The 571360-nt window shown below is 42.7% G+C and overlaps 18 protein-coding genes across 25 annotated transcripts; 12 read left to right on the top strand and 6 right to left on the bottom strand.

Annotated features, from left to right (window-relative positions):
• The first annotated feature begins 65151 nt into the window (after positions 1-65151).
• On the top strand, positions 65152-89916 carry ube2e2 (ubiquitin-conjugating enzyme E2E 2). The gene is made up of 6 exons (XM_070835447.1): positions 65152-65283; positions 66777-66960; positions 68063-68113; positions 84106-84238; positions 87605-87752; positions 89071-89916. The coding sequence occupies exons 2-6, from the start codon at positions 66785-66787 to the stop codon at positions 89166-89168; spliced, it is 606 nt and encodes a 201-aa protein (XP_070691548.1). The 5' UTR covers positions 65152-65283; positions 66777-66784; the 3' UTR covers positions 89169-89916.
• Positions 89917-92495: 2579 nt separating this feature from the next.
• Positions 92496-105781, top strand: LOC139205240 (ubiquitin-conjugating enzyme E2 E1). Of its 2 annotated transcripts, none has more exons than XM_070835396.1 (6): positions 92496-92682; positions 93821-94005; positions 94730-94780; positions 101894-102026; positions 104606-104753; positions 105496-105781. In XM_070835396.1, the coding sequence occupies exons 2-6, from the start codon at positions 93851-93853 to the stop codon at positions 105591-105593; spliced, it is 585 nt and encodes a 194-aa protein (XP_070691497.1). In that variant the 5' UTR covers positions 92496-92682; positions 93821-93850; the 3' UTR covers positions 105594-105781. The 2 variants fall into 2 exon arrangements, with proteins under 2 accessions (XP_070691497.1, XP_070691499.1); XM_070835398.1 differs by lacking the exon at positions 92496-92682 and adding an exon at positions 93606-93670.
• Positions 105782-110244: 4463 nt separating this feature from the next.
• Positions 110245-116278, top strand: nr1d2a (nuclear receptor subfamily 1, group D, member 2a). The gene is made up of 8 exons (XM_070835063.1): positions 110245-110425; positions 112465-112701; positions 112811-112899; positions 113008-113152; positions 113244-113956; positions 114073-114258; positions 114598-114808; positions 114988-116278. Exons 1-8 carry the CDS (start codon positions 110395-110397, stop codon positions 115185-115187), a joined length of 1812 nt encoding a protein of 603 aa, XP_070691164.1. The 5' UTR covers positions 110245-110394; the 3' UTR covers positions 115188-116278.
• A 42873-nt stretch (positions 116279-159151) lies between these two features.
• On the top strand, positions 159152-174220 carry LOC139204841 (retinoic acid receptor beta-like). 2 transcript variants are annotated; one of them, XM_070834854.1, is made up of 8 exons: positions 159152-159384; positions 164085-164239; positions 165802-165943; positions 168919-169085; positions 171375-171551; positions 173392-173596; positions 173744-173902; positions 174012-174220. In XM_070834854.1, exons 1-8 carry the CDS (start codon positions 159222-159224, stop codon positions 174176-174178), a joined length of 1335 nt encoding a protein of 444 aa, XP_070690955.1. In that variant the 5' UTR covers positions 159152-159221; the 3' UTR covers positions 174179-174220. The 2 variants fall into 2 exon arrangements, with proteins under 2 accessions (XP_070690955.1, XP_070690956.1); XM_070834855.1 differs by having other exon boundaries at positions 168922-169085.
• Positions 174221-179202: 4982 nt separating this feature from the next.
• Positions 179203-191545, bottom strand: nek10 (NIMA-related kinase 10). The gene is made up of 35 exons (XM_070834902.1): positions 191475-191545; positions 191297-191357; positions 191046-191182; positions 190503-190598; positions 190338-190422; positions 190201-190242; positions 190022-190100; positions 189871-189938; positions 188942-189021; positions 188780-188866; positions 188381-188605; positions 187905-188044; positions 187476-187537; positions 187258-187329; positions 187087-187151; positions 186840-186942; positions 186571-186699; positions 186325-186462; positions 186176-186221; positions 185969-186090; positions 185096-185198; positions 184918-184993; positions 183852-183981; positions 183663-183730; positions 183098-183305; positions 182879-182966; positions 182714-182788; positions 181911-181956; positions 181675-181712; positions 181446-181546; positions 181066-181176; positions 180488-180590; positions 180249-180292; positions 179561-179613; positions 179203-179306 (listed from the first exon to the last, which is right to left on the bottom strand). Exons 1-35 carry the CDS (start codon positions 191543-191545, stop codon positions 179270-179272), a joined length of 3189 nt encoding a protein of 1062 aa, XP_070691003.1. The 3' UTR covers positions 179203-179269.
• A 2310-nt stretch (positions 191546-193855) lies between these two features.
• septin7b (septin 7b) lies at positions 193856-209442 on the top strand. Of its 2 annotated transcripts, XM_070835868.1 has the most exons (14): positions 193856-194070; positions 194521-194623; positions 196335-196441; positions 197539-197639; positions 197793-197927; positions 200582-200699; positions 201361-201453; positions 201556-201652; positions 201961-202012; positions 202205-202333; positions 203572-203592; positions 205406-205541; positions 206979-207121; positions 208119-209442. In XM_070835868.1, the coding sequence occupies exons 2-14, from the start codon at positions 194614-194616 to the stop codon at positions 208156-208158; spliced, it is 1182 nt and encodes a 393-aa protein (XP_070691969.1). In that variant the 5' UTR covers positions 193856-194070; positions 194521-194613; the 3' UTR covers positions 208159-209442. The 2 variants fall into 2 exon arrangements, with proteins under 2 accessions (XP_070691969.1, XP_070691970.1); XM_070835869.1 differs by lacking the exon at positions 203572-203592.
• Positions 209443-214439: 4997 nt separating this feature from the next.
• On the top strand, positions 214440-228525 carry LOC139205012 (uncharacterized). The gene is made up of 12 exons (XM_070835071.1): positions 214440-215031; positions 216322-216464; positions 218098-218273; positions 219441-219601; positions 219721-219861; positions 220494-220615; positions 220921-221089; positions 223364-223509; positions 225184-225320; positions 225403-225529; positions 225859-225992; positions 228299-228525. Exons 1-12 carry the CDS (start codon positions 214586-214588, stop codon positions 228422-228424), a joined length of 2028 nt encoding a protein of 675 aa, XP_070691172.1. The 5' UTR covers positions 214440-214585; the 3' UTR covers positions 228425-228525.
• Positions 228526-228980: 455 nt separating this feature from the next.
• On the bottom strand, positions 228981-255264 carry col28a1b (collagen, type XXVIII, alpha 1b). Its single transcript, XM_070835070.1, has 35 exons — positions 255205-255264; positions 254543-254685; positions 252626-253191; positions 249513-249533; positions 249367-249426; positions 249135-249188; positions 249010-249054; positions 248897-248923; positions 248760-248804; positions 248633-248677; positions 246862-246915; positions 244115-244183; positions 243872-243940; positions 242200-242268; positions 241488-241556; positions 240885-240953; positions 240600-240668; positions 240029-240097; positions 239139-239210; positions 238981-239049; positions 238750-238821; positions 238293-238361; positions 238147-238215; positions 238000-238068; positions 237837-237905; positions 237447-237515; positions 237230-237298; positions 236088-236156; positions 235719-235799; positions 235599-235634; positions 234022-234058; positions 233382-233936; positions 231848-232032; positions 230187-230475; positions 228981-229604 (listed from the first exon to the last, which is right to left on the bottom strand). The coding sequence occupies exons 2-35, from the start codon at positions 254682-254684 to the stop codon at positions 229432-229434; spliced, it is 3594 nt and encodes a 1197-aa protein (XP_070691171.1). The 5' UTR covers position 254685; positions 255205-255264; the 3' UTR covers positions 228981-229431.
• Positions 255265-256159: 895 nt separating this feature from the next.
• Positions 256160-267087, top strand: mios (missing oocyte, meiosis regulator, homolog (Drosophila)). Its single transcript, XM_070834704.1, has 12 exons — positions 256160-256259; positions 256516-257382; positions 257529-258018; positions 258442-258540; positions 258680-258934; positions 261255-261424; positions 262003-262068; positions 262241-262399; positions 263616-263768; positions 264417-264621; positions 264891-265020; positions 265528-267087. Exons 2-12 carry the CDS (start codon positions 256564-256566, stop codon positions 265616-265618), a joined length of 2637 nt encoding a protein of 878 aa, XP_070690805.1. The 5' UTR covers positions 256160-256259; positions 256516-256563; the 3' UTR covers positions 265619-267087.
• A 1080-nt stretch (positions 267088-268167) lies between these two features.
• Positions 268168-288340, top strand: LOC139204735 (glucocorticoid-induced transcript 1 protein). Of its 4 annotated transcripts, none has more exons than XM_070834706.1 (9): positions 268168-268294; positions 268446-268817; positions 273260-273408; positions 279514-279603; positions 282215-282340; positions 283173-283310; positions 284897-285086; positions 285523-285643; positions 285969-288340. In XM_070834706.1, the coding sequence occupies exons 2-9, from the start codon at positions 268511-268513 to the stop codon at positions 286318-286320; spliced, it is 1473 nt and encodes a 490-aa protein (XP_070690807.1). In that variant the 5' UTR covers positions 268168-268294; positions 268446-268510; the 3' UTR covers positions 286321-288340. The 4 variants fall into 4 exon arrangements, with proteins under 4 accessions (XP_070690807.1, XP_070690806.1, XP_070690808.1 ...); XM_070834705.1 differs by having other exon boundaries at positions 268489-268817; XM_070834707.1 differs by having other exon boundaries at positions 268489-268817; positions 282218-282340.
• Positions 288341-289960: 1620 nt separating this feature from the next.
• On the bottom strand, positions 289961-297735 carry ica1 (islet cell autoantigen 1). Its single transcript, XM_070835847.1, has 12 exons — positions 297719-297735; positions 297455-297626; positions 296818-296890; positions 295542-295665; positions 294988-295186; positions 293741-293866; positions 293393-293491; positions 293207-293307; positions 292959-293005; positions 292555-292788; positions 290506-290595; positions 289961-290257 (listed from the first exon to the last, which is right to left on the bottom strand). Exons 1-12 carry the CDS (start codon positions 297733-297735, stop codon positions 290136-290138), a joined length of 1404 nt encoding a protein of 467 aa, XP_070691948.1. The 3' UTR covers positions 289961-290135.
• A 14834-nt stretch (positions 297736-312569) lies between these two features.
• On the bottom strand, positions 312570-322428 carry LOC139205578 (neurexophilin-1). Its single transcript, XM_070835837.1, has 2 exons — positions 322348-322428; positions 312570-313364 (listed from the first exon to the last, which is right to left on the bottom strand). Exons 1-2 carry the CDS (start codon positions 322426-322428, stop codon positions 312570-312572), a joined length of 876 nt encoding a protein of 291 aa, XP_070691938.1.
• An 8951-nt stretch (positions 322429-331379) lies between these two features.
• thsd7ab (thrombospondin, type I, domain containing 7Ab) lies at positions 331380-456447 on the bottom strand. Its single transcript, XM_070834903.1, has 31 exons — positions 456297-456447; positions 410894-411728; positions 405832-406080; positions 404492-404676; positions 396553-396618; positions 393493-393648; positions 391811-392014; positions 388116-388310; positions 387694-387732; positions 387352-387387; positions 384949-385195; positions 373980-374095; positions 372764-372899; positions 371612-371715; positions 368946-369140; positions 367487-367753; positions 360154-360332; positions 359485-359490; positions 358915-359048; positions 357572-357725; positions 355805-355946; positions 350568-350683; positions 349882-349999; positions 346530-346675; positions 344426-344600; positions 338947-339126; positions 336705-336806; positions 335314-335396; positions 334118-334331; positions 331738-331825; positions 331380-331527 (listed from the first exon to the last, which is right to left on the bottom strand). Exons 1-31 carry the CDS (start codon positions 456445-456447, stop codon positions 331380-331382), a joined length of 5166 nt encoding a protein of 1721 aa, XP_070691004.1.
• A 32707-nt stretch (positions 456448-489154) lies between these two features.
• tmem106ba (transmembrane protein 106Ba) lies at positions 489155-496488 on the top strand. Its single transcript, XM_070835097.1, has 8 exons — positions 489155-489220; positions 491565-491775; positions 492266-492329; positions 492471-492630; positions 493323-493463; positions 493952-494001; positions 494084-494137; positions 494924-496488. Exons 2-8 carry the CDS (start codon positions 491577-491579, stop codon positions 495042-495044), a joined length of 789 nt encoding a protein of 262 aa, XP_070691198.1. The 5' UTR covers positions 489155-489220; positions 491565-491576; the 3' UTR covers positions 495045-496488.
• A 4579-nt stretch (positions 496489-501067) lies between these two features.
• Positions 501068-504630, top strand: seraf (Schwann cell-specific EGF-like repeat autocrine factor). Its single transcript, XM_070835903.1, has 5 exons — positions 501068-501392; positions 502354-502449; positions 503236-503340; positions 503828-503923; positions 504331-504630. Exons 1-5 carry the CDS (start codon positions 501170-501172, stop codon positions 504441-504443), a joined length of 633 nt encoding a protein of 210 aa, XP_070692004.1. The 5' UTR covers positions 501068-501169; the 3' UTR covers positions 504444-504630.
• Positions 504631-504878: 248 nt separating this feature from the next.
• Positions 504879-535012, bottom strand: vwde (von Willebrand factor D and EGF domains). The gene is made up of 31 exons (XM_070835636.1): positions 534937-535012; positions 531516-531706; positions 528564-528795; positions 526338-526567; positions 525621-525710; positions 524736-524883; positions 524048-524262; positions 522957-523030; positions 522480-522753; positions 521878-522074; positions 521368-521644; positions 520767-521220; positions 519997-520133; positions 518948-519112; positions 518239-518343; positions 516202-516316; positions 514176-514432; positions 513334-513553; positions 512445-512576; positions 511631-511834; positions 510490-510930; positions 509505-509600; positions 509199-509294; positions 508991-509086; positions 508388-508483; positions 508049-508144; positions 507185-507280; positions 506994-507089; positions 506167-506262; positions 505915-506012; positions 504879-505474 (listed from the first exon to the last, which is right to left on the bottom strand). The coding sequence occupies exons 1-31, from the start codon at positions 535010-535012 to the stop codon at positions 505460-505462; spliced, it is 5115 nt and encodes a 1704-aa protein (XP_070691737.1). The 3' UTR covers positions 504879-505459.
• A 10678-nt stretch (positions 535013-545690) lies between these two features.
• Positions 545691-547484, top strand: c8h7orf78 (chromosome 8 C7orf78 homolog). The gene is made up of 4 exons (XM_070834904.1): positions 545691-546125; positions 546353-546437; positions 546632-546774; positions 547356-547484. Exons 1-4 carry the CDS (start codon positions 545691-545693, stop codon positions 547482-547484), a joined length of 792 nt encoding a protein of 263 aa, XP_070691005.1.
• A 2425-nt stretch (positions 547485-549909) lies between these two features.
• Positions 549910-553067, top strand: arl4aa (ADP-ribosylation factor-like 4aa). Of its 2 annotated transcripts, none has more exons than XM_070835832.1 (2): positions 549910-549947; positions 551724-553067. In XM_070835832.1, exon 2 carries the CDS (start codon positions 551825-551827, stop codon positions 552425-552427), a length of 603 nt encoding a protein of 200 aa, XP_070691933.1. In that variant the 5' UTR covers positions 549910-549947; positions 551724-551824; the 3' UTR covers positions 552428-553067. The 2 variants fall into 2 exon arrangements, with proteins under 2 accessions (XP_070691933.1, XP_070691932.1); XM_070835831.1 differs by lacking the exon at positions 549910-549947 and adding an exon at positions 550355-550744.
• Positions 553068-571360: the final 18293 nt, after the last annotated feature.

The following is a 571360-nucleotide window of genomic DNA, read 5'->3' on the forward strand; positions in this document are numbered from 1 at the left end:
GGAATAAATCAGAGAGCTCACTGAGTAACACACAGACCCGTGGCCCTAAAGCCGATCTGGTGCGGCCGTATCGATTGCAGCCTGCACGGCTCAACCCAGCTTTCAGGATGTCGGGTCAATGCGGATCTGATTTGCATCAACATCTCCGAAAACCGAGTTGGAAGTTTCCCTCCTGAAATCTCCAGATGCACGCGTGGTGTGGCTGCTGAGTGTGTATTGAGGTCATAATGGAGGCTGGAGGAAATGACAGCTGAGACAAACCAAGACTTATCTTCGCTGCACTTACTGTTTGATTGTGTTTCCATCCGGATCGAAATGGAACGCGAAAGCAGCAGCCAGATATCTCGACGTTTAGCTTGTTGTTTGGTTGGTTGGTTGGTTGTTTTGTCAGTAGGCGTCTCGCCAAAAAGACAGTTTATCCTTTTTTATGTTTTCTTGGGAAAAGTTGCTCATAATGACCAAACCAATGAACTCAACATAATCCTTTCTACTCCCATAAATGTTATTATGTGAGTATTTCATTCTGGGGTTTTCAATGTAGTCTTTCTTATGTTTTACATTAATCTATTTCAATGTTCTCTTCCAGTTGTTTAAACATGAAAACAATCACTTTAATCTTAAGCTGCTTATTATTATTTGCAGTAATACTAGAAACTAATTAGAAAAGGCATTAGAAGCACAATGAGAACATCCTCCAACCCCCTAACCCTATTAATAATAAGTGATTAAAGGTCTTAGGTTGCCTATAAATTAATGTTAAACACAGTCTTATTTTCTCAGAGTAAGTGACCCATTTTTCAAATTGTGGAAATCTCACTGCGGAACAAAATCCAGTGGATGTTTTCCTCTCAAGAAACGCAGATCCAGGGCTCTGAGAGATCAATTTTCCTATCAAATCTGTCTTCATTACTTTTTCTAGAACCAAGAATTTCCTTGACATGAGGAATGCACAGGACTGAGTAAGCACTTCACTGCCTATACAAGCATGTCATACATCCACTTGCCGTGCTTAAAATGCATTTGTGATCTGATCCAAAATTTTCTTGGCTGGTCAACAAAGGCTGCCTTTGTAAAGCATCTGAGAAAATGTTTGCTGTATTTTCCAGCATCACTGGATTAGCGAGCCGAGAGGAGAAAGGAGGATCTGCAGAAAATTAATGCAGCAGATCGGCACTAGAGCCTGCTTAGCTGACGCATCGGTGAGACCTCTGCTTAATGAGTCATTTATTTCACGACAACAGGACACTTGAAACAGATCTCAGTGCTTTGTACAGACTGACATTAGATCCTCTTTGTCAAGTGTGTTATTTTATTTACAATCAGCAGGAATCTGTATTACCTCCTGTTCATTGTGTGAATGCAAAGAAATTTCTATTTTTCTTTGGCGTCCAGGACATTTCATGAGTCACTGTTGGATTATTTGTGCACACAAATGAGTAACTAATGTGCAGAAATAATTAATCACTCAAAACATAAACACATGATACAAATTACAATTATTTAGTGCAACTCCACAGTTAACAGTGTCAAGTTAGTGTAGTAGAGGCGGTTTTTGTGGCTACTCTAGTCAGTTAAAGGCACAATATGGCACAATATATCCACATGAAAATGTCTTGACCTATGTTTTGTTGAGCTGTGCGCTTACAGTATCCCAAATGTTTAACTTACTGTCGTGCAAGACAACAGCACAACAATCACATCAATCATGTTGCATATTATTGTTTGCTAATTGCTCATCATCCATCATTGTGAATACAAATGTTCTGCACGCCTTTGGTAATATAGGTCTCTGATCTGTCATGCAAGTAAAGCTGTTTTTAATCTAATTTTAGTGCATAATAGCCGTGTTTTAGGCTCTGTCCCAAGTCACCATTGCAAGGAGTTTCCCATGTTGTTGGTAGTGGGTCACGGTACCCGTCGCAGTGGACTGATGCACCACAAAAAGTTAATAATTGATCATCGCTAAGAGCAGAACTCAGCAATCTCAGCGTTCACATCCTGAGTCCTGTGTGTGGTTAGATTTAGGCAACAAAAGCACTTTGGGTGAAGACCACAATCTTTCCCTGACCTGAAGCCCCCCCCCAACACACACACACATACACACACACACTCAAAAGTATGCCGTTCTTACTGTCTCTTTGATGTCTGACCTTCACTGTACAGGATGATGTGTGTGCAGACCTTGACACCAGAGGGCTGTTTTCACATTAATCTACAAAAGAAGAAAAGTTTCTTTGTGCTCTATCCTTAAGTCGGAGTCTAACATCTGTACTTATGTGCAGGATTTAGTGTCATCACAATTGGTTTGGATGCCATTTGTGATGTGGAAGCCTGAAGCCTGAAGCCCGAAGCCCGAAGCCTGAATCCTCCACTGCACGTACACCACAAATGGACATGTTCAGGCATTGATTATTAAATAAAGCAGAGCAGTTTTATATCTGACAAACATTTCTGGAGAGGATTAGCTACGTGCAGCGACAGCCTAATCCTACCTCTAGAAGTGACTGAATCCATGTTCTCATTCATTCTACTTCAACAAACTCTCTCATATTTTTGGTCTCCTTGTTGACATTTTGCTCCGATGTGACAACATCATTAATTTCACAATAATCACTGACAGTTGTTAAGTCAAGAGCAATCTAAACAAGATGAGTGGATATATTCTTGGTTTTAGGAATATTTCTCATCTTTTTATGGGTTGTCTGTTCTGTTAATCTGTTCTAATTCATGCGCAACATAATTTTCATGTGTAAGAATTATGAGAGGATTGTTCCCCTGATACCTTTTTTTGTAGCTGCTAGTGCCTAACACTTTCCTTGGCACCATGGTTGACACATTGTCACCCTCAAAGCAGGCTGAATGTATTTCCTCCACCTCTGTTCTGAATTCTACTTGTATATTCTGTTATATTTTCTTCTATAGGGCTTCAGTCATAAATTTAGCAGAACATATAACTCAATAAAAGACATAACCTCGAGGTTATTTACAGGGAGCTCCCAACTACTATCATCTGGGCTCATAATGCACGGAAAGAATGTGCACCTTGTCACAGGATGACACCCAAAGTCCAATAAATCCTGGTGCCGCCACTGCACTACAAGATAAATGGAACCCTCCTGCACTTGAACTACCTGCAACCCCTCCACCCCCCTGTCCACCAGCAGTCACTGCCAAGGTTACCGGGAGCAATGCACTTTGTGAGGGATCAGCACTCTTTACTTTCCATCATTGCAGACCTGAGCCTCTAACAGCTGGAGCTGAAGGCGACGTCTGAGGGAGTGGGGCCGAAACGCATCATGCATATGGCTGCCCTTTGGGAATTACGGATGAATAAAAAGCTTTTATTTATTCAGCTTCCAGTTTAATTAATATCATGCCAGAGGTTAAAAACAGGCAGCGTTAGAAAAACAACGGAATTATATTTCACGTCTCCCACCTCCCTCCCTCCCTTACAGTGTGTGCAGCATGAAGGGACTATAGTTTTGATCACATTGTGCGACCCTGTGCTGTAAAATGACAAATAAACCAACCTTGAACCTTGATGATATGACAAAACATCCCCGGTCATTTAATCTCTGCTCTTTCCATCGATTCATGTTATTGTAAACCAAATATTTAAAATCAGCCTCCTTCTTTTCATTCAATTGTTTTTCATTCCCTCGTCACGCACAATATCTCAGACACAGATTGGAGTTTTCGTTGTACAAACACAGCTGCACTGGGAGCACAAATAATCATATTGGTTGGTTAAACCTCAACAGACACAGTCAACAAATCCTTTTTTTCACAGCCCAAGAAATCCAAATCATCAACTGATGGAAAAGGAACATTGATTACAATTCAAATAAAAATATATAAATAGTAAAGTAAGACTCTCTGTGGCTGGGAGTTGGCTTTGAACTTTTTCTAAGCCGGCTGCAGTCGAGGGGCCTGTGGTTGCCACAATAACATAGAAACACGGGACTCTCGTGCTCTCCATTCCACTGCAAACACATCCATTCATTCAATTGCAGGATGTCACCTTTACATGGCGCTTCCTTCATAAAAACAACTTTCAGCCAAACACCTGGCTGGGATCCACTAAGGATCTGCCATGCCAGTCCGGGACAGGCATGATGGACAGGTCTAAATATAACAATACCCATGAGCCATGCACTTTATAAAACAGTTGGTAGTCGTTTGCACTGATGATTCAAGCAGCAGAGTCTCATGTCCATTCAAGTCGATGATGCATGTTACACTGTCTATGGGGAAAATGAATGGGACTTTAGCTTGAGGAACCAGCAGTGCCTGAAAAAGCTCGTCCCACTTCACAACTCTACGAGCAGGTCTATTATAAGGGAATATTGGATTTTCACTAGTTGTGCATCAATGTCAAAAAAAAAACCTTCTTCCTTTCAAATTCACAAGAGTGGTCAGAGTTATGTAAAATAAATAAAACCGTTGCCTCACAGGAAGCAGGTTCCAGGTTCAATCTTGCTGGCTGGCAAAAATACAGTTTGCTGTGTAGAGCTTGCGTGGATTCTCCCTGGGTCCTCCCGCTTCCTCCCACACTGACAGACGAGCAGATTGGGTTGATTGGGGACTTTAAATTGCCCGTAGGTGTGGTCTGGAATTATCTGCCTTTGTGATTCGCCCTGTGATTGACTGAGGGGCCAGTCCAGTGCCCCTCCTGTGACCCTTAAAGATAAGCGGTATAGACAATGGATGGAAGGATGGATGGATGACATACAGTATACTGATATCATACAATAAACATCAAAGACACCATAGCAGGACTTAAGGAGTACTAGTTAAGATTCTATGTCATGCAGAAGAATTCATTATCCCAGAAGCTATAACATACGTAGTGGTGCATAACCTCTACATAACCAGCTGAAATACATTCCTGAGGGACTTTTCATACCCCTGAGGAAACGTTTGTAGGCAGAAAATTAGCTGTTAATAAACCACAGATTACAGAGTGTTTTCATTCTTATAAGATACTGTATAAAAGAAGTGAACGAGGAAGCGCTTTAAACTTACATTTTTTCCTCCTGGCCAGCAGGGTCAGCTCCACTGGCTCCAAGCAGAAGTCTGATTTTATGTATGGAAGTCTATGAGAAAATTAGCCTCCTTCTAACTTGATTTATTACTTCAGTAAACATTTTCCTAATGAGTTTATGATCTCAGTCACTAGTTTTATGTCTTCTTCAACAGAACATGATGTTCATTTAGTAAATTGTGGTCCCATTTAGAGTAAAACAGACGATAAAGCAGGGAATGCTTTAGAACAAGCCTACCCTCTGACTAACCAATCAGAAACATAAATGTATAAAGAGAACTGGATACAGCATTGGAGACAGGGCTCCATTCATTCCTATGAAAGTTGCTCAGTGCCGCATGAAGCCAAAAAAATGATTTCCTGGGGGTAAAAGCACCCAGATTTTCCGCCATATTGGGCCCATAGAGCAGGCACACTAGCATCTCGGGCTTGCTAACCCAATTAGCCCTCTGCTAATTTGAATGAGGATGAAATGATTTAATTGTGCGGCTCAGACTAAATGGATCCTGATGGTGAAACAAGTCATTTCGTGAAAGTTGTGACTGTCAAAAAAGTTTATCTGCTGATTTACAGATTACACATCTGTGGAAAAAGGCCAGTTTTTCCATAAATCATATGGAAAAAAGGTTTTCTGGACCCAATGGCATCACGTGACGGACACGATCATTGTAATTACACTTTGTAAAATTGGTTTCAAAACCTGGTGCATTTCCTGTGAGCTTAATCACTGGTGGTCTTCTTGAAATGAAGTCACTTCTGGTCCCAAAAAACCAAGACGGCAACTGGCATGAAACCGAGATGGCAACCCTGTAAACCCAAACTCAAGGCTTCAAGAGGCGGTTCACAAACCAATGGGTGACATCACGGTGGCTACGTCCACCTCAGTTTATGGTTCTCATTTCTTGCTTTCTCACTTTGCTTCTGTATGTTTCGTTGCTTTGTAACTGGTGCTGACTTGCTGCTAACTGTGCCCGTGTAACTGTGCATGGAGAAAACAATCATTACCTGAAGGAGTGTAATTTTCTGTGCATTGTCTTGCTGTTTGATGAGCCTCAAACTCGCAGGTATGTTTTTTTCATCTTCTTGTAGCCTGTAGCACGACACCCACACGCAAATGCAACGGCTGTGTTGCTTTGCAGCAATGCTTTCATCCCCCTGACATGTCAAAACATTTATGTATTTGTTGCTAAATGTTGGTGTTTCATGGTAGAATACATTTACAGCTGACTTACAATTATATTTTATTTCAAGAGATTTAATGAAAGCAAAGCAAATAAATTGAAATGCAGGAAAGCCAAGAAAGCCAAAGGGCAGTGCTGCCATGTGAGTATAAACAAGAGTTTCATCACTTGTTCCGTATGCTGTATAATGTAGGGCTTTACATAACAGAAAAAAGCAGAACAAGAGGGCTTAAGTAAGATATTACCAGAAACTGGTGCCATATGGATCTTGTTAAGCGAACAAAATCAACCTTGTGTATTCGGCAGAGATCTGAAGCTTGGAATAGTATGAGGGGTGAAGAATGGGAGGCTGAGGAGAGGCTGCAAGGTTTGGATGAAGACATAATAATCTCTTTCCTCAACAGAAAACAACTTGCTGTTAACTAAGAGGAGCGCTGCAAAGCTCTTACCACAATCAGTGTCTGTGAAGGAAAGTAGTTCCCCGCTGGCTCCATCAATGCCACAACCTGCCAAGGCCAGCTCAGCACGATTCAGAAACCACACCGGACTCAGCAGGCAAATTACCAACGGCCCAACAACATAATGAAGGCAGAAAACAAATTAGCAGCAACTTCATTAAAATTTTCAGTTCTTCAATAGACCCTAAAGTTTGTGGTTAGCACTGATTTGGCCAACACACCAGCTATATAAAATCAGCGTCATGCTGAGCTGTGGTAGTAGTAACAGTATTCAACACGTAGCAATAGCAACAATATACAAATATCATACACCAAATAAAACACAGGCTACGTCATCATTACACATACATTAAAGAGAACAGGCCAGCAGCACAGGCATTTGCATGGTGAACGCTTCATGCATGCAGGGAAGCAAACTAAGCAGCTTCAAACGATCATGACTGCGATCCCAATGCCATTATATTGTATATCGGCCATTCTCTGGCAATTACCATCCTGTTTTCCTTGCAAACGTGTGGACCTGTAAATATATTGTGATTCCATTGTCTAACGTGAGCTACATAAGCATTAGCTGCAGCCACTGGCTATAATTAGTAGATGGCTAAACTATTAGCTATATTCAGCATAGCCACACATCACCTGCTTTCATCTTAAATCTGCACAAATAAACTGACAAACAACTGCAACACATTTAGATATTAAAGGAAAATGGAGTTAGCAGCTTCAATCATCCCAATTGTGATTGTGATTCCAACGCAGTTGTAAAATGTTAGATAAGCGTAGATTTGAATAAGACGCACACTTGGCTAACGTCATGGCTGGCTGGAGGCTATACTGTTGGCAACGTTCAACATAGTCACTCATTGCTTGCTTTCATGGTAAATCTATGTTTACAACATATGGACAACATATGTTTTATGGGTTTTACAGTACATCCATGAAACAACCTAATGAACCACTGCAACACAGTTAAATATTCGAGGATACAGATCTTTGCAGCTTTTCTCTCCTCTGAAATGCTTCGCTGATACTGACTGTGTTTTATTGCGTTTATTATCAGCCTTTCTTTTAGTTTCTGTTTGGTAAATCAGTCTTCGTTTGTTTGGTTTGTTTTGCAGTGTAGACGGTAGACAACTTTTCCCGCAGGACTTTCTTCCATTGTATCAGACTTCCACAGGCATCTGAAGGGGCGTGCATGCCTCAGACGGTATATAAGAAGTGGACGAAGCCACTGTGACATCACCACTGGCTAGTGGACTGGCGCTCTGAAGCCTTCTTATGGTAACCAGCAGAGTCGCTCATGCTGGCCATTATAAAGAATGCAGGATCAATTCCGCATTGGCTTCACTTTTCAGATCCGGAAGCTACATCTACTTCTTTTATACAGTCCATGGTGCACACACATCTGCATTTGTAGAACAGCCAATAGGAATGCTCTTTCTCTCTGAGAGGATCTGTGATTGACCAAAGTCACCCCTCACAGGCTAAAATCCATAGCCTGAAACCAGAGCCAAGAGGAGATGCAAGACAATTTTTTTCTTTGACCACTTGAATTACAATATACTGAACGGCAATTTTTGATTTTTTGCTCAATAAACTGTCTGTAAGCTGGTCCTCTCTCATAAAGGAGATGGTTAAGAAAGAAAGGGGGGAGGGTATAACCTATGTTAATGTAACCTTGCAACAAATAAAAAAGTTGAACAAATAATATAATGTAAGCTAATTAAATGATAATAATATAGTTATTACATTAACACCAGACCCACCAACATTCAAAAACCCAGGAGAGTCCTTTTAACCCCATAAGGCAAAAGCTATGGCAATTTGATATTGTTAATACTGAATAATAATTAAGACTTGACACGAGAACTTTCATAAAAGCACAGCCAGCCTAGCTTGGCTATCCCAGCTATGTCCAAAGGCGACACAATACAAAAATGTTACTTGTTTCCCACTATGTTGAATTTTTCCCATAACTTGTATTTTTAGCAAAGAGAAAGGTAGTGAAGTCGAAGTATAAAGTAGCATGTAGTAAAATGGAAAAAGTACAAGTACCTCAGAACTGTACCTAAGCACACTAGTAAATTAGTTACTTTCCATTCACTGAGGTAGTCGGTGGAAATGTTAGACATAAACAACTTTCCACATTTTGTGCCATAAGAATAAACAAAAAAAGTTAAGAAACCAAGTTATTCAATCAAAACACTTCACAGCTTTGTCATTTTTCATTTCAGTTTGAACCTTTTTCGGTACGAGCAGATAGCAAGAAGGATGCAAAAAAGCGTTTTTGGATTTTAGTAATCTTTTCACAGAATGACTTTTCTACAGGAAGAAGAAAAATACACTTTCACATAACTGAATACAAAGTACATCCAGCAGCTGTTTCATGCAGTTCTCAGAGTATTTTAGACAGGACTCCAACAATGAATTATCTGTCTATCATGCATGCATTAATGTGTTCCCCTTTGAAGGTGATTTGTAGGTGAAAAGACATTGTGCGTTTTTGCTCAAAAAAAAAAAAAAAATCTAAAAAGTGTTCACATTTTGGCCAAATGTTTTTCCGGGTGATCAGTCTTCAGGCTAAGATTTCTTTGCACCTGCAAAACATCAAGACAGTTTTCACTCGGTTGCAGCTGCAGGAAGAGTCCAGCAGAGCGAAGAAACAAGATAGATTGAGAAGAGGAGTGCCAATACAATCGCATTAAAGAGAACAGAATGTGATGCAGACTCTGTACGGCTCAGGAGCACTACAGGAAGACTTGCTGTGTCTGACTTATCAACGAGGCCTCGAGCCTGTGGAGTATCATTAGTACAAAACGCTGAGCTGTAAAGAGGAGCTGTGGCAGGCTCTCACATCTGCAGAACAACAGGAAGGAGAGAGAGAACAACAGAGGAAACTGAGAGACAAAAACGTCAAAGAGGGACGAAATACCATGGTGGATTTATTGAGTCGTAAAGCCTGAACGTGGCTGTCGCCATCGTCAAGGTGAGACAAAAGGAAGTGGCCAGACTGGCACAGCACTGTTTTTTACTTTTATTTTATTTTTTTAAGATCCTTTTCCCAGTCGGCCCCTTTTTGCTTTGATGAGTCTTGCACCTGCCGGCAGGCCGACAGCGAGACACCATCTTATTTCACCCTCCTGTTAAAGTGATGAACACAGCATTTCCCTGAAGCCTTATCTGCAGCAACACGGTTACACGCAGAGCGCCGCTCCACTTCCATATCTGCCAACACGTGACCAGAGAAATGCGACAGCGTTTGTAGACCCGACCGTGTCTCAGCCGTTATCACACAAACAGGAGGTAATGTGTTTAAACACTTCCACTGCTTTTGTGTCGAGTCCTTCCCGCTTGATCAGATGAGTTAGTCATCAGAAACCTGATAAATGAGCTAAAGTCTCATATGAATCACGTAATGTGCTTCGTTTTTACGTACAGGAGGCCTGGTAACCCTTCACCAGACAAATAGGTGCTGACAGCACAGAGGCTTGTTCATTTATCAACTGAGGGAAAATGAAAAAAGAAAAACTGATATCCTTTTGCATAAAGATTTATGGAAAAGTCACTCACCAAAGAGGCACATCTGTGATCGTCTAAATCAAATCTGAGGTAGTCAACAAGTTTTAAGCTTGCGTTACTTTTACATGACTTCCAGCAGTTGTAAAAAATTAACTCTCAACTCTTAACAGATTTTTAAACTCTTCATATATTTAAAAGACAATCTGACGGACTTGCAGCTAGACATGGACTGAGAGGAGGAAAAGGAGACCTGGTCTGTTTCACATCAGCACTGTTTTCGGTAAAATGTCGCACCATGGGCACGTTCCATTCCAGCTGTATCACATTTTCCCGATAGGTGTAACGAAACGTCAGAAAACGTCTTTCTGAGTTTGTTTCCAGCTCTTATTTCTCTGGGGGAATGCCAGCTGAGCACAGCGACCCCCCCTCCCCATGTTCCCCCACGCTCACTTACCCACTTCCACTGTTTCCCAGCAAAGCCACACTCGGCTTTTTGCTCCTCGCTGAGCAGCTCTGATCGAGCTCTTATGAAGACGCTGCTCGTTGAGGGAGCGGGAAGCATTATTAATTTATTTTCCCTTAAACACATTTTCCCAGTCAGTCCGGGAACTGGTGACTCTCCGATCACAAACCTGATCTCTAACCTCTGCAGACGGCTGTTCACCCCATACGTGCACTGAATAGCGTTTAGCATAAAATAGCTCATAAATATTTTAGCTCATTGTGTGTTTGTTTCTCAAAACTACTGTCCCTGAGCAGAATCTTCTCCCTTGTACCTATTCAGACTTTTTTTGTAATTGTATGGTATTTTCATAGTTGCGGTAAAATTTGCAAAAGCTGAGAAGCACTCGCCTCCATTTGCTGATACAATATATTTAGCAGTTAGAAATTAAAATTAAATTGATTAATAATATGTGATGATGATGGTTTGATTCTAAATTAGAACTGCAGTGTTAATGGAGGGTGTTGTTGAATATCTCAGGCACTGCAGAGATAAAGATTTGATGTTGCACAGCTTCAGAGCACTGGAGCAGACAGCGCTGGCTGTCTGGCCCAGATTTTAGGGAGGACACGAAGAGGCAACAACAGGCTCATTTCATCGCACTGCTTCAGCACTGGCACGTGGAGCAGACACGCTGTATTGCCCAGTGAGGTGGATATTGAAAAGACAATACAAAAAAGTAGACAGCCCAATCCATTACAAGGCCTCTAGAATTACATTTTCCTGTGATACAGTGGAGCCCTGTGAGACCTAATACACTGTGTTCCTGGAGATGGAAACAATTTGGCCCAGGTGGGCTAATTCTCTCAGTCTATGTATTCACTCACAGCAAAGATGGTGTAACACACACACACACAAAAAAAAAGACGATCGCACGAGGGATTTTTGCAACTGAAATGTACTGGACATAATTCAAGAGCGATGCGCTCTCCCACAACAGAGCAGACTTGAAACATCTGGCCGCATAACCTCTAGCACGACTGATGATGAGTGTGCTTCAACCTCAAGCTTCAACCTCTCTTTTCTCACGCTGACATTTTGCAATTTTTGTGTCAGCAAAAGCTGCACGCCTTTTGTTCAGTGTTTCGGTTACTCAGAGAAAACTGAGGAGAGGGAAAAAATGAATTTGGGAACAGATGGCTCCCCTTGAGAATGGCTGAAGGGTGTGAATCAAATTAAAACAAAATGAATTATATGGGGTGTTTTTTCTTTGATTGAATTGTGCCCTCATGACTATTACCAAGGGACAGAAGTAAAAGGAAAATAAGTGCTGTGAAATGAAGAACTGTTTTGTCTGTACCCATGTGGACATGGGTTTTTTTTTAATTTATTTTGATGCTGTGGGCTTTGGGGGACGGTGTCCTCCTCAGAGTGTGAGAGGTGAAGACAACATTACAAAGAGCATCACAGCAGCTCTTGTGTTTTGATGACATCAGCGTGATGAAGTCTTGTGGTCCGGAGCAATGACGCAAAGCATCCATGAATCACAGCAGGCTCAGATTAACCACCAAGCTGTTCCTCTGCTGGCAAGATCATCCAAATTGCGCAAGAACGCTGATATTTTAAAGTCGTGGTCTTGAGCGAGACATTAAACTGTGTTGTGTGTGTATGAAATCCTTCAAATCGTTCCGTTCCTATTGCAACATTTGATTATATGAATGTGCTTCAAAGTCCCACAGGAACCTTATTAAAAAAATCTATTAACCATTTTTTTAAACGGAAAAACAAAAGACCTTATTGTGTTTGTCAGACAAAAGAATATGTCAGCTGATGCAAGACTAAGCACGACACAAAAAGTAGAGCTCAGCGTGAAGGGAATGTCATTAGTTTGCCGGTATTTGGTTGTAAATCAAAGTAATGGACAAATTTGCTTTGATGACGATCCCTTAGCTCTACCCCCTTTATCCTTTTGGAGTGTCAGGACAGGTCACCAATCGCAGGGCTGACCCATAGAGTTGGACCACCATTCGTGTTCACGCTCACACTCCAGCTAACTCATCCTGTATGTCTTTAGGCATACGAACATAGTCACAGGAATTTGTCCTCGGACAAAAGTGGTGGATGGACTTCGCCATCCTTGGAGCCTTTATGTGATGAGCATCTCCATTTCCACCATTTCTTTTCAAAATGTCTTGAATTACATGCTAACGTCTCAATTTTTACTGAATTAAATACATTTCAATGGTTTACTGAGCTTGTTAACAGAACTTAAGCTCATTTATGACCATGCAGTCTCTAAATCCACTCCTTAATTCGTTTGGCAAACCTCTGTGATCCTTTGTCCCAGCCACTGTTTGTTGGTGTTGTTTTATGGCTTTTAATCGGTCGCTGCTGTTTCTGGTTTCTTAAATGGTTTTGGTAACTTAACCGCAGGTGTCCCCACTTGTCATGGAGACAAGAAGCAGCAGGAAGCATTTACAAATCTGGAGCATAACTAATGATCATGATGCCTAAAATCATATACTCCCGCACAACAAAAAGGCTTTCCCACCAGGGGAGTATTATGTGGCAGAGACAAGGGGTAGACTGGAGGTTTCTCATTCCTACAAAAAATGTGCTCTGCTGGCAGTTGTCAGTGTTTGGCTGGTTCCAGATTTGGTTCCATATTGATTTCTGACCACTAGAGGACAGAAAGTGGCCTCAAAACAAATGTATTGAGTTTCTGTGGCTAAACAATTTTATATTTGGACAACAAGCACACACAGAGATGCACTAGCACCCTGCTGGAGTCCTGTCCCACCTGTTGAATGTTAGTCCAGTGTTCACTGGTGTTGATGTAGCTGTGGTTCGGTTCACCAGCTTCAGAGAGAAATCGCCGGGCTGGGGTCTCGACCAGTCTCACATCACGCTGGGAAAGCATCTGTGGTTTGACAGAAGAATCAGTGGCTCTAAAGCAGAGGGGCTCAGTCACAGGGAGCTACTGTATGAGCTGGACGCAGGAAGATGCAAAAAGCTGCAGACTGGAGGGTTGACTCGAGCATCCTTTTCACTTTACAGGGCGTCATTTCATTCAGAAGCCCTGTGTCCTAGAAATTATGTTTATATGCAACAGAAAATACATCTGAGGGAATGGTGATGCCAGCTCAATTCTTTTTTAACTAACAGAAATGATAAAATGTTGTTTTTAAGGTACCTGGCAGTTTGCAAAAGTCTTAATGCTGAACACATCAGTAAAATGTTCACTGACTGCGTTTTGCCATCAAAATATCTAATCTCATAATACACTATCCACTGCTAGTGACTTTTTTATGGTTGTTTAGACACTGGCAGCGTCTGAACATCATGGTCTGTTAATACAGAAAAAAGCCAGTTGTGGCCTGAGACATAATATTTAAGAACAACAACCCAAAATGACGATCTTTCCCTGAACTTAACCAAGATTCTTTTGTTGCAGAAACTGTACCTCACAGTCTGGACACGAACTCTGGATTCTGGTAACACAGTCCTGCACTTTGAGTCCCCCATGGCGCATAAATGTGTGTGTTTCATTCACTCAAACAAACATTATCTCTGAACGTGCTCCAGACAGTGACTAGATTTGTCCCCACAACCTAATTATGAAAACGATTTAGCAATATATAAATGTAATTTGTGGGAGGCACAGTTGGGTTCAGTGTTATTATTAAAACTTTAATAAAATGGAGCTTTCTCCCCCCCCCTAACCAAATTGGTTTAGTAGCTTGTATGTTTTCATTGGCTAAAATTAGCTGTTAGCTAATAAACACATAATAAACAGGAGAAAACTGTAGGTCAGGTTCATGTAATTATTACGTCCGGTCTAGAACACAGAGGAATGCCCTGTTTGTATTATTCCATCAGTGTCGAGACTTCATATTCATTCTCCATTCATTTTATTAGGACGTGTTGCAGATTTCTATACAACAGAAACATCATTTTAAACAAGCCCGCTGCTATTCATACTAATATTAGAGTGTTTTTAGTCACTTCTGCATCTCCCCCTGCAAACCTCATGACATCTGAGAGGGAAAAATGTGACAGATGAATGCAATTTCCTGTCAACCTCATGAAAAGAGCGTGACTCCAGTTTAGCATTCCCCTATAACTGGAGATGCCAACCACTTAACCCAGTCAGACACACGAAGCCACTCAGCAAAACACTGTTTTATCCCAATAATTTAATCATCTTATAATCTCTTCCAAAGCATGTGCAAGTGGCGTGAAAAGCAGGTAAAGATGGAGCTGGAATTAAATCTTTTAATTAAATTACAACACTGTGACTAGTCAGTGAGAGAGGATGAGAGATTCCCATTGCTTGTCACAGCGCTGACAGTTTCTTTTGATTTCGCTTGGATCTGCGCATGAAGAGCTTTGTTCCAGATTCGTGATATCTGAGATATCAATGTAACAAACGTGAAGCGAAAAGAAGCACGTCTCTTCAAAGGATAGGAATTTAATGTTTTCTCATGATGGTGGCTGTGTGTTTTTTCTTTAATATAAAAAAAAAACCTCTTAAAAGACCAATGATGGAGCACATATCGCCAGCCGTGCTCGTGGTAAATGGCGTAAATGGTGGTCGGGCATCACGCTGTGTCTGGAGCTGGGAAGCTTCCCAAAGCCAGTGGAGATCACATGTTTAGAAATGAAGCCAGTGGTGGCGGTGGCAGGGGGGAGGGAGCGCTATTTCCTGTTTCTAACCAACACTCCATTCACCAAGGCCCCGAGCTTGTCAGAGTGACAGCTCCATTGACAGCACACTAGTGACACATTGGACCGGGGCGAATAATAACAGAGACTGAAAAATAGGCTGCCCCAGTTGTCCCTTGTCAGCGATGCCATTAAAATTCAGTAGAAAATAGCTGGGTGAGAGACTTGTGAGCAATTACTTGTTTGGCTGCTGTAACTGTGAGAGAAATGCAAACCTGGTCTGCAGCTCAACAGTTCCACTCATTTATTGTCATTTTCTTTCATTTAAAAGTTAATTTTTCTTGATGTCAGGGTGCTTTATACCTGCTAAAAACAAGACCCAGATTGAACAAAATGCGTCTGAAATCCCTCTCTACGGAGCTGCCCGTCCACTCAGCTATCCAGTGCACGTTAGATGTATTTTCCTCCCCCTCTCACCAGGTTCCTATCATCTCGCTATTTGAATTCCAGCAGACTCGGGCCGCAGGTTATTTGTCATCCCTCATTTCTTCTTTGATCCCGCTGCTTTCCGAGGCTCAGTCGATTCAAACCATCCCATCAGCCTTTTGTAATTAATAACAGGCTTCTTTCTGGGGAATTCTACTCATTTGTTTTCTTTTTCCCCCGTAACCATCCAGCTGTGTCTGCGCTAGTCCCACAATAATCGTTTTTTGGCCATTGTTGGAGCAGCGGGGATAGTAGGTAGGGGAGGATTGTTCTCTTGCTTTACTGGCCCACCTTGGACCTCAGATGATGTCATTTCCTATTAAAATAATTGGTCTTGATAGCAAACACAAGGGCTTTGATATTCTCCTCATCCAAGAATATGAAACTAATTATTATTTGGGATCAAGTAGTTGCTTGTTGGAAAATGCAGAAGGATATTGCTTTCTTCGGGCATAAATTCTCTTTTCACTTATCTCCTCCGCTTATTAGGCAGAAATAAGGTTTTAATCAGGAAGGAGGTATTAATCAGAAAAGAAATAGAGCTCAAAGAACACTGGGAGCAAGAAAACATCAGCAGCAAATGGTGTGTTTTGCCTGGGAAACTTGCCAGCGCGTGTAAACTAGGACTTTAGTTCCCTTCACAGCATGTGGTATTTAGTCGTATCCAAGCCTCGTACCAGCTCCTGCTTCACATGAGAATGAAAGGAGGGCAGGAAAATTACAGCTACATTGTAGCGCACTTGAGTTAATCACTTCAAGCATCAGCTGATGAAGACAAGGTCACAGTAAATCATTTATGGACCAGCTTTTCTAGCCGACCTGGACTGTGTCAAGATGATCTTAACGTGTGAATGGGTTAAACACCGGAGACCTCTAATCATATGGGATTTGATCTGAATCTGGAGGTTCCTGTATGTCCCAGTAACCGCGAACGCCACTCGGATCTTTACACAGAAATTACAAACTGGAATAATCTTGATAAGCTCACACATTTAATGAATAGTAATAAGCAAAGATTTTGATCAGGTTATGAATTACTACCTGTTGCCACCTGAGTCTGATTTGCGATTTACCCAGGAGCTGCATTTCAGGATAGCCAATGAGCGAGCAAGGGCTGAGCAGTTTCGGCCAATAGAGGAGCACGAGGTGGGTGTCTAAAGAGAGATTTATAGCTGTGCATCAAAGGGGTTACAGCGTGGCTTTGGAGCCGAGACACGTAGCCACTACACCATAGGCCACATCCACACCTCCCTGCAAGTTTCCCCATGTGTGTGGAGATTTGCGATTGCAAAGATGACATTGAGAAAGTTAAAGAAAAGCTCAGCAGGTTCCTCCCGCAAACTTCATTCTGTCCTATTGAATAATAAGATGAGATGAAATAGTCACCTGAATGCAACTCCAGTTCTGCAGCACACGCGTCGGTTGCCTTTGCTTTGTATCGCAAAGCAAATGAAAGAATGTGAGCACAATTTATGTGGAGAACATAATTAAAGCAGCACACCGTCTGATTATGTAGAATACATCCATGCAGGGTTGTGGATGGTGCGTTCAAAAATTTGAAATCTCACGCTTAACAGCAGAACTACTGTGAATCTTGCATCAAGTATAAACCCAGCTTAAAGTCCCATTAGGCTTACATCCTGTGAAATTTCATTCCACCTCCCATTCTTAATCTCCTGGCTTGCTGTGGCAGGTCAGATTTCGGTTAAACGTTTCAATAAAGTTGCAGGACATGATCCCCCTCCCTAGTGCTGACGCTGGACAAATGTCTATAAGCGGTTCATTTAAAGCGCACTGCCACGTCAAGTTTGGGGAAATTTTATCAAAAACATGGCTGATGTGACGTCTGTACCCTCACTAGGGCAAACTAACACATGCCTGCCCTTTAGCTACAATCGACACAGAAGGAGTCTATTAAGTCATATTTAAGTGAAAACACAATTGTTTGGAGCGCTCTGAGCCTACAGGTGGACAGAGTGATGTGTGTTACGGTGAAGGAGCGGTTTGATAAGCTTTAATTGATGTCTTGATACATTTTTAACCATAAGAGCTGGTCGCTGTCTGAATCCAAAATAACTGCAGTTGTTCAGAACCACTGTTCTCCATAACAAATAAAACTACAGCTTTTTTTACAGCCACATTTGAAGCCTACAGGGATTCATGGTTTATATTCAAAAGATTGATTTTGGGTAGAGTATGAGTTAAAGTGTTGGCTGCTGAACAGCATTGCGTTTACAAGCTTTGGTGTAAAACCAAGCCCAGAAGTCAAACAATAGCTAAACAACATGAAAAGGTCTACATGGATTCATGCCTCTCTTCCTAAAAAAAAAAGACAGCTGATCATCAGCGTCAGGAGGTTAGAGGTTCCCACTGCCCTGAATGCACCACAGCACAAAAACAAATGTCAGCTGCTGCACAATCCCACAGCAGCCTGCAGCAAACTTTTCCAATCAAGTAACTTGCAAAAGCATGGGGGAAAAAACGCTTTCTGAAGCATAAACGAAGACGGAGAAACAGTGAATGGGTCATTCTTTAGCCGAGATGGTTAGCAGTACTGGGGGAGGCGAGTTAGATTCAAAAATGAGACAACTGTAATGTGGCAAATATTCACTCTGGCTTGCAGACTGTAATACTGGCTTGCAAGATTTGGACTGAGATACTTGTATCTGCATGAATCTCAGCATCTCAACAAGGAGTCTGACAACATTTTTGCAAACATGCTGAGTGGGAGGGGAAGGGGGCTGCATCTCATGTGAGTCAGTCCAAAAATATGAAGCTTAACATGGATCAAAAAACAGAAGAAAAGACGGATCAAGTGCCAGTGCAGTCAGGAGGGCACCTTCTTTGTTTCTAATGGCCGTGACCGTGATCTTTCCCCCTAACCCCGAAAGTGTTTGATTGCCTAACGCTGACCATACCCTCACCCATGACCCTTACGTAACTTAATCAGTTACACATGAAGCAATGCTTGTGACACAGGATCCTTTTACACCTTCTTCATGACTTATTTCAGCTCCTCACATCCGCTGCTATCGTTGTTATCCCCAGGACGGGACAAATATGATTAATTGTTCATATTAATATGTTACAGGCTTACAATGAAACACTTGGTGCAGACAGTTATTTTGTAAGTACATTATGATAGAATGCATTTACATGTGTAGGCTACTTTAAAACCTAAAAAGGTTTGTTTTTACAAAAGCACAAGAAACACATTTAAAATATACAACAACTGACATATTTTCACATCTCCATGAATACATTTACACAATTATCTTAGTTGTTGAACAGGTTGAAAACCACACATCACACCTCTAACTGCATTTACTGGCTGGCTTAGTGATTTAACTAGCCCTGTTACCTGTTTATTTCTGTTGGCTTGGCAATCCAATAAACCTCACTCTAATTCTCTAAAGGCTGACAAAAGGAGCTCTGCAAGCAATCTGCCTGTCTATTGGCAACATTCCTAATTATTCTAAATACACATTACAAACGATAGAATAACGACACATGAAGATTGATTGATTGATTGACACATCCTATACTTGGATGTAAAGCTCAAATTCACATTACGTTGGACTCTTATATTATGATGGGCATTTTCACTATTTTGTGGGTAAGTAGAAAAATGACAGAGATGAATATATAATGAAAATAATCACTAGTTGCAGCTTTAGTCATACACAGAAAAAATGATTTTAAATGGCATTGTGGTTGGATCAAGCCACAGGTATGCGTTCAAACGTAGTGAAATGAGCCATAAATATTTTTTCCACAACAGTCCTTCCAATATTATCTCTTAAAACTACATTTGTAATGTGCAGTAAATGTTGCTATTTGTAAACCACAGCAAGAAATGATTATAAACCCATTTGGTATAAAGTGAACTAACAGCATTTGTGATTCCTAACGTGTGTTGAATGCCCATATTTGCCCCAAAACGCCAAGTGTTTTGTGCAACTTCACTTATTGACTTATTATGTTATATTCACTGACTGAAATGAATCCTATATATTAATCCAAATGATGAAAATTAAAGGATGCACCTCCCAAACACACAGGCCGACTCAGAGAAGACTGGAAACAGCAGTTTGACGTTGAAGCAGCGTGGTGGAAAATCAGCGTGTGGAGGTTTTGGTGTGGGGGGGAGGGTTTGCATAGATGGGTGTGTACATTTACCGTCAACTCTGATGACTCCAGTTCAGCTCATCTTCCTCCTGGTGCAAGTGAAGTCGCTTTCATTCAACTACCGCAACCTTTAGATTAGGTTTCGGAGACTATGCGCTGCCAGCTTTGAACAGTGTCACCTTGTCTTAAGCAGGAAGTGTAGTGCTCGTTGAGAGGTCATGGTGAGGTATATGGCAGAGAATCACAAACCTCCACCATGATGTGCTATTATCACTCTCCATGGTGTCGCCCTATTTCATTTCCACCTTACCACTGACCTTCATTGTACAATAGATCCTGCTGACTTAAAGGTTCCTCTGTCCTTTCTGCATGGTTGATGGACGCCCCACCTGTCCTCTTTCCCCCAGCATGAGCGCAGCAATGAGGTAGATGTCTGTGTCTAGGGTGGAGACCCACGCCACTGCCACCGATAAGGATAGTCACCGCTACAGTCGTCCTCTTCTTTTCCGGAAATTCACTGCAGGCTCTTCAATTATTCACACTGTTGAATAATGTTGTTCTCCATCTTTATCTGCCCTTATCCTGACCGCCGATCCTTATCTGAAGGTTGAGTAATGGCAAAGTCAATGGGAAATGGCAGGATTTCAATAGAGAGTCTTCATCGTTGTCCTTTGGATGTTTAAGCTGAATAACTCTGCAATTTAGGACAAGAATGAAGATGAGAAGTTGATAACATTTTTTCACCTAATGGCCGATTTTCAGTCCTCTAAAAGCATTTATGTTCTGGACTGGACAGTCCATAGCTTCACTAATCCAATTACTCTGTTTAATGTGAAAGCTCTTGGTCGCAGAGAATTATCACCCAACTCTGTCTCTTTTTATCTCATTGTTTTGGGGTTTGCTGTGTGGTTCATTGTTTGTATTAACCCTTTTTCAGCAGCAGGCAGCTGTTTGCAGCTAAAAAGCTCCAACTAACCTAGTGTACGCTACCCATCAAGCACCGAATGACAGATCAAGCTAGCTAGCTGAGTTTGTTCAGTCCAAAACAGAGCAGAAATCAGAGTGAATAGTGCTCTCACATTCTGCAGGTCGATAGAAACACGACTCTCCATGCACAAATGATAATATATCTTGGACGTGTATCTGCCATCTCGTCATCAAGTTCCTCTGCCGCAAGTACTTCCAAATGAAAAAAACATTTTTAGCATGTGGTATCCATCCATCCATTTTCCTGATCTGGGTCTGGATTGCAATATAAGGCTCATCTCTCCTGCTGTGTCAGCAGATATATCCTTCATATCCTTCCACTGTGCTCTGGGTGTTCCCCAGAGTCATGCCCAGAAAACCTCCAGGAAGAGGCATCATAATCAGATGCCTAAAGTACCTCAGTTGACTCCTTTAATTCCTTAAATTCTACCCTAAACTCGTTTTGGCAACCTGTCATCTCATTCTTTTGACCAGTCCCCAAAGCCCTTGACCACAGGTTGAGTTTCGTCTGCTCCTTCTTCACTTGACCCCAACGAGACCCGAAGAGAGTTACATGCCTGTAGCCCTTAGACCCTTTTATATGCTTGCAAGTGTAAAGAGTACTTCTGAAACTGTTCATTAAGACAAACTGCTTACTAGGCTAATAGTATTTAACCCTCAGCGTTGGAGGAACATCTTTATCTTTGAGTGGTGCTGCTACTTGATACTGTAGATGCCCAGTCATTTAAGATTAATTGTGAGATTAAGTGTACTCGTAAATTGTGACTTTAACTTGAATTGTGTTTATATATCTTTTTTCTTCTTTTGTATTGTGCATATTGTTTTTGTATATTTTTATACTTATTGCCTTATTTTATTTAAGACTTATTGTTCTGCACTAAAACACCAGGACAAATTTCTTGTATGTGTAAACCTACTTGGCAAGAAGCCTGATTCTGATTTAATGTCTTTTGCCCCACAAGCACCGGCTCCTGCAGATAATTTTACTGCTTTTAACAAGAGCATCATAAAGATTATTTGCTATATCATGAAGTAAAGATGATTAATCACTAAGATCATCAGAAAAAGCCATTGGCATTACTGTATTAGGTGTTAGAAAAGAACTCTAACGGCTAAGATTGTTTCTAATGTACAAGGAAGGGCTGGAAATCATTTTTATGAGTGTATCAGCCCAGATGGACTGCGTGGAACTCAGTTTCACATAAAACAGACCGACTTGACTCCTCTGGAAGGTGAAAACTCAAGTGATTTATAAAGATTTTGGAAGCTTATTATCAACCAAAAATGAAAGCCATTCTTCATTATGACAAGACAAGAAAGTACCTGTTCTCCTTTTCGCCCTGATCAGAAAGTATGTTGACAAGAAAGAGCAATGCCTGTGCCTCATATCAGACAGCGCATTCCCGAGCTGTCAGCACACTGCAGGCACTGACACACACATAAACAAATCATTATGTTGCAGGGACGGACGCATGAGTACACACAATCGAGGACAAAATTGAATATATTATCACCATAAAACTTTCTTTGTAAGTGTACATTTTTTCCAACAAGTCTGTAATGGAAATTTGTTTCTTTCATTTTTCAGTCTGAGGAGATTAAATCACAGATAAAATTAAAATGTAAACCCATTTAATTAAACTACAGCAATAATAAATAAATCTCAAAGGAGGGATAGCAATCAGGCAACAGTAACTCGCCCAAATGGGTGTCATGACTCATAGCACAATAATTTCATTTTGAGCGGGTATTTATGAGGACAAAAGCAATCAAAGGCTCGGAGACTTCCCAGAAGCTGAAGCAAGTATCCATTAGAGTCAGTAGATCGTGCTCTTTGATACAGGCAATGCCCCGAGACAGAGAGACAGAGGCAGACACCCGTCGATTCCACCTCAAGCCTCATGACTAATCTCTGACAATGATCTGTTCTTTTTAAGGATTACATAATGTGCCATCATTAGTCATGTTCCATGAGCCATATTTTCAGCTAATTGACAAGGATGGCAACAATCAGGATGAAGTGGAAAAGTTGTGGAAAGTAGTGCACCGACCAGTCCAGATGGCTTTGTTTTGCCTCTGTTCTTAGTATCTTTTTCCTCCTTAAAAAACATAAAAATCCCCCTGACTTTCTCTCTACGTTCTGCACCTCAGAGAGACAATTACTGCACCTCTGGGCACAGCAGATCCACCCAGGCTTTGTGCCTGGCTCAGGACCTTTGTAGCACACTGCTCGCTCTCCTCTCACTCACCAGCGTGTGCAACAAGCAGAGATGTTTTAAATATTTTTGACCACAGATGCCGTACACAGTTAGACGTCTAAGGATTATCCTGTGCGATGCAGCTACGAGAAAATGAGAGACTTTCTGACAAAGTCTGACAAACATCAACCCTGATTTCATATAGAAAGAGTCATGACCCAGAATGTGTTGGTAGTTACGCTGTTGGTGTCTTTTGTAATATGATATAATAACATTAGTTGTGTGGGTGTTCAAAACGCGTGTTAATGTCATAGTTCTTCATCCAAAACAGCCCCAGTGGCGACTCATTTGGTTAGTTACACTGTTACAACCCGTCCAGTTTTCCATGGCTTGGGCTCCATGAGCTGCATGAGGTCAATAGAGTTGTGAAGGGGGAGACTCTCTCTGGTCTGGGGGCTCGCTGATTGGTTCCCCTCACAACTTACAGGTATGAAAACTTGTCACCTTTAGGTGAAATTTGCCATTTTGAATCCAAAATAGTTAGTTTTTATGATGCATCGTGTAGAGTTGTTGAAGTTTGGGAGAAGGGGGGGTCTGTAAGGACAGAGTCGGGGGGAATTAGGGGAGAACCATGTCTTCTGACCTGGTTTACAGATGCTGGCGTGTCAAACATGCAGTGCCTAACAGTGGGAACAGGGGGAGATAGAGTTGCTTCCTCTGCGAATGACCCAGGCGTTTGTGTGTGGCAGAGTGTGAGGGGGGGCAAACTGCATTAACCCCTCATTGGCTCCATTTTAAGAACAATGTTGCCAAATCATCACAATGCAAATATTTCAACATTTGAACAGTTGACATTAACAATAATATGAACATTAACACCACATCAAGACTGATATATATTATATATACTTACTCTCTCTCTCTGTCTCTCTCCCCTTCTCTACTAAAATATAACATAAATTGTGATTTGTCTGTTTTGCATACTGAGGTTTTATATAGTTTGATGATTGAGTTTGGATGCCTGAGCTCAGAATTTATTTTATTCCTCATACTGCAGTTTTCATTACATTTATCATACACCTTTTTCCAATTTAGATTCACCCAAAATTCTGCCAAAAGCTGAAAGCAAAGCTGCAAAACAAACGTAAACTTAGTGATTGGATGTTTCTTGCCAAAATGCACACTGGGAGTCGTAGTTAACTTCTCCCCCAACATGTTTTATGTGCACATAAAACTTAGTAGAAGAACCAGAGATTTTCTTCTTCTGGAGTGTTCTGTGGGAGGATTTCAAGCCCACACAGACCATAGAAGGACACATAACATTGTCAAAGGGAAAATAAATGGGACTCTTACTTCCAGAACCAGGGGGTCCAAAATAGTCAGAATAATCAAAATAGTTGTTCTTTTAGTTAAATACACAACTCTCGTTTGAAATCTGTACAATTTAACATCTATCAAGTTGTTTATTTACCAACAGCTCCTAGAAATAATTAAGAAAAAAATGAACTGTGATCTCCGAAGTTTTCCTGGGAAACTCTGCAGGGGGAGTTTGTGATCGGCATTAAACATCAAAACAAGATGTTTTTTCCCTTGTAGGAAAATACACATCAACATTGTTCTGGAGCATCTTTCAGATCTGAACATGAAACATGAAAGTGAAACAGACATTTGAATGATGAAGGTAAAACCTAATCGGGGCAGATGTACCGTCCCTGAAGGAAAATGCCTCCCCTCTCCATGCCCTCCATCCCTCACCATCAACAGATGAATGTTTCCACGGCTGCTGGTTGGAAAGCACTCGGTATCCTATCTGTTTTGATCATCACATTTCTGACAGCACCACTGATTGTAGATCACATAGCATGTTTGCAGCTTGAGTACCTTCTCCTCTACCACTCTTGATTTGCCTTGCTTGCACATTTTTCTCCATATGCAGCACTTTATTGGATGGCGTGCATCTGCTGATGAATGGGGGTACCTTTGGCCCCTGTAGCACTGCCTGAAAACAAGTGGAAGCCATGAAAGTCAAGTCGAGCTGCAGGCCAGAACTCGCATGCAATAATTCACCACTGACATCCCATACACTCCAAAAAACTGCCTTAAATGAAAATAATGAATGTGATAATTATCAGCATCTATACAACATCAGCAATTTAGCATTTCAGAAAAACTCACTCCCTTAAAATGAAAAAGCAAAACACCATGGAACAAAAAATGCCTGCAGTCATTTAGCCCATTTTTCCAGGTTTTTGCCCCGAGGCTATAAAAATCAATGTTGGACCATTTTCTCTTTGTATTGTTCCAAGCTAGAAACACTATGCCAGATTTATTCAACCTGAACAATTAGAGCTGACCCGTAGTCAGAGCATTACTGGTGGTTTGGCCCCATGTTACAGTCTGGCTTTGTCGCAGCGGGTCAGCGAGGGAGCGTTTTGAAGTGTTGGTACAGTGAGGCTTTCCATCACCTCAGCCAGTCACACCCCGAGAGAATGACCCATATGGAATCCATATGCATGGCCAGTGTTTCCCTCAATGGGTTAATGTTGGTCACGGCCAGGTTGTCATGCTTCAGGGCACACGGGCTTTGATGGACCACCTCTTGTTTTAGTGCCGGAGCCACTGGGAATCAGGTGAGAGCTTCCCTGGTACATCTGTAGTATGTCAAGTGACTTGAAGCTGTATTCTCAGAGCTAAGCGTTTGTTTTGAGCCGCTGTGTTTTTGTTGTGTTCTTGCCTTTGAGGGAAAATTTACATGCACCCCCAACAAGAGACAAAGATAACCGCCATGTTAAAGAGGTAGGGTTAGGGTTAGGGTTAGTATTAGTTAGTTTGGTATGTTATAGACCTGGTGCACAGAAATTCAGACTTGTTCTGATGTCATGCTCCTCTGTGACCATTAGTTTGGCACAGAGGACACTGTTTGCTTTCCACCTCGTAGCCTTGTGGCGCTATAACTCTTCAAAAGAGCTCATGCGCAGTAGAATGGGCTAATTGGGTGGAAACGTGTTGACATTTTACCAGCACATCTCTCTAGAAGTGGCATGAGATGTACACAATCAATTATTCAGATGAATAAGACGAGTGCGCACCGGGCCACCATTGGACCTACTTTGGCCACCTGCCTCAAAAACTAATGGTTCATTTGGAAAACGGCTGCTTCATCTGCCTGGTGTGTTGCATGAAAAGCCCCGTGTTTACTCGTGCATCTCTCACCTGGAAAACAGACTTTGGTTTCGGCTACCAGCAGCTTCATGTCCACACATCTGTGCAGCTGTGTGTGCCTCACTGTGGAGAGATAGAATCATTTTCATCCTGCTGCACAGAGATCCTTTCTTAAAACCATTTCAATAAAGCTTCTATTTCTGTACAAAAATTCATTACAGCCAAGGGTAATTTGAAGCCTCCAGAGTCAGAGTAAGACAAATCAAGCAGGTATATTCCAGAGTTAGAGCCCCTTAAGTATAGAGTTCCTGCATTACTATCCCTCCTCCACAGCTGAGAAAACACTGTCTGTGGGAAGAGAAATTGACATTTTTCTACTATACAGTAACTTTGGAAGATCTCCACCTGCTACGATTAAGCCAGACTGAAGCTTCATTTTCGCTTTCCAACAGATTTTTATTATAAGGTTTATTTGCAGCCAGCATGAACTGGAAGAACAATGCCAAAGAGCAATGAGGCCTTGAATGCGCATATAGGTGTGTCAGTATTGTTTTAAGACAGGCTGTGAGTCAGACAGCGTCCATAGAGCGGCCATAGAGAGAAAAAAAAACAAATAACAAGGGCACATTTTACTACATTGATAATATTCATGGGAAAATTAGAATTATATCATTTGTGTCCATGAGATAAGTGCATGCACAGAGAGCCAGAATAACAAAATGCAGCCTGTTCAGCTGTCGCTCAGACTGTAAACTAGGCCCGTAGCGTCTTGTGTGTATTGCGCTCTCTGGAGGCTTCTGCTCAGCCCTTTCGGGCCAAACTCTCCATGGGTTTCCCTGGAGAGCGCTTCAACGCGCCAGTGGCGTAGCGTACTGACCATCTGGCAAAAGGGGGCTAATCCCAGAGGGCCGCTGCATTAGATCCATACAGTTTTTTCCTCCATGTCTCTTTACTGGCCCTCTCTGACGGTCATTCAGGGTCTAATGAGAGTGAGCTGCATGCATGTCCCCGTCCTGCCGGTCCAGACTGTGTTCTGGGAAGAACTGGTCTGTTGTGCTGGCTCTCTGTACATACACTTAGCTCGTGTGCATAAATTCATCAGAAAGTGGAATTAATCAAAATGTGGCAAAAAAAAATTTATTTTGTGCAAACGAAACAGCATTTAGTGTGTTCAGCGTAGCAAACCGTGGCCTAGATACATATACGTCTCTGTCTATATGGCCACACTAGGGCTCCATAAAAAAAGGTCAACTGGTAAATTGAATTCATAGTGCAGCAGCAACTTCCACTGAAGGCCAGTCTCTGGTTACTTAAAGGTTCATTCCAATCGATGATGGGGATGAGGAGGATTTCAAACTTATAAAAGATGTACACAGACAAAACAAAAGGCCAGTAAGCTGAAACCTTAAAAGGATTTCGGAAAGTGGGACATGGCAACGACTTGAGGGAAGCGGACAGGCAGCTGAATCCATGTGAAGTGCGATGCAGGGAGCTGGAGAACTTTGCTAGTGGGCTGCTTGTAGTTCAACGCCATTCATCTGCAGGCATCATCCGACCAGTAGCTCCTGTGTAGGCACGTTGTGTTAAACAGCAGCTGGAGGCTGGAAACATTTCCACAAGAGCATCAGCTGATCCTGTGTTTGCTTCTGTCACCGAGAAAAAGATTTCGTAATGCATGGGACACGTTCAGCTTTATGTCTCTGTGCTCACTTTACAATTCAATAAAACAACAACACAAACACCAGCATCATTCCAGTGTAACGATATAGTATTATTGTATTAACACATTTTCCTATGTTCATGTATAGTTTGAGCACACAGAATGACGCAAACTCAAAGAAGTGAAATGAAGAAGACGCGTATCATTTCACTAAATCGTTTTAATAATACGCAGAGACAAGCGAGGAATCAGAGAGGGAGGGACGAGCGGTGAATGCAGAGGGTGAGAGAAAAAGGAGTAGAGAGAGAAATGAACAGGAAGGATGTAATGTTGACAACAGAGAGAGAAGAGGACGTGAGAAAGAGGAAGCAGGTATTGGGAAAGAGAGACACAGAAAAAGGCGACTGGAGTGTGGATCATTTGTTGCAACATTAAAGCTGATTCTCATGTTTTTTCTGCTCGACAGATCCTTCATGCTAACGTGGTTTTAAATTATATCCAGTTTTTGGGCCTCGATATCATAGTCTTACACCCCTGCACACAGCCATGCACGAGGCTGGTGGTGTTTACCGGTATGATATGACATGAGTGCATGCTTTTTTTTTTCTCATGACGTCCACTGATTTCACTGCACAAATCTGCAAGCCGACCTCGTCTCACATAAAAGCCAGCAGCTCATGTGACTCCTCTCCTCTCCTGCACCATTTTCGGCACCTAAAAGCATCTCAGATTTCATAGCTGATACGAGTCCCACATTTCTGCACACGTTTCTCCTCCAGCAGCCACCACATCTCCGTCCCGCAACTGTTCTACAGCACACTGTCCTTGGATAGTCTGATGGCTCCTTAAAATCCAATTTATCATTTTTATAATTATCATCCATGTGTGTGAGCAGCCCAGAGCCACTGATCAAATGGCCGCGGGTCCAAACCCAGCGAGCCGGCGGAGAAACTGGAACTGATCTGATCTGGATGTGATTGTCTCTAAACATGAGCATCATTAGGAGCAAATACTGTACACAGCTACCATCTGTGTGTGTGTGTGTGTGTTTGTGTGTGTGTTTGTGTGTGTTGCTGATGGGAGTGGTTATGTACAGGATGCAGTGTGGCAGGCTGGGGGATTGAGGAGAGGAGATGGGGGGGGGGGCCTGACGGTGGCGTTCATTACACGCACCGGTGCACACACATAACCCCGGTTCAGACACACAGCCATCACTCACACACACGCCACACACCCCGACACACACACACACACACAAACACACACACACACACACACAGGCAGAGAGGACAAAGCGCCTGTGATTCACCTTCCTGCCACACCTCCCACAGATGAACAGTTCCCTGTTTTTCTATCTTCGTTTCTCTCATAGACCTGCACATCTGTTACATACATTCCTCTCTTTTATCTGTTCATCTCATCTCATTCCTTCACCAGTCTTCAGCTCAAAGGTCAGCACAAACAAAATAATTATTATTATAATATATTATAATGTTAATATTATTTTTGTTATTATTATATAACAATATAATTATTCATGTGCCCCAAAAACTTTTGGGGTGAAATTATGGATCGAAATGCGTGAGCAGGTCTCAGCAGGAAAACACAAAACAACACAAGAAACACACACATTTATATTTTTACTTGTTAAATGTTCAACCACAACAAAATAACACAACATTTCAAGGAACACCACATTCTGTTGTGAAATACTCTCAGCGGTGTCCTTGCACAGATTTTAATCTGGGTTTGAAAGCATGGAGGAGGGGATCGAACTCATGAGGGAATATTTTCACTAAAGACGTTCACGTGTTGTATTTTTCATTACCCTTGCAAAATATCATGACATTAAAATGTTCCATGGTTAAAAGCTGAAATCCAAATTTTTTTAAAAAGAAACCATTTGCAGTTGTTATTTTTCTTTTTTTTTGTTATTATTAAATCATTATTTTGGGCTGTTATTATCGAAAATGCATAGATCCAGGACTCCAGAGTTCATTTTTGTTATTCATAAAAAGATTTAATTCAAACATCTTGGTGTTTTTTTTTTGAGCAAATTGGTTTAAAAAGAAAAAAAAACGGACTCTGATGATCATTACGGATAATCCATCCCGTAAAGGCCCTGCAGCTCGCCACCATCTTGAAACTATTGACCGTGGAAGGTACAGGGAATTTTGTTGGTTTCCATCATTGCTCGTCTCCATCCCATTACATCAGATTCAGGTCAGAGAACTTGAGAAATGATTGGCTGTGTCTCAGTGACCCACCGGCCCAATCACCACAGGACGTGTGGATGAAATTGCAGCACAGATAATGTTGCTGGCAGACGCATCATTAATTACTGCCCTTCTATCAATATCTAATTATACCGGCTGTCTGGCTGAGCGAGAAGGAAGATGAAGCTCGTACTGGAAGTCTTTATATTGGCAATATAGCCACCAAGCAGTGATGCCGTCCCTCTTGGAGCAGCCGTTTTCCAGCCGGGTCATCACTGCCCAGAGCACTGCCGGATTTCATTTTAGCTGTTTAATCAGAGTCTATTTTACTCTCGGGATGCAAAGTGAAGGCAATTAATTTCCATTAACCACCTGGCAGGAAAGATAAAACAGCAGCAGTGTGAGAACCAATGCCTTAAAAATAAAGCCTCTCATTCACACCTGCTATATGCTTTGTCTATATGACGTCAATTAATGCTGGATTTATTTTTACAACTTGACAACTTTGAGAAATTGCCGGTGCTGTTCATCATTCACAGTCTTACAGATCCGAACTGAAAAAGGGGCACGTCGCTTTGAAATGATTTACAGTACAACAAGGTCCTTTTGTGATCAGCGGAGCTCAAAGACTCTCAGAGAGAAAAGGTCAACCAAATTGAGGTAACACCAACCAACCAAACTCTGTTCAATTTTCTGAGCATTTAAGAAAATGACAACATTCCACATTTCTATTTGTTTACTGAATTATTTCCCCACATGGTTTGTTACTATGTATATAATTCTGGTGGAAAATACTATCACTACTTTATTTATTTAGGTTTCTGTTTAGAAAAAGGAAAATATGTGTAAGCAAAAAGATCAGATTATTAACACACACACACCCAAAAAACAAAAAAAACAATTACAGTAATCTTACTACAGGTCAGTGTGTTCAGAGGGTGCTGTGGCCAAATGTATTATTAAAAATTATTATTATTAAAACATTTTTATAAGGTTTAATCCAGTTCATTAACAAACTGAAGTTCCTGACTCATATCTACTTAGATAATACTTACAATCCGACATAATTCTGACAAACATTATGTTGTTTTTGTGTTGCAGATTATGTCCGACTGCCAGTGTTTGTGTTTCTAAATCTCCATCATTTGTGAAAGAAATATGAAACCATCATTTAAAAAGCTTGTGGTATTTTAATCAAAAGGGATATTTATAGAGTATTTTGTGTCCCAGAAATGCCTGTTTGTTATATCAGTGCGACAGCTAAAAAGGAAAGCACCACCAGGTAAAAGTTTGGACCTGTAACAGAAGCACCATTAAGGCTTTAATCAGCGTGCAGTAGGCAGAGATGCAGTGCATTAGCTGAGGTACATAGCAGGGAGCGGGCTGGTTATTTTGGCTGTTAGATCATTGTTGCATTAATGTTTTTCCCTCAAGAGGACAATGCAGCTGTCCTTGAGTAAAGCACTTAAATGCTATTGCCTCAGTAAACACTTGCCGTGCGGTCGAACAAGGGAGAGGACTGCTGATGGATTGGCCTGCTGTTGTGTGGTGGAGGTGAAACTCGGGCTAAAGAATGGAGCAGTGCTCTAACAGCACAAACCTGAATCCAGATCATATGAATGAGCAAACAAGAGTAAAAACCTCACATTGTCTCAGCAACGTTGAAAAGGGGACAGTGAGCTTTAATAAATCACATAATAAATAGTCAAAGTAAAACTTGTATGAAAAGATCATTTGGTCTGAGCTTCATAAAATGATGCTGGGAGCAGCTGTGGAGGATTTCAGAGCTACAGAAGGTTTTCCACATGTACTCAACATAGAAATGTTTGCAAGTGCCAATTTTAGCTACAATAAATTCCACAGTTATTAGTCATGTCTTAATGTACACAGGTTACCAATGTATGCATGATGTATGAGCACATTTGTGGCAGTTTTATTAAGGAACCAGTGCTGAGATCAGACTAGGTGATATTGTTGATCACTGTGAGGGCCAAAGACATGCAGGTTAGGTTAACTGGTGACTCTAAATTGCCTGTAGGTGTTTATGTGGGTGGTTGTCTGTATGTCTTGGCCCTGTTATTGAGTGGTGACCAGTCCAGGATGTACGCCACCTCTCACCCAACGTCAGCTCGGTTTGGCTCCAGCTCCCCCCACAAGCCTTAAGGATAAGCTGTATAGACAGAGAAACTTGTTTTTATCTGTGACAATAAAATGATTGAATTGAACTGAACTGAACTGAATTTTTTTCTTGCCATAAACAAACGCGGAGCTCGGCAGACAGACAATCAAACACAACTTAGCTAACCTTTAAGCTTAAATTGGCTTAACCTTTAAGTAACATTAGCACATTCGCTTCACTGGACAATCACTGGTGCACTTTAAACAATCACTGCTGCAGTTCCCTCATAAGACTATCGTATTGCAATGCGCTGGTATTACTAATGCTTGCAATCAGTAAAATGTTGAGAGACCAGCTTCCCCACATGGAGCAGGTCCACTTCCTCAGCTTCTTCTGCAGACAGCTGCACAAGAGCAGAAGGCACAGGATGATACACAAGGAGGTCTGATAATGCTGGACTATAGTCAGAAAATATATAGGATACTGACAGGGAGGAAATTGTTTTTTCCGGACTGGCCTGGGAGGGAGGGTCCTCTTTGCTGAGGGTGTAATGGGTGTAAAAGTCCTAGACAGTAAGGCAAATCCAAATTGCTGCATTCTAAATCTGCAAACAGGTGAGAGAAAAGTGAGTGAGAGCGACTGGCCTAGAGCGACAGTAAAAAGGTAATGTTTTGCTGTGTTTACACGTGTTTTTATTTCTTTTGAGCTTGAAAACAAGTCACGCAGCAGTCTTAATCCTAAGGTACGAATGAAAGTGTCAGAGATAAAGTGGCACAAAATGTACAGACTGTTTCCAGAGGGACCTTGCCCACCAGCATTGCTACTGCAAATGGAAAAATCTTCAGAATTCTATTTTAAAAGCATCTGGGATAGACTGCAGCCTGCAGAAGAAACCAACACACTCAGCGCTAGACAAAAGCAGGGTGTTATTAGAGAGGCCGCTGGATGTAACACCTCATTTGGCCCGCAGAAACATGGCTTTTAGAGGTGACTCGAACAGAGTAGGTGACCTAAACAGCAATCATTTCCTTGGCACACTGGAGCTACTGGGGAAATATGACATCATATTAAATGAGCATCTTCAGCAAGTGAGAAAGCACCAACAAGCAGGCTCATAATCTCTCCGCTGACTGTCATAATTAATCCATTAATATACGTGGGGCCCCACGTGTTAGAAGCCATTCTTAAGGAGAGGAGGGAGGACACATATTATTCCATAATACGCTGCACATGACATGTCTCATAAGGAGCAGACAAACAACATTAGGAGTAGTTTCCCAAAATTCAAAGACTTTCAGAGGAAGACAGGAAAAGAAATAGCTGAGAGAACACACTGAATTGGTATCGCAGACTTGACACGGTCAGGGGTACGATAATGGCTCTAATATGTGTGCCTATTACAACTAAATACACTGGCAGAGCCAGAGAAAAACATCAAGATATCTTGTCGGAAATAGGTGAGAAAATATTCAAAAGATGAGGCAGATGTGCAGGAGAGTTCACTGCAGCGCATTAAATAATCCACACTGCAACTTTTCACAAGACTTGACTTCAAGGTCATAATCAGAGACTCTGCTGCAAGAAAAGTCAGACATGTATTTGGACCTATTCAGCAGCACATCAGCTGCAAAGATGGTTCCAGTACAATAAGCTGGAGCCTACATGTGGGCAAGTCTCTCTCTAGATTATTACTGTCATCATTTCACTCACAGTATTTCACTTCTGCACACAATTTGACCAACACTTCGCTGAATGTAAGCCCTCGAAACTGAACTTAATCGAATGATGAGGTAATTTATTTGTTCGCGGTTCCGTGGTTTGATGTCATGATTTAATGCTTTGCAGTAATTTCGTCAATTAATGTTTAATTTTGCTTTCCTCTAATCACTCTTTCATTGGAGGGTGTTTCTCCCCTTGTTCTGTTTTAAGGCAAAAAGAGGAATATAACCGTCACAGTCTAATTTGAAAGATTTTTTTCCCCCTGTGTTTTGAAATTTGACCTTTTGTGCTTTCTAATCATATTGAGGATATGCATGCAAAGCAGAGCGTGGCCTGGACGGGTCTATAATACTGGAATTGGAAATGGTCGTTGCTTCAAGGCTAACAGACTTGTTAAGAGAGATATCGTAATAAAAAAAAAAAAAAAGCAGCGACAGTGAGGAAAAGTGGACTTTCTTTGTCTCTATAGCAACAGTCGATGAGCCGCTTCTGCTATTAAAAACTAACCAAGTAAATCCTGATTTCTCAGAACTGAAGGAGAAGTAATTCATCTGGATGGTCATTAGTTGTGTTGTTGAGTTATCAGGGACACTTCCGTTGTTTGTGGACAGTGACTGGCAGCAGGCCCTCAGCGGACTGATGAGTTAAAATAAAGAAATAAGAATAAGAATAAAAGCTTTTGATTGGACGTTGAGTAATGTAGTGCTTATAATTAAAAAAAAAAAAAAAAGACAAATGATGAAAAACTATGCAGCTTTCTGTGTTCCCGTGTCTGACAGAAAAAAAATAAAACGCAGGCATGAAAGAGATTCCAAATAAATACATGAGTATGAAAGTCCTGCAGAGTGTCATGGAAAAAAATGTGTCCATGACCACGAACCTGGAGATCAGATTTCATGACTATTTCACGAACTGCTGTTCTACTGAATTGTAGCGTTAAAGCTCAGGGCGGGTGGTGCTGCGTAAATAATACAGATGTGATTGGTAGAGAGCTCAAATCTCCTATGGGCCAACATGGAACATTTATGGTGGACTTCAGCCCCCAGATGCTACATCAGCTGTTTGCTACACAACACTAGGATAATCTCTATTGCGCTTTTAATTTTGTATTTTTAATTTTGTATCTTTAATGTTGTACATTTGCTGTTGCAACACCTGAATTTCCCCCATGGGGATCAATAAAGGATTATCATTATTATTATAATACAAATTGTCACACTACTTTTATGGTATTTTCAGCAGCTAAGAGTGAAATAGCAGAGCAGTTGTCAGCAGTCTGAAATATCAACATAAGTATCAGGTTTTTGGTGTCAGTTGCTTACAGTGAAAGACCAATGGCCTCCTCTTTCATTCTTACAATTTTGTACCAACATTCAACGATCATACGGGCAGAAATCCATCACAGGGAGGCAGAGACTGTAATTTCCCCTCTGACAGCAGCCCCACTAAACCAGCATGCGATGAGGCCAAAAGTTTTGTTTCGAGCAAAAACCGCAGCAGCAATTTTCTGTGTTCCTCCAGGCTACGTCCCCTGTCGCCGTTTTTCGTTTTCTGAACTCACACGTGACCCCGGAAATACGGCGCAAAAAGTTTCCTCCCGGGAAATCCACCAGATGATGCAGGTGCAGGCAGATTGGACGAGAAAGCGAAAAAGAGAAAAACATGTTTCCCTAACCTGTCTGCCTCTGAGCCCTGATTATATCTGAGCAGAGGCAGCCTCTCGTCCAGCAGCACCTGTGAATCCTCCCTCCCCCATCCGTCTCACCTTCCTGCTTCACTTAAAAGTGAGTAAAAACTTCGGACACCTGCAGGTCAATTATCGTCAGCAAGCCCCTGAGTGCAGATTACTTCACAGGCCACTTCTGGGAATGATAATCAATGCCCCCCCCCCGGCTGTCAGCAGGAGCTAAACAGACCAGAATAAGTCCTGGGGGTTTGTTAGGAAAAAGGAAATGTTTTGTCATTTCTTGCATTGTTCAAATGCTTCTTGTTATGCCGCCACATCAAATTATTCTTCCTCCTGCGTACACCCGTCTTCAAATCTTCCAGGGGGGGGGACTTGTTGGAAGGAACACGCTGTCAATATTCTTGTGAGCAGGAGATGTCTGCCATTACTCTCTTACACAGACAAGTTCATGTCGTTCCCTCCTAAGGACACATTTGCACAGACCTGCACAAACAATGTTAAGGTATGATACACTATAATAAGAGTCATTTAATTGAGTCCCGTGGGGGGAAACTGGGTCATGGTGGCAGCAAGGAACAAAGAGCTAAAGAAAAAGAATGAAAAGGCAATTGAGAGTATAAATATTTATAGACTTTGGTGATGCATATAAAAGGTTTCCCGTTTAAAAGAAACCTCACAATGATGGAATCTGACAGACTGCAGGTTAAACATTTACATAAAATGAAAGGGAGGAATAGTAAGGATGAGGAGGAAATTCATACAGACTGTTTTCATGAAGAAAAACCTCCATTAAAACGTGAGCAGCACTTTTTAAATGAACAGGTCCGCTTGCACACAGCAGATCTCTTCAGTTACAGAATAGAGAGGATGATAGCATTAAAAAACAGACACTGACCTCTGCTCGTGTTATTAAAGTTTATGGTGATTTGAGATATTCCTCTGTATTCGTTACTCAAAAGCTGGAAAGAAGGCAAAGCGGTGAAGTGAAAAAGACAGTGCTAACATTTTTAAATACATTTCTTTCTAATATCTGAACATAGAAAAGTCAGAATTGTTCAGATGGGGGTTCTTTTTTTTGGTGGTGCAACAAACGCACAAGCAGCGCTCCGATGGTTTGGTACTTTCCTGACCTTAAAACTTGCATGGCCTGGCTGGTGTGTGTGTACAGAAGTGTGCACAGGTCGTGGGTTCATTCATGAAGCAGCTGTTGGTGTTCTGGAGGGAAATGTGTGCTAGGATTAGATATAGCTGCCTCTTTGGTGATTTTGTGCTTTAATAGCAAAACAATTCTTGAAATATAGATACACGATGTGAATGAAACACACTCCAACAAGTAGATTCATTTGCATCTGCAGTAAAAAAAACAATCTTTGAGTAGAAAGTTCTGTAAAAGCAGTCTGCAGATTCCCCAGAGGCCAAGGTTCAAACAGCTTTGTCACATCTCCAGCCAACTCCTTCATTCTCTTGTCTGCTCTGTTTCTCTGTGCCACATGCTCCGATCAGCCTCCCCCCTCCCACCCTGCAGTAACCCATCACATGACCCTGCCTGCCCACCAGCTCAGCTGTTCCCACTCTCCCCCATCAGCCCTGCAGTATACAGTACACACCCATCTTTACCCATTCTAGTCTATTGTCCGTTCCAGCCTTTTAACGTGTCAATGGGAACCTTTACCCAACCTGCCTGTCTTCTGGTCACTTACTGAGCCTTTGGCCAGCCTGTGTCGACTGGCCAACAGTCCAGCACCCAAAGCAAGTCGGAATGAACGAATCTACAGCAGAGAGTTGTCATGCTTATGGGCCAAAAGTCCAAAGCTGTCTCCTGGAGATGACATATGCACTAGTGAAAATCTGTTTTTTATGTAACACTCTGAGGAAACATTCTCAATGAACCAAGCTGCAAAACTCTGGAAACCATTAACTGTCACCATTATTCATTCATTCATATCTGCTGGCAGAAACTACAGGATTATCAAAGTCTTTTATGATTATTTCAGCACTCACAGCACTGCACTACGGTTGGGGGAAGACGGCATTTGTCTTTGGTAAATACTGAAAAACTCAGCCACGTTTAGCCAAACTAAATAATATTAGAATTGACAATAAAACAATAGAATCAATCAGCAATAGAAACCTGGTCTCCAGCAGTTAATCAATCCTGAAAATGAGTGAAACAAATGAAAGTGTCAACACTGCACAATAAAAAAGAAGTCTGTCTTCTGTACTCAGCAGTGCTGTTGCTCCTAAAGTAAAATCCAGATGAACTGAATGCCTGAGGGCGATAAGCTCACCTCACAGCTAAGAACATCGGATAAACAACATAAACTCTTTCAAGGATGTAAATGTGCTGATGGCTGATGCTAGACGGCGAGTTTTAATTCGACTTAAATCCTCACATCCGCACTCTCCAGTAATCAATGCTGCCATTTTTTTTTCCCCTTCAATTATCGAAATTGTGAAGGAGGGAAAGTGAAAGCTGTGGCTGCCGGCGACTGAGCAGAGGATTAAGCTTCATTGTGTTTCTCGAGCTGTACGTGAAAACTGAGAGGAATGAGAAGCCGAAGAGCAGCGTTTCCTCGTCTGCAGGATTATCTCGGCCGGCCCTGGTGTGGAAGGAGCTCTGATGGGGTGTTCCTCGACTTCCTGCACACACTTGACCTTAGGGGGGGGAGAGACTCATTTGACACCGTCAATCTGAAAGGAGTTAAACTTGTTCCACGTATGCAGCACGTCTCTCACTGCACTCTCAGACCTAAATACAATAAGGACTTTCAATTTCTCAGCAGAGCGCTGAATATACCGCTCAAATGGACGTACAATATTACTTAAAGATAAGCTGTACCAAAGGAAATACGACACTACGTCACTGTTAGGTGTTACTGGGGTCACTTTTCTGATCAGGTTTTAATCTCTCTGATATGTTTATAATATGATTCAGTCACAATTTGAGAAACAGGTTCTTTTTCATCATTCACTGGAGTGAGTATTTTCTCACCCAGATGGTTAGAAGAGTCGTTTGGGAATCTGGAAATATCTTCAGAACAACCTTAAGTGTTTTTAAATGACCTTCTGGGTTTTTCTGAACATCAGCAGTTAATTATCTGTTCGAGAAGCTGTGAGAACTGTGGCTCAAAGGTGTGACAATACATGAGTTTAGGCTACAAAAGGAAAGGAAGCAAAGGAAAGATTTTTTATTTAACCCTAACCTTTGAACCCATTTGAAAGTGAGACACAGACAATTGTTTTCATGCACTAAGCAACTCTAACCTTTATTATGGGTGCGCTCACTTATGCTTTCCCTCCGAAGGATTGCTTTAGATGGCCTGTTAAACACTGTGACCCTTCAGACTTATCCTGGTGCCCCTTGGAGGGTTTCCAGCCCTTAAGTTAGGACCCACTGCTTTATGAGATGGATGAGCTCTACTTTGTTTTCACTCCTCATTGCCTGAATGTTTGACTCATTTCTTGTCCAGTTAAACTGTGTTGTAGTCATGTAGCCATGAGCCCAGATCTCAGAGACTGACCCACTTTGGTCATTTTAGGGCAAATCATTCAAGTCATTCTAGTGTAGAGATCAAAATCTATTTATTTGAAGGGGTCACAGACTACTCACTGAACTCCAACCAACATTAGCTTGTGGTCTTGTGGAGACAGACAACAATCATGATAGATATTGTCAAACTAGGCCAGGAAAGGCAAAAACATATTCACATACTACTCTTACGGTCATGGCTTCATGAGGCGTCCTACATACAAAATCAATTGTCGCTCACAATGACACGACAAACTGTTGCTCAGTTTTGTTCCAGGCAGATCAGGCTGTTTTGGGGCCAAGAGGACAAACCCAGCTTAAAGAAATGTTCCCCCTCTTTCATGATATAACCCATAATATGAAACTTGTCCACTTGCTATAGGTCTCGTTTTTTTTTTTTTTCAACATTAGTTTCTGTGAAAATTAAACAGGAAAACGTGCTTTGAATTATACTCTAACCAGTTTAATACGTACAGTGTATGTACTGTTTCTTATCACGGTGATATGATTACTTATTTACTGGCACATTCACACACTCATTACTTTCCTTTCTGCATCACTTCACCAGTTATTTTCAGCCGCCACAGTCACACACAGCCAGACCCGTCTCCACTCTTTGTTTCTGGATGAAGGTATCATCATTCTGGTAGAAAACCCACTCGGGCTTCTTTGTATTTCTCTAAACCAATCACAATCATCTTGGGGTGGCGCTACGCTCAGGATATGGTCAGAGATGGTGCCCCAGCAAAGCGGTCCCCACATGCAATCCATGATTGCATGTGGGGAAGTGACCGTGGTATCAGCGTTGCCAAATGGGAAATGGGATCTTGTTGTTTTTCTTTTTCGAGGCAGCTGTGATGCTGGGACTGAGGTGTGTGTCCATGAGTCCATCAGTGTGACAGCCTACTGTCACATGACTAAATAACAGGACAGCTTGTTCATATTTGTCATAAAAGCAGTTAAGCGATAGGTTAAGCTAGTTAAATAAATAACTGGGCTTACTGGTGAAGTCAAACCAGTTTGACCTGAACACAGCATAGGTAAGTGTGAAAGGTCAGGCTCCACCTCAGACTGGCTCACTGGCAGAGGGTGTAGCAATCACCTGCCTGATTGCTACACCCTCTGCCAGTGAGCCAGATGCTGATGGAGGGGTCCTTTTATGGAAGAGGCTTGATGTTTCAAGGAGCGCTGCACAGTAAATGTGGTTCATCCACCTGCTTTCAGGTCAGCAGGTCTGATTTGTGCCCTGAGCGTGTCTGTGATGAGCTGGTTTCATGGTTTTGAGAAATCATGGGACTTTTGCATTATTGACTCGTACAGTGGGCAAAATTATTGAACCTATCATACAGCTGGCTACGCTGCATGGCTGTAAAATGGCTAAATCTCCACAAAAGAAATCACCAGACAAAATAGTTAAAGATGTGCAGCATATCGACCATGTGATGTGACCTTAATTGATTAAAAAAATCCTGATCCTTGGTTCCCTGGAGGTGAAGTCTGCCTATACTTCAGCTGTGGGGGAGCTCACTGGGTTCGTTAAAACCGCAGATGATTAAATATCTGTATGTGGCTCTTATAGAATGTTGCTAAACCGACATCACAGCAGCTCGTGTGAAGTGGAACGGATCGGTGCATCAGTCAAGTCAATGTCAGTGGAGCATGCCACTGCCAGGGTTAACAGATGTGCCAAATCAACTCCGACTGACAACGGCTGTGTCAGAGAACAGGTCAACATCGGCCAAGAATCTTGCGAGACAGACTCAGGGCTTTGCTAAGGTGTGTTCACAAGTTGTTGTGACAAAACAAACACCCGCCAAAGCCATTTTCAGCATGTAGGCTGCCACCTCAGAGCTTGTCATTTTTTTTTACGTACCAGCGGGGACAGAAGGGGAGGAGAATTCCTACTGAGACGGTCGGCCAGTGGCAGGCTGATGCCCACAGCCTACTTCCTGTGGCTCAGACTACGTTCGCTGCAGCGGCTTTTAATACGAGTATTCATTTCTGTTACTGAAGAGATGTTTGGTCCAGTCAGTCGACATCTTCTGAATGTAAAGCTGCTCTGGAGGCCCGATGTATGACGGCGTTTGTCGCCACGCAAGCAACCTGGACTCTCGGTGCCCCGAGTCAACACATCCCAAGGACAAACCAGCAAGACACATAAAGCCTGAAGCATTAATTATTCAGAGTGGAGACAGTTGTCTGGGGCAGATAAATGTGTTTTACAATTCTACTCTTGCTTTTCACTGCAATTAAAGCTGGAGGGAGGAAAAAAAGCAGTGCAGTTGTCCATTAATATGCACTTTATCTGCTCAAATGAGCAAACCCCCCAAAACAAATGCGAGTCAGTAAACTGAATGGCAATGAATGCAAAGAGGAATGAGAGGGGGGCTTTGAAAAGCCTTGTCAGACATTTCATTGTCAGAACAAAACCTTGTAACTTGTGATTTTCTTAATTGCACTGAAATTGAAGGATTACAAAATCACCAGCTGAAAGATTTCAAAGATCCTCAATCCAAAATTGTTTTGGTGAACTAAAAGGCACCTGGTGAAATCATTTTGAAATTACAATTACAAAATCCAGACTGTATGATCTTACTGCGACATCCTAAAGTCTCTTCAGGCTCATCTGTTCATTTAATTGTTTGTCTAAATGATGTCATTTTTAGCTTTCTATAATCATTTTATAGAACGACACTGATCAGGGAATAAGCTTGCACTAACTCCTCAGATCACATAATCAGTCATTTAATCAAACACACTCTGCTTTCATTTTGTGCAGTTTGTGCAATAATTTGAGGTCAGAAATAATTTCAGCATGTTTCGTTTCCAGTGTTTTCATTTGTTTCCATGACAGTAATGTGATTTTTTCCAGTAATCATTCAAGTAAGGGATTACAGTTAGAAATTCAGTAATCACGTTACTGACTGCTGTGACCTGTTACTTAAGCGGCTTGTTGGCTGTATCATCAGGAGTCAGATGAGGGTTGATATCAGTTTGGTCTTCAGTGGACCAACAGCTTCAGAACATGTCAAGCTTGCAGTGTGAGGCTGCTGGCCTCGACTAAAAGAGGCGAAATGTGACTCCCATACGCCAAAGCTCATCCCCTGGCCCCTGATGAAGAAACTAAAACCAAGACAGCATGTTGAAGATGCAAGGTTTCCTCTCTGACAGCAGTGATGTGTAAATTATGCAAGTGTGCATCTGAATATGTATGCAAGCATGTGTATGCCCCTGAGTGCCTACTGTGTGTGTGTGTGTGTGTGTGTGTGTGTGTGTTCGCCATCAGTGCTGCATCTGCGAGCTGCTTCAGTTCTTGCGTGGGCAGGAGGATCTCAGCATCGCTGTACGCTCTGTGACAAAATGCTCCACCTAAACGCCTTTACTACTTATCTTGCACTGGGGATTACAAAGCAGTGCAAATAAATGCCGAGCGGCGTAGCTGACAACGGCCACATTATTGTAGCACGACTGGCGATAAGGCGCCGTGTGCACCGCAGGGTACTCTGTGTGGCCTTTCTGCAGCTATCTGAAAGTGGAACACACACAGAGAAATGAGAGTTTTATAGGAGAATCTTTGCTGTATGAAATCTCTGTGATCTGACTATTACAGCTCCTCTCAGAACAAACTCACCGAGAGCCTCTTTGCTAGAATATGACTGGACCTCCTCGTCTTTCTGCCGGAGAAACAAAACAAGCAGGCTTCTCTGCCAGCTGCTTCTTTCTTCACATAATACAATTCACTCACGTCTCCCCCTCTTAGCTTCGCCATCATCTCATCACTAACTCCCAAAACACACAGGCCCTCCCTCAGCCCCTCGCTGCTCAGGAAACAACTCCTCCTCCAGCCAGGAGGACAGAGGATGTCCTTAATAAAGGTTATTACGGCACGTTTTCTCTGTTATTCAGCAGAAGGTAAACTTCCGCTCTGATCCTCAGCAGCAGGGAGTGTATTCTCACAGGATTTAACATGAGGTTAAATCTAATACATGGGCGTGCGCTTAGGTGATGATTAGCATTTTTGCACAGCCGAGCGCACTTCATTATCTCTGTGGGAGGCTTTCTTTTAAGGGCAGCTCAGGTTTTGCCAAATCTCAGACCTCCTCTCTTTGTCCAGAGTACTTTCAAGTCATATAAATTTACTTTATGAGATGGTTTTTACTTCCCAGACCAGTCCAGTAAAAGCAAACTGAAACGGGTGATGCATGTGGCCTTTGGCTTTTCAAAGGATCTTCAGCCGCTCTTAGCTGAAAATTGAGCTGCTGTAAGTAATCCCTTTGTCTGCTGAGATACCTTATGTGGCCGTTTCTGTTGCTGTGGAGAAAGGCAAATAACAGCCAGCTGCTCCAGAGGTGGAGCTGGGCAGCTTCCAGCTGAAAATGTGCGCAATTGTATGAATGTGAAGCAGGCCGTCGCTGGAAAACAACATGCATGCTCAGCAAAAGCCTTGGCTGGGTGAATTAAGGTTAATAAAACCTCACAGCTTCCCAGAGCAAAGTCATGACGGAAACCTTGTTGTTCTGTGCTGAAGGTTTTTACCAATTAAATCAGATTATCTGCCCTTGAACGCTGCGGTCTTCAAAAACCACTGTCCCAAATGTCGGAAAACTGCCTGGGAGCAGTTACCGTGGCATCCTATTAACTCAATGCAAATGTTAGATGTGATTTTCTTTTTTTGAGCCAATGAACCTGTCACAGCAAGGGCCAAGCGCATACACAGAGTTCAGAGAAAAATCATTTTATTTGTCACCATTTTTAACCCAAGGGGGAAGTCAGCAATTCCGCTGCTTTCCTTTAGTGGGCGAAGTGGGAAAAACACAGCTGGAGTCTGGTGAGAACAGAAGCAGTCAGGGCTTGAGTTGCTCCCCTCAGCACTTCAACTCTCAAAAGACATTATTGGAACTGTGCACGACTGCGAAAGAAATGCCCCCTTCTCTGATCGAAGTGGATTTATTTGTCTGCTAGATTATTTCCACACAAGTACAGATGTGCTGATGGTTTGTTTTCCTGCTCGTTCTGGCAAAAGGGCACAGAGCAAAGCCCAGAGAGACATGAGCTGACTGATGTAGTGATGAAGTTGTGCTTTCTGGGGGCAATTGTGAAAGAATTAATCGGAAAAACAGCTGATCAAAGATCTGTTTGTGTAAGGATGGAATAACTGTGGAATATATCTAATTAACAAGATGTTAAAATGAGGAGGATCTGACTCTCCTTCCTGTGTACTTCTGTGGGCTCTTGCTCTATATGTGTGTGTGCATGTACTGTATATGTTTGCATTTTAAATATGCTACTGCTGTCACCTGCAGGGCAAACACAGCACTACACGCCGTCCTCACTGCGTCCTGATTTGTTTTTCTTCGACTGGAAAAGTCAACATCATTAAAAATAGATGGGGCTGAAATAGAACAAACATCTTCTCCTCTGTCATGCATTATGTTTGCATGGATCTCTTCCCGCAAATAACATCCAGTGGGTTGTTAATGACAACTCAGCAAAATCCTAGCAGGCCCGACTGGCCTTCCAGCAAACAAATTGATAGCAGGGAACAGGAAGTACGCCTTCAGTTAAGATACAAAATGAAAAAAAAAAAAGGAAGTTTTCAAGCAGTTAGAAAGAAACATGCAGGAAGATTCTGACTGTGACTCAATTAATATGATGGAAAAAGAAGAAAATGCAGTCCAGGTGGAATATGGAAAGAGTTATAGTTTGACTTCCAGCTGCTCTCCTTGTGTTACAGAACAGGAGCGTGTTTTTATTGAGCAGCTCCAAAATTTGAATATGTGTAACTGACTCGATTGGAAGCAGACAGCTGCCGCTGAGCGATGATGACTGTGATGATGATGAAACACATCTGAATCCACCGTCCTGACAGAACCACATTTTCTTGACAGTGAATTCGAAAACATTGTTTAATATGCAGATAATATTTCTATAACTCGATAAGAATGAAGTCTGTCAGGCAGTAAAGCTGAGAAGCTTTGATTGCACCTGATTGTATCACATAAGTTTTATTCCAAACTTTTATATCCACTGTTCAAAACAAGCTACAGCTGTTCCTCTGCTTGAATTTAAAGCAGATTATGAATTACAACTTATCATCTCCTTCAGACCTTTGCCTCCAATTAAATGATGTTTGATGATGAAATAATTATTTCCTTTTGATAAGTTGACTGAAGCAAGAATGAAACCTTTCACTTTTTCAAACACATTTATTCAGTGATCTGCTGTTTCATAACACAGATAAGCCGAATAATTAACATGTAAAGCCACACCAAGGCCTGTTTTTCAGTCATTTTTTCATTCATCGCCTCCTTTCAACGACTGATAGCAATTATGTTTGAGTTCAAAAGGGGATTATGATCATGCTGTTGGACTTCAAAGGCTGACGTCAGTCTGTCCTCAAGGGATTAATGTGCAAACCCACCAGCTTTCAGAGATGAATAAACAAACATTTTCCACATTTTCTCCTGCCAAACATCTTGCTTGGCTACAAAAATAACATCCTTTCAAAGATGCTGAAGCAGCTTCGGCTCACCTACCAGGGCCAGGACAAGCTACTGTGGGCCCCGATTCCAACAAAAGTCCAAGAATTTAGGGAAAAGTTTTGTTATAGCATGAAAAAAATGTTTCACTGCCGCTTAACCAGCCAGTGTGCGGCATGCCATCCTTCAAATTTGTTATACTTTATGATCTACAAATGAGATAGAAGCCCAAAATTATTGCTTTGGCATTCCTCAAAGCATCCAGAAAATGTGTTAAAGTATTTTATACTGTGCCCTTAAATCTAATGGTTTGGTGTTGCACTATGAAATTTGTTATAGCTTCATCCAAATCTGGATATTTAGTTAAGTGTCAGACAGTAAGTGTTTCCAGCAACAACACTAAACCCAGAGTTTAGCATAGCCCAGAAATATTTTATGACACTTCAAAATCTTATAATTAGGTGCAGTATTCCTGGGTGACTTCAGACAGAGCGGTGGCCTCTGCTGCTGCCTTTTTCGCTTTCAGTGTAAACATGATGGCAGCAGCTGCCACTCTGGTGAATGTGCACAACTCTGTGCTCTATTTAGCTGTGCAGTGGGATCACACGAGGTGGACAGTCTGTGGTGCACAGGCTGGTAGGAGCTGCGTCCTGCTGTCGCTGAAACTTCAGCGCCCCAAAACATCGAGGCTTTATTGTCACTCTTGAAATCTCAACAAGAAAAGCGCCAACCAAATTTTATCGTAATGTTACATCATGTAATGCCAAACTTTTAGATTTGGAAGCAAAATTGAGCATTTAATTCTGACAAAAAGTAAACAGAGGAATTCAGAAAGAATTCATGCACACCCCCCTGATGGAAAAGAGACAGAGCAGAGGTGCAATATTGTTTAAAGGCAGGGTCTGCAACTTATAACAGACTGACAGCAATGAATAAATCAAATGGTTTGACAGAAAAAGAAGAAAATCCGATGTCTGTGGATGTTATAGGCATGCAATAAGCCTGCTGACCTGCATGTCTACCTCTGTACCTGCCTACCTACATGCACTCTGCCCATGAGCCCATTGAGGGTAGACAGAGGGCCATGTTTCTCATATGTGTGCGCTGCGACAGACAGCCGGTTAGCGAGCTAAGCATACATCCATTGAGCTAACCTGTTAGCACAAAGCACAGCCTCTGAGCCGAGTGAGCAGTAAGTGTGAGCTGGAGGTAACATTATGTTTATATGATTGTGGCATTTCTTTATTTCATTGACTGAAAGCAGAGAGAAGCTGTCAGTCAGCAGCTGTGTTGTGTCCAGAACGAGTGAGAGACCCAGTTATATCGGTCTTCTGATCTCCATGTGAGCCAGGCAGCACACATTCATGTGTTGTGGGTTTGGGAGACAGGCCTGAAGGGAGGGGGGGTATTTTCAGTTGGATACTTAGAAATTTAACTACTCTTGCTCGTTTCTCCAGTGTTGCAGACCCCACCTTTAAACATGGCATTAATGACACATATTCTCAGACAGTCTTTCCTGGAAGTCATGGGTGTGAATGTCAGATCGCCTGTGTCAGAGAGCTCGTGCAACCGCTGTCCACCAAAGGATGGATGCACACAAACCCCTGAAATCCAACATCACAAAAGGTGGGGAGGGGGTTTCTGAAGCTATTCAACCAACCTGACAAGCAGCTTTGACGGAGAGTGCTGACCCCTCGAGCAGCCACTTAATTTGCCTGTGCCTCGGTAAGTCTCTGTAACCAACAGATAACAGCATGACGGTTAGTTTAGCTGTGACAAGTCTCCACTACTGTCCAGAGGTGCGACACTAAACACAGAGAAAGAAAATAAACTGTAACATGAACATAAACGATATCTCAGTGACCCGGCATCTCATCTGTTAACAGTCGATTCCTCTTACACTGCTTCCTATCCACACAGCAATCCCCCAGGACGAGATGGAGGGGGGGGGGCGCATTTGTCTTCCATTATATGTTCTGTATGTGTTCAGCAGTGTGTTGCTTGGGACAGCACAACGATGAACAGCATGCAGGGAATGCAAACAAACCATTAATCTCCTCCTGCCGAGCAGAAAAACAACCCACACTGCAAGCATTTCCTAAATACTTTCTCCTGCTCATTTCGACTGTGCAGTTAAGGCTCTGAGGATGATGCAAACGATAAGGCCGCAGTGTATGTGCTTTAAAAAGAGCAAGTAAACAAAACAGTTTGTTAATATTTTACCGTGGGGAACAGAGAGAGACAGAGGGGACGTCTGGAGTCAGCGTCTGGATGTTAAGTGGTTTAGAAACCTGTGTGAATGAATAAATAACCAGAAAAAGCAGCAGCACTCTGCCTCACTCACTTTCAATTATGGTCACAGTTGTAGCTTTTATTATTGGCCGGTAAGATCACCTTTGTTGCCAGAGTGTAAAGAGGGAAAAGTAATAAATGAGTGAAAGAGAAACATTTGGTAGCAACTGTAAAACAATAAGATGATGCTAAAAGAGCATAAACAAGCGTCTTACAATATGACACAGTGTATTAGGGCCGCATCCAATGATTATGTTTGTCACAGATTCTTTTCTTGATTAATCATTTGCTCTATAAAACATTAGAAAACTGTGAAAAATGTCCATCACGATATCCTGGAGCCAAAGGTATCCTCGTGAAGTGTCATAAACCCAAAAATATTCAATTTATAAGAACGCAAAACCAAGAAAAGCAGCAAATTCTCACGTTTGACCACCTGGAGCAATTCCATTTTTTGAATTTTTGCTTGAAAGAGGACTTAAATGATCAGTTGATTATCAAACTAGCCAATTAGTTTTCTGTCAATCATCCAATCAATTAATCAGCTGATTGTCGCAGCCTTACAGTGTGTGTGATCTCATCAGATCCCTCTGTGAGTCAAGGAGTGGAAATCAGGCTCCCACACAGCCAGCGAGCACAGGAACCTTCTGGAAACTGACCAATGCAAACACGATGAGCAATCAGATGTGATTGTGTCGGTAATTAGAGAGGCGTTTTTCTGTGGTTCCGTGGCACAACATGGTTGATTGTGTTTGAATAGCCGCAGATTGATTGTAGCCTTGCTGCAGCCAAGCCGTGCATAAAAAAAAAACAAAAAAAAAAACACAAGAACGTGTTCCCAGAAAGACACTTAAGCCGTAAGTTTAGCCCGACCACAGCGCTGAGGGGACTCAGCTCAAGAGTCACCATCTAAAATACATTTCAAAGCTGGACTTTTTAATGAGAAGTGAGAAAGCACCATGCTGTACCAGACGTGACACCGTGGTGCTCACAGCCTCCACCTTTACCATCGTTTCAGTCATACGCTTTGCTTTCAACTTGTTTCAGATGCTTTCATGAAATGTGTAATTTTCTTTCAACTGTTTATTCAAACAAATCATGACCAGAAGCTTCCTGAAACATTAGGAAAAAATAATCTCACCCTAACGGCAGTTCAATGTCAACAGACAATCTGAGACGCAAAGCGAGAGTGGAAACAGCTGAAGAGGACTACGGGTAAACAGTGAACCAATGAAAATGCGGTATTTGAACAAGACCAGACCATATGGCTGAACCATGTAGTTAGTGTTCAGTGTGGGCTTTTCATTTCAAGATCACATCACTCAGAGGACAGACTTCAGTGTTTATGGTGCTGGAAGCGTTTTGCTGCCGTCCGGCCAGAAAGCATCAGTAGAGGACTTTCAGCTCGCTCTCATTCCGTTCCATCTCAAAGCCCTTTTGCGTCCGACACCTACACACAAGGTGCCCCTTAAGTGTCGGTGTGAGATGCACCAGCCCTGAGTGTGTGGTCTACCAGATCCACCACAACGCTCCACATTCCCCACAAGCCCGGGAACGGCAGCCTCCCGGGTCAAAGTCCTGTGTCCAATTCATACGGATACCACAGGGTGCCTTGTCCATCAATAACACGACAAAGCGGTGCTATTTGACAATCTGGAAATGCGATCTGGGACTTTCCCCTCCATCATGCCTGGTGGAGAAAGAGTAGACCTCTCTCTGAAGATAACCGCTTGAATGTGACCTGGAGTGGGATTCCTGACGAGCTGATTGGACTGGACTTTGAGCTGAGTCACATTTTGAAACCGGCTCTGAAGAAAACAGGCCAGGCCAGAGAAAGTAGAGTGTGTCAAGGAAACAGTGAAATGACAGCTGAAAGCAGTAAAGAGCAGTTTTAAAGTCTGACAGCAGCAGTATAATGGTTAAATCAGATGGGTTAGAGCAGTGGGAACACCAAAGCTGATCCTCAGATGACAGCACAGGAAATATGCATAAATATGTTAAGAGCATGCATATGAAAAGTATTCTTCCTGGATGAACTTTCATTAAAAGTTTTGCTTGTCTGAAGAAAAGCCCATTTTGAAGGCTGAAAATACGACTAAATGGCTGTGACGTGACACAACAGATGTTTTTGCTGGACTGGGACGCAGAGGACAGGGTTACTGGTTTGAATCCAACACCCAGCTGCCCCAGTGAAGATACTCGCTGGCCACCAGTGCTGGGGAACTCCCAGTTGTGGTTGCGTGTTAAGTACATGAGTAAGAATCAGGCTGCTGATGAAAAAAACTGCATGCTCGCTCCATAAACCTGCACCTTGGATGCATTAAAGTAAAGAAACACAGAAGAAGCATCATTTATTCTGCTGATGGCTTCGGGGGAAAGAGGGGAAAGTTAAAAAACCATGTGTCTCAGTTGTGATAATGGCAACACAAACCCCTTAATTCCAATAAAGGAAGTATTTTCTCATTTTTGTACTGCTACAAAGTCTTAAGCTCTGACTCAAAGCAAATTGGAATGCGTCCAGCTCAACTTTAACAGTGAGTTTCACATGATTACTCCTGAAATAGAACAAGACAGCCATAAAGAGCTCAGCTGCACCGTTGGATGAGGTTTGTTTGGCTGGAAAAACCTCGTCTCTCCACTTTCAGTTATTTAAATGTTTTATTCTAAAGGGACAAATCAACCTTTGTGTGTATTCTGGGGCCAGAAATGTCAGAATTAGAGATAAGACAAAGTGAAACATGCAGAGTTGTCAGCATGGAAGATTTTTTTGAAACCTCCAACAAACTGGATTTTCTTTTTCTGTCGATACAAGGATTTTCATCTGACTGCGGAGACGTGCTCCGCGGCCCGTCCATTACCTGAGAAGTGTAACCTCTCTTCTCCACTTTCATACCAAGTTAAAGCTAAATTTAAGGACTTAATACTCAACTCAAAGAAAAGCTATAAAAGCCCCATAAGACCAAATGCCTTTCTGTGACATTTCAGGAGGGCGATCACACCTGGTGAAACAATTTAAAGCCTTGAAGGATCATTGAGTATCAAACGATTCTGGGCCGTGAGTTCGTTTTTCCATGCTTAAGAGACTATAAGGGAAGCTTTTACAGAGCCCGTCCTCCCAAGGCTTCGCCACAGAGCCCGTCCTACTTTGAATAGAAAGATGATGGGTTTGAGTGACCTTGGCGGGCTGTGGTTTGTCTCGTCACACACCGGCAGTCCAGATCAATGTCTCCCAGACTCAGTGCTGCCATCCCTGAGTCTGAGAGGGAAAACTAGACCCCCAGGAATCCACACAGGCACAGACAGATGCACACACACACACACACACACACACACACACACACACACATACACATACACCATCTCCCACCCCGGTCACGCCTTCTTCACTCCACCGCTGTGACATCAGGATGACAGCAGCACCAGCAGACCCACAGCAGTGAAAAAAGTACACAGAGATATCAGATAACAAAAGAGAGGAAGGTTTGGTGATTAGCACAGGTCTCACAGCTCCACCTTGTGTTCAAAGGCAGGAAGTGACACACACACACACACACACAAACACACAAACACACACACTCACGCGCACGCACACACACACACACACACAAGGGTGCAGAGAGAGACAGTCAGAAAAACTGATTATTCAGATGTTGAATACACAGCAACACAGCCTTTTACAAAGTGGTAGAATCACACACACTCATGCAAACACACACACACACACACTCACATGCACACTCATAAAACTGGAACAGATGCTTGTTATTGAGTTGAAGCTATTTATTTTTATGCAATTTAGATTTCGGAGGGAGAATCATTCATCATTCAAGCCAGTGAAGCATACTGAACTGCAGTGAATTGAATTTAAAGTTAGAGTGTGCAAAGTAACTGTCATGCTTTACCGCCACTCTGAGTCACAGCTGCTCCAACTGTTTCACACTGAACTTATAGTTCTAGAGATGGCTGTGATGTCTGTGGTCCACCACTTTGATCCAGACTGAAACATCCCAATAAATGTTGGATGAAGTGCCATGAAGTCAAATACTTTTGGTTTATGACAAATACATTCCCATCATCCTCAGCTGTACTTGGTGTCATGGATACTGCTGGAGCTTCCTGCTCCTAAACCCCACACCCTTCTGTTCATCCTCCAGTCAGCACCTGCCAGCTTTTTCCCTCCAGTTCACCATCCACACCCACTGCCACGCCCCCTGCATCATCTGTCAGCCAATCAGCTGTCAGCCTGCTCATTCTGCCACTCACCTGTTGCTCATCAGCTAGTTATCCCTCTGTTGTCTAGTCCTTTGACAGATCCTTGTTTGTGTTTCACCTGCTTCATATCCTGGCTGACTGCCTGTCTGTTTGATTGATCATCTGGATTTCTGACCTGTGCCTGTTCTCTGACATGTCTCTCTGCCTGGTTGAATGGTTTTGACTTCTGGAGCAGACTGTACTGTTCTCAGCCTTCCCCTTCAGTAAATTCTCTGTCCGTTGAAAGTATTACCACCATGTTAAAACATTGTCAGACTCACGATGGACTTTTAAAACGTTTTTAAAAAGGATCAAAACCAATGCAGCAGAAGGGGTCTTTTTTTATTTGACATATTCTTTTTACTCATCTAAACTGGTGCCTACATTACCCACAATGCAACCCAGCCACCAACAGCCCAGATGCCGATTCGGGTGGGTTATGTTAATAGCGGCTATCCCAGCCTCAAACAGAGATGAGGAGCGAGCGACAGAGGTCTAACAAGCACACTTGTTTCTAACTCCTCAACCTCCATTTTTTTCATTTTCAAACAAGTAGTCTTCAGGTGACATCACTTGAGGTAATTTCTCAGACTTCATGTAGCTCCCGTTGGAGCAGCAAGAGGCCTTTTACAACTGTTATGCTTTTATACTGGTATATGTCCTCCCAAAGAGCAGTTAACAGACTTTGATGTGTAAAACTGATGGAGCTCCTTTAACACTGTCATTGTGAGCATGTTGGCATACTGACATTGGCATTTTGCTCAAAGCACAGTTGGGCTCACATGGCTGTAGCCTCTTAGTCTTGCTTTCTACTCCCTGCTTCTGAAGCAGGTCATGTTCTCAGTTTTTGAATGTGCCATTAAACGGTAAACAGTCTTCAGTTTTGCAGATAACAGTCTGGAAATGTGATTGCACGCCGCTGCGCAGAACAGAGGATGAGATCGTGGTGAATCAGCAGTACAGCAGAACAGATGAATCATGCTCTTGGCATGGAAAGCATTAAAGTCAGCCAACTGGCGTGGAACAGAGTTACTTTTATGTGAATAGTGAGAAGTATTGAGTGTGTACAGTTGTATGTTAGATGTCTACACTGTTTTTTCTCCTCCTGCAAGCATAAAACAAGCTGAGCTCAGAGGAGACTGTGGAGTGACCATATGTAGCTTTCCCCTCCCAGGAAACTTAGGGCTGGTTGGTCCCAAATTCTTTTAAGCTTTCTTTGTATGTACCACTGTGGGACAGTATGAGCCTGATTTTAGCCTGACTTGTACTTTTAAGTGAGTCATCTTGGCCCTGAGAAGATTCCATCTTCCAAATTTCATGTGTGTTTTTTCTAATTTTTGGCTTAATTTCAGCACTAAACTCAATTGCACATGAATCGATCACTCATGCGTATTATTTCAGATGGATTTCATTTGCTCTCTCTGATTCTCTCCTCCGCTCCCTCCAACATCTGTGTCAAATCTAAAGAATACAATGTCACCCCACTCAAGCGTACTTAACACTTATCCATCCAATCTGCAGGCAGCTCCAATAACAAGGGTCTGCCACGGGACTCGCAGCCTATTGCTTCTGGATTGGAGCCAGGGTGACCGGGGGACTAGCGAACATGGAGGACCAGGTTTTGGATTGTTCTCGGGGTTAAACTTTATCCACAGGATTTCCATCACAAAAGCCTCCTCAGCAGCAAGCAGACGTGACCTTGGGGCCTGCCAGGGACAAACTGAGGAAGTGAATTCAATGAAGCGTCCCCCATTCACGTGTAGGCCTTATAGGTCGCTGTCTATCACACCGAGTACCCGACCCTCACCCCAACTCCTCCTCCTCTTACACCGGCCACAGTCCCTTTATTATGCTGATCTAATGACTGTGGAGGGTAATCCAAAAGACCTTCATTAGAATGAGGGTGGCATGTTACGCATTCAGCCAGATCTGAACTGACACTGGACGCCATACCTGCCAACTTGGGTGAGCTTCAAAGACAGCAGAAATAGCACAACCTTTTTTGCTTTTTATACTTTATCAATTGATTTATTTTGTGGGAAATTCCTTTACGGTTGAAATACCTCCAGAGATACAAAGAGCAATCAATACACTGCCCACACAGACAGAAAGCAGCAGTGCCACACAGGAAACATGCGCCACACAGAGATGTTTGCTGGAAGGCCACTTTTCTGATAAGTCTATATAGATAAGTGAGCTAATAATGCAGAGAAGATAAATATCTCTGTGGGAACAGTTGTGAGAGCAGTGTTATGAATGTATAAACAGTAGATTATAAATGAGATGGCACTTAATGGCAAAAAAAGGAAACATTTCAATTGTTTTCTGTTTTGAGTCTTTCAAAAACATTGAAACTGCAGTCTTGGATTCTCTGCTGTCTGGCTAAGGGGCGCAGTGTGCTTTGAGTATGCTTTAAAGCCTGTCTCACTTTAAGGCCAGGGTGCTTGAAAACATACAAGTTTGTACATTTTGTCATCCAGCTACGCTGGAAAAAAAACACACAGAGAAGTTGAGGTTGAAATCCTGTCTACTTTCACACCTCCACACACATGGCCAGTCATTCGGTTAAAGTTACAAAAATTGTCTGATTGTGGGTAGAGGGGGTTTCCAGATGCTCTTCAGTTCAGCACACTGAACCCTTTACACAGGTGTGTGAAGATGTGAAGGTATATACTTCCTGTGTGTACAACTGAGTGCAGCACCATGAATGCCCTTGAGAAGACACTGTCCAAAAATGTGCATAATTTCCTGTTTGTGCAATGAATTGCATGAGGACTACAAAGACAATATGGAGGTGATGCAGCCAGGACGAGGCTATGATTGGTATTTTTTGGGGGGGGTTGCACCATTTGGAAAAGGCATAAACACGTTTGCCTTAGACCTGATCGGATTACATGTCTCGTAATGGTGCGACACGGCCTGAAATATGTCCCATCTGAAATATGTCCCATCGCATGGATGCCCACCATACCCAGGCACTGGGGTGTGTGGGGGGGCCCTGTGGACCCAGGACCAAACCAAGGCAACATGAAAACTCCAGGTGTGGGGTACTCTGCTTTGACAGACATCATAAGTAGGGGAATTTTTCCTGGGGGTTTGGGCCAAGTGGTTGGCCAGGGTGGAACGCTAGAGAAAGATCTAGTGGGACGTTTACCACTACTGGGGTTTCAGAATGATGGGCCGTCAGAACAATGATCAGTCCTCCATATGATTTTGTTTCAAGAAATTACATATCGGTCGATTAATCCACCACTTTGGTTCACACTGAAACATCATTACAAGTACAGGATGGATTGCCATGAGATATTGTGCAGACATTCATGGTCCCCTGAGGAGGAATCCTTATGTCTTTGGTGATCTCCTGACCTTTCCTCTAGTGCCACCATGGGGTAGCTATTTTGGCTTTTTATTGAAACACCTTAACAACTGTTAGATTGATTGCGGTGACATTTGGCACAGACATTTATGGTCCCCAGAGGAAAAACTGTAATAACTTTGACCCCCCCAATCTTTCAGCGAGTGCGTCATCAGGTCAATTTGTCCGACACTTTGGTTTATCATCAAATACCTGCAAAACTAACGGCATAGCTGTACTTGGTAGCATGGCTGACGACCTGTAGTCTTGTTTAACTGGTAGTAACAACGATGCTCTTTATGACTTAATGTCTGTCAGTGTTGCAGTTAAACCTCCTCAGCCAGCAGATCATTTGGTGGGGGCATTATTATTGTGCAACATAGTTATTCTTTCTAATCTAGAGCCCAAAGTTTTACAGAGTGCCTATAATGATGCTGTTGTAGTCTATAAGATTCCATGTGATGTAATCCTGCAGCCATAAGGGTAATAATAAAATAAGCAGTAAGTGTAATTATTAGACTCGTCGTTAAAGATGATACAGAAATATACATGTATTCTGTTTGATGTTTTCGAACAGTGAGAAAAGGGAAAGTTATAGGAGTGTTTGGAAACATAGATTTGGTCTGAAAATTGAGAAAACACATACAAACTCAACTTTTACAGCCTCAGAGTACACTGTAAAGCCTGATGGTGGCACACTGTCGGATTCTCAGGCTGTATGGTGAAAATAAGCATCTTCAGCATGCTCCAATAAATCTCTGAGTAAACAAATAAAGAATAGCGTGGCGCAATCACACACTGAGCCTTTACATGTTTTATTGATCCGTGAACAGTCATCCCACAGGGATATGAAGCACATTGGATAATCATGATTTATTATTTTTCTTTATTTGAGGAAATTCTGCCAAAATGTGCATAAGTGTAATTAACTTAATGACATTTCACACAGGAGAAGTATGTTTCGCATAGACTGCTGGTTTGGAGCCAGTTATTGAACAGTTTATTCCTCCTAGTTTACGGCTGAGCTTCCCCTCAGGCATTCCTACAGATCTCAGTGGATTGACTCTTGAGAAGGCAGAAGAAAAGAACAGCGCTTCCAGTGAGCCATTACCTTTGACTATGGGGTTGTTAATCCAGACAATAAAGGCTTTAGTTCTCAGCAACCCATGTTTTACATTAACAGTGAGGTCTTTTAGCTGACGCTCCAGAGAGAGTTACAACAATTGTGCAGGAAAATGGGTTGGTTTTCTTACTCGAGGACTATTTAAGTAATAATCTGGGGCAACAGTGGTAACTATATATCTTATTAACCAGTGGTGGTGGAGGTATTCAGATCCTTAAATACTGCAATATAAACATACACCATTGGTAGTCCTGCACTGAAAATGTCCCTTAAGGCCCTAAGCACTAATATTCAGAACAATGGCTTCTGTGTGTTTTATACATACAGAATATCAATATTGCTTGATTATTATTTCTAGTGCATTAGTCTATATGGAGCATTTGTTGTTCAAGCTGGGAACAATTTCAACTATTTTTACTTGGTATCTTTTAAGCTTATCACGTGTTTTATATGTAAGATATGAAGTAACTGAAATTGTGAAATAAATGTAGTGTAGCAAAAAGTAATTTCTAAGCGTAAAGTAGCATGAAATAGAAATACTTAAGTACCTCAAATTGTGTACCCTGTCATTAATGCATAAACTATTCACAAAAATGCGGTGGTAATTAAAAAAGTGGTTTCATAAAGAATCTACTCATAATCTCAACAAAATTGTTATTGCTTTTTCAGTAAATGTTTTGTCATGAAAGGTTTTTCTTTCCAAAGTAAAAGTCATCTTTGAACCATTTAAATGCTTCTACATTCCCCTGTCTTAGCACTGAGTTGGCTCCTGCACTGAAGATGTGATGGGAACTGGCAGTCATGTGTTTTGTATTAAACATAATGAGGCCTTTCAACTGCAGATAAAGGCAAGACATCGCTTGTGGGACTCCTCACCTGTGACATGGGAACCATTACATGCAAATCAGGCTGGCATAAAAGCAAAAAGCTGAGACAAATGTTCTGGATCAGATCAGGTGAAACTTCGGCCCCTGCGGGTCATTTCAGCGGCAGAACTGGGCATCAAACCTGATATAGCAAGCGCAACTAGAGTACAAGTTCAGAGTACTGAAGTTGGTAGATACACAGAACTGGATTTGTATCATTTCACACCTTCTAGTTCAAGCGGAAGTCTATTTTTTGGTTTTCATTTTCACATTTCACATTCAAAAATGTATAAGAAGGAGGTAAGCATGTAGAACATTATAAACATAAACAAAACAGCCATGTGCAATATAAAACTCCTGTATATTCATGCCTGGATATGATGAAAGCACACATATATGCACACAGCACATATACATAACATATTACTATCAAGGAGCGCATCTGCAGCCCAGACATTGAACTGTATGCTGTCGGTCTTCGTCCACGTTATCTGCCACGGGAGTTTTCACATGTTGTCATGGTGACTTTTTACATTCCTCCTTCTGCCAACCCAACTTCGGCGTGTGACGTCATCCATTCCACCATAGCCCGGGTACAGACTCTACACCTGAGTGCATTCATTGCTATCTCGGGTGTCTTCAACCATGTCGCCATGGCAAAGGCACTGCCCAACTTCACCCAGTACGTGAACTGTTTCACCAGAGAGGAGAGGACCCTGGACTCTGGACTCACCTGATTTACTTTTGTGTTTGAAGTTTATTCTTATTCTTTTGGAGCTGTGTGTAACAAAAAGCAATTTCCCCCTGGGGATCATTAAAGGAATTCTGATTCTGATTCTGATTCTAACCACGTGCACATAAAATTGAGTACAACCTGGGTTACTGTAATTAAGTACTGAGGGCAGACTGGACGAGCTTGAAGGCTGGCGCAAACAGATACGTTTTGAGTTTAATTTTGAAAGAGTCATCTAAGCTAGCCTCTCGAATTTGGATAAGAGGATGATAAAAGAGAGTAGGGACCTGGTCAGAGTAAAAAGCCCTGCGACCTACCGATGCTTTAGTTATTTTTGGAACAGTCAGGGGGCTGGCATTTTGTGATCGAAAAAGCCTCAGCAGGTGTATAAGGACTGATTAGAGAGATTAGAGATAAGATGGTGCAAGTTCGTGTAATGTTTTAAACTATATTTAAAGATAAAAGTAGAATCTTAAAGTCAGCTCAAGCATGTACGTGAAGCAAATGTAATGAAATGGGAACAGGAGTAATGTGATCATATTTTCTGGTCCTGCTTAATATCCTAGCATCAGTGTTTTGTACAAGCAGTAATTTGCTAATAGTTGATTTTAATAAAGTAGTCAGGCCTAGATGGGACATGTGCATGAACAAGTGTTTCAGCATCAGTAAAAAATAACACAATTTCCCCTAATCTATCTCTAATCAAGTGCTCGGAGGGTTTTAATGCTTTACCTGCTACAGGTGGACATGGAATCGGAGGAGAGGATGTCCAGATGCATTCTGTATGAACATTTTGCAGCTTGACAGATTAACAATATTTCCTCCTCCAGCAGAATGTTTCTTTCAAAGTATGGTTGCAGTGGGAAATCAGTAGTGTTTAAACTATACGATGTGTTTAAAATGTATTTTCTCCAAGACAGAGTTGGAAAAATGTGAGCATGCACGTAAATCTGCACTATGACCTGTTCACATAGACTGAGGCAACATCATCATCGAGTACAGGTGCTGAATGTTCAGGGCCATATGCCTGAATTTATTGTAACTGTATTTCAAATTGCTCATGTTTGATCACTGTATTGGCAGCAATCTACAAAACTGCAGCTCCTGCAGAGAGAAACTGAAAAAAGCAAGTTTGTTGTTATTTATTGTTACTTATTGGAATATATCCTAAGATATGAGTGAAAACAATACAATTTAAAAAAGCAAAACTAAAAAATGATTTTGATTTTTTAATAATTTCAAAAACGATATATAAATTGAGGCCTTGAATTTTAATTTAGTTGAAAGCGCTTGAGAACAGTGAGGTTTTCAGTCTGGATTTCAGGACTGCAGTGGCCGGGGTCTTCCTGAGACCATCAGAGAGCTGGTTCCAGCGCTGCATTATGACCAAAAGCTGCTTCTCCTTTTCAAGATTTCACTCTTGACTGCTCTAGAAACTACCAATAATCGTCCAATCGCCAGTGATCTCAGAGGTCTCACTGGGATGGTATTACTCACACATATCAGTCAGAGTAGAGATTTATAATTTAGAGGTAAATCTTTAAAATCAATCCTGCACCCTTCTGGCTGCACCAGTGTAGAGAATTAAGAACTGGGGCGCTGGGGGTTGTTTTGGTTTTGGTCAAAGCTCTTGCAGCTGAATAAGCTGCAGCTTTCTGATGGTCTTTTTAAGAAGTTCCATCAGAAGACCATGAAAGCATGGATCATTTTGTCCAAATCTTGTTCAGTCATAACATCCCTGGCTTTGGCTAACGTGTTTTTAAGGTGATGAAATCCAGATTTTGTTATTGCGTTTACATGACTGAACACCAAGGTTCTCAATGTGCTCTTTTGTTTTTGGTGCCTTGTTCTTTATAGGTGCAGCAACCACAAGCCTCACATTTGATCACCTCCGCTCTCTCTTCGTTTAAGTGGAACACATTTTGAGACATACAGATATGTATTTGCAGAATGCATTTACATAATGACTCCAAAGAAGAAATGTGCGTGTCATCAGCATAGCTGTGATGAGCAAGCTTGTTGTTCCAAAGAAAGCTATTAGGCCTTATGTGGCTTTGACAGCCAATTAAACCGATAAAGGCAACACCCCGAAGCTGTCATTTAATTCCATAACAAGAAATATGTCAGGTAATTCACCTGTAAATTGACGCGTGGGGGTGTGTTTGGATCAACATTACAGGACAGACACAGATTTTGTGAAGAGTGTAATTACATCCACATCACTTATGAGCTGGTTCAACGCTATCAAAAGTCAGCTAATGGTGAGAGTAACGGCTGCAAACTGGATCCATCCCTGGTTTCTGTTTTCACCTGACCATTTGGCCTGAAACATGGTCTGCCTTGTGATTGCACCACAAAGGGCAGATGAGAGCTTGTGTTTGAGATTTTCACATTTTAGTGCTGGGGTGTTTCACAGAGGGTGAGATTAAACTTACTTTAAATATTCCATGAAAGCGCAGCCGTAGTTGAACAAAATATTTTATTCATGCTCTGATTTTTCCTCTACAGCTAGAAAATCACAGAGCTATTTCATGGTTTGTAGGCGTTCAGCTCAGCAGCCTGTAGTTGGTCAATAATGTTGTTCTGCCTGCTCCTCAGGCCCTGATCTCACTTGTTACGCTAAACCAGAAAATGGTATTTTGTGTCAGTGCTGCTGCTATTGTTTGGATTAACAGAGAGCAGTGAAGATATCACAAACCAGTCAGTCAAAAGAAATGCAGGTAAACCTGAGCCACCATCAGACTTCATAGTAATATCATCAACATTTGCACAAACTGGTTAAAATAGGAAAGTTACCTGTGAGTGATGCCTGCTGGGATCGTACTGCACCTTCACTTTGCTTTGGTTGATTTTTGTTGTTCTCATGACAGCTATGAAGCTGATCATTACAATTGTATATGTTATATATGTTTCACTCCCCACATCCCCTCAAAAGAATTTCAAGAATCACTTCAAACGGAGCTGGAGTTTTAGTTCCTCAGGGAGCGAGCAGCGGCATTTACAAATATGAGCTGATGCACAGATTGTAAATCGCTCATTTTCACCATGTGCACTGTGCTAACGAATCAGCTTTTCTCAAAGCATCGCTCTTAATTAACACAGAACACATTTTCATAACCATATTGACAGAAAAAGAATCCATTTCAGCTCACTCTGCTCGGTCCAGCTCTAATTAGGATCATTGGAGGCTGATGGAGGTTGGAAACTTATTTATAATAAATTATGATTGAATTTTTTTTCAAAGTGTTGGTTTGTGCTTATCTTGGGTTCTCCTGGGTATACATTCTTTTTCTGTATTATTCACAGTATTTATTTTTGTGATTCATTCCAGGTCCTTGAATATGAATGTAAGTAGATCTGTAGTGCATATTTGATTACCTTTCTGAATAGAAGTAGATGTAGTTTGAAGTGTCGACATAATATTTCAATCACTTGTTTTTCATATGTCAAGTCTCCTCCATAATGAATGGGGGGAAAAAAAGGATAAACCAATAAAAATTTGGAAAACATCTTAACTCAAGGCTCACTTACTAAGCTTTTCTGGAGCTTACATTTCCTGTAGCCACAGCTACATGTGTGTGTGTGACAGATCAGGCTCTGAGTGACTTCAAAACATGGAAGTTCATTCTTGACTTTTGTGAACAGCGTGTGTAATCAAATAATCTCAGCTCAAAGATCCGCTCAGTATATTTTCAGAGCTGCCTGCATCATGGTCTTCTTCACTAAATCCTGCGTCTGAAAGCTAGTAAGTGGACTGTGGAGCTTAGATGGTTTTGTTAGGCTTGACTTCAGTTGTTTTCCTCACGACCCTCTTGTGCTTTTCCTCCTGCTGCTCATGTGAAATCACAAAGTGGAGCCGTACTGCTCGGACTAAAGTGTTAATTCTCTGTACCATTTGAATCGTTTTCAACTCCTGCAGACACGTTTTCCCCTGAATTGGCACCATGTAGGACAAATCTGTTATTGTTGGTTTGCTCGCATCCTTATTTTCTTGTCATGCTCAGCCTGAAAACACACTCAGGGCTCTGTGCACATACTACAGCTCCAGTTCCAATGTCCCACCGTAAGGCTCAAGAAGTGAAACTTCACAGGCTTGAATTGATTCCACCTGTGCCGTCATTATTATTAATGACATATCAAGGTTACCATGAATATGGTCATTTCTCCCATCAGCCATCAGACTCTTCAACAGCAGCATCACTGGCCGATGTTAATACACTGAGAAACAGTCCACAGTCACTACATGGTTGCTAATTGGCACTGTTTTTCACTCAGCTCATTTCATATCCCTGGCCATACTGTACATTTATGTTCATAGTGTAAATATTTATTTATCATTACAATATATATTTATTTACTATTGCTTATTTTCTACTGTTTTTACTGTTTCTTTATTTCTTTTTTCTATTACTGCTTGTCTTGCCCTGCCCATGTTGCTGCTGTAACATGTAAATTTCCCTCTATGGGGGATCAATAAAGTAAAAGTCTAAGTCTAAGTCATTACCGGTAGCCCAGTTGATCCTTAATAATAGAGAAGTGCCGGAAAACTAAGAAACATGAATTCATCACATCCGCCAAAGTCCATTATTCATGGTGATTGAACCCAAATGTTATGGCTGTAGCGTTATATCGTCAGTGCACAGCGTCTGTAACCATCACACACTCAACTCTGTAGTTTTACAAGCACCTTTGGTCCATCATTGAGAATCTATCCCGTCTCCTTCCATCTATCTCATATGAGGTGAGCGTGGCTGTGCCTCAGCACAGGAGGGTGTGAGGGACACTGTGTGATGAATGGGACAGCGCTTTAAAGATCATGTTACCTGAACAGACAGGCATTTCTGTGGACGGGAGGCTGCAGCGTGAGGCTGATATTTCATACTGTATGTACCTTAATGAGCTGGAGTGTTTCTGGTTAGCTCCTGTTTATGAGCAAATAGACACATATCATATGGTAAGCGACGAGTATTTATGCTTACAAGGAAGATTTCCTCTTGCCAGCTTCTTTTTTATGGTGTGGGATTACTCCGTCTTTGCTGGTGTAACGTTAAAACACTATGCATTGTGGGTTATTGCCTTGAGCTAAGTGTGCAGACTTGCAGCCTTAATGGAAAGCGTGCATAAAGAGCTCAGAACGTTAACCAGAGCACTCAAACAGCCCTGGGCCCTCACAGATTTAGTGGGAGTGTGCGTCAAAGTCTGTGCAAAAAAGTGCGCAACAGGGGACATTAGAGCTGGACCAGTGTGCAGATTTCCCCCCACTCACCCACGCCGGCGAGGCAATACCTCAGTCTGATTAGAAGCTTTACATTTGAAGCAGCAGTTGATAGAACAAATTAAAACATGTTTGCACACAGTTAATGATGCTGGAGGCTACAAAGTTGTTCTGTATTTATATGCATAACAACACTTATCGAACTGTCTGATTCGCTGCACTGCAGCACAGATGCACAGATGCACACACTTGTGATGTGATGATTATAATGTAACGTTACGGAGGACTCCTGACCACAGACATACTTGACATTCGCCATTGTTGGACCATTTCGCTGAAGTCATGGGAGCCGAGCTGAACAAACCAATATTTGCATTCTGGTCATGGAAACTGTCTGCTGCCCCGTGTTGGTTTAGCAGTTCCATCCAATTCTGTCAGGCAAAGGGCTCCTCTGTGCTGCTCCAGGGTGGGGATTGCTCCAGTAATCCGCCAAAATGTCGGAGTAAGACAAGACGTGCATTAAGGAAGGAGCATGTGTCCAGGTCTGTGTGTGGATGTGATTGGATATTGGATATCTACCGCTGCTTTGCTGCATTGCAACAAGGGACGAGATCATCATCCAATCATTCAGCTCAGGCGTGGATTGGATTTTACAGGTGGTGGGGGGGGGCAAATCCTCAAAAGGGCTCTACTTTTTCAGATACCCCTACCCGAGGCAGAAATATATGTCCAGTTCATGAAAAGGATAGTCGTAGCAACATCTCCTACAGCTAAATGCAGTGAAAAAGTGCAGATGAAACCTCTCTGGAGATTCTGTTTCTGCGTAGTCCTAGTGCAGCCTCTCAAGTTCATTTGAATATAGTGCAGGTGGAGTGGAGGGGTCCGATTCAGCAGTCTGAAAAAGCACAGGGGACATGTCCCTCGTCTCCCCCCCCACTGTAAGATATGCTCTCTGACCTATGGACACCACGGGTCTAATTTTATTAATAGGGATATGACATGAAGCGACAGTAACCATTGGGCATCTGGAATGAACCACTTAGCTGTACTTCAGACTGAATCTTTGGTTAACCTGTTTATGTTAGCCTGATGATGTATGTTTGGAAGTGATATTGATGATTGATCACTCCAGATAACCTAGAATTCTTTAAATTGGTCTTTGCACCTCTCTGACACACTTTACATTTACCTTTCTTTTCGCTTATCTTGGCACTCTTTGTATTTGCACTATTTTCTACTTTGCACAGCAGCTGCTGCACAATAATTTCCCTGGGGACGAATAAAGTCTTATATCTTATATCATCCTGAGAGAATGCAGGGTGTGTGTGTGTGGGGGGGGGGCAGCTTGTCCTGCACATGGAGCCCATCATGTCTGGCTACGTCCCTGCACGAGGACGTTTAACAGAGGATTCCCATGAAAGAGCATCAACATCCGTGCCTTTCATTCCCACCGTCTTCATGAAAGTCTGCACACACACACACACACACACACACACACACACACACACACACACACACACACACACACACAGCGTGGCCTCGCGCAGGCTACCGATGCAGCCCACGTGCACGAGCAGTGCGCGCAGACTGGAGCGCGCGTGGAGGCGGTCCGGGGCTGCCTCAGTTTTCTGTAATCGCTTTTCTGCTGCTGCTACCTCCAGTTAAATAGCTAGGACACGGGAGCGAGCAGACGGCCGTGTGAGGATATACTTTTTTCGGTACCGTGGGATTACGACGCGGAATTTGCAGCATCGACGGCCAGCCGCCAGGTAACACCGACACACACATTCACATACGCGAAAAGTAAGTAAATGTCCCGTGAAAAGTGTCGTTTTCCAGTGAAGAAGGAGGGGGAGGAGGAGGAGGAGGAAAAGAGGGGGGAGGTGGATGTGTGGGACGAGCCTCCCTTTGTGCCGAGGCAGGGTCACTGCTCTTCAACGCACAATGTGGACACTCTAGAAACGGCGAGGATCCGCATGTTTCTCCCGCCGCTCCGCCGGCCCTCCGCCGCCCGTCCTCCATCAGCCCCGCCGTCGGGCTGCTCCAGACGAGTCCGGCAGAAACGCCTTCTTCTCTGCGTATTTCCATTGACTTTAAAACACCGAGGCCTCTTCTGCTTTTTCCCTTTTTTTCTTTTTAAATTACTCCTCGGCGGTAACGTAACGCACCCTACTTTCCGCCTCCTCCCCGGCCCTGTAACCTTAATGTTAGCTAGCTCCCAATAATGTTCACGCTCGCGTCTGTAGCTTCGGCTTCACTCGACCCCTATTGTGTTTTCCATCCCCACAAATGTTGACCTAGCCGGTCTGACCACGTAATTAAGTGATGGCTGATAGCACTCAAACATCTTAACTTGTGTCCGTTGTTATTTTTGGAGGGGGTGGGTGGGTGGGGGTGAGGGGGATGGGGGGGTGTAGTGTCTCAGCGTCGACCCCGGCTCTTGAAGCGGGTACATTTTAGCCGCTGATGTCCCCATCATCACCGTGAAACGCCCCCCACGGGAAAGGCGAGCAGTCCGCCACTTCACTCCATCGTTTTGATTAACTTCCCGCCGCTCCGGTAGCTCGTATCGGTCTGCTTTTATGTCCCATTTTCAAGTACAACATTTCTGTTCCGACCGTGTCTTTGTCGCCTGTAGAGGAGGCTTGATTTAATGTTAAGCCAACGCTCGTCCTCACGGGTGGTCTCAAGTGTCCCCTCTGATCTGTCACTGATGAGATGTGCTCCGCTCCTGAGACACAATCAGCACGTAAGGCAATCAAGAGCAATGTTATCCATCTGCGAGGTCACGTCATTGACCCCAGACCACAATATTACCCAGAATTTGCCTAAAGAAAAGAGGAAACATGACACATGGCAGCAGTTTTTTTTTCTTTTTATTATTAATCTAGGCCAGTAAAATCACTCATATAAAGTCTTCCACACAATTAGCCTGTAATATAAACCCCTAGTAGATCATTAGGCGACTGGCTTATTATAATCTTTCAACAAGGGCACTATACAGCTGTAATTCACAGCTCTGTAGGCTTTGACAAATGCATTTTCATTAGCTTTGCACACTCTTTGCAGTGCTCTGGTTTAGCTCTCATCATCGACAACCTCCCATCCTCCCTCAATTTTGTTTTTTGCTGAGATGGCACACGCGAGCAACTTGACATTATATCGTCTTTATTGCCCCCCGGAGTGGAAACTTCCTTCTCCCTGCTCACATTACTTGCCATCCATTATTATTATTATTTTATTTTTTTTTTTTTGTGGTCAGGGCCCACGATGTCCAGCGAAGTGCAGAGACCGGACGACAGCCCCAGCACCAGCGGGGGAAGCTCAGATATCGAACAGAGGGAAACGGTACCACCTGAACAGGAGCGAGAGCAAGCACAGCCCAAAAAGAAGGAGACCAAGATCTCCAGTAAAACCGCTGCTAAACTTTCAACTAGTGCCAAGAGGTAAGTTTTTAAAAAGAAAACAACAAAAAAAGAAAAACCCAGCCTAGATGTGACTCTGGAGATCAGCATTTACACAGGGGTTGTTTGTTAAACTAAAGGCCTCTCCCTTTGTGCCCCACGGGTGTGAAGTTATATAAAAAGACTATAGTCCCACAGGCATTGTCACTTCAAACATCCACGCTATTCAGTGCGACACTAAACCCACAGAAAGGAGGTAACTCATGCGGCTCGGCACTCGAGTGTCATCGCTGTCATTTGAAAGAGATATTCCCATTCCAGCCTGTTTGTTTGAATAGATTTGCCTCGTGCTCCGCAGCGCTCTTGTCTCTCCAACCCCGCCAACACCACCACCAACACTTTACCTCCACCAGTCTAAGCACTTATTCCCAAAAAAAGACAGGCGATGACAGAATTACGCAACCGCATGAGCAAAGGGTTGGCTGAGGCCGCGGAGTCTTTTTATAACAGCGACTGATGTTATGATCATCTCCCTTTTGTATTTCTGTGCCTCACTTAAAAGCAGTCTCCATGAGGGCCTTCAGCGCAACAATAGGGCTGCAGCATGGAGAGCCTTCACTGCTGTCTGAAGTACTGTGTTTATATTAACATGAGTTTAGCTGCAGCGTTTGCACTCAGTTGCCCTTCACAGTCTGAATCATCATTATGCACGATTATGAGCTCTCAAAACTCTCGTGTTGGTCCTCATCTGTAGCGATCTTTTTATTTTTGTTTGTGCATCACAGACAAATGGCTGTAATGAGAAAGATAACAAAACAAAAACCTTCAGTCGTGAACTGAGACCTCAGGCTTTATTTAATACACGGCCCCCTATATGGACAGCAGATGAAGTAATGACACTGTTTACTACCTGCATGGTGATCTTTGGAATATATGACATGTTCTCAGCAGCGATGTCAGTGTTGGACACGGTTGTGAGAAGCTGTAGGTCCACATGGCTGAACATTTACCTCATCACGAGCTCGCAGCGCTGACTTCATGTGCTACAGGATTGTCCGTTCCCTCAGCTTTTGTTCTCTGGAGATTCACCCTCCCAACATTGATTTTTTTTTTTTTTTTTTAAAACAAAATCTTTCTCTTCCAGGATTCAGAAAGAGCTCGCAGAAATAACACTAGACCCACCTCCAAACTGCAGGTAAGAAGATCTTTTTAAAGCATTTCTCTAATGATTCATGAGGCCGTACGTACAGATGCTCAGGCTGTAATGGATGTAGACGGCAGAGATGTGCCTCTTTCAAGGCTTCTTGTCTCTTGAAAAGGAAAGGCCGCGCTGTAGTGCACCCGCTTTTGTCTCTGTTCCTGTAGCGCTGTTGTTTGTGTTTTTTGTTTGAGATGGTAATCTCAGGTGAATGAGAGTGACTGCAACCCATTCTGGCATTGTCGATGCATCATAACACACACTGCAACCTCTGTTGAAAACGCAGCCTTTCAGATCATACTGTTACGGCTGCACTGAAATGGTGGCAAATGCGCAGCAGTGTGACTTTAAAACCCGTTTCCACTCTCGTGTGGTCCCCCCCCCCCCCTCCCTACCTCCCACCCCCCTATATCTGCTGGGGATTTACCACAGACAATGGTTATTGTGTGCTACTGCTGCGGCTCTCAGCCCTTTGAGGAAGAGATACGGTCGCGAGCGAGTGGCAGACCACATGTGCATCAGTGTCTCCTGACATGACAAAAGGCATGCCTTTGGGATGTAGCACAGGAGCCCCATTTTATTAACTTAAATAACACAAAGTGACATTGATTATGGCTCTGTTTATTACAGCTCAATAATTACTCCCTGAATCAGCACTCCACGACAAATTAAAAAAGAAAATGGAAGCTGGTCCTCGTGAGGTTGAGGGCACTTTGTGGGAGATGCTGATGTTTTCTGACCACGTTGGATTGGCCGTATTCATTCACAGGCACCTGCTTAAAATGATTAAGGAAAACTTTGTCAAGCTTTGTATGACTCATCTGGTGATTTGGAATTACTACACCCCAGACAGACTTGTTTATTGCTTTGAATTAATCACCCCTGCTGGGTCTCGTCAGAGCCTCACCATCATTAACGATAAACATTGAGCTAACCTTTTCATTCCAGCTCACAGCCCAGTTTTGTTATTGTACTCGAGGCTAAAAGAGACGTTGTTTTCCTTGAGGACTCTAATCTATTTCTCCCCCCAACCCCCCACCCCCCCCAAAAAAACTAGGTTGGCTCACATGAAGGATTTAGCTGGAGGACATGAGTAAGTCATTTGAAAGTAAAATAATCGCTAGCGGAAATTTCACAGACACCGTCTTAGTGGGGAACTAGTTGCCTGGGAAACAATTAAGCTTCTTCAAGATAATCCTTTTCTGTGTGTGTGTTCCCTTTCTGTACACTCAAAACGATACCAGAATCTAATAATGTGTTTTCTGTGTAGCACCCAAATAGATTAGCCCTCTGTTAACAATGACGGCGGTTCAGATGCATCAAACGCCAAATTTCTCATGCAAACGATCACAGCGCCATTTACATTCTTGCATGACTGAGTGCACACGGTGGAGCCAGTGTCGTCATTTGTATGCCACACGCTCCGCGCTCCCGGCCAGGTTAGCCTGAAAGGTTATTCATTTCATTCCCCACGACAAATGGAGTCACAGACTGTTGGCTCCCCTTCAGCGGGCGGACAGAGAGTTGTGTTAAAGAGATTCACTTCGGTACATTCAACAAACGCGGCGCTGGGGGCCAGTTGATGTATGTCATCTCATCTGTTTCTCTGCTGAGGAGCCCCTCAGACTCCCTCAGCACTTTGTCCTGGTCAGAGAGAATTTGCCGTCCTCATCATGTAGTTAAAATCTGCAGTCTCCTTCCTATCACCTACAGTCTCCTCAGCATCGCCTTCAGGGCGGTGGAGGGGATCACGCTGCATTTCTCTCTGCAAAATGGAGAGCTCGGCTTCCAGTGTTTCAGTGTAGATGTGTGCTAAGAGCCACAATTTAACATTTAATGCCTCGGAAGTATTGAGGATCTAATTTAGTCAAACATCTGTGGCGGGAGAGATTTGATTTGATTTGATTGAGGCCTGTTTGATAAGTCTAATAAAACACTGCGCCTTATCCTCTAGAAATCGTCTAAGGTTACTTGTGTCAGCCCTCAGCTGCATTTCAATATCCCAAACTGTTGTCACAATAACCAGTCTGCAGAATTAATGCTGAAGTTGTTTTTACAAAATCCGTCTCCATACATTGTGAACAAAACTGTAACACTTTTAGTGCTATGTCATTACCTGGAAATCACAAACAAGTATTTAAATCCAAGCTTTATCTCACACTCGGCATTGTGACAGCTCGCTCGTCACCTTGGCAGTTGTCATGCATCAAACGAACAAGAGCACGTTGAAGCCCAAGAGGATTTGACATGGCAATTATTCTCACTGTCATACACTTCAAGTGTATTTTACACGCAGCTTGTGTTTTTACACCTATTGTTGCAAATGAAGCAGCATCTGAAAGGAGTAGTGTTTTCCCCCCTGCAAGTTGCACCAACATTGCAATAATACAGAGAGAATAAAACTTTGATTACACTGAAAGAGAAACATGACAAGCTTGTTGCTGTTACTGAATTTCCTCTGCCAAAAAAGCTCACATTAGTGTTGTTGTCATATAAACACGTTGTGCTGCTTTGAGATGGAGAATAGGGTTGGTGACCCACAAAGGCTGTTTCAGTTTTAATACCAAACATTCTGGTAAATCTTCTGTGGAAAAGCTTTACCTTTAATTTCTGACATAAAGGCTGCAACTAATGTTCTCTTGATAAATCCATTGTTTGGTCTATAAAATGGCAGACAAAAAGCCTGTCACAGTTTGTCTGTCAGCTTGTTATGTCTGACCAACAGTCCAAAGATGTTAAATTGGCGATCATATGAAAATCAGAAAAAGCAGAGAACCCTCAATTTTACAAGCTTGAGCCAATTAATGTTTGGGATTTTGCAAGATAGAATAACATTAAACAAGTATAAGAATAGTTGTAGTTTATTTTTTTCAGCTGTACCTGACTTAAGACGAGCTGGAACTTAAGTCGAATTGGTTAAATTATTATCTGTCCATAGAAACATTGTGGTAGGTCTTACACTGAAAGAATCATTCAGCTTTATCTCACATTCCTGCCTGAATCACATTCCATCGCTCCCACATCCGGCATGTTCCTGTCATAAAAAATATCCCTTTCTGGTGTCAGATTATATTTCCATACCTATCACTTGGTATGCTGCTGTATCACAGGAATTGTAGCTATGTTTGTTATTGCGGTGCTGTGCCTGTTACTGTTCCTTCTGTGTTGATCCACCGCCGACATTTCAAGCAGAAATCCCAACAAAAGACACTTTGACATTGTTAAAATAACAGCTACTGCTGATGTACTTTGCGGTTCTGGACCACTGTGCTGTTTGATGCATTTATCTTCTTCTCACAGATGGCCAAATAGATGCTTTCATTGCAGCTACAATGGAGTGATAGCAGAATAATGTTCAGCTGCCTAAAACATAATAGTAAATGTCAGGTTTTGGTGTCAACCCATCCACATTCAAAGAATCCGCTTTTTAAAGCCGCTATTGTACAGTGATGTTCAGCAATCACTGCACAATAATCCATTGCAGAAGAAGCAGAGATACCAATTTCTCCTCCAGAGGCTGCTCAGATGGATTTAATGCAATGCAGCCGTAACCCGTGGTGCATTTTGAGTAACAGGTTCACCTCCCTCCTCTGTCAGGTTGTCACAAGTCATTATGGGAAATGTAAGAAACCACTAACTGAAGAGGAAGTAGATGAGGTTGAGGGAGAGTTGTAATTTACGAAACTTAATCACAGAAAGCTCTTGTATTGCTTTGAACATTAGAAACTGTGATCACTTTGATAGTGTCTAAATATACAGAATTGGATCTTTATTTAAGCCAACTTGAAATTCTGAGCAAATTTTGAAACAGTGGGGCCTTAGTTACAGACAGAATTAGACAAAAGCAGCTTCTCATTTGCAGCCTGGACAGTGGATGTTTGCCAGCTGACATGACTGTCACTGGCAGATATGACCAGCTGTAGCTAGTTAGCTAATTAAACCAACGTTAGCTCCATGAGCTGGTTGAAAAGGCTGCCAAGCTGACTCTTTTTAAAACCAGACTGGTAAAAAGGGGGCTTAAATGCACTAGTGAAAGACGGACGCTATGGCAAAAGGTGAGCATTCCCACCAGCTGATGATTCATGTAGGAGACATGGAAACAAAGAAACAACAGTGTCTTTGTATTACTTTGTAGATCCGGTTGGTCCATGTATTCTAAGTAAAAGAGGGAAAAATCAAAGATATCTTACATTCTAAGGTAGTAAGATAGTTAGTGGACATGCTAATGCAGGCAGCTTAGCTACTTTTGGTTTTGGAGGACTAAAAACACCACCCTCCAAACTCTTTATATCCAGAGTATCAATCTTACTATAGTCCCTGGTACACTGTTTGAGCATGTGGTGAAAGCCAAAGCTTGACAGATCTGTTTACGGTTGCTATGGCTGGACAGTCACTGTTTGGGGGAGGAGTTTAACATGCTGTCAAGTCTTATTTTGTATTGCTAACGTTGTTTGTTTCTTGATTGGCGCATCAGCTGACTGCCTCAAATGTCATTCCTCCATTAGTACAGCTGTGATATATGGTGGGTCTTTGGAGCAAATAGCCTTTTTTGCTCCCTGAATTTTCCCAGTGTGATGTAATGCCCCCATGATGCCCAAAACAGAGCTGTCACTCCCTGATGACATCATGCAAGCTGCAGGGAACGGCCTTTTCACAAAACACGCACAGCTGGTCACTGCATCACATGCTCACTGGCTTGAAGCCTTCACATGAATATGTATCTCCATCATCATCATCAACTCTCACCAAGAAATGAGGCTCTCCTCATTGTAGATGCTGACCTCTAATTCTTTCCTAGCTGATGGGATCATCTTCACGTCTCTGAAAGCTGCATATTAGTTTTGTGCCATGCCTCGGGGGGATTATGTGCGAGTGACACACCCAGCATCATTTTTCACAGCGTTACCATTAAGCACAGCAGGGAGGGTTATCAATATTCATGAGGGGGGTGGAGGGATACGAACTGGAGGCAAGAAGGGGTGATGAGCTGCAGGAATACCTCCTGGGTATTTGAGCTGATCACGGTATTGTGCATGGCAACCTAAGTGAATTATTGTGGGTAGGGTCATTGCAATGTGTTGTCAACTTGAAGCCTGTAAAACAAGTGAATGCTTTTCACTGACATCTACATTTGACCTTGGATGAATCAGCCCTAATCGATGTCTTGTTCCATAATCACCACCTTTATAAATATTGATGAATTATAGGCGCCCATCTGTGTCAAGCACTGGCATGTTCCTGACCTTTCACGGAAGGTCTTGTTCATTGACTGCAATTTATAAGAACCTTCTGGAAGCCAAGACTTCAGAATCAGAAATGCCCGTATGCTGCTTGTTCACCAGGCAGCATAAATAAAAAGGGGTCTCCTTGGAGATGCTTGTGTTAGACCATATCACACATTTGCATAGGAACAATGCAGGGCTGGGGACTAATAAGGAGGTTTGGGCAAAATCAACCTTCTAATGTGCTTGCAAAGGATAAGGATAATTGACCTCAGTCACATTTGTTCTGTTAAGGTGTCATGTATCTTAATAAATGGAGGCTATGAGAATTTTAAAAGCAACTGAATTTCTAATTAGCAAAGTAAATCACCACTGTGTACATAAATTAGATGTTTAAATACCAGACAATCAAGAGCATTAAAATATTTGACTCTAAAATACTTTCGGTTCTCGTCATGGATTAATCTGTCAGTTTGATTTGAGGCTGAAGCTATTGCTAATTTTCAACCCTTGTCACAAGTTGGGCTTTTACATGTACAGTGTAATTAAAATATACAACTTTCAGTATCATATCATAAATGAAATTGGGTACAGCTCTGGTTCGCTTTTAGCCAGCACTTAATGTTTGTTTTAAACGATTTTATATCTGGAATTAATTTGATTTCACTTGATAGTGGCTTGCAGAGTTGAAATTTAGATCTATTATATGGTATTTTACAGTGGACAGTGGGGGTATGAACCGGAAATTGAACATAAATAAAGTTTACAGTGCAGAATCAAATCTAAAATCTTGAGTTTGGAAGACATTTGGATTTTTTCAGAAGGACGGAAAATTGGACAAAAGTCTGGCCATTTGTGAAGTGTGTAGAACAGCGATTAAGTACAGCGGTAGCATGACAAATCTGACCACTCACCTGTTGAGATGGCACGGTGACGCCTATGCGGTCAGCGAGGAATATGTGAATGCTAGTGCTAGAATAAGCAAGAACACGCAACACAAAGACGCGGTTCTTAAAAACTGCCACAACTGAGCCACAAATCAGCAAGGTCCAAGGTAATCACGTCACGATTCTTATGTGACTATCACAGCTCACCACACCACTCCCGGTTACAAGGGACATGGCCAGTGAGGAGATCATGAGGTACAGAGAACAGATTCCTTTGCCCCTGAGTGACAACAATGGTGGAAAGCAAAGGTGGACTTACCACTGCTGTCGTCTATTGCAAAAAAGTATCTCCGTATACCAGCCGCCAGTGTGGCATCAGAAAGAGTGGTCAGCACTGCAGCAGCTATTGTCGCCACACAACACAGTGAACTGTGTAGTTCACTGTGTTGTGCGGAGACACTATCAGTATCACTAGGCGTCAAACTATTTTAAATGGCTGCATATTTTCTCATATTTTATACATTATTTATATTTATTTATATTATTTATTTATATATTATTTCTGTTTTTTGTGAATCGTGTCTGAGCCCGTGCATCTAGATCTGTATCAGATTGGCACATAAGGGAGAGATGCACACCCCTTGTGGCCAGCCATTATTTTTTAGATTGAAAAGAATCCTTTTGTCTACAAAATTTCAGAGTTCTGAATGAAGTCTTTTAAGTGTCTTGTTTTATCTGACCAACATTTCAAAACCCAAAGATATTTAGTATCAAATAATATAAAAAAAGCAAATCCTGGCAGTGGAAGAGCTTGATCTAGAGTGGTTGACACCTGGATCACAGTTTTTTGACATTTTCTGTAACTGTCTGATTAACCTCACAGAAAAACAAAACAAAATCAAGTTTTCTAACTTGCACCACCAGAAATGAACATTTCAAAGAGGGAAAATCAAACAGAAATTCTGGTTGATGGCCAAAGTAACAGCAAATATTCAGTGACTGAACTTAGCAAGTTACAGTCAAGTAGGTTTGAGATTCAATTCTTACAGCCTTTCTCTGCTTCTATAAAATTTAGCACTGAATGAGTGAAAGACAGGTCGAGAGTCGAGGGGAAACACTACCACTTCTTCTGAAGGGCCCTTAGTTTGCAGCAATTGAAAAGACATTAGATCTTAGTTCGTCAAAGTGTTATTTATGGTAACATTTACAGTAAATGTATTATATCTAAGTAACAAAAGTGTCCTCAAAAAATAATCATATGATGAGAATCATATAGGAGAAATATGCCACCTGGAAGAAAACAGCCTTACCTAAAGATAAACAAATGCGTCAGGGCTGGTACATGAGCAGAAGGATGTTAGCATACAGATGGACAGTGCCAGACTGGGTTCTGCTGATTTGTTATGGCACCCATTCTCCTTGTGCACCTATGAAACATCTGCGGAAAATCATTTTCTTTCCGAGCAACCCAATCAGCCCTCATCATTTACCTCCTCACACAACATGTTTGAGCAGAAAAGAAATAAACTCTGACACCAGCCTGAGTTTAATTTATCCTTAATGTTTTCCGCTGCGGCACTTGTTTGACAGTGAACACGGCCTGCCTTGATTCATGTGTGTCGTTGTATTCTCAATGTCCTCATTTGTGAGGTAGTTTTCTGGCAAACATTCGTCCAGAATGTTATTAATGGGTTTGTGGGGAAGCCGAGCATGAAGCACGGCATGTGGACCTTTTGCGGTGGAGTGTTGCCATTACACCGCCGCTCTCACAGAAGCAGTTCAGGCCGCCGAGAACGACTGTAATCTGAAGCTGACACCAAAGCAAACAGAGGAATCTTTTGGCAAGCGAACAAATACGGTAACTCACAAATAAACAGTTGCTCTAAGATCCCATTACCCCTGTGACTGGGATCTCAAAACCTAATAGATTTCCCCTGAAGTCACAAAGCATAGCTCCTGCCAAAAAGATTTTAAGCGTTTTAATGGCATATTTGCGGTCTGGGGGAAGAAATGTTAACGCTCTTAACATTCTGTTGTAAGTGGTGAAATGAATAATAACCCATGAATGACATCTCAAAGGAATGCCTTTTTCTCTGTACTGATTTGTTTAACCCGCCACTTTAGAATCCTGTTACATTTCTCTACCTGCAAACCTGCGGGCTAATATGGTGTCAAGGGAATAGATCAAGGGAGTATCAGACTCCACAGCAGATCTGGCAGCTCAGCTTGTCCTGATCACTGACCTTTTGGTAATAAGTCCGTTGCCTCGGCCACAGGGCTAAATGGCTGCCCAGAGTGCTTTTGTGGAGGGAGGAGGGAGGCCGAAGAGACGGTCCCTAATTATGACTGAATAGACTTTTGGTGCAGGGCTGTGAAATTAAGAATATTAACATCGCACTCTTGACTAATTTAGTTCATAAATTGCAAGAGGCTGCAATTTTGTCTTGGAGGCAAATCTGTGTTTTAGGCAGTTTCCGTTCCTGGAGCTGCGTTCCTGTGAATCCCTGGCCAGCTAACCGATCTGCATGTCAGCACAAATTCTAACTTGTTTTATTCAAGCAAAGCAAATGTTTATAATTACCCCTCGACAAGACACTTACACATATTTTACTTACTTTATTTTACTTGCGTTCTTGCAGACATTGTGCCCTTCAAATGGTTTTGTTTTCTGCCAAATTGTGTAACTTTGGTTTCAGGTCACGAGGTCCTCAGTTATGGAACTGTTTTTTTTTATTCTTTTCTTACTACTAGTTGTTTTGTCATCCTTCACCCTTGGTACACAGCAGTGCTTTATTGGCTAAGTGATATTTTTATGACTCATGATGTGGTGCAGTTTCCTAGATGCAAAGCCTGTGTATTATGGTAATGATATATTCTCTGCATTATTCATTTTTAGCCACAGGCAAACATTTGCACTGCATCAGACACTGGGTGCATGTAGCAGCTCAAATGCGGAGAAGAAAAATGCTTACCGCGCCGAAATCTCTGTTTTACCTCAGAAGTATCTCGCTGAATAAAAAAGGAAGGTTGAGGATAATAAAGAGATCGCCTGCTTTATTTACAGCTTTGTTAACGTGACCCTAGTGAGGACAAACACCCTGAGTGAGAGGCCAGTTCTTGAAACCTCTCTTTTGGAGTATTCTTCCTCAGTTCAATACTGACTGCTGCTTAGACTGATTCAGCCCAGCATGCCAGGTTGCCCTCCTGTGGGAATAAAATTGTGTTATTCCCTTCGACTTGGAAAACGTGCAACCACCTACTCAACCATTTCCCTTGTAGCTGGATAAACCGTCCGCTCAGTAATTGCAGTATTCATTGTGCAGATGAACAATAAAAGGCTTGATTAAAAAAACAAACCATGTCATTTGAAACAATAAAGACAAGAGAACAGAGGAAGGAGGTGTCACCTCAGCTGTTGAGCTGCACAGTAATTGGTCTTGGGCTTCTTTCACGGTCGGGGGAAAAGAAGATTGCTTCATTAAAGTTCCTCTTCTGATAACCACAGCAGCCACACTGATAGAAAAAGAAGATCTTAACTGAATGACAGTGCCATTAGGAAAAAAAGTGCCTCTGGGGAATGAACTGGAATGGCAGATAATGCAGATAATGGCTTTATTTGTGCATGGTGGTATTCACTAGCTCCAAAACACACTGATTCACATTCAATTACTGGTTTACTTTCCTGTTTTATTTATCAGCCCCTTGGTGCTGTTCTTGGCTCAGACAGCTATTTACCTGCTGCCATAAACAGCTCGCTGTGACAGGCTGCTTCAGGAACACACCGCTTTCATGCCGGGTGCTATCACTGTGTTTAGTGTTGTCACCGTGTACTGGAACATGTTTGATTACGACTGCGTGATTTGTTTTCTGACCTTTTTTATGATGTTAGGTTGAAGTGACATTAAAGCTATTTGATCCTTCAAATGTAACATATTCATAACATCACACGCTCACCCCCCTTTAGAATTGAAATGTGGCCGTAAAAACTGTGCAGTCTCTCCTTTCACTGAGCTGTGGTCAGCTGAGATCCATGCTGGTTACAATGGATTCCTCCAAGGAGCAGTTTTATGATGCCAAACAGAATCTCTAAATACTTTTTATACCAGTCCTGCAGCGCTTTGCCACCGTCTATTCATACACTCGGTGCGTTTCAAACATTTGAAAATCCGACTAAGTACTCTGCTTTCCACTAGGTGCATCTGTCACACGCTCTCTGTGGAAATTGAGTTTGTATGATTCTCCTGTTTGTGAAATCAATATCATTATCAGCTGCAAAAGGTGGAAAAAACATTTCTCTGAAAGGATGTGAATATTTCTTTGCAGTTTCTTGAGAGAAGCAGCTGAAAAGCATCATTTTACGGCATTTTTACTTTGTAGTTGCCAATAAGGCCAGGAATTTCACAGACTACCCAACACCACCACAACATGCCTTTGAGTTACATGATACATTTGAATGTAACTGGACAATGAGGGGGGAAAAAAGAACATCCCCTGCATAGTCTTCAATTGATGAAGCCTACTGTGAATTGACTGCTGCCAGTGCATGCAGTTTGGCATTAACACAGCAGGTTACCAGAGAGGCACAGCTAGTCTTTGAAGCCTCACCAGAGCTCTGTGACAGTGGACAGGCAGCTGTATATTGTTTGTCTAAATGACAGTTTGTGTTCGACTGTATTGCTACCACACACAGTCATTTTAGATGCTCAAGACTGCCCCTGCGGCTTCCCTGCATCTGTGGTTTCGACTCTTACAGTCTTTGATAGTGGTTGCTTGTAGTTTCGTCTTTGATGTAAGAACTTGAGTTGATTCTGGTTTGTCATTGCAGTGTGCTGTGGAGTGTTGGCCAAATGTCCAAAGTGAAATCAATTTGGTGCATTTTATCACAATCACTATTTTTTCTCTCCCTGTAAATATGATCACACCCTTATGAATTCACCTGTGATTGGCACAGGCCTATCTCATGACTACATCTCTTTCATCAACTTAACCTGAGCCCTGATGTCTGTGGGAATTGGCTCTGGGTGAGGAGATAGGCTAGCGATTAGCCCGGCTCTCATGCCGCAAGATAAAGGTTATCTTTTGGCATTGGCACTGATCTTCAGATTACCCTGGCTATGGAATAAGGAAATGTGGATGATTAAATGGGCAAAAGACACCCGAGTCTCACATACTGCACTGTATCATGGGAAGGAAAGGTCATTCAATATATATGGAAATTATTACTGCTGTCTGTGATTATGGGGTGCAGCTTGGATCGTTTTCAGGAACTGAGAATGAAAGGTAAAAAGTAGGCCTGTGGTTAAGCGTTCCTTTATATTCTACGAAGAAACAGTTTTCTTCTTCCTCCTACTGGGAGAACGGTGTACGTGCAGCCTCTGGGTTTCAGATTGTCCAATCATTCTCAGTCTTGTGTGCCGTGATGAGTCCTGGTTGAGGTGAACTGAACTGAACTGAACAAGGTCAACGCAAGGATGCAATGACACGCTCACTCACAGGTGCCACAAATGCCACTTTATGCCTGAATTATTCTCACAATACAAGCTGGTGTTGGCATTAAGTGAAGAATCTCAACAGTTGTTTCTATTAGCCATAATTGTAAAATTTCCCCCGTCGTGGGACTAATAAAGGAATATCGTATCGTATTAATCATAATGACAAAGAGGTGAACCGTAAGGGGGGAAAAAGGACAAACCTCACAGAAAGAGAGCAGTGTGAATCTGTGGTTGAACACTATTTTAGGAGCTGTTGAGGAGGAAGCAGCCCAGCTGTCAAAGTGGGTTCCCTACATGAGTGTAATCTCGGAGGACAGGGCAGTGGCAAGATTCTCACGGACACCCGCACCCTAATGTATCCCAGACCCTTGAAACAAATGACCCAAATACTCAATGAATCAAGGCATTAGGCTGACAGTGCGCCGCAGATGTAGTGTTACTTACACAGACGTTATTATTAGTGCAGCCCGCAACAAAGCCCATAAGCAGCCCTGCTACACCAGTTAACGTCTGTGTAATTTATTTGTGCTGAGCAGATCTGTCTGCTTGAAGAGACGATTGTTTTTCCGGAGAGAGAGAAAAAAAGACAGGAGTGACCCGTGATATTTCTCTGACTGTCACTCTCAGTTTCAGGGCTTGGTGTGACATTATTGTGGGCTTGTTCTTCTTAACGCCTTCAGTGACTTCACGTTGCTTCAAACATGCTGATTTGTCAAAGCATCGATGAGCGCTTTGCAGCCGCGAGTTACAACACAGAACCCTGACGTGTGAAGATCTGAGTCCATCGGTTTAAAGTTGCGCTCGCAGAATTGCAGAATATACAATGCCTTGTTTACCCAGTGATTACTGTGAATGTGTGATGTCAGTTGCAGAACACAATATTCTGCATAGCTATCATTAACCAGGGTGAACCAGGATCGACAGCCATTTAACCCCTAAGATTAAAGGGAAATTTCGCCATGTTTTATGTGGATGTCTAATCAGTGTTGATGGTAAATGTAGTAAATTGAATCAGTAAATACCTCTGTCTGTGCCATATTGACTGACAAAGTCAACAGTACCTACATGCACCATTGTGTTCAAGCTTCTGACACCCAATCCCCAAACCTTTCCAAAACCCACTCAGCTCGTGGATGTGGGCATTTCAAATGTGGTTCTGAATCCAAGAAAATTAGAAAGGCATCTCAAATGCTTCATCCTTTCAACAGAAAACCACAAAGCACAACAGCCCATAGTTCTTCCCTTCCCCAACTAAGCTGTGTTACAGCGATGTAGTTGGTCATGTAAATGATTACACTGGTGCCATAACAATTTTTGCAGCTGTGCCCCAGAAACACAGCAAACATCTGCAACAACTGCAGACGTTTTTTACACGCCATATTCCTAATTCAGATCAACAAGGATATGGGTGAAAATCGGTGAGATGGTCCTTTAAGCATGCATTAATTAAAGCATGGACAGTGAGAGCTAATGCAAACACTCAATGATGCTACGAATGTGCAGTGACGTGACTCATTGGCCAACTGAGAGACTGTCAGATCCTGAAAGAGCTGGCCCTCAACCAGCTGCAACAAAGCACCACAGGAACGCCCGAGCCGGTGGGGGGAGGAGGTCTCCAGGCAACAGCCAGCGGTGGCATGCTCATTCAGCTATTGACTTAGCCTTTATCCACAGCCCTTGTGTGGTTGTCAGATCCCCTACAGCAACCTCGTTGCTGAACGAGGACCTCTGCCATGCCCGCTCATCTCTATCTCTCCATCATGTCTAACTTATTATAACAGCTACAAACTCATCAGTCTCAAAGGAAGTGAGCATCTGCTTCTATTGGCGATGTTTTGAAATGGAATCCGCCGTCTCTTTCACCGTATGGTGTCACGGAAGCTTTCGAATAGTGTAGGGCTATTGGAAGTGCCACCCTGAGGTGTGTGTAGTGCAGAAATGTAAGGACACGTTTCACAGAGGACAGATTGCCTCTAGCAAGGAAAATAAGCTGTGTTTGTGTTCTCCAGGAAATATAGAAAGTAATATTTGGAGAGTTGGATAGTGGTCACAACAAGCTTTATCAACATTTCTATCAATGTATAAATCAGTCTGTCAGGTTCACACTGCCTAATTACAAGCTAAACAGACTTGGTATCACAAGTCACATAGACTCACAATCACACAGCCGCCTCTGGTTATGTGCCTCCACTGAACTAGTTTATACAACATGTCATCCAACCTCGTCTGAAGTGTTTACAGTCGTTCTGAGCGGCCACGCTCAAAGAGAGGGGCGTGACAAAGCTCTTATTCAAATATGTGGATAAGAGCGTAAACTTGTTACCAATCTTTCCCTGAAGGCGTTCATGGTGTTGCACTTGTTTGCAAATACAAAATATGCCAGAAGTAATTTTTTGTTTAATTTTGTCTCACCTCTGTACAATCATTACCTGCCCTGCAGTGGGCGGTCACGTCAGATTAAAGCACACATTAAGACCGTCTGCTTGTAGTGGCCACTCAAAGCGATTTCATGAAAAGTCGTTACATTTATAGCACTTTGATGGGCACCAGATCTCAAGAGATCTACGGAGGGACAATGAATACTGAAGAAACAACTGGACAGATTAATCGGATAGTCAAAGAACTCCTTTAAACAGGTCTTAAATCACAGCTTTTCGAGTAAGTCTTTTATTTAAGAGTTTTGGCAACCTGACATCTTAAAACTCATCCAATTCCAGCCAAAGCATGATGGAAATATTGAATTCCTCTGCTCTCATTTAACTTCTGTTATAACAACAGGCGAATGAGCACCAGTTCGTACTGCGGTTTGCCCTCACTTCATATTGTTATGACAGGCTTTCCAAGCACTAGTAACTGCTGGCTATCAGATGTCATCATCTGTCTGTGTGCGCCTATAAATCCCTGTATTTTGAAGTCATTTCCTGCAGTTGGATCAGATATTGCTCTCCGTCCGACCAAAATGCAACACTGCTCGTTTAGAGGAGAAACAAAAAACTGCAATTTCAGGTTATGTGGTACCATTTGGTATTAAAGGGGCGGCATTGCAAAACAAATCAAACCAATAATGTTAATACTAGAAAAGGGAGCCTCCCTGACATGTTTAATGTGAACATGTTCTTTAGCACCTTGTTTGGCAGCTGTGTGCTTTATACAGCAGGGGCAAGTTATCAATTACCGCAGTAGCCACTGTGTTCTCGCCTTATCTGACAACGATGTCCAGCATTGTACCTCTGCAGAATTTACTTTGATTATTTCATTTTCTTTTATTTCAAGATTTTCTTTGTTCCTGAATCAACACAAGTCCATATTGTCAGAGTCCTTATTGTCAGTGTATTTTGAAGTAATTCCCCAGAGAAGTAATCATAATTAGCTAATTAAAGAAGACTTAAATGAGGGGCAGAGTGAAAGAGTGGCGAAGTAGATTAGTGGAAATTTGCATGTGTTGACACTGAAGGAGGAAGGAAATGTCTAATGTCTAATTTCTATTTATGGAGAATGATCTATTTTCAAGGGCATGCTTAGAGCCAGATGCTGCTTTTAGCAGTTTGCTGTGTGAGGTTATTACACAGTCACGTTAAGGAAATCTCCAACTGAGAATAAAAGTGAGCAGTAATACAGCTCTTCAGCAGCCTTGAGTGAAGGCGAGCCCTGTGTGTCGGCCAGCGCGCATACACACATTTGTAAGCACATCTGCCAGCAGCGAAGGGTTGGCGCTAAACACCATCTCTGGTAATTACATGAAATCGGAGGGATTGTTCATTGTCCCGGTCTTTGTGATCTGGACATTGTCCCGGCCTCTTCCTGGCTTTGTGCCAGCTCAGGGTCTTACGACAGACCAGAGTGGGGGAGGGGTGTTTAATATGGAAATGGCATTAATTACTAGGCCTATACAACAGATGTGACCTTCAGCTTCCACTCAGCATAAATACTCATCTCATGAAAACTGGCTGGAAGATGAAATCTTTTTGCACTGGTTGGTATATAAATACCTTTTTATACCGTACTGTAAAGACTTTCTTTCAACCTTTGGTTTTCCTGAACACTCACCCACGTGCTCAAACTGGTTCACCTGTGTGCGCTCGCACGTGTGTGTGTGTTTGTGTGTGTGTGTGTGTGTGTGGTCGCTCAACTCCCAATAGCACGTAATCTAATCTTCTAATCAAAATTTTGCAAGATAATCTAAATCCTTCTAAAATAGCCTTGAACTAAACACGGCTCCACATTCTCCAAATCTCCATCATTAACTCATCAGAAGCTCGCGTTTACTGCCTGAGCTGCTGTTTCTCCGAAATCTCTGTCAGCCCGCCGGCAGTCTGAACACCAGGCTGTCGATTCCAATGCGCCGCACTGATTAACATATTAACACATCTTTTGTTTCAATTCTTCAGCGCCGGCCCCAAAGGAGACAACATCTACGAGTGGAGGTCGACCATCCTGGGACCCCCCGGCTCCGTGTACGAGGGGGGCGTCTTCTTCCTGGACATCGCCTTCACGCCGGACTACCCCTTCAAACCCCCCAAGGTCAGCAGCCAGTGAACGTAACTGTTAAAATATTTGGATGTTTGAATAGCTAAAGTATCAACTTCCTGCACAGGGTTTGGAAAGTCTGGAAAAGTGTAGAGGATATGCAGTAAGTCAAGTAATGATCTGGAAAAGTTCTAGAAAAGCCAAGTGTTGAATGCAGATAGGCCTGTAGTGGTGCATGCACTGTATGACCACACACCATCTTCCCATCTTCTGCCTTTTTTGCAGGTCTCCTTTTAGCTCCTGAGGGAAACATATGGCTCTTTTAGCTGCTAAATGCTCCACCGTCCAGGGACCTGAGTTGATTCCTTTCGTTAGTTTGTTTCCAGGTTCACATATTGTTGACAAATGTAAATTTAGTTCCAAACATCACTCCACTCATCCTCCCAGCACTCACAAAGCCTTGATGCCAAAGCTCTACTGCTGTTCTTCAAAAAGCACCTTTTTCTTAATGAATTTCTGCTCCTAATCTAGTGGTCACAGTAAAAACTGTAGAAAAAAACAGCACTGTTGTATCTGTTCCGTGTTTCATTGTGGTTACTAAGTAACAGTTACAGATATGTGTTTTAGCAACACTTGGGTGTCTGGCACAGATTTCATGTACTGAACGCTGAAAGGTGGTGATGATTGTGTGGTTACCCCGACAGTGATGACCTACTTTTTCTTTTTTTTTTTTTTTTACTTTATCCGTCAAAGTCAGTATGTGGTTGTTGTGGGGTTGACGGGGAGTGATGAGGAAATGGCAGTAAAGATGGTTCGAGGTTCCCACAAAATAGCTTCCATTAGCCAGTAAAGTTGTTTAATTATTATTCAGCTCTTATGCAGAATCATAGTGTTTCATGGCAGCCTGGTAGCTAATATTCCATGACCCTTATTAGTCCACGGCCCAGGCAGCAGGAAGCTCAGCTGCACAAGATAAGCAGCAGAAAATGGATGGATAGATAGATTCATACAGTGTGACTTTTATACATGTTGGAGAGGGAGTAATGTGAGAAAAATGAAGTGCCAGTTCAAAGAGACGATGATAATAAGCCAGTATGTCACACATGGAGGCTGCTCAGAATCAGTGCTGCAGCTTTTTGATGCTGTTTCTCTACAGCTTTGTTTGCACTTTTCTTCTTTTTTTAAAGAAGACTCATCATGTTTGGAGCTCTAAATCTGGGTCGTGCCAAATCCTGACCTGTTCAGTGCTCAGCGTCTGAAGAAGTGCTTCTCTTGTTTTATGTGCTGTTGTCTGCGGAGTACTTTAAGGATGTTGAGTGGATGTAATTATGGAACATGCACACCGTCAGGGCCAATCTCCTTTTAGTCTGCAGCGCACCCCATTACCCTTTCACTTGGCCTTCATTTTCTCTCCTCTCTCTGTTACGCACACCCGTCCCCATGCCCGCTCGCCCTCTTCTCTCCCTCCTTCTCCGTCTTTGTGCTGCGTAACCACCAGCTCTGTGTTTGACAGCAGACTCTAACAAATCCACAGGCTCCGGCCCAGCTTTCTGTTGCCAGAGGGACTTGAGTGTTTCCACCCCCTCCAATACCTCCTACCCCTCTGACACACTGTGATCTGCAGCCAAAGCCCCCTGCACACACACACACACACACCAAACCCTTCGGCCTTAGCTGCCATACACCTCCCTCACTATAGAAACGCTCCAGTGAAGCTCAGTTGCTGAATGCACCCAGACCTCAGGCTTTCAGATTTTGGATCTAGAACCCGACTCGTTCTTTAAATCTCTAGAAGAGAAACAAGAGCTGACAAGTTTGCCAGGTGGACGCGTTTCTGTCTGTGAGCTGAGGCCAGGAGAGGAGCACTGTGTCTGCAGAGGCAGAGGGTGAGGAGGGCTTGGTTATTTATAACGTCCTTCCCTGTGTGATTTTTGGGAATGCCAAGGCTCATTAGAGGTTTCCTCTGGAGGGTCAGGAGGGCCAGATGTTGGTGATTGGTCCCGACACTTGACACCGCTGTTTGGCCCTTCTCCTGAAAACAGATGTGAAGCTCAAATCCACGCCGAGACCCACTGAACAAACGGGAGTAGGCAGGTTGTTTTGTTGTTGACGCGTTTGAGATGAGCACAATTTCAGCAAAAGTCAGCGTAACATTAGTTCACGTGTTTCGTTCTGTTTTCTGTGAAAAGCAAATGAAATGATTTTTAACATTGGTGCTGGAGTCCAATATTCAAATGGACAACAAAACAGTTTGTGATGCTTGTGATTTTACACCATGCTGCCCTCTGTTGGTCAGTGTCAAGTAGGAAAACATCATGAGACTTGTTACATGAGGTGTTACACTGGCAAGATGGAGTAAAAGCTGTTTTCAAGAAACTAAAAACCCAAATTCTATGTTATGCAGGGTTTGCACGGGTGCTGTAAAACCTTGAAAGGTGCTTGAATTTTAATAAGTTGTTTTCAGGGTTTGAAAAGCACCTGAATTTTTGATCAAGTGCTTTTCAAAGTTTTAAATATAAATCACTATCTGATGGAATAGTTTGGTTTTAAAGTAAAAACTAAATTGCTGTAATGTTGGAAGAGGCACCTGGATGATTTCAGACAGACGGACTGGAAGGAGCTGCTTTATATTTAGCTGGAGCTCTGTGTGTCTTCGCTGGAGAATCTGTGTTAGAACACGGGAAACTGACTGTGGCAAATGTTTAATTTCATCACTTTAAGCCCGAGTGAATGTTACTGTGTGGTAATGCAATGTAACACGTGTATCACTGCAGTGCACTGAAACAATCAAACAGTGGTCTGTTATTGAAAGTCGGTAAAGCATTTATTGCTGGCTGATGACATCACAGGCCACATTCTTGAAACCAGCCAAAGTTCAAGCAACTTGAACTTTGACTGCAGCAATTTCATGGTCATTTTGAGTAAACCGTGACATCAAAGGTAGTGTTTCCTTTGATGGCGGGGATGTTCAGCAGCAGCTTTGACTAACACAAAGAGATTTTCCCCATTATTTCATATCCTACTTAAAGGAATAGTTCATCATTTAGGCAAAACACTTATTCCCTTTTTTTCCACTACCACCCCTGTGTTTGTCCTTAAAAATATTAAGCTACAGCCAGACAGTGGTTAACTTAGCTCAACATTAAGACTCCTACCAGCATCTCTAAAGCGCCCTAATTCAACACGTGGTATCTTGTTCCTTTAATCCCTCCAAACCATGAAGTGTAAAAAATGTTTTCATACTGATGACAGAGGTAACGATCCTCTGAGCCAACTTTGGGTAAGAAAAGGGAGTAAGCATCATTCCAATCTGGATTTTTCGTTTCACGCACTTCCTATTTTGTTGACGTCTCTTCACACCAACAGTGTCACCGTTTGCAAAGTCCTGTTTGCTAAACTGGAGTAATTGTGTGTCCGCAGGTAACGTTTCGTACGAGGATCTATCACTGCAACATCAACAGCCAGGGGGTGATCTGTCTGGACATCCTGAAGGACAACTGGAGCCCCGCCCTCACCATCTCCAAGGTGCTGCTGTCCATCTGCTCCCTGCTCACAGACTGTAACCCAGGTAAGATCCACATCTGAAAGCATGGCCATGTGACGTTTGCTCAGTGGTATTCATCCTGAGACTTGTGTGAGGTAAGTAGGTGCTGGAGTAGCATGAAGTGCCCTCTTTATCCACCTCAGGGTCTGAGAGTAGTTGTTCTCTCTCCACTTTCAATGCAATGTTTGTTTTTTACTCAAGGCTAAATTTCAAGTTGACACTTTCAAAATGATGTTTGCAGGCTATTAACAGTGTGTTAAGTAAGCCATGACCAATTCCAACCCTCATTGTTCACCGAGGCCATCTAACCGACACATCTTTGGCACAGTCGGTGGCCTGAAGTTGTAAATAATGAAACCTCATTTTCACAGCAGAAAGGAGCGAGTGAGCTGCTTAGAGAGGCTGTGTACAATGAGGGTTTAATGAAAAACTAGTATCCTCCTGTAAGATACCATAAAAACCACAAGAGCGATGATGTCTACAACTCTTACAGCACTGTCTTCCATCATAAAGCGGTTGAAAGTGTGAATAGGTGGCAGGGGAATGGGTCCAGGCTGGAAAAAGAGTGGAGAAAAGCAAGAAAACTCAGGATCCAGTGAAGGAATAATTGGGTCCGTGGTCCACCTTTTGAAGGTGTTAGATGGCCATTCTGCGCTGTCTTCCATCTAGCAATTTTGAGTTCATGCAATAAATGTGAGCACGACGGGGGCCGACCAGGTATAGGGACTTAACTCGTAGCGAAGTCTCCTGAAGGTACATGTGCATTTATATCAACTGTGGTTAATGTCATGTTCAGGGCAACATTCATGCTCTTTGCAAGGAAAGACTTGCTTGCTGCTTGTAGTTTTTGCTGAGCTTGCTTCAGCCAGCTGAGCCGTCCCCCCTCCAGACGTGGTCTGGCTGATCTGGTTCCATTGTGATCATTCACCCATATCACATTTATAATAAGTTTAAATAGGGCCTCCAAGGCACAGTCACTTTTACATACGCAGTACATGCAGTAAAAAAAAAAAGATAGACCAGGCCTCTTAATTTCAGTTTTCAAAGATCTGATTTGCACTACAATAATGTGATGGTGGAGGAGGGGCTGTCATCTCCAAATTATCCTCGCTAAAAGAATTGGATGTGTGTCCATAAGTGCTTGTTGGCATGTTCCAATAGGCCCCGTAGGAATTAGATCCTTGTTGTGATGTAAGTCATTGTTCCTCACACACACATGTACCGAACAGGCCTCACAGGAAAACTGTTGCTTCTCAGATGGTTTGTGACTCCTGCCCTGCCGAGGCGAGAGCGATTCCACTCACTGATCTCCATCTTCTCTCTCTGTCTTTGCACCTTTCAGCCGACCCTCTGGTGGGAAGCATCGCCACACAGTACCTGACCAACAGAACAGAGCATGACAGAATAGCCAAACAATGGACGAAGAGATACGCCACATAGACTCCCCGCCGCAGACCACCCCCTCTGTTACCTCCCTCCCCCGCCACTGTACCTCTCTCTACCTCTCGCTCTCACCCTTAGTCTGTCAAAGCACACTCACTAAGTGCAACGGTATACCTGCCCCCCTCCTATCACCCTCCTCCTCTTCCTCTTCCACAACATTTTATCTACCTTTTCTGTGTAAAAAAAACCAACAAAAAACAAAAAAACTAAAATCAAACAAGACAAAAAAAATGTCCTTTGTTCCTTGTTGACTTGAAAGCTTCTTTTTTATACAAAGAGTAGATTGGGATTTTTATTTTCCAATATCTGAATGTTGGAAGTATTGTATTGGAGAAAAAACAGAATACTATAATGATCATACGCATTGTCCTCCTGCTATACAGTATGTACTCTCATTTTCTTAGTGGCACCTGGAACAAACATGCAGATATATGCTTTTACTTTGTTTTCCTTGTTTTTTTGGTTATTTTTTGTATTTGTCATCAATATGTTATCTGCATGGAACGGGAAGGTTTGCGTCAATGGATCCTTCATGCTTTTTAACTTCCTCTGATTTTGTTTGTACTGTATGTATTTTTTCAAAGGCTTTTGAGGCAGACCACAAAAGTATAGGTCTGCCTGTGAAAGAGGCAGGACTTGTATATTTACTGGCTACCCGCCACCTCTGCAATTGCAGAGTGGTTTGTTGTGCACTTGTATTACTGAAGCACCCAATAAAACACACTGTGGTTGGCTTGTGAGAAAACGCTCGGCTCCGTCTGGGTTTTGTGTTTCCACTCTACATCTGCAAATGTCTGCATCAGCCCGGCTCTCATCTCGGGACACACACCTGATTATAAAACTATGATTATAAAAAAATAAAGTTCTTATCAGATATGTGCTTTAGTTGGGCGCAGCTCATTATGACTCCCGACATCTCGTAACTTTTATTACCTCTATCGAGCCGGTGTGATGATTTAATGTTAGCCCCTGCAGGAAATCTGAGAAACCCACGAGTGGATCTCAGTGAGATTCTGTTGATAGACCCCCGGGCAGAGGAAGAAGAGATTGTGTTCAGTACTAACTGAAGTAACTTGTACTCATTGAATGTAACAAAGTGATGTGTGTTCAAGCTCATTTAAAGGGCTAACTCTTCCTGTTTTTGTCATGTAAGCGGCGTGGGAATTACTGTGGGGATCCCCTTGATGGCCACCATCAGGTCAAAATTTCAATGTGTCCACTGCTTTGGTCTATGATAAGATACCTGTGTAACTAATGTGTTTACTTATAACTGGCAATTCTAAAGTGATGAACATGATATTATACCTGGTGTTGGCATACTGTTAGCATTTAACTCAAAATCTCTAGAAACACGTCTGCATAATGCTCTTTGGCGAGAGAGGGTCTGCGGACGAAAACCACATTTAACTGGTTTCCTGATGATGGGTTCTTTGTGTAGTTTACAGCACTGATAGCAGTTGTATATTACCCAGAGGGATGTCTCACTTGTCTGTGGCAGCTATGCTGTCTGACAACCACCTTCATCATACAGAGATCTTCGTCTGATTCATCACCAGGGAGGCCGTGTCGCGTTGCCTTCCTGAGGTCCATATTCAAATAAAAGGCATATGATCAACGATGTTTGTACCTAAACTGTAATATGTTGTAACACTGGGATGCCATTTCTCTCTATTTTCAGACTTTGTACAGGCCAAACAATCAATGGATTAATGGTGAGAGTAATCAGCAGATCAATCCATAGTGGAAATAATCACCAGCTGCAGTCTCTGTTGTAATAATAATAAATAGTTGAAAATGAGCTTCACCTATAAGAATGATGAGGCACAAGAATCTGATGAAAGAATATGGAATACTAAGACAGTCACAGGGGACACTTTTCTGTTTTGAGCACTTTTATGATTAATACCGTTTAAAAACCTGTTTAGTTTCTGGTTTAACTTTAAACTATGTTGCACCAAACTTGAAAACAAGCTTTAAATGAAGAAAGACTCGATTGAAAGCTGTCTTTAAACAGAAGACTGTGAACAGAGATCAAATTTGATTCTGTTGCAGCAAAACTCCCAATTTAAAATGCGATCCACTTAAAACTTCCACCTGAGGACTCTCCGACTTTAAAACGGGTTGGATGAAATGGATTTAGAGATGGAATGAGCAAAATAATCAAGTTCCTTGAGGAGCTAAAGGGACGGATCCAACGTGGCTGAGTCTTATGATGCTTTATGGTCAGATAGCGGCTCAGCAGGGAAACCGTCATGGAGCCGAACGGGACCGTTGGACTGTCAGACGTGGCAGTGAGAGAAAGCAGCTGTGCCACCGACGCTCCAGCTCCTCGTCTGTTGATGTTTCCAGAGGTGGATGGGAATCGGTCTGGTCGACACATTAGTCCAGATTCAGCCAGCAAGTTTTGTTCTTGGAGGAGGAGAAATTAGAGCTTCTCTGCTGAACCATCAAGACGAGCTTTTTAGCTGCTCAGCAAACAATTTTACAGTGAGGAATCAGTGCTTTTACTCCAGTAAAGGATCTGATTACTTCCTCCGCCGCTGTAGATCAGGTGTCCGAGGTCAGGTGTGGGCTGCATGTGATGGTGTGCCCTTGTTGTTTCACTTATTCAGACTGAAATGATCACACACAACAAGTCCTGACAGTGTGTCATTTGGCTTTATAAATTAGTCATACAACAAAAGCTTTCAGGCAAACGACCAAATCAGCACTCTCCTCCATCCTTTGCTCTGTTTGTTTTTTTTTTTCTTCTTCCAGTTAGGATCCCAGTGCAAACAGCAACACAGAAAAATTACTCTACATTCTGCTGGATGCTCTGAATTGGCTGATGTTATGCATAGATAATAAAGTGGTCATTATGGCCTGCAGGCAGCAGGGTGCTTTACCAAACTACCAATCCTCCACACCTGCATTAAACAACACCAGATATGTGAGATTTGAAAAGGATTATTGAGCAATGATGTGAACCCTGAGGGTTCCTAGTGAGAGGCCTTTGTGCCAGATGAGTTTAAGCCCACTGTGAACGGTGCATCTAGTCCCACTCAGTGTTTGCATCACACGGCTTCAGTGAGGTGATGAAACAGACAGATGAAGTGTGGAAACTTCTCTTTAAACTCCAAGAGCGCTCAGGCTTCTGCCAAAATATTGATACAGTAGCGTTCACAATCATTTATCAATTATTTATTCCTCTTTGGACTTCCATCGGATGCAGATGAAATATTGATGCCCTGTAACTCAAAGTTCACTAGTTCGACCTCCTGTTGCAGCCACACTGCTGCCAGATTGTCATCGGAGCAAAGGTGGTCCCTAAGGTGCCGTTCAGTCAGTCAAATGAGGCGCACACAGGTGAGTTAATGTGCAGGAAGGTGATGTGTTGTAGGACGTGTTGTTTCCAGAGGAGGACCGGGGCCGTTCAGCCCGCTGCAGCCGCGGAAGGCTACTTCCGTTCCGCAGAGGGCGACAGGCAGCAGGCAGCCAGCGCTGTGGCGGAGGTCCAGACACAATAGACTGGGTAAGTTTTAATAGCGAGCGAAATACGGGCTTTAAAGCCGAGATTCCAGCCAGCGGGCAAAGGGTACGAGCAGCCCTGCGGCCGGTGTGTGTTTCCCGGTGAAGTCGAAGGTCAGTTTGTCGGTACACACGCCGAAAAGACGAGCAAACAAACAAGACGGTCGTGGTTAGTTGGTCGCACGGAAAAGGGGCTCCGGCTATGTGCTGGAATTGAGTTGTTCCTGACTGCTGCTGCCTGACGCGTTCTGTGTTTCGCTGTCACATTTCTCCTTGAAGTGCGTCTGTGAACGTCCGTTTTCATATTTATGCAGCCACAACGTTGTGTGCTACAACCAAGACGACCGGCGCTTTAATTTACACCACGGTCACCGGGCTGTCGGTTCACTTGTAAAGGATGCTTAGCAAGCAGCTTTCCCCTACGCTGTTCCAAGAAGTAGCCCCACCCCTGAAGTCGTTGGGCCTGAGTGTTTGTTGCCAGTTGGAGTTGGGGAGGGAAGAAAAGGTGTGTGTGTGTGTGTGGGGGGGCAACCCTTTTACAGGTAGCACAAGCTTTGTATGGGGGGGTTGTGAGAGGGCGGGGGGCACCACGGTAAACTAACCAAACACCCCAATTTATTACCATTAAATGACTACATGTCAGTCTTAGCTGGAGTTTACGGCTGTGAAACGGTTAAGTTGCGGCGGTGAACTGTGCACTTAGCTAGCTAACGGCGGCTAACGGCGGATCGTTCACCGTCACGGAAACGTTAGCTAACGTTAAATATGAGGAAGACCGAGCGCACGAGCTAACAGCTTTGTCTGTGTACACACACACACACACACACACACACACACACACACACACACACCCCCAGGCCATGTACAAGTACTGACTTTAGATGTGCATCTACTGACCCAGAGTTATTCATCACCATAGACATTCCCCAGTGCTCTGTGACAGGAGCCACTCCTGTTTGTCAGGATTTCCACTGTACCTGCTGCTGTCACAGGTGAGCAGCAGAGTCACGTGAGCACATGCAAATGCCTGTTAATAAATAGTGAAAGTGGCTTGTGAATTATGGAACCACATCTGCTTCGGGCTAGAAATTTTTCTCCACCTCGTGCAACCGTGGGGTCACTTGTCTTCCCCCCTCCTCCAGGTCCCGGCTCTTCTCTCAAACCGAACCGGTATGTCGGATGAGGATTCCCGTGCCAGCACCAGCTCCTCTTCCTCGCCGCCTTCTTCCAGCCAAACGAGACAGAGGGACACGCTTTTCAAAAAGAAACGGGAGAGCAAAGCCAGCATGAGCAAGACCTCCAAGCTGCTTTCTACCAGCGCCAAAAGGTACAAATAAAACCCCAGGTTTAAAAAGACAAATCTGTAATGTTCTGACTCAGGATGGATCTCACAGTTATTTCCTCCCAATATTTCTCTAAAATCGGATGGTACTTTGGGATTTCGTGAGTTGATTAAAAGTAGGTAAACGTGATAATGCTTTGAGATACTTCCAGTGCAGCCGCAATGAGGTTGGATAGCAAGAAAAAAAAAAGAAGAAGAATCAACAGTAAATTTCAGAAGAACGAGCAGCGTTTTCTAGCGCTTCCACCTTCAGCAGGCCTTCCTATAGGAAGAAATCCATTACAGAAGAGGAACACGTGCTAATTTCTGCTCTCAGCAGCTTCAACAGACCATAATGTACACAGTCAGGAGATACGCAGTGTTTGGAGTCAAAGCTTCCTTTTTCTCCTCTGTAAAAACAAAACAAAGAACCGTCACCGACTCGTGGTCTCATTGTAGCTTTCTGTCACGGTCTCTGTTGCTTTCTGTTTCCGAAAGAAACCAGTCGCAGAAGTGATATTACTCACAAACCTGATGAGGAAAATGAGGTTGATGGAGAAAGTAATCCAAAATGTAAATCACATCTCATAAGAAGTGACAGAATTTGTGTCTTTGGAAGTGTCATTGATTATGTTCTGTCGTGGTTATAAGTGTATGTCATGTTATGATCGTGTTGTATTTATTCAGGGTTTTTGTTGAGTGACTGATTTTTGGTTCCTTGTGTGTGCAGGATTCAGAAAGAGCTGGCCGATATCACACTGGACCCCCCGCCCAACTGCAGGTGGGTTCCCGTCCGTCGTTGCTTAGCGTCTGTCATGTGGTGTCGTCGCAGTAATACCTAAACTCAGATACTCTAAATCCTACCACTCTGTTCTCACTGATTGGAGTTGTTCTTCAGTGTGTAAGTTAACATGATTCCTGATCTGTTAAGTGAGGATGTTCTCTCAGACTGTGCGTCGCTTGTACTCACTGGCAGTTGTACAAAGGAATGCTGTATTTCCTTCTAACTCAGAAATGGTGAACTGAAAGGGCAGCAGAGCCAGACTGACGCAGGCTTTAGGCTACAAACCAGCCCCTCCCCTGCCCTCCGTTCTCTCTCTCTCTCTTAAAAACACATCAACAATGGACCCGTCTGTGAATAGCCCCTCCCAGGGGTGTAATCACAATACGATGCACATATGGAATTATGTAGTAAACAAAAAAGTGTTAAACAAACCATAGCATGTTTTCTATTTCGGATTCTTCAAAGTAGCCTCCTCTTGCTTTAATGACAGCTTCACACACTCTTGGTTTTCTCTCAGTTCGCTTCATGATGTGGTTTGAACAGTCTTCAAGGAGCTCCCAGAGGTGCTGAGCACTTGTTGGCTGCTTTTCCTTCACTCTGAGGTCCAACTCCTCCCAAACCATATCAGTTGGGTTAGGTCAGCTGATTGTGGAGGTCAGGTCATCTGCTGCAGCACTCCATCACTCTGCTTCTTGGTCAGACAGCCCTCACACAGCCCGGAGGTGTGTTCGGGCTCATTGTCCTGTTAAGAACAAATGGTGGTCCCAATAAGCACAAACCAGACGGGATGGCATGTTGCTGCAGAAACTCCACATTTGTCTCACAAAGACGTGGAGGGTGGAACCAAAAATCCCAAATTTGGACTCACCAGACCAAAGTACAGATTTCCACTGGTCTGATGTCCATTACTTGTGGTTCTTGGTTCAGGCAGCTCTCTTCTTCTTCTTGTTCTTCCTCAGTAGTGGCTTCTTTGCAGCAGTTCCACCATGAAGGCCTGGTTCACACAGTCTCCTCTGAACAGTTGCTGCTGAGCTGTGTCTGCTACATGAAGCTTTTCTGTGGCTCTAATCAGAGGTGCTGCTCAAAGCTCTGGAAATGTTCCCCATTGACTGACATCCATGTCTTAAAGTAATGATACACTGTTGTTACTCTTTACTTAGTTGAGTGGCTCTTGTCATAATATGGATTAGAACAGTGGCTGAATAGCTGTAATCACTGTATAGAACTGTGTACCAACCCGACCTCAGCACAACACAACTGAGGGTCTCAAGCACATTCCACAAATGAACTCTTGATAAGGAACACGTGTAAAATGAAAACCGTTCCAGGTGACGACCTCATGAAGCCGACTGTGAGAATACCAAGAGTGTGAAAGCTGTAAAATATAAAACCTATTATGGTTTGTTCAGCACTTTTTCTTTTTCTTTTTTTATTTACTACATAATTCCATGTGTTCCTTCATAGTTTTGATGTCTTCAATATGAATCTACGATGTAGAAACTAATAAAAATAAAGAAAAGGCATTGAATGAGAAGGTGTGTCCAAACTGCAGCATGCACTAGTCTACCAAATAGTCTCATGTTGGCTCAGTAGCCTCTGTGTGCGTGCCTGATTTAAATAACCATGAAATGGTGGTTCTGGGACTTGTTGAATGAGTTGTGACTCACCCTCCCCCCAGTATCCCCCTCCAACACCCCAGTCAGCTCCCACCAGAAATAGAATCCAATTCTGTGGGAAACACTTAACAGTGAACCAGCGAACACAACAAGCTCTCTTGATGATAATGATCTGTTAAGCTATTGCATTAAAGATCCTTTTCAGGCAAATTTTTTTTTAAAGATATGAAAAAGCTCTGCTAATAGTAATTTGTGCCTGATAGTTTCTCCACAAGAATTACTGGTTTAAATTGGTTAAGATTACCTCTATTCCTCCTCTCTCATTTAGAAATGGAGAATCTCTGAATATGGAGATATTTCTTATTTCAAAAGTTTAATTGCTGGACTCAAAACGGGCTCTGATGTCTCTTAAAAGCCCGTTCCCAGTGGCCGTGCACTGCAGGCTTTGTGTGTCCACATCACGGCCGTGTGAGCATGAGGAAACTTTCCCTGTTCAGCAGCTGAATGTGAAAACGGCCTTCTGCGGTCACACTGTGCACATACCTCACTGTGCACCGCCACAGTCAAACGTCCAAGTGAAGTAACATTAAGCTGAACACATTGTTGACAGGAGGGGGGCTGCATAGATATACACTGAAGGGGCATTATCCAGTTGAAAAAATGTTTGTGTCTCTGATGTGTATCGGAAACAATGTTTCCATATTACCCCACTTATGTGTTTGGCATTTGTACACTGTGATTCCTTGTCTCTTTTAGGAATAGAAGGTTTTGAAATCCTAAATTCACTTTTTCAGTTGAAGAATCTACAGAAAACACTTCTCAGGAAACATTGCTGGCTCCAGCTTCTCAAATAAGGTCTCATATGATAATAAACTGAATGTTTTTGGGGTTTGGACCGTTGGTCAGCCACCAGCCAATATGTCACTTTGTGTCCTGTGAAACAGTGATGGCCGTCTTTAAACATAGTTTAAAAAACAATAGGTTGATTTATTGATGATGTTACAGCCCTAAATGTATATGATATTTAGCGTGAAGACTCAAGGATGACTGACATCACCACAGTACAGTAAACCCAGCTGCAGGGTCGAAGCCTGTCCTTAAAACTGGTTGATTGGGTTCACGCTCCCCTCGCAGCAGGTGTCCTCCCCGCTGCACTGTCCTGAGGCAAACCTCTGCGGCCGCCCCCCCCCGCCCCAGGCTGCTGTTCTGCAGCTCAGGCCGACCTCTGACCTCCCCTGTGAAAGTGGAGAAGAAAAACAGAGGAATCACGGCTCTGTAGATCAAACGCTCTACCTCAGGCCACAGACCATCTCAAAAATGAACACCGTCTGGATAGTTGGTGCTAACTGGCCATAAAAGCGTGCTGTCTCTACTTTGAGTTATTGTTGTTGCCGCTGTCTCTTTTCTTCAGACTTTTTCTTGCGTATCAATGAACAGCTCCTCAGGCTGATTGTTTATGATCTACCCTCCAACTCACAGGCAACCAGTCAGTCTGCTTTGTATTAGCCAGCAATTACTTAAATCTATGAATTTATATTTTAAATTTTCCATTACTTTGAAATAGCTTCAAGTTCCTAATTTCTACAACTTCTATATATTGATAGTTTGCACCCTCCACTTCTTGCAAGGCAGGAGATGGAAACGACAAACACGCAGTGCTTAGTTAGCCCGGTGAAAAGCTTAGCTAGTGTTCTTCAGTCCCGAGAGACCTCCAGAAGGTGATTTGGGTCTCTGACTGTATCATGACTACACTGTGATGATGCTCTAGGTTAAATGAACGCCTTAATTTGTGGATTAAGGATGGATGACTGCTGATGCTGAAAGTTCTGACAAAGGGACAAAAGCAGTAACAGGTTTCAGCAACAGGCTTGTGTCATTTAGTCAAATTCCTAATGGACTCCCTAATTACAACATTGAAGTGTGACAGCTTAAAATACAACCTGCCCCAGCACATGATGGATTAAAAGCCACGTTTAATTGAGGAGCTTGTATTTTATGATGATGTGTTTTGTAAAATGAAAATGTGCAAATGCACTCAAGCTTAAGTTGTTACTGAAGGGGAAGTTGATGCAACTGAAGTCATGAGTTGTGTGTTTCTTTCTGGTTTTGCATCAGGGACTTGTCTATATATTTATTGTACCAATTGATTTAAATCAGCCATTGTTGAGTCCCAGCAACACTGCTGGTAGCGCCGAGGTACGGTGGAGACTATTTATTTATTGCTTGGTATATTTGGTCTATGAAATTAGGGCTGTGATGAACAGTTATTTTTGTCATCAGTTACTCTGTTATTATAGATGTCTCTGCGCTGGTGGCAGCCAAGGCCAGAGGCATTATGTCTTCGGGTTACTTGTCCGTCCGTCCCATTCTTATGAACATGAGCTCTCTTTAACACCTTCAAGGAATTTCTTCAAATTTGGCACAACCATCCAACTGGAATCGAGGCTGAAATGATTAGATTTTGGAGGTCAACGGTCACCGTGGCCTCCAACAAAGGTTTTTGGCCATTACTCAAGAATTCATAGGCTGATTGTGACAAAAGTCCACACAAATGTCTAATGGCATATATTTTGTTTGAAATATTTACCTTTTATTCCTTTTATATCCAAAAGGTCAAATGTCATCCTCACAGTGACGTCATTATGTTCTACAAAAACACTTAACTGGCCCTTCTTCAGTGCCATAACTCAGGACATTATGACCGTATTTCCCATTTGGTGACTTACTGCATTGGTGACTCTAACCTTGGGTGTTGAAACAGTGTTGAGACCCTCTGTGCTGCCAGGACAAAGAGAGGTGTGTGTGTGTGTGTGTGTGTGTGTGTGTGTGTGTGTGTGTGTGTGTGTGTGTGTGTGTGTGTGTGTGTGTGTGTGTGTGTGTGTGTGTGTGTGTGTGTGTGTGTGTGTGTGTGTGTGTGTGTGTCTCTGTGTGTGTGTGTGTGTGTGTGTGTGTGTGTGTGTGTGTGTGTGTGTGTGTGTGTGTGTGTGTGTGATCCACATTTTAGAATTTGTAGCTTCTTTACAGCAACACTGATATTTGTACTGTAACTGTATTTATAAGTCTTGTCCACCGTCATGGCTGCAACTTGGTGTCCTTTCAGAATCGTGTGAACACGTTCCAGAGAACTCGCACACTAACAGGCAACGATAGCAAGGCTTAACAAAATCATGTCAGATCAGTTTTATATGAATCCCTGCACCACAAATCAAACGGTTGCCTCGGGGGGCTTCACTATCTGCACGGCAACGGCTTCCTCTGTCCTTAGACCCTCGGCTCAGATGAAGAAGAACCCCTTCAAAGTCTTCACCACATATATTAGGATCTGTGGGTCTGGACAGACTGCGTCTCGGCTGGTTGGCTGAGGCACACAACCATGAGGCGGTAATTCTAGTTTCTCATTAATTTTCTATCAGTCGACCAAACAACTAATCATTTCTGCTCCCTATGAAATGAACCCATCTCATTAAATACAAACACTTACATGGAGTTACTATCTCTGAGAGCTTTTTCTACTTTGAGGTTTTATCTGACAGTGTACTGTTTGAAGTCTCCATCTTGAGCACGCTTCACAGTGCAGGCATTGCTGCCGCCCAGTTGCGTTAAGAATACGCACCACATTACTTTGACTGGAGAAGGTTTGTTTGTGCCAGTTTTCATAACAACATATCTTATATGGCATCAAAATGAGCTGATCCTGTGTCAGATTCATCCCTTAATTTCTCACGAAGGCAGAAATGAGTGAATTGGTATTTTGAGGCTGAGTGGCAGTGTACTTTTTAAAGGAATGTGTTCAGATTATTAAAATCACCCGCTTGGAAGTCAAAGCCTTTCATTTAGAGGAAGTTTTCATCTGCCACGTTTCCAGTCATATCTTTGAGACATAGCCGGGACTGAAACTCTGCCAGACATCCATGTTCACGTTGATCAAAAAAAAAGCACCACAGAGCACAGTGTCTGCCTCCCCCACGCTCCCCATCCCCTCAGAAGAGTTTTGGATCAATACTATTATGTCTTGTACTCGTGACCCCGAGGGGTTCAAGACCACATGTTCTGCATGTCAGAAGGATAAAGGCGGGGCTGCTTTGTGGAAAAATCGATACAGATTACAGATCTTGACGCATAGACACATCACTGGGGATTTGCTTTGAACTGAGGCTTCTGCTGAATGAGGCACAAGGGAAAAGCAACTTTCATCGCTCCACGTTTAAAGTAAATACTGCATTTTTCATGGCCGTTAATCTGCAGAAAGCACTTAGCAGAAATGCATTAGCGTTGCATTTTCTATCCAAATTGTAATTATTAATTAGGGTACAGGAAATGTGACGCGCCACATTTTTCACGCATTTGCTTTCATCCATCAAAGGCGGTGCAGTTACAAGATTTCCCATGATGCTTTTCCCTTGTTCCTTTTTGAGCTTCAACAATACTGGAAATGCTTTATACAGCATCTACTCCTGCAGAATGAGTGTTAACTTTGGAAATTCCCTTTTAATGACGCTTGTCGTGCAGATCACAATGGAAAGCGGCAGTCAGTCTGTTGTAGTTCAACTCCGTACTGAAGAAAGAATCCACAGCACCCATTTTCCTGGTTATTCATTCATGTCCTGTGTGTAGAACCTGATGAATCACTGAACATGTGACTTTCACACTGTAGTACACTCTGCACTGCATCTGTTTGAAGCAACACACACACACACACACACACGTCTGCACTGATGTATTGACACTCTTCTCCAATGTGAGGGCATCTTTATTTATTTATCACCCTGTTTAATCTGTGTTTGAGGACAAGATTTACTTGGCTGAGTGTTTTTCCTTCCTCAGCATTACTGATGAGACGGTGCGCTCTGCACTGTTGACCAAGAAAGATAAGAACAAACATTGATTCTCTAAAATTTCAAACACGAAAACAGATTAAACCTAAAATTCATTAATCAGTTTTATGCAATCTGGTTTTTTTTTTTAAAGAGATAAACAACATCGTGCAACCAGTACAGCATCCCAGGAAGTGCAGGTAGTAACGCAAACACATCTGGACAAATGTCAGTTAACATGAGTAAAATAAGGGGAAAAAAGGAGAAGAAGCACATTTTCATGAATAAAGGCAGGAATCCTTCATTCTGTGATGTTTGATTTTTACACACATAACACCTTTGGTAATGATTACTTCTTGTGATTAAAGATTGAAAAGGTGGAATGTCTGCACTTCATTTTTACCCTTCAGTCCAAACTTTGGTTTGGATGTACCTGGTGTGAGCAGAGATCTGTCTCCTAATGAGCTCAACTGGGGAGATTCTGGAAGCCGTCTACAGCAGCAGCTCTTCAATACTTTTCCCTGCTGGTTTCCAGAAAGAGAGAAGCAAAAGACCAGTCCCACAATAAGTGAGGAGGAGCGCCTGCTTCCTTTTGGACACCTTTAGCTCTCCTCCGTGAGTCCCACTCTTTGAAGTTTACCTGGTGTATAATAATGAAAGTATTTTTTTTGTCTTCGCAGCGCTGGCCCAAAAGGAGACAACATCTATGAGTGGAGGTCGACCATCCTGGGACCCCCCGGCTCGGTGTACGAGGGAGGCGTCTTCTTCCTGGACATCGCCTTCACCCCAGACTACCCCTTCAAACCCCCCAAGGTGCTGATATTAGTTCTACCTGTCTGATCTGATCGTATACACCTTTAAGTTGTGTACACATACTAACCTTCACTCTAAATGCAGCCCGCCAACAATGACCCTTACTAAGGATACCGTTTCCTGTCATCTATAATGAATGATGATAACACACATTTCACAGCTGAACGTTGACACCAGAGATTTCTATTGAGCTAAATTACACACAGAAGCCCTTTAACCCGACGGCACTAAACTGCATAAAGCTGACACATTTCCTGACTCAGTATGCTGTATACGAAAGTTGACATCTTACTGGAAGGTTTTGCTCTGCTGTCACAGATGGGTTTTTTTTATATTTTTCAGTTATGTTCAGTCTTTGAAAAGGTTACTTAAAGGATGAGTCTGGTGTTTCTGGTAAGTTTATATCAAATCCCACAAAAAAGCCAAAACCAGAATAGTTTTTGTCTCTCTATCCTAAAGACTTTCTGACTTCCCTACCGTGTCTTTGGCATTCAGCCTGGAGCCCGTTGCTTCCTAATGAAGGTCTAAATCCTCCTTAAAAAAGTTTATCTAAAATATATTCACATTTTTTTGAGTGGCTAAGTAATTTCCAAAATCATCCGGGCACTGTAGTTTTAATTGAATGTTACTCAAACAGAAGTGAAGTGTATTTGTTGGGGACTATTTTAAGCCACAGATTTGGCTAAAATCCAGTGGGTGTTTCCAGCAGCTGGACGGTGAACGAAAGATGGATTCGAAATAAATTCCAGCACACTGAACAGTGTGGCTCAACAATTACAACAAACCACCGCTGGTTCTGCGCCTTAATTGGGGTTATTTTCTGTAAAAACCTATAGAGCATCATAGAAACTATAGAGCATCACCAGACTCAAAACAGAAAGGAATAACGGCCAAAGTTCTTCTGCCAGAGCACTTGCTCTGAGCTCTGAGCTTCACAGAGAGCTTTAGTCTGAAGTGTTGGAGCAGAAACAAAGTGCCTACTGTGTGTTCAGTGAGACACAGCTCCTCCTGCTCCGGCGCACCAGCAGTACACCAGCACATATACGTGCAGAGCTCAGAGTGGTCACATCAACAGTGCAGGAGTTTCTGGAAAAGCTACTTTTTGCAGTTCATACACAGATTTGAATTCTCGACTACAGTATGTGAATAATGAAAAGTGTGGAATGGTGTTGGTCCTGATGTTTTTGCAGCAGCTAGTTTCGTTTCACAAAAGTGTGGACGAACATTTTCTAGCATTTGTTCCAAGCATACAAAAGATAAGAAATTAAGTCGCTGATCAGACATCAGTATAGTTAATATTTGCTTATTGATGTCTGTGATTAACTCCGTCACAATAGAAGCTTTCTCATTTTTTCAGCTCACCGTTGCTTTATCTGTATTTTATGGACCCATGACATCCAGTTCACTGGATTTCCACAGTCTGTACACAGAAATAAGTGGATAGGGACTCATTTGTCTGTCCCCACGGGATTATCAGGACCAATTAAGCTCCTTTGTCTAACAAATATGGTCATTATGATGGCAATAACACTGTCTATCCAGGTGGTAAAAACATAGTTTTCTTTGTTTTTACTAAAGCTCATTTCCAGGCACAGTACTTGAACTTTTCAACAGTATTTGTCCTGTTGGTGGGAGAGTGGAAAGTTTGGCTTACTGTGTAAACATCAGCAGGAAGTATCCTCGTGAAGTTAAAAAGGCAAAGGTGAAGCTAATATTAAACCTTGAAAGCTGCTGTTGTCTGAGAATCAAAGCTACATGTCAAAAGTTATTCGTACTGAAGGCGCCAACCGATGCCAGATTTGCTGCGGACCTACGCTGACATGTAAAAACGTCAGAACACCAGCCCAGGTTTCCCACAGCTCACTTGTTCCAAAACAGTTGTGTTTTTGTTTCATCAGAGCATTTGTTGTAAATGATATTGATTATATCATCGCCTCTTGTCACAGGGGGTCAGTGTCCTGATACATTAATGAGAAGCTGCCCGTTCTTTGCAATGTTTTCATGAAAGCATAAGATTCCTTTCTAGCTGTTGTTTCCTGGCGTTCAGTAGTACCTCATTTCAACCACCAGAGGGCTTCCTCTCCCGCAGATCAAAAATAGAAGCAAAACAGTGGCTGCAGGTTTAGTGCTGCAGGTCTAAGGTTAATGGTTCTGTTCCATGAAACTACAGTCCAGCCTTAATGCAACACTTAGAACTGAGAAATCCCATGAAAAAGCCAAAATCAGAATAGTTTTTGTCTCTCTATCCTAAAGAGAAAACTTGAGAAAACACATTTTCATTCACACACTTTGCTTTAGAAGAACTGAACAATCAGCAGGCTTTGCTCTCGCCTTGGACATCCTTGTGTTACTGTGAGCTGGCATTGTTAAGGAGAAAGCATTGGCAGAAAGCGAGGTGGCTTCAGGAGGCCTTCAGTGAGTGGGGACAGTCGGCGTGCTGACGGGCTGGAGAGGTCACATGCTCAACACTTCCCCTCATGACATCATAAAAGAAGTGTTTTCACACACACTTACTGAAAGATGGAGCAGGACATGTTTTTGCACCCCAACCGTGAGCTGCGCTGTTTGTGTGTCTGCAGGTAACGTTTCGTACGAGGATCTATCACTGCAACATCAACAGCCAGGGGGTGATCTGTCTGGACATCCTGAAGGACAACTGGAGCCCCGCCCTCACCATCTCCAAGGTGCTGCTGTCCATCTGCTCCCTGCTCACAGACTGTAACCCAGGTAAGACTCAGAGCGCCCTGCTCAATCAAAGACGGTCTGAAACCGCAGGCCGATGGGTTGTTCACTGTCACTCTGTTATTCGCTTGCTTATTAAAATGCACCGCCTGTTTGCAGCAGGAAATAGTGACTTTCTAAAAGGAAGCTTTTTTTTTTTTTTCATTCTCTGTCTCACTGGCTCTCTTCAGATCTCGCCAATTTCCGCTCTACTTTTTGCACTGTTTGCGTCACGTCATGTCCAGCAGGAGAGACAGACGTAGGGGAAAAACTGAGGCAGTTTCATGATTTGAATCACCTTTCGAGCTCATAAACTGCAGCATAAACAGGTGTTCCAAGGTTTTACAAAACAACAGGCATCTGAAACTCGTGTGTAAATGCTGGTAAATTATGTCAGTGCTGGTACCTCGACAGGAAACGCAGTGGCACCTGGACATCCTATTCTTTTCTATGAATGAATCCGCCAAAAAGGCTCTCTTAAAAGACAAAAACATACTAAAACATTCTTAATCAGGACAAAATCTTCACTTGTTCTTGCTTTTGCACCTGAGTTTCTTTTTTGTTTATAAATGGGGACGAATGAAAAGAGCCAGATGTTAATTCCTCCAAACCACGATGACGCCTGCTAAAGGCATGAGACACATGCATGAGCCCTGCAGTGTCTTCTTAGCTCTCGGTCTGTGTTGATCATTCTGTTCTCTCGTGTGCAGATAAACTTAACTTAAGAACTGTATTTTTTTCCGTCCAGCCGATCCCCTGGTGGGAAGCATCGCCACGCAGTACACGACTAACAGAGCGGAACATGACCGAACAGCCAAACAGTGGACAAAGCGATACGCCACATAAACCCACAGAGGGCGCCAGTGGGGGGAGGAGGAGGAGGAGGAGGGGTTCGGGGGGGGGGCTCTGGGTGGTTTGTGTTGGGGGGTTATTTGTATCTCAGATTTTTAGTACTTTATTGTCTGGTATATTTTTTGCTTCCTGATTAAGTTATCTCCGCAAATATGGTAATAAAGGAACACAATGGAACGGAAGTCTTGTCCGCCTCCTTTTTGTTTTCACATTGTTGATTGGGGGGGGGGGTGGATTCCACATATAAACCTGCAGGAGAGATTACCACGAACCAACACGTGGACACCACACTGTAGGATGAATGTTAGACAGTATACGACCCCCCCCCTGCCCCAATTTAACATTCAGTTCCTGACTTGTTATATGTGACTTAATGTAGCTCTAAGCAGATGAAGTGTTTATTTATCTATCAGTTACTGTATAACTCCTCCTGTGGGCACCCATAAACAGAGGCTGCTGTAAAAACGGATCATAAATGATGAAGTAAAACACAGCTGTAATTCTATCAAACATGCCATCGTAGAAGTTCTAATTGTACGTTGAAGGCAAAAAGTAAACGTACTGCAAAAGGCAACAGAAATACAGAATATCACCAAAATAACCTTTTAAAGAATTCTTTTATTTAACAGCAGCATAAAACAGCACAGACTGAAACGAGAGAGTTTCTGTTAAAGCAGAGGGCGACCAGAACATAATGTAGGACTTATATTCCCTGCAGTGACTTTATTGAAGTTGAGTCATATCTGTCGAGCTTTTTTCCAACACAAATAAAACATTTCATATGTAGAACCTGGCATGTTGAGGCCTCTGTCGTACACAGAGTTACAGCGCAAATCCTCTAAAACTCTGTGTCCAGCTCTTAAAATACTTCTGGCTGAAAGCACTGGATGATCTTATGTCCTGCCAAGAGTGAACCATTCCACAGAGGCCTGAACTGTGGCCAGACAGCTGAGTCTGGTAAATAAATACAGCGCACTCTCCCACTGTACAAGTGTTGCTGGTACACTTGGCTTCGAAAGTAATAATGGCATTTTTGGCTCTTTATTTCTTTTAATAAATCTCATGAGATGGTCTTTTCCAGAAAGCCAAAGTTAATAGTCTACTAATTTCCAAAACACAGCCGGTTTTGTACATGTGCAGTAACAAAGCCTGTTTCCTTTGGTCAGCGAGTGTAAATGTTAATCATCCACATGTTAGTTACAGTGTACAGAGTTAAGCCTGTGGTATTTACAATATCCAAGAGAGTAGAGTCATTAATGATACAGAAAGCATTATAAACATCAATTTATCACAAGCAATTCAAATGACAGTCAGTGCCATGGATGTAGTGTTCTAACCACCTACCTCATTAGCTGCATATTCTACCAGCAATAGATGACTTTAGGGTACAATACCTGTGGTTAGCCTTGTTCTGATAATACATCGAATCATCCAGTAACAACAGTTTGGTCTCTGGCAAGTCAAAAGATGCCAAAAGTAAAATTAACAATGTTTTTTTAGACATCAAGGTTAATGTAATGGAGGTCTCAGTAATTGTGTTTAAACCAGAGTTTAAACCAGTAGTAAAGGATCACTGAAAGGGAACGAGAATGTCTGTGCCAAATTATTATCTGTGGCAATTATTATCATCTGTCGTCATGATTAGTCGAGGACAATGACAAGAGTTATTAGCTCATTTCAATCTGCAGTCTCTGGGCAGGTCCACACAGAGCCATGGTCAGACACTGACAGCGTTCATGTGTATGCAACAGCATTATGTGTTTCCACCTGTGAGTGCCCTAGTCTTTGACTTCTGGGGGACTTTGGGGACTTCCATGGGGGCTCCACAAAATGACTGTAGTGCAATTTCACTTTCATTTCTCGGTGATCGACCTAACGGCTGTACAGAGGAGACTGTTTTTGTCCAGATCAGTGTCTTTCGAAGGCCTAGAATTCTGCAGAGGCGTCATCTATAGACACCCGCGGATCCACGAGGGTCTCGTCATTAAAGCGCGGTCAGATGATGCGCTCTGATTGGCTCGACTGAGAAGTCAAACACACCAACACAACACAAAGTTCAATCTTTGATTATATGTGAGCTTACTATTTACTCATTCACTCACTCGTTGACTTTATCAGGAAAAGCTCGGACATACAGTATCTTTCCAGGTAGTCGTTAGATGTGGAAAAATAAACATGTGGTCAGCTAATGTCAGCAGCCTGAGAGGAATAATAAAGCTCCACAGTGGGGGGGGGGCAGAGATAAGTTAATGTATAATACTTACCCACTCCTAACAACCCATAATAGCATGCACATGTTTGTACAAATGCAGGTATCAAGCAGCTTAAGTGCTCTGTACTTGTCTATATACTTGATTTACCAGCTGGTTTTGTTTTCACTGTGTGTGCGTGTGTGTGTGTGTGTGTGTGTGTGTGTGTGTTAATTTGAATGTCTGTCACAGATGCTGTCAACACCATCATAGCGCCGCAGCCAAGTCATGAAACTTTACAGCTGTGTAGCTGAGATCACAGTGAAGGCCCACTTCGGAGATGGGCGTGGTCTGATCACGGGCGCAGGAAGTAGGGAAGGGGGGCATTAGCACTCCCACTTAATGCCCCTGGCCCCACTTCACTTTAAGTCTTAGATCACTGTATCTCAGTTTCAATCGGTCATTCTCGTCCACTGATCCAGTGCAATCTAGATAACATTCAACCTTTATGTAACGGCAGCAACTAACATGATACACCTCATGTAGTACACACACACACACACACACACACACACACACATGCTAGCATAGTGTTGAGCTAACATGATACACATTACATAGTGACATTTTAAACCATCCTCACCTTTAATTCTCTAAACATACGTACTTAAGACAACTCTTTTACTAGTATGCAGAATACCCCCCCCCCCCCCCCCATCTATCTGTAATGTCACTAGTAGCCATACATGTCAAATATATGCAGTGGAGTACAAAGTAAAACATTCCCGTCTGTAGTAGGGCAGAGCATAAAACGAAAGCATTCAAGTGCAGAAACCTCAAAGCAATACTTCAGTAAATATACTTTGCAGCGCTCCTATTTTAGAATCAGCTTTATTGGCCAAATGTGTGTGTGCACACGAAGCACAGGGCCAACGAAGGTGAACGAAACGTAAGCATAGAATTATCATTTGCATATACGAAGGTGAAACAATATGTTAAGGTTATGTTATTGTCTCCCACAGGAGAGATTTGTTTGTAATTAAAACCAGACGTCACAATAAAGCTCAGCAAATTGGTCACCGAGCCAGATTCAGAGGCAACAAACACATCTCACAAGGTGTCATCACAGGATAAAAGTGATCACTATCTGTTTCCTTCTCAAGCAGTGGGGCCTGCGCCGTCCTCTTGGCCGCACATGCTCTTGTCCCGTGGACGATCTACAGACCAGTGCCGACAGCTGTACTTTGAAATGTGCATTCATCTCTGAAATGTTTATGCTCTGCACAAACCGTGTAACTGTGGACAGACTGTTCTCACCGACAGTCTGATCACGTCCTGCACACCGACACTCTCAGCCACCTCAGGGAGACTTGCTCTTCTGTGTTTTCGTCCATACTCTGGTAACGCACAAGCATCACGATCATCAAATGTGTGCCGTCAACCACATTTTCCACCCTTTTTTCCTGCCGTCTTTGCCATAGCTTTAAATATAGATCAGGCCATTTTAGTCACCGCTCCTATGGAAACACTGGCCAGTGAGATGTCTCTGTGATTGAAGCTCCTGCCATCAATGAACCCTCTTTCAAAGTCGCTTGGATCTTTTCCTCTTGCCACATTGACATAATATCAGAATGTACTGTGCCTGCTCGGCATGTTATACATGTCACACAGCATGGCTGGATGTCAGTGGATCAGCTGTACCGTGTGGTCCACCTGTGTGGAAGCTCTCCCACAGACTGTATAAATATTACCAATACAATAAAAAAAAAATGATGCAGTCAGTGGTTCCTCTGCTCATTTATTCAGGATTTTTCTCTTTTGTTAGACTGCTGCAACAATGATCAACATACACACAAGTCCAGTGTCTGTAAACTGTGAATAAATACGAATGCTGCAGCAGAATATGTACATTGCATTGTTTATGATGTAATAAATAACTTCATACACAGGAAGTGGGTGTGCACAGTAAGTGCATGTATCCATTCAGATATGCACGTGTGACATTTAAACCCCAGTGTGTATTTAAAAGGTGAGTAAGTGCCTGCCGCAGCTTGTTATTATCTAACTTCTGGGGGAAAAACACACACACACCCTCGTGTAAATGTCCTCAAACTGGAAGAACTTGGTCCTGCCCCGGCGGGGCGCGAGCGCACGCGGCCGGACCGTAGCGCTCTGTTCGGGCTTCACCCTTCACGTTGTGCCGAGCAACGTGACCGCCGTGTTACCGCTCCGCTGTTACGTCGGCAGAGCGCGTTTGGCTCCGCCCCCCCCCCTGGTGTCCTGAAAGTGTGTCACTGGGTTAAAGTGGCTCGAGCGGAGGGGCGGGGCCGACAAATGGGTCACATGGGCGAGGAGAACATTTAGTTCTTTACTAACCCGCAGTCACTCACAACAAGGGGGGAGTTCCTCCGATTCACAACAGCGTCTCTTCTCTGACTGCCGGAGCCGCAGCTCGTCCCCTCAGACTGAACCCTGACTCGAGCCTCGGCACCGTCCTCCAGCTCACACGCGCTCGCTAACTTTTTTTTTTATCACCGTGCTCTTTCGTGACAGTTCAGTTCGCTGAATATCTGTTGGGAGATTTTTGTCCTTTTTGTCAAACGGAGATGCCTGAGGACATTGGGACAGCCAAGCCTGGTAAGACAGCAATATTTCACACACACGCACATATATACTTATATATAAATGATTTCAAAGAAAGTGAGGCTGTGGTGTGTTTGCGGGATGCTTCCTTGCACAGTTAGATTTGCTGCAGTGGTGGTGTTAACATGTAGTAAGTCAGAGATGTCATCCATACCGCTGTAATTAAGCCGTAATACTTCTCTGTCGCACACACAGCACATCAAGTTTCTCCTCCGTGTCTGTATTGGTAATGGAGAAGAAACCTACTATGAAGTCATGTGAGCCATAAACTGCTCTAAAAATACAGTCGTGGCTTGAAATGACCGAATGCTCCATAATGAGTGTGTTTAAAACGAGCCAGGAAGTAGGAGTCTTTCTTCACAAGGGCAGAGTAGAAATGAATGAGGTCCCTAAGTTGAAACCGATGTTTTTCTGTCGGAGTGCCTCGTAATGGTGGACTCTGTGCCAGAAAATGTTGCTGTATTTTTAGCAGTTATTTGAGCTCGTCGTCGTGCGCTTAAACTGCAGTAAAGACGCCTTTCTCGCCCCGAAACCGTGTTTTAAAACGGGGTTAGGAGAGTCAGTGCGGCGCTGCGTCGGCGCTACATTCACATTTGACACAACAACAGTGTTTATGTTCCCGTCCCGCTCACATGGACAGAGTAGCCTAGCCATGTGCCTGTGTGTGCACACGCGCTCGAGAACACGCCTCTGATTGGTCGAGGGGCGTTCCTCTCCGCGAGCACGCTTCAGCAGGACTCTCTTCCCATTGGCCGGAGGGAAGCCCGTGACGCAGGCATTGTATAATCCGCAGTGTACGCAGCGCTGCCGGCGCGAGGCTGGGCTGCAGGATACACGTGAGGCGGAGGGAGACAGCAGCTAGTGACCCAGATTTGTTTCTCCTCCTCGAGCTTCGCTTTCACAGAAATTCATGACAGGTCCACGTGTGGGTGGGCCGTGAAAGAGAACAGTCATGGCCGGGGTTAGGTAATCATGTGCTGTGGCCGTGAAGTGTACAGGCTTTTAGAGCTAATGAAGAAAAACACACTTCAGCTTTTACCCCGAGCGTTCCAGTAAAGACAGATGGAAACCTTTTATTTTGAAATGGAAATCGACTAAGCATGTTTGCTATTTTAAAACTGCACCGCCCCACTTAAAGTGACTCATTTCCACACATTGCACAGTCTAGTCACTGGGGCACTTGGGTATGAAGGTGTAAAGCCTTGGATAACAGAATTTAAAGCGCTGCTAATTTATTTGAAATGATTAAATCGCCATAGCGTCTTACTTTGAAAGCAAAAAACATTCATCACTTTGCATATCCCATCTCTTGGTGGCATTTTAGAAAACACTTCCTCATTTTTTTTTGTAGAAGGACTGCAGGCTGCCACCAGACTTTTAATTCCAAATTCATTCCACAAATCAGCCACCACATTAGTTCAAATATGTCTTTACATAATCCAGCGGGGGATGTTTACCTTCTGCATCCCTTTGTTCCCACAACTGTTTTGTTGCTCTAGTGTTTCATTGACCTCGCCTTGCCACCAGTCAGCGGAGCACACTCCCATACCATAGGGTCCCAGGCATGTTATGTAACGTGTTATCCAACCAGCAAGCACTGGGTGGAGGTGATAAAACAGGTCAATCACAGCAGCGAATAAAGCGACTGAGAAACACACACACACACACACACACACAGGCGTGTCAGAGGCTCTTGTTCTTACTGTACTGCCAAGAGTTTGTTTATTTGGCACACTGCCTTTTTTATTGCTGCAGATTACACTTTAACCGCTGGCTCCTATTAGCTTTGGCAAGCTCAGTGCATAGTAGAATTAAGAAAAATATTTGATAACATGATGTGGTTGCCTTTGTGTGTTTTGTTTCTCAGCAATGTTTCTGTATGAAAACAAGGCGTCACATGTCCCGAGATGGCACATTTGACATGTTTGCTTTAGGCAGTGGTTCATTTGTAAAGTAATTACATTTAAAGAAAAGGTCAAATCTTCTCCTGGAAGTAACTGTTCTAACATGGCACCGTGTCTCCTTCTCCACAGGAGGGGTCATTGCCTATATCTCCTCTGGCTCTGCCTCCAGCCCAGAGTCGTGCATGAGCACCAGCCCCAGCAGCGGGTACCTGTCGACATCCCCGACTCTGCCCCGCCCCTCGCTGCCCAGCAGGGCCGTGGGCATGGTGGTGGATATGTCTCCGCCGGCCAGGAACGGCCACCAGCGCAGCCACGGCGTGGAGAAGGCCGGGCGCTCCTCCACGTCCGCCAAGAGCAGCATCACCAGTGAGCACAACATCCAAGTCTCGACATTACTGAAATACAATGGTGTTGAGAAAAATGTTGCATATCACATCTGGTGCACATGAATCACCGCTTATCTTTGTTTTTGCAGAAATCAACGGCATGGTGCTGCTGTGCAAGGTGTGTGGGGATGTCGCCTCGGGCTTCCACTATGGCGTTCATGCCTGTGAGGGCTGCAAGGTGAGACAAGTTCCTGCAGTGACGTGTTGCCTCTCTGCAAGGTAGACTCAGATCCTGTGGCTGACTGCACCCGTCCACATGGCTAACGCTCCTCATGTGCTTCCTTAGGGCTTCTTCAGGAGAAGCATCCAGCAGAACATCCAGTACAAGAAATGTCTTAAGATGGAGAACTGCACCATCATGAGGATCAACAGGAACCGCTGCCAGCAGTGTCGGTTCAAGAAGTGTCTGGCCGTCGGCATGTCCAGAGATGGTGAGCAGCACATTAAGATTAGTGTCACTCAGCTGTCTGTCCACTTTATCGTCACCGTTTTTAAAACACACCGTCATTTCTTTACTCTCAGCTGTGCGATTCGGCCGCATCCCAAAACGGGAAAAGCAGAGGATGCTGCTGGAGATGCAGAACGCCATGAACAACATGATGAGCAACAACAGCCAGCTGCACAGCATGCTGCACGGCCACCAGAGCCCCTCGCTGCCCATGGAGGCCATGAGCAGCGACGCCAGCTCCTCGTCCTCCTCTTCCTCCTCTGCTTCCAACTCCCCATCGTGCTCCAACCCCTCCTCCCCGCAGTGCCCCCAGGACTCAGAGTCTGTGGTTTCCATGGACACCAACTCCAGCTCTGCCTCCTCCTGCGCGTCCGACAGCGGCGAGGACGAGGCTGTCGTCTCGGTGAACAGAAAGCACCAAGAGGCCTTCGCATTCAGCCAGCAGAGGTCGCCGAGGAGGGGCCAGGCCTCGCCCTCGTCGGCCAGCGCCCGCCCGGAGACGGGGAGCGACAGCCACATGGAGGAGCAACAGGAGAGCTGGAACTCCTGGAACAACAACGTGGTTGTGGGAGCTTACCAGCACGGTTCCTACAGTAACGGCCAACACATCAGCAACACTGCTTACAGGGAGGACAGTGGGGTTTACCAGCAGCAGCCTCAGCAGCTCAACAGCACCCCCAGCTGTGAAGCCTCAGAAGACAGCCAAAGACAGCTTGAGTTGAACACTCACACCGCCTCAAGTGGTTACAGCAGACCCGTCAGCTGTGTGAACAGCAGAGCACACCTGGTGAGTAAATGACTCGGTCCTCTCTCCAAAGTCACATCACTAGTATTGAAAAGTAGCTGAAACTGAATCGAGGCTCTTCACCCCCGGCTGACCGTCTGTCTGCGTGTTTTTTCCAGGTCTGTCCGATGAACACGTCACCCTACGTGGACCCCCACAAGCCGAGCCAGGAGATCTGGGAGGAGTTCTCCATGAGCTTCACCCCAGCTGTGCGGGAGGTGGTCGACTTTGCCAAGAGGATCCCGGGCTTCCGCGACCTCCCCGAGCACGACCAGGTCGGCCTGCTGAAAGCCGGGACTTTCGAGGTAAGAAGGCAAACAAGCGAAACATAAACACTTCATGTTATTTTGTGCTCGCTTTGAAGCGGGCTCCTCAGATTCTCTGAATATAGGATCCACTGTGGCTTTCCCAAACAGAGCCCGCCCTCGGCTGTGTGCGCTGACTAATATTTGCTCTGATAATAGTTGGAATGGAAATGAAAGAGACTTCACAAATTTGCAGCTTTTCTGCTTGAGCACACCCTTAGTTCCCGTGTGCTTTATCAGCGTGGTGTCAAAGTTGCCCATTCACGTTCTGCCCCGTTCCTAAGCTCCGACTTGAACTGACTAAAAATCCCTCCCCGCTCTCTCTCTCCGCCCCCCCAGGTGCTGATGGTCCGGTTCGCCTCTCTGTTCAACGTGGTCGAGCGGACGGTGACCTTCCTGAGCGGCAAGCGCTACAGCCTCGACACGCTGCGGTCGCTGGGCGCCGGCGAGCTGCTCAACTCCATGTGCGAGTTCAGCGAGAAGCTGGCGGCGCTGAGGCTCGACTCCGAGGAAATGAGCCTCTTCACGGCCGTGGTGCTCGTCTCAGCCGGTAAGAACCCTTCAGTCCAGATATGTGGATGTTTTTCAAGGCTCAAAGTGAATTTGGTGACTCCAGATGTCCCTTTAAACCAAACCTATATACAATTTAAAACAAGCAGCACCACGTACTTAAGAGCAAAATGTCCAAATGCCCTCCAGACTTAACCCTTTCTCTCTGCCTGCTCTCAGACCGCTCAGGGATCCAGGACTTGGACTCTGTTGAGGCCCTGCAGGACAAACTGATCCGGGCCCTGCGAAACCAGGTGATGCAGAACCACGGCGACGAGGCAGCCACCACCTTCACCAAGCTGCTGCTCAAGCTCCCCGAGCTGCGTTCGCTCAACAACATGCACTCGGAGGAGCTGCTCTCCTTCAAAGTGCACCCATGAAAGCTTCCTAAGGGGGGACAGCCAGTGCCCTCCACCTTATCCACACACCTACACCAGGACCTGCCTCTTACTCCCCCCCCGACCCCCCCACCCCCCCTGTGTTCGACCAACCCAGTTGCGTGTTTGTTTCTAGAATGTATTCAAAGTTATTTTCTAATCTATTTTTGTTAAGCAGACCACGTGGTGTCTGAAGAGAGGAGAGTTAAAAAAAGTACTGTATTTATAGAAGAGATGGCTTACGCTTGTTGCACACAAACACACGCACGTGTGTCAGAGTTCTTAGCTCTGCAGAGTTGGAGGCGCTTTTCTGTTTTGAGAGGTAGAAGAGTACTTCACTGGCTTTATGAAATTAGAGAGTAGAAACCAGTTAGTTAGTCCAAAGGCCATTTAATTCCAAAGTGTACTCTCAGACGGGCGGGTGAATGTGAGAGACGATGTATACCTTACGTACCGCATGTTTGTCTGGTCCAATATTTTTGACTGATGTCACGTCAGCGAGGAAGGCAAGCTACCAGAACATGCATCAGAGGAAGTGTGACGATGGCTGCTAATGCATGGCTGTACTTACTGCGAACAACTATTACTTGGATCTTCTCCCCGAGCCTCGGAAAGCATCAGTTCACAGTTTGGGTGTGTACAGTGTTGTATTTTTTCTTTCTTTCTTTCTTTCTTTTCTGTTACGTGTTGATGTTGATGTAAGCTGCCTGTACACTGCCTGGTGGTCTCTGGGGGAGTCGACAACGCCATTTTCAGCAACACTACATTCACATGCACACGTGCTGGAGCAGAAAAGCCAAGTGACTGAAAAATCCACAAACACGGCATCACGTAAAGGCTACATGTGTTTTTTGCTGTTCTCCCACTTTCCAGTTTTTATGACACAATTTCTTTTTCAATTTGATTTGTGTGCTTTTAACATAGCACTGAATTTGACTTGTTTTTGTTATCCATTTTGTTGAAATATCTGTTTCTTTGACTGGCAGCACTGCCATTTGTACATAACTATATAAATATATATATAAAATATATAAATATCGGATGAAAATAGAATATAAATATGATATAGTATGAATAAATACAAGTGAAGAATACTCTGGAGTTTGTGTTTTTATTGATATTACTACTGACCAGTGACAGTCATTCACCACTAGGTGGAGCTATTTGTACACGGCCTCTATTTTAAACCTGGAAATGTCACTTTGTCACTTTAAACCCTCGTTTTGCCAGTTTGTTGCAGAATATCAATAAGTTTAGAGCCCGTCGATCAAAGAGTAACCGGACGAACAACTTTCTAAAGTACTTGCATTTATTTCAAATCAATTAAACTCACACCATTTTAGTCCAGATGTTTGGATGTCTGTTGGTTCAGCCCTCAGAATATATGATCAGTGTATTAACAAGTAGCTGAATCAGATGTGTGTATAGATATATCCTGTATGTACGCTACATTTATACAGGCTTTGTCTACTATTACTTCACTTTGATGCTGGATCATCACTGTGGGGGCCGATGTGGGAAAATGTAGACACTAAATTCTAATTTTTTACCATTTCCATTTACCAGCCTCCCAAAGCCTCCTGCTACCCTCAAAGACATTTTCTTAGTAGGTACGCAGGGCCTTTGGGATCATCCCAGTGTCAGTGTGTCTGGTCCACCACCGTGGTCCAGTCAACAACCTTTACATGAACTGCCTTGAAATTTTGAAATGACATTTACTTTCTCTCTGAGGTTGAATCCTTATGACTTTGATGATCCCTTGACTTCTCACCCAGCACAGGCTGACTGAGAGAAGTGGACGAGGCAACAGAGTGCCTTAAGTCTTCTTTCTAATGTCCAGCAGGGGGCGACTCCACTGGCTCTAGAAACAAGTCTGATTGTGAGGAAGACTCGAAGAAAAGAATCCCACTTCTCACTAGATTTATTACCTCAGTGATCATTTTCCTAATGAGTTCATGGTCTCAGTACAGAATGATCATCATTTTGTCCCCTTTAGAGTACAACAGATGGGGAATGCTTGAAGGCGGGGCTACCTTGTGACTAACCAATCAGAATGTGTCTGGGGTAAAAAAAATAATCAAGCATCACTTGTGGCTTTGAAAAGTAAAGATGAAAATGGCCAAAATCCCAGATGTGAGGCTTCAAAATGGTAGTCGACATACCAATGGATGACTAATACTACTTATATATTCACTCTACTTCTTAAATGCAGTCTATGAGTGAATCCAAATAACAAATAACAGTAACATCATCTCTTGGTAGCCTGGATTATTTGTGACAAACAAATAAACTGATTAAACTGATTTCGTTTATATGCACATAGATGTTCCACTTTCATTCCGAATATAACAATATTCCATATTTGCTAGGGGGTCAGGTAAACAGCTCTGATTTTCCAAACTAGGCCTCGTTCCAAATGTAGCATTTTCTAAGTAGGACATGTGGAATCTGCTGATATTACTCAGGTCTTAAGGGGATTCTGTGGACATGTATACAGTGCATTCAGAATGTGCATCTCAGTCGGGGGGTTTTCTCACAGTTTGTGACGTGGCCTCCCGCCTGGTCATGGTCAGCTCTGTGCACGGTAAACAAGGCTGAGATGGAGAGACAAGCTCACATTTCTGGTTAGAAGGAGAAACACATCCACTTTTGCAAATAGCAAAATGTTTTAAAGAGGGTGGTAGAGGGAATGAAAGCGGAAGGCTGTGTGTTTTTCAGAATAAGAGCAAAATCCAGAACATATTTTGTGTGTTAACATAACATCACGGCCATTGTAACTGAACTCACATGGTTAATACCTACCCATGATGCTCCTGTGACTGCAAGTCTATACAACACAGTTTTCACCGCCACTTCAGTGTGCACTTAAAACCTGATCAGTGTGCAGCTGTCACCCTCTGACAGCTCCTCAGTAAGTGCTTGTTTTCTGTAAAGGTGCAATGGTTTTCCAACCATCTGGCTTTCTCCTGCAAATAGTAAATAGTAAATAGTAAACACAACTGAGTAGGATTCAAAATAGTAAAATAAAATATAAAGGAAGAATAGATTCAAGCAGAACAAAACACACAAAAAATGCATGATTACAGCACAGTTCAAGATATGAATAAATATTCCAGAATTTAATTGAACAAAAGGCCGTAACAAACTCAAAAGTTTTAAAGGAACTGACGGTTGCTTTGTGGAAGTTTGTTCCAGATATGTGGTGCTTAAAGTTGCGGATCAGTCAGTGAATCAATGAAGCTGCAGATTCAGCTGATAATTCTCTGTATGTTCGTCACTATAAGCATCATTTGATACATTGTTATGATAAAAAACATCGATAATATCATGTTGTCTTACTGTCAGACCTCCCCAGAGAGCTGGCTCAATGACACTGTGCTATCTGTCATCCAGCAAGACTCAATCTGTTGCTTTTATATTATATACACTGTTGCCCATAAAGTTGGAATAAAATGTTTTTTTACCTCTTCTCATGAAATGATTGTGACAATGTGATTTATTCTTGTTAAATAAAGTGTATATCTTCTCAACTTTATCGATCAAACTCTTCCAAACATATCACAGTGAACCACAATTAACCTTTGCAAACTGTGTATTCAGGCTTTAACTAAATTGGGGGTATTGAACAATTATTCCAACTTTATGGGCAACAGTGTAATATAATATAATATAATATAATGTAACATAACGTAATGTAATGTAATGTAATGTAATGTAATGTAATGTAATATAATATCATATTTACCTGGAATTGACAGATTAAATCAGCAGTTTGTGAACTCATTCAGTGAGGGCTTAAGGGCCTAAAGCAGGGGTGTCCAAACTACGGCCCGTGGGCCAACTGCGGACCGTGGTCTAATTTTCATTGGCTTGCAGGAAGTTCTAAAAATGTATTGGAACACGGCCCACACATGGAACCTGCGCTGGACTGTGTTGTACTTCTTAGTCTCACCGCTAGGTGGAGTAACTGTCTTGAACGAGGCAGCTTCTCTATAAAATGAGTAATAGAAGAAGAAATGTGCTACAGGTGACCCAAAATGGCAGAATTAAGGAAACATAAGAGAGCAAGTGAGTGTAGAAAGTTTGAGACGTGGTGTGCGATGAGAGCACAGCTGATAACTAATGAAGATCACTTTTACATTAAGGAGGAGCTGCTTGATGTTAGCAGGCTAAAGAGCACCACGATGGGTGAGGATGTTTTTGAAGCTGTGCCAGATGCAGTTAGCATGATGGGACTTAAATGGGACGAGCTGTGTGGAGGTACGACGGATGGAGCTCCAGCTGGGACAGGCGAGTGGAAAGGAATCTACGGTGTCCGCCGAGGAGCAAGAAAGTCTAGGTAAGGATGTTAATTCGAGCACCAGGGCTCTAGCACAGATTATTTCAAGCTTCCCTCTCTGATGCTGATGCTGATGCTGGTGTTGGGGGTGCGCTGCTCTACCATTCTCATGTGCGCTGGCTAAATCTTGGCTCTGTGCTGCAGCGGTTTTATTCCCTGAGATCAGAAATGGACCAGTTTAGAAGAGAGAAGGACCCCTTCATGAGCTCAGTGATCCTCTCTGGTTGGCATTTTTAGTGGATCTCACTGATCACCTGAACAAGAGCCTACAAGGCAAAGACCAGCTTGGACCACAACTAATAAATGAAAGCCCACTAATGGAAAGGCTGTTTTTTTTCTTTTTTCTTGAATCATATTCAGTTATCAAGCAGAATTTACCTCCATTTGATTGATTTTGCCAATTTAATCCACTAGAGGTGAGGAGATATACATCACCTCTAGTGGATTAAAGTTAGCTATCTAGCTCACTTCTAGTGAGTGTTCCAGCCCTTTGGATGTTTTTCTGTATGTGGCCCTCAGTGAAAAAAGTTTGGACACCCCTGGCCTAAAGTGTGATGATTATTTATATGTAGAAGTCCAGCTTTAGCTTCATTTTGGTGTAACAACTCAAAATCTCAAAGTCGGCACCATATTCATAGTTTTTCTAATTTTACGTTGTAGGCAGGCATATCTCAAATTATTATTTAACCAACAGTTTTATGAAGATGAGTTTCCCAACCAGAATATCTCCAGAAGCACGGGTGTTAATCTGCTGCTGTTACAGCCTCCACTCCTCTGTGAATACTTTCTGCAGCAAAGACACAAGACTTAAGGTTTTGCATCCATTCTGCCACAACAGCGTCTGATGTTCGCTCACAGGCGGCATTCCAGCTCATCCCAAAGGTGTAGGATAGGGATGAAGCCAGTCAAGCTCTTCCATGCCGAACTGGGGAGAGATTTCTGTATTACCTGTGCACAGGGACATTGTCACGGTGACACAGGAAACGGTCTCCCTCAAACATTTCACTCACAAAGCTGGAAGAACATTATTAACCTAAAACTGTCTGCTGTGTCATTAAGTACAAAAAAGTATGTGGAAAAAGAAGAAAAAGACAGGAAACGAGCAACCAAATCCTGAAGAGGTGATTTCTTATTCAAACCAGGACCTACGGCTGCATTTGACTTTTAGCACAAGTTAAGCTCCCTGCTGCTGTCAGGCTGTGTGATATCAGATAATCAAATGATGCACGTGTGTGTCAGTAGCTGTGACTCCTACTTTTGACCCTTTGTATTCACACTTTGCATCTGACTCACGGCTTCAGTGCTACAGAGCAAACAACCACAAGCACCAATTAGCAACATTACAGCGAAATAAACAGATTTGACCAACCTCTGACTGTAGCTGTGACATTTCTGCTTAAAATGCATCAAATTCAGTTTCCTGAAAAAAAAGGGCCTTAGAGGATATTAAAAAGTCTTCAGTAATGTTATTTGTGTAATATTTCTGGATCTGACTGCAGGCTGTCAGGAGACGTCACACACTTGCAAACTCATCAGGAGGCTCATCGTCTCACAATGGTGAGAAAAAGTGTCACTTTTAGCAAAAACTTAAGTGAATCTAAATGAACTGATGGTTTTTCATGGATCCATCCATTTTATGCTGCCGATCCGGGTCCAGGTGGCGTTCGCTTCCATGAACTCTATCATGAGGATTTATTGTTCTATACTGCTGGGAGGGACTGAAACAGTGTTCACTGTAAACTCCACTGATCTCTCATACGGAGCACAATAATGATCTGAGGATGCTGAAATGGTGAAATGGTGACCCTGCTGTCAGTGAGCTTCTCTTACAACGTTATAAAGTTTCAGTTGGTACCATTTTAAAATGCTGCCTCAGCAGTCAGGAAAAGGACAATCATTTCTTCACCACTGGAGAAACACTAGAACAAAGACTTTACGTGCTAATCCTTTTATTTTAGGTCTATTTTTAATAAACAAGCAAAAACACTACAAGTCAAACAAGTCATGGAGGATCTAGTAACTAAAGCGTTTCATTCATTGATATTTCAGCAGACAATGAAAACAGAGATTAATGAAAGACTTCATCCACACTTTTACCATTTATTGGCTGTTTTCTGTCATTTTTTATGAATCCCTTTACGACTACATCTTTATGAGGATATAGAGAAACAGCAGTGGAAGCTACTGAGAATAATAATGACAGCAACACTCAGTATTATTGGATGTTATCACAATTGATATCATGAAATATTTCTGAGTTTCTACTGGGAGTTCCTCTCACTGGGTCAGCCAGCATCTGAAAAGCAAAATCATTTTGGTATTCAGAGGAGATTCACTGTGTGTGTGTGTGTGTGTGTGTGTGTGTGTGTGTGTGTGTGTGTGTGTGTGTGTGTGTGTATTAGTGAGTGTACCTTTAATCGTCAGTGCTCTCTTGTGTCTCTCTGACTGGCAGCTTCTTCCAGGTCAGATTGAAGTCAGTCACACCCTGATTAGCAAGTGCTGCTCGCAGCTAATGAAGGAGAAACATGCACACACACACACACACACACACACACACACACACCCAATTTCATCTAATTTCAGATGTATTCATATTCTCAAAATCATTCACCAGAATCAGAATCAGAATTCCTTTGATAATCCCCAGGAGGAAATTGCTTTTTGTTACACACAGCTCCAAAAGAATAAGAATAAACTTCAAACACAAAGTAAAAATATAAATAGGTCAAAGTGAACCTTCCCAGCACCACTACAACTTTTTCAGTTTGGAGAGATTTGGTCAAGTCGTAGCTCCATTTTAACGGTGATTCTGTTATAAAACAGTTTCTTGCTTGCTGGCTGACTGCTGTGATAGTTTAAGGCTGTATTTCATCACTGGGCAGCTTAAAGATTTTGTCTGTGTGTGATGTCGGCTCATTAATGCACTGCTTTTTGTCTTCGTGTTATTTAATTGCAATAGATGTGAAATAGATCCTGTTTTTCTTTGATTTTCCTGTTTCAGCAGACAAACACCTAATATGTACAAAACAGTGATCAAATGTTTAAAAAAGAAAAACTCATATTAATGTTCAGGACAAAGAGTGAGTGAGGGGCCACTGTGAGGACGGAGGATCTTGTACACATCTGTGTTTAATACGACATCATCAGTGGTGAATGAGGTAAATGTGGAGGACCTTCGTCCTCTAAGCATCAGGCTGCTTCACTACGGTGACTTTTGGGAACATGACAGGTGACATCACAGTGATGAACATGAATGTCCTCACTTATCCTACACTAACCATACCCACTACTCCAAACCCTAACCTTCCCTAACCTTCCCCCCCCCAGCTTTACCCTAAGCTTAAGTAAAGTCTTTACCCTGAAAGGTCATGATTGATGCTGGGGACTACTACACACACACACACACACACACACACACACACACACAGTGTACCTGCCGCTGCAGGTCAGCGCTGCAGGCTGGATCCTCCATGTTTGCGCTGGACTGGATCTTGATCCTCACCACTGTTTTCCACAACATATGAACTGCTCACAGTCACAAACAACAAGCAAACATTTCAGAACAAAAGACACACACACAAGAGATGTGTGTTTTCTAGAAACGACAAGTAATGTTTGATCATAACATACGAGGGACATGTAAAGTAAAATCCCCTTAAGCCTTTCACAATTAAATGAAGCTGCTTATAGAGTCTGAATGTTTAGCAGGTAGAACAATCACTAGGCTGTTAATGATAAATCGATTACTTAATCGATTAGTGTGCAAATTCATCGATACTGATGAGAATTGTTAGTTGCAGCTCTACGTTTGGCCAGCGAACTAACTTTGCTAGGTAAACACTGGTTTATCAGAAAAAGAAAAAGACACAGAGACAAAGAGAAAATGAAAGATGTGTGACTGACAGGTGCACAAACAGTAACAAGCTTTAAGAAAAAGGAAATGTGTGTGTGATTCATACGTCCACTGCAGTAGAAAGGGAACGCTGTCTCGCATGTCTCATCGGTCCACGTTCCATCCTCCACCACTACGGCTGCACACGTTTCTTTCCCGCCCAGGTTGTCAGGCTGTCCAGGTTGCCAGTTCTTGAATGTATCACCTCTTCCGCTCTCTGACCACAACCAGATGTTAGGTCTGCTGAGGCCGATCCACACGTCTAATTTCTTCACCACATCCTCTATGTTTTTATATGTATTCTTATCGGGGATGGGGGCCAGGATCAAACCTTTGTCTTCACAGAAGGTTGTGGCGTCTTTCCAACTCATTTGGCTGTCAGACACGACGTAATTGGCCTCTTCTTTGCTTCTATCTCTATCTGTATCTGAACAGAAGTGGAGGAGATAGTTAACATGGGTTTATAATGTAGCATCAGCACATGCATGCAGACCACAGGTATGAGCAGCAGAGTAAAGTCTTAGTTGTGCTGTCCTGTAAGAGACAAACAGCTGTCGCTATGGAGGTAATTGTCCGAGTAACTTGATGACAGACCGAAGTGACACTTGTGTCTGTAGCTGTCAGAGATCATTGATGAGGGAAGATATTCCACTCAGTAAGGCCCCTGTACAATCATCAGTGGACTGAGTGTTTGTGTAGTAGCACCGACACACTGAGACTCAAGTAACACTTTGGTTCCAGTCAGTGTTTCATTCTCCTGAATAAACTTTCATTCATCTCAGTGATTTAAACTAAACAGTTTAGTAGCTGGAGGACATGTTGTGAAAAATTAGCTGTGCAAAAAACTAACTAACTTGCTACTGATGGTGATGTTTTGTGAGCACATTGCATGTTTTTAATCTGCAAAATACAACTGTCAGATAGATCTAGTGGAGTAAAAAGTACATTTCCCTCCCAAATGTAGAAACTGTGAGGAAGTGGAGTTGTCTTAGAGGAAAAATCTGGGTTCATACCCACCTTCAGCACAAACAGCACGTTTCTCTTCTGAGCAGTTGGCGTCGTTCCACGTTCCATCGTCACTCATGTTCACACAGAACTCAGAGGCATTCACGTTGTCTGGCTGACCCTGTTTCCACTTCAAAAATGTGGCTATTTGTCCATCCAGCCACATCCATCTTGAAGCGTTCTCGTACAGTCCTATCCAGGCCTTGTCTCTGTATCCTCCGGTTGGAATGTTCATCATTGTGTTGAAGTTTTCCTCGTCGTCTATCTGTGCCAGAGCGATGTGCTCAGACTCACAGTACTCAGCTGCGTCACGCCAAGTCATCTTCTCTTTCACAAAGTGGTAGACGCCTGGAGAGGAAGCGCAGAAACCTGAGGAGGGAAGTGGATTTTCATGAGTCCAGTTCAAATTAAAACATATTATTACTAAAAAAAAAACTATCTACTGTGTAGCCTTTCTGTTTGAATTGATGTGTGTAATTATTATTAGATAGTTATTATATGATTAGAAGTATTATAATTAGTAGTCTTTGAAATAACAGAGAGTAGAGTGATGCATTTCTCCTTAAAATAAGGAGTATTTTTGATATCTATCACAGGTTCATACCAATCAATGTGTTAAACTGCATTAATTGACACATTCCACTGTGTAACATATGAAAAGAGGCTGCAGCTGAATCTTATTGCACCAACAGGATTAGTCTGTCAGCCATGAAGGAAGAAAGGACCATCAACAGCCATGAAGCACATTAGTGGGTGTTTTACAGACATCAGTGATTAGCAGCATGTCTGCAGCACAGGCTAGTGTTCAGTCTGCTAGAGCTGTAACTGTCACATCCCAGCCAGGGATGTGTGTTGTTGTCGTGTTTTGGTTGTGTCCACAGAGGGTGATGAGGGGGAAGGGTGTGTGCTTGCCTGCAGCCCTGCCCATTAATTGGCAATCAGTAGCCAGCTGCGGAGGATTTTGGCTGGCTGCTGAGCAGGACAAAGGGAGGAGACACTCTGGCACTCGAGCAGAGAGAGCAGAGCAGAACAGAGGAGAGCAGAGCACAGGTGGAGTGACCAGAACCAGGACGGCAGCGGAGAGGGACTGGTGCCTCTGGGCCGTGTGTGTTCGTTGGCTGCCTACATACTGCTTTTCCTTCTTGGTCTCTCCCCCGTTCCCTCTCCTCCTTTCTCCCCCTGTCGGTGTTGTGTGTGTCTGTGTGTCACTGTCTAGAACCGGTTCTGACCCAGGAAGACGGGGAGATGCAGGAGAGTGGGAGTTCTGGGCCACGCACTGAGGGTCCGGCTGCCCCTTTCACCGCCCCTGGGCGAGAGGCGCAATTGGCTGAGTGAGGGGAACAGCCTGAGGGCCCACACTGCTGATATAGGAACTGCTTATTGTGAGCCAAGGACGTCTGCTGGAATGACGCACATGCAGGGAGGACATTAGGCCTCACCAGGAGCAGCCCTGGACGGACTTGGGGTGCCCAAGTAGGGGAAACTGGACTGGTTGGGGTTTGTGTTCTTTTTGTTTGCTCCGCTGGGGGAGTGGGCCTCGTGGGCGGCCAGGGGCGAGCCGCCAGTCCCCCCAGACGGAGCTAGTTATTTAATTTGTTTGTCTATCTGTCTGTCTGTCCATCTGTGTGTGGGTTTCCCCCCCCCCTTCTGGTTACGGGTGTACAGGTGGTTACAGCACACTGCCAGCAGCATAGTGTGGGTTGCGGTGACTTTACTGTGTGGTTATGAATTGTGTGTGCGGTGCCACTGTAATGCAAATGCTCTGAAACCTTTTTACTCACGTGTGTTTTCTATAGACTGTTAGAACTGCCTGGCTAGTGTGTCTGCTGTTTGTGATGGTCTGACGAGTGTACCAAGAGGGGGGGCCAAATAAACGGTTAAATTACATCCTGTTTGATTCATGTTGCTGGTGGCCGGGGATCCAATAAGGACCTAATAAGGGAGTGGGCCCGGGTCACGACACTGTAAATTTTTGGCGTTGTTCGGCAGGATCCCTTTTACCACAGCAACATGGAACAACAGCAGCAGCCTGCAGAAGCCACAGGTGGGCTGGTAACAGGGGCTTTCCCTTGGTTTTTAGGGGGACCCTGGATCCCTAAGTTTGGCATGGAAGGATCTGAACAGTTTTATGAGTGGCAGAAAAACCTTGAGGTGTGTTTGAGGGCTTTGTCGTTAGACCAAAACCAAAAAATTGATCTTGTGATGGGGGCTTTACAAGGGGAACCTAAAAGAGAAGTTGAACTGCTTGCAGAGAATCAGAAGGACACAGTAGACAAAATTTTTGACTTCCTAGCAAAGCTGTATGGGCGCAAGGCAGGGTTAGCAGAGTTACGGGGGGCTTTCTTTACTTGCAGGCAGCACTCAGGGGAGGGGGTGGGCTCGTTCATCCTGCGTCTCCGTGAGTGTCACTACAGGTGGAGGCAGAAGGAACCGACCGAAGGCGGTGATGATGAAGCTTTGAGGAGCCAGCTGGTGGCTGGTCTACAAGGAGGTACAGTCAAGCAGGAGCTTCAGCGCATGATCCGACGGACCCCAGCACTCTCGTTCTCGGAGGTCTGTGCAGAGGCTCGGGAAATGGAGCGAGAGGGTGTTCCTGGGGGGAGCTCCGGAGAAGCTGAGACCCGTCGGGCCTACCTTCCGCCCTCACCGAGCCAAGATGGTCATCCAGGTGATCTTCCAACTAGCTTGGAGGCCTTAAAGGTGAGCCTGAAGGAAGATCTACTTAAAGAGCTGCGGGAACAGGTGAGGGAGCTTCGGGAGACCCTGGTGAGTGAGCTGAGGTCGGACACTGGGGGTAACTCGGCCGGCCCGCCAGTTTCCAGATCACGCCGGTCACGCCGGGGTGCTGCTCCTGGTGCGGTCGCCCGATGGGATGAACAAGGACGGCCCATTTGTCTGCACTGCGAGCGACCTGGACACATGCGGAGGGAGTGTCCCGACCTGCGGGCCCCGACCCGAGAATATTCTGCAGCAACCCGGGAAGTCCAATTAAAGGTTGAGGCTGGGGACATTGAGCCGACCTTGCGAGAGGCCCTAGTGGGGGACAGTCCTGAGATTCAGGTCCTGGCTGCAGGGAGACCAGTGCCATGCTTGGTAGACACGGGCTCCCAAGTGACTCTTTTCAGCCGCACGGTATTTGAACGGTATGTGAAGGGGGTGGAGATGCTGGGTGCCGAGGAGGTTCCATGGCTTACCCTCCGTGCTGTGAATGGACTGAATCTGCCATATATAGGCTATGCTGTAATGGACTTTACAGTGGCGGGTGTGGTGGTTCCCCGGCGCGGGGTGGTGATTGTGGAAGACCAGCACCTGCCAGCTCCACATGGGATCCTAGGAATGAATGTCATCCGACATTGTTGGGAGTTGCTGGAACAAAAAGGGGGGACTCACCGTTCTGTGTTTGTATCCTCTCTCCCTAGGCCAGCCCGAACAGTGTGGAGCCAGGCTTTTGCAGTATGCCGGCGCCTGCAGACAATCATGGAGGTACCAAGAGAGGCACCTTCTGCCCGTCTTCGGACTTCAGGTTCTCGAATACTTCAGCCCCAGTCTGAGGCCGTGGTCTGGGCTGAGGTACCTTTGGGACAGCTGAGGGATGGTGACCAAGTGCTGATCGAAGATTTCCGTGGTGGCCAGCAAGAATGGTGTGTGGGCAGAGCTCTGGCAATAGTGCGAGACGGACGAGTGCCACTCCGCATCTGCAACCTCCACTCCTTCCCAGTAGAGTTGCCTACGCGCCGCCCCCTGGCACGCATTGAGAAAGTTGGGCTCGATGCCATACAACTGCCCAATGAGCTGGTGTTGCGGTCTCAAGGTGAGCAGGTGGTGGAGGTAGAAGTTCGACCAGTTAGCCATGCCTTACCGCAGCATCTGAGTCCCTTGGAGGAGCAGGGTGAGGGCCTGACACCGGAAGAGAGAGGTCAGCTGCGCCAGGTATTGGAGAAGTGGCAGCAGGTCTTCGCAAGGGATGAGGATGACCATGGCCGAACCGATGCGGTGTACCATCATATTCCAACGGGTGCGGCGGCCCCTATACGAGAGCGCTATAGGCCTGTCCCCCCTAGTTTGTATGCGGAGATGAGGGAGCTGCTTCGTGGGATGTTAGAGGGGGGAGTAATTAGGGAGAGTTCAAGCCCTTGGGCCGCCCCTGTCGTCCTGGTCAGGAAAAAGGATGGTGGGTGGCGATTCTGTGTGGACTATCGGAAGCTCAATGAGGTGACCCACAAGGATGCATACCCTCTGCCCCGTATTGAGGAGTCCCTCACTGGATTGAAGGAGGCCCTCTGGTACTCTACACTTGACCTGGCAAGTGGGTACTGGCAGGTGGAGGTGCACCCTGACGATCGAGAGAAAACCGCCTTTGCTACGCCCATGGGCCTTTATGAGTTTGAGCGCATGCCCTTTGGATTATGCAATGCCCCAGCCACCTTCCAAAGACTTATGCAGCGCTGTCTTGGGGACAAGGTGAATGACTTCCTGTTGATATACCTCGACGATATAATCTTGTTTTCCCCTGACTTTCCTTCCCATCTAGACCACTTGGAGCAGGTCTTTCAGAGGCTGGAGGCCCATGGACTGAAGTTACAGCCAGGGAAGTGCAGCCTGTTCCAGCGTTCAGTCAGGTATCTGGGCCATGTCGTTAGCCAGAATGGAGTTGCCACGGATCCTGAGAAAACGGCAGCGGTACAGGCATGGCCCATCCCGAACACAGTGAGAGAGGTGAGGTCTTTTCTCGGGTTCGTAGGATACTACAGGAGGTTCATCCCCAAGTTCTCGAAACGGGCGGCAGCGTTGCATGCGTTGTTGAGGGGGGTCGGTGGAGCATCACGGGCAAGTGTGCAGTGGACAGAAGAGTGTCAGGAAGCCTTCGAGGATTTGAAACAAGCCTTGGTGAGTGCCCCAGTGTTGGCCTATGCCGATTACGCCCTGCCGTTCCGCCTGTACACCGACGCTAGTCTCCTGGGATTGGGGGCAGTCCTCACGCAAGTGCAAGGAGGTAAGGAGAGGGTGGTTGCCTATGCCAGCAGGGGCCTGCATGACACTGAGAAGAATGATAACAACTACAGTGCTTTCAAGTTGGAATTGTTGGCCCTTAAATGGGCGGTGACGGAAAAATTCAAGGATTACTTGTGGGGCATGCCTTGTGTTGTGTTCACAGACCATCGACCTCTCTTGCACTGGAAGACTGCAAAATTGGGTGCCGTCGAGCAGCGGTGGGCTGGGCAGCTGGCATCCTATGATTTTGAAGTCCGCTACAAGCCGGGGCTGGAAAATCGAGATGCAGACGCGCTGTCTAGGCAGCCTGGCCAGGGCGCAGTCGGTCAGGTAGGGGCCGATGGTGAGGTTGACTGGGCGGTGAAGCAAGGAGGTGACCCTATATTGGCAGAGGTGCGGCAGTGGAGAATGGCTGGGTCTAATGCCCCTACTGCCGAGATGCGGCAGGAGTTGTCTAGTGCCAGCCGAGCCCTGCTAAACAACTGGGAGCAGCTGCAGGTGCGTAGTGGGGTACTCGTACACCAACTGCCTGGGGAAGAGGAATGGGCTGTAGTTGTCCCACAAAGCGAGCGCCAGACCGTATGGAGGGAGTTTCATGAGGCACTGGGGCATGCTAGGGGAAGGCGGATGACGAAGGCCCTTCGTGTTCGATTCTTCTGGCCAGGCTTGAGGAAAGATGTGGAGGCCTGGGAGAAAACATGCCCTCGTTGCCTGGTTGGGTCAGCCGGGCGTGGGGAGTGGCCTCCCATGCGAGGCATAGAGACATGTTATCCGTGGGAAGTCCTTGCCATTGATTTTCTTTCTCTGGGGCGACCCGCAGATGCACGACCATATGTGCTGGTGGCAATTGACCTGTTCTCCCGCTATGCCTTTGCAGTGCCTACCCGTGACCAGACAGCCGAAACGGCAGCACGGGTCCTCTGGAGGGAGGTGTTCCAGCCCTATGGGTGTCCAGAGAAGCTGTTGTCGGATCAGGGCCCGGCCTTTGAGTCGCAGCTTATTCGTGAGCTGTGCACAGTGTATCGGTGTAGGAAGATCCGGACCACACCATATAGGCCCCAGGGGAATGGAGCCTGTGAGAGATGGAACCAGACCCTACTTCACCTGATGAACACCTTGACACCAGCTGATCAACAGAGGTGGGTGGAACATCTACCAGACTTGGTCCAGGCTTATAATAGCACTCCACACAGTAGCACAGGGTTGGCCCCCTTCTTTGTGCTATTTGGCCGCCATCCCCGCTTACCTATAGACCAGAGCTGGGGGGTGGATGGTAGTTGGGATACGGGAGGAGCCGGAGGATGGCTCCACGCCCACCGCCAAAGGCTACAGGAAGCCATCAAGGTGGTCAAGCAGCAGGCGGGATTGAGACAGGAACAGGACCAGCGCCGATGCAACCGTCGAGTGAGGGGGCTGCCCCTGTTGCCAGGTGAGAGGGTCCTTGTACGGAATTTTAGACGAAGGGCCAAAGGGAAGTTGGGTCCATATTGGGACCCACATCCACAGGTGGTGGTATGCCAGCCGGACCCCCAAGGGCCAGTATACAAGGTGCGCCCTGAAGGTGGCGAAGGACCCATCCGCACCCTGCATCGTCGCCATCTGCGTTGCTGCCCCCCTGGATGCAATCCACGACCTCCGGAGATCGTAGGTGAGCGGGTTGGTAGGGCAGGTCAGGGGGTGGTCCCAAGGTCAGAGGGGCGGGTGTTGGGCTGGCCCGGTGAGTTGTCAAGGGTGGTTCCTGAAGGGGATGGGGAAATTCCATTGGGGGTTCCTGAACCAGTGCTGGGGCAGGAGGGGGCTGGGGTCCCAGAGCAAGCTGGGGTGAGGGAACAGCTAATAGAACCATCAGTTCCTAGGAGGTCACAGAGGGCTAACTTTGGGGTTAAGCCGGCCCGATATGGGCAGTAGATAGTCGGGACGACCATCGTTTTAGTGTGGGGGAGTGTCACATCCCAGCCAGGGATGTGTGTTGTTGTCGTGTTTTGGTTGTGTCCACAGAGGGTGATGAGGGGGAAGGGTGTGTGCTTGCCTGCAGCCCTGCCCATTAATTGGCAATCAGTAGCCAGCTGCGGAGGATTTTGGCTGGCTGCTGAGCAGGACAAAGGGAGGAGACACTCTGGCACTCGAGCAGAGAGAGCAGAGCAGAACAGAGGAGAGCAGAGCACAGGTGGAGTGACCAGAACCAGGACGGCAGCGGAGAGGGACTGGTGCCTCTGGGCCGTGTGTGTTCGTTGGCTGCCTACATACTGCTTTTCCTTCTTGGTCTCTCCCCCGTTCCCTCTCCTCCTTTCTCCCCCTGTCGGTGTTGTGTGTGTCTGTGTGTCACTGTCTAGAACCGGTTCTGACCCAGGAAGACGGGGAGATGCAGGAGAGTGGGAGTTCTGGGCCACGCACTGAGGGTCCGGCTGCCCCTTTCACCGCCCCTGGGCGAGAGGCGCAATTGGCTGAGTGAGGGGAACAGCCTGAGGGCCCACACTGCTGATATAGGAACTGCTTATTGTGAGCCAAGGACGTCTGCTGGAATGACGCACATGCAGGGAGGACATTAGGCCTCACCAGGAGCAGCCCTGGACGGACTTGGGGTGCCCAAGTAGGGGAAACTGGACTGGTTGGGGTTTGTGTTCTTTTTGTTTGCTCCGCTGGGGGAGTGGGCCTCGTGGGCGGCCAGGGGCGAGCCGCCAGTCCCCCCAGACGGAGCTAGTTATTTAATTTGTTTGTCTATCTGTCTGTCTGTCCATCTGTGTGTGGGTTTCCCCCCCCCCTTCTGGTTACGGGTGTACAGGTGGTTACAGCACACTGCCAGCAGCATAGTGTGGGTTGCGGTGACTTTACTGTGTGGTTATGAATTGTGTGTGCGGTGCCACTGTAATGCAAATGCTCTGAAACCTTTTTACTCACGTGTGTTTTCTATAGACTGTTAGAACTGCCTGGCTAGTGTGTCTGCTGTTTGTGATGGTCTGACGAGTGTACCAAGAGGGGGGGCCAAATAAACGGTTAAATTACATCCTGTTTGATTCATGTTGCTGGTGGCCGGGGATCCAATAAGGACCTAATAAGGGAGTGGGCCCGGGTCACGACATAACGTTTGGGCACAACAACTATTCAGTATCACTGGAAGTTTGACATTAGAGCCTGAGCTTTGTCCATCTGACGCTGGGAATGAAATGGGAACTCCAGTCATGTGGCTCCTTCTATCAGGAGGATCTGGAGAGTTTTCCACTTTCTTTTGAACGTATCTACACCACACAGCCGCCGAAATAAACGTGTGATTTGCTTATTTCGAGGTGACGATCAGTTGCTCTAAAAAGGTCGGATTGGGTGTTTTGATCTAAAACAGATTCTCTTCTGTGTCTGATGATTAAAGCAGCAGTCTGGTGATATTCGATGATTTTAAATAATGATGTCCAAAGACTGTTTGAACACATCACAGAGCCGCACTGCGCCGGGCAACATGTTCCTTCATTACCATGAACACACACCCTGTGGTTTAGTTCGACTTAATGTTGAAAGGCTCATGAACTAATCTTCCATCACATATTTCATCTGTAGTTAAGAAATGATTTGGTGTCTAAACTCCTTCAACTTTTCTACAGAAGAAACAGATGAACACAAACCGTTTCCACTGTAATATGTTTCCATCCTCCTCTATGGTTCGTTGTGTATTGATGCATGAAATACATCATCATTTCTCTGCTGGACTTCTAGTAGTTAAACACCCAGAAAGCTCCCAGCTGGAAAATCAGGACTGTGTGATGATTTGTTCCAATAATCAATCATCTATCAGTCATGACATGAATCCCTCCTCACCTGTAAGCAGGAGAATTACAACCACGGCCTCGTCCATGCTGACTCTGATTCACTGTGGACCACATACAGAATAAACATGGGAGCTGAATCAGCACTGAAACACATTTTCATTCCTTTAGTCTTTGGAGCTGCTATCATGGGAATGTATTTAGCTCTCCTGATGCTAATATTACTAACAAATTCGGACAATTACAAATATTTATTTCTTTTATTAATCAAAGACTTTGCTCCTCGTCTTTCGAAGCTGTTACTGTGAATCGGGTTCGACCTACACACTCGTATGACTAATTTAAATTTGACTTTAAATATTTATGCTGCTCTCCAGTCAGGTTGGTGTCCTGTGGTGATAAAAGAAAAACCTTGACAAGCTGCAAAAAATAGAATATTTGTTTGATGCTGTTTCTACCATTTTCAGAGTAATGTTCATCTGTATTACATCACTTCGCACTAATGAAGAGTTCAGTAACAATATTTACTAAAACCTTATTATCCAACAAATATATCAATCTGCATATTTACAGAGAAATCCACTCACCAGACACGAGCAGCTGTCTGTCCTCTGCTGTCTGAATGCTACTGTAGCTGTTTTTATAAGACCATGCAAATCACTACAGTATGATGTACAGCTGAGTGACTGACTTTGAATGAGACAGACTGGGGGAGGACACTGTGACACACCCTCGCTGGCAAAACAGACAACTTTCTCCTTTTTTTTTTACAGTCTGAACCAGTGATGAGATAATCTGTTGGATCTTTGTGCAGATATGTGATATCAAAGGAAATCAAACCTGGAGATGTTCAAAATGTGATGTTATCACAACTTCTCCAACCCAAAAAGTTCAGTCCAATTATCCTGTTCAAGTTCTGAGGACCAAACAATGTGGAGTATGAATTCTTAACAAAACACACATAACCAAGAAGAGAGGTATTCTGAGTTGTATTATTCTATCCTTGGTTTTGTTTTCTATATGTCTATATATGATTTATGACTGAACTTCTCCACGGATCAGTAAAGACTTATTGTTTATCATCTTACATAACATGGTAAAAATCTAACTTCTCTTGAAAACCTTATTTAAAATGGGGCTAAATGAACCTTAACAGGGACCCTTATCAGGGTTTTAAGGAAAAGTTGAATGTGTTTTGGGAGAAATCCTCTTTTTTGCTTAGTTGCTGAGTTAGATGAGAAGATTAATACCACTCTAATGTTTGTAGGCCAGACAGCCAGCGAGCTTAGCTTAGCATAGAGACTGTAAGCAGGGCTGAACAAACAAGAAGCAGTGTGTCTTCTCTTTCATCGCCACATTTCCATCACCATCAGATCTGAGTGGAAGTTGACATCATGTTAGATTAGAAAGAATCATCTGGAAAGCTGTGAATGCAGATTGTCTGAAGCTTGCAGCTCTTTCCTGTGATCAGGGTCCAGACAAACCGAGACAAAGCACAAACAATCTAAGGCTCCCTGTGAAGTTTTGTCGAAGTGAAGGATGCCCACAGTGTGTTGGTTCTGTTCACACTGGATATAAAGAGAAACTGTGGTTACACCGAAACTCCACAGGGCTCGAAGAACTCCTCAGAAAAATAGAAAATATACATGTTTCTTCAGGGAACAAGCAATGTGAAGAGAGGCCTGTTACAGAGAAGTCAGATCCTGGAGGAGACACATTCATTTATCCTGCTGCTTCTAGTCTTTTAAACACGTCAAAGTGGTCTGCTAAATGTTGATATTTGCCTGTTTTGCGTCCTTTTATGCCACATCAAAGTTTCTAAATTCACCCTCTCATGACAAAGTAAGAGCTGTTTTATTGTTCAGTTAAATCAAATGTCTTTTATTCCTGCACGCTCTAATTCTTTATGGAAAACCAAGCTTGATCAGACTGGAAGTTCATGTTTACCAGTATTTTTACAGCACTTTTCTCCGGGACTGCCACATTTCCATGATTGTCTCATGTAGGTGGACGTTGATATTGGGTGGTCACTTGGATTTGAATGATCCATTAAAAGAGATTTGAATACGAAGACAATCTAGTCATGTTAAAACTTCTGTGTAGAAGAAATGTGAGCTAACCTACAAACACCTCTCAGTGTACTGGGAACATTTCAGAAATATGGCTGAATGTTCGCGTGTAGCCACTCTATAAACAGGCTGTGTGTGTGTGTGTGTGTGTGTGTGTTTTGTATGATTCAATACTTCTATATTAAATGTGTATGAGTGCTCCTGTTCTATGTCAAGATGCAGTTAACCCACAGACATCAAGCTCTGTTGCCTTTGCACTTAAAAAGCACACACATGCTCTCATTCTGCTACATGCAGCATAAAGTCATGAAGTCATGGGCAGACCTTTTAAAATCAGGACATTTTTGAAGTCTCTACAGTCTGTATCATCCTGTAGTACAGTTTAGTATAGCACAGTTTCATCCTGTGTTACAGTTTAGTATAACAGTTTCATCCTGTGGTACAGTTTAGTATAACAGTTTCATCCTGTGGTACAGTTTAGTATAACAGTTTCATCCTGTGTTACAGTTTAGTATAACAGTTTCATCCTGTGGTACAGTTTAGTATAACAGTTTCATCCTGTGGTACAGTTTAGTATAACAGTTTCATCCTGTGGTACAGTTTAGTATAGCACAGTATCATCCTGTAGTACAGTTTAGTATAGCACAGTATCATCCTGTGGTACAGTTTAGTATAGCACAGTATTATCCCGTAGTACAGTTTAGTATAGCACAGTATCATCCTGTAGTACAGTTTAGTATAGCACAGTATCATCCTGTGGTACAGTTTAGTATAGCACAGTATCATCCTGTGGTATTCTGTTGAAACTTGAACCTGGTTTGAAATGAAGTGCAGGTCTGCTGAAATACAGGAATAAGTTTTGTGCTTCTAGTTTAATATTTGAGCAGTGCAATGCTCAAAGATCCGACATGATGCTTGTGTACATTTTAGGACTTTCATTTTAGCATTAAGTCTGTTCACCTGTTCTGTGTCGAGATGTCACCCTGTCGTCTTGCTATTACACCATATGCAGTTACAGACACACATCTAAGTCTGCTACCTTTTTATGAGCCATAATGGTGTGAGAATAAAGTGCTCAGGTCAGTGTCTTCCTTAAATACAGGACTTGATTAGATGTGTTCAGAGCCTTTTACTGGGAGAATGGAGGAGATGTCAATCAAGCCCAGTCTGTATGAAGTGAAACAACCTGTGGTGATGCACCATGGGTTTGTTTCTCCAGATCATCCCACTACTCCGACTGTAGAGACATCAAAAGTGCTCTGATTTTAAAAGGCTTATTAGTGACTGCATGTAGCAGAATGAGAGCATGTGTGTGCTTTGTAAGTGCAAAGGCAACAGAGCTTGATGTCTGTGGGTTAACTGCATCTTGACATAGAACAGGAGCACACATACACATTTAATATAGAAGTATTGAATCATACAAAACACACACACACACACACAGCCTGTTTATAGAGTGGCTACACGCGAACATTCAGCCATATTACTGAAATGTTCCCAGTACACTGAGAGGTGTTTGTAGGTTAGCTCACATTTCTTCTACACAGAAGTTTTAACATAACTAGATCGTCTTCGTATTCAAATCTCTTTTAATGGATCATTCAAATCCAAGTGACCACCCAATATCAACGTCCACCTACATGAGACAATCATGGAAATGTGGCAGTCCAGGAGAAAAGTGCTGTAAAAATACTGGTAAACATGAACTTCCAGTCTGATCAAGCTTGGTTTTCCATAAAGAATCAGAGCGTGCAGGAATAAAAGACATTTGATTTAACTGAACAATAAAACAGCTCTTACTTTGTCATGAGACGGTGAATTTAGAAACTTTGATGTGGCATAAAAGGACGCAAAACAGGCAAATATCAACATTTAGCAGACCACTTTGACGTGTTTAAAAGACTAGAAACAGCAGGATAAATGAATGTGTCTCCTCCAGGATCTGACTTCTCTGTAACAGGCCTCTCTTCACATTGCTTGTTCCCTGAAGAAACATGTATATTTTCTATTTTCTGAGGAGTTCTTCGTGCACTGTGGAGTTTCGGTGTAACCACAGTTTCTCTTTATATCCAGTGTGAACAGAACCAACACACTGTGGGCATCCTTCACTTCGACAAAACTTCACAGGGAGCCTTAGATTGTTTGTGCTTTGTCTCGGTTTGTCTGGACCCTGATCACAGGAAAGAGCTGCAAGCTTCAGACAATCTGCATTCACAGCTTTCCAGATGATTCTTTCTAATCTAACATGATGTCAACTTCCACTCAGATCTGATGGTGATGGAAATGTGGCGATGAAAGAGAAGACACACTGCTTCTTGTTTGTTCAGCCCTGCTTACAGTCTCTATGCTAAGCTAAGCTTGCTGGCTGTCTGGCCTACAAACATTAGAGTGGTATTAATCTTCTCATCTAACTCAGCAACAAAGCAAAAAAGAGAATTTCTCCCAAAACACATTCAACTTTTCCTTAAAACATGGAGACAAAGATAAGGTCAAAGTGGCAGGTCCCTGTTAAGGTTCATTTAGCCCCATTTTAAATAAGGTTTTCAAGAGATGAAGTTAGATTTTTACCATGTTATGTAAGATGATAAACAATAAGTCTTTACTGATCCGTGGAGAAGTTCAGTCATAAATCATATATAGACATATAGAAAACAAAACCAAGGATAGAATAATACAACTCAGAATACCTCTCTTCTTGGTTATGTGTGTTTTGTTAAGAATTCATACTCCACATTGTTTGGTCCTCAGAACTTGAACAGGATAATTGGACTGAACTTTTTGGGTTGGAGAAGTTGTGATAACATCACATTTTGAACATCTCCAGGTTTGATTTCCTTTGATATCACATATCTGCACAAAGATCCAACAGATTATCTCATCACTGGTTCAGACTGTAAAAAAAAAAAGGAGAAAGTTGTCTGTTTTGCCAACGAGGGTGTGTCACAGTGTCCTCCCCCAGTCTGTCTCATTCAAAGTCAGTCACTCAGCTGTACATCATACTGTAGTGATTTGCATGGTCTTATAAAAACAGCTACAGTAGCATTCAGACAGCAGAGGACAGACAGCTGCTCGTGTCTGGTGAGTGGATTTCTCTGTAAATATGCAGATTGATATATTTGTTGGATAATAAGGTTTTAGTAAATATTGTTACTGAACTCTTCATTAGTGCGAAGTGATGTAATACAGATGAACATTACTCTGAAAATGGTAGAAACAGCATCAAACAAATATTCTATTTTTTGCAGCTTGTCAAGGTTTTTCTTTTATCACCACAGGACACCAACCTGACTGGAGAGCAGCATAAATATTTAAAGTCAAATTTAAATTAGTCATACGAGTGTGTAGGTCGAACCCGATTCACAGTAACAGCTTCGAAAGACGAGGAGCAAAGTCTTTGATTAATAAAAGAAATAAATGTTTGTAATTGTCCGAATTTGCAGTTACGTGTTCACCTGTCAAAACCCAAACACATGAATAAAACCACGTCTCTTCAGCTGTTAGTAATATTAGCATCAGGAGAGCTAAATACATTCCCATGATAGCAGCTCCAAAGACTAAAGGAATGAAAATGTGTTTCAGTGCTGATTCAGCTCCCATGTTTATTCTGTATGTGGTCCACAGTGAATCAGAGTCAGCATGGACGAGGCCGTGGTTGTAATTCTCCTGCTTACAGGTGAGGAGGGATTCATGTCATGACTGATAGATGATTGATTATTGGAACAAATCATCACACAGTCCTGATTTTCCAGCTGGGAGCTTTCTGGGTGTTTAACTACTAGAAGTCCAGCAGAGAAATGATGATGTATTTCATGCATCAATACACAACGAACCATAGAGGAGGATGGAAACATATTACAGTGGAAACGGTTTGTGTTCATCTGTTTCTTCTGTAGAAGCGTTGAAGGAGTTTAGACACCAAATCATTTCTTAACTACAGATGAAATATGTGATGGAAGATTAGTTCATGAGCCTTTCAACATTAAGTCGAACTAAACCACAGGGTGTGTGTTCATGGTAATGAAGGAACATGTTGCCCGGCGCAGTGCGGCTCTGTGATGTGTTCTAACAGTCTTTGGACATGATTATTTAAAATCATCGAATATCACCAGACTGCTCCTTTAATCATCAGACACAGAAGAGAATCTGTTTTAGATCAAAACACCCAATCAGACCTTTTTAGAGCAACTGATCGTCACCTCGAAATAAGCAAATCACATGTTTATTTTGGCGGCTGTGTGGTGTACATACGTTCAAAAGAAAGTGGAAAACTCTCCAGATCCTCCTGATAGAAGGAGCCACATGACTGGAGTTCCCATTTCATTCTCAGCATCAGATGGACAAAGCTCAGGCTCTAATGTCAAACTTCCAGTGATACTGAATAGTTGTTGTGCCCAAACGTTACAGCTCTAGCAGACTGAACACTAGCCTGTGCTGCAGACATGCTGCTAATCACTGATGTCTGTAAAACACCCACTAATGTGCTTCATGGCTGTTGATGGTCCTTTCTTCCTCCATGGCTGACAGACTAATCCTGTTGGTGCAATAAGATTCAGCTGCAGCCTCTTTTCATATGTTACACAGTGGAATGTGTCAATTAATGCAGTTTAACACATTGATTGGTATGAACCTGTGATAGATATCAAAAATACTCCTTATTTTAAGGAGAAATGCATCACTCTACTCTCTGTTATTTCAAAGACTACTAATTATAATACTTCTAATCATATAATAACTATCTAATAATAATTACACACATCAATTCAAACAGAAAGGCTACACAGTAAATACTTTTTTTTTTAGTAATAATACGTTTTAATTTGAACTGGACTCATGAAAATCCACTTCCCTCCTCAGGTTTCTGCGCTTCCTCTCCAGGCGTCTACCACTTTGTGAAAGAGAAGATGAGTTGGCGTGACGCAGCTGAGTACTGTGAGTCTGAGCACATCGCTCTGGCACAGATAGACGACGAGGAAAACTTCAACACAATGATGAACATTCCAACCGGAGGATACAGAGACAAGGCCTGGATAGGACTGTACGAGAACGCTTCAAGATGGATGTGGCTGGATGGACAAATAGCCACATTTTTGAAGTGGAAACAGGGTCAGCCAGACAACGTGAATGCCTCTGAGTTCTGTGTGAACATGAGTGACGATGGAACGTGGAACGACGCCAACTGCTCAGAAGAGAAACGTGCTGTTTGTGCTGAAGGTGGGTATGAACCCAGATTTTTCCTCTAAGACAACTCCACTTCCTCACAGTTTCTACATTTGGGAGGGAAATGTACTTTTTACTCCACTAGATCTATCTGACAGTTGTATTTTGCAGATTAAAAACATGCAATGTGCTCACAAAACATCACCATCAGTAGCAAGTAAGTTAGTTTTTTGCACAGCTAATTTTTCACAACATGTCCTCCAGCTACTAAACTGTTTAGTTTAAATCACTGAGATGAATGAAAGTTTATTCAGGAGAATGAAACACTGACTGGAACCAAAGTGTTACTTGAGTCTCAGTGTGTCGGTGCTACTACACAAACACTCAGTCCACTGATGATTGTACAGGGGCCTTACTGAGTGGAATATCTTCCCTCATCAATGATCTCTGACAGCTACAGACACAAGTGTCACTTCGGTCTGTCACCAAGTTACTCGTACAATTACCTCCATAGCGACAGCTGTTTGTCTCTTACAGGACAGCACAACTAAGACTTTACTCTGCTGCTCATACCTGTGGTCTGCATGCATGTGCTGATGCTACATTATAAACCCATGTTAACTATCTCCTCCACTTCTGTTCAGATACAGATAGAGATAGAAGCAAAGAAGAGGCCAATTACATCGTGTCTGACAGCCAAATGAGTTGGGAAGACGCCACAACCTTCTGTGAAGACAAAGGTTTGATCCTGGCCCCCATCCCCGATAAGAATACATATAACAACATAGAGGATGTGGTGAAGAAATTAGACGTGTGGATCGGCCTCAGCAGACCTAACATCTGGTTGTGGTCAGAGAGCGGAAGAGGTGATACATTCAAGAACTGGCAACCTGGACAGCCTGACAACCTGGGCGGAAAAGAAACGTGTGCAGCCGTAGTGGTGGAGGATGGAACGTGGACCGATGAGACATGCGAGGCAGCGTTCCCTTTCTACTGCAGTGGACGTATGAATCACACACACATTTCCTTTTTCTTAAAGCTTGTTACTGTTTGTGCACCTGTCAGTCACACATCTTTCATTTTCTCTTTGTCTCTGTGTCTTTTTCTTTTTCTGATAAACCAGTGTTTACCTAGCAAAGTTAGTTCGCTGGCCAAACGTAGAGCTGCAACTAACAATTCTCATCAGTATCGATGAATTTGCACATTATTTTCCAAAGTAATCGATTAATCATTAACAGCCTAGTGATTGTTCTACCTGCTAAACATTCAGACTCTATAAGCAGCTTCATTTAATTGTGAAAGGCTTAAGGGGATTTTACTTTACATGTCCCTCGTATGTTATGATCAAACATTACTTGTCGTTTCTAGAAAACACACATCTCTTGTGCGTGTGTCTTTTGTTCTGAAATGTTTGCTTGTTGTTTGTGACTGTGAGCAGTTCATATGTTGTGGAAAACAGTGGTGAGGATGAAGATCCAGTCCAGCGCAAACATGGAGGATCCAGCCTCCAGCGCTGACCTGCAGCGGCAGGTACACTGTGTGTGTGTGTGTGTGTGTGTGTGTGTGTGTGTGTGTGTGTGTGTGTGTGTGTGTGTGTGTGTGTGTGTGTGTGTAGTTGTCCCCAGCATCAATCATGACCTTTCAGGGTAAAGACTTTACTTAAGCTTAGGGTAAAGCTGGGGGGGGGAGGTTAGGGAAGGTTAGGGTTTGGGGTAGTGGGTATGGTTAGTGTAGGATAAGTGAGGACATTCATGTTCATCACTGTGATGTCACCTGTCATGTTCCCAAAAGTCACCGTAGTGAAGCAGCCTGATGCTTAGAGGACGAAGGTCCTCCACATTTACCTCATTCACCACTGATGATGTCGTATTAAACACTGATGTGTACAAGATCCTCCGTCCTCACAGTGGCCCCTCTCTCACTCTTTGTCCTGAACATTAATATGAGTTTTTCTTTTTTAAACATTTGATCACTGTTTTGTACATATTAGGTGTTTGTCTGCTGAAACAGGAAAACCAAAGAGAAACAGGATCTATTTCACATCTATTGCAATTAAATAACAAGAAGACAAAAAGCAGTGCATTAATGAGCCGACATCACACACAGACAAAATCTTTAAGCTGCCCAGTGATGAAATACAGCCTTAAACTATCACAGCAGTCAGCCAGCAAGCAAGAAACTGTTTTACAACAGAATCACCGTTAAAATGGAGCTACGACTTGACCAAATCTCTCCAAACTGAAAAAGTCGTAGTGGTGCTGGGAAGGTTCACTTTGACGTAGTAACATTTTCTGGTGATTGATTTTGAGAATATGAATACATCTGAAATGAGATGAAATTGTGTGTGTTGTAATTGTATGTGTGTGTGTGTGTGTGTGTGTGTGTGTGTGCATGTTTCTCCTTCATTAGCTGCGAGCAGCACTTGCTAATCAGGGTGTGACTGACTTCAATCTGACCTGGAAGAAGCTGCCAGTCAGAGAGACACAAGAGAGCACTGACGATTAAAGGTACACTCACTAATACACACACACACACACACACACACACACACACACACACACACACACACACACACACACACACACACACAAAGTGAATCTCCTCTGAATACCAAAAATGATTTTGCTTTTCAGATGCTGACTGACCCAGTGAGAGGAACTCCCAGAATGCACCACAGCATTGTTGGTAAAAAGGTGTCCTGTATGGCGTTCAGTCAGTTCCTCTGGTAAAAACATAGAATACATTCATGTATGACCCTTTTTGCACTGTTAACATGCAGCTTTATGATCTCAACGTTGAGTGTTTCTCCATTCTGTATGATTGCATTAGATATCATGTAGGACTTAGAGGAAGTGTTGAGTGATACAGTGACTCACATCCAAAGTAGAAACTCATGATATCAATTTAATGTCTCCAATAATACTGAGTGTTGCTGTCATTATTATTCTCAGTAGCTTCCACTGCTGTTTCTCTATATCCTCATAAAGATGTAGTCGTAAAGGGATTCATAAAAAATGACAGAAAACAGCCAATAAATGGTAAAAGTGTGGATGAAGTCTTTCATTAATCTCTGTTTTCATTGTCTGCTGAAATATCAATGAATGAAACGCTTTAGTTACTAGATCCTCCATGACTTGTTTGACTTGTAGTGTTTTTGCTTGTTTAATAAAAATAGACCTAAAATAAAAGGATTAGCACGTAAAGTCTTTGTTCTAGTGTTTCTCCAGTGGTGAAGAAATGATTGTCCTTTTCCTGACTGCTGAGGCAGCATTTTAAAATGGTACCAACTGAAACTTTATAACGTTGTAAGAGAAGCTCACTGACAGCAGGGTCACCATTTCACCATTTCAGCATCCTCAGATCATTATTGTGCTCCTTCTGAGAGATCAGTGGAGTTTACAGTGAACACTGTTTCAGTCCCTCCCAGCAGTATAGAACAATAAATCCTCACGATAGAGTTCATGGAAGCGAACGCCACCTGGACCCGGATCGGCAGCATAAAATGGATGGATCCATGAAAAACCATCAGTTCATTTAGATTCACTTAAGTTTTTGCTAAAAGTGAGACTTTTTCTCACCATTGTGAGACGATGAGCCTCCTGATGAGTTTGCAAGTGTTTGACGTCTCCTGACAGCCTGCAGTCAGATCCAGAAATATTACACAAATAACATTACTGAAGACTTTTTAATATCCTCTAAGGCCCTTTTTTTTTCAGGAAACTGAATTTGATGCATTTTAAGCAGAAATGTTCGGCATGGAAGAGCTTGACTGGCTTCATCCCTATCCTACACCGTTGGGATGAGCTGGAATGCCGCCGTGAGCGGACATCAGACGCTGTTGTGGCAGAATGGATGCAAAACCTTAAGTCTTGTGTCTTTGCTGCAGGAAGTATTCACAGAGGAGTGGAGGCTGTAACAGCAGCAGATTAACGCCCGTGCTTCTGGAGATATTCTGGCGTTCTGACTTTTACAGCAGTGAAAGCAACAGATGGAGTCATGGTGGATCACAGGTAGCACAGTGTCATTTTGGTAGCCAGTTCCTCATGCTGCCTCACTGAGATGGTCTACTGGGGGAACACTCTGGGGAGGTCTGACAGTAAGACAACATGATATAATCGATGTTTTTATCATAACAACGTATCAAATGACGCTTGTAGTGACGAACCTACAGAGAATTATTTGACGAACCTTTACAGACCTTTGTAGCAAGTTTGGTTTGTTGATTCACTGACTGATCCACAACTTTAAGCACCACATATCTGGAACAAACTTCCACAAAGCAACCGTCACTTCCTTTAAAACTTTTGAGTTTGCTACGGCCTCTTGTTCAATTAAATTCTGGAATATTTATTCTAGAACTTTGCTGTAATCATGCATTTTTATTCTGCTTGAATCTATTCTTCTCTTACATTTTATTTTACTATTTTGACTCCTAGTCAACTGTGTTTTACTGTCTTTTTATAATGCCCTGTAGTTGCCTTCTCGAGGTCCTTACATGTAAAGTGCTTGTCTCGTTGTTGAAAGGTGCTTTTCAAATAAAAACTTACTTTGCTGCTGATCAAAAAACTCAGTTTTAACACAGACTGACAAATGTGTTGAAAAGGTTTTTCTTTTCACCCACTATTCTAGATGAATGATCGGTAAGGGGGAGGATATTTATGTTACAACCAAGCCCCAAACGATGACTTTTCCCAAAGTCAAGCTTTGCATATGAAAATAGGAGTCAGTATTTCTGGACGAGCCACTGCAGAGAGTTCAGATCTCAACGTTCAAACAACATTCAGCAGCTGGATTTCAAACTTGTGGCTTTATTTTTACATTTCCAGGGAAACAGTGAGATGGTTGGAAAACCATTGCACCTTTACAGTAAACAAGCACTGCAAGGGTGTATTTAAGAGCTGCCAGAGGGTGACAGCCACACACTGATCTGCTATGAGTTGAAAAGAAAATTGTTGGAATCTGAAGCTTTTTAAATCAGAAAATCTTAATTCCTGCTTTGATGATTTGCAGGTCAAAAGCTGTAAAGACATCTAAACAGATAACCTTGGGATGGAATAACCATGTTTTATTTAGACATTTCTAATAGATAAATATATCTTTGTACTGAATTTGATGTGTTTTAACTTACAAATGTTTGAACCCTTTTTCTAATTACACCTTTTCTCAGGAGTGAGACTTCTCACATTTTCTCTTCTTCGTTTTTTGTCTTCATACTTTACCACACCTGAAGTTTGGTGACCTTACATCCTCTGCAGCCCCTTCTAGTGTCGTCCAACACCAGGACACACCTGTGTGGTCATGCAGAGAGTTTAAAGTTCGGTGTTACTTACAGACCTGGAATTACATTTTAAGGGGCGACACCACTTAGAGCCTCTCTGTCCTGTGCTTTGGCGTCTGGACAGCTGTGTGTGTGCAAGTGAGTGCATGTTAGTCTGTAAATTGTTCAGTGAGCGATCCCGTCTGTGAATCCGAGCTGACAAACCAAGCTGTAAAACGAGTCAGTCACTTCCCAATACACTTTATTGTTAGGCCAACACTCGTGCCTAACAATGTTACTGCCAACAAGAAAGGACAGACGAGAAAATGACAAAAATCTGAGGGGCACACAGCCAAACCGAGGGGGGGCACAGGGGACTCCTGCCCTGGTTACACGTATTTTTGACTTATTTTCTTATTGTTGCAGTGAAATCAGAAATGGATTTCTACGCAATTTTGATTCTCCTCTTCTTTGGTAAGGTCAGATTATCATTTACATGATTTCATGGATGAAATGTGTGTTTTGGTTTTGAGTACACACACCGTGCCACAGTTTTGCAAGCTTGATGAGACGAGAGAATATTATACTTTCCCTTCATACCCACTAATGCACCCACTAATGTTGTTTAGGTCCTCCCAGGATTCATTTAAAAAAAAAAAAAAAAAAAAACTCACAGTTGGTGCCTTCACCCCTTGGCCACCAGAGCATCCTAAATGTTTTTCACTCAAACATTTCCTAGGTTTTTCCAAAGTTTTTATGTTTTCTTTGACAGAAATGAACTTCCGTGCTGAATTAATAACCCTCTTTTGTTAAAACCCTTGATTTGTCATTTTTTAACTGTGTTAAAATCTGCAAACCATTCACTACACACTAAATATGCCCTTTATCATGGACACTCAGGATTTCGGCTCAGCTGCTGCTCCCACTTCCCCCTGCTACAGTACCACTGTGTTACCTTGACAACGAGCTGGGCCGATGTGATGGAACACTTTGGAGCCCAGCATAGATCACTGTCTTGGTTTAATACAGAACAAGTCCGCAGTGACTTGGAGAACGAGTCAAACTGAGTTTATTAATGTTTAATCAAAACACGGCTGAAGTGCTTCTGCTGCCTGAACCTTTGGAAACACTTTGTACACCCTGTGGCATTGCTGCGCTCATGTGACTCCGACTGGGACACCTTAACGTGTGAAGGCTGAGTGACAACACAGGTCGAATCCCACAGTTCATGGATTCAGTTCCAAAGGCAGTACAGCAGTGTCTAATTCAGGATGTAAACAACACCATAAGGTGACCTTTGCCAGATTCCTCATTTTCATATGAAAATAGGTGCTTTACCGGCTGATTGTAACAACTAAACCTCTCCTATTTTCTCTGTTCTCTCTGTTTTTGAAATAAAATGAGCAAATGAATAAGTTTTAATTAATTTTCTGCAGTTCTCTTTTTGTTTTAATATATGTGTTGGTGAGCCTGGCTAAGTGGGTGGCTTATATTACTTTCTCTGTGTTATCTTCCTTTTTGAAGTTTCACTCTGCCATTGAAATATATGCAGCTTATTGATAACCCTAAAGTTAGCTTCCAAATTGCAGCTTCCGATTGACACTTAACACTCTTTCATGCTGTTCAAAGCCCACTGTCAGATTTGTGAAATCTTTATTTTATCTATGAAAGCAACAGTGGGGATTTCACAGCGCTTTATCCCGCTAAACAACGATAGACCAGGTCTAGTTATAAAACTCCTACATTTCCATTTATCAGACCAGGACTTGATTAGCATGATGATGCAACCAGCAGCACTACATGACTTTTGCCTGATCCCTAATTTGCTTATGGAAATGAGCTTATCATAAAAAAAGCAGCAACATTTGCCTTTTACCCGGAAATATGCAGGTACGTGCAAATATGCAAGTGTTAGGAAATGTTAAGAACACTCTTTAGTTTTAGTTGTCTATTATCATGTAGCAACCAAAGGGACTTCTGTCAAATTCCTCAGTTGCATATTTGACCAAAAACCAGCGCTGGCTGTGTCCCACTTAGGTTAGGAGACGTTTACCTGCAGAGCTGAACGATCCCAACTCCCCGATCCCCATACTCCCAATCATTATGGACATATATTATTGTTTTTAATGGTTTTGTTTATGTGTGCTTTACTTATACGTACTTTTACATCATTTCATTTTTAGCATGGCGAGCTGGTTGATAAATGCCTATGAATCCAGCTGACAAAGGAACTGAACACATTTACAGTGAGGGTGAAGCCCTGATGTTTGTGCTAATCACGGTCAGCAGTCATCCCGACAGATGAAGGTCATGTGCTTCTGTCTCTGGGGATTCTTGAATGTTTCATTTTGAATCGTTGGGTCTCATAATAAAAGAGTTTAGTCTCGACATGGTCTTTCTGGGAAGAGTCTTGAGATAACGCTGTTATGAATTGCCGCTGTATAAATAAAGATTGATTGATCGATTGATTGACTGACTGATTGATTGATGTAGTACCAAGAGATCAGTGGTGTGATGTCCCACGATCGGCCGGTGTGGCTGAGCGGTTTGGTCTTTACTGGTATAATAATAATAATAATAATAATAATAATAATGGAGATTAAGGACTTCATGGAGCTAAATTCTGTTAAAAATATACGTTTTGTAGATTATGCCCTTTTGATGGCATTTGAAGAATACATTTTCAACATAAAACCAGTTCAGGAGTTCTTGGCTTCTTGGCTTAAAAAGTGAAATCTTTGACATGAATTAAAGTGTTTCAGGCAGGTTTGAGTGAGCTGCCACCGCTGTAATGGCGACTTGTCTACTTCTTCCTACACCATTCATTTAACCGGATGAATATCCCCTCTATCATCAACCCTCAGGATTTTACCTCTCTGCCTGCCCCTCCTGACTGCCACTATGTGAACGCGTCAGTGAACTCGGTCTTTGTCTTGTCATAACTGACTGGGACACTTAAAGAGAACAGAGTCATCGTTATGTGTTTTTCCTCCCACGAGAAGTCCAAATGTCTGCGGTGAAAATGAATATGACTGAATAAGCAATGAATAAACTAAGGCTGGTAAACACACTAGCCCAAAGTCTGTCAGGTTGTAATGGAATAGAAAGCACAATCTTTCCCTAAATGAGTAGAAGTAGACAGTGGCGTGAAAACAAATACTCAACTGAAGTACCTGAAGTTTGTACTCATACTAACGTCAAGCAGAACTGTTCGGCACCGAGCCCTCAGCCTGCCCCAGCAAGGGGCAACGCTTGACCTCTTCATAAGGATACTAACCAAGGTGATATTTGTCAGATTGCTCATTTGGATATGTAAATACGTGCAGGCCAAGATGCAGCAAAGCGCTGGACCCTTCTTATACAGAGGAGCAGACATCTGATTGCAGATATCAACGATTCCAAGTTTCACTGATTTGCTGCCAAGAGTTAAACTGCTGGATTTTACACGTGTGAGTACATCTTCTATTAACCTTCTTCCATAATTATCATCATCATTACATAGATTATTAGACACATTGCTATCAGTAATGAAATTGACCATTTTACCTTTAGTAGAATAAATATACCATCAGTTCTATTATTAATCAACTTCGGATGAATATTTTGTTAATAATTTGTTATTCTTGTTATTATTCCCCATCGTGCAAGTCTACATCTACAAGTTGATTTTAAAATGTCTTTCAAAAGCCCCAGAAATAGATTTATATTTATTATTTATACCTATAACCCTAGTTTTTAACTATTGGATGAATCTTTTAGTCTAAAATCGTGTTCAAGCTCACTGAAAACGCAACATCTTGTTCATGTTACTGTTTTACGGTGGACTTTGCTTTGATCTCTGTTCTACTTGAAAACTATGTTTTTAGTATTAATTTTCTTCTGAACTTTTCAGTGAAATCAGAAATGGATTATACAGTGCTGTTGATTTTTGGTAAGAGTTCTGATATCTTTCCGTAATTTCATGCTGATGTTCCTTTGAGCCATCGGAAGTCATAGGACTTTGACCATCGCTGTTAATCTTTTTATGCAGACGGAAAATGTCAGAGTGCTACTACTCACAGCCACAAGACATACAGAACATATAGAATCTTCTACATTTACCCGACTTATAAAGATATGACTGGAAGAAATGTATCTCCAAGATATGCACTAATGATACTAAGGTGCTTAGACTAGACCGACACATTTTGACACACTGATTAATGATTTTCTTACTCATCTACTGTCCAATTTGTTTATTTGATGCTGAGGATTATATACATCCAAATCTGAACAAAACGACTATGGTGACTGTAATTTGAAATAGATCTAGAACAGTAGTAAACAGGCTAAAACATGTTCTGATGATGATGTATTATAAACATTATTGTCTGTCTTTCCCTCTCTAATACGTCTTAAGCTATATTCTCCCTCTAATTCTAATACTCTAGAGATTAGAAATGTTCTACTGTAAAACTTCATAAAAGGCCTTTTTGAGGGTAAAAAGATTTTTATCAACCCTCAGGATTTGGCCTCACGTCCTGCAAAAACGCACCCCTCCGTGAGTACCACTATGTCAACCTGAGAATGAGCTGGAGCGACGCTCAGCATTACTGCAGAGTGAAACACACTGACCTGGCCACCATTGAAAGCGAGGAAGACATAAGCAGGCTAAACAGACCTAGCTCGGTCTCCACATTCTCATGGATCGGGCTGAGTGACGACCCACAGTCCTGGAAGGGAAGGATTATGGGTAATGATACAAACTCCTGGAGATGGTCGGCGACTGGTGAAACCAGCAAAACTGGTTACCTCGACTGGCACACAGGTGGGCCAAATAATAAAAATGGAAATGAAGCCTGTGTTGTAGTGACCAATGATGGAAAATGGAGAGATCGAAAATGTCAAAGTGCATACCAGTTTGCTTGTTATGACGGTAAGAAAAGTTGCGCATTTATTGATTTAAAGAGTAATTTAAAACTAAACTGAAAAGCAGTGTGACCTCCATGGTTGGAAGTTTCTGCTGTGTTTAGGATTGGCAAGAAGTGTGCCGTGTATTGCACCTTTATTCACCCCCCTCCATTAACTATATCCTCTTCTCTCAACAACAATCTGCTCACACTGTCTTTACTTTTCTTCTATTGTAGCGCCTCAAGGTCAGAAAAGTTACACTTTAATTACCAACACAAAGACATGGCTGGACGCCCAGAGTTACTGCAGAGAGAAACACACAGACCTGGCTATGGTCGAGAATGCTCAGGAAAACAGAATGTTGTTAGGAAAGTTTACAGGCACAGTGTGGATCGGCTTGTACCGAGTACCATGGAGGTGGTCCGACAAGACCAAAAGCACCTTCGCAAAGTGGAACACCGGTATGCCAGATAACATGAACAGTGACGAGCACTGTGTGACTGAGCATGCAAACCACCATTGGGATGACATGAACTGTAACAGTAAGCTTCCATTCCTCTGCCATGGAGGTAAAGACATACACTACTCACAAAAAGTTAGGGATATTTGGCTTTCAGGTGAAATTTCAGGATGAACCACCACCAATACATTTCCTGCTTCAGTTAGAATTGGTATTTAAACAGTCCTCCTCATCCTGCTGTTCACATTCTGACATCATGAGACCAAGACGACACCTAACAGTTGATCAGCAGCACCTCAACACTGGAGGCTTCAAACAGGAAGTCCTCAGACGGAGGTGTTCACTGAGCTTAGAGGGTCACAGAGTGTCATCAGGAGGTTGGAACAGTGATACAGAGACTGGAAGAGTCACAGAAAGGAGAGGAGTGGACGTCCTTTGGCCACATCCCAATTTTACGTTTACCCTCGTTTACCCTCCACTGTTGTTAGATTTTCTTTCAATAAATTGTTTAAGATGAAGAAACTATCATTGCATACTGATACTTAAATGCCCTACTTTCATGATATAACATCACTGTAGCATTCACTTTTTACATTTTCCATAAATTTCACCTGAAAGTCGAATATCCCTAACTTTTTGTGAACCCTGTATATGAATCTCATACATTTCTGGGGTTTTTTTCCCTCACAATGGAATAATATTTCTCTCCTTTGGTTTGTGGTCAGGTCTAAAAGTGAAGTTGACCGTGGTGAGGATGAAGTTTCAGACTGCTGCTGACCTTTCAGATCCAGCTACTAACGCCCAGATCCTACAACAGGTGAAACTCCCTCCAGCGTTATCTCTATCTAACACTTCCGTCGGTTCTGCTTCAGACGAAGCTGCATGAACAAGCGTCATTTCTCACAATGGTCTTCTAATATTGCTTTTATTCCCTGGCAGCTGCGTGCTGCGCTAACAAGCAAGACTTCACTGACTGACGTTAACCTGCAATGGAGGATTCAACCCAGAAAACAAGAAGAGGATGATGAAGCCAATGGATGAGATGATGATGGTGTTTTTCTATAAGCTGCAATGGTAGAATGCATGTAACCATAATTAATGTAGATAGATGAATTTGTTAACCGCATGTAGGAGATAAAATACTCCTCATCTCACCAAAGCTTCACAATGTCCTGTCTCCTGTAGAGGTAAATTAGACATTTCCAAATCAAAGATTTTCACGTCTTTTGTGATAAAAACAAAAAAGTGATTTTAGTGGCCAAGAAAATGACTTGTTAGTTTAACATTTTGGAGGGGTGCTGGTCTGGGCGGGACACTGAAGGCCGAGGGCAGGATTTGCAATTAATTGCCCCACTGGGCACGGGATAAACAGTTACAGAAACATAGCATTAAATAACATCCATCAACTAATGATCTTGAACAATAATCAAGCCAAGGCTATTTTGTGTGTAGAAAACAGTGGAGATGTTTTCTGCCTTATGACACTAAGTGTGGATTTAATGTTTAGGTCAACAGTAAGCATACAGTGGATATCTAATATATATATATATACACACACACACACACACACACACACACACACACACACACACACACACACACACACACACACACACACACACACACACACACACACACACACACACACACACACACACACACACACACACACACACACACACACACGTCTACGCACCCCTGTTAAAATGCCAGGTTTTTGTGATGTACAAAAAAGAGGGGGAAGTAAAAAATAAAAAACTGGGCCATTCCAAAATTTTAATCTTCTTCTGGTGAAGCCATTCCTTTGTTTGTTTGGATGTATGCTTTGGGTCGTTGTCCTGCTGAAAGATGAAGTTCCTCTTCATATGGTGTGGTGTTCTTTTGGTGATGTGCAGTGTTGTTTTTGTGCCAATACCTTTTGGTTGTTTTTGCAAGATTTAGCCGGGCTTGGATGTTTTTCTTGGTAAGAAAAGGCTTCCGTCTTGCCACCCTACCCCACAGCCCAGACATATGAAGAATACGGGAGATCGTTGTCACATGTACTACGCAGCCAGTACTTGCCAGAAATTCCTGCAGCTCCTTTAATGTTGCTGTAGGCCTCTTGGCAGCCTCCCTGACCAGTTTTCTTCTCGTCTGTCAGTTTTGGAGGGACGTCCAGTTCTTGTTAATGCCACTGTTGTGCCATATTTTCTCCACTTGATGATGACTGAAGACCGACCAAGAAAATGTCAGAAAAAGCCAACTAGAACAGCTGAACTATATTTGGGGTTAATCAGAGGCACTTTAAATGATGGCAGGTGTGTACTGACTCCTATTTAACATGATTCTGAATGTGATTGGTTCATTCTGAACACAGCCACATCCCCAGTTATAAAAGGTTGTGCACACTTGTGCAACCACATTATTTTAGTTTTTTATCTTTACTTTCCCCCCCTAAAAGATTATAGTTTGTTTTTCCATTGAGTTGTGCAGGTTATAGGCCACATTAAAGGTGGAAAAAGTTCTGAAATGATTTATCTTGGTCTCATTTTTTTACATCACAAATACTTAATCAATCTAAGGTTGATCTCAGTTGGTCTCATTTGTTAATTTAGTTTGTTTAGCTTTTTTTTAGGTCCAATTAGGAGTAAAAGATTGATCAGTTTCACATGTGTAGTACGTCACTGTTGTAAAGTTAGGGCCGTCATTAATGTAAAACTCAAATTAACAGCCGACAGGTCAGGGTTACAGTTTGGTTGCAGGCCACAGAATCTCACTGCCATGTCCTAAACATCTTATTGGGCCCAGATGTTGGCCCCTGACACAATCCTTTTGAAAATCAAATACAACTTCAAAGAGGAGGTTGACTTGCAGAGAGCTCTTTTGAACCTGTTCAGTCCTTGTCATCTCCTTGCTGCTTGTGTGACAGTGAAAATAAAGAGATATATTGCACTAATAAATTACCCCTAAATGGTGCCTGGCTCTGAGTAAAGGTTTACAGCTGGTTGTAAAGAAGAAAAGGATCTGAGGAACTGCTGGTCACTCTGCTCATACTTACCATTTGGTGCACATTTTGGACAAAATGCTGGGCAAATGCACAAAATGAGGATTTTACAGCTTTAACAAACCTAAGATGTGGTTTGTGTTTAAGTGGTTTTGTATATTTTGGGTAATATTGAATGTATTTACATTGAAATATGTATGAAACCAGCTTGAATTACCATGAAATATAGTGAAAATACATGAAAACGTTTCTCACTGTCGTGCAATTGCAGGAAGGCTGGTGTCTGTCAGTCTGTTCGTACACACTTTTCACAACTTTTCTCCACAATAAGTGAAAGAATTGCTATGAACTTTGGTACAGACGTTCATGGTCGACTTTGGTGATCCTCTGATTGTTTATCTAGTGACACCAAACTCCTGCTAACATCAGCTGTACTTCAATACTAATGTGAGAACATGCTAAAAACATTCAGCTACGTCTAATTAAATGTCTGGGTGATGAGTGATGGACACAGTTCTGATAGTAGGTGAAATAAAATCATTTTTAAATGAATGAAATCATTTTTAAGTCTGTATTTTGTGTCAAATTGGTGATTTCTTTAGTATGAAGCTGTGTAATAAGCAGCATAATGTACATTCATTACTGCACACGAACCCTGACAGCGTAATGGAGGGCTTGAATTATGCCTTACATATTTTTCATCCCAGTATTTAGTATTTTATTTTGATACATTCTATGAGCAAGTATTTGTATTTTCGATTGCAGCATCGATTGTTTCAGCAAATGCCCAATGAATTATGCAGGGGAGAGGAAAGACATGAGTTGATGTTATATACAGTACTGTGAAAAAGTATTAGGTAGGTGTGAAGAAATGCTATTAAGGAAGAATAATTTATTTATGTCGATTTACAAAATGCAAAGTGAACGACCAGATGTGGTGTGACCTCCCTTTGCCTTCAGAACACCATCACTTCTTCTAGATACACTTGCACACAGTCAGGGGTTCTGCAGGATCACATTCAGGTGTATGATGAACCAATTATAGCAAACAGGTGCCAATTATCATCAATTTCAGATGTAGGTTGGTTTAGGGCAGCAGGTCTCTCAGCGAGGTCTCTGCCAGGCAAAGATTTCAGAGCAGGCTGGGGTTTCAGGATGTGCTGCTCAAGCTCTTTTGAAGAAACACAAAGAAACGAGCAACGTTGAGGACCGTAGACGCAGCGGTCGGCCAAGGAAACACTGCAAACAAGAAAGCAGATGAAAGACACATTATGCTCACTTCCCTTGGAAATGGGAAGAAGTCCAGCAGTGTCATCAGCTCAGAACCAGCAGAAACCAGAGGGACCAGGTACACCATCTACTCTCTGAAGAAGTCTGGCCAGAAGTCTTCATGGAAGAATTGCAGCTAAAAAACCAAACCTCTGATGTGGAAACATGGTGGAGGTTCCCTGCATGTTTGGGGCTGCATTTCTGTGAATGGAGTTGGGGATTTGGTCTGGATTAACGGTGTCCTCAATGCAGAAATACAGGCGGATACTTATCCAGCATGTAATACCATCAGGGAGGCGTCACATTTTCACCTGACTTTTCATCTAGGTCCATCACCTGCTAAAAATGTGTCCAATCTTTAGGTTTATGGCTAAATTTCTGCCAATGACATTCAAATGAGCCTCAGCCAGGGATCATAGGGAGAAAGAAATTCAGCCTTGGACCCATCCGCTGGGACACGGGCGGGGGGTATTTCAACAGCCCACTGGGATTTGTCCCGACGTACCAGATGGCCAGTACACCACTGGCCTCAGCTGTATTTTGTGTTAAGTGCTATCTAGCAAATTTGATCATGTTAGCATGCTAAACTTGGTATGCTAAACACGGTAAATAACACAACTGCTGCAAAACATGACCGATGACTGGCTGAATAGATGCCCCACCACCACAGAACGAAGACAAACGACCGAGTGAATGTTGGGAAGAGCGAAGAAAATGGAACGCCATGTGAGCGACTCTAAATGGGACAGAGGGAAGAGGAGGAAGACGAGGAGCCGGGGGAGGATGGGTGAAGGAGGAGAAAGGAGGACAGGGGGAAGACTGAGCAGGGAGGGAGGTCCAGCAGCAGCAGCAGCAGCAGCAGCAGCAGCAGGCTGCAGGAATGTTTCACATGCCTGTCCTCTGGATGACCTCGCCTCCCTGGAGTGTGGGAGATACTGGGAGTAATTAGCCTGCTTTAACATTGGGTCTGTGCTGCCTCTACGCCTCAATGGGGTTAGCAGTGGCATTGAAGGAGATCAAGTGTATTTATTTATTTTCAGCTGTAGCTTTAGCATTCTTCTTCAGCATCGCCCGCCCGTTTCACTCAGTTTTTAAGTTGTGATTTTGAGATGTTTCGTTAAAGTTGTTAAAATTGTCGATGTCATTTTTTTTTTTAGGTTTTTAAGGCAAGGAAGTTGTTTTCAGTCATTTCCAGTTGATGAATGCTGTAAATTAGACCCATTATCCATTGGAAGTGGAACAGATTTCCTTCCTCCCACCCACAAACCCATCTTGCAGCTGACCTACTTTATCTTTAGCAGATTCAATTATGGATCCTCCTAACTGCAAATATTTCTCACTTAAAGTCAAGGATTTTGTATTGAAGTGGACGTGAATGAAGAGAAACAGCACCTAAAGAGTATTGATTTTGGGAAAGGCCACATGGTTTCAATTATGAAATGCCAATACTGGAACATCAGTGTTATCTACTTTGCTTTGATGGCCTTTATTTAAAACAGACAAGTGTCCCTTTAAGGGAAGCCATAAATCCAGAGCTAAAAACCTAGATATTACCCAGCCTGCTGGTACTAATCTTGCTACGCTCATGTGATTTGGGTGGGAACAGGAGGAGTGCTTTACTTAAGCTTTGGTATAATTTGAATATCATCAACGTCCTTTGAAAAGAATAGTTGGATTTTCTTAACATTAGTAGATCAAAAGACTCACAGACCATGCTGACAAAATCCCACTTCTTATACTCAACTTGATTTTATTCAGTGCCACCGAAGCAAAGATTTTAGAGCTGTATTGTTCTCAGTAACAATGTGTTAGTGTCAGATGAGCTGAGACATGGCGTGTTCTCATTAAACTGGAGCATGTACAATGCATAAATATATCATTTCAAAAGCACAAGCTTTCAGATAGTACTTGTGTCTCCATCTATTTTGTATAAATGTAAAAAAAAATTATGTAAAAAAACATTCAAATAATAGTCAACTGAGCCTTTAGTTTAAAAAATCCTGCATCAGTCTGGTTTGTTACCGACAGCCCAGAGAGACCATGAAACACTAGGACTAAAAGGACGTACTAAGAGATGATTTGCTGAAATAAATACATAAACATGGATGGTGGATGACAGATGCTTTGTTGCTCTTGTGCCTTAAGTAGATAAAAGTTTATTTTAAATATTCTCCCGCTGTATCAGACATCATGCGTCACAGGCTTATGACTTTACATTCAACACAAACACATCCTAAATCCTGTAACCTAAACACAAACTCAGAACACAAACAAGAGATGGGATGATTTTACTACAGTAAAATAGATATTATATAAAGTATTTACAGTTTAGGATTTTATGAAACTCTAAAGTGCATGTAATAGTCACTGTCACAGCTCATGTCTCAGCTAAACAGGGAGCTGAAGCCACGAGGCAAGCAATGTAGCTTAGCATAAAGAACAAAAGGGGAAGCCCTTTTTACATTTCTGTTTTTGTACAGATTAAACCAACGAGATATGATGTAGAAACTTTAGACCTTTTTTCTTTTGTTTTTTACTTTGGACAAAGTCAGGCTAGTCGATCCCCGTGCTATGCTAAGCTAAGCTAACGGCCTCCTAGAGCCAGCTTCACACCTAAGAGAACTGATTTTACACCTTCATAGGTGGAAAAGTTGGTGTATTGATAAAACCAAAATGTAAACAAAATGCAATGAAAACACATTCATTTGTATTGTCCTAGTTTATTTCTTTCCTTTTGTTAGTACTTAGTAGTCTGATTCCTGTACATAGAGAGAGAAGTTTCACCGGAGTCAAATTCCTTGTTTGCTTGTGATTCTGATTCTGATTCATTGAATAAATCCTGGAGATTGTGACTTAAGCATCGAATGAGGCTTCAGATCGTCAGAAACATCAGATCCGTGTGTGGTGATGAGGACACTTCCTCAAATGAATACACGAATGCACATAGATGCAGCATGTCCATCGTGTTTCCCATTGTTAGCGATCTGACTGGTGCTCTTTCAGCTACGACAACACGCTGCTCTCTTCTTCTGCACCGGTAAGGTGGCATCTACTGTTATCTCAGTGAAGAAACTCTTAATATTTGCTACCAGCTGTGCATGGAACCAGGCACATTTACTTTTTACAGATTTTCTGAAAATGTGGTTAAACTTTGCCTTCCATTGGGAAAAGAAACCTGGCTGCCTGGGGGGGGCCTGCTGCTGTGTGGATGTGATACAGGAGACATCACAACTCAACAGAGGGCAACAAGTTTGAAAAACACAAATCACAGGGTGTGGATTTAAAAAAGAAAAAAAAAAAAAAAAAAGGAGCTCGAGTTGCATTGTGGGTAATGTAGGCGCCTCGGTTTTGACGGCGAAGAAGAGGAGAACGGAACAATAAATTTGCTACATGTCCGTCCGCCGCACGGGTTTTTACCATGTTGCACAGTCCCGCTCAGGAGAAGGACCCTCCGCGGCACCTGAGGGCCGCTTTCCCACCGCTGACGGCAGACTGCCGCTGGGTCATGTGAAGGTCAGCAGCGGCGGAGGAGGTTCACGGAGAGTTCAGCCGCATACATTAGGTAACACCATCGCTCCCTGTGACATAACTAGTATGAAGCCGGCCGAGTCGAGACGCTCGTCAATAAAGCAGAGATAAGAAGAAGGAGAAGAGGACGAAGAAGAAGAAGAAGAAGAAGAAGAGGGAGAAGACTAACTTTGTTATGCTAAACAGTCTCCGGATGTGGGCGCCGTGTCCGTGCTGGAGGACCACAGTCCGCTGGCCGCGCGTCAACATGCGGACTGTTTCCGAGCGTCCCTGAGCGCCCACACGGCTCTGACTTCAGCCCGGAGGAGAAGATCTGCTGCTGCTGAAGCCCCGCGTGGATCCAGCACAACCCCCCCACCCCCCTCCTCCCTCCCCCAGAGAGAGCCGCGCTCCATGCGGACAGCACCTCCGCACGGACTTGGCTGAGACCGAAACCAGATCATGTTCGACTATCTGGAATTTCAAGCTTTCGGTCCCGACGAAATCCTGGAGCTGTACCCCCCTCCCAGCCCTGCGTGCATGCTGCAGAGGCAGGACCAGGATCTGGAAGCCTTCTTCCCGGAGCTGATGGAGGCGGACTGGCAGCAGCTCCGGTGCTCTCAGTGTAGGTGGAAACTCACTGTTAAAGTAATCTGTGTCCTCCATCAGGGAAAATATCAGCTTATTATCAAAGCAGACTGCAGCTGTGTCCAAGTTCATTTTAATGGCGTGGTCCAAAACCAGAAACCACAGGTTGAGGGGCTTCACCATGTGTGGCATCCTTAAACAGCCTTCAGTACCACTGCTAAACAAAGTGATATCAGACATTAAACAACAGGACATTATCCTTAAACATTAGGGTGCACTGATGGATGCTGATCGCAGGTACAAACATGGGCTAAACCCTCATCTACCCTGCTGTCAGTAGCTGGTTCAGTGATGACTGACAGGCTGGTAATAAGACTGTGGAAACAGAAACAGAAAATAACTTGGGACATGGGAAATAAAAAAAAGATGAATTGATACATTTAAAACTTAAATTAAAAAACAGCAAAAGAGACAAGTGGAGAGGAAATAGAATAGAATAGAGTGAAATAGTTGAGACGGGATAAAAACTGACAACAGATGATGGCTAGAAAACACATCAACACTTTTATGTGACTAATAGTTCAGTCCAAGAGGTGATAGTGCTCCAGAAACATTTAAAAGAATATCAAAATTAATTCAAAACCGTGACAAAGTAAGGACCTTGTAAATGGTGTCATACGGTACATTTGTATACTACATCCCTGCCTGATCTCAGATCAGATCTTTGTTCAGTGATCAATATTCATGTGAATGAAGCTGGTTTAATTTTTACTCCAAATTTGAGTTTTCCTCTAATCATGTCTGCAGGACTTTTACTAACAGTAACACGTAAAGCCCCATCAGAAACATTTAAATAAATGGCTTATAATACTATGATGTACTTGTAAGCAGATGTACGTGGCATTTAAACAGATAACGAATGACAAATGATTATAATTATTATTGTAATGATCTAAAATATGTAAGTCATGATTGTTAAACATTTAGAAATATTCCTTAAAACTGCACACAAGTACATGAAAGTGTGTTAGAATCCATCTTTTATTTGTTTCATTAATACCCCGCTCATGCACACAAATATCAACTAGAGGCCGTCAAAGTGTTTCCCCCTCCTGCTTTCACGCTCTCTCCATCTCTGTTCTGTGATGTCTTTCACGGCCAGTTTCCTCTCGCAGGAGCTTTCTTTTGAACAGAGAAAGGGGGCAACGCAGCGCAGCAGAAAGCGGGGTACTGTATTAGAGCAGAGAGCAGCTCATGACAGTGTGGTGGTCTGTGTTTGGGACGGGACGGGAGCAGGCAGGGCCGGTCAGGGTGGGGTCACCGCGGGTTCACCGGACGGTCACCGGCTCAGGAGGTCAGAGGAGAGCCGCTCTGCAGCTCCTCACTCTCACATCGTTTAGCAGGACCAGTTTAACAAATGTAGAAACACTTCAGGACAAGTGAAAGGCCGGCATTCTTCACCCTAAGTCATCCAGAAAGTCCAGAAGTATTTTATGATTATATGCAACGCTGTCAGATTGTTTGATGACGTTGTTTTTATGTACAATGGGATCTGAAACATCACTTCAGCTGTCAGATAAATGCAGTGGAGCAAGAAAAAGAAAATCACAAGTACCTCGAAATTATACCGAAGTCCAGAACTTGAATAAATGAAACTAACTTTAAAAAAAAAAAAGAACTTTTGTTTCGTTCCACCACAGACTGATGCTGCTTTTACATCTCAGAGCCTAGATAAATAAGATAAATAAGATAAATAACCAGCTGCGACAAACCGTCGATGAAATAGATCCGTTGTTTGAAAGAAAATGATTCTGCAGCTATTTTGATAATTATCATCGTTAATTTTTCAAGCCAAAAATGCCAAAAATGTGCCTCTGAGATGTGTCTCTGATGCTTTTCTTCATCGTATTTGACAGGAAGTGTTTTGGTTTTGGACTAAACGTGTCATTTTTAGACGGGCCCTGGGAAGTCATGTTTCACTTTTTTTGACATTTAGTAGAATAAGCAGATTAATCAGTAATTAAAATACTCTGTAGCTGCAGCAGATAATGCTTCTGCTCAAGTGTGATTTATGGACGTCACAGATGCTTTTTCTTAATATCAGTAAAAACCAAAAATGAACATTTGGCAGCATGTAGCATCTATAAATGAATATACAACCTGAAGAAGCTGCGTGATGCGTTTGAGTAAAATAATAAATATGCCAGTAAAAGGACTGCAAGTTCAGATATTTATTCTTTTACTCAAACACATCACACTGAAGTCGCCTTTTATCGTCTTCATTTTTGAAATCTTTTACTCCCTTCAGAATGTTTTGTTGGTTTAGAAGCTCGCACAATGCTTTGTCGCATGCATCACATAACACTGCTTAAAATGGGTTGGGGGGGGGGGGGGCAGCCTCTTCACCATGTCCCCCGGCCAAATCACTCACCCCGCCCCACCACACACACTCTCTGTTCCTGCTCCTCTCCCTCTCATCAGTCAGCTGGGCTCGTGGCATGCTCCTGCATTGTTTTGCGTCGGGAGAGCGCTCGGGCCGATGGGGGTGTCCTCGTCTGACCCGCCGATTGCAGGTTCAACCGGGGGCCACGGGTTCAAGGGGATGCAGATGAGCAATTTTTCTCATTTCGTCTCCTTTTCAAATCGTCTTTTTTTTTTTTGCGTCGTCCTCTGGCAGCGTTGGAGCGGCGGAGGTGATCAGAGGGCCGGCGGGGAGGCTGAGCGAGCCCCCATAGGCCGGAGCAGCCCTCCTCTCTAAAGTGGTTCTAATGGGAGGGCTGACTGTTGTGACTGATGGAGTGAAATGATACGTTCAACTGGAAAAATGGAGGTCAAAGCTGCTACAATAGGCGCAGCTGTGTATGTTAAATAAACTGACTCAACTCGGTCAGTCTGCGATGTTTCAGAGAAGTCAAAAGAGCCGAGCGCCCACTCGGTGTGTGAGACAGTTCCACTCTATGGTTTTAGTTTTGTAGTGCTGACATGTAACTCCACATTTTATTTGGGCAAACTGAACACAATACATGCAGTAGTGGGGGAAGGGATCCTTTCTCTGTTGCAGCCTCTGATAAGATCTCTGCTCTTAGATCATTCCGATCATTCACATCTACACAGCTAGATTCCTCCTCTACTTGAAAATGCAATGCTTTACTCCAATTTCCCCGCTTGTTTATGTCCCTATATTCCCATCTTATAGATATTTTATTTAACAGAGGCCACCACGGGGGGGTGATCCCAACACGAGGCTTGCTTTTTAGAGGTCTAGTGGCTGTAATCAGGAGGCAGAGGTGATCTCTCAACTTTAAAAAGAGGGCTCTTCCTCATCCAGGTGTTCTTTTCAAATGCCAAAGGTTGAATATAATAAAGCTGCCTTTTTCCTGAAGCATAGAGAAAAAACCATGGGTCCATTAAAGTCCAGGGTTCATCCTTTGGGAGCATGAATGTACTCAGGACTGGGTGTAATTTTTCTTATTTCTACTGTTCAAGTGGAGCTTTTGACCTGATGCTGGTGCAAGAGGAAAGGTCTTAGGGTCACCAAAGCATTAGGATTCATCTCCTGGAGATAATGAATGTCTAGAGCCAATTCTATCTAAGGCCGCAGGAATGATTATTTCAGTTACTGAACACTTTCTCCTTTTTCACAAATGTCACTTAGTCTGTAACCTCTCAGTTCATTTTGGATTTTTGCTTTTTCAAAGGTTGCAGGCCAAACTGTCCGGACACGACTGGACAGACCTACAACCATTCAGAGCAACGTGTGGCATGTAAACTTTTACCAAAACCTGGCGGAAGTACGGCAAACACATCTTTCTGTCACCAAAAGCTTTGCAGCGTCCGGTCAGTTTAATACCGACACGATAGCAGCCATCTTGGTTGTTTGTAAAACGGCGCTGCACCAAATCTGCCCCATTTTAGATAAATGGTTGTTATCGGCCCGACCGGGGCTGGAAATCTATCTGAAGGGGAGGGGGACCAGACGCATCTGCCCCAGCAAATATAACAGGAGCTCATAGATTTGTCTGGTTCCCAGGTTCATTCGATCGAGGCACTTTTACATGTTGACATGCGGCAACAAATGAAATCTAATAATCGGAGTATTTCAGTATTGAGTGTGAGATACAGAGAGCTGACTGTTCTACAAGCATGTGAGGTCAGGTCCCAGAGTGTGTTACCCTTATAGTCTCTATATGTGGTGTCAAACAGCCCCGCCGTGTCTCTTAAGTACAGTAGGCGTTGCTCCACTGGTTTCTAAACCTCCGCTGCCTCACTGTGGCTGCAACGACCAGTGACTCCTCACATTTGGTGTCAATGACGAGTAAGGCAGCTGCTTTTTACAGCGTCAGTAAACTAAAAGCCAAAAGCTGAAATACTTCCACATATTGCTCCTCAGTGTCCTGATTATCCAGTCAGCATGACTCAGTCAGTCTGTTGAGCTTATAGATGGTGCATTTTCTTAAATCAAACAGATCATTACAGTTCAAATCATTGATTTTTTCCTTCCTTTAAAGGTTCAAATTCCAAATTAAAAGTGACGACCCTTTAATATATGAATCAATTGTCTGTAGCCCAAGAAGCTGTATTCACACTGCTTGTTTGTCTTATTTCCTATCGTGCTACCGTCATGAAACCACGTGCTCAGTCAGGTTTGATCAGTAAAAGACTTCAGACTTAGAAATGACAACATGTAACATTCTTATTATTGAGCTTTGTGTTCTGTTGTAATGTGTGTGTTTGCAGCGGTCGGAAGCCAGAGCTCCAGCTCCGGTTCAGACGACCTGTTCGCCAGCCCCACCTCCCCGCTGCCCCCCCCTCGCACTTACAAGCCCTGTTTTGTGTGTCAGGACAAGTCCTCGGGCTACCACTACGGCGTCAGCGCCTGCGAGGGCTGCAAGGTAACGTGTCGGGCCTGCGGTCCGTCTCCACAGAACGAAAGAAAGAAATCACTGCAAAAAGAGGTTAAAGCACGGCGTCCTCTCGGAGGGTTCGGCCTTCACACACACGCAGTCTTTTTCTAGATCATTTTCATGCTCTAGAAAAGGAAGATGTGTCCGTTTTGGGTGAAGCCTTTCAACTAATTTCGGTTAAAAATAGTTTACAGCATGTTTTACTGTGTTCTGCTCACATTAGTTAGTTATTGATGGCCGTCTTTGCTCAGAGAAAACACCAACATCACCACCTGGACCTTGTCCTCATAAACCGCATGTTTGCACAATTTGGTGTTCAGTCAATATTACAGTGACAGCCACATAACTTCTAGACAAACACACAAACACATTCAGCTTCCTCTTGGAAATAATCGGATTAGAGTCATTCCGCAGAGATTTGGACTTTTCTTGTTTGTAGGTTTCTGCCGGGCATCCAGCTATTTAAAGGCAAAATGTCTGATCCAAAAGTATTGTGCACATTTGTTTAACTGGTGTTTTAGGGCCATTGTGGGGGAGAAGAAAATACAGAGGCAGGGGAGCGGGCTAGTATTAAAAAAAAACAGGATATCCAGGATATTCATGACATTTAATACATTTGGGAGAAAAAACCTGGGATATTCTCTGAGATGATAAAGTCATGAATTGACTATTTAAAAAAAGAAGAAAAAAAGTGTTTTTTCATCAAGGAACCACATTGGTTCACTTTGCAGGACTGGATCAACCTCATGACACGGATGCTTATGAAAACGTGATGGTCCTGGGCTAAAATCCTGAGTATTTCCTTATTGCTGAACTCGATTGCACGAACTATATATGGATGAGGTCATCCACTGCACTGCAGCAGCGTCTGTGCTGCGATGGGATCGATGCAGCCATGCGAAGTGATGCAATGTGGCTCCTTTACAAAAAAACGAACACATTTCCCCAAAATGCACCACATTAAGAGAAGAATTTCCTTGTTTTTTCTTGTAAATTTATGACTTTAATCTCAGAAATGATGAGTTTTTACTTGGAACATCATCCCCCTCCCCTCCCACTGTGTTTCTTCACCTACTATGACCCAAATACACACATTTTCTGATAGTGTTGGAGGTTTATTTCCATCAACAACACTGAAACAACATAATGATCATTTTTTAACAACAGCATGAGTCGTTATCTTAACATCTTCGTGATCGAATGGCACAAACTTTGTAGTACCCATTCATGGTTCCCACATGATGCTTCCTGGTTACAAGGGGGATCCCCTTACCGTTCCTCTAGCGCCACCAGCAGGTCATTTTTTCACTTCTCCAGTTTAATATCTCAACTCCTAATGGATGGATTGATGTTATTCTAAAGAATATTACATTTATACAGAATGTCTTGCTGTGTTTTGTCAGCTTACACAGACACACTGTAAACTCTCCATGTGTACTGTAAGCTTAAATACACCTGTTAACATTGTCAAAACACTTCCACCGCAGGCAACATTATTTCAGTATCCTTAAATCATTGATGTCCTCTTTGTGCTCTTGTGTTGCTTGCAGGGCTTCTTTCGCCGCAGCGTGCAGAAAAACATGGTGTACACCTGCCACCGGGACAGAAACTGCATCATCAACAAGATCACCAGGAACCGCTGTCAGTACTGTCGGCTGCAGAGGTGCTTCGCCGTGGGGATGTCCAAAGAGTGTGAGTGTCTGAGCCGCTCCCGTTCAGCAGGAGGCCGAGTGAGAGCCGCTGCCTAAAACATCCCCACCGACTCCTTGTCATGATTAAAACATGTGGCAATCTGGAGCAAGCGTTTTGTTCCGATTCCTGAATTAGATGTTCACTACTCACAACAAGATTCATCTCCTCTTAGACGATGTGAATGCATTTAAAGGAGATTAGGACGCCTCCGAGGTCACAGCAGATAGTAGATAGACAGAGAGGATGATGTCAGAGGCAATGAAAGGTCCTAAATGTTAATTATCTACTGAGGCTTATCATTGTGTTTTTGCCGAACTAGTTACATGTCACACAAGTGATTCAATGTCAATGCAGCTGTCCGCTAACGCTGCGGAACAGCTCCCGTTTTACTCACGAGCTGTGACCCGAAGTGTGTTTGTGCACACGACTGTTGTGTGTGTACTGTGTGTTGGGGTCTGCGCTGCCAAAACGCAGGTGACCTCCACTCAGTATTGTGCTTGAATGCGTCCCGTGCAGACGCTGAAACTGCTGCTGCTGCTGCTGCTGCTGCTCTAATATCGGACTGATTTCACTGTGTGTGCACGTGGTGTGAAGAAGTAGGAGAGAACCACAGAAGAGACAATTCATCCTTCAGTCTGACTTAGAAAATCCACACGTTTGAGATACTGTGTTTTCAAATGTCTGAACATTTTTATTAACCTCTTCTAACTTTTTAAAGATTCATTTTTTTTACAGTTTTAAGGATGAGCTCACCCAAAGAGCGTGCCCCCCCCCCCCCCCCCCCCCCCCCCATGTGATTTTAGTAGACATAGAGCTTTAATAATACAGCAATTATCACAGAGCGATAGATCAGGATCAATTGTAGAAGCTACATAAACAACACTGTGCGAGCTTTTTGAAAAACGGAGACTGTCTTGTCCCAAAACGTCCTGCTTACGTGGCCCCACAGCAGAGGATAATTGATTTTGGGTCTGATTCCCCCCTCCTAACAACTGTGGGGGTGTTCCTGATTTGAGGCTGGTCTGAACAGATTGTCAGCCCAAATGATCCCGTGTTGCGGGGGGCTTACAGACATAATCTTAACAGGCTGACAGACAACTCCCTGATTCCGTCCTAAATATCATGTTTGGTGTTGGGAAAGGAACAGCGATGATTACGGGTTTCACCAACCTCCTGCTGGGTGACAGCCAGCTGTGGGTGCTCGAATGTGGGCACCAGCCGCCGTGTTTGATCTCCGAGTTTTCTGTGAGATCCCTGGAATCACCCCTCTGAAATCATCCAGTATAAACGCCAAGTGTTCTGTTCCTTCACTGAATCGCCTCGTGTGCGTTACGATTAAAACGTGAAAAATTAGCCGTTATGTCTGTATCTGAAAATCCTCAGGTGTTCAGAAGGCATGACTCAGGATATGCAGCTTATTGTGCTTCGTCAGTTCTGGATTTTATTCAGTGTAACTGAGTTTCAGGAGAAACATGCTCTGTTGAGTTGTTGTGTCATTTTTAAACCACTGGTCACCCCTACTGTATAATGTGGCATCAGAACTCTTACAGCCTCCCAAAGTCAGACTGGAATTATCTGCATGTTCACACAAAACTAGTGGCGAGAGGGAAAATGTTCTTCTTATGACTCAAGTGAAATATCCATTTTTCAAACGACTCATCCAGGAGTTCCGGCAGCGCTCTAGCGCCTCGACTGTACACCAGAAACAAAAGCAAACTGTGTGTTACCCAGAAGTGCAGTGACCTAGATAACGGGGAGTGTGTTATGTGCAGGGAGCTGAGGGCAGCGATAGGCCGGCAGCGGAGGACCCACCCATCCACATGTTCTCATTGTTGCTCCTCCGCGCTCAGACACACACATTACATAAATACATCACATGTAGCAGACAGATGGATGCTATGTAACCGCTTGCCGACCTCCTCAGTCAGTGTGTAACATGATCCCACTCGGAGTGTTTACACAATGATGACTGGATGTAGGGCATCCAGAGAGAGTAGAGGAGGACGGGGGGGTTGGGCGTGGGGGTGGGGCGTGGTGGGGAGGAAAAGGCAGAGAAGGAGGTGTTGCATAATCCTGGGCTCCTCTGACATGTGTGTAGCTGCCTGAGCCAAGTCAGTGGGACGCAGTGAAACGCGCTGACACGGTTACCGAGGCGATTATGAAAGGCTAACCTGGTTCGGCTGCGCTAACCTGCTTCATGTGCTCCCTGCGGTAACACATGATCCACACAGCTCAATGCCAGCGGTTACAATGGAAGCTGTTTTCCTGGAGAAGTTAGTGAGGTCTGATGACTGAAGATCTACAAGTGAAATTCCATTCACCTCCATTGTATTTTACTGGAAAAAAATGGAATTGTCCTTGTGACAGGTCTCTAAACCGCAATAATGAAACCAAAACTCCAATACATGGCCAGAAATATGTGGAAACCTCAGTCCACATGCTGCTGTCTCCTGGGGCTGTTAGTGAGGCCTGGTTTGGGCTCACATTTAACAGCATAAAGGACTTAAATAGACATTTGGATTCTCCTCACTCTTTATGTCAGGAAATATAAACTATAATGATACCACAGCTAATGTGCTTATATTTGTACTTAGATCAGAAGAGGAGTAAAACAGCGTCTGAGGTTCAGGCCTCTGAGTGGACGAGTCATTTGGCAGTGGTTGACTGACTGACTGACTGAGTACCGACGTTGTCCGTGGTGGACCGGAGAACGTTGGTACAAGATGTTCCCATGTTCTCAAAAAGCCCACATAGAGTTGGTTATGAACCGTTTAATTATAGTTCCAAACACTGAGTGTCATTGAGAGGCCTGTGATGCCCGTTGGCGATATTAAAAAACACATCCAATTCAAGACAGAATAACATCTAGCTGCCCAAAGTGTGCGAGGATCAAATCAGGTGCCGTCGTTTGAACTGTTTGAATCCATGAAGTTATTTCCCATATACCTGATGCTCTGCGTCGTTCTTTCCCTCAGCAGTGAGAAACGACAGAAACAAGAGGAAGGGGAAGAAGGAAGCGGTGAAGATGACCATCATGGAGACGTACGAGCTGACAGCCGAGCTCGGTTTGATAGTGGAGAAGATCTGCAGGGCTCACAGAGAGACCTTCCCCTCTCTGTGCCAGCTGGGAAAATACACCACAGTGAGTCCCCGCATGACACCCGTCCGATGGAATAATGTTCCTCCACAGAGAGAAAATAATCTGCAGAGAGGAGAAGATCAAAGCTGTCCTCTCAGCCCAGGCGTTCGTTTCGTTCAGATGTGCGTTTCATTGATGGTAGCTGAGCATGAATTCAAACAGACACTGCCGGCGTGGCTGAAAAAGAAGATAAATCATGTATACATGGAAGAGGGTAGACGGCCCAGACTTGACTGATGTCTTCTATTTTTACTGTATAAGGACGGTTATTAATCTCTAAAAGAAGGAAGAGCAAAATGCGCTTAAAGCCTAGTGGAACATCATCAGTCAGTACTGACATTTTTATCGATGTTGACATTGAACGTGTAAATGTACTCAGCAGATTAGTGTTCGAATATAAGCAAGTTCACACGCTGTAGTTTTTATCCGTGCCGGAGGAAACTGAGAGGTAAACGTCAATACAAGGAGTACTCGTCTACATCTATCTCTTCTTCAGCAAGTTATGGACTGTAGTTATAATATCATCTTTTCTCAGTGAAACACAGGTGTACACTGTATTTGAATGACTGACCATGTAAATATGTCCAGAGAACATTATTATATGATAACAGAAGACACTGAAGCAAAGGTGACCTTTTCAAGGTATCGTATTGTCAGTGAAAATAAACTAAATACAAATAGAGAAACATGTGAATTGCAAATGTGCGACAAAATACAAATGAGCTTTACAAACTATACAGAGAGTTTTTTTTAGGAATCAACCAAAATAGAAAGTGATGAACTTTTTTGACGTTTTTGAACAAAAAGAAAATTATAAATTATAATTGTGTGCAGTTGTCTCGTTTTAAGATTATTATTCAGTTTCAGAATCCTTTGAAAAGAGCTAACAGCAGACAGAGACATGAGAAACGTACTACAGTGTGCACGCGACCAAACAAACTCACAAACTGCGGTCAAAGTATTAACGTGTGGCCTTCACGCTCTGTCTCAGTCCTGCTTCAGCTTCTGTGGCCACCGTTCTGTCATCGATGGCTCGTTGCTCCCCGGGCTGCCACGCTGCTGTTTAATGGTGGTTCAAAGCAGCTGCAGACGGTGTAGAGGTTCATTCTCAGCGTCGTGTTCTGGGTAGCTTGTGTGTGTGGGTCAGAGGTGCCACAGAAATCAGAAAGGTCCACATCCACCAGGAGTGTGACGAGCTCCTGCTCCTCCTCTCGGCTCCTGGCTCCTCTGGGGCCTCTGTACATTTGCACATGATTTCCTCAAAGGAACAGTGTCATTTGATACTAATTGTAGGGAAAATAAAGACGAGAGACAGATTTAATTTCCAGAAAGGCCTCCTTGAAGGAGCTGCTCCATTTAAACCCACGGAAATATTTAATTTATTAGTTATTTATAATGTTATTCTTAACATTTGCATGTTCAGCTGCACTGACTATAAGACTGTGTAAGTTATGCAAGTCATTTCACAGACAGACAGACAGACAGACAGACAGACAGACAGACACGCTGAAATGCACAAACAGTAATAACTGCATGTCCTCACATGACAAACACCAAGAACTTCCCAGTGTGACACCATGCAGTCATTCAGCTGGTGTACAGTATCAGGGTGTGCCCCCTTTTCAAAACTACACGAATGTTCCTCACGTGTTTGTGCTTAAATACAGAAGGAACAACAGCTGGCACGTGTTGTGACACTAATCAGGATTCTCTCTGACTCGTAAAGAAAGCCTGAACTGAATGTCCCAAAAAGAAAAATAATTTGTGTGGAAGTTAAAAGTCCTCAGGGTAAATGAATCAACCTCACTGAAGAAGTCATAATAGAAATATTTGTACATTTGAATCCGCTTGAACTAAGAAATGAAGCTTTAGGAAAATATGAAGTGACATGTGCAGATTTGAAACGTTGTGTATTTTTAATGCTGCTGCATCCAGTATTTTCACACAATTAATGGATCAAATTGTTATGTTTCTGTGAAAGGTGACGAACCCACTGTGAATTCTCACTGCCGTTCTCCTCTGCTCTAAGGAGCACATTGCTGCCGGCTGTTCTTCAGAGAGCAGACAGCAGTGAGAATTCACCGTGCGAGCGACACCTCTCACACCGTGGCTCCTCTCACTGTCGTCAGATTTAGACGATCACTGTGTGGGGATTTAGTCCGGTGCAGACGGACCTGACCGAACCGACGTCAGATCCCGTCGTGCCTTGCTGACTTTCTGAACCCCAAACATCTCTTACACGACAACGGCAAACCTCTGACAGATGGTGTTCGGCTTCTCTCCTCCACCCAGAACTCCAGCTCGGACCACAGGATCCAGCTGGACCTCGGGCTGTGGGACAAGTTCAGCGAGCTCGCCACCAAGTGCATCATCAAGGTGGTGGAGTTTGCCAAGCGAGTGCCTGGTTTCACGGGCCTGACCATCGCTGACCAGATCACCCTGCTCAAAACCGCCTGCCTGGACATCCTGGTACGTCTGCGTGTTTCCTGGAAATACTTTCTGCCATGATGACTGAAATAATTTAGTGAGCTGTATGTAGTTTAGTTTCGCCTGCACTCACACAAGAGTTCCTTAAGCTGAACGACCTGAATAACATCTAAAGACACGTGTACACAGATAACACAGCTCCTACCGCCATTCACACCTTCTGTGGATCCTGACTCAGGCTGTCAAGAGACATTCAAGCCAAAGACAAGCTGACAGGCAGGCCGGCAGACCGAAAGCAGCCCTCAGGCTGAGTGTGTCACATGTTTTATTCTCCTTCATCTTCCTCCGTCATTCACTGCCAAGCCTGTCTGTCATCACCACCGTCAGGGCCTGATCGTTCACTCTGTCGCTCTCAGATCGCACCAGGGGGAGTGCCATGTACCACCAAAAGCTCTTTTGCATTTCTTTTTTTTTTTTTTTTAACACATTTTCCCCTCGATGAGGCGTTCTGGGACTCCCGCTTGCCAAATTCACTTCCTTTGGTGTCCATATTTGTCATTCCCTCTCTGGCACCGTGCACTGCTGTAAAGCCTGAATGTGTCATACAAGTCCAGTGGGCCGCGCACGCTTTAATGTTATTCATCACAGACGGTGCACGGTAATCAGCATTAATAGGAGTAAAAGACGCTCTACCTCAAACGTGAAAAGTCTCAGATATACAATCAGACATGTTTAAAAACTAAAGTCTGGCACCATCTCGCATGCGAAGACAAGTTTGATAAAAGAGTTCCGTTCTGTGCCGAACCATCCAGGAGACGTTGAGATGGTACAAGTGATGGAACGATCGACAGACCATAGTTTGGTTTCCGTCCACATGTAGTTCAAATTTGAATCAGATGTTCAGAAAAGCAGTAAAAAATTGTGACTGTTGTCATCATCACTACTGTGATGGTAATATTAGGAATTGGTTCATCTAATACCCCGGTCAGGTGCCATTATTCCACTGTAGAAGAAGAGGATGCACCAAGATGAAGTAGTTTGTTTCTTTTTTGATTTGAGGACGGTTGCAGTCCTCAACACTCCGCCTAGATTTGATGTTTTGTTCTGCCAACATTTTTCATGTCTCCAGGGGAACTAAGAAAAAAAACCTCAGCTTGTTTCTGTGGCAATTTGTCGCATTTTCTTTGAACTTTTCCCCCTCCCCCTAGTCTAAAAACTTTTTTGTGTTAATGGACTTTTCAGCGTTTCCCCTCAGGGTTTTTATGTGTAAAATGAATCAGGTGGCTGGAAACCCACTGACAGTGATCCATTGTAACAGGAGCGGAGAATGAGCACAGAGACGCACAGGACACTAGTCAGTGTCACGTTTATTTAGGTTAGTAGCGGGCAGGAGCCGGAAATACAGCGAAACACTCTTTGAGGTCTAATATCCCTCAGAGGCTGATGGCTGACTGGATCACGGGCAGCTGCAGAGGCCCAGCTCACATCCAGGAGAGCAGCAAGGACCTCTGCTGGATCTGTTAGAAAGCACAGGGGTTAATGCCAGCAAGCAGGACACTGTCTGCAGACCTGTAGGCCACTAGCTTGACGACACACACACAGCTTCATATCTGCAGACATGATGAACTCCACAAAATCAAGGTCAGGATCAAAATGTGGCAAATTATATGAAGTCCTGAAGAAAGTTCTACCTCCGTTTAAGTCATTAGTCATTACTGTTTGGTAAATTCTGTTTGAACTCCCTCCCATCTAACCATGTTAGTAATATCTAAAAAAAAAAAAGTATCTGATATCCGATGAGCCGCTCCACTGCTACGCTGAATTCACCACATCTGTCCTTCTTCTCTCCTCCTCTGTATCTCTCTCTTCTTCTTCCATCCAGATCCTGAGGATTTGCGCCCGCTACACTCCGGACCAGGACACCATGACCTTCTCTGACGGCTTGACGCTGACGCGCACTCAGATCCACAATGCCGGATTTGGACCGCTGACAGATCAGGTTTTCAGGTTTGCCGGCCAGCTGCTGCCGCTGCAGATGGATGACACAGAGAGCGGCCTCCTCAGCGCCATCTGCCTCGTCTCCGGAGGTACTGGAGAAAATGCAACCCGAGAGGCTGTGACACAAATAAGCAGTAAACTTCTGTTATTTTAGAGTGAAGTGTCTGTTCCTTCAACGCGCTCACTTCTGGACGGAGATTGTTAACGTCTGAAATGTTTTCTGTATGTCTGAGCAGACCGACAGGACCTGGAGGAGCCGTCTAAGGTGGAGGTGCTGCAGGAGCCGCTGCTGGAGGCGCTGAAGATTTACTCCCGCAAACGGCGGCCCAGCATGCCCCTCATGTTCCCCAGGGCCCTCATGAAGATCACTGACCTGCGCAGCATCAGCGCCAAAGGTCAGGAGGCAGCGCCCTGTCACGGTCACTCCAGTTATACCATAAATGCTCTGACTGTTTGCTTTGTGTGATCCCTTTGTGATTTGTGAGAACTTGTGCGTTTCCACAGGGGCTGAGAGGGTGGTGACCCTGAAGATGGAGATCCCGGGCTCCATGCCCCCTCTGATCGAGGAGATGCTGGAGGATCTGCAGAACCTGGAGAATCACCAGAAGAAATGCTCCGAGGAGAGCCAGCCAGCGTCGCACACATACACACACACACCTCACAGCACATGAACTCGTGCGACTCCTTCCTCTGAAGCCGATCAAAGAACACCAGCTCCGGTCTCTCTCTCTCTCTCTCTCCCCCTCCTCCCCTCCCCCCGAGAAAACAGTGTAACCTACAGATGCAGTCTAGAGGCTCACTAGTGTCTTACCTCAGTCTGTGGTTGGGTGAGCTGCCGGTGAGTGTTCACAGAGCGATGCGCTCACACACCTAAAGAAGAGATTCAGTTGTTAACGCTGATGGAAGCACTCAGAGGTTCAAAGGGGGAAACGATGCAGTACAGTTTGATCCATCAAAGTATCATTTCTAATCACACTTTCCCGTGTCGGGTTTCTACTGTATTTATAATTGCTTGAGATATCACATGGATTCATTTTACCTCATTAAATAACAATGTCTTTAGCTTTAGTGTAGCAAAGTTAGTGAACGTGGACTTTTTAAGCTTTTTACATTCTATGTGAATTTTTGTTCTCACTTCTCAAAGTCTGCTGTTTGGAGACGCAGTTCATTGATTTCCATACGTGCAGCAAAGAGAGTTCTGGTCTACAAAAGGGAAATGTAAATGCAAAAACTTTACTCTTAAAGGTGAATGTTCATAACTGGCATTAACAAAGATGTAAGTCACAGATGTAATTAGCTGAGTTTATACAGGGGAAGAGGAAAGTTCAGAAAACAGATAAGAACGTAAAACACAGTGACGCCATTAAAATCTGGGGGAAAATGCTTATTCTTTTTCTCAAAGCGCTCTCATGTGCTCCACGTCTCAGTAGCTTAGCTTAGCAGGAAGACTGTGAAGCTGTGAGAGACTCCCTTCATTCACTGCTGCCTGTATAACAGACACTCGGTAGTTTTCACCACAGTGCGTAAATCCATATGAATCATTGCTTTTGTCACTGAGGTTGTAGTCTGCGATCTGTGAATCAGCTCCTGAGCTCCTCTCAGTGGTCACTGAGAACGCTGGTCCGCTCAGAGTGATTCACAGAACGTTTATTCTTCTTACAAAAGACAGCGAAAGCCACAGAAGAGAAGGTGGTGGGCTCTTTCCTGGAGGTTTGGGGCTGTGAGCAGTGCTCGCTCAGTAGAAGAAATTCATTTCACACTCAGAATTCGGACAATAGAGTGAAATAGCAAAAGGCGAAGAGAGGACACTGGAAGGGATATATAGAGTGATCTGAGATGCTTGTTGCCTAGCAACCTCAAAGTGATTCCAGGAAGTAGAAATAGTCCCACACACTGTAAAGCCACAAATCGTTGCTTTTACACTTTTGTGCGGATTTAACAAAGAACAGCGTGTTAATCAGTGAGCCTGAGCGGCACTGGGAGGCCTTTGGACGTACCAGGCTAGCTGTATCCCCCCGTTTCCAGTCTTTGTGCTAAGCTACGCTAACTGAACAGACATGAGAGCGGCATCAATCCGTTCAGCCAACTTTCAGCAATAAGCACACATCCCAAAATATTTATCTGTCCTATCCTTTAAGAGCTTGTTGCTCGTGTGTGTCAGGATTCAAACAAAAGCAGTTGTGGTATATTTTGCTGGAAATCTGTTCATTGTTCTGAATTTTCAAATATTAAGAGTTTGTTCACTTTTAATTCAGCTAATACACAACTTTTATTCTCTCACACGTGTTCTAAATACACAGTTTTAACCCCAAATGGCATATTTGCAGTTATTGGTCGGCCTTGATATTGTTGTTTAGTTTCAGTATTGATACTGAAAGGATGCCTTTTGTGATGCGCTCTGTTTTCTACAAATGAAGCCAGTTTTTGAAATGCATCAGTGTTGATATTGTTTTATCACAGGTGTCAGCCTGAATATGATACTGTGTACTGTAGAAATAATACTAATCATAAACACATTAGATGAACGAACACAAACAAATGACATTTAAACTAGACGATGTGATTAAAAAACGTATCAGTACTTACAGGAGGAGGAAAAGAATTCATGGAAAAGTGGCCTAGTGTTTAACAAAACAGGAATCTCCTCATGCAGCAGCTTTTTCTCATTGGTGGCAAAAAAACCCGTCCAAATTGGCCTAAATATAAAAATCAGAAAGAAGAAATGTACATTCCATGTTGTTCAAGTGTATGAAATGAAATATCTACTGTAAGCAGCTCTACAAGCAGCCTGTGAACTCATGTGCCTACTCTAAATGTGCGAACATCTTCCATAACTGAGAATTTAACATATTTTGCAAATTTCATATGATTTTTCGTTTGTTCTATTAAAGTCTTGTGTACTTGGCTTCACGTGGCTGTTTCATGTTTCCACTGAGGTGGACTTAGCTTCTCCCAAAGCTGGGTCCATACTGCCCCCTGTGGCTCCTGTGGGGAACAGCACTGCAGCGCCCACTGAGCTCATCGGTGGGACATAAAGTCTAGGTTGGTATAATAAGAACCACACTTTTAACACAAACTGTCTGCAGCCTACCGATGACTTATGGCCATAGAAAATGAAAAGAAACTGAATTGGTATGGTACAGTGCAGGGGTGTCCAAAGTACGGCCCGCAGGCCAATTTTCATTGGCTGGCAGGAAATTCTAAAGATGTATTGGAACACGGCCCACACGTGGAACCTGCGCTGGACTGTGTTGTACTTCTTAGTCTCACCACTAGGTGGAGTAACTGTCTTGAACGAGGCAGCTTCTCTATAAAATGAGTAATAGAAGAAGAAATGTGCTACAGGTGACCCAAAATGGCGGAATTAAGGAAACTTAAGAGAGTAAGTGAGTGTAGAAAGTTTGAGACATGGTGTGCGATGAGAGCACAGCTGATAACTAATGAAGATCACTTTTACATTAAGGAGGAGCTGCTTGATGTTAGCAGTCTAAAGAGCACCACGACGGGTGAGGATGTTTTTGAAGCTGTGCCAGATGCAGTTGGCATGATGGGACTTAAATGGGACGAGCTGTGTGGAGGTACGACGGATGGGGCTCCAGCTGGGACAGGTGAGCGCAAAGGAATCGCCTCTACGGTGTCTGCCGAGGGGCAAGAAAGTGGAGGTAAGGCTGTTAATTCGAGCACCAGGGCTCTAGCACAGACTATTTCAAGCTTCCCTCTCTGATGCTGATGTAGGTATTGGGCGGTTTTATTCCCTGAGATCAGAAATGGACCAGTTTAGAAGAGAGAAGGAGCTCTTCATGAGCTCAGTGACCCTCTCTGGTTGGCATTTTTAGTGGATCTCACTGATCACCTGAACAAGAGCCTACAAGGCAAAGACCAGCTTGTACCACAACTAATAAATGAAAGCCCACTAATAGAAAGGCTGTTTTTTTTTTCTTGAATCATATTCAGTTATCAAGCAGAATTTACCTCCATTTGACTGATTTTGCCAACTTTAATCCACTAGAGGTGAGGAGATATACATCACCTCTAGTGGATTAAAGTTTGCAGCATAGCTCACTTCTAGTGAGTGGCCCAGCCCTTTGGATGTTTTTCTGTATGTGGCCCTCACTGACCCCCCTGGTATAGTGTTTCCATTTTGTGCTACTTCTACACCTTTACACTTCAGATAGAAACACTGTACTGGATTTATGTGACAGCTGAAGCTACTTTTCAGATGAAGAAATGCATATGCAGAGGGATAAAATACACTTCATTGCCACAGAATAAACCAGTGCGTCTCAACCATTTTGGCTTGTGAGCACTCACAAAAACAGTAGGATCTAGTTTTGGCCCCTTCAGATGTCAGCAGTTAGCAGAATAGAGCAGCTATGGCAGCGGTAAAAAGCCTCTTAGGCTCTGATGCAACAGTGTTCACCATCTACTAATGTCATCCATAATATATCAGTCACAGGGGACATTTTTCTGCAAAATTAGTCCTTTAAATTATATTTTATTTATAATCATAAATATGTTTTGCTGATAATACAGTAAGATTTTACTTATAATGAAAAGTTATGCATTGTTGTATAATTATTAATGTCAATCAATGGATGATCACAACTGGACACTGTCTGCACGGAATAGTGTTTATTTAGTACATGCTTTTAAAATTCTTCATACAGATTATACTGACAAATCCCTTTTGGATCAAAGTGCAGAAGAGCGTCCCTTCAGCTGCCCCTCACTCCTCACATTGACAGGAAAAGCGTGCAGTGAATTAAAAGTGTATTTCAAATGTTGGTTACATTTAAAATGATTGCAGATGTGTATAGTTAAAGCACGGATGCTTTGACCTGGTCTGCCAAAGCTGCAGTCAGTCACTGCGATATATGTTTGAAAAGTGCTGTTGAATTAAGGTAAACGTTGGGTTTCTTAACCGCTCCGTGAAAGTTAAGTGACAGAGGAAATTCGGCTTTGCAGCTTTGGCTCACAGCCGTTTGAAACGCACGCTGTGATGTGCGGTCCCGCAGTGACAAGTCAAACAGTCAAAGCGCTGCTTTGAGCCTGCTCCTGAGAATTTAAACTGCTAAACTCAGACAAACCTGAAAAAACAAAATTGGAGCTGAGCTCCACGGATAAAAAGCAGCGGATAGTGCTGGGGCTGTGTGAGCCTGAGTGCAGGTTACAGGCCAGTTCACTTTGATGTGAGAAGCCTCTGATGGACCAAAGTGACAGAAATAAATACCAATCAGCTTATCAGTGCAGTGGTGTGGAGCTGCATGAAAAAGCCATTCACCAGCTCCTGTTTGAAATTTGTGAGGATTTCCTGCTATGTGATCTTAAATTCAATATCTTTGGATTTTATGTCGAACTAAACGGTCAGTTTAGTCACTTCAAGTTCGGAAACTGACTGACAATTCACACAGCATTTTATAGAGCAAAGGATGAACTCATTAATTGAGAAAATAATCAATAATGACAATAATACATATTCTAGTCTTATTTAATCTTTAGTTGCAGTGATATTAACATGTCAGCTTTGGTACCATGTCACAGCACCGCTAATTATACTAAGTTGTCAATAGTTTAAGGACAAACCAATGCATGTGTTTAATTAGCATTTTCATGGTTTTATATGTTAATCAGTGTATTAATAATTTAGTCTTAAAGAGTAGGAGTAAGAGTAGCCTGCATGCAGTACTTCTTTGAAGTGAGGCTGGAGTGAGTTTGTGTTTTTCCAGCTGCTCCTGTGACGTGAGGATGAATGTGGACGACGGTCACTTGGTTTCTTTGTCATTTCTTTTCCCTGCAATCCTATGAAGGACACAAAACACAGAGAAATTAGAATGATCTAATTAACCCACAGCGGGTCATAAGTGGAAAAGCAATGAGGGAATTCAGGGTTTTTTTTTTTTTAGTGAGGAAATCTAGTTACCACAATCCCACTTCTGTTTCCACTTTGTTCGCAGCAGTCAGCCCTTTAACGCTCACACCACAGTTCAACCAATAACACACACAAAGAAAAGTTTAATCTTTAAATTGATGAACTGTACAAATGTCCAGGTCACCTGTTTGCTGCTTCGTAGTATCGGTTCTCTTCCAGCAGCTCCTCAATGATCCCCTGCAAAGGAACATTTGTACAGGAAATCACTTCACCAGTAGCAGACAGACCTTCAGTACGACCATGAGACACGTTTGCTCCAAAATAACACATCAGATCCACCAGAATCAAACAAAGTGGGCACCGACTCTTATAGAATGATACAGAGAACTGAAACAATGGATACATAGAGAACGCTTTCACATTACATTTACGATTTTCATCACACGAAGACATGCTTTGTCCGCAGTTCTTCATGATATGAAGAATGAACAGTTCGTGTTAAAGAAAACGCTTACTCACTTTCCTGCAAAGACTAAGATGAGACAACTGTTATTGCTGTGACATGAATATGATGGATAGCTTAGCTTAGCATAAAGACAGGAAGCAGAGGGAGACCATGATCACAGTTTAAAGGTCACTGATTAACACTTTATGTCTTGTTGCCCAAAGTAAGAACATGACAAGTTTATGGGGGTTATGTGCTTGAAGTATTTGTTGGCAGGATGCAGTGGCTAGCTGTTTCCTCCTGCCTCCAGTCTTTGTGCTAAGCTAAGCTAGCTGAGGTCTCCTGGCTGTGGCTTAATATTTAAGGGGCAGAGATGAGAGAGGTATCCATCTTACTTTAGTAATCTCTACTTCGCACAGAAACTGACCTGCATCTGCTGGTAGGTGACTCCATCTCTGAGATCCCCATCACCTGTCAGAAGCAGAAAGACAATCAGAAACACATTCTTGCACGTGCACATGAGATTTCGAATCTCCAGCTACATCAGTGATTACCGCTGGGTTTGTGCGTGAGTAGATGAGTCTGCAGTATTTAGTGTTTAGTCTGCAGTATGTGGTGTCTTTCACTGGGCATATTGGGTGCAGCTGTGGCAGGGGTAGCTCTTACCTATGCTGTCAGCGGGGGGGTCTCCGGTGAAGGGGTGGACCAGAGGCCACCACTCTGAAGTGGCTGAGCTTAACTCCATCAGCTCTGGAGAAGCCTGGAGGAGCTTCAGACAGACAGAAGGGAAACTTTATCATATACTTCCACTTTAATAATGACTACTTCAATGGTCTTTAAAAACCAAGACCTTCCCTGGTGCCGCTAGTATTTTATTTGGTTCCTCGCATCATTGTGCACAAAAAAATTCAACACACAAAATATAAAAATGTAAGATTACACACCCAAGTTTCAAACAATATAAATGGTTATATTCCATTCCATAAATTCCATCAGATAATGCTGGAGCCTGATATGTGTCACTGTCAGACATAAATAAGCCAGTTATGGCCTGAGTCGCAATAAATTTGCCAAGGGAAGGGGAACATAAAACTAGACCCTCACCAAAAAAAGTTAGATGAAATTTATGAAAGAAAAAGTAAAACCTCCAACATTCCAGTTTCAGCTTCTCACTTGTGAGCACCGGCTGCTTCTCTTTGACTTATGTGCCAAAGTATCAGTTGGACAGTAAAGAAAGTACAAACCTTGCTGAGCTCCACCTTCAGGTTGTATGGATCGCTCCCACACTGGAACAGAGACTTTTTAAATCTTTCAATAAGCCGCCGTTTGATGTTGTGGTGCGGCGCAGGTGGAAGCTGGAGGTATAAACAACAAGGACAATCACATTCATTACATATTAAATTATCACATGTTATATTTACACTCAGGTATAATCTTTGCTGTCAGTCACAAATCAGTCCTGAGGCAGTTTTGTGTGAGAATGAATTGGCCATGAACCCCTCTTCACATTTGATAAAATTCCGGCTTATCTAACCAGAATCACTAGATTTGGACTGATGAGATGCTTCTGCAGCTTTAAACTGAACTTTGATAAGATCTGACCAAAAATGACGTATAACTGTACTTGAGTGATGTAAATAATTTTGTGCAGCTGCACGAGGAGCCTCTGAATGGGATCATCAATCTGCCGAAGCTTCTTCTGGGAGACACAGATGCCTGCTGAGACTGGGGCGAGAACAAAACCAAACGCACACACTGACGGAGGCTAAATAAACAGGAGAGGCACATCTTTTTGTAACTTTCAACTTTTAGAAGGCCTGTTCTTTGGCCCAGAACATTCCATGAAAAGGTACCTGGTCTTGGTTTAATCTTTGCTGCAGCACGGTCCCCACTGAAAATTCAAACAAATTCAAACAAATTGAAAAGGCAGGTCGATAAATTGTGTCAGACATGAGTTAACACCCACCACCGGCCTCCATTTACAGATGACAGCTTTTACTTTACAAAGTGATGATACTGCACCCAAGAAATATATGGCACATTTCCTAGTGGTCACACAGGAACAGGTATTGTGAGACTTTTCACTCACCCACATAGAGTTTGGTCAGGTGTAACGCAGGCACTGGACTTCAGTCCTGTTATCAAAACAGAACAAACCAAAAGATCAAAAATCCACAACGCAGTAAATTAACCTGAAAAATCTGAAAAGCTTCAACCATGAGCACCAACTTCTAGCTTTTAAGGGCACTCAGGGTGAGACAAGTGTTTTTTTATTACAAGCTTTCTGAACTTTTCTGTTTATTATGCAAATGATGCATTATCTCATTACATATGCACTTATTTGCATATATTTCCAGAACAGATATCTGAACATTGCATAAAGTCAGTTTCAGTGGAAGAAATGTTGAATATCTTTTCTTATAACTTCATAAATCAGAATTTTGCTATGTTTTTAGGAATAAAAATCAGGCTATGGATGACTGCTCGGTAAAATCCTTCAGACTACTGATAGCAATGAAACTGGAGGATTTCTGGCTCAGAGTGAGGAAAAACTCATTTTGAGAAAAAAGCCTGTAAACATATGAACTTAAGAAGAAATCTATATATGCAAATCAACAAAGTGTAGCAAAATAAACACCTGAATGCGTATTTTGAACATTTTCTTTCCACTAGTCTGAAAGAAGCCATGTTATGGGGGCAAAATAGCTCAGAATATCAAAATTGACTAGTGAATGAAAAAAGGGTGCATTTGCCAGTTGTGTCTCACCCCAGCCCTGTTACTGCCCCCCCTTGTTCACAGTGAACAGGTTGACTTATTAATCATGGACAGCATGCTTGTTATGTGAAAACTGCTCCCATGATGAATATTGTGGCAGCGGACAGAGGACTGACCCTGGTGTTTTCCTGTAAAGGCAGCAGTCCCGATTTTGGTATCGCTTGGTTCAACATCACCGTCTGAACCGTCATCTAAAAATACACGCATACCCGTAATTATTTACAGATTATTATGTAACCATTTTGATTTCAAGTCCTTCCTGGTCTGTGTTAAAGTCTAACCTTGGCTGGCATTCTGTTCGCTGTGGTTTGAACTGCGGGCTGCAGATGAGCGAGGCCTTGGAGGTTCAGTATTCATTACGGGTTTTTCCTGCAAAATGTGAAGCACTTATTTTAACAGTTATTAATCACAAAATAGTTTTTAGTTACCCCTTTGTAAATCAATAAAAAATCGAAATAGTCCTAAGGGATGTACTTTTGGATTGTCAAAATCCATTTTACCTGAGACATGTTTGTGTGACAGCAGGTCGTCCTGCTCTCGTGCTTTTCCAGGAAGTACTTCTGTGCTCGTTTCCTGTCCCTCTCCGCTCTTCTTTCCAGTGAATTCTGGGAAGCGTAGAGGCCGTCCATCAGCTTCATCATGAGGTCAGAGATACTGGAGCTGACGGCCACAATGTCTGGCCGCTGGTCAGCATCTGGACTCAGACACCTGACAGGACGTCCAGTGACAGAACACAGTGTGAACACAGGAGGGGCACGAGTGACTTTCATATTCAGTTACTTTTAATCTTCGCAATAAAAACACAAGTTAGTGGATTTTAACAGTCTGAGTAGTTTATTATAAAGTTTAGCAAAATAATTGGATAAAGCAGAATCATCCTGTGAGTTTAAAGCCGATAAAATCTGTTTATCACTAACTGATAAGAATGTGGAAAGGTAGTGTGGCTACTGTCGTTGCCTTTAAGGTTTCAGTATAACTACTGGACTTGATTACCATTTTCATTTGAAGACACCCTATATAGATGCAACCCTACATCGACCAGTCACTTTAAAACAGGAGCCTTACCATCGGATCATGTCTGTGACTCTCTCTGAGAAAGGTCCTTCAACCGGCTCATAGACGGCCTCCACGATCTGCCAGCCAATAAGAAGCAAAGACGAATAAGAGGCAGAGAGGAAGGCAATCTAAATCCAGTGAGTGTCTGTGTGTGTGTGTGTGTCTGTGGGTGTGTGTGTGGGGGTGTGTTAATGTAACCTTGTTGGCCAGTGACAGCATGTTACTGCTGTAGAACGGTGGCTGTAAAGCAGCCATCTGGTAGAGGACGCAGCCCAAAGTCCAGACGTCGGCTTTCTCCCCATACGGCTCGTTCTTCACCACCTCTGGACTAACAAACACACCAGTGTTCATGCGTCTTAACTTATGAGGAACCCTGATGATAACACATTCCTGACTATCCAACCCTACCGAACTTAAACCTAATATTAGCCAACCCTAAACACAGGACCTGCACTTTCCAAACATGTCCTCCCTCTCAAGGCTTACACTCAAATTGGTCCTTACAAACATAACACACAAGTAAATATAATAGTACACACACGCTCACACACACACGTGCACACACACGCAGCTGTTGTCGGGACCATAAACATACTTGAGCTGCAGTATCTGTTTTTTCTCCAAGTAACAGACTGTTATAAAACAGAAACTCTACTATACTGCTTCACCCAAACCAGTGGTGGACGAAGTACTTCAGCATAAGTAGCAATACCACAGTGTAAAAATACTTTAAAGGTAGTACGTTTTACTGAAAAAAAGTAATCTGCAAAGTAACTACAGTGATCAAAATAAATGTAGTAGAGTAAAAAGTATACAAAATAAATACCTCAAATACCTCCTGGATATCTGCTCCCCCAGTGCAACGCATGACAAAGAAATAAACTGGCAGATGCTATTTGCACCCTGGTGTATGTTGGAAAGAGTATATTTTGTGTTTCATGCTCCCTACCTTTTATATTTTCATTTGACTTATTATTTTAACCAAAAGAATGATGTGTTGCTAAACCTAACCTAAAAATTAAAGAGTTTTTGTGCCTAAACTGAACCAAACTGCAACTGAAGCTTGATTATTATGAAATAATGCAGATTAGATTAAGTCCTGTACATTCTGAGAAATGTGTAATTCTTTATACAGTGTGAGCAGGATGAGTGTAAATAGCCAATTACACCTGGATGCAAATAAACTGGAAAAATCTAAACAATTTTAGCTACTTTTTTTTTTTTTTTTTTTGAAACAGTCATTGTTACTCTTGAATGTCCTCACCAGGAGTAAAGGATGGTGCCGACCACTGACGTTAGCTTGCTGTTCTCCTGTTTCTGCTTGGCTAGGCCGAAGTCCGCTTCAAGCAGAAGAAAAAAAACTTTTATTATGCGACCGGACAGGGAGAGGCCAATATGAATGGAGATGTATGGTGTGTGTAAAACTGTGAAGTGAAACTCACTGATGGTGACTTTGTCTTTTTCCCCCAACATGATGTTGTTTGGTGTGAGGTCACGGTGCACTATTCCCTTTTCTTTGTGCAGGTACCTCAGTGCAAGACACATCTGAGGGAAGATGGAGAAGATATATCAGTAAATAATTAGCTTATTAAAAGGAGAGACTAAGATGTTTCTAATGGTTTGCAATTCATATTTATAGTTTGGGCTTTTATCCAAATGTTTTGGCAATGAGCAGTGAAATAGGTCAGGGTGAAATTCCTCAGCTGATGGAGAACCCAACATTTTGTAGTCCAGTGAATAAAAGTACAGGAAATAGTCCTACACTTCAGTGGTTCCCAGCTGTACCCCACATCCTTATCTGATGAGCTCACATACCCCTAAAAGTCAGTACAGATTGGTCTACTTAGTTATTATCTACTTTTCCACCCTATTACTCACGACATGACTGCTCTTTATCTTGCGAGCTTTAGGTTTGGAAGCACTGAACTTAACTACCAAACTGTACATAAGGCAGTTAAAACCAGCTCCACCTCGGCCAGCTACAAAGTTATTAGTATCAACAATCAATCATAATAATTCAATATACATTTATAATAATATTTCAGCCACAGTGTTTATGTACTATATACGGTATTGTAGTATATATTGTAGTATTGATACTTTTACTTCAGTAAAGGATCTGAGTACTTCTTCACCACGGTGCACAGCAAAGGTAGGACAGTACCTCCCTATTGAGTTGTGCATTAACACTGGATTACACAAATGAAATCAACTGATCTTTCTAAGGACATTTCTTGGGAAATCAAAATCCATATAAAGCCAATACTTTACCAAGCAGAGATTTATTTGCCAAAGATAATTTCCAGAGTTGTTACCTGTATGAAAATATTCCAAATTCGGTCTTCTGTGAACTGCTGCTGTTTCTCCTTCAGAGAGCTGAGATGTTGAGCCAGCGGCACTCCCTCTATCAGCTCCATCACAATGTACAGCTTGTCACCTAAAACGAACAGCAGGATTTTTGCTGTGCTCCCTCCTTGCAATAGCTTGGGGCTAAAAGAGTCAGTAAAAATAATTATCCTCACCTTCCAAAAATGTCTTGTAATACTTAACAATGTTAGGGTGTATCATCTAGGAAAGAGGAACCGAGGAACATATAAACAACAGAAAATACGGCTATTCAGATAGCATGTTATTAAACTGACTTTCAGTGATTAAAGTTGAAACTTGGTGCCTGTTCTTTGATGATCGTATGCTCTGAGATGATCTTCTCCACATTACTGTCTCTGGACTTCTTGTCTTTGCCGAACACTGGGTTGTGGAGGTTCACCTCCTTCAGAGCCAGGAGGTTCTGGCCGCTCTGCTTTCGAACCTGTCATTGAGTATATTTATGACACTTGATTTGAACCACCTAAAGCACTCTTTAATGAAGTCACAAAGAAGCAAAGCTGACACAAACCAACACTGCTGCAGGATGTACCTTAAAGACACTTCCAAAGGCCCCAGTGCCCAGATGGTCCAGTATGGAGTAACCGTTGATGACTTTAAGGGGAGGCCGGTTCTGGTCCACAGCCTCGATACTGTCTCTCAGACTGTCCACTTCCTCCTCCTGCATTACAAAACACACAGCACTCCATCCATTTGGAAGATAGACAATCCTCTGACAGAAACACTGTAATATTTCTTTTCATTTTGCACCCTAAACCAGCTGAATAAACACATGAATCGGTTTAGAAGCTGTTCTCTTACAGTGTAGAGTGAAACTTTAGTTCGCAGTGCCTCGTAGGCTGCGAGGTCCCGTACGTAATGTCCAACATCAATAAATAACTCAAAGAGGTCTGTGGGAAAGAGTCTGAAATGGATAGAGTGGAGAATACTTGAAGTTTTTTTTTTTCCAAAACAGACATCCAGCAGTAGCCAAATTTAAACACTTTATTCATGACATGAACTCAAGGTTGTATGTTTTATTTCTTTAAAAAATATGTTGTATCATCACCTCTTAAACAGATGTCTGTTTCTTTCCATGCTAAAGAGAAACCGGAGGCTGCGAAATGCGTAGCCCTGCCAATATGCAAATAAAGTTACACATATGTTATGTATATGTATATTACGTATCTTCACTTTCATTATTATGCAATTTAATACACATATGAAGGAGATTGTATACCTGTAAAGATGCAACATTTGGTCCACATTTTTGTGGTAAAATCAACTTTGCGATTATATAAACCCCATTTTCCTAAAAGCAGAATGTCAGAATTAATTGATGCAATGTTTTTTTTTTTTGTTTTTTTTTACATACACAGTAGTTACTTCATATAAAGTTGGATTGCTCATTCTCATCCTCTCCGCTGTCCTGCTCTGTGAGTGAGGACGTTTCCTTACCTGCACAATATGGTGAGCAGATGTGTCATCCAGACTAAGCTCAGTCAGAACTGTACAGCAGGCTGATGAGGGGATTAAAGGGGATATGACTTCATTTAAGAACTCATACATGCAACTTTATAGTCTCAAACATTCCAATAAACAGCTACGAACGTTAACAACCCGCTCCCCGAACCACAGAGATGTAGTTTGTACAATACAAAGTTTCTCCCCAGATTCTTACTGGGACAGCCAAAAAAAACGTTTGTTTTTTTTCTACCCAAATTAGTTTTATCTAACAGACAGAAAATTTACAACCATTTCCTCCAAAGTCATAGATACTGTAAGTCAAGTCTCTGTGGTCTGGATTTTCACTTCAGGAAAAAAACTGTTTACATTCTCAGGAACTGATAAGACTGCCAAAGACTGATAAGTTGTGCAGCGCCTGACCTGACTGCAGAGCTATGGTGTTGTCCATCTCCTCCTGCGGGCTCAGCTCTTCTCTCATGTGCTCTCTCTGGATGCGGCCGGCTGCGTTGGCGCTGGAGAGCGCCTCGATGGACGAGCGGTCAGAGACGTACTGCCTGTCACTGTAAGAGTTATGTATGGGTGTCGCCATATTCAATAACGTGAAGAATAGCACTTTATCTTCTTTTTTTTTTTGGCCTGAAAACAAAGCTTGCATCCTCCATCATTATGTGTTAAATACTGGGAGGTCAAGCTGGGGGGGACAGCAGCTGGTAGTTAGCATCCTGCAGATATAAATATACAGATGTATATGTATGGGTGCACATTTTGTGGTATGTGGTACAATACCACAATTCCATAGACTTTCCCTGACTGTAAAATGCAGATGATTTTTGGAGCTTAACCTATACTAGAGAATAAAAATATCAAATATGCTTTAATTCCTCAGTCTTACAAACCTGTTGAGCAGCCGGAGAAGCTGCTGCACGCCGCCCCAGCTCCGGATCTCTGTCCTGGTGTCGGGATCCTCGCAGAGCTGGACCAGGACCCAGGCGACGCTCCACAGCAGCTTCAGGTGCTGGCCGGACAGAAGACTCAGCAGCACTGGCAGACCCTCCAGCTCCCTCAGCTGGTCCCTCACCCGCCACACCGGGGACAGGAGCCTCAGCAGCTCCGCACTCATTCTGGAGGAAACATCAGAATCAGTCCTGCCCTGCTTGTGTCCACGTTTTTATTGTGTTAGAGGTAAGATGAGATGTGCTTGTTAGGTTTCTTGTAATCAGCTCTAGTGAATGAAGAAAATGAAGAAAGAAAAGTTCCTAGAAGTGAAGACACAACATTTAATCTTAACAACTAACCTCTTCGACAGCAGGTCATATTCCTGCACTATTACAAGTAGCCTCTCAACTATCGGCAGCTCGCCAATCTCCTCCTTGCATTCTGGGCTGCAGAAAAAGAAAAACAAAGCCTTCCAACAGACCATTAATGTATTTAATGCATTAAATGACGCATTTGCTTACCTCTCAGCCAAAGTGGTAAGTGCCAGCAGGGCTCCCAGCAGCACACCGCTATCTGCTGTGGAGAGCAGCTTCACCAGGGTCTAGAAAGGGTTTACTTCATTAGAGACCCAAAATCTATTTCCACAAAGTACGATAAATGTAGAACAGACAATAAACTGTAAGCGGGGACACTCACTGACTGTCACCCTACAAGAAAAACAGAAATTGACACAGTTGTGCATTTCACAAACAGAAAGTAAATGATTAGCTTTCGCTCTACATTCTACAAAGGCTTCATTCGACATCTGAGAAGAAATATTTGCATGCTGAAATCTACAACGTTCACTATCACCCACCACATCAAGCACTGGATGGAGGAAGCAACAATAATGACAGTCACCGTATTGATTAAAATGCAATTTCGGCCTGTTGGTGGTCATGAATGAGACTAGGCATAATGGAAAACGTTCTTCCTCTGGGGAGCAGGAATCTCCTGAATAAACTGCATTGCAATCTTTGCTTTAAAATGTAATTTTTTGACATAATGTTATGCTTGATGGTGATGTGTTTTTAGATACGCCCTTAAAAGGTAAGAGGGTAACCAAACTACATTCAGAAATACAGAAATACATCAGGAAATACAGCCATTAAGGGAATGAGGAACGTTGTGGATGGACAGACTGACCAACACTGTTCTCACTGAACCCCAGTGATAATAACTACAATGGAGTATCATATATAAAGAGTGAAAAAATCCAACTAATAATAATAATACAGACAAATGAAATCACAAATATATATTACGACCCTGTTGTAGTGACCAGTAGTCCATTAGTCCAGTGCACCAGCAGGAATGACACCCTGTTATGGCACTAAGTTTTGCCCAGACATGGATATGATTTGAAAACAGACCATAATCACAGGTAACTTTATCACAACTAATCACTCACCCTGTGAGCGCCGCTCTCTGTGACCCAGACCCTTTGATTTGCAGCGGCAGACAGCTTCTGAAACATGTCTGCAGAGCAATCAGCAAAGTTGAAGAGGACGTACTCAAGAGTCGCATTATCAGTGTCTTGATATCCTCCTCTGATTACTCACAAGTCATTGTGACCAGCTTCTGCACGGCAAGCGCCTGCTCTCCACAAGATATGTACATGGCAGTGACAGACTCCATATACTGGTAGAGAAACAGCAGTGACGAGGATGACATGATGTACAGCACGTGTGGATAAATCCCAAAACACAGTATGTCAGATAAATCTAAAGAGAGCATTTACCCTGGCGAGTGAGTTGATGCCTTGGAGCTGATGGAGGATTTTCTACGAGAAATAGTTAAAAGAAGCATTTACTGTTTTTATACAGTGGAATTATTCATATAATACATAATACACATTAATAATAACACCAGTAGTACCTGATGGTGAGGATCTCTGATCAATAATCGTAGACATATCAGAACTCTAAGGACAGACTCGGGCGGCGCGTCGTCAATCCATTCACTGTAGAAGGTGTAAATATTGTTGGTAAGCTTTGTGTGAGACAAGAGGAGACACGTTCAAGTATTTCAGGGATATTTCACCTGCAGAGTCGGTTCCTGACCAAAGATGCAAGGATGTCCAAGAACAGCTGATGCAGTGGGTGGCTGCTGAAGCATCTTTGGTCTCTGTATGTGATGCTGACAAATGAACGTAGATATATATATATAGAATTATGTCCAAAATGGTACGAACTGTATCTGATTGTTAAAGGTAACTCTTTTCAGCCACCAAAACCACAATTCATCAGTTACATCCTCTGAAAATATTGAATTTAAAAAGAACAAAAGCATTGTTTTGCATCAGATATCATATCAGCACTATTATTGAAAAATGCTAAACACACCCAGCCTTAGTTAAATATATGCACTTGTATGACCTCCACAAAATCAGCTGATTATCAGTGTGGGAAATGTGGGAGGCAGTGGGGTAAATATTGAACTTTTAGATTAGTTACAGTGAACTTTACCAGTTTAACAATAGGCTAAAATGGAACTACAGCAGCATATTCCTTTATTCGTGTGTTGTATGGCCCTATAGGACATCGTTGACTTTCCAGATGATGAGGCTAAAAAAAAAAAAATAACCTGAATGTTTCCAGAGCAGAGGCTTCACTGGAGCGGTCGCCCTCGCTCCTGTGTGTGTTGGCGTCTTTTGGAGGATGCAGGCCTTGTGCTCTGCTGGCTCCACTGCTGCGCGCTTTACTGTGACTCAGTGCTGCAACCTGAAACACAGGGAATCTCACACCGCAATGTACACACAGACCTGAAGAAATAGGAGCCGGTTTGTATCAAAATGACTAGACAGTGACAGTGTGGCGTCATTTGTTGTTGTTCACCTCTTGTCTGGGGCTGCTTCTGGCAAGCAGGGACTGAAGCCTCCTGAGATCATGAGATGCCCTACATAGAAAAAACAGGCTTATCAGTTGATCTCTCTCTTTTTTTTTTTCAAATCAGGGAAATGAAATTGTGTAACAGACTGTTAGCTAATTGTGTGGAGGAGGTGGCCCAGCTTACTTGCTCTGGATGCCTCTGGATTTCAGGGGCAGTTTTTCTCCTTGTCTCGCTTTTTTAACTGGATTGGACATTTTCAGCGTCCCCCTTAGCTTCCATGAGTGAGCTGTGGTTCAGCTTCAGACATTTTTGGCACATAGTTACAGAAGGGACATAGCTAGCCTCTGTGACAAGAGGGCTAGCTAGACTATTTCTGTTTTTAGCCAGGTGGACTGGCAGTTTAGAAAAGACAAGTCAAGGACTCTTACCCTTCCTTAGGCATCTCAAACTAGCAGTAGACAGTTGATTTAAACAGCTGAAAACGAATTTTGCTTCTTTAAATATCCTCAGGCGGGGATACAGGCGACATAGTTTTTATTCTAGAAACAATAGACGTCTCGAAGAGAGCAAATAAGAACAAACAATGCTTAAGGTCGCTGCTTTTCTAACCAATTAAAGTCCGCCGTCTTACAGAGACTGGGTTTCCATGGATACAACGGACGCTATTCGCATTCCGTCACCGGAGTAATTGATAAACTCCACACACACACGCACACACACACACACACACACACAATGTAAATGAGCCGCTGCTGATAATGTAAAAATTATTCAGCATTACAAGTAGCATTATTCAACTGGTGCTACTTGAACAAATCAAGAATTTTATAACACAGAGCTGCACTACAAAATGAAAGTTTTCAAATTAATTATGATATATCATTAACTATCACTATCATATATCATTAATTAACGATCATGGTGTAATTAGTTTAATGTGTGTTCAAGAAGTTCCGCAATTTAAAAAAAAAAACTTGTTATCGCGAGAAAGCATGGCAAGTAAAAGGAATTACAAGTTATCGCGAGGCTGGCGCGTTCCTCCCTTTGTGATTCACGTAGAATCTACGTCAGTTTTACGGCGTAGAGTGGTAGAGTACGCGGGGCGTTACGTGCCTCATAGTGCGTAGCTCCAGCAAAAGTAACGAGAAGGGGGAATGTCGGCTTGTGAATGATCGGTTTTTGAGGCGGCAGGGAGCGATGAACGTTATGGGTGAGACTGCTGCAGTCAGATACTTTTATGACTCATTCAGAAACTGGTGTTGTAAACTCCAACTGTGATAATTTATGTTGGGTTTTAATATATTTGAACAATTCGGCGTTGCCGCTATTTAGCTTCTGCAGTTGTCTGAGCAACCAACGCCCAGTCGTCCGCCTCCAGTTGGATGGGTAGCTAGCTGGCTAGCTGTTAGCCTGGGCTTCGCGAGTGTCATTTCCTGCCTTTAGCTCTTTAGCAAAGTATTTCAGTAAATGTCTCTTGTGTATAATGAGCTAAGACAATAAGCCACGTTAACACCCATGTTGGGTAATATTAAATTGTTTTTAAAGCTTGCCTTCAAATAGTAGCAATTTGACTAACTGGCTAACTTAGTGTCGTATGTTGGATTGAACAGCTCTCGTCAATGCTAACTTGTTTGAATCAAGGGGTATCGAATATAGCGTTACTCTTGTTTACGCGAGATAACGTTAAATAATATCATATTGTGCAGAATATAGTCAATGCAGCCATTATTACATTTTCCCGTGGAGACCTTCGAAATGCTTCTGTAAACGGGGAGAACGACCACTCTTTGTCGTTCATGTGCCCGACATCGGGGCTGCATTAGTGTGCGATCAATAATTTGATTAAGCTGCCATGATTAGAGCATCTCGCTAGGTTAGGCAGTCAGAGCTAAGCCATGAGGATGTGTCACGGATAGGTATAAGGAGGTTACGACTGCCATCTAATCTGGATTACAGTGGATCTAGTACCTCAGAGTTCATGTTTTGACTTTTTTAAGTTCATTGGCTTCAGACTGTGACCTCTGAAGTCAGGATACTGAACCAGTTGTTTCCCCTAAACTGAAACGACAAACTGTGCTCTGCACAAGTGAAATGTAGTTTAGTCCTCCACCTGCCACCACTTCCTTTAACAGACCTGTCAGACGTTGCTGGAAGTGAACCAGACAGCTGTCATTATAAAATGACTGTTTTTTTGTCTCAGTTTTTTAGATTTTAAAAACTCTACTGTTTTAAAACATCACTAAAACATCTGTTCGCCACATAGCATATTTGCTAAATCCAACACATAATGATTCACATGCTTGAGCACTGGGATGCTGCTGAGATTGAACTGCACATCCTGTAGGCAAATCAGCACATGAAGTCATAGCGTCAGACAGGAGACGTGGGCTGTCGTTTGTAGGCAGGAGATGCTCCAATGTGCGAGGCAGAAATCCTCTGCTAGCCAAAGGCGTAAAGAAAAAGCTGCAACAGTGAATGGACCTTTGCTTTATGGTGCTACTGACATTAAAGGAGCAAGTGGAGTGGAATATGTACCACACTGGCCAACTGTCTGTGTTGTTACAATACACCAGATCATGAATCACGCTGCCGCAGGCTTCTCAGCTTGATTCTAGAGACAGAATGGTTTGTTTGTCAGATGGCCTGAGATTGATTCTCTGTTACTTTTTTCGTTTTTTGTTTTCTGCTCTCTCCCTTTGCTTTCTGACCCTGGAAACGCTGGCATTTCCTGCACACTGGAAACCATTACATTGATCTACTGATCTACACAAAAACAGCTGTAAGTACTGAAATTATCCTGATGCTTTAAATAACTGGACAGTATTTTTTTGACGTACAGCTCTGCAGTACATCATTTTGAAATTTATACACCTGTGTCCTGCTGAATTACAGTTTAAAAAGTACGACATGATGCACAGCACATATTTCCTTTTGATTAATGGTGGCATCTCGGAATTTAACATTTCATTCAATGTATGTGCGACGTATTGTAAGTGAAAATGTATGTGTAGTTGTCAAACTGTGTGTAACAATGTTTTGTCTAACTTTGAATCTGCTTAGGGACATCATAAGGGCTCAGATGGTTAGATGATTAGGAGCGTATTTCAGTTTTGGCAGCGTGGGAATAGAGCGATTAAAACTTGCCTTTTAAGCTTTCCGGTTCAAGCGGGGCTGTGAGATCATATTTCTTTGCGGTTTTGATGTGTGTATTTTCTTTAATGTTTTACAGCAGCAAAAGAATCTGGAAGGATATGTTGGCTTTGCAAGCCTCCCCAACCAAGTGTACAGGAAGTCTGTGAAGAGGGGCTTTGAGTTCACCCTGATGGTCGTTGGTAAGAACACACGCTGCTCAGCCCTCTCTTTGCCCTTGTTTCATATGAATCATTTCATTGTTTTTATTGCGGTTGGCATTTTAGAGTCCTTCACTGTGGTTTGTTTTTGAGAGCGTGAGAGAGATTGTGCGTGGACGCAGCCACATTTATACACAAGGGACTTGCCCCCAGCTTTGTAGTGTTAATTGTTGAGTCAGAGAGGAGGGGATCATTGCTTGATGTTATTATTTTGTTTATTATCTTCATGCCAGGTCTTTGACACGGTCTCCCAGAATAGAGACATTTTGGATGGATTTATCTAGAGCTGCACCCAGTAAAACAAAAATGCAGACATTCTTTTAAAATGCCTGGATGTGGCGGTTGACATCGGGCCAAGATCCTCCTCGGCTGATCAGTCCCTGTTTGGAGGGAAAATGTTTCCTCGGGTCAAAACCATTTCCTGTGGTGGGACCAGCAGAATTTCTACCCAGCGTGGCTCTAAGAATAGCGCATCTTCCGTTGTGTTCGCAACATTTTGTTTCTACAGGCTTTTTCCTTATAGTACTGCTGATACATTTCAGCCAGTGAGCAGTATTTTTATTGCTGTTATTAGGTAGTTCCACTAAAACACCCTCATGACAGGGCATTTGGATTTAGCTGGCTCCTTTTCTCTGCAGTGTCCTCTGTAAAAGCTGCTGGATGGTGACCAAGTGGTCCTCTGGGGCCTGTGAATGCTTTGATGCGTATGCCACAAATAGCTTCATTTTGGGAATAATTTCAGAAAAGATAGAAACGACTCTGCATCTAACAACAAGGACAGTAGGCAAGGTCCTCTGGGGTTGTTACTAGTTTAAATGCCTGCCATTGTTTTAATGGTATCACCCTCTTGTGTGGACACACACACATACAACATTCAGCTTTTCTTGGCTGTGATAAGCTGTGAGCCCACATGTCCCCGCCGTGCAATGCGTCACCGTTGTGGTGTGAAAGAGGGAAGGAGGATGAAAGTTGGAGGAAGGGAAGCAGAGACAGGGCTGGTATTACCAGCAGTCACTGGCACGTCTACCCGTGCCTCATGAAACACATGACCCAACAACCTGTTCACTTCACACATTGCAGAGCAGCTCTTTTCACTGGCCTGTCATCACTTCATATTGCTGTAAATTTAACAAGCGCATACCCATGGCACACAGTTAGATGCCAAGCGTAAGACGTTCGACAAACAAATGTTACAGTACAAGCTCCCCACATTGCCCTTTGACTGTAGCTCTGGTGTGAATGGAGGCTCGTTAAATATTGACTTGTGGCCATCAGCCAATGCAGGCCGTGTCAGTGGTCATTTCCACTAATGATCCATTCATTGGGAGCTTGGAAACTGGGCACACAATGGCCAACCAAGCTTGAGGAGCCACCCAGACCACACAGCCAGTCAGCTGTGCATAACAAGAGCCATTGTCTGTGTTGTTTCCTTGGCCTTTTAACTGTTAACCCAAATGGATCAACGTCTTGGGCAAATGTCAGTCTCATCCTCGGATAGAACCATAGCCGCTGGTTGTCCTTGGACTCTCAGCTGTGGTCATTGTGTGGATATAATGCAGGGGTTGGGGTGATTATTTTATACCGAGTAATGCAATGCTTTACAGTCCGGCCAACTTTCTAACTGTAACGTGAAGAGTACAAGTCTCAGTGTTCCTGAAATACTGATTTGTCTTCTCCTTTCTCCTTTTTCCAGGTGAGTCTGGTCTGGGCAAATCCACGTTGATCAACTCTCTGTTCCTCACAGACTTGTATTCAGCAGAGTATCCTGGACCTTCACATCGGATCAAAAAGACTGTACAGGTACATTTGGACAAAAATATTCTACATCACTAAGCAGACCATATATCAGAGTTGTCCAATAAACAACCCTGAAATGCTTTTACACTTTTTTTGGTAAGACTTTCTAACCCACCAGCAGATTTGGCAGCCATCCAAACCACCATTTTGACTTTATATTTGAAAATGTGCCCACAGAACCAACAAAAATAGACTGTAGTGTTTCATAACACAGCTGTCTTAATGGCATAAATACCTACATAATAGTCTGTTTTTTATTTGAACGTGTTCTCAACTATGTAGCTCTCAAACAGAATAACTGTCTTCGAGATGAATATAGGAACAATTAACTTTGCTTGCCGTTACAGCAGCAAGTGTTTAACAATCCTAATGTATCAATGTTGTCTTGAAAACATATGTGAAAGCCCTGTTGTTAATGAAAAGTTTAGGACTTACAGTATTACAGTGCCAGAGAACCTGTTCTGTTAAAAACAAAGAATCATCTATGTGTTTCTCACCATAAATCATGCAAACTGATTAACAAAGACCACAGAAACAGTTGCCTCTCAGCATTGATATGAAGAGAAAATCTGTTAGTTTTTCTCTCTTCAATTCAATACGCTCTGTGGACACCTGACTTGATGTGTAAGAAAAATATCGTTCATGCCACACTGTTTTGAGGTTTGGTTGACTCAAACGTGCAGCACAACCTTAGGTTCTCATGGTGGTTTTAACAAGTCAGACCCAGCTCTCACCATAAATGCCATCTTCCCTAATTACACTACGCTATCCTGAATCTTGGGTGCCTCAAGTGCTTCACTTTATCTGTCTGGCTCCTGTCTGACAGCATTGCTATCTCCAGATGCGCGTGTGCTTCTCTGGTTGCTCGACATAGTTAGTTAATAGCACAGTGTGAGATGGCGTGTTGCTACATGCTGCCAGCTTCAAGCATTTTCTGTGTAGGATACATTATCTGTGATGCCATTAGCTCACAGTGAAAATGATTTCGCACCTGTTCTTCCATGTTGTCTTTATTTTTTTTATTAAACAGCTTGGTCTCAAAAGCACAGGTGGTGGCAGAAGTAAACACAATGTGTCCTTCATTCTTTGTCTCGCGTCAGGTGGAGCAGTCCAAAGTTTTAATAAAGGAGGGCGGTGTCCAGCTGCTGCTCACAATAGTTGACACCCCAGGGTTCGGAGATGCTGTCGACAACAGCAACTGGTAAGGGTCACCACAACCTGAGCTCAGCATAGATGCTTTCCTTCATTTATCGTCCTTAAAATGTCAAAGCTGTTCTGCCATCTTTAATCTAGGGAGATCCTCGGGGTCTTTGTGGGGGTTTGTTTCATAACTGCCGCAATTTGTATTATACAGCTGGCAGCCAGTCATCGACCACATAGACAGCAAGTTTGAAGACTACCTGAACTCAGAATCCCGGGTGAACAGACGACAGATGCCTGACAGCCGAATCCACTGCTGCCTGTACTTCATCGCCCCTTCGGGACACGGGTAAGTCTGGGAAATAAAATCATGAGACAGTCATTGCGTCTTTTGTGCACCCATTGTGTTAGCATAGGCAGATTGGGGGATGGAGGTAAGGAATGCAAAGGACTGGAGAAAGGAAACGGTTTGAGGGGGAAAGTGAAACAGTGAGAAGAAATGAGTAAAAAAGAATAGTGTAAGGAGGGAAATGAGAGGTGCTCCTAAGGTCAAAGAAGCAGGTTTGTGACTGGAAGGAAAGGTTGTTGGTTCAAATCCCTGTGTTATTTTGAATTCTGCAGAAGGGCAGTCAATAAAGCTCTTAGCAAGGCGCTGAATTCCCTTCTGCTGCTGGAACAGCTTGGTGGCCATACCGGGCAGCTCCTGAGTGAGAATGTATGTGCTGTCTCACTTCCGTCTGTCTCCTCCTGCGACTCCCCCGGGCCATCGCTGTAAACGATCATGTAAAACTGAGTCAGCGCATCTTAGGGGTTAAAACTTGAAGCTCGTGAAAAAGGGGGGAAAAAAAACAAGCAATTCAGAGGAAGACGCTGGCAAAGTTCCCAGCAGATGATACTGATCGCCAAATGTGTCATAAAGACACGACTGTGTGGAATTTTAATTGTAATGTTGATATTCACAAGCCACCAGATCCTCTGTAGCATGTTGACTTCTCAGACGTGCTCATCTGGTCTTTTTTTCAAGGAATCTCAGTGTCTTGAGTAGAAAAGCGTGGCAGTAGTGAAAAAGGCAGATATTTGGGTTTACAGTTATGCTAATATGAAACTTTGTCCCTAGTCAAGGCTCTTAACCTTTAAAAGAATACAAAAGGAACCTATGCTGTTCGGCACTGTAGGCCAGGATAGTGAGTTTGTGTCTGCTGTGTGGAGCTGCCCAGTTTGTTTCGACGCAAATATCCACAGTGTGCTCACATGCCCTTAAAACTGATGACCAGAACCTACTGTAAACAGTGAAGAATGACTTGTCCTCCTTTCTCCTCATGTTTTTTTTCCTCCTTCCTCAGCCTGTCTGTCTGTGCTCTGTGAGACATTGTGTTTGTACAAGCCCGTCCTCTGTACCCACACAAGCAGTACTTTAGTCTGAGGATGGGCAGCGTATGTTCTCACACACACACACACACACACACACACACACACACACACACACACACACACACACACACACACACACACACACACACACACACACACACACACACACACACACACACACACACACACACACACACACACACACACACAGCATCCCCTCATAACACCAGCTGACTACTCTCACACAGAAGCACAATGACCTTCAATGCTGAGAGACAATCTGTACATTGAGCTCCTTGCTGATCTGTGGTGACTGGTTTTCTTAAAGATTTGTGGACAGCGACTTTATCAGGAAAAGATCACCCGCATCAGTTTTTCTTAAATCTTTTCAATGTAGCTATCTCCAAACTGCAGTTAAACCCAAATATGAGAGGTGAGGTGACATTGTGAACATCAGTGAGGAGAGCTGAAAGTTTACTGATAAATCGACAGATAAATTGATAATGAAAATAATGGTGCAGGCTTTACAGTAAGTTTACTTGGGTGTGAAATACATATTCATTTTGGCTAGACTTATTGTACTTGTATGTATTGTATTGTAAAATACCTTTTGAATGAGTGCTTGTCTGGGGGTGAGACTGCTCTCTGCTCAGGTTAGCGACTGGCCTCGGACATGTTTAGTGTAGCCTCCTGTGTGACACAGCAGCTTTTTCCTCTGGTCAGTTAGTGAAGGGTCAGTGAAAAGTCCTCATCTGTCCTTATATATAATTTAGTGCGTTCTATTAACTTCGACCCTGCCGCTGGTCAGCCCACTCATATTTCTGTTAGAAGTATGTGTACTAACACAAAGGGCAGGCTGATATGTGTGTCACTACCCCATGAAACAGCTGTCCTGTCATGTGCCAGTGTGATTGCTTTTACTGTAAAAGTTTATCAGTACATTGTTATTATCATTGTGTATGCAGCAGCATGAATTATGTCAGCTGTTGATAACAGTAGTAGGATCTGACAAACCTGCTAATAGTTTATATTGTTCCTGTTTTTCCATATAATACCAGTTGTTACCAGCTGTTCCAGTCAGGTCTTTTAATATACAGCACTGTGCTGTGTATTGCGCTGCATGGCAAAGTGATAAACATGCATCCCACTCTTAATACTAACAGTATCAGATTCCGCCTGAGGACAGACTTCCACTCAGATGGATGTTTCCGTGGTGCCCTCAAAGAATCAAATAAAGATTAAGTTCAATTGAAATTCAAAGCTTTAACTCAGTAATTCAGTACTGTCACACTGCCAAGGATAGCAATGCTTTCTCACGACTACAAGGTCATTTTCTTAGACATTGCAAACATCTTTCAGGCATCACACATACTTTTCTATATTTGGTTAAGCTCCACTTATCCCTGTATTTTCTAAGGAAGAGCTAATCAAGTGGTCAAATCAGTGATCAAGTCCAGGCAGCCCCCAAAGATCCCACTTACAGTTCGCTTGATTATTTAGTTAGAAATGTGTTGGACAGGCTGGAAAATGTGAGCCATCAATACAAGTACAAGGTACAGAGTGGTTTAAAATGACGCTGCTTCCACTATCCTGTTGAATTATATGTAAATCCACATCTTTATCTCTATGCAGACTGAAGCCCTTGGACATTGAGTTCATGAAACGGTTGCATGAGAAAGTCAATGTCATCCCGCTGATCGCCAAAGCAGACACCCTCACCCCAGAGGAATGCCAACAGTTCAAGAAACAGGTCAGTGGTTTCCACAGCTGCATACTACTGCAGAAAAAAAAGGATATGAGAGCATTTTTTTTTCCTCTACTGTGGTCATCAGTATGTTAGTGAAAATGTGCATCACGAAGCAAACCTAAATAAAGTAGACCCTCTTAAGTGTTACAGCTATTGGTACAGTGACATCTTGCACTGTGTGGAATTCTTATGGTAAATTTTACATGACCATGAATACATAAAGAAAGATCTACCAGTAGTTCCTGGAATAAATAGCATTGCTAACAGTTTGCTTTTGTGTGCTCTGTTGTGCTTCATTTTCACAATAACATCTTTGCTTTGGTTTGGAAGGACCACATCAGATAGCATTAGAACATGAAGCAATAACAAAAGGCATCTTCAGCATTCAGCTGGGTGAAAACTGACTGTACTGATGTGTCACTGTACTGTTTAAAATCACTATGTTAACGCTAGATCAGGTGAGGAGGATGAAAATTGCAGTTTATAACTTAATATCTCTTAAAACTACAACAAAGAGTATGTAGCATCTAATTCATATTAGTGTTAATTGAAACCATTCCACACTGCAGCCTTTAGTGGGGCTTTATAAGACACTAGGGAGGAACATTCGACTAATGGTGGGGTCTGTATTGTTGAGCCATTTCCTCTTCTCTTCTCCTGCTAGATCATGCGGGAAATCCAAGAGCACAAAATCAAGATTTACGAGTTCCCTGAGACAGACGACGAAGAAGAGAACAGGCTGGTGAAGAAGATAAAGGTGCTTTATGTATCCTGACATGCCATATTATATAGGTATACTAGTTTGTTACAAACCCAGAATCACACACTGATATTAATAATGCTGAACATTGTCTATTAGGACAAGCTGCCGCTGGCTGTAGTAGGAAGCAACACCATCATCGAAGTGAACGGCAAGAGGGCCAGAGGGAGACAATACCCCTGGGGGGTTGCAGAAGGTATGAATGCTGAGTTACCGCTGAGAAAAATGCTTAAATACTGAAATTCAATCGCGGGTCTTAAATGTATCACATCTAATATAAAGTAAGGATAAGGATGCTGTGTATTTACCCAACATGTTAGAAAAGTTCTTGTGTCATGACTTAACAGCATTCCAGAAAACAGGATCTGAGCATTACTTTGTAGCTCTGCATTTTTTAAACGCATCCGAGTGAAGATGTTACTTGGTTTCTGGGGAACAAAGAAGGTTGCATACTTTTTAAGTATGAGAAGAAATAACTGGCTGACTTCTTGTCTTCCCTTCTAGTTGAAAACAGTGACCACTGTGACTTCACCATCCTCAGGGATATGCTCATCAGGTACTGACAAAAACAAAGAGGATAAGGAACCTGTGTCATTTACAGCTAATAACCACCTCATTCAGATAGAGGCTCTGGAAAGACTGTGTTAGTGCTTTCAGAGGAGGTGTTGTGTTGTAGCTAAAAGAGCTTTTGAAACATTATTCAGAGAACATTTTACATGTTTTTGCATTCTTTGTCGTCCATCACCAGAACTCACATGCAGGACCTGAAGGACGTGACAAACAACGTCCACTATGAAAACTACCGCAGCAGGAAGCTGGCTGCTGTCACATACAATGGAGTGGACAACAACAGGGCTAAAGGTCAACTGTCCACCAAGTAAGTCTGGAACAAAGCACACTGGGGACAGCAGTGTAGGATAAGTTCACTTCAAAGTAATGGTATCCGCCTCATTTTTGGCAAGCGTTCTCCTCTATCAGGAGTTGTGACAGAACAATTGGATAGCCATTGGTTTTCTGGGTTTTATATTGGTCTAATTTTCACACTTGCACATGTTAAGCCAAGTGGGATGCATTTGTTAAACAGAGTATCTGCAGGTCTTTAAAAGTCTTAAAATGAATTTGTTTTCCTTAAAAGCCACAGAAAAATCTCATCAAACTTCATTTACAAAACACTTAAATACTTCTCTCGCCTGCCATATAAAATGTGTTTGTATCTGATCGTGGGCTGTTGGGAGATTTACACTCTATTGCAGTACTGTTGCATTACTATTTTACACCTTCTTTCAGGGCGTGTCGATCAGTGCCATCAGACCTATGGGAAACGCTGTCCCTGCTGTTAGCTACAGCAGCCAGGAATCTCAGTCTCATAACGGGCATGTGTCAATATAAGGAAAACATAATGTTATCATGAATATTTCTAGGCCTCCCAACTAGTTTTCCATCACGCTTTGACCCGATATGATCGTAAAACCAGTATTAAATAGCTTTCTACCAAAAAATCTGTTAATTTAACCTGCTGAAACCCACATTTGGCCTGTAGAACGTGACTGCAGTCGAATGAGTTGTTGTCACATTATTTACTCCTATCCTGATTCAGTTTTCATTTATGGTCCAGGCAACTGAAAAAGTCTAAGTTGGGGGAGTTCATTCGTTGTCCGCTCGTTCTCTGTTTGTCATGTTTGACAAACACTTTTGTTGTGGCCTCTCACTGTACTACTTTGCATAAAACCATGCCACTGATTTTCATATGTTTTCATCCTAAGCACCATGCTGCTTTCTCATTCATGTAGACACAAGCAAATGGCTAACTCACTGAGCTAAAACTCCAGCGCCACAGCGGAGTAGAGGCCTCACACTGCTGATGCTAACTCACAGCTAAACAGTTGACCAACTCTGCTGATGTATTTGACACCCAGCTTACAAAGCTGACATTGTTATATTTTCCAAGCTTTCGTTTTTTTTTCCATTAGTAGTGAAAAAGTAGCTGAAATCACAGAACACGTCTGAAAGACTGTAGTTTTATTTTAGTGCATGACCTCATTATTGCATGCTGTGTTTGTGTGTGTGTGTATCTGTGTGTGTGTGTTTGGTTGTATGTGTTTTTGTTCTTTTTAGACAAGACACAGTTGAAGGAATGTAAGTGGTCATTTTTTTTCTTATTTTTGAGACCCTTTTGTATGACGACCGGTCCTCTGTACCCTGCTCTTTGCTCCCCCGTTGGCTGCCTTTGGGTGTTTTCTTTCCTCCCTAGTGACTGAGGTCTGCTTTCCCCCTGACTTCCCCCTGTCAGTAGATATTTCCAGGAACCAGCGGGAGAAAAACTGTGAATTACCGCACATATGAATGTACTTTGACAGCCATGAATGCAATGCCTTCATTTTTTTTTCCCAACAACAAAGCCCTCTTTTGCTTTCCACTGTTGTATTCATCGCTGCTTCCACTGCCGCTGCCGTTAGCTCTGCCTAGAGGGGCATCAGAGACCTGTGCATGACACGTATGGAGTGGTTAAGACTGATTGTGAGATTTTAATTTGCTGAAATTGCTTAAAGCTGCAACATTTGTCACATCGTAAGTGGTGCACTGCACCTTTAGCTGTTCACGTTCTCACCTTGACCAGCCGTTCACTTTGAAAAGGCCTGAGTTGGATGTAACTGCCATCCGCAAGCCAACCAAGGAGAAGCAAACGCAGATGATCTGTATTAAACTAGCAAGCTGGTCATTTTTGCAAAATGAACCTTGACAGGCTGATGCAAAACTTGGGGAATTAATCATCCAAAATTTTGCAATAATGACGCTGCTCACTGTACATTATCCCACTTATCACACAGCTTCATACTCAAGTCAACAATGTGGCACAAAATACTGACTTAAAAATGATTTTATTGATTTAAAAAAACATTTTCTCGCTTCAGTTATCAGAACGGGAACATCCAGCCACATAGCATCAGTAAGTTAGCACAAGTTAGTATCAGTTGTGGAGAGTGGAGCTTCCTGTGTACATCACTAGCTACTAACCTTGCCTTAGTAACCATGAAGTGGTGGTGTTACCCCGAAACTCTGCAAGAATCACTGTAGAGCTTAACTGTAAGACTTCAACAGAAGAGGATGAAGAAATGTGTTCAACACACTCAGACAAACACAGACCCACAATTTAGTGTATTTTGATTTTAAAATGACATATTGCAGCTTTAAGATTGCATCTTATCTCCTTTGGTTTTTCACTCAATTATAACATAACATAAATGTCACTGCACCAAAATTACTCCTCAGTATACATTCCTCATAATCATAGGTAACCTCTCCACGTACTTCATGACAGGGCTCTGTACTGTCACACTGCAACAGAGCGTCCTGGTGAGCTTCACTAACATTTAACCCACCTCGTGCACTAACAGGCAGCACTCACAGGTTCCTTGCACTAGCTTGTAGGTCCTCCTCTCGGCTCTCAGAGACGCCTCACGGTCCGTTTGGTTTCCCGTTCCTGTCGCATCCTTGTTGGATCCCGTCTTTCCTGAAACTTTGCCTCTCGCTCAGTCTTCCCTCCTGAACCCCGACATGTTGTGTTTCTTTGACAAATGAAGGCTCTTTCTGAGTTTTGTACAGAGCTCCGGCAATCTGCTGCACATATTTCACTCGCTTTGTTGTCAGTGAGAGATGATGTTGCATATTTTACTTTCCTCTGCTCTGCAAAAACAGGTGAAAATAAAGCATGCTCCTCATACTCCTTTTTCCTCACCAAACACGTTAAAGAGGAGAGGAAATGCAAACAAAAGATTTGTTTGCAAAGCCAATTGAAACAAATTGTTGAATTGGTCAAATACACCAACTTAGTTATTAGTCATATTGTGGTATGACTGAAATGGGTGACATTACTGAGTGGGTCTGTGCTGGTCTAAATCTGCGTGTGTGTGTGTGTGTTTGTGTGCGCTCTCACTTGCTCCCCTTGCAGGAGCCCCCTGGCCCAGATGGAGGAGGAGCGGCGAGAGCATGTGACTAAGATGAAGAAGATGGAGATGGAGATGGAGCAGGTGTTTGAAATGAAAGTCAAGGAGAAAGTGCAGAAGCTCAAAGACTCTGAAGCAGAGGTAAAACACACACACACACACACACACACACCAGGTTTAATGAATGCTGCAGCTCATGCTTTTGTGAAGTTTCTTATCTCTCTTTGGGCTCCTTCCTTCCTCCTGTGCCGACGTGTTTGAGCAGTTAGAAGTGTGAGTGAGCTTTGGCCGTGTGTTATTGAACTGTGTAAGCTGGTGTTCAGTTTTACTTCCCTCTTTTGCACCTCTGCACTTTATTTATTTGCCCCTGAAATCAGGTATTTGGAGAAGGGCAATTTGCATGTGTGCAACATGCAGACTGTAGGACTGTCGCTGAGGGATCATGTCTCTACTAAACAATATCTGTTGATGAGACAGTCTTTCATCACAAAGTTAATTTAAATCAGACAAACAGGAAAACCAAATATGAGTAGAAACACTTGCGGTCAGTATATTAACCTGCGGTTGGAACATTGCTGCTATAAATGTGTTAACATCTGGCTCGCTGAAACTTTTGTCAAGTCATAACTTCCACTTTTAATATGAGAGGTTCCTTCTATAACAATGCCACATGAAGTGTGTAAAGCTGGTTTTACTTTTGCAGACCAATTATAGATGTGTGGACAACTCAGTTTGAGCACGCGAATCTGACAACGGAAGATAATAATCTGGACACGGAAAATGAAGAACTAAACCTTCAAACTAATAAATGGCACATTAAGTTTAGCTCATACACAGAAAAGAAGTATCACCAGTGTCAGTGTCACCAATGTGGAAGTGCCTTTAACTTAGATTCTGTCTAATGGCCAGCTGGGGGTGACTCATTGGCTCCAAAATGAGCCGACTTCTCCCTTGATTTATTAGCTCAGTAAACATTTTCCTGATGAGTTTATGGTCTCAGTCACTGGTTTCATGATTTCTTCAACACCACATGATGTGCATTTAGTAAATTTGAGTCCCATTTAGAATAAAACGGAGCATAAATCAGGGTCTGCTTTAGGGCAGGACTACCTTGTGACTAACCAGTCAGGGGCGAGGGAGAAAAGCTCATGCATCACTTCTGGCTCTTAAACCAAGATGGTGATTCTGAAAATGCTAAACTCAAGACTTCAGAATATCAGTTGACAAAGCAATGTGTGATGTGACGGTGGCTCCACCCACTTCTGTGGTTTACCTCGTCACAAGTGTCATGGTGACTTGATGAAGTGTTTGTTTATCTCTGCATTTTTCCCACTTTTGTCTTTGATAATCAGCTGTATATTCTCTCCTATTTTTAAAATATTACAGCATTACAGGGCTCTTTGCTTTCCTCTTTGATTCAGTTATACTATACGTGTTTAAAGGCTCGTCTCTGTATATTCACTATAAGTGAAGAGGGGACTGTGTTGTGTGAAAAACTCTGCAGTTCACATGCTTCACAGTCTGTGTCAAGTAAGTTCAAAGTACTGACGTCCTCCTCTGCCCCGTGCGTCTCTGTAGCTTCAGCGGCGTCATGAGCAGATGAAGAAGAACCTGGAGGCTCAGCACAAGGAGCTGGAGGAGAAGAGACGTGTGTTCGAGGAGGAGAGAGCAAACTGGGAGGCCCAGCAGCGCCTGGAGCAGCAGAAACTGGAGGCCTCCAGGTACAACTGACACTCAGTCACACTTTGTTCAGCTGCCTGTTTTTACACACAAGCATTTAAGCTCCTAAGTCGAACATAACCTTCAGCGGAGGGCGAATGGTGGAGAGTAATGATTAGTGCCACCCTTTGGCCAATTGAATTTTCCTGCAGAAGGATATTATTAGATTTAGTCAAACTGCATCAGAAATGGATTGTGAGACAGCTGGTGGTTCCCTCAGTGCTGCCACTCTGGCTGGACTCAGCACCATGCATAGTAACACATTCAGCCCTTTCTCGCCCGTTGTTGGGCCACTAAAGATGCACGCTTGTGTGTCGTTCCCGATCAAACCACCAGCTGTCTAGATTCTGGATCGAACGCCTGAAAATTGAATTTCCCGTTCGGACTATTTCTCAATATCCTGAAAGATTTCAGATAAATTATACAGCTATCAAAGTAAAAAAACACAGGTGAAAAAACACCACATGACCGTACAGGTGGGGTTTGATCACTCGTTAGACTTTGATTCAGATGTTCCTGAATCCTTGGTGATTAGAAGTTTGACACCTTTTTTCCAACTGAGCCCTCAGCAGGAACTAGTGAGTGCAAAACACACTTTCTCTTGAAGAAAAACAGTTTTCAAGCATGGACACATTCAGCCAGTGACAAGCAAACATTGCCTTGTTGAGCCATTGAAGGGTCACGAGCCAAACGCATTGGAAGCACCGCTGCAGATGTAGAGTATATACCAACTCCACAGAAGAGAAAAGCAGCAGTCAGGACTGTGTGTTTTCACCATTTCTTTTGTGCAGACAGAACCTGTGTGTGTATTTCTGCTCACAGCTTTGAAATGAAAGGAGCTGCAGTGTCATTAACCTGTGTGTGTGTGTGTGTGTGTGTGTGTGTGTGTGTGTGTGTGTGTGTGTGTGTGTGTGTGTGTGTGTGTGTGTGTGTGTGTGTGTGTGTGTGTGTGTGTGTGTGTGTGTGTGTGTGTGTGTGTGTGTGTGTCCTCTCCTGCAGGACTCTGGAGAAAAACAAAAAGAAAGGCAAGATCTTTTAAAAGACGGTCGGCAGGACCACCCCAGCTCGAGTTAATTTTGTTTGCCAACGTTGCCGGTCAGGACGCCAGTGTGTGGCACTGACATCACCCACCTCCTCCTCCCCATCTCTCTCCCTCCCCTCCCCTCTCCTCTCCCTCCTTGTCCCCCACCCCTGCTCTGTCTGCCAGCACAGCTGTGCTCCTGCTCCCAGCCACTAGAGGGGGCACTGGGGGTGTTATGGGTATACGAGGACGTGGAGGGGGTCTACATGTACGGTCAGAACTGCCACCACAGAGCCCCCTCGCTACCTCGGGACTCATCATCAACAAAGAATGTTTACCTAATTGACGGAAATAAAGAACCCCGGATTAGAAAGGCCAAACCCATATTATTGTTTTAATTATTATTATTATTGATGTTATTATTATTATTATTATTATTATGGTTGTTGTTATAACTGAATACTGCCCCCACCCCCCCACTTGCTGCTCTCTTTTTTTCATCCCAAGGTTGCTTTTAAATGACTGATGTGTACAGTTTTATGGAGAGCACAAACAAAAAAAAAAAAAAAACCCACCCATGAGTCACATCTGACTGTTGTACAATCAAGTTCTGGTGAATTTTATTTGTTTACAGGAAAAATGAAAGTAACAGTATGTGAACATTAACCTGATCTTCCATTGTATGATGTATTAAAGTAAGAGGAGGACAAGGCATTAACTAATCCCTTTTGTTTTCAGTGTATCAGTAAACCTTTAACCTTCCTCCTATCAGTGCGACAGTCTGAGATGAAACGGTGTCTGCAGTAAATCTGAGATCAAGAAAAACAATAAAATGCACCTTGGGCCTTTTTTATAGACTATAAAAACTGGCTAAAACGTCTTTTCTTTTTTTCTCCTGAGATGTAACTCTGTCTTTCTCCTCTGTGTTTAGCTCTTTCCACTAGCCTTGGACCACCATTTATTATGTCATAAGTGTTATATTTCACTTTAGTTTATTTTTCTATATACCGAGCCAGCTGAAGTAATAACTTCTTTTGTATGTTCAGAAAATCCTCAGAGACTTCAGAGCAGCGTCCACTGTTGAAAAGAAAACACACTTTGACATACAGCAGTGATCCTGGACGCCTTGTAAAAAAAAACCAAAACAAAAAAAAAAACTATTTCAATCACTCTGCAGAAACCATCAGTGGGAAATGAAGAGTCAACACCGCAGTTTGCTTTGGCTATGTACTCCATCTCTGTATTTTTAATTTTATTTTTCATTTGTATTGTACAAAGTCACTTAATAAACCTGTGATGATATGGAGGAGTGACATGGGGTCATTATGAAAGCGGGTGTGGACGCTTTGTATGAAATGATACATTTTTTGGTACCACTTTACAATAAGACTAGCCTTACAAAGGATCTATAAATGTTAACATGATTAGTTTATCAATCAGGCTCTGAGTACTTTAGAAATCATTAAGAAAAAATCACTGCAGACTGTTTGGTGACATCCAGTCAGTGCTCACCTTTCCAAATGGGTCACTAGTGTTTATTGCCCTGGCCTTAGTGTATGGATGTGGATGTTCGAGGTGCCAAATGAAACTTTTTCACCATCAGGCTGTCCCCTCTGGTTACATGGCAGTGACTTGGCTCGGCCGCTCCACGGGTAGAAATCCTGGCTCATGGAGAGGACAAAGTAACCACTGAGGTCTGAGGCTTCACCATTGATCTAATCTGTTGTAACAGCTTATTAATGTTAACACACTAATTCTGACATCCTTTATATGGGCAGTCTTATTAAAAAGTGGTAGCCATTTTTCTTCCATGGCAACACTGATGAATCACTAGAGGTTTGCTGAGGTGACGCATGCGGACTGTTCCCACCAACACTAGATGGCTCTGTTGGCCTGAAGGTTCCCAGCACTGACAGCAGGTGAGAAACTCGACTGTTCAATGTGACTTTTTTTTTTTTTATGGAGCACTGACAAACTGACTGGACAATATTCAACTTTTAATGTCAGAAGTGAAACAAAGTAAGAAAACAAGCGCAGCTCCTCTGCAGGTCTTCTGTGCTGCTCACGGGGCTCCTGCAGGGATGAAAGCAGCTGTCACAAGGCAAGACTTTCACCCAAACCGCTCCTCAGTATATTTAATGTCACTGTTGAAGCATCATACCCTGATCCTCAAAGCTCCTTTTACCCATGAGGCCCACAAAGGTCTGAAATGTATACCCTGGGAATAAAAAGATCTGTTTAAAAGCTCCAGTGATTTAGATCTGATGTTGAAAACGCGGATAGAGGAATAATACTCACGTTTACGGGCTGTCTGCGATTTTGCTGTTTAGAAGAAAGACAAACAGTCTTCAACATGAATAAAAACCCATAAATGCAGCACTCATTGGTGTGAAGTGGCATCAAACAGCCTCACCGGAGTTTTTCTTCTCCTTGAGTCCGAGAAAGTGACGTGGTCCTCCTGGTCTTCTGCTCATTCTCACTAACATGTCTTGGACTACTTCAGAGTTTGGCCATTTGTTCTTGGACAGAACAGAAATAACGCAAAGAAAGAGATTAAACAGTGCTAGATTATCTAATGATTCCTCTGAATGAAAATTAGAATTAATTTCCAGCTGCAGCTGCAGAGTCACAGAACCAATTTAACTGAGAGCTTCTGACAATAATTCAACATTGGTTTGTGTGTCGGTGAAGACTTTTTCATTCCAAATGTTTTCTTCTCAAAAAGGGTCCGTTCTAATGAATCCATAAATGTCAATAAGTTTGAGAGATCTTACCTCTTCGTTTCCTTCTCTCCAGTTGTCAATATTCATTCCTTGACAGAAAACATTTGTCAGAAGCAGCACGACCATCAGAACAACTTTAGTCAGCTCCATCAGGTCAAACCGTGCGGAATTTCTCTCAAATGGCTCTGCGTAAAATGTGAGGGCTGAGTCCTGGTAGCCTGGATACAGCTAATGATGCGCGCGCGCGCGTGTGTGTGTGTGTGTGTGTGTGTGTGTGTGTGTGTGAGTGAGTGAGTGACGACGCGCCGAGGGCTCCATAACGCGCCTTTTACGCACAACTCAAGTGGATGATGTCTGTTTGTCTCCGTCAGTTATTCAGCGAGTCAGTGGTCGTCCTTGTTCTATGTGTGACCATTACTACGGGTTTGATGCGCAGGGTCCGTGGAAAGATCACAGTGGACTGGACTGGAGGTTTCTGACACAGTTCGGTGGTTAGTGCACAGAGCTCACTGAGCGGACCAATTCTGCAACAGATTTCAAACTCAAATGCAAAAATGACGTCCTGACATCAACAGTATTGTCAGGTCGACCTCACATGAGCGAGGAAAGCGCACCAAAGTGCCCTCCTGTGCCTTCCTGGGTGCTCCTATAGTAGATAAAACCTGACAAAGGGTGAGTGTCTCCAGTGGAAAGTCACCCAACATCAGACATCATCACCGTTTCTCCATTGAAAGCCCCCCTCCCCAAGATCACCCATAATCGTTTTTTCTCACTGGAGATCACCCCACAGGGTTCTTTATCACATATTTTCCACTGGACAATGGTTTCTCTATGTTACTCTACTCTATATGTAACCATTTAGAGTCTAAATGGTTTAGAGTCTAAATGGTTACATTGAAAAAGTTAATAGTTCCCTGTGGGGTAGTGGTTCTACTTTAAAATCTGACTCACACCATAAAACAGGGTTTGGAACTGTTTCACCATGAATAAATACACACCTGGACAAAATTGTTGGTACCCCTCTGTTAATGAAAGAAAAACCCACAATGGTCACTGAAATCACTTGAAACTTACAAAAGTAACAATAAATAAAAATGTATTGAAATTTAAACAATCAAAATCAGCCATTACTTTTGAATTGTCGTTCAACAGAATTATTTAAAAAAACAAACTAATGAAACAGGCCTGGACAAAAATGATGGTACCCATAACTTAATATTTTGTTGCACAACCTTTTGAGGCAATCACTGCAATCAAACGATTTCTGTAACTGTCAATGAGACTTCTGCACCTGTCAACAGGTATTTTGGCCCACTCCTCGTGAGCAAACTGCTCCAGTTGTCTCAGGTTTGAAGGGTGTCTTCTCCAGATGGCATGTTTCAGCTCCTTCCACAGATGTTCAATGGGATTTAGATCTGGGCTCATAGAAGGCCACTTCAGAATAGTCCAATGCTTTTCTCTTAGCCATTCTTGGGTGTTTTTGGCTGTGTGTTTTGGGTCGTTATCCTGTTGGAAGACCCATGACCTGTGACTGAGACCAAGCTTCCTGACACTAGGCAGCACATTTCTCTCCAGAATGCCTTGATAGTCTTGAGATTTCATTGTACCTTGCACAGATTCAAGACACCCTGTGCCAGATACAGCAAAGCAGCCCCAGAACATAACCGAGCCTCCTCCATGTTTCACAGTAGGGACAGTGTTCTTTTCTTGGTATGCTTCATTTTTGCGTCTATGAACATAGAGTTGATGTGCCTTACCAAAAAGCTCCAGTTTTGTCTCATCTGTCCAAAGGACATTCTCCCAGAAGCTTTGTGGCTTGTCAATATGCATTTTCGCAAATTCCAGTCTCGCTTTTTTATGATTTGCTTTCAACAGTGGTGTCCTCCTTGGTCATCTCCCATGAAGTCCACTTTGGCTCAAACAACGACGAATGGTGCGATCTGACACTGATGTACCTTGGCCTTGGAGTTCACCTTTAATTTCTTTGGAGGTTGTTCTGGGCTCTCTGGATACCATTCGAACTATCCGTCTCTTCAATTTATCATCAATTTTCCTCTTGCGGCCATGTCCAGGGAGGTTGGCTACAGTCCCGTGGATCCTAAACTTCTGAATAATATGTGCCACCGTTGTCACAGGAACATCAAGCTGCTTGGAGATGGTCTTATAGCCTTTACCTTTAACATGCTTGTCTATAATTTTCTTCTAATCTCCTGAGACAACTCTCTCCTTCGCTTTCTGTGGTCCATGTTCAGTGTGGTACACACCATGTCACCAAACAGCACAGTGACTATTTGTCACCCTTTAAATAGGCAGACTGACTGATTATGAGTTTGAAGACACCTGTGATGCCAATTAAAGGACACACCTGAGTTAAACATGTCCCTCTGGTCAAATTATTTTCAATCTTTTATAGAGGTACCATCATTTTTGTCCAGGCCTGTTTCATTAGTTTGTTTTTTTAAATAATTCTGTTGAACCACAATTCAAAAGTAATGGCTGATTTTCAATGGTTAGTTTCCAGTAAATTTTTATTTATTGTTACTTTTGTAAGTTTCAAGTGATTTCAGTGACCATTGTGGGTTTTTCTTTCATTAACAGAGGGGTACCAACAATTTTGTCCACGTGTGTACATGACTGGAAGCCTGTGAATAAATGTAGTTAATAGGACAACACAGCGGATTAGATCTAAAAAGTAACATCAAATGAAAGTAACTTAGACACATTCCTCACCCCAAAGCACTGCTAGAATGTAAGTAAGTACATTTACTCAAGCACAGTAGGGACTACTTAAGTACAATTTTAAGAAGCTTTAAGAAGAAACAATTTCCTTTTTATGTAAATCGATATGTCCACTCCACTACATTTGTGTGACAGCTGTAGTAACTGGTTACTTTGCAGATTTATGTAATTGACACTAAACATAAACCAACTAACAAATCACAATGTGTCATTATAGGTGAATCTACCCAGTAGGATGTAAATTAGCTCAGCAACATTGAAATGATGCTTGATGTGATGACACATTAATGGATCACTAATTATAAACCATTAATATGAATAACACCACATGTATGATCCTGAAATTGATCATTCTGTAAAATGAGCACTTTAACTTTTGGCCCTTTCAGTAAAGCTTGATGTTCATACTTTACTTCAGTGCAGTTTTAAAAGCAGGACCCTCACTTGGAGTACTTTTACTCAGTTTTGCTACTTTGAATACAAATTAAATCAGGGTTAATAATTTAGGCCAAGCATCGTCAAATCTCGCGAGAAGTGGGAGTTTATTCCACTAATTGCATACCAGCATTTAGAGTTGTTAAACGGGTCAATTATCGCATCTTTTCTCCGACATAGACCGTGAAATAATCAATGACAGTGACTTCTTGCTCTCTCTTTGCATTTGCTCATGGCACGAGGGGCCTGTGTACTTTATCCCAACTTTGAATAATCCGGATCAATCAACCAACAAACGGAAATCCCGTCTGTAGCTGTGAACCGCTCAGCGTACGATTTGCGCTTTTGAACACTTTCTGTCCCCGTCGGGCCGCCGTACTCAGCAGCACGACCCGCCTCCGACTCAAAAGTCTTAGACGAAGATTAAAACCGTTAGGACTCGTTTCCAGACCGCAGTCCGAGTTTTAGATCCAGATAAACTCTGGAAAAGACATGCCCGGACTTGGCTGTGTGTAGTAGGTTCACGGCCACTCGCTGTTAACGGAAACATGGACGTGTGGCGTTCAAAATTCCCGATGTTGTGGTTCCTTGTTGTTGTTGTGACAGCTCATGTGAGAGAAGACACGAGGAAACCGAAAGTAACCGAGGAATATGCGGCCTGTGGGTCCCAAGACAACACGGTCAGCCTGAGACCCAGCAAAGCCTCCACAGCCACCGGCCCGGAGCCAGGGGACCCCGCGGAGGCGTTCAGTGTCCGGACTCTGGATGGGGAGTTCCGCTACCGGCCCGGTGCTCTGCAGGGACCTCTCATCGTCCACGCCTTCACCAACAAGTCCGCGTTCCTGGAGTGCCTGTGGAGCACGGAGTCGTCCCTGAACAGCCTGGTGCAGGACCTGCCCGACAGCACCCAGGTGCTCTTCCTGTCCCTGGACGACTCCGCGCTCAGTGATGCTCTGTGGATGAGGGAGCAGCTGCACCGGGCCGCCATGAACAGGTGACCGCAGACCAGCCACCGCTTTCAGGCCAGAGTGTGCTGGTCCAGGGGTAACAGTCAGGAAAAAGTAGGAAAACATCAATGTTAGAATACTTAATAACAAGTAAAAGTCCTGCATTCAAGATCAAGAGTAAAAGTACAGAAAGTAACTGTACCCAAAGTACAGAAAGTAAAAGTATAATGTTCCCTGTAACTGATGTTTCAGTACATTTATATTCAGTTAGTTTGAATTAATGGGGTTGGGGAAGTTTCTGTGATCTCTTATGATTTTTTGGTGAAATATTGGATAGATGGATGCATTAAATGACACAATCTGAAAAGTTTAGAGTGGAAATGATTCATTTGCTAACAAATCGTGAACATCTGGGGCCCCGCTGCTCTTTTATGAAGGGGTCATGAGCCAAAGAGGTTGGAAATGACTGTACCGTATTTTCTAAGTGTATCAGGTTTTAATCTATAGAACCTGCAGAGTAGCTCGAAGCAGTTGGCGGAGGAAGAAGCACAGCAAATCCCTCTGTGATAGAGTAAAGAATATAAACGAGCATGAAATAGAAATCCTCAAGTAAAGCACAAATACTCCACAGCTACACTTGAATAAAGGTATTTTTCACCACTGGGGAGTAAGAAGATTTAACAAACACACACTGGGATGTGAAAATCTCTGCAGTGAAGATGGATCATATTAAACTGAAGTCAATTAGCTGTAAAACAGACATTCAGTCTTTATCGTCTGGCGTGGAAACATTTGGCCAAAGAAATAATAGTTACTTAAAATCACCCGTCGCCAAAATTTGCATCAATCTAAAAATGCTGCAAAATACTCAGAGGTGTCAAACACAGACAAAACAGGAAGTGCAGACACAGCGGGGGTGCTGGGTATTCTGTATGTTCTGCATTTGTGTCAGGAGCAGACAGATGAGATGAAAATCCTGTTTGTAACTGATTTTTCTTTTCTTGAATAGAGTTCACATCATTTTTGGAACCGTCTATGTTTCAGTGTTTTTGGATTCAATCTCCAACAGTGTAATTTCCCTCATTTGGATGAAGACTATCAACCTCATTTCCATAATATAGTTTCTAACATTCAGCCATTTGGTATGTTTTGTAATTTTGGGGGGTGTTTACACTGACTTTTCTCAGGACTTTTGGCAGGTAATTTATTATGTAGAAACTACTTTTCTTGCTGACACATTATACAACATGTATAAAACCTGACTATCACAACGCTGAGACTGTCTAACTAAACATCACCGTGATGCTCATCTTCACTTCTGTGCTCTCATGTTGCAGCAGTAAGAAGGAGGTTCTGTCCAGGCTGCACTTCTCTCCGGTGCCGGTCTACGCTCTGGGTAACTGGATACCCAGTGTGTTTTATTACTGGGGCTGCGCAGCACGCAACTGTGTCCTCGGCCAGGCTGTATTCACCTCCGACGGTAAGAGCACCGCGTCCTCGTGTGGCCTTCATGGGTCAGATTCAGGGACTGATTGTTGTCTGACTCACCTGTTCAGCAGAGACACAGGAGGCTGGGCTGATGCGAGCTGTTTATTTTTGTTATTTGCAAAGTAATACTACGATCACTGCATAATTATAGAATCAGTCATATTCAAGTTGCATTAGACACATTTTTTATGAGTAAATCACTTTTATCATCATAACTGTGGAGCACATTTGTCTTTTTTCACCAAACCAGGAGGTATGGTCTTTTCTCCACCCACATTAAGGTCCCTTTTTACTGATGTGATTCTGAAAGCTTTTTTTTTTTTGCTGTGATATGGCACAATTCCTCTTTTTTTCCTGTACAATTTGGGGCTTTCCATTCAAGAGTATGATGTTTATGCTTCAGCCATTTTGGTGTGACCCAGCCAAGCTCTCTGATCCCACGCTGCAGCCCAAAGGCAGGGTCTGTGGCTCATTTTAGAAGCATGAAATGAAATAGTTGTATAGTAAAGTAATAGTTGTTGATGATAAATGAAATAGTTTGACAGAAGAAAAAAAAATCCGTCATCTGTGTCTCTCTCACAGGTTTGTAATGATTGGACGGCCCACCTGCCTGTCTCCTTTCATACATACATACCTACCTGCGTGCACTTACTGCACACAAGCCGAGTCTTCCTCAAAGCTAAAGCCAGCGGGCTAGTTAGTCTAGACGGAGTAAGTGCTGCCAAACTTTGAGCTGCGGCTCAGCGACAGACTGTTGTGAGGTACCAACATGAAGACAGAGCCGCTGCTGTCAGACGTGAACCCTGCGACAGGCTGTTGTTTGCAGGGGACGCACCGCCTACCTGAGCAGCGTGTGTGTGCCACAGAATCTGTTTTTTTTTGGTGCTCATGTTAACAGGTCAGAGCAGCCAGCCAGCTCATGTGAGCAGCACGACACACGGTTCACAGCGGAAACAGTGAAACTGATGTGTTCTGACATCAAACCACCAAGATTCCAACTATTTAATAGTTTCACGGTCCACATCTGTAGAGTAAGTCACATATATGGGAAAAATAAATGTATAGCTATATTTCTTAAAGACTTCCTGTTTCCCTTTCAAAGTAAAAGCCCTGTAGCATTTCTGTAGACAGAGTCCCTTCATTTATTGTTATCATTATTATCTGTATATGTGACATTTATTATTTGTGGCCATAATCGAAGGCAAACTGTTGCTGCGCCGGTCTTCTCATGGACTCGTCCTGCAGCAGCTGGCAGCGCACGGTCACGTGTTGTGGGGGTGTGGCTTTGGAGGACAGCGTGAAGGGAGGGGGTGGGATATTTTCAGGTGGATATGTTCAGAATCTAGCTACTCTTTCTAGTTTCTCCAGTTCTGCCTTTAGACCCTGCAGCTGTGCCTCTACCTTTAACCTGTCGAGCATTGATGTTACGGGGTGAAGGATTGATGGGTCGAAGCTGTTTACTCATTTGTCAGTTTACACGTTCTAGTTTACACCTTATTAACATTCAAACTGATTCCCAGAATCAGGTTGTAATGGTGCAACCAGTTTCATATACGTAACATTTTTTGTTACATGTGGTTGTTTTTGTATCTAACAGTGAACTGATCATCTCTCTGTCCTCACAGAGTGGAACATTCCTGTGATCATCAAGAGACTAGATGCCAGATATGATTGGCTCTCGACACGCTGGACTCAGAGGTCATACGAGCTGATGGACGCAGGCGATGGGTGTGATCCTTCCCCCTCGGTGGCGGGTGCTGTGGCCTGGGTGTCCGAGGGCAACTGCTCTTTCTTCACTAAGGTCTGTTGATGTCAGTGTGCTGCTGCTTTTGTCAGATTTCCACATTTCTAGGTGATTTTATAAATGTTAGACTCACGGCTCCTGTCTCCGCCTGCCCTTACATGTGACCCTCTGTCACTGACACACAGTCGTACATTCATAAGCCGGCTAAATAAAGTAGAGGAAGTAAAAGGGGAATCCTGGAATAATAAGATTTTACTGTTTGGTTTGGCAACAATTGATTCATTGTTAAACTCATTTATTAGGCAAAATTCCAGACATTCTTTTGTTGCAGCTCAAATGGCCCTCAAATGACCCTCCTGACCAGTCTGTTCAGTCTCTTTCTGCACGGACAGGGACAGAAAGAGACTGAACAGACTGGTCAGGAGGGCCGCTTCTGTCCTGGACTGCTCCCTTGACTCCATAGAGGAGGTGTGTGAGAGGAGGACACTAAACAAAACTCAAGTCCATCATGGACAACCCCTCTCACCCCCTGCACGGGACTGTGGGGGCCCTCAGCAGCTCCTTCAGCAACAGGCTGAGGCCCCCACCCTGCAGGAAGGAACGCTACCGCAGGTCATTCCTCCCATCAGCCATCAGACTCTTTAACAGCAGCATCACTGGCTGATGTTAACACACTGTTTTTTCATTCATATCATTCCACTCCTTTCATACTTCTGTCCATACTTGTACATTTTATGTCCATAGTGTAAATATTTATTTATCATCACAACATATATTTATTGCTTATTTTCTACTGTTGCTTTCTTCACTCTTTCTTTTCTATTGTTGCTGCTGTAACATGTGAATTCCCCCCTATGGGGGATCAATAAAGAAAGTCTAAGTCTAAATGTGAGGATTTGCTGTTTTTTTAGTGAATAGAATAACTTTGGGGTTTGGACTGTTGGTTGAAGTACTTTGTAGAGGTCTCCTCTGACTCGGGCCAGTCATGTGCTGCATTTGTCACTATTCTCTTACATTTTATAGACTGAAGTACTACTCCTTTAATAAAAAATAATTAACAGAAAATAATCAAATAAGTATTAGATGTAATCCCACTGCTTTTCTTCCTTTGTGATGCTCGATGATCCCCTCAAATCCTTTTATTTTGAAACGCACAGGCAGTGAGGACTTTCATCTGATATGAATTCATCAACACAGGATCCTTGTTGCTCTTCTTCCTTCCAGGTGCAGAACATGGCTAAATCCAACGCCTCCGGTGTCCTCGTCTACGCTCTCCCCGGTAACCCGATCCAGGACATGAACTGCGTCCAGGATGAATGCAACACGACGCTGAGCATCCCCGCCGCCATGGTGCACGTGGAGAGTTCGGTCGCTCAGGCGCTACAGTAAGAAAGTCTCACCTGAAGGATCACCTCCTCACCTCCTCGCTTTGATGCACAACGTCCATGTGCACAGATTTACTGAAAACTTTAAAGGCTAAAGTGAAGGTCTGCTTGCCTCCTAGGGTTGGACAGCTGGTGTATGTGTCCTTCCAGAGCACCCCGTCCCCATACTTCTTCTTCAACATTGACCAACAGGGGTTGCTGGCTGAGATGGGGTGGTTTCTTTACCCCTCGTTCAGTTTCATCAACTGGCAGGCACAGTGGTAAGAACACACACGAAGGTCCGAAGAGGTAGCATTAGATTGTACGGGTCAAGTCGGTGGTATTTACATAGACCAGGAATACAAATATTAAGTTTAAATCTGTTTATTACATGTCTTTGTGTAATACTGCGTCCTGATTGGTCGATCATGGCATTCTATGGTCTATGGTCATCTGTTTAGCAGACCGTTGCTATGGATGCCATTCTGATAGCAGAAAAACAGAATAATTTTTAAATCCATCAAACATTTTTAAGTCAGTGAGTGAGTGATTTCTTGAGGAAGAATCCGTGTAATAAGCAGGATAATGTGCAGTGAGCCGTGGTCATTATTGCAATGCCCGCTGCTCGGTTAGTTTTGTAATCATGATCGGCTCGCTGTACTTTATTACCCTACTTAGCACAGAACACCCTCAGACCCTCCATTCTAATAAGGACAAACTTCCCAAAAGCCCTTTAATGAGGGGAAAAGTAGAGCTTAATCACAGACTCAGGTGGGGGAAAACTGAAGGAGAACACTGACACAAGCTAGAGGACGGAGACATACTGTCCAGCTGTAATGATTTGAATGTGAGAGGTATACTCGCCGTAAGAACCCTGGTCTGTCTGTGACTGTGACTGTGACTGTGTCTCCAGGTTTGACTTCTATGCGGATCTGCAGACCAAACTTCAAAGTCCTGCAAAGGTCGTTTCTGTTTTTGACAAAGTCCAAATGCAGGGGGAGAAAGGAGCGGTAGCCACGGTCGACCTGCCGTCAGGTAACTTAAGCAACAATATGTGTGGATGAGCAGGTTTAAATGTCGCTATTTTTGTGCTCAGTAGCCATTTCACACCAAGAGTGAAGTATCCTGTGGTTTGTTAGTGTTTTGATGTCCAAATGGAAAAGGTCTGAAGTTGGATTTAGGTTGTTATGTGAGCACCAACACCAGCATGGAGCAGTACGGGGGGTTTGACATTACAGCATCAGTGTGAGCTCTCACTGCAGCATGGGGGGGAAGACCAGCTTTATTCTTTATTAAGCGTTTTAATGAAGCTAACATTGGTACCTCACGTCCCCCTGCAGGCTTGTTGGACTTTAACAGGCTGGAGCTCGACGCGTCCCTGTCGTGTCCCGGCAGGAGAGACTCGTCCTGCGCTCACTGGGATCACACAGTGCAGCTGTTTGTCTGCTGCGATCCCGCCGGTCCGTACTGCAACACAGAGCTGGGGCGATGGATCACTGCCTTCCGCAGGTAAGACGCTGATATAAAACACTCGGATGGCACAAGTGCAAAAGATGATGATAATAATCACTACAAACTTACATATTAACAAACTGCAGCATTTGTGTAATAAATACATCTGTGGGTCTTTAAAAAGCTCTGAAAATTCATAATCCCTCTAAATTTAAGGCTTTAAATCGAATGAAAATGAAACTCTGAACACATCTGGACACATTAATGTTGAAAGGACATTAAAAAATACCTTTTGTATAATATGGGACCTTTTTCTCTTGGCAAGATCTATCTATCTATCTATCTATCTGTCTATCTATCTATCTATCTATCTATCTATCTATCTGTCTATCTATCTGTCTGTCTATCTATCTGTCTATCTGTCTATCTATCTATCTATCTATCTATCTATCTATCTATCTATCTGTCTGTCTGTCTGTCTGTCTGTCTGTCTGTCTGTCTGTCTGTCTGTCTGTCTGTCTGTCTGTCTGTCTATCTATCTATCTAATTAATGTATAATGTTTGACCCAACAGAGTGCACGCACATCAAAATATTCTGATAATATGGTGATTTCAGTACTGTGCAAAAGTCTTAGGCATGTGTAAAGAAATAGTGTAAGAATACTTTCAAAAATATAAAGTCTAATTGTTTATTTTCACTTTACCAAATAAGATAAGATAAGATGCACCTTTATTTATCCCCCAAGGGGGAAATTCTCATTATACCACAGCTACATCAGAATCGAAGAAAAAGGAGATAAAAAATTGAGAAGAAATAAAAATACAAATATACAAAATGTACAAAAAAATGCAAAGTGATTGAGCAGAAGAAAAATCTGAATTAAATCAACATGTGGTGTGACCTCCCTTTGCCTTCAGAACACCATCAGTTCTTCTAGATACACTTGCACACAGTCAGGGGTTCTGCAGGATCACATTCAGGTGTATGATGAACCAATTATAGCAAACAGGTGCTAATTATCATCAATTTCAGATGTGGGTTGAAACACAGTCATTAACTGAAACAGAAGCAGCTGTAGGAGGTTTAGGGCAGCAACAAGACACCAGGTAGTTCTACTGCATCAGCGAGGTCTCTGCCAGGCAAAGATTTCAGAGCAGACTGGGGTTTCAGGATGTGCTGCTCAAGCTCTTTTGAAGAAACACAAAGAAATGAGCAACGTTGAGGACCGTAGACGCAGCGGTCGGCCAAGGATACTTGCAGCAGATGACGGACACATTATGCTCACTTCCCTTGGAAATGGGAAGAAGTCCAGCAGTGTCATCAGCTCAGAACCAGCAGAAACCAGAGGGACCAGGTACACCATCTACTCTCTGAAGAAGTCTGGCCAGAAGTCTTCATGGAAGAATTGCAGCCCAAAAGCCAAACCTCTGATGTGGAAACGAGTGACTCAACTATGCATGAAAACAGGAACTGAGGTACAGAGAAATGGCAGCAGGTGCTCTGAACTGATGAGTCAGATTTGAAATATTTGGCTGCAGCAGAAGGTTTGTTCACTGAAGGGCTGCAGAACAGTACGATGATGAGTGTCTGCAGGCAGCAGTGAAACTGGTGTCTCTTCTCTACAAGTTTGGAGCTGCATTTCTGCAAAAGGAGTTGAGGATTTGGTCAGAGTTAATGGTGTCCTCAATGCTGATAAACACAGGCAGATACTTGTCCATCATGCAACACCATCAGGGAGGCGTCTGATTGGCCCCAAGTGTATTCTGCAGCAGGACAACGACCCCAAACATACAGCCAATGTCATTAGGAGCTATCATCAGCATAAAGAAGAACAAGGAGTCCTGGAAGTGATGGTGTGCCCCCCCCCCCCACAGAGCCCTGATCTCAACATCATCCAGTCTGTCTGGGATCACATGAAGAGACAGAAGGATGTGAGGCAGAATACATCCACAGAAGATCTGTGCTTAGTTCTCCAACATGTTTGGAACAACCTTCCTGCTGAGTTCCTTCAAAAACTGTGTACAAGTGCACCTGGAAGAACTGATGGTGTTCTGAAGCCAAAGGGTGGTCACACCAGATATTGATTTGAGTTGGAATTTTCTTATATTCGCTCACTTTGCTTTTTGTAAATTGCTAAGAATAAACGATTAAATAGCATATTTTTGAAAGCATTCTTACTTTACAGCATTTCAACTTTTGCACAGTGCTGTGTATTCATTGCACCCAGCCCTAACTCCACCTAAAAGGACTTGGGTCAGACATCCTGCTTTGTTGTGAGCTGTGAGAATCCTGTCATCTTATCTGATGTGCGCGATGTGTTGATTTGGCAGAGGGATCGGGCACTGGCTGACCGACGTGTCCCCCCTGCTCCCCCTGATGGACAGCAACAGATGCACCTTAACCATGAAGACGGTGCCCTGGGCGATGCCGTGGATCGTCTCCCTCAACCTGAGGTTCAGCGTCAGCAACCACACCGGTAGAAACCGCCATTATGCTGGCGCTACATTCACAGCTGCATATTTCCAGACTCTGATGATATCAATATATTTATATGCAAGACTTTAAGCTCTCAGGCACAGAGCAGTTTTAAATGTCTATAAACCCTAATTCAATACATTGTGCACATTTCTTAGTCATACTTCACCCTTTTAATGGTGTCAACATGTACCTTACAGTACAAAATAACACAGTATTACATAGTAAACAGCCTTTGTGCCAGCTGAAAGGTGCTCAGATAAGCTGCATATGAGCAGCTAAAACGTAGCAGAGGTGTATCACAGTGTTGTTCGTAGCATCCTTGTTCTCAAAGACCAGCTGAGGGTTTTTTTTTTTTAACACCACTTGCAGAGAAAATTTCAAATCTGAACTCTCCCTCTGTGAGAACGAGAGAGCCTCGACTGAAACAACATCATCCCGGAAGATTTTCTGTCCATTTTCTCTCACTGGGGCATTTTTTTTGTTCAAAAGCAGAGAGCAGGAATCTCTCAGCAGGAAGGAACAGTCTGTCTGTAAAATAGTTCCTGGAAGATAAAAATGACTTCTACCGCAAAGACACAGCTTTGAGTTCCAGGAAATATTGTGACTCAGTTTCCTAATGAGAAAGTCTGTATGATTATGACTCGGAGAGCAAGAAGGGAATCAACAGGAGCCTGTCTGCGTTCTATATTATATTATCAGCGGCTGGATATTTTTCTTGGTACATGTGATCATTTTGTCATGAACTTTGTTCCTGTTCACATTTTTACCAAATAATGTAACAGTACGTTTGCAGTGTTCACGCACAGAAACACTAAGAATCTCCACAAAACGTGCATATTTACTCACAAACACCAGCAGATTTAGATTCAACAAAAACAAAAATGATTGAAATGCTTCTGGACACATTAGATTTTTCCCTCGTTTGATCAGAGGCTGTAAAGAAACCGTTCCTGCACTGATTGCCGTGCCATAGAAATGCTTGTAAACTGTCACATAGTGAACCACAATTTTTTTAATATGTGGCTGATCCCCTTCAGTGTCAGCATCATGTTTTTGGTACAAACAGATAATAATAAAGAATAGCAGAACTATCAAACTAGCTACATCCTTTAGTACGAGCATCATCCACATGAAACCAACAATAAATGAACATCTGCCAGACTAGATACATCATGACAGTGTCACTGAGACGTGAAACCTACGAACTACAACAGGTGTAGAAGAAACACAGGTGGGAACAAAAATAGTGAAGGTCAATACGGTCGGAAAAACAAACAAGAGGCAAATTTGAGACAAACAAGAAGCAATGAGGTTCATCTGTGTGTAATTTAGACCCACAAAAGAACAGGTGCTGAGTGACTGTGATGATCTAAATGGAGCTGAAAGCTGTTGACAACATGACAACATGACAACAACGAGGTAATGCAGTTTAAATCAAAAAGCAGCCAACGAACTAACAGATCTCACTTCAACACTTTGTGATCTCATTCAAAAAATGATATATTATATATATTATATTGACTCAATATAAGAATTTTATGATCATTAGTGTGATCAGATGATTATTTTCACTATTGATCAAAGTTGGGATCATTTCTGTGATACATGAATCTCTCTGATCCATAAAATGTCAGGGAGGGAGCACGTGAAGATGTGTTTTTCTGTGTCACAGGTAATGCTACAGGTGGTGGTGAAGAGAAGCTGCACCCCTTCAGAGTGATGCCCCTGTACAGCGGGGGCACCTTCGACAAGAACTACAACAAGAGATACCAGCCAATCAGTTTCCCCGTCCCGCCATCCAGCAAAAAGGTAAAGCGTCCGCTGAGCGACCGTTTAAAGAGCTCCCTGTCCGTCTGTGTCAGCGTCTCAGCGGCTGTGCGTCTGTCTCCAGGTGGAGCTGTACGCCGTCATCACGGCCCACGGCAGCGACGACAACAGCTGCGGAGAGTTTTGTGTCACCTCCCACCACTTCTTGTTCAACTCTGTCTTCAACAACACCCTCGTGTTCGATTCTGCAGGTGAGCAACGTTTAAGGCTTTTTCAGGAGCATTTACTGTCGGTCTCCCAGACCTTCTGATCGTGGCACATGAGCTTCTTCGGCAGGTGGAGATGGACGCCAATAAATGTCTAGAAATCTGCCTAGAAGTCACAGGAAAAAGAACCAGAACCGGCCTGAGAGTCGTCATGTTTTAAAGTAACACAGCGATAGTCAGGCAACCACTGATTTACTTCCTGTTTGTCATTTACAGACAGGACGGCACATTGAGCCACTGATTTTAGTGTAACATGTAGCATTTATTGTCGTACTTCCATATCTCTGTGGGGCCATGGCGGGGGGGCCCATCAGGATCACCCCTGGGCTGCACCACGCGGGTGAAAGAGGGCGCCGTACCAAACGAACACGGCACGTGGCTGTACGGGCGCGGAGGCTGGTGTGACGGGCTGCAGGTCAACCCCTGGAGGGTCGATATCACCGAGCAGGTACGGCCCCAGTCATTTATCTTCAGCCAACCTTTACATTCTGTCTACACTGGAGTAAATATCTAAGGTGAAAGGTTTTGTGCGTAACGATAAATCCAGAGAGAATTGGCACCCAGCCTGGTTTTATGGACAGTTACAGAGTTACTCTCACGGCTCTTATCAGTTTTTGGCTGCAACTAGTGAACATAGTGGAGCAACACAGCTTCTAATGAATGTGTTTGTTACCTTTTGGCTGACATCTTCCCCTTATAATAATAATGATGATAATATACCAGTGTTGTGTTTATCCTGAGATACCAGTTTAACATTTTAAAACTTGGAGATATACACTACTCACTAAAAGTTAGGGATGTTCAGCTTTCAGGTGAAATTTCAGGATGAACCTAAAATGCATTCTAACCTTTCCAGGTGAACTTAATGTGACCTTCTCTAAACCTTTGAATGCACATGTCCAACTGTTCAGTGTCTCAGTACTTTTTGCACAAGTTGCTGTTCTCTAACAACAAGCTTAACAGCAACATTCACAACAGGTTTGATCCATGAATCCACCAATACATTTCCTGCTTCAGTCAGAATTGGTATTTAAACAGTCCTCCTCATCCTGCTGTTCACATTCTGACATCATGAGACCAAGACGACACCTAACAGTTGATCAGCAGCACCTCAACACTGGAGGCTTCAAACAGGAAGTCCTCAGACGGAGGTGTTCACTGAGCTTAGAGGGTCACAGAGTGTCATCAGGAGGTTGGAACAGTGATACAGAGACTGGAAGAGTCACAGAAAGGAGAGGAGTGGACGTCCTTTGGCCACATCCCAATTTATTGAGACACCGAAAATGTTTTGTTGTGGTATACCTACCACTGTTGGTAGATTTTCTTCAAATAAATAGTTTAAGATGAAGAAATGACCATTGCATGCTTCTACTTAAATGCCCTACTTTCATGATATAATATCACTGTAGCATTCACTTTTTACATTTTCCATATATTTCAATATATCCCGAATATCCCTAACTTTTTGTGAGTAGTGTATTTAATTATCAGATAAGTTAAAAGAAAGACACAGAATGAAATCTGTGCAAACTCCCTTTCTTCACCACACACACACGTTCTGGATTACCGGGTTCAAGGCCCAGTAAGCCTCTCATCCTCCGGCAGATTTACAAGAGCCTTACGCTAAAATCAAGGTCACACTGAAGCAAAACACTGGGGTGGAGGAAGCCCGTTAGAATCAAGGAGCAGCTAATTATTCTGAAGTGAGCTATTGACCATAAAGGCTCTCGATATAATCACGTAGCCTGACTCACGTGGTCTCAGCAGTCATGTGCAGCACGGTGCTGACAGCAGGTGTCCTCGAGGATTTCAGTGGAAAACTGCACGACTTGTCACTGGAACTGGGTGTTCCTATATTTTATGCCACACTCCAGACAGTCTGAGTCTGATGCATTTCACAGTTTCCTCCTCTAATGTGTCTTCTAATCTACATACATTATCTGTATCGGTTTTTATAAGCAAAAGCAATCAGTTAATAATTTCAGCCCCAACAGCTAACGTCAAGAAAAGAATCTAATATTTTCAATGTGTGAGGATCTGTGTGTAGAATTGATTTGTAATCATGCCCAAAGAGTGTGACTGTACTCGGTGTTTGGGGGTGCATGCCTTGCTGTTGTCAGTCAGGGGGTTTCCAAACTCTACACATGGTGGCATTAAAGCAACATAATGAAACTTAAAGCGGCAGCTTCAGAATCATTTTGATGGCACACTACCTTGTAACAGGGAGAGTTACGCCTCTTTCATTCCCCCCTGAGCGCCTCCTCTGTCACTGTGTGCTTTAGCGGGTACGATCTCCCGTGAGCAGTGCACAACGCTGTACTGCTCTACGTCACTCAGCAACAGACTGCGGGTCTGTTGGTCTAACTGCTGTAGGTGCAGGTGATTTCACTGATCCCCCTTCAAATAGCGCAGTACTCTCTGTCTGTTATTAAATGTGCCAGTGTCCTGTAATCACCATTGGTGGCAGCAGAGGGCGCTGTTGACACTGCTCGTCAAAAGTTACACATTTGACTTATTTCTCTCTGTATTTAGATTTATTGCATTTATTCTGCCTGTACTTCCTGTTATGACACGTTTGAAACATTGCTGTGACTGCCGACTGATATGCAGTAGGTACGCTGTCGTCCCTCAGGTGTACTTTAGACTTTTTATGAACTCCTCGGTGTGTATCTTATGTCCTGTTTGCCCGATGAAGATATCTGTGAGATGGAAATGCTGCCTCTTTATTTCCTTTCTGTTTCCGTCCTCTGCCAGCTGGACATGAGCGGCTCTGACTCCAACGCCGTCATCTACTTCGGCCTGTTCGAGGGGCAGGACCCTAATCCATCCAGGGAGCCCGGATACATCATCATGTCGTCTTTCCTTGTCTTTTACAAATGATGCCACTCTGCATAACCCTGCTAATTTCATATGTTCTGAATGAATGAACATGCTACTGAATGCACTATCAAGCCAAAGATTAAATGTCTATTTTCCTACGGCTTTCCGTGACTCTTTCCATCACCACACGGGAGAAAATGCCACTCGTCACACTCGGCCATCTGCATTTTTCTCAAGATGTAACCTTGAGGTGAGCGAGAAGAAGCCTTACAGTGACACAGGCCCTCCATATGCTGAGGATGCATTGTTCTGAGAGCAGCCTCTCCTCACTAATTATATGTCATCATGTCCAACTTGATTCTCCGGGGTGAAGAAAGCATTTCGCAGTGACTCATCCCTCATGTTGGGAGGTGATTCTGCTTCTTAGTGACTTTTTTTTTTTTTTTTCCTGAACCACAGATGTGGGAAACTGTCAGACGGTATAAATTGTTGCAAACGTCCTGCAAAATCAGTAGCAGCTATTTCCTCTGTTGAAGCTCTTAGATTGTGGGTTTGGAGGAAGATCTTTGGCCCAGAGGGTTTTACAATAAGGGCGTTCAACCTCCAGTGCATGAAATTAAAAGTTTATTTAGTTTTTTCCTTTTAATGACATTTCACAGTATTACAAAACATGAACATGAAACACTGAAGACATGAAGTAGAAAAATACGTCATTGCATGGTACAAAAGGGGTTACTGTTTCTGGATAGGTTAGTGGTTAAAAAGTATTTAACAGAAGTGTGGAACAGCGTATAAGTAACATCAGACAGTTTCTCTGCATTAGCTTGGCTTGGTTCACATAATGAATACACAAACCCCTCTGGCCAACAGGAAAAAACATTTAATAGTACTAAGCCAACTAAACAATTTAAAACTCTTAACTCCTCTTAGGCTACCTTGGTTTAATGACACCTTTTATTATAACATTTGCTGTTTATTTTCACTATTCGTGTCGAAGTAGCTACAGGTAAAAATGCTAAGATGCTGAAGTTGCAGTGACCGTGTGCAGACATGTGTGTTTGTGCATGTTACGCCTTGACGCAGGTTTCTCTGCAGCTCCTCTCCGTCTCAAAGCGGTTGCTGTTTCCCAGGCAGCCTCCGAACCAGAACTGAGCGCAGGAATTAGCTGTGGCGTCGTAGTACCACTGCACCACGTAGTTCCGGCAAGGTCCAGGGTCCAGGAGGTGGCCACAGCGCTCGGCTGGACACGGAAGAGAAACAACATGTCAAACTTAACAAGACATAGCTGGACATGTTTTGATCTGATGATTAGAAGTCAGTGGATCACCAAAGTTCTTACAGTTCCTCCTGAAGCGAACATGAATGCGTGGACTATATTTCATGGCAATCCAACCAAGGGTTATTGAAATGTTTGACTGAAAAACCACATATGTGAATCGCATGGGGGGGGGGGCGCCAGAGAACAAGTCAGGGGATCACCAAAATGAGTAGGACTCATCCCCTGGGGACCATGAATGTTCATACAAACGTTTGTGCCAATAAATGGAGTAGATGTTGAGACACTTCAGTCCTGTTACAGAAATGAAGATTGTATTTATGATTTTCATCTGTTATGATTAAGATAATGAAGATTTTCCATTTTCATGTGAAGAGTTTGACATTTTGACCTCATTGTCTGAAGAACAGATGACCAGAAGACTTTGAATGTAAAAATCTAAAATGTTAGAAAACATTTGGTGCATTTTTCTTTCTCACTTGATTTGTAACATCAAACCGCTGATTTCTCCTCCTACAATCTCTTCTGCAAAGTCACAGCAGTTACCTGACACGAAGGCGTCAGAAGGCAGCCGTGCGGGAGTCTGAGGCGACGGTCGCGGCGTCTTCTCCGCATGGGGGGCCTTCAGAGTGGGACCCGCCGGCCCGATGGCCCCCGTCATCACCACATGGTGGGTGGGGTCCTTCATGTCCAGCTGTGGGAGGAACTCTGTTACGGGTCTGAAGGGCTCCCTGTCGAAAAGCGGAAATCTCTGAATTTCTGAGGAGGATCTGTCGTCCGTCTTGGGTCTCAGTGGAGTGACGGGATCTCTGTCGGGTGATGCTGGAGGGCCGGGCTGTAACAGAGCAGAGAATGACCTAAACTACTGCCCAGGAAAGATAATACCATGGTGGTCTTATAACACCCCATTTCCCATATGAAAACCCCGAGATGTGTCTGAAAACTACAAAAGCAAGTAAATTAAGCTCATTATTTTGTTACACACACTGTTCTCAATCAATGCTGAAATACAATTTCTGTTTCTGACTAGCACGTTTATTTTAGCAGGAAGCTCCCCAGCACGGCCAGTCTGCTACTGAAGCATGCCTCTAAAATACATTCAGTGATAACATGGACATGTTTTGGGGGCTTTGGGGGCGCTGGAGACTTCAGAGGACCCCTAAAGGTATTAGGATTGATCCCTCTTCGAAATACCAATGTCTTCACTAAATTTTATGGCGATTTTCCTTTGGATAAATTGAAATCTGACCTGCTTGTGGTGCCAGAGAAAAACCCAGGGGGTCACTGAAGTCATTTGGATATACACTACTTACAAAAAGTTAGGGATATTCAGCTTTCGGGTGAAATTTCAGGATGAACCTAAAATGCATTCTAACCTTTCCAGGTGAACTTAATGTGACCTTCTCTAAACCTTTGAATGCACATGTCCAACTGTTCAGTGTCTCAGTACTTTCTGCACCAGCTGCTGTTCTCTAACAAGAAGCTTAACAGCAACATTCACAACAGGTTTGATCCATGAATCCACCAATACATTTCCTGCTTCAGTTAGAATTGGTATTTAAACAGTCCTCCTCATCCTGCTGTTCACATTCTGACATCATGAGACCAAGACGACACCTAACAGTTGATCAGCAGCACCTCAACACTGGAGGCTTCAAACAGGAAGTCCTCAGACGGAGGTGTTCACTGAGCTTAGAGGGTCACAGAGTGTCATCAGGAGGTTGGAACAGTGATACAGAGACTGGAAGAGTCACAGAAAGGAGAGGAGTGGACGTCCTTTGGCCACGTCCCAATTTATTGAGACACTGAACATGTTTTGTTGTGGTTTACCTACCACTGTTGGTAGATTTTCTTTCAATAAATAGTTTAAGATGAAGAAATTACCATTGCATGCTTCTACTTAAATGCCCTACTTTCATGATATAATATCACTGTAGCATTCACTTTTTCCATTTTCCATATATTTCACCTGAAAGTCGAATATCCCTAACTTTTTGTGAGTAGTGTATATCCTCTGGGCGCAATGAATATTTGTACAATATATTCATGGTAATCCATCCAATAGTTGTTGAGATATTTCAGTCTAGACCAAAGTGTTGGGCTAACTGACAGCTGTGGGCTCTAGTGTGGGTTTTTGAATGATTTCTAGTAGCTGTGTCTGGACATTGTCTGTGATATCGTCAGAGGTACGGCTGATTCGTTCTCACCACCATCTGAACTCTCCTGAAGTCTCCCGTGAAGGTGGGTGTGTCCGTATCGGTCCTGTAGGGGGGTTCTCGAACGTTACCGGAGACCTCAGGGATTCCTGGAGGCAGTCTGGAGCTCGGGATGGAGCTGAACAAGTGCCTTTCTCCGTCCTCACAGATACGACTCAGCAGTTTTCTCTCCAAAGCTGCAAGACCAGAGGACCGTGACAGTAAGTAGTCAGTTCTATACCGCTCCGTAGAGTTTCACCTGTTTTGCTGAGAACTAGTGCATGTGATCAGCACCACGTCAGTAGCGTTCCAGTAGTAGTAGACGCTGTAGAAGATTGATTTTCCCACACTCACATCCAAGCTGTGTGTATTTTCCCCTCAGTTATGAGTGTGTGGAGGACGAAGCAGGACCACGGGTCTTTGTGTCAAGTGTCAAGTGTCAGCAGAAGAAATTGTTAGAAAAGATCTACTTGATGATGCAAATTAATTTCAGGACAGTAATCAGATCATTTATCTGTAAAAGTACTCCATTACAAGTAACAGTCCCACACTGACAATGTTACTAAAGTTGAAAAATGTGGTTAAAGATTTAAAAGCGATGCAGAAAAACATCCCACTGTTATACATCATTACATTATTACTACTCATGCATTAGTGTAAAAGCAGGATTTACTGGTTGAAGTTGGTTGTGGTGAAACTCATTTTGAACTATTCTGTAATTAGTAGACTGCAACTAATGATTATTGTCATTATCAATCAATCTGCCGATTATTTAAAAAAATAAAAAATAAATCTAAAGTCTCAGAGTACTTACAGTACAGTAAATGTACCTTAGGCCTTGTTATTATTACATAATATTATTTAAGTAAGTGCACGTATTTACATTTCACTGCTGTGGATAAATGGAACTTTCTCAGTGCTGTGAGCATCAAAACGTGGAGAGAAGGCAGCAATCTCACAGAAAGACCTCAGGAGGAAGTATGAAAATGAGTTGGTTTGGTAATGTGGGTGAACCAGCCCTTTAATGACGGGCCACTTAAAGGCAGGGTATGAGACGTGTGGCGTACTGATGGACGTCCTCAGGGCCAGGCACGGGCCCATAACTGTAGTGAGCAGGGTGGCCACTCTGGGCGGGACTTAAGTGGCCCACACCTGAAAATAAAATACTGGGGCCAGTAACATTAGGCCGTACGCACACACAACATTTCTGCTTTTGGCATAAAGCCACGGCCCAAACCTCTGTTACTGGAACTGCTCAGTGACGTGCAGAGGACGACCAGGATGAGTCCTGAAACCACAGGGCAAACCTGAAAATGGTTTGGTCGTTGTATGTTTCTCTTACCTCTGCATTTATGAAGATAAATGACGCTGACCTTAGCAAATTTGGCAGTCTGACAGTTTGCTAATGATCATATTACTTGGAGTTTTTGATAATAATCATGTTAGCGGTAATGTGCCCCATGTCTGTATGTGTGTCTTGAAGTGTGTCAGGTAAAGACTGGGCTACCAATGGGATTTCTTTTACACCGGGGACACGTGCGCTCACCTGGAAGTGTTTTGAACTCATCGATCAGGTACACGTGGTCGCTGTCGGGGTCAGAGGCCATGAGATTGAGCTCCTTCTTGAAGTCTTCGTACAGCGGATCGCTCTCATTCACCACCCCGATCACGAACATCTCGATGTTGCTTCCCTGAGCCTCTGACACCGCGCTCTCCAGGCTGACAGCATCTCTTTTGTCCGCCTGCCCGTCCGTGATGATGATAGCCACCTTCCTCACTCCCGCCCGCGCTGCCCTGAACACCTGGTTGGCCTGTTGGATGGCGCTGCCTGTGAACGTGCCCTCACCCAGGTAGGTCATGGAGCGCACCGCAGACTTGACCTCGTCACGTGTGGCTTCCTGCCTGAGGCTGACCACCACCATGTTGATGTGGCTGTAGAGCACCAGACCCACCCGCGTGGTGTCCCGGTTGACCGAGGCCCGGTCGATCAGTGCATTTACAAAGTCCTTGATCACGTTGAAGTTGTCTGGACCGACGCTCTCAGAGCTGTCGATCACAAAAACAAGTTCCAAGGGGGTCTGGCGACACGTCACGGCACAACCTAAGGAGGCAGAGCACGAGCCAGAGCCACGTTAGAGACATCAAGCATCAACAAACATCCTAAATGTGACTCTCTGATCACTTACTGCAAATGGATCGCACTATTTTGATGATTTCATCCCTCTGTGAAAGATAGAAGCGATATGTTTAGAACTTTTAGTTTTCAGAAACACAATGTGAACATCATCATCCGCAACAACAAGGAGGCCCTCTCTCCACTAACTATCAAAGGAGAGGAGGTGGAGAGAGTCTCCTCCTTTAAGTTCTTGGGGACCCACATTTCAGAGTCACCCACATGGACTGTCAACACCACGGCGCTGGTAAAAAAAAAAAAAAGGCTCAACAGCAGCTCTACTTCTTGAGGACACTTAAGAGGACCAACCTGTCTGCAGAGCTGCTTAGAGCCTTTTACCAGCGCTCCATCGAGTCAGTGCTCACATACAGAGCCAGCAACATCATCAGAATCAGAATCAGAATCAGAATCAGAATTCCTTCAATAATCCCCAGGGGGAAACTGCTTTTTGTTACACACAGCTCCTAAAGAATAAGAATAAACTTCAAACACAAAAGTAATAATAATGATGATAATAATAATAATACTAATGATACAAATAATACCACTACCACCAACAATAATATATAACAACATGTACATTCAGAGTGAGAAGCTGTATTACATAATAATAATAATAATAATAATACAAATAATACCACTACTACTAATAATAACATATAACAACATGTACACTCAGAGTGAGGAGCTGTATTATATAATAATAATAATAATAATATATAACAAAGGACAGAACTCACCCATCAGGCGCTACAGACTCATCAAAGCCCGCACCTCCACACTTAAGGACAGCTTCTTTCCAAAAGCCATCACAGTACTGAACTCAAACCCTACTCACACACATCAGGCCTGACCACCACCCACACACCTCATAGGTGCGAGCACTGTGGTCACCATGTGCAATAAATGAATCTGAACATTGGAACACTTGCACTACTCACTGCTGCTACTCTTTTATGCCTTTTTATCGTTATCTATTATTGACGCACGAGTGAATGAGTGAATGTTTGTTTGTGTGTGTATGTCACATAGTGTGTTTGTAGGTTTTTAGCGCAACAAATGTTGCTGCACAACTTGGTGCAATGACAGTAAAACGTTCTGAGTCTGATTCTGATCAGCAGCAGCATAATGGTCAGTCAGTGTTTTCCTGTTGTATCTGATGTTTCTGGATTAGTGTAGCTGGTGGGTTTATTTACAGCAGTGCATCATGGTCTATAAGATCATTGTATTGTCCAGCTGATCTATGAGTTTTATTCAGTTTAAGAAATGGGAGAATTTTTCTCAACCAATAAAGGAATCTTCATCCTTCAGTTTAGCGAAAATAATACGAATCATCAAATTGGAGATACATTTTTTTTTCACTAGACAGGAAGGGTATGAAGATGTGATCTGAAAAGTCACTAGAATAAGGTTCACAGATGCCTTTTTTTACTGTATATGTTGTCTTGTGTTGCATTATGTATCTATTGGAAAAGAATAAGTGATTATGGGGGTGAGGTTCTCGCTTTCAACCTTAATTAGAGGGAATTTAAATCCAAATCAGTCTCTATCTGTGTCTCTATCTGTAGTGTGAGACGACTGAATACTTACAGTAAGCCCAGGGTCTCCCTTTTCTCCCATTCTACCCTGTGATTAGAGGATGTCATTTATTAGCTGTTCATATATTTGGAGATTTCCTTAAGAGCTTTTGAATCACTGTAAAAATAGTACCAAAGGTCCGGGGGCTCCAGCCTCTCCAGATTCTCCTCTATCTCCCTTTTTGCCTTTTTCACCTCTGAACCCTCGATCCCCCTGCGAGAGGAAAGAAACAGTCAAATGATCAGGAGACAACACTGCTTACAGAGCCTGTGCAGATAAACACTTATCTAGTGAGCCGGACTGAGTCACATTTTACTTTTTAGATTTGCTGGTTGCTATCCTTTGGGCTCACATGTTCAGAGAACAGATTCGTTGGTTACTATAAGCTTGTCGTGTGCTGTTTCCTGATGTCATGTTTCTTACGTATTTAGTTTTAATTTCATTTTTTTTCATCTTGCTAAGTTTCCTGTCACTTTTTATGTCGTGTTCCTGTATTGTTACCTTGTCCCCTTGCAGACCTTGTCCAGGAGGACCTCTGGGGCCGGGGATCCCCTGAAATCCAGGCTCCCCCTGGAAACATAAAGGACAGTGCATGTCAGCAAGAACAAGACGGAGTTTGTGGAAAGCTTGTGTCTTTCAACACAAGTCCCCGGGACTCTGCACTGAATGGGTTTCTACTACTACTTCTTCTACTACTAACAACTAGCCTGAGCTCATGTTTTTTTTTTTTTGCCATGGCAGATGTGCCTGGTCCCCCTCTAGTTCAGACAGATTTCCAGCCCGGGTTGTGCTGGTCTATCTAATATGGGGCAGGTTTGATATTGGACATTTGTAAACAACCAAAATGGCTGCCACTGATGTAGAACACTCTGCTATTGCGTCATTAATAAACAAACTTGACGGCGTATTTTCTCTAAAGGAAGAACAAACGATTGCACTTAAAAGTCCAGTTTGCAGAGACCGCTGAGACTCTGAGAATCAACTGTGCCTGAACAAAAACAACCAATCAGAGCAGCAGCAGTCGATCACTACTCAGCACACGCTGCACAGCCCCTCCCGCCCCCCCACACACATGCTCAATATTTTGTATCTCCAGGAGGAGCTTAGCAAACACAATGGTGGAGAAACAGCCACCATCAGAGAAGAACATATTATCATTACACCACAGATCTATGTTATTATAGAAGAGCTATGTTACTACAGCTCTGTGGAGCATAGTTCATGTTTCCTTCCCGCTCCAGGGACACACAGTGATCTGTCGACGGACAGGTGAGCAGCAGCCCGGCTGTTAAAGGCAGAAGTGCATCTCTCTGCACTGGTCAACAAGCGATTCTGCTCCCCTGTTCTTAATCACATGTATCGTCTCCTCTCAGTGCTTCCAGCTGCAGCTGTAAAGCTTCTGTTGATAAGAAAGATGTATTTAACATGCTTCCCATGGGATTTGGTAAAAGTTTAATTTACGCTGGGCATTATGTCACAGGTTTTGTTGCGTTGATTAGTTATAGGTCTGTCCAACTGCGTCCAGAGGCACCTTGGTCTGCCCCTGTTGATTCCTTAGAAATCGAAAATGGACTGACTGGTTCCAGTCTAATTCACTTTTCCCTTTTTGGCCCGGTGATGCCAAGACAGTATAATAGATGTACCTTTTGTCCTTGGATGCCTTCTCCAGATAACCCCTGTGGGCCCGGTGGTCCCAGTCGGCCAGCTGAACCCTACAGGACAAGAAAACTGTTGGTCTCTTTGGATACCGTCATAAATTTAAGAGCCTTCACATGCCAAATATATTTTTTAGTTTTAAAATGATATAGTGAGTTTTTAAAAAGTCACATACTGGCCAGGGTTTGGATCAGGACAGGTTACCTTAGGACCAATTAGGCCAATTCCTGGGGGTCCAGCAGGTCCAGGAGGTCCAGCCAAACCTCTGTCCCCCTGAGCAGGAAACAGTTGGTAAAATATTTTTAGATATCTGTCAACAATCACAGTAATCTAATCACTGACAGACAGAAAAAAGGCACAATGACTAAAAAGAGAGGCTTATGAAACATCTCATCTGTAAGTAACGCAGCTAGAACAAATACATAATCAACACTGAAAGTAAAACCACCTGAAATACAGCAAATCAGGTAGTTAAACCGGAATTCTTTTCTGTTTCTAGATTTTTTACACAATCCATGATCATATCAGTTATAACATATAACAGTTTCATTCATGACTCCGTCCTTGTGTGTGTTCGTCCTGCATCAGCTTTACCTTTGGACCAGGCAAGCCAACGCCATCTGCTCCAGTCTCTCCTGCCAGACCCGGAGGCCCCGGGAGTCCCTAAGACAGTGAAAAGATGACACATAGAGCTGAGCGTGGTTCTTAGGAAGCACAATGTGATACAGGAGGCTGTAATGTAGGTCGATAAACTCACTGGAGGGCCGGAGTAACCTTCACCTTTCAGTCCAGATGGCCCGGGAGTCCCTGGTGACCCCCTGTCCCCCTACAAACCAAAGCACGCCACTTTGATCAGCGCTCATCATGAGAGGATCGGTGATGAGTAAACCTGAGCTGAACTCACCTTCGGTCCGGGTAAACCTATCCCTGGTTCTCCCACGGCTCCAAGTGCACCTCGTGGACCTGGTTCCCCCTGGCAAAAACCAGAAGGAGATCAATTGCTGCTGCTGACAGTGACAGCAGCTGTTTGTTTGCTCTGCGTGAGCTTACCTTGGCACCAGGTATACCCCTCACTGGCGGTCCAGTTGGACCTGGTGGCCCCGTATTTCCTGGTTCCCCCTAAAAAAAGAAAACAAGGTAAATGGTCTGTATCTGTATAGCACCTTTCTAGTTATTTCAGCTACTCAAAGCGCTTTACATCACATCCTCATTCACCCATTCACACATCGTTCATACAGGACGGATCTAATTTGGAGGAGACTATTCTTTCATACTCATTCACACACTGAAGCTGCTTCAGGAGCAGGTTGGGGTTCAGTGTCTTGCCCAAGGACACTTCGACATGTTGACCCATAGGAGCTGATTGAGGGACGACCCACTCTACCACTGATCCACAGGCAACGAGATGGAACTCAGACACCTGCGCTTTCATTGTGACAGCAATTTTAGATCCAAAACGAATAATGTATAGTATAGTGTAATACACTTTTCTTTTGTATATTGGTACCTTTGGCCCCATTGGCCCCACAGGACCAACTGCACCCGGCTGGCCTCTGGTCCCCCTGTCCCCTCTGTCTCCCTGCCAAAATAACAAAACTCTTGCTCATATTCTTCCAAACAAGCTTTATAACAAGCATTCAGATAACTTGTCTGATTATATGAAGATCCTTGGATCTGTTGTTATGTACATTCATATGTAATCTTTATGCGCACGTCAGCTGTGAAAAATGTTTGTTACCTTCTCTCCAGGTGCACCTTTACCAGGAGCACCGTCAGGTCCCCTGAGTCCTGGTAGCCCAATGTCACCCTGCCATCAGTTGGAAACAGCAGACTGGTAAGAAACATTACAAATGAAATGTAAAACAGAGAGAAACTGGTTTAATGTCCTGATGTTACCTTTAGTCCGGGGGCTCCATCCTCCCCTGGCTGACCTGGTATACCTGGTAACCCCTCAGACCCTGGGTCACCCTGACAGAAGATAATGTGCAAGAGCATCAGCGGGGTGCAGACTGATGGAGAGTGAAGTAAACCCCTAAGCATGAGCAATTGTGAAAGCATTTTTTGAAATTGCCCGTGTGTTTAAAAAGTCACTCTAGGATTACACTGGCCTTTAGCCTTCAGTCTGTATGTCTGTACTTTATCAATGGAGTTAGAGCCAGGAGGTTATTAGCTTAGCATAAAGACTGAAAGTGGGGGTAAAACCAGTCTGGATTTCTCCAAAAGTAGAAAATACATCCCACCTACCAGCACCTCTAACCTTCACTAAATACCATGTTAAATCTGGTTTGATCCGGGCTGTGGAGCGTCTGTGCTAAGCTCAGCTGACCCAGCTGTCTGCAGGCTCTAGCCTCATATTTAAAGTACAGACATGAGAGTGATAGCAATCTGCTTGTACAACTCTTGGCAAGATAATTCTGAGACGAGTTTAACCCCTTACTGCCTGAATTGATTTACAATTATATAAAAAAATTAATTATTTGTGTTTTTGCATTCAAGCAGATGCTACATGAAGTGGAGATTGTTAATTTGAATATAACATAGCATAGACTAGTGCAATATAATAATAGTATAATAAAATATATATGTACATACGGATAGAATATGTATATATTTATTTATTTATGTATGCATCTATGTATATATAATGTATACATAGAATATGCATCAATCGGTAGTAGTGGGATACAGAGGCCACCTCAGCTGAAGAGGTTTGAGGCGAATTCGCGACAACAGGCAACAAGGGGTTAAAGTGCTTCTCATCGTGCAGTAGTGTTTAGAGGACTTACTTTGGGTCCTGGTTCTCCCACACCTCTCTCACCTGGCAGGCCGGGCTCACCTGTGACTCCCTGATTCCCCTGAAAGCACCATTCACACACCAAGACATTAACAATAAGAAAAATATCGCAGCTTTAGTCTTTAAATGTGAAAAACAGAAATCCATGATTTTTACACCAGTACAAAGAATAATCATGTTCCAATTACATGTTTAAAATTTCAAGAAGATTTCGATAATTATGATATTTTTATTTTCTGTTTGTATGAAATATAGGACACAAAAGGGCTCTGAAATGAAACAGACGTGAATGTGAAATAAATGCATCTCTGGTTATAAACCACCGACCACCAGCAGCCTCTCTGCTGCCTCCGTGAGTCAGAGAGACTGAGCCGAACTCCCGGGCGTTTGATTGACAAGCCAGCTGTGTTTTGTGTGACAAAATATGCAAAACGATTTAGATGCAATCAGGCAGAGAACCAGCTGTCAATTACAATTAGCATCTGAGTTTCTGCTTCTGAGATAAACATCCTGTCAGCTAATGGATGCCCCCCCCCTCCCCCATCCCTGCCTCTGTGACTTACCTTTGGTCCTGTTATTCCAATACCTGGAGCTCCTCTGGGGCCTGTAGGTCCAATTGGGCCTCGATCACCCTGCGTGAAAACAGATTAAGTTGAAATCAAATCAATAAACCAGACAAAGTGAAGTGGGCAGGTGAGAAACGCTGGTAACTTTCTGTTCGGTAAGTTTGTTTAGCTTGCCGTTATTCTTTTCTAACCCGATCTGATGAAAAGAGAAAAGTAACAGAAATACGATTTTCTACAAAAGTCAGCTCCAAACAGTCTGATACACATTAATGAAGCTTTTACCTTTTCTCCTTGAAGTCCTAAACCTGGTGCACCGATTGGACCTGTGATCCCAGGCGGGCCCTGAACGCCCTGAGAAAAGCAGTAGCAGAAATACAGTCATTAAAGAGCCAGCTCTGTATCATAGAGTATGAGACGTGGGTGAGCGCTCAGGTTCCAATAGTGGAATATGAATAAGTATACTCACTTAATACTACATTTTATTTCAAATTCTATTGCTTCTATTTTATGCCACTGTGTCCTCCTGCTCCACAGCATCAAATTCTGTACATTCTACTCCTCTACATTCGTCTGACAGCTATGCTGCTCTTCAGATATATTTTTTCATGCCCCTCATATCCACTGAAAATCTCCAGAGTCACACAGAAACACACACATTGATACAGAAATGAATCCAGAAAGAACAGATACAATAATAAAACACCTACGTGGAGCATTTTACTGCAGAATGAGCACATTTCCCTTTGATAGGCCTCCTTTAAGTACATTTTACTGCAGATACTGAAATACTTTTACTTGAGGAAGGTTTTGAATAGAGGAAGTTTACTTGTAGTGGACTAGTTCCACACGGCGGCACACATATGTGTAAATTCCATCTCTGTTTACCTTGTCACCTTTGACCCCAACACCAGCAAGTCCGCGATTGCCCCGGGGACCGTCGTATCCTCGGTCGCCCTGAAACAAACGCAGGACAGTGGGACTCCTCTCAAAGCACTTCTCATAAACTCACTGCATAATCTTCACAGTGTGTCCAGCGTGTTTTAAATGTGACGTTTTGGCCAATAATGTAAAGTCCTGAGTAAACACACAATGTTGTGTAGCAATGTGCGGAACCTTTTCTGGTTGTGATGCTTATGAAGCAGTAAATATCATGAAACGCATCTGCACAGGGGATATACATCTCCACTGACAATATACAGACTGCCACGCATTTATTTCACGTTTATTTTAACAGAACATAACATGGACTGATGCCATATAGCACAGCTTTTAAGCCTTTTTACATAGACATTAACAGGACCACGCACACAGAACGAGACAAAACACGATGATACGATAAGAATACCAACAAAAAAAACACTCACACACACACACACATATGCTGCGTATGTATATTATGGAACACAACTATAACCTTTTCCAGCTGTTTAAGAATAACATTGAAACACTGAAGTCTACTGAAATCAGCCTACTTTGGTTTATATGGAAGTCTGCATACATTTGGGTTACTGTCAAGATACTATTTCTTGTACTTTTACTATAGCATATTATTGAGAACTACTGCTTTAGCCAACACATGGTCAAAAACATGACTCACCTTTGGGCCTGGAAGCCCCTCTCCAGATGGTCCAGGGTTTCCTTGTGCTCCAGGTGGTCCTGGGGGACCCTGTAACAAACACATAACTTTTGATAAAAATCTCCACAAGTGAAGCCTTCGCTAACACATAAAACAGTAAAGAGGCAGCTACAAATTGAGTGTCCATAAGACAATTCTGCATAAGACAGAATAAACTTTGCATATTGGTGCTCCAGGTGGCAGCAGGGGTTTAGAAATGGCTTCAGGTCCCAGGAGTCCCGGACTGGGATGGGAGTCAAGTGCACAGAACATGCTCATGTTCGACAGCTTGGCTGGTCTGCCGTGGGTGTAAAGCAACGAAACCCAGAATAAAGTCAAGACAAATCTATCTTGCATATGTGATTTAGCTTTTCTGTGGATGCTCACTCAGCACCCTTAAGAAAAAAAGTTTCTGTAAAGTTTAGATCATTCATTTTCAGTTCATAACCTCCTAAATGCATTTACCTAACGAGGGTCTCCATTCCAGCAAAGCAATAAAAAATAGTGTGTTTGTGTACAAAATCCTGCCGTGTTCAGCGGTAGAATGTAACTTTATACAAAAGTACAATTTTTGAGGAACTTGTATTTTACTTCATATGTTACTTTATACTCATCCTCCCTTATATGTCAGAGGAGAATAGTGTACTTTTTCTCCACTACTAGTTTCTGGTTATTTTGTAGATTATTTTGACACATTATTACAGAGCAAATTATCCAACAGTGTATGATGTAGTAAAAATGTACTCCACACCTGCTGTGTGCCATTGAAAATATCAGCAACACAAACTTTTGCTAAAGGAAGTATAATTTATTTATCTTTTCCTCCTAAATGTCCAATTGTTACTCCCTTGTTCCCCATGCATCAGTAATAACACCCCAATTATTACCCCCTCTATTTTTACTTTTGATGAAGGTGCAGTGTGTTGGATTTAGTGGCATCTAGCAGTGATGTTGCAGATTGCAAGTGAATAGGTTCAAGTGTGCAGGAGAAGCTGTGACAGCTGATGAGGATTCCCTTGGTTTTATTTAGAAGTATGATCTACCGCTCTAACACAAAATTGCATCCCAAATCTTTCTTTTTCTTCGTCCAATTCACCCAACTCCACCAATTCAAGTAACATGCTGGTGTGACATGGATGACTCCGTGGACGAGGTCCCACTCTTTATAAGGACATAAAGGGCTCATTCTAAGCAAACGATAACGTTTTTTTCAGTTTCAGGTGATTATACACAACCGAAAACATAATTACTGCCAACAGATTCTCCTAAATTTAACACATTTCACCTTGAACTCTGTGGCTCAGAGGTAGAGCGGATCATCCATCAATTGGAAATTCAATCCCATTCTCCTCTGCATGTCAAAGTGCCCTCGGGCAAGACACTGAACCTCTGCTTGCACCTGAAGCAAAGCGCTTGGTGTGTGAATGTAGTGTAAAAGTGCTCTGACTGGTCAAAAAGACTACAAAGGTGCTATATGAGCACAATCCAATTACCATTTAAGTACATTTTAAATTACTTTTATAAATTCTGAATACAAGACTTTATTTTATCCGTGTGTTGCACATTGAAACTAGTGTGCATATATGCTTTCAAGACACTGTTATGCATAGAAATGACTAATCAACACGAATACAAGACCATTTTTTGTACTCACTGGTAGTCCTGGTTCTCCTATCCCAACAGGACCTGTTTGACCCGACCTTCCCTGAATTCCTTTTTCACCCTGTAAGCATCATTTCAACACAATAATTTAAAGTTAAAGAGTGACCGTATTTACTAGGTCTCAGACACTCATTAGGGGTTCATTAGTTTGTCACTATCAGAGCAACTTCATTAAGGGAGTTATCTCATCACTCCAGCTGCGAAGGATGTCCTACTATAAATATAAAGGATTTACCTTGGCTCCTGGGAATCCAATGCCAATGTCCCCTGGTGGCCCAGAAGCACCAGCGGGCCCTCTGTCACCCTGTAGGTTAACAAAATGTGAAATTAATGCATAGTAACATGTACAGGGTACCATCTTATTCCCATTGGCATACGCTGAGTTAAGAACAATCAAAATACATTTTCATCTTAATGGCAACTCTACATGTTTGCTGATGACTCTGCCCTTATGTTGTCCTCTCCGAATGCACAGAACCACTGTACAGTACAACACACAAGACTAAGAATATACACAAAATAGCCACCATCCATGCCCAGACTATTCACACCAAGCCAAGCAACACTAATGTAGAAATGTTACAGCACTTCAGGGAAGTCATTGCATTCTTTTAAATTAACCAGGTTTCCCTCCAATTGAAATTTTTTACTGAATTTCAAGAAAATCTGCAAAAAAAAAACATGTAAATGAGTGCTTGTTTTTACCTGTTACCATTATGCAATTATAAGGAGTTGGTTCAATGAGATAAACAGTAGGTGGCATGAATTCTCCAGCTGGAATACCATCGCAGACAAGAAGGTCACAACCTGATGATGTACCTAAAAGAGTGCCAGTGAACCCTAAACTGGTGAAAAATAATGTAGGAAACTCAAAAGAAATCTGTAATTTCTGTTTGCTTCAAGTGTTAATGTGAGGAAGGTCACAACAGATCAGATCTGTGTGAAGCGATGAGGAGACTCATCTCCGTCAATGTCTTGTCTCTTAGACTTAGGTGACACCACATGCCGCACGGACTTAAGTCCAGTACACTTCATTGATTCGCTAAAATTGTTTTCAATGTATTTTGTGGCATTTCGCTTTCAGTGATACACCAACTTTTCAACTTCAGCCAAGCCTAAATGCCTTTTTGTAAGATTTCAAGATTTTGGGGAATTTTCAGTGTTTCCATTCACTTTTTTGTGTGCATAAATTGTGTATAAAACATGTGGATGGAAAAGCATCTAATTTCACTTGCATCCTGGGATGTTTTACACACAACATCCTCAGCAAGAAGAACCATAACCTCATGTTTTTTCTATTTTGTCTGTGGGAAATAAATGAATGGCATTTGTATAATTTACTGTAGTATCTGAGGTATATCTGGTGGAAAGTGCTATAAAAATACATATTGTGCTTCTATTTACATCAATAAAACCATGGGCCTATGGTCCTATTTCAATATTTAATGGCATTTAGGAAATAAACACCCGTCCTTTGTTCCTTTGGTAAAACTTGCTCCTGATTAATGGCTGGAGTTTTCCTGGATGTGCTATAAATCACATTACATTTCATCTGTATAAAGACATCTTTGTTAAAAAAAAGCTCTATGGCGATGGAGACATCAGCATCTTATTAGCCTTGGGCACACACTTTAAAGGTCACTTTCAGGCTGCTGCTTTTTCACCAAAACTGCTGTTTGAAAGTACAAATTTTGTGTGGGAAAGTGTCAGTGGAGAAATAAAGAACTATTCTTCTATTCTGGGGGAAAATAAATTCCTAAATTATCTTAAATAGCTGAACTAAAGTCCTTGGTTGGCCAAATAATCATGGTTTTACTGAGAGAATTATCTTTATCTGTGGGATGCTGATGGGTGAAATTACAGACCACAAAATACAAATATTGCATTTCTTTAAAAAAAAACTCTTAAAACCTCAAAAGGAAATTTTGAAAAATCCACTCACTAGAAGTTAGCTGCTCTGACTATTTCTTGTAATTCCCACATGTAACTGCGCCTAAAACCACAAATTGTCTCTTCTACAATTCTATTTGTGTACATATTAAACAAACAAGGTACAATACGTTAATTTGAGAGTATTAATACATTTAGAGATATAGCTATGTGTGTTTTTGAACTGTTGACAAAGCAGGCTAGCTGTTTCCCCCCATCTCCAGTCTTTATGCTAAGCTAAGCTAACTGCCTCCTGGCTCCAGCTCCATACTTAACGTAAAACAGTACTCATTCTTGGTAACAAAGCAGATAACTGTATTTCCCAAAATGTAGAACCATCCCCTCAATATCTATCATGGTATCTAACGTGAAGAACGGTTGCTGTACTTTGAGAAAAGAAGTCTGCATAATGGGAGAAAAATGTTGTAAGAATTTTGGGGATACTTCTGAAATCTAATTATCTACTCATAATACTCATGAATCAGTCTCTCTACTGTTTATTTCAACTGAGACTGAGGCCACATGAGGTTGCTAGCTAAGTATTTTGGGAAACATTATTGAGGACTGTGTTACTTTTGCTCTTCCAAACACCTTCAGAGGCAAATTAAAATTGTTGATGAAAAATTTCTATTTATTCTTGTGTACTTTTAGATACTACCACTGGAGGGCATTAAAGCTAGTGATTTTCAAACCCTAGAACATGACTTAGCACATTCAGTGCCCTAGGCAGGCTTCCTCTGGCGCCATCCCCCTGTTTGCATTGCCAGGACCAGAGGGGGTACCCCCCCTACAAACTTACAGTTAGCAGTATATCTTTGGACCATTTTTCACTTATGTTTCCTGATGACATGTGTTAATGTAAATTTTTTTCCCCAAATTTGTTAATCTCCCCCTTCTGTGTGTCCCTTCCCTGTGCATTTGCATATGTCGCCTATAGGAAGCAGAACGTAACATGATATAGGTGTGAATCAAACTGTTCCTGCTGGGAACTTTTAGAGCAGAAATGACAGTGGAAAATTTCCTAATGCATCTTGAGGTCTTGAGAAAACTTGCCTTAGTTCCTGCTGGGCCCTCAGCACCTATGTCTCCTGGTGGTCCTACTGAGCCCTGCAAAACAAATTTAAAATCTTACACAAACCCTCAGTGCAACACATACGTTTGCTTTAGTCACATTAATTACATTTGTTCCGGATCTTTTGTTTTTACCCAAACAACTGTGGTGCTTTTTTTTTTTTAATTTTGCGATAAAAACTTAAAATCCTGCAGCACAAAATGATCATAGATGAATTTAAAAAGAAGCCCAATGTTCTGTGACTGAACTGCAGGTCAAAACAAACCCAACCCCACTGAATGAAAAATACAACAGGAATAAAATCAACATTCACAGCTTTCAAGTCCTTCGGCCAAGCTCACAAAATAACAAGGTTACATATACTGACAGTGTGCCAGTAGCACAGAGGAGGAAGAGTGGTGCTGGGCGGCCAGGTCCCTGCACTAATCCCACCACACAAAGTCTGTTCCTGCAAAAGAATAATATCCTGCAAGCCTGGATTCACTGCTTTGGCTAGCCACATTAGTATCAGGATTACCCATAATCCAATATTCACATTCCATTAGTGCAGAGATGAACGAGAGACAAATTCCACTTCCATTTTTCATATTGGAGAGTGAACTGACTGTCTCATGTCGACGTATCATGATGTCTGTGGATCAATATGAACAGCAAGCCCTAAACATACATTGAGGGGCGTGAAGGATGAAAAAATTCATTATAACAAGGTACTTAAATACAGAGGTACTTCTCACTAAGTGCAAACATAAGCATGCTAATATGCTCACTATAACAATATTAGCATGATGATATTTAGCAAATAATGTTTGCCCTGTTCACTATTTTAGTTTATTTAACATGCTGACATTTGGTAATTAGCACCAAACACAATCTACAGCTGAGGCTGATGGATTTTATTACTTTTGGAGATAGGACATTATAAAGCAAAGTACTTGACAAATTAAAAGTTTGACCTGATGATGCCGCTACATGAAAAGCTGAGGGTTTATTAAAGTTATTAGGATGCATCCTGAGGGGGACATGAACGTGGGAACCAAATTTCACTACAATCCATCCAACAGTGGTCGAGGCATTTCACACAAAACCACAGATGTGAACCTCATGGTGGCGCTAGAGATAGTAAAGGATCACCAAAGTCAGTAGGATTCAACGCCAGCAGACCATGAATGTTTGTACAAGATATCGTGACAATAGTTTTTAGGATGTTTCAGTCTGGACCATAGATTGTATATAAGAAATGGATGTGGCCATTGTGATGTCACCCATTGGTTTGTAACTACACTGTTTGAAGCCTTGAGTATGGCACTTTGGTTGTTGCCCTCATGGTTTTTCAGAACCAGAAGTGATGTTTGACTTTCCATGCAGGCCCACCTCTGAAACAATGTCTATATATTAGTGATTTAGTTAGATTAATTTATTATCCTATTGGGAAAAAAATGTCCCTTTGTGTCTTTGGCTACTGTCACACAAAAAAACCTACAACAAAAACACAAAAAAATTAAAGGGAGACATTGAACACACCACAACAAAATCACCAGCAATAAAGAATTCCATACAACAAAATTCAAGTGGCACACATCTCATATCACTAGGATTTGAACAGCCTATACTGTACCTCTGCACTGATGCTAACAACTCCTAGTCATAAAAAGTAAAGTAGTAATGAAGTAGATGCTTTTGTCCATACATGACAAAACTTCCATTTGTACGGTTTAAATCATCAAACCAAGATTCATAATTTCCGTGCTCTACCTGTTCTCCTTTCGGTCCTCGCTGTCCTGGAGGCCCCTCAGGTCCCTGCAAGAATGACACTCAAATGTGATTATGAGGACAAAGTCTGTGGTATTCATTAAAATAATGTAGTTAGTGATGTTCATACAGGGTCACCCTTTTCCCCAGGAGTACCACAGTCCCCTCTCTCTCCCTAAAAACCAAACACAAGATTACACTCAGAACTCTCAGAACATGCCAATTTACTTGATGAGAGTAAAGCAGCCGAGGCTGATTGTCACCCACCTTGTTGCCCTTGTAACCTGGACGACCCTGTAAAAGGTGAAAACGTATTAAAATCTGCATTTCGTCTTTTAAGAAGAATATGACTTCGTAGTTACAGAGAATTTCTTTCCTACCTCTGGACCATCACTTCCAGGTCGACCATTCAAGCCAGGCTCTCCCTTATCAAAAGAGGCCAGAATACAATGAGCTTCATATAATTAGGCATTAAAATAGTTTGCTTCTGACTGCTGTGACTTACCCTTGCTCCTTTTAAACCAGGTTGCCCTCTGAAACCTGAGTCCCCTTTTCTACCCTAGAATTAGTAATAGTTCACCATTAAAGTCTCAGTCTCAGTTAAGATGCTAAAAGATAAGACGATGTTGAGTAAGTTTATGAGGAAGAAATACAGAGTGACCCAGAAAGAATCTGTTTTGTATAATTTTTCTTTTATTGAACTTTTATTGAGGCAATGTTGATTTCTAAAAACTCACCGGCGCTCCTGCAGGGCCTCGCTCTCCTCTTTCACACATACACATTTGGGCCTGTGGACACTTGTACAGAAAAACACAACGTCATTGATACTGTTTACAGTAATTACTCACAGACATAAAATATTGGATTGCATTGACAGACTTACCCCATCAAATGCGACTGCACCCTGGAGGCAAAACACAAGACAGAAGTGTCAACAGCATCAGTTTGGTCCCCACAGGTTCACTATCATGTCATTCACTCACAGACAAGATCAGTTTATTTTTGATGTAGCTGTGTTTCCACCGCAGGAACTCTTCTAAGGGACTAGGAAGCTTTGGAGGAACTCTGCAAGGACCAGGTTCTAAATTAAGTTGCAGGGATATAATTTTAGCCCCCCAAAAGTCCCTGTTCAAGCAGTGTTACTTTTAAACTTTGGGGCTTGCAGCATGAAACATTTCTGTTTGGTCAAGTATTTTTTTTTCAGCCACCATTCTTAAAAATCTGCAGCTGCAAACTGTCTGTGTTTTTTTTTTTCAATGTGCTTCAACATGTCAAAAAAATCCCACTAGACCTGAGTGGAGCAGTTGTATAGTTATAGTAGTTTTACGCTGGAAGCACCGTCACAAACTGTCAAAATTCCTATGGGTCATTCACGGTTGCTCAGTTCAATGCTGGCAAAGATGTTTGTGTGTGCAGTGACCACTTCATCAACTCATTATAACACAAGAATCATGTCCAACGTATGCTGTGATTTCCATCTCAAACCTTTCTCCGTAATATCATCTAAACTACCACATTACAGGCTTTCCTCCATCAGAAACTCAGACAACAGTGGGCTGAAGGAACCTTTTAGTTCCTTGAACAAATTCCTGGAACTAAAAGTTCCAGCTACTTTGAGAGGAAAAGTGTCTTTCTTGCAAATGATGAATGTGAATGAATCTGTGGAAAGCAGAACAAGCCATGCCAGTCTCTCAGACAGGTCCTGACCCCGACCTTTCCGTGTGTGTGGAAAAGCAGGCAGGGGAAGCCCCTCATGCAGACACAACTCTGCCTCTGAGACGTGAACCCGCTCTGAGGACAAAGTGCCAAAAAAAAAAAGGGGGAATATAAACACTGTGGAAGGAGAGCTGCATGCTGCTGTCACTGTGATAGGCTGCTGGAAGTGCAGGAGATCATTTCAGCTGTGTGAAGGACTATTAAACAAGCATGATTGCAAATGAAAAAACAAAAACAACATTTGTGACCCCTCATGTTGGGTCTCTATGGAGGGTCCACTGGTCTACTGGCTGTAAGTCAATTTTATGAAACAGTCTTGGTTCAATACTGATGCCTCTATACGACCTACATAAGCAAACAAGACCATCAGCGAGAAGATATTGAAGTTCAAAATCTGTACTGTACATTGTGTAATTCACTGAGAACAAAATGACGTAACAACAACGGTCAATGGAAAAATCACCAACCAACTGGATTCAAAATCACACTGAAAATCAAAGTAAAAGTGAAATCCAACTTGCCCACTGCACCAGCGTAAAGTCTGACACTGGCTCTGAGGATTTCAGGTACCGTTGGCCGGCACGTGGAGGTCTGTGCACCAACTCCAAGGATATGCCTCCCCAGACCATCACTGACCCACCGCCAAACCGGTCACACTGGATGATGTTGCAGGCAGCATGGCGTTCACCACAGCGTCTCCAGACTCTTTCACGTCTGTCACACGTGTGAACCTGCTCTCATCTGTGAAGAGATGGAGCGCCAATGGCGCACCTGCCAATTCTGGTGTTCTCTGGCGAATGTCAATTGAGCTGCACGGTGCCGGGCTGTGAGCACAGGTCCCACTAGATGACGTCAGGCCCTCATGCCACCCTCATGGAGTGTGTTTCTGACAGTTTGGTCAGAAACATGCACACCAGGAGCCTGCTGAAGGTCATTTTGTAGGGCTCTGGCAGTGCTCCTCCTGTTCCTCCTCCCACAAAGGAGTAGATACCGGTCCTGCTGCTGGGTTGACGCCCTTCTATGGCCCTGTCCAGCTCTCATTGTGTAACGATTAGTCTCCTGATATCTCCCCCAAACTCTTGAGACTGTGCCGGAAGACACAGCAAACCTTCTAGCAATGGCACATATGGATGTGCCATCCTGGAGGAGCTAGATTACCTGTGCAACCTGAATGGGCTGCAGGTACCACCTCATGCTACCAGCAGTGACATGGACACTAGCAAAACGCAAAACAAGAGACGAATCATTCAGGAAGGAGAAAGAGAGGGCAACTTGTCTGTGGCAACCACCTGCAAAACCACAATCACTTATGCTTCCTAACTGGACAGATTGATATCCCTTAAGTTTACTTCACTTGGTGTTATACTGTGATGATTAAGTGTTCTCTTCATTTCTTAAGCTGTGTACTTTTCTATAGTTTCTGAGGTTCTCAGATGTGGTTTTCATTCAGGGAAACACAACCACTTTTGTTCACAGGGACTAAAGTTCCACGTAACTGCTTCAAAGACTAATCCCAGCTGAGGTCGATGGTTTGATCAAGGACAGAGGACTGCCAGAGGGAACCCAGAAGAACGCACAAAATCCATACAGAGAGGACAAGAGTCGAGATTTGAACACAAGACGTCGTTGCTACTGTATGTGGTGACAACACAGCAGTCTGCAAAGTTAAGAAAGGTAGACCGACTTGACTTTGAACTTGTTTTAACTCTCTGGCACTGGCGAGTTTGTCAAAAGTGGCTAAAATCTGGTACAACATTCTACCTGGGAGCATTTTTTCTGTTAGCACCCACTGATAACAGGACCACTGAAGCAGAAAGCTAGTCGGCAGCTGGTATAACGTCACTTTTACACAACATTTGTCACTTCTGCGTACAATACCAACAATCTACTGCTCCACACCACACAAGCTCCACACAAGTCATTACTGGTGCCGCATTGTATTCGACCAATCAATGTACAGCTCTGTCTCGACCAATCTCCGTACACCTCCGACACTCATGGCTTCTCTTGTGCTCTTGTTGTCTCTTTTCTTGTCTCCTGTGGAGAGCACCCACTCTGAAGCAGGAGCTTAAAAAGTCCCTCAAAATCGAAGAATTACAGTTGTTCTCAGTTCTTGCAATGCTGACACAATGGAAAGTTCCTCTGGTCCCAAAATGGCTAGTCATTACATAACCAGATATCTGAATTTCTTGCTTTTAAATCTCACTTTTTGCCTAAAAAGCAGCCCCTGTTGTTTGTCATGTTAACGCAGGTACCATCTCAACTGAGATCACCACTCACCATCTCTTTGAACAGCCTCTCCTCCAGCTCAGGATTGAGAAGACTTTGGACAAACTGCTGAGCAGGCGTGCTGGCGATGGCCCGGAGCTTGGCGTTATTCTGACTCTGCTGGGCGATGTCTGATAAACCTACAGCAAAGAACTTTATGCCGTGACCTTTGGCCTCGGCTGCAGCAACAATCACATCGGGGTTGCGGGGATGGTCGACCCCGTCAGTCATCAGCACCGCAACCCTGACGCTGTCGGCCGGCGTCTCCTGCACCAGCAGCTGCGAGGCATTGGTGATGGCGTAGGTGGTGTAGGTTCCATGGCCGATGTAGTTCATGGTGCTGACTTCAGCGTGAAATGAGTCCAGGTCTTTCCAGGCTGAGAATCGGTGCTCGATGGACACTGAGCTGCTGTACTGAAGTGCAGCCATTCGCACCTTCAGCGTCCAGCCGGCTATCTGCAGGGTAGAGAGGCGGGTGCTGAAGCTCAACACGAAGGCCTTCTGCCTCTCAAACAAGTATATTTTTGCACTCTCTGAGCTGTCCAGGATGAAAGCCACCTCCAGCGAACATGTCAAACCTGTGGTGGAGGGAGATAAAACCTCAGGTGAATGTAGAGATTCAACATACTGTAGAGGAAGATTACGTACACAAGCCATACCAAACTATTAATAGAACTGAAAGTGAGAGTTTTTAGTAGGGTTGTCCCAGAAAGTTCTCATTTCACGTCAAACACTGATGAGAGTGTCTAATATTGCTGTGGAATGTTCTGAAACGGTCACAGTTTGGCTAGGTCGACGCGCCAAAACTGCTTGGTTGGATATTGGAAAAGTTCATGATTTGGGTTCAAATAAGTGCGTGCGTTATGTGTGTGACGTAAGTTAAGTTACGTAAGATAACCTGTGTACGTAAGTTGAAATAAGTCCGTGATGACTTTTGGTTTCACGTGGAACAAGAACAACAGTCCCCTACGTGGACTAAAGCAACAGTGTTTCGGTTTTAGACTGCTGGGCAGCCCAAACAAGCAATATCAACACCTTGGACTCTTGCAAGAACTAGTTTTTAAGATTTTGTATATTTCAAAAATAAAATATCAGTTGTTTAATATAACCTGAAAATAGCTTAAGCCATAGCATGCATTGCTTTGCATTGTCTTTTTTTTTTACTCTGCCACTAAAAGTCACAAAAGCCCCAAATCTCCTGAGCCTACACACCAGGCCTTTAAACATATCATCTTTAATATCAGAACGTTACAAATTAACTTTCATTATTTTGCAAGAGAGTTTTAATCGTGCTGTGACGCAAAAGCATCTGAATTACCATTTAAAAGAACACTCGGCCTCTAACAAACACAGACTGGTGCAGTTCTTTTGGACTCTCATATCCTGGCTGCACAGGAGGCATGATGGGATTAATACTACTATGCAAACTCAGTGGGCTGCATACCCCAGAACCTAACCCCCAAATTACCGAAAATTGGAATTACTGCTTATCACCATAGAGAACCAAATGGAGATCTTCAACATTGCAACTTTAAAATGATTTAATCCGAGCACTTTACAACTTGCTTCTCATTCATACACATACACGCACTCTCACATGGATGGCACCATACAAGGCGCTCGACCGTTTTACCCAAAGCACGTTGGGACTTCGATGACACACTGCTGGCCATCATCCCACATTTATCTATTTTGTGTCTGAGCTGTGAAACTCTATATGTCTCTCCACTTACGCCACCCAGACAAACTCCTCAATTAATATTACACACAGTATTATCATTGTATTTTTGTATTGTATTGTATTTTTCTTGAGCTGCGGATGTTGCACAGTGAATGTCTGATCCTCCTGCCTGGGGTCTGCTACATCCACAGGATCCAGTGGCTGACCTTTCCCACCAACATGTGGATACCTCATATAAAAAGAATTACCATTTCCTCCTTCGTCGTGCTGCCTGTGGTTGTTCCTGCGTCCTGTCTTTCTCCTCTGGCCTGTGGCCTCGTGTAGGAGAGCCAACAGCAGGAGGCAGAGCCCCACTCCTCTCCTCAGGTTTCCCCTCAGCAGCATTTCCATCCTAGCAGAGAGAGCATTTGCATAGGTTGTTTCAAACAAAGTAATGAAGTGCATGAACTTGCATGCAAAGCACAACATATTCTGCCATTATCGTAAGATCCACCTCGTGTTGCTACCCTACTAACCACACCCAAACAGTGAGCTGTGAAGCTGCCCTTTCTGATAATACCTTTATTTGTTAAAATTGAAATTGCGCTTTTCCTGATTCAGATAATGTGATTTTTAAAATGCCTACAATATTAGTGTGCCAAAATATGTAAATATGTGTAAAGCCAGAATAATCTGAGCCCCAAAAAAAAAATCAATCTAAAGTTTCAAATACTGTAAACTTAAAATAATCTGTAATGTAACTGAAAATATAACTATACTAAAGGACAGTAAAACTAAATGTAAAGGACGTTAACATAAAAAAAACTTGTCTAAGCTGCACCACACACACTAAATTAAGTAGTAAGTAAGTAAAGGAAGAGTGCAGACAGTATTACACACGCAAAATAAACGCTGAAGTGAAAGACTTTACCTAGAGTGTCATTTAGCTGCGGTCAGTGCAGTGGTCCAGACAGCTGTGGCTCTTTGGGGGGCATTTCGCCGCGGAATCTGGTCCTATAAACCGGGCTGAGATAAACTGAGGACCATCAGATGGGCTGATGAGCTGATGTGCTGTGTGTGTAGCCGGGGGCTCTGGGGCCGCTCCAACATTTCAGCGCTGGTCCAGATCAGAGCTTGATGACTGAATGACCGAGAGGACTTTATTTTCCTGACTCTCCTGCTCACCGACACAATAAGAGCCTGCAGGAATATTAGTGTGGATGTTTAATATTTAGAAGTTCCCACTGGGCACTTCTGATAACACATTATACCAGTTTGTCAAAATAAAGCACCCTGCAATAAAAAAAAAACAGCACAAACATGCAGCTCTGTAGGCATATTAAAGGAACATTACAGTGTTTTTTTTTTAAATAAGAGGCAGCCCATTGTGTCTTATTCTAATGACAGAATACCTGTTCCACCTTTTACGCATATGTTAGGAGGGTTATTACAGTTTACATTTTGCCTCACTGTTTTGTTTTGGGGCTGTTGCGCATGGAGACTGTTTGGATGCTGTGCGTAAAAAAAGCCCCAAATGAGACTGTTTAATTTTTCCACTGTCGCCCACTAATGTGAAAACCAGATGAGTTGTAGTATTATTCCCATGTACAGCACATATTAACTTTATCTGAAGAAGTAGAAGTAGAACATTTTATACGGTGCCACTGATTGTTTTGCAGGAAAAAAAAAAAGTATTTTCAAAGAATCTGAGAAATCTTATTAGATTAGCTGAATATATTCCGATGATCTGTGTCATTTTCTTCCCCAATCTGTGGATGTTCACACACTTTGGTAACAGCACCCTCTGGTGGTTACCACGTGGATGTGTTACGCACTCACCGGAACTCTTGATTAGCTGACAGTCTTAACAGGACGGACGTGTTTTGGTGTAACACACAACAACTCAGTGGAGCTCGAAGCGTCCTCTCCCCGACATGTGTATGCCAAAGCGTACTCCACCTGCTCGTTTAAGCACTCTGTGTGTTTGTAAGTAACACGGCATCGTTGATAATCCAAAATGTTAGCAAAGGTCTCAGACGGCTAAATCTGCGCTAGCTAAACGGTAGCTAAATGTTTTAGCTCGTCCTTCACCTGTTAGCTTTAGCTTAGCATGTCAACAAACTTGGAACTGTACTTAACGTTACTTTGACACGCTCATGAAGTCTCTCGTCGCTGCGTACGTTTCAGCAGGGTGAGCTGTGTAATATGACTACTGCTTATCCGTGGTCTCATTTCTGTCCAGGTTGTAGAAGTCACATTCCCCCGAGATCCTTCTAGCTGCACCTGAATCATGAGTGGCTCCAAGCCGGACATCCTGTGGTCCCCCCACCACCCGGACCGCTATGTCATCTGTGACTCTGAGCTGGGACTGTACCGCATTGGGCCTGTGGGCAGTGCAGAAACCAAGGCTGGCACTCTGCCGCTGTCCGAGGAAACTGCTGCTACTTTATTAGCCATTAACTCTGACACTCCCTATATGAAATGTGTAGCCTGGTACCCGAAACATGAGCCTGAGTGTTTGCTCGCTGTGGGCCAAGCTAACGGCAGAGTGGTGCTCACCAGCCTGGGGCAGAGCCACAACTCCACATGTAAAGAGCTGGTGGGGAAAGAGTTTGTGCCAAAGCACGCCCGTCAATGCAACACGTTAGCCTGGAACCCTGTGGACAGCAACCTGCTGGCTGCTGGGCTGGACAAGCACAGGGCAGACTTCTCTGTCCTCATATGGGACATTAGCACTAAGTTCTCCCCAGAGGCCAGCGTAGCTGCAGAGAAGATCCGTCTCTCGTCTGTTGATTTGGACTCGAGCACGGTCGTCACCAAACCATTGTACGAGTTGGGTCAGAACGACGCTTGTCTGTCCCTCTGCTGGCTGCTTCGTGACCCGAAGCTGCTGTTGGCCGGCATGCACCGGAACCTCGCAATCTTTGACCTGAGGAACACAAGCCAGAAAACGTTCGTCAACACCAAGGCCATCCAGGGGGTGACAGTTGACCCGCACTTCCATGACCGTGTGGCCTCTTTCTTTGAGGGCCAGGTGGCCATCTGGGATCTGAGGAAGTTTGAGAAGCCTGTGCTCACTCTCACTGAGCAGCCTAAGCCGCTCACTAAGGTATGATGCTGTTTGTTGAGAGGAGCAAAACGTCTAAACTTTATTCAGTCAAATTGGTTGAAGAAGGATTCTAAAGATGTAATGTAGCAGGCTTTATAGGCAGAAAGTTGTGATTGATAACATGATGCTTGTCTTTCTTATTTTAGGTGGCTTGGTGTCCAACACGTACTGGTCTGTTAGCCACACTGACACGAGACAGCAACGTGATCCGCCTGTACGACATGCAGCACACTCCTACACCCATCGGTGATGAGACGGAGCCCACCATCATCGAGCGAAGCGTGCAGCCCTGTGAAAGCCAGATTGGCAGCTTTGCCTGGCACCCATCCTCTCAGAACCGCATGGTGGTGGTGTCAGCAGCCAACCGGGTCATGACTGACTTCACCGTGTTCGAACGCATCTCGTTGGCCTGGAGCTCCACCACCTCGCTCATGTGGGCGTGCGGCAGACACTTGTACGACTGCGTTGAGGACGGGGCTGAAGGAGTGGAGAGCGTGATTGAGAAAGACATCGCCACTAAGATGAGACAGAGGGCTCAGTCCAGGTACGGGCACGATACCGTCCAGGTGTGGAGGAACCACCTGCTGGCGGGAGGGAACGATCCCCAGCTGAAGTCTTTGTGGTACGATCTGTTCTATATCCTTTTTCTGCCTTTTGTCCTGATTCCAAAAAATTTGGATGATGAACAATTTGCTTGTCTAAAAGTGCAACAGATGACAGTTAGTGGTGATGAAAACATTCTGGTTTTCTCTACCAAGGACTTTTGTTACCTAATGTGAAATGGAGATGTATTTTTATTTTGAAAGACAGAAAAACTGTATATCATTTAGGAACCTACAGAAAGTCTTCACTGATCCTAGTCAGTAATCATTGTTGTTTTGATCATAAAGAGTTAAAATGTCTGAATTTATTAACAGTTTACCTTTTATCCTACTTTGATTCAGTTTGAATTGGAGTTAAAGTGATAAAGTTCAATCTCAATCTGCCCTGTTTCATGCTGTGATTATGTTGAGCCTGCAGTCATCAGTTACACAGTTACAGTTCCTATATGAGTATCACATATGAAGCAGTGTGCAGAGGACATGGAGCTAAAACTGCAGGGGAGCAAACAGTCTGTGGTCTACTCTGGTATCAAGAACATTGTGAAGACCAGCTCAGGTGAGTCACTGACACACCGATCATCTCCTGAAAATGATAAAATGCTATGTGTTTGTATTCCCTACATTGATAGCAAATTGTAGAAATTGGGAAAACGGACTTATTGAATGTTCTGTGTGTGTGTTCGTGGCTCCGTCAGGCACAACGGAGAGCCGCAGGTGCTGGAGCGGGTCAGACCGGCAGACAGACGTACCGCGGTACCTCAGCGAGGAGCGCTGCCTCGCCCTGCGGCTCTGCGGCTGGATCAGCCGGGGTCCCGACATCGACGTGGACATATTCCTGCGGTCGCTGGAGCAGGAGCGCGAGTGGGAGCGCGCTGCCGCCGTGGCTCTGTTCAACCTGGACATCCGGCGGGCCATCCAGATCCTCAACAAGGGAGCCACTGCTGAGAAGGGTGAGTGCTGTAGGGACAGGAGGAAGAAAGGAAGCAGGTGCGTCTATGAAGTTAAGCGTCGACTGATGAGGAGGAAAGATTCAGACCGAACACACTGTCACACATGCATTTTAAATGTTTGTCTGTTAAAACATCAAGAAAAAAAAAAGTACACTCATCACAGCATCCTAGAGGCTGAGGCCACGTCATCAAATGTCTTGTCTTTTTCTGACCAAAAGCCCAAATTATTTAGTTTACTGCATTGTAAGACCAAGAAAAGCAACATTCTCACATTTGACCTCCTGGAACCATGAAATGTTTTTAATTTAATTAAAAAAAAAAACAAAGAAACAAATAGTTTCAGAGTAGTTTACTTTTTTATCAGTATATTGAGTAACTGACTAAATGTGCTTGGTCTTTATGTTTTTTGGATTAAATTATGAAGTGAAATGAAGCAGAAGCAGCAAAACCTCAAACCAATTCAATGATCCTTTTTTTTCTGACATGACTTACACCTGTCAGTGATCTATCTCTGCACGTGTGTTGAAACGTCTTGGTGCTTCAGCAGGAAATGGTGTAAGCAGTATTGATAAAGCTATGTCGAACAAGGACTCAGGTCTGCAGTTTGCATAAAACCATGAAAAGCCGTGTCATGGTTTTCAGGTCATTCAGGTCAAAAACTGCTCTGAAATGTCAGGGTATAACATTGTACTGTTATGATAAACATAAAATACCTTTTGCCCTTAAAACCCTGGTAACAAATGAAATTAAGTCTTTAGGAATTTCAGAAATGTAACAGCAGGAGAACCTTGTTTTTCACACAGCACTCATCGTGTATCAGCCGCAGTGCTTTTCACACTGAGCTTTAATGAAAACGGAGCGAGAAGGCTGATGTTTACACACGTCTTGACTACGAAAAATTCCACCAATGTAGGTCAAACATTTTTCTGTTGTGTGATCTAATGAATGCTGTCCTGACCATGACTGATGGGGTGATTCATTAGATAAGGTGTGTCACCAGAGCCATCTCCACAGTTAAAGTGTTTTTTCTCAAACAGAGGGACTGATTCTCACCTACACTCTTCTACAGACCTGATGTATGAACCTTTTTGTGACAGTGGTTCAGTTTAGTCAAACATGTTTTTAAAACTAGCCAGGGGGGTATAATCTGCTGGCTAACTGAAAACTGCCTCAGTTACTTATGCAGAGAAAGCCATTGGAAGTATTTTATTTGACTTTGCTGATATTTCTAATTTAACTTTACATTTACGTTAATATTAAAAGGAACAGTTCGGCATTTTGGGAAAAATGTTCTCCCTAGCTGGGAGTTGGATGAGACATCTATCTATGAAATGTGGAGCTACAGCCACAAGACGCTGTGCTTAGCTTGTCATAAGGCTCAGCCTGGCTCCGTTCAAAGGTAAAGAACACCTGCCAGCACCTCTGAAGCTCATTGACATCTTATTTCTTGTTTGAAAGTGTCAACCTGTGAAAACAAAGCTTTAGAGGTGTTACATCTGTACTGATCTGAAGGGACCTGTAAATTATTGATGTGGAGTCAGTGGTTTTTTGAGTTTGACATCTCAGATGTCTGTCTGTCCTTTGACTTTCTTCAGAACCGTCCATCACATTGACTTTACACTTGGTGGCTGTGTTGCTGAGGACCCAAGGGAGTGCAGTGTTGAATTTGGCCAGATGGTGCTACGACCAACTTTACCTTTTTGCCTGCATCTTTTGAACCGTCTCAGAAACTAAAGTCCTCCTGGAATCTTTGGGTCCAGATGAATCTTTCTGTATAAGCCATGTCCATTTGCGTCTAGATTGCTTTTCCTGCCCTATTGCTGAGGACCCAGTGGAGCACAGTGTGAAGTATTAAGTTAATTGGCTGAGCAGCACTCAAGAACGCTGCGAGCGGCACTTCCATGGGCCAAGCAATCAGCCTGCTCCAAACGGCCACGCACTCCGAGCGGCTGCACCCGGGCTGGGCACTGCACTAGTAAACAATATCGTTATCGTTTATCGTTGATAACCAAGCATCAGCACCAACAAGCCGTGTGTACCTCTGAAAAAGAAAGGGCTCTCTTCAAGGGTGCTTTAATCCTTTTGTGCAGTCATGTTTTGAAAGCCGCTCCCTGATGAAGGATGCAGCACGATGTGAGCTTAATGTGAGCTATCCATAAAGCAGAGCTGTTTGAAGTAATCAACAAGCTGGCTCACTTTGAACAACTGTCTTAGAACCTCCATCAAAAAAAAAAAGTTGCTTTTTATGTCCAGCAACAGTGGTGCACAGACTTTGCAGTTAGTAAATAAATCTTCTTGTCTGACTTATTCTTGTTCACAGGTGACCTGAACCTGAATGTGGTTGCCATGGCTCTGTCAGGCTACACCGACGAGAAGTCCTCCCTGTGGAGGGAGATGTGCAGCTCTCTGAGGCTGCAGCTCAAGAACCCCTACCTTTGCATCATGTTTGCGTTTCTCACCAGCGAGCCAGGAGCCTACGACGGCGTGCTGGTACTGGGTCTCTTACTGTCATGGAATTTCATGTTGCTCTATTGCAAACACAAGGAGAGTTAGTGGGGGGAAAAAAAAAGAATCAGACTTTTAAAGTGGGTTCTTTTCTCACGGAAAAAGGAGCCATTTTGTTCCCACTTCATGAGAGGTTTTACATATGCTCAGATACACAGGAAGAGATTTCCTTCATTAGCACCGTAAGTCACTTCACAGAAAATGAACCCGTGCCCAGGACAGAGCGCGTGCTTCTGCTTTTTCCGCCCTCAGTTGCATCAGATTTTGGCCACCAGCTGCTGTCATTCATCGCTGCAGACCTTTTCCTGACCAGCAGTGATGACTCCACTATAAAAACATGTAGTCAGTCACTTTAACTTGTATCTTGCTATCTTGGCTTGCAGACTTTATTAGGCGCTCCAACAGAACTGTGTCACACAGCAGAAAAAACGCAACGAGCAAAGACTTTTTACATGCAGACACATTGAGCAAGCACATTGAAGCCTTTTTTTCCTCAAGTTGTGATTCAAAAGTATTAATTCACGAAATGAAAGAGAGGATGAAATTCTTTGTCTGTGTTTCAGTATGAGAGCAGTGTTGCTGTGCGGGACCGAGTAGCCTTTGCGTGTATGTTTCTCAGCGACGCACAGGTAACAGAGTGAAGCCAGTCTCAGCAGACTATGTCCTGATGGTACCATTCTGTAGTTACGCATATGTCACACCCTGTTACGCCACGTCCTCTTGAATTTCTTCAGAAGAGCATGATTTTGTTGTATCCCACTGTTTTGATCAACTGATTGTCTCTGGGGTGTTTGACTGCAGCTGCCTCGATACATCGACAAACTAACCAATGAGATGAAGGAGGCGGGTAACCTGGAGGGCATCCTGCTGACGGGTTTAACTAAAGATGGCGTAGACCTCATGGAGAGCTACGTGGACCGCACTGGGGATGTCCAGACTGCCAGCTTCTGCATGCTGAAGGTGCGCAAACCCAGACACATTTCGCCAAGTTCGTCATTTTTTTTTTGTACCAAGCGCACATTCATACTAAGTGTGATCGGAACGGAGTAGGCGTATATCGGCTCGTGGGCCAAAAGCAGTCCTCCAACAAAAACATTTGGCCGTGTGACGAAATCTGAGGCAGTTTTTTTTTGCAGGAGAGGTTTGTGCCAGACAAACACACAGAGGGGATACTGTAGTCTGAGAGAAATAACATGCTCATAACATTAGTTTGTTCTACGCACCAATAACAACAACAAGATATATGGAAGATATATGCAGCAGCCCGTTTTTATCATTTGTGGATAACTTGTCACTTAGACCTGTCTTCTACTGCAACAGAGAACATGCATTTGTATATTTTGTCAAATTAGTTCCACAGTAGCATAAGCTGCTGTAACTGTTAGCTCTCACACAGTTAAAGTGCATGGCATCTGGCCTCAGATACAAAACTATTTTATTTATTTTTTTATTCTTAACTTAATTAAAAGAATACTCACACGATACTCCACCACACCTGTGAAACTGAGCAATTTTGCTAAAAAACTGCCCCATGGTTATAACTGATTGCAGATGCCTAGATCATTTAATTTGATTTATTGTGAGAGCTGAGAACAATTTGCACTCGTGTTGTGCCGTGCAGACGGCAGACTCTGCAGGCTCACATGGTTGAAAGTACAGGTAACAGCCCCAACAAGCTACAGTCTGATCGCACCCTTGGAGAAATGAAGGCGCATGCTAAAACTTGCCTGTTCATTTCTAAAAGACCACAGCTTTTATCCTAAACACAATTGCCACCTCCTGTAACAATATGTAACCTCTGTGGAGCTGTTTGCTCTAATGCTCTAGTTTCTATAAAGAAACAATGAAGCAAGTCTAGTTGTGGAACAGGTCTGAAGCTTTTTAACATGCTGTAGCACAGCTCATTCATCTCTTGGTTTGCTTGTTGTTGCTTGTTGCTTGAGTCCAGTACTGCAGTTTGTAAGGCATCCACCCCCTATACAGTAATCAAATATAAGTCACATACATACACATGTATGTATGTACACATTGCACCAGAGGAAGGGTGCGACCTTTAGACTTCTGTTTTCTCCAAGTAGACTGGAACTATTGGTTTTTGTGGCCTGCTTCCCCATGTTCTGTGTAAACCAAAGTGATCATGTGAAAAAAGGCTAAGATCAAAAAAAATCCTCCGCAGGGTTCCCCAGGCGATGTGCTGAAAGACCCTCGAGTCCAGTGCTGGATCGAAAACTACCGCAACCTGTTGGACGCGTGGAGATTCTGGCACAAAAGGGCAGAGTTTGACATCCATAGAGGCAAACTGGACCCCAGCTCCAAACCACTGGCCCAGGTAACGGACACATCACTTTTGATTAACGATTAATTTGATTTGTCAATGAACAATGTCAAACCTTCACTGACTGGTTTTGGATTTTGGACCATTGGCCGAACAACAAACGTTTCCCGCACTTTTTACAGAATAAACAATAATTGGAAAATGATGAATTAAGATTACATGAACTGCAGCCATAAATACTTGGATTTGATAATCTCAACCATTATAGGTTACAGGTTAGATGTGCTAAACCTTTCAGAAATACATGTTGCTGACATATATAGTACGTATGTAGTGACACACGCCGTCTGTCTGTCTGTTTACTGTTTTAGACACGACTTCCCTCATGACAAAATGGGAAACTTGCACCGTTTATTATTGCGTGCCAAGTAATCTGAGGGTGTCAAACACATCAAATGTTTTTAGGTGTGATTATGAGTACGCTGCTGCTGCTGCACACAAAACTTGGCTCTATCTAACTGCATCACTGACACTCCAATATTTACACTTAAGCTGGTTGGGATTATTGCTGTATTATCTAATACTTATCTCCCTCTCCCCTCAAGTGAAAATCAGACAGCTGGTGAGCGTGTGCTTGTTGGTTTTACCTTCATGTTCATGGGTCCTTATCAACCGACCTTTGCGTTTGTTCTTTTGTGACAGGTGTTTGTGAGCTGCAACTTCTGTGGGAAGTCTATCTCCTACAGCTGCTCAACGATACCTCACCAGGGCCGCGGCTTCAGCCAGTACGGTGTCAGCGGCTCCCCCACCAAGTCAAAGGTCACCAGCTGCCCCAGCTGCAGGAAACCACTGCCACGTTGTGCCCTCTGCCTGATGAACATGGGCACCCCTGTTTCAAACTGTCCAGGTAAACTGGCCTGTGTGGAGCACGTAGACAGATGCTTAGCCAGTATCGCCAGTAACAGGCAGATGTGTTGAAGCAGTTTAAGTGCCTATAATACTTAACTGAGCATTTGCAGGGGACAATGTGTGGACTTTGATCAGACATTTAGGTGCAGTTGCACCAGGGAGTTCAGTGGCCAATCCAGTTTTATTGTTGCTGTGATGTCACTCATACCAACGTTGATAAATAATCACATTTTATTGATTGACACATGGTTAACTCGGTCCTGGCAGGAACTGGGAAGTCAGATGAGAAGGTGGACTTAACAAGGGAGAACAAACTTGCTCAGTTCAACAACTGGTTCACCTGGTGTCACAACTGTCGACACGGCGGCCACGCTGGCCACATGCTCAGCTGGTTCAGGTGGGACTCTCACTGGATGTTCGTCACACTTCTGTGATCCATGTGCCTTCCGTTCATTGGAATTTTTTTCGATTCAGAGACAAGAAATATTGAAATATCAACTCACTCAAATGCTGAAATGCCGAATTAGACTATTTTGAAAGAAATCAAGGGTTGATTGCTAAAGATTCAGACATATGCTGAGAGTTGGGCATACAGGGGGAATTAAAAAAGTGTGAAAGTATGAAGAAAAAAAATGGACATTGCAATTCAGAATTCAGCTTTTGCATCAGAAAACGTTTCAATTTGTATTTTTTTCTGGGCAGGCAACAAAAGGAGTTTGCAGAAATTCCAAATTTGAATTTTTGTTTCAGAATCAAAAATGTGATGAACAGAAGGTACACACATTTAGGAAATACCTACTGCGTTCTTGTGCCCAGGCCGTGCAAACTTGTTTGTTATCTACTATCTACACACTTTTATTTATTGAATTTTTTTTTTTTATTAACCTTCATGTGTCCATTACAGAGACCACACAGAGTGCCCAGTGTCAGCTTGCACGTGTAAATGCATGCAGCTGGACACCACGGGGAACCTGGTGCCTTCAGATGGCAGCTAAACAGGAGACGCCTGTCGGAAACTGAAGCCAAACACCAGCCTGAAGCCAACCAGTGCAGGTTCACTGCTGCATCAGCCACACCGACAGCTGGGCAAGGGACAAAGGGTGCCAGCAGCGTCCTTCTCTGGAGTGGCTGCTCGCATAGAATGACATACTGTTAAGTAATAGTCTAGTGAATGTAACGTTGTAACAGAGCCCTATATGAAGAAGGGAGGCAGTGTGTGTGTGTGTGTGTTACTGATCTGACTAACTGATTCAATGACAGAAAGGGAGCAAATGCAAAACTCACTGCTCTGCTAATGGAAATCCCACTCAGGAGAAATACAAGAGGCTCTGCTGTAATCAGCCTCTTCCAATCTAACCTGAATCAGGCTTATGGTTTTATCGTGATCTATTCAGAAAAATCAAATGTCCACTTTAACACATCAGGTTGTAAAGATGTGATCACAGGTGCCAATATGTCTGAGCTGTATTTTGTGGCTTGTGTTTTAATACGCTATTTAACGTCTGTGTTTGTCTTACGAAAGGATCTTCACATACCTCATGAAAGCATTGTTCAGGGTGAAGGACGGTACCCCTGGTGACGGATCGGAGCATAGCGCACAATAACAACACTCTCATGCTCTCTTCATGTTCCTCCGTGCCACTCTTCATCTGGCATTGTGCGGGAGGGCTTCCAGTGTGAGGGGTGGTTTTGGGGGCGAGGATGGGGAATTGGAGAAGGTAGGGGTGGTGGGCGATTAGGAGGAGGGTGGGAGGGCGCGTCTGTATTCACCAGCCCACTCCAGGCCTGTGGTCCATGAAAGAAGTTCGCCAGAAAACAGCAGCTGCTCGGCACTCTGACAAGACCCTCCAGATTGTTCCCCTCATAAAGAACCTCAGCTGCCGGAACACTATTGACTCAAAGAGAGGGCGAGAGAACAGACAGCCTGAGCCCCGTACCCCCCCCCCCCCCTCCTACACCCTCCGACATACACACAGACTTGCCCTCTCTTTCTTTCTCCCTCTCTCTGGTGCCCAAATTGCACCCAAAAACTATGCATACCATCAATCCAATCAATCCAAGGATGGGCGCCGTCTGTGGGGGAACGGCCGTGTGTAAGCCGCATTGTAAATGGGTTTTCTCTCTTTCTCTGCCACCCTCCCCGCTCTGTCACTAACCTAGGGAGGCATTGTATCTGAGAGGCGGCCTGCACCAGAGCTGGCTAAATCACTTAGTCATGGAGTAGGGAGGAGGAGGTGGTGAGGAGAAGGGGGGGCCACAGGAGCTACTGTATGCTGCTTTCACCAGGATATCTTCCCGGTGTGGGAGGTTTTATAGGCCTGCGTGCCCTTTTGTGAACTATTTTGGAGTGGAGCTGACAAATTGGCGAGCTGTGTAGCGTCCCAAAAAACAGGGTGGCTAGAATTTCATCCTTTCACTGTTTCTTGTGTTTGCCTTTTAAATAAATTCCGACTGACAAATTGGAGCAGTGCTGAATAGAGTGTTTTTCATACTTTTACATGGTTTATTTGTAAATTATCATGTTTCACGGACACAGATGGCGTGGGTTTTCTGTCATGTGCATTCTTTATCCTTGCTTAAAAGCATTGAGTCACACATTATTCTCCCATGGGAACTCCCACAGATTCACAGGCCGTCAATCCAGGCAGAGATGGACACAGTGGGAAAAAAAAAACTATAGTTTTTTGGCCCCAAGTAGACGAGCAATACATCTCCTTATTAGCTCCGTATTGGACTGAAAGGTTCATTCTTGATTTTGGAAACAGCTGTCCGTACAACAGTCTCACCACGAGGTCCATCAGTAGCTGTTCTGGTGCTTTCAGCTGCATCACAATCTTTTTTAAGGATATCTATGTCGACCTCTTGCCCATTTTAGGTTAAAAGTTGAGACTGAAATCTACTCTGGACCTTTGCAAGCAGCAGTTAATCAGCAATCTCACCACATCAAGAATTAAATTCATTATCCAAGTATGTTTAAGCATCTGAATATAGCACAGAACAATTGTATAGAAAGACAATGTGTGTACAGACATACATCCTAAACAGGGACAAGGCCAAACACAAACATGTAACTATTATGTACACGTAAGAAAGTATGAAATAAGGTGTGTCAACAACACACGTACAGTGCAGTTTCTATATGCAGCTCAAATGTTACTCTAATCTGTACAATGCTAAAGTAAATATAAATATATGGATTATGTGAGTCACTTTACATGGAGCATAATTAGAGTGCAATGGGAGAAACAAGTGAAACATCCACACCCATATAATGAATACAGTTTACAGGCAGAATTCATGAGCAACACCTGGGTTAACTATAATTTTCACATCTTAATTTTAACAGAAAAAACTTTACCCATATTAACACATTTCCGATGTGATTGGCTGAAAGTACTATCCATAGATAAGCTTGAGCCAATCAGCGAGGTTACTGTACGACGGCAGCGTCCAATCACAGGCTGAGGAGTGAGGCTCGTAGCCCGCCCACACGCATCAGCCAGTAGTGTGGCCGAAACAACTGTCATTTAGAGTGAGTGGACATGATGGGGAAGACCGAGCAGAGCCTGGAAAACTATTAAATTAAACGCTTTAAGAAGTACTAAAAACTACTTTTAAAGTTACTTGTGTAATGGTAACATCTTACCTCGGCATGTGTTAATATCTTACAGGTAAGTTATCACCAAACAATGCGTGCTGGAGCCTTTTATTCTCCCTCGAGCGCTTGAGTTGAAATTTTAAAAAAGGAAGCTAACGTTTTTCTTTTGCTAACAAGCTAATGTTTATCTTACCGCCCCCCCACCCCCCTACCTCCTCCTCTAGAGAAGCAGCAGCTATAGCAGTACGTCTTTTTTTACTGCGATAGGAATTACAGCCAGTTTCGGAGGATGTCAGCCCCCAGCAACTCTTTTCAGCAGCCGAGGGTGAGACGCAGCAACGCGGGCTCCCCCGGTTCGTTCAACAACAGCAGCTGCCGTCTGCACCCCATCCGTGCCACCGTGCCCTACCAGCTCCTGCGTGCGGGTCAGAGCAGCCCGACGCGGGCACAGACCCTCTACGGAGGAGCCACGAACAGCCGAGGCTCCAGCCCCCCCTCCAGCCCGACGCTCAGTTCAGGAAGTGCAAATGCTAAGCAAAGACTGTCCCCCGAAAATAAGGACTCCTCCTGTCCCCCAGACTCTCCAGTTTCCAGAGGTAATAACACATATTTTCATCTGCTTCGCCTCATATAGGCCAAGGAATGCCATGTCACCACGTGCTGTTGTTCACTCATACCTTGTCATGGTAGATTTTTTTGTTTCTCTGATTGATATACAGATGTATAGATGTATACATACATGGTGTACATATTTATAGTTTAATTGCGCAAAAGAATTGGAAATATTATACCCTCCATGTCTGGAGAAAGGTTGGCACTTTTGCAGAGGGTTGATGCATTAACTATTTAGCCTATCGTCCACTTACACAATTAGGTGCTTATAAAGAGAACAGAGTGCACTATTGGCTCTCTTATTTCCTATGGACTTTTGTCAGAAGGGAGGGGAGGAGAGATTTGGCAGAAAGACATGCTTTCAGTTGTAAAAGGGGCCACGTCAGTCCCAGTAGAAGCAGTGCTGAGCGAATGGTCAGGTGTTGCCTACTCTGACCTCGCTCCACGCTTACAGCATAGAGAGCTCGGCATATTCAGAACATATGCTGAGCCTCACCATGTTGCCTTGCACATGGCAAGCAGAGGCAAGTGCTATGTCGTTTCATGTCACGCTCAGCTGCTTGGAAATGATATGGGGACAATCTGTAGGAGGACATGAGAATTCAGGAAGCCCTAAATCCGTTTTCCCCAGTGTTTCACTAAATCTTATTTATGTGACAGCCTCTCCTGCCAAATATCGACAGTGTGGCTGGTTTTTTAAGAATGGTAGCAGTATTCTTTCCTATGCCAGAACTGCATTTTTGCTGGGAGAACGCTGCTTTTTTATGTAAACCCTCTGTTGTATGTAACCACACACTATCTGGTGAATGTTTGAGGCACACTATGATATGATGGTGTCTGAATACAGCTTGTTTTTCCAGTATCTGTAGACAAAAACACTCCTACTGGTTCTCTTTACCTCAGTGGGTATTTCTGACTTTGCATCAGTTTCCATGAAAAGCACCAGGTATTCTCACCACAACAGTGTACTTATTGAATTTAAGTCCCATATCGACATGCGCTACACAAGTGGATCAATGCTACCTTCATTAGTTGTACTTAATAGCTTCTCCCTCTTTCCTTTAACCAAAATGGCAGCCCTCTTGTCTCAGTGCAGCATGGCAGTTGTTGTGGAGTTGTGTGTGGAATTTTATGTTTGTGACGTGCTTCACATTCCTCGGTTCTTTGAATGAGATGACCTCCAACCTTGACCAGTGTACCATGCAAGTCGGGAGAGGAAGTCTCTTCCGCAACAACTGAGTAGACAGTCTTGCCAGGGACGACGAAATTCACCCGTGTTTGGCCAGCGGTTGGTGTTGATTTCCCACCCGAATGGCATGCCACGCATACCTCAGTCCTCTGAAAGAGACGACCTCTAACCCAGGCCAGTGTCCCATGTCAGTGGTGCTGATGGAGACTTGACCCTCCTTCATTGCTATGACCTCACAATCCAAACACACATGAGAGGCTTCAGATGACAGTTATGATTATGTCAATGTAGGCTTGCTGGTTACTAGCAGTCAGAAAGTACAAATTGTCCTGAATATATCAGGAAGCAAACAAGTACAACAATGTGGGCACAATTCAGTCATCTTCATCTTTCATCACAGCAGGTCCGTCTGATGTGACTGGAACGGTCATGTAATTTCATGTTCATTGTAGTACTTTGGAGCCACTCATGGACATTTGGTTGGAAATTCTGTCCGATGGTGCCTTACAGCAACATCAGTGTTGGTGCCAGACAATGTCACACTGGCAGTGGACTGCACTGGTGTTCACACGGTTCAGATCATAGCCTGATGATGAAGGCCGGAGTGAAGAGTATTATATTCCACATTATGACCTTTTAGGTTCACTGGCATGACATCATTCTCTTACCACACTGTCCCAACAATGAAAGTCCCACTCTCTGTCAAAGTGCCAGCTGTGCTGAAACAGCCGTGCTTCATTGTCACCCATTCAAACTGCAGAGTAGGACCAAATGTGGAAATGAGCGTGTTGTCCAAATCAGTCGACTCTGGTGAACTGTGCTATGTTTTCTGTAGCTTTATCGGCTTACACAACTGCTTGTGTAGCATCGGGTCGAACCTTAACTCTGCTGTTAAGCTGCCTCACTCTTCACTTCTAAGTTGGAAACTTTGCAATCGTTCCTCATCCTTCGGGGCGCGCTCCAACTAGTCCAAGCTAGCTTGTTGTGGGTGGTGCCCACTGGACTCACTGAGTGATGCTAATGATGCTAACAAGCTGTTTCCTGACCAGCTGAGGGACAGTTGCTGAAACTGATAACTTTAAAGATCACGTCCGAGATTATTATCATCATTTATCTCTCATATTGTATGAAAGCCAATCACTGCTAAAACGGTTTTGATTATATGTAGCGTGCCTTATTTTTATGATATATAAATGCACTGTATCATAAATATTTACAGAATCATATCGGTTCTCAATACTGAAATGGTGGCAAATAAAATGTAGTATTGGCAAGTAATTTTAGGATGAGGTACTAAGCAGTATCAGTATGATCCGACACTGTATCCATTTCTTATACTTTCTTCTTGCTCCTGTTCTTAACAATGGCCAAGCTTGCACAGTCTTCAGGGTAGACAATTCTTTGTTTCATTATTCAATGTGAATGTAATTTGAGTAGTTACAATGGAGTTGATTTGAACCGAACAGAATTAAATATGTCCAAGACCATCTACAGCACGTGTCCATCAAAGTGACACAAAAGACCCACCAGGTTTCATTTACTAGTGTATTTCTGAGGTGCCAAAGTAACTTAGTGTCGTGATCTCAAGCTGAAGCTAATTTATCGTGATTTTTCTTTCAAACAGTGTCATGCAACCTTGTGAAAACCTACAAGGAACCATTCTGCTATGGTTTACTGATTTGGAGCACATGTCTGTTTTCACATTTGCCTCTGCTCTACAGTTAATAAATCCACCCATTTATCCCTGGAAATGCTGAGACTTTTTCACAGCTCGCCGAATGCCTGGTGCAGGAAAGTTCTTATTAAAATTCAACCTGAAAATATTCCTTTAATATCACACACACACACACCACTCAGTCGCCCCTGAAATCAGCAGATGGACTGCTTTGATGTCTTGGCTTCTTTCACACTGTTTCTTTTTTCTCATCAGGAGATTATTCTAGTCTGGCAAGTGGGGAGACGATGGAAAATAACCACAATCCCGGTTCTGAGAGCACTGGCTTGGCCTATATCAATATTGATGGAAATATAGCCTGCTTCCTTTGTCTACAATGCTTCAGGGAATTTTACTGTAGCCCAGTAAGCTTACTTAGGCAATACCTTTGGGTGGGTAGGCCTGTGTATTCTATGGACAAAGAACAACAATGAATGTCTGTGTAGTTCTGCTAGGAGAGGGGTGTCTCATGTAGATAGTTCAGTCTGTGTGTGTGTTAGTTTGTGTGTTCGTGTTGGAAAAGCCTCTGCCTTAGCCTACTCAGACAAAGAACAGAGTGAATGAGCATATTTCCTGATCACCATGCTGTTGCTTTATTCTGTCTTTTTAATCGGAAATGAAGAAGCTTTCATTTTCTTTTAGCAGTCACACAAAGTGTAATTGAGGCTAATAAATGTGATCCAGTTCTTACTGCACTCGTGCTATTCTCAAGCTAATGTCTTTGTGTTTGTGTGTTTTGTTTTTTTTTCTATTTCTTTTCAGCTGCGTGTCACTGCAGGAATGTTGAGTGGATGCAGGCAGTATTGATGTGCATTGTGTTGTGGTTGTTTATGAGTTCTTATGTGGGTGGTTTGTGCTTAACTTCTCTGGCTCACAGCAGACTGCTCTCATAATATCAGATACTCCTGCTCAGCCATTTACATTTGCTTCAGGCCTCCGCTCTCAAGCCTGCTGTTTGCCCTGCACTAGTACTTATGAGATTAGAAAAAAATGTCCTCACTCTGAAAACAAAAAGAGATTGCAAGGCAAGGTCTCGTCTCAATGAAACACTGTTAATGACACAAGTTAACAGAGGTGAGGGTGAAGTGTTGATTATAATGTACCTGAGTAATAATTTATTCTGTAGTTGACTGAAATGTATTTTTTTAACCTTGTGTGAAGATCTACCCATACTCCATTTTGTGCTCCCACTACACATTGTAAAAGAAGCCAGGCCAACAAATCTAACTAAGATTAGAAAACTATGATTACGCAATTACTTTTCATTTTAGATGAAAAATGTAAACCGTTAGAGTTGTGCCACTCAAAATATGGCCCCCAGTCCTTGGCTTCACATTTGTACTGAGAGATTAGTGACATTTTAGTACTGTATGCTGAACGTAGTCTTATTGACGCAATCAGGAAATTTGGCACATCACATTTTAAAGATGCCTCAGGGTGCTTGGGAATATTTTCTCAATTGGTGCTGACACCTGCATGGGTGTGTGCCTCATCTCATTTGTTTATTCTTTTCCAATTCACAGCAGAAAGGTCCAAGTTACAGGCTCGGAGTTCCAGTGCCATTCGACGAACATCTTCCCTGGACGCTATCACAGGGCCATACCTCACAGGCCAGTGGCCTCGGGACTGCCATGGACCCTACCCTTCCTGTATGAAAGACAAAGCCACACAGGTACATGCCTTTCAGAAAGAAAACACTATCTTGGCTATAGGCCTGAATAGGGGTGGGCCATATCATATTCATGATAATAGTGTAGCAAAATGGGACGACCTGCTGGCTCTGGAAAGGTTTTTCCCTCATTCATCAATGTTACTTAACATAGAAACATGGGACTCCTCTAGACAATGTAGTGATCGTATTGGTTTAGGTTATGACTGCCAGTTTCAATTATTTCAGCTTTGTTTCTGAACAGTCGTGTTTTACCTGTCATTTACTAAAATACTCACGAGTCTACACTGCTGAAGAAACCAGTCAGAGGCACAAGCGACCGCAAATTCACAGTGATTTGCAGCTTTTATAAACAAAAGAAGTCATTGAAAATTGACCAAGAATCCAAAAGTAAATTGGTTTAAACTGCAGGCTGTGATGTTTATCTTTTACCATATGTTAGCAGTGCTTATCACTGACTTTTAGTGACTGGATATTTCCTGCCAAAATGCACCTTGGGAGTCATTTTCATCTACTCAGTCTTGTACCTTTTGACTTTTCAATAATGAACCAAATGTAATCTTATACAGTTGTTCATCTTTTATACTGATGATTGCAACACATTATTGACATGTACTTAGGGGTTGCACACAGCTGCCAACATGGCTGAAAGTGAAAGTGCTTGTTGAAAATTGAAAGACTTGGGTTGTGTATAAGTGCCGTGATAACACATATCTACAGAGACATTGGGTTCCCTGGCAGCCAAAAGGTTAAGGTGTAGACAACATGACCAAAACATCCACTGTGGGGGAAAAAAAGAAACGTGTGCTCCGTCACACAACCAAGGCCGCATATGTTGTCCTGTACCCAAATTACAAATGAGATGTCATGATCTGTGTGACTCAACTCAGCAGGTGACAGTGTTGCAACATCAGGGCTAAAAGATAAAACCTTTTTACAAGAGTAGATTAAAAAGTAGAATCAAATGGCTTAATCAGTCATATTCAGGTGGAGGCTCACCGCAGAAGAACTTCCAGGCTTCATTCAATAATCAGGAGCTAGAAGTGTTTTTATCTAGTATTTTCTGCATTGAGTTGAATTAGTTGAAGTTAGTTTTAAGTTATTAAAACATTGTAATGTTATTTTAAGGCCATATGGTTCACACACAGGCCAGCGTTTCTGGTAAAACGCCAAATTCAATATCCACTTTCACCTTTCTCCCGCCAAAAATGGTAGTTGGGACTTCCAAATAGTTGTTGGTTTCTGTTGTACTGGCTGGTGAAAGAGACAAATTTACAAGCCAAAGATTTTGTTATAGTAACCTAGTGATCGATGCTGGAATCTGCTGGCAATACAGGCTTAATAGATTATGCTTTAAATATAATATATATAGATTTCACATTGAGCCTAGACATAGTATTCCTGGATAGCAGCCCACACATGATCACTACTAATCTTGCCATGTGACTGACTGGCTAGTTTTTTCTAAGAGCTTAGTTTTTGGGCGATGGGGGTTTGAGTGGGTTTGTGTTAAGAAAGACTATTGACTATGTATGATGATGATGATGAGGGTTGCTCCCTCTTTGCTAACAGAAGCCTTTCATGTGTCTGAATGAAGACCGCCAAGGCTCATTTACATGGGCTTCGTCCCTTTAAGCCCTCATTTGCCTCGCATTTCTTTGTGTGTAGGCTGAGGAAGTGGTAAGAGGGCCATGCAAGATCTCTTGAAGTTGTTTTATGCAGAGTAAACACCTCTAATTACAGGTTTCCTGTGCAGCCATGGAAAGTATGGAAAATCAATTTGATAATTATCAGGTCTTAAAAAATGTTATTGCACAAAAAACATCTGGGCATATATACACAGTGATCCTGTAGACCTTCTGTTTTTTTTGGACATTGTAATATTTGCCTGTGCTATAGTGACATGGTCTCAACCATAAAGCCACTATCAGCAATGGATGATAATGGCTTCGTTCAGCTTTCAGTCAAGTTACTGAAGGCTGGCCAAAATGAATGCAGTTAAGAGATGTATGGCTGCCAAAGCTGTAGAAATCTGAGATGGAAAACATTGAACTATGTTCTAAGGATGTGGGAGAGTGTGACACACTTGACAGTCCTTGAATGATTAAATGCACAAACTCCCCCAAGGATAGTCCGAGACCACTTCCTGTTAACAAGCTATGCCTGGGCCCAGCTCTTTTTTATAAGACAACAACAGCAGAAAGCAGCAGACAAAGGGTCCCTGGCCTCTTTTGTTGTACACTGCACTAGGTCAAGACAGCCTCTCCTTTGAGCTGTAATGTAGCCTTGCATGGAGGTGAACTTGTTTGCACCTGTCCCCCAGGCTATGGCTGAGGCGAGGAGAAATCCCACTGCTTACCACCTGGCCCTCGTGGCTGCACGGCCCGCCTGCCTTTTGTGTGGGTGTTGAGGAGCAGAGGGTCCATACATATGCTAATCACTGTTCCGGGATAGGTCTGCGTGCCCTGGGCCCTGTGGTTACAGAGCACAGAGAATGTCTGTATGAAGATTAGGGCCCTGACACACCAAGCAGACCTCAAAGAACTAGTACCAACAAAGGCAGACTGATCAAACAGTTTTCATCGCCTCATGTCTTCTGCTAAAAGTTGCACTTGAACACAACACAGAAACTGCAGCCAATGACCAACTGACCACTGATGTGTATGTATGCTAAACAAACTAGCTTGCTGTTTATCATACCACTGACTCCGCTTAAACTGTGACATTATGGACCTGAAATATAAATGGAGAATAGGTCTGATAAACATTTGGAACTGACACTGTAAAGTTTTGCTTTGCATTGTTGAGAGTTGCTGATAAAATCAATGGTGCCAAACACAAAAGTTGTTCGCAAATGCTTAATGAGACCTGATGCGCACAATTAATCCTACGTTTGTGCTGTATTACTTGCTTTCTGCTTTCACTGCCTCCCACAGTTGCTGTTTAATGTAAACATATGTGTACTAGATTTAGTTAATTTGAAAACAGACAGAAAAATACTGTCTTAAATATTGATCTATTTTCTGGAATGCTCAGTGAGATTCAGACATGCATGAGATAACACACGAAGTCAACTCACCGTATCAGAATGCATGTTCTCCTCATCTCTGAATCCCACTAAATGATAGCAGTGGCACTCTGCTTGCATGTCTCGGCATGCAATCTAAACAAACCAGCACAAATTCCACTGCAACTCTATTGAAGCCCAGTCATTATTTCCTGCTTTGGAACAGAGCTGGATTCTTGAGGATGTTGCCTGCATGTAACCCTTTGGGTGGGAATCATAATGGGAAGCAAGCTGCAGGCTACGGTAACAGTTTTATCCTCACAGCAGTATATTATCAGGCACAACACCTGGCATACAAGTCTTCAAAGCACACAACTCCAGCCGGAAGTTAAAGAGCTAGCATGATAAAAGGGCCTCTGAGGTAAATAAAAGTGGGTGTTCTTGTTTACTGACAGTTTGCTTGGGAGGAACAGAGTCAATCAAGATAGATAGGCTGCAGTATTTTTAACTGTCTTGTCTTACTATGGATGCCTGGGGGAAAGTTATCCATCATAAAGAAAAACATTGTGTCAACCTTGACACACTAGGCCTGTTGACATCTTTGAAGTAATTAGTGTTATTAAGCTTTAAATCAGAAACACAGATTAACGTAGAAAGTCTCATGTGTCAGAAACATTGAGTTTTTGGGAATGACATGTTTAATGTTGGTTGAAAAGCAAACAACTATGGTGCTAGCTGCAGGTTACATTCTCACCTCGATAACTGTTTTACAAATTGCTCATTTTTACTTCTTGTGTCCTGAAAGTTGCAATCATCACTTTTACAGTGAACACACATGCATTGCAGTTCTTATTTAAATCAAATTAAAAAGGAATCATTTGCTTTTAGGAACATTAAAATGCGAATGAATAAAAATAATACAGATAATCAAATGGTATTAGGTTGAAATACGTCCAATGACACCACTTTGTTGTGTCAGAGTCAAACCCTTAATTTTAATGCCTCATCATTCTTTTGATTCTCAAACAAAATAATTGTGCTTTTCATTTCATCCAGTATTTCCAGTATTTGTGCCCACAGACTCACTGCTTAATAAAAGTGCTTCACATTTCACTGTGTTACAAGTAGCGAGTAGCATTCCCTACTTGACGTCATGGAACATCTGTGTGAACTTAATTTTTCCTCAAGTCCACGACTCCATGAAGCCTTTCTGGCCTTTTACAGCAGTCTGCATTCTGTATGAACAGATTAGGCTGCAGCATCAAGCCCCTCAATGTTTAGCAGAGGCATCAAACAGCACAAGCCATTCCATAGGCCATGCACAAAATGTTAATGCTAAAGGCTAGCTACACATCTGCCGTCCACCGTGGCCAAGCACAGAGGTCCCTTTTTTATGAGAGCACAAGCACCCATTTAATTCGCTGTCCTTTTCTGGGGAAACCAGCGCCAGCAATCCAGTGCAAATGGGTGTTCACGGGTGTTCCTCATTATTCACAGTGTGATATTCCATATCATAGGGCAAGGCTTGTGCCTTAGTTGGAGAGCCATAGAGGTTTTTCTGTTTGAGTGGGGTCAGGCATAAGGCAGTGTGAAGGCACTGACATTTAAGATGTTTCACACTACTGTGCTGACCATAAAACGTCAGATGTTTTGAGGATTTGTTTGAGAACCGGAGGCACTGTTGATATGCATAATCAGGGGGAAGTATGTGGTTTCAGACAACCCTATGAAACATCCTCAGTCTGTTTCTGTTTTTGCATATATTTACATAACTTAACTGTTTCCTTGTGGACGCAGTAGAGGTCTAAAAGACATGCTGAGTGAGACAGAACTGCCTTTATGCTACCTGTTTGGGAATGTGTTGTATATCCCATGTGTTCTTACTGGAGAACTAACAACATTAAATTTCTCTGCAGACTCGTTGGCCTAATATAAGCCTAGCATCGTTCTGTAGAGTGTATAAGCAGAGTAGTTACACTGATTTGTCGACTAGCTGAAACTACAGAAGGTGAAAATGTGGAAACTCCGAGGTGGGAAACAAATGCCAGCTGCTAGTAAAGCCCTTGTAAATGTCACCTGTGACTGACAAGACTGGCTTCTTGGCAGCTAGTCCTGTGTTCTTCAGTAGTGCTGTAATTAATTTTGCAAAATATGTTTGGCTTTTAAATGGCTGCTGGATTTTGGAATGCACTAGTCTGTTTTAGCCCGCAGACAAACGAGTTTTATTCCGTACCACAGATGTATTTATCTTAACCCATCTTACTAATGGAAGCAATCAAACATGCTATGACTTTTGTTTTTCCTGTTGAGTGTATTTCTTTCCTCAGGGATGGTATCTCATGACTGTTTTCCTTATTTACATTGATTCCAGATTTTCAGCTTGACTCTTGAGCACACGGCACCCATTACTGCTCTCTCCCACATCTTTCTACATTTTTAGGTACATTTCAGTTGATGCTCACATCCTGAGTGACTTCACCATGAGGTGGCACATTGGCTTCAGTGTCCCTATCCGGGACCTTTTTTATGAGTTTTTTTTTAAGAGAGGTTTATCTAGAATGTTTTTGCCTCTTTCCACAAGCTTTTGCTTACTTTAAATTCATGTATATCTTTATTTCTATATGTAGATAAAATTATGTTTCTACACACTGTATGTGAATGTCTGTGTAGATTTCATTTATAATAAAAATAAATATAAGCTGTCACTGTTGATGGACACATACAACAAAACTCACCCAGGAGTAGATCTGTGACCGTTCGTTTATCTGATCTCTATAAACATTAGGCCAGTCTGCCATGTAAACACATCTCAGGAATTGCAGGTTGGTTAATCTTCGACTTTTAAGTGTGATGTAATCTATTCTATTTTGATATCTTTTCATCCACACACAATGGAAACGTGTTTTCCTGTCTTGTGCAGGAGAACACCATACTCGTCTCTGTATGCTTATGCAACGTAAGCTATGATATTTGGTGGCCACAGTGTTGCACAGTATATTTTGGAGTACATATTAGTAGCATAAGTTGTCTGTGTGTTAGAGAAAATGATATTAAGTTTTGTAACATGTGGTTATGTGTCAGCATGTATTTCTATGTTTCAGACTCCAGGTCTCTGGATTGATGAGGGAGCAGAACAAGGAAGTCCTCACCAGCGCTCAGCCTCCTGGGGCAGCGCAGACCACCTCAAAGAGGTAGGTTCATCTGTCACAGCTGCTTCTGACAACAAACACCACAGACAGTGGGTTAACACAGGGACTAGTGTCAGCAGTCTGCCTGACACAAAGCCAGACCAGTCCAGTTTAAAACATTCACAGCCTGAGCATGTTTTTGTCATTTTTGAGGTTCGTTCCATTTACTCAAAATGTGTTTTATTTGTCAGGGTCTGAGGTCAGCCTAAATATTACCCTCCTTAAGGTTGGTTTCCACTTCTGTCTATCTGCTGGGCCTGGTGGCCAACCAGCCGACCACATGGAGGTATTAGGTCTCCAACTCTCCAGACCACAATCTAAATTTAACCTCCTTATCCCCTCTGTTTCTCACTCAGCTGCACACTTGCATCTCATTATGGCCTGTTGTTTTTGAGAGACAGTGCAGAAGCCCCTCCACATTGTTCCTCCTTTAGCTTGCTCTGAGTGAACTGATTCAGGGTAACTCATGTTACTCAAAAGCCTCACAGAGGTCCCTGCACCACAAAAGACACTCATTTTTCTCTCTCCGCTACACAATCTGACATCTGTGTGCCATCAATATTTAGTTCCAAAATAATAATAGCACACAGATGTCTTGGGTTTTTGTCAGTACTGACCTGAAAAAAATATAACTCAGACCCTTTTTAGAAATTCACAAGTAAACTTTCACAAATGTACTACTAGACCATCACAGAACTGAATTCCATAAATGATTTCATTTTCTGATCAAAAAGCCAAAGATGGTGTTATTCAAATTCAAGTTTAACCTCACATTATGCAGGTGTGGTAGGCCAGTTCTGAGATGTGTTGGGGATGGAACAGACTTTATTTTGTTAACCATGTGTCTACAGGCTATACTTACACTTGATCGTGATGCATTTCAGTGACCAATCTGAATGAACAAGACTTAGATTTTACTCACATTACTATTAAATTGTTAAGATGTGAAATGAAAGTGTTACAGGCTTTTATTGTGAATAGAATTAGACATGGTGTGATTACAGACTTCTGGTAGTGAGTGAGATTACACTTGAGCAGTGCCAACAGTTGTAAAGGGAATACAGGAAGAGACACATTTTAATATATACAGCCACAAGACATTCACAGCAGTGGAATGTCATAAAATCTGATTGTTTGGATCAAATCTCATGAATCAAATTCAAGTGTAAATGTAACCCAACACTATGACCAGGCCTGCTAGAAGAATGTGGTACTGAACTTTCTACAGAGGATCCCAGGACATTGGCCTGTACAATCAGTAGCATAGCACATTCTCGACCTGTCTTTCTCATTCTCTGAGATGACACTGGGATTGCCTGGACTCGTCATTACTGACTGCTGTGGTCACTCAATGAATGCGGGGAACTGTACTCTAGCTCTCTAACCTCTGTGATTACATGTGTGGGAGGACATCTATGAAAAAGCAAGTCTCTTTGTTGACTGTGTTGCCAGGATTACAAGATCAGCAGTGAAGACCACACCTTTGTCTGCATAGTACAACTGCGTCTGTTTGGCTCACAAAGGGTATCCTGTTTTTAGGCTGATACTGGGCCAGATGTAGAAACACCCATTGACCTAACTTGTGTCATCACATCCATGGCTGATTATGTGCAGTATAGTCAAATCAGTCTTTATGAGTGCATGTAGTTGTGCATTGGGGAGAGGAGGATCTTGGCCAAACTGTCCTCCACCATGGACGACACCTCCCACCCTCAGCATGAGACTGTGGGGGCCTTAAGCAGCTCCTTCAGTGAAAGACTCATACACCCTAGGTGTAAGAACGAGCGCTTCCGCAGGTCTTTCATTCCGACTGCAGTCAGACTGTACAATGCTGCACTATAACCTGCAGCACCAACTACAATCACTACTAAATGCACTTTATTATTATTCAACCAATCCAAACTGTGCAATAATCCACATAAGGTTTCTTTGTAATTATTGTATTACTTGTGTATATAATGTTTCTTTTTTTGTATATAATGTTTTTTCTGTATATATTGTGTTTATTTAATTTTCTCTTTCGTTAACTGTGTGCTATGTCTGTCCTTTGAGCTGCAATAACAGCGAACTTTCCCCACTGCGGAATCAATAAAAAGTTTTAGATTATCTTTATGAAAGTATATAAAGTCATATTAATGTAGTCAGCCAAATAAGACAAGAAAGCCTCTCAGCCACCCTAGAAATGATTGAAAACTATAGAATAAATATTAATTTGGCAAATAGCACAGTAGTTTTGGTATATGTTGTAATTGTTTCCCGGCAGCTGCAAAAAAGGAGAGACAGTCAATAAATGTTTCCGGCTGATTTACCGAGGAATTGATGAACAGAAAATGAACTACTTTGATAATAGATTAATTGTCACTTTTTTAAGCAAAAATGCCAAACATTTGCTAGATCCAGAGTATCGGTTGTGATAATTTGCAACATTTTCTCATCTTAGCATTATGATAAATTGAATATCTTTGGTCGTGGACATCTCCTTGGGTTTTAGGAAACTGCATTTTTTACTGTTTATTTTTAGGGAAAAGTACAAATTTACATGTTGACAGAAATGAGGCCTCTAGGATTTGATTGTGAGCTGTCATTTGCTGAACTGATGTTACTTTTCCTCCAGCAGATTGCTAAACTGAGGCTGCAGCTGCAGCGCAGCAAACAGGGCAGCCGACAGAGCAAAGACAGGGAGCAGAGCTCACTGCAGCTGTCACAACAGGCACAGCATGGAATTGCATGCCAACCGCAGGTGAGTTATTCATGCCGATATTCATGCCTTGCCAAACCAAGTTACCAACATGCTCTTTTCAGGTGAAAACATTAACTAACTCCACCGCGACAGCTTTGATATGATAAGGTAACTTAGCAGCCAAGCAAAAAAACACAAATGAAACTGACTGTGACCAAACCATATCGCAGCTGTTAAAGATAAGAGAGCAGAATATGACTATACCCGGGTTACACAAGGTGGCTTTTTACATTACACAGTGAAAGTGATGATGTGTTTTTTATAGCATGTTTTGTATAATCTTTTAGGCTTGTGTGTAGGTCATATTTGATCATAATCCAAAATAACGATGTTGCATGTTGCACTGCATTTTAGGAGGTCTAGTTAATGAGTCCCCATTCTGACCAGTTGTGTCAAAAGAGGAGAGCAGAGAGGAAATGTGTCTGGACATGCCCTGTTCTCTCCTTGTTTGCAGTTCAGTCATTAACAGATGCCCAGCAACAGTACAAATGAACTACTGTGGGAAAATTAACAAACAGTGATATGTTGTGTGCTATGCCCTATACCAACATGCGGTAGATGACAATTGTGGCTTGTTTTTGCTCCCCATGACATTTAATCCCACTACGGTAACATGTATTAAAACCGAACGCCTCCACCCATTAAGTATCTTATGAAACTGGATCACTGACAGTTGTATCCTGAAGCAGATCTTCACACAGACCATAAGACACAGACACAGTATTATGTTTTTATTTGCATAGTTGTCCTGAGTGTCTCAGTGTGTAGTGAGAGGGGGTATCTGTTTTGGTGTATATTATTTTGATATGTACGTCATCTTTTGCCTTTCCAGTACAAGGGAACTTCATCAGCCTTGTCTGCAATCCCCGTGCCAAAGTCCCTCATATGCAGAGTGCCGAGCAGTGTGGAGGGCATCAACCACGAGCTAGAAAATGTGTTTATCAGAGAGGACTGGGAGCAAGGGATACAGGTAAGGATGTGTACACACACAAGCAACAGGCCAAGCTCTTTTTATAAATTAGTCCAAGTGCTTGTTGATCTGCAAATGCGTGAGATTAGTATGCTTTACATAGTACAAGTTTAGTTTATCTGTACTATGTCTGAACTCACCTGACTTACCTAATTTGCCCTTTGCAGTAAAGTCTTATAATGTTTTGTTCCAGTTGGGTTTAATGCCACATTGATGTTGTATCATACAGACTGGAAATCCAGGCAGCCAAGTGGGGAGAAAATGCTATACACAGAATATAGCCTACACAGTTTATTATCTCTTGTAAGGTGTCTGGCCCACAGTTACTACAAATATGTAAGACAATACAAAGTAGCTCATTTAGATTTCATTTCTATTCATCTGTTGTGAATACAGGGCAGGCACTGGCTAACCATCTTGTAATAATTGTGCAAAGGCTCCCAGGTCATAACAATGGGAGGTTTTCCTTTTGTTCCATTCTGCTGACATATGGCGAATGCAGCAAAAGCCACAATCTGTGACCCGAATGTAAACAAAAGCTCATCAGCAGCAAAACACAAATGCAGAATAGGGACTTGCAATCACTCTTAAATTGACTGATCATCTTTTAATACAAAGACGAAAGGGCAACGCACACCGACGTGCATTGTACACAGTAACACCCGCACCCATTATTATTATGTAAGCCTGTACACGGTCACACTACATGTGTGGCAGCTTGTTAGGATACATCCTTGTGGCAGTTCCCGGAGTTCATGTGTTATGACTCAACAGAATACCAGTACTGTTGATCAGATCAGCTCCCTGGATGAAGTCATCCTATCCAGCTGCTGTACCTTAACTACTGGCCCTTTAAGTGTGCCTGGTGTCCTACAGCTGTCAGTTGATGCAGTTAAAGTATGCAAGTTTAAAAAAAAAAAAAAAGGACTTCAAAAAACATTTTGCATGTTTCTTAACATCTATATACATGAATATGCCTCTATAATATATTATATGCTTAAACTTTATAACATGCATGCCAACACAGTGTTGTGAAGTCACCACACTGTAAGACTGCATGTATCCTCACCCACACTGAATTCAAACGCTTGGAGGCGAGGAGACCAGTTAACCTAGCAGGTAGCAGGTCTGTGAAGCTGCCCTCTTAGAAAGTCACAGATACAGTGTACACGCACAGTTTAAACAGACATGAACACACACTCTGCACATCACACTCTTCATCTACTGTCAAGTATTACCACCTGGTGTGGTGTTTGCTTCTCCAATTGCCCTTTAAACAGACAGTCAAACACAGCAGAGGCCTTTCAGTTCCCATGATTCTTAGATTTTGGACGTTTCAGCTGATGCCCTTAACCCAGAGCAACATCATCCAGTGAGTGAGCAGGTAGCTGTTCAGTGAGTTGCACAGGAACGCTTCAGCAGTTCACATGGGTTTCTCAAGGACACGCTGGCTGTTATGGGTGATTGAATGTGACCTTTGAGTTACGATTCTCTCTAAACGCTAAGCACCACCAGTCTGCCATTTTAGGATCCATGTACGTTAACGCATGACTTCTCACCACCTCCTCTGCACCCTGACCTCGCAGGCCATGGATGTGGTGGATGGCCGCCGTGCCCCCTTCCCTCCGCATCACTACAGCAGCAGTGGGGACACACGTGACACAGACACACAGGCCCCTTCAAGCAGTGACTCCAGCCCGCTGCCCCGCCCCTGCAGCTCTGACCACCTCCACTCCCCTGATGGAAGCCCCTGCTCTGCAGAGGACATCGACAAAGGTGTGCCTTCGTTTGACAAAGGCAGCTTCAGTGTTCATAATAATATAGGCCATAAGGCATTTTATTGATGAGCTGTGACTTGTCCTTTTTCTTTTTCGTTTTGAGTATTTTATTAGTCAGTTGCTACTTTCATGCATCTCAAAATGATCATTTAAGTTACTTAGATCGGTCTTTGGTCTTTGAACATCCACAGAGAGACATGGACAACACTATGCACACTAAAAGTTAGTCTAGTACTTTTCAACTAGGAACTGAAAGCTGAAATGAAATCATAACTGAATGATAATTTTGGCAGGTTTAGATTGGATAAATTGTGATTGATATGTAGGCACACTTCTTGTATGGCTTGTCTTCAACATTTAAGAAGTTTGGCTTTCGTTCGTGACTACAAAAGCGATATGGTTTATTAACGTTTCATTCTTCACTGTGTTTCCAGACAGTGTGTGCAGTTCTCCTCTCCCCAAGTTTGCCACCTCTCCCAAACCTAACAACAGCTACATGTTCAAAAGGGAGCCTCCAGAGGGTTGTGAGAAGGTCAAAGTGTTTGAGGAGATGGTGTAAGTATTTCCTCTTGTTTTTCATTTTACTATCTGCTTGTGTTTTCAAATGCACCCTCATGTCACACTTTGCCACTGCACAGCTGTGCCTCTTTACAAGCACTAAGCGTACTGACCATTAAAAGAAAAATAATAGATACAGGTGACTGCATTATTTCACGGACTCTGAGATTCTGTTATAGTACAACAAAGCATGTTTATTTGCATTGTGGGTTAAAGGGATGAGGGCAAGATAGTTGTGTAGGATAAACAACCTGCATTTAATCAGAACAGTCGTGGAAAGAAAATATCAACAAAAGTTAAGCTCAGTGTTTTTGCTTTTCAGGTCTGGCAAATCAAAAGGCTTCCCTCTCTTCTCGTGCCCTGACAAAAACAAGGTGAACTTCATTCCCAGGGGCTCAGCCTTCTGCCCTGTCAAACTCCTCTGCTCCTCCCTATTCTCCCCCGTCTCTCCCTCGTCCTACTCCTCCGCCAACCCCAGTCTCTATGGCAACGACAGCCCAGGGCCTCAGGTGACCCCAGCTCTGCCCACTGCACCACTAGCTACCTATCCAGCCTCCACTGACTGGAGCACCGACACAAGCACAGGCATAAACACAGACAACAGCACAGACAGCCAGAGCCCAGACGCAGATGTGGGGAAAGATGGCTCAGCACAAGTACTCCTCACCAGCTAGTCCTCAGGTATTCATGACCAAACCACCTACGGCTAAAACACTGCAGCTAGTCTGGTGGTATGGTTTTAAAACAAAATGGGGAAAAAAAAAAGCAAACACAAAAAAAATCCTTGCACTCCGTTAATCCTAACGTTAGCCAGCAGGGAGTGCCCAAGGTCTAGAAATGACAAACACATAGGCGGACAATTGCACCAGCATCCTGCTGCATAAGCATTCTGCTCGGTCCCAGTGTTCGTCTCACTGTCGGTGATGTTCTCTCAAGAAAACTTGGCCAAAGTTGTCCAGACTTCGCAGTGCGCTGACCTTGGGCACAGCATCCCTTCACCCACCACTAACCTCTGTACCGTGACGACACCCGTAACAAAAATTGCTTTGCTTTCTTTTGCAGAAAATAGAAATGACTGCTCAAATAATTCTTACATAGCGCCTGCAGTTTTATCAAGATGAAATGAAACGGGAAAAATCCTAAACTTTCACGAGAGACAGCTACGGGATCAAGTATCAGAGAGACACATTCTACTCATGTTATCTAACCAGCTTATTTGCTGTTCAGTGTTCAGCGAGCTAACATCGTACGCACATATACATTAGCTTTTTGACAGGATGGGGAAATGCTCGGTTCATATTTTAAACATATCAGAATGTCTTAGTGAGAGTACATTGCCCCACATTAACCACGATGTTTGCACTTGTTAAGACCTGGCTCAGAATGATACAGGCCATGGCCTATTTTTTTTATTTGTTTATCTTAAAGTATTTGTAGCACAGTGTCTATGTGAAACCAGCAGTTGCTCGAGTGCAGGCTACACCCAACAGGCTTACAAGCCAAGACCTATCTGCATTTCTAGTCTGATCACTATTAAAAACCTGGTTAGCTCAACACAAAATGCAAATATCGGCTGTTTTTCAGTGACCAAATAACCAATCATAAAGCACACAGCTCCCCCATTGCCTTGTTTTATTGCCCCACACAGAACAATATCTCAGGTCATGTGGAATGTACTTGCTTGGACTATGTTGCCTTTCCCCAGTGTTTATGACCTTCTTCTACACAAAGACATTCCAGTCTTTTGCAGAAATGTTTTATTTTTTTCCCCAGAGAGGGAGGTTATTAAGGACTGAATCAACTGATTGCTGTCACAACTTGTGACTAATGACTCTTTGTGTTAACCTGTTCAGGTTAGAGTTTCAGGTGCTATGACACATTCCAGAGATCACTGTTGCTTTGGTCAACCGTGAGCGCTCACGTAAACCCAACTAGCTACATAAGCTACACTCTCCCGAATTGAGAAGTTGACAATGTTGTATGTTTCGCCCCTGTGTTAAACATGTACCAAAGCAAATCACAAAACGATGAAAGGCCTGTCATGTATTAGGGACACAAGCAGAATGTCTATGTGCACCTTGTTTTGTTTCTAAACCGTTCAGCGACATACAAACACTGGCGATAATCATTAAACCACGCCGAAGCACTTACTTGGAAGTGAGTTGATAATCACTATTTTTTTATTTTAGACCAATTTGTAAGTTAAAACAATCAGAACTTGAGTGTGCAATTGATTTTTTTTTTTTTTTGTTTGAGGTAAAGCTACACTAACAATTTTTATGTAACACAGTTTGGCTCCATACACAGATCCAACCAGATGTGCGCTAACATTAACTGCACATGTTGTATCACCAGAACATGTATAGGAAGAAAAAAAAAAAAAAAACATGACTGATTTAGTGAGTAAACTAGTAAATGTTTCATTCCAAAACTTTGGTCTGTCAAGCCACTTGCACACAAAAACACAAATATGAACAATATGCAACATTCAGCACAAATGAAGTTGAAGTATTCTCTTCTGCTTGCAGCTCCAACAGTTTCAATCATACTAATTCTGATTTTATTCACAAGCAGACTGTGCAGTTAGGAAATGGTTGCCATGTTTGGCGATGATGATTCAGTTCTCCTGTGTATTACGCATTTTTATGTAGATCTTGTGTGTGTTTTTCAATAAAGAAAACAAAAAATCTCCTTTTTGGATTTTTATGTACTCTTTTCAAAGGCAGACACATCAACCAATAATATCAGTATTCAGAAGCATGACACCTCCTATACAAACAGGAGTCAAGGTAAGGCAACCAATGTATTTGGTTATGATTAAACATTAACAAACGTCACATGGCTTGAACATCAAAAAAAAGTTACAACAAAATAAATAGACAATCACCTGTAATATTCTGTCTAAGGAGTCCATTAATTATGAGGTTCTTTATTGTTGACCTGTGATTAGATTAAGGCATTTACTCAGATATATATTTAATTTATGCAGCATTTTAGTCAAACTCAGTATGATGTGATTATTTTCATAATTAGCAAACTTTCCAGTTAGTTTGGCTCTGAAAACTGAAATTACAGTGAAAACTGCATGTATTACCTATGTAAGACCATAAATGAGTCAAATAAATGCCAAGGGATAAAAATATATATATATATATATATATATATATATATATATATATATATTAATAAAATAAAAACACCTCACATTAATATAAATGTACTATTCGTTCAATCACACATACTGGATGACATAAAACAAGTCATGCAACATGCAGTAATAAAAAAAAAAAAAGTGATATGTGTGTTTTTAGATCTGGAATATATTCAGAAGGGGATCACAAACACAGCGCATTTAAAAGGAAACTTCTCTGCTGTTTTAAAGAGAGAAACAACCTCTGGATGTATCCAGTCCACCCTTTCAGATATAGTGTCAAATAGGGGCCAATAATTCAGGTCCTTTGCTTGGGACAGACTGAAAACTATACTTTAGCTCATTTAGGAATATTTCTGCTTTTAACTTTAGTTCACTCCTCATGTTGGTGTCTTGTAAACACACCGACTATTGCACTGCGATCTTTGTCGTTTTAAAGCTCCCAGCCTAGCTTTGACTGCCCGTCGTGTTCAGTAACAAGGATCCGAAATAAAACACGACCGCTACTGCTGACTTCTAAGGCAGCTCATGCCAAAGGCTTCTTGTTCCACACTCTTGACTGAGGTTTCCGCGTTAAACATGGAATGTTTAACCCGGTGAACCAGCCAACAGGCTTGATAAGGTTGCCCTGTTAATGTTTCTTTTCTTTCACACCGGAAAAGACGAGAGAGCTGTTAGTTGTTGGTGGGACATTTCCAGCAGCGAAGTACTGCCACCATGAGAACAACATCAGAGCTGTTTCTTGTAGTAACAGGAAGATTTCTCTTGTTTTAATCAGATATCTGAATAATGATAAACTTTTCTTGTTAGAACAGTGTTATAACTATACTGTAGAAAAAGGCTCCTTACCATAATGACTAATAGTGCTGGAATATAACAAGAAAAAGACCCAGTTAGGTGTGCAGGAAGTCCAGGCTCACTCAGGGAATTTGCTTGATTTTCTGACAAACATTTCAAAACAGATGTTAAGTTTACTGCTATGTATGACTAAAGAAAATCAGCAAAACCTCGCATTTAAAATCTGGAATCTGCAAATATATATTTTTGGCATTTTGGCTTGAAAAAGGACAAATAAAAAGTGAGTAAGTACATTTACAGGACGTTTTTACACTGTGGTTTAGCTACTTTACTTCAGTAAGAGAGCTGATCTGGTCTCCCACCACTGGAAATAACTGATCAAAATAGTTATTATTGTTCTAGTTCATTTGTTGCTAATTAGTTCTAGATGAAGTCTAAATAGAGGACACCTTTGTGTCGCTGCTCAGATGCCTCAGCTCTATCCCGCTGTGCCCGCCAACAAAAGTTGCCCGTTTCAGATCACCTGACTCCGAGGAAGAATTATGCATTGTGAAGTTCGTGCTCTGTGCCAGTTTTGCCGACCGCGTCGGGATTGGAGAGGGGGTCCAAGTCGGCGAACAGGTTGAACCACGCTGAGAGGTCTTTGGACGCCCCTGCTGTCTCTGTAAAAGGAGTTAACAGAGGGTACGTGTCACTCAGACACATTGCCGCACATTTGCTAAAGCCACGGAGCAAACACAAACCGCCTCCCTTTGTCCTATAAAGGAACGAGTTATTAGTTATGAATGGAAACAGCCCACAAATTCTCGGAGAATACCCATAAACACAGGTTTTAGCTGGACACGTCTCTCTGAATGAGATGTTCTTTCAAGTCTTTCCGTATGTTTTACTCATTTGGCCTGATCCTTACCTTTCACTGCTGGCTTAGGAAGGCTCTGATTGGCTCCAGATGAGCGCTCTGTTGCCTGGGCGACGGGCTGCGGAATGGTCCTGGCCCAATCTGAAACGGGAGACGGAGATTTAGATTGATCAACGTGGGACGCGTAACGTGCCAGAGCATGATTCAACAAATAAATCATCACACTCTCTCACACGCTGCTGTGCTGATGTGGACGGATATTGAGTAACAGACACACAAACGGCAGCGAGCCAAACCATTTATCACATCGGACATCAATCGCTGTTTATCAAATACAAGCCAGAAGTTGCGATCGCAGCTTTGAGGTCTTGTTTCACGCCAAATTTATTTGACTTTTATTAGTTTGTGTGTCTGTAGCGGCACTAAATACCACCAGGGGAGACACTGGAATGTGCTGTTTATTGTATTCAGTGACAAACTGTTTACACTCCACGTACACACAAATGAGTCCAACAGGCTCAAATGACCAAATAGCCTTTTGAATCCTTTGGATGTTTTTGCATAGTAGTTCGTTATTTCAGCTCCAGCGTCCTCTGCTAGCGTCGCCCTTACTAAAACACCCCTATCCACATTTGCCTGGTGTGGAGGCAAGAGATTCTGAATGAAGATGGATGTTGTTGTTTTTTGAGGTAAACGTCACATGACGACACAGTTAAGAAATCTTTTAGAAGTGTTTAAGAGCTCTGAATGCGACTTCAGCAGCGGGTCTTATTGGATGCATATGAATGTGCTTGACTGGCAAGGGGATTTGGGGATTTTGGTCCTTGAAGATTTGTAGTAGTTTTGTTTCACATTCTTGGTCTCGAGCCAAGGGCCACGCAAGTCCACATCACTCAGACTTTTTGAATCTCGAAACCAAGGCCCTCTCCAGGATTTCCCTGTTCTGTTTTGTGGCTCCAATCATTAGGTGAAGTGGAGGTCATGAGCTTTGACTTAACGTGTCTGAGAGGCGCTTGCACCTACGCTGGTGTCGCTTGCAGGATGTTTGATGGCAGCCAAAGTTCTCGGTGAATCGGCGGGAAGGAGCTTGTGCAGCTCCTGAAAGTCTGGTGGTTTATTGACAGTACAAATTCATTTGAGTGTAAATCAGTAAGTGAAAGACATATTTACACAGAAGTCGATTTGTTCGTGGTAAATTAGTTTTGAGCTCGCTCCTGTTGTTTTGCGAGCTTGGTTTTCCTTATTTTGCTCCCACAAGTCGGTGCCTGCCCGTGTGTAATCATTTTATACTATATTCGGACTCGGACTCGATTCTGTCGACAGTTTCCTGTGACTGCTTGTTGTTCTCGTTTCTGCTCTGTGGCCCCGTAATTTGGAATTCCAGCTGTAACACCAGTCGAATGTGGTAAAAGTCAAGCAGCTTGTTCAATATGTTTTGACAGCTTTTTCAAAAGAGCCGATTGATCGGGCCCCGAGTGTGCGTCGCTGACCAGCTGGACTCTCGGCCTGTTTGAATCTCATAGACCAAACATAATGCACATTTTCATTCCTTTACAGCTTCAGAGCGGCACAAGCTGGAAAACTACAAAAAAAAAAAAAAAGGACAAATCAACAAAACCAGATGAGTGCTAGCAGCAAGCTCATGGGCCCAGATGAAATGGAAAGTAGTTGGCAAACACCTACGGGTAGGCAAAACTAATTGCCATGCTATAATAGCTTCCTTCTATTACTTTGACAGACGCGGGTCTGATAAATCAGTTCTTTTCTCTCGGTGTGGAAATAGTTAGCTGCAGAGGGGAAACTTTTGGCTATTTTGCCTTTGTTACAGCGCTCATTCAGGGACAAACAATTGTATGTTACTCTGGCATATTTATTTCATGTTTGTACTTGATGAAATTAGGATAATGGTGGCTAATGTTGGTGTTTTAGAGATGTTCTCCCTAAAGTCAACCTCAAGCGGGCTCTTAATGATGGAAAAAAAACGAATTCTTCCGCTAACCACAGAGTTTAGTGGACCTACTGTATGAAGGCCTTCCCTGGTTCACTCTGCTCTGACTGACACAAGCACGACTGCGCACGCAGGCCAGTAAAGCTTCTGACCTGAGAGGGAAGACTGCAGATCATTCAAGCTCTGGTCCAGCAGCTGAGATGGCAGATAGAAGGAGCCGTCCTTTTGCTGAGTTTCCTCTGGTCTACCCGATGCTGCGCTCGCTCCCTCCTCCGCATCTCCAAACACTTCGGTCCACTCTCGAGAGAAGTCGCCCTCGTCCACGGACACGCCGCCCAGGATCTCGTTCAGTAAGGCCACGCTGTCCTTGTCCTCTCCCTCCGACTCTGGACAGGCAGAGAGAGCGACTGATTATTCAAATAATCAAGAAAACAATCACCAGAATGATAAAATATAATTTGTTGCGGCCATAAAATAAACCAAACTTATATCTATACTATGTGATTCTGTTCAAACGTGCAGTGCCCACAATATAGTCTTATAATAGTCTTTTTACCTTCTCTGCTCTTGTCGCCGGTGGGATCATGTGCTAGTGAGATGAGTCTACAAATATGACAAACAGACGATCAGTTTAGAACATTTTTCCCCATTCATGAGGCAGTTGTGTGGAAATAGTGGGTTCTGTTCGGACAGGTTCAGCGTTTAGAAGCGTGCTCTCTGTTTTCACCGTTGGCAGGCCCGTGTTTGGTCTACCTGCATAGTAAAGATCAAGATGAGATCGGTGCATTCTTTTCTTTTACTCACTGGTCCTCCGTGGCCTCGGCTTTCTTTCCATCTCCTCTCTCTGCTTTCGTCTTCTTCTTCCCCTTTTTCTTCCCCGGCTTGTCCGCGGGGTCTCGTAAAGTCTGGAAACATACACGCAAGTCTCTGATTATAGAACTTTGGCAGCGTCGGCAATTGAGATCCGTGCGGGTCAAGGCGCTCTCTCACCTTGAGTGTGGAGAACTCGTAATGCTGACAGCCCTTGAAGCTCTCGTGAATGGCTGCCATGGTGTGGGACGTCTTCTCCCAGAAGTGCAGAAGTGTTGTCTGTACCGGTGGAACAAAACCAAGGCCACACTATTAAAAGTTAAAAGTAATTCATTCATCTCTCCTGTCGACTGCAGTGTCTCCCTGCATGGTCTGACAGTTAAATCTCCATGCAGTGTCTTGTATTTCTTTGTTCCCTTCATCTTTGTCTTCCTTCCTGGCTTAACCGCATGTGGTACAGAGCCATTGAAAACACTCTTTATTCAGAATCAGTGGAGTATAATCAAACAGCTGGGGTTTGCGGTGTACCTGGTATGCGGTCAAAACGTGAGAGAGGAGGTTGCAGCGACTGGCTCCCAGCAGGTCCACTTTCTGGCACACATCATTCTTCAGTTTGTCAAAACTTGTTTTGGAAGTACGCACCTGGGCTTGAACCTGAGATGCAGCCGATAAGAAAATGTCCCACGCACTTAGTGTTACATATCACACAGGTTTTAACAGTGAAAACACAAACGTTGGAGTTCAAGTTAGTGCTTGTGTGTGCGAGCAACAGCAGTGACTGTGAAGCGTTCTGGACCAGTATTTGATGGTGTGCTTCCCCCTCTAGTGGCTTTTCTTTGTAATAGCTTTTTTTTTCTCATCTATGTTTACACGGTTTTCCGTGTTGCACCAAAATTAGGGCTGAAATGATTAATCAACTGACAGAAAATGAACTGCAGGCCCCTTTTAATAATCAATTTATTTGTTTAAGTTCTGCATCAAACATGGTCTGTTCCATCTCCTCCGATGAAACTTTTGGGTTTTAACCCTTTAACCTTCTGCTCAACCATCTGGTAGAGCACATTTTGACTCACTATATCTTATTGAAAACATGTTTTACTTACGACATCTCAACCGTTTGGTAGAGGCCAATATTTCCAAAAATGTGGGGTCTGTTCTTAAAAAAACATTGATTTTTGTAATTAGTGCCCCAAGGAAATAAAATATATAAAGAATAAATTTTTTCATTGCTTTTTTCTTGGTAGACGTTAAAGGGTTAAGACTGATTGGACAAAACAGGCCTTATGACAATATGACCTTGAGCTCTGGGATTTGTAATAGACATTTTACAATTTACACTGTTGCCCATAAAGTTGGAATTGAGTTGTGGTTTAAGTTTCACTGTGATATGTTTGGAAGAGTTTGATCAATAAAGTTGAGAAGATATACACTTTATTTATCAAGAATAAATCACATTGTCACAATCATTTCATGAGAAGAGGTAAAAAAAAATTTTATTCCAACTTTATGGGCAACAGTGTACTTACCTAGTGGAAAATAAATAATCTATGATAAACACAGTTGCACACAGTGATTAGCAAACTGAGCATCAGCCAACAAACTGACTTATTGTACATTTTACACACTAAATGCTGTGACTTGTAACTACTGGTGAATATAGAACCATTTTGTTTTGTAATAGCAGGAAAAGTTACCAGAGCCCAGAAACAGGCAGGATTTCGTGTGTTATTAGTTATTAGTTACACCTGTGCTTCCCGCTGTGACGTGTGACAAACCTTGCGGAACTTCTCCATCTGCTTATGTGTGTCTGGGTCCAGTTCCTGAGATACGTCCTTCATCCAGAGCAGAGCTCCGCGGTACTCCGTCCTGGACTGCTCCATCCGATTCACCGTCAGCCACGTGTCTGAGATGGCTCGATAGCGAAAGGTTTCGACCTCCTGGTACAAACGGCACAGAGGGTTCCTCAGGGCCAGTCTGTCGGATGGAGAGTTAAAGTGTCAGTGGGACAAGTTTGACTGCTAATCATCGTCACTACATTAGTTTTATACCTTACAAGGTTACAACCTAGTGTATAATACAGTCTGTTGAATAATTTGAAGTCATATTTTTAACCTCAGACTTTTGCTCTGTAATTGTAATTATTCAAATACTGTAGGTGAAAATTTCCTAGGACTGCCCACACCTAACTCTGTAGTTAAGTTTGGACAAAGAGGACGAGAAGACATCACATAAAACTATTTTCTAATGCAGCTGTAACTGTCGTGAATTGCCTGGATGTTTTATAGTGTTCCCACATACATATGTTGTAGACACACTGGGCGTTGCCTACCTCTGTTGGGAGGAGAAGCACAGTGCTTTCCCCGTGGCCTGCATGATCTTCCCTGCCCTGGTTTTATCCTGCGAGCCCTGGGAGCGCAGGAAGTGACCCAGCTCGTTCTCCTCCTGGGAAAGTACTGCATGGTAGAGAGAGCAAGTGTCAATCTCGTACAAAACGAGTTGGAATCAGCATTTCACGTATAACAACTTTTCTATGATGAGCGTTGATATTTAACTTTGTATCTAGATCACATGTAGCCCAGTGATTGTACACATGATGAATACATACTGTACATAGAAACACACGTATCCTGTATTCATGATTCCCTCTCTGAGAAGGACTTCCCTCGTGTGGTTGGGGAGTGGGACTTTGACCCTTGGAGCTGCGTTGTTGGAAGCAACAGCTCCACAGGTAAAAAGTCTCCCAAGGCAAAAGATTGTTCCCAGCAGGGGGGGGGGGGGGCAGACAAATGTGCATCTGGAGAATCCTTTCCCAGAATAACCCTTGATGGGAGGTGTGTCAGTGTCACAAATAGCAGTTCACAGTGCCTGGCCCTCCAGGAGCCTCTGGGTGGGCTCCTGGAGACGGCGTCACCGGGGTACTCTGTAGTTCTGCTGCTGCTGAGGAGGATTTGTGTGCCTGATCTGAACACACGAGGTGTTTAGTGATTAGACTTTTGTGCTCATGCACCTACTTCAACAACCAAGACATTTAAGCACAAGGTGGTTCATAAGAGCAGCTGGTTCAGAGTTCCTCCTGGATGCCTCCTTGTCTTACAGTAGCATCTGGGACTGAAGCAAGGACCTGGAGCTAATGGGACAGTCTGTAAACCACCCTGTTGGGTCCAGACAAACAAGGGCTTCATCTGTTCTTCATCTAGTCAAGTTGTAAGCAGGATCTCTCATCTCTGCACCTCTTTTTTTGTTATTGATGTGTTTCCTCGTCTCCTTGAACAGGTCAGTTTAATTTATTGTGTATTTTGAATGGAGGTAAGTGGGGCAGGGTCCCATCCAGCCTGAGTGTGCCTCAGGGTCCTCCTGGAGGAGCTGCAGGATATAGCTGGGGAGAACGAAGTATGGGCTACCTTGATAAGTCTGGATTTTCACGTGTTTAGTACGACGTTACTAAAGGCTCTTGTAAGTATGATTTAATATTTACATGTTAGTGCATTTAAAGGAGTACTGATATGTCTGAATATGCATGGACGCCCGCTCGGTCAGCAGGTGATTCTTTCATTGTTAATTTAGAGTTCAGATTTCCCCCAAACACTTAAGCTGCTTGAACCTACAGCAGATCCTCCTCTGGTACTGCTCGATGACCTTTAGCAGCTCCATGCATGTTCTCTGGATGGAGTGGAAAACCTGCAGATCAGAAGAAGAGATCACCTCAGACGCAAAGCCAAACAAAGATCCCTGATCACGTTATTCTCAGTGAGTCTTCAAGTTACTTTCAAGAAGACAAACCACGGATATCTGGTAAAGCCTTATGATACTGATAAAGAATATCTACACCATGGATGTGATAGAACACTAAAGCCTCCACGAGGTAAAAACAGAAGCGTTAAAATGTCACGTCAAAGCTTTAAAAACGAGCTCTGATGTGGTGCGTAGATATCCACTTAGCAGTGGCAGTGGCCTGAATTAAGGCCGGATGTCCAAGCTTTTATGAGCTATCGATTTCAGCCATTAAATTCACTTCACCCCTGAAATGGAGGCATAGATGATGAGGGGGTTGAGAGGCTGCCTCGTGTAAGTTGGGAGCCTCAAGCAGATACTGGCACAGTGTGAATCAAAAAGCCATTTCAGTCACTGCAGCGTCCACCTGAGGGAAAGTATCTCCAGCTTTTCTTAATGTTTCTGCGGCTTCTCGGTTCACAGAGTGACTGTGAACGTGCCGCGGCGCCGCAGTCTGACGTTCCTCCTCACCTCCAGCTTGCCGTCCAGATCCGCGTCTGACGCCACCACATGCTCGTCCTCTTTCTTCCCGGTGACCTTGATGAGCGTCTGTTTGGTCTTCCAGTACTTCTGCTGGAACCTGTTCACCACAGACGAGTCTTGGCTTTGGATGAAGCGGTCCAGATAGTCTCGGGAGTAGCCGCTGCAACGACACAGAGCGGTCAGCGCCGTGACTGCTGCTCTAACAACGATCAAATTCATTGGTATGAAGGTATGAACTGAATGTATACTCACAAATTTCCTCCCTCCATTTTTCACGATTACCTGTGGAGAACGCAGAGCGACTTCGGATTAGCGAATGGAAGGAGTAGTATGTAGTGGGGCTTGGGGACAACATCATTTATTTAAACCCCTTCAGTTGTGAAAGAAGCTTTCAGATCTTTTAAAATCTTTCTATTTTGTTTGGCCCCAAACACCTCAGAGACACCTTTTCTACCAACATAACTGCTCTGGACGACATTACTCTGGCCTCCAGCTCCACTGTGAGGAATCTGGGAGTCTTATTTGATCAGGATTTGTCCTTTAACTCCCACATTAAACAGATTTCTAGAACTGCCTTTTTCCATCTACGTAATATTGCTAAAATCAGGCCCATCATATCCACTGATGATGCAGAAAAATTGGTCCATGCATTTGTCACTTCTAGGTTGGACTATTGTAACTCATTATTATCAGGCTGCCCCAATAAGTCCTTAAAGACTCTCCAGCTGGTCCAGAACACTGCTGCTCGTGTTCTGACGAGAACTAAAAGAAGAGACCACATTTCTCCTGTACTGGCTTCTCTTCACTGGCTTCCAATAAAATCTAGAATAGAGTTTAAAATCCTTCTGCTCACCTACAAGGCTCTTAATGGTCAGGCTCCATCATATCTTACAGAGCTCATAGTACCGTACTACCCCACTAGAGCACTGCGCTCCCAGAATGCAGGTCTACTGGTGGTACTTTTGGTCTCCAAAAGTAGTTCAGGATAGCTTTCAGCTATCAGGCTCCTCTCCTGTGGGACCTCCTTCCAGTTTGGGTTCGGGGGGCAGACACCCTCTCTACATTTAAGAGTAGACTAAAAACCTTCCAGCTCAGGCCTTAGACCAGACCCTAGTTATGCTGCTATAGGCTCAGACTGCCGGGGGACTCCCATGATGCACTGAGCTCCTCTCTATTCTCTCTCCTCCTCTTCCTCTCCATCATTATGTCTCATGTCAGCCAAATGTCTGCCTCTAACTTGCTATCTTCCCCGGAGCCTTTCTGTGCTTCCTCATCTCTCTGGTTCCTGTGGATCCTGGTCCTGGTCCTGGTCCTGCTGATGTGGTTCTCTGGTTCATGAATCACTGCTGCGGATCGTCGGCCCTCATCATGTTTTTCAGTAATATCATAGTGCTAATCTGTTAGTCACACTCCTATTGTTAGTGCTATAGTCACTGCTGGTACGTTGGTTGCTGTTTGTGTTGTCTCTCTCTCTCTCTCTCTCTCTCTCTCTCTCTCTCTCTCTCTCTCCAACCTCCACCCAACACAGACCCCTACAGAAGCCGCCCACATTGAGCCTGGTTCTGTTCCAGGTTTCTTCCTGTTAAAGGGGAGTTCTTCCTCCACTGTTGCTCAACATAATATGTGATGCTGCTCATGTGGGGATTCTTGAATCCTTAATGTTGAACTCCTGAATCGTTGGGTCTCTCTCTAATTAAAGAGTTTGGTCTTGACCTGCTCTTTATGGAAAATGTCATGAGATAACGCTTTTGTGAACTGGTGCTATATAAATAAAGAATGATTGATTGATTGATTAAAAGTAAAAGTGACAATATTAGAGTGTAGAAATAGTTTGCTGCATTCAAACTCTTCTAAAGTAGCAGAATAATATGTTTTATGTCACTGGATTATAATTAGTGATGCGTGATGTTCATGCAGTGATGGACAGAAACCTTTTACTAAAGAACTAATTTGTGGTACTTGTACTTGATTATTTCCATTTCATGACACTTACTAGTTTCTTCACTAGATTTTTAGAGATAGTTTTTTTTACATACAAATCATATGAATAACTTAAACATGGTGCTTGTAAAAATGAAACTTTCTAACAATAATCTTAATGATTAGCAGAACACTCAGTCAGTTGATCAAGTAGGTCAGTTCTCAGAAAATGAATCAGTGACTGTTTAAGTCAGTTGTCGTGAAAAAGTGCCTGAAACACTTCCTGCTTTCAGCGTCTCAAATGTGATTGGTGATGACATTTACAGCTTCTCTTGTCTTAAACTGAATCCACCACCTGCTTCCCTCACACACTCACTCCATCAGCACCACACTCACTCCATCAGCACCATACTACACTCACTCCATCAGCACCATACTACACTCACTCCATCAGCACCATACTACACTCACTCCATCAGCACCACACTCACTCCATCAGCACCACACTGTCACTCCATCAGCACCATACTACACTCACTCCATCAGCACCATACTACACTCACTCCATCAGCACCACACTGTCACTCCATCAGCACCACTGTCACTCCATCAGCACCATACTACACTCACTCCATCAGCACCACACTACACTCACTCCATCAGCACCACACTGTCACTCCATCAGCACCATACTACACTCACTCCATCAGCACCACACTGTCACTCCATCAGCGCCATACTACACTCACTCCATCAGCACCACACTCACTCCACCAGCACCACACTCCCTCCATCAGCACCACACTCACTCCACCAGCACCACACTCACTCCATCAGCTCCATCAGCACATACTCACTCCATCAGCACACACTCACTCCATCAGCACCACACTGTCACTCCATCAGCACCACACTCACTCCATCAGCACCACACACACTCACTCCATCAGCACCACACTCAGCCCATCAGCACCGGGGATGGAGGGAAGAAATAATGACCACGTTTTACGCAGAGCGCACGTCACGACTCATTGTAATGCTGCAGTGATGCGGCGCTTTAACAACGCAGAAGAAACACATAGTGTTTCTTGGATGGAGCAGCGCCATACTGGGGATGGATATGAGCAGGATACATCCGCACCGCACCACGAAACACACACCGCCTGATTCACTGCGCCCCCCCCTCCCGCCCATCCCCCCCTTTAAAGATCACACACATCAACGCAGAATGAGCGGACCTGTAACTAACCCGTCAGTGTGTTGCGCACCTACCTCTCCGTGCTGGCAGCCTGCAGGAGGAGGCCCTGTCTCCGGCTCAGTCCCGTCCTGAGTGTCCACACAGCTGCTCCCTCCCTCTCTGCAGCTGCTGACGTCACTCAAACGTTTGTCTCGTGCAAACACATATTCCTGTATAGGAGCACTAATGGCTCCGTGTGTGTGTGTGTGTGTGTGTGTGCACCATTGTGCAAACTGGTTTGGTGGTTCTAGTCTAGAGAACACTACGGAGAATAGACATTAGAGACCCAGTGAGTGCTTTGGATCTGCTCTGTTTTTAATTATAACATTTCATAATAATAATCAGATCATAATTCAAAGTATTATTGTCTGGATTCACACACTTTCCCTTGTTGGGTTTGTTTCCCTCCCAAGCTCCCTTTAAACGTGCTCTGAACAAACAGGTTTGAGTTGATAAAGGATCAAATGACTCTTTATGTAAGATGAGGAACACGGCCGAGGTTTAGCAGTGTGTTTGCAGCTCCATGCTTTGGTTCATTCCCAGCAGGAGGTTTAGAAAAGTACTGTGGAATCTTTTTGGGCATTTAGCAGCTAAAGGTCGAGATATTTTCCTCGGGAGCTGGTGGAGAACAAAACAGAGCTAAAAGCAGAGTCCAGACGAATGCTGTCGTTGTTCTGTGTGTTCTGTAACACCCTCACAATATCAACTTTACAACGCCATTATATGCCAGTGTTGTGTGTCTGCAGCGTGTTGTGCTCCAAAGTGTGCAAAAAACCATACGGTTGAGCACATTTTGACTCACTGTATCTTATTGAAAACATGTTTTACTTACAACTGTTTGGTAGAGGCCAATATTTCCAAAAATGTGGGGTCTGTTCTTAAAAAACATTTTTGTTATTAGTGCCCCAAGGAAATAAAATATATAAAGAATAAATGTTTTCATTGCTTTTGTCTTGGTGAGGAGGTTAAAGGGTTACAGTACACATCACACACACAGATTCAGTATTTGTCCAGACACCCAGAGAGCACCCTGCACTCCTGTTGGAAACTACTTCAAGTTTTGTGGCTCATGCCAAAACTGTTAAATTGTTTGAGCAGATTAGCACTGAAAGCATAATCCACATTCCCAAAGAGACAAAATTCCTATATTCCTACAGTATATTCCCATAATATATATTCCTGCTGTAGGTACTTCACGTTTCAAATGGCTGAGAAGCAAAGTTCTGTTTTAGAGCAGCAGATCTTAATGTATCCAGTAGCTATAGCTGTAAAATGATGTAGAGGAGTGAACACCAGAACATTGTCCTCTGAAATGCTGTGCTGTAGAGATATAAAGGAGCAGCAAAGGGAAACAGTCCAGCAGTAAATGTGTATGAACTCCTCTCTATCAATGGTTTTCTAAGCACTGAAGAAAAACAAAAAACAAAAGCAAAATACTTGCACACAGAAGCCTTGGAAGATTACTGATACGGTGAAAAACTGTATGATGCAAATTCTGTTCTGGTCTCCGACTGTAAAAAGTACATTTTGAAGAAATGATTGACAGCTACGTAGTGAAGGTATCGACTAATCAAGTACTCGACTGTTTCAGCTCTAATGTACTCCATCTACAAACACAATCAGCAAGTATTTTGATATTGATTGGATAGCTTCAGTCATTTTCAAGAAAACTTCTCTCAAAAACAAAAAAACTTCTCAAACCTTATTCTCTCCCTGGTAACCGAAGACTGAATTTTGGTTGGACAAAACAAGACGTTTGTGATTTCCATTATTTCACCGTATTTTGAAAGGTTATGGAGTGAGCGACTAACTGATTAATCAAAAGAGTAACAGGGAGATTAATTGATAGTGACAAGAACTAATGTCTGTATTAGTGATATGATGACACTGTGTTCCTTCTCTCGCACATGAAACACCCACCAGTGTTTAGTTCTGTATCTGTCCAAATGATGGCAGTGTAACATAAAAGAAGGGACAGCGCACCCTTTAACAGTCTCCTCTCTCCTGTTGGGGCCCCCCGAGCTTTCATCTGTTGGCTTCAATTTATTTCATCACACTATACTGCAGCTGATCTAATAGCATGTACATTTTGTTGTCACCTAAAGGGAATTTCTTGTCATGCTCCAAATTGATGTACCTGTTTGCAGCCTTGGACAGTGTTTGTACTGCACAGTCACAGGGAGTGTGTGAGCCGCATACAGCGCACGCAATTTTACACATCAGCACACATTCAGCAGTACATTGAAACAGACGATTATGGATTTATATTTGGAAATTGTGTTTAATGTAGAGCTTTGCAGGCTTAATTTGATTATCACCAAAGGAACGTTGAACCCTTTGATCCATGTGCACCCTGAGGTCACTTTCTGCACAATGCACCTCGTTTTCACCCTCTGTGTAATATGGAAACAAGTATTTAGATACTTTGTTAGATTCTTTTGCATCTTTAGTGTCCGTACCGTCCGATTTCTCAAAGGAAGTCCTCCTGGCGTGCCTTGGCGCCCCTCCTAAACCCTGACCTCTGACATCATCTCAAGGCTTTTGATACGAGCAAGAGGAGAGGATATGATCTCCATAAAGACCGGTGTCCTTCACCCCATCTGATCCTCCTCCTGCACTCACCCACCTTATCTTCAGGTCCAAGATGGTATCAAAGCAATTTGAGTTCACTTAAAGAAGACAGGAAAACAATCAGGGCCTTAAATTAAATGATGTAGTTGGGGGGTTTAATTTAATCAGGATGGAGTCCGAGAAATTCCTCTCTGATATTGATCAGGGAGGTGCACGTTGATTCTCTCTGACATTTCCTTCCCTTACCTCGTGCTCTTGTGCTGTATTCCTGAGATTTTCCTTTATATTCCACTGTCATCCACTGCACATTGGCTAATGCCAGAATGGCCAACACATCGAGCCCCATTTTCTGGGACACAGTCTAAACCAGACTTGCCCTCATTATGAAGGTTTGCAACCCCCCGAGAGTGCCCGACCTGACCCCAAAAATTGCTCAATTGACTTTTTCCATCTGCCGTTATGTGTGGTGATGGGGAACCATGACATTTACATTCGCACCACTCTAATATGATTCGTTGCTTGGCGCGAGTTTTCGACACAGACTACAGCTCAAAACAGGTCACAGGATCAAAAGTGTCTCTTGCCTGGAGGAGCCACTGAGTCGATCCTTTCCATTTCTGCACCAAATGGTGTTTTCTCTCTCTCTCTCGCTCTCTCTCTCTCACCAGTAACTTGCTGGAACACATTTAGATCCTGAGTAGAACTCCTCAGTGCCCACTCATCACTCTGCGTGGTGTTTGAAGATTACTACGCTCAGAGACATCCTCACTGGGCATCCAGGCAGCTTAGAGGCCAAAATCCATAATCCCTTACCCTTCATGGGAATTCTCCATGCACTTCAACATGCTGAAATACAGCCCCGCTGCAGCAGCCACTCATGGTCGAGGAACTACTGCAGCCGGAGGCCGAGATAGATGGATGACATGTCTCAATGAATGTGGGAGAAGTGGAGGAAGTTAGATTTAAAAATAAGTTATATACCACAGATAGCTTCTGCCCAGACATCTAATCTCAAGGGTTGTTTCTCACTACGGTATTTTTGCTTCTAATGTATGCACGCTACCTCAGTCAGTCCACATGCACTGGTAACTGTTTTATGTGTACCATAACAGCCCAGAAGACATTATTTACTGAATATATGGGTACTTTGGTGGAACTCAGCAGCTGCACAGCCTTTCTGCCAGTCGTCTCAATAAAGAGTCTCCTCTGAGGCATTAGTGCCTTATTAAGAGGCGTAAAAAGGTGTAGTTCCTTGATTTAGTAATCTGCATGAGCAAGTAATATGTAAAGTTCAACCGCTGTAGCCGAAGGACCGCTGGGGTTTAATTTTTCCTCCTCTAGGCTGCACTCTAGTGCTTTGTTAGTCTGCTCTACTAAAGCCCATGTAATAGCTCGGGGAGTTTGTCTCACAGCAAACAAGAATAATAAAATTCATATTCACATTTGGTATTTTCTCATAATGAAAGCGTTTCTTTACCCTAAATCCATTCTATTTAAGCAAAAAAATGCAGGAGAGACAAAGAGAGAAGGTCAGTGGAGGTTTTAGTCAAACATCAGGAGTCACATATGTCGAACCAGTGGTTTCTAACTCTGCACCATCTGTGCACACAGTTTTTGATTACCACCAACTCCAAGTGATTACCCATTTATTTATTTTTTTTTGTCAACTTTTTAGCGAGGCGGTTTGCAAGGACACCTCCACCCCTCTCAGACAACATACGTTTTCCTATAGCGTGTTGAGCACTGACTTGGACAGCATGTCGGTGTGAATGCCCTTGGTCAGCGAGGAGCTGGACCGTTACCCAGCACTACCGGCCTAACCTGTATCAGAGCGTCGCAGCTCTCTCTCTCCCTGCTGTTTGGCATGCTCCGTGGCACCGAGCGCTGAGGGCAGAGCGTGTCACCGAGCTGGCACCGGCCTGAACTCTTTCAAGGTTACTCTTTGATTTAATGGTGATGCATTTTTTAAAACCGCATCATCCCTCTCTCTCTTGCCACCGCGCCTAGTCCATCTCTGTCACAAACATTGGCTGTGCGTCTCACCTTTAGCAGTGGAAGCACCAGGAGAGGTTGTTTCAGATATAAATCAATGGCAAACGAAGCCCCGGCTCCGGTGCAAGCTGGCCCTGATTGTTTTACCCTATTTTAAAGGCAGGGCGGTGAAGGAAAACTGTACTATATATTAAGACGATGACACGGAGATATGGTGTACTCATCATGTAGACAGCTTTTTGTATGAGCATGTACAATTAACACAGACTACAAAGCCCTTATGTTTTGAGACATAACCAGATTCCATGGTAAAATGTAATACCTTGGGGATTCTCTGTGTATTTCTCCTTTATAAATAGCTTCACCTAGCTCTACTTTTCAGTGATGCGTTTGACAAGGTGATATTCACTAATCATCACTTCTCCCCGCTGTTGTTTCACTGAATATACACTGACAGCATTGTATATCCTAAAAATAGATAGTCAACCAGTTGCTCTTTTTCTCTGAAGTGCAGCTGCTTGTGAATGAGCCTAATTGTTGGGGGGGGGGGGGGGGGGGGGGGTTTAGCTTCACCTCACAAACACACACACTTAGACACAGATATACTCAGGCGATCAGACAACATTTAACTTTTTTTTTTTTTTTCTTTTCTTAACTGAAATTAAATCTGAGCCACTCAGGCACGAGAACATCAGCCTTTGCGTTGTTTGGCAGCCTGTTTCGGATGGAGATAAGGATTTCTGATAGCACAGAAAAAAAAAAAAAATAAAGCGATAAATCAGAGGATAGAAACAGGCCATATTCATGAGCCATGTAATCCTCTTATATCTCATGTCATTTTGAAAAGCAAACACATCTTTCCCATCAGTTCTCGTGTGCATCTGCTTTGATAGAGCTACCTCTCACACGATCTGGCAAAGTTCATATTTTCCCTCCCGAGAGAAACCTGATGAGCAGAAATTAGTTAACAGATTAGTGCTGAGATACTGTAGTAAGCAGAGGAACGCTTGTGTTCTGCTGGGATGACTTTTGGCAGAAATCACGTGCAGCTCTGCATGGCTGCTCAGCTGTGTCAAGAACAGGCGTCCAGTATTTTGCTGAATTAATTTGTGAAATTCTAGAATTTTCTTAGAAACATGACATTTTTTAAGGGCGTTTCTCAAAACACCTAGTTTTTTTTTGTGTTTCTTTACAAAGTTGTTGAATTCATGCCTTGTAAAACTACTAAAATCCTGCATTAACTTATGAAATTATCATTTTTCAAGTATAAATCCAGTAAGAAGTTCAACCTGTAAGTTGCTCTCTGAGGGATGAGCCATCGACTGTATGCACAGATATAGGACAGTGTTCCTCAGCCCTTGTCCCGGGGGCCCACCGCCCTGCATGCTTTACATGTTTCCCTGCTCCAGCTCACCTGATTCAAATGAAAGGGGCATCAAGCTCTGCAGAATCCTGATAAGGACCCACTCAACTGAATCAGGTTTGTAGGAAGAAGGAAACATCTAAAACATGCAGGGTTGAGAAACGCTGGTATAAGAGGTGGCCACTTGTTCCTCCTTCATTATAATAATAATTATAAAGGGCTGGAACTAATTATTATTTAGCAATTAATCTCTGAATTATTTGATTCAATATATAATCTATAACAGAAAATATTAAAAACAGTGCTCTCACAGTGTCCCATAGCCCCTGGTGATATAATTAAATTGCTTGTTTTGTGCAAGCAGTGAGGAAGGAACCAGAGAACATTCGGCACTTTTGCTTGTGAAATGACTGACATACATGTCCGTCTGTCCTGGAAGAGGGCTCCCTCCTCTGACACTGTCTTGTTTTACCCTTTTTTCCTTATTTGAATTGAGGGTCTAAGAAAGACGCTGTATGCTGTAAATGTGAAAAACCTTTTGACGCAACATTGTGATTTGGGACTGCAGCGTATATAAATAAGATTTACTTTATGACTAGTGTTCTCGGTCTTATATCACCATACGTGGAATATGTTTGTATTCTGGACTGTTGGTCGGACAAAATGATCAATTCTAAGTCGCCACCTCGGGCTCTGAGGACTTGCATTGACTAAACCAGTTGTTAGCTGTAACCCTTGTCTTTCAATTGATTGACTTGGTTTCAGCACTAGATTGATATATTGTCAATAATTTGAGCGTATATTATACACATTAAAAACCACAGGTTATATTGAGTCACTGTTGGGTCATTTAGCCAAACTAAAATATGGTTATTTTCACCCCAGTTAGACAGAATAACCTCAAGTTTTACCTTAACACTGTCAAAAAAGTTAGAATATGACAGTTCACTAACTTGTTACGATATATTTTAGTTTTTTATAAATGACCCAGCAGCAATATAAATATAATGCAAACACCAAAATGACCCATTGTGTGGGGTTTAATTGGTGATCTAATGGTTTTGTACCCGTAGGCAAAGCTAACCCAGTACTGTGACCCAGTCACCAAGTGACAGATTTACAAGACCCTGTACGTCAACCCGCTGCTGTATTCTTTACTAATATTTGGATTGTTGGGATTCTGGATCAGCAATCTGAGAATTTAAGCTTGTTTTTCTGTTACATTCAGTATAATTTGATAAGAGTCTTCCTGATTCTCCACAAGCGCAAGTGTTAAAATCCTCACAGGCCGACTGCTGTAATAAAGGGGGTTTAGCAGCCTGATAAAAAGTGAAAACGGCTCTTGTCTTCACATAATGTGGTAAAGAGTGCACTTGGTGTTGAAAGCGGCCGAGACATCCAGCTGACAGATATTTGAAAGCGGCCTAATTTCTTTCAGATTCATGATGAGCTGAGTAGCATTACAGTAGATCATAGATGGAAAAAAAAAATGGAAATGGAAAAATGTAGACGTGCGCTACTGTCGCCCATTATCCATTGCAGTAAATGTTGACAATGGTGCGATGCTTACTGCGAACAGCCATTAAAGCAATTAGCTGCACCACACAGGTGCTCTGCATTTCAGTCTGTGAGACCTTGTATTAAAAGCCTGGAAATATTCTTAATTTCCACACCCTTCAAAAGGAAAATCTGTATACCAAATGTAATATAAGCAGCGGGAGCAAATTAAATAGAGCGTAAACTTAATTTCATGTTGCCACAATTCATTCGATTCATATGGGCTTAATAGTATTGTTCATTTTCCTGCATATTTAGGGGTGAAGTGTTCGTACCTGGTTATGTCTGGGGGGCATTAAGTCTGACTAATGAAATGACTCTATCCTCTGTGGCGTTTTAATCTATTCACTGGGAAAGTAATTGACAAGCCCACAGTATGTGCATTAGGATAGCTCCGGCACCAAAGGACAGCTGTCACTAAAGCAATTAAAATGACAAAGGTTAATTAATTCTCTCCAGTTTTTACCTGATATGAGACATTCACAATGAGTGAGTTTTCATTTCCGGAGGAGTAATAGTGTTTTGAGGAGAGTAATTTATTTGTGATTTAAAAAAAAAAAAAACACCAGCCATTGTCTGATAGAGCCTTTAATATGTCAATACCTCACACAAAACTGTGCCCCAGGACAGCTGCAGCCCCAGATTTGAAATGAATTCTGCGCCAGGACATGGTCTGAAATGACAAATGGTTGTTGTTCTTTAAAGTAAGATACCTATTATGTCTTCTGTAGCAGCACAAACACGATGTGATTTGCTTATAAATGAGGCTTGTGAGGGTGCTTCACACTTAAACATTGCATTTGTCTGTAAGTGGAGAAATGAAGCTCTACATTTTCACTGCAGCTGTGGGTCAAGGGGAGGAAAACCAAGACGCAGATAATTACTATGCCAACCACCTCTGACACCATGAGAGCAGAACCCAAGAACTTTCTAATCCACCTAAATGTCAAAGCAACGTTCACAGCCCTCCCTCCGTGTGAATCTCCACAGGCTGCCAAAAGGCCAGTGGTTAGTCATCTGTTTACTCCTGCAGCTGCTGGGTGTCATTGGGACTCTGAAGGAGAAATCCCATGATTCTCTCTGCCATTTCTGACAGCTCCCGCCCAGACCACATTAATCAGGGATTGTGGGCGAGCTAGGGGATAGACGGCAGGCACGGATGGCTCCGGCCCAGGACAACTGAACCGAGGGAGGAGATCTGGGCCCAAAGATAACTTAGACGTCCAAACACTGCCGGGTTGTAATGCTGTCGGTTTCATTCATCGACACTGAGCTGGTTAAACAGGCAGTTTCTCTGAGGAAGCAGCTAGTTTTCCTTGTTGCTGGGTAAGATGATTCGTTGCGATGAACATAATTTCAGAAATGCTGGCTTGAAAGAGGAGTTCAATGAATCCAACCTCTCCCACTTGTGCAAATTAGTCTCCCAGAAAGAGATTTGCTGCTGAATTTCAGTTATTAGATATTTGAGTATGGTTTGAATTTAATTTCTGAAAAGCTATATTTCCTAGGTTCTAATTACAAAACCCTACTGTCTACATCCCCTCTGTTTAATCATCTAATTTAGTTGCACTGAAGGTACAATCAGTGATCTGAACGTTAACAGAAGATTAGCTGAAACGTAAAATTGGAACTTGCTGTAACTCCCAAAATGATTGACAGATGTTTTAATAAAGGGACTAATACTAGAATACTGTTTTTCAATGGAGGGTAAAATGTTCACAGTTACTAGATGTGGAACACACAAGGCAGATTTTTCATAAGTTGTAACTCTTAAACCTGCATTAACTGATTTTTTTTAGTTTGGACAGCTCAGAAAAAAATCAGCATTTATTTGGAGCCATATTTTCCTGCCTCCTGGTCGTGGAAGTCGAATATTCACCCTCTTTTACTGTTCTACCAAATTCTGATGGAAACATCTGTCTCCTCAGCTGCTAAATGCTTCACCTCGTTCACCAGCCAGTCACTAACTGTGTCTGCTGGCCGACACGGTGCAGGGCAGGTTGTGCACAGCGGAACCCGCTCGGTAAGAAAAAGACGCCTGCTGCTGCCAAAGCGACACCAAAACGACGAGCTGAAAGACGTTAAAACGCTCCACGGAGCTGCGGGGGAGCAGCAGAGTGGGGGTTTGTCACACAAGCGATACCGTAGCTTTCACAGTAGGTATAATCATTTGATCCATTGCTAGTGCTAAAATAATGACTTGCAGCTTTAAGTTATATTTGTGAACACAAATGTATCAGTTGGGCCTAAAACAGAACACATCATAATGCGCATTGCATTTACCCTCAGACGACATCAGTCGGGGAGCGGATCCATCTCTCAGCAGCTCTCAAACCCAAACACTTTTTTGCCAGACTGTTTACACTTGTAAGATTATGTGCATAATGAGGCTGCATTGTCTCGGCAAAGTGCTGCTTTAATTCTTTGAAGCTGAACAAACTGTCCCTGGCACATTTGGGTAGGGGTGGAGAGATATCAAAGTCACTTTATTGAGATGAAAGAACTGGCCCAAACAGCAATCTGAGACATTAGTCATTCCTTCTTCTCGGTGACAGAAACATGCTCTCAATTTACGAGTCAGGTGCTTCCAGTGATTTCTGCCAGCCTTGTTCCTCCACATCATAAATTCCTCTTTATGCTCACTCATCCCACAGGCAGACCCCTTTTCTTTGGCCTGCCTTGTCAGAAAATGCACCCCATGTCGGCACATTGGATGCCGTCCAGACCGCCATTAGCAGTTACTGTGTTGCGTATACCATAGCGTACACTATGAAAGAGCACTGAATTTAAATAGACAGCGATGATTGCGCCCCTAGGTGCACATTTGTGCTTTTTTTTTTTTCACAGGTTTTCTAGTGGCACTTTAATTCATTCTTTCTGTGGTGTTGACTCTGCAGAGCTCCCACTTACACCGTGTTCATTTCCTCTAAATGCTTCACGTGGAGCCACTGGCTCCCAATTTATGTAATGAAGGTTTAATAGCCAATTGGAACTTCCAATATCATTAACAGCCAGTATTAGTCTCATCAAGAATTTTTTTTTTTTTTGTGATAACCAGAGGTGCAGACGTGTGATAGGTGGAATTTGTGATTAGCACCTGCTGTTTAATGTATGTCCTGTCTCCTCTGGAGCAAGAAAGCACATTTTACCACATCTCACATTCTCACAGTGTTTGTTCTGTTTCAGCCTTTGTTGAGTGAACGTTAGGAAATCGTCCTACGCATCACTTCCACGTCTTCCTCTTCTGCTTGTTCTAATGTCTATTTTTTTTCCTTAACACTTCTGACCTTGTTTTTTGTCATTATCAAGCACTTTTCCACATAAGTTATAATTGCAGTGTGCACAGTTATTTTTGGATACTGCCGGGGCACTGTGGCTCTGGCGCCTCTTATGACAGGCTGCTTGTCATGTTACTGACGCAGGAGTTGAAATAAATTTTTTTTTGTTGTAAATCATAATCGTAAAAGAGCAACTTCTAAATGTCTAAAATGGAAATGCAGGACTGAGAAACAGCAGAAATAAAGCACAGGTATGTTTGATTTTTTTTTAAAGAGCAGTGCAGAAAATGATCTCTCTGTATCTCTGCCGTCTTCGGTGGCTTCTGCACTTTTTATTTATTTATTGCGACATTTACTTGCCTACGTTTGATCTAATGGGAGCCTTCCATTGGTGTCTTTCACTGTGCTCCATCCGCGGCCTTAAAACTGCTAACACATACAGTATTGAAAAGTACTTTTCTTTTTTCTTTTGCTCCAGTGACTTGATGAAGATTATTTCTGACAGCTGCAATAACATGAAAATATAGATGGACGTTATTCAGTTGTTTACCACATTTGGTTCATGCATGCACAATGACGAGATTCCAACAACAATATCAGAGAGGTATATTCACTCTAACAATCACACCGCAGAAAACAACACCACTCAAAATATGTTTGCTTTTTCCATCATGCCCTCTAATGCATACTGGCAGATTCTTCTTATTTGCATTGACATTTACTTGTTTGCAATGATTACGAGAGACTGATTGGAAAAGACAGAATGCATGATTGAGACGGAAATACACTATCAACATAAACAACTAAATTAGCAGGAGAAAACATTAATAAAATTGTTTTCTGGTCTTTTTGTGGAATCCACAGTATTTACATAAATACAATCAGCATATTTTTACTGTTGGCTTGAGAATTTCCTTTCGATGTAAGCAGCTATGCATATAATATGAGTATTGCAAGCCTATAAATGCTTCCCTAAATGCTCTCATTATGACCTCGGGGTAGGTCTGTTCATTGGAGCAATATCAGTCTCACGGCAAGGATATGTTAGCTGTGTTAATGCCTGTCAGCATCTCAAGTTTGAAGTGTCTTGACTCCATTTCCATTCAAATGTCTGACACCACTCAAGACTCGACGGCCCGTCTTTTTTTTTTTTTTTTTTCCCTTGTTGTTTCCCTGGTCACGTGATCACCCGGTGGGGAGGTAGGGGGTGTCACTGTGGTAGTTGTAATCTGGACACACCTTCTGCACCAGCTTGTAGTCGGTGCTGTAGAAGGTGATGAAGATGCAGATGACTTTAAAGGGCTTGGAGCACAGCCAGGACACGTGACTCTGGGTCTGCTCCTGTGGGCAGCTCTGCGATGGGTCATGGGCACACAGTGAGTTCCTGGTGCCCTTCTCCACCTTCTCGTACTCCACCCTGCAGTTGAACAGCTTGGTGTCCTTGGTCTCCAGAGCTGTCTGCTGCTGCTGGTGGTGATGGTGCTGGTACTGCTGGTGCTGCTGGTGGACCTGGAACTCCACGGCTTTGGTCGGCGGAACGAGTCCCACGGACACGTTGCCCTGACCGGTCGAGTTGTGTCGGAAGTAGACGCTGAATGTCCCGTTGCCGTGGTCCACGATTTTACCGGTGATTAGGAGGTTGAGCTTCACTGTCTTGATGTTGGAATGGAAGTCCCCCCAACCGAACATCTTCTTGAACTTGCCGGTCTTGACGATGGGCCTCCTTTTTGTCCTGGATCGAGGATCGCGGGGGTTTGAAGTGTTGTAAAGCCAGTTCCACTGATCCTGTTTAGAGTACGAGTCCGCTTCATCATAGTTCAGATCCAGAGAGGTGAAGTTCTCCTTGCCATAGAGGGTCTGGGACAGCAAACGGCTGATGGAAAAGGCCTTGCTGCTGTCAGTCCAGTAGGTCTTCACTTTGGATTTTGAGCTCTCTCTCAAGTCCGAATTTCCTGAACTTGGTGAATCAGCACTGGTAACCTGGGAGAACAAACAAAGAAAAATTGCCATTACTGAAAAAGCACTCAGAGAGCTTACACCGTTTTGGTCACGCTCTGAAACTGCATCAACATACATGCTGTGACACACATGGGGCCATACAATTCAACTGAGTCACAGACATGAAGTCTTGTAGACTGTCCTCCAAAGAAAACTGCAGCATCAGCAAATGCCCAAAAATAACATAGGTTTGTGTTGAAGTGATAAGCAGTTGTAGGAAGTATGACTCCACTTCGTCTGGAGCAAAAGAGAAAATAATAGTTAACCAAGTGGTCATTATGTTCACTATGACAACAAAGGTCCCCTGACCTTCACGATGTAGTAATTTTAACTCAAACTGCAGTGTTTGAAATGTAATCAAGTTGTTTGCATCATCAGATTATAAAAGGCAGAGACAAATGATGAAAATCATCAGATAATACTTATGTGTCATTCTGGAGCACTTGTACAAACGAGTTAAAAAGGTTTTGGGGAATTGTTGATTTAAATCTATCGCACTGGTCCAGTGAGAGCTGAGGGTGAAATGCCATCACGTTTGGCAGGATTGCTACCGGATGACATGTGCGTGTGATGTCAAAATAGTGTTTTAATCGTACGTTTTAATCAGACATTTTTTCATGGTTATCCAATGATTTATGCATCTAATTTAGCGAAACTCTTCTGGAAAAGGAATAATGAAAAAATATTAAAGGACGTCTAAATGATGAAAAATCTTTTCAGACAGAACTGGGTGTGGTGTATATTAAAAGCAATGTTCCCTTCCAATCCAGCAATCAACGTGCAAGTTGTACGTGTCTTGCAACCAGTTAGTTTCCCTTTTTAGTCGGTGTTGTAATTGGTGTTTATTTGCCTGAACCAAGATCTTTCCCTACCCTCAACCTTACTGTAGTTGCCATGCAAGCATATTGTAAAATGTAAACATTCACAGTGAACGTAATGGAAGTATTTGCAGACTTGTCAGCGCTCTGTCAGGCATTAGCATTGGCTAGACATATGCACACTGAGTGCTTTGTAGCTGGAATCTGTCGACACGTTTGTGGGATATCCTGCTAACTGACAAACAGGAGCGAAAAAAACAATCCACAGTGAGGGAACACCAACAAACATTTATCCACCCACAAGTATGTCAGCGCCTATAACAAACGGTATTAACGCTGTAATCGACTCTTACAGTGTGTGAAACATCTTGTGCAGGTCGTCCTAATCAAGATTAAGGGTATTCCTGCCAAACATTGAGATGAATGAAGCGCTTCTTGGGCGCAGACGTGATGCAACAGCAGACTATTACCTGCTGAATGTGGCCTGAATGGATGATTGATGATTCATTCTGTGTCTCTCCTCTAACAATCACACAGATGAGAGAGCGAAGATTCCCCGTGCACCCCCGCCGAGGGTCCGTGACAGTGATGTCCAAACCCCGGCCGAGAAACGTGACAGCAGATCTATCTGGTCGAAGCGTTTACATTTTGTACTTTCACCCCGAAATCGATACTCTGAAAATAAGGTCTTCTCTCATTCAGAAAGTTCACTGAATGACATTGTAGTAGTGTCGGCCAGATAGTGTGTGGAGCTCTAACCAAGTGCACTGTTGAAGGAGTTGTGATCTCACTCTGAAGCACAGGTTCATTTTATGAACTTCAGAGTGGAGAGATGGCCTCCAGTTGTTTTGAAGAGGCCTCGATGATGAACGACCTGATGCGAACGAACCGTTAGTGGCATTGTGGAGACTTTGGCTTAGTCGCTTTTACATCTTTCTACCTCTCTGAACAGAGCACGGGACGGAACACAGCACGAGCGTTTTTCAAATGCAACATGATACGCGGAGTCACATCAAAGCCCCTCAAATGTTTGGAGATAAGTAAATCGGCCTTACACCCCTAAGAGCAGAGCGTTTGGAGTGAAGTGAAATATGAATTTCAGCAGATTCCTTGCGCAGTGGGGCAGTTAAATTGTATTAATGAACTCCTCCTTTTGTCTTTCATTGCTGGAAACAAAAGTCTGTCATGTTGCCTGACTGGTGATGTATTGTAAAAAGATAAAATGAGGATGAGGGAGGCTCCCTGTTCAGGATTTATCGGCACCATTATAGTCAAACATAAAGCTCCTTAGGATGTAAAAGTAGCGGTGAAACAGTAACTTATAGACTGTCAGCCGAGCAGCTATAAAGTCTATTATCACATTTATAGTTCAGTTTAATATTGTTTAAGGTATCAGCTTGTTTCAGTTGTTTATGGTCATTTTAAAGGTGAAAATGGTACAAATAACACATTTTTATTAGACAATACTGCAGCTATTCCAGAATATTAACATAACTGTTTTGCACACATTGTATGCTGCAAGGTCACAAATTGTACTAAAAGGAAAAACCTCTCAAACACATGCACAGGAGTTGGGTAAATGGATTTCTGACACTTGATCCCTCGTAAATTTAAACGTGAATACATTTTGTTCATGTTTGCAATAACCCTAAATGAGTAAAATGTCTAAAAATGACCCTTTGACCTGTAATCCACACTGTAAGTGCCATTTATTTTTCATGAATACTTCTGTTCTGAGCGATGAAAAGACTGCAGTCTCTAATCATCAAATGAAATATCATTTTCGTAGCGCAGTAATTACCGATGCTTCTCTGTAACTGGGTTTCAGTCTCAATGGAGTCCTGAAACCAGATCAGGGGATATAAGGGAACTGCTTTACGCTGGGTTAAGTGACTGCCAGGCTAATTAGTGACTCTGTGTGTGTGTGTGTGTGTGTGTGTGTGTGTGACTGTGTGTGTGTGGATACAACGTTTCAAGGTGGAAATGGAAAGAACATTTCCTAAACAATCCAGATCCAAGCAGGTTTAGGACACAGATGGTTCAAGTTTATCATTTTGTCAACCAAGAAATTAAATTGCCTTCTACAGTGTGTTTCCAAAAGCACCACAATTTTCTGCACCTTCATGTTCTGAATAATTTTGTAGGAGGGCGTGCCGCTGGAATCAATTTTTTGGAAGGGATTTCTTCACTATTTTCCTCTAAGATTATCAAAATTGCACGGCGCATCTGATGTGCGTGCCCAGCCATCATCAGGCCTCAAGTCCTTGTTGTGGGAACTCGCTCTGTTGTCACCGCCGTTATTTATGGTCCCCAAACTGTGACATGCAATTAGCTTTCATCTAAAGCACCTGACAGTCTCTGGATTAGAGCACTCAGAGGCACATTCACAGAGACCCCACTTCACGGATTAGAGCCCAACCTGTAATCCAGCCCGGGGAGATTAGGCAGATCAGAGGCAGTCCTGACTAAAGCAACGTTTATATCCAGAACACCCCGACTGACTGCACCAACACTCGGAGGGCCAAGATTTACCTCTCGCCGGCTTCAAAAACATGCAAGCAAGGCACAAAGAGAGAGAGAGAAAGAGAGACAGAGTGTGTGTGTGTGTGTGTGTGTTGGATGCATGAATGTCTCTGAAAAAGATATCGCAGAGAGAGAAGAGGGGCAGTGCTGTTGGATAAAGGACAGCAGAGAAACATGGCAGCGTAAAGGTCAACAGTCACACTTTGATAACTTTGGGTTTAACACATATCGGTTTGTCAATACTGGGTTTTATTAAATACCAAATAAAGGACAAACTATGTCATCCATGACTCAAAGTGACATTTATTTTGCAGTTAATTGGATTTCTTTAATTGTGATGTATGTTAGGAATTTATTTTTGATCTCAGCAGTATTTTAGAAAGCAGTGCTCCCCGTATTTTTTTGGTTTGTGATTCCTTGAAACGACACACGGCACCTTCTCGCGACCGTTTGGCACGAGCAGTGTGCGTCTATGAATTGTGAGCAGTTCAATCAGAGAGAAATTCACCAGTCAAATCTTCTGCGATTTCTGTTTTTAAGGGAAATATTTCAGTGGACAGAGAACCACAAAATGTTCCATCTATTTTGAACAAGTAAAAAAGCAAAAACTGGACAAAAATTCATGAAATCAAAAGATTAAATGAAAAACAAAAGCATTTTGTTTTGTCTTCCTGAACCCACAGGTTGGGAACCACCAGCTTCCAGGAATGTACCAGTGGTTTTCCAGGTTTTAGGTCATGACTTCTTTATAGGTTTTTCTGTGAAGTAAAATTTCACCTTTACTTCATCTATACAGTTTAAACAATTAGTCTATTAATAGATAGAAAACGAATCTGCAACTATTTTGATAATAATAAGAAAAATAGGTAAAATAAATTTCAAGCAAAAAAGGGTTTCCTTTGACCTAAGTGACAGTAAGTTAAATGTCTATGACTGGACTTTGGGTCAAAACAAGTCCTTTAAAGATGACTTTGAGCTTTTGGAAATGATAACGGGCATTTTTCACCATACTCTGATATTTTATAGACCAAAGAGTTACCTCAAGAAAATAGTCACACAGCCGTCACTCAGGTGGCTGTGATCTGCTCGATTTAGAGTCGATCTACTTGCAGAGTGGTCCAATCAGAGCAGAGCTGGAAATTGCCTGATTCTCCTCATAGTGACAATGTATGGCCCTATTTACATAAAAAGCACTTTGTAATCACTGATTTTGATATCATTGTGCTAAAGGAATGGACTTTATTATTATTAGGACAAAAACATTTGAGAAAACTAAATAAATCTACAGTATTTCATCGCAAAACAAATTGGTAAAAGAAAATCCATGAATCATTAATTATCCAAGAAGGAATCAATCATCATAAGTCATCAAAAAGGGTTTGAAGAGGGAAAAGAAGAACAAACGGCAGCGGGCCAGAATGAATATTAATGCCAACAAAAAAAAAAAGATACTGTACATCAAGTTCCGGGAGAGACATAAATTATCCAACAAGGAAAGAATTATCTCTGTGTGTGATGTTGCCATGCATCTGTGTTTTAGATATATTTCATTTTGGGCAACAATTGGTGTCACATTGTGTGCATTATGAAAATCTAATATCAGACTCTCACATTACAAGTCTGGTGAATCCCACTGAAAGAGCAAAACCAACAATGAATTGATGACACAACAAGTACTGCGTGATAGATCTTATTCCTCTGTGCCTCCGAGCTCCATTGCTGCCCAACAACTGTTACAAACACATCAGTGAGCCACACTGTTACACTGACTGATTTGTTCATTATCAATAGTGGTTTTTCTTTTGAGCTGACCCCACATATACACAGCGCTGCCGCTACAGATACCAAGAATGTATTATTCCACTACTAAAAGTAGTCCCCAGCAAATGCACCATTTATGCCTGTTTGAGTTGCATTTGCTAAAAACGACAATGCCCAGCAGTCTCAGGATATTACTGACCCTTAAAGACATGAGTATAAATTTGTGACTGTGTTAAAGGTTCAGTAGGAACCAATGGGTTGGGGGCTTAGTGTCGCACCCAGAGTAGGGAGTGTGCTTTAATGGAAACATATCACTGCTTATCTGGCAATCTAAAACTACTTAGCCTGAAAGTGAATGTTGACAGCAAAAGTGTAAAGTTTACATCATTTGTGCAACAGTGAAAGCTAGAATGCTAGAATGAGCTAAGACTTGCAAAGACACAGGTGCAGTCCCTTCAAAGACCTGCTGATTCCTGATGTAATTTCCTTAGTTTGGGCTTCACACAACGTTTTTATGTCAAAATTTCACAAGCTTATTTCACAAGATATTTTCGGTGTTGTTTTTGTCCGGACGCTTCTCGCTGGATTAAAGTGGGCGTGATGTCACGTGATGCCAGTTTGGCTTTTCGCTCATGATGCTAGTTAACCAAATCTGATCAAACTACACCCACGCAGTTCTGATGTAGCAGATACATTTCTAACACGTGATGTTAAGGGGACATACTTCATTTTGCAGGGGCTTTGAATGTATCACATAAAAGCAGAAATGTTGGTTTATTATTACAGTTCTATACAAAGGACATGAGATAAACGAATGGTATACACAGAAGCAGCCAGATATCCACACTTGTTATTGGTCTCACTCCTATATTTCCCATAATTCAGGCTAAAAATCAGTGGGGTGCCCTTTATACGAAGAAATAAACTAACTTACAGGAATCAATATCAGTGGAAAACATTGTGCTCTTGCAGATGCATAAACAATTTGCAGTACATATTAAATATAATGTCTCCAATCAAAGGAAGGAAATGTATTTCCTAGTCATATTTAGAGGCTTTCATTTCATGGCTTAGAGTTTTTCTAACTTTTGGGCACGCAGTTATACAGGAGTCTCCCATCCCCAATCCCCATTTAAGTGTCTCGTAATATTATTCCCAGGTTTGGTGTATGAGGCAGAATCCCTCAACAAGATAACACAAACAGCACGGGTATGCAGAAGTCCTTTAGGAGACAACTCTCAGATTGTCAGATGCAGCATATAGGCAGGCTGTTGGACAAACCTAAATGCTATCTACTCTTGGCAAGGCTGTGATAAGGCGCAGGCGTCCGCTCTTTGAAACGGGGAAGATAAACAACCCCGGCTTCCCTCGGGAGCTCGGAGGATATTCTATGGGCCGGACCCCCGAACAGCCAGCAAATTCCACCTTTAATAGAAGCACCGGAGGAGCCAGATGACTCTGTGGTGGGCTGTACACAAAACCTTGCGAGGAAGAATGAAAGTGTGTGTCAGTTTTCATTTACCTGAATGCTGCGGCTGCTGTGACTGCCGTGCGGGGAGGATTTGTGAGTGCGACAGCTCTAGTTTAACAGTGAGAATGGAAAGGGGAGCAGGCACATAGCAGATTTGGGCGGCCACTCCGCAACCTTGATTGGATGTTCAGCTGCAACAGTCAGAAATTAATAGACTTGTTGTCTTTTTTTTTTCTTTTTTTAATGGTTTTCATGTGTAAAGACCACGCTGCAAAAGTTTTGCGGACTTTTTTAGAAAAAATTTAAGGTATTAAACCGATGCTCTTATCCAGAGAGGCTTAAAGTGTGAGGAGCTATTAGGGGTTAGAGTTTGGCTCAAGGACATGTGGCTGCTGTGGGATCAAACCTGTGACCTGTCGGGTATGGGATCTAACGTCTCGCTCCACCACTCCCAGCAAAGCTTATTTTAATCTAATTTATGACTTTTAGATGCCATGAATCACAAGTACCTCTACCATAAAAAAACCAAAATATATTGGTTTATGAAATATGATCTCAGAGAAACGTTCCTCTGCACAGGAAGCTAGTTTAAGAGAACTTCATGTGTTGATGCTGTCTTTTAGAGTGTTTTCTGACTAGGCTCTGGGGATATGATAGTCGCCATAGTCCTTTACAGAGAATTTAACTTGTCTTGCCCTGTGAGGTCCCCCGTAATTGAGTTGATGGATCAACTAAGGGCATTTGACGCCCACTAAGAGTTTAGGAGTGATATCAAAGTGTTACCTGAGGGTGGTCAGAGATGATGACAAATCACAAAGTGTGTCAAGACATCACAGGCAGCTGTGGATGAAGCCGGGTCCTATCACCGCATGCCGCTTTGAGAGGCCAGGGCACAATTATTAGCATGACTTCTGAGGAGGATAAATACTGTACGCGGACAGACTGCGGGATATTAGAGCGGGGCAGTTTGAAGATGACGGAGGAGGAGGAGGAGGTGGTGATGGTGGTGGTGGTGGTGAGGGAAGAAGAAGAAAAAAAAAAAAAACGTAGCCACCAGTTTTTCAACTTACCCAGAGGAAAAATGCATAATCATATTATTTCACACACGACTTGGTTCAAAGGCGGCCAAAATAAGTTTGTGAGGTTCCCATGGGTCTGTCAATCTGTTGAAGGAGCTGCAGGCGAAAGCTTAGGATGCACCGAGTACGAAACAATTATGATCATCCCATTAAAGCATAGCGAAGCAATTTGGCAGCCCAGTCTGGAAAAAAAAAAACACTCCCATCAAGTGATGCTCTGAGATCAGCCAGCTCCAGCATGATGCCATTCTACATATAAGTCACACAGTTGATGATTAATGTTTGTCCTTATATTGTGACAATAGGGGAATCCATGTCAGTGAATGTTATTGCTTCTGAAATCGAAGAATCATTGTGTTCCTCCAAAGCAGGAGGGCTTCGTAAAGGAAAAAAAGGGGGGGGGGGTGAAATGATTAGTGAGCTTAGTCAGCTGTGAAATTGAGTTTATGGTTTTCAAGACGGTGAATTCAATTCGATAATGGGTATTAAGTTGTAGAGAATAATTAATAGTAATTGACTTCTTTCCATCACTATGCAAATTAAACACAGATAACACCGCGGGAGCTTTTTAAGGCCAGTCAAGTTTGTGGGGATTAAGTTTATGGAATTTTTGTTGGAGAGAGGAGTGGCTCCTGTTCTGCTTTGATTGCTTTGTTGACAGATTTATCAGTGGGTGAAGGGTTACTGTCTCTCTGAGGATTAAAGGAATTGGGTTGTCACAAACTGTCAAGGCATTGAGTTGGGAGCATTCTGGTATGTTTGTCATAATGGGCTCAGGCTGTTCTCAGCCGTACTGTCAAATACATTCTTATTGAACTGCATCTGTAAATGGGAGAAAGGAGGGATTGAATGGATAGTGCTGAGGGAGAAATATCCAGCGGGACTGTGCGGGTGGATTTGTCAAGATGCAGATTTGGATTTGGGAGGTTTGTGTTCACACTGACATGTTAATACGGGAAGATATTAATGAGCTGAAGCGAGGAGCAGCTGAAACGTGTCATCCCAAGACTAAAATTGAAGGGAAACAATTAAAAACATGCCTTTAACTCTACTACAACGCCTGTGAAATGAGCCTAAATGTCATTTTGCTTAATGTTTTCTAGACTTTTAGATTATTCAACTGATTTGATCTCACGGCTGAGTAAAAGGCTTTTACTGAAACTCATTCATCAGAATTTCTGTATGCAAATATTGTTTGATCCTCCGTCTAGCAGGCAAGTGCAAACATTAATCGCAGACACTGCAGTGATATGAAATGATCTGAAAATACAAAAAAAAAAAAGAAGGTAAAATGCCAATGATGTTCAGCTCACCAGAGAGATGACTGACAGCAGCAGAGCGGCAGCCCACAGACATGTGGTCTTCATGCCTCTTTGTGGAGCGTCTCCCCTCATGCCAAACTGTCCTTGATCTTCTCAGCCGCAAGACAAATCTCCTTCTGTCAGAGCCGGTATCAGCTGCCCAACTTGAGGGGAAACAAAGAGTGAGGAAGGCGGTCCTGAGGCGAGAGAGCAGAGATGGATCTTCTCAGGCTCATTCAGGAGGGTCAGATGTGTGCTGTGGAGGCGCTCAGGTGTCTCACTGGGCCGCTCTGTGATGCAAGGTGTGGAGACGCTGTGGTGTGTTTGTACATCTGAGTGTCAGTGTGGAGGGATGTTTTATATAGCGCGCTCTGAGGTTCAGGGAGAGGGAGGGAGAGAGAGGGAGAGAGAGAGAGAGTGGGGGGAGGGATGGAGAGACAAATAGACTGAGTGAGGAAGGGGGAGGGAGGGAGGGAGTCGAAAAAGGGGGAGCAGAGAATGAGCCTCACATTATGGACTTTTGAGAAGCAACTTTTCTTTTAAGATCGTCGGGGGCTGACATCTAGTGGCTGTTTCTGTCCTTTACATCAGCTGCTGGAAACATCAGGGAGCTGCACGCCGCCGCCGTGTTGATGTCATGTTGAGAGGGCGGCTGGACGTGAAGCGCTCACAGCTTTCAGCGACACCTTCTTCTCTTTAGTGACTCCTTCATGCCAGTTTGTCTCCATCTAGTTTATGTAATAAAAGTATTACAGGACTGGTGCTATATAGTTGTCAAACTGACATGTTGCTGTTTATTATTACGCATCATCACTCATCATCACAGTGACCTGAAATTACAACCTTTTACAGGTTCATTTTTTATGCCCAATAACAAAATGAATATTCTGTGTGTATCTATGTACACTGTTGCCCATAAAGTTGGAATAAAATGTTTTTATTTTTACCTCTTCTCATGAAATGATTGTGACAATGTGATTTATTCTTGATAAATAAAGTTTATATCTTCTCAACTTTATTGATCAAACTCATCCAAACATATCACAGTGAAACTTAAACCACAATGAACCTTTGCAAACTGTGTATTCAGGCTTTAACTAAATTGGGGGTATTGAACAATTATTCCAACTTTATGGGCAACAGTGTATATAAAATAATAATAATAATAATAATAATAATATATATTATATTATATTATATAGAAATTAAATGAATAAATAAATAAACTACTAACTTTAATGATTTTTCTATAATACTTTTAGATTTTTCTATTGGTCATCATATAAAAACAAGGAAAAAATACAACAGTTCATTGAAACTATGTGATACAAAATGGAACACAGCTGCCAAAAATGCAAAATGACTTGGCTTCAGACGTTCGGTGAAATATTTCAGTTGCGTTTGTCCTAAAAAAGATAATGCTGTGTATAAGTGATAATCAGTATGTTAATAATTAGTAACAATGAGTAACAGACATGTCTGTCAAGGAGGACTTTATTATCGCACCATGAGGTTGTCGGTATTATGAGAGACACATTTTCAGAAATGTCACAAACGAAGCAGTGGAGGGTGACTTTTTGTCCTTTTAATGGATCTAGCTCCAAAAACCCACTGGATCCCGCGCTTCCATGAGGCAACGTGATAGCATGTCATGTTGGCCCCTCCCTGCCTGGTTAAACACCCACATCATTAACAGTCAATCCCCCCCCAGTAGGCTTCTGGTGGAAATGTGTAGTCTTCAAGTCCAAAATGACTCCATTACTGCCTTTTTTCCTGGCCAAGGATCCTCTAAATGTTTCCAAAAGCTGAGAAGTTCTGAGAATAACTGGAGAGATGACATTGCACACCCGCCCCCAGCTGGGTACAGTTGCAGGACAAAAAACAGCAACAAAGGAGAGGCTGACCGCACACTGAACATTTTATCAGCAGTCTGTCAGACAGACATGTCTGCAGACAGACAGACAGCATCTCCTTTACCTTTGTTACTAGACTGATGTGAAATGGGAGGACTGACCCTTTAGAGCACCATCCCATTATCTACACACATACGCCTTGAATCTAATATCAAGTTTCATTTAATTGTCACTGTAAGAGCAGAACGAGAAACATTTCGGGACTCATTTTGGTGATTTCAGCTCATATTACGTGAATTTTCCAGCTTAAAGGACGAGTCTGGTCATTTGTTACTGCCAACGAATCCCGTGAACGCCTAAAAGCAGCAGTGACACAAACAAGTTGTCCTTGTGCATCCAAAGCCTGACACAGGAGAGCACATGGATGAGCCACAGGTGCAGCACTGGACCACATGTTCCTTCATAGTTTGAGTCGGTCCCACATGTGGGATACTCACAAGTGCACCAAATGTACGTATGTTAATCCACAGCTACAAATAGTCTGCAGGATTTACTCCTGTGTGAGTAATGTTTGTTCAAACTGTTATAGGAACAAGTGCAATGTGCCTGTCAGTAATTAAAAGAAACCACCTTTAGATGGTTAGTCCGCCACAGAATGTTAACTTTATTCTTTTACTCATGGTATGTGTTTATGTCTTAAATTATTGCTGCTGCTTTTGCTTTCTTGATGGGATTTGTTGACAATGAAGCAAATATAGAAGAAAACACCAGTCTCGTCCTTTAATGCCAATTGTAATTTATTGAGGGGTTCTGCTCTCTCATTAACACGACAAGAAGGTTACAAAAATGGCTCAAAAACCTCACGTGTGTGTTCAGAACCGCGTCCTTATTTATTTTCAGTATTTCTCCTCGTACATATAAACAACCTGTACAAAACGGCAGAGCCCTCTTTTCTTTTCTTTTTCTGCTTCTTTTTTTACTTTCCTTCTTTTTTTTTTTTTCACAACACACGACTTTGCTTGATAACAACAATCAGCAATATCACACACCCACTTTGCGATATTCAAACTAAACGTTTTCTGTGCAATACAAAATAAATGTACACATACTTTGATATTTTTTTTTTTTCTCCAAAAAAATAAAAAAATCGCTGTTATGTACAAATCCCACCACAAAAAAAAGTAAACATTCTCCACACCGGTTTGCTTTTACGTTGAACTCAGCAGAAGCGCCTTCTCTTATTATTAACATGTTGTATAATTTTTGTTTTGTACAGTTCTTTTTTTTTTTTAAACTCTATTTCCGCTCATGTGGTGTTAGTGAAAATGATAGAGCACCTATGATACAGATTACTACATGAAACTCTGCAGTACGCTTCGCTAAGAGACCTCAAAAGAAAGGATTTAGTCGTCTTAATGTCTTGGATAATGTGTGCTGTGTGCCCCGTTCAAGTATTAAAACTGTATTACAGGACCGTTAGTATCTAGTTATTGTCAGTAAGGCAGAAATGACATTTACGTGACGTGAATAGTTGAAATCTATTGGTCTTTTTCTTTATTTACTGCAAAATTTCAGCTTCACAATGTACGACTGTATGTGTAAAAAAAAAAAAAAGAAAAAGAAAAAGTAAAGTCGTTGAATTTTATCCGATTTTTTATGGTTAAAAAGAACTTTAAAGCCGGTGATGCGTTAAAAAAGTCACCTGCTGATATCATAGTTAAATCTTTCATTGCATCTGGGCAGAAATAAAGTGATAAACACCAGACGAAATCTACAAACCACAAAAGGTACTTTACTACAACCAAAAAAATCAGTTCTGAGAAATAAAATCTATACATATATTTACTTGAGATTCACGCCTGTTTCGTGGAATGTGACCCATCGAAACATCGCTTCCTGTTCCGTGCTCTTGTGTCGACCTTCCTGTAGCTGTTCCTCTGCTTCATGGTTGTGTCTGTGGAAGAGGCAGTGTTTTATGGCAATAGTAGGTAGAAGTCACATGTGCATATCATGCTGCACTAATATAGTGCAATGTAGAGCCTGAAACAAAGAAAGAGTGGAGGCAGGCAGCAGTCTCCGTCGACAAACTGAGTGCAGGCTACTCCTCCATCAGCATCGTACAGATCAGTTTATCCCACAAACGCAGGCCTGTGTGCCTCGAAAAAAAAAAAAAGAAGAAGAAATTCCTCCCTTTTGTTAAAGACTGTAAAAGAGATTTGAGTCAAAACCCAGTTGAGGATTGGGAAAAAAGGAATCCAAACCTTTTTATGGAGATTTTCCTCTCCCTCCTCCTCTTCCCTGCGGTGACTTTTGGCAACGTACGAACCGTCAGAGCATCCTAAGCCTCCAGCTACTCAGCATTTTTAGGGACAAGCAGAAAAGCGCGGGGGGGTGGGGTGGGGGGTGGGGGTGGAGAAGAGTTGGAGCTTGTGCTGCCATGATGAGAGACAGCAGAAGCGCTGTGTCTGTCTCCAGCTTTTCCTCTGTCTCAAATGAGTTTCTTCTTTACAGAGATGTGGACATGGAGGGGGCAAAAGAACAAAGGCATTTCATTGAACATGGTGGAGGTCATGAAGGCTCTAGAAAAAAGAAAATACTTTAAAAAACGGGAGGGGAGGGGGGGGGAGCGAGTGGAGCTCTACTTGAAATGGTTAAACCCCACCAGTGTCTCTGCTAAGAGGATTTTCTGTCATTTCTCCACTCTGTGACGTGTCCATTCACGCTGCAAACATCCGTGTCCCTCACTGTAATGGCGTGATGAAGTGGGTCTATGACAGGTGAAGTGCTCGGCGCAGCGTCTCCCGCAGGACTACATGTCCGTGTCCCCGTCGTAGGCGAGAGTCAGAGGTTTTAGTCGGTTGTTTTGCTGCCTCTGTCTCTGAGGTCTCTTTGGCTTTTTGCTGTGTGAAAAGATTAAAACAGAGTCAGAGTGGCACTTGGAATAATTCCCCCAAAAGCAAACTACAGTGCGAACTGCCACACTTGCTGTGCAGTTACAGCACCTGGCGCTCTGTTTCACTTGTCTCTGTGTAATTATGAAAAACATTCACCGGTTCCCAATTCATTTTCTTTGGCATTATATTCTGGACTTTGCTCAGAAACGCTGTCAAACTGAAGATTGGAACATGGCAGTTTAAAGTTGTTAAAACTAACCACTGATCCAAGGAGACGATGATCACCACTAATGAGTTACCAACCTTTAAACTCTGTTTTTCTTATTGTCTCATGAAAAACACCAAAACCAACCATGTGCTTGTCTCTTTCTGAATCCTTAGACTTCCCTGCTGTTACATTCAGGCCTGTGTGGTAGACGTGTGTTATATCAGCTTTAAAAAAGGCTCGTTTCCTCAAACAGCTGTAGTTTTCACATAATGTTACTCCACCTGTAGTAAATGGTGTATTTGTCAGGGACTATTTTAAGGTACACAATCAGTGCTGTCGTTTGGGGCAGCAGCAGGATGGTGTCTGTCAAATTGACTAGAAATAAACTACAGTGTGTGTGTGTGTGTGTGTGTGAGTGAGTGTGACTCTCTCTGGTGTCAGAGGAAGAAGACGTACCACGCTGTACTTAGTTAGTCGGATCAGTTCATTGTTGGTTTTGGTCTTTTCCAGGGATTTGTTGAAAAAAAAACTAACTTTCAAATCTGAGATGTGTCATTTTCCAAACAGTCAGCAAACCGTAGAACATTTGGACCAAACTGGACTGTTAGAGACCTACAGACTATTCTCCTCCAGTCAGAAAACGTCTGTCTCTCTGTGGTAAAAAAAACTCTGAACGTGGAGGGAGACTTTGTAGACTGATCTATACTACCCATAGTGCTGCTGGAGTTCAAACAGTTTGTTTTCATGGAAAAAGGACACATGCGTCTAGATCTAAAAGCATTAGTAAGTTCATTTGCATGCAAACTGTGCACATGCCAGACATTTTCCACTATCCCTCCAGGGGGAGGGAAAAAACACCTTTAGAGCAAGACGGTATAATTTCTACCTTTGTACTGTCAGCACCACCTTAAATACACGTCTTAGTAATGGCAGGCATTCTCCCATTATACATAATTTTCTACCCACTAGAGAAAAGCTGTGAAAGGCCATAAAGCTAATATTTACTTTGCTCTCTTTTGCATTATCATATTTCGATTGTTCCTGCCTTGTATCTACAGTTTCAGCCACTCATCAGTGCAAGTACAGTCCAATTACCACTTCTGAACATAAAGAACTTCTCCCCAAACTTTCTCCCAAAGCCAGACTACAGAGGCATGTGATGTAATGCTCTCTCCGGAGTATTGAGATGCTTCAAAAGGAATATTCTGGAAAGTTGGTAAAGACTACGAGAAGAGCACCCGGGGGACTTTTCTCTGAATAGTCTCTGTGATGAAGAGCTGACAAAATCACTACCGAGTAAACTCGAAAACATCAGCAAACTTTCAGACAAACAGCACACATAAAATCGTTTTCAGCTCTTTTCTCTGAGGCTTTGGCAAAGTTGTTCGTGTTCACAAGGAGGGAGAGGAGCACTGGAAGGGCAGTTTTCATCATCACCGATCTGCCGCTTACCTGCTCTGGTCATCGTTTTGTCGGTAAAATTCCAGAAAAATACTTTTAAAGAACAAAAAAAGAGCTGAAAGTGACCAACTGTGCAGCTTGTTTTGTCTGACCATCAGTCACACAACCCAAAATACTTTTGTCTCATATCAAATCAAAGAAAATAGTCGCTGGTTAATGTTGATTGACTGAATGATTCCAGCCCTAAGTTCCTACTGAGATACGTGCTTGTCAAAAGCTGAACACAGAGACATCACATCAATATGTTTCATGCGGAAAAGGAATAATGAGCTCTTGATTTTGGCAGGAAATGAAATGGGAGGAAAAATAAAGGGGAGCGTGTTGCCCTACTTCCTCTTTGGGCCACAAGAGGGCAGCGTGGCGCCATGGTAGGTAAACACAGAGGCGTGAAGGCTTAAACTTGATTTGTGGTACAGAAACGAGTCCCTGCAGCAACACTCACGTCTCCTTCGTCTGATCATCTGAGAGTGCTGCTGTACAGCCGGCAGATCTGTACTTTACTACTTTACCGCATGCAAAGCTGTTTAACTACACACTTACACAAACACACTGATGCACCCATGGACCTGGTGTCATCACAGCCCTCCATCTGAGTACAATGTCATGTGCTTGTAGTAAGTTTCCACAGGCTGATGCTCCAGGGTCACCAGAGGACTACTATGCTATGCTAATATGCTAACATATTCTGTTTACACCTCCTGTTTAAAGGGACCCCATACTGATTTTCTTTTTTGCCAATATGATATGTTTTATGATGCGTTTCAGACCTACGTGTCGACATAAATACGACAGAAATCAGTTATTTGCCAGTTGAACTTTCACCTGAGCACATTTAAAGCGATCTGTAAGTTAAAATAAATGTGTTAAAAACTGATTTGTACCAGCCTGAGCATTCAGAGCCAGCCTTTGGTGCTGTTTTAGTTTTTGACTTTTCAGTCGGCAGTGTTGGAAAGTAACTAAGTGCATTTACTGTATGCAGTAAATGCACTTAGACTTAAACTCCACTACATTAACACGACAGCAGCAGTTAACGGCTTCTCTCCGTCTTCTTTTTATAGAAAATACAGCATCAGTTTAGGAACTTTCTGCCCAACCGTATATATATAAAGCAGTGACAGCGTGCTCCACCTCGACCAGCTGCAGCACTGCTCACTTATATTAATGTGATAACAATAAAACAGTAGATTTATAGTAACTGTAGTCACTTTTACTGTTAATATGTAAAGTACACTTGTGCTGTTGCTGCAGGACTTTTGCTTGTAATGGAGTATTTTGCTGCTGTGTATTTCTGCTTCTACTAGAAGGAATGAGATTGCTGATGCCACTCTCGTGTCTGTGGTTAGTTTAGCTTAGCATCAAGAATGGAAGCAGCTTCTTTTATACAGATTTAACCAACAAACATGCTGTGTCTATTAGTGAATTTTAGAGGCGTTAACTGTTGTACTGTTAAAGCCCTCTGGCTGCACTAGGAAGCAAGTTCAACATAGCCGGGCCCTCTTAGCATGAGCTGGCTCAACGAACATAGAGGAAGAATATAAGACTGTTGTTGCAAATAATGCAAGATAGGAATGCTGGCAGAATTACCAAATATATGTATTTTACCACTTAGAGATTCTCAAAGCCTCCCGTTTACTTGTGGCTGCTGCACAGCCAGACCTCTTAAACTTTTAACTTGATGCAGCAGATTGAAACTTTATCCTTGAGAAGTGCATTTAGGTCTGAGTCTGTCTCTGGGAGTTAATATTACAGATTCTCTGCATCACCAGCTGAAAACAATGCATACATTCTGCACTACTGTGTCTGCACAGCTCCCGTTCAGTGGGGTCACTAATGAAGTCTGCATGTGTGTCGTTCCCTCAGCTGAGACTCATAGAGAATATTGTCAGGGAAAGAATCAGCGAAGGGGCTGCTGCATGTTTTCTAAACTGAAACTGTGAACGTGTGCAGCATAAGTTACCATGGCGATCTAGCCAGGTTAAAATGGGACACTGAAAACTTCAGACTCAACATAGCTCGCTAACACATTAACCTTGTTTTGTAGTGCACCCCTTCACTCCAGCAGTTTCCCCCTGCCTTTACTCTTTGTGTGACGCTCAGCTAGGATGAGCCTGGAAACAGCTTCATTCTTAACGTGCAGACGTGGTGAGAGCATTTTTCTGAAAACTATTCCTTTCAGTAAAAGACCTGAGTACTGACTGCACCTGGGAATGGACTGCAGAGAGGAACTGTTCCAGGTAAGATGGTGGTTTGGCTTCTACAGCGCGTGCTACAGCATGTTTAACGAGTTCTAGTGTGAACGCATTCATCGGATACGGGTCACTTTTAAAAGTAGGTATAAACAGAAGACAACAAATTAAATGAAACTCAACTACTGATCAAGTCAAAGACCTTCTATCTAAACGGTTAGAATCAACAGGTGAACTCCTTCTACTTCTCTCTAAAATCTACTTCCGCTAAGAAACTAGTTCCTGGATGGTTTGTCCTCACCTGCACCGGCACGTCACTCAATTATTCAGGCAGTGGCAGGCATGTGACACTTTAGAAGGGGCGGGGGTCACTGGAAAGATCAAGGACTGCAGGTGCTTATACTGGAGGGCGTGTCGGGGGGCTGAACCCTCCCCATCCTCATTAGCTGCTGCTGCTCTCAGGCAGCTCTTGGCAATCGGGACAGGTGTAAATCATCTCATGTGCATTCTGGCCCATCCAGACCGCCGTCCCATTGGCATCAGTCTCTTGGGCCTTAAGAGAGCGATGCACCTTGGCACAGTAGCTGCTGCTCTCGCAAGAGGACGGCATGAAGGGGGGGGGGGAGGCACAAAGGAAACAGAAAAAAAAGGACAAAAAAATGGTGACGTGAGGGTGGCTGGACCACGGGGAGGAGGAGGGGTGGGGGGGCGTTCAACTGAAAGCGGGACGGGAATGAGAAGGGTTTGGTTTAATGGACTGGAATAATGATAAATAGGGGGAATTAAACTCGTCAACTCACCAAGCTAGGTATATCATAGACACTATGAATATGAGGAGCACAAAGGCTCCGGCTGCTACACCATACACCCACATCTTCAGCTTCCCATCTGTGGAGGAGGAGGCTCGTCAGTTTGTGTGTCTGTTTACACTTCAACACGGCGCCAACAGCCGTTAAATGCTGCAACCATTCATTACGTGAGAGCTTCAGAAAACTTGAACACATCGCTACGGTTCTTATTTTCAGTAACATTTCATAATATTTCAGCCCACAGTTCACAGAGGAATTTCACCGATGAAGCTGATACATATAAAATACTTTATGCAGCCTGTTGGTTCTTGAACGCAGATTCGGTGGAAGAAAACAAGACTGTGGAGACGTGGAGGTAACAGCTGGGAATTTTAGAGAAAAGGAGAAATGCTTGAGATTTATTTTTGCTCATATTAAGTACCGTGGTGGGATGTAACTAAGTACGCTGTGTCCATTTTATGGTACTTTATTCTTCTACTGAGACACAAATATTTGGCTTTTCATTCCACTGCATTTATTCGAGGGCTTTAGTTACTAAACACTTGCGTTGTCAGATTTTTAATACGAAATGTAATCAACTAATAATAAATTCCGATGGATTACTATGGAATTAGCTCCTCAGAACTATATACAGTAAAGTCGTTAAATGAGCTAAGCAGCTGCAACATTTAAGTGATGAACACATGAATGCATCAATAATTATAATCCAGTAATACAATATATTATTCTAAAATGGGCCATTATGCAGTTTTGACACTTTAAGCATAGTTTAGTTTTCATACTTTTGCACACAGCAGTATTTAGTATACAGTATTTTAGAGTATTTCTACTCTGTGGTACTGCTACAACTACTCCTAAAATCAAAGATCGGAGTACTTCTGGTACCGTAAAGGCTGAGTTCTCCTCAGTAACAACTATGTGTCTTCTGCAGCTCTTGCCGTGTTGGACGACAGTATCTGATACCTGCCATGAGCAAAAAAAAAAAAAAAGCCTTTCTTGTGACTGAACTTCATAAAGAAGCGCAGCTACACTGACACTGCAGTCGATCCAAAGAACGCAAACTGGTCGTCTGCATTTCCTCTGCAGCGGGTGTGCTGTTCTAAATGTGGAACGCATCATATTATTACTTTGTAGACTCCACAGAACAACAGGATTAACACTATTTTTAATAATTCATAATCATTTAATAATTTCTCTAAAATGCCTCCCCATGGCCTTGTTTCCTTCCACTCTACCTACATTTAAGTGCCAGTACAAACTTGTGAGGATTTTCTTGTTACTTGTTTCATATAATGACATCACACTGTTAACTGTGGCAAACACATGTTTTTCAAATCTTACTGTAATGAAGTATAACAGCAAGAAAAAAACAAGCAAACATTTGGAAGATCAACGATAGATATGCTGCCGTGTGAATGTGGAAGTGGCTGCTCCTGATAGACAGTTACTCAATCTGCTCTGCACTCCTGCGTCCTGAAAGTTTCTGTCGCTGTCACGCGCCATCAGTCGCGACGCTCTGCGCAGATGCGCCTCTCAAATGTTAATGTCCCAGCGGTTCAGATTAGGTAGCGAGGTTGATGCATGCATCAGAGCAGACTGGAGCAGACTGCAAACATGTCTGCTGCATCTTTGTCTTTTAATGTGCCAACTTTTATTTCATGCACAGCTGCAAGTACAAAATGTGTTCAACCTAATGTTAATTAGACCCTGTCGACGCTAAAGCTGTTGTCATGTGAAAACCTCTCAGCTTTATGTCTTCACTTCACCTTGAGGATTTCATGCAGCTCTGCAGGTTGAGAAGGCTGGGCGCTCTTAGTTTGTCTCAGGGAAAAGATTTTTAAATAGAAATAGGGGGCACTAAACAACAGAGAGGCTGTAGTCCAGTGGAAATAAATAAATTAAATACAAGATCCTGAGTCAAATGATTTACTGACCTTCATCTTGGAAGGATTAGTTTGCAATGTGTACAACAGTAATTGTACATATGCAGTCAGCATAGGACATATTTACAGTCATCTTTGGCTGGATCTGTTTTATTTCGACTTGTTTTTGTTAAAGATTGATTATAGTGCCAAAGTAACATTTCCTAGAATATAACCCAAACCACGTCTGCATCCTTCTGACTTCCTCCACATTTATTCTTGGTGGTTTTTGTAATTATGACTTGACAACTGGAAAATAGGAGCCCCTGAAGAGTACATTAAGGCAGCGTTAGTTTCCCCAAACATGACAGTTAAGAGATTAAAAGGTTTTCACTTGACAGCAACAAAACACTTCTTCAGCATTTCTTTACAATGGGATGTATATTGTGTACTTTTTGTGTTTGTAATGGGTTTTTCTTTTTCTCTGTGAAGAGAAGCTGGTTCCTGACCTGGTCCGTAGGGCTGCAGGTACCAGGTCCGCCCGGTGCGTCCAGGCAGGATGGTGGTGGGCAGGGTGGGGTTAATGGCACGACTGGTCTTCACGTCCCCTTTCTTGTCCCCCGCCGTGGGGATCTCCAGGATGGGAATGGGCGCACACTGGTTCAGCTGCCCAGTGGGCGACAGCACCTCTGTGAATCCCTCCTCGCACATGCAAATACCAGCCTGCAGGGGGCAGCGCAGAATCATGTTTGGTACTGTCCACAAAGAGAGCGTCGGGTTGTGTCAGCGAGGAAGTGAACTAATCTAGAGGGTGCTTTGGAAGAGGCCCTGGGCAGTGGTCTAGTAGCGTATACAACATATGACCTGCTAGCGTTGGGTCACCATATGTCCTCAGCAGCAGTGCGCGCTGTCTCCATCTCATTCATTCAATCTAGATAAAAGCATCAGCCTCCAGAAAAAGCGGAACCCTTTCTGTCTGTAAACGGTGTTCATTATCCAGAGAGCTGTTACTGAGCATACTCTCATTGATACAGATGGGATGGACAGAATAATAGAAACACATGTCATTATAACACAACGCAAACAAACAGCACCTTAAAACTACATCCTCCAAAGTGACCTTAAAGTTGAATCAACACCTCGACTAACTCAGCGGAAAGTGAACATTATGTCCCTCATGTTGTTTTAGCTCGGGGTGCCTAATAATCTGGCTACTGAGTGCAGATTTATCAGGCTGGTTCGGGATTGAACCGTGACCTCCGAGGTCCTGAACCCTGGGTCCAAATTTGTTTGTTGTTCGTCAAAGATTCTCAAGCTATGGAAATGGATCAACTTTGAGATTCACCAGCCGCCGTCTCTGGTCATAAACGTTTTTTTTTTTTTTTTTTTCCTTATTTCGTTGCACCACAGTTGAGTGACACTACAGATAAATAGGTTTTACATCTTCATGCTGCTGTCATTTTATTCCCAGCTGCATTACAATCCAATTGTGGCAGCAGCGTGTCACAGCGAGCACAGGGGGCTGCCATTCATCCAGAGGGCCTGTGCTTTCAGGTGTACGTCTTTTCATTGTTTTTATTCTGTTTGCCCCTGTTTTTAACGCGCATCTTTAGAATAATATTTCCCTGAGACGATTTTCTTTTCATTCTTTTTATTTACAGTTGAATTGGGTGATATGAGAACAAAGACTCGCTCGCTCACTCACCTCGCTGCAGAAAGACTTGGGCATGAGACAGGGAGGGTCGCAGGAGCTGTTGTCCCCTGGGGGGTTCATCGGGGGACAACCTCCTGCACGAGAGAAAGCAACAGAATCAAACGGAGTACATGATGTGTTTATAACATCTGATGCTGCTCATGTGGGGATTCTTGAATCCTTAATGTTGAATTCCTGAATCATTGGGTCTCTCTCTAATTAAAGAGTTCGGTCTGGACCTGCTCTTTATGGAAAGCATCTTGAGATAACGCCGTTATGAATTGGCGCTCTATAAATAAATAAAGATTGATTGATTGATTGTTTAGAGGAATGCAGCGGACATCACCTGAGTGTCCTGATAGATGCACTGCTCCTGAGTAACCGGCCTCACGACCTCACAGCGCTTTCATATTTAAAAATATGATCAGTTAAAAAATGAACAGTGTTTTGTTTGTACATTCATCCATTGGAGAAAAAAAAAAAAAAATTCTACAAGTCAATATAACTGATGCAGCCAGGTTTCTTTTTGAAACTATTTTAGGTGAGACCACGTGTCTGCGTGCTGCACAGGGATGAATAGCTGTATAGGCTGCCATCGCCCACCACCTCCGCTTCTTATAGAGAAAAAAATCCCTGTGTTTTCAGGACAGTGTGTTATATTCCTGACACATTGTGTGTAAATTATACCTCCTACATAAAACTGCCACTCACTGATGTAGACTTCGCGCGGAGCTTAAGAGCTGCCGCAACCCTCGGCTTTCTCGCTGTCGTGATCAGTTCAGCTTCACTACTCATCTTTCAAAACAGTCTAGGGCTGAGAACGTTTTGACCCTTTGAATTAAACCAAGCTCTGCGTTCAAACCGCTCGTCGTAATCCCCCCACAGGACGTAACCAGTTCAATCCAAACTGGTAAACAGAAGATTAATCTGTAACAATTTGGCCACACAGGCCAAAAATCTTGAATATAATTCGAGCCTTTTATGACACTGACCTGAATACTGGGTTTTGTATTGAGCATTTTTACTATTTATGGACCAACCCAATCGATACAGAAAATAATCAGCAGATTATTCAATACTGAAAATAATGATTAGTGACACCCGAAAAAGATAAAATCATCCACAAATTCAAAAGAATTAAAAAGGCAAAAATCTGGGTCAAGTCTAGTGAAACCTAATTCTGTGCTTTCCTATCTTTTTAATCAGCTTGAGACACACCCAGATTTATTTTATGACCCCCTTGTGGGGGCCCAAACCACAGGTTGGGAACCACTGGCGAACGGCATACATGGAAAGTCAGTGTTCTTGTTCTCATCGTGCATCTAGCGAAGCAAGCGGACCCAAGCCTAAGAGTCCAGAGACGAGTTAATGCAAGCTCCAGTGTAAGACTCAGAGTTCCTTACCGGTGACATTGAGTCCATCTGAGCGCTGACACCAGACAAGATGGCGGGTGGAGTTCGGACGATTGCTGCTGAACCACTTGTAGTCGTAACATTCGCCCCCTGGGAGCAAAATAAGAAACAACCAACATCTATAAAGACAGTGCAGTGGCAGTCTGTGGTGAGGACCATTAATTATATAAGTGACAGATTAATAAAGCAGCTGCTAAGTTATGGTAGTATAATAGGCTGCTGTCACACAGTATCACTATCAGTGTGTCGTCACAGAGGGGTCTGGTTCAATGTTTTAATCCTCAGTAAGAGCTTTTGCTTAATGACTTTCTATCAATGCTATTATGACTTTATCAATACCTCTATCAGTGCAGTAAATGACCATATTTCCCCACAGAGTCCTGTGTAACCAATCAGCCCAGCCCATTCCGCTAGAATAAATGAACAATTTACCCTTGAACAAAGGAAAGATCTATTCTCCACAGGCCTGAGTACAGTATCACTGCTCCAGTCGATGGCACAGCTCTATCTGCAGCTTTCACGGGACCATTTGTCTGCGGCTGAGACATCTTCACCCTTCATGTTCTTCACTTTTCTCTTTTCTTCCCTTTTTTTTTCCTGCTGTGGAACAGCTGACGGCGTTTTTTCTTTTTCTTTTACAGATGTGTCAAGCTATCATTGAATCACTCACTTCAGCCAGCACTTCCCACCATCTTTTACGAGCAGATTGAAGTTTTACTACTATGGAAACATTTCTCAGAGGACGAGCTGCTCTGGAAACAGAAAAGATGCCGGTAGTTGTGTTAGACCCCCCCGCAATCACAGTTTTTTTGAAACATAACTAAAAGCCTCTGGAAGGGCTGAGAGAGGAGATGGCTGATTTTCAAGCCTGTTAATTTAAAAAGGATTAATTATAATTACGCTGTTACAAATGGATTGCATTTATACAGTGCTTTAATACCAACAGGGTTCACAGTTGTGATGTCTCCGACTGCACGTACAGCTGACAGCCTTATGTTTCACTCAACTGATAACTGATTAAACTTAATATGATGTGTCTTACCTTAGTTTTGCTTTAAAAATAATCTGTACAGCACTTTTTAAAATACAGTGCTTCACATTTAGAATTAAATACAAACATTACCTTCATACCCACATAAACACACATACACACATACTGTAAGATGCAGTATATGCAGACGGTGGTAGCCACTGCTGTCTGGTGGAGAAATGATTTATTCTTCACTAGATAGAACGCTCAATCACTAGTAACATCACATATATTGTATTTCTAAGAGGGACATGGGCCTGATGGAGGCAACAGAATCCCAAAAAACACCTTTCTGACACACAGAAGCCAGCAGAGAGACAACACATGTGCAGAGACAGACGTGTGACACGCAAAGCAGATCTCCAGGCTGGGAATCAAAGTGGTTATGTACTATGTGCCTTAACCATCCCCCCCCCCCCCCCCCCCCCCCCTGTCTTTACTGGTCTTGGCTGGGCCACTCCCCCCCTGATACTATGAAACCAGGTCAGGCTCGTGTAGACTGCTGTGGGGCTGTGTGGTGCAGTAGCCGGGAGAGGTAGAGGATGGTGGGAGGGGAGGGGGGGGCTGCTCTACACACTGAGCCTATGGCTACTGTAGATGTTGAGCTTTGGTGCGGTGGTGATTCACAGCCCACACTACACCTAATGGGTGATTAACATGCCTGGGGAGCTGCAGATACCACAACAATAAATGAGTGCGGGGGTTTCCTCTGTTTGGAGATGTGACTCAAGAAATCCTGTGTGGGAGAACACCAATTGACCCAGTGTACACAGGGAAAAACAAAGTGATAGGAGGAGTTGGTGCTTTTCTTTTTTCCGGGCATGTTTGGGGCTGTGTAACCCCCATCCGATGTTCTCACTGCAGGTTTCTTCTGGTGGGCCAGTTTCCTTTGATGGCCCAACAAACACGTTCAGATGGAAAGACGACTGAATAGCCTGCAGGTATGACCCTGAATCTAAGTGTCTTTCTGTGTCAGCCCTCTGATGCACTCAAGCTCTCCATCCTGTTTCCCTGCCTTCCACCCAGGCCGAGGCTGACCTCAGTCCTCCTTGATCATGCCGATTAGGTAAAGAATGTTTGAGGCTGCTGGCTTGTTGCAGGCTCATTTGCATGCATCGAAAGATCTCCATGCAAAGGGAGTTTGTTCTGCCTGTCAAACTTTGTGGCCGTCAGAATGATGAAGTTATCTTTTCTCTAAAGTATTCTCACCTGTGCAGGGCTGAGACTCCCAGGCCTGATCAGGACAGAGCAGCAGGTTTTCAGGCTCCTGGGCCAACACGGCACGAGACCGGACCTGAACCGAACCGAAGTCCACTCCGGCGCCCTTGACGCAGATGCTGACACATGAGCTCCAGTCTGACCACTCCATCAGGTAGCATTCACCTGCAGGGCCAAAGAGACAGAATACGTCAGGCCCAATATGAAGAAAGTAAAGATATTCTACTCCCAGTTTGCTTTATATCCAGTTTAGATCTCTATCTATAAATCTATAATTCACAAAAACATTATCATAATTCCTCTACATAAGTTCAATTTAAAAGACAGAGTATTAAATTAAATGATTAATCTACATCTCTCTGACATCTTTTCACTGTTACCTGTTCAGTGTGGAACTTTTGAAATAAACTGATGACCTGTGCAAAATTGCTAGGTCTGGCCTCGTGCCATATCACAGATCTTTTAATTTCCTGGACCAGACTCAGATCCTCAGACAGTGTGGCCCTTTCTGAGTCTAAGACTAAAAGGTGAGCAGGTTTTTTTTGCCACCGGGACCCCTGTGCTTTGGAGAGACCTGCCTGAGGAGATTCAGCTGACAGAATCAGCATTATCTCAAGATTTAAATCTACAGTTATTAGATTAGACACATTTTATTTGATTTTTCATCATTCGTTGTCATTGACTTTTACAGAACAAGTTAAGCTATTCAGAAATATTTGCACTGCAGCCTCAGAGTCGGTGTCCTGGTGGAAATCTGATCTTAAGCTCTGGCAGAGATAAAACACTTTTTTTTTTTTTTTCCCTTATTTATCTGTGGATGAGAACAATGTAATCTGGTATGTATGCAGCAGAGATACAGAAAACGTTGGCATCGTAGCGCGTCGTGCTTTGAAGAGTTCCAGGACGAGGAAGGTGCAAGTTCGAGATGCAGGGCGGTTGGTTTTGATCACAGCTGACAAGTGCAGCTCATCAAACAGCAGGGGAAATAGAACATGGGTCAGGGGTGGCAATGCATGAAAGTCTGTGTTAGTGTGTGTGCATGTGTGGATGCCAGAATTCCCAAGATGTCCCCGGTCCTGCACAAGCGGCCCCTTGAATTTCCTCCCAAATCACACCACAGTACCTCCCTGCACAGAGAACTGTCTGAGCTTTTGATTGCCGTTTGATACTTCAGTGCTCCTGCAGTTTGGCAAAAGGGGTTGGATCGACTTGTTATCTAGGCCAGTGCTTCTCAATGTTTTCCATCTCAGGGACCAGCAGACATCTGATGAGTTTTTTTTTTTTCTCTACAAAATGAGAAATCCGCCAGTGGAAACACATGCCACACGCTCTTAAAGTATAAAATGATTTCAAACGGCGGTACTCTTAAACGAGCCGTCGGTTGAAAGAAGGACAGGGAAATGTTCCCCTGTATATCTTAGAAAGATTGAATGATCATTGATGAACCAAAATAGACACACAGCACTTTGGAATGAGCTCCACATTTGTACTTTGTCTTTTGGCAGAAGCAAGTAACAATAATTCTCCCTTCAGGGACCGCTGACACTGAAAATAACAGATTTATATTTAAGCTGCACTGTGTGAAAATACATCCCTCTTATCTGGCTGCATCATAAATTGGGGGTTCAGTTTCCCTTCTGTCCTTATTGAAATGTTGTAAATTTGCCCTACTTACCCAAAGAAAGTACTGATGTTCACTTCCCTGTGTGCAGCACAATGAGGAGGGTGCAGCGTGCGAACATGAAGGGCATTGCTGTTGGAGCAGACACGATGGACAGAGTCCAGCAGATGTTGGACAGAGTTCACCTGTCTGCTCTGCTCTTCACTGCAAGGGTGCATCAAACCCAGCGGCTGACAAGCCCCCGTCTCAAAACGTGACGACGACTCATCAGACCCAACCTTTGAAGTGATAATCCCACCCGTGATATTCTCTCCTCTCTTTCAGTGCAGTTAGTCGTCCTTTGTACTGAGCTTGGTCACAATATTGTGCACTACGCTGCCGAGGCATCACCTATGAATCAAAGTGTGGTGACTTGTGCTGACTTTTGCCGTATATTTTGCACCGATGAAGTCTACGTACATACTTCTTCACTTATTGTGAAGAAAATACTTTTACTGCTGCCGAAGAGGATTTGTCACGAGTCAGGTTCCCATCCAAACGTAGCACAATGTACACAGAACCCAGTGCCAATATTGGAAGTTAAGCAGGATAAACAGTTGGTGGGGCTGATTCTCCAGGTAGGTGCCATTAAAGCATTGCAGAAGAAGAAGAACAGGAAACAGTCTCCTGTTTTTGTCTTTTAGCATCTCTATGAAGGTTGAACAGACGTTTTCAATCACATGCTTCATGTACGTCATTCACTATTTACTGTTTCTGTTGCATACACCAACGTTTTTACCTCAACGATGTCTAAAAACTTTTTTGTGACATTTTGAATTTATTTTATATATGTTTTATATACACTGTTGCCCATAAAGTTGGAATGAAATGTTTTTTTTACCTCTTCTCATGAAATGATTGTGACAATGTGATTTATTCTTGATAAATAAAGTGTGCATCTTCTCAACTTTATTGATCAAACTCTTCCAAACATATCACAGTGAAACTTAAACCACAATGAACCTTTGCAAACTGTGTATTCAGGCTTTAACACAATTGGGGGTATTGAACAATTATTCCAACTTTATGGGCAACGCTGGGTGGGTGGGTAGGTAGGTAGATAGATAGATAGATAGATAGATAGATAGATAGATAGATAGATAGATAGATAGATAGATAGATAGATAGATAGATAGATAGATCCAGTCTGTAAATGATATTCGTAATAGTTTTCTCACTTAGACATTTCACACGTCTTTTATTTGAGATAAATCATTTTATTTTCTAGCTAGGCTGCAAAATCTGACCATAAAAAAATGACGTTTCATCAATATTTTTGTTAGCAGCAAAAATATTCTTATAAAAAAGTTTAGGATTGTGTCTAGTGTTTTGGAAAGTGGGCTCGGAGCATCCAGCTGAAGGGAAAGTTTGATACACTACTGATTATAAGTTCCTTCCTTTATGCGGAGAAAGAGGAGGTTACATTGGACTCAAAGTGCCAGATGGTTCACTTACTTTGCTAACCAGACAGCAATAAACCAATTACAGGGGCATTAAATGGAACTATGCATCTGTGTACTGTATAATATTTCACAGGTTTTGCTTTGCATGGTCGTATATCGTGAAAATCACAACAGATGTCCAGCTCAGCAAAAAGACCGAAGTGCTGAGACCTTAATCACTCACCGAAATAAAAGAGTCATCCTGTGCAGGTCCGCCGTGCAGCGACACTGCCAGGTTTGAGGGTTTGTTACCCGCTGGGGCTACCCATGCTGAAAATGTGTGCGCACATGGCACACTAGCTAACAAGCTTTGAGTGGAAGCATCAACCAAATGGCTCATGGCATCAGTCTGTTCTGGGTTCTGTTCTACACTTCACTTGGGTCTGCTTAACAACATGTATAGCTTAGTTGGCATACAGAGGAGGGCGCCTCAACCTTCTTCTGTTTATTTCTTTTTCATTTCTTTTAAAAATGTTCCTCTTAGTGGCGTCTTACTGCCTTTGGTGTGTATTTTAATATATAATGTTTGTTCCATTATTTATTCGTTTATTTCCTTGTTCTATTTATTGTAACTATTATTAGTTTTCATCTGTGTTACAGGAGCTATTGTGTATCAGAACTGTACTGCGCTTAATGTTGTGCTTGTTAAAAATGAAAAATAAAATATTCAGTCAAATAAAGCATCTTTGCCTTTTATGCTAAATGCGAATCACTGTGACTTGTCGTTGTCTATAACATGTGCAATACGAACCTTACAGTGAGTATACCAACTATTGAGCCACACCGTGTTTCATGAGCCGTGCCAGTAATCAACGCTGAAAACACTTCCTCTGTTCTCCGTGTAATCAGCATCTCCATTCATATGTGAGGTGAATAAATTCATACAATCTACACTTCATTGTCATTTACGGCACAGGAGATTGTTATTCAGTGAGGTTGCAGCGCAGTTTCCCATCTTGTCTTTTTTATAAGCCCTAAGGGTTTTTGTTATCTCGCCCACACAGATTATTGATTTCACCCCTTTTTTTCTGTGTTATTTTATCTCTGTCTGTATGTGTGTGTGTGTGTTTTAATCACTTTGTACAGTGAAGAAACGTAGAAGCAAAGGGAATAAATTGGATTGAAAGGGTCACAGCTTTCATTTGGATTCGCTTCTCAGTCTGTTTCATTGAAAGAGCAGGTGGTCTCAATAGTTGTGCCTTCCACACAGAACAGAAAATAGTTCCTGACAGGGCTGCCTCTGGCTTGGCCAGGCCCTTCAACAAACACAACTAACAGGGTTTGCGGGTGGGATGCCTGTGAGGGATCATCCTTTGACCACTGCGCGCGTTTTACACTTTCCATGTGAGGCTTCTCGCTGTGAGGTTTAAAAGAAGTGGCTGTCGACTTGCATCTCAGCTCCTTCGTGGTGAGATGTGGGGATCAGCATCGAGTAAACTGAGAGTGGAGACAACTGGAAGTAAATATGAGACCCAAATCTACATGCGAGTGCAATGGAGCTTTAGTGCCTTGGCAGAGAAGAGTAGAGGGTTCGGAGCTGCTGGAAGCAATGAAATACAGCATCTACCAGTAAATTTAACAGTCATAAAACGGCAGAGTTATACAAAGCATCCGCCGTAATGCAGTCCATTTATTCTGCCTTCAGGTATGCTCTGCCCTCTGATTTTAGAGGTCACGAATAGACACTGAGTGCTACTGGTTAGAGATAATAAAATCTACCCTGTAACAGAAGTATTTTTAGTGGCTGCTTTGTAATATAAATCCAACCGCTGACAAGTGTTGACTGTGTTAAGCATCTCAGAGTGCCTCCTATGTTCTGCTGGAGGGACCTGAGAGCAGCTCTGCAATGCAAAATAGACTGTAATTGATTCTTCCACTTAGACCTTAGTTTAGAGCTCCAAACCATACTACTGCTTTAATGGTTTAAGATTTGACTTTTTGAAAAATCTGTCTGTTCACAGCTGCTCTGATAGCGATTAGTGTGTTGACAATAGACTAGTATAATTCACCGAATGAACCTAATTCTTAGGTTAACAATATCAATCAGCAGCAGTCCCCTTACTTATGCACTGGCCAAAAACATATCCCATGATTTATTTGACACTTCCATAATATAAAAAGAACATTTTTCTTTTTGTATCAGATCCTGGCCTGCGCACCTAGATACAAATCACAGCATCTGTGAGGGAGATACACCCACCCCTACAGAACACATATTTTTCAAACCCAATGGCAATGACATACAGGTCGTGAAAACATCCTTACACTGCTTCTATTCCATCCCGTGTCGGACGTGACTTTGCAAGGTTGCTCATGCAGCACAGGAAGGTCATAATTTCCATATTTTGAGCATCATTATTACCGGGGCAGGGAAGGGTACAGGCCTCTTTCAGTCTGATCTGCTTGTCTCCGTCGACGGCCAGCTCCAGGCTGCTGCACAGCTCCTCGTCCACCAAGCTGCCTTCGCCATCGCTGGAGCCGTCTGACACGAAGCAGGACAGGTTTCTGTAGCGCATGCCGTGTCCACACACCACACTCTGACAGGGCGACGGGAAGGAGAAGAGGGAAGAGGATGATGAGTTGCCACAGTGACAGAAGGGAGTCACATCAACCTGCAGCCACTTGGCAACAGCTTAATAAAGGCAATTTAAAGCTATGGCTGGACATTTTGTCTATCAGCCATTTTAGCTGATAAAGTCATGTTAAGGTCCTAAAACTCAAGCTGTTCAAGTGGAAGCCACCAATATAAAGATTAATTCTTTGTCCAAATTCCAATAAACAGAGTGGGTGATAAATTGTGATCTAGTTCTTAAAGTATATATTCATGTTATTAATGTGCGCTGCCCTTTACAAAGTCCATATAAGGGGCTGTAGAAAATATCAACACTTAAAAGCTGCAGTCTGTGACTGATATACATGGACATACCTGCCATGACATTTAATGATGTTAAAGTTAAAGAGGGTAAAAGCTTATTGACTCAATCAGTGTGGTGAATCATCACAGTGGTGAATGAGATGTAGACAAAGAGAATGTTTCAATCAGCAGAAAGTTGCTAATAGTCTGTAAATGTGGTGTTATTTAAACTTGAGCACAATTAAGGCCACTTTGTCATCAACTGATGAACGGTAAAAGGAATCACTTAAACTTACAATATGTAATTAAAAAAATGCACAAAGATGCTGATTATTTTCCCTTTCCGTAAAAACCCTTCTTGGCACAGTTTCATTCAGTTCATCAAGTGAAAAACAAGATTCTGTGGACACAGCTGAACGTACACCAAAGGTTTGTGATCTAATGCTTAAAAAAGGCCATTTTGTCACTGTACCAAGTCATGTTCAGTCTCTGTTTTACCTTTTGAATGTTTAAATGTTTTAAATGTTTGTTTAAAAAAAGTGTTTATGTCAAAATGACATTTTTATGGAATCATGTTACAGTATTGACCTAATTTTGATCATTTTTAAGGATGCATGCACGTAATCCAGCTTTATCGTTCTAAATTCTGACTCATGGATATCAGCCAATACCACACCTGCAATTCCTCACAAAAGTAACCAAGTTAACTGTGATCTGCTGTTGTGTAGAAAACTATTCCCACCGTGTCCATGAACTCAGGTCATTGTTGCCATTAACAGACATCTTTATCAAACCCAGCTTGTTTGGCTGCACTGTAAACAGATACGCCAATGGCTCTATTGTTTTATTTCTTTTTCGGTAGTATTACACTGCATTTGCTGTTACCACGGTAACCACAGGTGACGCCAAGACAAGCAGGGTGAAATCTTAAGAATTACAATTACAAATTATTACAAACACCTGCAGATATCCTGTATTAACAATCCAATGACAAGAGGAGAGGTGGGAAAAAATGAACTGCTGGGTTTCAGTGCATCATGGGTAACAAATGACAGTCAGTTAGCGGTCTGTCTCTCTGCCTCTGTCATACATTTGAGGAAGGCTGAGATTACTGGACACTTGATAGATGAGTTAACCGAGAGGAACAAATGACCGCCACCCCCCCATCTTCCCATAAAACTACATCCGTGCTTGCAAAGTTTTGTTTTAGGTCATAAAGCGATTCATCAGACTACTTTAACAGTCTGACCTGGTGGCACAGCATGCAAAATGAAGTGTAATGTAGTTCTTGGCAACAGTATTGGTTTACAGTAATGCATCGGCATTAAAAGTGCATTAGATTGATTTTTTTCTGTCCATCTCACAAAATAACTGCCTGAGCAGGGATTTGATGGGGTTGTTCATCAATACTAAAGAGTCCATTATTTTTTGCTAGGGTGCTGAGATTTCTGTTTTTCAAAATCCACTTTTTGGCTCAAACTCTTGTGTGTATTGATCTCATCTGAGCCAGGGACCTGTCAAAACTGAATTTCTTGTAGCTGACAGAGGTCGATATGATCATCAATACTTAATGTCCCTGGACTGTGGTATAATGTTAGGATTATTGGCGTACCTCCACCCGACACTCGGACCAGGGGCTGTACTGCCAGCGGTAGCAGGGTCGGACGGGGCAGGGCTTCCACTGCTCCATCTGAGAAGGACACGGCCGACCGTCGCCCTGAGAGGCTTGAACCACCGACCGCCGCCGCCACATCTTACCTGGAGAAAACACACGGGAAGCGACATCGTCTGGGACACAATTATTGTTTATTTTCCACTTTGGTGGCTGAGCAGAGATCACCTAGTGGGGATATTCACTCTACTTAGGACATTTTTGTAGTGTTTGCAAATTAAATTGTTCAATAAAACAATTATCACTCAGATGAATAAAAGCCAATGAAACAACAACAACAGGGTCCTCTCTGACTTATTCTCAGTCCCTTTATTGAAACTTGAGCTTTGTGCTCTATGAGCATTAGAGAAGGTGAATGTGGCTTTGCTTGCTGTCTAAGGTAATACAATTATGGCAAACAGATTTGGCACATGCAGTGACCACTGCGGTTTGGCACACACACGCTCATCCATTCCCCCTGTAAACTCATTTTAAATGCACGTGTGTGTGCTTGTTCCGAATGCATTAAATGAATGTTACTATGCACAACAGCACTTCACAGAGCAGAATTTCCTCCACGGCCTGAAACTCTGCACTTTTTCTCTGCTGTCCTGATTGGTTCTTGGTCCACATTTCTTTCACATTAACCACCAAACGCTCTTTAAATAAGTTGAATACATTACAGCAGCTACCACCTCGTTTGATTTGAGTGCAGCACTGATGCTATGAATTAGCTGGGAAACTTAACAAAGAAACCGCACACACACATTTTAAAATGCAACCTTCCTGTCTACCTGTTTTCAACCACCCACTCTCAGATCTCAGAACCCTTTATTTGTGCACATCCCACCTTCATTTTCACACTGCCTAGCCAGCAATCTGCTCACCTCAGAGTACACCTTTGCCAACCTATGACACCTTTCACCACATAAAACACAAATCAGCCTTCCCACACACTCACACAGACTGTAAAACCTCATATCCTATTCCAACACGAGAACATTCCCACACACACACACACACATCAAATGAGGTTCCCTCTTGCTCCTTTAGCCTCCCTTAAACTTTTATCTTATTCCTTGTGATTTAGCAACTATCGCCGCAGTGCCTCTTCTTCAAAGCGCTCCCCACAGCCCCGAGGAGCAGGAAGATGTAATGGGACAGAATCAATTGTGCGAACCGCCGGAACAACAACCCGGCAACAGGAGGACAAATTTTCGCCACTAATTTAGGAAGACTCTAACATTTTTTTAATAAACACTTCCTCTCTTTTGCTTTTGTGAGTTTTTCTGGCCAAATGCCTCCAGTGGGAGCAGGAAGTGTGTGATATGGGACTTATCCAAGTACACTTTGCTGAGCATGGACGTTTTTACTCAGCCACACCACCTTGGTCCTATTGGCTCCTTACCAACAAATGGAAGTAGGTTTACTTTCAAACATTGGGGGGGGGACACATATTAATGGAGGTCCTCACCCATGAAATATCAAGCTTAAAACAATTATTTTCCTTCATTCTGGTGAAATGTTATGCACCAATTTGTGTCTTTTCTGCATCAATTTATGATGGAAATGTCTTTATGGAAAGGAAAACACAACATTCAGGCGCCAAGTGACAAATAAAATAATGGAATGTAAATGCAGCACGGCTCCCAGGCGCTCCGTAGTGCTTTCAAATATTTATTCTCTTGTAGATCAACTTCTCATTTAATGTTCTTCCTGCTGAGTCAACACACATGTAGCCACTCTGAATTAATTTACACTGCCATTGCAACCCCCAACTTACTTGGTTGTGAGATTTTCTCGAAAAAAATCTGGCTCCCTCCATGTTTTATCTGTCGTAGCTGCTTCTTCCTCTTTCTGTTTTATAGCAGATTGTAACCACTGCTTTTGAGGTTGTATCCTGTTGCCACCTCCTTTACCGGAGATGTTGTTGCATCTTTGAGTTGTGTTCTAGCAGTCCGAAAAAAATAAAAGTCTTTTGCTACTTTCATGTTTGTACTGGGGGGGGGGCAAACCTGTGCCTATGCCTGGGACATATAGTATTGTATGAGAAAATGCTTTTTAAAGTTAATGTATGCATCCAGACCTATACGCCTTTTACTTGTATCTACCTGTATGTATTTACAACATTGGACTGCACGTGCAACCACAGTCTTCTCATGACCTCTGAGCATCATGCGCTCGACTCTGTTGCATTTCTCTGTATTTGACTCTTTCAGGAGGCCCAGGGACTGTCAACAGAAGGTCACACTTGCTTCTCTGATGTGCGCTAATGTAGATATAATGACTTTTTGTGCAAGAAACATGATATGAAGGGTAAGAATAATTAGCTGAGAATATGATCGTAAGAGAACATTAACACTGTTATCATCATCATCTACCTGATGACATTGTTGTTTATGCTTCCAACCCACAGGAGGCACACGTGACCTCTGCTGCTGCTGGACATATTCACTGATTCACTTGCTTTCTTTCTTCTGACCACTTCTGTAGCTTCGACAGGTACCTCAGGAGGTCCTGACCTAGTTGGCCTCGTCGTGCCATGAAGCAGTTATTCTGATCGAGCGTGCGGCTGACGCTATATGAACTATAAGTGACCTACAGGCGGCAGTAATTGGCCAAGACACGTAGCAATAAAGGCAAGAAAGAAGATGACTTCAAGCTAGTCAACATGTATGCAATCAATGTAGTATTTAAAATGCAATCAAAGAAACTCCATGGAGCACCTTTGTGTTCATTACTCACGACCTGACAGCACCTCATACAGACTGTATCAGCTTGTTCTAACACTTCATTGAAGCTGGCCGCACAGTATGAGTTCGTATTGACTGAAGCAACTGCAGATCATTCAGGGTTAAAACCCCATCAGAGCTCAATCTCTGGTGCCTTTCACAGATTTGACGTGTTTGGCCATTTGCCAACAAAGACAACCAAGTTCAGCTCCTTCTAATTCAGCATCATACTTCTCTTCAAAAACATTTATATGTTTATATGTTCTAATGTTTGTTGTTTGTTCCTTACTCTGCTCGACGACTTTTGCTTTTATTTTTAGGATTTTATCTAATTATTGTACATGAAAAGTGTAACATAATACAAATCAGCACATTGATTATTGTGAGACTCAGCTGGTGATGAAAATATGACCCAGTACTTAGAGAAGGAGTCTTGTGAGTAAAATGTCACAGATTTTTATCCTCACTGAGTCCTGTCAGTTCTTTTTCAAGATAAAAATGTCAGCGAAATGTCAACAGTGGTTCATAGAGTTTGAGATGACCACAGTGCTGAGAAAAGTGTCTTATATTGTGAATCTCACCTTCTAGTCCACACGTCTGTGAGCACTCTGACCAGGCCGACCACTCCGACATCTGACAGTTGACGGGACACTCGACCACACAGGAGATGTTCATCTGCCACTTCTTCTCCAAATTCAGCTGCAGCACATGTAGGGAAATGAAGGGGCTAATTCTTGACACATCATCACCATCATCACTGACAGCACAGGAGAACCGTCACGGCACAGACTCAGTCTGTTATGGCCACACAGCAGCTTGACCTCTCAGCACTACAATTCCCAGACGCCTTTCTCCTGGCAGGGGACAGACTGTGCTGGGCAGCATCAGGCCAATAGAGTTGGAACATCAAGGATGCTGTGAAAGCAATTCTGACACAATGTGTTTTTGTGAATGAGCCAGATGATGAAGTGGGCCAAGGGTTAAATAGCTGTGGGGCCGGCTCTGCCACAGCCCGCCGGCTACAATTTCAGGGAGACGAGACACATCATGAATGAATAAAACGTTCAGCCTAAAGCAACAACAACAATCTGTGCATGGGAATACTTCTGAATATTCCATGTCGCTGTGGGCCTGATAGTACTAGATGGGTACCGTAGTATAGTCTAATGAGTGATGTGATTAAGTCATTAAGAAAAATGAGTGTGTGAACGAAAAAAAAAGGAAAAGCTAAACTGACCAAAAAAAGGGGAATTTTCTTAAGTCTCACCTCCTCACAGAATTTTATATCGACTGATTTGCCGTCGCTGCGAACACAGTCGAGCATCCGGGTCTTGATGCCGCTCCCACACACAGCGTTAGGACTCAGCTGACAAGTGCTCCAGTCTGAGGAGAAGAACATTATTTATATAACATACTATAAAATACTGACACACAGACAATCTCCTACAACTTAGTTGGAATATACTGATCAGAAAGTAATACTACATAATGATGCCCAGTGCACTTTAATCTTTAATCCACTGAGCATCATTAACTTGACTGTTGCATTTCCTCTGTTTGTTTCTTTCACACTGCAGCAGCCCCTTCGCCTGGATCCAGGCCTTTGAATCCGCCCACTCCACTTAACATGCTGCCTCTGGTCTGGCATCATGACATGAAGGAGCAGCTTCATAACTGAAAAACAGTCGGTCCAATGAGCTCCACAGGCGTGACTAACACAGTTGTCAAGCTGTTGTCGAGCCTTGCCAGTATTTTTTCTATAGACTGAATGTCTTCTCAATATTTGCCGAAATCGTTTTGTTTTTACTTTGCTCCGCTCTACTCTTAAAAGCAGGCACAACCAGTGCGTTGGCATGGCTACGTATCTAGTGATTGGTTAGGGAAAATCTATCCCCCCTCTCCCATGGAAATTGGTTAGAGTGGAGGCAATGTCCGACTGAAGATGGAAATGGAGTGCAACAAGTTGACAATTCTGTCTGATATCAGGCAAAGAAACCCAGGGACTATCAACAAAAGTCACATGGAGGAACAACCGATTGTTCTTAGCATAGAGAACAGAATGATAGGTAGATACTAACCAAAATAAATCCAACAGTCTGAGTCAACACTGGAAGATGCCACTGTAGGAAAAGCTCTTTTACCAACAATGCTAACATCATAGCTTTTATTAAGTTCTAAGATCACATCAAATCTGAAATAATTTGAGACATGTCTGTTCACTCTCCTTTGAGCTCTGGTTTGCTCTCCACAAAAATGTTCAGCCACTAGTTACTAACGTTGTCATTGGTGCTGGGGACATGGTGAACAGTGGCTTTTTAGATCTTTTTTCGCTGCTTACTGTGTGTGAAAACAACAGTGATGAGAGGGGTGAGAGCAGAACAGTAGAAACAGAGAAGATGCAGGCTGGAAAAGCCAAATGAATGTGCTGAAAGGCACTAAAACGCTGCTTGGAGCAAAGGAGAACTGCAGAAATGGGCGACATTTGGGTGGGTTAGTCACTACGAATGAGCCCTTTCACCTACATTTGATCTGTTGTCAATTACATTAACATGATTATAGCAGCTATAAGTACGATTCGGTCAAAAGACTCTGGTCAAAACATAAGAATTTGTTCTTTGTTCAAGATGAACTTTATTTTAAATATGCTTGTGCTGTGTACAAAATACTATATGGACTTGCCCCACCACCATTAATGGATTTTATTAAACCAAAACGTGCTGCTGGCAGAGCCACTCGGTCTATAGTCAGAGGAGACTGTGATGTGCCCTACAGACGGACCACCTTTGGACAATCTGTTCTTTCAGTCAGGGACGGTAATATTTGGAACAGCATACCCCTTCCTACAACACTTTCAAGACTGAACTTAAAAACTGTCTGAAATCACATCAGCACTGTCCACACTAGAGCCCTGCAGGTCGTCTCTCATGTCTTCTTCTGTTTTTATGTCTCCTCATTTTGTCTTCTGTCATGTTTTGTGCTGCAGGATCACCTGCCCATGCACCATTGTCTGTCTAGATGTTTTGTTAATATTTTAAAGGTTAATTGTGTTTACTATGTACATGAATGTGAACTGCTGGCATTTTACACCTTGCCCAGGGACAACAGTTGAAAAATAGCTTCCTTATGCTAATACTGGCACATTTACAGAAATGTTCATTAATGCGTACCGTCCCTGTTAAATAAATAAATAAACAAACTGCAAAGCCAGCTGAGCACGTTTTCATCTACTAGCCGTCGTGTCAGCTGTTAAACCCCGTAAAGCCCCTTACTGTACAACGTGACCCTTACAGTATCACTGTTACCTGTAAGTAGAGCACACAACGTCACCACGTACAGCAAACATCTCCCAGAGTTCAGCAGGTTGCTGCTGTTGATTTTACCTCCCTGGGTGCACGCAGGTGAGAGGGAGTCATGGTTTAGACAGGAGCAGGAAGGAAAAAGGAGAGGAATCTGTATTCAAGTCACAAGGAAGCAGCATTTCACTTGTGTGTTCTGCTTCTGTAGCTGGATGTATTTTCCGTTGAAGCGGGATATGTGGTGGGACAAAACACAAGGAGACGCTGTTCAAAAGTGTTCAAATGCATCAGCTGTCACAAATTCTTTATACTTCAGAATGAATAAATCCCAGACAGTGACAAACAACCATGGTGTGTCTCAGCGTTTTAAGGGCAAACACACAGGAATCCACTGTCTCACCAGGTTGCCTCATGTTATTTTGAAAGTCGTTTAACTTAAGGCTTTGTATGCGGGAGTACAGTGTGTTTCAGGAAGCATGGGTACCTCTGGTATGGTGTATTGACACAGTGAAACACTATCAACTTAATTACCAGCTATGTTGCTGACATAAACTAAAATTCTCATGCCTTCACTGCAGTGTATCTGATAGATTTTAGGATGGATGTGCCACGCATACAAATGAACACTATAGGCTCCCAGATGACTCATCTGAGAAGCCTGCATGTCTTGTGCATTCCATACTGTAAATCTGCCTTCAGCTCATTACCTTTGTTGCATGATACACTTCTTCCCCCTCTTCTATTCATCTCTCCTGCCACGTAACTCATGTCAAAATGAACTGAAACGCCTTAAAATAATCGGTTTGCGTTTTTTTGTTGTGTGTTTGGAGACTGAATGGCTTCGGGCTGGCGAAGATCACTGTCGATAACAGATGATTACTTTGTCAGCAAAGAGGTCATTGAAGGTTTAGCTCACAGCTCACTTAAATCCAATAAATCTGGCTGCCACCAGGATCCTTTTACGGCAGCATCATAAGTGAGCCATGTGGCCAGGCGGTCAGATTTGAGTTAAATAACCAGGATTTAAAAGCAACATCAATACAAGTTTTCCCCGATAAACCAGAAAAATCCAGAGCTGTCAGAGGTTGACCCTTGGCCCCAGAAATGATTTCTGTGAAGTAGGAAAGACAACATTTTATTCCAGACTTAGGGTGTCTATGCCTGTAAAATCACAGGCTGCACGTTGGTAAAAAAAAAAAACAACACGAAGGCTGAGGTATCACTCATGAAGTGTGCCATCCGTCGACAAAGATGAGTGGCTGTTTTTAGCTGCAGTGAGCTTGTTTGCAAGCACAACTCAGGGAATTGTGTCTCCTTCTGCCAAAGAGCTTTTTTACTTTCACTCTGGGGAATGAAAATAGGGAGATTGCAAGAAGAAAGAGCGACGGTAAGAGACAGAGAGAGAGAGAGATGGCAGGAAAAACAGTAAAAGTGTGAAGGATGGAGCAGCTTGAATGGTCTCAGCGTCAACAAAGGGGGAAAAAAAAGAGCATTTTACCCAATAATAATCTCTGCTCGTATATTTTGTACATATACCCTGGGATGCCTGTATGCCACTGTGAACCTAGCATAAAGGATTATATGTCACGGCTCCCAGTGTAACAACACAAGGAGTCGACAGAGTAGGAGGGTGGGCCGGTTGAGAATGTGGGGCAACGGCAAAAGAAGCAACACAATAACTCCTAGTGAAATATAGGAAAGCTGCCAATCTCTCTTTTATTTCATTTTTATTGAAACAGTGTGCTGCACTTTACAGAATTAAATGTGAAAGAGGAGCCTCTGTGATATATGATGTGGAGATGTGATATCCTGCAGATTAGACAGGGGAACTCGAGAAGGGTACCACCTTAAACATCTGTGCAGTTTTGGAAATGTTCTATTCTTCTCTCTATTCTAAATGTACTATACTTTTCTAGTTAAAGCAGCTACAATCAATATTTTTAAATGGAATTTAAAACATATGTAATGTAATTTTTACAATGTATGAAATGTCAGTGTGAAAACAATGCATCAGTGTGAAAGGGATCACTAATAGAGATGAATCTACACAGAGTTAGCATCTGAACCTGCAGCTCCTCTCGGCCTCATAGAGGCTTCACGGTGGGTTCCAGCTCATCGCATGGCCGCCTGACTCGCAACTTCACTACTTTGGTTCGCTCTCACCTTTCTCATAGCTGTCAACTGGCAGACACTGACAGCAACTAGCTGGAGATCATTGTGGTGCATTTAGCAGCTAAAGAGACAGATATTTCCCTCAGGAGTTGGTAGAGACCAAACACAGAGCTAAAAAGAGAGTGACTCCAAATAAATGTTAATGTTGCTGTTTGATAGCACGTTCACCATATCAATGTAAAAAGTGAGGATGTGTTGTTTCTGCGTTCACAGCTTGTTTCCGCTGCTCCCAAGCAGCAAAATTTGCAAGTTTCAAGTTTCAAGTAAATAAAATCTACTGTTTTTCTCCTGCGCAAGCCACCACAGAGGTGCCCCTACTGAGCAAGGCACTTAACCCACAGCGGCCAACAGCCAAACCTTTTACTCGTACTTATTATCTTACAGGCTTTAATGGCTGTAAATGCAGGGATCCAAAGAAAAAACAAACAAGTACCTATTCAACCTTCCCTTGAAAAGCGGGGCTGATGTGAAATAAAGCCAACAAAAACCTAGTCTGTGTCTGTGATCAGACAGACTGCGAAAAGCAAGACTGTAGAGAGCTCCACTAATGTTTACATCATCATTATACCACACAAGGTTTGAAAAAAGATCCTTGCAAAGTTCACAATTATCTTACCCGAAAAAACAAAAGTGCTAAAAATAAGAAAAATAGATGTGTCAGGTATCGATTGCTCCTCTTGCCATTAAAAAAGATGAGCAGCTCATTCTGAAATGGAGGCTGCGTTTGCTGTGATGTTCACAGAGAGTGATGTTCACACAGAGGGCTGTTTTCATATCAGTAATTTGGCTGAAGTTGAGAAAAATTCTTCCTGACACATCCATGGCAGCGGCCCAAAAACCATCTGCTCCATTCAAAATACAGAGCACGTACAGCACTGTCATTCTGAGGAGACACACGTGAGCCACAGACAAACTGTTTTCCCGACCTTACTCAGAGAAGGGAAGGGAAGGGAACCCGAACTCAGCTTGGTCAGCTGCCCACAGCGACTTTATGAAGACAGCGCATCGCTTTACATTCTTCCACAATTTCCTCTACCTGTGATGTTGTAGAAGTAGTTGAAGCAGTTGAGGTTCAGGCTGCAGGGCTCCTTGTCGGTGGTGTCTGGACACTGCCTCCCCACACTGGGCGACCGGAGGGTGTACGCCGTCCGCGCTCGGCTGTTGGTCCTGGTACAGGGCTGAAACAGAGACTCCCCTTTAAAAAGTGGAGCTTTATTTCTAAAAATGTGTAAATGACTAAGCAGCCCATATTGCAGAGAGTGATAAGAAATAATACGGACATATCTCTGAAAAGAAACTAAGCCATTGAGCCGCCACACTGATATCTATATCTATTGAACATTATAGGCTAAAATTGTGCGAATTTGCCCTTTTCAGGATTATTTTGAAGCCATAATTCATTAGGCTTCTTATGTCAAGACATCCTTCCGGAGTCTGGATAGGCCTTGTCCCTGTACTTCTAAAAATAAATAAATAAAGATCCTTTCGCTCGTCTCTCCTTTCATTCCCAGAATGTGGACTCGACAGGACGGCTGAAATGGATATTCTGCTGAAATAGTAAACCACCAGACTCTACACGGTCATTGCTTGTAAAGAACAGAGTTCTTGGAGAAAATGACAGCCTTTTGAATAACTCCATCGCTGGCAAGATGAATAAAACATGCGAGAAGCCCCACTGGTGCCACTGCAGACTCCAGTATGAGATTGGAACTGTGGGAAGTCAGTGTGTCAAGCACTTTGGGAGAGAATGGGGTGTGATTAACAATGGCCAGGGTGCTGCTGTGAGAACAGCAGGTGAAACCAGAGCAGTTAAAATGTCTTTTTACCCCAAATCTGAGGTGTCAGTGGCGGAGGAGCAGAATGGGATGTTCTGAAATCTTACATGTTTTTGCAAAAGGGAGAACAAAGATTGCGTTCGTGCTCTCGCCTGCATGTGTGTGCTTTGCTGCTGTGAGGAAATCAGGGGTTGGCGTCTCTTTACAAAACTCAATTTGCAAAGTCCTCATATTTCACGTTGAGTTGGAGAAGGACTCTCAGGTCATACATTCTCATGTTCTACCCACATGTTTATTATCAGCTTCAGCAGGCTGAAATAAATGTTTATGAACTAAATTCCTGGTAGCACTGAGTGTCTTAAAAAAAAAAAACAGTAAAAACATACAAATCCAAACACAACGAACTGAGCTGGGTGCTGGATCCATGGCAGCACATTCTAGCACTGCACATATCTGAGCCTACAATCTTAGCGTAAATCAATTTTGTTCTGAAATCACAACTAATTATTTTCACTGTATGTGGTTGTCTGCCAAACGATTATCACAGAGTAGGGGTAATATTTTCATCCAGATCCAGCTCTATGTTTGCCACCACATCACACATGAGTGTGTGTGTGTGTGTGTGTGTGTGTGTGTGTGTGTGTGTGTGTGTGTGTGTGTGTGTGCCAAAATGTAAATTTGGAAACCTGCTCAGGAGGTCTGTCATAAATCCTCTTCCTTCCCTGCTGAATGCACAGTGAGTACAGTGTAATATAGGTGAAATACTGTATAAGCCATTTTTCTCCTGCTTCCCAGTTCGTATCTCTTTTTTTACGTCTCCTCGGTGGACCCGTTAATAACCTGTTGATAGAGATTCACACACTGCTCACAATAATATAGTGCAGCTACGCTTTGAATTGCTTCAGCCTCAGAGAAAATATTTCAGACAGGAAAAAGTTATCAAGATGAATCTCAGTGGGCTTCACTGAAATCTGACGCTCCCGTATCTACTCTGAGCTGCTGTTTTCTGTTGTGGGTTCAGCTCTCACCAGGCTGCAGCGGCTCCAGGGGCCCCAGTCATTGAGCACGCAGTCCTCGGGGCAGGGCAGCCGGCTCTCCCTGGCCCCCAGGGGCATCTCCTCCGGGTCACATAGGTAGTCCTCCACGGGCTCCGACGGCCCGTCGATAGTGTTCAGCATGCACCTGTGGAGTTGGCCAGGACACACTGAATTTGACCTTATTCTAGCAATGCTGCTGTGTTTGCTCCACAGAACTAAAGTGTCAGACAGTGTGTTTTAACAGGACATGGAGTTGGCAGGTACATGAAGTACATATTTGACAACCTATGTTGACAGTGGGGGGTGTCCTTCAGGGTAAGGAAAGGCAATATTACAGACTCCACTGGTTATGGAGGGTCACTGTGCACACACAGCAGTAGGCCGGACATGAACTCTGAATGAAATACCTGAGAGTATTTTTTTTTTTTTCACTTTCTTGTTTTAACCAAGTAAATACATTTAAACTATGACGCATGAACACATGAATGGTCAGAAAATCTGTATTTTCATGTAGCTTTCCTGAACTGCTGCAACAGCATTTTCTCCCCCTGCAAATTACAGTTTGGGACGGTGACTATTTCTAACGGTAATGACCAGCTCTAAAGAGCAGAGGCTTCAGCCAAGCCATTAGTGTATTTACTCACTGTGTGTACCACTGAACCACCAAAAATCATGAAGAGGCATTAGAACTGATCATTCCCAGAGGAATGGATGTTGATATCTTGTCTTCCAGGGAAGTCCTCCACTTTTATTATTTGTGTGTGTGTGTGTGTTTTTAATCAAGGACCAGGATGTCTGGCTCTGTATGTCTTAATAATTACAGTCTTATGACTAATTACAGTGTATGTCTTGGCATGTGGAGAACATAAATTCAGAAGTTTGAGTTCCACCTGAAAGGATTTGGCAGTGAGTCGGCTGTTGACTGTCAGCTGTGTTAAACAGGTTAGCCCAGCCAGTACAGGATCCTTAGCATGTATGTTTCCAATAATAATAAAAAAAATATTCATTTAAAACAAATGAGCATTTCAGCTTTTTGGAGACAGCGTTCCACTGCCGTAGATTCATCTACAAATTATTTTATTCTGATGAACTAATTATCTCTAATAATAGAAGAAGTGCACATCACATATGATGTCTTCAAATAGCTCGTTTAGTCTGATAAAAAGTCCAAAACAAAACCCAAATTCAATCTACATAAGTAGCACATCTTTACAGTTTACAGGCAAAAAAACAAAACAAACCTACAACTACATTTAACAGTTACCGTGTGGATCCACTGGTGTAAATGAACAACATAAGCAGACACATAGCATGACAGACAGCTTTAGAGCTACCTGACTTTCCTGGTCTGGACACCTTCGCCGCAGTTCTCCTTTAAGTCCACGTTGCTGACTTTCCACACACTCCACGGCTCAGCCACCCACACGTACTGGTTACAGTCGCTCTGACATGGCACCACCTCATACACCTGAGGACAGATTAACCATGTTTATGTGCGCAACCAGTTCTTGATATGATTACAGCAGCAAAAGCAGCAAGTCAAAGTTTGGAGATTGATACTTTTGCCTTCTAAATGTTTCCTACTCAAAAGAGAAGCTTAAGAAGTGGCCTCTACAATCTAGGTATTTTATAAATGTTTCATTTTAGCAGTGTAAGTTTGTCAGTTAAGTTTTGCTTAATACACAGTGACTCTTTGGCTCAGCTCTCCGAGGTTTAACTTAGTCCACAAGATTATTTCTGCCCCCAGAGCAGCTCTGAAATAAAACTCCAATCTGAAAGTACCTTGTTTACTTACAGTGAGGATGTTATTCGCTGTGTACATCTATCTGTCAGTGACCCACTGACATCAGTGACACTTGACATCTGCGACTACATTACAAATAGATGAGGAAAGCAGCTCTTACCTGAGCCTGTAGCAGTGAGTCATATCCAGCGTGCATTGGGGTGGATTAAAAGGAGACAGACAGATTAATGAGCACATGCCAACTGTTCATATAGTGCAGAACCTATGATTAATGCAACATTTGAGAGGACATAATCAGAAAAGCCTCTGGCGTAAATACCTGTGTGAACTTCACAATCTAACACACACGCTGCCGGTCGTAGATCAACACAACCTTAATCTGCATCTGCTGATACTAACGGGCCTGGAAAGCATTTCATTTTTGCAAATCATGGAAACCTTAAGGAATCAACTGGCACACTTTGGGGCATTAATATGGTGGATGGGATCCATTTATAGCACCGAATGCTTTTTGCACTGTCGGTGCTCAGCAAAAAACAAGTGCAGCAATAATGAGGGGAAGGTAAAGGAAAGACTCTGCAGACTCAAGCTTATTATTGATTAATAATTAATTTATCTCTCTCTCTCTCTCTCTCTCTCTCTCTCTCTCTCTCTCTCTCTCTCTCTCTCTCTCACACACACATACTTGTAATAAGCATAAAGATATTGTAGCACAGTTCATAAATATTCAAAAATGAAGAGTGAGCAGAAAACCAGCTTTGGCTTTAATCTCAATCTCCTGCTCAGCCACTAGTTCAGACTTCCAAAGCTTCACCTGGAGCGTCTGTACCTGGTTGATGTGGTCCAGTTTGGGACACGGCCGGCCACCGTTGTAAGGTTTCTCTCTGAGCCACTTGGAGCGAACTTTGACCCCGCTGCCGCAGGACTTGCTGCAGCGTGACCAGTTGGACCATTCGCTGAGTTTACAGTCTGAGGGACAGGGGATGATGCACGCCTCCTCAATGTATCCTGAAGAAGAACAACAAAGGAGGAATCAAACAAATGTATACGGCCGTGGTTCTGCTTCTTGGCTTGTGACCTGTAAAGTGAGAGAGAGGATTGTTTGTGCGCATACACACAAGATAAAATGATAAAATGATGTTTTGGACTGGAATCTGTTATGAATTATTTCAGAGGGAAACGTAGTCATCAGAAAACCGATTCCTCGGAAATGATCTTTGTCATAAACCTTCAGTTCTTTCTGATCTCACCAGGAGGACCTCCGCCTCTCAGTTTCCAGGTTGAGTATGACTGCTTTAGAGAAAAATGTCCTTGTCCGCTTCTTCAATCCCCTTCAGAGATTCTTATTCTATTTATCTAGTATGAAACTGCATTTGTCCTGATTCCTAAAGGTTCGTTTATCTTACCTTTTTGTAGCAAACAATCATCAAAGTCCAAGACCTCTCGAAAGGGGAGAATACCCACTGTAAGAGCACTGCAAACTATTAACTGATGCTTCACAAACTAATCCAAATACACCTATTGATTTTTAGCTCAGTGGAATGAAAACAGGTTCCACATTCAAAGGTCCGCTGTACATTATTATATAAAAGTCTCAAAACCTCCCGAAGCAGTGGTTGGGCCTGGTGGCAAGAATCAGTTTTTCACTCTATTCATAGGGTCGTGCCACAGTTTACAGGGCTGATTTTAAGAACCTCACTCTGCTTGTTATTTGTGTTCGTCTGGATCTTTCACCATCTCTGGGCAGTGATTTCCTCTGTTTCCACCAGCACACACAGGCCAAGGTTCAGTCAAATGTGCTGAGAGAGATTATATTTCTGAACCATTGGCTTTGTGCATTTTTGTAGATTTTTGCACTTGTTTAAAAAAAAGGCCTATTTAGTAGACAGGACCTAATGCATTTTTTGGCCTTATGAAACAGCACTGGTCTGTAAATCCGTTTAGCCTCTGATTAAGAAAATCGATGAGGTGAATGAGCCGGGAAAGTGGAATGTCTCACTGGGTGCCTAACCGCTTCCTCTTTCTGATGTGCGCTGCTTTGCTTTTTAATGAGTGACATGTGGTGCTATATTGACAGACGGGTTTGTTGAAAACACACTTCCCACTATTTAATTCTCCTAGGAGTCCCACAGAGGCTTGTCAGTCCTTACAATTAATCAGTTCTGTCAATACATATGCAAGTATTTTCCACTTTTTTAACCTGGTTAAAGTCTTGCTGACCACATACACTCTTCTGTAAGCACCATTATGCTTTCACGCTGACTTACTAAGCAGCTGGGTACAACAACAGCAGCCCCACAGCTGGCCACTCAGCTCTGCCGGAGCAAATGGAGGATAACTAGAGGGGAGTGCGGTAGTTTCCTTGTTCACAGTGTCTCCGTTTGAGAATGGGATGTCACTTGTTCAAATTGTGAGTTAAGCCTGGCCATGTCCAGACCAAAAATAGCACTGCATTAAAATAAATAAATCACGCTTTGTGCTGTGTTGGTGAGGGCATGTTGCTAAAGGTACAGGCTAATCAGACACCAAGACCCAGCACAACAGTTAATGATACAATGAGAACAACTCTCAGCAGCTGTCACGGTGACTCTCTCTTTATCCTTGATGACTGTAGAGTTACTCTGTTTATGTCACAAAGTAATCTATCAGGAAAGTTGGTTGATGAAGCTCAAACGTCGGTCTGAAAGCAGCCTTACTGTCACTGAGGATGGGTGAGGGTTGGTCATGAAGGACAATGTATTAATGATGCTAACGCTGTCAATTTGCTGGAACACCCTTGCTCAAAAATACTTCAGCTATATGGATGACCGGAGCTTAAACACAGGGTTTAAACTCGGCTCAGCTGAAAAAAAGACAGTTGAAGGGTGATCTCGCTGCCTGCTATGGTGGCCCAGAGCTGAGCAGTAAGATTCCTTAAAGCTAATATGATTAGAAAATAAAAAGTCTGCTTAATCCAGGCAGGACTAGAGTCCTGGCGGAATTTTGGCACAAACTAAATGTGCGCAGACATAATTATCGCATCCATACACGTGCAAGCTGACGCACACACACTTCTGCCTGATCTCCTTACACTCTGTTGCCCCTGAGTCCAGATCAGCATCTCACCATCAACACCTTGCTGAGTTCAGCATGCTCTCTGAAGGACCTCTGCAGCTCTGACCTCCCACTGTAAGCCCCACATTCAAGTCCAGTCATTCTAAATCACTGACGCTGTCATCTTAAGTTCACTCACAATGCAAATGCCACAGCACCTCAGCCTGCAGTTCACTTGTAGTTCGACTGATATATACTTGTTGGGTGTCTTGCCAAGCTCTCAGGGAGGCTGTTGGGCTGAATCCAGGTACGAGATCACTGCTGTTGCCGTTAGAAGTTGTTACCTGGCACAAGCCCCTGTTATGGTTCCCAAAGCAGTTGTCACTGCTGTGTGAAGTTTCCCTAACTGCTGACTGCCCAACTTCACATGAAACGTTATGAATTTCACTGCCCAACCAGCTCTTGATCCTCCCACAGATAACTGTGGTGAGCATTGAAATGCCTCTGGAAGTAGACAGGCTTTGTTCTTTGGGTTTTTTCTTCTTCACAACTAGTGTTGTAAAGTGTATTTTCGTAGTCATCGCAATATGAGCATGTGATCAACAAATCACAACAGACAGCCTGAAGCACCATGAATAAAAAATATAACATCAGCCTCATTGGGAGTGCACACTACAGATTGCGTACTATCCTCCTTTTGCCTCCAGACGCTGAGGGTTTGTTGCTGGGGTCGTGGACCGTAGCCAGTGGCGATTTCCCTTGAGCTGTGGTCATCGTGTTTTAAGGCCCCCCCCCCTTCATCTGATCGCCCCCTCCGCCCGTCCTACACACTCCACGACCTGCTCCGAGGGCCTGGTGGACATGTCACTCGCTGTAGCAGCACTGGGCCAGGTCCACCATTTGGAAACTAAACCCAAGTGAGGCGTAGAGGCCCTGTCCTGGCCGTCCGGGCGCCTGCGGGGCCAAACTCTCCTCTCTCCTCCAGAAGGAGGCTGGGGGGGATCAATGTCGCTATTTATTTAAAACAGAAAATTCCATGTTTAATTGAATTCTATTTCATGATTTCCCCCGGGTATTTTTTCAATTTCAACACTGAATGTTTTTGTTGAGCAGGGGAAATTAAACTTCAATTTTTTTATAGTTCTAATGTCTCATATAAATCACTGCTCTGTTTAATCGGTTGGATGTCCTGTGCAGATTCAAGATCATTTCATTTCTTTATCCAGTAAGCACAGTCTTTTCTATGTTTGGGGTCTGTATTAGCGGTGTACCTATCAAAGCAGACAGCCCATCTTAGCCAATATGCACACTTCAATATATGTTTATCTATCACAAGTCCTATTTATAGTCATCACAATACTGAAAAATGTTACTGCGCCTCAGATATTTTCTTCATATCATGCCGGTTTACTCACTCAAGGTGGAAAACATTCATGAGTGTTCTTTAAGGCAAAGAAAATGTAAAATCATTCAAAGGTTGTGGTTCGAACCAATATCACTTTAATCAATCACGAAAGGAAAATACTACAACAATTTATAATGAGACTTCTCAAAACATTTTTTACTCCTTTTTTGGCACTCTAGCATGCCGAGGACACCCTCATAGAAGATCAAACCAAAATTTAGTCCTGGCCGTCCATCCAGGCATAAAGTCCAGCAGAGTCACCATAGTGTTGGCCTCTCAAATCAAAATTCATCCGCTCAACGGGTGGTCGGCCCGAGAAGCTTTATGTGAACCTTTTGGCTCCAGGATTCCTCTAACATTACTGCTTTTGACCCGTGACTCCCTATGCACCACGACCATGTCCAAGGCAACGGGGACAGCCTAATCCCCGGACACTCTGAAAATAACTACGGAGGCTGTATGCTTAGGATAGAGAGCATATAGGTATAAGATAGAGTCAACATGGGCCAGAGGGCCCTTTGATTTACATTATTAACCTCAGCAGACACTGACCTTAGTCCTCAAATCCTGACAGCACACTGTCTGTGCTCTAATACTCAGAGCAGCTTAGGCTCAATTACACGGCACAGACTGTTTCTCTTGTTAATACAAATATGGGTCGTCATGCACCAACAAATCTCTTCGCTGCAGTACTGCTCAAGTTCACAGGTCCTCAGCAAGATGCTTGCCCTTAAGCTTTACCCTTAATAGCTTCCCAGAGTGACTGTATGCCCTCCTACTTTGCCATATCCTGCTAAGACATGGCCAAGGCCCTGTGAGCCATCCTGTAATATTAAGTCAGTGTAAAGGTCAACGCATCACAAGTCACTTATAGTCATAAATATAAGAACTATATGAGTAATGACATATATCTATATAGGACATAGCAGAGGACAAGGTTTTCCCTGACTGCACCATGACCTTGGGCACAGTGTAGATAGTAGCAGTAGACAAAATGGCTACATTGTTTTTTTGAGTATTTGTTTGTGAGTTACGTTAATATTGTTTTGCTGATACAGTTTTTGTGACATGGGATTGAAGATTCACCTGGTGGAAACATCTTTATGATGTCAGACCGACATGATTTCAGTCATTGTCTTGAGCTGGTAAGCCTGTGACTGGGTCTTGAGTCTCTACCCTCTCCGTCTTGATTATATTGAACATGACAACACATTAATTAGATCTTCTTGTGGCTGCCTGCAATTATTGCAGGGAACTAATAGAATCAAGAATTTGTCATTTGGATGTTACTGGCTTCTTGGGCTGCTGATTATTAGTCTCCCTGCGGTCAACTTTGACTTTGATCATTTATATGATTAAATCATGTATACTGTACAAATTTCCCAAATCCTTTTTGATCTATTATTCTCCTCAGTTCACAGTCCTCAAATAGTTACTTGCTGCAGCGTCAAAACTCTGAATAAGAGAAGTAATTTATTGAAAACTGTTCGGAACAGCTGCTTTATCTTCCTTTATAATAGTCACTGCCTCTCACGGACCAACGAGGCAATCTGAAAAGTGAGCAATACCACAAAGCTTGGATCAACGTGCTTTTGATAATCGTTTTTCTGTTGATGTCTGTGGAATATAGAGATAACGTTGACACAGTTTGCCTGATCGACATCATAGCCGAGGGCTGTGTGTCAGCTGCAGCGTCGTGGAAGGACCATGTCTCCTCCTCTATTCCTCTATCAAGATTAAAAATGATGATGGCTGAGATGGAGAGAATGGCACCGAAAGTGATGGAGGGAGTGGCAGCGAGGACGGGGGAGGGGGGGGGGGGGGGGGGGGGGGGGGGGGGCGACTGAATCAGGGGGATAACAGAAGAGATTTAATGATATCTTTGAGATTTACATGTACCAAAGCCAAGCCTCGTGGATGTGTTTTTGTTTTTGAGTGCACCTCAAGGAACATTTCTTTTGTCTAAGCTCAATGATGCTCGAAGATGAATGCATGAATGCACTCAAGCATACACTCCCAAACATTCATATAGGTGTAAAAATACACAGAAGCTGACAAACACACACACAGATACACAACCACATCCTCACAACGTGCTCTTGTCACACCCACACTCAGATTAACCGACGCATATCTGAATCTGTGACTCACACAAGGAGACTAAAACCATGTTTATATATGCACAACACTGATGTATTCATTTGAACATCTCCCGCATTCTATTTCACAGCAATTTCACAACGAGTTTCTGAGCCCGGATTCCTTGCTTGAAGTATTTTGGATCTAAGATAAGACCTTACAACGAGGAGACAAATGATTCTGACAGGAGTGTGCTAGAAAAGGCCTCCTTATGTGAAAGTCAGTATGCAGAATGAGTCGCTAGCCTCCATGGGAGGGGCTTTATTATGTGCACTAACAAAAATCCTTTGCTTCAGATGAATATTTAATAGAACTAAAAGTTATTCTTGTATATACAGCATTCCAACGTGCTACAGTATATCTCTCACGTGAAACCAAAAAGTCAAGGCTGCAGATGGAACAAATCTGATTTGCAACATAATGCACTACGCCTTAAGAGTGCTTTAATGCAGATTTCTGTCAGAGCTGCTTCCATCGTCAGCGGTCACAGGCAAGGCAATGCAAATGTATTTGTGTCGCACGTTTCAGCAACGAGGCAATTTAACTGCTTAACAGAAAACATTAAAAGAATTGTGACAAAAGAGTTGCAAAAGAAAGACGTACAAAGACATTTATATCCAACATAAAGCAAAAAAGGAGAGACGATAGAAAGTAATACCAAGCTGAAATAGAATAAGAACGGTATAAAATTACAAGAATAAAAGTTCCAGTGCAATAAAAGAAATGAATAAAGTAACTGTTTTACTGAAAGGCAGCAGCAAACACAAAGGTCTGGGACTTGGTTCCAGATATGTGGTGCATACAAACTGAATGCTGCCTCTCCATGCTCACTTTGGACTCTGGGCACGGAGAGCAGACTAAAACCCTTCAGTGCTTTATGCAGCAACAGTTGTATTTAGAAATTAATTGTCTGACAGACAGGAAGCCAGAGTAAATATCTGAGAGGTGGAGTAATATGGTCTCCTCTCTTCGTCTCAATGAGGAGTCAAGCAGCAGCGCTCTGAATTAGCTGCAGCTGCCTGATTGACTCGGGAGGCCTGTAAAGACGCCGCGACAGTCGTCAAGCCCTCTGAAGATAAGTGCACGGTCAAGGTTTTCCAAATCCTGCTGATACAGAAGTCCTTTGATCCTTGATATATTCTTCTTCAGGAAATAGTACGCTGACTTCGTAATTATCGTCTTAATATGGCTGTTCAAGGTGTGAGCCTGTGACTCCGCTCCACTGTGATTTCTGGCTTGGGTCGTGGTTTTGAACATTACGCTGCTGAGCGCTCACTTTTAATCTTTTTCGTCCTGGGCTCCAAGGAAAAAACACACTGTCCTCACTCTAGTGTTATGTAGTTTTGGTCTTATTTGTCCAAGTCAGCTCAAGAGCTTCATTGTCTTTATTGTCATCATGTACTGTCATTCCCTCTGTTTCTATGATACTGTATTTTTGTGTGCTGTGAGAACCACAAAGAAAAACCCATTCATCTCCATGCTATAGGAGCGGTGGCTAGTGGAAGTTATCTTAAAAAACCTGAACAAATAAAACTAAAATCACCTCCATGGCCAGTTATTTCTGCTGATACGTGTTTGTACTCACCATGACTGTTGCAGCGTAAGGTCTCCACCAGCCTGTTGTCCTGGTCGTAGCACACCATGGCCTGGTAGCGGTAGCCCTGTCCACACTCCTTAATGTCTCCCTGGACCTTCATCCCCAGGATGCTCTCCACTCTGCCTCCCTCAGGCAGGATGCAGTCTGACCAGTTGCCCACTGGCTGGGCGTTGTACTTGTCACAGGGGCAGTACTGGGTCTCACTCAAAGGGTACATTTGAGTGTTCTTGCACTTGTCTTTCTTTTTGCTCCTCCCTACGGACAACAGAGTGCCAGAGATGAGTATTAGGCGAGATGACTCCACATGTTGTTGGGGGATTTCTGTCGCTGTTAGGCTGAAGTGGCTACAAGTCTCCTCGTATTCAAGGCTACTTCTGAGGCTTTTGTTTGGGAAGATTTGCTCACTGAAAAAGGCCTCATGACACAGAAGTTGCTGCCCCCTCTTTGCATGGGGGAGACAGCAAATCCTGATGATAGATTACACTAGAAAAAGGTTTTCTGTCTACAGACATGTGAAGCATTATTAGTCATAGATCACCATGCAATTTTCTTGTCTATCATTAGTAGTTGTTTCCAAAATAAATAATACGGCTTTCATGACTTTGTAGACCATCTGCCCACAGCATCTTTACCTGCAGCCACTAGTGTCTTTGTCAAGTTCATCCTGCATCAGGAGCACAGCTGCTAGTTGTTGCTAACTGCATTAAGCAACAAACTATGACCAAGACACAGCAGTAAAGTATACATTTTGCTCAACGTAATGATCCACCCTCACTACCCACTTTTAGGAACCTGAATTTGTGGCGTCTTGGTATTTTTTTTGGATTAAGGATAGATAACTACGGTTAAGAAGAGGATAAAGAGGACTGGCAGACATGAGGCCAACATTTACCATGTTGCTCAAAACTTTTCTAAATATATCAGAAGAATTCTGGGTAAAACTACAAAACCCACACTCTTTCTTACCTGATTTAAAGCTAAGAGCGATTAAACCACCCCTTCAAAGAGTGTTTCTACACCCCTGTAAGCCTTACATGACCTCTCTGCTCTTTTACACTTGAATCACCCCTCCTCCCCCCCTCCCACTCCAGTATCTTTATGTGGAGGTGCCTTAATGCATTGCACTGCTCTTGCCATTTTGCTTTTTTGATTTTGATGCACAGGGCAACTCTCTGGGGAAACTCTGATTGATAACAAAGGCTGAGGAGTTATTTCAGATTCGTTGCTTTAATCCCACTGGAGCATTTAGCTGGCAAAGAACTATTTGAGTAGATTTATGACCTTGCGTCTCACTTCACTGCTTGTCTCTTGGAGCTTTGCCCATTAACATTACCCCTTAAATTGCCTGGTATCCCACGAACACGTAAACTACAGTGCAAATAAGGTTTTCAGAGACGGGGTCAAACCAGCAGCCCGTCGGTCGTGCTGCGTCACTCACTGTTCTCACCTATCAGTGCTCTTTTTCTGGTGCGGACCCCCACACAGTCAGCTGTGCACGACGAGAATTTGGACCAGTTGGTCAGCTGGCAGTCGTCCTGGCAGGGGAGCTGACAGTGCTGAGTGATGATAGGCATGGCCTTGGCGAATTTCAGACACTCGCTGATGTCTGCCTGTGTCCCGTCCAGCTGGCGACAGGACACAGCTGGAAGAATTAGAGGAAGACAGGTCAAAAATGCTTCATTAGAAGATGTAGGAGACCATTAAGTGGTTTATTTTTTTTCATTGTTTCAACAGATTGATTGATTGTCATAGCGGGTATTAAAAAGGCAAGACAATCTGTGTGGTAATGAAAGAGGAAATGAGCCACAGTGGTGGAAAGTCCATTTACTCCCATATTTCCTTTTTACTTTACTACTTATTTTGTTACTTTACACGTCAATACAATTCAGAGAAATATATTGTTCCATTTACCACACTACAACTCTTCTGCAGCTGTATATATGAGGACTGTTTCAAATTAGAATAGACAAACATATAATCAGCTCATAACATACGGTGCAGAATTCAAAGTTTAATTCAGGAAAATGCCTCATAGTTTATCAACACTTTAAATGCACATAAACTTCTTGAAATGAAACAAATGCTATTTATACATTATTGCATTTGTGTGTACTAGTAAACCAATAAGAGGTGTGACAGTTCAGAACATTTTAATGTTAATTTTGCGCTTGATTTACCTAAAATGTGTACATTGCTTTGTTAAAGAGAGGTAAATGAGTCTGTTGAATACAGGATGGGGCTAAAGCCAGCAGCTGATATCTTAGGCCGGAAGGTCAGAGGCTCAATAATTTAATAGGTCAGCAGATAATCCGCCATGAAACCACCAACTGTTGGTTTTACACATTGTTTGCAGATTAAACAAACAAGATATAACATAGTGAGCTTTAGGTGCATCCACAGTGATGCTAACCATTTCCCCATGTCCATGCTTTATGCAAAGCTAAGCTAAAGGCTGCTGTCTGTATCTATTCCGTATTTAATGGACAGATATGAAAGCAATCCTTATCTAACTCTCGCTAGCTCTTGTTGTATCGTGATGACAGTTGAGTAGTTTTTAGACCAGATGAGGCTCCTCAAGAAACACCCAGCACAACATACAGGCTGACACATACTCCCTTTGACTAGTAAAATAACAGGAATGTCCCTTTAAGTGAGAGATACTTCTTTCTCCCCTAGTGAGCAACATAACATCAAATAGAGATTTAATGACGGCAACTAAAGAGTTAATCAAAACTAGATCAGAACTACACTATTCAGATTAGATCTCATGAGGGCTAAATCACAATTCTAATCAGAGCAGACAAGCGTGTATCTCTACCTCAATTGGTTTGAAGCCCACAAGTCAATTTGTGTTGGCTTGCATCATCCCAGGCTTTGTTCTTTCAATAAAGGGCACTACTTGTGTTGCTGCAATATTTCATTTTCTTGTGATGCAGACATTCTGCAGGGCTGTACCTTCGTAGCGAAATCAATCTATAAGCACATTTTTGCTGAACCCCTGCGGGGACCGCTATTGGTTCGGAAAGCTACCGTCTGGCGGTGTACAGTATGAGGTCAGGTCTTCTCTTGTGAGGGTGTGCAATGGAGAGAGAGAGAGAGAGAGAGAGAGAGAGAGAGAGAGAGAGAGAGAGAGAGATGTGCTCTAAGTTGGTCTGTGTGTTTAATAGTTTCTTTCCCTCTAAGTTAAATCTCTGTTCGGCAAGACAACGCAGACCAGAAAAGTCAGTGCATCTCATTTGGTTTGACTAAATGATTTGTCAGGAGGGTGAAAACAAGCGCAGGAGGGTCCAGACATCAGGTGTCACATGGGATCAAATCAGTGGAAAGCTGCACCGAATCTGGAATAGGGCGTTAAGTACATTTAAAGTGGACCTTAAAGCATTTTCATGAATAAATTGATTCTTCCATCCATTACTGTAAGCTAGCGAAGAAGGAACAGAAATATAGGCACTAATAATGTCCTTCTATAGGAGCTGGAACATAATGAAATTGATCATTCTGCGTGACCCCCTGAAATTGGATTTTTATGAAAGCCTCCCAGGACTACATGGTGCATCCATCCTCTATGAAAAGGGAAGAGGAAATACGCTTTAAAGGAGGGAAAGCCACAACTACTTTAAAGTACTTGTCACATATGTGTGTGAAGCCCATACAAACAGGAGGTTGCGCCGTCACATGCTATAGGCAAGGTGCAGCAGCCTCTCCTAAATTTCAACAAGACACGTTCGATTAAAATTGCATGACAAGAGCCTGAGGTGAAAAAAAAGCCAGCAGTGAAACAACCCGAACTGTCAAACAAGTCTCAAGAGGCACTTCATGCATTGTGAACACATTTCCTCCTGAAACTCCAGAAGAAAACAAAAATAAATAGAAATAAAATACGAAAAAAGAAGTGCCGGCCTCAGTTTGGGTCGCGTCTTGTAAGTGAGAGGATTTGACGTGTGCTCTAAGTTAATTGGCCTTTTTCTCTAAACCTTGGCACATCCATCTGCTGCCTTGTGGCCGGGCTCCAGATGCACCGCAATGAGCAAAAATTTAATTTACGGTGATTAGGAATGGTTTAGTGAGAATGCACGGGGGGTGGGGGTGAGATGAAGAGATTGGTTTCTATACCTCTTGTTTGAAGTCCTGGTCCACAGGTCTCCTGAGCACCGGTGTTGTTCTGTCTGAGAAACCACGGGACCAGCTGGCACTTCCTCCATTTGTGGGTTTTCCACCTGGAATAAAGCAGGACAGTATGAAATACAATCTTAGGGTTTGGTATTACACTACCAAAGAACTGCAGCATGTAAGACAGTGTGTAATGAACTTCTGGAAAATAGCAAAAATGAAAATATCAAATTGTGATTTTTCAGACCGATAGTGAAATTTATATCGCAGTTTTCTAAAAACTAAGCTACAGGCCTATACCTCTAGTGTGATATATATATTAAACACGATGTGATAGTACCAGGCATTATCACACACTTAATTAAAGACTAAGGTAAAAAATGCAGTTGTGTTAATGTGAGCCCATCATCAAGCTGGTTTATGTACTGACTGACCTCTCGGTCGGTCTTTTCTTAGCCGAACACAGATAATGAACCGAAGTACATTTACAATAGTACCACACTTACACAATCAAGGTACTTGTGTTTTAATTATAGATAACTTTGTACTTATCTCTTACCACTAGATACTACTAATAATCTTTGATAGAACCCTCTGTCCTGTGTTCACCACTAAACATGTCAACTGCGATCAAAGATTTGGACTCATTAAATCCCATCTACTGTTTGACAGAGTCCAACACAGCTAGTGCTTCAAATGATGCAGTAAGTCAAAGCGCTCAGAGTATCATTTTTGTCATCAAACGCCATCTATAATTGCTATTATTGTACCATGAGGAAATTAGTTAGTGAGCCCATGACCATTTGTACCTTTTACCATTCATCACACAGAGTACACAAAAAAGTGTGTATCTATAAATAAGCAGGTGCAGTTGAAAGGCAAGTGCTTATTTAGGTTAAACTGATGACACTGAGTATGCAAGTGTACATAATGTCTTCATATCATAATTTATATTTTCTAATAATTCAATACAGAGAACTGTAATGGAGAGCCACTCAGGCAGGAAGTACATTAGTATTTGCAGTTGTAAGGCAGTCGCATATCTATCTAGGGTCTAGGAGAAACAGCTACGCTGCGAAGCTTTCTCAATACAAGTTGTCTTCAATAAGGCAAAATTGAGGGGAAAAGAGTATCAGATAACTTTTGCGGTTTTACCTGAATCCTGGACAGATCTTAGGAACCTCACAGTCCCTCTCCTCCTCCAGCACCTCTGGACAGTCCTGTCCCCCGTTGGATGGCGGCTGGATGATAAGACGTTTCCTCGATTGCTTGGTCTTCACAGCATTACCAGCTGAACAGACACACACAGTTATTGAATTAAAATAAGAAATGTCTGGGTGGGAAAGTGACGAGCAACACGTCAGAGTGATAAGCTAGGCTGCTCTGTTCATAGTCCTTGAAGAACGGACTTGGAGACTGCTACTGCCAAATCTAATTGGACGTCGTAGACCACATGCACGTCCGATGATTTAAGATATCAAGCCAACAACAATGATGCAGGAAAATCCTATTAGACCTCAGAATTGATTTAGATTAAATTTATGATATTTACATGTGTGGAGAAGCCCACGCGTACTTCATTAAGATTAAATGAGCCACTGGACAGTCCTGAACTCAGCTTTAAATCTTTGTGTGTGTGTGTGTGTGTGTGTGTGTGTGTGTGTAATTCTCTGCACACGGTGCAGATATCAAACAGCATCAAATTTAAATGCACAGCCATCGGCGCAGCATGCTCTGAATGAAGAGATTTATGTCACCGTGTCACACGAGGAGGTCATCAAAATATGGACCATAATGATTTTCAGTCATAAATCAATGTAATATATATGCCACTGCTCAACAGCTTCTGACAAAGGTGACCTCATTTGAACAATGTTTTTCATCCACAGCATGAAAACAACAGCACTGCAACGCACTTGCTGACACTTGTAGCCACGAGCGAGTGGGCTTCCCAGGCGCACTAAAGAGGTCAGCCCAAAGGTTGTCTTACATGCCAATCTGTCAAATTAATTACGTGTAACGAGTCGTGAGTGCACATGTTTATGTGGTAGCTAATGTGTTCTGAGGGGCCCACCTCTGCAGTTCTTCCACACAGTCAATTAAAACTTGCGTCTGTGTGCACTTCTAGGCTGGAACAGAGTCATTTCAATACATGTTTGATTCATTATCATGGTTTATGATCATATTATAGTTCATTATCGTAGCCTGAAACTAAAATGCCAAATATTTTGGTAAAAATCTTGCCATAAACAGTGAAAACTGCGTAATGAAATATAATCGAACAGTGAAATTAAAAAATTACATTTAACAACCACGATTCTATTTTACTTCACATCTTCGGTTTATGCAATTCATTTCTTTTTCACCGTACCTGCATCACAAGTAACAGGGCACGGTGTCCAGTCGCTGAACGGAGTCATGATACAGTCTTTCTTGCAGGGCAGCTGACATGGTCGCACCGTGCTGGGGCGAGGACCGTCTGGACACCTAGGTAACAAAAACACACACACACACACACGCTGTAGAGTAACACTGCTGGTAGCTCTGAAACCACAAACCATATATGACTCTCACTACAGGGTGTGTCGTTTTAAGCTTATAAATATATTTTAGTGGGATACTTTTTACTAAAATATGGATGGTCCATCCAAACTGTAAAGCATCAACTGGGCCTTAAAGTATTACATACCAACAGCCAGGACTCAACCGACATTTACAATAGTCGCTACCAGAAATATAAACCATGATTTAAAGCTCTGATAAATATCAGTGCAGAGGGTTGGCACACCAACCATCTGGGCATTGCTTGAATACAGAATGCAATTATTCTAGACTCAATCTAGGGCAATAAAAACTGATGAAAACCTTTGTAATCACATCCAATTTATGACTGATGTATGCCATCTGGCTGACAGGACTTGAAGGATGTAGGGAAGAGATGATCGTACCCCCCCCAACAAGCATCAAAGGAATGTTTAGCAGGTCTACATGAGGATGTATTACATGGATTTCTCTCTGCTGAGGAAACTGTAACACATCGAGCTCCTTAAGGCTAAAGCCAGCAGAGTAGCAGACTGGCCTCAGGACAGAAACTCCCTTGTTTCAAGTGGATTTTGCTATCAGTGAGTTATAATCCTTTTGATGGCACAGGGTCAAGCTGAGGTTTGTCGAACAAGGGGCACGGTTAATCTGCAGTCATTGAAGCACCGAAGGTCTCCTATGCATACTACTGGGCCGGGATAAATGGGTCGAGATAGACCTGCTAGAAGACATCATGTACTCTGATCTCTGCGAATACTGCGTCCCCTAGCGGTGACATCACGCCGATCATCTGGGTCAGGTTTAATGTTTCTAAGAATGAGCGTTCTCCTCTGGGCGTTCCATACTCATTAGCATGACTCGATAGGGAGCCTCGCAGGGAAGATGTAATAATGTAACAGCGTCACAAGGAGAGATTTATTTTTAATACCAATAGACAGAACTAAATCCCTCTCGAGCAGAACAAATCCTCCGGTGTCTTCACACAACTGAATGGTCCCCAGGAAAAAAAAAACAGCTGCCGGATGCAGCAGGAGGAAGGTAAATTTACATTTTCAGCCTTTAGCTTGCGCTCACGTCAAGCAGTACATGAACAGGTGTGTAGCTTGAGGACACTTCAACGGGACGAACGCTCCAACCCATGAACCTGGGACTGAAGAGCTATCTCCTCACTAGACCCCAGTGCTAACCAGGAATTCTTCTATTTATATAGAAAAACTATTTTAACTCTATGATGTCTTAGAGATCAGGAAGCTCTTTGTCAAACGGAAACCTGGCAGAGAATACAGCGTGAAGACAGAAATACCCAGCGTACAGAGATCTGAGATCTAAACACAATCAAAGTATGTATAGAACAAATGGAAAGCAATTTATTATGCAAAGCGATCCAATAAGTAGGAGGCAGATATCAAACCTGCAGGTTCATGAACCAAATTAAGTCTTAGCAACGTGTTCATTTTTTTTTGGTATGGAATAGAGATGTTGTATTTCTTTTATTTGTTGAGTTGCTTCATGCATCCAAACATATCTCCACATCACGCAGGATCAGAGCGCCGGGGCAGTGCTTTAACTCCAAGAGCCCTTTGACAAAGAGGGGATTAAACCTTTGACATCATTATACTCTCTCTGCTACTTAAAAACGGTAAATGTCTGAGGATGAGCTACAATTTACCGCTTGTGTAAGATGTTGAAAAACCACGGGCAATAGAACAATATCGCTATTCAGACAAAACAGCACAGTTAAAAAAAAAAAAAACACAGCTTGACTTTTGCCTTTGATCCATGTGGAACACGCTCTGAATACCAAACTAAACTTTAGAGGGCTAAAAGATCCATTTCTGAGTAGCAGATTGCCTGCCTTTGAGATTTCACCTTTACAGCGCTCCCGCTCACACGCACACAAGCACTAGGAAGTGCTCTATTGTTCCCAGAAAAACAGCAGCATTGATTTCTGGTTCAAATGTCTAAAACAATAGAGGTTTATGTTTTGCTGTGATGTGACGACTTCTCGCAGTTAATTGAATTATGGCCCGTCTCTCAGCTGCAAAGGTAGCAGTACGTTTTGTTCCTAACATAACCGAACCTTAACAGTCATACGAAGTACTTCTTTTAATGTCCTGCTGATGGGGCCATCACATCCGAGGAACCACATATAAGCCATTTAAAAATAAAAAATACAAAAAAAAATCTCACATGCTCTTATTATGCGGGGAACTTTCTGGTGCAGCTTTCAAGTGCAATTCAAGTTGAGTGTCGTTTCTTTCCCCTGCAATTAAATCAAAGCTGGTCTTTGTATGCCTGGAGTTAGAGGCCTGGGAGCTTCAGCACTGATGTCAAATTTCAAAGCTGGGCTCCAGAAACCTTGGAGGAATGTTTTTATTCCCAGATGAAATTAATGAAAGACCACAAGTCTTCAGGCCTGTTATTTTCAATTAAGAAACATTGCCCCCCCACCCACCCCCCTTTGCTATCTTTCCAACAGCTCGAATAATGCCAAGAAGTCATAGCCCATCTACCATTAGTTCAAAACTCTTCTGCATGATTAGTAAAACTCCACAGCGTTTCCATTTTAGCCAAATGGTGGCTTTGTTACCTTTAAGATTTAATTCTAAATCCCTCTAATTACTCTACAATATTACACAGTTTGGCACCACCATCTATCAGTGAGTGCTGATCCTATGTACGTCCACTTGAGCTCCAAGGTCGTGGGAACAAGGGCTCCTACACTGAAAGTTCAAGACTTGTGGTACTAAGCTTTAGTTGTCCTGGTAAGCTGACCATTTTATTAATCTCTTTGCTCCAATTTGTTCTTCTTCTTGAGACATCTGTGCTCATTTTTGATCTTAATAATTCAATGTTTTAGTTATGATGCTTTTTTTTTTTGGTACTCGTCCTTTTTGTGAGGATTAAGATTTGGGTTTGGTGTCAGTTGTGTATGTTGTCTCTCTTTCTGTGTCAGTTTCCTTTGGTCATGCAGGTCATGTAAACAGGAGACTCCAAATCAACCATAGGTGTAAATGTGACGTGTGAGCGTGTTTATGTGTCAGGCTGCTCACAGACTGCATGCTTGGATTGGCCCGAAGGCAGTTCTAATGCTGCATTCATATGGATTCAGGCGGACAGTAGACGGCACACTGGATATCACTTTAGTGGACAAGAGCAGGATATTAAATTACGTGAGGCTGGCAGAGAATACAGGACACGGTGATGGTAAAACTGTCCAAAGTTAAAGTTTCACTTTCCGTCGTCCTTCATGATGGAATTTACAACCACATGTGATGTAGCTCCCTCAGTCAAGGAGAGAACATAAGGAGAATAAAGCATAATATTCTGTATAATGCCACGTTCTAATTGTAAATAGGACATCGCCATAGCAAGATATTGTCGGTGTGTTTTGTTTTGCCGTCCTGCCATTTCGTCGCATCACTGTTTGTTTGTTGCTGTCAAGAAGCTGTTGTCTGTCTGCTGTCTGATCACAGCATAAGCAAGAATAGGTGGATGGCTACTTCCCAGTTCTGTCTTCATATACCTGGCAGCTTCGTTTCAATTTGGGTGGATAAGGAGAATATGGATGGGCGTTTTTTTTTGTCTTCTTTCAATGTAAAACTCTTGCTTGGTGCACCTCTCCCTCTTGGTTGTGTTTTCTATCATCTTTTTTGTATCCAACCTTTATGTTTTAAGTGCTTTACATGTAGGGCAATGAGTTGACTCAGGTTTCCCTCTACAGAGAGAACCATCCCTTTTGTTCCCCCTTTTAGTCTAATTATATTGAAGCCCCACTAATGATGGGTATTGTCCAAATTTAGATGATTAAAATTCAATTACATTCCAGTTTCCAGATAAAAAAAACAGGTCATATTTGTTGGTAGAACACAACACCAGCCAGAATACTGACAGCACAATGCTTGGCTATAAGACTGTCTGTGGGGGTGTGAAAGCTAGTGATATTGTAATTTATGCTTTTTTTTTTTTTTTTTATCATGTATACATTTAGCTGTTCCTCCTTTATTTCTCTTGTTACCGTTCTGTCTTGAATATTTTCTTAGTATTATATACTTAGTCTTTTATACTAACCGCATGCATTTCTACATGTTTTCTACACCCTCTCCTTCATCTTTATGTCGTAGCGGCTCACTTTTGTGTTTATCACTGTGGAGTTGAACTACACCGAAATGAATAAAGCCATCCAATAATGGCATCTGGGTTTAACTGGCTTGCTGGTTCCAGTCAGTGTCACAATCTCGTAATGATCTTTAAATGTCATGATTTGCAGCGAGGACATACACGACATGGCACTGGGAGCTTGTCCCAGAGCACAACATTAAAAGGAGCAGCCACGCTAATGCTTATGTTTTGCTTGCTGCTATTAGCGCGTTGAGTAATCTGTTCAGCGAGAGGCTGTTTTCGAAAAAAATGAGCAGATGGTTGAGCAGGATGAAGAGAGGAGATTCAAAGCAAAGAACTGACAGTAGTTTTAAGAGAGTGTACACACACGAAAAACAAGGTCTGGTGGGAAAAGATAAGGCCTAATTAATTTCATTATCAAAATTACGGACTACAAAACAAGAACATCATTTGTTTAATTTAGCGTAAAGCAGTTGCAGCTCTTCAAGGACCCTTTCAGTGGTGTCTTTGGCCTCCGTCTCGAGGGCTTTTAGCTATCTATCACAGTCAAAAACGGGGAGTGAACACAGCCCCCTTTAGAAAACACGGCAGGGAGATGATTGACTGGGCTTAATACGGCTACTGTCGAACATCATAACCATGAATCATTCGGTTTCCTTTCTCACAAATTCCACAGCATCAATGTGATTACACAAACACACATTTGGTACCAGTCAACACACAGACTGTCAGAATCAATAAGACATTGTTTTTTCCTCACACCACAACAGCTTTCTCGATAGGATGATAGCAGCCCAAGCCTAAGGCACTGACATATTTGTTTCTGTTGTGTCTCTTCTTTCCATTGGGCTTTGACAGTTAGTGTTTATACGTGTGTGTGTGTGTGTTTGTTTGTTTGTGTGTGTGTGTGTGTGTGTGTGAGTGTCGTGCACTCTGTGAGGTTCACTGCCTCAAGGCTTCTGGAGGAAGACAGCTCAGATCCCTCTGTGAATGAGACAGGGCACATCTGCATATGCAGGGTGCAGGCGGCCTTGTTTGTTTGTTCTGCTGGGATCCCATGGGTGCACTGATCAAGTGTACCTGCCAGTTGGACTGTGCCAGATGAAGACATGCAGAGCAGAGAAAAAGCATATCAAGTGACTTCTGAGCGCAGGCTAAGAAACGCTGCCACTGAGCAACAGATGGCCTGGAAACTGGATGTGTTGCGTCTTTAAGCGATCGCTTTGTTGAAGAAATGAGCAAGGTGAGAGTTTTTAAAAGGTGCTTTATAATCCCAGAGCCATGGTCTGTCCAATCTGCAGGGCTATTAGAAAGTCTTTCATGAAAGGAGAACCATGACTTTTAATCAACGACAGACAAACTAAAAGGAAAAACCTGAATAAAAGACTTCATACACATAATAAATGCGGATTCATCTATGCAGGACAAGAGGGATCACTGACAACGACTAATCATATGCCATGGTCTTTGCATTCAGCAGCTCCCAACCAGGCTGAACAGCTGTGGGACTGCTTTGAAAGATGTGCTACCTTTGTAGTCTTCTTGTGAATTATCTCAGGGCAGTAACTCTGGGCCACAGAGCTGCTGCTACTGAGCTACTACAGAGCCATTATGAGACATTTTTCCTCTTCTCCCTTTTTTCTTTTTAGTATTGTGTGTAAACATCAAGTTCAATTCCCAATAGGCACTTTGATGTTTGGATCGGGACGGGGATCTTATGAGGGTGGGTGAGACATAAACATGTGTCAGCTTTATGTTTTGTTTGAAAGTGTCTGGGGCGGGAAGGAGATTAATACAGAAGGAGAAAAATGAGAGAGGGGAAATGTTTTCTTTTTGAATCTGCTCTGTATGTATTGTAACTCTCTTTCAATTAAAATATATAGCAAAATAAAAACTGAAGCCCAATGACGTGTACTCCCCTTAACCCCTCCACATACTCTACACAGTTTATCTTTGCATAAATACAGAGTTCAGATGATTTTGCCCTTTTGGAGCAGCTGTTAATTGCAGCACTGACAAGTAAAAAAGACAGTTAGACAAAAGAAAGACTACTAAAGATACATCACCACTATCATATCACACCAACAAGCTCCCCGAATTAATGGATTTCTGATAAGCATAAAGATCATTTGTCTGTGACTTCCAAAACTGTTAAAAGCACTGATAAAAAATAATGACACATGAATGCACATGAATAACTTGGTTAAGGTTTAGGAGAAAATCACAGTTTGATTTTTTTAACATGTAGTTAAGGGTATGGAACGATCGTGGTTATGCTTTAAAATGATGTTGTCGTTCTTTTTGGGAGGACAGTCTTATCTAAATAGATCAAAAAGATGTATTTTTCTCTGCATGTAGTAAATGTCCTCCACATCATATCCTTGTTGTTGCTGTCGGTCAGTGGCTGCTGCTCGTCTTAGTTTGTGTTTGTTGTATGTTGTCATTATATTTTCAGTAAATACGTTTTGCTTTTGTTGGTAGTTTTTTTTTTTTTTTAGACCAATGAGAACCGATGATTTGGCCTCTTCCTGCTCTGCTAATCGTCTCATGTTGCTTCGAAAACTAGCTCATCAAAGTGCTGATTGCCAGACCTCTTTTAGAGCTAACAAATGCAGCTAATTGGCAATCAACCTAATGCGAGCCATCTTGGTGGCAGCGTTTGTCATTGTGAGCTGACAAGTCAAAGTCATTTCCCCATGAGGTGTTCAAATCATTTCATGTCCTGTGCTTTTGTGTTTGTCAGTGTGTGTGTCAGTGTGTGTGTGTGTGTGTGTGTGTGTGCAACAATTAAAATAAAGGAGCTTCTGTTTCTGCAATGAAAGCTTGTTACTGGACCCCTGTCAGTCACAGTGGCTTGAGGAAAATCCACCCACAGACTTTGAACAGTATCTTTGGATGGAAACAATCGGAGTGCCGACAAAAGAACAGAATAATGGACACTGAGGCATAGCTGGAGTTGTATACAGGCAGAGGCAGAATAAGGGATGCTTCCTCAGCACCATGGACAGCACCACTGGTCCATGACAGCAGGTGAAAAGAAGCCTCACAGTCTACAGAGAAACTCCTGTTTGACAACACCCACAGTGTCTGCCATTCAATCATTTCGCCTTCAGGCAGAAGAAGCTGAGGCTCTGATGACTGATGCGCCTGTGGTCCAAACCATAGCGGACGCGTTTGCAATTTTGATGTGTTTTCCTTTTATTCAACCCCCTTAATTACAACAAATCAGCCTGTAAACAATGTGTCTCACGGACTAGTATGCATCTCATTTACAGAACACCAGTTTAATTGGTTTTTAAGAGGCTGGATTGGGAGTTGAAATGCTTGTAATTGAGATCCCATTATTTCCCTGAAATTCTCGCCAAAATCTGATTTCAATTCTTTGGAAAAGAATACCCATGGGAACCCGAAGTTTTCCCGTATGTGCGCCCCTGAGTCTGTGAGCTCACATACCGAAGGCTATCATATGTAATGTATAACAAACACGTTTTCCTCCAAACATGCTCAACTGTCGTAGCTACAGTCTGACCTTAAAACTCCATTATTACGGCACTGTATCTGAAATGCAAGTACTTCGCATTCAGGTGTTTGGCTAAATATTACTTAGAATAGGTCAGAAAGACACGGAGTGCAAAATCTGTTAAAAATATACAGGAGGTTCAACAGGTGCAGTTCAACACCTGCAGGGATAAAGGCTTATTCCGCAAAGCACAGTACAGATTAACATTAATCAAGTGAAGCAACATGTCTAAATGACTGCATACGATGAATTTTCCTTCCTTCCCTCCCACTTTTCTTTTTTTTGACACCTCCATCCTCCTGTAAAGTATGCACTAAGGCCACAACTGAGCAGTGGTACCACTATCCAAAAAACCAAAAAAAACTTTGTGAACAAATCGCCAGACTTGCAATACTATCTTAACCTAATTATCTTAAAAGGAAAACAAAAACTTGAACTCAGCCTAAACACCCAAACCATAAAACGACACAGTTGTCCACCACCATTATGTAAAAATCGAGTCACATCCAACTACACTTAGAATGGCCGGTGAGAGTAGCTCTTCAGAATCATTCATGTTTATCACTAGCATGAGTTATTGGTCTCAAAGAGATCCCTAAAGTAACGGAGCAAAGCCATCAACTACCTACAGTCACCGTTCTGTGTAAGAATGCAATGCAGTCCATCTGAAGTCAAAGAGACCTCAGCAGTCTCAGTTGGCTGTGTGAAATAGGCATCATCATAATAACAGTCTAACAGTGTCCAACAGTACTTTCCTTCTTTGTCCCACAGACAGTGTTTCCTTGGTAAAGCGTGGAACAGGTAACACAGACAGACACTGCAATGTGGTACCAATAAAAATATATATTCCTATAGAAAGGAAGAACAAATACACCAAACAATAACCCTTCCGATGAACGTAAAGGGTGTGTAAGTATTGTTTCAAGATAGATCTGATGTAGCTGGTGCACTTATCCTTTCATGCTGCAGTTTTCCCTTCAAACAAACGGTTCAGAAAGTAGGAATTACAACCCGTCTGATGGGCTGACTGTTTGTATTGTTTGGTGTAATGGACTCTATTTTGAAGTCTGTTGCCACTTCATTCTCCAGAACAAGCAAGAAAGAAAGAAAAAAAAAACCCACAGAAATGAGAACGACATAAAACACTTCAAAGTTGTCCTGTGGTTATTGCGTGTCACATAAGTCATTACAATATGTGTACCCCATTAAATGGTACACAGGTTGAAAATGTCAAATAACTCCTGGCGTGTTTCAAGTCAAGTGTGTGACCTTCATTACGCCAAACGCGGAACCTCGAATAACAACAACCACCTACTGAGTGGGTGAGTAGGTGCTTGATGGGAGTCCACTTTGTTAAAACATCTTCTTTTCACTCCTCATTAATGATACTGTTACATGCTGTTCTTTTGCCCTTATTACAAATGATAGTTGATTACATAAAGTTATTGACCGGCAAAAAAAACGAAAGATAATGGAAGCAAATCGACTGAAACCTCTTTCTGTCAGCTACTCAGTGCCATTACCCCCGACGACCGTACCCACCCCGTCTCCAGCCTGCTGGGCCCGGCGTTTGTCTCCTGCTCCGGCTTTAAATACGTGTGTCCAGATTTAAAAAGAGAGAATGCATGTGATGAAAGACATCCTGGACCTCGACCTCGCTTCCGCAGCCTGATAAGTGCAGCAGCAGATTCCAGGTCAGATGCGCAAACATCAGTTGAACTGGACATTAATCTTCATTTTATCATGAGGTGCTCTCTATGAATCACGGTTACCTTGTACACAAACGCACTCCGACCTTTTAAATAATTTATGTGCACTTTTTCTCCTCACTGATAACCATGTGTGGGAGGTGTGAGACAGAGACAGAGGAGGAGGAGGAAGTATTTACTGGTCCTGAATTACAGCAAGAAAGTAGAGGAGAGGAGATAAAAGACTTTTTCATATTTCTCACAAGGACTGAATCAATCTACTTTGGGTTTCTTATCCACGAATTTGGACACAGATCTGCTTCCTTATCGTCTGTTGTCAAGTGAATCAGTCAAGCGTAGCTGTCACCGGGCCGGAGCCAAACTTTCTGGCAGACGTTGAAGTAAACTCGACGGTATGTTTTGAATCCGCCTCATGCAGTGTGGTCTTCAGAGCTAACCACAAACATCTTGTCTCTCATCTGCCAAATGATTAAATTGCCTCAGAGTATCAATCCCATTTAATTACTGTCATTATCATCAATGAGAAATTACCAGCGCCCAAAACGGCAGGGTTAATTAGGCTTTCAGGGACGGAGAGATTATTTATTTATCTGTGGTCGCCTGCAAAGGGAAGATATGAATTGGGAGTTAACTTCACGTAGAGTCTGCTCTGCTAATTTAACCAGCTCCTTGGTTTATTTTCTCTGACTCACTTTACTCTCTTGCTGTCACTTTGCTTCCCATCAGTGCTGGTTCTCTCCTCTGTCTCTCCCCTCCTGACTTGCTTTTGTTTCTTGATTTTGCTTGCTTTCAATGTCAAACTAAAAAAAATGATGAAGTCCACCACTGATGTCCTTTCAAATAAACAAACGGAAAGGGACTTCATGATATGTCTGTTAACTCATCCTAACAAACAATCCCAGATCCTTGTGTGACTTAGCGATGTAAGAAAGGCCTTTTCAGATTCTGCCTTGAAGAATGACTCTAACCTTTTTCTGTGTTCATCAGGCAGCAACCCGAACAAAAGAGGGTCTTTAACAAATGATTTCAAAAGACAACCACATCCCTCCTTGTCCTGTGTTCTTTGAAGTGAAGCTCTAGATTTAACTGATTAGTTTCTCCTCTTTGGGTGAAGGTGTCCAAATCAGTAAAATCAGCTGTTAGAGAGAGATCTGTTTGAAATGAAAATGTGATTACTCTTGGATCTTGACAGCACATGACAGAGAACAACTGAGAACTACTCAGCAAAGCCAGTGGATTGTAGCTCTAAGAAGTGAGCTATAATTCTGATTTCACAGATATACACACCAACAAATCAGCGATCAGTGAATATACTCCGGCTAAATGAGACGGTTGCAGCGGTGTTTCATTGGAAAAACAACCTGCACACATCTTCATGGCACCGCTGGTTACGGCCAACATAAACATAAAGTGTTTGAAAGAAGCAGAAAAACGAGGAAGCAGCTTACTTCTTGGGCGGCACCTGGCCCACGTTGACCCGCACGCAGATGACCTTACGGGTCTGCATTCCCAGAGAGCACGGACCCTGACCGTCACCGGTGGCTCGGGCACCCGCGGAGGTGTTGAGGGACGAAGCAGAGGGGTCTTCAGTACAAGGGCCCCAAGGCCCCGTCTGCCAGTGGTAAACCGTGCACGCATGTTCGTTACAGTTCCGTATCTCCTGGAGGGAACTGCTGTTTGGGCACAGGGCGCCACCTGAGGATCCCAAAGCACAGTGAAGACCATCAGTTGATATAAAAATAAAGTAGCTCTCTCAAATACTGGAGGACTCACAGCTGCACTAATCAGTGTTTTTTTTTACTTTTAAAATTGACAGATGATGAATTAAATGATGATGTGAAATGAGAAAGGAGTTGCTTGCACTGACAATGGTATCATACTGTATTCCCTTGGCTCTGTCAAATGAGGCACATTGGTAATCAGACTTAACACGCATCACAACTCAAGTGTGGCTCTAGTCATCTGCAATTTATTGCACTTCATGCACACTCCAGGAAGGACATCTATTCAATCAGCACACCTGTTGAGTTGTTATCCAACTATTTTTCTCCCCGAAACTCCTGAGTGAAACTCATCCACTTTAAAACAACAAGTTTCCTGGTGTTCTGGTTTTTACATAATGCATAAAGACTTTTATGTAACCATTGACAGTTAATGATAACAGCTATATTTGCAAGAGCACATCAGGAATCAAGCCATATATAGTTTCCAATCTGGTTGCTCATATTTAATATCAGTTTAAAGGTTTAGTTCAAGCCTGTTCTGCAACAGCCTAATAATTATAAGGAATTTTACCATGAAAATGATGTTCTTACACACAAAGAGAGGGGAAATTCTTAACTTTTAAACAGGAGGCAGGAAGTGAGCAAGTTTCAAGTTTCAACCTTCCCTGAGGCTACAAACTGAAGTTCAAGATGATTTATTTGAGTCTCCTGAGCTGTTAAAGGCTCATTGTGATATTTAGTTTTTTATTGTATTGCTTTTTATTGTATTGTATTGTATTATTGAAATCTGAACACGGTAATTAATCCACTCAATTCACAGGAAAAAAAAATTAAGACTCTGATAACGAAAGGTTCTATTTTTTGTAAATATTGGTAATTCACAAATCAAACAACATTACAGACATATAGATGTGTTCAAATACTGTGGGACCAAGCTATTTTCATGCAGGCATTTTGGTTTTCTGGTGAATATTTATGCTTCTGAATGGAATTTCTTTTCTCCTACCGCAGGGTCAGACATTCAGTGCACTGCTTTCCTTTGTTACACCCTCTGTGAGTGTCTGTCTCTCTCTCATTTCTGTGGCGAGGTGGCAGTCAAGTCAGTTGCTGGGTTGATGGATCGAAAGAATCCTCTACAGTTTAGAGTAACTGCCGATACTTAAGGCTTTTTAGCAAAGATTGAGAGGCAGACTGTGAGTCCTCCACACCTGTATTTTGCTGCTGGAGTAGACGGAGAGCCAGCTCCATAATGAGCAGCGGTATACACACAGTTGAGCCTGAATCACAGACTGCCAACTCAGACAAATCTCAAACTAATGGTTACTGCGAATGACTGCCTTTCTGCTGACTGTCTGCTGCCAGCTTAGGTAACTAACAAGGTGGCGATGCTGGTCCCAACACTAGCATGACATGGTGTCTCAAATGAGCACTTGCTGTAGCTGAACAATGACCTAGAAAAGCTGTACGTTGGACAATGAGGAAAATGTGAAGCAGCTTGCAGGAACACGATCCATATAATGGGGTAACAAACAAAGCCAGTGTATATGGGTTATTCATGTTTGCAGGATGCATTACAGTTTGCTGGCTCATTCACAAAGAACTGGAACAACTGCCACTTAGCATGCATCTTGAATGTTATTGAACTGAGGGGTGTCAAGCAGTAAGAGGCACTTGGGTGATTATTGGTCCCACAGTAATCACTATGGAATTAAATGTAAGCAGTTTTGCTAAATAGGTCATTAATTAGGCTTATTAAAATATTAATTAGCACGTAATGCAATGCCAACTTATCGGCGATTGCTTATTAATACGAGCCCTGTATCTTACAGCTTTGAGTTGTTCCTGTAGTTTCAACAATTTTTTTTTTTTCCTCTTCATTAATATGCAACGCAGAAGTGGCAAAATCTGCCAAGGAGCTCAAAATCGAATCAGATCATCTACTCTGCAGGGAGAACCAGTGGTGGAGATGCGTAGCTTCTTTCAGGTATCATTGTTGAATAGTGTGTGTTCATAAAAGTGTAAGTCTGAACAGACAGCACACTATAGTTTGATGGGGCTACCTTTGTGATTCTAAACCATTCCAGAGCTAGTACAAGCACAGCTACAATACATCTAGTCTAGATTTACCCAAAAGTTCTGGAAACTTTGGCACCCGTGAAAGACCTTCAGTGGATACAGATATAAGATATGTTAATGTGACACGTGGGACGTGCAGGACATAAACTAATACTACAGAACAGCAACAAAAAACAGCTAACACAATCAGGCTGCTTCACACATGGCCAACGAGGCCTGACTGTATTACAAGTGGCAGAATAAAATCTAAATCACTTATAAATTACCCTAAAGCTGTTGTGTCAATGTCGCTTCAGAACTCAAAAACAAGCCAACAATTTTCATTTCTCTACATGTGGATACATAGCTAGGGGTTTGAAAACAGCTACCAGCAAACTTAATTACAGAATTTACCCTCCATCACTGTGATCCACGCCACAACCATTGCAGTGACTGTGAGGAAAACACACACTCCGATAAGACACAGCGAAACGTTTGGAGACGTGACAAAATGACACAGACAGACAAGCAGACGCATATAGAGATTTAAAGCAGAGAGAACAAGCATATGCAGAGAAATGATCTAAGAAAAAGATAAAAAAAAAAAAGTGGGTGTCAGGCGAGGAGACAGACCAACAGAAATAATCACCAGGACAGATAAGCAGACTGTTTGAGATAAGGACAAATGCACATGCAGACAAGTGTGAAATCCAGACATTCAGTGAGTGACAGCAAAGGACGACTTGAAAGGCCATGACTAAGCCAATATCCAGGCCTCATCTGCATATATTTCCATACACAATCGTGCTGAAGACTGTCGGCAGGTGAGGACTCACCTTCCCCGGCGTTGTAGGCCAGAATGGACCTGGTCCTCATCTGCTTCCCCTCTATGGTCTTGCTGGAGCAGGTCTGAGAGCAAGTGGACCAGGGAGTCCAGTCGCTGAGCACACAGTCCCTTGAGCAAGGCACCTCGCAAGGCACAGGCTCCGGAGCCGGGGCAGACGAGCAGAGACTCCTGTCCACCTCCTCTCCTGAAGAAAACGGTGAGAGGAAATAACAGTAGAATTTTGAGAGGAAAGGAAGAAGGACAGACCGAAGCACTTTGAGGTAAAATATTGTCCGTTTACATTGTACAATGTGCACGGTAACAACAACAAAGTAGTGATGGGGTTTCACTTTTGTACGAAGGTAACAGTGGGGCAACAACAATACAGATTTATATTTCATAGAAACCCTGTGTGCTTCCTGGTAATGACTCTGGACCTTTGCGTTTGGTTTTCTGGGCCTAAAGTCTTGTGTTGATTGTAGTCTAGTAGTTGCAGGTGGTTTTGTATTCTTTGACCTTGGCTTATAGATATTACTTTGAAAACTCCGCCTGTGTTTCCAGGTAACGACTCCGGGCAAATATAAAGTTTTATGCTGGAAGCCAAAATGCTGGTTTTATATTTGATACCACTGGTCGTTTCCAGGTAATAAATCACAGTATTTGTGAAAGAATATTGAACGTCTTCCATAAAAAAATAGAAGGGATAAATAGCAAATGAGGAGGTAGAACTTTAGTGTGACTTTCAGACCATTACTGATAATAATAGAGGGGATAGTAATGGTAAAATGCTGATGTAATTACCTCTGTAATTACAACTGCATTTCCCCTTTATTACCCTTTGTGTGTGTGTGTATTAATCCAAAAAACTAAAACACAGAAAAGGAAGGAGAGCATACAAATGTGCTGAGCCGTTTAAAAAGAAAATAAATTATCCAGATGAAACACCGAGTGAAACATGTTGCTTTTGTTTGCCAGTTAAGGACAGACTGGGCGGTAAACATTTTTAATCGTAGAGATGTGCTTGGTTTTGTAAGATGTCTGTTGTAACGAGGACAACCTTGAAAGAATATCCTCCAAACTGGTATCAACCTCTCGTTCTTCACTGACTCATATAAAGTATATTAGGTAAGTACACTGTTGCCCATAAAGTTGGAATAAAATGTTTTTTTTCCCTCTTCTCATGAAATGATTGTGACAATGTGATTTATTCTTGATAAATAAAGTGTAGATCTTCTCAACTTTATTGATCAAACTCTTCCAAACATATCACAGTGAAACTTAAACCACAATTAACCTTTGCAAACTGTGTATTCAGGCTTTAACAGGCATTGAACAATTATTCCAACTTTATGGGCAACAGTGTGTATATAGAGTATAGAGGTGTAGAAACCAGAGGGACATCTGCCTACGTGAAGCGAAGATTTGAAACATACAGTGAGAGCATAATTTAGAGTGTCTGAAATAAACAACAGCAAGAGAGGATTTTAGAAAAAGCTTTTCATGAAAAAATTTGATTTGCTGAACCGGTGCCTCATCTTTTGACCTTCTGTTCTTTGCTCATTGTTCAGTTTACATTAGAGGAATCTTGATGCAGGCCAGGTTTGCAAAACACGAGGTTGGACTTCATGAAGATGGAGGTAGAGTTTACTGACATCTAATTCAAAGATTAATTCAAAGGTAATTTCTTGCTGTCTATTGGAATCTCCGGGCTGTTAAATTCCCTTATGCAGCTTTAAATATAACTTAAACTTAATTTGCAAATGTTTAATCACAGTCTGCAGAAATGAACCTGTAAAGCTTCAGTAATCTCTAAACGGAGCACCACAAATAGCAGAGAGGATTCTAACTAGCGACATGTCGGATTTTTCTGGGTTGATCCAATACTGCTGGACTGCTGCACTTCACCACAGAAATAATTCAAAACATTTCACTCGTGTTTTCCATACTGACATGACAGTTGATTACGACCCTTTTTATAGATTATCTGTAGAATATTCATCCTGATGCACTCTTGACTCTTGCCTATCTCCATAAAGTGGCATTGAACATGGAAAGAGTGAAATCACATGGGAACCCACATTTTTACAGCAACCTCCATGTTTCATTAATGAGCTCCTTGCATCATCCATAACTGGATGATATTAACCCACATATTCGTCTGTGGTGTTTCATGTGCTGCCATGAACCAGGCAGGGAATATTTTCTCCTGTAAGCGATGCACACACCCAGGAAAATGTATAACTTTCGATGGTCGAATTGAAATTTCAAGCAGGAGGAAAATCGCAGTCAGACTGGGCCTGACTTTGCATTAAGATGTCACTTTGACAGATATGCAGTGAACCAATCATGACTGAAGTCAGAAGGCATGAAAATAAGAAGTGACAAGGACCCCAGCAGTTTTCAGACACACCCAGGGAAAACATGAATGAACAGAACACCCACTATGAAAGGAAAAACGCTATGCTCAGTGTGCAGGGAAGACACAGCTCTCTGCCTAAGTGGGCAGGAAGTCAGCATGGGGAATATCAATAGCCAGTTTCAATAACATTTGTATCGACCTTTGCCTGTTGTCTGGGCCCGGCTGTGTGGCCTTTTCTTTTATGACTGGTACACACTCGGAGAAAATATACAGCTGACATTGCAGTGAAAAATCTCTGAGGCGAAAAGCGGAGGGAAAATCCAAACAGTACAAATCAATGTTCATCAGATGAGGGAGTGAAGGTGGTGGATCAATCAAGCGAAGTCAGGTGAGAAAGAACAGTGCAGAGTCTCTGTGACTCCATCAGTACAGGCCAAATGTCCACTGGACCAGCTCCACCGAGTACCTGCAGCTGATGCATGGACTGATTTGTGGGAGACGTTCGAAGGATAAATTACAGTAAGTTCTCTGGTGGGGAAAACCTGAACAAAGTCACCGCACTGGATCATAAAACAAAGATTTACTGACTATATTTGGAAGTGATTCCAAGAGCTGCAGCACCTGCTAATTTTTCATGCTGAATAAATGAAAAAGGTTTGCGATCTACACCTCACCAGAGAAGAAATGAATAATGTGTTGTACCTTATTTTGTCTTACAATTGTCCACAAACTGAAGGCAATAGGAGGTCTGGAAGGCATCTCTGCACCACCACCCCTTATATTAAAGATTTACAGTAATAAAGAGTAGCAGTAAAAATCAGGAGCAGCAGAGAGCAAAAGATAGTCCGAGACCCAGGGCCACGGAGGATTGATTTGATTTAGTGCGACTAAGGTTTAATTGTCCGTGCTGAGAGGAAGACTGTAATGAGGGGGACAGCGTAAGAGAGGTGACAACGCTGAATCAAGCAAGCGTTAAAGTAGGAGAGGTTTAACAGAGGGAGAGAGAGAGGAGGAGGATTGGGGGGAGAGGAGACTGGAAAGGACTCCTCACAAAGTTGATGAATGGCAACGGGGAGCCCAGTCATGGAAATCTCCTCACGTACCGCGGGAGTTGGTGGGTCAGTGGAGAGGTGACTTTGAAAAACATCGAATTTTTCACACAAGGTCAGACCTGCTCTTCTTCACTGCAAATGGAGGCGAGTCAAAAGCACGACTCACTCCAAGTATGAGCGAGTAGCAATTAGGACTTCGCTCGATAATCTCAATCAACACATACAAACACGGTCGATTTCAACATCCCATTTTGAATTCTACTCGAGCAGCGAGGATGAATTGTCCCCTCTCACCGTTGCTGTTGACACACTGGACCTGTGCGAGCTGAGTGCCCGGGCCGCATGTCCTCCCGTCGTCGGGCTTACACTGATCCAAGCTGACCAGCTGCCAGTCGTAACAACTGGGCTCGTCACACGGGACTGCTTCCACCAGGTGCGGGCAGTTTCCCGGCCCTCCTGTTGGCTCGTTGGTGATCTGTCGTTTTCTCAGTTTGAAACCTGCAGCAAAAACAAAGAGTCTTCCTTGACTGATCTACAGTACAGTACAGTCGCAACAAATCTATCAGCGTGCGTATGTGGTGGACAAAGGTGGAAAGTAGCACGTCCACTCAGGTATGTACAGTACATGCATATTACAATATATGCTGCTTTATACCTCTGCATCACTACACATAAGAGGAAAACATTCTTTTTTTTTTTTACTCCACTAGATTTATTAGACAGATTTAAATATCAAATACTTTGGAGAATTTGTAAAATTTTACATACAAAACTCATAATTCACTCAAAGGGATTACATCAGTGGTTTTCGACCATTTTGCCTTGTGATGTAACTGTGATGTAACCATTGTCACAAAGATCTACGACAGCAGCTCCACTAAAGAGTGGTTTCCCCTCTTTACTTGTCAAATGGTTTAATTTAAGCCATATGTAGTTTTGGTGCCTAAACCTAACCAACTGGAGACTGAAAACTGGTAATATTAAAGGGACACTGAAACATGTAAATGAACTAAGTCTACAAATGTACATAATAAAACAATATATAAAACAAAAAAATCTAATTTCACAGTTGGTCTCATATGGGATTCCTCACTTTCACCATAAGATTTTATCGTCTTTGTACCGTGTCTCATAGCCTTTGTAGGGGCCAACCACTACTGTAGGCTGAGATTCACTGGACTCCACCTCCACCTACAACTAAATCCAGGACTTGCAATTGAATATTTTGAAACTATGTAAGTAAAAGATCTGAGTCCTTCTTCCACCCCTGATGATAGATGTTCATGATTTCGTCGGTTTGGTTTGATGGCTGACTTGTTCAGACAGCTCATTAATACTAATGGGAATCTGAGAAAAACCTTGATGATTCCCTCACATGAACCAAACTCAGGGCTGCCAGAAATCTTCGCCTGCCCATCTTGTTCTGGCAGGAAGTGAGTTTTTACTTCCAGTAATATCCCAGATGAGCAGTCATAATGCACATGTGACCAATGAACCAAATAATGCAGAAATCAGCCTTTGACATTTGTCAGATACTTCAGTGAACACAACATTGCACTTACTCACTTGCTCTCTCACATACAGTTTATCGCATCAGATTCTGTTTCTAATTTAATATTGCATGGGCATTTTACTTAACCCAAACTATCAATGCACTGATTTAACACCTATGACATTCTGATATACTAACCATGTTTCCTTTATTCTTAACAAGTCATCCTGCTACAACTGCAGACATTCAATCATTTACTATTCTCTGAAGCTATACAGTGAGCTTATAGTTCATATAAAAATGAGGAAATTATAATGTATGGTAGTTAAACTGCAGGTTGTAAATTGAGTGAAGTCTTCAGACTCAAATATATGGCCTGAGATAGAGACCATTATGGTCTTTTACCGGCACAACACAATAAATTCACTAATCCATAATAATTCTTAAAACCATAATGTTAACTATCGGGACCATGTCTTTGTACCTTTCTTTGCAGCCTGGTCATCACAGTTCTCGAAGGTGCATGGCCCCCAGGCGCCCCACGGCGACACCTCACAGTCAATGGGACAGGGAATTTGGCACAGCTGGGACCTGTTGGGGATCGGACCCTCACACAGCTTGTTTTCCACGGGAAGGGAGGCTGTGCAGATGAGCAAAAAAAGCAACAAGAAGCAGATAAAACGCACCTGCTTTACTTTGATCCCATTCTAATTTGTCTTTATGCAAGGATTTTTCACTGGCATTACAATCAACAGGAACAAGGGACTAAAAAGATGCTCATTTACTTTTATTCCTGGCATTGGAGTCCCTATAGAGAGCAGATCAGAGCCATAATGAAAAAAAAAGCACGTCTGTGAAGTGGACACTATTATCCCTTTGTTTTGTTTTTTATCGCCTCCCTCTTAGCATGTCAGAATGATAAATTAGCAATGATTATCTCGTGCAGTGCCTTGCTAGAACTAAAAAAACGCCGTGGAGCCCTGCCCACTGACTCTCACAGGCAGGAAAGAGGAGGCAACAATACAACACTAAAGGTGTAAGAGAACGGTGACAATGTCTTAACTCATGTTTATTTCATGAAGTGTAATTTGGCACCTCGTATCTCCCTAGTTGTGCCACGCCGGCTTTAAAAAGCCTTTTCCATGATGCAACCGGTAAGTGCATGTCTGAACTCCCACTGAGAAACAGAACACTGAGTTCTGTGACAACTGTGCAGAATACATTTCTACGTGTCTGCTGAACCGTGCCACGATAAGTAAATTTGATGTGTGGAGTTTTCTGAAGATACAAGGTTTATGCATTTATGCATGCACATACTGTACACATGCAGGTGCTTCTGCATCTTGCAGAGCTGTGCGTTGATGTTTTTTGGGGGGTTTTATTCAATAATACAGGACGGAGATTGACAGGAAATATGAGGACAGGGAAGGAGAAAGGGCACTTTTGATATGAGAGCCAGGTCAGACTAAATTCCAGAAAGTGGCAGTTATGTGCAGAGAATAAGATGAGGTGATTAATACCACTCTCATGTTTCTACATTAAATATGAAGCTACCCGCTAATAGCTGGTTAGCTTAGCATTAAGACTCAAAACAGAGGAAAATGATAAATAGTCTTTCTAGTCATTTCAGCAACTCAAAGCGCTTTTACATCACATCCTCATTCACCCATTCACACGTCATTCATACGTCATTCATACAGGAGGAATCTACGTTGGAGGAGACTATTCAGTTAGCCTAGTAAAACTGCAATGTAAGTTGGAGCTGCATGTATAAAAGTTAAATTTTGTGTTTTTTATGGAGGCTTGATCTAAGTTAAGCTAACTATCTGCTGGCTGTTGTGCCATATCTAGAGGGGAGAAAGCCCAAAGTATATCCCAAAATGTCCATCTACTGCTTTAAACTGCCAGGCAGGCCAACAGGACACCGCCTCCATACCTCCAGGTTGTTCTTGCTGATTTAAGTGAGCCCTGCTCACTCAGCAGACAGATTCAACCCCCCGCCTGGAGCTCTAAACTCTGATTGACACTCTCCAGCTTCACACACACAGAGCAGACATGTACAGCTGTGCATATGAATCAGATTTCATTCTGAAATGCACATTCAGTACTAATGAACATATGGTATAAAACCAAATAGAAATATGACAAAAATCTTGCTTCAGTGAGACAGACTTCACAGCTGAAATCTACTAGAACTTCTACTAGAATTACAGCTTATGGTCTTTAATTTTATTCTATATGCAAACAGTCATTTCAAGAGTCGTATTTCAAAAAGGAGATATCATCCTCTTGTATGAATTAACTCTGAATCTTGAAATATGTTGTATTAACATGTATATATTTAATAGATATATTGAGTATCTGAGGATATTTCAACAAAATGTTGTAGTAGACAATATCAGGTACATTTTTCAATTATCTGGAGTGGGTGTCTGGTGTTGTTTTCATCTACTGTGATCAACGAATGTCACTGCAGTGCTCCAAGCTGTGACAAACTAAATGGGTACCATCTGTTGTGGTATCTGTTTGGGATATTTGAATGTATGAAGGTGGATTTATATCAACCCTCAAGTATTGAAAGTATTCAAATATGCTTTTTTTTATGGCAGATATTTAGTAATTTACAAAAAAAAAACTCTTTACTTGTTCAACCTGAGGCACTTTATTTCCTGTATTCCAACTGTTCCGACAAGACATCCAAGAGCTTAAAGTCTCACATAGTCAGGAGAGCTGAATCATAATTCCCTTAGAACTGTACAGGGGAAGGCGAGTGTGGCTTTTGAAATGCAAAATGGCTAATTCCTCATATAAATACACTGAAAGTCAAATACTGAGTTTGCTGAGCCACCGTTAATCCACGTCTTATTAGGGAAGTACACTGACTTCAATCTTTTAACATCAATCCATTTGGGAATACAACACTGAGGACCAACAGCGTACTGGTCTCTGTGTGATGAAGAGAACTGAAGAAAAACTTCCTCTATATCCTGCTTCTCTACAAGTCCATTTTACAGTGTGCTCTCCGGTGAGTTCATTTTTCTATTGTGCTGAACTGACAGCGGGGGGAAAAAATCCCTCCTGCGAGTGTGGCTTACTGTCTGCTGCTGCAGCGGAAAACGTCTCCCGTCTCACTATCCACATTCTGTTTGTGGGGGAACAAAGTTTTTCTTACAGTCCCTTCGAAGTTTCAACTCTTCTGCCTGGCTTTTCATGGGCGAACACAGAGCTTTGTTGTAATACTACCAGTCCCTTTGTAGAATTTGGTGACAGTACTGAAGCAGAGCTTGCAACTAACTGCATTCAAATTTGTATGAACATTTAACATCATCAGCCATTAAATGCATCATATCGTGTAGTTAGAAACAATATTTCAATTATGATTAGATGTTTTCTTTTTCTCCTTTTTAATGTTCAAATGAGGAGAGGAGAGGAGAGGAGAGGAGAGGAGAGGAGAGGAGAAAAAGGGGGAAAAAAAGAAACCTAGAAGGCAGAAAGCAGAGGGAAACGTTGGGGCTTCGTTATCATTGTGACTAAAAACACCTACCTGTAATCTGGAAGGTGATGGAGAGGAGAGGGGGGACACTAGGCTTCTGCTGTCTTTGGGTCTGACCTGCTGCAATTACAGGGGAGATAGCGCTATTAGCTACGCACACACCGGGGAGACGGAGGCACTATCAAACAAACACAGAGAGTGACGGGAAACAGCACACAAGAGACAAGAAAAGACTAATCCAACAGCAACAGCAGGAAGGGCCACAGAGAACTGGGCCTCATATCCTGGGCTTGTTTAAAATTAAATCTCTGTCTGTTTTCTGTTACCTTTGGTCTGACCGATGAAAGATATGTTTTCCTTTGTAGTTCATTTATTTTGACATAACCACATCAGGCCATGGTTTATGATCAAAAGCCATGTGGACTTCTTTTTTAAATTAAGATTCTGGAAACAGTTATATATACTTCCAGGTCCGAATATTTTTATTTTTTTCACAGAACAAAAACAGCAGGACTCAAAACTTTACAAACAAAACAAAGTGGAAAGAGAGAAAAAACTGTAGTAAGATCCGTGGTACTAATTAGGTAGAACTATCGCCAGTCCAGAGGGGTCCACCATATTCAAAGGTTGGCAAGACTGATGCTTCTTCATACCATTCATCCCATGCTTGAATGTCTTTAATAATCCAGAAATTGAGAATAGTCTTTCTAGCTACATATAAGAGTATTCTAGTCAATGTAGCGTTGTGGTTGTTCCTTGCACTGTACACTTTAGCTGCCATAAAGTACCAAGTCATACCCAGTCATACCCAGTCAAGGTAATCACACTCTCACTTCTTTTTAAAATGTTTTGCTACTTTTGAACATTTCTATGTGTGTGTATGAACATTTTATGTATATCTATTTAAATTTAAAAAAAGCTGTTGGGAATTGAGTTTGACAACATCTGTAGGGGGACAACAAACTAGGTAATATAGACATTTTGAGCACACTTGTCTTGCCTAACCAGCAAACAGGTAGAGTTCGCAACCTATGCTTTCCTGAAGCATGATGGACTAATGATTATTAATGACTAATTATGATTGGACTAAAATTAAGCTTAACCAGTTTTTTTAGAAGGGCAATTCTTATTCCAAAATATGTTATTTCCTGAGATGACCAATGAAAAGGAAAGCCAATAGGTGGAGCAGACTCTGCTTTAAAACCAAGTTCACAAACCTGATATTTGTCTAAACAGTTGCAAATTCAAAAGACATGGAATGGTAGTATCTATCTCGACTAGGTACAGCAGGACATTGTCTGCATAGAGAGAGACTTTATGCACCGTGCCTTTAAGAAGCCCCTAATCCTTAAGGCAGTGGGGTCAAATGGCATCCTTAGCTGGTTCCACACTGTAATGGAAAAGGATATGAGCATATTTAATAGGTAACAACAACAGCTTTAGGGGACAAATACAGGAATTTCACCCACTCAATAAATTCTGTGCCTAAACTTTAAAATTTAAATTGTTCCAAAGCATAGAAAAGGAAGAGCCATTCAACCTGATGCAGCAATAGTACCAAAATCGGTTCATCATTATCACTGGCTAGCTGTATGTTTAGAGGACTCTTCATATCATTAAAGGAGCTCCTTCCTTTAGTATATTAGTAGTTCAAGCTTCAAAATCAAGACATTAGCTTAAATCTTTGTGTCTAAATTAATGAGTGATGCTGTTAGGTCCTTCTACTCTCAAAGTATCACTGCCCCCACAAATAGAGTCTTTCTAACTTCAGAGTGACATACTTATCCAAGGTGTTTGCCATAATTAAAAATCTTGCTGTTCAGAGGAGCAAATGAACTAATTAGCAAATTAACTATCCATCCAGATTGTACATTGCCTTTTTACACTTGCCAGGCATTTAAAGTTCAACATCTCATGCCCATCTGCTGTCTTTCCAAAACTGAGATTAAACGATTGATATCAATCTCATGTCCACTTGTTAAGACAGCTGATAACCGTATTTCCTCAAATGTTGGCCACAGCTTTTATTTACTTAAACTGCAGAGAGTCCCAGGCATTGGTATCATTATTTGTATTAGAGGCAGGTCTTTATTTTCTCAAGCAACAGACTATCTCCCAGGATATTGGGGATGTGTAAAAGTGAAACTTAACTTTCTCGTCAAACCTTTTCTAACCCAAACTATCATCTTTTCGTAACCTAACCATGCAATGTTGGTGCCTAACTAAACTGCAACCGATTCAGAACGTTAACCATGCTTCATTATTGTTACCATGACTGATTACCACTTTTGGTGAGTAATTCAGAACAACAAGGTGTTGAAAATAGTGTAACGCCACTTTCTCTTAGCGTTAACCTAAATTTCTGAAATAAACATACCTTCGGGTCGTGGGTAAAACTAAGGGCACGGGGACAGCTTCTTCTGTGAGACAGTTTTTTCTTTTTTTCTTTTATATCCCTCTCAACCGTGAGACAACTCAACAACACATGATGTGATACATCACTCACATTATATCACTCCAGCAAACCACTACAGGCAAAGTACGTCACACCAAGTAGTCCCCTATGTACACCCTTGAAAATAATGCATCACCCTTAATCGAATTATTTAAATTCTTTCATACCTGAGAAGGCAATCAACAAATAACAGAAAAATAAATCTTATCTTACAATAGTGTAATTATATTGTTGAAATTATCAGCGTTTGTTTTACCAGGTCTGTTTTTGGACCTGGTCTTTATTTGTTTGTGTCGGCCATGCTTGGCTTTTATTTGAGGAAATACAGTAATCAAAATGTTGGAGTTTTAAGCTAAAATTATGTTTTGGTTCAGTTCAAAGGTCATTGTTCTAACCTGTAATGACATTATAAACTTGAGAATTTGAATAAATCTTCTGAAACTCTCATTGTTAATGTACATTTAAAGGACTTTTAAATCAATCGTCTTGTAAAATACTAGGAGAGGTGATCAAAATGATACTTCCCTCAAGTTTGAGAGAAGTGCTGTAGGGATCCATGTGCCCGGGCAGCTGGGAAGGCCCTGTGTTTCACAGCCTTAGCTGAGGAAGTGCCAGATGTTTCTACTGTACTTAGACTGCGATACTGATCTGGGGTCAGACTGGAGCTACTCCCCCGTAAAGATTAAGGTTAAGATTTAGGAGGTGGTAAGCTGATTCCAAATCTTGGCCTGAGGGTATCTTCTGCCCTTTTGCATGCTGATATTTATGCATGAGACAAGGGAGAAAGGGAGCACTGGTTGCAGCAAACTTCACTGAACCACTTTCTGCCTCTCTGTCTCAGTGGTATGCTGGGAGATTACCCCCCAATGGAGGGAAAAGAAAATCCTGCGCCAAGGAGATAAGAACTTTGTGCATGTGTGTGTGTAAGGCACATTTCTGCACAGCCGGCCCTGGCAACACCACTCTGAACATGCTTGTATGTATGAATCTTTTACTGTATCTTAAAAGACGCTGTGGGTGCCTTAACATGTATGTTCGCTCCAGTTTCTTGCAGATGCATGTATTGCTCTTCCTTGTCCTGGTGGTCCCTACAGCACTGCAGCAAGAAGTAATAAGACAGATAGAGGAAGGTCGTACAGTCTCATAATGTATACATTAAACCTTCTTTCGTATATTATCCAATGTGCTTTGTTTGAACAGCGTCTTTCGATGGATTTAATCTTGGCTACCAGATTCATTATTTTTTAATTAGGTCTGATACACGGAGAACAGAAAGGATCATCGATCAATGCAAACTCAGAAACAATGCTTTAGGATAGCAAATGCACTACCAGCTTTTCCCTCACATGTCATTTATCAATAATTTATTCAATAATAATATACTCAAGATGATTTAGATTAATATTGGAACCCTTCAAGAAATATTAAAAAGAATAAAATGTAACAAATCTGAAACCTAACACTTTGTTGCTGTCCATCACTGACTGAAGGATTCTGCTCATAGCTCATGCACCGGCTATTAAAAGATTTCGTTCCGTAGTGTTTCCATACCGTTGTTCGTGAGTTCTTGGCAATTCAAACTTGTCATTTACATAATCGGGCCACACTAAGACTGGTGCAACCAGCTCCTGATCACTGGTAAGTCTTTCTCTAGGAAAGTTTTTTCAGTCTCTGGATCATCAGTAACTTCGCCAAAAATATCTGGAAAAAGACATTGTTGAGTGTTTCACATATAATGCAAATGGGCTTTGGGTCACCTTCCTGTCCTAGAGCCAGAAAATGGCCAGACAAATTGCTAACATGTATATTAGACCAGCTAATAACTCTTAAATCTTTGTATTTCTTTACTTGACATGACAAATGTTGAATATAACAACAGGACAGACACTTCAGTCACCTGCTCATAAAAGCTGAGTATCCTCTTTTAAATTCCTTCTAATTGCTTGGAATTCAAACTAACTTTTGTCTTATGTCTCTTGTCTCTTAATTGATGGGAAATTGTGTTAAATATCATGTAATTTTATTAGATACATTTTGGATTTGATCAACTTTTTTATTACTTGTTTTACTGTATGAAGCACTTTTTTACTTCGTTTTTGAAAAGTTTTATATAAATAAGGTTATTATCATTATTATTGGTTAGAGCAGGGGTGTCAAACTCAATCAAAGAAAGGGCCAAAATTTAAAACACGGTCTAAGTCGCGGGCCAAATGGGCTCAACTTTTAGTGAAGACTATGACTATGACTATTTTATTATAGTATAGAATATAATATAATAATAATATATATTTTATCCAGAAATATGAATTTAAACAGCCAAACTTCAACAACTTCTCCTCAATAAAATAAATAGAATTTTAAACAATTTTTTTCTTTTTTGTACAATCCTCATGTTTTGTCTTATATTTATATTCTTTAATTATGGCCATTATCAGCTCCACAAACAAGACACACAGGTTCACCTCCGACAGACAAACAGGTAAAATTCTGCCCCCCACCTGCTTTGAAAGTCTCTGTTTTCAAAGTCCACTTTTCGTTTAGCCATTTATTTTGGGGGGGCTAGCTTAATGGCGTGTTTCCACTAGTACCTACTCCGAGTAGAGCTGAGTAGGTGCTAGTGGAAACGTGCCATAAGTGTCACTATAACAGCACTGAGCGAGGCATTGATCCGCTGATCAGTGTGTCATTATACCTGCGGGAGGAGGGGCTGCTGCACGGGTCCTGACTAGCGCGGCAGCTGTTCAGTGCATTGTGGGATTTGTAGTATGAGAGGTGGGAGTGTTGTTTACCAACGGGCCATTCTTAATAGTCACATGAAATTATCTCGTGGGCCGTATATAATTGTATCGCGGGCCGGATGTGGCCTGCAGGCCTTGAGTTTGACATATATGGGTTAAAGCAAAATACACCCATGCCCAACAGAAAAAGGCGAACATAAACACATCAGATTGACTGATGAAGTAAAAACACAATGACAATTCAGTCTCATTATTAGGCTACCTGCAGCTGTATCACCATACATCCACAATTTATACTGAACACCACCAGGATGGATACACAGCGCTCCAAGCACTTAGCTCGTGTGAGAGGAGCATTTCTCCACATTTGGTACCAATGGCGACAAGGCATCCCACCTCCTCTTAGACTCTGTCACTCTCTCTCACGCGATCAGCACTGTTGCTCTCCATAAGCTTAGCCTCAACTAATGTCTTTAACACCCTCTTTAAGAGGGCAGCTTTGACTCTAAGCTGGCTTGACAAGTGTCAGAAATGGAGGCCTTTGCACTTGTGACCACTGACAAGTCACAGCAGGGCACACGAGCAGACAAATCCTTGTTATAAATGACTCCTAAATTTGGTTTAGAAGAAGAAAATAGCAGTGGGTAAAAGGGTGTTGAAACGTTCAAACAGAAAGCTGGAAGCTGACAATGTAGCACAGTGGGATATTTAAAGACAGGAGATGAAAAACATTCTACTATTCTACTATTAATGCAAATGCAATATTGTATGTCATTGTATATTTGGACATGAATTGAGTCAACACATAGGCTTATATCTGTTGCAAGCGTTTGATATGTAATTATCTGCTACAAATCCACCAAGGGACTGCAGCTCTTATAGCCTGCGTAAGGGGGGTTGGAGGATGTAATTTGTCATGTGCTTGATCAAATGCATTGGCTGGTTACACTTGAGGGTTCAACTGATTCGTTTCAGGCAATGTTGGCTGGTGCTGCAAAAACTGATGTACGCAACTGTGGTGTTGACTTTGGTTAGAATATTGAAGGAAGATGGTTGACGGCCTCCTGAGACCAGAGCAGCTAAAATGTGCAGCTGACACAAAGAGCTTTCCTTCCTAACTAGTAATAGAAAAATCACAGTCACAATCACAGCCACAGACGACAGTAGGATAGAGGAAACAGCAGCACACAAAAAACAACGGACTGAAATAAAAACACCTGGAGAAACTTGCAGTCAGAGGAAGTGGAGTGGTGCGTTATGAATCTTAACCTGTGACCCTTATACATATGTCATTTTTAAAGAAGCTTGGCTGTCCTCAGGACCCATTCAAAACCTGGTGCAAAATCTGGATTATGAACCCCGCAGCAATATGCAGCTTCTTCATGGTAATGCTTCCTTCACCATAAATAATACATATATGTAAAAATATATTCAGTAAGGCCTGGAAAAGTCATTGCTCATTACCATGAGAAATATAGAGAAATACTAAAGATCTCCTGCCAAGGTTTCAGGAGCTTTAACACTGCACTAAGGGTCCATATGGCTGTGCTACGCTGCTGTGGTTGCATATTAAGTCAACTTAAAGAAATGAGTGGGCGCGAACAGATCGCTCTGGAGGACATGATTTGAGGTCAAGATGCATCCTCACAAGTTAAAAAATGTTTTACTTTGAGAAAAATTTCCTTTTCACTTTAATGAATGTACAAAAGCACTGTAAGAAGAAAAACAGAGTGGTCTGGAGGAAAAAAGTTTTTAAGATCAGGCTCAGTCGTCACCACAAGATAACACAGGCATAATTTGTGCATAAAATATATATATATTTTTTTATTATGAGACTCAGACTTAACTACTACCCCTCTGTAGTAAAAACACACAAGGAACTATCATCTATTTGAGCATTTAGAAGCATGTAGAGGACAACTCATTTCCTACATGTAGGGCAGCCTAGAGGGTACTGCATCACCTTTTCTCCACTCGAAGGGCACCCCAGAGGACACTTTATCATGCTTTCTTGCACACTGAGTAACAGAAGGAGGCATTTTACCATGCTTTATCGACCACAAACATCCAAGAATATGGCGGCGCTGGGGGGAATCGATAAGCAATAAGAATGACTTTTAGCCTCAGAGAGTAACCTAGGGCTAAATGTGGGATTTTATTAGGAGATCTTAAAGAAGATAGAAGATGTTCTATTCAGGGACGCACCAATCTGACCGTTTCTCTCCTGATAATGAATGTGATACCTCAGCCATGGGTACCTACTGATAGCAGAACTCATTTTTTCTCAAATAAACAATACTTCTAATGATAATTAAAATCTGTGCGCCTCACTGCTTAGGACTCAGTGGGATGATTTAACTGAGGTAACGTGAGGGCATTAAAACTGACGACTGACACTGTATTGTGCTTTCTAATATGTATAATAACATTGACAAAGATTGTATTTAATGCTGATCGGTCACGTCATGGACAATCTTCATTATAATGAGTTCAATACTGGTGTTGATACCAATACGCAGTATTGGATTGTTGCATCACTGGTTCTATTTTAACAAGACAAATGTCTGAGGGTCTTATTTCATCATCTATGTGTTGGGGTTATATTCAAGGAGACAGCCATCACATCAGATCCCATTACCAACGATATCAAATATGGCAGAAGATTTAGTCCAATGTTTTGGCAGCATCATATTTGGATTCACAAAGCGAGCACCTACAGACAGTTCACTGCAACACATTGAAGGCATTATAGTTAGAGAATGCAGTTCCTTTTTTCATTTTTTTTGCAATTCTTTACCTTTTTCTTTTTCTCTGAGGTCGTTGAGGTATTTTAGCAGCTCAGCGTTGGCCTGGACGCAATAAACTTCCCTGGTCTGCAGGCCTCCCCCACACAGCCCTGTCAGGTTGCTACGTCGACGGTCCTGTTGGCTTAGCAACAAGTCAACCCGGCAGTCACTCCACTCTGTGGTTCTCCACGTATAACTACAGAGACAGAGAGCATGGGAGAGCAGGGATGGATGCACGGGAGAGACAGAGTTCTGTGTGGGTGTAATGCCATGTCAAAGTACAGCACATTTACAATCCTGCAGACCTAACTTTAGCACTTAAGGATGTGTCATAGTGTTACAACCATTTTAGTCCTCCTGTTTTTTCTGGAAAACAGAGTTCACAGTACTGTATGCACAGTATTTACAGTATCCAAGGACTTTCAGGGGAGTGGACAGTCAGTGGTCAGTTCAAACCCACCTGCTTCGCCTTCTTTACCATTGCTTAACCACCAGCTCAACAATGTATTTACCCAATACGTTGCCTTTGAAAACATAATATTGTAGACTATTGTGGGACAGTAAGACGTGTCAGAAGACAACGTGAATCTGTGAAACTCAATCAAAAAGTCCAGTCAAACATTTTGGTCTGAATTAAATATATAAATAAATCATTTGGGGCCAGTCTGACACAAGCACTCTCCAGGATGAGAGTAGGAATAAGTGTTTTGGCAATAGCTGTGTAAAGATGATATGGGATGAAAGTGAGGGAATAAAGGCCATCTGTGAGGTACGCTTTGTGTGTGTGTGTGTGTGTGTGTGTGTGTGTGTGTGTGTGAGTTTGTGGAACTCAAATGTCCTGGCAGTCTCCCCCCATTTGTCCCTACTTTGTGTCTGGCACCAGCCCAAGCACTTATACGAATCTGTCTCCATATACTGCCTCCTACACACACACACACACACACACACACCTACACACACACACTTACACATACACACACCCACAGGCCGCCCAGGAGAGAAAATTATCTTGGTGATTTGAAGGGAAGTCAACAGGAAGCGGGTGCAGCCTTCGCCAGGTCAAACACCACACTTAGAATTAACTGTGCTTTTGCCTGAGCTTTATTGGAATAGAGAATGAATCCCTGCAGTGTTTTTCTTACTGGAGCACACTTCACACACTAGACTCTGTAACCAAGGAGGAGGGTATCATCATAGCCTAACATGCAATTGTATCCCTGTGAAACATCAGCACCTGTCGAGTGCAACACAATGAAAAAACCCATGTACACTTTCACTAAAATTCAAAATGCCCCTGCTCACTCCCTGCTGCGCTCCCCGCCTCTCTCCCCTGTCATCAGGAGGAACTCACGTGGCGCAGGGCGGCATGCCTTCACCCGGAGGTTCACACGACTCCGACTCCTCCAGCGACGGGCACTCAGCCCCCTCGCCCACAGGGAACTGCAGTACCTGTCTGCTCCGAGTGCGACTGCCTCTGGGAGACTCGGCGTCCACGCAGGTTTTGGAGCAGGAGCTCCACTCGGCCCAGTCAGTCATCTGGCAGTCCTTAGGGAGGACACAGGACTGGACGGTCAGCGGCAGGTCCCTTTGTGTGCACAGGCTGGTAAAGAATGAAGGGGGGGGGGGGTGAAGGAAGAGGTGGAGGTATGAGATTGATTAGGGTTGAATAAAGCAAGATTACATAGGTTTCTTCTGCTCAAAACCCCACATAGGACTACAAGAGGAGAATATCCCGTACTTTTAATGGAGTCCTTGTAGATTCACTCAGCCCAAGACTCCAACAGGTCACCGCTCCCCGTAAAAACACCACAGTTCATTTTTGCATTGCACTTTTTCCATAGATTAAACAAGCAAGATAGAATGTGTTGGTGAGCTCTGGAGGTGCTGGTAGGCAGATTATTTTATCTTCGGACAGAGCCAACTAGCTGTTACAGCGTTACAGTATGTATCACCTAACTGTCTGGAAGAGAGCATATTTCCCAACATGTCAAACTGTTTCTTTTATTTACACTGATAAAGTTCAACCTCGTAGCATCTATGAAGATCTACCACGCCCAACAAACTGGGTCCTGCTGAATTAAATGATTAATGGCTTATCAGAACAGTTGACAGCTAGCTTTTTGTGGATTGATCTGCACTAAGAGACAAACCTAAGGTTGAGAATCAAGTGCAAGCAGTAAGCAAAATAAGCCTTAAGACTTTCCAATGGTAGATCCTTTTATCCATTTGTTATCCTCTGGCATTAAGTGGTCTGAGAGCATATTTATGGTAAACAGAGTGATGCAGTGCAGCTTTCTGACACTCATTACAGAGACTTTAAATCTCTGTGTTACTTCTTACTGCCATTTTACTGGCAAAGTGCCAAGATGCCTTAAGGCTACGGTTTACGTTTTTTTTAGCGTGTCAGCAACAGATACGTGACACTACAAGTTGTGTGAAAAGCTTCAGTTTAAACTCTCTGCCCTTGACTGCTGCCACATTTTGTCATTAGCTACCCTCATTAGCATACACTCACTGCATAATCAGTTTCACATTAGGAGTTTAACAGGAGTGGTGTGGCATGGTCTGTGTTCCTTGAGTCTCAAGACAACCAAAACAACCTCTGATCAATCTCTCATGCACGTCTTTTGATCATCTAAATAGTGCTTAGACGTTATGAATAACCCGTCCTCTTTGGGCCCTTACCGAATCATTAGAAATTTGTTCTAACTAAAGCCGACTGCTTTCTGCTACTCAGTCTGGATGTCTTTCCCCTTGAGGCATTGCAGCTGACGAGCTATTAGTGCTAATTACAGCTCTGCTTCATTTAGAAACCTCTCATTTAGACGTTGCCACCACACTTCACCTCCAGCAACTCAGACTTTTGGTATAAATGAGGAAATGTATGAGCTAAGTATGAGCTGTAGCGTTTTTTTTCTTCCTTTCTTTTAACTCCTGCGTCTTTGCAGATTAAAACACCTCTGCAGCCTTTGAAGTGGTACTGAAGTGACACTGTGAAAAATCTTAGTTTTGTTTTTCTGCCAAACACGCTTGGTGTGCCCGCTCACACTGCATCCGAGAAAAACAATGAGGAATTTAAAGAGTGAATGCGATGCACTGAGGGTGATGGCTCGATTTCCTGTCACTTCTTGTGTTTTAAAAAGCCCCCTAATGCAGCCAATGACCCATTTTCACTGCAAGTGGATCCTTTGAGTCTTTTCTGTTTGTGGTGTGCATGCCCGAGCATTTTTGTGGCGATTTCAAAGTTGCAAAAAGAAGTCATTATTTCTTCTTCTCAGTCATTCAGACAGAATGAGGACACAATCATTCTCTATTTAAATAAGTAAGATGATGTCTGAAAAATGTTCATTTGTAAGCCTGTAGGTTTTACACTGTATTTTGCAACAATGGACTCCAAGGGCTTTCAGACAAAATAAAAGCAGTCATAGAGTCTGTATTTTTCAACACTTGTACGCTCATTACTTGAGCCGTATCCATCAAAACGGCATGCTGTCGAAATGGTCTAAAAACACAATTCTATGTGGGTCAAGTGATTAGAGCAGCCTTTTTACATCTTTAGAGTCTTTGAGAAAAAAAATGTCTGAGAGGAGAAGTTATGCCATCAAAGAAGAAAAAACAAAATTACGGCACCACGTGGGACCCTGGGAGCATCAAATACAATGATGTAATGTGATAAACCCCTCAGTGGCACGGCAAAAATTTCAAAATTTTATGATGTAAGTTTGATTAATAGGACACGAGCAGAAGACAGAGGTGTGAGGAAGCGGCCTGTTTGGGACGAGCCGAGGACTATGGAGAAAGTAAAGGCCCAATGACAGATGTTCATCAAACAAAATTGGAAATGAACGGAGCAAGATGTTCACAGAGCGTCTGGCTAGGATACGACTGGGCTATTGCTTCACTGGGAAGTTTGTTCCACTTTTCCGAAAGTGGCAAAAACAACTATGAATATTTCAGAACAAGAAATAAACAAGTCAAGGATTAATATTTATGCTCCTAAGGGCATGTGAGCTGTTTTCACGGTTCCTTTGAAATATTTGATCCCAGTTACTGCTGAGAACTCGGCGCCAACAAAGCATTAATGAATAGATTTAGTACATAATTGATCAAATCTTAGAGTACAGTGATGTGACAGAAATGCAATATGAATGGAGGCTTGCTCTACTGACATTGCCACTGATTCTTTCCTGGAGATCAGAGACCCTGTGAAAGACCCAAATCCAAGTTTCAAGGGAACAGCGATGACATTTGACAAGTTAATGTCAGTCAAAGAACAGAAAAAGAGATCGTAGAGCAACAGAAACAGGTCTTTAGAAGAATCGCTGACTACCTTACAGTCACGTAATACAAACATCTGAGGGTTATCACGAGTAACATCAATAGATGCTGTAACAAGAACCAGAATTCATCCATTATTACTTTTTTGGTCTTGAATATAGTCATCAACAACTTCAACATAACAACGGTTTCTAAGCTTTTTGTGACCACTGAATTTTAAAATTGCACCAGAGGTTATAAATATAAGTGCTAATATTTAGGTGGTCAAACTTCCTTCCTTTGAGGATAAAGTGGGTCAAAGATTAAATGTTCAGCCAATCAGTTAGAAACATGCCAAACAGACTAACATCCCACAGAACTATCTTGACTATCTAAACTATCTTCTCTGTAAAAGTTTACAAATAATAATTCATTGAAACTCCACCTCAAATCTGATTGCATCCATGTTGGTTTTCCTGGGGTTCATGGTAAGGCCAGTGAATAGCTTACGGATTTTGCTCACCGCTCCACACCCGATACAGATCAACTGCTCTCCAAGCCACATGATCAGATAAACTCCAGAAGCAGCTTGTTTCGTCTTCTGGCGTGCTTCTATATGTTATATAAATAGCTCGAGCCGCTTTCTTCCTGTCCCTTTAATCAATCAACAGACTAATTTCAGCATAATTTCGGTGTCACTTCAGGTGCAATTACAACAGGGAGCAGAGACATGACACCACACGTGGTTACTTCCGTGCTCACTGATGTAGTTATACCTGGGAGGAGAATGATTACGGATGTGTCTTGAAGAGATGGATGCACGTAAAACTTGAAATTTAAAGTGCAGGTAGAATGTGCCACCAGTGGGAGGGTGGCTTTAAAACCAGTTTTCATTTGGAAGTATTTACACTTCTAGGCATTTTTAATTCAGGGTAGCTGTCCAACCCATCCAAGATACATAAGGTGGGTTTTCCATGGATGGTGCCTTCCTATCAGATGTGGTGTTCTCTGCTGCTGGTGGCAGGTTAATTTCATGGGAGTAAATGGCTGATGCATATTTTAGGCAGAGACTTCTTCCGAGAAATGAGGGGGAATTGAGAGCCATTTAATCGATCTTATATTCAGAGTCTGACTTTGTAGCTCACAGCAGTAATGCCAGGGCCAGAGGGTTGATCCAACCATCACTATTAATTAACCCTCATAGTGCCCACTGAAGGCACAATTCATTAACCTATTCAAGCAATGATTTCTTGATGTAAAGTCAATTTTGACATTTTTATGTGATGCTGTTTAAAAGTACAGACTTGTTTATCTCTCATTATGCTTCAGCTGCTTCTTTCAAGCCAATTTCTTTTTTTGCAGCTTTACCTTGAGGTGTCTAACCATGCAGATAGTTTTAGGTTTGAGAAGTTCCACCTCAAGATCTCTGCACATTAAACTGATATTATCTGCCTGGCTTGATATGTGAGAGTGAATTGATTCTTTAATATCCCTAGAAGTTTCTAACTTTCTATTACTATCTATTATAGAGGTTTAATGTAGCAATTTGACTTCATGGTTTAGCAGGAAAAACATTTCACTGTAACACTCTAAATGAGACGAAATTTGTTCACTTGTCCTGCAACACATCGTTCCATATCCACTCAAAACCAGCAGACAAGACCCAGAGAACTGACTTATTTTGGAAAATGCCACAGAAAGTTGTGGCTAAGATTGCTCTCATGTCATGAAATGACTAGCTTAGCCACTTCCATCCTCTGAAGCTGACATCAAATGCACTGTGCTTGTTGTGCCTCATTGCTCTGACAGCGCAGATACAGCTGATAAACATCCCCTCCTACGTGTCACCTCCCGACAGGGAGAAGAAACACTTTCAGGAGGACAAATTTGGATTCATGTTTAGCTGTTTGAAACACACTAACTTGGAGACCTGTACACCCAACCGTCGATTGAAATATGAGAAGCGGTTTACTTACTGACAAAAACTAAATAGATAGGTAGAAATACCGACAATAAATACTCAGTACTACAAAAAAAACATGAAGTTAAAAATATAGTAGGAAAAGCACATCAATTGAAAGGCATATAATAGTGCTGGTGAAAAAAAAAACACATCAATCTTATTAAGACATTTACATCAAAATGTTGCCACTCACCTGCGTCCCACAGCGCTCCCATTCCTATGTATGCAGGTCACATACCGAGTCTGGTAGCCCACCTGTATGTCCCAGAATGGACTCTCTTGCCGGTTAAGGCGATTCCTGGTTCGTTTCTTCTGGATAAGCTCCCTGGTCTCTGGATCTTTAACTCCCGCTCTCTCCCTGAGCCCCTGGCCTTTACCTTTCCTGCGCTTAAGTTGCCGTGCTGTCCGAGTCTGTGGGAGGGCGCAAGGGCTCCACGGTCCAACCCTGAGACTGTACATGCCCTCTGGACCTGTGCAAGGCCCCGGTTTACAAGACTGGAACTCAGTTAAGTTGGGACAAGCTGCACCTCCAAAAAGTGGAGGAACCAGAACACTACGGACCCTGTTCCTGAGGCCTGTACCACACGTTTTAGAGCAGGACGTCCATGGCGAATACTCAGAAACCACACAGTCCTGAGGGCAAGGGATCAAGCATGCCTGCTCCAGGCGAGGCTTGGGCTCAAAGTACTCACAGATGGCATCCTCTGCTGGAGACCCTTCTGACTTGAGCATGCAGCCCACCTCGCGGGTCTGAATGCCCTCTTCGCCTCCACTGCATGTGAATGGCCGAGAGGCCCCAAAGGTCCTTGCAGAAACTGGCATGCACTCATTCCAGGCACCCAGTTTCCAGTCATAAAGGTCCTTGTGCCAGTCACACACGCGGAAACAGTTCCTCTGGTTGGAAGGACGCTGGCCCTGGTCACAGTTGGTGTGGAGCGTCGTCCAGCCGTCCACATGGGCACACCAGACTGCTCGACTTTGGCTGCCACCTGGGCCACAGTCACTGCCCATGCATCTTCCCCATGGACCTGAGACACAAATGAAGAGGCTCAAATTACAACGAGAAACATATGCTGTTACTCCAAGAAGGACGGTCATAAGAAGATAAGAAGGTAAGAAACCTCTACGGTAATTTGCTTTATCATAGAACAAAACACAATCATTTTATTGCTCAGAAAAGGGAAACATGATTTGTTTTCATCTTAACAGAATAATGATAATCCTCAGCATCAAGGTGTACTGTTTGGTTGAGGATCATTAAAAAATAAAACATGACATAATTGCCCAGGCTGTGAACTGATTGGAGCTGTAGCATTAACCTGAAACAAACCTCTACGGAATCAATGATGCATTTGAAAACTCATGTGTGCCTTTGAAACTGAAATCTATATTATGCAAGCATCAATTAGTCAAACACTTCAGACATTCTAATGCCAGAGAAAGACTGAGAGAGCTCACTTTAGCTAGTTGTCAACTGAGGAAAAGCATATAATGCATCTTCAAGGATGACACGGCAAATTCACAGACTCCTCTAATGTGGTCCTTGATGTAAAATGTGTTGAAACGCTGTTGGCAACCCACAGCAGATGATGTGTGAGTGCAAAAAATATGTCATAGTCAATACAAATAATGTGTCACCTTGTTTTGTGCTACACTTGGGTCAGACGTAATAATTCATAGTGCTGGGTAAAAACCGTCTGAGTGCTCGGGGGGGATGATTAGGCAATGCAAATACAAAATGCACCAGTGGAGATTATAGGTGATCAAAGGAAAGTGTCTGAAAGATAATTTATGGGGGCTGTGAGTAATCTGTTGCATTCATCAAACTCTATTGGCAACCAGCAGGAAGACATCAACAAATATATTTGTCTATACAGAAGTCTCTGACGAAAACCTCCCCTTATCCCTCTCTTCCTAACAGCAGCGAAGATCAATCAGAGAGTCCTGAACAGGACGGGTGTAGAGAGGTGGTCATAATATCATACATCATCCTACATTTGTTTTTCGTTCAAAAAAAATAAGCAGTTCTTGGTAGAAGAATGGGATAAGGCTGTGGATATTCTATATTTTTCTTACTGTCAAAAAAAAAAAAAACGTGAAAAGAACGAAACCAACAATGAACTGATTCTGCTAACTAAGTACTTCATTGTCTGTGCAGCCAAAGACGGATTTAGCTTATTCGTCGGTGCCATGGAGCTGCATTGTTGTCCAAAAAACTATTACAACTACATCTGTGTGCCACACCGCTGCACCGGGTGACGTGCTCCTTTACTATGATAAACATGAGCACTGTTGATTACTGTGAATAAATCCTCCATACGCCATCCTGCTGCTGTAAACTTCCTTTTGTAATTCGCTGTGAAAATAGTCCCCAAGAAATACAGTACTCTCTACTCCTACTCTTGTTTGAGTAATGTTTGCTAAGTACTACAGTGCTCAGCAGTTTCAGGAAATAGCTGTGCCTTTTTAAACATTAAAACTCTATTTTGTGACTCGTTTTTAAAGAATTACATTTTCATCAGGAACAAATGGGCAATGTCTGAGTGTCAGGGACAGGATAGGAAAGTCAGAAAGCACTGAGAAACAAACCAACCTCTGTGATAGTGGTAGCTTGTTCATAGCATCGTCCTCAGATCATTTACTGCTATATCCACCAACAACCCCATCATGCAGATATGCAGCATTATGGAGGTGGGGAGAAAACCTATTTACTTCACTTATCTTTTTTGTTTGTTTGTTTTTACGATTTCAATTATGATTTTAATCGTTTTTAAATGGATACTCGCTGATGTACAGTCGCAGTGGGTTTTTGTCCCATGATCCTGTGCTAAAAAGTAAACAGAAATTGTAATTCTAGAATAGAATGTAGAATATCTACAGATCACAATACACATAGAAATGACACCCGCGAATCGTGACAGTATCAAATCGGGAGATAATCACATTGTCCCAGTCCTACAGTATCATGTTTCAATTGTGTTTATTTCTTGATCCTTTAGGTGTACCTCTCTGCTTCAAGCTCAAAAACAAATCTTTGCTGACGTGGCTAAAAATACATCTCTAGGTGCTAAAAATATAACCTCGTACACAGAAACAAAGAACAGCCTCCGCACGCCAGGATGTGCACACACGATCACTCCTCCTGGTTTGCCCTGTATAACCTTTCAGTTAATGACTGAAAGGTTGCGTGGAGTAAAAGGAGGAATGCGGGGCCTAATTTTGTGTTTCTCTACAAAGAAAACTTCCTGACACCGTGAAAACTGTCTTAACCCAAGTCAGCCAAACTCAGCTGGTACTCTGAGCAAGTTGAAAAACACTAATTAGCGCTGGCTAGCTGAAGCTCTCACTGTTATCCAAAGGCTATTGATACTACAAGGGAGAAGAAATCAAACTAATTGGGCAGCTTCACTTTTCACCTCACATTAACCTCATAGGTAATTAATTATATTAGCATAAGGCCTGGGGCTGATTGGACCCTTGGTGGCCAATAGGCAGTCTCTGTGTGGGCAGCTTAGGTTGACCCATGTTCATGCAGAGGCAAAAATCGTGCCTGCCGAAAACCAGGAGCACGTTTCCGGGGATGATCGCTTCTGATGAGACTGCTTGTTGCCTTTGTCTCTGCTCTCAGCTGCTGATGCAGCTGACAGGCTGTACACGATGCTGCGTTCACAGCATATTCTAAATACTCGGTCTACTCCTCACTGCGTCAACACACTCCATTGAGGATTCCTGGGTATTTATAGCTCCTGATCACGTTTTCTTGGTATTAAGATCAAGACTCACAGGGTTAAACACATCTAGTATTCCCCAGATGAATCCTCTCAGGGCTTTGTCTAAGTACACACAATCTATGTGGTGTTTATTTTGGAAGTTGGAGGACTTGGAAGTTTTTCCTCCACAAAACAAAATGATAAAGACAGTAAATGTTATCTTGAGGGCTGATATCGAGTTTTCAGGCCGAGAAAGAAAATACAGAGGAGAAAATGCTCACCCATAATCTAAAATGCAGCAGAATCAGACCAATTCCCTGGTACCAAAATAAAACACCTCCTACCCAAATCTAATGAATCCCAGATAAAAGTTATCTCCTCCAAGACAATTCTCTGGCACAGCTCTCACAATCAACACTCTTCTAACTCAGGACGTGGGCTAAAACAGTTTCTCAGTGAATTAAGATCACAAAGCTCGGCCATATTCTGTGTCTAAGCGTGTTTAAGTCTGCTGTGGTCTGTATCTCGTCCTCTTTAAAATGCCTACTCTGTTTCTATTATCCTATATGATTTGCATCTGTTTGCATGTGTTCTCACACTGTTTACATACAAATTTGGAACTTGGCCTTATTTCTCCAAATGTAAAGCCCTGACAGCCCACAGCTAACTTTTAAATATTGCATGCGGTCTGACAGCAGCATTTAACATTCTGAAAAGTTTTTCAGCTCCATTTATCACGTTTATCATGAAATATTCGCAGAACTATCAAGTACTGTCGCTCTCCTGTATATCGGATGTTGCGGAATGCCTATTAGAAAACCCAATGTCTTTGAAAGTTGTCTTAGTTTTGGATGATGATGTGGTATTAAGCAGGTACTTTTAATGTTTGCATTCACATTTTTTTTTATCTCTTGGCAAAACTCATGCAAACGTGTCCACATGCTTTCATGGAATTGAAATTGCATGCATAGAGCAATGTGGAATCTAAATGTAAATTTAGTTTGATCATTCAGCAACAAAAATATGCTTACTGTGTCTGTTCATTATCATAGCGTCCATATAGCGACTTATTGGTAAACTTAACATTCGTGTCAGATTTCATGTAAAACAGGCAGCACGTTTGCATCAATGCTTGGCCTAACTCAATGAAAAGTGAGCGAGGTATGCAAAAATGATTTAGCCAAAGGAACGCTGTGCATAGTGACAAAGAGCCTTCAAAAGTATAGAATTGATGAAAATGTAATCTTTAGAAAATATAGCATTAAAAGTGTGCTGGGATTGGTTCCCAGTATCTTCTCATTTAAAGGTATCAACCAAAGTCATTCTTCATTACTTTTCTCTTTTACTTACCGGGGTTAAACACATACAGTGTGCATGCTTCATTTGCCCTCTGTCTCCACCATGTAGGCCCAATAAAAACATCTTACTTGAACAGACCTATTTACTTATTTAGTTCTTTGAAATATATTGAATGTCCCCATCATCATCCCCATGTGATATTGTGACTTGTGATTTGTGAACACTACTGCTGCAGTCCCAAATACTTTTGGTTTGTGATATCTATCTGTGATTGGGGACTAATTCTATCAATGATAGAATGATATGAATCAGCATTTACATGCAGCATAACTACTACTAGTAGTAAATCTTTGTCAGCTGGGAACATGCTGGTGCTGCTCAACCTAATGGCTCCTTTCAATAATATTTGCTCCTAAAAGGCAGAGGTCCCCTTGACCAACAAGCTTGTGTTTGTGCTGTACGGGGTCACCACAAAAAATGAGAGGACGGTGGCCGGTGTTTAGAAGATGGATGAGTCAGCCAGACGGCCAGTTCTGACTGTGAATGTATGAAGGAGGATAAATGTGACAACATGATACAGAATCAAACAGGAAAATGATTAATTTAGGAATTTATAGCAATGCCAAATGAATGTAACAAGTACAGAATACTTTAAAACCAGTCAACTGTTAATGGCTCACAAGCAAACCACAGAATGGTATTATTAATGTTAAAATAAAGTTGTGATCACTGGATGATATAGACATGGTTCTTACTCACACTTCTACTTTTACTTCTTCTTTCCTGACATAATGAGCTAACTTAACTGCAGTCATGATTGAAAACATCTTTTCTGTCTTTTAAAGGGAATACAGAGGTCACTTCCACGTCCAAAACTCGGGATCCATGAGGTGCTAATGAGTCACTAAAAAGAAAAGGGAAGCTCTGCAGGCACTTTTAGTTGAGTTAACTGAAATAATACTAAAATTAGCAGTCTTTGTTATTACTTGGGGCCCCATGGGGCCCTCAACAGGTCTCCTGGGAGTCCCCGGAGCCCCATACTGGGGATCTTTGCTTTGAACAATATATGTGGAGTGTGATATCCTCACTGTCGGGGTGAGAGCCTGATCTCTGACTGGGCCTCGAGTGTCTATTTAATGAACAGCTTCTTTGTCCCTGCAGGGTCAGCTTTACTAATGAATGGGTCACTGTGTTGCTCTCTCTCTCTCTCTCTCTCTCTCTCTCCCTCTCTCTGCTTGTGTTTGTTTTTATTTCTTGAATCCTCAGCATCTCGCTCTCGCACTCTCAGACAGGACCTTTCCTCTCAGGTGGGTCAGGGTTCATCTCAGGATCATCTCAGCTGTCTAGCAGGCACTTTGTCAGGATCCTTCTGCCAGTGTCTTGACTTCAAATCAGTCCGTCTTGCTGCCATTTCTAACTATATGGAAAACCTCCTGCATCTGTACGCTGTAGAGTAATGAGAAGCAGCAGTATAAAGGGGAAAAGTGAGTCAATGTATATATTGTGAAAGCCTTTGGGTCTCGAAGGATTTTGTTCTCCCACATAGTTCCAGTAAATGAGACTAAATCAAAGCTTAGAACGATGATTTCCTACGGAGGTTTGAGTTTATGGATGACTATATTTTATGGATGTGGCTCACAAACAAACCGTCTTTTAGTGTATTTGATCGCATACTAAAGTTGTTAGAACAAATCATCCGAACCCTCTAGTGAAGCTCTTTTCATGATTGAATGAAGAGAATGTGAATGGTGTCTTAGAATTCATGCAAACAGGCCTGAACCATTGATCCCTCAATTCCTCAGCAACATTTGCCAGATTTCAGTTTGATTATGTAACCTTTCTTGGTTTATAACCTAACCGCAGTGTTTTCAGGCCACTCGGCTACGCCCTGCAGCTTGAGTCTGTGAAAAGAGGCGACTTCCAATTGGGTTTCTGAGTGTTCAACATTCCTTGTAGCTTCACTGTTTCGACAGAATTAATCAACAGAACTACAATGCGATAATTGCATGTTTGCATAGCCACTGGGAGAACTAAGTAATACCACATTGAACTTGCCATGTTGAGTCACATTAAGCTCAGCAGAGCTTTGGTTTGCCAAGAGCTACAAAACAAATCTGGTGCGCATGAGGCAAGGGCCAACTGTGCATTGCTTTTGTTTAAAGAGCACAGCCGGCTATAAGTTCTGTTCCCAGGCAGAAACTGTTGCCATTCACATCATGCTATTCCTTCATAAGTCGCGGTCAAAAGATCACAATTTAGCACCAGGTGGACATTAGCCTTTGGTTTTAATGGGCTGCAGTATACATTAGGGGTTAATGTGGAAAAGAGCAAAAGTTAAAGGAGGAAGGAAAGAGACTAGAGGCTAATACTTAACATCTGAAGGAATACTTTGAGCAGCTTAGCATTCATGGTTGATTGTTAACCCTGGCCTGCATTCAGTGTGATCAGTGCCCTGGGCTGTGCAGCACTAAGCCACATTGACTAAGGCTCTCCGCTCACACTTGCTCTAAATTACATTAGCTGTGATACCATGATTGTGCTTGCATGGCTTGAAGGAGCTCCTTTGATGACTCTTTATTCATCACGTCCAGCACGTAACTGCGAGGCAGACATTTCAACAAGTCACACAATGCAAAATAGTCTTTTACGTGTTTATCTTTGCTGCTTTCTGCATATAGTATGTTAGTATGTAGTATTAACAGCAACTGTGTGCAAAATGAAATTTCGACTATTATGAATATGGAGCCAATTAATCAAACTGGCTCAGTGTGTTCATACTCAACCATCGTTCAACCGCCGTGCTGATCTCGATATGGACTCATAGGAAACCAGGTAAGATATTTTCCATTCAGCCATAGCTAAATGAGGCTGGACTAGAGAACGGGTGCATCAGTCAGTCCGTATTGACCATTAAGAGATCCCCCCCCAGCAGAGAAATGAAGAAGGTATCTTCAACGACAAGATCAAAATTCACATTCAAGTGAGGGCAAGCAGAATCATCCCGTTTTTTTAAGCCTCTGAAATTGAAGCTGAATCAAAAAAGACATGACAAGCGGAGGAAGAAGCCAAAACTGTGCGACAGAAACTGGAAGACTAGCTTGTTGTTCTGTTGTTTGCAGATAGGTTGTGTTTTTTCTGTTAGCTCATAAACACCCCCAGAGGATGGAGGAGTGACAAGATAAATTAGAGAGAACATGCTCCAATCCTGGCAACACCCACATGCTCAGTAGTGACTATACCACTACTGGCAACATGAAAGATACTTTCCAAATTCTTCGAGTCAAACGGTCAGGGCCCGGCTCCGAGCCAGAGCAAAGTACCTGCAGCCTGTAGCGCTGCTTCCTCGTTTGTTACTGCATCAACAAGTGAGTGACGAGAAAGTGGGTGAATTCGAATGATGCCGTTCTTGCTTACCAGTTTAAACTGTCAGTGTGGCCACACCACAGATTAGGTCAAAAGCAGCGGCCTGAGCGGATGTCTGTCATGAAAAATGTCAAGACTGTCAGATACCGCAGCAAATCAATAAACACTAGAATTTCACCGTACACAGGTCAGTGTGCACTTTCATATTTCTTCCTTTTCCTTATCAGCTGAATAAATGACAAACGCGTCACTGTTGAATCTACATGCGGCGACGATGACTTTATGACGGATCGCTGCACATGCACGGTCCACTAAAGATGATTGGTTTCCCGACAAAACAAACCAGGTAACCTTGACATTCCTGAGAAGAACAACACACGTGTGCGTTCTCTACTCGTTTCCTCTCCTTTACTGAAAGATTCAGAAGAGGACTCAGCTACTAGCAGTGGTAGTAACAGTGGCAACAGACTGTAAAGCTAAGCTCTGCGCCACACTGCTGGTGCTCATGCAGATAGTTGTATTTTGCACAAGTATTTGTCTCCTTCTTGTGAGTACAGAGGCCAAACACATACTATACTCTACATCGGTGGCTACTAAATTGCTACGGTACCACGAGATAGCACAGCATGGAGAAGTTTACCAAAGGACTGTAAGGTAAATGTAAAGGAGACGGTGAACCAACCAAATGCTTCAAACGGGGAAGAAAATATGATGTGGGGTAAAGCAGTTCCTGCAAATAAGGATGAGTTCAGTCAACTTGTCAGATTAAATCAAAGCTCAGAAAGATGATTTTAAACGGGCTTGTTTTTACGGATGACTGTATTTGTTTTACGGATATGGCTCACAAACATTCTTTTAGTGTTCTGATTATTTATAAGGTTCGTAAAAACACCTGAAGGAATCATCCAAACCCTCTGCTGAAGCTTGTTTCATGATTAAGAGAACGCGAACAGAGTTTTAAATCTCGTGCAAACATGTCTGAACATTGATTCATCAGTTTCAAAGCAGCAGTGCAAGATGTCAGTAAAGCTGTTTCAAACCGCTCTGCTACACCCTGCTGTTTTGAGTCATTATAAAAGCAACTTTAAATCGAGTTTCTGAGTGTTCATGAGGCTTAATGCAGAGCCGGTTCGCTAAAACACGCGTCCAAGCTACAGTTTATCGAACCATCAGATGAACACTGAGCCGAGCTGTTTTGGTTAATTACTGTGACGCAGTCAATCCATCAATCATCGTCACCCACTAAGCTGAATCAGATCATGACATATCACATCTGGTGATCACTTTAGTTACTAGAGGACGGCAATAACAATGGCCTCATTAAACACACGGCCTTTACTGGGCATAAGAATAACTTTATCTGCAAAAGGGGGGCACAGCAGAAATATTTTGGCAACTATCATAGTGCACATCCCTCTCAGCTAAACACTGCTGGTTCTCCTAGGCTCAAAACAAACTTTGTAAAACACAGTCATTTACATAGCCTATACTGCACCAGCTGTGCCGGGGCATTATTAATACTTATAGGTTTAAGGAAATAAACGAAGACGCATTTAAAGCAGGGTGATATGACAAGTGACACTTTTTAAACATTATATCAAGCTAAAGATATTTCTATAATTATTTTTTCTTTAGTGATATAATTGATGTTTAATGCAGTTTATGTGTGTTTATGTATAAAGCTTCGAAACAGACAGAACTTAAACCTCAAAACCTCAAATGTAAAACAAAACCTTGAACAAAACTCTTGGTATTTTCTTGGTATTTAGAGCTGCAACAACTGGTAATAGTAGGTAATATGATTGTATTAGTCAGTCCTAATACAGTAACTTTGCAACTAATTTGATGATTAATTATTTGTTTGCCATAATTGTGTCATTTTTAAGGAAAGAAAAATTCAAAAAGTGAATTATTTTGGTGTTTCAGATTGCTGGCAGACTTTTGGTGATGTCACCTTGTAATGTTGGAAATAATGGGGGGATTTTTTTTACCCATTTTCTGATTAAATCACTCAATGGAGAAATAATCAGATTACTTGATGATAGTTGCAGCTCTATTGCAAGTATATTTTAGACAGAATTATTTTTTTTAAAACAATGACTCAAATGGATCATCATCACGAAGCAACAACAATTTGTCACTTTCTACAATATCTCAGTATGATGGGCGATGGTGGTGATAGAAAAGCAATGTTGATGTTAATTACACACCACAACCAACAACCACATCATCCTGTACACCTTCACTTTCTGCCTCGCTACATGAGGGATATACTGTCTCCTCTATTGCCACTGAATGTTGAATGTTAAATTGTGAGGTTTGAAATCATCCACTATGTTTGTAATTCCTTGGATAATTTGCTGCATGACACAATGACATTTGAAATCATTAAACAGCGTTGCATCCTTGAACCCACTGTTCAGTTTGTTCCCATTTATTTGATATTTGCTGATGATTGTAAGGCATTCTTGCTAAATTGGTTTGGCTGTTTGCTGTAAAAATCAATAGCTGTCATTTAATTTCACTCAATTGCGACATTTTTCATTTTGTTTCCATGTACCTTGCTTCAGTTTTACAATTGCCTCATAAGCTGATGCTGAATACAATTGTTTGCTTTGTGGAGCCCAGGAAGATTAGCAACTGCTAATGTGAAGACAAATATGGATGCAAATAAACTAAACACCGGTCTTTAGGAGCAAGCAGCGAGCTTCGCATGCTGTGCTGCTATGCTGAGCATGCCATGTCTGTTTAAAGTTAAAATGTCCAGCCACCCTCAGCAGCAAGAGTCCTGGTGTTTGTCACCGTGTACCGTAGAAGCCAGACCCACTAATGAGGGAGTAGTCTGTCTTGTAAAAAAGCCTGGTGGTGCAGAAGACATTACTGATGTTATGACAGAGAGCATGACTGGCAAGAGTATTCTTGTTCTATTTGCAGTAAATGTCTGTATAATTGATGGAAAACAAATTGCTCCTGTCGCAAGTAGTACTTTTGATGCTTAAAGATGCATAAAAATTCAGAGAGCTGATCTTCATTAGACACATTAGTGGCATGATGCTATTCTTCAACTCATCTTAATGTTTGTTCAAACAGAGGCTGAATGTTATGGTTAAAAAAAAAAAAGAAAAAGAAAAATGCTAAGATTAAAAAAAAAAGAAAAATGAAGACACAGAGAAGAAAAAACAGAAGAAAATTACAGTGGCCGTGCCCATCACTGTCAAGGTGAAGATAAATGTGAGTGCACTGCGGCAAACTGCTTTATCTGTCCTTACCATGAAATAAATGCTTTTGTTCTGCCGTCAGGTGATACAAACATTACAGACACATTTACTGTCCAGTATAAACCCAGTCGTCCAGCACTGTTCAGCTTCACATGTCTGCTTTTGGTGATTTGTTGACTCCAATCTGAGCTGACAGGGCCATGGATTTCCCTAAAGGGGTGTGATAGTTTGGCAAAGGGTATGGAGGTAGGGAGGAGGGGGGATGGGGGTTGAGGGGAGTGTCGGAGGCTCAGTGAATGTGCCCTGTGGATGAAACCCTCTGGTCTGCGAGATGCTGCACTGGCAGGTTTTACAAGAGCAGCAGTGACACAGAGTGTTCGAGGCGTTTTACTGTAAGCAAGGAAACCAGAGAAAGAAGAGGTGCGCACAGCAGGAAGGCTTGTTTTTCCCAGCTGATGGCATTCTTCCAGTCAGGGTGTGGTACTTTATCTCCTTCTCAGCCACACTAACATGCAATATGTATGCTACTGGTTGCAGCTGTTCGAGGACAGACACGACAACAAAGGCATGATGACATGTTGTATCACTGAACTCAAACTACGTGTCAGCCAGACAGCCTCCCTACACCAGACATCCAATCTGACATCTAGTTTTCTGCACTTTATGATATCTTGTCCACCCCTGGTGTGCACGGGGGTGGACATAATATCATGAACACCTGTGTCGTGTAATAGAATCCTGAAGAATATCCCTGGAAAGAATATTTCGAACATATATAGCCATTTCTGAGGCAGAGTTTCCACTACATTGCAAGGTGTTTGTGCTATTTTCTAGCCCGTCTCTGACCTGCTCCCCGCCCCTGCTTGGTGGCAGAACTGACCGCAGCCAAACTCAGACAATCTCCTTCATCAGTTTGGGCTGAAAAGATTAACACATGTGCAACTGCGATAAGGATTAGAGAGAAAGCTGTTCTTAAAAGTCTCAACTCTCAGTACTCTAACTCAGCCTCTAACTTTACAGTTTGGTTTCACGCCTACATTCCTGCTCAGACTTCAGATACCCTCCAAATGCATTTTTTTTTTTTTTTTAGCTGCGACTGCAACACATTAAAAGTTTTTACCGGCAAAAGACGAAAACAGGTGGCTTTTGTTGGAAAGCGTCCACGGCGAAATACGACGTATTTATCACTGAGATGACAGGACTCTGTTAGCAGTGCTATTTTACATACAAATGGTCTATACAACATGTCGTGGACATATTCCGCACTATTTGGTCAGTGGATCCGTTTTTTAATACCGCATGGAGGAATAGTACGGCTCAAAGCAGCCACAGTGAGCTGATAAACGTGCGTGGGATGCTGTTACCACATCAGCACACCTCCAGCACGTCATCGAGGTAAACCATGCCTTCTCCCTGGCCATGGGAGAGCCACTGGCCACAAGAGAATACTTAAGACTGGGAAAAATGACCATTGAGTTGAACTGAAAATATTTCTGTCACAATCTAAGCACAAACTCAACAAACTTATTTTCTCACTTACTTCTAGTGGTGTCGAGTCATACAGTGTTTTCTTAGTGTCTCTGTCGCGCTTTTATTCCATTGCAACGGAGGTGGAAGGAGTTTCTCAAAGCTTTGAAAGATTCCATTTTAAAAATTCAACAGAAATATGTCTTTCCAGACACGGAGCTCCTGTTACTCTGGATAATCTACAGACTGTCAACAGATTTCATTGGAACTACTTTCAGAGTCTCTATGAACACGGCTGACAGAGGAGCAGGGACACTCTTTCTAGAGCGAGACATTGTTGTTGAATTTTTTAAATGAAGTTACTCAATGATGTCAAATTCCACACACATCTGTTGTACAGTACATTGAGAGCAGAATGGCAAAATCGTATATCGGAGACAGAGAACCTAGTTAGATAAAACCAAAAGTATCTACGTGACTCAATGCCGCAGGAGGCGAGTGGGAAAATCTGATTTGTTCGTAGTTTGGGCGAACTGACCCTTGAACATTTAACATAGATCTTACAGTGGCACTACAGGGTTACTGAATTACACTCTGCAGACACTGGTGTTATTGTGTGAAGCTGCCGTATTTAAGCGGGTATCTACTATAATGTGTATCTGCATTTTCTCATCTGCTCTTACAAATCCTCATTTGACAGTAATATCCAGCAATGTGCATGTAGTAGTTGGATAATCTTTTGTATTCTGTGGATTAAGCACATGCTGCGTGGATTTTCTTGATGGGGGGATGCAAAAGAAGTGACAATCTGTGAATGAATTTAAACAAGGGCAAAGTGCAGACAGCATGAAACAAGGCTGCGGGCTTTAATATCGCTGGTATGGGATGCACTTGTTAGCAATCATATGTTAAAGGTGTGTTTTTCCGCGCAGGCCGCAGTGTATCTGCCGGCGTTGTACTGTGCAGGTGCCACTGTTCTGCTCCGGGTGGGGGAGGGTGGGGAGAGGGGGTGATGATGTAGCTGTCACTTTATTAAGATGAATTTTCCAATCACATGGCAAAATCTCCCACCCTCAGGAGCGCCAGCATCAGGGATTAGATTACCACCTCCCACAATGCATCACGCTTTACATCACAATCCAATAGGAGAGTAATGCTAGAGTGTGGATACTCTGCAGCCTTGCCTTCTAGAACGAGAGGTTTAAAATTAGCTCTAGGGAGATGTAGTAAATCACAGCAACACAGAGTGATAACACTCTTAGGTACCGGCTAATTTTAAAATACTGAGCGCAGGATCTGCCTCAACAATAAAGCACTGTGAAATTAGTGGAGTTAGTGAACTTAAATGCCGGCAAACAAGCAATTGTTATTTGCTTCATGCTTTGATTTGGACAGATTTGGAATTTATCATTCTCAGCTTTGTGTTAATAACAGATAAATGCTGTTCTGGTGGACTGTAAGGTGGTGTACAACGCAACATGATGAGAAAATAATTTGATAATAAGAATAGGCTCACAAGGGATATGCAGTAGAACATGACACCAATGGTAATTATTACTGTGCACTCAAGACTGATATTGTTAGAGAAAAGCTTACACAAGCTGCTTTTAAGAAAGTCTATCAGCAGTTTCATTATTTTAGTGTTACGCTCAACTACAATGAGATTCAAGTATTCCCAGACAGGCAGTTCATATCGAGCCATGTGTTAGAACTGGAACGTTTTCATTTTTCCGCCTCAACAAAGCTGGGAATTACAGAACAATACAATTACAATCATCTCATAATCCTGTAACAATCACCTATAGAACCACCAAAGGCAGTTTGAGTAAATGGGAGTGATGCTAAAGGGGTGTTTTACAAAGTCAAAACTTGACATATAAACTGACATAATTAATAGGAGAAAATTAACTGGAGGTTCCTAACAAAATGCTTTAAACATGACAAGACCAGCTCAACTGGTTCTGCATGGCACCTGGAGTTGCATTTTTGATCTCTCGTGTTTTGTTTTCTGATTTAATTCCACACTAATCTATATGTGTGTCACTTTGCATAGCACAGCTTTTACAGATTTTGGTTGGTAATGTTAAAACTAGCATGGTGCTTACCTGAAAATAAGACTCAATTTTAGCTTTATGGCTGAACGGACATTATGTTGAGAAGAAGAAGTGCGTATACCCACGCAAAAGGGTCTGTGAGGCTGTAAATAAGCACAGCAATGCTTTGAGCTGACGATGTTGTTGAGCAGGGATCATGTTTACCACATTCACCATCATGCTTTAACATGCTAGCATGCTAGCATCTGCTAAGCAGCACTAAATACAAAGTACAGCTGATGGGAATGTCATTAGTTTTGCACATATTTGCTCATAAAAGTAATTTTTGGACTTATTAAAATATGACCAGATGATGGTACTAGATTCCTGGGATTTTTTTTGGTTTTTATAATTTATAATTATAATTTAAAAGAATTTCTGTGCCAAATTCTATAGCAATCCACTTAATAACCATTAAGAAACAAAAATGTCAAAATGAACTTTGGCACTAGAGGAAAAGTAAGAGGATGATCAGTCAGTATGATGAATTATCTGGGGACCGTGAATGTCTGTACAAATTTCCTAGCAATGCATCTCAGGGTTTTGGGGTACTTTGAATGGTAAATGGTCTGTATTTGTACAGCACCTTTCTAGTCGTCAGTAGTCATTCATACAGGAGGAATCTTAGTTGGAGGAGACTATTCTTTCACACACATTCACACACTGAAGCTACTTCAGGAGCAAATTGAGGTTCAGTGTCTTGCCCAAGAACACATTGACACGCTGATGCATAGGAGCCGGGGATCGAACCACCGACCTTCTGATTGAGGGACGACCTGCTCTACCTCTGATTGATCCACAGCCGCTAAAGCTGCTTAAACCACTAACAACACTGTCATCTTTTCGGTCTAGATCCAAAAGTTCAGCAGTTTTCTGGTAGGTCATCCAATTCTTTCTGATTGAGATATTGTAGAATAATAACTCACAGCCATGAAATTCTGGTTGACAATTCTTCACCCAAAGGAAGACATGGATATACCAAAGAACAAAGTAGAATGTGTTTCATTAACAGCAGATCAGAGAAAGACAAATCTAAAGGTTTTTAAATATGGTATTAATCTTTATTCTAAAGCATCAAAGTCCAGTCAAATTGGTAAATGTGATCCTATTATCCTACAGACATTGTTTTTGCAGTCTATTGTTTTTTCAAAATCATGGAGGCGTAGGAGTGGGAAGGTGGCAATAACGTGTTTAAGACTTTGCTGATGAATTTACAGAGTTGTCCTCAACATTAAGTTTTGTAATTCATTGAAATTCAAGAAATGAAGTCTGCTACATTCTTTTGTTTTAGTTAATTAAGCCCTGATGATGCAACACTGATGGAAAATTACTGCCTGTCAGGTTGTTAATTCAAGTAACAGCGGGGTTTCCTGTTTTACCAGTCAGTCAGTCAGCCACGAATGCTGGATTTAAGAAAGTAACACTTCTAGGCCAGTTGCTGCTAAACTTATTGAGGTGCAGTCCCACTTTTCAGGGTCTACGGGGGATCCTTCTTGGACTCCTATCCGGCAGCAGTAGGGAGGTGGGAGGTGTTGGACGGAGAACGTGGATATCAGAGCCAAGCTTGATTCAAAGCATGCACACATATGCACACACTCAAATATTCAAACACACACACACACACATGCCATACGTGCACACACACATACACATGTACAAAGCAGGCCAAAGCAGACAGACTGTGATCGTACCACCACGTCGACCCACCGCCTTCTGTTAGCTCTTTTCATGCTTGCCTTCATTTTGTGTCACACCGAAGTGCATGATGAAAACAGAGAATAAGAAGGTGAAATCAGGAGGAAACCTCTGAATTTCATAACCGTGCCTCCAAATTGCAATCAGATAGAATCTGTTGTGTTTCATCTCTGTTGCTTTTGATTGTCTTTGTTCTTTCATTTATCTGAGAATGAATAAATTTAACTTGGCTTGAATTCTTCACACGAGTAAAACAGGTCATACATACAAAACAGATGCTGCTTTTGAACCGCTGCATCACTATAATCTTCGAGATATCGAAGTACAGTAGTATTGCAAAACAAACCAGAGATCATTTTGAGTGCAGGAAAAGGTGCGCGTGAATGCTTCATGATCCTCCTCCCCTGGACTTTCTATACAAAGTGTAATTTATGCATCCTGGAGACTAAGGTCAGGTAGAGGTAGCTGCTGAATCCCTTGGGTTATTCCTTTATAATGACTTTTTTGGATAGGACAGTTCACACAGAGTTAACTGTGCTTCGTTGAGAGGAGTTTCTGCTGCTTGTGCTCAGCAGAGTAATGAGACATTTCCAGCCATCTCAGCTACCAAATTGACAGCGTCACTGACTGGTGGTCCACTGGGAGGTCTTGTTAGGATGTTGAGCTATAATTGCACAACATGTTGGCAGGGGGCACATAAAGAGAAAGGGCAGAAGGGATACATTTTAGCATTTTGTGGCTGACTTGCCACTGACTTGTGAATGGTATCTGCTGTGAATGGTAAGGCGTGCGTCAGGTTATGGCCACTTATTCCATCATATCCCTGTGAAGAGCTCACCCCTTTGATACATTTGAAAAATATGTCTCATTTAGTTCTTTATTTCTTTTTATCTTTTATTTGTCGTGGCTCATATAACATTATGAAACAGCCATGGGACAAATGATTGATTACTATAAAACCTGTCAGGCTCCCTCACACCCCCAGTCGAGTGAAGACTCCCAGAGCCAAGAATAGATCTAAAGACTGACAGCTGCCTTTCCCATAGGACACCAGCCTCTTGCTTGTGCTAATTTGTGCCAATGCCTACGCATGTGGAGGTGTGAGCGTATAATACCAGAGAGGTTTGGGCACACTTGTCAGAATCATTCAGTCTGCCTTGATTGAGTGAAGAGAATAGGTTTCTGGTGCAGCTGCTGTTCATATGGCTCCATGTTTACTATGCAGGAGACTTCATGTCTGCATGTATGCCCTATTTAATACAGCATGGCGTCCACATAGAAGCCTCTGATGCTTAGTTTTGCACACAGAACTTAAGTAACAGATGCTGCCCTTCCATCTTACAGAATACAGTGGAGCATCCTCCATGGGAGGGCTCATAGATGAAGGAATAACATACAAGCAGCTCAGTGTTAACTCTGCAACTAAAAAGAAAAGCTTTGAATAATTCATAGGAGCTGCTGCATGCATCCAATGTGCCAAGGAATAGGAGTGATACTCCCATCATGGCATCCCTGTGAGATAAAAGCACAGGGTATAGAGCATTGACGCTGTTGTCTGGCTTTAACAGAAGTGGTGAATAGCTGTCAAACTGCGGAGGCAGATGAAGACCTTCTCCAAGATGGGGTGAATTTGATCCAGCACGTACCTGAACGATTTTGCCAGATGAAGGCGGACCCGGCAACCCTATAGTGAACATTAGTGTTCAGCAGGAAGCGTTCTCTCACTCGATTCAGTTCAGTTCATTTATGGAAACTCGAGCTGTGCCCTTGCTTGCTACATTGCAGGCGTATGCAGTGGTTAACCTTTCTAGCGCGGGTATTTCTGTCTGGTAGCATTGCCATACGGCCGTTAAGGCTGAAACGGCTAATCGGCAGGCAGGTGGTCAGAGCTCAGTGTGGCTATCCTTTCCACACGACACCAGGCTGACAAGCGGCGTTGCACCTAATCAAATCAAGAAATGAACATGGGGAGAAAGATGCCACCTGGGCGCCACAGAAATAGCCGGGGTGTGGAATGGAGGTGATGACGCTGTGATCTCAGACTCAAGCCTTTTCCATCCAGCGTGTGAAGTCTCGATCTCAGTTTCTGCTCCTCTGACTCTCCTCTCACACCTTCCCCGCTTGTTAATTGGCTAGATAGGGGAGATTATAGAGCCCCTGGGAGATGGTTGCTAGGATATTAATGGCAGGCACAGGACGGACATGGCTCTGGACATTTCTTGCCTTTCTTTGATGTAAAGGTCTCTCATTTGATTTCCTGAAGGACATTGATGGTTGTGTATTTTTCATTTTCTGTCAGCAGCAAGTGTCAAGACATTATTAAATATCAAGCGTAAGACTGCAGAATAATTTTTAACGTAAAAACACACTTTTATCACCATAAAACCTCATTTTGCTGAGCGTCATTGCTGAAGTGTGAAAAACAAGCATATATGATTAATTCTTAAGTGCACGCGACCTTCTTAAAATTAGAAGAATCGTCCTGTGACTTATGTAATGTGCCGTGAATGATCATATTCCTTTAAAGAGGAGATCTTCTAAAAAGCTCCCCGTAGACTTAATTTACTCGAGGTAACGGATTGACCAGAGGGCAAATCAATAACAGCGAAGTGACTGTTTGCACACTTCCGCAGAAGCATAAATCTCTGTCCAACAACATGAAGTGCCAACGCGTAGTTACACAGCGGCAGGTTTAGTGTGCCTTTGGAGCTACTCAACTGCATGAGTGGTGGGGAAGCTGCCATCACTTCCATATGGCACCGACAGCCCTGTGCTTGGTCACATATGCTTACTGTAAGCCGGGCAGAATGGATTGGCTGGGAATATGTTCTTCTGTTTCTAATGTGTAATCTGTAAGCACAGAAAAACAAGAAACACTGCCGATGTGTAAAAGGTCATCCAGACAGTGTGATTTAAAGGACTTAAATGATTAGCAAACAAGCAGAGAAGGCCTACAAGAGCAAACATGCAGCTCATTTTTGAATGAAAAACTCTCAACTAACGTGTTTAAATTGTGTTGGTTATGATCATTCACTGTTTTGCATTCAAGCCACTTCAAAACTTGCTGATGTTTTTCTGTCTGATAAGTTAAAAGAGGCTGCACGTGAGAGATGTTTAGGGTTTTATAGCACAAACTGACATACTATAACATATACTGGGGTTGCTGCACGACATCTACTTCACCAGCTGTTGAGATGCTTTCGACAGTCACTTCCCAGCCTGTCCTCTGTTTTAGAGAAAGAACATTTCATGAAAAAAAATGTGAGTTTCGAGTCACTTTCAAACCATTTTCCTGCTCACACTGTCAACAGTTGAACGCTGGAGGACGGCGCCGTGAATGAGCTTCCGGCGTTACGAGATAGTTCATTCTCATGCAAGCAGATCGACAGAGAAAGAAGTAGGTTATTTTTACTCTGGTATTTTTGCTTAGCGTTATTTCATGATTCTTTGTTTCTCCTCACTATCGCAAAAGTGTATGTTATATACATATACCGTACTGTACATATATGTGTTATTTTTGCATGGATTGCTGTTCTAAGCGAGTGGAGTAACATTTTGAGAACATGTTGAGAGTTAATCACGTCTTGAATTAGTTTCTGTATTGTTCTTTGATTGCTATATTTTCCTCATTTTATTTATTCAATATCAAACACTTAGATGAGTACGATATAAAAGCAGACGTATGAAAATACTCATGTGGGATTCAGAAAAAGTGACTGTGAACGGACTCTCCACACCGTCATCTGCACCCTTTACTTTAATCCTAATCACATTAGAAATAGGACAACGTTTCAAGCCCTAATTCTGCAAGGTACAGAGGAATCAAACGGCCTTATTGGTTGTATCTATCACCCACAACGATGGATGGTGGATACAGTGTTCACCTCCAGCCCTAAGACATAACATATCAACAGCACATCACAAGCCAACATTGTGTATGTAGGGAATCATCATTCAAAAAGCAACAAATATTTTCTACTATATCCGCAAATGCCAACTACACTGTGGTTAAGGTTAGAGAAAGGTCGTATCTATGGTCAGTGAAAAGTCAACTGCAAGTCACCTGCTTGAAAATCAGACACGCTATAAGCTCGTCCACCACTCCGACCTTCAAACCTTGAGTTTGCGTCTCGCTGCATAAAGGGCACACAGCTTCCTGTATTGGCACTGACCTGTGGTGTTGAGTGTAAGTCACGAGGTGTCCACTTGTTTGGGTGTGATTCATCGGGATACTGGGCTGACAAACACACGCGTATCACTAAGAAGACAATCGCCTGGTGAAAAGGAAGAGCTACAACTGAAACCGCTCACGATAGGATTCATTTTTGAAAGAAACTCTCTTTATCACCCTCAGAAAAGAAACATAAGTGAGAACAACACAGACAAAATACTAATAGCCTGAAGAAATTCTTGCAGATGAAGTTATCACAGGGGACAACTTGATTCATTCAGAGCAATGCAGCTGAGAAGACGTGACGTTAAACGGGACGGTCCGCTTCCCTTCAGCCTGACCTTTTTAGAGCATGTGCTGTATATATATGTATATATATATATATATATATATATATATATATATATATATATATATATTACAGATTTGCTATCAGAACAGCTATACCTGTACAGTACATGCATTTCATCATGTAGCTTTCATCTGATATTCGGTGCTTACACTCAGTCTCCTCAGTCAGGAAGAGATAACAAGAAGTGACATCACAAGGAATATCATTATGTATAAATGAGCCACCCACAGCCTCAGTTTCCTCCATAAATTAGCAGGCGAAAAAGAACAAAGCTTTCAAGGAACAGCAACACGATATAAGAATCTGTCCTGCTTACTGCAGTGTGAGGGGAGCTAATGGACTGCTCGTAGTGAGCCGCAAGACGAATATCACTGCCGGATAGATCAGGTAGAGCAGGAGGTCCAAGGTGAGGGACATACACACACATACACACACGTGCAAAAAAAAAAAAAAAAAAAAAAACGCGGGCACGTACACTCTCACACGCTGAGCGCTATGATCGCACCAGGAGGTGTGAGCTGTAAAAACTGCCACCCTCCATGTGAAGGTGCTGAGATAAATGAGCACACAACTCTCTGTTTCTGCCCTTTGATTTCACTGCCGCGCCATTTGAGGTAAACATGAGAGGAGAGAGAGAGGAGAGAGATGGGGCCACTGAGCATGTGATCTCAAACACACATCAAAATGTGCACTCACATGCACAAACAAGGACCGAAGGGAGCTGGGAGCTTTGAGCACATGCATGCGGGCGCAATTTATACATGCGTGCACACACTCCTATCCAAAGACAGGTTGGTTATGTGAGCTGAGTTGGTTTTTGTTTCTTTACACGGAGAAAACTACGAAGGACACTTGAACCATCTCTGAGTTTGAAGCTTGACACGCCATCACCATCATCATCATCATCATCATCATCAATGAACACATGCAGCAAATCTCTTTCCCTCCTGTTTGTCATCAGTCCTCAGATCGTCAGAGCAGAGCGATCAAACAGTGCTCTTCAGAGTCTGTGTGTGTGGAGACAGCCCAATCGGATTAAACACATACGGGATAATAGCTTCTCTGTAACTGTGATTGATCATGACGCCTTGGGAGCCAATCAATTCTTTGAGCTCGAACCGGAAATGTTTGCGCTTCGTCTCATCTAACATAGACACCTTCCTGCTCTTCCTCAATCCAGTCATAACATCTGGATCGTAACACAGTGGAGGTTTAATCAGGGGCAAGCATCGAGACAGGAGGGGAGAGTGTGCTGAATCCATTAAATATGGATTAGAGTGGTAATCGCCGGAGAGTGGGACAGGAGGGCAGGGGGGTGTGGAGAACAGCCAGGTGGGCGAGCCGTGTGACAGGAACCACAGCGGGGGGAAAGACAGAGATGGAGTCGGCATGGGCGTGGCCGTGGCCTTAACACGCATGTTAGCATGTGGGGGGCTACATGCTAACTCATGGCTCCATCTGTCCAGGAGTGAACGAGGGAGCAGAGGAGCGGCCGAATGTGAATGAATGCAACATCCGAGCGCTGATAGCAGCAGGGACGAGTGGGTGTTTGGGATTTGTTTGTTTGTGTCTGTGTGCCTGCACATGTTGCCCACGGAGGGCATTCGCTGTGACAACACGGTGCAATCTGGGAATAAATGTGGGTTAATGATGCTGCAGACCAGATGTGTCTCACTCACATGTTGGACGCTACACAGATGCTGCTGAAAAGTGAATGGCAACACCATGCCTGCATGTTTTTACACTGACTGCTCAATGTGTAATTTGTATCTGTACTGACACAGGACTAGTCAGTGGCTCAGTCCAGTGAAAACTGTGCCTCAAACGTGCATGTTATCGAAAAAAGCAGTAAATGATGAAATGAAACAGCCGCACAAGCAAGTCATGGATGCAGATTTCCATAAGATTCCCAAAGGTTCATGCATGTTGTAACAGGTAACAGCGAGGAAATGAAATGCGATCCAGAAAAGGCCGGCTAGAATTAGAGCCGAAAGGATTAGTGGATCGCCACAAAATTAACTTCTCAGCTCATTTTCTTAAACAGTTTCAGTCATTTGTGGAGCTAAAATGCCAAACAGTCTCTGGTCACCTTGGATTCTGATAAATTATAGTGATTAGTTATAGTGCTTCTATTTTCTAACATTTTATAGACAAAATAAAAAAAATCGAGGAAATAATTTGCAGATTGGAGAATAATCTTATGTTGCAGCTATAGTTTGAATAATAGATGCAGATAGATCATCAACAAACCGCCCTGCGGACAAAGAGGCAAAAGCTTATATCCTCGAAAATCTGGAGGTGAACAGAAAACTTGCTCTGTTGATGCTACAGAGCTACACATCGGGGATGTGTGCTGGCACATTTTGGATTTGCTGGATTTTCTTAACTGGATGGCGTTGCAATTCATTGCAGCAAAAGTAGAGTCTGGACAAAGCAATTGAATCAATATGTGTGTGTGTTTTTTTTTTTTTGGTTTGCCAGAGCCCTCTGTGCCAGGAGGCTAAACCAATAAACAACCTTAGACAATAATCACAGCGATGAATCCAAACCTAGACAGATTCGTGATTCACTGTACGTTTGTAGAATCGAGAGGCACATTTCGTTTGGCTTTTGGGTGCAAAAGCTTCTCTGACGAAAAGCAGCTCACTTGAAATGCTCCATATCTGAGAGAGTTAAAACTGCTTCTAATATGAAAGAGAGTTTCTTTTGGATTTGGCAAAGAGTGTCCTGGTCGCTCTCAGTGTGTAACCCTCCAAGCAGAGTCCTCAGCAGACTCGTATTTTGTAGACTAGACCCTTGACAGAACGTTCTTCAGTCCAAAGACTCACTTTCAAAAGGCACCCCAGTAGGTGGAGGATCAAAGCAACTCAATAGCTGCCCTGGACCATCATCTTAAACACCACGGTTTTTTTTAATCAAACACTGCTCTGCAATACTTCCCCTATGCGATGAGATTGAGCCAAGAAATCAGACAGAATGAATGGGCGATGTGAGCTCCTGCTTTGATATAGTATTTGGCGAGAACATAAAGTAAAGCTATTTTCTTGTAGTGATAAGAGGAAAACAGCGCTTTGAACCATTATTGCTCATATTCTTTAGCTGACATGGCTGTATTTACTCAGCTTGATATCTACAGTGGAAATGAAATTCCAGATTTTGTATCCCAGACTGAATTGACAGAGAAACGATCAAACTTGACTGGTATGAAACAGTATTGCTCAAAGGCCAACACGATGTCTTTGAAGGATGTTTGATGGTGGCAGCTTAAAAGTCAGCCCGTTCTTCTGACGAGCAGACTTTGACAGACATATCAGGGTATAACGGCAATATCGCGGATAAATTGAACCTGACAGATGGAAATAAATTTCAGACGAAATTGAAGAGTGCTCTTCCCTCTCATCCTTAAAGTCGTGTAGGAAAACCCTGCTGCTGGCAATATATGATCAGCGTTAATAAAGAGAGGGGCTCTGACTTGATCAATCATAGCATTTGGCGGCAGAGTACATCAAGAGAGGTCTTATTATTTCCCTCCCTTGAGTATGCTGCTCCATCCTGAGAGGATGCATTCATTTTCACAGTGGGTCTCTGTTGTCTCTGCCGCGCTCTTCCCCTTTCACACCCATTCCATCATCTCTATTCTCTTAGGCTTTTTCTCTCTCTCTCTCTCTCTCCCTTTCCCTCTCATATCCCGTCCACTTTCCTTTTATAAATAACGGTGTCCCAGTGGGGTCAACCCATACGTGAGAGGCATTGGAAATCTACTCTGATAAGGCGGCGTTACAGTGTCAAGCACCACTAAAGGTTAATACTGTCAATTTCCATGCCACAGACAAAATGCTACAGCCTTTGATCATAGCTCTGCCTTTTTGGAGGAATGGTGGTGATGATGAGAGGAACGGAAGTCACTAGGTGCGGCTTGTCTCGTGTGAATCTCTCTCTCCGTTATTCTCCTTGTCATCCCACTGCATTTTCAGTCTCTCAGTTTCATTTTCTCCATCTTCGAGGAGTGGTTGGCTTGAGTTATAGGGGGCAAACTGTTATGCTGAAATGAGAACACTGTGAGAAAACCAGTGAACTGACTAATTAGCGTGTTAGTGGAGGGAGTGCGAATCAAGTAGTGAGAGGTGATAATGCTGTGCTCTTGAAACACAGTAGTACTGTATGCACCCCTGTGCCATTTTTAACCGCCTTTCAGAGCATAATTTTTCCTCTTCGCTCGCCTTTCGCTGCCTCATAACAGGACTTCACTTCAATCTCTTTGCTTCTTCTGTGTTTTCTGCCCTTTTCCTTGGACTTCACGGTGGAGAGGAGGCCGTGTGGCTCAGGTGTGTTTGGCTGCACCTAGATGCTGCTTGACGTGCTCCCCGATCAATATTCGTCATACATGTTCACAGTCTATCTATAATGTTGTCGTCCTTTAATCTTCACAGTGTAATTTCATTATGTTTGTCTAGTCTGTGCATGAGATATCCTGTGCATGTCCGTCCTGGAAAAAGGATCAATCCTTGTTTTTCTTGATCCAATCAAGCAAATAACGCCAGTCATGCCAAAGCGAGGCCAGCGGCAGGAGAGACAGGATGCTACAGACTGAACAAGAATAAAAACACTTCAAGTAATACTTCATATTCATTTAGGCGAATAAAAAAAGCAAGCAGAAGAACATGTTTCTCTGGATACCGAAGGAAACAATACAGTACAATGAGGTCAAGATGCGTGGGCTGAAATAAAAGTCATTAAATTAGCTAACTACCTAACCGGCAGATGTCAAGTCCTGCTGACAACTCAGTCTGAGCTGACTGACCCAGTTAATTAAGTGAAACCACAGTTTGTTTTTCATAAGTTAGGAAACTTACTTCTCAGTTGTTTAAAAAAGCTCGATTGCTCGGCGACAATAAGCTTGCACAGTTTATTTAAAATATGTGTATTCAAACCATCGACTTCTGTCAAACAGCTGCTTACTACAAACACGTATTGATGGAGCAACATAGCTATTAAGCTGAGATGGCGTCCTCCGTTTTGGACCCTACAGATTTTCAATCGGTCAGAGGTCAGCAGTATTGGTCAGCAGTGCAGATTTGTGTGTCAATTCCACTGGAATTTATTGATCGTGCCACAGACTGCTGGTGACTAAGCCTCAAGACTGACAGCAAGTCAAGATTACCGAATGTGTGATAAGTGCACACACATAAACCCAAGACGATACACGCGGAGGCTTAGAACTTGTGAGCCGAGACTCCAATGCGTCATCATCGCTCAGTTGATCATAAACATGCGTTTGTTTTAGTAAACTGAACGATGAGTGTTGGCATCTACAACATCCTGCATCGCTGTGTACAGTACAGTCACCGGTCTGCCCACATCCTTCCTGCGTTTGGGTAGTAAAATCCCAAGAACACGCTTTAACATAAAACTCTCGTCTATCAGGAGAAATTCAGGAAACCGTCCTCCCACAACCTGTAGTGTCACAGCCAGAAGCAGCCTGACATAATCACTGAGTGCACTGACACATTTGGAGATCAGGGTGGCGGATGGGAGTAGATGAGTTGGTCTTTGACACAGGGGCCCCAGTTTGTGTCCCGTCTCATATTAGTGGTCGACGTTGATGTTATGATTAATACAATTCACTGTGACCGCGATGTCTTCCTAACTTTTACTTAAACCCAGGACACCGGCTAGCACGTGGAGTTTAAGAAGTCCAATATTAACATCTTCAGTAAGAATCAGCGGGGTTGACAGGGTAGGAGTAGAGATACAACTAATGATTAGTTTCATCAACGATTAATCTGCTCATGATTTTCTTGATTCATCGGTTGTTCTCAGGGCGATGCTCAAGGTGACGTCTCCAAACGTCTTGTTTTGTTCAATCTGAAGTTCAAAAACATTTACGATGATACGATGTGAGCTGGACTTGGATGTAATGTGAGAACAAAAATATAGAAAATGCCAGCCTTATCCCTTAAGATAAACTAAGATAAAACTTTGAACTTTTTTCTTTCCTTCCATGGTTGTTTGTTGGTTTATAGAGGAAAAGGCTGCCCTCATTAGCAACTGGCAGCACAAGAAGACAGCACAAGTTGGAGGATTCTTGCCGGAGTAAAGGTGCAGCAGCAGTGCACTGAGCCCGCAGTGAGAGATCGACAGTTATAATGGTACATATTTGATAAGTGTGGCCAATCCGTGAAAAACTGGAGGAATGAGGTAATCTCCCTGATTTCTCCCACTGCTTCGCTCAATTTAATTCATCCATGGATCACACCAACGCTCCCCCTTCTCTCCCTCACTGTCTTTCCCTGCTCGTCCACTCCTCCTTCGTTTCCTCCTCATCTGCAGTCTCCAGCCACGTAAACAGCAAAGCGCTGCAGGGTCTTCGGGCTGCAGTTTCACTGACTGGGGACCCGACAGTCAACACAAAAGGCCGTGAGCGTGGACGATCTGGCTTTAATGACACTAATCCTCTCTAAATTAACAGTGGACTAAGGGTAGATTTCATCAGAAATCAGCCTCTCTTAAATAGTGTTCAAGAGGCGTGCAGAGCTGACCCGTTGCTGCCGGTGCTACTTACACAGCTCCCACAGTGACTCTTCCTACTGCGATTTAGATGTTTTACTGAATTACTTTTTTATGATAGTAAATATAGTGTAAAATAAAAAAAAAAGCAGATGTGGAGGATCGATGGAAGGGCGGGTCTACACAAAACCCCGGATCCATGTGCGAGTGCACACATGCCAGTTCACATTGTCCAGAGTCTGACTGGAGGGTTCACCAGCAGGCTACAACAGCAGGACTGACCTACATTTCATACACACACACACCCAGTTACACACACACATACCAGTACACCAAACTGCTGTATAGACCAGAGACAAGAACTTTACTCATGCACTGTAATTAAATAGCAAATCGTTTTGAGGGACTGGGATTGTACTTGATTTTCATTTTGTGTGACTTACTTCCACAACATTTGGGGGAAAATATTGTATTCTTTTTATTCCAGAGCATTTATCTGACAGCTGCAGCTATTAGTTACTCTGAGCATTAGGAGTTTACGCACATGAACATGAGATAAGTTGGACAAAAATAATGCTTCTCCACAATGTCAGCTTGTCAAAATTCTTCTCAGTGTATCTTTCAGCTGATCTGAGTACATGGAATCTTTTAATGAAGAAAACAAAAAAGCAATGACATGTTGGCATTAATGTGAAGGGAAGAGCGTAACATTTTGTCTCATGTTACTTTTTGACATCATGTTGGTTGTTCGTGTTAAAAAGGGCAGGCTCACACTGTCTGTACAAACTCTTCATGCTATGCCGCAGTCATTTCTGTTGTATTATTCTTTTGGGAGTTGGGGGTGAAGTGACTAGTGAATAGTTTCTGCAACTCGTCAAAACTTCGTCACTCAACTTTTAAGCCTTAAATCTTCACCATGTCACAAATACATACTTTCATTCTAAAGTAATTGCTGTTTTAGGAAAGTATTTTCCAACGAGACAAACTGCAATGGCAATACTTGTTAGTTGGATCAATACACTGTTGGCAGAAATACACTGATGCCCATAAAGTTGGAATAATTGTTCAATACCCCCAATTGTGTTAAAGCCTGAATACACAGTTTGCAAAGGTTCATTGTGGTTTAAGTTTCACTGTGACATGTTTGGATGCGTTTGATCAATAAAGTTGAGAAGATATAAACTTTATTTATCAAGAATAAATCACATTGTCACAATCATTTCATGAGAAGAGGTAAAAAAAAAAACATTTTATTCCAACTTTATGGGCAACAGTGTAGAATTGTGCTATTTTTCCATTGTGGTACTGTTGCTTTTTCTCAAGTAGAAAAAATGAGCTTCTACCATCACTGGTATATTTTACAAACCCTATTTCTGTTCTGTTATAACAATTGCAGAAAATTGTCAAAAAAAAATTACAAAAATAACAAATAATAAGATGTCAGTAAAAAACAAACAACTACAACAACTCAGTTTGGTCAAAGCAGACCGATAAACTGCAACATAATTAACTGCATGGCAGTTTAACATATTCCCATTACATAGATGTCAAGTGAGCAAGACGGGTGCGGTCACAGGTAGCGGGGCAGAGGCTTTGACATATACACAGTCATCACATTATCTCTGTTGCCATGACTACAGCTGTCAGCAGCTCACAGATGTGGGGGGTGGTTGTGTAGAGGTGGAGGGGGCAGCACGAGCCTTGACTGACAGCTCTGACAGGTATATAATCCTGTTGGTCGTGCTTTCAGAGAAACACACACACACACACACACACACACACACACACACACACACACACACACACACACACACACACACACACAGCATTCACAGAGGCAGGTGTGCCCGGCTGACGGAGGGCTGGGTTGGCCTGCTCGCTCTGTGGCCGCCGACAGCTGACGAGAACTTCTAATGACACACTGTACCAGAGAGCTGAAGGTCCTCGTACAGAGGGATGTGTGGGTTGTGTTATTTCTTTATTCTTACTTCACTCGATGCAGAGGAGCAAGACAGAAGCCTGATAAATGCATGATGTATGGTCCAATAAATAGTGAGCAAGCGGCTGCTCACTGAATCCCAACTGGCTAAGTGAGGGAGAACGTAAATAATACACCAGGGATGTAAGCTATAAGCTCTAACAGTCCCACAGGGTATGCTAAGCCTTACTACTCTTTATTGCTCAATCACTGCTTCCTACATCTTCCTCCACAATCCAATAAAATAACGGCAACGTGTTTGTTTCTTCACTATCAATAACAGCTCCAAAGTATAAGAATGAAGGATTACCGGAGAGTTGACTCAAATGAAATGCACTCTGGCAGGTCTGGTAATTAGCAATGAGGCCTATTTCTGCAGCTGCCATTTACAAGTACATCAAAGTACAGAAGTCACACAGAGAGAAAACCATCAACGAGACAACGAGACAAATTTTCAAACTGACTGAGGCCTCTGTAAGAAATGCAGCCGCGCCGCATCTTGGGTTTTCAGTCACGGGGTGGGACGCTTACCTTTTGTCAACTTTAAAAACTCTTGCTCTGTTATCGTTTTTTGCTGTCTCCACCAACTCATACACAGCAGAGAGAACCTTGTTCTCTGGGGGTTGTTATTCTGGGAAACAGGAAATCACTAACTGAGGAAGACGAAAACAAGGCAGGTTGAAGGAAAGCAGGTACCCCAGAAAAGTAAATTACAACGCTCAATCACAAAAAATAAAATAAAATAAAACCTTCACAGACTGATGGTACCAAACAGTGCGAGATCATCGAAGGTTCCGTTTTTCATTTAAAAGAAAGGAAGTATGGAGCTCACAGCGGCGTGCCCTCCAAGAACTTAAGACACAAGCCTTAGTTCTCATCCGGAGTGCGAGAGCATGCCAGAAAACGGGTGAATGCCTGTAGAAAAGTGGCAATTTTTCACTGCTTCCACGAGGAAGCAACCCTGTTCTTCCCCTTCCTGTGCGTGACCGCTGGGTTTTCAATAAGGGCCCTTTCAGAAAAATGAACTGCGGGAATGTAAACACGGAGGTGATGGATGACATTTTCCGAAGCTTTGTCTTGCAATTAGTTGTGGTTCAAGTGCTCCAAGGCAAGACATTTTTTTTCTTTGATGACAAAGACTTCCTGCTGCGGAGTATCCGGATTAGTTTTGTGCTACACACAGGTATAAAAAAAAAAAAAAAAGAGTTTCTGAAAATTATTTCTGAAGCTCCAGTTCTCAGCGAGAGCTAAGTGGCAAAAAAACATGTTTAATAAAGTTTCTGCTGGGAGCTGATATTTCTGGATTGTGAAAACCTTCAAGAAGTGACACATTTGCGAAATAAGCTTTCGTCGCCACAAGTGATGGAGATGAGTAAGGTAAAAAAAAAAAAAAACACGCATATGTTAAAATGAACATACATGACAGTTGCACGCAAACACTGCAGGATTCTCCTAGGAGATATGAGATATACAGTATGTGCCTGCAGTATAGGCAGAGGTCAAAATATAAACATGTGCCATGTTTTATCAATCAAATCTCTAGCGACATGCAATGACGTCTCCATTGCAGTGACTGGTTTGCTCCTGGATAGTCACGTGTGATGTTCAGAAAGAGCAGCAGCAGAATTCATGCCTACTGTTACACTGAATTATGATGATAGATGGAAAATGTGGGTTTTTTTTTTTCCAGCATTGCTAAGACAACTGTACATTAAAGGCTAAGAGTCAGGCAGGGTGACCAAACCGCTCGCATATTAAAATAAAAGACAAGGGGGGGAGGTTGGTGTACATATGATGCAACTGAACATTTTGATCCTTGACTATTTTAGTCCTGAATAAATGATGCTACAGTGGTTTCCAGCACATTCCTGTGTGTCGATAGAGGATGAAGAAGGGCACAGTGAGAAGAGCCAGTGGCACTGAGGAGGGAGGTCACACGTGCCATGATGAATTACAGTAGCCGGGGTTGTCTTGGCTGCTTGTTCATTAATGAGTCCTCTTAGGGGAGCATGCTGCGACAACACAAAAGGACACATCAACGCTACATCAATTCTTATCTGCTCTTTACAGTGTGTCTGTGGTGTGCCGCTTGTTTTGGATCTAATTGTGTGCTCCTATAATCGAGTACAGCTCGCCTAATCTTTAAATGACAAAAGCTAATTTGCATATTTTATGGTTGCACTCTAATTTGATCGCAACATTTAGGACTGGAAAAACTGCTGACACAGATTACAGGCATTATCAAAGACTGCATTATTCTAGTTTCAACATGAGGCTTGATGATCAAAATTCAAGTGCATCGCACTCGTGCAGTACGACGGCCTGTCTCATAAAGTCATCCCAAAACATACGGTGTAATGCAGTAATAGACTGCATCGCTCTGGGTTAGCTACGTATAGTTGTACTTACATTGTAACATCTGTTTAATACATCACTGCAAAATAACTCAGTATCACGTGCACACGACCAATCATGGCCACATTAGTTTCTGTCGTTTCATTCATTCTTAGGACATTGTTATGCTCTTTTTGACCGCAGCTGCTTTAATTGACAGAGCATCATTCTGCCGCCGTGCTGGTGTTCTCTCTCTATTTAGGGTCTGTTAATTGGATCGGGTCAAATGATGGTTGGGTCTGACTGTGCTCAATTTCACATCGACTCAGGTTTCTCTTTTCAATTAATCCAGGTGTCTGTGGTCCAGATTTCAGTTGGGGTCCAAACTGTCCAAACAAAAGACCGCCACTAGAGTAAGAGGGAGTTGAGGGATATAAGCACAAGGTTGAGAAGGGTGATCAGCCAATTAAGATTCTGAGGGTCTGTTCCATCTATGTGAAGCAACTAAATGTGCTTGTTAGACACCTGATGACCTGAGGAACAAAGTGGGTTTACATAGTAAATGACAGTCTGAGAGATATAGAGACAAGCAGCAGTGGAGGGGAGTGCAGAGACTTGGGAATGGATGCAATACATTTGTAAGGATCCTAGAAGTTGCACTTAAACTGAGGTAAAGTTGCTTAGTAGGTTTTATTTTTAGAAAAGAACTGAGAAATTACTGCTAAGATAAAACAAGCAGTTGCTTGACAGAGCTCAGTAAATTTGGTTATACTGTAGTCTTTTGCATAATTTGCCCTAATGGAAAACTGTGAAAGTTAAACAATACAAACTCAAGGATTGAGCCTTGGGGAACTCCGCATGTCATGTTGGATCACATAGAAACATGTTTGACAAATGAGACAAAGGAGCTTCTTCCTTGTATAGATGATCTGAACCGTTTTAAGACTTTATCAATACCTTGCAGATATAAGTCAAATATTCTCTCTTCTTTTAGCTCTCTGTTTTGGTCTCCACCAACTCCTGGGGGAAATATCTGGCTCTTTTGCAGCTAAATGCTCCACTGCATGCCCCATGCCGACTGTGTCCGTCTGCTGCTTGGTGCTGAGCAGGTAGTGTGCAGTGGGCTTTTAAAGATTTTTTTTTTAAGAAAACAGCTAGTCTGGAAACGAGACAAATCTGCAAGCTCGTGTTTTTTTTGTACTGGCAGATGCATCTGGTCCCCCTTCCGTTCAGACAGACACGGTGACTGTAAAGAGGAGCGCTGTTGAGGCATTTTCGTAAACAACCAAGATGGCTACCACTGATGTGAAACGTTCTGTTGAATCGGCACATCGGTATATATATATGTATATTCTTTTTTTTTCTAAAATAAGTACAAACAACTGCACTTACAGCTTTTGTTAATAAGAACTGTGTCTTCTGTACTTCCACACAGGATTTGGTAAAGGTTTAATCTACCAACTGGCCACGTCACGCATTTCATTGCTCTGACTGATTGTAGGCCTATACATCTGTGGCTGTTTTCTAACCTGAGATGATGCTATGAGAGCAGTGAGAGGGAACCAAACAGAGTGTGGGCTTGACAGCTAAACAATGAGCTAAAATTTACTTTAAAACTCCATAAACTGAGGGAAGCTGTAGACTCCAGTGACAATTTTCTGTAGATTTATCACTATGAGCGATCGCTTCTACATTGTTTTCACAATGCAATTATTGGTAATGACCGCTTTAACAACTTGGCTATATTTTAGTGTCACTGCTGTGCTTCAAATGATGACATAGCACTTGCACATTCACCAGTGATGCTTTTCTAAAGTGTATCGTATCACAGAAATACAATAGAGGATTGGAAAAGAACTAAACTAATTTTCATGATAGTTTCACTTCCATGTTGTCGAACAGTATTTTTTAATAGACTGCTAAACATACTTTTGTCAAATTCTGTCACAATGGGACTTTTGATAAAAAAAAGGTGTGAACTATACAGATGCTATTATAATTTCATACAGCCAATGTATTAACAATGCCTAAACTGAGAAATGATTTTTGATGAATTCTTACTTACAAAGAAGCGTCAACCCTGGTGACACAGACTAACTTCCACTCAGAGATGGGATAAGAATGGATGAGGAACAGCCTCTCCTACAATCTGTCACAAGCTAGCGCCAAGCCATAAATAACTGGAGGTGTGACCACAAAACAATTCTCTTCACGGACTGCAACTGCTAAAACGCGTAAAAAGCTGCCTGGTTATTGATATTGTGAAATGTCAACTTTCTCTCTATGGATTACAAGTGTGTGTGCATGCACAAGTGTGTGTGTGTGTGTGTGTGTGTGTGTGTTTGCCAGTGTGTGAAGTGACACCCATGAGTGCAAGCCCACGCCATACGCCCACAGCACAATGGGTAGTGAGAGGAAAAAAAGCTAATGGACAAACAGATGAATAGACATTTAAATCAATGGATGGTTGAAGAGTTGGATGGCGTTCAAGACTGTAGTTTTAGTTATGCAACCATTTAAAAGCAGTAGAAATAACCTTAATGGTAAAACATCAAAGGACACAGACACAGGAATGCAAGTGAACGACCTGCCATGCTTATATAATGACACTGTGATTAAATACTGTGATTAAGAGTTCCATTTACCACGGGAGAATTGACTGGGAACTGCTCAAGTCATTACAACTATACTTTTAAATGAGATACTATTTATGTTCATAATACAAATCCCATACCATATGTCACCTTTTGGCATTCAACGTGTCAAGGGGAATGACACTTGTCTTTGCTGGAAAGGCACGGAGGCCGACAGAGCTTCGACTGTCACTAGAAGCACATAAGTGTCCTTTGGGAAGCATCTTTGTGAAGTGCTTAGCCCCAGCTATAGGTACTTGATGGTGAAGCGCTTATGCTCACATGGGAAAAGCTATGGCGTTCATGGTGAAAGCTACTCAAATGAAAATGTGACAACAATATGATAATGTGAAAGGTGATGAACCTATGGAGAATTATCATCTGAACCTTCAGCTTTACAGACTCATTGTTTAGCTGACTGGTCCACAAATGTACATTAAACTATTCTCATCATAAAAGCTCTAAGGATCTCCTGTACACTACCTGTTCAGCACAGACAGACATGGACACACAGACATTGCAATTTGCTGGTCAACATCATGGAGCACATGGAGCAAGTGAGTAAGTGGTGGAGACCAAAAACAGAGCTAAAATAGAGTGAATATTGGGCTTACATTCGCCAGGTGGCCACACACATATTTTATCATATACTAACAACAGTTTTTGGAGTTCCTCTTTACATGTGCAAAAACTAAATAAATAAATGTTGAACATCTGCTAACGTCCTGACAACTGTAGCAATAACTAATTTACTAAACTATAACTAATAACTGAACAAGTGGTGTTTGCTGAAGTGATTACTTGATAAAACGATTAGTCAAGCAACAGAAAATGAATTGTTTAAGTGAAATATCTAGCAAATATTCTCTCCCTGGTTATAAATTAAATATTTAGGTTTGAACTGTTAGTCTGACAGAATAACAACTCTATCGCTAGGATAGTCGATAATGTGAGCAGACCTTAGTCCTCTAAGTTACAGTCGAAACTGTTCATTTGTCAAGTGGAGCAGGTTAGGTCTTCACCGTAGGTAAATAAACGTTCAGGTGGGAAGTAATGATCAAAACACTGATATTATACACACACAATGCCTGTGTGCTGGAGCCATGAGGAGTTAGTGAGCTGATCACCCTACTGGGATATTCATATACGGTAAGGCCAGCCCTGCCCGAGGCCATCTGCTGCCCTCGCTCTAATCCAGGGGCTTGTCACTGGTGATTAGCCAGCCGCTCTATCTCTCTCTCCCTCTACCATTATATTTTTCTGGTTTATTATGTTGATACTAGTGTTAAAGCACAGCATGGTGTGCTCTCCCAGCCTGAAGTCCTTTGTATGGATTCCTGATGCCTACAAATCCTCTGTGCTTCCTTTTTATCTCTGTCTGTGCCTTCCTCCTTCGTTATATATTTCAGGCTTATTATGCTGATGTTAGAGCTTAAATGAAATGTGCTCTCACACACACTTTTCTTTTCTATGCATTTTTAAGTCCACAAATTAACCATCTTTTCCATTTTCTGTTGGCATGTGCATCTTTAATATGGTTAAGTATTTCTTGGCAGAAAAAGACTTGAAATGCAGATTATGATTATTTTCGGCAGCAGTTTCAAGAAGTACATACTGTATAACAGCTCGAATGCAAATGAGAATATAATCAATCAAATGTATAATTGACAGATTTAAATTTGACCTGGAACTGTGTAACTAGGTAACAAGTACTGCCTGAGTGAAGGTCAGTTCTCTGGAGAGCACCGAGTAACAGATAAGGTCGTACAAAATGAAAAGTGTAGGAGAAACTAAGATATCTTGGACTGTCAGTGCATCTTGTGTTCACATATACAAATCAGTATTTTGTTTTGTGTCCAGACACCAGTAAGAGAGTCAGTCTACCAGCCTTTTATACAGCATACTGTAACGACTGGACGAAGTGCCATGAAACTCACGTTGTCTAGAGGATGAATCCTAATGACTTCTGAGACTTTTCCTCCGGCAACACCACAAGGGTGACGTTTGTGGTTTTGAGTGAAATTATTTCGACAACTACTGGATGGATTGCCATGAGATTTGGTGCAAATTTGACACAAAAGAGATTCATGTTCCCCTCAGGATGAATTGCAACAAATTTGGTGATCCATAATTTTTTATTGTGCCAGCTTTCCCCTCAGAACTTTGGGGGATAGCTATGAGCCTTGAGCCCCGCTGAGCTAAAGTACTGTGAGCTGACTAACTTCCTCATCGACATCAGACATCTTCCTCTTCTTGGAGAAATATTTTAACGCACAATATTTATTGAATCAACAGTACTAGTATTACGATTCACTAAGTTACCCAACCTTAAACATTATTTTACAATATATTATTATTAATAAGAATTAGTTAGCCATGAACATCATCAGAGAATCCATTGTGAATGTGTATTTAGATATATTAAAATCTACTGAATGTTAGTGAGTTAAATCTACTTTTATTCTTGTTCTCTGGTGACGTAATCCTTTCCTCTGCCCGGTCAGTCACTCTGCCTGAGGAGAAAAGACTGAAGGCCTTTCTCAATCCCAAGGATTTGCATACTTGGTAGTTTGGACTCAGCAAGTTTGACTCGGGAGTCCAGACTCCAGAGGACCCAGGACGGTCACTCTGCATTTGGAACGGGAGCGAACTTAATGAGGTCACCATCTCAGCTCTTAATACGTATCTACTGCGGTTATCGTCATTAAAATATACATTTACAATAAAATGAATTATAATATTAAATACAACTCTGCCTCTGTTTCCATTTTAAACACCACACTAACATTACACTTTTTGTTTTTTTAAATGTTCAAGTAGGATCTATCTTGATAAATCGACCATAGATGTGAAGTTTAAAAAGTATATATTACCATAAAAGTCTTAAAACTACATCACATAATATAACAATTGTAGTGTTTCCAAAATTAAAACTTGAGATGTGCTCTGTCCACCATTTCTACTATTGCCACTGGTTGGTAGGAAAAGTATTCTGTGATACGTGACTGTCAGAAGTCCACACAAGTCACCACCTGATGCATCCACGATAAAATGAGCGGAGCAAGAACACATCCGGGCATTTGGACCGTACTTGGCTCGATGCGGACTTTAAATTGGAACGGTATTTGGGCTGCGAATGACGACGTTTCACAAGAACACAAGTACGGACAAGAAGGCAGACTGAGAAAGGCCATGTATTCACTCTGTTGTTTATTTAGTTGTCATGACTTTGCGAGTGAGTGACCTCCTGTCACTGTTCCAGTAGCTCATCCTCAGAGTGGACAGACATTCCTTTGAGTTCAGTGGAGCATAAGGCGTCGCAAAGTCAGTTAATTCCAATAATATTATATAATAAGTTCTTTCTCAATGTAAAAAAAACTAGTGTCTTTGTCTTGTTAATCATTGTTCTTTAATCACCTTTTTTTTCCAGTTGTGCACTCAAACTAAACTACAACCAGAAGACACAGCTCAACAATACACCACAAACCGACACCATCAAATCAGGGATTGGCAAACACTGTCACAAACAATTACCTAAAGCCACTGTCCTGTCACTGTTGCTTAGGGTACTCTGAGGAATTACTGCACCGTTTTACTCAAAAAACAGAACACACGGTCCTAAAACAAGCAGAAAATCATTCAGAAATGGGGTCAAAACTGCAGCAGCACAAGGTGACTTTCAAAAACAAAAGCAACGCGGTTATATAAGATTCAAACCAGCAGCAGCTCAATATTCTAATGCAATTTTCCCATGATATCCAGCCAGATTTAATAGCTTTGCTTCCTTAACCATACACAAGATTATTGCAGTCTGTGTTTACAGTTCATCACATGATCTAATGATGAATTAATCTCCTTGCCTCACAACAATGAATGTGCTTTCCATAACATCCAGTTCCTCCATCAGCTCGCAATCTACAGAGCGAAGCGGCACCACCCAAGCCACTGTGAAACATGGAGCTTTTATGTTCAAAATAGAGTGTGTAAAATATGCCCATGACTGCATCACGACTGAGCACAAACAATTGATGGCCAGTGGGAGAGATGAAGGAGGGGGAAGATATTTACTCCTGAGCCTCCTTCATATCTAGGGCTGTGTTAGAGAAGCATCGGAGGAGGCAAGCGCAGCCGCTAAATGTCATTGCTTTCTTCGATAACGCCGCTATTCCTCTCAGGCCACTGAAGCCGCCTCATTGCCTCTCGAGGGAGTGAAGGGCCTGTTTTGAATGCCACTCCCTGACCACGAAAGTGCTTGGTTTCCCCAATATGGGCACAGGATTTGTTTGTGTTTCAACTTGTGGCTGAGCACAGACAGATTTAAGTTCTCATTTGTGGAGAGACACCGCAGGGACACGACCGCTGTGCAGCAGAAAAACAGAAGCCCTCTCTTTATTTTAGAGAAGGCTCTGGTGAACAATAGTAGGTAAAACGGGGGAAATTAAGAAGTAAATGTTTTTCCAGATTGATTTGTGCGCCGGGGAAATCCAGGAGGGGGCATGAATGAAAACGGCAACTACTCTCAAAGAGCCCTTGATCAAAGCAACCAACCTTCACCCCTTTTGCCTCTTTTGAAGTAGATTAGTAGACACCGTGAGCCTCGAGGTGTAAGTGCGGCTAAATCTGAATTGTGATTGCGCTAAAATTGACTGTACACACTCGGGAAAATCTACTCAGAGTAAAAAACAAAAGAGCAGGCCAGACTTTTCTATCATAAACTAATCTTTGCGCAGCAGCAGCAGCACGTCACTTGAATATACCAGGTCAAGGCTGATAATCAGAGTAAAAACATCCCTACATAACATAAATCTATCGCTGATCTGCTTACTCACGCCATGACCAACCACAAAGTACACGGGTAGTGTAGCAGAATGACACAGTGCCCCATCTGAAATATGTTATGAGCCATTTGAATATGATGGAATAAGGCGGTGGGAATCCTCTTATGTCACTCTAAATAAACTTTTTTGGATGAAGTGTAATCTCTAATCCCGCCATCCCTCCTATATCAGTAATAGCCAGGTTTTAGTGTAAGCTCTGCCATTTAGATTAAACAAACTCTGGCATCTCTTTGGCATCTTTCTCCGCTGGATGGATTGGCTATTTCAAAAATGCAGCAGTCTGGAGCAGCGGAGAGTGGTGGGCTAATATCTCTAAAGCCACCAAACAGATCAATCTGGGTCAAATGTGACGTATTGTGCTGCAAATGCTTTTAAAATCAAGTGCAGTGTCATGGTAGGCTGTTGCCTCGCCTCCGTGTCACTTCTGCTGGGGTGACTCTGAATTGCGGACCACTGGAGCTTGAGCCGCACTCATTTTTCCCACTAAGACAAAAAGTAACTTTGAAAAATAGCTTCCTTCCTCTTCCAGACAGAAAGATGCTGAGGCCACATGGCTACCGCTGTTGTTGCCTTTCCAGAGAAAGACTCCACAGGCTGCTGACTGCTCATTTTCCCTATGGTTGCGGGCCCAGACTCACACAACAGACACAATTAGCCTCCATTTCCACTCCAACAAAACTAAAAATGAAAACAAAAACACAGGCATACTGAATTAAAATAAAACCCATTGGCATACTGTGTAATGAAAGATGAAAATCCCAAGGAAATTGTCGTAATTTATATGCATGGCCTAAATTTGTTGCCTGTTGCTAAGGAATTTAAACAGTGGCTGGCCAATTACCTACCAGACTCTTGTTTGCCCTCAGGTGCTATGCTAATTAGGGTCATAGCGGGTCACGTTGTAATGCACTCTCTAAAATGAGGCAGGAATCTCCAAGGGATACTCTCATTTGGGATGATGCCAGTCACATTCCTGCTGGTATCAAAGCTACAGCTACTCAGTCAGACGCGTGTTTGCCTCTGGCTCGATTCAGCTGTCGGACATAATACAGGTACGCAGGTTTTAGCGTGCAGCTATTTAAGGCAAAGGATTTTCGGGGCGTACAGAGACAGCAGGGTCTAATTTAAACCTGGGCCAGTGAGTGAGGCCAGAGCTCACGTCAGCTGAGGACACAAATCAATCAAGTCTGCAAACAAACACAAAACCTTTTCTAGAATGAGAAATTACAAATGAGAACATTTAGCTAAAGTCATCCAACGTTAAAATTAGTTTGGCAGGCAAAACGTACTTATCTCAGATTTCTCGTGTGGTTCTTCAACAGAAAATAAAGCAAGAGAAGCGACTTGATGCTTAATTAGTTTGAGACACACGCAAAAACTGTACCCTTGTTTCTATCTCAAGGCTCTACTTTCTAACTCCGATTGTCTTGTGTTCAGTTACTACAACCGGTTTGGCTGAAGGTGTTATGCTGTATTAATGATCTTGGCTTGCTGTATTGAACTTGTGAACCCGTCACACCCGCTCTCCCTCAATTTCCTTGATGGCCTCTTCAGTGGGTCCGCCATAATAGCAGGTGATTGTGGGAGAGCCACTAACAACCCTCAGCGAGGGTGACATCCTTCACTGCCAGCGCCTCTCTGAGGGGAGGAATGTATTCGGCTAACAATGGCCTGTCAGCGCTAGTCGCCCTGTCCCCGTGCATTGAAAGGTGACGTGGTGACACATAGTACCGCGCTCGGAGCGCTGAAAGCTGCTGTGGCCCTCATTGTATGAAACTTTGAAACATTGTATGAAAATGAAAAAAACTCCACTGTTTCTGTGAAGTGACAGGTCATTAGAGATGCAGGGCTGACAAATGCATAGAAGTACGCGTGCATATCCAGACACATGCACACACTCTGGGATCACAACCACGTGATTCAATGATATGTTCAATGAAATGGTCTCATTAGCTCATCTGATAAAACTAAAGTAAAAAGATATCTGTCGAGAATATTTCTTATCATCCTCACTGAGTTTTAAATGAGAAAATCCTACTCACTTGTACAGTCTAAGTGAATACAGTTATTCAAGTTGTATTAGTGAACTAGAAGGGCACTTGGGATGGCCAAGGCCAATAGTCCAGTCTTCTATGATGTGCAAGCTTAACCACCATATATGTCTGGATACATTTCCATAACGATCTGAATTAGTTTAGTTGTCTGTTTAGCGCCACATCATTCACTTTACCACTAACAATGGTGCGATAATTTAGTCAATATAATCGCCTGCTTGTAAATCAGGTCTGGACAAACTCCAAAATGTAATGTGCTCTTCCAGGGTCCATGCTCCACCTTTCCACCAAGTTTCATGAAAATCAGACTAGTTGTTCTTCCGTAACAGTGCGGACCAACAGACAAACAAACGGCATCGAAAACATAACCTCCTTAGTGGAGGTAACTATGTGATATAATTTGGTTAGTGGACCATTCAGGAAGCGATTAAAACAAGTTGAAATGCCACTGCTTTGTGTAGAGCAGCATGTAACAGGTGGCCCATCAGAAGCCTGTTTGGTGCAGAGCCACTGATTTGATTTTATCCGTCCCAAAAGGTTTCCAAATGCTACCTGCCAATGTGGCGGCCCAGACTTATTTGATTTATCCATTAAACACAAATCTTACCAGGACTTTGCTGGGTGTTAACGTCAGACGCTGCATGCACTCATAGAAATACACACACACATGCACGGCAGGTAAGTAATTAAGTAAGTTGAAGCACTTAGTTGGATAACCTGTGCACTAAGGTGACTTAACAGGGCTACGGCCTTCAGACACGTGCTGGGAAGTGTGAATTAACCTGATGAGGCAAGACAGTGAGTGGGCGAAATGGGATTGGCTTGATTAGGGGCCAGGGCGACTCCGGCATAATCTGAATGATAGATAATCTGGATCCCAGCAGAGATTACAGGCCCATATTCTGGGAGGGTAGGAGTTGATAAACAGCGAACAGACCAGGATGTCGAAAAACACTGAGAAATTATTTGGCACCTGTTGATGCAACATATTAAAAAGGACAACAACAATGCTAGTTTTGCTTTTCAAAGATGTCCGCCTCTATCTGCCGTTTGATCTATTTTAAGATCCAATGAAAAATGTACCTGCATCATCACCATCAAACTGCATGAGGAACTCAGGCATTCAGGGAGCGTCTGTGTCGGGGCAAAGATGTCTAGATGTTACAGTATGTGTTTGCTTGAATACATCATCGCCTACTCCACCACCTGTAATTGCTTTGTCCTCAGGCAGACATGTGAGGTCTTGACAGCTCAAACCTGGCAACCTTGTCGCTCCAACAACGGAGTCTAATGAAGCACGCACACAGGAGCAGAATGGGAAAGATGCACCTGCTGTGTGAGTGTATTGTGTGTGTGCCTCAGCATGTTGGCACTTAGCAGTTTTGTATTACACGTGAATGCAGGATACAGCAACATTTGTTAGATGCATGATCATCCTGGTGGTGGAGACTTATGCCTCCTTATCGTTGGCAACAGTCAAGGTGGCTGGGGGATTATGGCATATTAATACTGTTGCATTGATTGGGGGAAAGCTGTGGATCCAAAATATAGTAACAGCGCTTCGACGTAGAAACAGAGCAACAGAGATGCAGAAGAAGAAGTGAATAGGGAGCGCACAGAGGAGAGGAAGCGACAAGAAGAAAAACGATGTGAAAATAGTGTTCTGAGAGGGAGACAAACTCCCAGCAATCTCTCAAAGGCCCCAGAAAAACGGTGGCAAGCCGTTATCACCATCATCATCACTACCACCGTCCTCATGGTGGCTATAATCACTCTCGTTTTTTCTCCAGCTATCCTCACCGCCACCTTCAGAAATATCACATGCGGCGTCTGGCGGAGCCTGTTGTCTCTATCTGCCTCATTTGAATAGAATTCTCAGAGCATAAAAACAGCTCTGAACTGTCTCACCTTCCAAAACAGATACATCATATTTTCACAGAAGGCAATAAAAGCAATGCAGGCCCAATTCCCCGCAGTTTCGAAGACAGGGGCTGTATTTCAGCTAGACTCATCAATATGCAAAACATCAGAGCATTGCTTGCCACAAGAATATTCCCTCCACTGCACACTCTGCAAATGTGCACAAACATCATCACATTTTGTGTTTTTTTTTTTTGTGTTTTTTTTTTTTTAAAAAGAAGCTTCAATTGGCAAGAAAAAAGTATGCAAATCTTGTGCAAACATAATCACATTTTGATGAAAAGCACTGGGATTCAAAGCCTTAAATTGCCCTATGTGATTTTAATACTCTGCAGGCAATTGTCAAACCAAAGAGGCACAGAAAAAAAGAAGACTCCAGGACTGAAATCAATGCGCTACCTTTTATTTGGGAAGAAGTGAACAAACTCCGAGCACTGGATTACATTTCAAAGCACAGAGCCCAGAGCTTTCCAGTAGAGGAGCATGTATAGTGTGGGAGAAAGGTGGTGTAGCGTGGGAGAGAGGCGTAATCACGATGACCTACAGTAGGGCAGATGTAGGTTAAGTTAGTCCCTCTCTCTGCTTGCAGTGCTCACTCTGCCCTTCTCTTTCTCAAGTCTGTTCCCTGGGCTGTCTTTCCTGGGTTGTTAAATCCCTGCTCCTTTAATCTCCTTACTCAGCTACATCCTCTTTAAAGATGCAGAACCACAGGAGAGACGTGGGATATGTCAGCTAGGGACTGGTGCTGGGCGAGGCGGGGCAGGGCAGGAAGAGCTGGTTCGTCTGAGTTTGGGTTGCAAAGAAGAAGAAGTTGTACCAATATTGAGGAAGATATAGTTAAATGTGTTTGTGCGAGAGAGGAGAATGACTTAACCTCCTGAGCTTCCCTGGCTAGTAGAGGATTTAATTCAAGGGGGATGGCGATTTAATTTATTCCCTAAATATTTTTGAAAAGACTGCAGAGAGTCATTTTTCTCAACGTCCATTAGAAATGATAGTAATGATCGTGGCTCACTGCAACATCTGCACTCTAGAACCTTGGATGAGCATCCATGTTTGGTAGTGGGCTTCCCATGCATGTCAGCAGCGATAATATAATTCAGTGGATCCCACTGTGACACTCATTTGACTCCGTAGGATTCTCTCTCTGATAGACAGTTTAACACAGCATGTGCACAGATAAAGAATACTGTAACCGCCCATTAATCTAAACATCTATTACATGTACAAACATCACCTTGCATACACACACACGCAACCCCCGGCTCATTCTACGGTGATCTTGTATCAATACCATCAAAAACCTTTCCACTCCACTTCCCTCGCCAACCACTATTGTGCGCCAGTGGCCATCAATCATCCCGCGTGCTGTAATACACGGCAGCAACATTTCAATAATGGTGCATCACCTGAGAGTCTGCGAGATGAAAGTAATCCATTCAAAAATTGGATCACGGTTGTCCTGTGTGCCACATGCTATTCAGAATGAGGAGACAGCTCCACTGTAGAATTCTGGGTCATCTTTCAAGTGTATGTTTCTTTGAAGTTTGGTAGCATAGAGTCGTATACCTCAAATAACAAATTTATGAGACAACCAAAGTGTGTCATGTGGAAGAAATGTAGATCTGTGCAAGTTAATTAAGCATGTGAATACATCTGCTTCTCTGCTAGATCCAAGACCCTTTCATTTTCATGACAGAGAGGCAACACTGTTGAATGCACTGATTTGAAATGTTCCCAAAAATCAAGGAATTTTTACACCAATCAGTGCACATTTTCCACAAATAACGAGCTGCAAACACACATGATTAGATCTGTTTATTGCCTCTGAGTGCAGGAGGGGGGGGGGGTCACATGCCTTAGCTGCACCAGCAGCACACACTAATTCACCACCTCCCATAACGTTCACCCCGTATGTAAAACAATGGATCGAATATAGTCTCTAATTAGTGTTTTAGCAGTACCTGTTTCCCAGAAGTAGACAGACTTCCCATCATCTGTCTGTGTGTGCGCCTTCCAGAAACCACAGAACAGCAGCAATGTCACCAAAAGGTACCAGCGCCCCTCTGTCCTTATTCGAAGGGTCCCTGCTGCACCCCTCCACCCTAGCCCCATGGTCCGCCACAGGATAAAAGTAAATCCACTCAGCTCAGAAGGTCAGCAAAGGCAGTGTAGGGAAAAAAAAAAAAGAAAAAAAGAAAAACACTAGTCCAAAAGGCAACAAGAAGTGAAGTAAGCTTCAGCTTGAGAGTGAGGGTGTGAGAAAGTGGAAGAGAGGGAAAAATGATGAGGTGTGTGCGTGGTGTGTGTTATCAGTCCAGCAGGAGTTGAGGTCCGGTACTTGGTCTTGTGAAGGACAGAGAGAGTACTTTTCTCCTTTTTTTTCTCCTTTTTTTTTTTTTGATTTGCTCCCAACTTGGCAGGATGGTCCCAGAGGGGGGCTGTCAGTGACAGGGGCTGAGCTGCAGATGGATGGTACGGTCTTCCTCCTCCATGGTATTTGCTTCCACTGTTTCCGTTGCTGCCTCTGTCCTCTGGCTGTGGAGCAGTGACAGTGGGCGAGTGTCTGCAGTGTTGTTCGCTTCCCTCCCTCTCGCTTGCTCTCGCTCACTCTCTCTCTCTACGTCTCCTGTTCGCTCACTCATTTGCTCTTCTCCCTGTGCTCTAGCTCTCTCTTTTTCTACTCCTGGCTTTTTTTCTACTATTCTCTCCTGCTCTCATCCTCCGTTGCCTCACTCATTTTGCCTTTATTATTACACTCTCTGCACCTCTAACACGCTCCTTCTCACTTTCTCCCCCTCTATCTCCCTTTTCCTCCCCCTTGTTTTCCTTTCTCCCGCCTAGGGCGCGGGGACAGATACTCCCCCTCCTCCTCCTCCCCCCTCCGCTCGTCCTCCACTTGCAGTGCTGGGAAGACGACTGGAGACCAGCAGTGCTCACACTGGTCTCACAAGCTCCCATAAGCACTGCTCCCAGGATCAGAGAGGCAGAGAGACAAGCAGGGCTTAATGCAGAGCGAAAGAAAGTGGGGGGAGGGGGGTTGATGGGGGAAGCAAGGAGGAGGCAAAATACTAAAGCAGGGAGGGAGAGAGCGCGAGAAAAGAGATGAGGAGGGAGAGAGGGTGTTTATGCTTGTTACAATAGGGTGTGAAAGTGAAACAGCAGTAGATGTATATATATATATATATATATATATAGACAGAAATACCATCATGTCGGCTGATGACATATTGACATCTAGGCTTAGAGCGTTTAAGTTTTGTGACAACAGCTGACACACCCCTTATTCCAACACCTAGCTTTGACCTACAGTAATACATTCTTTTCAAAATCTTACATCACAGCAGTTTGTTTTGAACTAGGAAAAGTCATTTAGTCTATTGTTGTGATTTTGTTCAATAGAACAAGACCGGCACTGAAGTACTGGCATTAGTGCCAAATCTGTGATTGGATATCACAGGCTGCACTTAAAGGAAAGCCGGCGAAAAATCGACTGTCACTATAATTGTCCGCCCTCTCTTCTCTGTCTGTGCCCCCCCCCCCCCCCGACCCATTTGTTCTCACTAACAATGCTCATTTTTAAAAGTGGATTACAAATAAACAGTTTAATTTTTCAAAGAGTAATGCCCTAAAAAAGCTGAGCATTGTAGTTTTTAGCAAATGTAACTCAAACATTAGTAAATAGTAGGTTTGTTGGGGACTATTTTCTGATTTTCTGATTTTCTGATTCTGATATGGATGGGCCAAGATTTTATATTTATATATATATATATATATGTGTGTGTGTGTGTGTGTGTGTATATATATATATATATATGTATATTGTTAAATTATAAAAAAAAAATCAGGTAGTTTCTGTGGCTATCATGTTTTAAATACATAATTTGCTCTGTTTTTTACCAGCACCTTGTAGGACACCTGTGGGAGCAGTAGATTGATAATAGGGTGTTGAAATAAAGCCAGGTCCCTGATGCAGGCTGATTTTTCATTGCTCAGGCAGTCCCATTTCATCCAGTCAATCTTCCTATTAGCTAGTAGCAATCAGATATTTGATTTGTTCCCAAAGACTATGTACCTGTACCATGATATGCACATCCCCACTATGGATTAATACACGTGTGGTGCACTACTGAGTATTTAGATGTGGGATTGACTCAGTAGTAATAATTCTAGAGCACAAGTACCCTCAGAGCAGTGAACCACTCAGCTGCAGCATGCTCATGGATATGCTAGCTGTCAGCTTAGCCAAGGTAGCATGTTACCCAAATCACAAAGGAGAGAGCCATTACACTGACTGACTGCAACACTGTTATTAAAATATATGCCATTATCTCTGTAGTGAAATTATATTGCTGTCCCCTGCACCACTCTAATTTGTAATGGCCAAATAGTGTGTTGTCAGAACCAGTTTGTAGTTAAAAAATATGAAACTAAAAGTATTGGTTTGGTCCCTGTGACTGATATATAATTATATTAGATTATCAGTACTGAAGCACCAGTGTTAGAGCGTTCGGCCAGTGCGTTCCTGTTGTGGCTGCTGGAAGTGGAGCTGATTTCAGAAGGTATCCTGCCTCCTTACAAGAAGGAGAAAGTTAGTTCTTTTTTGCAACTGTTTCAGTAATGCTCATGGCCAATGAGCAATTGTTGGATGTTTACATTTTTCAAAATAAAAAACTAAAATGATGTTTTCTAGGTGATCCCCCTAACCGGAGTTTTTTTGTACCATTACATCCCTACAAGGTACGGAGGATAATAATGACTAGTTTTTCCTTCTCATCACTGACAATGTGCACATTTAAAAAGACTTCATAAATAAGACAAAATAAGTGGCGCAGTTAAAAGGCTCTTCTACAGAATGGTGTCTGCAGAAACTGTGAAATGTAACGAAAGTTAGTAGAAATACCAACAAGCTTCCTCAAATGGTGCAAAAGTGCACTGCAAGCATGAATCTTAAATAAAACATCGGAAGAAATTCTGGAAATGTATTGAGCTACACACATAAAATATCCTGTGGCCCACATGGGGATCGAAGGATAGCGAGTGGGACCCAAATCTTGCAGGAGAGGACGGTTTGAACTTTGCTGTAGGCAGGAGCAGGCAGTCAAAAAATAAGATGCAGACTGTTGAAAATAGAGGAAATTGATTCCTTGTATCTGAGTACGACAACGTAATTTCACTAGGTTACTACCGACAGGTCTGCAGTAGGGGACTGCATCAAAAGGGATCTTGCAGGACCCAAGACAAATATCACAGGCGTGGGTGGTTTAAACTTTGCTGCGAGCAGGAGCAGGTGGTCTGGAGTGGTTCTCAACTGGTCTGGCTTCAGGACCCACCATCACCCCTTAATGATAAATTCCAAATTGAGGAAAATTTTCTCGAATGTATTTAATGAAAAGATGGTACAGTTTGAACCTGAGATAGTCCAGAATATCGCAGTATGCCAACACAAAAAAAACAAGTTTAATGATAAACCAAAACGACCAGCAGGTGCCGATGCCAGAGAGACTCAACAGTGCTTTCATGCACAAACATGAAATAAAAAAAGTGCAACTGCTGAGAAGTATTTTGAAAAAGACTTTGGCTGAGAATCCTCACTCACTGAATCTACGACAAACGTTCAGTTTCTTTAGAAGCAGTTTTTATCCACAAACTCAAAATGAATGAAACAAAAAGTGCAAGTCAAAAAGATTCAAGCTTACAAAATTAACTTTTCCTCTGACTACCTTCTCAGTAGATAATGAGGTTTTTGTCCTCCTTTGTCCTCAGTGTAAGAAAATCCAGATCTCATGTAGTCGGTGTCGTACTTGCGTTTCGCTCAAATAGCATGAAAACAAACTTTGCGGCTCTTCTTCTATACTGTGAAATGGCGGATGTCAATTTGCATCGCGGGGCATTATCGCCACCTACTGTTGAGGAGTGTGAACAGACAGACAGGCACTCCGCTGCATAAAACATCCTCTTCAGAATAAAAGCAGACGGGACCCACTTTTGGGTCGTGACCCACCATTTGAGAATCACCTTGAAGTGTGTGGGCGATAATGGCCAGAAATCCAGCGGGAGCGGGAACAGTCTCGTGCAGGGCTCTAGGGCCCATTCTCTGGGAATGACTGCATTGAAAGACTGGATTGATTGGAATCTTGTGGGTCCCACAAGACCCAATGCAAACTTTGTGGGAGCAGGCAGTTTAAACGTTGCTGCAGGCAGTCTGGAACGCATGTTGGTCCAGATGGTGGGACATCAGCCCACGTTTCGTGTAATGAATGAGCATGTTAGTAAGTGTGGCTCATGTGGAGTGGCTACAGCTCAGAGGTGGAGTGCATCGTCCACCAATTTGTTCGATCCCCAGATCCTCATGTGGAAGTGTCCTTTGGGCAAGACACTGAACCCCAAATTGCTACTGAAGCTCAGCGTCAGAGTGTGAGCGTTTGAGTGTTCCGTACGTAGTTCCTTCCTGTTAGCAACCTCCCATCAGTATGTCAGTGGGTGAATGTGAATGTAGTGTTACAGCACTTTGAACAGTCCATTTACCATTGATATGTTTAATAGCTTTGGACAACAATGGAGGTTTATGACAAAGAGTAGCAAAATGCATCAAGTGTGATCTGTTGACAAGAATGAAAATACAGAATATCACCAGTCTTTAAGGCAACAGTAATGTTTGTAGTAACGTTGGGTATGATACATGTAACCACAAAGAAAAAAGACCAACATACGACCAGTAAACTGAGATTGACGCTAAATGCCATAGTACAGTATGTGGATGAGATTGTCTCTAAATCTCAAGCATGACTGGCACACACCCTTCAATCAAAGAGACAGCTAGATTAGAGGGGTCGGGGTGGGGCAGTGCAGGTGGAATTCATTTGAGTTTAATGTGCAGTCTCAACTGTTCTGCCTGCACTCCTAATAGAGCAGCCGGGCAAAGGTCGTGTCGGGACATCTGACTGGTGGACATCTGACTGACGGGCTTTGAGGTTGGCAGAGTCAGCCTGCCGTACCTAGTACCTAGCCTGGTTACTGCCAGAAAGACTGGAGGAAGCCAGCTCTTGTGTTATTTATTTTATTTTGTAATATGAGGATGATTTTGAATTGGAACAGACAGAAAAACTAAAGAAGAATCAGACTTAAATCTAAAGCCAATGTCCCTTAAGCCCTTAACTTCTTTTAATGGAAGCTAAGAAAAAAAACATGTATCAAAGTGACTGTATAAACACCAAGCTTATGTCTTGTCATACAGTGTATTTGCTTTTCAGAAGAAATTGGGACATTAATGGCTGATTTTACTTCTTCATGTGAGCATCTTGGTAGCAATTTGTCAAACGATTGTTCCATTATGAAGATACAAAGGCATAAAAAAGAGAGTGATGTGCTGGGTCATGTTTACTTGAGGCTGTCACAGCCATGCACGGTGGCTGCTACTTGCTCGTCCAAATTCAGATAGAGATAACAGCCTGCAGTAAAATTCCTCTTCATTAACCTCAAGTATCGTCACTAACACTTTCCACATTGTTTGGCACGAGGCAACTGTCACCCTAAATACCAAGAAATCACCAGGGGACGGCACACAGCAGTCTACCTACGTAGACTATCTGTAATGCTTCATGTAACAGATTGCATTTTCCACTTTGCAGTGATGAACATAAAAGTATTGGTTATGCATGTTTTCACTGTCATAAGCCTTTCTGGGAAAGCTTATGTTAGGAGGAACTGACCGACTTTTACACCTCACATTTAGGAGAAGTGGTGCAGTTTTCATAGTGGTCGTAGAACAGTGAACTAGTTTTTGCAAGTATACTCAAATTTTGTTGTCCACCACTGGTGTCTAATGTGGGGTATTGTAGGAATGTGGGCTTTGACCTCCAGAGCGCAATTAGGATTTGGGTTGATATGAAGGTCGTCGCCTCCAAATGTGACGCCTGCTAAAAAAAGAATTGCTCTTTTGGCCTAATCAGGAGTGAGTTGCTGCTACAACTTCAAATACCTCAGGGTGTTGCACACAAGCGAGTGTAAAATGCAGCGTAATACTGACAGACTGATTGGTGCAGCATCTGCCATGTGAAATGGGCAGCCATTATATAGAACTGTGACAGTAACAAGAGTGAGACAGGGGGAAGGTGAAGCTCAAATTGCCAGTTGTTTTATGTTTTTTACCCTAATCTGTGGCCATGAGCTCTGCAGTGAGCAAAAGAATGAATTAATGGATACAACTGACTGAAAATACGCTTGAAGGGTATCTGGACTTAGGGGACAGGGTACAGTCCCCTGACATCCAGGAGACGCTTAGAATAAATTGCTGCCCTTATAAATTGCAAAATGTCTTTGCTTTCATGTGGAGGTACACCAGGCGCACCCAACATAACCCAAGGCAGTGCCACAACACGTTGGAGGGAATACAGATCTAACCCGGCTTGGCATGAACTCCGGAATATCACCCAGGAAGAGAGGATGTGGCTACGGAGAAGGACACTTCAGTTAACTTGCTTATCCCGTTGCCGCAATACCTGTGTCGCCACTATGAGTCAGCCTCACCTAGAACAGTAATGGGGCTTGTTCATGGAAGCTGTGCAGTTATCTAATAACACACAGCCTGCGGCCAATCAAAATCAGGTATTCTTTCTGGAAGTGGTGCAGAAATTATATCTAAGTGATGAAAAGCAAACAGATATCAGAGGAGACCATGACTGATGATATCATGCATATACGTTGTGATTTAGCCTGTAATTTTTGTTCCTATACTTGCTTGACTGGAGGGTGCATGCACACAACAACAGTATCTCATTGGGGACACATGCTCACGTCATTATACAATGTAAAAAAGTTTTTAGTTTAATGATCAACTCAACAGATTTCAGTTAAGAATAATAAAACTCAAACCCTGTATGCTTTATAAAGTGCTGCACCTTCCATTGAACTCAACTCATTTTAAATACCTTAAAAGTCCTCCATCTTTCCACCAGTGTACATAGCTTGACGGTGTAACAATAGCAGTAGTGTCAGGTAATGACGTAGCGTCTGGATGCCACTGTCTTTGCCTTTTAATGTCAACTGTGAGCGGTGCACTGGATTCAGCCAGACAGACAGAAAAATAGATAAGACGTGGCAGACGTGGGTGGAAGTGGCAGGACGAAAAGTCAACACCAGCCACCACCTGAGGACTGACAGGCTAATCCTTATCAGGAGATGACAAATGAGTCTACTCTGCAAATCAGCATTGCCATTTATTTAATTAACAATTGAACATCTTTCAATCAAAAAAACTAATTAGTAATAGCGAAAGGAGCAGACACTATCTGTGACGGACACAAAAACTTGCCCTTAGAAAAGAGTCACATACAGAATGAAGACAGCTGCCTAGCCTAGCGGTGTGACAACACGCCTCTTATCTGTATCGCAACACAATCAACACGAAGCATCAGTGAGACCAGTTGGACCATTATCTGGCTGCCAGCTCGCAGTGAAGCTTGTCTTTACAAAATGAGGAAACTCCCATTCATCAACTTAGGTCTTTTTTTGAATGACTGACTTATATTCAAAAAAGTGTCCCGCTGATTAACTACTGGCAATTACACTTGACATCAATATACATCTTTAGATCCGTTCTAATTTAGTTGCTCGGGAAATGATCCCATAGTGGGGTTGGACAACGTCTGTCGAATTGGCACACGACAGTGTCAGCAGTCAACAGAGAACCTCCCCCTCCGGAGAGGAAAGGTCCTCCCCTCCGGTCAGGAGAGGTCCTCCGTGGTCTTGGTAAACGTCCCTGCCGTCACCAGTAAGCACAGAAGTGCCCAGAAAAACATGGGGGCAACTAACAGAGGGAAAAGGGGGGGAACAGAGACCCCTCCCTTAAAGAGCAACTTGCAGGTTAGAGACCCCATCCAATCACTGTGTAGGAAAATGATCTAGGAAGGAAGTTTTCATATAAAAATCGACTCATACATTCCCTACAGTGACTCCTGGAATCATTTTAATGACAGAAAATCCTTGAACTTGTGAAAAAGTTAAAGGGGATGTGATGTAACGTAAAGGGTTAGAGGGAATAACGGTCGGAGAAGAGAGACCGAGTTGTGGTGTGGGGAGACCCGGGTGTCTGGGTGAGTGATCAGCATTAGCTTATAGGTCGATAACGCTGCTATACATATATTTCTACGGGCTATAGCCGACGCTGTGTTCACATTTGCACACATTAAAGTTTGCTACCATGAGTCAGGATATAATAGAAAGGAGAGATGTTATGTTGAGCGGTTAAACCTTTTCAACTGCAAAATATTTGTATATTCGTAGATTCTGGATTTTTTGATGAGGGGGAAGGAACAGATGTCCTCAGTTTAACGTTTAATTCAATCTAACGTTAACTAAAACATTATTACACATTATCATTCTGAGCAGATTAGTGTTCAGTATTCAGTCTTGATGTACAACTAACACTGTTAACACAGCTAGAATTATTCTGAATAGCACTTCTATGCATTTTATAAGAACTACTTTACTTTGAGCTCCTCTATGTATATTTATGTGGTTTGAGTCATTTCTCTATTGACGTTCTATAGACGCTGTCATCAAACATAGAGGCACAGAGCGATTCAAACTCACCAGAGCCTCAGTTGTCCATGAAGGACATAAAACTTTTCACAGCCTCCTTTCACTGTGAGCCTCCAGGGGTTTTTTCAGTAGTCAAACGGTTGATCTTGAGTGTACATACTGCACTATCATGCTCGTCTGACATATTGAATAAAAAGTGAGAGGCGAGAGTTTCTGTTTCCCAATAAAGAGATAGCTTTATGATGTCAAAGTGCTGTGTTGAAAATAATTCACTTATTTTCTAATCTTATCAAATAAGCTTTTTTTATTAATTTTATCAGCACAGTTATATACACTGTTGCCCATAAAGTTAGAATAAAATGTTTTTTTTTACCTCTTCTCATGAAATGATTGTGACAATGTGATTTATTCTTGATAAATAAAGTGTATATCTTCTCAACTTTATTGATCAAACTCTTCCAAACAGATCACAGTGAAACTTAAACCACAATGAACCTTTGTAAACTGTGTATTCAGGCTTTAACTAAATTGGGGGGTATTGAACAATTATTCCAACTTTATGGGCAACAGTGTATAACTTAACAGTCGTTTCCTTTTCTTGAAAGCTAATTTTGAAAACTCTAATTCTAATGATTCAGCTTGAATGAAACTTTCTACACGCAGAGTAAAATACCTCCAAAGTTGAGACAGTGACAGTGATAGCAGACAATAGTTTGTGTGTTTTGCAGAAAGCTGGTTTTGGCTATGCAGTTTGATCTTCGAGTTTTAAAGTGCTCACATACCAGTTAAGGTTATTCTGTACACATGCCGTTGTTGCATCTGTAACTGAATGTGACGGTAGGGTGTATTTTTATAATGCACAACCAACACACTGCAATGACGCCCGTGCATATTTATGACCATCTGCAGGCTTGTTAACATGACACATCTTTTCACACCATGTACAGTTACTTTGATGCAAATTCACATATCAGCTCTAATTGGTAAATACCGCACACAGACTGCATCTTTTATCATGGCTCCGACCACTGCACGTGTACACATAGCGAAGTATTCTGAGCGTTATCCTTTCATAAGTAACCTATCAATCCAACCCTGCATGCTACTCTGCACACCTCGCGCTTTAATTGATCTTCTGTTTCATTTTGCTGCATTTTATGTAATTTCTTTACGTCTCCAGAATGATTAGATTGTAAGCACAGCCTGCAAAGTCCTTTGAGATGTGCTCGGAATAAAGGTTCATATAAAACAAATTACCTAAAATCCATACGTGTAAATAATTTAGACTCTTTGCCATACAGTACAGTGAATCCAGGTTATGCAGTGTTACTGTTAATGCTGACTGGGTTTCCACTGGGTATCATTCAGGCTTCATCGTACCTTATATGAAGCCTTGTAGGTTACTGTTATTTGATTCATAATTAACCCATAGCTTCTCTGGGTTATTTAAACTATTCTAAAGTGCTGCCCTGTGTTGATGTGCACCTCTGAGTGGCTGTTTTTCAGGGATTTGGGGTTTATAGACTAATAATTAAGGAAAAGCTGGATCTCCAGACAGCCCTGAAGCTCTGAGGCTGATTGTATACATCTTTTGCTGTTAAAAACCCCCGAATGGAAGTCTCACTGCATGCTACATGATCTTATGCAAACCATACAATGAAACGTAATTTCAGTTTAATAGCATTTATAATGCCTTATTCAATCAAGTCATTTTCTAGATATTCACAAAGCTAAGCTCGCCCAAAGCTGTGAAAGCTATAGAATCTACTCCTCTACATGTCACAGCCAGCAGATATGTGATGAACGGCTGATGACGAAGAGGATGATTGAGATAATAACAGATAAAACACAATCACTCCACACAAGATTACAACTATTAAAATTGATTAATCAAACACAATGAATCAACAAAAAGCGCTATTGCCCTCCTTGTAGTGAATTACATATCTGCACTTGAGGAGTCCCTGCAGCATGTTATTTGGTAATCAGGGTTCTAATAGCAGCACGAAGACTCCTGCTATCTTCAAATCTGCCTCGTACGTGTCTTTGTTTCTCTTTTATTTGAAGGAGAACGCAGCAGTTGGCAGTCAAGCACGGCATTTAAAATATGCCACTGTGATGGATTAGATTGTTTTAACAAATCAACAGATTAGCAGCCCATATTTGGAATACGTCGCAACCTCGTTCAGCGGTTATCTTGCTTCTAAAAACTGAAACAACATCATTTGATAAACCTGTCACCGCTTTGAAAATGCCCGAGGCGACTTCAAATCCTTTCCACGCAAAGATACTCATTTTATTATCAGAGAGTGAGAGTTTGTCCACAAAATTTTGATCATCAGAATAGTTGTTAATAACAAATAAACCGCCGTCACGCTTTGAAAATGATTGATGGCGAGAAATGACAGCGGATTACAGTCATAATGGTGAAACTTTATAAGATTTAGTCCTCGTTGTCTTGCTGAATAAGAAAAAAGTCGCAGGTTGATATAAGAGATACCGATATCACCTCATGTTTTCTTTATTAAGTAAACTGGAACTGATGATTAAAGCTGATTGTCAGGCTGAAGTGCTGGAACGTTACTGACAGCAGAAGATTATTAATGCGAATGTCGGTGTGTTTGCATGCAAAGGGCAGGATACAGTTACAGGGGGACAAAATACTTTATTCACGTTATGCAAACGAGTCATCTTGCTACTGAGAACAGTTCACAGACTTGTCTTTTTGTCGACGGTGTACCATCCACACACTAAACAATTGTAAAAACAGCCACCAACTGAGCAAAAACCAAAGGGCACAGAAAATGGTGTTTCCAAAAGTAGAGTAATTACTGCTCATCTCCCCGTTTCTGCTGACAATGAAATGTCTTCATAATGCTGTGCAAAGCAAGTGCTCAGACTTGAGCCAGTAAATATATTTTCATTGTTATCATTTTTGAGAAGAGGAGGAAGGACAAAGATGAGTTGCAGCTGATAGCAACAAAAAAAAAAAAAAAGCATGCTGCAGCGCAGTTTGTTCCTTTCCACTCGCCTTTGTCACACTTTGGTTGATTGGTGCAGTTATAGGTGTTTTCTTGGCGTCTCTTCAAAAGGAGATCCATCGTAATTATTTTGTCAATAATATATGTGAAAAGTGTCCATCATTCTTTCCCAGGTAAGTACAAGTCTGCAGCCTCACCAGCGTCGTGCTTGTAAGGTTGTACGTAGGCACAGCGGTGCTTTGGCGCTCATGTCAGTATGTTAACATCCTCACAATGACAATGCTTGAACCATTTAACGGCTGTAAAGTTTCCCATGTTCACAATCTGTGCTTGGCTAACATTGGTTAATAAGCAAACTCCAGCGGGATGAGAAAAGTGACATCTCTGAGAACAAGGCCAAAATAAACAAGCTAAAGAGGAATTAATGATCTGTATGATACAGCAATTAACCTGTTCAACCCAAGCGGAGCCCAGTTGGGTTCTGCATGCATGCTGCACATCAAATAAACTCGGCTACAAGCTCATGTGAACCATTTTTACCTAAACCAAACACAACCACAAACACCGAGCAAACTAAAACGACCACATGTGAAAATCATCACAGCGCCGCGTATGGAAACATTTTCGCCGCTGCCGGTGTGTCGCTTCGTGCTAGACACACAAACGAGGTGTCGTATGAAAGCGGAGACTCCAAGCATTCCAGCAGCGCTCTCCATGTCGCTATACGACCAACACTCAGCAAACTAACAGCCGGAGAACAGCACAAGATCAACTCAGTTTTGTGACGCCATAACCATAAAATGATGTCTTCCGTGTTGCGTTATTATATAAATAGACCTTGTGGTTGTAGAGATATGTCCTATTAACTTTGGGCACGTCATTTTCAACAGGTTCATTGTTGTGTAAATGCAGGAAACGGTCTGAGATAGCCTTACCACACATACATGACATTTGTCTATTTTCTTCTGTTATTTGGTTACAAATCAGATGGATAATTTCAAGTGTTACAGGGTTTAAGGCCAACAGGTGCACATGAATACCACGGCTGACTTCACGAGTCCTCCTCCTGCTCTGTGTTCACAGTTTCACCCCCCCTCCTCCACGTTACCTTTTGAGGCAGCTGGCTTTGCAGCATCACTCGACGGCTGCAAGATCAAGCGAGATCATGTGAACTCACCAGTGGAAGCAGTATTACCAAATCTCTGCAGGGGGCCACATTTCTACTATCACATGGTGTTTACCGTCATATAACCCCAATCTATACACAGACATTATGGTGGCTTTTCCAACTAAGTTCATAGTGTGTAAAAATATTTAATTTTCTAATCTTTCTATTTTAATCCTCTCTTTAATTCTGGGCCGTGGTCACAGACCTGTCAGGGACTCAGATCAACGAAAACGTGCTCTGTGCAAGTCTGGTTTTCTAACGTTTGCTAACTTCCAACTTTGTCAGCACAATGATTTCAGTAATGAGAGGCACAGTGGGACACAGTAATTGTAGTCAGGCATTTCAATACACAATACAAGCCAACGGTAGTGTCTAACTCTCTGTTATGTGTAGGTATCAACACTCCTGTCTGCTATTAGACAGACAATACTAATTGTGTTTATAGGCTGACAAATGATGTGTTAGTCTACGAACTTTACAATGTTGGGATGTGAACACAGTGTTAGCTGTAGCCCAAAGATGTATATGAACACCGATTTATCTATTGATCTATAAGCTAATGCTGATCACTCTCCGAGGTCCCTGCCCACTTCTCCTCTGGTTCTCCTCACACCACAACTCAGTTTCTCTTCTGACCGTTATTCCCTTCAACCCTCCTCTGTTCCTGATCTCTTGGACGCCTAACAGGCTCATTATTATACTTATACTTAGACATAGACTTCTTTTATTGATCCCCCATAGGGGGAAATTTACATGTTACAGCAGCAACAATAGTCAAGAAAGAGTGAATAAAAGCAACATTGGAAAATAAAGCAATAGCAAAATAAATATGTGTTGTGATGATAAATAAATATTTACACTATGGAATATTTACACTATGTATCATAAAATAAAATGTGAAATGTACAAGTATGGACAGGAATATCAAGGAGTGGAATGATATGAATGGAAAAACAGTGTGTTAACATCAGCCAGTGATGCTGCTGTTAAAGAACACAGCCTGTGGTCCATCGTAGTATTTACTTAGTATTTACCTCAGTACTAGTATTTAACCTCCTGTGCATCAGAATTAGCTTCAGATCCATTTACAGTATTTATACTGAGTAAATCTACCACTCTCTCTTAAGTGATGTCACTTTGGTTTGTGTTTTTCAGATGCTGAAGTAAAATTCTCACACACAAAAAGGACCCTAGAAGTCACTGTCCAGAATATATGAGTATATTCTAATGAAAATCTAGTTCCTAGATCATTGTGAGGATGGAGTCTCCAAACAGGCCAGCGTGCCTCTTAGCCGCTGTTTGCGCTTGCATAAGATGGTCACTTGGCTAAAGAATTCTCTGCATTGCACCTTGGATGTGCTTCAAGTGTGAGGGATCGACTGTGTCCCACACGACTAACTAGTCATGCTCATGTGTGCCACTGCAGACAAACAATGTCAGAGTTAATTGCTTAGTATTTGAGGTAATTATGTGTCTGAATCTGTGCTATGTATGTATGAAGTCTGTGCTGTATCAAACAAAAGGAACTGGCCAGAGGAACTGGCCGTCAGCCCTCTGCCAGGTGGAGCTGGCGCTTTCTCCTCTATTGATTAGAGCTGTAGAGGGGGATTGAGGAGAAGGGGATTGAGGAGCGAAGTCATCACAGTAATCTCACAGAAGGCCAAACACCATTTCACAACAGGCTAAAGTGACCATAATCAATTTGTTGGAAAAAAAACAACATGGGCTACAACTTGTTTTTCACACAACAAATGGAGGCACTGAGCAGGCTGAAACATCCAGAGAGACAAGACGACAAATGGCAGCCTTGTGAGAAAAAAAAATATATATATAGCTGTGGAATTAGTGTTCCTGAAAGACTGCAGATTACATGTGGAAAGACAACTGTATTTTTTGGGGGACATCAAATGACTGAAACCTGTAATAATTGATTTATTTGGATACCCCGGGGAAGCAGAAACACACCGAGAGCACAGCACTGACAGATCATTCATTTTTAAGTAGATATGGAGAACCTGTGAACAAACAGCGGCTCATTTGCACATCTGGCAGACACAGTCATATTTGTGTCAGATGCAAGTCCAATATTTACTGTCGTTTAGCTCTGTATTTGGTCTCTACCAGCTATTGAGGGGAATATCTGGCTCTAGCTGCTAAATGCTCCTCTATGTTCACCAGCCAGAGGTTAGCTGTGACCGCCTGTCCTTTGGGGCTGAGCAGGTGGTACACAGTCGATTTTTAGAACTTTTTCGCTGAACAAGCTGCGTGCTGTGGCCAAAACCGGCACTATGTAACTAGCGAGAGTGAACAACATCAATACATTTGTGGGGCTTGAGAAAGCGCCAAGACAAGATGGCTAAAAAGAGCACAGGACAGTGACATCTATGCTTCAAGTCAAACAGTCGGCGGGCCCAGGGTTCCCTTTAAACTGGGTCTTGAGAGAATGACTCATGTGTATTCAAAGCACTGTCGCAGCATCGTGTCCACCGCGAGTCAAAACACACCCTCGCACTCGCACCTAGTGGAATTGGTGACCGAGGTCCGGCGCATGCTGCAGGGGGCTGGATGCACCTTCTGTGACACAATGAGATCAGTGTGCCTCACCCCGGGGCAGCGCAGGGCAGCTCTAGGACGTGAACCCCCGTGACTATTCTCGACTTGCTCCGTTTGAGCTTATTTGCTGTGCACGGTGTCAAGACGCCGAAGCAAAGAGACACAAACACAATAATGAAACACAATAACCGAAAACTCGGAGAGTTTTTTTTTTTCATATAGCGCGCTGCAATATGATTAACAGCTGAATGAGCTTGTCTCTCCTGGCAAGTTTAAACCAATAAAACACTTTATGGCAGATGCAATAAAAGCTGTCTTTACTTTGTTTACTTAATGGGTTGTGAACCTGATGGTTTGGTGCAGGAGTAGAGCATGTATTTAGTAATTACATGATTTTATTTTGTCCTCTTTATTATGGGAGTTTGATTGTGTTTATTTAGGGGATGATCACTTGTGCTCCGAGGCTGTCCGCGGTGAGAGAGTCATGAAGTCGGTGTTCAGATTTACGGTCACATTCCCAAGAGATGAGATGGTTTTTAAGGCAGTGGTTGGTGTGCCGATGATAGCTGAGTTTCCTCTCATCAGATCTGGAGTCTGGATGCTGGACTGGGCCTATGCTGTCTTCTAAACACAGAATGTGGCGGTCACATGGAACAGATGACACGATAGACTGCCAGATCGGTGTGGTAACCCTCGACACGCTGTGAGGATGTACACTAGGGATATCAGTTGAGAGACTCCTTTGATGCCTACAAACCCAATTTGAAAGGGACAGGGTTGATTTGGAGCCTCTTGTGTATTCCAGAGGAGATAAGGATGTATACTTGAAATGGACCCTCTCTTGTCTAACACGACGCTGTTTGGAGCTGCAGCCAAATGGTGCTTAGTGTCTGTCATATTGGTAAAAAAAAAAGTCACCAGAGGTCGTTGAAAAAGGAGATGGAGAGGAGATTTTGAAGCCTTAGACTAAAGATTTTCCTGTAGCATATGGAGTTACTTGCTGCGTAGGCTCTGATCTCATCACTCCCCACAAAGATGTAAACATATACAAATCACTGCACGAACTGCAGCAGCAATAGCAGCAATAGCAGGAGATGATTGCAGCAGTTACAGCAGAGTGTTGCCTGAGCACCGAACAGCACATGCTCAGCGTTTTGAATTAGAAATTGTGCTGAAATCTAACATATAACCAATATTTACCAGCGTGTGCTTCTTATGCACGTCAGCCTCAGCAAATTTCAACAAATGCTCAGGTTTCTGCTGGTTTATAATGCCCTGGGTTTTCTTCTGCGGCGTGTTTAACCAGCTGTCTGACCTTTTAGGTAAACACTTACCAGTACAGCGCTCTTGGTGAGAACCGTCCATATAAGGCTCTAGAGAGAATAAACAAAATTGCATAGATAGCTGTCCGCCAAAGCCACCCGATGCTGACACCATTTGACGCACCGTCTATGTTCCCAGTGAGATAAGATGTGAAGCTTCACTGACTGTAGTCGGAAATGTGCCTGCTACCAGTATTATAAGACTACTCACCCAAAGCTTATTTCATAGGAAAAAACATCCGGTCTCGAATGAGAACTGTGAGGTACTGAGAGGAAGGATATAACCCCCTTCTTGGGTTCGTAGACAAAAGTTTGTGCTGCTGCTCTAGATTTTAGATTCGAGCCACGCAGGCCGACGAACAAAAACTGGTCGCATTTACGCAATCGACTCATTTCAGAAGCCACACAATCGTGACTTCATCTGAGGTTTGTTGGAAGTGAGTGCTTCACAATTACTTCGCTTTTAAATCAGTCAGGCTGCCCAGAGCTCTGTTGCAAGAGTATAGGGGTGGATGGTCGGATGATACTACATTTCATTTATACAGCCCTTACGTAGAATTTATATAGGCCCACTAATCAGGAAGATGTATTCTCCAGCTCTGTACATTCAGCAGGGTGAAGGAAACATAGAATACAGAGAGCATAAAGTGCACAAAATACTCCAACAGCAGTGCTACCAACACAAAATAATCTTGACATAGAGGGATTTAAATCAGTCACACGCCAACATCTCACATTTCAACTGTGATGAAATGTGTTTTTTAGTTCTTTTACTGTTCATTTAAAGCTATGAAAGCGATATGAAAGTCTCATTTTGTCAGTAAGACAAAATGAGACTTTGAGCCAAACAGATTTAAGTTACACAGACCGATGGCTTTCCAAATGGATGTAATACTGCAACGCTCCCTCCTGCAGCCACATGAAGAGGGAGGAAAGTTACGTTTGATTCGTTGACCACAATGTTATGGAACTGATTAAATGCTGCATTCTGTGAAATGGCCCCTCATACATCTTTCGTCAGACAGAGCTGCTGCGGGGATTGCCTGGGGTAAAAGTAAGCACCAAAGTCACCGGGGACAGTTCCACACTAAGTATCCCACAGTGAGATTAGCTCGGACTGCAGTGTCATCCGATGGGCCCGAGATGATTCAGCAGAACTGGGCTGAGTGACATTTGCAAATAAAGCATCATTTTATTTGCCGGGAGAACCGGAGATGAAGGATTTGCCACTCAAGATAAAGCAGTGAGTACCAGAGGCTTCTGGGAAAATTCTGAATTGTAACCATATGGCTCTAGTCTACAGTGTGCAGCCCCAGCTAGTCCGACTCCAGTGTGCCGCTCAGGACCCTGTGCAACTTTCTCAGAATGGTGTTTAATGTGGTTAAGCCCGACCCATCTGGCCCCGTCTGACAAGCATTTGCAGACCTCCACCCACGTCTAGTATTCATTTCAAGCCAGCAGAAAAGAATAGACTAAAATAAACTTGATACCCTTCGCTCCATCTCGTCGAATCAACCTCACACATATTTGATTGAATTAAGATGAGATGCGGTAAACAAATGTTTGGATGCCAAACTCTCTCTGCTTCATCAAAGTAATCCAATCTCAGAGTATGTGACCTATAATCCATCCTAAAGAATCTCCAGGGAAGCACACGGTAGATAATGGCTTTATGAGATCAACCATCAGGTCAGAGGCCCTTTTAAGTCTTTACGGGAGTCTTCTGCGACACGGACGGGAGAGCCTGGCGTGCCAGCAGGGGAGAAAACCATGTCTGCAGACGTTTCTGAACATTTGACTAAAAACCATATGGCAAGATAAATATTTACTCAGAGTTCAAACAGATATTCAGAAACCATCACCATCTGCTGTAAAGTACATTTACAGCGAGATAGATGATGTGAACACTAATGCTCTCTCGCCTTCTGACTGCAACATGCATGCATGCTTGGCAGCTAATGTCTATCTATCCTTCCATCCCTCTCTGGCTCTCTCTCTCTCTCTCTCTCTCTCTCTCTCTCACACACACACACACACACACACGCTATTCTGATCCTACTTAGGGAGCGTGTGACCTGCGTGCGACCTTTCAACTCAGTGAAACACACACTCACGGACAACATTCTCAGAGTCTGAGGTGAGCGTAAGTTGAAACCATTAGTACCCATTAGAAGCTGCTACCTGTTTTGAATAGAAATGGATACCAGACTTTTATATCAATAATCAACGGTACTTATCTTTTCAGACGCACTGCTCAGCGTGCAATCATCACATCACCTCCTGAGAGCCTCCTCGCCTGTCGGAGACGACAACATGTGGAAACCCAAATGATGAAACAAATTTAAATAATAGACACATTTAAAGAAATGCGTAACACCTAGCAAAGTGAAACCTGACACTTAAACCAGAGAGTTACATGTTGCCTTGTTCGCTGTCCGCCATCGTCTGTTATGTTGCTGTCGCCGCTACTGCAATGCACTGTGGGATATTCATGACACCAGCAAGCCAAAGGACACGGATGAAGAAATGCTTTGTCGTATATAGCGTAAACGTATAGCGAGGGCAAAACATCGCACTTTACAGGTTAATCATTTAAAGATTGATAAATTAGAAAAATAAAAAGACAAAAATCGTCCAAAAAAAAAAAAACAGCCGGCAAAGGATTCAGCCAATCACTGATAGCCAATACATTCGTCCAATCACCCAAACCAAGTTGTGACACCCTGACTTTCAGTCCTTAGAGAACATTAAAAAACTCTTTTTTACAGGCTGTGTCGTGCTCTCACTGTCTGCTGAACTAACCTTTGTGTGTTAAATCAATGGAATTCCCCTTTAGTATTGGGAAGATATTTAGGTCCAGTGTCAGCGAAGGGCAACGGCAAATATTGTTTCACCGTTGTTTTTTCACTTGTATGTTTACATGTGTTTTAAACTCAAGTGTGTCGCCATTGCATAGTATACATTATAATAGAGCTAACCCTGTATTGACTGCGTAGTTTATTTAGATTTGACAGAATGAAGAATGCTTCAAAATGAGTGCATTCAATCACTTGAATTGTGAGTGAGATGTTGATGGACACTATGGATCCAAAAACACAACCCCCAGTGGAAATGAAGGAGCTACTTAGGGTTGTAAAAATGTGCATAAAGCTCTGGAGACAACTGAAATGTTAAAAATGTAAACATGGACAAACATTTTACTAGCTTTTAAGGACATTTTCAAATTGGAATTTGAGTTCCAAGTTTAAGTTTTGTCACACATTATATTATTTAATTTAAGTACAAAGTTGTAAAGCAAATGAATTCCTTGCACACTGCAGAGAGGGACAATGTCGGCTTTAACTGGAGGTCCATACTTTAGGCCAGAATAAAATTGCGAAGTGGGACCAGACCTTTAGAGGCAACAAATCCTCCAGAGGGCTCATTCTATCCAAGTGACCACTCCCAATCGACCTCATCAAATGGTCACCAGCCAAAGCCAATTAGTCTGATGACACACAGGAAGATTAACCATTAGCATCACAGGGTTTTTCTCAGGGAGCAAGGCTGCTGCTATATTTAGGTTACGATTGATTAATTGTTGTCTTTGAGTCAGACTTGACTTTCAGCCTCCACCATGGGACACAGCAATTTAATCAATTGATGAATTACATGATTAATATGGTAAAATGTGCATTAAAGCCTCTCTGGTTATCAATGTAATCACGAGTCTGAAGATTCATGATTACAAAAAAAAAACACTTTTTGTAAACCAAGCACACTCATTTCTTACAGAAATAAACATGATTAAGGCCCAGATAACACTGTTTTATCTATAAAATGTCTAATCTAATGGTACCTGTCCTATCCACAGAACCTTCCTTGGCCAGGAAAATAGGGCAACGGGTCGTATAATTCAAGGGAAGGTCCCAAGAAATAATTTGCACCAGGTCCAATGAAAAATATGTTGTGTCATGTTGTGCAGAATCACAAAAGATTCCACATAAAAGGAATTAGTGTTGGTATCTTGGTGCACAACAATAAACACTGAAGGAGAAAATATGAAAGTAAAAGGCAAGTACTGCACGTCGAGAAACATGTTATAGAATAGAAACATTTACAATAAAACTATGTTAAACATGTAAAGAATATGTGAAATATGTCTGTTTTACAGATGAACCAGCTGTACTTGAGACATGGCATGTAGACAAATGTTCACAGTATTGAGTTTAAAGTCCATGTGAAGCAATAATAAATATGTATTCAGAGTTTGACACATCATAGAAAATGTATTATCTACCCAGCCAAATTTGAATGATTAAAAAAAAATCACCATGTATATAAAATTAGGTTTCAAAACTGTGAAGAAATGAACCGCATTCTTTCCTCTGAACTGCGAGCGTGTCTGAACCAGTAAGTGACAGCAGGGAGAACACTTTGAGACCTTGCCCGCTGTGATCTCAGTTTACTATTGTCTGTTTTAATCTGTTCATCCTCTGATCTTTTAGTCTTCCATGGTTCCACTGGTACTTTACTGGTGCTCGTTTTACTCTGCTCAGCCTGCGTCACGTCAGGCTCGGCAGGGTCCATGAGTTACAGCAACGTCTCTGAGCGTGCACTACACCACATAACAAGGTCACTCCGGACGTCACACACCAAAACCAGCGTTGTCTTGTTAGCAGCTGTTGCTAGTTAGTTTCTGTCCTTCCCCCATAATAAAGTCCCCTGTCACCACCGTGCGTTGTTTAATCATGTGGGGGAGGTTCATGGGCCAACGGGAGTCACAACGGGACGCCAAGACACTAGTGCTAGCAGTCCGGCCCGGACGCCTGCGGCTAACTATCTGGAGAACATGTGACATTTAATGCAGTGCAGAGACATCCTGTCTGCAACAGCGGAACAGTCAACAGGTTAGATTTAAAATCAGTCACAGAGTGAAAATCAATGCGTCCTTGATTTTTTGGGGTTACTTGTCACTGCCGTCATTGACTGTTCAATAGCTTCAATATCTCAGTATTAGAAAAACAGTTTGTTTGTGACATTCCATAACTGCTTCACACACACACACACACACATACACGGGTGTGAAGTAAACCCACATCAAGCCATCAAGCAAAGCACGTTGAATCAGTTCACCTGCCTTCCCAAAATTACAGCCAGCGAACTTAAGTTTTCCCATTTCACAAGTCAAATGATTTGCAAACGCTTGACATCAATTTCCCTGTTTTTCGTCTAACAAGCAGTTGTAAAGGAACATCATTTAGCACATCAAACCAACTTTCCTGCTATTACATTTCATGAGTAATGGTGTGGAAAAAGTGCTTCCATGAGCATGTATAATTACAAATCTGCAGCTGTAAAGGTTCATAAACATACACAATGCTTGCATATCTTTTTTTTCAGCAATCTGTGAATGCTCTTTAAGTTTCATTATTAATCATGCTGATTAATGATTTTTATCTCATTTTTATCAAACTAGAAGAGAGGGTACTTTTGTGATTGCACGTATGCAGCTTTTTCTTCAGTCCCGTTTGTCTTTATTTTTTTCTCTCTGGAAACATTATGATAAAAATTTCATTTTGAAAACAAACAAACAAAACCGTCCATCTAGCAAATATGGGTCAGCGTCATTATCTGAAGCGACCAAAACGGGGCTGAAGCAGAACGAGGTCAGATAGGGCTGCTTTTTTAGTGGCCACTCTGCCAAGCCACTGCAAATACAGGAGGAAAAAAAAAAAAAAAAAAAAGCCCACTCGACCCACATGCCAAATCTCTGCCTCCACAACATGCTAGCAGACGCAGCACCTTTCTGCAGCGCACTCAGGATCGCACCGATTGGGAATTCCATAGGAAGCAGAGCGACGGCTGTGGAGGAGGTGTTGTATGTACTAAAGGTTGGCACTAAAACCTTAAAGCTACCTGGGATTTAGAAAACAGTTTATACAAAGTGCCCGGTCCAGATGTGTTCATTGTACCTGATGAAAAGGACCTCCGTTTCTGACTCTGCTCGTTCTCACTTTGCTGTAAACAACTTGTTCTTTCAGGGTATGACGACGTGGTTTGGCACCGCACGGCAGAAGGAAACCTGGCATCAGGACTTCTGTCTTTAACATTATTGGCAAACTTTGACCCAGATAGATAGTCACGATTTTGACATTTAGCTAAATTAAACTAATGTAATTACAAGCGAGGATGCCGAAGGGTGTATTTTAGTTACGGGACTTTATGTGTGACATTCGAGAGTTAACACACCACACTGATTTAAATTTGGTTGGGGCCAAATTAAAGAAATAAGCGCGTGTGTTATTTCTGTTATGCAAGCATCATTTATCATGATATATTATTATATTCTATTTAATAAGCTAACTTCAGATTAACAGCTACAGGAAAAGTCAGGATAAAGAGAAGTTATGCACTTCAACTTCACACCTGAGACAATTTACCATCAAATGTGGTGCTTCATAAGCTCACCTAGATAACCCCGTTTGGATATATGAGAAGAAACTTTATTCAGGGGCTTTTACAGTCCAGTTAATGGATAGATGTGTAGGCCTGAAAGATTTTGACCTCTTTTTACGATGACAAATTGCAGTCATTTCATATATATCAAGAGCACTTCAGTTATTCATGCATTTTTGAGTCACACTCTTACATTACATTAAGCACAGCAGTGGGGATCAATCTCTAGTAGTTACACCAATCTTACTGCTGCCGCCCTGTTGTTGCTGACGCCTGTAGGAACGGCCCACAGACGGCCATCTTTCTCTAACTGCTGCCATAGCAACCAGCTAAAAAAAATAAAAAAAACAGCCTGACCTGATGTTAATATGATTTGACAGGCAGGAATGTGCGTGTGTGTGTGTGTGGGTGGGCGTTTTATTGAGAGTATATACTTTTCTTGTGCGCGCATCCTCTCGCCTACAGTCTGTGTGTTTCCGCGTGCATGCGTGTCCATGTTTGTATGTAAAGCTCATTAGCTCCTCAATGTGCCGTTGCTATGCTTCTTAGCTAAGACCTAAACAAAAATGAGAGTGGAGACGGCCCTCCCTCCCAGCACTCACCCACAAGGTTGTAAGGTTTGTGCATGTGTGACATCTACATTAATCTCTGCTTTCGTGGGGGGAAAAAAAAAAAACACACTGCAATTTAGGACATATTTTTAAAAATTGTATAAAAAGAGACTTAATCCAGCCCCAAAGCATTAAATGACCCTAATACATCTGTGTGTGGGGGGGTGATAGGGTTGTTGATCAATAATTACCCCAAACCATGCATGCACTCTTTTTTTTTTTTTAATTTACCCCGGATTAATGGAGGCCAGTGTTACAGTACATTCTGCCACCTGTATCACAAATGAGTTTATCTTTGAGCTGGCTGGTTTCATCATTTGTGATCCTGCACACCGTCATGTTTTCTAACCCATCCATCAGCCTGTTCCTGCCGAGAGAATGGGGTTTCTGACTATTAGTCAACTAGCTGCTACATCAACAGTTGAAGGGCTGTGAGTGAAATATGTTGATGGGACATCAGCAGTAGAAACGGACGTGGAAATGGAAATGTTGAGATATATACAGTATTTCACTGTGAGTTTCATTTTTGATCTTCCATACGAGCACCCAGAGCTCTTGTGTTGATCTTTCATCTTTCATCTTTCGAGACTTTACTGCTATTTCAGCATGGCTGGTAGCATTTTGGTTTGGTGAGCTCTCACAGCGACTTTGGCAGTCTTAGTTTTCATCCCACCAAACTGCTGCCGTGGCAATTTTTCATGCAAACACCCAGGAGGGCATTACCAGAGAGCACTGGGGCACCTTCACTGATACTGCCACGCGTGCAGCTCCTTTGCCCAGAGGACCAAACACTCTTTGGGTCAAGGTGTACCAAACATGACCGACAATCTGCCCAGGCAGCCCTGCATCGCTGCCGTGTCCTCTCCCGTCCCCATCCTGTCAGCTCTCGTTCCCTGATCAAGCTGCAATTTGGTAAATTAAAAAGGTGATGACGGAAAGATGATGGAGATTAGAGTAACTGCAAACAGTCTCATCCCATTTTCCATGATCACACCAAAATAGCCTGGCAGACAGAATAAAGAGCCTTTTTATTGAATTTTTACTGGTGACTGCAGTCAACTGTCAGCAACTATATTTCAAACTCAGAACCCATTACCGCTTGATCTTAAAGCTCTATTGTATATTCAGTGCATCCTGCATACAGCTTGTGTCCTATTTATTTTGCATTCTCGATATTATACAAAACAGCTGCAGGGCTGTTGCCGCTGTGGGATAATGAAGAAATGAGATGCATATGTTGTTTTATCAACTTTTAGTGGATTTGGTTTTACATTTTTTTCCCCATACAAACACAACGGGGAAAAAGGAAGAAATGCTTTCATGAAGTAGCTATAGTCTGAGTTATAATTTGACCATATCAGTAGCCAACAGTTGATCTGTTCTTCTAAATTTGTTGATTGGCCAGGTTTACCTCCACGTATGAGCTAAATATATGGCATCCTAACTCCCTCTATTCCGATAGGTGTTATTCAGTGAACAGCTACGTTTCTGAACGCACTACACTCAGCTGGTTTTATAACATGGCTCCAACTTTGGGTGCTCATTAAGATTTTCTCTATAACCAAAATATTCAGTGTCCAAGCAAGTTTGGAAAGTAAGTTAAGACTTCCTCGTGTCATTCTTCCAGCGGTAAGTGCAGCTTCCAAATGCGCCAAAGCAAGATTAATGCAATGTAACTCCGGATGATTGCCTAGGTAATTGACCTCGACCTGAGAGGAAGCCCAATTAGACCACCCGTCTGCACACCACTGAGAGTTTAAAGAAGGCAGGAAAGTGATCTACACCACTGAGTGCCTCCAAGTGTGGTGAAAAACAGCTGAGGACAGAAAAATGATATCAAATGCTGGCCAGTGCACCTCTCCACTAACGTCTGGCTGCTAATCCAGTCTATAAAACAACCGTGTATACATGAATCAGTTTCTTAAACTCCATTAAGGCACCATTATTTCAGTCATACACGGTGACCGGTGCACTATCTTGCAGAAATGAAAATATACTTGGATACTTCATCCATCTTTCCCCTTCCTTATCTATTATCTAACCCTCTTTGTAAATCCCTCTGAAATCTTTTTTCTTTTTTCTTTTTTTTCTAGCTGCGTTCCAACCAGAGTGTTCTCTCTTTTAAAATCAAAGCATCAGATTGGATTCCAAGCAGGAGTTAATCAGAAATGCTGCATGGTGCTCAAAGATGACATGCTTTATGGGCGATGTGGAAAATAACCATCAACCTCCAGACTAAATGCTGGCAAAATTTGACAGAAACTGGTTCGTGCATCAACGAGCCAGTTTGGCAGGCGCTCAACCATTATGTGGTACGTTTTATTTTCTGTGAAAAGTGGGCAGTCCGCTTTGCAGTGAAAAAGAATTAAAAGAAGTCATCTGCTTCTTGCTTATGATCTATTAGTCACAATGCGGTTCTAAAGCACATGCCACAAATCTGTAGCTAATACCAAACGCAGCAGGACGTCTCCCCTCAGTGGGTGTAAGGATGCAGATGCCTGTGATCTTTGCCAGACTCGGACAGATGTGAACACCGCTGGCTGAGCTGCATCACACATCAGCTGCACAGGACAATAACAACTAAAGCATACTGTAAACCGCCTGAACATGGTAGATCTGCTTGGATTCATTTGACAGACTCCCTGCTGGGGTCTATCCAGTCCCTAAAGTGCCACAGCTCTACCATTGATGAGTGTTGGTTAAGTGCCTGGAAGCATACTGCAGCCCTGCTGGATCCCACTCCTCTGATTCTCTGGTGCTGCATCTGCCATGCACTGTGTTTTCATGTTTTTATCCTACTGTCACAGGGTAAAGAAATTATTCAGGGACATAAGGAAAGAACGAATGCTCTTGTTTTGAAAAGGAAAAGTTGTTTGAGCTCTTATTATCTGAACTGCTGTGAATTAATGAGCGCTGCGTCTAAAGAAAGGGAGTTCCTCCCATCTGATCGTAAAGCCACAAAAGCGAAAGCATCAACATTGCTATGCTGCGGCAAATTGAAGCCAGCAAGCGTCTGTTTGAATGTGGGGCTCATAAAAGATCTACTTTCAAGTTTTCAAATTAGCCCTGTAACCATTTTGTCACATGTGCAAACAGTCAATGTGCTCGTATTTGAAGTCATTTAGGAATTTAATGGAAAATAAACTGGCAAAAAAAAAAAAAAATCAAAAATTTGAGCCATTCTTATCACAGTGTCGGCTAATTCTGTTCTCTTACCAGCAAACATCAGTCATTTGCAAATTTGGGATTCGTTCAGTTCTACATATTTAATGGAATTAAAGACTACATTCAGTCGCATGACTGATTTTTTTTATCCTTTTCCAAACACTTGCTCCTTCTTCTTCCTGCTGTGTAAATGTCTGATGAGTCTTGTGCAAAATAAATCCCTCTACTGCTGGGTCAGACTATGATGAATCCCTCTTAAAATTTGCTCAAAATGCTATTTTTCCATGGTGCCGTTTTTTTTTCTTCTTCTGGGGTCTCTACTGGTTACGAAGCATTCGTACTGAAAATCCATTTCAAGACGTCAAGACTTTGTGTTGTGTAATCCCACTTTATGATAATTAGCGGGATGATTCCAGTCTGACTGTATATTTGAACCCAGACAAACACCCAGGATGAACGACATTCATGCTGTCAGCGACCTGTCAGGGATTCTTATCTATTTATTTTGTCTGAGATTATTAGATTTTTCATGTAATCAACATCTCCTTTGACGTAGCCTCACCCCAGTAACTAAGTAATTAAGAACAAGTGAATTTCGGTTCACTCAGGGGTTGTTAATTCTGCGTTTGACAGCTCAGTCGTTCATGTTTATTTTCACTGTCAGCGCCCGGTTCATCAGCCTTCGTACAGCTTACGGCTGGGACTGACTCATGCACACCTTTCAATGATGTTCAGTAATTTCCCATAAAATCAAACAGGCTTGGCATTATATGCTGTCACATCTTTGATCACACTGCAACTGCTGTGATGTCCCACAAGGGGCCTGTCAATTAGATATGAAAGTATATTCTTACTGTAAGAGGACAACAGTGGCAAAAAGCTTGCAAGAGCAGAACTCCAGTGAGGTTTTTTTTTTTTAGGTTAAGAACAAGTTGACACCAGGCGTCAAATACTACAAACTCAAAATATCCTCCACTTCACCTCTGAATATGGAGTTTTACACATTCCCTGTGAAGCCCTGCTCGTGGTTTGAAGTGCTGACACCTGAAGTAGGCTGACGTGTCCTCACCACTCACTCCCTCTTATCGGGGACACACAGGCAGCTTCCGCACACCGCAGACCGGACCAGCGCTGCCACTTTTAACCTGCCTCCTCAGACTAGTGCTGAGGTGTTTTCAAATGCCTCACGGTGATTCTAAATGAATTAGTCCTCTCTGTGTACTACACGACTGTATTGGTACTGTGAGTTGCAGTGACAGGTGGAGGATTCTGAGATTAGGGGGGGGGGGGGGGGCTGACTACCTGCAACCCATTTGCCCATAGGCAAGCATTACATTTATGATAGCACATTTTCTTAGGTGAGACATTTCGGCAGGTGGCGGTACCAAATCTCCTCGCCGTGGAAAAACCTGAAGAAAAAGTGCAGCGTGGTTTCTCAGTGGTCAGAATGTGTCGCAAAATAACGGCAAGAAAACAATCACGTCACCCACGTTTGGGAGGGAGACAACAAAGAAACAACAAACGAGGCGAAATGACAGGAAAGCACAGTCTGCACTGGTTTCTACTGGTTCTTAAAGCAGCACTGACAAGAGAGTGGACTTAAAGTAGACTTAGCCGCAGGATTTGAAAGAGTACAACTTCCAGGTCCCTCCCCCTCCTTCTCCAGCCCGCTTCACTTCTAGGTATACAGAGGCACCCACAGCGGTACACAGCACTAACACTGCAGATGGCATGGAGCTCCGGGTGGCAGGCAGGAGCTGCTGGCTCAAGACCTGGAATTTCAGTTCCCCTGATTTTTCCCTCCCACATGAAGCCCATCCACTATATTTATTCCAAACAGGCTAGTGTCACCGCTGTTTGTGACTGTGTGTTTAAAATTGCATTTGAATATTCTACATGTTTGTCAGTTGTGTCTAAATAGAGAGCTACACAGAGCACACACACACACACACACACACAAGCAGAGGCAGACAGACAGGTAGAGACACAGAGAGACATGTGGGTGAAGGTGAATGTTAAAAATTCATGAGGTTATTGATGAAGAGCAGCTCTGTGTGAGATTATAATGGAGCAGGGGGAGCAGAATGTCAGCATGTTAGATTTAAGACTTTTTAATAGCATTAAAGGCCAATTATCATCAAATATAAAAACACACATATGCTGCCGGTTCAAAATGAAAGGCGATGCAAGGTGACAATAAGTGGTTGAGTTGAAGAACATTTGTTTATTATTATTATTATTACTACTATTTATCATTGTGTATTATTATTGTGGTCGTCAGTTTTATAGTTTAATCATGGCTTCTAAATAAACAGGTGAACATCTCCTGTCTCACTCAGCCAACAGACAGACTGTCTGAATGAATCCAGTCAACTCCCCCCCCCCCCCCCCCCCCCCCCTGTAGATTGATGGACTGATGATGAATGACGGTGGAGTCATGTTCACTGAAGCCACACTGGAACAGGATAACAGAGACACAAGAATTCAGCATTCGGTAAATAAGAAATAAGGATTTACGACCTTCCCAAGGAGCATTTAAGACTCTTAAAGCCTTTTAGTATTAAATATGAATTGTGAACATTTTAAGACTATTGAAGGACCCGTGGCCACCCTGGCACAGAGCAAAGCAACAATCAACATATCACAGCACTTTATAATGACCCTGCCTCCCATGTCCCCCCCCCCAAAGCACAATCTATTCTCCACGTAGCTACAAATAAAATGTTTTTTCGTGGTGGTTGGGGGGAGGGCTGTGCAGCATGTGCACAAGCAGTGATTGACAGTAAATAAGAGACTGCTCCTGCTCTGATTGGTCGCTTTTGTTCAGGCACAGCGGATTCTTGCAAATGCCATTAGGAGCGCTAGGAGGAGCCAGAGGAACCTGACTCCTTCACAGATGACCTGTCTCGCGTACCGCTGTCAGGATACAGCGACGGTCTCAGCAAATATGACAAAAAGCTGTTTTTATAAAAGTTACTTAGTGAACCTTTAACTGGAATGTAACACCAGAAAAAGTACAATCTACCGTGCTTAAGGGGAGGGAGGTCAAAATGTCAAAATCTCTAACCTGGTGCGAAGGATTACCAAAATCAGAAAGTCTTTCCACAGTGGTTCAGATTAGAGAAAACAAACTCCACTGCCCTCTTTTACATGCAACTGGAACAATGATTGGCTTCCTGCCAAAGTGCATATTGAGTTTACAAACCGGCCAACACCTCTGGTACACAGCTGGTGGTACTTTCCAAAATATTTCATGGCAGAAGAGGAAGTATGCTAATCCCAAACTCTCGTATCAGCAGCAGCAGAACTGCATCATAAATCTTTTCGAGGACACATTTTCCGGTCCTCCAGGTTCAACTTCGAGTTAACGTTGCTTCTTTCCGGACAATCACGATTTAATCATCGTGAAACTCTACAGTCTAGATGGTTCGCGGGAACATTTAAAAAAAAAAAAAAAAATACTGTGAATGCACATCATTAAAAACATATTTTCTCTACAGTAGCAAATCCGTATTTAAGGGGATATTCAGGGCCACTGTTGATGCTGATTTCTGTCATTTAGCGCTGGCGTTGTGACAAACTTGCTGATGTTGCCAAGTAGGTCATTGTTAAAACCAACCTGTGTCGAATATTTTTAGCACATTTTAATGTGACTACCAGATGGTTTCTGTGCACAGCGCTGTACAGTGACTCATAAATGTCACTGGGTTAAACAATCACAGGGAAAGTGGAAAAAAAGCCGACAATCTCAATTGTCCTAAATCATTAAACCAGATCCGTCCTGAACTCAAAATGAACATTAATTGATATTTGCAAATATTAACTTCACCCAGGTCCATTATCAGCACAGTCGGTGCAAGGTTATTATCTTTATTAGTCATTTTCCAAGTGTCTTTCTCCCTCGGCTTGCCAGGTTGTGCATTATTCACCGTGGCTCCTCTGAAATAAGAGCGATTTAATAGATTAAAATAAATCTATCATCACTATAATTTGATGTTTGCTCATGGGCATTAACAACCATGTTGTTGTTGATGAGACAGTTCACGGTGCTGCTGAGTCATACATTCACACATGGCAGCACACTGCCATCATCTGGCTGAAGGAAAGAAAAAATGGTTTGAAGAAACACTGTACTGACCATCTAAGTGATCTGTGTCACACCATATTTTACATTTTAGCCCACCATAGTTTGATTTGGGTTGATGATGATGATTCATTTCATTAACAAGTAATTATTAATGAAGCAGTACTCTTAGTTTTTTTTTTTTTTTAACTTATTCTCTATCATCTGTGGGGTTTAACTGACTTGAGTACATCTTAATCCGTCTAATCTTGAATGAAATGAAATGTCCTGAACACCTTTCCAAAGCGGTCAGTATTTTAGTTGTGATTCATGGGAGAAGAACTCTCTGTTAACTACACAGCACTAAAATAGTCTAACTGTTTCTTTTCATCATCTATTCCACTGAAGCGCGTCTGTTTTAAGCAGCCTAATGAAATGATGTGGTGCGTTATGGCTGACTGGGAGCAACAATGGTGGTGGTTGTTGCAATATTTGCTCGACCCTGGAACATGTTTCTGTCAGCTGATAAGATTTTCCAGGAACTGCAGCCTTCGTGCATCCAGAACACCGTCTGGCCCTTTTTACGTAGGACAAAAATTCCAAACACTGGCTGTGACGTGTCTAAGTCTGTCGATAAGGTGAGGCTTTTATACTATATGCTATCTCAAATGTTTTATCCGGTTTATGATGTTGTTAAGAATCTTGTTGCTTTTAAATGTAATGTTCCTGTCGTCCTTAGAACAGCTATATTTTTTGAGGTTATTATAGATTGTTCCTGTGGTATATTGTTCCTATAGACTTGAAGTATGTCCACATTCTATGGAACCCCTTTCCAACCCTTTGGGACACCATTTGAGGTCGACATAGTTTTTCAGTCAACAAACACAAGTGCCTCCTGTATGAAACAACAGGTCACATATTCTTTATTTCCCTTTTCCTGGTTTTTACTGATAATGATCTCAGTTAAGAGTATCTGGTTCCCCTACAGGCACATGATTGTACCACCTTCCTGTGAGCCTAATACTACATTTACAATGACCTAATTGCATTTCATGGCATTTTATATGCTTCCCCATGACATGGCTACAGTCTGTTATAGTGTGTGTGTGTGTGTGTGTGTGTGTGTGTGTGTGTGGAGCACATTCACTTTACCATACATTGTCTTTTTTATCTATTTCTATCTGTTTAGGTTTACATTATCAAACTGTCAATTTGTAAATCACAGTAGCTGGGTACGCTTACTCAAGTAGCTCTCTACAAAACTGTCAAATAATGTACAAATAGCCCCCCCACCACCAGTATACGAGTGCTGCATAATGGTGGTGCATCAGTGATAATAGACTAATAATTCATTAGTTTATTAACCAGTGGTGCCAGTTTATCCATCAGTGGTGGAGTGTAACTAAATACATTTACTCTTGACTTAAGTACAAATTAGAGGTGTAAAATATTTAACATTAGCCTCACCATGACTACGACAATCCCAGATGAATGATGCATGTATCAGTAATAATAACCCAAGAATACAACACTATACACTTGTATTTTAACATATATACTACTTGATTCTCCCAACAAGTGGGCTACTCCTGCCTTTCACACCTGAGGAAGGCTTCCTGTTTCACATACTTTTGTACTTCTACTAGTATTCGTGGATACAGGGTTGTAGACACATCAGTATCACTTCAAGCAATGATCCGAATTCTTCTTCCACCTTTGGTAGTTCTATAGTAATGATGGTGTGTTAGGGGGATGTAGCAGAACATAGAGGGTTTATAGCGATCCTGTTGAACATCATTGTATTTTGGACTTGGAGAACTAGAGGACTGTTCCTAATGAGCGTGCTGTTGTCACTCTACGTCCATCTGCACTGTTGTGATGAGGTCTTCCGCACGGCGCAAGGTACGTCCCCCAACGTGCGTCTGACCAATGAGGACAGAGGGGGGGGGCGTTCCGTTAGCTTCAGTCTTTGCTGCTGAGCGAACAACAACAAACAGCGACGCTACAACGAATGGCAAGCAAGTCAGAATAAAAGCACACACCAGGTAAGATGGAGGACGGTATTAGCTCAGGGGACGTGGACATTCAGCCAGCTTCCAGCCTCTTAAACACCTAATGCCTCTGGTGACGTAGCGCGTTATACAGAGCGGCCGTTGATTCTTGTGATTTAATTAACTGTCAAGAATTACGTGACGACACGACATTCTTTGTTCTGCTGGTGATAAAATAGAATTATACAAAGCAAATGTCGCCTCTGGCAGTTAGAATGAAGGCGCGCGGACCGTTTGCCCCTGGCCGGTACGTGGTGTTCCTGGCGGAGGCTCAGAGGCTGGGCAGCATGGCGGCCTGGGCCGTGTGGAAAATAGAACGTTATGTAGGCACCCCGGTCTGTGGCACCGCTTTGTTGTCCCTGTTGGAGCTGACACAGTGTAACAGGAACAATCGTGGCCAACAGGTGAGGCCTCAGGCCCGACATGCGGAGGGACCGAGGGCAGCAGCACTGCTCTCACCCACATTAGCTATGTGATGCCTTTGAGGACAGACCTGCTTTACATCGATGCTCTAAAGCGACTACGCAGGTCTACTTTACTCCAGACAAGTACAGACATGACGTACTTATACTTCACTCGAGTACTCTCATTTTATGCTTCTTTATGCTTGTAATGTTCTACTCAGAGAGAAATACTGTACATTTTTACTCCTCTGCATTTATCGGACAGCAACAGGCACTGGTTCCTTTTCTGACGAAGATTTTTACGAACAAAACAAATGAGCTTATAAAATCTGATAATACTACATGGGGTTTTATGACTTCTTTACATGCTTTGTGTGTAAATGATTAAACTATACTACCCACCTGTGTTTTAATAGTTCAAACCAGCTCCACCCTGTTCTACAACTGTAAAGTGCTCATTACACGTTAAGGCTGCAGTCATAATCCAAAACTCATTTATTTGTCGTTTTATTATAGTTATTATATATTACAAAATTAAGAGTCGACACACTTTTTCATTTTTAAGCTTCATGAGCACCTTTACTTTGAATACTTCCAGTTCATTTTGCTAATAATAAAAAGACCTGAATACTTCATCCAGCACTGATAGGTGTACTTTACAATTATCAGTGACTAGCCATAATCCAGACATGCAGTAATTAGTGATACTGTATTATAAGTGGTGGAATAAGTATTTGGATCTTTTACTCTGTGCTCCGTCAGTATTCCTGCATTTACTTAAGCAGAAGTACAGATGTAACATTTACATTTACTTGTATCTAAGTATCAAAAGCAAAGATATATGTAATGCGGACTGTCCTTTGTCAACATCCTTTATTCTGTTCTTGGTGCATTGACGTCTGAGCAGTATTTTAATATTGCAGCTGGTTGAGGTGAAGTTAAGTGCTTAATCTGAAAAGTAACCAGTGAGTATAGCTGTGAGGGAAATGCAGTAAGGTAATAAAGCGGAGTATACTGGTACAAGTACTGTTCTCACATACAGTACTGAAGTAAAGGTGGTTGGTTACTTTCTATTGTGATGTCAATGGTACAAAAACATAAAGGTCACTAAAAGCTCACTTTTAAGATGTCTGTCATTGAAGACTGTACCTGTTTGCCATCGTGTGAGATAAACTGTAGAAAAGCACAAAGACAAGACAGTTGTTTTAAATAATAATTAATAAATAATAATAGTACTCAAAATGTACACTAATAAACTTAACTAATAGTCTGTACTAATAGTTTGACCAAGTCTTTTTATCCATGCTTGGTTCATCCAGGGCTTCTGTCACTCCCCAGTTGGATATAGGCGTGTAGAAGAGTCTCCTAAAACCCTGTTATAGCATGTTTCTGAATATTACAGTAGGGGCAGAGATGTCATCATCCATTTTCAGTATTAATAATGACTAATGGTTCTTTCTCCATAAAAAGATGATCAGTTTCTAGTAAAAGGCATAAGTAGTTAAGGCCTTAATGACCAAGAAGTCACCTAATTAACTCGGCAGCTGTCTTAGAGAACATGTAAAATAATGTAACGTGTTACTATGTAATCTTTTAAAAAAACCTACAGTAATACAATGGTCATTTTAGATGATTAATAAACATGTAATAGGACAAAGCCATAAGCTTTTATGTGTTAGAAAACTGCCCAAATGAATGATTGGTGATAGTATAGTGAATGAAAAGGCATACATTAAACCAAGGTTACTGGCTATTCTCTATTAAGAAGCACACCAGTTGAAGATTATTCTCCTGGGAAATGTTTCCTGGAATCCGTCCAGGTCCAATTTCACATTCAAGCGGCTGTGTGGCATGTGGTTAGTCAGCACATCGTGCAGCACCTATTGCGTGTGGCAGTTCCTCTATCCTCATGCTATTTTCTGTGTTGTGTACAGACAGCTGCAGCTATGGGCAAGTCCCAGTCACACTTAGCCAAGCACAAAGATGAAAGTCAAGATGCGCTGACGGCTGATGGCGAGTACAGAGACAGTCAGACAGAGGAGGATGGAAAGAATGGAGATGTTTCTCAGTTCCCTTATGTGGAGTTCACTGGACGGGACAGCGTCACGTGCCCCACATGTCAGGGCACCGGCAGAATCCCACGAGGTAGAGCTTTCTGTCCTTAAATCCCCTGAAATGGTAGTTTGCTATAACTCGATAACATTAAATATTCAGGATTAAATAAGAAAGTTCCTAAAAGCATCCTTATATTTAGAGTTAACAGTTTAGAATCTTTGGATAGTATTCCAGACAAGCTTTATACATCACAGATGTAGACTAGCAAATATGTTTCATGAAAGATTGATATTCTTAAATTTGCTCCACTTTTTACAGATTACAGAACACAAACAATCTATGTTCAGGAATCTGAATCATCACTAAAAGTATCTATAATTACAAGTGGGCAAAAGTCATATTCAATGTTCAATACCCCCAATTTTGTTAAAGCCTGAATACACAGTTTGCAAAGGTTAATTGTTGTTTTAGTTATATATATATATATATATTTATATATAGCGCATAGTACACACTCTTTACTCACTAACAGTAAAGTGACTCAGCTTTCTTTCCTTTCCTTTTTTGAATAATTCCACAGGTCAAGAGAACCAGCTCGTAGCTCTGATTCCATACAGTGACCAAAGGCTCAGGCCAAGCAGGACGTAAGTCTGCTCTGAGTGCTCCTGTTCAAGATGAACTGTCTGCTGTCTGCGTGATGAAACTGATGGACACACAGTACCACAATAGACTTTGAAATCATCAGCTGGTTTCAGGGTCTTGCTTCTCTTTTCTTTCTCCTACAGGAAGCTGTATGTCACGATATCAGTGGCACTTTGCCTGCTGCTGTCGGGCCTGGCCGTTTTCTTCCTTTTCCCTCGTTCCATCGATGTCTCCTATGTGGGTGTGAAGTCTGCCTATGTCTCCTACGATGTGGACAAACGAATTGTCTATCTCAACATCACAGTAAGATTGCATAGCCATACGTTCCTGATTTAAGAGGGGCAGCTCAGTAATTTAGCTTGTGTTTAGGTGTAGCCATTTGACCAGCCTTAAAGCAGCTCTAATCAATGCATTTATCCAAACAATGGATCCCATGACATCTTGTATGTGAAAGGGGTCGCTTGTGGTGATGAACAGTGACAATTATCACTCGACTCGCAGTTGTCCTTAGCTCTAGTCCACCTAGAGCTGTCCTTGAGCATTTTGTGTTTGTTTTCTGTCCTGCAACTCCACTGTTTTGGTTCACTCTGACAGCTCTCATTAGTGATGTTTCCAGCTGCAGCAGGCAGCTATTTTCAACCTTTGGCAGTTAAACACCAAACGGCAGGTAGACAAAGTTAGCAACTAGCAACGATTTAAAAGGGGAGCAAATATAAGACTTGCGTCTGCCAAGTGGGCAGAGACACGGCTCCAAATGAATGGCAATCTAGATCTAGATCTGCTGGATGTGCAAATGGGCAACTGTTTGCTAACAGGTTTGCCATATCAACTTAAAATGAGACAGTGTGTCAGTGTTGTGTGTTTACACCTTCCACTGACCGCGAGAGGCCAAAAAAAATGAATAATGAAATGAATAATTTTGACAATGAATTTATAGAATACAAGTTCTTTAAGCACACTATTGTCAGAATCTAAAACCGTCTTCTTCCATCTAGAGTACTCTGAACATCACCAATAACAACTACTACGCCATATCTGTGACCAACATCACAGCCCAAGTGCAGTTCTCCAAGACGGTGATAGGCAAAGCCAAGTTTAACAACAGCTCAGTGATCATACCACTGGATGAACGGCAGGTAGGTAGAAATACATTCTACTGTACACACACACACACACACACACACACACACACAAAAAAACTACACTCAAAGGACAAATTTGTGTCTGGTGAAATAAAAATCATCACTATAGGTTATTATAGGTTAAAATGGTGTCTAAGAATGAAGTGAACTTGTGATGCATTTCAGTTTGGCCTGCACCCTGCACAGCCTACACAACACTTACTGTTATACCTGCAGTCACAATGTTAAGGAACCTGGTCCAACTGAGCTCACTGACTTGCTGAAATAGAATATGTTTCAGCATAAATCCAGACTTCAAACAAATATTTTGAGCATCTCATTGTCTTATGACATGAAAAACCTGGTAACACTGCTCACTATTGGACCATTGGCTTCTGAATGAAATAAAACAGGACAAAACCAAACCAAATTTATTGTTTTTTTATATGTTTTTGTCTAAATTTTTCTCTCCTCAAATGCTTTATAAATTGTGTGTATTGCAGATTGACTACACAGTTCCCACCACCATTGCTGATGATATGAGTTATATGTTGTAAGTATCTTGCTAGAAGTCATAAAAATGTGGTGTTTACACTTGGATCATTTCAAATGACAAATAACTTCTTTTCTTACAGTGGCTACTGCACCTTGCCAACCATTAAAGTTCACAACATAGTGGTCATGATGCAGTAAGTACGGCTTAATGTGCAATATTTCAAGCACTTTTCTTTATTTACATCCTATACTCTAGTGTTTTTCTTTAGATGTAATCACACTGTACATTCTATCTGTATCCTGTAAATATTGTTTGTTGTAGTATTTATGCTTTCATATATCGTAAGAAATCTCAACAACCCGTCCACACTCTCGTAATTTCACAGACACATACTGAGGAGCTGCCCAGAGACGACACGGCCTCCTGCTGTGGAGTATTGCTTAGACCAGTGGGGGGGCTACATGCGCCTTTGAGTGCCGTGCTCATTTCCTCGTCACTGCTGATATTTAAACAACATTTAAATTTAGAAAAGCAAACATTTCTCCAAAGCAGAAACTGAATCTCCACTGAATCGTTTGTGGTCAAAGCCAGATAACAGCTTTCTAGCCAAGTAACATTAGACAGAAACCCAGCCTTCAGAAAAGAAACAGCTAATACCATAAATCCTATTCTTGTAATTCTAGATTTACATCAAGACCATAATACCCTGGAGGCCACTTGTGAGTGTCAGCTGCAGGCTTTAGTTTAATGCATTTAACAATGGAGGACTGTATGTTTTTGTGACCAGGGAAATATGTAGAATCTAATGAATCACATTATGAATCAATGACCTGATACAGATGGGGTAGTTTCTCCCCTGCTTTCCCCACCCAGATTTTCTACACCACTGCAGAATTTAGAGCCGACAGTCTTGCTAGACAGCAGCACTCATCTCATCTTATTGTCTGATGACATCACTGACTCTGCGGCTATGTTTCAGGGTGACGGTGACAACGTCATACTTCGGCCACACGGAGCAGGTCTCCCAGGAGATGTACCAGTATGTGGACTGTGGAGGGAACACCACCACCTTGCATGGGCATGTTGAGGTCTACCAGTAAAGGCAAGCAAAAGAGCCCAGACATCACATCACACACTCCTGTGACTGAGGTTCTCACAGAGATAACTGGGCTGACCTGCACGTAGGAAATCTTTGCTCACTGATGATGGAATAACAGCTGGAGACATAACTTTTATTAAAATAGTCATAGTGGCTCATCCATTCTTTAATTCCCAACCACTTTCTTCCTTTTTCCAAATGTGATGTGTAGAAGAGCTATTTTGGTTACTTGAGTCGAAAAGCAGACAATCTAACCGACCACAGCCAACATCTTTCAGGATTCACCTCGAGGTTTATAGTCCTTTTTCACCCTGGTGCCAATAAAATAGACACATCATATACTTTAAGAGTCACTTTAACAGTAGGCACTCCCATCATGTTTACACTGTCACTCCTCAACTACTAAATTACTAGGAGCAGAGACAAAGCACTTTAACCCAATCCTTATCTACATGTAAAAAGAATGTTGAATGAGTGCAACAGGAATGCTGCAACTGCCACCCCCCCACTGTTCCATATGACTTTTAATGAGAAAAGAAAACGCAGTTAAAACCACTGAGCTGTTCCTAATCACTTTTCATTCCTTCCTACAGGAGCCTCTCTTTTTATTTAATTTCCTAAACCTCAGACCTAGATATTGTATAGTGCAATAGAGATGACGCATTAACTTACAGCATTTGTTTTGGGGTATTTTTTGGCTTAGACTTCTTTATCATTAGCTTGAGTGAGGGTGGTATAAATATTTTCTTCAGCTTTCATTTACCTGAGTGGTTAAAAAGCACATGTGACTACTGTGAAGACTGTAACATAGTAAAATAACTTTGTAAAAGGGATAATATTTTTAATTTCTTAGCAAATGTGGGAGTGTTACAATGGGCTATAAAATACAGAGATGTGCAAGTGTAAATAAAATGTGTATTTTCCTTCTTGCTTCAAAACATGTTATATTGAGCATAATTTCTGTTGTGGGAGGAACTTTCTTCCCTTTAATGAGGCTGTCCTATTTTTCTGGGCTTTGTTGTCATTTGCAATATTGTCTTTGCTATTTTAACCCACTTGTATCATGAGTTGACTGCTATTCTTGAGTTTTGAAAGTATTACGACTTCCTTTTGTTACTTCATGACATGGTATGATGGTATTTGAGTGGCTGATGATTACCAAGTAAATTACTGCAAAAAGACGCAAATACCTGAAATTTAAAGTATTTCAAAGTTCAAAGTTTTGCTCTTGGTTGATTTGTGATTGCACGGGTCAGATAAAATACCATTATGCAAGTTTCACTGACAGTTCCATTTCTACACAGTCACCAGAAGAAAACAGTCAGTCCAGATCCAGCCCTTCTTGATATCTGATGACAGTGTAGATGTCTCTGTTACTGCCTCGACACAGTGTTTTGTGTTTTCCATGCATGAAGATGAAAATAAAATCAAGATTCATTTTGAAAGTTTTTTGCTAATTTCTTGGATGTGCTTGTAATATTCTCTGTGCACACTGGGTGGTGTCGAGTTGTCTGCTAAAGGTGAGATCATTAAAGTGACACACCACCCCCTCAGTGGCGTTACACAAAGACCGACCTGCAAAACTCTATGTCTGAACAACATTACCACAACTGTGGTGTTTTTTCTGATGGAAACGTTTCAGCTTAGTTATTTGTAAGGTGTGTTACCAACAATTTGTAAAAAAACAATCAAATAAATGGGAAAAATTAGTTCTATCTACGAATAACCACTTTTAAATTAGAGTACAAATGTGATCACTGCTTCTGATAAACACGTTTACTGTAAGACAATTCTTTTCTGTATTGATTAAGCTCCCCATTATTTTAACATTTCCCAGACCCAAAGTAAACCTCAAATGTCTTCTTTTGTCCGACCAACAGTCCAAAACCAAGGTATTCAGTTTATGATACTCAAAAACACAAAAAATTATTCACATCTGAGAAGTTGAATTTTTGGCATTCTTGCTTAAAAAGTTTGTTTCTTGTCAATAATCTGAAACTGACTAACCTTTTTTGAGGTAGTTGTTTATTTCAACATGCAGTAAAAACCTATTTAGCATTATCATAGTGAAACCACTAGGACAGGAAATTGAATGCACAAGAGGAAATGCCATAAATGGCTGAAAATCGTAATTACTTTATACCCTGTGGGAGCAAAATATGATTATCAAATGTTAGAGCAATCTATATTTATTGTGTAAACATTCAAGTTTTTCAATCAATTCAATTTCATTCACTTCAATCATACTGGGAGAGTGACAGCACCTACTCACATACTGTCCAGATGGGCCGCTCTGGACCAAACTGTTCAATGAGGAACAACAAGCACTGGTCCCTCCACTAGAGGGCATAAAGATGTTCAGATATCATAAGGAGAGTCCATCATTATCTGGAGCTATGTAAAGAAACGAATAAACACAACTATATCTGCTGTGTTTGATATGACTTTCTTTATTATTTTACATGTCAAAAGTAAGATTGGAAACATTTAATGCCCCAAAAAGATCCAACTCTTATTTTGGTCCCCTGCTTTCATACACCCCCCTAGGTGTGATGTTACACAGTACAGGCTCTCATATACTCCTTGCTGGAGCTAGAACAAGATGTCTCCAGTGTATCACGGTATGTTCACAGCTGTTACATTCATTTAAACGCCAGCTCACTTCCTCTCTGACATTCAGGTCTGTGGTTTGGACCGGAGCTTCGCTTGAGTACATGTGGCCAAAAACTAAAAACACGTATACATATACACGACCAGCATCAGTTTTCCCTTTTCTGCTTCTGGAAGACAACTTCTGGAAGACAGGGTATTCAATCTCTGTATCTTATCAAGGATACATTAGGATCAGATTCAGAGTATGTGTTGGCAGATATACAAAGAGAACCTTCTTAATTATTCCTAGTGAACTTTTTTACTTCACTTTTTTGTTGTCTTTAATCTAACTGCTATTTTGACAATAGATTTAATGATTAACTGTTAATTAAATAATCTCCTTCAGTACATATTTGTCACACTTGCAAATTTAACATCCTTGCCCTACGTTTCTACAATAAATATCTTTATTGTATAAAAATGGAATCGGTTGACATTAACAGGTTTGTTTCACTCTGAAATATCAGCACAAGCCTAAAAAAATCCACTATATGTCAAAAATGTGCCATCTTCCAATGTGCCATTTTTTTGCTATCATTTATTCCACTTTAATTTTTCTCTTCTTTGATAATTAAGCCATATTATGATGGACAGAGTTATTTCCTGCCTTCCACTGCATACTCAGAATTAAGCCAGCCTATGCTTTGCTATTGCTAACAATATGCTTGTCAAACTGAATGTATCACAATGAATAATCACCGAGCAAATAAGCTCACCACTTGTTTGGATCTAAACTGAAGTTGTAATGCAGAACTATCTCAGGCTGAGCTGTGTGGAAAATGAGAATCTCAGAGTTTTACTTTGCCAAGACTGGACTCAGCAATGTTCAACAAACCAGTTCCTGAATGGTCCACACAACAAATTGCCTGACATTGTAGCTGCTTATCCAGAGTGACTTGCAATGAATGAGCAGCAAGCAGTAAGCAATAAGCTGCAAACTGGTAGCCAGCATAGAGAAGTTTGTACAATCATTGTCAGTTGTGACATGCAAAGAGTGGAGCTCTGCTGTTTTTCATGGAAAAAAGGCAAAAGTTACATTTTTGAGCAGAAACAAACTGAACAATATGGAAAGCTTCTTTCCTGTTAGCTTTCTGTCAACAGGTTTCACTGGACAGAGACTATGGAAGTCTACGGTGGACTATATTAGACTTCATCCTGTAGTGACAAAACGAATCTTCCGCCGCTAAAACTAGCAGTGTGAGGAGTGTTGCCAATTTGACTGCAATTCTTTTTTATTAAGACAGTACACTAGAGGGTGTACTGTCCAAGGCCTTAGCAGCCTCTCAGAGGAACAGCACAATAGACTTCACACAAAATGACCATGGAAGTCAGGTTCTGATAGGTAGCCTGTGGTGCCCAGCCTGCAGAGAATGACTGAAGACCCACCTTAATGATGATGATGATGATGATGATGATGATGAGAGGACAGACTGCATTCTCTTTTTGGCTGCAAGGCTGGTGTAACACAATAATGTAAACGCAATACATTTACAGCCCTGTTCTGCTTATTGCATTTAAATATTGTGAACTGAACAGAAGTTAAACAGAAATAAAATGTTAAACATTGTTTAACATAAAGCTTGCATAAGTCAGGTTACATTGTTTAGATTGCATTTTCAGTTTCAAATTTGAAATACTGGTTGAATATTGGCCACTGTAAAAGGTGCAACCTGGAAAATTAAATATCAGAGTTATATTGTCATAGAATACACACACAAATGTGTGAAAATTAAAATGTGATTATTTTAATTTTCACACACATGTAATCGATATGGAAAATGATAGTGCTATTGTGGAATCACATTGTCCTTTTCAAGTTCACATTATCATTTTAATATAGTCCCCTATAGGCTTCCATAGTGAGAGCTGTATCCGCCACTGATTTGGTTGTGTTATTGCCATTACTGCAGCCCTTCCCCTCACCCCAGAGCTCATAAAGGCCCAGCACTTCCTCTCACCAGGTGAAAGGAAATGGCTTTTCCACATGTGTTCTACTTGAACTCATCTTAAAACAGGTCTTGCATTCAGAAAATAAGCCAGTTGCCTCCACAATGAACCATTTTCCTGCCTTTGGTCGCCAATTGGCTGTGGTTTCCCCTTCACAAGAATGCAAACACTACAGCATGCAGCCATGCAGCGAGTTGTGGTTTCATTTGCACAGATCTTCATTCGTCATTTCAATACAATGGAAGTTCATCAAATTTGGATTGATGAGGGCACTGAAATGTTCCATGAAAAGTGATGGCCTCTCAGAAACAGTGTCCCTGTTTATCTGGACAATCAACACAACATGCCATCAATAGTTGGATTATCTGTGGATTATCCAGGGTAAACTGGGCATTGATACCATCTAACTGTTCACCGATGCTGTATTTAGATAGACACACAGAAAACCTCAGAGTAGGGCATCTCAAAACTTAAATAAGTAAAGGCGTGATTCTACTGGATGTAAAGTGAATGTCCCAGTGGACATGTCATACTACAACCACACCACAACTCTCTTTATACATTAATAGTTTTAACACAATGGTGATACTGGGTGTGTCGTACCTTTGGCTGTATCTCTATGTATTTTTAATATCGACGTGTTTGAACATAATGGGCTTGTGGTCTTTATTTTACTGTACAGTATGTGAGCACACACTGGGAAACTAAAGGCTCCTCCTTGTGAGTTTTACCCCACTGACATATCTGACACATGTGGTACCTCTGAAAACTTTCCTCCAGAGGTTGAAATAAAGTGTGGCCACAGTTCGCAGTGACTGACCCACCCCTGAGGTTTGGAACATATTAAGTGACCTTGTTCTGACTGGGTCAATGGGGGCAACTAGCTAGTCAGTCAGGGTTAGCTAACAGTTACTCAGGGTTAGCTAACAGTTACTCAGGGTTAGCTAACAGTTAGTCAGGGTTAGCCAACAGTTAGTCAGGGTTAGCTAACATTAGTTACTTCATGCTAGCAAGACTCCTCAAACTAGCTCAGTAGAACAATAGCTTTTAACTGGACAACTGGTTTGGCCCTTTGTCTGCTAGTTAGCTAACTAGTTAGTTAACCATACTGGATTAAGAAAGTGCTTTTAGCTAGTTAGTAGCATAACTGCTTACCGCAATTAGCTAAGATTAGCCAAAACGTTTAAATTACGTAACAGCTTCAAAATTAGCATTAATAAATGTTCTTTGACTCGTGTATTAAGTCCAGTGTTCCTCCAACAGTTACCAAAGGCCCAAAACCATTTTCACAATTTATCGCATACCTGAATTATAGAAATAAACCAGCCCCCCCAAACCTCTCCCCTCTCCCCTCTGGGCCCCGCCTGCCCTGCTCCCCCCCCCGCATTAACCTGCTTGAAGTTTCCTTCTGTGCAACAGCGGGGGCGACGTGAAGAGGTCTCTCTCTCTCTGCGTTTGACGGGACTTTCTCCTCCGGCCGCGTCCGTTCCTTCTTCTCCCCACTTGAGCGACAGAAGTAGACCAAACATGGCTGCCCCGGGTCCCGGCTCCGCGGTGCTCTGGGCCTCCTTGGCGGCGGCTCTGCTCGCCGTTTGCTCCGCGGGCTCGGACGCGCCACGCGGAGTCGCGGTCGGGTTCGTTTTTGACCCCAAAGCGAAGTGCGAACCGCAGTGCGAACACGCAGGAGTGTGCATCCGCAACAACACATGCTTCTGCTCCAGGGGCTACGAGGGAGAGAGCTGCCAGTATGGTGATGTTACAAAGCTTTTGTCTACGCTCATATTTAAATGCATTTAATGTGGAAAAGAGTGGCTAAGTTTTACTTTGTTAAAAAAAAAAAGTACTTTATTTTGTTCCAGTGTGTCAGTACACTGTTCCTGTGTATTCCTCCTATAGAAAAACAGTGCTGATAGAGATTTGTGTTTATTGCAATAAAGACCCTGAGTCCTAATTGTTATTCACTTAAACGCACCAGAGGTGAAATGTAACCTAAGTACATTTACTGCACTACTTTAGCCCACTTAAGTACAATTGTAGGTACTTGTACCTCACCTTTATTTGCTATTTTTAGCCAATTTGCAGATTCAGTTTAACAATGCAAAATATAATCAAATAAACTGTGAAGTATGATCATAGATTATGATAAAAATAAAAAACCTTATTGATCCCTGATGGGAAATTCACAAGATATGCAGCACACAAAGTCTTGTACATTTGTTAATAACTCTTCAACTTTACCAGCTGCAACAAACTAAAGTGATGTAGACACTACGCTTGGTACTTCAAGTAGTATTTGATTGCAATACTTTTGTACTTGTAGTAATTTAATACAACATATTACTTCTACAGTGTGTTAATGGTACTTTTATTTAAGTACAATATCTGAGTAGTTCTTCCTCTACTGGGTACTACATATTACTGCAAATATTAACAACAATAAAGCAAAATACATGTGTTCACATTATGGCAGGTTTAATGTAGCTGACATCAGTTTATTGCAGGAATTGTATTACTCAGATTTGTGTCCACATAAGCCGAAACATAGCCATAGCTTTGATGGGGGAAAACATCTTTTAACACATAAAATGCCTTTTTTGCCACCAACTTTTACGGTATTTGAGATTAACACGTTACAAATAAAGATGACCAGAGCTTTGAACCAGAGTGAAAACAGTAAGGTCAAAGTCTTGTGTGTTCTTGTGTGAATGCAGCCAACTGTTATCCCAAATGTAAGAATGGAGGAGAGTGTCTTCGCCCTGGAAAATGCAGATGTCCGCCAGGGTTTGGAGGAAGATATTGTCACAAAGGTCAGCAGGTTTGTTTGCAGTTTGCATGAAACATCAGGTGGCCCCAACAGTTAAGATTCTGAGTCCGCCCTGCAGTAACTAGTATGCACCCTGTATTTCCCTTCTTCCATGTCATACAGTAGAAGCACATCCTCACATTCCAGCTCACAGCTGTCCCCCTTTCAGCAGACATGCACCAGATTCCTTCTCAGCTCCTGTGGGAAAGCAGAGCAGCTTTCTCCAGGAACTAGCCTGCAACCTTTATGTGCTGCCATCATAAATGAGCCTAACGGTTAGGTTATCAGAATGAGGTCATATCATATCACACATACTGGCCTTTTAAAAGATGGTTATGACATTATTTAAGAGTAAATGTCTTTCATTGTGTCTGTTTTTGGCAAACACATTAAAGGATAACTTGGGTATATTTTAGTTTTGTTTAACCAGAAACAGTAGCTGCTCTACCGCTGCCTTTGTGTTAGAACATGGGACTTTGTTAGATCAACTAAACTTTTAAAAAAAAACAGTCACACAAAGCCCTGTTTAAAATTCCTGGGTTAGTTGCACTGATTTGGACAGCTCGTGTAGGGTGGAAACATTTACCAAAAGTATAAGTGAACAGTAAAACGAATAGATAAAATGTGGTGTATAGTCAAAACAATTTACAGGTGGATTGTTGTTGGGGAATTTGGAAACATGACCAAGTTATATATTTTTAATCTCAGTGCAGTGGAAAACGGGTAAGGACGGGAGCTTATCTCGTCTACATCGCTGCTGATGGGTGTGATCTGCGTCTGTGTTTTGCAGTGACATGTGATGGGGGGTGCTGGAACGGAGGGGAATGCATCGCCGTCAACGGAGTGGCCAAGTGCATCTGCCCCTCAAGCTGGAGCGGCTCCAAATGCCAAGAGGGTCCGTTTATAGCCGTATCTAATTACCCCGTTAACACCACAGGTCAAAGTCACCAAGTGGAGGCCTTCTCTCAGCTACAGCCATTCATCAGCAGCAGCAGCCCACTAAAACACTGCGAATGTCAGTTGCATTTACAGCTTGTGAATGATGGCCGAGACATTCTTGGCAGTTAATTGCAGTTCAAGTGGGGCTTAGCGAAACATTTTTCCCCAGAATCTTCAATAGCTGTGTGGCTTTATAGCTAGATTGTTGACCTCCCAAGATCACCAAAACCCCAGCGGTGAACACACATTTCTCAGACTTCGGTCTCCTGTGCTGCCACCCTCACCCCAAAGCTAACCTGATTCTGAGAGAAAGTAGTTCTCAGCTCCAGATCATCTCACCTAACACCTCTGCATCCAGTGAATGTGTGTCACCTTTACTCAGATCAGATCACACCTTCCTGGCTCACCGAGAATGCCTTTCTATGGTTTGTTCTCCCGTGCAGCGATCTGTCCCCAAGGCTGCAGGAACGGGGGGATCTGTGTGGCTCCAGGGGTCTGCAGCTGTCCGGAGGGGTGGCTGGGTGGTGCCTGCCACACCGGTGAGTCCAAAACACTTGCATCAATGCACTTTACAAGCACAATTTCTTTTGTCTGTCTTCTTCCTCCTCCCCGGCTCAACTCGGTCGACCTCTGCTCAGTTTTCCGTTCCCTGGATCCCTGTAAACTGTCTCCATCTCAGTGAGAAGACGAATGGCGCAGGTATCGGTCTGCCAAACAGCAGAGAATGATATAAATTGTATGTACGTGTCTGCTCGGGGAGAGTTTTCTGCTCAGTGCTTTTCCAGATGTGGCAAAGCGCAGACACGGAGACACCTCTCACCTCCCGTTGCTGGATCTGTGCTGCTTGGATTTACAAGCATCCCTCGTTTCTCAGGCTTTACAAACGATTAAACGCATTTTTTTTTTTTTTTGTCGTTTCTTTTGTCTGTTTGTCTCTCGGCTGTAGCTGTGTGCGCTCAGCCCTGCCTGAACGGAGGGAAGTGCATTTCTCCCGACAAATGCCGCTGTCGCCCCCCTTTCTCTGGCCCTCGCTGCGAGGAGAGGAAAAAGTCCCACTAGTTTGACCTTTCCGGGGTCAAAGGTCAGTGAGGCCCATTAAGGGACTCAATGCTGATGAGGACAATTTGTTTTATTTAGCGGAAACTTTGGTAGTTTTTCCATTTTTTTTTTTACCATGTGTATGATATGTAATTCTTTTTTAAGAAACACTAATGAACCTGTTTATTGTTCTCATTTGACTGTATAAACATGCTTTAATTTGTGTCATTAAATGAATAAAAGAGTGACTTGCATTCATTATCGAAGTTCATTTCCAAACACAAAAATATAGAAACAACACATTTTCTTTATTTTGTCACATGTAACTTGTACCACAGTGTAATCTGGTCTTTACAGATGTTCTTCTAGAAAACAAACCCGACATTTTAACACCAACAGGTGGTCATTTGCTTTAATATACATGTTTTGTTTCAGTGTAAATGGATAGCAGTCCATATCTTAAACATGCCCAATCAAACAATATATTAATGAAAGCAATGAAGGAAAGCAAACAAATGCGGATTTTTATTAAACTGCCACATATTCATATGAACGTCTTCATTCTAAAACAAGTTGCTGATGTGCACCATCTAATCCGACATAATCAATAAAGCACATGTCCGTTGTTTTACTCTTAAGTAAGAAACAAACAGTTTGGTAAAAGTTACACCAGGCTATGATTTGGCTAAATTGTGAAAAATCTAAAACTAAAAGCTTGCTCGGTAATAACCTGCAGCTGATGGATTAATTAATATCGACACAGATTCATTTGTAGTTTGCTTATTTTACAGGACTGCATTCGACAGACTTGTGTCGCTGCGAGCCTTGAGGTAGTGATGTACAGGGACAGAAAGACAAGTGCAATACGTCAAATCCCTCTGTTCGCGTCCACGTGTGCACAGAGCGACACATTCATGCCAGTATCAACACACACACACACACACACACACACACAAACACACACACACACACAGACTACAATTGACGGCGCTCTCTTCTTGCTTTGTGCATTTTGTAGCTCCTCTCATCCCCTTTCATCACGCTAATGACGCCTGCAGAGGCAAACACACATTCATTAAAATGAGATTTCGCATATTAACATTTTCAGTCTTTCCAAGGTGGTGGATGCCTTTTAATCCTTCTATTACAGTATCAGGGGTGGTTCTTTGTAGCCTGGAGCTAAGCGGCTGGAACGTCGCTCACTGCTGTTTCTCAAGGCGTTTCCAGGATCCTCAAAGACTACCGACCATCTGGATGAAAAAATATTCCCTTCCTGTGACTATCAAATGACCTCCTGGGTTTTTCAAACATGAGCAGGTATTCATCTTTGAGAGAAATGCCAGCATTGGACTCAAATCTAACCCCAGTGCACGAGGCAAGAACTGGGGGAGTACAGCCATTAACCCTGGAGTTATTAGTGCCGCTTAGCACTTTCCCCACTGAGCTGCACAGAGACGTGTACTCTAGTATGAAGTGTGACTCCAGTGCTGACCTTCACTGCACAGGTGAGGCCCATGTAGCCTTTCCGACAGTGGCAGTAGTCAGGAAGGACACACCTCCCTCCGTTCAGGCACCGCTGCTTACAGACCGCTGAGGGGGGAAACAATATCACAGGCTCTGTTTTAACCGTCACGGTCGCATTATTAGAAAAGAAATCTAACCAATACAGCCTGAGAGAATACATCTGTCTGCGTATCCTGACGCCAAGCTCACCACTCTGCTGTTTCAGTATGAATAAACTCACGTGTTTGACACTGGAGGCCTTCCCACCCGCTGGGGCACTGGCAGGTGTTTGGTCCCAAACACTCGCCACCATTTTTACACTTTTGCAGACAGACGGCTACAATGAGAACACAGAGGGAAGCGTGAACACACACACACACACACACACACACACACACACACACACACACACACACACTGCCACACCACATCTGCGACCTGGACGCAGCGGTGCATCGAAAAGGGTTCATAATTTCACATTGTTTATGAAGTGCATACAAGCATAAAATACTGTATATATTCTTATTAAACCAGAGAAAACCCCATGTAAAAAAGCTCTTAGCTCGTGGTGCACTTTGTTCCTTATATTTGAGGTATTTCCTGTTGAGACAGGATGTTAGGTTGGGATGTAAGACCACTTGAAAGTACTATTCCTTGTTTTGTATGAAAAGTACTGTTGCTATGTAGATATGAAAGTAAAGAAATGGATGTTTTGCCATTTATTCATATGTACTGACACTTGTAATGTAAATTACAGTGGCAAGAGGGCGAAATTTATTTTTCTATCAAGTTCACATTTAGTGGGATTCTTTTCCCAGCTGCAGCTTTCAGTATTAAAACTGGACCCTATTGTTGCATTGTTCAGAATGACTTGAACTTTCATTTTTGCTATTCATATGTACCATGTCAGTCATTTTGAACCCAAAATATGTAAAAATGGGGCCCAAGTTTAAGCCTAACCTTCCTGAATAAACCTAACCTTAGACAGGGAGCAAAATGCAGATTGCATACATGATTCATTGGCAGTCTAACTACATGCAGACACTACCGCGTGATCTTCATACTTACGTATGTTGCACCTCTTCCCTCTCCACCCTGATGCACAGGAACACGTGTTGGGTCCCACACACTTGCCTTTGTTCATGCACATTGGCTCACAGACACCTGGAGCATATTTGTGCACACAGCAGATAACCATATTTCCACCTGCTACTCAAAATAAGAATGCGTTGAATCATGCAGGCGGTGATTTTACTTACTCCTTTGACATCTTTTTCCTGTGTAGCCTTCAGGGCAGGAGCATACATTGTTCCTCATACACTGACCTCCATTCTTACAAGGGGGGCTGCACACAGCTGCCAAACACAGCAATATTATACTGAGGAGCTGCCAGGAGGCATTGTGCACACGGCCAATAGGAATGTGATTCAGATCTGTAAACTTGTTTTTTTTAAAGGAAATATTGGCATAACCTTTAACCTCTTGTGCATAATTACTGTATGCCATGCTGAAAGTCAGAGAAGGTGATAAGCTGGTAAGCCCTGAACCCAGGCCTGTTTATGCAGAGGGGAGGGGAAGTATGTCTGTCTGCAGGAGTCCGTGAATAATCACCAGATCGTTAGTGGAAACAAACCCTCAGCACTGCTACATATATATATATATATAAAAACAACAAGAATACAGTTTCCCCGAAAAATATCATTGTTGCCACTGAAACAGCTGTTAGACTTTCTAAGCCCAAACTAATGTAATTCTTCTAAGCTTTGGAGCTTAGTGACCCACGTGGAGCAAATGGTACGTTTTGAATAGAGAATTAATTGACCAGAGAAAGACTGACGAGAAACACTCCAATATAGGGTTCACTGTTTTTATGCGGCTGTAACCTGAAAGGGACCTCCATCACGTTATGGGTAGACTGATATCAGAGATCAATTACAAAAGCCAGTATGAGCACACCGGCACATCTCTTTAACCCTGAATGTTACTGTGTTTAAGAGCCTCATCTCATAAACAGATCCTTCTGTGTGGATTCAGATTTTTGGTACGATGCGTCTCTCTCCTCTCTCTGAGGTACAGCAGCAGTGATACAGGTCACCTGCGGTGAGGATTCATCACAGTCTTACCGATTTGACACTGAGAGCCGTAGAAGCCACTGGGACAGGCACAGATGTCGGGCTTAACGCAGGTCCCTCCATTCAGACACACGGGGTTACAGAAAGCTGTGGAAGACACGATTCCACTGATTAGACATTCATATTCAAAGCTTTCAGCTGAACCCACAGTACAGGGCAGAGAATCGCCTGTACCTTCTGTTGTCTAAGGTGATGTAAGATTTACTGTATTGTCATGGCAACAGTAACAGCTGTGTGTGTGTGTGTGTTACATGTGAAGAAAACATGTCAATAGAAGCGCTTTGTTGCTGCGGGGCGAACGCACGCTCGGTTACAGGTGTTGTGTTGTACCTGAGTTGCATGTTGGTCCGTACCAGCCGGCTTTGCATTTGCAGACATCAGGAGAAACACATTCGCCTCCATTTTCACAGTGCCTGTTACACACCACTGAGAGAGACGAATAATTATTACACACACTTCTGCATGTGTCAGTGTGAGTGCCAGCTACTGAAAACCAGCCCCCGACTGTTGAACAAAGCAGCACGTTTATTTGTGTTTTTATGTGACTTCAGTGTTCAACTCCTGTTCTGTGAGGTAAAATAGCTCTTTTTGTCAATAGAGTCTGGTGGCTGTGAAGAGAGCAATAAAACAGCTTCAGTTTAGCTCACTGACTCTGGATAAATACCTCATACAACCCGAATTCAAAAAAATCCCAACTATTCAATTCATATGCACGTAAACAAATTAAACAGACACTGTCGTTTTGGGAAATCTGCTGATTGACTTTCTTGTAAAGAGATTGGTCCCACTCTCATGTTTGAATGTCACTGTTTCATTTCAGTTCTGTGTTTTCCAAATGCACCACTGTCCTACGACGTACAGACAAACTGCCACGTTAATGCAAATTGTAAACACATCACAAAATGTGGACAAAGCACTTCAGTAACGTCTCACTTATTTCACATCTGGGTCCCACGTATCCGTAGGGGCAGGTACACAGGTTCCTGGCCAGGCAGGTGCCTCCATGCTGACATGGCGGCTCGCAGTTCGCTACACACCGACACAGGGTTAGAGGCAACACATGGATACTCATCAGTATTCTGTGAGCAGTGTGTGTGTGTGTCAGCGTGTATTACAGGTGTGAATATCCAGTCCAGGTTACCTTCCTCACAGGTGGGCCCACTGTAGCCTGTGGGACATTCACACACATCAGGTTTCACACACTTCCCCTGGTTCTTGCAGTCCGGTCGACACACGGCTGAGAGGGGAGAAAAAAAGGCGACAAAAGTTCCACGCTGATGTAAATGAGCCGAATCCTCGGAGGTGATCTAACAGCGATGTGCCAGGACAGCAAGCAAAGCTTCGCTCTCCAGAAACTGGTTGCAGCGGTCCATTACAAGACTGATGCAATTTAATGAACTTGTTTCCTCGCAAACATCGACATGCTCTCCCCCCCCCCACCCCTCACCAATGTGACAGCTGTATCCGGTGTAGCCTTCCTTGCAGGTGCAGGTGTTTGGCAGCGTGCACTCCATGTTCCTCCCACACTGATACCTGCACACAGCTGAAATCAAAGCACAAGAGGACACGCTACTCCAACACATGAGAAGAACCAGAAGCTGAGACTGTGAAGAATTGATCATCTCCCAGTAATGAAAATAGCAAAATAATCTGAAATGACTTTAAGTCTTCGTTTGAACACAAAGGAGCAGACTGGGGGGATAATCCTGGGCTGGTGAAACTTGAATCAACGGGCCTTTGTTCTTTTTCTTTTGCATTTTAAAGCTACACTATATAACCTTTGCTCAACAGCAGCCACTGCGGCCACAAGTGAACATTCACATTAACATTAGCCAACTTCAGCCACCGGTGGAGCCAGACTAAGTCTGAGTGTTTAGATCTGAACATGGGTGCTTTTTAATTCTTAGGAATTTAGTGAGATAAGTTTTTTTAAATACCAGATGATAAATAATAAATAGTTTGTTCCATTGCAATACAGATGTATGTAAACAGTGCTCAGATATTTTTTAATGCAAAAGACACAATATTCCTCTCTACTAATCTTAAAATGGGTTCTGTTCTGTTCTCTTTTATTTCTTAAAACTATGCTTTGAAAGTGCCCAAACATGCTATATTGTGCTATGATACACAGCCTGTATTTCTAGGCAAACACATTGTGTCAGTGACGCTGTATCATTTTAATGGTGAGTTGGTGGAGTCTGGAAATGTTGGTGACTTGGGAACAATCTTGATTGTCATTTTTACACCACGAAGGAATGGCACAATAGTCTAAATTTGGGCCAAACACAACGTATTCTTCCCCTTTCACAAACATTCAGGCCTGAAAGTAATTAGTGGATAACTGCCTAAGGTTTGCCTGTCTACCTTTGTTCTGTATTGAACGTGTACAAGTCCCCATCATTCCCATGGCAGAGCAGCTTGACACAAAGTACCTTTACATGTGACTCCGTCTCCAGTGTAACCGTACGGGCAGCGTCCACACCTGAAGGACCCGCTGACTGTGGGCTCACAGGGAACACCGGGGAAGCAGGGAGAGTCAGCGCAGGTCACACGGTGAGATGGTGACCCCCATTTGGCCCCCCTGGTGGTGAGGTCGGGGTGTAACTCCACCCTGCTGGGCTGACCTCTGTGGACAGTGGGGGCGAACGCTCTGGTGGCGGTCTGATTCTGTGGCGTCGCTGTGGTCTTTCGGTCACTGGGAGTCCTCCTGATACTGGAGCTGGCGGCGTCTGGTCTTGTCCTCCTGTCGGGGGGCCGTCTGGGTGAGGTGGGTGTTGATGAAGAGGAGGAAGAGGTGGAGGTGGGAGTCGTTTCCTTGCTGGAATTTGGCCCAAGAATATGACCATCTGCTCCACTGCCGACTGTCCCTTGACCTGTAAAACACTGGAAGTTAGAGGACACGACTTAAAAAAACTAAGAGGAATACAGCCTCGGCTTGACAACGTTAAAACAGGCAACTTTTAAAAACACCATCAGTAAAATAAGGCTTCATTTTGGTTGATCATTTTCTTCCTTTCACATAAAAGTGATAAACCTACTTCACTAGTTTAAAGAAGACATTACAGAATTTATAACAGTTTGACTGGTGAACTCCTCTTTTTCTCTTTCATCTTTTGGGTTATTGATTTAAATGACCTGTTTTCTTAAAACAGAAATTGCCCCTCTAACAATATGCCTCACAAAATCCATCTCAAAGTAAATATTTTTATAGTTAAAGAAGTAAAAAAAAAGTGAGTGTGTGCTTTCCTACACATGGAACAGTGTTACGTACAAATGTTTTGTTTTTATCTATGAATACTGAATTTCTCATTTCTCTGGATGAAATATTATTTTCATGAGTGAAATGCTACTTTGAACGTGACACTAAGATTGGTTAGTAAAACCATATAAACCATATAAACCCTATAAAACCATCTAACCAACAACACGTGTCCACATATCACTTCATCTGAATTCTCTTTAGGGGTGAACTTCCTAACCTTACTACCTTTGCTAATGAAAACCACCAAGAGCACAACGTGGTCCACGTTGTCGGGCGTCAGTTCAGATTTGGAAGAGCAGCTTCGCTCTCACCTACTGTTGTGCACGTTCGTCCGTTTCCATGGAGACCAAGAGGACAGGGGCCGCAGACGAAGCCCGCGGAGACGTGGGTGCTTTCGAAACACTGGACCCCCGGGTGACACGGCTGTCGGGAGCAGGGCGACGGGCCCGGGGGTTTGGGCCTCAGTGGAACCTGCGCTTCTCTTGCAGATGTGCTCACTGGTGAGTCTTTGTTACCTTGGAAACAAAAGGAAAATCAGCTGGACTGGAGGATGCGGCTTTGAGGTGAATTAGCGTTCGATGAGCTTTATTTCTAGGATATGTTTGGTAATATTATATTATTGTCCACTAATCTCATGAAAATACCACTTTTTCCTCCTAACAAGTATAAAAGCCTGATAGATTTTATTCCTCTGTTGAGCTCTGGTGTCACATCACATCACAACAACTCATCAGTGAGCCACACCGTCACACTAGGTGACCTGCTCCTTCATTACCACCAACACACACACACTGTGGTGTACTGTACCTCAAACCCACACACACCACCCTGCTGCTGCAACTATCTTCTCTTGTTTAAGTAACATTCGGTAAAACTACAGCGCACAGCTGTTTTAGGAACTCACTGTTAATTATGACCTGTTTTTAGAGATTCACGGTCTCGGCAGGAAGCCCTGAGCTTAGCGCTGAGAGCCACAGACAGCCGAGGGGAGCACCGAGAGACTGACGGACACATTGTTGGTTCTGGTCTCTTTGTGGGATGTGTTGGTAATAACACCTGACATATCCTAAGACAATGAAACAGTCCAGGCGTTTTAGAATAAATCTGCGGATGGCTCACGTGTGCAGTTTTTCCCGTCGCCGGTGTATCCTCGTGGGCACACTCCACAGATGAAGGAGCCCAGCGTGTTGTTACAGCCCACTCCAGGGAAGCAAGGCTGAGAGAGGCACTCGTCTGCATCTTCTCTACACGTACGGCCTGAAAGACACGTGAGACACCTGACGGTATTATGTGGAAACACTGCGCCACTTACAGAACAGCTAGAAAGTCTCATCTAATAAATATTTATTATCTAATAACTGTGACCATGAGAGCTGCTGATCAAAATAAACTGACAACAATTTTCAAGTTGATTACATTTTTGGGTTCCAGTTTTGTTTTTTTTTATTGTTAAGGCATCCTATTGAGGAAAATGTAGTTTTTATTTGAATTCATTTCTTATTTCCATCATTGTTACAGGGGCTGACAAGGATGCAGCAGCCTCTGTTTTAATCAGGGGCAGAAGTGCTGAGTTTGATCTGCATTTGAACTGGTTTGTTTGTAAAACCAGTCATGTGTGTGCTGTCATAAATTCCTCCAGTATAAAACAGTAAAAATAGAGCCAGAAAAGTAAAGTAAGATCCAGTGGACGATTTCAGTGGACAGTGTGACCAAAAAAAGTGTTTTTTGCTTTCATTTTTCATTATTAACTAGCAGGAATAGGAAAAGTAATAGGAACAACTTCTGGAATCCCTGGTGAGTAATTCTGCGTTAACCTCTACAGAAGAATCAGCGTTTTTATGGTTCCTCCGGCCTTCATTAAGGACCAAAAAGGGTCACAGATCGCAGATTAGTGCCCCTTAAAGTGCAGTCCTGCACACAAGTGTTACCTCTATAAAATCCAAACGCTGCTGAGCTTTTTGCTCCGTGTATTTGGGCGGTTTGAGGGAAACGGTTCCTGCAGGCTGCTCCCTACCTGTCATTCCCGGCGGGCAGATACAGGAGAAGGAGTTGGGACCGTCGATACAGCGGCCCAGTCTGCAGGGGTTCGGTTTGCAGTCATCGATGTCCACCTCACACCTTCCCCCTTTAAATCCACCCAGACACACGCACACATATTCCCCGCTGCCGGCAGGGAGGTTGACGTTGGTCACACAGGAAGCTCCGTTCAGACACTCGCAGGAGCGCACAGACACCTGACGCAGACAGAGGGGAAATCTGATTCATCGTTTACCCCACAGCGACACGGGTTTATCATCTGAAAACAAGCTTCATGCAGGTGGTACATTAGAAATCAGTCCTTTATCACTTTATACTGGCAGGAAAGGGTTAAAGATGTACACCGTGATACATGTCAGTCTAAATCAACTTTGATTGATTTAATCCGTCATTTTTGTCTCCTGAAACATCCCTGGAGCTGGATCACCACCAATTTGCAGCTGAATCTGAATGTTTTTGCAGCTACGAGCAGCTCTTTTATTTCCTGTATGCATTGCACTGTGGGAAACCGTATCAATTCACACAACACTAATCAAATCAAACAGATTCAATATGCTTTCTGACCTTTTTGGCTATGCTCACTTTTGTCCCTTTTTCAGTGTAAACATGCAACACGCACAAACCCTGAGCAGTGACACAGAGAGAGGCCATGAGCAGAACACCACATGGCATTAGCGCCCTCTAGTGGAGGACAGCAGCAATAAATTATCAGCTGAGAGCCAAAGTCCCTCACCTGACTTGGTGGGTATGAAACTGCAACATAAGGACTGTTCAGAAACAAACTGTGTGTGTGTGTGTGTGTGTGTGTGTGTGTGTTACCTGTAAGGAGGCTCTGCTCTCGGCGTTGCATTCGTCTGTCACGGTAAACTGGAAAGTGTGCGTGTCTGCGGTTTCAGCCGTGGCCCGCCACGTCAGCAGGCCGGCCGGAGACAGGGATGCACCGCCAGGGCCTGATTCCAGGGCGAAGAGCACCGCTGAGCCCTCAGGGTCCCCTGCTTGTAGCTGGTAGAAGAAATCCTCCCCCTGGAAGGACCGGAGGTGGAACGGCAACGACAGGAACACGGGAGGCTTGTTCTCTGATGGGACACACAGATCCCACTACATGAGTCAGCGTGTGGTGGGGGACAGACATGTTCTGAAACTACATAAATATCTGTTTTACACCTTTTTCACCCAGATATGATTTAGATTTGTTGATTTTTTAATTTAAATTGTTTGAAAGATTTTGTTATCCAAAAGTCAGACTACAGCCCCAACTGAATTCTTTTGACGGAACCACAACACAACATTGTCCAGGTGGTTATGACCCCCCCCTCCCCCATCTTAGCGTACCATTGCTAAGTGTTGGCTTATACTGGCCAATAAATAACAAGAGACTGCAGGTCAGAGAGATGAAGTTCATCAGCTTTATCAAGTATAACAATACATTTAATGTTCAGCACTTGTACTTGATAATATTTTAGCTTCATCAGCTGCATGTTTAGATGTTTGAGTCTTACTTTTCTCATCTTATCGTCACTATATTTTTACAGTATTTGTAGGTATCTGTTGTTTGTATTATTTATCTATTCATTTTTACTGAATGAAAAAGTATACCCATCTATCACCCCAAAAAAGAGTTACAGCTAAGGTATAGATCTTATTTCATTCTGTGTTGAACTGAGAGGGAGACAGACGTGCGTCTCGTGTCTTTACCACTTGACCTTCACAACTCACTGCTTATTGATGCCAACCTCCTTTTCACGAGTTTAGATTTCTTCTGTCCTCTTCGCACTTAATATAACAGTTTTCTAAGTAGGTGATCTGATCTGATGTATGGGATGACACATCTGTCATTTTGCCCTTCAGAAGTACAATTGCTGTGTTTGATATGTTGTTAATTGTCATAGCCAAATCTAACTCGTCACTATTGTCGACTGCTAATTGATCAGAATTCTCATTCAAGGCATTCGCATCCATTTTTCCACACAAAACAAAATGCAAAGTTAAAATGCGCACACAAATCACCGGTTTGCCTATTCTGGTGGCATTTTACTTCTGATAAAATCGAAAGAATAAATAACAGAGAGAGGTCAGGGCAAGCAGTGACGCCTGAGGCATGTGTACAAATTGGCAGTCGAGTCAGCTGAAACTATTTGGGGTCACTCCTGATATTTGTATATATTTATATATATACCTGATATTTATGGCTTTTGTATTGCTGTGTGTCTCTGTGTACCTGTTTCTGTGTACTTCACTGGATTGTTAATTATGATTGGGTGTTTATCACCCTGGGCGGCTCGGATGGTTAACCACGCCGCTCATCAGACAGCACGTCAGCCCGTTGGCGCGCAGGATGTATTCATGCGGGTGTTTGGACCTGATGAAGATCCGAGCGGGATGGAGATTATTAGTCGTGATTGGACTTTTGTGGGACGGATCGAGCTGACAGCCTTGCACCTACGTGATCGGTGTGTAATTACTCTCCTCCAAAATGTGACATATTCCGTCATTTCTTCTGAACACTGCTTGACCTACTTTAAGTTGAAGAAGCGAAGTTGGTCAGAAAGTGTAACAATGAGGTAAGCTGTCCTCATATCAGCGCCGGGGGACTGAAGCTACTTCAATGGCTCCAATCTGCACAGAGCTGCTGACAAATTATCACAACAGCCCTGAGCGACTGCCAGCCACAGAACTCAGTGATGGCTATCCAGCACCGAGCTCGACTGAGGGGGTGACTCATTCACAACTCTTTCTGTCTTCCATCGTTGGCGCCGTAATCCAGAGTTCTTCTGTTTTCACAACATAACATGAACGAGCTGTGAGACAAACCAGACGAGAAACCGTGACATTTCACCGAACGTACCCTCCGCCGTGGACCATGCGTGTTTGGACGAGTCCGGGCGACATGTGAGGCAAGGGCTGCTGGGATTGGACTCCCCCTCACTGTAACACAGGCCGTCGATGCTGCAGGTTTTCTCCTGGGAGGCAAAGACAATAAATAACGAAAGAAATGGCGTTCAGTGTTCACTAGTGTTCAGTGTTCTTAAAAACATGCTGTCGGGGTGGGGGGGGGGCTCCTGACCTCCCTCAGTCAGCCACGCAGGTTTATGCAAAGCATGTACGGAACATGGCAGCGGGGGAACAAAGGCGGCTTTGTTGAAACAGAAACACCACATTTAAGCTGCACATGTGGTTTGAGGGAAACAAACCTAATTGTTTCCTGTGTTGAAGGATACTTCACACATTCGGCAGCACGAAATCACAAGCAAGCGAGTGGTTACATTACAAATGTGTGTAAAAATTTGTGAAAAATATTCGGCAAGGACCACGTTATAAAAATCCAGTTAATATTCAGTTTCTGATACATCTTTTCTTTTTTTTTTTTTTTCCTCAAAGCAACACAAAGAATTCAATGTGATAACTGATACTGATTTCTTTGTGAGGTGCAAGTCTACATCTCGGCCCTCTCTCTCTCTCTCTCTCTCTCTGTTTAACAAGCGAAACTACATTTGCTGTTTCCCGCCTGTCAAAATACGACGATGTGCTGCTTTTCCCTGCTTTATAACAATGGAGCGATGGAAACTGAACATATGCAGGATTTTAGACTTTTGGCCACAAACGTCACCTGAAGACGTGGCCTTGGGCTGTGGGAACCTGTGATGGTTTGATAAATTGTCGACTAATTGTTAAAAAAAGAAGACAGATTAATCGATAGCGTAAATAATTTGTTGCAGCCCGACTTTGATTCATGTATTAGCGTAAGTGGACATTTAAATGGTCATCCTTAAGGGCTTTAAGAGTGAGACTCGTCCTCACTGACATCACTCCTGCTCAGTGTTGCCAGGTGGGAAATGTAGAATTATTGTACCACGGACTCGAAATTATTCGTATTTTGGGGTAAATTATCGTTCACTCGTCATAACCAAAATAATAAGCTTACTGTTGCGCGATAGACAAATATAGTAGTTTTAAATGTGTTTAAAAGCGTCCTCATCCACTGCTGTGTGCTCCAATTTAGTTGTGTTACACTAATGTGCCCCCCATTGACACAGCAGGTTGACTTTTTTTGAAACAATATTCATAATAACTAAGAAGAAATTAAGAAAAGAAAGAGTAGATCTGGCTTCATTTAGTGAAATTTATTTTTGCATTCCAACATTCTCTCTTTGTCCTCAAAAATGACAAATAACTGCACATCTTCAAACTTAAAAAGTGCCTGCTGCCAACTATTACTCAATAATAAAACTAATCAATTTATTAATGGGGCACGATCAGCCAATCATGCTCGTTATTCCGAGACCGATGTCACCTGTATCCAGGTGCTCGTATCTCACGCTAAACCAGTTACGAGTGGTTGGAAATGTCACATGATAAGAGATGCCTTCACAAAAACTGTACGGCAGATTTGAGCAAAGCTGATTGGAACCACATGTTCACAGAAACTATCAAATTATCGTACTTTTGGCCTTTTTTTGGATTATTGATCGTACAGAGGGCAAAACTATCGTACACCTGGCAACACTGCTCCTGCTGTACGATTCTAAAGCCTTTCATCCTCAGCACATGTTGCTTCATCTGCAGTCTTTAGTGTTAAAGTCATGCACGGCTGGCTGAGATCCGTCCACCGGTGTCCCCTTGGCTCCAACTGGCACCACTTCTGAGCATGTTAATTCTACATCCTCGTGCTGTGTACACGACGGCTTCACCCGGCACAGATGGAGGTAGAGCTCTAACGCGTGACGCGGAGAGTTTCGGGGCTGAGAGGGTGGGTGAGGGCGTGACGTGACGGTTTGCGGGCTAAAGCGAAAGCAGGCTGGCAGGGAAACGTGTCTTTGGAGATGTTTTTCTACTTTTTGATCCAAATGTTAAATTCACATCTGTATCGAGGAAGACGCCTTACCCTCAGGGTGCAGAGGACCTCCGTGTTGAGGCTGCAGATCTGGCAGGCTCCATCATACAGGGTGAGTATCTTGGCGTTACTGTAGCTGTAGCCGTCATTGGATACCTGCCATCAGCAGAAGCTTGATTACTGTGGATCACTGGGAAAAGGCATTAAACAGATAAGCGCTGTAGTAAAGTGAACTGCAGTCGCTCTCACTGGGTCATTTTCAGCTGCTCCAATATTTCATACAGTATTTTTATGCCATCTGTGATTCACCTTGAGGTAGACTACAGAAACAATACAAAAGGCTGTCAGTGTTCTCATGTCTACCACATCTAACCGCTCCACACATTTCTTTGGCAGACGAGTGAACCAATCAGTTTCCACTGTTTCACACTGCTGAGTCCATTTTCCTTTAAGCTGGAGAAAACCCCCCAGCTGCACTCCGTGGAGCTGGGGGGGTCCACAGCTGCAGCCAGCAAATAAAACCAAGCTTCACATCTGTCCGCTTTTCATTTCTGTGTAATCTCATATTGGGAGATAATGAGGTAATGAAATATATAGAGTAAGAATAATCCAGAGTTTTGTGAAGGACTCAAGGCTGGGAATGGAGAAAGGAAAACAAAAGCTAAAAGAGAGAACCCAGTATCTACAAGGAAGGATGGCGCAGACGCACTGACTCGATTTTACAGCAGCTTCAGAGGTGTGCATTGCAGACATGACTAACTTTGATCTGCCAGCGAGCCAGCGGTCTGTTCGTCACCGATTCCAGGTCCAGGCCTGCAGGAGCTCGGCTGTCCTCCAGGGGGAGCTGGCACTCGAGAGCCGTCACATCCAGAAAGATGGCCAGGACAAACTGGGGTTCGTCCAGAACCCACTCCCCTCCGACAAACTTGACAAGAGACACAGAGGGAGGGAGGGAGGCAGGAAGCCACGAGTGAAGGACAGAGAAAAAGGATAAAGCAGGGTGAAGCAGCAAGAGAGAGAAAAGAGCAATGAAAATACAGATGTCAGCTGGGCATAAGTGGAAAAATGCATCTACCTGTGCCAGTCACAGGCTGACTTCACTGCTGTATTCTGACCAGAACAGATGGTTCGCTGTAAAGGTCCACATCACCCATATCTACGCTGTACATCTTGGTTTACAGCTCAGTGTCCGGTTTCACACACATAAACGTACGTATTGAACTTGATAGGACACAAAAACTGACAGCTTATTGTGCATTTTCTGCTCGCGGCCACTGAGGGACCTTCAATCAAGACAGTGACGGCCATGAGCCGTAAGCCAGTTTGTTGCTCAGGTATTTTCTCATGTGAACAAATCGAAGCGTGACATCTTTAAGCGTACAGGGTAACCCCTGAGAAAATCATGCATAGAAAGGACGAGATGTTATTTGCTCCAATAACTTTCCATAGGATGGTTTTTTTCCCACTATATCCCCACAGTAACTGTGTTTCCATACTTTCATTCATCTTACAGACAGTGTGGCTGTGAGCTATGCGCGCACTCCAAATGGAGCGAACATCCATGTAGCTTTTCTCTTTTACAGAACAGGAAACGTGCACTCGCCGTGTTGTTTTTGTCATTCACAGTGCAGCAGTTTGGGTGAGCAGAAGGTTTGCAGCGAAAATGTCTTTACTAGACGTGTGTCACTGAAAAGGGGAGGATCACCGAGCCTGCTCACTGTTAACAACCTTTCTCTGACAGCTCACAGAAGGACGCACAGAAAAAGCCAGCGCAGAAACAAGAGGAGAAAACCGAGACAAACAAAGTACCTTTTCTTTAACAAACTCACACTTGAGCTCGTAGGAGTCCTTGAAGCCTTGGCCATAGACCTGGATGGTGGAGCAGTCTCCCTGCCTGACGTCACACAGACCCTCCTTCTCCAGCTCCGTGATCTCTGGGATCTGGTCTTCACGACATCAACAAAAAGCACAGGCGAGCAGTGGACTGTTAGACCTGAGAATTTACTGCACATCTCAAACCACATGTCTACATCTGTCGTCACAGAGCTCCTGTGGAAAGTACCTGCTGAACGTATTAAAGTCAGGCCAGAAACATTCACAGAGCTGCTCCTGTGGTGTCAGTGTGGGTCCATTTAATAGCATTAGAAGTTCGTTCTGGCCTTTTTTTTTTTTTTCTTTACTTTAATGTGCTGTGACTGTGAGCTGCAGTTGTAGTCTGCTGCATGTTAGTTTCCTCAGACAATAATCCAGCCAGCCGGCAGATTTAGCAGAACAACATACAATGATGCTAAAACGTGGCTACAGAAGTAACTTGAGCTTCCCCTCCGATGGCCATGAGGGAATTTGGGAACAAAAACAGGCCAGATTGGACATTATTTTATTGAATTATCTCATTTCTACAAGTTGAACTTTGAAGCTTTGAATGAGTGCTAAAGTTGCTCCATGCGCAGCTGCTTTCTAAAATGTTCGCCGTGACTTTATGCCTCTGATGTATTTGTGCGGGGGGGCCTGCCTTGCGCTTGTGTGTGTGTGTGTGTGTGTGTGTGTGTGCTTGTGTCAGTGTGTGTTCAGTTTGTTACCAGACAGCACACTGCAGTCATATGACCCAAATCCTGGGAAGCACACGCAGCCCCACTCCGAGCACTGGCCGTTCCAGTTGCACCGGTTGGGACACTTGAGGACAGACAGAACATCCTGGTACTCTTCCTCTCTCCTCCTCTCCTCAATCAGCCTCCTCTCACACTCATTCTCCAGCAGCGGTAACGTTGCATTCAGCCACGACAGCTCATCCTTCAGCTGTAGGTCGGTCACACACATAGCCACCACGCGGCCGATCAACGATTCTTCTAACAGGCGCCTGCAGCCTAACGCTATGCTAGAGTTTGCCACGGCCTGCCGGCACTGAGCCCCGGCCTGCTGCTCGGTCAGGCCAGACGGCGTGGGCCACGCTAGGGGGGAGTCTGGTTGAACCGGCGCTTCATGGTCCTCTGGGAAAAAGTAGGTGAAGCCCTCCAGATCAGACTGGCTGAGGCTCTGGTGCTGGGAGCTAGAAACATAACGGTGTGTCTGCTGGCTGCCTCTGCCCCGCTGGAGCTGAGCTGAGGCTGAAGCTTCATCCTTGGAGGCTCTGAGGGGGAAGCTCTTAGCGTCACTACCTCCATCCTGGGTGCGCTGGCTCGCGTGGCCTGGAGGCAGCGGCTGCCTTGCATTTCCTTCCCCTCTGAGTAGCTCCACTGAGCCGATGTACTCAGCCGTGACGTCCAGAGAGGGGATGACACTGGGGAGATGCACGTTGCCATGGTGAGAACACGGTGAGGGGCCGGCGGAGGAGACCGGTTGATATCGGGCTCTGGGAGATGTGAGGCGGGGCTCCGCCTGACAATTACAGTACTTGCGTGGGCTCAGTGTCTTCAGATGGGAGGGCACGGTGTCAAACAGGCTGCTGCCTGCAGGGAGTCTGAGAGAGGACAGGAGTCAGTGAGGAAGCAACAGGGTTTGACAGGTTAACCTGATGGGGGCCTGTGGTTGATACTGTGACCAGCAGTGCAAATTTCTAAGGACATGGATGGAACAAAGCTTTGGAGAAGCTGCTTGAGCCCCTTCATGACTAAAAGCACTATTTAGCTCAACACCTAATATCAAAAAATTCAAAAACATGTCAGCCGACACGTCACTCTAATCAACACTGACCTCCACTCAGAGATAAAAGCGTGCAGACCCTCCAGCGTGGCCCCCCCCGCTGAGTGGAAGTCGTTGTCTGCCCGGCCATCGTAGGTCCCACACAGGCCCTCAGTGTGGCTCCGATCTGAACTGGGGGCTCTCAGCGTCAGACTCATCCCCCAGTCAGACACGTCCGCACGAACAAACGCTCCCGACGAGAAGGTCATCTGCAAGCAGCCAAAGATCGACGAGCGTCACGCGAAGACGGAGAGCAGGTTGATCTTCAGCAACAAACAGCAAGCTGCATTTTACATTTGTTTGTCACGTTTTGAAACCAGCCTGTTGTGTGCAGACTCCTCAATAAAAAAAAATGCCATTTTATGGGGTTCAGTCATATTTCCATGTTTTCTCACACCTTTCTGAACAGTTTAAAATATTTCTGGAAGTGCTCTGTAGGTTAGTGGGGCTTGAAGAACGTATTAAAGTGTGTGCTGTAGAAAAAAACATTTGTCACATAATTAATTTAATGAAAAAGTTTTCCCCATAATGTTGTTCAAAATGTGATCATGTAAAATATATGGTACAGCTCATTGACTTTGGTTGTCAGCAGTCAGACTGTCGTCCTCACTCACGGTGACTTTGCGTCCCTGGTAGGACTCGGTGATGCGGATGCCGCTCTTGCTCAGGTCCCTGTTCTTCACGGACAGGTGAGGCTTGGTTTCACCCATCTCTCCATTGCACATGTCAAAAGCAACAACGTCGCCGCCGTCTCTCGCCGCGACGCCGCACACACACGAGGCGGCGTGCACCACACTGCCACACTCCCACTGACGAACGTGGACCTCGAACGGCCAGAAGCTGCTCTTATAGAGAACAAAGGTGCCTATCTGGTAGTTCTCATAGTGCCTGTGAATAAAAAAAATGTTCATGTTTTTGCCTTCCAGCTCCTTTTACAGAGCATTAAGTGTCTGATTTTATGTCACAGTTTAAAAACTGACAAGCCACATATTTCTACATGTGATGTTAAATTAATGTAATTGTATTTAAAACAATTAAATGCAGCTTCTGATACAAATAAAGTCTGTGTTCAGAATGAGAGAGTGAAGTACCTGCCATCAAATGTGATTATGTGAGGATCAGTGAAGGCGTAGCAGTGGGCTGAGGGGACATCCTCCACTGTTATCTGAAATGAAAGATCCATTTAATTCCTCCTTTGAATAAAATACTCGGGATAAATGATCACAGTGCAGGAATGTACACTTGGTTCCCCTCTGCATATTTAATAAAACAACAGGGTCCCATCATAAAGACAGTTTGAAACAAGCAGAAATCTTTGGAAGAAGGTATTAAACAGATGGTTAAACAGGAACGCCACAATGTGCAGAGAGCTAAACGCATATAGAGATGAAGAACTATTTGATACATTTGATATTTGATACATCAATCCTGGGTTCATTTAAGAGTGGACTAAAAACCTTCCTTTTTGACAAAGCATATATTTAAGGGCTGGATCAGGCCTTAGACCAGCCCCTAGTGATGCTGCTATAGGCTCAGACTGCCGGGGGACTCCTATGGTGCACTGAGCTCCTCTCTATTCTCTCTCCTCCTCTTCCTCTCCATCATTATGTCTCATGTCAGTCAAATGTCTGCCTCTAACTTGCTATCTTCCCCGGAGCCTTTCTGTGCTTTCTCATCTCTCAGGTTCCTGTGGATCCTGTGGATCCTGGTCCTGGTTCTGCTGATGTGGTTCCCTGGTTCCTATGGATCCTGGTCCTGGTCCCGCTGATGTGGTTCTCTACCAGCTAATGGATGTGCGTCTGTCCAAGGCTACAGCCTGTCCGTCCTTGGGAGCTGGATCTCTCCTTCACTGTGGTGCTCCTGGAGGTTTCTCTTTTCCCACTGGGTTTTTTGAGTTTTTCCTTCCCAAAGAAGGAGGGTCATAAAGGGCAGGTGATGCCTCGGACTGATCCATTGGCCTCATCGACTGCTGGACTCTTTATTAGATTGTTTGTTCGCTTACACTTGTTTATTTCAGTGAACTTTGTAAAGCGCTATGAGACACTCTGTTGTGATATTGGGCTATACAAATAAAATTTAATTGAATTGAATTGAATTGAATCAATCCTCATGAATTAATAACCATCGAGTGTCACAAAATATCTGCGTTTTGAATCCTCCCAGGACAGTTGTATCCGTTTACCTCGACAGGTGCTGGCGAGTATCCGTTCCAGAGAAAATCCTGCGTGACGATGGATTTAATGGAGATCTGAGTTGTCCTGTTGCCATCTTTGACAAAGTCCGTGATGGGGGCGAAGTGGATCAGAGCTTGGCTGCAAACGCCGTCCCTGCACAGGCCCCGGGACAGATCCACCACACAGGAGGACAGAGACACATCTGCACCCAGTGCGCCCTCATCTGGAACACAACAAGAGACAAGGTTTGGTGTATTTGTAACATCACAAGGCTGAAGAAGTAAGACAAATGTGCAGGTAGGATTACACTAGCAGTGGACCTGATCTTATTTTACTGTACTCTGATACCCAGACTAACTAGTTCTATCTCACAGAACAAGAACAAAGCTTCTACATGGAACCTGTAAGCATTACAGCAGAGTGTCAACATGATGATGTAGCTGTCAACTTAGCTGCCAATTCATCATGACAACACGAGAGCGTCAGTTTGTTAGCTACGGCCGATAAAACCTGCCAGCAACAACAACTTCAATGGATACTTTTGTTTACTTCTGACTAAAGTAAAGGACCCAATGTTTCCAAAATGGCCGTTTGAATGGTAAATCTGCCTCCGCTGTCACTGTGAACTGCACACAAGCTACTGTAAGTGACACTAACTAAGGGCTTGGTTGTCACTATCTTGCAGCAAGTCCTCACCTTGACTGCTGGTGCTGAGCTGCAGAGACAGAGTGCACCGCTCCGCAGAGGAGGACGACTCCTCCGGACATGGGACAGGAACTGTGCTTTCAACCAGCAACTCATAGAGCCCCCCGTCCTCCGACACACTGCTCACCTCTGGCCTTAGCTGCACGGGAGGGTTAGAAACAGGTAGGAAATGGTCAGCCCGTTCTTGGAAGAACAATAATCCCATTAAGCCAACGAGCTTTTTTGAGAGAGCATCAGCTAAGAGGCTTGAGTGGCAAAGAGGAAACATAATGCAAAGTTTTGTCTCATGACCAGTGAGTCTAACTCAGTGTTGTGGATCAGAAATAATAATCCTGTAACTTTGGTCTGTTTTGTGTTACACAGCATCACTGAAGGCGTGAGATTCTGCAGGGCTAAAAATGAATTCTGTCATTAAAATAGCTCTTTCATCCATACTGATGGTCAGCGTCTCTTTAAAGTGAAATTTGGGGAATATGCATAGTTTTTTCTTTTAACTTTGGTTGGAGCCGTGCTAGTTTTCTCACCCTGCTCCAGTCTTTATGCTAAGCCAACAGATAACAGCCTCCTGGCTCTTCACACACACAGACATGAGTTTGGTGTAAATCTTCTCCTTTAACTCTTGGCAAGTAAGAAAATGAATTGAATTCCAAAAGTGTTGCAATATTCCTTTAAATATTTACCCTTTATGTCAAACTGTCTCTTTTTTTCTGGGTCAAGTATACACGCACACACACAGGTAAATAATAAATACCTACAGGCAGAACCACACACACATGCATGTGTAAATATATATATGTTGATGAATAAATATTCTGTCTGTGCTCAAAGAAAAGAGCGAGGAATAAAAAAAACAAACTTCAGATTACTGTGATGTACCCGAATCCCAGCAAAGAACTCCTGACTTTCCACTGAAGCGCCATAGACGTCTGGTGAGTCCAAGAAGAAAGTGGCACTGGAGCAGTAAATCTGACAGAGAGAGAGAGAGAAAGAGAGAGAGAGAAAACATTTTTTGATATAAAAATCGGAATTATTAAGCCAAACGTTGTAAAAAACAGAGAGAGAAAGAGAGAGCAGTAGGAACCACACAGGAAAAAAAAGGGAGCAGGTCCTGGGTGAACAGTATAAAAGGTTTTATAGTTAAGGCCAGGTCAGCGCACAGTAAAAGAAAACGACATGTTGACAGGTTTCAATAATAGCTGAGCCACTGTTGGCCGCACGTCCGAGAGCAAAATCTTTGATTCGTACAGTGAGTTTTATTTCCACAAGAATGGGGAGTCGATTGCTGCAAGAGGGCTCTACGAGGAACTGAAGCGAGACTTCAACTTTGTGTTTCATCCTTTTTTTTTTTTTCCAGACATTGGTATCGCCGGTTGCTATCAGTTCTCTCTCCTACCTAAAAACTTTCACAAATCGGGATGTTTCTTCCTGGTTCACAGTTTTTGTCCCACATGTGAAGGTGTCCCTCTTAAACATGCAACAGAAACAAACACTGGACGTCATGTTTTGTTCCTGCTCTTGTCTTTGGCCTACACCTCCCGTCGAAGCTGAACTGGTCTCGACAAAGGTCACTGTTTTAACGGCTGCCTCACACACCTTGTCCCCCAGACGCAGATTGAAGCCGTCCAGCTCGATGAAGGCGGAGGTCTGCATGGTGGTCTCCTGTTTGAGCTCCTCCCTCCTGCCCTCGGGTGAGAGGCGGGACCAGGCCACCACGTGGCCCACGGAGCTGTTGGAGCTGCTCCCGAAGCTGCACTTCAGGTAGATGGCGTTTCCTGTCACCTCTGAGGTGATCACCGGTGCAGATGGAGCGGGAGGCTGCTTTGCTGACAGGAGAGAAGTGGAAAGAATCAAATCCAGGGTCTGCACGCCATATGGCCAAAAACATAAAGACGTCTTGTCTCCATACACCTTGGACATGAGGCAGGTGCAGATATCTTTGTTATAACAACATATTAATGCCCATGGTTTTAGAATTTGACGTCCAACTATCACGTATGGGTCAAGTTGTCTGCATACTTTGTTCCGGTGTGTTTGTGTGAGAGATGTATTTTAGGTGAAACACTGTGAGCTCCATGCTTTATCTAGGACAGAACCATCTCTCTGTTGTGTTTTTGTTAACTGCTACCATTAAAATAACAGCCATAAACACATCATTTACTAACATTTGGCTGGAGTCTGGTGCAAATTTCCATTCCAGGCGGACTTAACGGCAAAAAAAGGTTCCACTGTGGGAAAATAATACAACTGCTTCTTCTGAATAAACCCAGTCAGAGCTGACAAACGCAGCACATGGTTACGCAGAGGAAGGCATCTTAAGCTGAGGAGCATGAATTCATGTATATGAGGGGTTCTAGCCGGGGAAATATTCAGCTGGGCCTCTTCTGGGAATTCAGAAGTAGAAAAGTGAGCTTGAGCATCGCAGCAAACCGGAATCTAATATCAAACAAGCTGATGAACACGTTCTGCGATATTTCATCTATCTCCAGTTGAACCTCCCTCCGTCTCTCTCCACCTCTGCCAGCTTCCTAAAACCTGTAATTCACGACCTGGCTGAGGGCTGTCTCCATGGAGACGGGGCCCGGCGGACGCTGGGACACATGCTCAGCTCATTAAGAGGAGCAGCGAGGGGCCGGCGGTGCATTCCTGACCGCATGGCAACTCCCTGACCTCCTGATTGTTTTGGTGCCTGACCTAACACGAGGAGACAAGAGTTAGCCGTAAACACAGCAGCGGGGTCCTCACTGTTACATGTTCCATCGGCGCTCGCCTCGTCCGGGCTGCAGGTCAGCGATGTGGTGGGTAAAGTGTCCGACATCTCTGTTAGATGGATAGGAGAGCAATAACAGCACTTATAAATCAGCATTAATTAACATAACAGAGAGAAGAGGCTGCGAGTTTGGTGCCAACGTGCACTTTGTTTTTATTATCTTATCTGGGAAGCAGTTTAGTTTCTGCAAGTGTTGGAAAGTGTTGGTGTGATGTGTATCCCAGCACTCACACTCGTTACTCCACTGCAGTCTTGTTCCAAAGATCGACTGTGTGGCATATTGCCTTCCTCAGGATCATGTAGTATCTCTGCCTGAGCGCTATGATATGTTGGCATGATAATAACACATCCTCATAATTAAAGCAGGTGTCTCAAAGCCACACACTGGCCACCGGTTACACTTATATACCAAGGAAATGTCATTTCTGATGTCTGTGAGAATCTTTTTACACTTTTCTCTGCTCTGGAATAAACTGGCAACAAACAAGACTTACAAAATATGCATGACAATTTGAATCCATTACGCACCATGAATGTTTATAGCAACCTCTGTTATGCATTGTGCATGTATTAGAACGCCTCATGTAGATGTTGGTAAAGCATCGTACATTTGGACTTGTTAAGTTTAAGGATGAGATGCAGCTGAGCTTCTGATGGAGGTCTTGTAGCATGTACAGTAGATAACTTTAAGTAATCTCACATAGCTTTGAGCAAAACTAGCTTAAAGCCATCCATCCATCCATCCATCTAATTTTTGGGTTGGGTAATGTTGGCTCTCCAGCTCCTCCACGGAGACCCCGTGGATGGATAAAACGATATAAACACAGGATGTGACTAACAGATCTTCTAACCAAACGCCTGAACCACCTTAACTGTCTCCTTTTGACACCAAGGAGCAGCAGCTCTACTCAGAGCTCCTTCTGGATGCTCCTCTCCCTGTCCCCCAGACACCCTCGCTTTGGCCGCTTGTGTGTTATAGCATGTCGATTAAGAAGCACTTTAAAAACACAAGCACATTTGACTTCCTTGTTGATCTCTCTCCTCTGACATACCCTGCGCGCAGTATCCCATGCATCCCTGCGTAGGCTGGAGCAGGTAAACAAAGAAGTCTCCACAGTTGCGGACGGTGACCGGGATGCGGAACATGCAGCAGTCTTTGCTGCTGCTCGGGAAGAACTGCCAGGCAGCGCAGGCCGTCAGCTGCCTGACCTCCAGAGGCCCCGGCAGGGACTCGCCCTCACCTAGGGACAGCCAGACAGGTGCCTGGGTCCCACAGTGGTTCACCTGGATGTTTGGAGAGAGACAGAGGGGGGCGACGTTAATGCACTTTGGTGACGGTGCTCACATCTTCACTGTCTAAAGAAATAAGACTGAAAACTTAATACTACATTTGTTCTTTTCCCCCAAACACATCCTACAGTACAGGAAGTGATATGTTCTGAATCAAAAGGTTTGTGCGGAATAATAAAAAGAAATGATGACGGCTGAAAGAAATATATGTAAGCACTTTCACAGCCACTGGAAACGGGAGCTGAATTCCTTGTGTGTCTGAACAAACGTGGCCCAAAAAGCTAATCCCTGGGCATGTATTTGACAAATTGTCGCAGTTATTTCCCCTTTGAGAAACTACTTGGCCTGACAAATATTGCCATTTATCCGCCATGATCATAAAGACATCGCCTTATTATGTAACACATGTTCACAGCAACCCTCTTCCTTCCTTCGCCCACTCCTGCAGATATCCATCACCCGGGGAGAGCAGCGGTGCGGAGGGAGACCGACACTTCGGATGGATCCTGCAGACTCCTCACAGCAGGCCTCCCGCAGGAAATGAGACACATTCCAGCTCTCCTTGCGCTCTCCTTCATGAATACGCACACTAGCACACACACTGATAACTGTGCGTGTCCCGCCAGCGCGCATGTATCCACACATGCACAATTTTTGAGACAGAGAGGTGACGGCAGCGAGGCCACCTCAGAGCATCTCAGCGGAGGCTTTTGTCATTCACATAACTAAATCAAACACTTCAAGAGCAACAGCACTTGTGTATAACGATCCTGGATCTCCCCACGAGCTTCCGATAACAAGACAGAATAAAGTGATTGATGCGATAAGTGAATGCGGGGGGGGGTCATGAGAATTCTACGACCTTTAACTGAGGTCACTGGAAACACTGGGATACCTGAATGGGAAACTTGAAGGACGTGGAATTTTTGGAGACTAATCAGAACTTAGTAGCGGAGGCTTCCAGAATCGGATTTTGAGACAACATTTAAAATAAATTAGCAAAGAGAAGAGTTGTCTTCTTTGTGAGTTGGATAAATCTTACTAAGGGCGTCTTTACGTACATGTTGCCTTTTGTATGTGTACAATGACCACATCTTTACATATCTCTCTACATTTAAGAGTAGACTAAAAACCTTCCTTTTTGACAAGGCATATAGTTAAGGGCTGGCTCAGGCCTTAGACCAGCCCCTAGTGATGCTGCTATAGGCTCAGACTGCCGGGGGACTCCCATGATGCACTGAGCTCCTCTCTATTCTCTCTCCTCCTCTTCCTCTCCATCATTATGTCTCATGTCAGCCTAATGTCTGCCTCTAACTTGCTATCTTCCCCGGAGCCTTTCTGTGCTTTCTCATCTCTCAGGTTCCTGTGGATCCTGGTCCTGGTCCTGGTCCTGCTGATGTGGTTCTCTGGTTCATGAATCACTGCTGCGGATCGTCGGCCACTCGTCATGTTTTTCAGTAATATCATACTGCTAATCTGTTAGTCACACTCCTATTGTTAGTGCTATAGTCACTGCTGGTAGGTTGGCTGCTGTTTGTGTTGTCTCTCTCTCTCTCTCTCTCTCTCTGTCTCTCTCTCTCTGTCTCTCTCTCTCTCTCTCTCTCTCTCTGTCTCTCTGTCTCTGTCTCTCTCTCTCTCTCTCTCTCTCTCTCTCTCTAACCTCCACCCAACACGGACCCCTACAGAAGCCGCCCACATTGAGCCTGGGTCTGTTCCAGGTTTCTTCCTGTTAAAGGGGAGTTCTTCCTCCACTGTTGCTCAATATAATATCTGATGCTGCTCATGTTGGAATTCTTGAATCCTTAATGTTGAATTCTTGAATCGTCTCTCTCTAATTAAAGAGTTTGGTCTAGACCTGCTCTTTATGGAAAGCGTCGTGAGATAACGCTGTTGTGAATTGGCGCTATGTAAATAAAGATTGATTGATTGATTGATTGATTGATTGATATGAGCTTCATCTAAGGAGGGTAATGACAGCAGATTCACAGTGCTGCAACTGAGGAGCTGAAGTAGCTTTAAGATTAGAGAGCTGAACATGTAGCTCAAAGTGTGGCGGTTTGGAATCCTTGACTACGTATCTGAAAGCCTGACGAGGTGAAGTTCCTAAGAGGAGCAGCCTGCAGCTGAGCAGCCGCAGCAAACAGCCAATGGATGTGTACGTGTTGGGGAATAAACTGACAGTTTGGGAAATACACTTATTATTTGGGGGGGTTATTTGAAAAGATCAGTACCACTCTCATATCAGCATGCTAAACACTGCTGTCGGAAAAATCCACCGACGACCCCAAGAAATAGTTCCAGCTAAATAGTTCCTATTTAGCACACAGACGGGAGAACGGTATTGATCGTTTCCTTGGGGGTCAGGCTTCTACTGTTGTAAGCAACCACTGGTTTCAATTCATTTCTGTTCAGAATGAAAAGCAATTAGCAGAGTTTAAATGCAAATTTACACACAAAAAATAATTATATTACAACCCTCATGTAACTTTGACAAGCATAACATGACGGTAATATAAACCTTCAAAATGATTTAAACTTAGGAATATTAAGTTTGCTAATTGATTGTCATAACATACTCAAAAGAATGGAGATGAAGGGTTGCTGCTAAATATTGCTGATAAATCATATACTACGTGACGGATACACAACTCATGCAGACTGTTAAATCACTGTCTGTGTCTTTGCAAAATGTTTCACAAAAAGACATCATTTACCTCCACACACTGGGTGGGCATGCTTGCTGGCTTGTCAAAAATCTGAAACTGGTACCAGCCAGGAGCGAGGGAGTGGTCGCAGATGAAGTCCTGCAGGGCCGACTGCTGCAGCCAGCTGGAGCTGAAGGTGGTGCTGCGGTAGGGGTTCTGGAGGATGGAGTGGCCGCCTGGAGCACACTCTGGAGGGAGCACTGCAAGTGCAGCCAGAGAGACGACATAAAGCACCGGATACACACAAGGACTGTCAGTACCAATGACCAAACGTGTGGAAGGTGCTCTGCGGGCCAGACGGTGGACTGTGGACATCCACTGGCCAGCTGTTGACGTTTGCACACACACACATGAAATGCACAGACATGAGAGACAGCTTCCATCACTGAGGTCATGGATAAACCCAACAGAAATATGAGAAATCGTTTTGCATTGAAAACACTGAATTGTTGAAGCGAAGAAAACGTGATGTGAACAGGAGCAGAGCCAAACACAACAGAAGAAGAAAAGACCTCAGAGGCCTTTGAGCCTCCGTTAAACAGAGGCAGGATGTCCCAGTGTTCACTCTGATTCATTACTGTTTCTGTGTTTTTGTCAGTCTACCCTGAAAAGACATAATAACATATGAGGGTGAAGATGGGAGTTCTTCTGAAGATACTGTGCAGGCTGGTGACCATTCATAGATTGTTTAATGGGCCAAAGCCTTTGTTGACTGTCAGTGCCAAACGTATGGATGTCCTGAGCCAAGCTAGGATGGGGGGCTTGTGCCCACGGTCTCTGTGTCCATCCAGGCTGCTGACGCTGAGGTAAATGGAGGAACATGATGAAACTCATCGCTAAAGACCATCTGGATGGATTTCTGGCACAATTTCACCTACGTCTAAAGAGACCAAAACCCCAGCAACAGAAGAACTACTTCATTGTGAGACCAACAAGATTTGGCTTGTATCCTTCATCGGGGTCATCCGTGGTCTTCACCTCCACCTCCTCTCTTTATTAAACTGACTATCACAAAGACCTTTTAACACCAGCACGAGGAAATCCCTTTCAGAACACAACTTCTCTAATCATGATGAAGACCTGAGCAGGAGCCAAACAGCATCAGTATTAATGGATTTTTCCCATTAGGATGTGACTGCTGATGTCCACACGGTCCATTTTCAGTTAAAACAGGAGGAAGTACTTGTGGTAAAGAGCTGTTAGAGACTCTTATAGCAGTATAGCAGGTTAAACACACAGTTTGAGTGCTCTGGGATCATTAGAACAGCCAAGCAAGTAAAACAAGGACATCTTACACCTGTGTACTACGTCAAGGAGCCTCTGAACATGGCTCTACTGTGTTGTGTTGTGAGCACGGGACCCGTTTCTACGGGTGAAACCGAGAATGGACGGTGGGCCTCAGGAATCAGTTAGAGAGCATCAAAACTTTAAGTTAAAATATCATCAGCATGACAAATGAGCTGCCGGGCCACCTTCCAACACCTCTGAAGCTCCACCCTCATCTCCAAAGGGTTCAGCCATCAACCCCGCTTGCTGCTGACTGGTTGGGGCAAAAGAGAACAAAACAGCCCCCTCCTCACAAGAACTCTGTTAACATGGGTACGACATGAAGCGGGCGACCTACAGCTCCCTCAACAGTGTCTGACAGCGAGTTTTTCCATGTTTCCATCTTTCAGCCCCAGGTTTACTATGTGCTAACTGGAGAAAGTCTGGTTTACTTTGGAAATATGCAACAAGTAAACACAAAGAGAAAGAACAGAGGGCATTAAAACGAGGTTCTGACCTCTAGATGAGGTGAGACCACCTAAAGGTTCTGGTTGTGGCAGCTCACATATGCTTTAGCGCTGCATATTCCCACACAAATGATCAACCACAAAGGCGACCCTGACGTTTTCAGGGCTCCAGGGCAGATGCCCACTTAGCCTGGTTGGTAATCCTTCTTTGCTCATCAATATATTGACTTTATTGTCATTCAAGGTTATAAACCAAACAGTGCAAACTAAACGAAATTACGAAGCAGAGGCTCAGAAATAGCGCAATTGCAACTGCATATAAATTATAAAACGGCATTAAAACCATCCATTAAAATATAGAATTTAAAAATGACTTTAAAATATAAATCCACTACTAAAATAGGATATTGCTCATGGTTGGTGATATGCTGCAACAGTCACATCTGAATAGAATCTGTTCATTGGAGGATCCCAGGTTATTTATCGGCATCTGGCTACTTAAAAGCTTCATTGGTTAAAAGATGCCAGACTGCCATTCAATAAAGTGTATTTCAACGAGAGAGACTATCTGGTATTCAACAACATCTCATGGTCTTCTTCAGCAGATGGAGGTTTTTTTTTAAGGTTTTCTAAGTTCCTGTGAGCAGCAGCGGTAGTTTGATTGGTTCAGTAGAACTTTTAAAACTCGTCCCACCAAGTAAAGCTCAGGTAGAAGTGAAAACGACGCCGATGGTGGCCCTGTTCCATTTAAGGTGCTCTACTGAGCCACGATCCTCACCAGATGATCAGCGAGACGGAGGGCAGCCATCAGCAATAGTACTCATTCCACCTGTGGTTGTCTTGCTTTGACTGAATGTCTGTAGTGAAGAAGGTCTATAGAACAGACACAGAAAAGAAGCAGTGCAGCCCACAGAAACATTCAACCCAAGAGGTCACAGACCGGCTGCACTGAGTTTTGGAGATGTATATATTGGCAAAATTGACAGTGGCAGCTATGTGTTACTGTAGCTGTGACTTCAAGTCACTTCCACTGTGTAATGTAGGTTCAAGCAAAGCCAGAGAATCTCAGGTGTTGGTGGTGGAGCGGGAAAATACGGGAGGATGCTGTTTTGAAGTGAAGATCAGGAAGCAAAGACAGGCGACTGAGGAGGTGAAAAAGCAGAGAGAGGCTTGAGGTTCACGGTGTGTGACCATCGAAGGCAAACCGTGACCATCAAAGAAGACGACACCATAAGAAGTGGTCGACAAAGAAGCAGTACCGGCCTCTCTGCCTCCGTCCGGGTCTGACAGGCCAGCTAAAAGGAGTCCGCCACAGCAGTGACGAGCTGTCAAAGCTGCCAATAGACATCCTTTAACACCTGGTCTGTCCAGTCCTGAACAGGAACTCAGAGAGTCCAGCATCCCGTCTCCCTGCCTGGCACCACATGGGTGACAGCACTGTGACCGTGAGGCTTGGAGGTATGTGGCCTTGGATGACAGTTACATGATGGATGAGAAGGTGTCAGAGGGACAAGAAGCTGCCAGAGGAACCTGAGAACATGGAGCTCTTTGGCAAACACTGATCACATTAGAGGTCTGTTAAGTGTGAGTTCTCATCAGCGGCATAATCTCCAGCTTTACGCATCGTGTGTTCATTAGATGTGTGGAAACAGAGAGAGCAGAGTGAGAGCTGGAGAAGCTCGGAGGGCTGAGCTTACCTGTGTCAGCGTGCATAGCGCTGGGAAGTAAAAACAGCAGGCAGGGAAGAAGTCTGAGGAGAGTTCCAGGTCTCATCGTCCTGCAGCGGCCACACAAAGAGCAGCGAGCAGCGGCACCGTCTCACCCGGAGTCCTCACCCAGAGTCCTCACCCAGAGTCCTCTCGTCCACTTGCAGACGTCGTGTGGGTCGCCTGGACCAAAAGGAGTGAGGCGGGGGGAGACTGTTGCGGAGGTGCCTGGGGTTGGTTACAGTCCCTTGTGGTGGGAGGACTGGAGAGGCCGGACTGCTGCACGCTGTCCGCACACTGCTGCACGCTGTCCGCAAGCTACTGCACGCTGTCCGCACACTGCTGCACACTGCTGCACACTGTCCGCACACTGTCCGCACACTCCTATACACTGTCCGCAAACTGCTGCACACTGCTGCACACTGTCCGCACACTGCTGCACACTGCTGTACACTGTCCGCAAACTGCTGCACACTGTCCGCACACTGTCCGCACACTCCTGCACACTGTCCGCACACTGCCGCACACTGTCCGCACACTCCTGCACACTGTCCGCACACTGCCGCACACTGTCCGCACACTGCCGCACACTGTCCGCACACTGCTGCACACTGCTGCACACTGTCCGCACACTGCTGCAGGTTGCGGCATCACACGGTGTTGGTTAGGAGGGGCATCGGAGGTACACCTTCCCCTGACCCCCTGACACACATCTGCACACATCTGCCACGGAGCTGCACGGCTGCATCTGCACTGTAGATTCAGTTCTGAACGACCAGAGAATGCAATTCATTTACATAGATTAGATTAGTTGTTTGATTTCTAAACCACAGAAAATAGTTTATAATCTTAGATTTTCCCAGTGCCAGCAGTGACTAAGTACTAAGCTGTACTTAAGTACAGTTTGGACTTATTGTATCTGACGCTTATAGTTACTAACTACTTTTACACAATGCATGCTCATATGATATGATGCATTACCATAACATCTAAAAATGGCTCCACATTGATATTTAAGTACTCTTGCACGTCTTTGTTGGTGATTTATAGTTTAACTAAGTGCATTGTGTCGATTATTCCTTTACAAGTAACAGCAGAATGAATTCAGGACTTTTACTTGTAAGGGAGCATTTTAAGACTTTTGTAGTTCTGCTGTTATTTAACTAAAGGATCTGAGTATTTCTCATCTCTGCACTGACTCCAACAGGCTAACAGTCCAAAATGTTCAGATTACTGTAATGTAAGACTGAAAAAAGCAGCAAATCCTCCCTGGAGAGCCTGCGGCTGTGGTCCATCAGTCCAATCAATTAGAAGATGTGCGGTTTGTTCCCCAGCTTCAAGTGTCCTTTACCAGGAGACTGAACCCTGACTGGGAATGTGTGTGAAAGAGCTTCACCTTCGATTCCTCCTGTATGAATGATGTGTGAATGAGGGTTTAATGTAAGTGTAACAGTGGACATGAGTGATGTGCTCACGTAACTACTTTACACAAAATCCATACGTCTTAAACAACACGACTGCAGCATCGTGTCATCATGTCATTGATTAATCTGCTAATTATTGCCATCATTAATCAATCGTTTGACCTACGAAACGTCACAGAAAGTGACAGAATAATCCAAAACACGAAAAAAATCTCAAAAACATATAGTGTCCTATTACATATAACAAAGAAGAAGATGTTCTGCGTTTAGCTGGAGAAAATACTTGAGAAAAGGTGAAAACTAACCAATCTAAACGGCAAAGCTCACATTTTACATCTCTAATGTTCTATATGCAGAAAGACAAGTCAGGGTGAAGCACGATCAACCTAAAACACTGTATGCTGTTGGCTGCATCACCTTAACTACTCAAACATTAAAGAGATGCACAAAAGACACAACTTCATCAGTCTAATTACACTGAGGGCTCTGCTAAATTTTCCTGTTTCCATTTGTAAAGGGGGGACAAGCAGACTGATGGTCTAATCATGGAAGTTCACTACCGGCCAGCCAGTGATATTTCATTAGTCACCACTCCAAACCACTAAAACAGATGGCCCACATGCTGTATTTTTCAGGGAAACGGCCTCGGCCAAAGAGTGGGATTCTGGATAAGCCAGATATCACATTCGTGTCCTTTCCCAACCGCTAGTTTCCATTCTCACGCTTTAACTGCAGCCGTGCTACTCAGATATAGAGTTTCACTGGCAGGAGCCGAGGAGCTGGAGCTGATTGTTCTGTCAAAGAGCTGAAACTGATCTCTTTAGGAGAGGACAGAAGACACAGAGGAAGTGATGGCTCCATTTTAGTTGTAAAAACCTGTTCATTCTGGAGGCACTTTGAAAAACCTGAGCTTTGTCTCGCAGTGGCTAATTCAGTCAGGGCTGCTGGCTGGATAGGAAGAAGCTGGGGAAAAAAAATGTGTGTTATCTTGGCCAGTAATATACTAATATGGTAAAAGCTACCAGGATGATTCTGCCATGCGGTCCTCTAGTATACAGAACACAGCAGCATGGAGCCTCTTATAAACAGGAATCCACAGCTTGTGTCTAATGTGTAGCAACACCTCAAGACTACGACCGAATCATTTTTATTTTTCATTTTGACTATTTTCATTCAGTTTTTCCCATAAAATGTAAAAAGAAATCTACAAATGTCCAGTTTTGTTCGCCCCAAAAGTCCTAAACCTAAACTTTACTTCACTTTAGAATCATACAAAACAGAAAAGAAATCAGGAAACACTCACATGTCAGGAGCTGCTACCAGCAAATGCTGCTAGAAAAGTGATTGAAATGATTCACAGCTCATGAAGATGCCTGCAAATGAGTCTCCTGTTGACTGACTGATGGACTAATTGTTTCCTATTTAACGGCTGTTTGAGCCCGTTTTACTAGTTAAAAAGGGGGACAATAACTCTGATGTAGAGAATCTACTGCAGTAGATGTACGACTGTGCCAAGTATCAGCAGGAGGACTGCTTTTAAAACCGAGCGGACAGTTAAAGTAAACTGTGAAGTCTCAGTAAAATCAGTGAGACAATATTGTGTGATTAACGATGACCAAACCTCTGGCCAGTTCTTTCTGCAGGAGCAGCAGTGTGAAGCTGACAGCTGTGCGGCTCGTAGACTGCTCCTCCTGCCCTCTCCCAGAGCACCACGGAGGTGCCTGACTGTCTTGTTGAGACGCTCGTCTGTTTGACTCCCAGACGGAGGAGGGATATAACCCCTCCCTCGTAAATCTCCTGGACCATCAACCTGCTGAGGGCCTGGAATAGCCATCAGGTAAAAACCCACTTGCGCTCTGCTCTTACGCAACCAGCAATTAAACCTCAATCAGCCTCCCGGATGGAAAACACAAATCTGTCAAGTGAACACATACGTGCATGACATGTATTAGTTTGTAACCTTCCAGTTTCATCCAAGCAGTGAAAAAAACGTGGTAAATAAATGGGGATAATTGCCCTGTTTAATACTTAAATGTAAACACATGAGCTAATTTTCTGCAATTTTCTCTCATTATAATCAGTTTTGCAGACACGGGAGAAGTGGCAGCGCTGCAGTGTGTCTCCTGGGAAATGTGATATCAGCGAAATGACGCAGGGAAACTGTCCGTAATTGCCTTAAACTCCACCGCAGACAGGAAAAGTGACTGCACGACATAAAAGTTCAAGTGAACAAAAGGTGAACTCAAGCGGGGCAGAAAAGCACAGGAAAGTAAGCTGTAAAACAAAAAGCAGGAGGGTCTGGAGGTCTAAACATGAACACACTTTCCCAGCTTCACCTCTCTGTCTTTCTCGCTGCTGCTCCTCGCTCCATCACCTGCATGAAAATCACAAACGTCAGTGGGGATGAATAATTCAGCGCCTGTATCAGACTAAATCAGTGCTCTGATTTACAGCCCACCTGAGGCTGCCCACTTGCAGCGAAGGGTGAAAGTGCTTATTTAGCACTCAAGCACATTAGGATGATGGAGCTTCCCTACTGCCTTTGTTGGGCCCCTGTGGAGAAGATTTGGACAACATCATCTAATGATTTGCCAGCTTGTGTCTTTTGTGAACGCGCGCGATGTTTCGGGCAACAACAGTGGCGGAAAAAGTTGCTAAAAAAATGAGATTCATCTTCAGCATAGTAAACAACTACACTACTCACCAAAAGTTAGGGATATTCGGCTTTCAGGTGAAATTTCAGGATGAACCTAAAATGCATTCTAACCTTTCCAGGTGAACTTAATGTGACCTTCTCTAAACCTTTGAATGCACATGTCCAACTGTTCAGTGTCTCAGTACTTTCTGCACCAGTTGCTGTTCTCTAACAAGAAGCTTAACAGCAACATTCACAACAGGTTTGATCCATGAATCCACCAATACATTTCCTGCTTCAGTTAGAATTGGTATTTAAACAGTCCTCCTCATCCTGCTGTTCACATTCTGACATCATGAGACCAAGACGACACCTAACAGTTGATCAGCAGCACCTCAACACTGGAGGCTTCAAACAGGAAGTCCTCAGACGGAGGTGTTCACTGAGCTTAGAGGGTCACAGAGTGTCATCAGGAGGTTGGAACAGTGATACAGAGACTGGAAGAGTCACAGAAAGGAGAGGAGTGGACGTCCTTTGGCCACATCCCAATTTATTGAGACACTGAAATGTTTTGTTGTGGTATACCTACCACTGTTGGTAGATTTTCTTCAAATACATTGTTTAAAATAAATAAAATCACCATTGCATGCTTCTACTTAAATGCCCTACTTTCATGATATAATATCACTGTAGCATTCACTTTTTACATTTTCCATATATTTCACCTGAAAGTCGAATATCCCTAACTTTTTGTGAGTAGTGTATTTGCTGTGTAAAGGTGTCCTGATCAGAGAACGAGGTCACGCTCCCGGTCCGGCCATGCGTGCATGCAGTTTGAAGCTTTCAGCTGAAGGCGACCTCCTTGAATGTCTCTCCTCTCTGTGCACCTTGCACCTCTAGCTGCTCTGCTCCAGGCTCCTCCGCTTGTGCCCACCGTCCCCCACTCCCCCACTCCCCCACTCCCCCACTCCTGAGGTGGCTGCAGGTGGCTGGACTAAAATTGTAAAAAAAACAATATTCCAACCAATGAAATAATAGCCAAGATACACATCCTTTGTGTGCGTGACATTTTTGACGAAAGAATAACTTTATTCCATTATCCTGAGAAGCTGGTGCTCTAGTGCGACCTAGTGGTCCTGAAGCTTCAATCATTCAGTTGGTGACCCACGTCAGTCTGATGTGATAAAGTAAAGGTGTCACGCTACAAGTAACAGTCCTGCATTTAACTCAACTGTCCTCCATGCTGCACCGAGAGCTCCAAAAACAAAGAAAAAGCAAAAAGCAAAATTCCGCTGAGTGGCGCGCTCTTCTGCCGGCTGTTGTTTGAACCACAGAGCTTTTACTTTTTAGTCTGCCTGCCCTAAGGAAATGAGTTTAAATGTTTCATTCTGGAATCAAACATTTAGGGCTCCTTATATGAGCCAGGATAAAGTGCAGAGGAGTTCAGTGCATGGGGGATGAGCAGGCTGGTGAGGATAACTGCACAGTGCATGATGGTTGTAAAAAGGGGAATACCAGAAACCCTTTTCTCTATTTTTTCTGGTCATGTGGCACCAATTTTACAAAATATTTGTGCCTCTCTGCTGCATCGACAGCCCAGTTTCACAAGAGACTTTCCAGCGGTGAAATACTTCTTTAACTTTCCACATCTGGAGCGCAAATAACACATCAGAACTGCTGAGGGTGTGTTTGTTTTGTAACTGCTCCGTGCTGCAGGAGGAACTGCTTTGTGTTTAGTTACTTTAGAGGACAAATGTGACCTCAGAGCAGCTGGGTCATGACATGAGCTATTCCTGCTTCCACCCCCGACAACCAGCCTCCCATCACATACCCCGGCCCAGACTGACCACTCAGCACTATCCACCAACAATGCAAACAATGTCCACGCAGTCTCTGATCCAGGACCCAGCTAAATCCCCGAATCCCATCGGTGTCAAACAAAAGTGAAGTCAACAGTCATAAAGGAGGTTTAAGGAGAGCCTACCATTAGATTTGAGGGTCTTAAAAGTCACAGGAAGTAGAACAGTGTTTGGGAAAAACAGGGTTTGTGTGGCAAACGTCGGTGCGGGATCACCAGATAACACATTCATCAGTCGAAAGCATCGGCAGACTCTGATGCATGTTCTGTTTCTTTTCAGATCTGATCGCTTGCATCACAGATCTCTCAAGATGTTTTGCACCGAGCATCCAAAGTCAGCGGATGTAGATTTTTTTAATGCTGAATCTAGTTTGTCTGCCAGGTCGTCTAAAAATCGATGATCCCTCAGTGTTTAATTAATCTGCTCTGGTCCCAAATGAAACCTGACAGTGTTACACAACCTCAAAGTTTACTTTGTAGAAGCCAGAAGCATCTCACCAGACTGAAAACTCACGTTTATGTTTTAAACATTTCTCTGTAACATTAGATGTTCATACGAATATACAGTATATAACCAACAGAGTTCATAAACTGAACATCCTTAGGTGTTATTTACTAAGAGTCTGGCTAATCTGCTTCCTCTGGGCTACGTCGGTGGCTGTGGCTCAGTGGTAGAGTGGGTCGTCCCTCAATCAGAAGGTCGGGGGTTCGATCCCCAGCTCCTATGGGTCAACATGTCGAAGTGTCCTTGGGCAAGACACTGAACCCCAACTTGCTCCTGAAGCAGCTTCAGTGTGTGAATGAGTATGAAAGAATAGTCTCCTCCAAATTAGATCCCTCCTGTATGAACGATGTGTGAATGGGTGAATGATGTAAAGCGCTTTGAGTAGTTGAAATAACTAGAAAGGAGCTGTACAAATACAGACCATTTACCATTTGATCGGTTTTCGTCGACAGTGAAGTAAAAAAAACAACCAAACACACACGTGCCAACAGATTTTGCTTCAAATGATGTCAGAGTCTGATTGGACATGTGTGACATAGATTAAATTAAACTAGATTAGTGAGAAAAGTCAGGACTACAGAAATCTAGCATGAAATAATAAACAGTTCTAACTTAAGTTTGAACCAAAACTAAATGTGCCGTATGAAGACTTATGCTATTACTGTTTAATAATTGCTGTTTTTCTGTTTTTGGGACAGTTTTCTGGTCTGTTTCCTGTATTTTCCCCTGTGAGGACTCTCTGGGAACAGGGAATTGCTTATGAAAGCTGAAAAAAATGTCCCTTCATCATAAAGTGACACATTAAAATAACAAATGTAAGAGTGCGATTTATCCGCATTTATCGCGTTGCGTGATTTATCACGTCATTGATTTACGGTGTTCCCCCGATCTCTGTCTGAGCCATGAAATGAAAAAAAAAAGATGAAAGGGACGGAAAAGCCTCTGATCTGATGGGATGGGCAGCGACAGCAGAAACTGAAAGTCCACTCTCGCCTCGGTGAAGCAACAATAAAAACAGATGGAGGTCCTGACACACAGTCAGGCTTCGGAGAGGAATCTAAAAAAATAGTCCAAAAATGAGAGCAGTGGTTTTTCCTGAGCTCGGTCTTTGATGCTCCGTCTCCGTTTCCTTCGGCAGTTATGTAGCCATAATTTACAAGCTTTCTCTCAGTGCTCAGACAACAATGCAATTAGGCTCCATCGTGCTGTCAGAGTGGCATGAAGACGTCTCAGAGGCCACTGAAAGGCAGGGTCGGGCTTCAGCACCTCGGCCCGCCACGCCTGACAAAAGCCTCCTGTAATTGTGTCAGCCGAGCCGCCGACTGCACGGTGGCTGTAAATGTCACTGGATACAATGGCAGGAGGTGTTCAGACACAGGGCGGAGGGGCCAGAGGTCGAGAGGAGCCTCGGAAGGCGGCAGCTCCTGGTTTACCAGGGGCCAGCGGGGTCAGCGCCTTCAGAGGTGCTGTTTGCTCTCAGCTCAGGTTTCCTGTTGCCTTTGCCTCCTCGTTGTCAGCTGTTTGTGTCGGCATGAGCAAAGCGACTGCTGCAACAACTGTGTGGAAAATCTATGGCGCATACACATCAGTGTTTACATGAGGGCAGCTCCTCTGCTTACCGTCCGGCTGGTGAGTCACAGCTGTGACCTTTAGCGACACACCGATTCCAGCGCAGTGACTGAGAATGACAGAGTTTACAGTGAATCCTCAACTGTTTTCATCCAGGTCAAAAAGAAGAATAAAGGTACTGGCAGCTCATTAATAAATTACAAACATTATAGTGTATTAGTTAGAGTGGTGACGTCCTCAGTGCAGACAACCAACAGCTTGTTACAGTATTGGATTCCACACTTATCCACATATGCATTACTGGATTTATTCGTTCTGCACTGTCTGCCTGAGCCAATCCTGACCAGTGAAGGTTACACCTAGAACTCCCTGGAGGGATTAGATATCTCCTGAGGCCTGGGAACGCCATGGCAACCCCCAGGAGGAGCTGGAGAGAGGGATGTTTAGAATAGATTGCTTAGACTGCTGCCACGACTACTCCCGGAAATGCAGGTGAAAATGGATTGATGGACGGAAGGATGGATGGATGGATGGATGGATGATGGATGGATGGATAGATGGATGGATTGATGGAAGGATTGATGGATGGCTGGATTGATGGATGGATGGATGGATGGATGGATGGATGGATGGAAGGATGGAAGGATGGATTGATGATGGATTGATGGATGGATGGACGGAAGGATGGACGGATGGATGGATGGATGGAAGGATGGATGGATGGATTGATGATGGATTGATGGATGGATGGACGGAAGGATGGATGGATGGATGATGGATGGATGGATAGATGGATGGATTGATGATGGATTGATGGATGGATGGATGGATGGATGGATGGATGGATGTACACTTCCTGCTGCTGATAGTGACTCAAAATAGTGAAGCTATAGGATGAAAAATGTAAAAAAAAATAAGAAAATGTAGCTGAAAGGTGCTAAAAGTGACTTTACTACTTGTAAGAAGCTCGGGCAGTAATTGTCTGTGTGTTTGTCACATCACACACAATGTGAGACATTGTTACTGTGAAAACAGTTAAGAATGAGATCATAACCACAACATGAGCACAGAGCGTTCCGATAAAGATCACAGTAACGTATACGGACGCTATTGTAAATCTGAATGATGAGTCACAAACAGAGACTGTAGAAGATGACTTCAACATCTTGAAATAGGTCATCTATAAACTGAATTGTATTATACTCTTATTTTATATTGCGTATTGATATTTGACCACTTAGGAAGCCAGATGTTCTGCTCTAAATAGAATAAATAAAGGAAACGCAGCAGCCTTCCTTTCTGCCACAGGCTCCTTTCCAGGCTTCTCCTGGAGGTTTAGTCAGTAAAAAAAAAAAAACGTCTTGTGTGGAGACGATGGACATTAAACAGCTTTCTCTCTTCTCCAGGCCGTTTGCCGCTTGAATCTGGAGGAAACATCATCTGTGCATGCCAGGTCCTTGCTGGAGACATGCGTACATGGTGGTAACGTACAGTCAGAGACACACAGCGCTTTTAAACCCATCTGAGGATGTGTGTCTTCTGTTAAAGTACTTATAGCAGAACCTCATACCATCAGAGCAGGAGCTTTTTTTCTCTGACTGCTAAATGATGTGCTGCCACCCAGTGGTGCCATCCTGCACCTTTATCCTGCACCTTCGGTCTCCAGAACTGTAGTGAGAGCAGAACACGGACGAAACAGTGGTGGAAAATAACAGCTTAGGTTTAACTCAGGCGCTGTCCTTCACTGCAGCTTTCAGGTAGTTGTGCTTCGCTCGAGTATTTCCGTTTTATCCTTCTTTAAACTTCTGCTACGCTGCTTGTCTGACACGTCTCGCAAGACAGGTGAAATTAGAAAAAGTCTAAAAAAGAAAATAGATTCGGTTTGAGAGCTTTGTTTGATTAAACCTCCTAACTACTGATAAAGTCGTTTCAATAGTTTCATACACTGGAAAGCTTTCAAAGGTGGAAAACAGCACTCTTGGTCAGTACTTTTGATTCGGAGTAGATTATTTTTGCTTTATTTTGATAGATCCAGACACTCATACCTTTGTCAGCATCTTAACCTGCTCTGTGCATTCACTCATTATGCACCACATATCTGGAACAACTTGACCTCTGTCAGTAATTACGACTTTTCATTCATATCTTGCACTGGACTAACCACGCTGTGATTGTGATCTTAGTTCTATTTCGTAGACTTTCGCTATTTTTATCTTAAATTAAAATGAAATTAAAATTAAAACCCTATTTATGTGTATTTTCACATGGTCCCGTTCCCTTTAAACCTTTCCTTTATGCCTTCCATGTCTCAAAGTGTACATTTTGTAGAAAGGTGCTCTATGTGACTGGCTCCCACCAATGTGACCGTGTGTCTTCTGGCTCACACTAAAGTCTTACTGAGGTAAGAATAAATCAGTAAATGAATCTTCCACCTGCAGCAGAACATCTTTGAATGTTTTCGTACAGCAGGAAGAGTTCATTGCCGTTGTCTCTTCTATTCACGGGGCATTTTGTGAGCGCTGTTGCTAAGTTTCTGTTTTTGTTGAGCTCAGCCCGCTGAACTTATTCTTTCTGTGAACAAACTAAAGGCTCTGGTAACCAAGCAGCACTTCTTATGTGCTGTCTATAATTAACCCCTTCCTCTCCTTAGGGCTGCCACTGTGCTCCACACATAAGAACGAGCAGCACAACTTCAACCTCGACCCTCTTTTGGATTTAAACTTGGAAGTCTCTGAGGTGACCGGGCTCCTCAGGATGGCCCCCCGCAGTTTGTTCCATCCACTGTCGTCAGTCCGCTTCGAAGACAAAACCCGATTCTCTGCAGACCAACATCTCTCTTTTGCAAGAAGCAAATGGTTCACACTCCCCGAGACTGAGAGCGGCGGCGACATGTGGAGCATCGCGCCACCGGATTTCTCCGTGAAGCTGTACAGATCTCTGTCGCTTCCTCGAGAGAAAGAAAGAAAGACACATTCAAATCCGGCTGGACCTCAGCCTGGGGGGACAAAGTGGACGACTGGAACCTTTTTAACAAAGGTTTTACATGAAAGTTACCACAAAGAGGGCCCTGCAAAGTTCGTCACGTGCTACAGGCCTCCTGATGCTCTGGAATGTGAGCTGATGTTTGTGAAGGCTGGGAAGCACCCGTCTGGGCCTTACAGGAACCCCAAGCCACACGACTTCAGACCGGTAAGTGTCTGCAAACACCAGATATGCTTTATGCCTTCTACTGTGTATCTTCAGCGCAGCGGCGATGACCATGCAGAGTGAGAACAAGAGACAGTAGGGTCACACTCACCGTGCCATCAGAGCACAGCACGCCTCTCCGTGGGCTGTGAGTGTTTGATTTGACCGCAAGATGGCGACAAAGACAGAAGTAAAACACTGAACCTTTCACTTTGCACCTCTGATTTCAGCTTGACGAGGACCTTCCACACATGGTCACAACACATGAGAGAGATCCTGGCAAGCTGAGCTCAAAACTAAAGCACCTGGACACTAGTAGGTGGATTCACGTGATCTTTTTTGTGTTGAAACTGCGACATTTATTAAAACAAATGCGTGTTGTGTCAGCGTGCGCATTGAAAAGAAGGCCTGAGTGAGGCTCGTTCACGGGGAGCAGCGGGAGCCTTGTTCAGCCACAAACCAAACACCACTGCGAGCACCAAGTGAAGTGAATATATTTTCTTTTCCAGTTCGGACCACTGGATGCGAGTCAGACTTTCGGCCAAGGGATACAAGGACGAGGATGGACACCTACAAACGCACAGAGCCCAGATGGGACGCGAGGCTCACCCTCCCTCGGCTGCTCTGGCCTCCAGAATCAGCTTCCTACACCGTCAGTGCTGATGTGCTGTCGCTTCTCCATAAACTGCTTAGTATTTCCATTTTGTACTATGTTTTTGTTTTTACTTCTACTCCATTACATTTCAGAGGGAGATATTGTGGTCTTTACTCCACTACATTTGTCAGATTACCAGTGAGGACTTTTACTTTTGAGACTTTAAACCCATTGTGCTGCTAACAGACATATAGTTTTAATAGAATTTTGAATGCAGGACTTTTGTGACGCGCTGTCGCTACTTTGTGCTGAAGGGAATGATCTGAATACTTCTCGTCGTCGGAGTGCAACGTTGTCAGAGGTGTTAAAACTTTTTAAAGTGTAGCACACGTGTACGTTTGTATGTGAAGAGAACAAAGATCCACACGCAGTAATAATAACTCCAGCCAACAAACCATGTGGTTTCTGGGGCTTTGTTTAAATTACAGGCAAAGCGAAAGAGGCATCATGTTTAATTTACGCTTTGCTGAAGCTATTTTCAGTACGACAGAAAGAGCGATATTTATAATTTACAGCTGTTTAGACAGCTTGGAGTTGAGAATGTATTTTGAAACTGACACTGAGTGCCTGTTTTGCAGAGACACCGACGAAGAAGAGGAGCGTACAGCGCCTTCTTGGACCGCGTGGAGGAGAAACTCTCTAGGTGCTGGAAAGATCATGACTCTGCAACTAATGTGATAAAACACAAGACTTTGGGAAGGAAATGAGTCAAATATAAGAATTTTCAACATGTTTAACATGATAATGACCGTTTTATTCCATTTACTACACATATTGCTTATAGCTACTTTCCAAAGCGGTGCATTTTGTTGTGTTATTCTTGTATTTGAGTTTGAAATCCAAGCCTTTCACTTGTTCTAGAGTATTTTTTACGTAGTTGCACTGGTACTTTTACTGCAGCAAATGATCTGAATGCCACTGAACACAGTACGACAAAATGAATAGGTGTGAGATATGCAGAGATCCCCGTGAGCGTATGGCTGAAGACGTGCAGTGACTGCGGCGTCACGGAGGTCACATTACGAAGCCCACTGGCCCACTGACAGCTGCTCGTTCGGTTCCCGAAGAATGATCAACACGTGACGCCTGCACATGTTCGAAGCGTATCTGCAAGAGCCACACATGTGTTTAATGAGTCATCTGCGACTCTGCGCATAACTCACGGACTAAATATAAAGTGAAAAGAATATCAGTCGCTGCATTAAACCACCCCATCCTCAGGCTGCCATGTGTTTTGCTTATTTTAATCCCCCGTTAACCTTCCTAATATTGAGCAATGCATCGAAATAGATTGCATCACGGCTAATAAATGTTCAGTGTGTTAATGTTATTGAGGTTAAAGTCTCGGGGCGGTAGACCTTTTTAGGTCTGTCAGGCATTCTGACTTGTCACAGCAGGAAAAGCACATAACATCAACAATGGCTCCATTCCATTAAGTTTCCCAGCGCATGTGTGTGACCATGCACAATACTAGAGCCCTGCAACTGGGTCAGCTAAATGGAATTCAGCCCCCGTCAACAGCGTTTATTGAACCTTCTGACAAATTACAAAAAAAATAAATAAATTTAAAAAGTTTAAAAAGTCTTAATTTGTATCGTTTTTGCTACATCCGGCATTTTTGTGCAATTTATTGCTCACAGTTTGTTCATCTTAAACCAGGGGTGTCCAAACTTTTTTCACTGAGGGCCACATACAGAAAAACATCCAAAGGGCTGGGCCACTCACTAGAAGTGAGCTATACTGCTAACTTTAATCCACTACAGGTGATGTATATCTCCTCACCTCTAGTGGATTAAAGTTGGCAAAATCAATCAAATGGAGGTAAATTCTGCTTGATAACTGAACAACAACACCAATATCAGCATCAGAGAGGGAAGCTTGAAGTAGTCTGTTACCTCCACTTTCTTGCTCCTCGGCGGACACCGTAGATTCCTTTCCACTCTCCTGTCCCAGCTGGAGCTCCATCCGTCGTACCTCCACACAGCTCGTCCCATTTAAGTCCCATCATGCCAACTGCATCTGGCACAGCTTCAAAAACATCCTCACCCGTCGTGGTGCTCTTTAGCCTGCTAACATCAAGCAGCTCCTCCTTAATGTAAAAGTGATCTTCATTAGTTATTAGCTGTGCTCTCATCGCACACCGCGTCTCCAACTTTCTACACTCACTTGCTCTCTTACGTTTCCTTAATTCTGCCATTTTGGGTCACCTGTAGCACATTTCTTCTTCTATTACTCATTTTATAGAGAAGCTGCCTCGTTCAAGACAGTTACTCCACCTAGTGGTGAGACTAAGAAGAACAACACAGTCCAGCGCAGGTTCCATGTGTGGGCCGCATTCCAATACATTTTTAGAATTTCCTGCGGGCCAATGAAAATTGGACCACGGGCCACAGTTGGCCCGCGGGCTGGAGTTTGGACACCCCTGTCTTAAACAAACAAAAACATATCAAACACAGATAAGACACAAAAAATATCACACCGATGATGTAGAGGTCTCAAAAACTCATGTGTCAAATATGATACACTTGGCGTTAAAGGGTTAAACCATTACCTGAAAATAAATATAATCTGGTGACTGTCATTGAATTCAGTGGTACTGTTATTATATCAATGTTTACGTCATCTATCTACACTGTACAGCTCTTCTTTTATTTCAAAAGCAGACATGTTTCATATTTCTTAAATCTTCAATATGTTTTATATGTTTTCATGATTCCTTCCTTGTTGGTTGTATTGGTTTTTCTAGTTATGCACCATAAAACTGAAAATCAGTGCAATCTAGAGAAGGTATTTGTTTGTAGCTATATTTAGAATTAAAGCATATGTTGATGAATCTGTATAATCTCATGTAGCCTGTGATTACACATATGGTGCTAATCCTTGATGTGGCTGCTATAATCTGTGGCCTGACTCTCCGGCTGTATTCCTCTGTCTGTGTGTGGAAATAAACCAAATCTAACACACTGTGACCTGAAGCAGTGAGGAAACAGAGACAGCTTCACTACAGGCCTGATGGGTGAGGGAGCCCTTCCTGCCCCCTGACCAATCATTTCAAACGAAAACACACGATGGGGCGTGTCTGTCCCAACACACACACACACACACACACACACACACACACACACGGACAGAAAAGGCTAAACTCACTGACGCATCGAGCTCAATCAACGGTAAGTTTGATCTTCACCTTTATCTGCTGCTAACATAGTGGCTTAAAGTTAACTACTAGCATAGCAGTGTTTCTATAATGTACGCTTATGGTTTCATGCGGGCTACAAAATACTCCCAGTGATAATAAAACATCGGCTTTACACTTGCTGCCTTGAATTGTATTTGGAAAAAAACACGTAAAAGCGTATTTTGGGCTCCTTTTTTGGGTCAAAGCTCCTTTTTAAATGATCTACACGGTGCCTTCTTTATTACTTCACTAATACCTAAAAGTTTTCTACATAGACTTTAAAAGACAGAACGCAGCTTTTATATGAAATGAGCCTTTGTTGCTTCTCCAGTCGTTTTTTTTTTTTTTTTTTTTTGGAAAGAAACAGCCCTAAAACCCACCAGTGTGGTGGCGGTGATATGTTGATGTGAAAAGTAAAGATGGTGTGACAGACAGACCGAGCAACAGGTGATCCTGGTTCCCGGGCAGACGCCTGATTGACAGTCTCGTCGGCCAATCAGATGGCAGCGAAGGGAGCGCGCGCACCAATCGCATGCGCCCGCAGTGTCCGTGTGGGCGTCGATCCAGACTGACAGCAGTGTCATCAGCGGTGGATCCACACTGGGACACCGAGGACACGCAGGGAGGGTGGCTCCGCTCTGGGGAAGGATTTTTTCCGTCGTTGTTACCGACAAACGAGGTGGAAATGCACCGTGAGCTGAATTTCAGGCCGCGTAGACGCTCGGAAGGACCGTGTTACAGTTCAGACAGGATTAAATTGACTGTTTTCTGTGCAGGTGGCTCCGACTGGTAGGTAACCTACGTGGACTGGACATGAAAATACATGTATTCACCTCTCGGTAACATACCTGTCAGCGCTCCGGGCATTTAGCAAAGTCATACCTCATAGAAATCATAGCGGGACTGGAAACTAAGCTCTATTTTAAATACAATCACAAAAACAGGCCCCTGTAGGAGTGTCACAGTGACACCTTTTGTGACGATTAAGTTAAACTATAGTACAATATGGTGGCTATATCGATGTGATGACATTGTGAGATCAGGCTAGATATTGTTTATTGCTCCACAGTCTTTTCCTGCTCGTAAAGGAGGTTTTATAGTAGGTGATCCACTACTGTGAAATGTTTGGTCATTATCCACGTCAGTATCCGCTCCTCAGAAAACTGTTGCATGAGAAAACAACCCTGAAATGTTGCCATCTTAACACATTCTATCAAAAATAATACTATATTTAATTTTTTTGCACGCTGGTGTTGTTGTGTCATGCTCACTTGGCAGTGCAGATAATAAATGATTAATCACATTACCCAGTGATCATATCTTTTGTTATAAAAATCGTGATAAGTGCACATTTAAAACTATAGATTATGTAACTTATAAAAAAAAAAGAACCTTAACACAGTCTTTTCCTTCCTTTTCCTTGGAAAATTCATAAGCAATAAAACGCTGAAGTCCACACCCTTCAGGTTTAAACGCTACAGCTTCACACAGTCCGGATAGACCAGTAGCTTATGTTAGCACACCTTAGATAAATGTTGTTATGTAACTTACATTTGTTCTCTCTACTGCCACTGCTTTGCTAACTTTCAGCTCACGCAGATCACCTCATGATAATGTCCTTTAAGCGGCAGATCAAGTGGAAAATGAAGGGAAATTGAATTAGTCTTTCTCCTGGGATTTCCACATGTGACCACGGTGGCTGTTCAAAGTCACTTAGTTTTGCTTTAAATGTATGTTTTGCCCACAATAATGTGCGGTATGCTTTCAGGTAATTGCTGCACACGTTTTGGAATATCAGCAGTTCGGAGGATTATTGCTGGACAATTGGATCAAATCTTCCAAATCGCCAATCCTTCCTCATGAGGAAAGATGGGGAACGGATTGTCAGAGCAACCCAGCTTCCTCTCAAGCATCCCGTTCTTCCAGTCGTTCCACATCGCCATCCTCGGGCTGGACTCCGCAGGGAAGACCACCGTTCTGTACAGACTGCAGTTCAATGAGTTTGTGAACACGGTGCCCACCAAAGGTTTCAATGCGGAGAAGGTCAAACTGTCTCTGGGCGGCCACAGGACCGGGACGTTCCACTTCTGGGACGTAGGTGGCCAGGAGAAGCTTCGCCCCTTGTGGAAGTCGTACACGCGATGCACGGACGGCATCATATTCGTGGTGGACTCTGTGGATGCGGAGCGCATGGAGGAGGCCAAGACGGAGCTCCATAAAATCGCCAAGACCTCTGAAAACCAGGGGGTGCCCCTGCTGGTGGTGGCCAACAAACAGGACTTGAGGCACTCTTTGGGACTTGCTGAAATCGAGAAATTGCTGGCGCTAAAAGAACTGGGCCCCGCCACTCCCTGGCACCTGCAGCCAGCCTGCGCCATCATAGGCGACGGACTCAGGGAGGGCCTGGAGAGACTCCATGACATGATCCTTAAAAGGAGAAAGGTGCTCCGGCAGCAGAGGAAAAAGAGATAGACGTGCCACGAGAAAGACTTTTGTCTGCTGTTGTATGTGAAGGAAACAAAGGATATTCTCCTGCCACCGCAGGCCCAGCTTCAACACACTGAGTTTTATCAGTCGAAAAGTAAGATTTAGGATTCCCGGTCTTGGTCTTGCGATGATGCCGTTGATCAGGAAGTGACACATTAAGGAATACAGTATGAAGATGAGAAAGATTCAGACATGTGCGGATATGTTAACAAGAGTTTATATGGATTAAAAAGCGCTGAGGGTTTGGGGTCTGGAAGGGTGATTGAAGTTAAGGATGCTGTATGTTTCATGAATGGTTAATGGCTGTTCCAAACAATATTACCAAAAATAATTTAAGAAAAGGCTTTGACTTGTTGAACAGTTATTGGGCAACGATAGAACATTGTTAACACCTGAGGGGTAATGACCTACACATCAGTTTTATTTGACTGTTTTACATGTATTATAATTTGTTAATTTTTTACACTGGAAAAGTATTATCATGCATTATCTATTTGTTTGCTGGCCTATATCTCTCATGTCTTTAAAAGCACTTTAGATTATCTCTCCATATGAAGTTTACAGTTTTAAAACTTATAGCATATTGTGTTGGATTTTACAGAAATGTTTGGGGAAAAAAAAAACAACAGATGCCACATTGTCATTAGACAAGTTATGCATTATGTCTTGCTTAATAAAACATTTAGAGAAATGTTGATGGTGGTATAAAGGGTATCATTATGTCCACTTTGTTAGTCACACGCTTGTATTGCTCAAAGACGTTCAGGATTGTGACCCTCCGTTGATTTGGGTGGTTGCCCGTTTGAAACAGTCCGTTTGTCCTTTAACAAGACACTCCAGTTCCCCCAGTGGGAATAGCTGAGTAGCCCACAGTACACAACTTGTTGTTCAGTCACAACTGAATGTGATGCAAGAGATTTCTGAAGAATTTTCTTCCCTCTAATTATCACTTAATAAACTTCCTCGGTGTCATTTTTAAGCACCTTGCATAACGAATGTGTTGACACAGGAACACACCCAGAACTCGAAAAGCCCATTTAAATGATTGTGTTGAGGTGCAGAGTGCTGCATTGTCTGTCCTGAAAACGCTGGCATGCTCTAATCGTAGCTTTTATTTCAAATGTGTATGCTGAGTTGCAGTATTTGCATGTCATGTAATGAGATGATTATGTACAGACGCAGTCAGTCTAATGTTACAGTAGCACGCACATCAAAACAAAGTCGGTGAATCCTGATACGAACATCCAAACAATTACAAAAAAAAACAACAACAATAACCAGCTCTCGTAACCAGAAAAGCTGAAATGTCTCTCCACCATTGGCTGCTGCCATATAAAGTGTTGATTGCCTTGCAGCACTGACAGGAATTGTTTTCAGGGCAGTCTGGAGGCCAGATCCAGCACAACAGGTTGGGGCAGGAGACTGTGAAGCCAGGGGCATTAGCCAGTATATTTGGACTGAGCTGGGCGGATATGTAGCCCAGTGTGTTCACACCATTTGCTTTCCAATTCCGCTGAAACAATTAATGACTGTAAGCCCAACGGACCAGTGCTGCAGCTGGCTCTCTAAAATAACTGTGCGATGCAGATTGGTAGTTTGCTCACAGGCTGAATCACGAAACAATCTCACCATATAAATATCTGCTCCAGTTCATTGTGACCTTGATGTTCAGTTTTGGTCTATCTCGGGGGGTCCGCTGCGTTTAAAAACCTGTCCTTGGCTCCAGTTTTCACACATTTGTACGACTTCAGGGCTCCAGCTGAATGTAGCTGAAATCAGTGGAATACTTTCTGATTGATTTCAATCTTTTCGTGGCTTTGATCAGATAGTTATTATGTCAAGAGAGAGAGAGAGAGGAGCATTGACGCACGAGGCTCCCGGCTGGATTTGAACCCAGAGTGCTGTTTGTCAGCTTCCCAGCATGCCCCATTTTTGTCAGATATTGATGGACTGTGTTTTTATGATGGGAAGCCCAGTTGCCTTTTCACTACTTGTTTGCCAAGGAAGGAAACTCAAAAGGGCAAAGGTATATTCACACTTTTCCTGATTGTACTTCCTTTTCTCTGCAAGCCATGTCAGCTTTGTGTGTGTGTGTGAGTGAGAGAATCAATTCACGTGTCCTGTCCTACTTTGCGTCTTCATATACTTCAGGTCATGTCTTTTGATGTGCTGAAGTAACCTCCAGGGGACTGCTGGTCAAACCAAAGAGCTTATTACCTAGCCTTGTGCCTGATTTTTGCCGACTCAGTTTGAGACGTCTAAAAACCATATGGAGACACTAAAAGCACCATAATCGCTTTACGTGATGAGATACAGTATATAATCACTTTTCCTGGACGTAGAAAGGACCCCCCCCCCGTCCTCCCATATGTCAGCCTTTATACGTTCTTGCTCTTGTAAGGTCTTCAGTGGAAGGATCAGGGTGAATAAATCTCTTGTCCGGGGGCCTTCCATTAACCCATTAACCTCGGACGCTGTGCTTGGCACGGAAATGCTCCAACCAACGTGAAATAAAAGCGCACTGCTTCATGAGAATGTCTTGTTTGGAGTAGCTCATCCGTACAAGAATTCCCACCCACTACTGCTTTTCTACTCTATATGAGCCATGTCAGCTGCTCGCGCAGAGAGACGCCTGAGGCACGATCGTGCTTGGCAGTTATTTCTTCAGGTTCGGCGGCGTGCAGCTGAGCACTGTACAAAATGTTCTGCGGCATGGTGAGATTTTTCACCAACTCAAGATAGAGCCGCAAATTAGGAGGAGCCGCTGGTTTCAGAAGGATTTGTCCACACTGTAAATTCCCACGTCAAATTTGTCTTGTAATGATATCCTCGACGCTCCTCAACATAGACACACCCTTGAAACACCCGACATGGGAACGCAAGTTTCCAAGGAGTCTCATGGAGGATTTAACAATACTATAGATTAGTGTTATATTCATCTGTCTGAATTATTCCACACAATCATTTTTTCTGTTTTTTTTTTAATTTTTTTGCAGTTTGAAATGGCAGACGGCTGTAAACACTACAATACCCATAAGCCTCAGCCACAGTCGCTATACAAGCTAGCTGTAAGCTGTAGAAAATTCAGGACACTTTGTTGTAGTTGCTAGATTCATGAACCATCAGTCCAGAATCTGTAATCTTAAGCTTCCACTCGCTGATAACGATGCAAAAAGACTTAAAGATTTTTAATTGGACGTTTCTCTCTTAATATCTGACTTTTAGTAGTATTTAATATCAAAATCAAAGAGGAAATTAAATTTTTAAATGATCCTTACTGGGAAATAAGACACACACATGGGCTTGTATGTGTGAAACAATGTGTAAATGTTTTATTAAACAATAGAAAACTATTACTATTCTGACCATGAACCCTCACTGCGTGTCATTGTTAACTCTCACGGCACATGCATGCTCAGACACGAACAGAGAATAGTGTGAAGCCTCAAGTCTTCTTTTGGAACTGAAAGTAAGGATATAGGCACATTTGAGTGTAATGCTGCTGCTAGTGGAAGGTGCATTTAAGAATGTATACCATAAAGCTCTTTTTCTGCATGGCCGTGACACACTAATGTTTGTGTCAAACTGCACTACTTCACTTTCCCATAAATCCACCTCCAGAGGGTTCTTTTATTCTGCTGAGTTTTAAGATTTATCCCATCGTGTATTAAAAAAGGGGGACATGGAAATATTTGCATACTCCTAGCTGCTTATTATGCAAGGTTATCATGACGGGATCCATTTTTCTTCCCCCAGTCTATTGAGAGCGAGTGGCCTATTTACATGTGAATTCCTCCCGTAGGCCTGCAGCCTCGCTCAAAGTAGCGAACAGGGCCACCTGCAAGGGGAGGAGGAGGAGGAGGAGGAGGAGGAGGAGGAGGAGGAGGGAGACGGTTTGAGGAGCTAGAGAAGTGCACTCCTGTTTTCTTCGGTGCAGAGAAGAGAAGCTGGTTTCATTAATCCTTAGGATCCATGGAGACAGAGTGAGCTGTGGCAACATGAACACAGGCAAAACAGACAGACAGACAGACAGACATTCATATTCGGGCCTGAAAAAAAAAAAAGGAGCACAATAGAGAAGAACCTTACCTCCTGCAAAATATGCTTTATACTACTAACTCTGCTTTGCCAAACACGTGCAGGAAATATATTTTCAGGTTGGATGTGTCACTGTGCTTCAAATGAAGTGAGTGTCAGATTGGGGAACTCTCCCACTTTTTCATTTCCTTTTGACAATTTTTGCAACTTTCCAAAACTGACAGTCCAACAGTCATGCCCACTTTAAGCAGCAGGAGTCAAAGTGCCAAAATGGGCAGCTTACATTTTTTTTAATACCTTGAAACCACTTCCGTTACTTATTGATGTGTACAAGTGACCACAATGCAGTGGATGCCTTTGAGGGGAGGCTGCCTGAATGCGTGCTAAGGTGTTAGCATGCTTGAAATGAATTCCGTATGACCACATCTGAAGCCGAAAGTGTTTACAGCGGTCCCGATCGGCCACGCCCGGGGGTGGGGTGCAAAGCCAGTTGTCTCATGGTGGAGCGGGGCGCAGTAATCCTTCGAAAGGGGTTAACGGCCCGCAATTTGTCAGTCTTTCCTCCAAGGTATTCATGGTAGGAAATGTGATACCCTTATACTGCACAGATGTCACGGGGAGGAGGATGGAGCGGGTGGCTGGGTGCACTAAGCTCAGACCTCTGACACGTCCTGCGTGCTGCTATTGACAACAACACATTTTACTAAAACTACTTTACTTAAACTATCCAACTCGTGACAGCGCTGCAGTGTGCCATCAAACTAAGGGATGATTAAAGCACAGGTGTGTAGGGAAACGAAACCATGCAAAGAAAACTGCATTAAATACAATAAAATCAATCAAATAAAACTTTCTCTGTTTCTTTAGCTATCCGTGACTTTTAGTTGCTTTGGGCCACCAGTTGTGCAGTCATGCTTAATGTTATGTTCCTGTTCACAAGGTTTTAGATATGAGTAGCTACCCATCACACACATCACTGTCCCTAAAATAAGGGCTAGTTGGAGCATACTAACCCTACTGGGAGGCTGTTATCACCCAAAGCCGAGGTCTGATGATGTGGCACAAAGAGCAATATAGTCCGCAGAAGGAGGAGGCCGGGGTAATTGGATGGGTGAAACACAGGCTATTCACCCAGAGGACCACGGTTCATGTCCTGCGTTTCATAAACTACAGGGTCAGGTTTTGGATTAGATGATGGTTTGGGTTGAAATAAGTACACTAGTTACGTGATGTTACATCACATACATACCTTTAACCGTAACAAACATACTATTTTAACCCAAACCCTAACCCTAACTACATAGAAAGAGCTGTTTCACTGCATTAACCACGTGTTTATTGCTTGCCGATACTATTTTACAGTTATATATGTTGCTTTAGGAGTGATGGTGATACTAGATCATGTGCACCTTCTGGCCAGCTGCAGCAGACCCCATGTGAAGTGGTCTAATGATAATGATAAAAGCTGATAACGGGCCATTTAATGGGCTGATAACAGTCAAACCAGCGGAGTAGCAAAAGCCAGCACTAAAATATTAAGTACTCGAGATAGCCAAGATAGTGCTGCACTGGCACTTTCAGTTTTCCAGTGTAAGATTAGCAGTCACTTGGACTGCACGCACAGCTAAATGTTTTATTAAACAATAGAAAACTATTAAGCATCCCTTTTGCGCTGCAAGAGTGTTTTCGCTTCGGATGGTTGACAGTGTTCATGCAGTGGCATTCCTTGGCAGCCTTTGTGAAAGCCTCATTGTCAAGGTGATGATTGCTCCTTCACCTCTCACTTTCCGTCTGAGAGAGCATGGCTGTTGGCTGTTGGCAGCTGGAGCGGGAACGGGGAGGGGAAATCTGTACGTGCATGGGTACGTGCACAAGATGATGGGCAAATTTCCTCTTTCATTCTGTCTCCCATTTTGACCTTGAACCTCGGGCTACACGGTTCCACCCTCTCCACGTCCACAACGCTCCCATGTCCAGACACAAATCGGGCCCACAAAGAGCCGTGTCCCCTCCAGTCTGGGTATTGTGAGGCACAAGCCTGTGAAATCTGTCTTTGGTCTTGTTTGGGCGTGAGGGATTACGCTGGGTTTACGCTGCGGCCTCCGAAGCTTTATGTTCACACACTGGACTGGATGGGAAATTCATGGCGAGCAGTGGACTCAGTGGAGTTTCATCGCTCGACAGATGAGAGGCCCAAAATACTTTATAAAGGTTTAGGATCCAAGATTGCAGCCAGAAAATGTTATGTGGTTTTACTAAACACAGGAATAAAATACTCAGATGTTTTAGTAAATACCATAATTGTTCATTCCTAGAAATAATCATGAAATGTACCTGTAGCAAAAATGCGTACTTAAACTAAATGAAAAAGTTACTTTTGATCTTTGATAGCAGCCACAGACAGTAATAATCAGACCTAACATGGAAGCATCATCACTGTACTGAAAGGAGAGATGACCGTCCGTATCAACACATTTTAAAATAAACCACAGCGCAACTGAAAACGTATTTAGGGAGATTTATTTAATGCATCTGCCACTCGCTGATACACTTGTCAGAAGCCTTTCTGTGAAAAAAAGACGGGGGACAGTTGTTTTGTCTAGACGCTCTGCCCTCTGCGTGATAATTGAAATTCAAATCAGACACTGTCTGTGTGTGATTCACCTAAACGCCTCTTAGCGGTGTCAGCTCTGAAATGAATTCCCAAACCAAAGAAAGAAGCCGCCGCGTGGGTTCACGCAGAGGTCATGCATGTCTTCTCTCTTAAGATATTTCAGCAGCATGTCCGCTTTGTGAGATGAGGATTACATTCAGGAGGTCAGACGTGGCATTCAGACACGATGAGTTAGTAGTATTCGTGCAGTGCATGATGTGTGGGAATCTGTCTAATTATGCTGATATCTGATTATGCTAACCTAATCGTTACTGGCATTAAGTTTTATAATTTGAGGTATGTTACATTATTTTGTAAAACGTAATTTAAAATCTTTCCATCTCATATCACTAATGAGACATTAGTGATTTGGTCAGACTACATCAGTCCACAAGTATTAGCAAGCTAATGGCATTTTAATGGTTCTATAGCAAACAGTGTTGGGGTGTAAATAATTACTCACTACTCATTTTTTACATGTTTTTCAGCTCCAGGACTTAAAGGGTAACAGAAGCTAAACCTGGGCCCCATTTTTTTTTATTTTTTACTGATTTTAGGTTTGAAATGACAAATAAGTACAAAAAAGTTTTGCAATCCGTTGAGTAGATTGCTTCAGCCTGCAGCTGCAAAATGGGCTGTAACGTCTGCAACGTAATGCTTTAGGGCAAGGTGCCCGATCAAAGTACGAGTCCTCGTTTTTGCCACCGACAGGCTCAGATTGTTATTTGAAGTGTCTGATAACATTATTGCATCACAAAGGATCCCTGCAGAGACAGACCTGGAAGATCCTTCTGGTTTAGTGAGAAACAGCTGTGGTATCACTACATTCAAAGCCACCAGACTGCATTGACTAAAACATTCAGAGAACACTGCGGAGTCGCTGCTCTACTGCTGTTCGTTTTGTGTCGTATGACTTGTTTTTGAAGGGGGGTTACCTCGTATCCAACGCAGTATCATCTAAACATTATGTGTTGATAAGATTTCTTCTCCTCTCTTCTTGGGCCTCTTAGGACAACGCATTTAGCTGCTCTCAATGACCCATTTCACATTACCTCCAAATCCAATTGTTTTTATTGGAATCACACTGCACCGTAATCTAATCTGCAGTGAAACCGAAACAACAGATTTCATTCCTCGTCTTAACGAGAGGCGCTGATGTCTCAACTGCAGGCCTGTTTTCCTCTCTCCTGGTGTAATGGAGCCAGACGCCGGTGACCTCCTCTTAGTATCAACAGCGTGACTCCCCTGATATTTGCAATAAGGCCGACAAAGGCATTTGAATAGCCACAACATGAGGAGTCCCGGCTAGGAGTTCATTAACTGCAAAGAAAGGCAAGGCTGAATAATGAACTGGGCCTTTTTTAGTGGAGATGAGGAAGGGGCAGGGAAGGGCGGTTGTTATATTGATGTTCCTCAATGATTAACACTCCTGACGCTGGATCGGGCCTCTCAGTCTGGCTCAATTTCCATGGCAATCAGAGCTGGCTTCACTGCAGGAGCCTGTAGCTTTATGAAGCTGAAGTTTTCTGCCTGGTTACACCGATTAGAGATATTTTTGAGGGGTGGTGCGTTTGGGGACCGTCTGCCCCACAGCTGAGCAGAGGCCGCAGATAAGACAGGATTGATTCAGTTTTACAGAGTAGTAGTTATCTGCATGACAGTTTCTGGGATGCCTCGGGATACCCGTCCCCCCTCTGAAGATGGAGAGGCTAGGGTGTCACTATGTTCGCCCCCAGATTAGGCCATTATCTTTAACAGAACCAAAAAGTCAACATTCAAGCCCATCAGAAATCTTATCAACTGCCCCCCCCCAGCTGCTGTATCAGAGGCTCAACTCCTACACGGTGCAAAACCTCCAGGGGAGGGGAGGGAGGGGTGCAGGGGTGGCCAGGGTTACGTTCCCTGGCCGTCAGAGCCATAAATCAAAATAAATTAAAGTCAGGCTCTCCTCGCACATATGGTGCCCTCAGTCACAGGACCTCTCTGAGCCAAGACAGGGTTACTCCAACTATTTCTAAATCCATCGCTGAGTGTGTGTGTGTAAACTTTCTCCTAAGTTCTTAGTACCATTAGTTACTTTCTAACCAGTGAGCTACTAAATCAGGTTGCACCATTAAAACTTGAGGAGTGTCTCAGCGAGTAAACTTTAAGGAAAGACTTTCCTAATCTGTGAATCTGCTGCCAAGAAACATGGGTAGGTTTTTTTTTAAGGGGCCAAACGTTACATTCAATTTCACCTCTAATCATTTGTGAATCATTTATGACTTCATCTTTATTTAAGAGTGCATATATGTTTGCCTCAGAGTCAGTAGTACTAATGCAGCTGAGAGTGAGAGGGAACTATCGGACTACACAACTAATCTCTGCATAAAAACTAGCTTGTACGATGCACCTCATTGCAATTTGAAAAAGGCCGGCATCGCCTCACACCAAGTTATACACAAGTATACACACAAGTTATAGTTTTGCAAGGTTTGAACTGATGAAGAACTTCCTTGTGCACAAATTTTGTGCCAAAGTTATTAGTCAGAGGTCAGTTATTGGATATTTGGTCTCATTCTAAACCTAAAATGCAATCAGCAATTAACTCTCTTACTCAACTGGAGCAACTATGTATAAAAAAACACAACAGAGATAAACTAAGGGGCTAATGCTAACACTACTATACTCATTGTTGGACAGTGTACACTGCATGCACCATTTTACATTAATCTGGCTCTGAAAAAATAAAATTAGGATGCATTTATGTCCGGTTCAAAAAGAAAAGAAAGCAAAACTAAGTCCCCGCAGTAGTGGTACACTTAGATATCTCGCTCTGGAACAGTTTACTCCTGTGGTTATCAGGTTAAAGTACAGTGAGAACACCTACACCGCCTCCCTTTTCTTTTTCTACTCTGTCCCATATGGCAGTAAATTCGCCGTACATACCCTGCACTGTCACTGAGCCAACACTAAGCCTCTTATCACTTTCCCTCCCACAGAGCCCTTTTCTTTGTGTTTCTTTCACTCTCTGTTAAACCTTGGATGTCTGATTTTTGGAATAATTTCCCGGCTTGAAGAGAATACAATGTTAACATGTAGAAGGCCCATCAGCATCTGGGAACGCAGCCAGCGAAGCATGATAAATACTGTCACACATGTTCTTTTTTTTCTCCCACGTTCGACTTATTCAATATTATAAATTCATCTGTCGGACTGCTGGAGTTTTCTGCTGCAGCAAAGAATTCGAATTCCTGATTTAGCTTTCCGAACTTTCCTCTCCGTGAAACTGTGAGCGCTCACTGAGCCTGTGGCTTAGCAGAGGGGTCATCCTCGTGAATTCATCCGATCTCCTTAGAAAAGGCCGACAAGCCAGTTAAAGCAGAGTAATCTTCTATCCTTCACATGTAATTAGGGCTGTCCTTCATACGGCGGAGTGACCCACATGGATCTGTCACCTACTGCCATAATGAGTTCATTTTCAAAGACTGTTATTACTCTATTTCTCTCGCTCATGAAACACTTTGGATTCGTTCAGACTGCCAGTCCTAAATCTGGTTTTCGGCAGATCCAGGTTGATTTTAGCGAGACTGGGCGGCAAAAAAAACAACAAGAAATGCAATTTGTGCAAACTGGATCAGAGCATATTTATATTTGAAATGTGATTACGTTGGGATCCCTACAGATGCATCTCTGTTTGGACACTCTGGCCTGGCAAATGGGATTTCAGCGTGTCTTGTGCGTCACATGCAACGCACCACGCAACGGCAACGTCAAATCCAGACTAACAGAAGTGCCTCAGAGCAGCTGAGCAGGATTCAGTGGTGTGGGATGAAGGACAGAGCAGAGCAGAGCAGAGCACAACAACCGGTGGACAGATACTGAAATATCATCATCAGCGTTATTATTCTAAATCTAGTCATACAGTGGAGTAAGTCACGTCGGTCAAATGCCACATTTACCTCGTGTTTCCCACTTTGTTTTTCACTTTTGTGAAAAGCTGACAAGAATCTTTGAACTCACTTGAATTCTTTGGTTCACCGTGTAGGAGCGAACCTGCTCACTTCCTGCAGATCTGCTGTAAATCTATCTCATCTATCTCTATCAAATGATAATTTGCTTGTTTTTCCCTCAACAGGCATGGACTGGGCATATGAAGGCTACACGCGCTTTTCCACATAACTCTAGTGAGTGTACGAGCAAACCTGGTTCGCTGAAAACACAGACAAACAGATTAAGTGTTGATAATGTCTTTACTAATCGGGGTGGACAAAATGAGATGCTATCAGCTCTACAATTCAGTGTACCTTTTAGGCACATATTGTGTTGGGTCCAGTTGATTGTTTCCACAGAGCTCAATCAACGTGGAACTTGCCCAAAGCTAGTTTTCACTGCCGATTGTGTTTTATTGGTCAGGTACCGACATTATTATGTTCGGCTCTTACAATGCACTCTCTGTCTGGTCTCTCACAGAAAGTCAGATCACATTCAAGCAGCTCTACAAAACCTGTTTGTCAAACCTCCGTCCACATTAACACACACATTCCCGCGAAGATTAAAGCCTTTGTTCCTCTTCCAAACTGTTTCCCCGTTTCTAGGTGAACAGGTTACTCTATGTGTTTCTGTCCAGTGAACGTACTGAGATTCACATTTGTTAATCTATTTTTAGATCAATCATTGTGATGATTTACGGTGATGCCATTTCACAGTAAAGCTATATATATTGTGTGAAACACCAGCAGCCATCTTTGATAAATGAAAGATTAACACAGGGGTGTCCAAACTTTTTTCACTGAGGGCCATATACAGAAAAACATACAAAGGGCTGGGCCACTCACTAGAAGTGAGCTATGTTGAGGGAAGCTTGAAATAGTCTGTGCTAGGGCCCTGGTGCTCGAATCAACAGCCTTACCTCCACTTTCTTGCTCCTCGGCGGACACCGTAGATTCCTTTGCGCTCCCCTGTCCCAGCTGGAGCTCCATCCATTGTACCTCCACACAGCTCGTCCCATTTAAGTCCCATCAGGCCAACTGCATCTGGCACAGCTTCAGAAACATCCTCACCCATCGTGGTGCTCTTTAGCCTGCTAACATCAAGCAGCTCCTCCGTAATGCAAAAGTGATCGTCATTAGTTATTAGCTGTGCTGAAACTTTCTACACTAACTTGCTCTCTTACTTTCCTTAATTCTGCCATTTTGGGTCACCTGTAGCACATTTCTTCTTCTATTACTCATTTTATAGGGAAGTTGCCTCGTTCAAGACCGTTACTCCACCTAGTGGTGAGACTAAGAAGTACAACACAGTCCAGCGCAGGTTCCATGAGTGGGCCGTGTTCCAATACATTTTTAGAACTCGTGCGGGCCAATGAAAATCGGACCACGGGCCGCAGTTGGCCCGCGGGCCGGAGTTTGGACACCCCTGGATTAACACCATAACCATCAATATTCAGCATCCCAACAAAGAAATGAACATTCCCTCTCAAACGAATTGAATGATTGAATTAAAGTTCGTAAAAGACTATTTTCTTTTAACCCTTTAACCTTCTGCTCAACCATATGGTAGAGCACATTTTGACTCACTATATCTTATTGAAAACGTGTTTTACTTACGACATCTCAACCGTTTGGTAGAGGCCAATATTTCAAAAAATGTGTGGTCTGTTCATAAAAAAACATTGATTTTTGTAATTAGTGCCCCAAGGAAATAAAATATATGAAGAATACATTTTTTCATTGCTTTTTTCTTGGTGAGGACGTCAAAGGGTTAAAGATAATAATCTTGTCTGTATGGATATCTCTGGTGTGATGTGCAACACAAAATTAGAGAAAGATTAAATTCTACTCTGATGCAGTTTGTCTCTTTAAATATATGCTGAAAAACCATAAACCACCAAAAGAGGTTTAAGAACCCCTCTGAGCTGTACTTGAGTTGCAGAAATGAGAGCAGACTGATAAAGTCTCTCTCTCCCTCTTTTTTTTTTTTTGCAACGTGAGCTGAAACCCAAGACAAGAGTCCCAAAGCCAGATCTGAGCTTAGAGATGGGAGCCTCATTAGCAATCTATCTTTGTGGCCACAAAGAAACACAGAGTAGCTTTGTGTTTGGGCAGCGTTTGATATGCTGCAGCGGGGCCCCTGAGCCCAGACACACAGCGAGGACTGAAAGCAGAGACTTCAAAAGTAGCCAGTGTCCACCTTCACCTGCCTCTGAAGCCACAGAGCAGCAGACAGATGATGCCTTGTTCGGTGCTTCAGTGGCGTCCCCCCAGAATCACTGTGCTGATTACTCTGAGCATATCAAGCCACCTGACACATTATTTTGAAAATCGTATTTTTATGTAACGACTGGCGTGAGTCCAAATTCCGAAAAGCTTTTTATTTGCTCGTCAAACGCGCTGCAGGAACAACAGCCTGGGGATTTCAGGGGAAGTTTTTCTTTCCTTGCAGCATATGTCTTGCATATTGACATTGGAAAAAGTTGAATGGAAGGAAAAGTGAATGACACAGAAACAGGAAGTTGAACAAGGGGAAAGAATAGTGCTACGAAACGTGCAAAGTTCTGTTATTTTTATCCCTTAAGCATCAATATATGCCCCCATAATATACATAATATTCTATAAACATGTCCAGGGCTTCAGATGGGTCGGGTGGTCGCGTCCAGTTTCCCACATCTGAAGAAACAACCAATGAGAGCGTTGTAGGCAGGATGAAGAATGAGGACATCACCTTCCTACTTTAGCTACAGCAGTAGAAAACATGACGTTGACAGAAAGTTAATGAAACCTGGCCTCTCTTACGACATTTTGGTGTTCTCATGACTGCTGACAATGACTATGACAGTACTAGCTATTGGTGTTTCTATTCCCTTAAACTGACAATTAAATTAATGGGATTTCCTTATTTATAACATAATTATATTCATATTGAAATACAATATAATATGTACATATTTGTGTTTAATTAGTTGTTGTGTTGATTAGTTAACAATCCTGATGATGGTCACCTACGGAGTAGGAGGGTGAGGGGTGGACCCATGTCATGATTACTCAGACATTCAGAATAAAAGCATAAATAAAGTTGTTGTTTCAGAATAGAAGACATCCTATGAGAGGGAAACAGTTCATGTTATGAGCTGAGAACCCTCTGTACCGTAGCAGTGATCTGCACCTCATGACTTGCACACAAAGAGAGAAGAATAACGTGACAAGTGGATAGTGTTCTACAAGTTCAGCAGCTTTCAGCACAATAGGCCCCACACACACACACACACACACACACAGGGATTGGCCGTGACGTGTTTGGCACGGTGACGACCTGCTTAGCTACAGCAGGTGTATCCTCGTCCTGGAGGAAGTGTTTGCTGCAGGCGCTGCACACTCTCCGACGGACAACACGTGGGCACAAGCGGTTCTGGGAAGGAAAACATGAAAGTGAACAATCCCTCATCAGCTATTGTCAACATCTGCATTTCAGCGAATCCCCCCCCCTGCTCGCCCCCTAAGCTTAACTCAATGATGCTGCCCAGAGGATTTCATGCAACATGCTGTGGCATGACACAGAATGTGACATTTTTAGGGCTTTCTCTGTATCCCCAGTCTGTTAGAACACTTAAAACCCCAATCTGGGAATGCTGACAAAACATCTCTATTTTAATTCCTTTTGTCTCGTAGCATGTTGGCGTTCCTACAAGTGGTAGGGGCTGATGAGGCTTTTCTTATATTCACAGCAAAGCTTTATTTTACGGCCACATTTTGAGAGCCGACAGACAGAAGTAGCTAAAACACCCAGAGGACACACTTGTGGACTTAACGTGATAACCTGGAATATGAAATGTGATAAGATGAACTTTATGGAACCCCAGGAGGAAATTCAGTCATCTCTAGCGGCGCAGATGAGAGGAAACGCTTGTAAAGCACAGAGTTAAAAGGTAATAAAGGCTGTAAATGTCCTGAGGATGTAAAAATATTACTTCCTGATGGCTACAGCACTAGGCCTCTCGTTTGTTTACAGCTCCACACACAGTTTTAAAGTCAGTATTCTGGGAGGCTTTCCACTTTTTCATACACTACACCACTTTTTACATTTAAATTGAGTAAAGTTGCAGTTGTTGTAAGAGAGCAGCCTTGTGCGGATGATGTAGCTCTGACAGCGAGGTCATTTCCTTTTTGTTTTTTTGTGGGAATTCTTATTTTTGTAACAACCTTGGTGGAGTTTATATTTTGTTATAAAATATGTTCACTTGGTTTTATGGGCTCATTCCAGTTTGTTTTTTTTTTGATACACAGGGTTTAATACATGTAATGCGTTGATGCCAATAAATATGAGTAAAAGGATAAGCCATTCAGTATATCAAAATGTACTCCTGCTAATGTGGAGAAGGCTTTGAAAAAGCATTTCGAAATAAAATGGCAAAAAATATGAAAACCCAAGTTGTACCTGTTCAGGTGGCCTTGTGTTGCCATCATGACAAAGCAGCTTAAAAAGAGAGGTTATTTTTTTCTCTCAGCCTGCAGATCTGAAAGCAGAAACTTCTCCAAAGGGACTTAAAGGAGCCGTTCTTCTCAATGAATGCCTTTAATCAGTAGAATAGGTTTTTAGATAACTAATATTCTTTTGGAGAAAAGAGCCGCCTGCTGCAGCTGAAAACGAGGTTGATGTGAGAGATGAGATGAGACTGGATCAAAATAATGTGCAATGACACCAAAAAAAAAAGCACAGAATCACTGCAGAGTTTGGAGATAGCTATGATTTGATTCACCGTCAATATCAGAGGTCAGTGGTGTTGGTGCTGGATGTCAGCCACATCTCCATCATTATTCATGCCAACATACAGTATGATGATAAAAGTTGTTTTCACGTGAAGGTTTCTCGTGGGGCTCTTTAGATTTCGTCATTGCCTGCAATGTGAGCAGAATTGCAGCATGCTGTCCGTTAGCTTCACTCGCTGCCTGCACATGCCTTTGTGGATGCTGCTGTTCTATTTCTGCAGTGAGAGCAGTGAGAATAGTTGGGTTTGTTTTGCTGCCACGCAGTTGCCCTCAGCTGTCCCATCTCTCAGCATGGGAGGGGGGGGGGGCATACTCCAGTTCCTCCCTTTTTTTTTCTCCCTCTCCTCTACCCCCAATTTTCTCTTTCACTCGCGGTCGCTCTCAGAGACAAGCACAGACTAGACGAGGCAACTAGGTCAACCTCCAGCTATTAAACTCCTGTGTCCCTGTTGAGACAGCGGGACAAATGGGTCCTACTTCATCTCAGACACAAACAAAGGCCTTCACATCCATCACAGACCTCAGCCCCACTTGCATCCTAATTAGGCGAGGGTGGAGGGAAATCCACTCTCTCTCTCTCTTAGTTAGTATGCCCGCTGACCAGGAAACACAATGGGTTACACAGTTATATAATGGGATCCCAGTTGTGATAAAGATGGAAAGACATTTTAATCAGGGCTACACTGTTTTTGTTGGTTGGTGCTCTCAGTAACCCTGTTAGCAAACATGTGTTCACAGCACACACACACACACACACACCAGTCGAATAAAATGAACTTTCCAAGAATTTGCATTTCATAATAGGGATGTCCCTTCCCTCCAGCTACTGATTGATTGCGAGTGGTCTCCCCAAATGAAAGCCTGAATTATTCAAGCACAATATGGCAGGTCGGACTGTATTCATTTCCTGTTCAATCAGACAGCTTGATGGGTATTTAGGAACCGCTGAATACATGAGCAAAGAGTAATGGGAAACTATCTGTGAGAAGTATCCCACTAAAAATAGACAGCTATCGTTAAGAAAAGCGAAGAGCATTAAACTGCCAATATTTCCCCCTTTTATATATTTCAAGTTTTTGTTCCTGAATTTAAAGAGTCTACAGCCAAACTAGTGGCCCTGTGAGGCTCCACTCATTCAGTGCTGAAAGCTGAATGCTAACGCTAACATACTGTGTCCAGCAGGCATCATGTTAACCGTGGTCGTCATTTTAGCTTGTAATCTTAGAATGCTAACATTTAGAGGACTGTAACTACGTGCAGTGAAATACTGCACAGTTTTCAGGTACTTGTAGGCTTACTTCACTTGAGCATTTCCATTTTATATTTTCTACCCCACTAGATTTAGGGGAAAATATTGTACTGAATACATTTGTCTTGGTGTCTTGGTGGATTATACCAAATGTAATCCACAAATATATGATGATGCATTATACTTTAATAATCATAATCTGACGATATAGGCCTATACTGTATTATGAAATGGACCCTTCTGCATACTGAGTAGCCTTCTTTTACATTTTGATGCTTTCACTCAAGTAGCATTTTAAATGTGGGACTTTTATGTGTAACATAGTATTTTTACATGTTGTACCGCTACTTTTAAGTAGATCTGAGTACTTCAGCCAACGCTAACATTTGCTGTTTACCACTAAACACAAACTATAAGCTGAAGCAAGTACTTGGTCATAAAACAAAGTATGAGACAAATTATAATTTTGGCCTGATGATGGTCGAGAAAAGTTATCTAAAGTCTCGTGACCCTACGTGGGCCATGAGCACCTATACAAAATGTCATGTTAATATATGTAGTAACTGTTGTGATATTTCAGCCCAGACCAAAGAGGGCAGACTGCGTTGCCTTCCATGGATCTGTGCTGCTGCCACGGCTGAAAACACAAGTGAGGGATAGAAAGCTACAAAACATGAAATGCCAAACCCTGTTTCTTTCTGCTGACGTGCTCAGTTCACCCTCTGAGCAAACAAACCTCCATGACTCAGTTGATAACCTTAACCTACCATGATGTCACTGAGCAAACACAGTAACAAAAGCCAGCGGGCTAATAATAAAGCGCTTCCTGCACCGCACTTTGTTGATGCTCTTCCTAGCAGGTGCTGTGAGTTCATTCTTTGGGGACAAAAAGTGTAACTCAAAACCCCAAATTACGGGCTGTGAAGTGAAGCAACAACACCCATTAGTGTTCTGCTTCTCTGCTGCTTTGTCAAAAAGAGGAAAATGTATTATGCATGTTCATTGTATTCTACTTCAGTGTGAATGAGCAGAAGTTCAAATAAGGACACTGAAACACATGGATGTAAACTGAGAGAGAGTCAAAAAGTCAATGATCCTCCTCTGTTAGATGTGTTTTGTCTCTATTACCACTTGGTTTTCCCTCTTTTATTTGTCTTTGTCAATTGCTGCTCAATGAGATATGATCTGATCTTTTATAATAAGCCTCTCCTCACATATATTAAAGAACAGAATTGGTGTACAGTAGTCCCTCGCTATAACAAGGTTCATTTTTTTAGTGCAATTTTGCATGCTTTTTTTTACAGTGTATGAACGCGCATTGTGTTCTGCGTCCTGATTGGCTAAGGGACTGTAGACCAATGTCAATCAATCTCCTCTGTGCCGTGTCTCTGTACAGTACAGAATGCGTTCGGCTTGCCAAATTTACATAAATGTTCAATCGCTAGCAGTGTGACTTTTAAGTGCTGCCTGTTTGCAAGACAAACAAACAAGTCAAACAAGAGATAAATGTGAGAAAATGTTAATGCCTGTCTGAGAAAAGTGTATAAACTGTATGGTGAGGGGTTTTACAGCCTTAAAATATATTTAGTAATTGTAAAAAATAAAGCTGACTACTACGCGGATTTCGCCTATTGTGGGTTATTTTTAGAACGTAACCCCCGCAATAAACGAGGGACCACTGTACATGACATTCTGAATATTACCGTAAGCTTCTTCTTTAGTGGGCCTTTTCTAGAAGGATTACCTTACACTCTTCTTTCCATCCATTTTCCAGGTGGTTAAAATGACCAGTGTTTACGTGGGCAACCTCTGGTGGCCATGGTGATTGTGATGGGAGCAAAGCAAGAAGTTAGATGACTGATGATTGTATAAAAAGTGACAAAGTCCACGTAAAGAGAAGGTGGGGGTGGATGGCTGGGTGGGTGGGTCAAACAGGACTTTGACCCAGGACACTGTTGTTTGTGTCGTGTGAAACCAAAAAGTCAACGTAAACCTAACAAAGTCGTTTTGGCGTCTAAAGCTAACCAAACTGCGAAAATGTTAATGCTGCTTGTGTCTCCTTCGTAATGTAACACAAGCTATTTGATTGCTCGTGGCTGGTGACCATCTGTCCTGTAGAAGGAGCTGAAAAATCTCATTGGAAATCAACTGATTCTGGCATGTTAGTTTGACGTCAGTACATCTAAATCTACTCATCCAGTGTAAAAAGGTATAAAGCGTTGAAGCTTCAGGGC

Source organism: Pempheris klunzingeri, chromosome 8, assembly GCF_042242105.1.
Source record: "Pempheris klunzingeri isolate RE-2024b chromosome 8, fPemKlu1.hap1, whole genome shotgun sequence".
NCBI classification, from domain to species: Eukaryota; Metazoa; Chordata; class Actinopteri; order Acropomatiformes; family Pempheridae; genus Pempheris; species Pempheris klunzingeri.

What these genes read in the sequence shown, in the direction of transcription:
- ube2e2 (XM_070835447.1), top strand. Translation starts at nt 66,785, where the DNA reads ATGTCCAGCGAAGTGCAGAGACCGGACGACAGCCCCAGCACCAGCGGG. An exon ending in ACCCCTTCAAACCCCCCAAG is followed by an intron (nt 84,239 to 87,604) that starts GTCAGCAGCCAG and finishes GTGTGTCCGCAG; the next exon opens with GTAACGTTTCGTACGAGGAT. An exon ending in GCTCACAGACTGTAACCCAG is followed by an intron (nt 87,753 to 89,070) that starts GTAAGATCCACA and finishes TGCACCTTTCAG; the next exon opens with CCGACCCTCTGGTGGGAAGC.
- LOC139205240 (XM_070835396.1), top strand. Translation starts at nt 93,851, where the DNA reads ATGTCGGATGAGGATTCCCGTGCCAGCACCAGCTCCTCTTCCTCGCCG. An exon ending in CTTTCTACCAGCGCCAAAAG is followed by an intron (nt 94,006 to 94,729) that starts GTACAAATAAAA and finishes TTGTGTGTGCAG; the next exon opens with GATTCAGAAAGAGCTGGCCG. An exon ending in GCTCACAGACTGTAACCCAG is followed by an intron (nt 104,754 to 105,495) that starts GTAAGACTCAGA and finishes TTTTCCGTCCAG; the next exon opens with CCGATCCCCTGGTGGGAAGC.
- nr1d2a (XM_070835063.1), top strand. Translation starts at nt 110,395, where the DNA reads ATGCCTGAGGACATTGGGACAGCCAAGCCTG. An exon ending in CATTGGGACAGCCAAGCCTG is followed by an intron (nt 110,426 to 112,464) that starts GTAAGACAGCAA and finishes CCTTCTCCACAG; the next exon opens with GAGGGGTCATTGCCTATATC. An exon ending in CGTGGTGCTCGTCTCAGCCG is followed by an intron (nt 114,809 to 114,987) that starts GTAAGAACCCTT and finishes GCCTGCTCTCAG; the next exon opens with ACCGCTCAGGGATCCAGGAC.
- LOC139204841 (XM_070834854.1), top strand. Translation starts at nt 159,222, where the DNA reads ATGTTCGACTATCTGGAATTTCAAGCTTTCGGTCCCGACGAAATCCTG. An exon ending in GCGCCTGCGAGGGCTGCAAG is followed by an intron (nt 164,240 to 165,801) that starts GTAACGTGTCGG and finishes TGTTGCTTGCAG; the next exon opens with GGCTTCTTTCGCCGCAGCGT. An exon ending in GCGCAGCATCAGCGCCAAAG is followed by an intron (nt 173,903 to 174,011) that starts GTCAGGAGGCAG and finishes GCGTTTCCACAG; the next exon opens with GGGCTGAGAGGGTGGTGACC.
- nek10 (XM_070834902.1), bottom strand. Translation starts at nt 191,545, where the DNA reads ATGTCCAATCCAGTTAAAAAAGCGAGACAAGGAGAAAAACTGCCCCTG. An exon ending in GTCAGGAACCGACTCTGCAG is followed by an intron (nt 190,423 to 190,502) that starts GTGAAATATCCC and finishes CACCTTCTACAG; the next exon opens with TGAATGGATTGACGACGCGC. An exon ending in ATACGATCATCAAAGAACAG is followed by an intron (nt 186,222 to 186,324) that starts GCACCAAGTTTC and finishes CCTCTTTCCTAG; the next exon opens with ATGATACACCCTAACATTGT.
- septin7b (XM_070835868.1), top strand. An exon ending in CTCAGGGATATGCTCATCAG is followed by an intron (nt 202,013 to 202,204) that starts GTACTGACAAAA and finishes GTCCATCACCAG; the next exon opens with AACTCACATGCAGGACCTGA. An exon ending in TCAAAGACTCTGAAGCAGAG is followed by an intron (nt 205,542 to 206,978) that starts GTAAAACACACA and finishes GCGTCTCTGTAG; the next exon opens with CTTCAGCGGCGTCATGAGCA.
- LOC139205012 (XM_070835071.1), top strand. Translation starts at nt 214,586, where the DNA reads ATGGACGTGTGGCGTTCAAAATTCCCGATGTTGTGGTTCCTTGTTGTT. An exon ending in CACCGGGCCGCCATGAACAG is followed by an intron (nt 215,032 to 216,321) that starts GTGACCGCAGAC and finishes CTCATGTTGCAG; the next exon opens with CAGTAAGAAGGAGGTTCTGT. An exon ending in CACGGTCGACCTGCCGTCAG is followed by an intron (nt 220,616 to 220,920) that starts GTAACTTAAGCA and finishes GTCCCCCTGCAG; the next exon opens with GCTTGTTGGACTTTAACAGG.
- col28a1b (XM_070835070.1), bottom strand. Translation starts at nt 254,684, where the DNA reads ATGGAAATGCTGCTGAGGGGAAACCTGAGGAGAGGAGTGGGGCTCTGC. An exon ending in GCACGACGAAGGAGGAAATG is followed by an intron (nt 253,192 to 254,542) that starts GTAATTCTTTTT and finishes CCTCCACCACAG; the next exon opens with GTTTGACATGTTCGCTGGAG. An exon ending in TAGGTTTACCCGGACCGAAG is followed by an intron (nt 238,069 to 238,146) that starts GTGAGTTCAGCT and finishes TTTGGTTTGTAG; the next exon opens with GGGGACAGGGGGTCACCAGG.
- mios (XM_070834704.1), top strand. Translation starts at nt 256,564, where the DNA reads ATGAGTGGCTCCAAGCCGGACATCCTGTGGTCCCCCCACCACCCGGAC. An exon ending in GGGAGCCACTGCTGAGAAGG is followed by an intron (nt 258,935 to 261,254) that starts GTGAGTGCTGTA and finishes TCTTGTTCACAG; the next exon opens with GTGACCTGAACCTGAATGTG. An exon ending in GCTCCAAACCACTGGCCCAG is followed by an intron (nt 263,769 to 264,416) that starts GTAACGGACACA and finishes CTTTTGTGACAG; the next exon opens with GTGTTTGTGAGCTGCAACTT.
- LOC139204735 (XM_070834706.1), top strand. Translation starts at nt 268,511, where the DNA reads ATGTCAGCCCCCAGCAACTCTTTTCAGCAGCCGAGGGTGAGACGCAGC. An exon ending in GCGCAGACCACCTCAAAGAG is followed by an intron (nt 279,604 to 282,214) that starts GTAGGTTCATCT and finishes CTTTTCCTCCAG; the next exon opens with CAGATTGCTAAACTGAGGCT. An exon ending in AAAGTGTTTGAGGAGATGGT is followed by an intron (nt 285,644 to 285,968) that starts GTAAGTATTTCC and finishes TTTGCTTTTCAG; the next exon opens with GTCTGGCAAATCAAAAGGCT.
- ica1 (XM_070835847.1), bottom strand. An exon ending in TGCTTCTCCTCCCAACAGAG is followed by an intron (nt 295,187 to 295,541) that starts GTAGGCAACGCC and finishes TCCATCCGACAG; the next exon opens with ACTGGCCCTGAGGAACCCTC. An exon ending in ACGTTTTGACCGCATACCAG is followed by an intron (nt 293,492 to 293,740) that starts GTACACCGCAAA and finishes CCACCGGTACAG; the next exon opens with ACAACACTTCTGCACTTCTG.
- LOC139205578 (XM_070835837.1), bottom strand. Translation starts at nt 322,428, where the DNA reads ATGAGGGGAGACGCTCCACAAAGAGGCATGAAGACCACATGTCTGTGG. An exon ending in TGCTGTCAGTCATCTCTCTG is followed by an intron (nt 313,365 to 322,347) that starts GTGAGCTGAACA and finishes TTGTTCTCCCAG; the next exon opens with GTTACCAGTGCTGATTCACC.
- thsd7ab (XM_070834903.1), bottom strand. Translation starts at nt 456,447, where the DNA reads ATGGGGCTAGGGTGGAGGGGTGCAGCAGGGACCCTTCGAATAAGGACA. An exon ending in GGTCCGAGTGTCGGGTGGAG is followed by an intron (nt 344,601 to 346,529) that starts GTACGCCAATAA and finishes TCGCCCTGTCAG; the next exon opens with AGTGTGGTGTGTGGACACGG. An exon ending in CTGTACCCTTCCCTGCCCCG is followed by an intron (nt 339,127 to 344,425) that starts GTAATAATGATG and finishes TTGGCCCTGCAG; the next exon opens with GTGAATGCTACCTGATGGAG.
- tmem106ba (XM_070835097.1), top strand. Translation starts at nt 491,577, where the DNA reads ATGGGCAAGTCCCAGTCACACTTAGCCAAGCACAAAGATGAAAGTCAA. An exon ending in CACCGGCAGAATCCCACGAG is followed by an intron (nt 491,776 to 492,265) that starts GTAGAGCTTTCT and finishes ATAATTCCACAG; the next exon opens with GTCAAGAGAACCAGCTCGTA. An exon ending in AGGCTCAGGCCAAGCAGGAC is followed by an intron (nt 492,330 to 492,470) that starts GTAAGTCTGCTC and finishes TTTCTCCTACAG; the next exon opens with GAAGCTGTATGTCACGATAT.
- seraf (XM_070835903.1), top strand. Translation starts at nt 501,170, where the DNA reads ATGGCTGCCCCGGGTCCCGGCTCCGCGGTGCTCTGGGCCTCCTTGGCG. An exon ending in CGGCTCCAAATGCCAAGAGG is followed by an intron (nt 503,341 to 503,827) that starts GTCCGTTTATAG and finishes TCTCCCGTGCAG; the next exon opens with CGATCTGTCCCCAAGGCTGC. An exon ending in GGGTGGTGCCTGCCACACCG is followed by an intron (nt 503,924 to 504,330) that starts GTGAGTCCAAAA and finishes TCTCGGCTGTAG; the next exon opens with CTGTGTGCGCTCAGCCCTGC.
- vwde (XM_070835636.1), bottom strand. Translation starts at nt 535,012, where the DNA reads ATGAGACCTGGAACTCTCCTCAGACTTCTTCCCTGCCTGCTGTTTTTA. An exon ending in CGGACCAACATGCAACTCAG is followed by an intron (nt 508,145 to 508,387) that starts GTACAACACAAC and finishes TGTCTTCCACAG; the next exon opens with CTTTCTGTAACCCCGTGTGT. An exon ending in AGGGAAGAGGTGCAACATAC is followed by an intron (nt 506,263 to 506,993) that starts GTAAGTATGAAG and finishes TTCTCATTGTAG; the next exon opens with CCGTCTGTCTGCAAAAGTGT.
- c8h7orf78 (XM_070834904.1), top strand. Translation starts at nt 545,691, where the DNA reads ATGGCCCCCCGCAGTTTGTTCCATCCACTGTCGTCAGTCCGCTTCGAA. An exon ending in AGCCACACGACTTCAGACCG is followed by an intron (nt 546,126 to 546,352) that starts GTAAGTGTCTGC and finishes CTCTGATTTCAG; the next exon opens with CTTGACGAGGACCTTCCACA. An exon ending in CAGAATCAGCTTCCTACACC is followed by an intron (nt 546,775 to 547,355) that starts GTCAGTGCTGAT and finishes CCTGTTTTGCAG; the next exon opens with AGACACCGACGAAGAAGAGG.
- arl4aa (XM_070835832.1), top strand. Translation starts at nt 551,825, where the DNA reads ATGGGGAACGGATTGTCAGAGCAACCCAGCTTCCTCTCAAGCATCCCG.